The following is a 494,312-nucleotide window of genomic DNA, read 5'->3' on the forward strand; positions in this document are numbered from 1 at the left end:
CATTTCTAAGAAGAGCAGAATTTCATAGATGCATATAAATTCCTTGTGATATTGAAGCAATACTGTTAAGGAGAAGGACACAATTAAAACACATTTATCAGCCTTGGTTTCAGAAGGACTTGCGGTATTTTGTCAGGGAATAGATGACAATCTGCTAAATTATGTTTTTCACTCTGCACAGTCCATCTAATCTAATTTACATATTAGAAGTGGTTACAAAAATGTATCTTTAAATCTAGAAGAATGATCCATGACCATAAAAAACATTTAAGTCAAAAGAATTTCATTTTGACCTACTTAAACTCAGTCAAAATATCCAGATTACATTCAGTAGATTCCACACTGATTAAAAATTAAGACTGGGCAACAGTAAGAATTTAATTTCTAGGGTCACACTTTCACTGCCTTTAAATGGGATCTCTGTACCTGTGTAGTTTTGAGTTTTAAGAAAGACTCTGTTGTGTGAAACTGCTTAGAACTCCTGTCCTGTTCCAGGTGAAGGTTGGCCTTCCCTACACACAAGGACCATATAGGTCCCATTCCAGCCTATCAAATGAAATTGTGTAAAACTGGAGCAAAATGGTGCATTTCAAAGTTGGGATGTTAGACTTGAAATATCTCAGTACATAATTTCCTGCTTTTGTTGTTCTGAGCTACTAGTTTTTAAACCAGGAATTCAAGGTACATGGAAACCAAAGGAACAAACTCTTTCATCTTTCTCCATTTAAAGATTCCCCCTTTCCAATGCTCTTCAAACATTTCTTTCTACAATTTCTTTAACTATCACTTAAAATAATTGATTTTTCCACTCTTAAAGGACATTTCTTATGATCCATTCAATATGTTTATTTCCCTTTGGATGAAATACAGTAGTTTCCTGTTAAATTTCCACTCCGAATTTCGAGGATGTGCATTATGTCATCTTGGTTTTGTGATTTTGACAGTGGGAAAATTTTGTCTAGGTCAATTTTATCAGTCTTTTGCTTAAGCAAAAGCATCAATTAGATAAACAAAATGTCTCCTTTCACTAGTGAGAATAACCTTATTTTTCTCAGCCACTGCTAATTACATAAATCTTTCTGTTTTGCAAGTGCCAAGGGTTTTAACATTTGATACAGAGATTTAGATCTCATCACAAAGCCATGTGGAAAAACTGGGTTTGTAGATAGCAGCAAGAACATCAAAACTCAATTAAGCAGCACACAATTCTTTGGCAACAGCCAGTAACTTGTGCTCCTAAACCAGAATTACTAACTTCCACTGTCTTGAATTTCACGGAAATATCACAAAGAGATTCTTGAGGTAAACCAAATTAAGCTATGATTGCACTGTAGCTTGAAAAGTAACAAATTAATTGGCAACAGGGGTTTCCATGTTTATTGCTTCTCTATGGCTTCCAGATTAAATTTGTGCAGTCAGTGAGATTTACAGCAAGCTTCTGAAGGTTGTCTTGTTTTTCTCTGTGAATTTAAGGCTCTAGGTTTACAGTTATGATAATTACCAACAGATATAATCTAAGAAAATTAACAAATGTGCCAAAGGAAAGGGGACAGTTCCATGATCCATATTTGCAGTAAGCAAAGCACCATTCAGCATCACTTTGAGAAAGACAAGGGAATGAGGAGAAAAAGAGCTTGCAGAACTGAAAGGAGCAATGCAGGATGAAATTTTTACTCTGAAATTATTTTTCTCTTCCATTGGACAGCTGAAGAGATAATCTAAATTATATGTTTGGCATCCTGTACCATCAGCAATTATGATATTTGCCTCAATGTCCTGGCTATGTTTAAGTACATCTTGCATGGAGGGATGCATTCTATTCTGCTCCTATCAAAGCTCATAGCATATGAGCTGGTACAAAAGCTTTGGAGCTGCATTAACCTGGCACTGATCCCAGGCTCATTAACCCTGCTGTTTGTACTTCCCAAGTGGGTTAAATTTATACTAATATGCTGCAGAAAGACACTTCTAGCAGAAGTATTTGCTGAGGCAGCTCCAGAAATGACCACTGGCCATTGAAGATTAATGATGTACTCACAAGTATTTCCAACAGCACTTGCAGAGGAAATACCATGCTCATGCACCCCCCATAAAGGATGCACTGTGTAACCTCTATGTCATGGATTGTGCAAGATTTAACTATGACCAAACTGAGAATTGATGGGTATATTTATTTTGAATATATTTTATCAAATCAGCTGTGCAGTAAGTTAATGACACAGCAATATTTCTGATTTAACTTCATCAACTCTGTCTGGGATAACAGCAACAAGAGTTAAGAGACTGGAGGATGTCAGAACTGTGAATATGTCCTTATTCACTGATTGTATAAAACTGTTCTTGGATTCACTCTGTGTCTAGCCTGGAGCTGAATTCTTTCTAGAGATCACTACTATGCAATCATCTTTTTCTGATGTGGGATTCACTCACTATTGACATATTCCTTTGTCTTTGATAGGTGCACATGTATTACCATGTACATTTTATCTACCATGGGTATTGGTTTCATCTACCAGAACACCATCCACATACTAAAGTCAGCTGATTTATTGCCTTTTTTTCTAACTTGCTTTGACTATGGTTAAAGGATTTTCACTCATCTGAATATTTCCTTGTTTTTCCAAGGCTCCCCATTATATTTGTGAAACATTTGCAATGTCCACGTGCTCTCAGATGGGCTTTAAAGAAGAATAGACACAGCCACTTTGCAGGCTGCATGTATTTCCCCCAAGTTAAGTAACAGTGAGTGTAGAATTACAATTATTTTAAAGCTTTTGTGGTGTACAAATAGTGCACTGGGGAACACAAAGCTCCCCATTCACATTTATTACCATATCTGTGCCATTTCTCACTTACCAGGGCACTTCTTGGTGCATTTTGACAAGCTCTGTAGATTTAAACATTTTTAAATATTCATTCATCTGCAAAGTAGCAGTTTATCTCTAATTTTCATTCTCTCAATTTGAATTTTCATTAATCTCTCTCATTTTTCTAGGTTAATGCTTATATTCAGGGGCACAAATACCAGGGTTTGTTTGATGAGTTAAATAGTCTCGATGCATGACAGATTTGTTTGATGAAAGTCACCTTCCTTCCTGCCCATGCAATACTTTTCCATATTCAGGAAGCATTTTTAAGAGGAGACAGCATTGAGGTAATTCTGCCCCTGCTTAAATCCCGTGACACCCATATCCGAAACTTAATACATGTAGAGCTGAAAATAAGAGTTCTTTAAAAGCTTGGAGTTAGGAATTACACACAGGCAGCACTTCGCTTTTTTCTTGACATTTTGTTCTCCTAGCAGATGCAGCAAACAATTCTCTTTACTCTGAGCAATGAAGTGAACGATACAGCACTACAAGTATGTGTCACACTTTTTCATTTTTTTTTTTTCTCTGTTCTGGTGAGAAAACAGACAGTAACTCTGACATATATGGATAGAAAGCTTTAATTTTGACCTGTACAGACAATAGTCTGCCAGATAGTTGGAATACAAATATCAAGGAAGAATGAAAAAAGACAGATACACATGAAATCCTGGCTCCACTGAAGCAGTTGGGAATTTTGCCATTGATTTGAATGGAGCCAGGATTTCACTGCAAAAGCATTGTTCAGCTGTAAAAGTTGTCACTGTTAGGTCTGTACACCCTCATGCATTCAGTCCCAAATTCCTGGTGAAAAGATTTGTAATTTTTCATATTGCCCATTTTTTTTTTTAACAGCTGACCCTTTTTCTTAAACACAACCTTTTCCTCCAAGACAAGTATTGAATGCTTTTGTTGATTTTAATATGACTTTTAGCAACTTTCCCACATTCCACAAAAAACCACTTGAGCTATTTGCTTCCGCTAAGTTCCTCTCCTTGTTCACATTCTTGTTAAAAATCCCTGTGAACATGACTGAAGCTGACACAGAGTAATACAGAGTACCTTGTTGAACTGTGGCACTTTCTGGATTCTTAATAGCAGGAATACTTTATCATCCTCTTTTGTTCTTGGCAATATATGTAGATAAACCACTTATCTACTGCTGTTATCTTTATTATGCCAAACACTCTAGTTACAAACATGAGCGTAGATGTTAGGGGAACTTTTACGTGGCTGTTTCATTGAGGATTTCTTACTTGCTATCTCTGTGGTCAGTGCATCTGCCTGCCCTCATGCCTGACTTTTAGAGAGGTAATGATGTGATTCAAAGAGGAAAAAGAAAAGAAAGTAGAGGGCAAATTATGCTTAATATAAAATATTAAATTATGTAACTATCAATAACATGACATCATGTGACTGACATAAACCATTATAATGAGTTCACAGAAGAAAATGATGTTATATTGTTTAGAACTGTATATTATCTGCTATAAAATAAATATATCACCCAAACCAAGCCAAAATAACCTTAACAAAACAGTAGACATACAACAGAATATTAGTAGAGTGGCAGTGAAGAGAGCTTGGCCCTGGATAAAAGCTGCAGTCAGAGTGCCCTCACCTCTCCCTGCAGGATGGGGGACTGGAAAGTGTCCCTTTAGAGGAAAACCCTCCTTCACAGCAAGGTTTATATGAAAATATAAATATTTTATATGAATATATATATATATATATATATATATATATATATATATAACTTTATATTTATATGAAAATAAAAATATACGGATTTGCCCCAGTCTGTACTGAGCCAGACACAGCAGCAAAGCAGCAACACGAAATGAGGAAGAAAAGAAAGGTCTTTGGTAGCTGTTCCCTGAAGGCAGGATGGGAATGGTGGCTTTTACAGCTGCAGCAAGCAGCACTGAGGCAGCAGCCAGTGTGTCTGATGCACCAAAGGGAGCTCTGTGGATGTTCTACCCCAGCACCTTCAAACAAAGGCACCAGCAGCACTCAGCTGTGGGCCCCTGCTGGATTTCCAGGCTCTGTGCTGTGCTTTGCTCTACCTTGGCAGTGGTTCAGCCATGCAGAAGCTTGCAGGAGCCCAGCTCCAGCTGAGGATGGAGAAGCAGCTCTTTACAGATGTCAGACAGCTGCTGGGAGCCACCAGGTGCCTTCTGCTGCAGTGGGTGAGGAGGAAGAGGCAGGGGCTCCTCCTCCCTCTGCTCTGGCAGCTGAGGGGATGCAGTGGCTCTTCAGCCTGATGCTCTGCTTGGGAATTGAAGGTGGTTTTGCCAGCGAGACAACCAAAGGGAAACCTTTGGAAATGTGCCCCCTAGGTATTCCTGAGAGAAACCCATCCTGAGAGCAAGTCATGTGAGTTTAATAAAGACCTTTACATACAGTTAGCACTTACTTACACTGAAAATCTTCCAGTGATCCTGGTCACTGAAGGAAGTCTCATTGTGGGTACACCTACAGCTGTCAGATTTGACATTTGAAATCAAGTTAATGTGCTTCAAATTAAATTTGAGGACAAGGAGCATAAAAATTAAACACAATTGGTTAAAATAAAATGGCTACTTTGTAGCTCACGACCCTTTTATTTATAGTAAATATTTATCTTACCTTGGAGTAATTTCTATTTTGAATGTCTGTAATTAATAACATGGTTCATTAGTTTCAGGGAAGCTAATGCAGCTCTGCTATACAGTAGTTCACATAATTGTGGGAGGTAACCCATTCCACATGCTTTCAAATTGTAATTTCAAAATATTTTCCTAATAGTTCTCAAATAGAAATATTTCTAAGTGTAAATTGAAATCTGCCTATACCCAAGGAACATTAACAGAACATAGTTTAAGCATAACATGCCAAAAAGTATTATTTTTGGCTGTAACATAATTGGTATCACATGCTGTTGCTATTTTAAATACTTTTTTTCCCTTTTTGCCTTAACTTCTATTATTTTATATGGGCACAGGTATTACCTGAGGATGACTTTGCATAATAAGATGTAGCTGCATACTAGGTAGTGGGATTTTAGTTTTCTTCTTTCAAGCTGAAACAAATAAATGAAGCAGTTAAACTTCTAAACTAATCTAATCCCCTTACACTTAGCAGAAATATTTTAACATGGCATTTTAAAAAAGTAATTTACATAGGAAAATAAAGCACAATATCTAGAATAAGGGTGAATCTGGAAAAAACTACCTTAGTGAATGCTCCTATAAACTTCACTTTTCTGTAGAGGTATTTGAGATAATTTCAGCACTTTTCCCCCCTTACCTCTAAGACCTTCAGAAGGCTGTTAGCTTGGAATTTGTATCCCTTTGGCTGTGTGGGTCTTTTCCCAGTTTTTGATTAAATAAGTTATACATTTTTTATCCTATAAATCTCTTCATATGTATGACCACTTAGGAGTTACTCTTCTCAGTCAATGGGAGATCCTCAATATTTCTGTGCCCAAGCTGCCAAGAAATTCCAACAGTGAAACAGGATCAGGAGATTTCCTGTTCTGTCCTGCAGCAATTTAATGGGGGTACCCAGGGCAGAGTAGAGGTGTCACAGTTCAGAATGTGTATTATTTACCTATATTTAGTCTCAATAACATTAGATTTAATTATATTACTTAGATTCAATGATCTTGATGTGCTAATAGTGGTTACCACTGGATTCACAGGTACAAGAGGAACTTGTTATTTATTTGTCTTTAAAGAAACAGCTTTAGCAAGCTTTCAGGATATATATCCAAGTACTAAAAGTATCTTTAGCAACTGACTCTCCTCTCCAAATGGTCTTTATTTCAATATTAGAGGTGTGATAAGAGTTACTGCTATTATTATTTCTTCAAACCTAGATTTCTGTTAAACAAAGAAAAAAAAAAAGACAATCCTGAGATTAAGATAAGATGGTACTATGATGAAACCACAAAAGTTTTTAAAGGAAATGAATACTCTGCATACACAGAACTGTACAAATTGCCTGGGATTTACCATCAATGTTTGTGCCAAAAAAAGTGTGTTAATTTCATTTACTGGGAAACATCCCCACATGTTACCCCTGCATCAGCCAGGCCATGAAAAGCATAATTCACATGATAAATTCAGGTGGAACTAAAAAGTAATTTTGGCCAATTGTAAAATTTTGAAGTTCCCAGAATAACATCCAAAATCAGTCATCTGAAAAATCTAGTCTGAAATGCAGTTATGCCATACTTCTAGTCAGTATTAGTAAATCAGGTGGGTTTGAAGCAAAACAATTCTGATTGCATCACTTGAAATAATCCAATCGATTGGTTATAAAATCCTGTGTATAAAATTTAAGAGCTTTCATGTTGACTTAGTATGGACCTCGTACACAGCTTGTAAACCACAGCCTTTTCTCCTTTTTCACATATTTTCAGTGCAATCCATCAATCTCCTCTATTATGTTAGAGCAATTCGTAATTCAAACAGAGGAAGTGCAGTTTATTCATGAGGAATTCTGGCGAGTAACATCCACAGATATATTTTACACTACAGTTTTGTCTTCAGAAAGCATTTTAAAGTCTAACAGCAACACTGACAGCAAAGAGAGCTGTTTTGTGTGCCCTCACATTGGCCCTTGTTGGGGATCAAATATGCACCTGTGGATGTGACCCCCCAGTTGCTTGGCCAGGCTCCCCCTGGGGCTGTGGAGAACCTGAGCTCTGTGCAATCCTCTAAGGATGAGGGGATTGGGAAAAGCAAAGCACTGGAGCTGCTGGTGGGCGACCCTTGGGCTGTGAGGAGCTCTGCAGGTACAGACTTTGTCCAGCTGAGCAAGTGACTTCCTAATGTAGATACAGTGTATGTTTCCAAGCATAAATTATGGCATTTTACTAATTACCAGTGGTACGTTTCCAAAAAATCACATACTTTATCTTCTACAATGCTTGGTAGATGGAGTACTGGATTCAGTAGGAGGCTTCTTTTTTGCCATTACAATGGAATTTATTTACCAGCAAACACTTCTAGGTATTCTAAACACTATTATTTATCAAAAATAATACTACTAATAAAACATATTCCACCCCCAGTGGAGATGGAAAGACAGAATTTACAATGAAGGACAGAGAAGTATAGCTGGATTATGCCTAATTTACCATGATTTGCAGTCACAACAAAACCACTTTTGATATCAGAAATACAAGTTGTTCTATTTATGCCAGTTTGGTTAGGACTGACACTTTTATTCCTTAGAAGGGCAGTGTTAAATTAAGGTGTTTCCTATCTTGTTTATATCAAAGGGGTTCCACTACTTCTCGTGTTCAATTCAGCAGTGCTCAGGTTAATGGAATTTTGTCCTTGGCTGCCATATAAGCAGATTCAATGGCTACCACTAAAAATGCCACTATAAATCCACAGATACTTCATAAGTAGTAACAGGGAGTTCTAGCTTAAATCATGTATAAAATAATATCTGAAGTTCAGTGAGAGCATTGGTAAACTGATGGGAAATAGAGAGAGATTTTATTTTTCTAATGGAAGTCACTATTTAGAACATCCAAAAAGTTGTCTTCTTCTTATCCATATTTAAAAAGGAAATCCTCCATTTTAAACTTCCTGGTAGAATCCAACCATTTGATCTAATTTTAATTTCAGAATGGATTAGGCCTGAAAACTCAGCTGGCCACACCAAGAGAAGAGACTTCCTTGTATTTCCTCCACAACCCCCCCAGTTTTGGATGTATTGAACATAAAGCAAGGCAGGCAGACAGTCATATTTACTCCTAGCAGAGACATTGCCAAGTTTGTAGAACAACCTTTATCAAAAGTTTTTTTGTCCGTTATATTTCTCTTCCAGATACATTTTGAATTTTCATTTCTTTTCATATTCCCTTAGATACTCTGTTGATTTTTCTGTCTTGGCAACATAGTCTATCATTATATCTTGCTTTAAAATGTGTTGAGTGATTAGAGAGGAGTCAGGGCAAAAATAGCAACAGCTGTGACTGCCTGTGCCTGACCAAAAATACCCAACTGTGCACGTCTCCAGGCACGTCCAGCTTGTGAGGCCATGCCATGTCAGTGTTCCTCTAGATATAGACTCACCAAAATGCTGTACAACAATGAAAATGGGGCATTAGACAAATTAGGTCTTCCATCTCTCCTTATTCATTTTTCTTGGGACAAAAAAAATGTGTGTTTACTTACCATGGGTAAAATGCAGGTGGCAAGTTCAGGTCTTTCTACTTTCTCTTCCTCTAAGCCTCTATTGTCAATTAAAATAGAAAATAAAATAAAATTCTCTTTTAGCTAACTTTGTCTGTATCTTATGTACTTCCTTGTGGCTTATATATCTGCTACCCTTCTGGTCTTCTCTTTAAGAGAAGAGAGGATTCATTTCAGATTTTTGGCAGAATGACCCATCATCTACAGACTTCCTCTCACTCATATACCCTCCTCACAATAGTTAATAAACTAATAAACAGTACCAGTCTGCATTCCAGTGGTTGGTTGAAGGCCTAGTCACTAAAAAAAAAAAAAAAAAAAACACCAAAAAACCAAAACCAAAACCAAAACATCCCCCCCCCAAAAAAAGAAAACAACCCCCCCAAAAAAACCCCAAATAAAACAAAACAAACCCAACCAAAAACAACCAGTAGAGTTTTACTATAAGGCTTAGGGGGCATTTCTCTTTTTACATGTATTTTTTGATTAAGTTTGTTTTATTCATCATTTGTGTCCCTTTCTCATAATGGATTCCTGTCATGGTTTGTCTACAGATTTTTAGGATAAAAGCAAACCAACTACCATATTTTCTTGTGCACAAAGCTTTGTGTCTTGGCCAAAAGCCATTTAAAGAAGGAATACATCAGTTGGAGGCCTTCCTCTCCAGTCTGAATGAGAAATTGCTCCTCATGTTGTCTTTCATCTTTTAAATATGTTCTGATCTGATCTGAGCAGCTGTCTATGTGAGATTTATTCCTCTGCTTGTTCACTGATGTTCTCGTCTATGCTAATAAGTCTTCCTTTGTATGTCTTCAGCATTATCTTCTTAATCAAGTTTATTTTCAGGCCCCATTTCTTGGCTTCCATGGTCCTGTTCCTCAATTAATTCTCGTAGATAGAGTTTTTAGACCAGCATGATATCAGACAATGTAATTTACCTAATTTTTTTTAATATTTGAGTGTTCATTTCTTTCATTATAAATATTTCCTTTACAAAAATGCTATCAAATTCCTGAAAACAGCTTTAAAACAGTAGAATCACATAGTTCTATTTCTCTCTCCCTGTAAATACACACACACGCACATGTATAAATAAGCCTACACAATCTAAACATGTGGTGGATGTTTCACATTACTGTGCTTCCTGGAGATACAGAAGAGTGTAACGTTTTTATGTGCTTTAGCTTTCCAAAGCTCTGAGTTTTGAGTTTTCTTCCAGCCAAAGAGCCATGTTCATGCAGTTCATGAATGCCATGCAGAATAATAGTTGGGTCCTTACTGGTGCTCCAGTAACTCATTAATCATTTGGGTATTATCTGCTACAAAGCACCCACAACAAAATCCTGTCTGTTTTCATTGTTCAACCCAATCACTACAGCTGGCAATTCCTTCAGGAACTATCTTTACACATTTTATTTCTGAGAGAGCCCAACCCTCCCAAGCTTAACAGTTTCTTGTCCAAGGCACCCCTGAAACCGTTTGGAACCCACCACAATTTCCAGTATTAGGGCTCCTTTCTGCCTCCTGGTCCTGCCACATCCTTGGAATTACAGAAAATGCCTGTGATGATCACACAGGGAGAGTCACCGAGACACCAAAGGGACTCCCCAGAGCAACAGGCAATTACTTCACTCAACTGCAGGGCCAGGGGTGGCTAAATAACTATTTCTCCCTGTGGGCACTGCAAAGCTAAAAGGACTTCAAAGAATCAAGATGCTGACTTGTTTCAGCCTACTTCCAATGTAATTTTTCACACTAAAAACACTTCTTGTTCTTCTTGTCTACCTCCTCTCTCCCAAGCAAGACTCGTGTAGGATTTTAGGCAGGGGAGAGGATGGGGAAAGTTCCAGAGCAGCTAACTCAGCCCACCCCTGCCTCAGCTCCACACTGAGGAGATCTCTTCCAGTGTGATCAAAGATTTTCCTACCAAAGGATTGCAGGCTGTAGCATGGTAAACTTACACCTTCTACCTACAGTGCTGAATCCTTGTGGCCATAATTTCCAGTTTCTGAGGACAGGCATTCCCTGCTGAGCACATCTGTGACATTGCAGGCTCACTGACCAGCTTCCCTCAGGCCAACATTTGCTGCTTTTTCCATAATTGTCCTCTATCTCCTTTCAGGCACTCGGCCTCTTTTCCCACATGTTTTAATTCAATGGAAATTGGGTGGGAAATTTGTCTCCACACCCAGGATCCACCAATATCTCTCAAACAATTTAAATTTTATTACCTAATCCTGATTATCAAATGTTTTGCCACTTACCTATGGCTTGCCAGGATTTTGGTCCAACCACAAGGCCCAAATAATGCACCAGGCCTTGGAATGGAAATGAGCTTCTCCCTTTCTTGACTGAAAGTCCTGGCTACTGCCACTAATGCTTGTCACTCCCCTGACATTAATGTGTATGGCATCAAAAATTCTCAGCTTCCAGCAAAAAGCATGCAAGACACTGGTTTTATAAGAGTACAGAACTACATGCTGCTATAACAGAGACCTCCAAAGTATCTTATAAAAAAAGGGAACAAGCTTTTTAAAAGTGGCAGCTACAAGCCAAACACAGTGGGTGGCTTTCACCTATCCTGCTCTAATACCACAGCAGGATTTATGGCAGATCCCCTTTACGGCTGCAGCTCAAGGTGCTGTTCTTCACTTCCACAGTCTGGGAGCTGTGTGCTTTGACATTACCAGCCTGCTTTTCCCTTTGATCTGAGGCTCTAGATCAGGCAGGGCACACAAATCACAGGGGTGTCTGGCTGAGCAGATTAGCAGAAAGCACACCCTGCTCCAGGACTCTGTACCTCACTTGAACCAGCAGCACCACGGCCAAAGCCTGGCCCACGCCCACCTTCTTCTCCCAGGGGGAAAGCAGAGTGTTAGAAATAGTGGTGGAAAAGGGAATTTTGCCTCCACTGAACAGCACAGGGCAGACAGATGTTAATGCTGACGTCCCACTGCATTTCATTATGGGCTTGCTTTGATAGTGTTCAATTACACATATGTGAAAAATAAATAAAACCACATAAGCTTTTGCAGCTCCAGCCAGTGTGTGTCAGGTCCCTTGTTTAGTTTTTTTTTTTTTGTTTTTTTTTTTTTTTTTTTTTTAATTGAAGATGCTTAGGCATTTAATAGTTTGAGACAGAAAGAGGTTCCTCTGTTGGCTTGTGTTCAGGCTCATTTGAATTCAAATCCACATTTTGGAACAAAGAATCCAAAACAAGCCCATATTGAAGTGAAAGGATGCATGAGTGGCTGAGCGTGGCTCTGGAACACATTGTGCAAACAGCCTCAGAGCTGGGCTTGTGCAACACTGCCCTGCCAGGGGGTAAAGCCCCTTGCTAAGTTCGGCTCTGCTCCAGGAGATATTTATGCATGTGCTTAATTTTTACCAAAAAAAAGCTCTTCTACCAAAGCTGATGGAGCTGTGTAAGAATCTGGGCAAACCTAGTTTAGTGCCTGTTGGATGAGGGCCACTGACTCCTACACTGCAATAGGAAGGGAAAAACTTATTTAACAGAGACAGCATTTTCTTTCAGAAAAATGTCTCATTCCTCATCTGCTTTTCCCAATGTTAACAGTCAGGCAGATCTGAATTATGTTTCCCTATTGAAACATGATGCTATTCATATACACTTAAAACTTCATGTAGCTTTGCAGTTCTCAAGTAAGAAAAAATAAAAGAACAGGTAGTCAACAAAAATATAACATTTTCCAGCCTATAAACCTTTTTGCATTAAATTCAGAACTTCACACACTTTAAGTGGAACAGAAACTGCTCGTTTTATTTCTTAATGTTAGATCAAAGCAAACATGTTCGGATTTTAATTTTTCATTTTTAGAAAAAGAAGTTGGTTTATTCCCCTCAAGGAAAAAATATTTTCCATGAAAAGCAAAAGGTTACAACAAAACCATTCTAAAATCTTTTGTCCAAAAATGTTAACCACATCTTAATACAATTTAACAGCTACCCATATTGTTGCACAACTGCCATCACTTATTTCTGTGGCATGAAGTCTTTCCTCAAAATCTAATGTGTCTTTTATCTGTAATGTACATTAAATATTTTTTAAGCAGTAATGCATTATGGCAACTGCTAAAATACAAGCATGTTTAATATGCCGTGACATTTAAAAAGACTACAATTGCTTCTTAGAGAGGTACTGTAATTGTTTTTTGCAGAATTAAACAGGAAATAAAAGGCAAAGTGTACAGTGTATTATACATAAGTGGCCAATCATCAAAATGACCAAGTAAGTTCAGGACTCAGCCGTGTGTTAAACTCAGCAAAGGAAGTGGCATACATTAACTAAGCTTCTGTATTTTATTTTCATTTCAAATCATATTACCAGAGCTGTAAGGGCTTGGGAAAAGAGCCGTCAGTGCACAGTTCTCTAAGAAGCTCTTCAAGCTGTTGAGCCTTGGGAAATCTTCATTAAAGCCCCTTGCTTTTGCTTTTACACAGGTCTCCAACTTGGGTTCAGCAAGTCCCGTCTCACTGTGCCAAATACTTAAGCAGGCATTTCAAAACGAACAGTTTAAAACACCACACTTGAAAGGTACATAGCACATCTCACCCCAAGGGATCCTGAAGCACTTTAAAAAGCTATCAGACTAACTCTGTACCATCTCACAGCAGCCAAATTTCTCCTCCTCTCAGCTTTCCTTCCCTTTGCAAAGCCAGTGGGAGCTGGGCCCTGCTTTTAGGGAGGGAAGATGGAAGTTTGAGAACGGAGCTGAGCTGGTGCCTGGAGAAGGAACGGAGCACAAAGACCCTGCAGAGCAGCCAGGGCAGGCACTGCTCAGCTCAGGAGCAGAGTTAATGCAGAGGTCATTGAAGCCTCTGCATCCACCTCAGGGATTGCTCAGGGGCACCTTCTCTCCAGCCAGCACAAGGTTTCTGTCTGATTCACTTTCCATCACCCAATTTCCATCTGATTTCCCCAATTCAGTACTTGCTGCCTGCAGCACCAGCTGAAATGTGACCAGAAATCTTTCTCTTCTGAATGTGTTCAGTAATTTAGGAGATTTATACACTTTTTTTTTGCTCTCTATGGAGAACAAAGCTCTGTGGATATTTTATGCTACTTTCAGTGGTCAAAATCTAACATTAGAAAATCAGAATTAGAGTTCCAAAAATATCCAAGCCCTCCAGCACTTTTTCCATGCTTAGTAAAGTGTTTGTTCCTGAACAGAGATTGATTTGTTACTATGAAAAAAAAAAATCAAAGGATATTTCCCATAACAGCTAGCTCTCTAAGTGTATATAATTTATATATACAGTTTATTAAACTATTCTATGTACAATTAAAATATAAACAATTCTGAGGGCAAAGGTTATCAGTGCATCTGACAGTATGCCTTTAAATATTTATAGAAATTGTCACAAAGAATGAGAACTTACCCAGAATCTTTCTGTACCTTCTAAACTACCCAGACAGGATTTAAATATTCACATCCTTCCTTAACAACCAGGGATTAGGCCTGTGAGAAGTTCCCCCACCTTCCAACCATCACAGAGCTCCAATTACCATAACACATAATCTCTAAAATTAATAGAAAAGGATGTATTTTGCAAGATGCCCTGAAGATCAGTCAGCACCCTGAGGCATTTCTAGGAAGGGATGACATGAAGAAAGGGTTTACAGACACCTGTCTCCTCTCTATAGAGTGAAAAGGAATGATTTTGCTCATTTTAACTACAAAAGTATGACACTGGAAAGTCATTCTAGCATACAGGATAGTCCAGAGCTGTTTGGATCTTTCTAAATCAAACCTAGTGTCCTTTTAAATTCAGTCTGGAGTTAATAGCTGTAGATTACCAAGCAGCAGGGCCTTGTGCTATTGCACCAGCCTCTATTAACTAGGAGACATCCTTCTTTATCAGTCTGCTCTGCTGAGCTCTGGCCTAATCCAAGCTGCCCTGCAGCCACCTTATCTGGAAGAGGCAAAGGCTCCTGGTCCACATCAGAAACAATTAAGCTCCTTGCTGGGCACAAATCTTACCAAAAAAATTCCTGACTAAGCCTTTTTCAAAAAGGTAGGGAAAAGCCAGGTTGGCAACATAATCTCTTTCCCCTCCACATCTCCACTTCCCCCCACTTCAATCTACAGCTATATTTTCATTTAGATAGGAAAAGTTCCCCTCTGACCTCAGACTTACCCCACGCTGAACTAGGCACAGGCTGCTGCTGGCTGAGCTGGGCACAGTGCTGGTTTAGAGCTGGATGCATCAGCCAGCTGCAAACCTTTCAGGCTCTGCTTCCTAATTTAGGGCTTCACCACACTGGGAAATTTAACAGCATGGCTGTAGTGGCTTAATTATAACTGTTATAATTGGGATATAAATACAACTCTCTATTTGTACATTCCTATAAGGACTATGAATGCTTATCTCTGGTTTAATTTATGTCACTAGGAAAGTTGTGTGAGGAGAAAAATATATCTTTACTTTATAGTAAATATATCCAAAAGGGGAGCAATGCTGGCCAGGACAGTGTAATTACACCTGTGTTTGGTGGTTTGTTTTCACAAACAGGATGGGACTGTTGGGGTCCTTTCCTTGAGCTTTTACTGCAGTATCAGCTTTAATACATGGTTGAGGCAATAGGAAGATGGCAAAAACTCACAATAGGAAGATGGCAAAAACTCACCTACAGCCAGCAGCAGCCAAAGATTTCTTTGTTAAAGACATTTTAAAAAACTTTCTAGCCAATAGCATTTTTCTAAAGCTTACAGACAATTGTTCTATCCACAACAACTGATATGATTGTACCAGTACAACCAAGCCAAAAGGTGCTGCAGCCCTTCCCAGCAGACTCAGGTACAGGTTAACAGGATAAGAAAGCAGAAGGAAGCTCCTGGAGCCCCACCTGACAGTGGACTTGCTGAGGAAATGCCCTTCAGACTTACTGAGACTGTGCACAGGGGATGATGACTGGGAATGTAGATGATATTTAAAATTACAATGGGTGATACAGCTAGCACCAGTTACAAATATTTTGATTTGCCAAAATTATACTTGTGCCAAGTGCCAGCTTTCAATGAGAGCTGACCAAGAGCTCTGCTCAGTCCTGAGTGAGGGAGCAGCCCTTGTAGCAGCTGCCCAGACCTGGCTCAGGGCAGAGAAACGTGCCAGCTGCCCAGAGCTCCTTGGGGACACTCATGTAAAAATAGGAGCTTATGGGGTTTATTTAGGAAGCAGCTCTGATATTTGACTTCCTCAAATTAGGAAGCATCTGCAGTGTGAACCTGGCCTCTCTATTTGTTTCTTTCACTAATAATTTCCTGATGTTTCAGATCCTTATGTACTGACAGGACCCTCCAGGTGCAATTAGTGTTGCTTTGATTTCAGCAGAGATGCACAGAATCTTTTTCACTTCATTGAATACTGAAAAACTTATGAGGCTTTTCATTACAATTTTTAAAGGAACATGTTTAAGCTAACATTTCACTGGGCAATATCTCCTATTTTTCTCATCAGAAAAATTATCAGAAATAATTGCTATATTTTCAAGAGAATTTTGAAGACTATACATGTTTCTTTATAACAAAATGATAACACAAGCAGCATGCCATATCTTAGAAGCTTTCACAATAAAGGAAAAAATTATGTTTTGCTGTCAAATAGCTTAAACTCTGGAGGTTTCACTGCATGCCACTAGATCAAATAGATCTCACCTGATAAAGAGCTGCCTTCTACAGACAGAAAATTAGCCAAACTTTGTTTTCTCAGTAGTGAGTTTTCTGAATCACTTTAAAAGTTGTATTCAAAAGCCATTTGCTTATATTTGCGTAATCTCAGTTGCTCTTGATTGCTAAAATTTAGAACTCCAACTTAAAGCAAATTAATTTCAACCAGACAGAAACCAATTCCACCTGGAACAGGGATACAGGGCCCATGGCATGGGTGAAGATAGAATGACATACTGCTAACTTTGGAAATCCAGGAAATAATCTCCTGAAAACTCAGGAAGATTTACGCCTTTCTAATCCAATCATAATTCACTTCTACAAAACATGCAATGAAATCCACAGAGAATCATCCAAGGAAATTCTTTGAGCAGACATATGGGGAAATTCCTCAGTAAAGGTAAAAGGTCATTTATTAACCTGAGACAACTGAATAAAAAAAAAATAATGATGCTCTCCAATTCTTTTAAGAACTGTCAGTTTCTGAGAACAGTATAGGTGAAAAAGGGTGAAAACATGGCAGCAGCACAGATACAGCTTTTCTTCTTGCCATTGTGCTAACCAAGAGGTTAAATTCACTGCAGTTGAAGAAGTTAGCACAGGGCTGCAGAGCTTAAGAACAGCCAAGAGGGTAAACGTGATTTAAAACCCTGCTAAAAACCCCCCAGCTCCAAGTTGCAGAAGCCCAGAAATGATGAGGTTCCAGTCACCAGTGGCCACTTCAAACAATGCTTGCAGTGGATCACAGAATCAGACCCATATGTACTTTTATTTCCTTCTCAGATTGCTCTGAGTAGGTGTCATTGGTCATTTCCAATCCAGCTTCCACCAAACTCCAGGAAAACAGAAGGAAAAATAGCATTTTGTTAAAGTCAAGGCTCAAGATAAAACCAATGCCTTTTCTTCCCCTGGAACTAAAGGAAAGATGAATTGATAGATAAAGTACTATACTCTATATTGCATTCAAAAAGATAATTTAAAAGTGCACCATGGAATTCAATTACTTTTGATTGGTCCTGCCAAGACACTTCAAGTAGGGCACAAGTGCTAAACAGCACACAATGTAATGCATAAACAGGAACTGAAGCTAATTCTCCCCAACAAATCCTTCAAAAATGCCGAGTGAAAGCAAAGAGACATGAAAAAACATGCTGTCATTTGAGGTTTCTCAATAGATTTTCTTTTCTAATTCTACCCTCCAGTCCATACATTAAACACATCAGAGGCAGCAGGGAGCATAGATGGAATGGAGGGTAGGGAGCAGAGCATGGATAGAGGGAATGCTGTCACACTCTTCAAATTCATCAGGGGACAAGGATTTACATTCTCAGTTGAAGACTGAACCAGAGATTCAAAATAGTTATGCTGTTACTTGAGAAGTCAGCTTGAACTTCATATTCCATGAGTTATGGCACTCCAGTGCATAGGTATAGGCTGGGTTAAGAGGGTGTAATCAGAACCAGAAAGTAAGGATGTGCCTGGATGACATGTTGCTTATCAATACCTGGATAAGGAAAATAATGCTCTTTACAGTATAACTACTTCCCAGAAATATAACATATACAAATATATATACACACATCCCCTATAGCAATGCTAAACTGATCTTTCTGCTTTTAATGGCAGCAGACTATATGAAAACGCCAAAAAGATTCGCTGAGTTCTTTTTCTTCTTCTGTGTGATAGTAGGGCTTGGTGGTTTGTTTGGTGTTTTAGGATTGTTTTTCAAAACTCATGGAAAAAAGTGAGTAGGAATAGAAACACAAAATGGAAGGATTTAAAAGGACCTAGAGCCCTATAAGCAGAAAAGATCCATCATGATAAAACTATGGAGAAGAAACAGATGTGGAGTCCAGTAGTCTCTAAAGACTGGAACAAAGAATGATAGATCAATTTTATATCCATTTGCTTTCTCTTTCCTTCTTCATGAATACTGTGATTGTGCTTCAGTGATTATTCAGCCATTAAAAAAACCCCAAACCTGATCTACTGATATGTTAAAGCATTGTCTGTTTGATAAGCGCCTGTTTTTTCATTTATATGAGTTGCAAATGTCTTCCAGAAGACAGTGCTGGTAATAGAAATTTATGTTTCTAGAAGTTCAGTAACAAATGGGCCAAGATGCTTTTTGGGAGTATTTTGCAATGTTTCACAGTTACTTACTTATGTTAAGGCTTTAAGATTAGTTTAATACTCTCTTCTTCCAGAAAGCAGACTTTTTAGGATATTGCACTTCAGGGCTTACAGGCACCATTCAAGATTTCTCTCTTTGAGAGAAAATGTGACTTCTGATAAGCATGATACATTTACATCCTTTAGGAACTATTTTTCAAACCAGCTTATTTACTTATAGCACTGACTTTAAAATAACAGATACTTCAGATGAAGGACTTTATATACTTCAGCTAAAATTCACTAAAGATATGGAAAAGATACCTGCACCTACAATGCTGTTATTTCCATTAAAAAATGGATAAGACTCTACCAGCACTTGTGAGATATAGGTGATTTTACACTTGATTTCTTATTCTGAATTGAGTTAGATTATCTTGTCTCAGGACACTGCAATTTAATAGGCTGAACATGCAGCTGATAGGTGAAATTCTTTGGAGCCATATCTTCACATTGTTTGCACACAGCTGACTGAAACCTGAACTCCTCAGTTTTATTTCCTGATTTGATCAATGTAGCAGTTCTGGGGCAAAGTATTTACAGCCCAGTCAGGTCAAGTACCAGACTACTCTTACTTCCTGATTGAAACACAAATGCAGAATCTCAAAGGATTCACATCCTGAGCTCTCTGCATTTCCATCTCCCAAACTATAAAAAGAGGACAATACGGTAGAAGAATTCCAGAGGAAATCTCTGTTGAATCAAGACCAAACCAAGCTCAGTGGGCAACTTGTCTTTTTGTTTTCCCATTTTTCAGAATTTATTTGGAATTAACTTCCCTCCCTGTTCCCTTGTCTTCAACTACTTCAGCTTTCAGTCTGTGCTCTCCTTGCTTTTGCTCACTCTTACACAGCAAAAGTGGCTCCTGATCTTTGTCACAAGTATGCACCAAGCTGCCTTCTCTGCAAGTGACTTCTGAGGCACTGCCTGCAGTAATGTGTGTTATATCTTTTTTCATAAAACTTCTCTATACTGAAGCCACGAAAATGATTGAAATTTTTTTGTCCAAAAAAATTTCATTTCACTCTCTAAAACATAAAAAAGCTGAATCTTGTATGCCTTCCCTGTTCATAGCCAGCTTTACCAGTAGGACTACATGAAAGGAAGAATATTTCCAAGAATGTGGCATGAATATTTCTATTGATAGCTACAACAGGACAGGGGGAAAAATGTGTCAGTCTTCCCTTTCAAGAGGCCATAATCTTTCCTCTATGCCTGCCATGCTACAAGGGATTTTTCTTCTTGGGTAAGACTGAGGCAAAAGCTCAGGGAAAGGCAGGGAAAGCAGTATAAAACATAGAATGGTTTTCCTGTTTATTTTACTCAGAGTAGTTAATTTTTTTGAATTAGGCCATCCTCCACTAATCTTAAATCTTTTTGATGCCAATGAAGATAAGGTTGCTGTATTTGGAAAGGAATGGGCAGGACAAATTTCCAGGTTTTCTGCCATGAATATCAGAATGATAAAGCCTTCTTCTCTTGAGTGAAACAGTTAAGAAATTCATGGTTTGTCCTAATCTGAAACAGCATTGCCTTGAGGTCCCAAATGCAGGGCTGAAAATATGCAACAATCTTGGTGTATTAGAAGTTGTAGATCATTTACATGCTTGGCAAGGCAGTTTAAGATCATTGTTTACTGTTAAGAAGTTCTCAAGTGTTTATTGAAAAATTTGTTAAATGTGAAACTTTTAAGTATCTTCTATTAGAAAAAATCCTCCAAGATAGACAGATGCAAATACATAATGACTGCCATATGTCAGAAGGATTTCATGGTTAAAAACCGGACTTAAACAGTGCCCCTCTGAGTTCTCATAAACCCAAGATTTTAAAGCTTTTTTTCTTTTAAATAAAATCTGGAGGTTTTCTGCCAAGAATACTTTTATCAGTGGAAAATAAAAATTCTTGACCTTTCTATATCTTGCAAAATATTTATCTTCCTACAGAGATCTCTGTTTATATCGTTACTAGTGGACCTAAAGGATATTAACTAGATATCCTTTATTAAGTCCATACTTGTATGAATTCAAGTGTATCACATTAACTCCAGGTTTTAAACAGAATTCAAAATACTCTTTGTTTACTGTTTCTCCAGAGGACATCTTTCCTGGGAGTTCTTGAGATTCTCTGGGTTTAGACTTTGAAAGACTGAAGAAGAAAGAGCAGGAAGTATGTCTACTTTAAAGGAAAATGCCTTTCTGAAACCCACAAAGATCTGATGGTGGAGTCTCCATTAGAGTCTTTATGACCAGGTTTCATGTCCTGCTTTTTAAAGTCTGCCAGAGATAATGGAATTACAAATTAATTGTTGCTCTGGCTTGTTTTTGATGCTTAGAAACTAGCAATGAAATAGATTACTTTTTTTCACTAATTATTTCACTCACATCTGTAGACATTAAACAGATGTACCTAAACAGCTCCATTAACTATAACAGATAAAAAAAATATTGTCAGAAACTTGGGATTCTCTCTTAACTATTGCACATATCACAGTTATATCTCAGAGGAAGCATTAGAAGATCCAGGAATGCAGCTGACTCCTTCTAAATTAATTCCCCACCCATATACAGCCCCCAAACAACATGGGAAGATGAAAAATAATATTTCACTTTTCCAGTCAAACCCAACTGACCAATGCCAAATGAATAACAAAGTAAAAAACCAAAACGATTCTGTGTTTTTCAGGATTCATCTGCACATTTGCATGTGCACCCCGAGCATTCTCAGTTAGTTCAGCTACCCCAGCTAGTCCCGACTAGCTTCCTCTATTAAACATTTAGCACTCTGCCTAAGACATTTAAATAGCTGATTCAAAACACTTCTCACCACGAACTGAAATCTGATCTTCCCTTTCTCCTGGAAGTGAAATGCTCTGCATGTTAAAGCTGCAAACTAAATCCTAACATAGTCAAACAAACCCAGCATTAACCACTTGAACTTCTGGTGTTAAGGTTCAAATCTGACTCAGAATTGTCAAGTGTAACCTTTTCTTGCAAGGCTGCTTTAAACACGTATAAGTGCAGTTCAAGACTACATCTGGAATGAAAAAAACAGATTTCCAGCTTGATCTTACAGAGGCCCTACTAGCTGTCAACTCCTTATAACCTCTTGATAAAAGAATTCAAGTAGGAGATAACCAAATTCTGCACTATTTGAATGAACTAGAGCTCAACTCTTCAAAAGCATCTTGGATTTTACAGCACTGTGACTGGAAATTTAGCCTCAGTTCAATTAAAAATAACAAATGACTAGCAATTAACAAGGAAAATATCACAGGAAACATGGTTGCTTTCATGCCACTTATTGTGATATTGCATTGATTTTTTTCCATGTTATTTTGTCAGTCTTGTGTGAATTACCTGAAAATTTCTATGTAGCCAACACACCCCATTTGCTGCCAGAAACTGTTAGCAGCAGAGCACCTGGTGAGGTGTTAGAGGGTAGTGTGACAACAACACAATTATCTGGTTATTTATGCCACAGTGATGAGCAATCAAGTCTGCTTAAACTGTTGAAAAGGAAATTGTCTCAAGATTTTAGCCTCTCATCACTTGGATGGCTGGATCGATCCTCGGTTTGACTGGGTACTCTTAATTAAGACACCATGAGACTTGGGAGAAAATAATCAAAAATGTGTAATGCAAGAACAGTCAATGAGTTCTTCCTACACTGTGCTTTGAAATTCTTCAAAGCATCTGCTAGACAGAACTGTGGACTTCAAAAATAATTTGTACTGAAGAGCAAATAATAAAATAACATTTGCTGAGTTACTCCATTTACTTACTTACCATGGGAAGAAGAGAAAAAGAGCATCACAAGAATAGACTCTGAGTTGGTATATCCAAGTTGTAACATCCAGCTCCAAAAACTGTTCTTGGGAAGAAACATAGGACTGAATCTTGAAGAGGACATAAATCCTCCCAAGTAACTACAGCAAGAATATTGTTATATTGGAAGAAATATGATCTGAGCTTAAGGACCAAAGGCTAAAGACAAGAGAAGAAAATTGTCTTGTGACTGGATTGTGATAAACTCCAGCGAGACGTTCTGGGCTCCATACATGGGAACCATTTCTCTCTCAGTAGATACAGGGGAGTTGGACCTGCCACAGGGAATATGTTGTACACTAGATAAATAACAAGGCAGTCAAATACATGGGGAAGGATTTGAACAAGTAGAAAAAAAGCTGCATATTATTGGGACTATCTGGGGCAGTTCAGGGAAAAGAATAATCAAGTAGGAAAATCAAATATAAATATTTTCCACGGGTGAAAGGTTTTGATGCACTCTTCTGCAGAAAACTTTCCAATTGTGAGTGCCTATTTACATTAAATCTGTACAAGCTGGAATTTCTGAGGCACAGAAAGTCCCAAGATATAAAAGTCCTTGGAGGCCATAAAGAGCTCAAGAAACACATGGAAATAACTGGAGGCTTCCAGCCACAAACCTTCTGTGCCAAACTTCTATTTTGCCTCATGAACTCAAAGGGCTAAAGAGGCCAGTGCCTTGTTCTGGGGCTCCTGCTATCAGAAGAAAACTGAAACAGTCTCTTGAAGCCATTTAGGCAATGAAACAATTACTGCAGCTTTTAATATCTTCTTGCCCTGGGCAGCCACCTGTGTCGCCGAACACACATATTGCAGGGCTGGCCCTGGCAGCAAAACACAGTGGGTCAGGCAGCCTCAGTGTCACAAAAACAATGAGAGGAGATAGCACAGCTGTGGAAACCTGCCTGAGGCTCTCTGGCTTACGTGATTTTAAAGGAGTGTTTGCAGCTCTGACAGTTATGGACAGTTTTCCCACACAAAACTATTAGAAAATGGTGTGTCCATGGCCAGCCCTGAGCCCCCAGACAGCTTTTACTTTATCAAGATTAAAGGAAGAGGAGGCAGCTGGGGCTAATAAGTTGCAAATCAATGCCATTAGCAAAGAAAGTAAAGAAGAAAAAAGATCCGAGCCCTGCAAAAGCTAAAGCTTTTAGCTCTGCCTCTTGCTGTGCAGAAAATTATTGTACAGTTGTCCCAGTTCTCCTCGGATTTGTTCTCAGATTCAGGGAGATAAAAGATACAGAAAATGTCTGAATTTCCTGTTTATTAAAAATATATGTAGCTTACACATATGCAGTTGTATATATACACATGCACACATATTTCTTTTGCTATTTACTGCAATTGACTTTGCATCAGACCTTGCATAATAATTTCAGTATTTAAGAAGAATAGTATCTCAGATTAGTGAGTTAATGGAATTAAATTCCATAACCTTCTATGACCTGCCACGGGCTATGGAATGACAGCATAGACCCAACTTCATGGCATGGCATTTCACACCTTCAGAAGTAATGGCACAGGGACCAGCAAACTCAAACATAGGCAGGAACAACATCAGCATGAGACCAGCTTTTCTGGAAATCTGTTTTAACAGATTCAGTCTGTTTCCCCTGTTGGAGAACTCTGTCCCATGAAACTCATAACCATCATTTCTGTGCTCAGCCCAGGCTGCTCCTGCTGCAGCCATTCCCTCTGGACTGACTGGTGCTCACACACTCCCTGAGTCCCTGGGCCTTGTGTCCATTATTCCAACTGCCTTTATCAACCTGGATTCACACTACACCAGAAACTTCTAAGGAATAGATACAAAATTCAAAAGATAGCTTCAATAAGAGAAATGGCAGCTCATAAAACTGTTTTTACACTTAGCAATTGACTTGGGTTACTCTGTTTCACACAGTGACTTGTTTGGGTACACCAATGCGTTCTGCCTTCATAACTCTGCCTTAGTGTATGAAAATGAACTGTCACATTTCTCTGAGCAATATTCATTTACAAGCCCATATTTAAATCTCTTTCTCAATATTAATTAATACTGTCATAGTCTTGTCACTCCCTGGCTCCTTTGCAATTAAAAAACCACCCACCTCTTCCCAAAATGAACAATGAATTACTATTACAGATTTTCACCTAGCTTCTGTAGAAATACACTTTCTCCATTGATGCATTTCCTTTCTTTGCAAGCAATGATGATTAACACATCAGACAGTTGTATGCAGAGCTTTTCAATAGCTCTAATGAGAAAGATATTTTTTCCCACATTCTACTAACAAGGAAAATCACCTGTATTGTATTGGCTATAACCATTAAATTCCATTACAGAAGAATGTAATCAGATATACAAAAGTGTTATGAGGCTGCAGTGTTGTGAATAATGGAAAATCAGGAGGAGAATAAAAAACTAAAATACTTTATTTATAAAGTATTGACATTAAGTTTTTGCAAGAATGATGGAGGGTAAGGGGGAATGGAGTTCAGAGAAAAACCAAGCAAAGAAGAGCAGGATGTACACGTCAGCCCAAGTGGAGAAAATGCCTTGAGTTCCCAATTTGCTTAGTAAACAAAGCATGTCACAAAGACAACAGTTTGACTGAATGTCAGCTGGAAAATTTTTCCTTAGGGAAGGATTTTGAGACAAATAATAAGTCTATAGGAAAACACTCAAAAAAAAATGAGGAAAAAAAAACCATGAGGAAAAGAAATTTATGAGTACAAAGACCTGCATGGTTTCAGAATCAGAGGAAGTACAAGTGCATTTGAACCCATTAAAGCATTGGAGTAGAAATTTTGTTTTACTAGTTCTTCCCCTTACAAGCTGAGTAGTATTCTTTAAGACAAAGCCCCTCTCAGTGGCCTGGCTCCCCGTTTCCAACCAAGATACACAGCAAATCTGCTTAACATTTATCTAAGGCTGAAAGCAAACTTACACCCAACCAGGAAACTGCAGTCTCCAAGCACCAGATTTAGAGCAGTGGCATTTTATTTTGCATTTAATTGATCATATTGTTAGAAGAACAGGTTATCCTTTGATAAAGGATTCTAGAAAACTCCAAAAACAAACTAAGACTATCATAGCTCAAAGATAAAGATCTTCAGCAAATATATCCACAGCAGGGACTTTGCTGCCAATTGCAAAAGGTATATGCTCATCTTTATTACCTCATTTCCCTTACAAAGTAAGGCCTGGAATAAAAACTTACTGGTCTGCATCTTTGCCTACCAACAGGGACACTCAGTGAAAATCAATAATGGGTTCTGCTGACACAGATGTCACAAGTCTGATTTTCTCTGCTTATCACTTTCCTCATTACGAGCTTCTCATGTCTGACATGAGATCAGAACACCAGCAGAACAGTGTCACCCCTTGATCTGGGCTATTCCACGTATCTTCCTATTCCTATAGATGAAAAGTATTTGATTTTTGCCATCTGCGAATCAACCAATTTGACCCAAAGCTTGCCTAAGTCAGAAGGCTTTAATAAGGCTTTGACTCACTTTCTAAATGAAGGTAAGATATTTTATGGCTATTTCCAGAAAACCAAACCTTCTTTATAATTCAGCACCATATATTACCTGCTCAGCTTCATACACACACAGGTGTTTCCTTAACTTGTTAGTAAAAGCTATTCTGCCTTATTCTAAAAGCCAAGTCTCCATTTTCTTCTCTGATTTTTTTTTTTCAGAAAGAGGCTAAAAGCATAATAAAATATCATCCATTTATTTTATTTTCTTCCCATCATTCATTATTTGAACAAATATATTAGCATACTTAAAATACACTCTGAAACTGTGATTTTAATATACTTTATTGAAAAAAGTACACAGTTTAAATTGTTTCAATGCGACAAAGCAATGGTCACCTCTATCTACCAAGTCCTTTTTTGATGAATCATGACTGCCATATGCCAAATTCACATCTGCACAACTTGCAAAGTAAAAAGATAAATCTTTTTTCAACATATCTTTAAGAATTTATATCACCAACAGTTTAAAATCATGAAATGCTGATGCTCTGACTATATATCATGTCCTCTATGTTGCACCTTTTCCCAGTTCACAGTTTATCCATATTTTAGCATGCCAGTTGAACACATCAGTCAATGTCACCTGGAGAAAATCATCAATAGCAGAGGAAGAAGAACAAGAGAAGGTTTAGCACTAAGGCCTGAGACACCGCCACATTCTCTTGCATTTTCCTAAAGAAAATAAAAGAACAACAAAGGAAAATAAATACAAGCCACTGCAGTCAGTTATGACACCTGTTTTTAGCAAACATAAGCATAAGACCACTGATGCAAACAACAAAGCTCATAAATAGAATATACTCAGGAAGTAATACAAGTACACATTTTGAGTTGAACAAATTTAGGTTCTAGACTGAAACCTGAAACACCAAGCACTACACCATCCCCTCCACTTTATACTTTAGGTCTTGTTCTACATTGCATTATATCAGCAGAGGCAGAAATTAAAGTTACTCCAGAGTAAAAAGGATGTTTATGCTGTACAAGCCACTGGAATCACATCCTGGTCTCTGTCAGCTCTCCCTGGCACTGTGTGAGAGCATTGTGCAGAACACAGAGCAGTAAATGCATGTAGTGGAGGGGTCACTATCCCTCCCAAGCAATAATTTGTGTGAGCAGAATGACTACAACATGACAGGTATGGTTACTGAAGCTAATTACTGAAGCAAACATTAAGAGCATAAAGTTCCCAGGCATCTCTAACAAGGAGTCCTGTGGTCACTGCTTGAGCCAGAGCAAGTTCTCAGGTATTCCTGGCAGCCAGTGCTCACACCCTACCACACTCTCTGACATGATAAAAAGCAGCAACTCAAGGTGTTGTCTACAAGTGTACAAAAAAGACTTGTAGCACTGACAATATCCCTCACTTCCCTGACTACTGAGTCTTCTCAATATTTCCCAACATTTCATCTTAGAAGATACTTTTCCTACTAATTATTTTTAAAGAAATAAAAAAATTACCAGAATGCAAAAGAAAGGAAAAGCAGATAGCAACTTACTTCAGGGTGAAATCCATGACAAGATTCTGGGCGTCTTCTTATCTTCTGAGATTTTAACCATTCACATTTCAGGGATTCATTATGTGCAAGGCAGTTAAGGAGAGATGCTCTGAGCATTGAATTCTCATGGGACGTTTTGAAATGAGTACAGTGAAAATCTTTCAGCTTTCTTCCTCCTCATTAAAACCCCAAGGTGATATGTGTGGTCACCACAAGGAAAAGAAAGTGATTTTAGTGCTTTCCTCTCTGTGATCTGTGTTTTCAATTCTGTGTTTTCAATAGCACGTGTGCACTTACACTGCTGACCTGTCTTTTCATAAGTCTGCAATAAAAGCAGACTGCAGGTTGCTTTTGACAAATTCCAACTAATGGGAAAAAACTAATCCTGAACTACCTGAACTACAGGACAGCAAAAAATAGGAAGTGGAGCAAACAAAAAAATCAAGTAATATATTTATTTTGCTAAATTTTTGTAGATTTGGAAAGCAGTATTCTGAAACATTTTCAATGCTCCAGTCAAATCTTAAATAAAGCAGTATCTATGTCAAAGGGAGTTCTCTAAGTTCCAATCAGGTCCATCATTATAAGAAAATTACATACTTAGTGCCTAATTTGAAAGATGTTCAGCTGTCTAAAGATGACCATGACCTTATGCTACATAAGATGGAATTGTGCTTGCTTAACTCATATTGACTGTATAAAAAAGAAAAAAAAAATTAATTCTCATTGAAAAAATAGTGAGAACATATTCCCAGAAGGCTTAATTTCAATCAGCACATATAATGTCATGCAATGCAAGTTTTACATGATAAGAAATTTTTCAATATTTACATCTTGAATCTCTTCTGACCAGTTTGTAAATAAAAGGATATATCTTATTTCTATAGGTGCCATGGTAATTGGTGGGATAGAATCACAGAAGCATTCATTATCTACTACCACCATGAAGAGGTTGCTACTTGGGATCTGCTGGATAACAAAAGACCTGAAAATTAAAAAGAAAACAAATAACAGTGACATTATCAGCATTTCTGAGCCACTGGTTCTTGTTAGGAGTTTATCAGACATTTATGTATTTACAGTCTGGAACAGATCCACAACACTAATGAAGGTTCCTCTGTAGCCACACGCTGATAGCTCGCAGTCCCAAATTTGAGTCTCTACAGTTGTATCAGGGCCTTTGTGCACCCTGGGTCTTGCTTGAAGCAACAACAACTCCTGATCTCAGCTTCCATCTGTCCTCTTGAGAGCCATTTCATTACTGAGCCAACAAAACAGAGATTAGGCCCCAAATTTTCCACAGTGATTTATTTTAGAATAATGACTATCTGGTATAAATATGGTGATAACTCAGCACCACATTCAAATGAAGACAAAGTAGGCAACTCAAAGGGAGAGCAAAAAAATAAAGACATTTTTTGTAAGAAGGGAAGCACCCAGGGGAGACCAGGGAAGCATCCTGTGGGCACCAGTCAGTGATGCACAGAGTTTCAGTGAGCTGAACCCTTAAGCACTTACCAAAGAGAAAAAGGACAAAAGGCAGAGCCAGATAGACACTATATAGCCTTTCCTTTGAAACTCAGGACACAATACAAAGAATGGCTTTAAGGTCAGATCCAGTTCTTCATGAAATTTTGAAACAATCTGTTAGAATTTATACATCCTATCAGCATTGTATCAGCCATATAGAATATCACTGAAAGCTGGCAGCTCCAGGAATTAGGTGTTTTGCAGTGTGGTTGGCTGGTAGATGTACAGAATGCTAAGTGAGGGTTTGAGCACCAAGAAGATGTGGAGAGAAACATATTTTTCCTCAGACATCTTTCTTTAAAATACATATTGTCTTACTATAATAACTCCCTGCTTTTTCCAAAGATCACAGAAGATGAAATAGCAGAGAGGGCAGGGAATATTTAAACCTAGCCTAAGAAAAAAATTTGGAAAACTTACTACAAAAATGTTGCCAACGGAAAGATTAAATGCTTTTCAGTATTTTTTAAACTTACTGAACCTCCATTAAAATTACACTTAGAGTGATCTGCAATATGTTAACTTTATGTTTATACATGAAATATACATTTATGGCATAATGTAAAAGGCTGAACTTTATAAATGTACCTACCAAACAGCTGGAGCATGTAGCAAGACTGACATCATTGTAATGGAGCATCTGTGGCTTTGTGGATTTGTGTGTGGGAGAAATGGGGCCAAGAAAAGGAAAGGAGGAAAAATCTTTAGCAGGCAATAGCACCAAAATTGTACTGCATGAATTTCTCAAAACAGCTATGAATAAATCAAACAGTAAAGGATAGAAAAACTATTACTTTTATTGCCAGAAATTGGCACAATTTGCATTTTGTGCAGTCTGAAACTTATATTCATTTGTATCTTTGAAACTAGCTCAGAAAAGAACCTAATGGGCATAAAATGCTTTAACAATTAATTGGATGCTAAATGATTAATTTATTTTTGCTGAGAGGGAGTAATTACTCTTCCGTTTTACCCGTGGTGTGCCCAAATTCAAGCCCTTTTGTTATACCCCTTTCCGTGAGCCTCCAGGTGAACACCAAAACCTGTGGAAAGCAGCCAGGTTTAAAGGTGCTGGGCAATTTCCCATTCTGATTCTTTTTTCACCCACTCTGAGGTGCCATAAGGGCTGTGCAGTATAAGGCTATTCCTTCCTCAGGCTAGAGAGGGGGGAAGAAAAATTCCCATCACATCTTACAGACCTACAGTTTCTGTACAAACTTCTAGTACAGAAGTCTGTGAAGTGTCTAAGGTTATGGTGGCTGTCACAGAGCAATTAAGAACTATAAAACATTGAAAATTTTGCTCATTGTGGCATTTTTTCCCTTAGTGCATAATAACAATTAATATCTTGAAAAGTGAAACAATGGCTTCTCATCCTCCCACTAGAAGTGATTTTAAAAGTGATTTCTTACATCAAGCAGTATATGGATGTTTCCCTTACACAATTCTCAAATTGTGTAAGGGAATTTGAGAAATGTGCAATTTCATTTGAGAAATCTGCAAATGAAGTTGTAAAGCCAACATAACAACAATTGAAGACAGAGAATTCAAGACCAAGATTGAGCTGAGAAAATAAATAAGGTCATTTTAGCTTTCTTTTCTATTAATAGTTTGCACAAACAAAATATACCTCTTTCAGCTGCTGTAATTTAAGATCATTTCACAGTCATGAGATATTCCTACCCTCACCAGATCAGTGGCAAAGAAGTTTGTGCCAGTCGTACCCACCACAGTTGCTGTGTGACTATTCAGACAATTCACATGGCACTGCTTCCATGCCCAAAGTGGATAAAGCACACAATCATCCCAGCAGCAGCTCTGCTCTTTGAGACCAGCCTTCAGTTCCCATGGTGACATGCATATGCATCTTTGAAATTCATTTTGAACATTCATGCCAGTAAGTCTCAGGAACCAAACATTCAGAGAAAACAAAAGGTGCACAAACACAGTCAGACCAAAGCCTTTCAGAGACTGAGACATTCCACCAAAATACTTCACTGTGCACGCCAAGGCTCTGTTGCAAGGGAGAAAAACCTTCAGCAAACAGGTTCCATGGCTGCAGTGAGAAATGAAGTCGCTGACAAAGTAGGGAAAATGGTATTATCTTTTTGTGAGATCCACTGTGAGTCTCTAAAGGTTCTCTTACAAAAACCATTTCTGAACACCTGCTGGCTTAAGCTGGCATTTGTGTCCCTGGTAATATGGAAACCAACTCTCAAGGACTGAATAAGGGCTTTGGCTGAACTTTATTGCTGCTTTAACAATCCAAAGAAAGTCTATGTTTAAGTGCCTTATTATTATGGAGAATGTTTCACATTTAAAGGATAAAGGTCTTTTTGTTTTAAGTAGTGTAAAACTTTTGATTTGAATCCTTTTCGTCCACAGCAGTATCATCACCATCATTCAGTAGGGGCAGCACAGGAAGAGACTTACATATAACTCCAAATATCAAACAGACTAAACTGTTGGGGTTCCTGTAGAAGCTACATTGAGTCAATAACAAGCTTATTAATAATTTCTCCTCCATCTTTCAACCACTGAGGAACTAGCTTGGTTTATTTGATGTGCAGGTTCAGAGACTTAAAAGAGACCTGAAAACAAACTGTTTCTTGACTTTGTGGGGAAGGTGAGGAAGGAAGAAATCTAATACTTGAAAGAGGTAGACAGAGAGGGAGGAAGAAAATCTAGTTATGCCCAACTATTTTGTTAATGAAGAAAAAAATAACAACAGGGAATAAGTCTGCAAGGAACTCTGTATTTTGAGTCAGAGTGTTACATGACGGTTTTATCATGTTGCACATACAGTATCTATTTCTTTTTTAACCTCTTTTGGTTTTGGTCTATATTAAAAAATGTGTAAAATAAGATGAAAATTGATTTGGGGAAAAAAAAAACTTAATGTTTTAATTGGAAGTAGAAAATTTTTGTTCAAAAAGCAATACTTATTAATCTGTTCCTTGAAAATTAATTTTTCATTGTGCAATCATAAAGAAAGTGACTTGGACTGCAAGTACTGCTGTGTTCATAATTATATTTGGTAGTCATTCTTCTGAAGGCATGATAAGAAAGCACACTTTTAATGCGTGCCTGGTAGCTAAATGACTCTTCCCAGAGATAATCAGCTCTAACTGCTTCAGACACCCTGTAACTTGCATCACAACAGCGCTGTAGTGCAAATTATGTGATGAGCTGCCTTTGAGCACGTAACTCAGGTTCGTGCACTAGAAGGGTGAGCACCTCCAACTCTGGCCATGCTGAGACTCAGACTATTTAAGAATAATTCTGGGCAGGAGCTTGGCTTTGGGAATCTGAGTCATCCTCTGCAGGAGGGTCCTTCTCTCTGACATGGACAGTGATCCTGCAGAGAAATGCATCCTGAAACATGAAGCTCAGTGTGGGCTACAACACCTGTTCTTAGAGAGCCAGCATATTACATACAAATCTGATTTGTTAGGGTTTTTTTGCTTTGTTTGTTGGGTGGTTTTTTTGTTGTTGTTTAAATTTAAATTGGAATATCTCCCTTTTATTTGTATATGTAAAAGTCTAAAAGTCTTTAAAGAGTTATATATTCTATTGTTAAAATAATTTCTTCCCCAGACTATGTTTAAAAAAAAACCCAAACAAATCAAAACCCCCAACCTAATTCCCAAAATTCACATTATGAGAATCGCTTTCTTCTGTAAGGAGAAATAATTAGCATATATACAGTCCAGAAGCAGGGACTGAGCTGACACTACCCTTGCAGCACTGCCTCCTCTCCACACTTCTTTCTCTTTCATCTTTGTGTCTCTGAACCCCTGGGTGGAAAAGTGTTTGAGGGAACTGGGAGAAGGACAAACCTCTCTGGAAAAGAAGGAAGATGTTCCAGGATGGAGGAAAGGACGGGACGACAGGACAAGCAGTGACAGTGCCCTGTGGGAAAGGATCTAGGGAAGCAGCTTTGCTGCTGCTGCAGGAGGTGGCTTTGCCATGAGGACTCTGCAGTCTGTCTCCTTAGGGATTTTGGAGCATTTCCCATGTTGATGGAAGCAGGCCCAGCAGGAGCAAGGCAGAGCTGTGCCCTTTCTCCTTCCTGGCTGCTCTATCTCCTGACAGACCAAGTCCTGCTCAGTGGCCAACTTGCAGATCACACACTTCTGTGGGTCATTGATTTCCCTTTTTAATGCAGGCCACTGCTTCACTGCAAATACCTCAATCATACGGTCCAAAATCTGTATGTGGCAGGCTTAACACCTTGTCTCTGAAATGCTGTTGGCTTCCCCTTTGCCTTCCTAGCATAGCTGGATCAATAACAGGCAAAGCTAAGGTAATTCTATTTCAGACCTACCAGAGATGTGTCTCATCCAGCTAAGCAAACCTAACCTTTAAGTTGTTTACCCTCCACCATTTGACTACAGCATCTGCTCTTAAAGGAAATCAATATTACAGTTGAGCAGTTCAGTCTCTGTGTTTCCATGCAGGAGAGGTAATCCATTTCCTTGTCCACTGCTGTTAAACGTTGGACAGGATATAAACTGGACACAGACATGAGATTTCCCTGCTAATGAGCAGCCACTTCCACAGCCCCAGCACAGTGAATCTTAGGGAAACTGGTTCAACTCAGCATATTTTTTACAGTGGGCCAGGCAGCTGTAAGAGAGGACACAGTGATAATGTGTTGTTCAGACTGAGGATCCCAAACACCACCATTTCTTGGTCATTTGCACTGAACTATTTTCCTTTTCTTGGCCTGCAGCCCTGCTGCCATTAGCTCTGGTGGCTACTGACACTGCTACAAGACTTGTTTCAGCGAAAAAGAATGGCAGGGAACCTCCTGAGAGCATTCAGAATTCTCTGATTTTCAGATCCATGGCCCCCTATTTTCTTCAAACAGCTGCAAAGGCTGAAAAGTGTTGGAAGGAACAGAACTAATGTCAAGCAGCGTGGAACTCAAAAGACACAGGATAAAACTATGCTTGTGGGACCAGAACATTTAGAAAGAATATCTTCTCATTACACTGAAGAATGGAAGATATTTCTTTGTAATTTGGGCAGAATTTGAACATAACAACAACACTAAAAGCAATTAAACTTGTTTAAAAACAATGCTGTGTGTTTCCTGTTGAAATTCTTTTTTTTCTCACAGAAATACTTCATTATTGCACTTTAATTTAAAAAAGCCTTGTTCATAAGTAATAATTGCTGATCTAGATGATGTATTTTATAATCAATATTCTATTTTAATTTTACAAAAATACCCTGCTGTTATATCTGTCCCTACAAAACAGACACTCTGCAGCAGAATATGTGGTCATGACAAACACATGGCTTAGGCAGGATTTTAGTAATATAAGTATTGAAATCACTGTTCGGATTCACTTGTAATTCCATGCTCAGGAGGTTTAGCAGCCTGATTTAAGAGCAAAAAAATCCATGTATGTATTTTCAATTTTTTTCCTTAATGACCACTGGAACACTATTATTATCGTTTAATGTCATAGTGATGACCATGGGACTTAAAATCAAATTATGAGTTGAATATCAGAGTATTGTGTCTGCAAATGTCCCTCCTGCACATACATAATCATATCAATCATTTTCATGTGACAGTAGAAAAGATCCTTTTAATACCACTTGTTTGCTCAGGCAGACAAATCCTACAAAGCATGGAAGAATTTCACTTTGCGTAGTTTGAACTGAAATAAACATAGGGCAATATTTTCAAATTGGCAACCTAAACAAATGCACAAAGGAAGAGCCTAATTTTCCATGGAACTCAGCTTAGATAGCCCTCAGTGACCACTCTGGCTCTTCAGCATCACTGTAAACTCAGCCTTTTCCTCCTGGGTGTTTCAATGTATTTTTTGCCTGCAAACCTCCATTAATGAACTTGGAGTATTTTGGATTAAGATGAGTTGTAACTTTGGGATTACATTACACATCTGTCAAATGTGATCTTTCCTATATTTTAGAGAAAAAAAATACCAGCATGAGGGCAGAGCAAATGGAAAATATTGTGCACGCTGCACTCAAATATGTGTTACTCACAAAACTGTTGGTTGCAAATGTTCAACCCTAATGGTCTGGAACAAACTTTAAGCATTCAACTGAAGTGCAGATATCCACTTTGCTGTTTCCCAACTCCTATCATGTGCTTTCCAGGCTGCTGGCCACATTTCCAACCCACATCTCCCTTGCTTATCACATTTTTGCAATGAATGAATGAAATGTTTATATCACAGTCAAGTTGTGCTACTTGTTTTTTGTGTTTTTTCATGGTTTTTCTTTCCAAATAAACGATGATAGAGAATGAAATATTTAATGCAATTTGTAAAAATTACATATATGCCAATAACAACATTTCTGGGAGCTGGAGCAGTATATAAAAAAATAGCTAATGGTTCTCTCACATGAAAAGCAGCAGATAAACTTCCAGCCTCAGGCTTGAAATTGGATCCTGACCTCATGCTAGCAAAGTATTGCCACCACATACAGCCTGACTGACTGTAGTGCAATTTGGTATCAGTGCAAAGATACTAAGGGCAAAGTTTAGCACTGAGGATTTAGGTGAGCAGTGTCATCCTCCCACTCCTGTGCTGCTGAGTGCTCAGAGCCCCACAGAGCTGTGCCATGGCTGGAAACCCCTCGGCTTCAGACAGGATCCCCAGCAGTGCCCATCCTCACCCACTCCCCACCAGGAGGGGATTCTTAATTAACTGATGCTCAGACAAGAGTACTTGACCAACTGCGTGTTAGGAATGCTGCAAACATCCAAAAACTTAGTTTACAGCCTTTAGGATGACAGAAGATGCTCAGTGTAGTGAGGCATTGGACTGTTTGTGACCCTTCTAGTGCAGCCACCTTTCCATACGAGGGGTAGGATAATGAAGAGCTTGACCTCCAGCTTTAAAATGTACTGGCATTTTTTTTTTTTTTTCCAAAGAAATCAAGACCAGAAATCCAACAAACTTTAAACATTTGCCAGCATTCAGACCTCTGAACAAACTCAAGCTGAGTATGTCATGCATGGGTCTCCACAAGCAGGGTGTGTACCTGGTTCTGTGCTCACTGTGACCAACAGAGGAGACACAGTGACTGCACAAAGCAAATAATATCAGAGGTCTCCTAAAGAATTCTTCTTTTGGCAGTGACACCTGCTTAACAAGACCACAACAGAGAGGTCAGGGAAGATATCCAGGCTGAAAAATGCAGGTCCACTACAGCATGTTAGCAAATATGCTTTTTTAGCAGTTCTTTAGCTCCATACAAGTAGCTGTGGTTTGTATTGAGAGACATCTCAGATTGTGTTTTTTAAAATGCTATATGATTTCTAAGTTAGGTTCTAAATATAACTTTAAGATTAAAAAGCAAGTTGATAAATTCTGGTTTACAAAAGCTCACAGATATCATATGACATTGTAAAAGTAACATTTAATTGCAAGAATTGGTAACTACTCTTTTCCAGAACTTAGGTCAAGTCTCATCAACAATATGACTCTATCAAGGAGCTGCACAACAAAAATTGAAGTATAAAAAGCAGAAATGACCAAGAGATTCACATTAAAAGAGTAATAAATCCTGGAGCTAAACTCCTCATTGGATGTGTCCAGTGTGTTTTGCAAACATGTTGTTAATTTATTTCTGTTAACATAAACTTTAGCAATGATTGAGAAGGTCACATCTGAAAGACTCAAGCACACTATGTGCCATCTTTTCTATAGTCAGCTAAAACTCTGTATTATTTTATATAATATACAAATGTTCCTTGCATGTCTCTGAAATCTTAACATTCATGCTGTTTTACTAAGTTAAAGGTTTTAAAATATTCATTAAGCTATCCCGAACCCTTTAAAAAGGAAACTGCTCCATGTAAAGATGTCTAAACCATGTTTGCATTGTTTTATATCTGCCCATAATATGAATATATTACAAACTAAAATTAATGTTCCAGTATTACCAATTCTTCACAACTGCCTGGCTTTAAAAATTCATCACAACATTTCTCAATTTCAATCATTTTTTCCTATCCCAAGCCATTGTTAATAAAAATAATATATATTACTACTGAGCTGTATACATTATGGCATACATACAACTTTTTAAAATATTTTTAAACTTTTTAAATTTGTCATTACAAAGCATCCTTTCATTGTATCAGCTACTATTGTTTCATTAATATTTATTAATGCTTGTTCAAAATGTAGCTACTATTGTTTCATTAATATTTATTAATGCTTGTTCAAAATGTAACTTTTAAGTAGATAATGATTTATATTTTAATTGAGTACTGATTTTAACTTTGAAAAGTAAATGGGTGCAGATCATCGCATTCCCCTGCAGAGGTTTTATTGGAAGTGAGGATTTAAGAGAAAGAATGCACATCTCATCCTACTGGTGAGAGAAAGCCTGTAGCCAAACTTCATTTTCACCAAAAATTCCAAGATTTTACAGTTCTTACAGAGGGAGACATAGGGTGGCAATCTGTGTACAAACAACTAAAATGCTTAAGAATTCAGCAAGCATACTAAAAATGTTCTAGGAAAAAAAAAAAAAACAAAAACAAAAACAAAAAAAAAAACACCAAAAAAACCCAAACAACAAAATCCTCAAGCAAACAGAAATTCTCCAGCCTTGAAAACTGTTCAAGGGATTGTTAAACTGATGACTGGCAGGCACAGACCTGCCTGGTAACTTAGATATGTCTTGCCCTATTATTTTATATACCTTTTTTCTTAAATGAAAATAGTAATTTACAGTGTTTCCTGAACTGGTAATTCAAAATATACATTATCAAAGGGTAGAATTAAATTGCCCATACAGTGACTTTAAATTACACCTGCATGACAAACATTGTAATCACTAGTGCCTTTGAAGTGAAGAGAAAGTTATTTAGCCTGCAAGTGGAGAAGTGTGGGTAACACACAATATAACATTTTAAGCTAAGTATAAAGACCTTTAATAAACAATTCTAGCAGTTTAAATTGCATAATTTGATACTTTTTACAAGGAAAGAACAAGGAAATGTATTTTTGGGTCTTGTAGAGTTTTGGGGTTTTGGCTAAAATAAGTTTCTAGAAATACTGATGTTGTCTCAAATTTAAAGACTTTTAACAGCCATAAGTATTCTTCAAGTCTGGAAGATCTACTTTTCAAAAGAGAAGTGCAAGATAATTCCATATACTTATATTGTGATCCTTGAGACTTCAACAAGGAACCATTGAGGCATGCAAAATACAGTGTTTCCCTTGAAGATATTCCTTTAGTTCCATGCACATCTAAGCAAGCCCTCAGAAATCAAGGTCTGCTCAGCACTATGAAGAGCATCCTGAGCAGTTTGGCTGCAGCACACCTGTGACCCAGCATGGGCACGGGTCCAAACCAAGTGCCACTGTGGGTACCGGGCATGGCAAAAACACACAAGGCTCAACCAAGGGTGGGGAAATAGAGACAGCATTTCCCTCAGGATCGTAAAAGGCTGATACAGTAAAAAAGAATACAATCCAAAATGCCTTCTAGAAGACTAACTATAATTTAATGCCCAAGGACAGACACAGGAACATTCGGATACACATCGATAGAGCGCTGAAAGAGAAGAAATTGGCCCTGGATGCTTTGGCTGGTTTATGTAGCAAGCTGGTTTGTTTAGAAGTAAACTAACTACATCTGAAAAGGCAAATGATTATTTATTTCATGGGAAATTGAACTGTGTATTTATTTTCACATTTTAAACATGATCAAGTACAGCAGTTTGGCAAGCCTCTACTGAGAAAGAAATGCGGAAATATTTTAGTAAATGGTGGTATGTCTCGAGATTAAGTGGCTTTTAAAAACCATTTCCATTTTAACTTCTGCAGATTGCACTGCTCCTGACATTAATACACTCATGACCTGAGCACTCTGCGTCTCATTTCTGTTGTTATTTATTTGTTAGTGCCAAATCTGTACATTTAGTGGACAAGTCTGAAATTTGCAATGATAAATCCACATGAAGGGTTCAATGTCATTGCCATCTACCTCTTTTATTGACAATAAATGTAATTCAATGCCTATTCTATGAGAAAGCAAGAGAAACAATTTGGTTTCTTGATGGTTTTCCTTGTTAACTTAATGTCTGCTTACTAACATTCTATTGGGACAAATAGATGATACGTGGGATAGTGTTTATTCAAATAAGTAGTTCCTATGCATTTTAACAGGAATTTACATGTAATGCCCAGCAAGGTAAGGTAAATGTAATCATCTTTCATATCTGGCATAATTAAAACATGCATAAATCTTTCCGAGGGTTAGGATGATTGTACCTAAATGCTTCCTTGCTTCCCTAGTGACAATATGGCTTTCTTATATTTACTTTCCTCTTTGTGTCTTAAGATTGTGAACAAAGGTTCAACTGGAAGCAAAACAGTTTCTTTGGGGTTTTGGTATTGACCTTGTAGACCTATGAGCACTGCAATTAAAAGTGAAGGGGGATTTTTTGGAAGTAAGGCCAGATTTTTGATCTTCATCCAAGTCCAATATGTCATCACACATGAACAGGAGAGGTTAAAAGGGCAAATTTTTAAGCATTTGACTGTGCAACTGCTGCCTAATCTGTATACCCACAGTTTTTACAGTGAACTCACAAATTTGGCAACTATGCACTCAACTGGTGCAGCTTTGAAATTTTAACATATATGCTTATAGTATAAATAGTCCGATGATTAAATTGCTATACTAACCTTCATAGCAGTTATAGCTGAAATTAATGGTATTTTCCTAAATGAAGCTAAATGAAAACATTTGAATTTTCATGCATAGATGAGATTTGCAATTAGACAAAAACATTTTTGTTTGTTCTACAAAGAGATGGGAGTATATACAAAGAAGACTGGCAAACATTTTCTAATCTTAACAGCCATCATCAATTCTATTTTATAACAACTTTGACATTTTAAGGATTCTTTTCCTAGACACTATAAGTGCAACTAAAATTTGTTATGATGAGATCCCCAGAAGGCAAAAACTGGTGAGGTACCCAGTGAGCATTGCTGAATAACAATAGTCTAAAACTTCAACCTCGATGTCTAATCAGAAACTCATCTCTGAGCAGCACACCACCTTTAAAGCCCATACCAAGTACATCTGTCATTAGTGTAGTTCTGACTCCACAGAAATAGTGCCAGTTGAGACTGATACAGAAAAAATATTTCTCTTTAGCAATTAACTACTTTCAACGTTGAGGCTGTGATAGAACAGTCTATGATCTAAATTTTCAGAAGTAATGGGGTTTATTTTTTATTAGTTTTTTTCTGCTATAAAAAGGAATAGATTACTGGGAAATATTAAACCATTTCAGATTTTTCAAAAAATCCCAGTTTTTCTCTCTTGTTGACAGTGCTTAGAAAATGTGGGCTGACTTGTTTTTGATTGCTGTTTAAATAACAGATTAATTTAATAATCACTGGGATATTGAATAACAACAAATTATGGGGTGGGACAGCCAAACCCTGACCCTAATGACATTCTTATGTTAATTCTTATTTTCTTTTAGGCTCCTGCTTTCTTAATAAAACCTATATTTTTAAAGATCTTTTTTAAACGTTGCAATTTATCCCAAAGTCGTTTGCTTGTAAGAGATAAGTTTACATATAGAAAGTGCATTTTATATGTCTGTGTATATTTAGTGCCTGACTCCAAGCCTGCTCAAGTGTATAGGTGTCCTTCCATTGAATGAGCTCCCAGAGAAGGCTGTAAATGTGAGCCAATTATTAAAAAAGTAATTAGCAGGTAGTCCTTTCTACTGTGTGATTTATTTTAGGATATTTCAATTTAAATCCAAATGCCCATGATTAAATTTATGATTGGAAATGTTTATGAATTTTCATTACTGCAGTTGGTAACTGTCCCTCTGTGCATGGGCAGAGTATTTCTACAAGATCAGTAACAGACACCCACAACAGAATAAAACTGAGCCTCTGCCCCTCACCCTGTGACCTTGCCGGCTATGACTGTGACTTTGTTAGCAAAACCACAGAATTTGTGTCCCAAAATGTCTTATCTAAGTAACATTATATGGTTTCAATTAACATCAGTCATCATTTTTACTTCTACTAAGAGACTGTTTTTAGTCTCCTTTTTCAGACAAGGGCTCTATAGTACTGCCTGGCATTGCAGGAACAAAAGCCAGGGACTGGGGTATCTTTTGACACAAACTTGCTTAAATCAGAGTATTTGCACAACTTTTGTCTGCAAACCTCTTCACAATATACTGACTTTTCTAATGTCTTTCAAGTAGTTTTTCAGTATTTGACGGGGTGCATAATCAGGTAAATATTTACACATCTTCTCATATTTGCAATAAATATTTGCAATTATGTATCACAGATGAACCTATAACATGATCCAAGGAGGACACAGAAAACAATCCCCACTGGCTCAAAGTGATGCTGTGCAGGTTAAGCAGCGGACACAGGGTCAGCTCCAGACTTACTGCATAAAAGATTGAATCTGAATTTTGACTGATTGATCCCATCATTCTTAAATTACAAATATTAAGCAATACACTTGCTTGTAAAAATATTTATTGGTACTGAGGCTATGAAACAGAAAACTGGGTCAGAAGATGTAGGTCTACAAAGGACTTTGGGTCAAATTCCTTAGCTGTCCTGCGGGAAAGTGTCCTGGGTTATAACAAAAATATTTGGAATCCAATGAAGTCTGCAATCTTAGATGCAATTTGTAGATTGTTAATGACAGTGGGTAAACGGTATAATGAACAACTTTCCCATGAGAATCTAATAGTTCTTCTGGATTATTTCTTTAGGTTTTGCCATTGTTTGTGGAGAAAAATAATGGGTGCCTTGAGATCAGTTTGCAACTTACAGGGTTTTCTTTTATTTTTTTTTCCACTGCGGAACACAAAATGTTTTTCTATGAAAAAGATCTTAGTGCATTATTTTTGAAATACTATAATTTTCACTAAACTCAGTTTCCAACTTGGTGCATTCCAAGTATTGCAGAATTGTATTATTTTTGAAACTTATTTCTTTTGACCTGAAGTTACCTAGGAACACAGACTAAAATCTGCATTCCTTTGAGAAAACTTAGTCCTGTTAAATTAATCTTCTTTGCATGGAATCATGTCTGTTTGCAATATTTAAACAGAATCATACAATGGTTATGGTTTGAAGAAATCTTAAAAACCATCTGGTTCCAGCCCCCCTGCCAGGGCAGGGACACCTTCCACCAGACCAGGGTGCTGAAAACCCCATCCAACCTGGCCTGGAACACCTCCAGGACTGCATGATAATTTGTTGCACAACTTCTCAGTAACCTTCTGTTAAATTATCACAAAAAACCGGCTGCTTAAGTTCTACAATGCTGGCACAAAGCACTCACAGCAGTGTAACCTTCATTGTATTCAATATGTCAAGTGGAAAAATCACGGCTTGATTTTGTTGAGCTTGTACTTTTCAGGCAGTGGGACCCATTGTTGCACTTAAAGGGTTCCAGAGCATCAATTTACAAAGCACTCTCATACTTCTATTCCACAAAGCCATATAAAACCAATTATTCATACTAGACATTAACAATTTCCTTCTACTTAAAAGTTGGTCAGTAGTAAATGAAAAGTGAATATTAGCACTTAAAATTTATCTGCAATGTACTTACTCCTGTTTCCTGTTTTAAAGTAATGAAAATATCAAGGAGAAAATTTAGAAGTCCAGAAGCATACCTATTGACTTCAAAGTAAAATTTTCACCTTTATTTGCTAATTGCATATTGATTTAGCCTGGAAAGCACGAGCTGTAACAATTTTTGTTTGACTTATAAATTCTTCCTGACATTTATATTGATAGACAAATTATTGCTGTAAATACTATTCTCCCTGGTGATGACAACCTCTCAGCATAAAGCAAATCCAATTAAGAGACATCAAAGTACAGAAATTTGCATAAGCAATACCTATGTAATTTCACAATTAAAATCAACCAGAACTACAGTCAAAATGCCACAGAACATGGGCACCGAATGCAGAGAAAACACATTTTCAGTGTGAAAGAAGAAAGCTAGACTGAAATCTTTCTCTTCTTTTAGCTCTATAACAGATGAGTACAGGAGCACTGGTAGAAATGACATTACAGCACTGTCATGTGAGATTTGTTATTATTAACTCAGCTTCCCAGCACTGAAAGTTTGGAGAATAGATTTAATCGTCTCCCACTCTTTCAGACTAACAGTTCTAAGAAGGAAACTCTGTTTGGCATTCCAGTAAAACAACCAGATCTCACTCTACCACAAGGGAATTCCTAACCTATCCAGCAGGGTTTCACTCCTGGACAGGAGACTGAACAGCACTTACCTTTTCCATGTAAATCTTACAACCTATGCCCTTAGAATGCTGCCGGCATTTAGGAAAAGTATTAAAACATTCACTATTTGAAATTAATATAAACCTCTATCTCTTTTACATTTTTTTTTTTTTTTTTTGCAGAAAGTAATAGGCACGGCTTTAATTTAAGAGCATCAAAGTTTTAAGTGACCCCTGTAAGAGGAGAAATGACACCTTGACAGAGGTCAGTACACAGGATAAAACACAACAGACTGCTACATTCTTCAAAACAGCCTTCAATAATTCAGTTTTATTGCTTTGTCACAAACAGTTGTATAAAAAAAATATTGAAAGGGCTTACTTGAAACAGTCATCGCAAGCAATATTCCCCGTGGTCTCCTTTATAGTGCGCTCGGAAACAAAGGCTGGATATTCTGTGTCACAGGGCTCTAGGGTTTGTTTCAACCTCTGCGCTATAGGCACAGCAAAAAACATCTTGATGTTAACATGAGAAGAACAGCACACAAAATTGTGAACAACATGAGATGCTGTATTGAAGAGCTCACAGAGAACGGAAATGTTACTCAGCTTCTGCCACCCTGTGAGATTTCCTAGGCAGTGCATAACACTATTTTTTCAATTAAATTTTAAAAAAAAAAGTTTTCCGGGGAATGTAATTTTGCAAGACATCACTGTTAAAGTAGTTAATAATGGTTTAGCCATTACCAACCTACTTTACATTTATGCACAAGTTTTTATTCTTTCTGTGTAGATCCAAGATGGATTTACTGTCACTTTTATCTCAGTGGTGCTGTGCATCACTAACCTTTATTCATGGGAGTTTACATTTATTTGGTATGCAAAGTGTGGTATATTTTACTGAAACCAAAACATCTATTTTATATTACAGCTTGGGAATCTTTGTAGGGTTTCATCAGTTAAAATAACTCTGTGGGTGGGCAAGGCGGAAGAGTTACTTTACCCAAGAGCAATGCTTGTTATCTGCTTCCCAAAATAGTAATAATTAAGACTCCTTTATTCTGAAGGCTTTGCAATGCAAGGGAAAAGTGTCACTATTTCCATCCAAAAGATTGGGAAACTGAGTTACCAGGAAGCAGTGGGGCTGGTTCAAGGTCAAACTACAGGACATCTTCTGGCTCTCACTCTGAAGTATCTGTCACACGTTGTTTCTCCCTCATTCCCTTTCTTTTTCCTCCCCAGCCCTTCATTGTTCCTTAACACAGAGATACACTTTGCACATCAGCACAAATGTTAGCCCTATCTTAAACTAATTGCTAAGTGGGAAAACAAGATGAGGTATGACAAAAATAGATTACACAGAACAGGCTCTTGGGCTCGACAGACCTTCCCCTGGAGATGATCTGTTTGAGTGAGTGTGCATCCACTGAGCACTGCCAGGGGAGCCACCACATCTGCATTTCCAGTCACACCAGGGCATGCATTTCTGAACTGTTCACAGTTCTTGCATACAATAAAAAAACCCCAAAATTTGTTCAACCAAATGCACAGCTCTCAAAGGAGGTACTAAAGCTGGTCAGAAAAGTTTTGTTATTTCTGATGCTCTCACTCTGGTTGTGAGATATTTAATCAGTATTTTTTAGAAAATTGTCTTACTAGCTCTACTGCACCTCGTCCCTTTCTCTTCTGTTCTCCTTATCTGTTGTCAGGAATGACTGGAGTTTATCACCTGTGTTTTGAGCCTACCTACTTGTACCAACATATGGCTTGTGTAACAAAGAGGCTGAAAAGGCTGAAAAGATTCATGGGTCTCACATTTCCTGCACCTCACTAGAGTCCAGAAGATGATGGGGTAGTCCAAGGTTTAGGGGTTCTTCTTTCTCATTTACAAATGTGATTGCAATTACAAGATCTTGTGCAAAGGTATTTTTCATAGTAGGTTTGGTAAATGGGCAGGTGTGTGTGGACCCTCCAGCATCTTCATAGTATATTACATTCTATTAACATCACAATTTGAGTGGGAAACAATTTCTCCACTTGAGGAACTGATTTTTTTTCCCCCTGAGCTTTGGTAAACATTGTTAAGTAAAAAATAAATATGCATGTTTATTAATTTTAATTTAATGAAGTGCAGTCATAAATAGGACAACTCTTAGTGGTAACACAGAATTTACAGAAGACAATGCCTAAGCACATGCTTTTCTCTCCTGGTCTCTTGTGAAATACCTTCTGCTTTTTCTTCCTAAAATATGCTGATTCCAAAAACCATCCTTTGCTACCTAAACAGATATGGGCTGGGCAAACACTACCCTGAAAGTACTGAGATTCCAAAGAGTGTGTTGAGGGGGTATTTCCACTACTCTTAACTCATCAGAAAAATGCAGCAAGTGACTCATGAAATTAAAACTTCACTGTCAACTAAAACATGAATGGAAATTTCTCAACGATATTGGTCCATCAAAGAGCTGCAGTGATAGTTTTGCTTTAAATAAAAGGAAGTTTGAAAGTTATTATTGCCTCTTTTGTAATGAGTGCACTCTCAAAATGCAAATCAGATGTTCATTTTCATGGGACGAAGAAGGATGCTATGTTTGAAAGATATTTTCTCTAGCACAGAATGCAGATGCAACTAGATGTTTCATGTCAAGATATCTGAAGGCATATTTGTACAGTAGATTTGAAAAAAACATATTTATTTCTTACACTGGCTGCTTTGGCTGCTCTGCAAACACCAAGGACGAGGACAGGCACAAGGAAGGGTTTTGCATTTTCTGGGTCTAGCACAGCAAACCCGGCTGTCCTTCACAGCCTCAGTGTTAGGGATGGTTCTCTTCATGCTCCAGGAAATCACTGAACAGTTGGTCTTGGTTTTTAGGGGCCTGACTGATATTTTAGCTTCAGACAGGATATTATTTTGGCATAAAGACAGCCTAGTATCCAGGCAATGCAAATATTAAATGAAGCCTAAAGCAGCAATTTTATCCCCTGCTTTGCTAAGAAATATGCAAATATGAAGCTGAAGAATTGAGTTGAAATCCTTACACCAGTCAATGACACCAGCACAATTTGCTTATTAAATTGTCACTTGAAGAGCACTCCTCTTGTAAAGTGGCCCTTTACTTTGAGCAACACTTCTAAAAATCCCATAAAAAGTCTGTTAAAATATAGAAAGGCAGCTTACACTGAAAACTTCCCATTCTTAGTGGAACTATTAAAAATTTCCATTATTTCGAATGAAGCTTCTGCATTTAAAAAAAATATTTTGAATAAATTGAATTTTAAAACATTTAAATGTCTATTTTGAATTGAAAGATAAAACAAAATAAAGATCAGCCCTTTTTAGCATAAACCCCACTATCTTAAGCTTTAAAAATTAGTTTTGTATGAAATAATAGGGATGGTCATATTTCTGTACACTTTTGAAATAGCATTTTCCAGCACAATAACTCCACTACATTTATGGCAGCTCTAGAAAAAAAAAAACAAACAAACCAACAAGTCATATAACTAAAACAGTGTAATTGCTTTATTCACAAAGATTGTTTTGGAATGAAGAGAAATGTTTTTTAAAAACATATTTAATAATTATCTATTATTTTAACTTTTCTCTTATAGTAGTGTACTGTGTTCCTAGAGTGCATACAAGCGCTTAGTGGTTATTCATAGAAGATCTTAATTCTCTTGTGTTTTAGGAAACATTAACAAAGAAAAAATGCTGGCATGGGAGAAAAACTATTATCAGATGTTTATTATTTAATCTAAAACAGTGTACACACATCTGAATTTTAAAAGTCCAAATTACTCTAGACATTTCTGTGGTTATGCTGGGAAAAAAAGTCACACTTACCTTTAGCTGTTAGATCAGAGTGCCACCAACTGCATAGATTAAATTCCACAAGGAACCTGGAGAAATTATTAGAGTTTTCACATTACCCCACAGAATGTTTTCAAAATACTAAACTGGCAGTAGCTTGATAACGTTAATCCTATTTTAAATAAAAGCTAACACAGAACTGAAATTCAAGTTACTGGCATAACTCTGGGATTAGCACCTACTGCTATTCTCATATTTTTACTGGCTTTTTTTTTTCCTTCTGAAAATTTATTCTGAAACTAACCCCATCAATAAATCATAGATTTATCCCTTTTTAATTTAAAATATTTATTTTATTTGTAGTGTCCATTAAAACTCTCAATGAATGGCAGCACACACTATGTTTGCTGTTGAACATTATTTCTTTATCATATGGGTATTTTGACTTTAGTAAAATGCCATGGGATTATAACTATCCTGGCTACCTCGCAGGAGTACACAAAAAATAGTTTATTTTCTTAATTCTCAAATTGAAATAATAAAGCTGTTTTACTTTGAGGGGCAGAAAAGATTAATCATAGTCTAATCAACTCTAACTAAATTGTGAAGAACTGAAATACACCATGATTTCCTTGGAAGAATGGATTGAAATGTATCAGTCAATCAGTTGTTGTAAAATAAAGAATGTGAAACCAACATCCAGTTCATCATATGCCCATGAATCTACAATACTTATGAACATAGAAGGTTTTAACATTCTAAAAGCTGTGAAATGCAGTATCAGTATAATTTTAACATAATTTCTTTCCTTTATATTCACTTAGAAAACTGCATTTCAGATCAATCTCTGCCCTCTGGCAGCAGTCATTAATTTAGTTCTCCTTAACTCTTATTCTGAACTTTGAAAAAAGCTCATACAATTTACAATTAAACAAGCCTACAAGAAAAATAATCAGTTCTATGTCAGTAAAATAAAATTCACTCATATCTGCAGCTCTGCTTTCAGATAAGAATAATAAAACATATAGCTTAATAACCAACACATTTTAAGGCTTCCTCTTCTTAATGTGATATTGCTATTTCTTAGGCACCTTCTCTTAAAGATAATGATCATTATGAATTAACTGGGAATTTTTTAAGTATTAGTGGAGATAGAAAAATTCAGCAACATCCAAGTACACCTTTTCTGGCACTGTAATGGGTCCTTCTTACAGAACTTTATGAAGTGATAAACCATACAGTGAGTCAGGGTAACAAGTTTCTCTTCTCACAGCAGCCCACCCAAGCAGCATCACAAACAGCCAGACATGTATCTAATATTTAACAATAATAACCACAGAAAGAAATTTGGGTTGTGTATTGTGATCTGCTAAACAAAGACATGCAGATATAAGTGAAGACCATGAATGTGATAAAAGTGAAACTGCAGTCATACAGCCAAAATTCAGATTTCAAAAATGCGAAATTGGAAAAAAATTTGACAAATATGGCTATATTTAAAATCATCCAAGAAAAGCATCACGATGCATGTTAAATACAAAAGGTACAAATGCTAATATTCAAAAGTACAAGTATTTAGTCATTCATAGAAATATTTGTTACATTCTTGATGAAATATACTTACAAGACAAGTTCAGTCATGATCCACTTTACTGCAGCAAAGAAGGCATTATAAGGCTGGAGAGAAGAAACTCATTTAATAAAAAGTCAAAACATGCAGCAATTATATCTTAACTGAATTCTTCATGTAAAAACTATCCTTTGGTTATTCAAATGCATATGGAGCATAAAAACCTCTTTTATAATGATCAAGAAATATTATTCTGATTATTAAAATGTATAAGTAATGAAATTTCCTTTTTATCCTACTTGGTCATATACACAGATTATCAGTGGAAAAAGAAAAGTTCTTGCAGATGATTCTTAAATCTTTAACCTCTAGGGGTTCCTATTTCCCAGGCTATTGCTAGAGGAACAGTTCGGGTAGATAAAATGAGCTTTTCTTGGGCTGCGACTCACAGGCTTGAATGCAAATCTCTATTCATTAACTCAGCCTCATTAGGCTCAGAAAAGTCTGAATTTACCTAAATGTTTATCTGTGTCATTTGACAATCCAGTTGTAAGCACTTTAAGAAGTTTATTTCCCTCCTCCCTCTGTTTTTCTGGATCATAACAAATGCAGCAAATCCTTTGAAAATCCTCTGTTGACAGCACTTGTGATATATTCTGAATATTTCATTTTTGAAAAGACTATTAATAGGATTAATCTGTCATGAAAAAAAGCCAGGCAGAAAAGTCAGCTTCCAGAAATTTGGAATTTCTCCTTGTCTCCTTCATCTTTATTAGAATGTCCTAGTTGAATAAAATTCTGCCGACTCTGTTAAATACAAACGGATTATTTTACCAAATAGAAATCAGAATGCCAGACCTCCTCAGATATCTAAAATCATGCTAAACCACCACAAATCTGCACTCACTGAAGCAGTGCTGTTTGGCAGAGCAGTAACAGGACAACTCAAATTTTCAGGGGTCATAGAGAAAGTTTCTGTGCAGGGCTGAGGACTCACAGACCCAAAGGACTCAATGCCATGGAAGGCTGGGATCACAACTCAGCAGAATGAAAAATGTCTGAGATTTTCACCTGTCAAGCCCTGTCTTATAGGAAAAGGTAAAGAACTACAAGACTTTCCAGGAGATGAAAGAAAAGCAAATGTCAGCCCTGTGGGACAGCTTATTTATTTTCATTCCAAATCAAAAACCCTGAAATTTCATGCCCAAGTAATGAAATGTGCTGTATACTTTTGTTTTCATAATGCAAAATTTCATGTAAAACAATGTATTTGCTATTACTTATGAAGAATACTTATTTAGTGTGAAATGTACCATGTGTTTTAGTAACTATTTTAATACTAGAAATTAATTGAAATTTAAAACCCCAGTGTATTGGAAAAAAAAACATTAATGTCTACAAAAAATGAAAACATGTTTTGTTTTGAAATTCCAGCAGAATAAACATGTAATTACATTGATATAAATGCATTCTCATGAAATGTGATTTTACTTGAGACCCTCTTCCACTCACAGATGCTTTCTTCAAAAACTGCAACAAAAACTGCAGGAGTTTTATTCTCTCTACATATTTAAACCACCACTGAGAGCCAAAACAATTTTGTTCTGTCGCTCCATGGCGCTGCTACATTTGCAACAAAGTGGTTCTATGGAGAATCAAGTAGGTCTTGGAACAATTAAAACAAAAGAAGTGCTAAATAACAAAGTATCTGGAGAGCTGTTAAGAAGCAAAACTATTCTGATAAAGAAATGGACCTGGTGATCTGTAAGTTTAGTCCATCCCCAATTTATCACCTCACTCCCACAGTCTAAAAGGCTGGGATAGAGTCTCTGATGCCTCTTCTCTATGTCTGTGCTGCTTAGAATAGGAACTTTTTAGGGAGTTGCTATCTTGTCCCTGTCTCTATTCCTGTATTTATAAAACCAAAGTTCTTAACAGGAAGGATAAACATTTGTGAGTAAAACTTTTACTTAAGCAGAAATTATACTGGATATCGTCTAATAACATTATGAGTCAAAAACTGGACAAAAAACAAGAAAAATGAGGAATCAGCCCTATGTGTCTTTAATGCTTGTTCTCTTTATACTTTCTCAATAGTCATGGTAGATAGAAGTGACTGAATCAACAAGAAAATAATAACCTAAAACTATGTTCATCTTTCATACTTAGGATCACCAAAACTCTCTTGAAGTTTGAAGAGCTTGACTATATTTAAATTAAAAAAATCCTTGACATGTCTCAGTGTATGCCATAACAGATGCAGGGTTTTTTTTTTTTCCCTAGGTATCCTGAAAAATTTTGAAATAATTAAAAAATATAGTTTTGGGTTAGAGCCCACTTTTTAAGGGATAATTCTCCAGCTCTACTTGCTGAGTGCTTAGGCAAACTGAACTGAAGTCCCAAGTTTTGGATAGAAGGTTGTTGTTAAGAGTTGTAATATACTTTAAGATATTTCATGCAAATGTGTTTCACAGCAGCCTGATCTATTTCACTAATAGTTTAGGTCTCGTTGCAGTCTAGTATTTATGATGGGAAGATGGTCTTTTTTAGGGTTCAGACTTTAGTGGATAACAAACTGATAAATGCCGTAAGTCCAGGCATATCAAAACCACAATCATGTAAATATGTAAATAAAAACACCCCCAAATGTACAAAATTATTAAAGGTTGTTTTTCTTTTTTTTTTTTCTAGTTATATCTATATTTTTCTATAGTTAGATGTGCATTTAAAAATAAATACTATCAGGCAACTTTTCCAGACTGGCAAAATTGCCAGTGTTTTGCTGCTGCTCTCTTTACATAAAAATTTTTTCATGCCATTACTCTCATCTATTTGTGAAAACAGCTCCTTTTTAATATGCAAAACCTCTATCTAACATCTGATAAATTCTAACAGATTATTACAGCAATCAGCAAAGTGGATGTATGGTCACAAGGTATCCTTGGGATTATTACCCTGATAGAGGATTTAGCAATAAGGAAGTGTTGCCTTGGCAAGACCCAGATTGTCTCTAATCAAGCCTAGCAGAGGGACAGGGTTTGCACTCAAATTGCAACAAAGGTCTTAAATGCATTGAAATTATACTTTAAAAGACATGTTTAAATACTAAGAAGAAGAAATTGTTAAAATCACTGACTTGCATGCCTTGTCAATGAACCATTCCTTTTGTATAAAAAAAAAAATCTCAAATTTTAATTTGAATTACATGTTTACATACAGAAAAGGCATATGTGTTTCCAGTCCCCTAGACAAAACACAGTCTATTGCCAAATTTACAAATTCCTAAGCAGGCACATTCATACAGTGCAAAGACCTTTCTGACAGAACCTCCGAAATGGTGGCCCAGCATTAAAATGATTGAACTCGAAAAACCAGAACACTTTGCATTAGTTTATAACAAACCACCCCTTGTATGCTCTGGGATAAACACGAGAGCTGTAAGCATTCCAAATCAAAAGAAAAGCCTTACAAGGGCCATGAGATATTTGCAGCAATTTTCTTTGATGATGGCATGGAAAGATGCTCATGAGACGTGCTGTACTTACGTCCAGTAAGCTATGGGCACTGTCGCTACTCTCTTTGTTTGTCCTACACATGGCCTGGTAGTCATAAAGTGTAATTCTACAGGGAAGAACAGAAAACTGCTTGACTAAAAGAAGAAAACACAGAGGAATAAAAATGATGATATGGAACATTCTGCTCACAAAGTGGACAGGAAAATAAAAATTGTAACAGCTCGGAGGGAAAGAGGGAATGGGATTGTTAAGATACAGGTTACACAAAAGAGTGTAAGAAATGCTGTGAAAACTGTAAGGATTTTAGCAGACTACAGAACAAAGCAAAAGCATAACTGGGAGGAACCAGGGAAGATACGCAGAGAGTGAACACAGGATGGCATAAACAGTGTGGGGAGGAGGAGAATACACATCCAACACAATGCTAAAACAATTGGTTCTGGACTAAGATCAGCACATTTAGCCCCAGAAAATGAAAGAGTGTATGCATTTGAGAGGCTTCGCACAACAGACCACTCAAACTTCAGTAAAAGCAGAAACCCTCTTCTACAGTCCCAGCATCTCAGTGCACAACTGCTTTGAACATGGCATTGCTGCTGAAGGAGACAGAGGTGGAATTTCAGTGCACTGACAGTACAGATATTTGAAGCAGGATGGGTTTACCGTTGCTTCTTTTCATGAAGGCAAAATATTCCAGCTACCTGCTGTAATCAACTTATGGTATAAGCCTCCTCAGATGCATAGTAAACAGGGAAATTTACTTATGCTTGCAATCTTACTCATCATCGAAACACTTCAGAGATCTAAATGTAAAATCCAGAACTCAGAGCTAGTACATGGAATTACTGTGATTATCTAAATCTGTCTGTCCATAGAACAATCAATTAACTTTTTCAATCCACAAAACCAAAGCATTTAAAATCTGTAGCAGATGTAAAGAATCTTTAACTAATAATTTGCAACAAGTGTAAATCTAGAGAATTCACTATTGTTATTGGAAACATTTCCATTTGACTTTTGCATCACCAGGGGGACAAGGGAACACAACTGGACAGAGATGGTTAATAGAGGTATGAGATGGGACTAAAATGTTTTGCAATGTGTGCCTTGCTTCTAAGTGAAGAGGAAAGAAGAGCACACAAATTCAGCTACACAGAGGATGTCCCAGAAGCTGCCAAAACCAGGTCATGAAATGCATTCAGCATCACCATGAGGTATCCTGCACTGCATGCCATGAAACCTTGCAAGCGGTACCAATAAAACATTGCATTCCATTGTGGTAGAGAGTATATTTTATTTTTCTGATCTATTTTTGTGACAGCAAACATCACTAAAAGCTTCTTTATTATGTCTATATTTTCTTTCTGGCTTACAGACAAAATCTCTGATATATTGGATGCTGCAGCTTCAACTAAACATTTAGCACATGGTTATCCTGCTTATATTATTGTTTTTTTCTTATGCTGAGAATAGAAATGGCTAGGAAGCCATTGTTTTGTGGACTGGCAGAGAGAGGCACATGGGAGACAAACGCATAACTGGAGACCTAAACATGGTGTGAGTCGAACACTGACCATCCTTGGCAGAATCCCGCCCACAGCCAGATCCGCGCACCCAGATCTGCCAAGACAAACAGAGCAGTACACGGTGTAAGCTGTGCTGCCTCTGTGGCATGCAGAAATACACCACTTCCCCTAGCTTTTCCCTTCCTTCTTTTTCATCCTTTAACCATGGTCAGGATCCAGCCCCTGGAAAGGAATTTCTAGAGCTCAGCCTTTCCAGCCTTATCGACTCTTTTATTCCTTGGGATCCAAGCATGGTGGTGGTGTGGGTGCACTTGGACCACCCAGTGATGGAGGCAAGAGATAAATGCATAGAGAAGGGCAGTTTAGAGGTATTAATGGTATTATTGTGCTCTGTGCAGAGTATCAAGAAATTCCATATGGGTGAAAGAGTCCCCTCTTGCTTCATTTAATACCTAGCCTTAGAAGCAGAATACATTGTTTTCTCTGTATTCATTGTAAATATTTTTTCAATATATTTATTAAGCTTGGTAACTGTTCCATGTTTGGAAGTGTAATCAATGTCTCAACTTTCAGTTTCACACAGCAGAACTTAATGGTCAATCAGTGGACTTCATTATTCTGCTAAGCAGTGTTAATCAACTACTGTTATAATACTATTATATATACTAGTACATATATATGCACTGTTATACTATTCTATACTATAAATAGAATATATATACTACTATGATGTCATGTGAAAGATCTATTATCATTTGAACTTAATTTTTGGTATTGATAAAAGCCTTTCCCCCCTCAGTATTTTAACTTGGATTACATTTCTTATGTAATTATTGCATTCTGATAGAGTCAATAGTTTCTTTAAATGTTCAAAGATAAGAATGTGTTAAAAGACTGAAATATGTACTCCCACAAATAACCAGAAATATGATTAATACTGCATTCCAATATACTAGGTTATATTTTTTGTAGATTGTCTTATTTTATTGTAGGGGGTATTCAGCAATCTAAGATTGCACTATGATTAAGGGAAAAAAAACTAATAAATAAATGTACTTAAAACATTCTTTATTTAACAGGGAAAAAAAATGAATAAATTTTAGAGTGATGGCAGAAGAGAAGAGTTTTAATGAACAACCTCAAAATTATGTGGAACACTGCAGAACTTTGAAGGGCTTGATATCATCTGTGGTTTAGTTAGATTAGTTTAGTTTGAGTAAATATATTTTAATTTTCCAGTGTGAAGCTTCTGGTTCAGGAAAAATGAGAAATCAGCTAATGTGTCCAGGTTAAAAAAGGGAAAACCAAAAAAAACCTAAAAGGAGCAAATTCTTAGAAAGTTATTTAGTTTTCTGAACAAAAGTCTGGAATAAGTTTTGGGTTTAAAACTGCATTGCTGTCTCAGTAACTTTCAAAGTGGGCTGTTCATCACCTAGCTCAAAGTTTCTAAAGATGATTCAAACAATTATAGCACAGGATGTGCAAAATACATCAGTGAAAACATGACTGCAAAACATTCTTTAAAGACCCAGAAACAAATAAGAATTTTGTAGCACACTTCAAAAATCAGTGCATGAAGCTGATAACCATGCTGAAACCTGACCACTGCCATATACTGAAGCAGTTCCTGATTCTCTGCCACTATAGATGGTATTATATGGGTTCCAAGGCATTCACAATTTCAAATCCAGTTGTTTTGGTTTTATTATAAATATAATAGGAAAGTAAAAGTCTTGCAGCCCTAGTCCTTATGAAAGGTATTGGAGCATTTGCAGTCAAATGAGTTGCCTAAGATGCTGAAGTGTTCCTTTGCTCAGGTGTCATTTCCAGGGTGTTGTTTTACTGCTAAAGTCTTTCTGAGATTTTAGAAAATAGACTTCTCACTCTGAAGGACTTAACCCAGTGTTGCAGAAGAAAGGCTTCCAGATCATCCTTTCTGAAGTGACTGTGCTTCAGCTTTAAGTAACTGTTTGCAGCTGACCGTGTGGTGTCCAACTGATCATAGCAAGGGAACACAACTTCCTAAATCCATCTGTGTGCCCAAATCCATGCTCTGTATCTCAGCACCTCCCAAGGGAGCTCTGCTCTTGCTAGAGAGGACATTCCTGAGACTTCTGACGCCACCACGCTGTCAGCTTCCACATCTGAAGTCCACAGAGCAATTTTGTTCAGCATCAGCTACTTAGCACAACCAAAACATGCATCATCAGTTTATGTAACTTCAGCAGCCAAACACATCTTAGTGAAAACCCTTTTATTTTCAATTTCCAGAGAGAGTAAATTCCACTCTCCTACTTTGCAATGTACTTAAAATTGAGCACTGGATCTGGTTCAAGAAAATTAAACTTCCAAGACCTACCAGCAGCACAGGATATATTGGCAGATGTACCCTTTATTGCTTTCAGCCAGGTTTTCATCACACCCATGGATTTCTACTTGGTAGTATAAAATACCACCAATGACAGTTGTAGCAGCTGAAAGGTCTTCAATGCATACAAGTGTCAAATGTTTTGTCAGCAGTTCAAGATTTGGTGGGTTTCAAATAATGTGTAGGAATAATAAACTTTTTACCATGGAAGTAAACATCCAGTCTATAGAAAAAGAAAAACTGCCTTAAAGAGCTGAACAAAGGAAGCCAATAATAGAGAAGTCCTAACTATTGACCTTATGCTTTACTCAGCAGTCTGTGGAAAAATCAGTGGTGACTACAGCTTGCTTTTGGTGGAAAGATGTTCATAACTCAGACTTAAGATGTGCAGCCTGTCTGGCATTCTCACAAGGAAGGGGAAGAGGGACAGTGCTGAATGGTGTGAAAGCAAACCAGTTTCTAAGTCTAGAGAGGCTCCTGTGGGGAGACAGCAGGACACTGTAGGAAACATCAGACTCTTGCTGCTCTGGCTCTCACACCTGCACTGACATTATTAGTGTCCAGAAACTGCCAGGGTAATACCTTTCACCAAAATCAGTGGAAAGAATAAAGCTAAATTAGAGCATTTTGGCAAAACAAACTTGTCATCACGAATCTTTGCTTTTATTGCTCAGCTATTCCCAATTGCCAAGGTTCTCCAGGAATAACATGTATAAAAACTGCAACTCAGCCTGTGTTTACAGAATATGAAATGAGAACTCATTTATGTAACAACTATGCCTGTGTTTCTCCTTAAGTGTATAAACTGATTCTGTATCTGAATACACTACATTAAAAGTAATATTTACAAAGTCAAACAATACCTAAAACTCAGATTAAAGACATTAATTTTAGCTATTGCAGGAATAAAATATGAACAGAAAATATACCCCACAGCAATGTGGGAGTTTCAGTGTGCAGGTACCAGATTCACATTTAGTAAATGCTGAAATAAAAAGTAAACCTTGTTGGTAATGACAATACGTCCAATGCCAAGTCCAACAACTGCAATTTGGAATGTTCCTTCTGCCTACCTCTGATCTTCTCCAAAGCATATATATACAGTTTGCCCAATTAATAGGCATCTAAATCCATGACTCTAAAAATCCACGTGAAAATAAACACAAACTTAAATGTGTCAATTTAGCACAAAAAAAAAAAAAAAAAACAAAAAAAAAACCAAAAAAAACCCAAACCCAAATAAATTTAAGAATATCTTAATAAAATGTTTAAATATTAAATGCTGGCCAAAATAAAAAAAATATCCTTCATTTGGATGCTGTGCTGCGTCAGTGAAAACTGTGTCCTGTTGTTAAGCAACTAGTTACTGTTCTCATGATTTGGCCTTAAGAATTTACTAAATACTTTCTAGGAGAAGAAAAGAGTTCTGAATTTCTTTTATACTCATAACCTAGGGCAAAAAACACTCATGGGTTTTGCTTATAAAGCAAATCAAGACAGATCGATGAAAGTCTGCCCCTTGGTGCATGTGGAGAGCACGGATGAAGGATCTGTGCTACAAGAAAAACTGGGAAACAAGAGAAGCTCTCAGAGCAACAGGAACTTGAATGACTGAGCCTTAGCTCCTGGCAAAGCTGTATTTCAGGGGTGTGCCACTTCAGTCACACATCCTGACAACCTGATCAAATAGCAATATTGACAAATATCAAAATTACAAAATTTCTAAATGTCAAATAGCAACGCATAGACTCTTCTATGTAAGAGGATGCCTGGTAGAAAGAGAACTGTAAGAGGAAATGATGCTGCTTCCATGGTTTTTATATAGAATTGCTTAGTTTTTCCTCCTACTGGAAAGGGTAAAAGTTCTTGGAAGTCAAGAGATGTTTCATTTTCTCTTAGAGATTTATTATGCTTATTTCTTTAGGGATCTCATTGCTTTGATAGCCCTTAATTTTCCTGATGTTAGTGTTGGTTTTTTGGTTTTTTAAATTTTCATGGCTTGAGCTGTTAAATTTTTTTTTCACTGTTTTTATATAAACAAAGTGCTGAGAAAACCTTAAAGAATCTTTTCTAAGTTATGTGAAGCAGATACTTTTACATAAGCACATCCTAATTTATTTAATAATACATTTAAATCATATTTAAATTATTTAATTGTGTGCAATACTTAAGGTATAAGATAAACATAATTTTGCTAAATGAAATCATAGAGCATGTCACGTTGCTGTGCAGGCACTGATATAGTTTTTCTCCCTAATTATAAACCCCATAAACTAAGAAAATATACATACATAAATATGCACACATTATTCAAAAGAAGTACTGAGTTTAAAGAAATTGAGGAGGGAAGGAGGTATTTAAGTTCACTTTAAAAAATAAACAGTGAACATAAAAATTGAATTTCATCCTGCTGCAGGTTGAAAAGAAATACAGTCAGCAGCAAACAGCCCCCTTTTGTCTAACACTTCCATCTCGATCCCACAAAGCACTTCTGTATCACTCCAAATTTGCAGTAGTTGGGAGAAGAGACAAAGAGTTATTTCATTCCTTTTGTGGGTGCAGAGGCTTGGAGCTGGCAGGAGCCCTGAGGTGGGAGCACACACTGGCACTGCCACTTGGGCCACTGCCCTGGAGGACGAGGGCACTCCCACCCCCACGGCTGCTGGAGCCATCAGCAAACCCTTCTGCAGGGCACATCAGCCTCCCCAGAACCTGCCAAACTCACCCAAAAGGGAGCACAACCAGCTCAAGCAGGGCAGGGTGATAAAATTCACCTGCCACGTAAGAACAAATTGAAGGATGGCTCTGGGTATTATCAGAATGAAATGCAATGACAGAGCTCACTCTCTGCTTTGCCCCCATGGTAAGAGCAGCAATGACAATATAATTGTGCAATTCCCACTTTGTGCTCTCAGGGAAATGGTACTGCTGACAGATCTTGCCACTGCACCAAGCAGTCTTTTTTTTTTTCTACTTATTTCATATAAATGAATGTTGGAAAAGCAAAACACAATCTCCACACAGACAAATTAATAATCTTAAAAATATTGTGAATGCTTCTATTTTTCATACATGAAGATTCCTTCATCTATGAAGATGAATAAAATGAAGATTTCTTCTTCATATTGTTGGAAAAAATTATTTAAAGGCCTCATCTAACACAGCTCAAAGACAGTTTGTTGGGTTTCTCATCCAGCAGCTGCTTTCCGCTGTAGGGGAAGTTGCTCACTTGCAACGACTCCACTTTGATTCTGTCCCATCTTTAACTGATTTGCAATGGTCAGTTTATCATGGTCGAATAATTGGCTCATTGTGTTTACATTTTCCTTAGTATGCAGCTCAGTTACACTGACCCTATGCCCTTGTTATCTATGATAATGAAGACCAAGACCAGCAAAATCCTAACCAATGGTCCAGTCCGAAGATCCACCCACTCCATTTGAAAAGGAACTCTCAAGCTATGCCTATTTTCTCAATGGTGGCACCCACCACTGTCAATCACTGAGTAGACGTTCTGTTTGAAATGCTTTGTTGGGCAGGACTAACCAAATTGGAACAAGTTAAAATATTAGCCCTTTGTTTTTACTGTATTTTGTCCTTTGCATTAAATAAAATGCTTCATCTCTTGTACAAACAGATTCTTTCATTGCCAAATCCAGTCTATAAACAGGTATTATTTTACTTCCTTCTACAGCATACGTTAAAAATTTAGTGCTAAATGCAAAAAAAGTTGCCACCCTCACAAAATTAGGACTGGGGATGATTGCATGAATGCTAGATGCTCACATTTCAGGTCAGTCATTTACAGGAGTGGTACTCAGCTGCCATGCACTGAAAACTTCTGCCTTTAGGGGAGCTGATTTACCAAGCAAGCCCACAAACCAGAGAGAGATTCAGAGAGGCTCTGTACACAGCCTCACAGGTGGTAACTAAAGTCAGTGGTGGATGGCAGCAGTGATATGTCTTTTTATTCATACTAGAAATGCACAGGAAAATAAAAAGGAAAAGTAGAAAAGCAATTTTCTTGTGCTGAAGAGGACAAAGGGGTACAGAACAGCTCTTAGACCACATGAACAGCTCTTAGACCACGTGAGAGCCATGAAGATTCCAATGTTGAGTTACAGGTTAAAGGAAAATTTTATTCTTTATTCCCCAGAGTGCATAATTTATTTCAAAGGACAACACATAAAATCACTGTTAGTTTTTAATGTCATCATGATAGTGAGACCAGGTCAATAGTCACAACCACGTTCAAAGGTATGTTAGCATGTGAATGGAGATGGATTATGGGAGGACACATTTTCCCTTCAATAGCAGGATGTTTTGCACTGTCTAGTTTGAGCAATCTCAAAGTTTTTACAGGTCAAAATGATAATGTTGAATAAATGTTTTGCTTTAGAGCTGTTTAAAACTGCTCAGTAGTGGATATGGCCCAATCCCTTTTCCACCTGAGCCCAGTGGGAAGAGGAAAGTGACACAGTTTTAGCATTACATTTAAATAAACCATTCTTTAATAAGCAACTCCCTGCAGGCTGACCCCAATACTCTCAATATTTGATGTGTATGGCATCAAATTACACTCAGATTGTACAGAAAAGATACAGAGGTATAGATGAGAATCCAGCCACATCCCCAGTCTTGGCTTTCTTTTACATGATTTTAAATGTTTTGTTAGAACATTTTTTAAGAGATAAAATGTTAATTCTTACCTCTTGAAAGAGCCCATTGTTAGTAATTTGTTCATCACAGCCCCTTCAACCTCCCCAAAAAAGTAACCAGTCTGTAAAGGGAAAATGCAAGGAATTACTAAAAGCATAGATAAATGCAAAACAACACTGGATGCAATTTAAATTGGCATATCTGACAAGATCTGACAAGAGTGGCTTTGAAAGCTACATAGACAGGTTTTCAGGACTGCTGCTACATAAAATCTGAAGAGGACTTCCCAGTCAGGGCAAATTGTTGGGATTATATTATTACTCCTGAGCAGATGTGAGAGCTTAAACAATATATTGAGGTACATTATATAACATCCAATAGCAAAAATAAAAGCCTTCCAAACCTAAAGCTTGTAAAGAAAACACACAAATCTGATCTCAAACTCTTGTGATTAAAATATTACTCAAAAAAGATATAAACACGTTGTGAGAGGATTTCAAAAACAATCATTAAAAAAAATTGTTTATAATTCCTGTATGACCTGTTTAAGGAGCTGGAACAGTACATTTCATCAATCCTATAAATTTTGCCTCCATTCAGAGTCATTTCATACTTAAAACCACTCAGCTTGATGAATTACTCATTTTGTCCCTATTCAGTACTTGTGGACTAATAAAAATAAATCTCTGTTGAGAAAACAAACATTGCTGTTATAAATTTGGTCAGTAAGATGGAAGTGACTCCGTCATTTGCAGCCATTCATGTGACAGTGGAAAATTTTGCAAGTGCAGCACTTTTCTACCTTGGGAAGACCTGTTTTATTTTAGAGCCTCAGCTCCCAGGAGGATTGGATATTTCTCTTCATTGTTTAAAGGGAGAAATCCCACAATTTATGAGGGGGAAAGGGCACTACACTCTCAGATTGCATGGATTCCATAGGTTTTGTATGAACTAAACCCCAATTCCATTACAAGGAACTTAGCTGACCTCAAGTATGCACCTGGGAGTTTGCAGGCAGAGAAGTTACAGCCCTAGCTAAAAAAAGGCATTCCTCCACCTAAAAGGCAAGTATTGGCTTTTTTTTTCCCCTTTCATTTCCTCAGGGGAGCCTTGGAACATTTTCCAAAACATATGGGTATGTAAAGTCTCCTAGAAACACAAGGAACATGACTAAAAATACCAGCTTCAACAGCCCTGGCTGACTGATGAAGAAAGATTACCCTAACGATTGGAGAGGCAGGCAACGTCAAGAAACTCCAAACCATAAATGCCTCATATAACCTTAGATAGCAATAAACCTGATTTGTCAAGTCCTGCACCAGTCTTATGAAGACATTTCAGTGACAGTTCTCTCCACAAAAGCTCCCTTTGTAAATGCCAGCCCTCCCCCAAGCAGTTACACTTAGGTTATTATTTTTTTTTAATACATCAGGATTTAGTTGCAATTCAGAAGAATTACTCTGCCCCTGATTCTCGGAGCAGTTCAGGTCATGTTTGGAAAGCTGATAGAAAAACAGTGCAGAAGCAACCCCACATGGGTCAGGAATTGATAAGGCATCATCCCACTTCTCTACCCACAACAGCCTGTATACACACTATAGATCTAAAACAGACATACACTAAGGTAATAATATGATAAATTGATATAAACATAGAGACCTCTCTGCTGTGCCTCTTAGACTGGGATACATTTAACAAATAAAACAGGTCAGAACACATTTCCAGCCTACTTCTGGTGCAACAGTTGACCAAAATGTTCATAGGAATACGCAATGGCTTTTGTCAGGTGGTTACCGAAAGAAATATCTCTTCCTAATCATTAGTGGCCACAGCCAGCTATGAGCTGGCCAGTCACTGACACAAGTCACAGCTGTGCATCTGTAAATAGTAACAACAACAAAAGGGGAAATAGGCAAACAGGTTTTCAGTGTATCAAGATCCTTCCATAATAAGTGCATTTCTTAGGCCATGCTCATCATAACAAATTTAATTCAGCTGAGGACTAAGTAGGAGTGTGGCTATTCCTATTCACAATCCAAACATATTAAAAAATTCAAGTTCAGACAATTCTGACATGACTGGGGCACCATCCCAGCAGTTTTCAGGCAAAAGTTAATGAGAATGGTGATGGTTCCTTCATAAGGTTTGCAGGATTGAGCAAAACATTCTATGATTCTTTAATAATCATATTTCTTGTCCTCTCCATTATGATGCTGAGTGCTTAGTTTTAATCCTTCAATGGCTGTAATCCCCTTCAGAAAACAAACTCCTCAGCCAACAGCTCTGTAAAATCTCATTATCTTAAGTTTGGATGTAAAAGCTCTGTATCCTCCCCCTCTCCCTTCCCAACCTTTCCATGTGACAAAAATGGCACAGAGACTTTTTCCACTAGGAGCAAAAGCCTCTTACAGAAGACAGACACTTCTGCAGTGAGAAAGGTCTTCAAAGAGAACATTTATGAGTTTAAGAACAGACCCTGCTCCAATGCGAGAAAGAAACTGAGTTCCTATGAGAAAAAAGCTTACATTCTTTGTAGAAGGAATTTTTTTTATATTACTAATTCCTTATGATTTTCAGATGGTGGCCTATTTTAAAAAAAGTAATTTTAAATTAATATGTTACATGAGAAGACTCAACAAAAATCTTGCACTTACCTGTTGATAGTCTTCAGACACTAAAATAAATCCATTGTTATCTATTAGGTAACAATTGATTGTCTGAAAAATAACAAAATACTATTTTAATTTTTGAATTTAAGATACAGCAATAAGTTAATTGTATACTTTATTTCTAAGTCAATTCTAAATGGGTAAAACCTTCAGGTAGTTATAAGGTTTTACATAAAATCAAAACTAGTGTAGTCTTGGTTATGGGATATTATCCAATTTAATTTGTATGCTTTTTCCATGCAAAGCTAAAAAAAGATGTGTACAGAATGGGAGGGTACAAGATAATTACAAACAATCATAAAACCTAAAATTTTGTGGTTTTATAATCCCTCTTTAAAAGTTTTCCTTATAGCAAAGTTTGCAAAGGCACAGAACTTCAGTGCTCCTGATGGCTTCTCCTGTATTTGGAGAAAAACATCAGCACACTGTCATTACCCTAACAATGTATTAATGAAAACACAGTGTCAGCCTGCAGAACCAACAGGGGACCAGGTAATATTTTTTAATTTGTTCATTGGGGGATGGGACCAGAAACGTCTGTAAAAGAGGCCCCACAGGTCTCCTAAAGCTTTTCAAATTGTATTTTTAATTGGGAACTGGGTTTAGATGTAGGACTGTTAGCTTTCTGTAGGTCAGACGTCTGAACTGTAGAAAACAAGGTAAAGCCAAATCAGAGCTTCCCTCCACACACACATGCGCCATTTTAACCTCACAGAATTACTTGCTACAGGCAAAGTTTTAATTGCTGCACTTCAGAGTTTAAACATAAGGTTCAACTCAAACCCTGAAACCTTGATATAACTTAGTTTCTCCTCAGGATTGCCAAATAACTATCTCAGTGTTAAATCTTTATTGTATTTCTATTGTTGGTCTAAATCAGCAACATTTTTATTCATGCTTATTGAATTTTCTATTGCATTTATATAAAAGGAAAAGATAAGCACAATGGCTTTCAATACAGGAATCCTCCTGGCTTTGTTTTTAATTCAAAACCTTTCCTGCTGCTAATGGGCTGTACTGAAATATGACAAAATATGCTTTCTGCTACACTCTGCACATCCAACAAGACTGCTGTTGGATGTGCAGTTTTAGGCAGCAAAGCAGCCCCATGCAGTACTAGCTGTGCTGGATGTGAAAATGCAGTCTGATATTTCCAGAGATGCTCAGATAGTCTCATTTTGGCCACATATTAGTACTGTCCTGTGGGACCAAGGAGAAGAAATTAGCAGAAATGCTATCTTGAAGTGGAGATTTAAAAAAAAAAAAAAAAAACAACCATGAAGCTGAAATCAGGCAAAAGTTGAGAATAAACATAATTCCCTAATGCAAATGCAGGATATTCATTCTAAAAGGAGAACCCAAGCTACAGGCAAACCCAGTGACAGAAAACCTGTCAGAAAGGAAGTTGAAATAACTCATTTTCAACCTTTGATCTGCTAGAAAGCCCGAAGCTGGCAAATGCAATGTGAAAAGCTGATGGTGCTGGCAAGGACCTGAGCAGAGCTGATGCACTCAGAAGAGGCAGCTCCTCAGCCCCAATGGTGTCTGCAGGATGGAATTTCAGATGCAGGCTCTGACTGCACAACTCTGCCCTCCCCAAAGTCAACCTGAAACCTCCCACTCACTGCACGAGGAGAGGAGCTAAGTCAACAAAGAGATCTTTTGAGGATGCATATTTGTAGTCCTCATGCATGAAAGATTAATCTAAAGATACTGCTTTAGAAATAATATTTCTCCATAGTATAGAAAATAAATAAAAGAAGTCATGCTGGACAAGAAAAAGTGTGGGCTCAATTTCATAGCTTATGGCTTATGTGCTGTTGGGAAAAGACTGCCTCAATTCAAGAATTAGTGGCCATGTCTCAAATCTCTAAGATTTAGTTATTCCCTGGCACAGTCCAGAGCTTTAAAAGATACGATTTTTTTAGCATATTTATTGGAAACAGGTATAATGCAATAAATGAAATCTATATATTTTTTGTGGAATGTGAAAATAAGAGGGTTTCTATTTCAATCCATTTTAGAAATACTAACTAGGAGAAAAAATATTCATTCAAGAACTGTTCATTCACCACTTGCCAGCAAGATAAATAACATTCAGTGTTATTACTGTGTTAAAGAAACAGCTTGTATTTTAACTTTAGCACGGACAAAGGGCAGCAGAATGCATTTACTCATTACTAGGAAATCTCAAACAGATTTCTGATACAAGTGTTATGCATGGGATAGTAGCATTTACATAGACTACAGCTGTATGAAAGAGCTCTAATTCACAATGTTTCACAGGTAATGGAAGTGAACTATGCTCAGGTTTGCCCAAAGGTTCAAGTTCAGTGAATTCCAGATTTCAAGGGAATGTTCCATAGGTGGAGAGTCCCTGAGCTTGTAAAACTGTAGGCATGAAGTCCAGAATAAACACAGCAAGAATGTTAACTGAGGTCTGAGAACACATCTGAACTGCAGTAACTTTGATCCAGCTCAAGTCCTCTATGTATTTTTCACAGCTCCAGTATACAATAACAGTAATGGAATGTAACATGGGTTAAGAAACCAAAAATGAAAAAGAAAGAAAACAGAACATGCAAATAAAACGTGAGGCATCGGGAAAACAAGAATAAATGAGCAAATTCAAAGCTCTCAAGAAAAAAAGTGTTTTTAATTAATGTGTTGTCTCTATTTTAGGATCAAAGGTATCACACTTGTCAATTGATTCCCTTTCTTTTTAATTATATGTACAATTAACACATAATTATTAATAGTCATTAATATTTATTGACTCTTATGCCATTCAAATTGCATTAATGTCTTCATTAATTTTAAATGCTTTAATTTATACTGTAAATGTTCAGCTGATATTTTCTTGTTATTGAGAGAAGATGTGAGAGCCAAGAGACTCACCAGAGCTGTGATAATTGTTTGAGTCCTATCAACAGTGTGTTTTGTCATTAAGAAAAAGTCTGGAATCTCTAAATCAGCAATGTCCACACTATTACTAAATTTCTACATGTGGTTGTATGGTTCCTGCTGGTGTCCAGCTGAAGACTTGAAGCTGCTAGTGGCTTTTTTTTTCATTAACAATAAAGTGGTAAACAAATGCCTTAGCACTGCTTCAAATGTTTTCCCAAACTGGATTCACAAAACAGAAATTATTGCAACACAGGTTTGAGGTACTGGAGTCAACCTTGTAATTCAGTGGGTACCTGTAACAGGCTTAAAAATGTTTCACTATCCTAATAGTTTAATATTTACAAGGTGATAAAGAACACAATGAGAGGTTCAAATTATATTCATCAATTGTATCTTCTACTGCAGTAAAGGTATACAATGGAAAAAAAATCTGTAAATACTTACTTCATCATCACAACTTATAGCACATCTGCCATCAAGAGATGCACACTAAAGATGATATAAAAGAAAATCAAGAAAGTATTTTCAATTCTCTCTTTGATGAATATAAAATAAAATTTATATAAATTCATATGAGCACAATTTTAAAGGAGTTGATATTGATTACATCTTTATCTAAATTAATTCTAAAAATTACTAGCAAACTTTTGAATTGTTCACCAAATGTGTTCTGTTTCTCTCCACAGAGAAAGGGTTCATTCACACTGTAAAAATTTCAGCTGCTTTAAACACCACAATCTCCTCCACACTATAAATATTTGAGGCCATTCATAGATGAGAGAAGATTCTCCAGTAGGGTTTATTTTCTGTATCAGCACAGTTCCAATCGATTCTCAAACCAGGGATGGCATCTCCTAATCCTCAGAAAGACCCTGATTATCCTCCTCAGTGAGCACAAATTCTATCCCTGAATGGTTTAGGTAAAGTTTATTGAGCACTGTTAGTGCCAACCATGATCCAGTAATATAGTTCTGTTAATTAACCTGTGTGATCTTAGTGTTAGAGACAAAACCTAAGTGAGAAGTCATGATTCTGCTATCACTAGAAACTAATTCCACACTTTTGTTTGCTGTTTACACTTTCTCTAAGGGAGAAAAACCACGTGCCAACAAAGTAACTCATTATGTACTGGGGCCTAAAATTAATAAACCTTCAAATCGCCAAAAATCAAGCAACTGTTCTTCCTTGCTGAATTCTCCTTTTCTGTATCCAAATATAAAACCAGAACAAGTCTTCAAATACGTTGTTTCTTTACAATAGTTTGCTTCTGACAAAAATCATCACTTCTGCAGTTAATAAATTGTTGTGGATTCAATGAAGAAAAAACAACTTCAATTTAAAATATACCTGTCTGCTTGCAGTCCAAAATTTCCGCTGGAAAAATTCAAGTTTCATCTGGATACCTACAGCTGGGAAAGACAAAAATAAATAAATAAACTCAGCATGCTTAATTCCTTCAAAATGGTTCTTTAAAATTTGTTAGAAAGAAAAGGTTTTACAATGAAAAGAGAAAGTTAAGCCCTAAAATTAAAAAAAAACCACAACTAATTAAATTGAAGAGACCACACAGTCATATTTTGTACCATTTAAACAGAAAGATGCTTGTACAATGTAAATAATACACATGGCAAACAAAAAAATTAAATTTCATGTTTCTATTATTAACATCAAAGAACCACAAGCTGAACATATTTATGTTCACACCAATTTCATTTATATTTCACTGGTACCAATATAACAGCTGTAGGGAACCCACACAATGTGTTTTCTACAGAAACCCATGAAGATTTTCTGAAACAACATGAAAATATTGGTTAACACCTCAAGTGATGATTTGTTTTGAGGTTATTTAATCCATAAATTATCCATGGAACATAAGAAACATTAAAAATTTATTTTAAAAATAGGAAATTAAGAATATTAAATATAATCCTGTTAAGTATCTGACAAATATTACTGGGTATCAATTTTTTAAAAAAAATATACTTATGAAAATGGATTGAAATTTTTAAGAATCATTATTCAAGTTACTACTGGTTTAAATTACATGTTTCTCATAATCTCAGGTGGGATTATGTTTTGCCAAATATCAGTGAACGTTTCTTCCAGCCTGGTCTGATGTTCCTATCACTGTTTCTATTGGAGAGCAATATAAAGCACTGAGGTTTGCAAAAGTTCCAAAAGCAGTTGATTCTTCTTGTTTCACTTGCCTAAATTGAGAGAATTAAAAAAAGCTTTAAAAGCCTGAAGATCTAACTCCTAGAAAATTAATGTTGGTTTTTTTTTTTTTTTTAAGCCTCAAAAAATAGTTATTTTGGAAAATTGAATGAAATTTCTTTTATTCATTCCTCCTCTAGGGTCTACAGCAGGAATCACTTTAAAACATATTTACATTTAGATTATTGGTACTTGCTTTTGCAAATGCACACACACTGATGTCATGCATATATTTGATTTAGCATTAGCAGGTAGGGAAAAGTATGTGAAATGAAATCTGTAATGGACTGATACAATGGGATGTGAAATTACATAAGGAATTTTCTTATGAGAGCAGGTTATAAATATTTTCCTGCTATCTGTAACTCCCTGATGGTTTTGCTTCAGAGAGTAAGACGAGAAATCCAGTTCTCCTTTTGAATAAACACCAGAAGAGACTCTCCAGCTACATTTTATTCCCTAGGAGTTAATGTTATGGTCCATGAGAAGGTGCTCTCTGACAGCCAAGCAGCTCATTTGCTTCATCTCTTGCTTGCCTTCGGGTTAATTCCTGGCACATCCTGCTTGCCCTTTCTGAAATGCAGGCAAAACACACACAAACACACACACACACACACACACACACACAAACACACACACAGAAACACACACGCAAACACACACCCACCCAAACACACACACACTTTCAGGAACTTGCCCCAAGGCAATCACATCACCTCTGGATGCTGTGCCAGGTCACTCTCGTGTGCCTGTAGCAGGCAGAGCTGTGTCACTGTACTTAGATATTGTTCATTTAAGGTCCTGATAAGCTCAGCCCTTTGGAGTTCACACTGTCAGACATACCAGCGCCCAGAAAATTGCTGCTCTTGAAAAATGTTAGTCAAAGTTAATGGAAATGTAATAAACTAATTAAAGAGGTAAAACTCTTGTGCTCACCTAACCAATTTATATGTATATACAAATTTGAGCAGGATTTTGGACTAGATGAGCTCAGGAGATCCCTCCCACTCTGTATTATTTTATAATTCTGATTTAAGTGTAAAAGTTTTGTAGAAAAGTGATAACTGTACAGCTCAGAACCTTCCTTACAAAGAGAGTGGATATGCACAGAAAGTTTTCTGTATCCTGTACAAAACATACCACACAACAGAATCTGAAACAGTAACACAAGAACTGCAGCAAAGCTCATTGTAAAAGATTCCCATGTGTGTGTTTCACTGAGTCACAATGGAATGCTGCAGCATAACAACAATTGAAATGCTGGGATTAATTTCTGTGAAATGCAGAGCATCCCTCTCCATAAGGATGAGAAGGGGCAGCTGCAGGTTTGGTTTCATAGAAGCAACTCAAAGATTTTGATGCTTTCTTCGACAGACTGTGAGGGAAAATAAAAGACAGTGAGAAATATTTGGGTTGCTCCCACTTGAGCAGATTCCACAATTTCAGCAGTAGGGTAACTTGTGCAGAAACTAAAGGTATAGGTATTATCATTTTAGCTAATGCCTGCCTTTAAAAAAGAAATCAGTTTATTTCTCTGCCTAACTTTAAAAAGCGTTATATCACTCATCTCTGAGGTACAATGCCATTAAAGAGGGCAAAACAGAAACCACCCACTCTGGTGAAGGTTATACAATATTACAACAGCAACATTTTAACATACTTTCCCTGTGAAGTAATTCCTCAATTATTTTCTAAATCCTTTGGCTTGGTATCAAATAATGAACTACTACATCAAGTACATGATAGCTGGACTTGATTTACAGTTGGGCTTGATGATTCAAAGGGTCTTTTCCCATTTAAAGATTCTATGAACTCTACCTGTGCTTGCAGGGTAGGAGGAGAGAATACATCTCACAAACATGGCACAGTGAAAGCAGCATTAAGTATTTTTTTTTTTTTTTTTTTTTTTTTTGTGAGGCCTACCTTAATATGAGATTTTAATCTCAGTTTTGTCTTATTTACACATTGTTCCCTGCACAATTCCCACAGGAACTTCCCTGTCACAGCTTTTAAATATTCTATATCCTACATAATATATAATAAATGAAAATTTCTAATAGTCCCTAAAATTCAGCTGAAAATAATTTTAATGCCTCCTGGTTTGAAAGAATTAACAGTATTAAGGTATAGGAAAATTATTTTCTTTTCAACCCCTCATGTGATACTAAAGCACTTTTGCACATTTTTCCTTCCTGAGTTTTCAAGAACTTTGCAACTAGAAGATGACATTTTTTTTTTTCTGGTCATTTAATGCCACAAGAGCTATTCAAATATACTTCAAAAGGTTTTTGAGACATTATATTCTCCTGAGCAATGCCTAATCCTTCAGCACTGGAGAACTTCTGAATAAAATATCTGTGTCCAAACTACCATTAAATCTGTGTTTTACAAACTGGCTACATGAGGGGGGGAAAGGAAACAGGAAAACTTCAAAATTATATCTCCCATGTCGCTAATTCCTAGTCTGGCCTTCTGGGTGTAACAGCTACCACAGAGATTTAGATTAAAAAGCTGAAATTGCACTGAGATTTTTCTAAATATTGTTCTGGAAGGTACCCAGAAACTGCCACAAATAACAAAAACTCTAACTGACCTTTGTGTGAAATATACACATCAAAGTATAAAGTATTCTTCCACATTTACAGGCTTGGTTCAACCAAAATGGCCAAAGGATAAAAATTGTTCGGTCAGGAAAAAAGGAGTTTTGTGTTCACTGCTGCCTTTTCTCCAGTGTCACAGAGGAGGGTGAGCTGGAGCTGAGGGCAGGCAGGAGAACAACTGATGGGAGATGATAGAGGGATATTTTTTTGTGTTATGTAACCCAAAATGTATAGTTTCAAATAAATATTGCAAACCCGATCTTTTGTTTCAGTCACATTAGCAAATTTACTTAGGTGATGCAAATAAAAACCTTTAATTCTTCCTACAGAAAACAGTTATTAAATTCCCTCAGATTTCTTCTCTCTGTTTAATAAAGTGGCTGCAGACCCTATGAAATAACAGATGGTTGAGAAGGACAAAGTTAAATTCTTGGCTCAGTGATAATTATTGTTAAATAAGTAATTTCCTTGTGCATCGATTCCATGGCTGAAGGTAATATTTCACTCTCTCAGTGGGCTGCTTTCAGGATGGAAGTACTGGGAAGTGCTCAAATGCTACACGGCTCAGGACTGCTTAGTATCAAAGCAAACATGAAGGAAAACAAATAACTGCTCAGAATAGATCAGGATTGCCTTGCTCCCTTCAATCTCCGTGGTTAAGCAAATAGACATGAAGATAAGGAAATCCTTCCTTGGCAAATTACTTCTGTGCAAAGAATTAGAATCCTTCTTAGGTTCTAAGTAAAAAGAGTAATTTCCTACTTAAAATACGAGAGGAAAATAGATTAGACTGATTTATTTCAGGCAAGAGAGTCTCCCTACAAACCTGACAAATGGATTACAATACATGACTATAGGAAAAAGTAGCAAAAGCTAAAGGGATTTCCATTCTCTGAAATATCTAAACACTATAACACTGTATATAAGCACTAGATCAGCAAGGTTACAAAAATATCTTAAGGTCTCCATTCCTTTTCCCACAGAATACAGTGGAGATTAAGACTCTCTCTCATACATAAAATATACCTAAAATCTCAAGGACATTATGGCCTCCTATTTCCAATGGAATTACCTTAAATGAGGTTTAACTTGGCTTCAAAATAAGAAATGTTGGACACAAACTTGTAGCAGGATTATTTTTCAATCTGTATCACCTTTGTGTATTGAGACTCTTCAAGATGCTCTTCTTACTCCCCACTAGTATTAACTCCGATTATTATATTTTAAAATATCTAATAACTACATGTGAAATATTCCAGAACACACCTAAATACTTTCTAAAAAATTGATTTCATTTCTATTTATACTCTAAATCTGTTTCAGTTAAAAATCCATCTTCAGCGTTTAGCTCAGGCAAAGAAGGAGACACTGGCTCTACAGCCCAGAGCTCAGTCCTGAGAAATAAACACCATAATTGTCAAAAAGAGCCAATACAGATTACTAGAAGACTACCACTGTCACTAAAGATGATAAAAGCCCTTGTAAGACATAGCAGTTTTATGGAGAATAATTAAACATAAAATCTATTTTTCTCCCCTCAATTGCAGGAAGTTTTAGCTAAAAAATGACAGGTATTTCAACAAGACCTCTTTATCTATAGCATAGTTATGTAGACATTATTATAGATAATAATAGAGTTATGTAACCATAACACAGTTATGCTTCAGTCTCACCCAACATAGCTGTACTGTCAGTGGCAGTCATTCCATATCATATGCAGGATATATAAAATATGAACAAGCTCTTGTGAATTGGGCACTTCTCAGATGACTTGTGGTCCCAGGTTCAGTTTACTTGCACAGTAAAATGCAGATTCCATACTTCACTCAGCTTCCCTCTCAGGGATCTTTCCCCTTTTATCTATACCTTCCTCTTCTCACCCTTGCTCATTGTTTTCAGTTCTTCTTTTAAAAGAGAAGATCTTCAGAATTATATTATAACATGAAAAATTTATTAGTTTTCTAACCTGGAATGACTGATGCAAACACCCCAAAACCAACAACAACAACAAAAAAATCAGCCTAACAGTTTAAGTGTGGTTATTTTTTAATATACTGAAAATACAAGCTTATACCTGAAAGCATCAGGCAGTCTCAAACCTGAGTGGTGACACCAGCCATCTTCATAGTGAACTGTTATGGGCAGGCAAATAAAGACCCAAACTGACAAAAGATGGGCTGAAATATCAAGCAGTTATACACTTCTGTTTTTATTATGATAAAGCATGGTTCCTACCTCAGCAAAATAAGGTATCTGTTAGGCATTTGGATAAGAGACGATTATTTTTCAGAAACTGTCCTTTGCAGTGTGTTTTTTTGTTGTGTTGTTGTTTTCTAATATTTTATTATTTAACTCAGGGACAATTTCTAACATTTTTAAAACTTCCTTTGTTGTTTCTTGACATGGAACCTTCTTGTTTACTCCACAATATGTCTATTACATATTTAAGTACTCCAAAATTATTTTAATACTTTACAGATATTTTATTATTAAATCCTTTGAAATCAATGTAAATATGGACCTACCTTTTCCATCTCAGCTTGAGCTACAGAGCCTGATATAGTGTCAAACACAAAATATCTCAAAGTGCAAACTATCACCTAGTTTTGGATTCTAAACAATAAGATGGAAAAAATCTTGTGTTATTTATGTTTTCTTTCCATTATCTTTTTGTCATCAAGTAAGTGGAATGACTGCACATACAGGGACATTTTTAAGTCCTATTTAATTACTGGGTTTTTTATGTGAGACAGCTTGAACACAAAAGATTTAGCAACACAAAGACTCCTTCCTTCATCAGAGCTATTGTGATGCAGGACGTAAATGAGTGAATTCTCCTTAAATGGCAGAAGCAAACTGAAATTCTACTTCTTTACTCAAGAACCTCAAGCCTGCTACTTTCTTCCAGGGATTTTTAGAAGTAGTGGTGGAAGATGATGTGTGCATGGAGACAACCAAGACGGAGGGAAGGCAGTGGCAAATGGTGTTTCCTGGTGGCCAGGCTGCAGCAGAAGGGGAGGAGATGCTGGGAAGCTGATGCGAGGCCCAGCTGAAAGGGGAGCAGGATGATGATTGCTGGGAGGCCGAAGTTCATCCAAACTCAAAGCACCAGGGAGAGCTGAAGGGCTTGGTTTGCAGCCAAGCCCTGACAAACTGAACTGTGGAGGGCAGTCTGTGAACATCATCATAAAGCAGACTCCCTTTGACTCCCTGACACACATCTTCCTTCTGCAGGACTAATGAAGTAGCAGCAGGAGCAAGGAGGAAACTCAAAAAGGATATAAATTGAGTGCAAACATTAAAAAAATATAGACACTGGTGACTGGAAGTCCACTGCCTTTTCAGGATTCTCCAGAGGGGATGTTGGAGGGAAACAGGTTATCTGTAAATTAACATAGGGAAAATAATCCTGTATCCCAAACTTTACAGGACAGCAGCTGATGTACTGCCAACACTGTGACAAAGCCTCCCACAGAAATCTGCTCACTTACCCCGGGATCAACTTTGTGTACCAGGAGCAGAGCTCAAGGGAGGTACTTGAGAATCCATCTGTAACTAAAAAAAAAAACCAAACCAAAAAACCCTAAAATAAGCCTCTCAGAAGCCTGGAGGAAGATAATCCCTGGACATGAAAATTTACACTTAGTGCACTTTGATGGCCAGGGAGGTGCCTTGTTCCTGAGGAGTACAAGAAGCACAGTGACAGCATAAAGGAGTGGCTTAGGTGGCTCAGTTTGAAAATGCTGAGGCAGGGCACAGCTCAGCCCTGCCTGGTGTCTGGAGGATCCTCCCTGTGACTTTTAGAAAATACTTGACACCTACTGACACCTGCCTCATTGCATTGTCAAGAGGAAAAAAGAAAGGAATCTTAAAAAAAATAAATAAAAAAATCTGAGTGATACTACTTTTAGCCTCAAGAAGTTTCAGCAGCCCGCAGAAAAAGGCAAGAATCATCACAGGGGAAACTCTGCTGGTGGCAGAGCTTTTATGAATTCCTACGAGCCTTCAGCTTTCTTCCAGCATCTTCGTGTACAGCCACTGCTCTGACAAATAATTCTGAATTCCAATGGTATAGGAAGTATGTGAAGATTGAAATCTGACCACAGTAATGCTAAAATAATGAAGCAGTGAGAGTATTTTTATAACTCCCTAACCATTTTTTTAGTTTTATAAGGTTTTCTTGCTATTTGAGTACTACCCATGACTGAAATGAAAAATAGGAACATTATGTACTTGTAAGCACTTTTACAAATCTTAAGGGATGATCCAGGACTTGTCAAGTTCTCAGAAAAAGCTTTACTTCTCACAGCTGAGGTCCTATTTTAGAGCAGAAAAGCCAGGTTACCTTTCCATCTCAGCCAAAGGCTGTGGTTTCAAGCTGCCAATTAAGGAACTCTAAGAGGCTCAAAGTCCAGACAAACAGCCAGAAATTGGGATATTTATCTGAATATCCTGTGACCTGATTCTCTTAGGATATATAAGACCTTCTGCTTCCACTTGTGACTAAAACACAACATATTCAAGCCTTGATCATATTTTATTTGCAGACTTGATTCTGGCTACTACCTAAGCAGGTTAGCAAAAAAAAAAAAAATCTGTTTCTACATTTCTCAGCATTGTGAGAAGGCTGATTTTAGACATGGGCAAAGCTTCTATCATAATTTCTTAAGTGGTTTACCCCTCCCAAACTGCAATCCCTTCATAGCAGAATGAGTAGAAGTTGTCCTGCTGCTAGCCACAGAATACTTTGGATGAGATATTGAAGATAAATATTATGGCATCCATAGCAAAGTGAACTCATGAGTCCTCTGTCCACTCCCCTGCTCGAGGGGGAGGGATCTGACCAAATCCAACATTTCCTGCCTACAGAACACACTGAGCACCAACCATTCCCTCTCTGCTGCTGTCACCAGATTTGTGTCCATACACGGTCTATGAGTATGTGGAATCTCATTAGTCAAACCAGGCTTGGGACACTGAATGAGCAAACACTGACATTTTATCAAACCACATCATTTGGAAATAAGTCTTGGATCACTTATTTACTGAGTTATAATAACAAGAATAGTGATCATCTCTACAAACTGTTTGTGCTATACTGTAATTAGCAAATTACTTGGAATTGCTGAAAATATGAGTCATGTTTCTTGAAGTCAAATGATACATCAGAAGGACCCCATAATGACTAAAATCTCCAGCTTTTCAGCACCATATCTACTGGGTGATTCATAAATCAAACATTTACTATAATGTTCCAGAATAGTTCTCATGTTTTTATTTTTCTAAGATCACTACTTTAGCCATGTTTTTGCTGTTTAACCACATAATCTACAGTTTTAAAAAAGGGCAAAAAAAATTAGGTGTCCAAAAGACTCGGTGCACGTATCATTATGTGTTTGAAATTGAGTAGTACCATGGTATTCTGCAGCTGCAAGTTCAAAGAAAATAACACTGGTGGATTTGCAACCTGATTTGTGCATTTTACTGAACAATTAAAAAAAAAACCAGTAACAGCAAAAGATACAGATGTCAAACTTTTCCATGAAGAGTATTTGCAAAAGCAGATTTGTGTGCCTGCTTTTTTCATTTTTGGATCAAAAATGTATTTTTACTAAATATCTGTGTAGAAAAGAACACAGCTGCATCTTGGTTCAGCAAAATAGGAGTTAGCATTAGAGCTATAAACCAGCATTCTTGGAATCTCCTGAACTGGAGGTTTAAACCATGTCAGGAATAGAAATCAATAGTCAACTAATAACACTGAGATTTTCCAATATACTTTCTTTTCTTTTATATTGTCCTACTTTTTATGTCTTAAATAAAAAGAAACACCATCTTTCTAGATGTGTTTAGTATATTACAAATACCTCACTTGAAAGTCAGTTTCTAAAACTATGGATTAACACTGGCTATAATCTGAACATTTTCACATTTACTTAAATTTATTTCATAAGAATATTTTATTGCCACAGTTTTGAAACATGGCCAAAAAGCGTTAATTATACCTCTCAGCAATTACCTGTACTGTGGAAATAAATTTTTCCTTGTATTGGGGAAAATAACTTATCTTTTGCTTTATTTAATGTGCAGAAGTTTATGCCCATGAACTGGACAACAGCTAATGCCAACCAAGAGGCCAAGCAATCAGTGGTGGAATGAAGCTTTCTATTTACTTGTCTTACCAGATTTCAGGCAAAGTAAGGAATCACCATCTTCAGAATTGCTACATAAGTCTGCCTAAGTGCCAGCAGAAATTGTTGCTTACAGCTGATCTGGTGTATTAAGAGGTGTTTTCATATTGCTGAAAATTAGTGAACAGCTTACTTTTTTCATTAGAAAAAGATGAAATCACCTTTTTAAAGCCACAAAATAAAACAAACAATATATTGACCAACTTAGCACCAAAACCAAAATTAATACATGTTTTTAATTGATACTTCAAGAAAAAAAACTCCAAAGAAATAAGGCTTTTAAGAAATGCTGAGACTGATAAAATGAGAAGGCACTGCCACACTTTTAAAATTTTTTAATCAGATGTTAGCATTGCCCGAGATCTGTGTGCCAAGTCATGACCATAAGCGAACTTCTCTGGTTGAGTTATTAACTTCTGGAAATAGTCTAAGTGCTGACATGACTTTCACAATAAAATTACAAATGGACCATACTTACTTCACATAAACTGCTATCCAGATGCTTCAACAAGTAGTCTATTAAAATTTATATACTAATGATTAGCAGGATTTAGCTGTCAATGTAGTCTTAAGGCATATTTTAGAAGTATAAATTTTAAGTTTTGAGGGAAATCAATATAATGGGCACCAAATGTAATCCTCTTTAATGCACTAGCTTTGAAATAAATCAGGAAGGTTTCTGAAAGGGAGATGTCTGATTATACATTAAACTAAGGATTTATCATACAAAGTAGCTGCTCTTGTTAATAAGCAGCTTGATGGGTGCAAATTCAGCTGGGGCTTTTGCCTGGAAGGTGTTGAGCTCTGCCAAGGGCTCACTGGGGTCTGTGGGGGTTAAGGGATGCCCAGCACAGGATGGAGAAGCACGAAGCCCATTCCAGAATGGAGAACATAAAAACCTTGAAAACCCTGCTCAAAGAAAGGACTCTTGGCAGGACTTCCCAGAGATTTTGCTGTTGTATAGAGGCAAACCTTTCTTAGAGGGAAAGGGAGCCTTGCAAAGGTTTGTGTGTTGAGGCACATAACACCAAAGGCAGGCTGAGCCTGATGGGCTTTGCAGAGGCACTTATTTCACACTGCAATCAGTAAATGCTGGTCTGTAATTCTGAAGTCTCTATCGTATTCTTAGAGATAGGAACATGATATATTCATAATATATCATGATTTATCATATATGATATATATACATCAAAATAACTTTGAAATACCACTTTCCAAAATGTAGACATTTATAAAATGACAAAGGTTCTCCTGGAAGTTTTGCTATAACACATTTATAAAACATATTTAATTTCCCAATTAAGGCCAATTGAATAAATTATTTTTCTGCTGTTCTACAAAAAGAATGCTGGAGCATAATTTCCAGAATTAATAAATCTTTTTAGTACATTTATAATGGAAGCAAGCATTATCTTCTCCATTCTCTCACATGCCCTACACTAAAGGAAAAGTCCTCCTTACTTTTATTTAAAATAAAAGGAAAGAAAAAACACACATTAGAATTGCAGTCAATTATAACAAACTCCAATAAAGTATATTTAAACATATTTCATTTATATTCTTATATAGAATTTTGTATTCAAATGGCACAAATGGCCACAAAAGGCAAAAAGAGAAGAGGCTCACACAAGTTTCCCTGTTTTAATAATTTCTAAAGTGCAGATAGAAAACATCTTTAGCCATGGAAGGCTCTGACTCTTGCATGTGTACAGTTACTTTTATACTGGGTTGACTTCACAACTAAGACTGCTTTAATTCAATGAGTTTAGCCTGTAGTGCTGATTATGCTCACATCCACAAATCTGAACTTTACTGAGTTTCCATGGAAACAATGTATGTCCCTGTTTTCTTTTTAGACAAGGCTATGCCTGTTTAACGAGTTTGCTGAGGACAACATGTTTTGTTTAAGTTACAATATCTGGAGCCAATACTTCCTAACTACATTACCAGAAGAAACCTTTACAACACAGCTTTTACCATGGGAAACCATTGTTCAGCCCATCTCTGAAAACCAGGAAACATCAGCATTGCCATGGCTTAAAATGTGTTAGCTGGTCTTCTATGTATAAAATAATCTCTTTTATAAAATGACAGTATTGCTCATGTTTTATAGTGTTCATATATATGGAAATTATTTCATGAAATCTGAATATCTGTGATACTTTCATCAGATAAATCTGCCCATGAAGTCAAGGTAGGTCCAGGGTCTGAAGCACTGAAGGCTTAGGGCTGTTCCTGGTCTAAATATACCCTATAAATAGGATTTAAAATCAAACAGATTCTCTTCTTCAGAACAGTTTTTTTCCCTGTAAGTTTAGCCCAATGAGAACTCTAGAAACCCAAGCTTGGCAGCTGCCATCATCTGTCCAAAAAAGTGTAAAATATTTTGAATCTTGGAGTGGTGCATTTTGTTCACCATTTCATTATATTCTTATATAGAACACCAGAAAGGATGTGCTTTATTCACACTTGCAGTTCAAATCCTGTGTTGATGGAAGGCTGATGCATTTCCCTAAGATTTTATGAGGAGAACCCGGTCCAAAGTCCTAATTAGGAATATTTAAAGAGATGCCTTTGCAAGAGGGCTATGACAGTACAATGAAGAGGGCTGTAGATAGACAGGCCTTTTTATTTTTTTAGCTTAAATCTGAATTATGATGCAACTGAAATGTCGTTCTACATTATTAATTTCACCCAAGCTCCATTTAGAAAATCAAGCATTCAATCAAGCGACTTCCACTTCTTTCTCAAACCTTTTTCACATTTTCAATGTAACAAAGTCTACAGAAGTTCTAAAACAGGTATCCCTTTACTCCAAAGCTAAGAAAGCAACAATATGTAAAAGTATGACCAACTGATGGCATATAGAAAAGCAGAGACTGCTCAGTTTCCAAGGAAAAGCCTGTACTACAATTGCTTAAAATACAAATATTTACTCAAGTGCCTATGTTTGAACACATCTCCAAATCACCACAAACTACAAATTACAGACTGCTCTGCTCTTTCTTCTTTCTAATAGGTTCATAGAAAATAAGTTTGTAGCAGCAGCTGATGAAAACCCTTTAAGATCTTAATGACACCAAAAAAACTCAAGGTATGGAAATTATTATTTACTAAAGTTAGGCACATGATGATAACTTCATCTTCTAAAAGCAGTCAGCCCTCTCCTCCCACAGAGCACTTTGAGAAGGGAGCAGTCAGGAGTGTTGTTCTTTGAACTCATGTGCTCTAACTCTGCTGAAACACAGAGACAGAGAGGAAATGGATACTGTCATTTTGAAACGGGAAAAGGATAAAAAGTCTCAGCCAAAATATGAGCAACCAAGCTCAGCCCTGCCATTATATTCCAAAATAACAGACTGCAGAAGGAAATAAAAGCAAATAAAGATGAAAACACACCCTTTTTGCTTAAGGCAGCTATAGCTTTATAGACAGAGAAAGTTCAGCGAAGTTGGGTACTTTTGAGATCTCACCGTAAATTAAAGAATACTAAAATAGAAGTGCTTTTGGATTAAAAGGCATTGTATTAAATGATAATGTGTATTACCTCTGTACTTCAACATCACCCAGTGTTGACACAGAAGTTAGATATAAACATGGAAGACAAAAAGATGAGATCAACATTTAAATGTTGTCTGAAATTTAGGGCTAATAATATAATTTTATCTTGTACTTTTAAAAAATTTATTTTCTCAGCTATTTGGTATGCTCATCCTAAAAGATGTGTTAAAACTCAGTAAATAATTTTACTTTTCACCAAATCAAAGAAAGACAATTATACACTGGACATACTTTATAAATTGTAATCAATGTTGAACAAAATATTCTATTAATGAGAGGAGAAACCATAGAATGAGGATATTTTTTTTTGATTCTCAGCATGAAAACAGGGAACAAAACAGACATGCAGAAGGACATAGAGCCAAAAGAGATATGATAATACAGAACAGGTAAAGAGTGTAAGAATAGTTAAAATATGATGCTCCTTAATGATTTTAATCTTTAGCATCCCTTACTGGTCACTTGTTTATCCCCATCATATTGCTTCAATAGTGCTCATATAAGCTGCATACCTATATATACAGGGTTAAAGTTTATTTTATATTTCATATCTACACTTTTGGAGGTTGGTCTTTTAATTTTATTTTTTTTTTCTTTTACTTGTTTTTTTTCTTTTTTTTTTTCTTTTAATTTAAATGCTTGTTTAACTCCTGAACATTTCCTCCCAGGCTATCTGAAATCTGTACTTATTGTCCCAGTGTTTCTCTCCCACATTACCCTTTTAGAATCAAGTTCCATGACTTTTAAGAGTGATGTTTACGTCAGAGGGATCAAGAGGTTTAAATTTCAGTACCTATTAAATGAATTTAATTATCCAACCAGTTCCATTTGGATACACTGTTACTGTTCTTCACTAATCTATAGCAGATTTTCCAGTATTGTAATTCTCATTAATAAAATGCCCTCTGAAAGAGTATTTTCTTTTTATTTTTTAAACAAAAGTCTTCTCAGTAGACTGTTTTGCTACTATTTTACAAATTCTAAACAGAAGCATCATTATCCTGTATACAAGTTAAGTTTTCCAGGGATTTATCCTGTCTGAAAACAGCAGAACTAACTAAACTTGAGTCATGAGAAGTCTATCCCTACACCTGATTTTCTCTGCTACTTCATTTAAAACATTTTGTGGAGAAAAGAAAAACAAGGTATTTTACAAACATCTTTGTGTTTAAAGCTTGCTGACGGACTAAAAAGAAGAGGGTGAGGAAAGGATAACAGCTTGCTATGGGATCTCTGGGATGCTGTCAGAGCACTGTTGGTGCCTACAGCTGCAGCAGTTCAAGAAGTAGGGATGGCAGAAATGCAGAGAGAACAGGGAAACAGGAAAAGCAGCAAACGGCACTGCCTGGTAACACTTATCTGCTGCTGAAACCAAGAGCAGTGGCAGCAGGCTGCCTCATTCTAGCCACTGCAGCCATATGGGAAAATTGACAATATCCCTGCTCTTCTTGTGGGAGCAGCAAACTCCTCTGGGCACACTGCAGAGGGCACAGACTGGGAACAGGGACCTTTTAAAGGAGTTGGTCCTTCACACTTCACCTGAGATCCTTTCAGGAGTTACAGCTTTTTTCCCTTGCAGCAAAACATCATCCAGTGGAAACGTTCCATCCCAGCATGATTCCAAAGATGCTGAGCAATTCAGTCCCGATCCAATGGAATACTTACATCCCACTGATGATTAAATCCACCAAAATTATGTATTTAATGCTTATCAACTACATAATTTTAATGTCAGGTTATTTAGTACCCTGCTAAATTAATGAAAAATAAAAGCCAAAAAAGCCTCATGTGGCTATTTCCAAAGTGTTGCAAGAATTACAGAGGTTTAACTATTCAACTTTTTGCTGCAGCAAATGTCATCCCTGTTTCTGCAAGCTTCTGTGTTCAAGTGACTACTGGGGCAAAGAGTCCTTTTGAGCCCATAAACACAGGAGTTCCCCACATTTAACAGTGAGTTTTACTGAACTACTACAATTTGCCTTAAAAGCACAAAAGGAATCAATGAAGTATGAGTCTCCTTTGCAGCACCATTGGTGAACACCAGTATAAGAAACATTTACTACACTTTAAAATATTTCTTCATACACTGTGAACATTTCAAAACCCTTTTACAGATGTTGTTCAGAAAAAAATCCTTCCAATTCTTATAAGAGCTGCCCTAGTAAATCAACCACTCAAAATGCACAGGAGATTTATATCCTGGTCTTAAGTTTGAGTCCAGGGTGAGTTGTGACCATAAACAGAAATTCTCATTAAATATAAAACGGAAACAAAATCACTAAGTAAAAGGTTAGAAAAAATTTTGATGAAGAATAAGCTATCTAGAAAAATAGCAAGTGATCTCAGTTTTAAGATATTTAAGAGAGGACAAAAAAGCATCTAAAATGTCAAGATGAAACAAAGTGTATACTTGCACTTATTTTTGCATTTGTTTTTTTTCTTGCCTATTTTACTTCTTTCAATTCTCTTAGCTTGATGTCAAGCAATACTATTTTCCACTTGCAATAATGGCACAGTGAGTTCATTAATTTACTTTTAGTGGAGATACATTCTATCTATGGATGCTCAGCATGTATAACAGGTGGTTGACATTAGTCAGGAAATGATTGAAAATTGAATCTTCCAACCCCTGCTGCTATTTGTGATGGAACAAATACTCTGCTGACACTTAATCTGCCCCTTGCTGCAACTTCATCTAACTTGCAATTAAGGTAAAGAGGCCCAGCATCTTTATTCCCTGTGCTTCTCCTCGTTCTGAAGGCCTTGTATCCATCCTGGTAATTTTTCTACCTACCAAAGCACACTGAAAGGCTGGTGTTGCATTTTCCAGCCAAGCCCTTCTCACCTTCATAGATTTCTTCTCATTTAGTTATGGGAAAAGAGTAGAAGCCGCACTAATTTCTAAGAGCATTGTATTAAAACGCCACAACAAATCAATGACTGCACTACCCAGTGGATTGAAAGTCTTCAGGGGAAAAGGGAAAAAAAAGGGAAGAAAGGGGGGAAGAAATGGGAAGAAAGGGGGAAAAAAGGGAAGGGAAGGGAAGGGAAGGGAAGGGAAGGGAAGGGAAGGGAAGGGAAGGGAAGGGAAGGGAAGGGAAGGGAAGGGAAGGGAAGGGAAGGGAAGGGAAGGGAAGGGAAGGGAAGGGAAGGGAAGGGAAGGGAAGGGAAGGGAAGGGAAGGGAAGGGAAGGGAAGGGAAGGGAAGGGAAGGGAAGGGAAGGGAAGGGAAGGGAAACTGCAAAGGACTGACCCAAATAGTTGTGTACAGATGATGAACAGACCTAGTGACAAAGACCTGGGTATGCATATTGAAAGAATTTTCCAGTCCAAATCAGAAGGGCAATGTGGACAAAAACAGAGTTCTGACTGAGGCAGAGAAGTTGCTCAGCCTGGCTGTCCCCTGGTGCCCAGGACACAGCAGCTCACAGCTGCCCAGGCAGCAGCTCCCTGCCACTGCCAGGCTGCCCAGCCACCCCATTCCCACCATAAATCCCCACCTGGAGCACAGCAAGTTCCAGTTCATCTCAACCACTACTGCATCTCATACTCTGGCCTCTCCTAGAGGTGCCAGAGGAAGGTGTAAAAATTCCCATAAATAATAATTATGGAAAAAAACTGCCTACGGGGAAAGGTTTTTCTCTGTAAGTTGTGTCATTAGCGGTTGATTAAAGCCCTTAAGAGTGAAAGTTTATATCCCTTCTAAATTATTTTTTTTTCCCCATGAGGTAACTATGGCTCAAGATTATATATGAATCCTACTAATCTTCTGGCCCAAGGATAATTTTCAACAATGCGTTTCATAGATTAATTACTCACTGTATAAACAAGTACCAGATGTATCTAAGTAAGGCAAAACAAGCCACTGGAAAGGAAAAACTGGGCTCTTCCCCTGTACAAAATCACAACTCTGCCTGGTTTCTCGTTTCTAGAGGTGTACAACATTTCTTCCCACCTGAAAGGGACACCATCAAATAACACCAAACTCAACAATTCAGAAACAAAGAAATCATAGTGTCTCCTTATGCTGTGTCATAACCAGCATTTGATATTATTAAATTCTAGCTGATATTCCTCTTATCCTGAAGAACACCTCTCTGGAAAATATGGCCTGACTTTTAAGGTATACATCTACCTCGAGCCAAATTTAGTTTGATCCATTGGCTTATACTGCTCTTGTGAAAAGCAAACAAACAACAAAAAAAAAAGGATCCAGAGCCTTCCTCTAAGTTTTGTCAACTTTTGAGAGAGTCCTGAGCTCTCAGAGTACACAGAAATGTCCTTGTAGAAAGAAAAGCATGAGGGACTGCCAGGTCTCTCACCTTTGCACATTGTGACTCATGGGAAAGGGCACAACCTCTCCTCATCATGCACTACTTTATTTGTAAAAGTTCCAGTAAAAGGGAAAGAATTTTAACAATAGAGGTATGGGGTGTTTCACCAACAAATACAAATTTTTTCTTTGCCCTGAACCAAAATGATGAGGGGTTTGCATTTACCCAAAGTTGCATTTAGGATCATGAGCAAGAGCTTAGCTGTTTTACCAATCTGGAGGCACACATTAGTAAAGAGAAAGCACATGCAATTTCCCTGGAAGTATCTCAGTTTTAATTCCTTCCCACTCAAAAGCATAAGGAAAATAAATCTAATAAGGAGTATGTATAGGAATTGTCTGCTGTGGTCTTGGGAACGTTTTTTATTATAATCGTGTCTGCCTGGACTCAATATACAATGCAATGGAATCCAAATCCTGTAACTTTTAAATATTTGAAACATTTAAATAGTTTCCTTTCTGCTAGAGTTTAATTAACATAATGTTCTTCTGTAAAAGAGATGATTCTTACACATAGAACTCCTGTAAAGCAGATGGCAGTAATTGCTGCAACAAAGAGTTTGCTGGCAAAGCAGAGCCAGAGCTGCCCCTCAGCCAGCAGGGATCAGATATTAGCTCATGGGGCTCTCTTGCTATTTGCAATGGGAAACATACCTTGCTGCAACAAGGCACAGGCTAATTTAAGAGGCTGCAATAACAGTTGCTGTACCACATCAGACAACTGAAAAGAATCCTGCTGGTGGTTCAAAAGGCCAGAAGTAAGAGTAGGTTTCATGGTTATCCTGTTTCTGGTAAATCTCTACCTGTGACACGACTATAATTTTCACCACATCAGACTTCTCTGTCACAACCAAAGTATTATTCCTAATAAATGGGAATAGGACATGGATTATAGGTTGGGGAAACTTCTGTTTACAAAACATGTTCACTCAGAGTTCTCAATATAAGGAAAAAATAGCCACATCTACATGAAAAGCAAATTGACAGATTTAATAATATGTTTCCAAATCTGAACCCAGCATGAAGATTTTTTAAAAAGTAGTAACTTCTTATACCATGATTCCAAGTAAATAAAACAACCTCTGCATTATTGCTGGAACTGAACCTCCCACAGGGCTTAACTTTCTGTGACCTTGTCCTGTGAACATCTCTGTGTAATATGGTGCCTACTAAAAATAATACAGTTATAGTTGCAAAGACTTACTTAAAATAGGAAAGCAGTTAAGAGACATTCTTTAAGCTCACTGTTACATGAAATGAACTGCAGTAGGAGCTTGTGTACCCATCTGGTCAGCAAAATAGTATCCATAGCTAACATGGCTACAACTTCTAAGAAGATGCTATTTTATAACAGACCTTTTTACATTTAGTTGTGTCTTTACTATAATGGATATTTTTAAAGAGAGGTCTTTGAAATAGCAAATAAATGTATCATGATACAAAAGTTAATTTTTTTTTTTTGCATTAACCTGACATTAATCTAAATTACAGTACCATTGATCTTTAAGTTTCTCTCCCCTTTTTTGTAAAGTTGGGGTTAACCAGGATGACTGTGGCACAGGTTAGCTACATTTGTAGTGTTCCACCACAGTAAATCCCAGGCTTCACCCTATATCAGGACAAGGTGTCATCCATTAAGATTGTCAAGGATAGTAATGTCTGTTACTCACAGCAGTAATCCTGGGATCCTCAAGGTGAACAATCTCGTTTACTTTAGAGAATGAGGATTTGCCTACGTTCTCCTTCACTGCTCTTTTGGATATTTTGGCTGGTGTCAGAAACAACTGAGCACGGCACAGGACACTGGCAGGCACAGCCCTGCCCTGTGAGCCAGGGGCACACAGAGCTCAGCACAGACTTTGGGAAATCAAAAGGTACCTATGAAAAAGATGGGGTTACTCTCTTCACAAGGGTTCGTAGTGACAGGACAAGAAGAGAGGGACACAAGCTGCTCCAAGGAAAACTCTAACTGTTTGCAAGAAAAAATTATTGATTCTGAGTAACACATTGGAGAAGGTTGCCTAGAAAAGGGACAGAATCTGTTACTGGAAATATGGAAGTCTCAACTTGACAGGACCCTGGATAACTTCTGGTAAAGACCCTGATTTCAACACCAGTTTGGACCTTATGATCTGACTTTTCTAGTACTCCATCTAGAAAATTGCCTGCACCATGTAAATTTTGACCTGGGAAGTGAGCTTTATGTGATCTTTTCAAAAGCACCTAAAGGCAGAATTTGTACCCAAGAAAGATGTATTATAGGTCTGAAATGTTTTGATTGCACAACTTCCCTCTCCATAGGACAGCTCATAGATGGAGTGATTATATGGCCTGGAAAGACTCAATTATATACGAGATCTCTCATGCCTTTCAACACCTCTGAGTTCCATGACAGTCATAAGTCATTAATCCTTTTATTGGTGTAGATAGCACAGTATGAGTTCTACTGAAGAAATAACAAAGAAACAAGCCAAGGCACCACACATTAAGTACAATTTTAGTATCATCCGCTACGTCTTTCCAATATCTTTGAAAATAAATTAATTTGTTCAATATTCATTGTGACTATGCCAGGATATGTGCCATTTTTATGGAAGGAGCCCCTGGTCCTGTATTCCCAAGCAATAAAATCCTGTCAGCACAACTAATGGATGTCAGATGAATAAGCTTAAAAGAGCAAACAAGGGCACTGTCAAAACCATGTCATCAACCTACAGGACTATTTGTAGTGATATTATACACTCCACTGCCTCCAGTCACAGCCCAGGATAATGAAAATCCATGTTCAGATCTTGCAAAAATTGACACAGCCTGGCTAATAACCCAACAGAATTCAGAAACCGTACTGGATATTGAAAAGGCAGCTTTTTTTTTTTTTTTTTTGTGCTTTGCTTTTGATGGAGATTAAACAAATTGAAGAGGCGAGGTTATCAGGTCATTATTTGTACATTACAGCTGTTCAGTCAGAGTTGGACAGACACTGCTTTCATGGCTTGTTGTCAGATTAAGAGGCAGAATAAGTCTCTAGTAGTCATAAAGGGGGGAGAGGGGAGAAGATTGTGATTAAGAAAAAACCAAAGGCTGATAGAGTAACTGAATAGAAATAGTTATCCTTTACACAAGTCACAGACACCACCTAAAAATCCTCAAGGAAGGAAACTGGATGAGAACGTTACAGATTTGAAGTGGGAATCAGAACAGTGGCTGTCACTGTTCTACCTCAGAAATCTGGACTGAATCTTCCACCAGGGGAAAAACAAGCAGAGCACAATGAAAGGTGAGATACTGAAGCCTTCAGATTAATAATGCAATTTTTTCTGTTTGCAAAGCATTTCCTTGCCAAGCAAGAGTTTATTTTACCTCTACATTGGAAGCTGTGTTTCTGAAGCCAACTGTTGCAGAACAGTGTAATGAACTGAAAGTATTGTTTACCTTGTATGCAGGAGTGCTGGATTCTTTCAAGTGAATTCTATGATGCAGAATTCAGTATTGCAGAAGATTATGTATAATTTGAATATATGTATATTTCATTTCTGAGTGAAAATTAATGAGTAATTTGTTCTTTAAACCATCTCAAAATACAACACTCATTTATATAGTTACCATATCTCTTACTATAATCATACATTATTTCATCCATATGGTATTCCCTGTTAGTAGTTCACATTTGGTCTTTGTAAGTCAATAAACAGCACTTTATTTTCAAAAGGTTTCAAGTAGCAACTAACTAAAATGTTTTCATTTTGAAACAGTAAATAGTAAAAATTATTTGAAGCACCTCAAAAACAAGGTTAGAAAAGGATTCATCATTCTGACTTTCTTTAGTCAAAGAAAATCTAATCATTCTATGAGAAATATGCATACAAGCATAGCTTTAAGTACCTTGTTTTCAAAGTTAAGATCATTAGCAAGATATAAAAGATAATTTTTTTTAAAACCACCTGTATATCAGGAAGCAGAAGATAATTATAAATACTAAATATTACTAAGTAGTCCTCTCAATTAATTTATATTTTCTGAAGCTTATTGAAAAATGTCTGGTGACTGTGTGGAAACCTGGTTCTATGGAAGTACAGCTGACATTCAGAGAAGGGAAATATAGCAAAAAAAAAAAAATAAACAGATACTTTAAAGAAGAAACTTACAGACTCTGAATTGCTGAAAAAGTAATGCTAATACTTTTTATAACTATGTCTTTGAAGCTTGTAATTCTTTTAATGGTACATTGACTCAATTCTTCCAGGCAGTGATATTAGAAAAACCAAGTTCTGCTTATAGTTCTTCTGGCACAAGATGTCTTAAAGTTCTTACTAGCACAGAAAGACAGACATTTCAATTTAATAATTTTAAAAGAAACTGTTACCTTCCCTTCAAACATCACTGCTCTGCTGATGGCAAATCGTCTTGAAAACCATTTGTACTTAAGAAAAAAACATGGGAAGTATTTCATTTTAAGATCATGGTAGCATTATCTTCATTCTGCATTATACAATTACTTCAACACTATCTGTAATTTACTTATGTGTTATAAAAGAAATGCATTCTGTAGTGTCTACATTATTGTTTATTGTAGAACTGTATACCTTCTGGCTATGGTTATGGCCTGTGTATTGTCTAAAGACAAGCATTTTAAACTCATTTTAAATCATCTTTCACTTGTGATGCAGGTAGCTGGTTTTTGGTTTGGAGTGTCACCTTGTTGGCACACACAGGTCACAGCTGCCCTGAGAAATGCCTCTGCTACACAGCCTCAAAGACTGCAGACTGCAAGAACAGAGGATTTACTGAAATTCCTGCCCCTTTACCTCCTGAAATCCAGATCCTACAGCTGCAGAACAACCGTATCTGGAGAATCAACCAAAATGCATTCACTGCAACGCCATTACTCAAAATCTTAGACTTGTCTAATAATTCTCTCTCAAGTGTGGCACCTGGTGCTTTCCAAAAACTGAGGTATCTACAGGTTTTAAACCTAACCAGAAATTTGATTCATTATATAGAAAACAAGACTTTCAGTTTCCTCCCACACCTAAAAGAACTGGACTTGTCATCCAACAGCATTATTCGATTGCCTGAGACATTTGGAAACAGCACAGGGAATATAACATTGCTCTCTGTGAAGCATAACAAACTGCAGAAAATGGAAAGAATTCTGCTGGAGTCACTTCCAAACCTGAAAGTGGTTCTCTTCAAAGATAATCCCTGGCAATGCAATTGTAATATCTTTGGCATGAAACTGTGGTTGGAGAGTTTTCTATACAGAGGTAAGGAATTTTTCTCATTACATATAGTGTACATAAGAACATTTAACTAGCATCTAACTGATCTTCACTTCTAGGGTTTAAAATTTACCCCACACTGTAGTTCACTTCCTCAAATAAACACACAAAACTATATTCTTATGCATAGGTCAGAATGTAACTGCTTTTGTAAACACAGGCGGGCAAACTAGGATCAGCGAGGGACTTTGTATTAGTGCCCAGACAAAGCACAAGGGTCGCACACAACCACAGAGCAGGTAACAGGTGTGTTCTGTACTGTATCAGTTCAGATATAGACAATTCTAAATATAAAATAAGTATACTTGTGCATGTACACTTGTTTTAATTCTACCAATATATTTTTGCTGAAAACCAACCTACTGTTTTAAAGCTTTTACCTGTTGCATGATGGCAAGCATCAAGACAGATATAGTACTGAGCAAACTTTAGAGAAGCCAGGATTCTACTTTTTCTATCAACTATGACTTAGTAGTGCTTTAATATTTTATGAATATCTAGTATCACTTCCTAATACATTGTTAACCAGAAAAGGAACTCAATTCATTAGCAATTTCCTGACAGGAATGTGTCATGGCATCACACAGGGAAAAGTGACATTTATAAATAGTAGTGGCAGTATTTTGGTCACATCTTTTTTAAAATATATTCATGAGTTATGCTGTGAAAAAGATAGCGTGATTTATTTCTAGAGGAATTAAGTGTAAGAAGAAATTAATTTATTTCTCCCAGGAGGTATGTTCAGACTGAGAATTTGGAACAGCAGGGCAATTTTCTTTTTTCTAAATCAGGCTTTGATGCTTGCATGTGACCAAAGTAGAGATAGGCTGTCTCTGTACCAAAGTGGTGTGGAGCCTGTTGCAGCACAGGAGATGTGGAGATGGCCCCTGTGGCCTGAGACTGATGGAATGCTTTTTGCAGGGATCAGAGCTCTGCAGGCCAGATGGAAAGCCATACTGGCCATGCAGGGACACAATTACCACTGCACAGTGGTGTTCAGCTGAGGTAAATTTCAGAAAAGACAAAAGGCTAAATTCCTGTCAGCAATAAAATCTTCATATCTTGAATAGGTAAAATATTACTTTATCGCAGGGCTTTAGCCTATTATGCTGGAAATTCAGCAGGGGTTGACTTCTCTGTGCAGAAGAATGAAATAATCCAAGATAAGCATACCAGATCATCTTAATTACTCCGCCAGCAGCATAAATATGATCATTTATTTCAAAAAACAATGTTGTCTATAAGTTCAGTGAAGTTCTTCCATCTTTCTGAACACTGCATATATTAATTAAATGAAGTGACATGGAACTTACAAATTCATTTTAGCAGCAAGCTTAAAGGAAGCCCAAGTGTTATGTTCTCTTCTGTGTTTGTATTTCTCTAAAATTACTTGTCTGAATCACATGAAGAAAAATTAGTTACATTACACAATAATGTTTCCCACTACTTATACAACACGCATGGGATGAAACTTCACAGTGGCTCTGCAGATATTTCTTGTATGTCATAACAAAGAAATATAAGTCCAGAATATTTGAGTAATTTTAGCTGAATCCATCCTGGGCAATTGACATTTCATGCATAGTCACAGGAAATTATAAAGAATGCTTCAGTTCAGGAGGAACACCAGGGTTCTATTCCAAGCACATGTATTTAGTTACTTAAAACCATGAAAGGATAAGAGTTGAAGTAATTGGAGGTTTTACCCATATCCATATTCAATCTAACACATTGAAGATGTCTGAAACCATGCTTTGGGTTTCGCCATTAAAGACCAAGAGACCTGCTATGCTCAAATCTGTCCTGGAATATCAACATTATTTGTGGAGTAGTATCCAGATTTCAGTTTGGCTCCATCTGTATTCACTACTTTCTCAAAATCTTTTCAGGATGAAAATTTCTGTGCTTGGCTTTAGCTGAAAGTGAATTATTTTGGATAGAGAAAAAAAAAAATCTGTTGATTTGATTAGTTAATTTTTAAAAATATGTCAATATTGATATTGGCCTTGTGGACTCCTTGACACACCACATCCCTAAAGCCCCATGCACTGACTGGGCTACATTTGGTGTATTCTCCTCTACACACTGAAGAAAAACCACATGATTTACCAGGACTGTGGATTCCTATTTCTCTCCCCATTGTACTAAATACCTCCTTGGAGAAGCTGGCTCTAAGCAATCATGAAATTTTTCATTTGAGCAGGGTAATAGATTGATTAAACTCAACGCCTTTATACCTGTGTGTATTTTCTTACCATAAGTCTCGCTTCAAAAAATCGCTCATGGGTACATACAACTTGTCAACTTTCTCTTTGCCCTGTTACAGTGAGCATAAGATGTCAGAGCAGTGATGATTTCATGAGATATTTCAATCAAATGGGAAATCTGTTTCTAAATATGCTGTTTCCATTTCTCGCCATAAAAACTAGCAGTGGTCAGAAGTTATTTAAACTTGCAGTTAACAATACCTCTTTGTTTATCTATAGCAGTTCTTATTTTTCCACCACCTATGTTTTTTTACACTTAATCCATAAAAACACAGGTAACTAAAGCAAGGGGCATCATAATAATTGGGAAGCTGGACAGGACAAATGTAGATCTGAACCAATGTGGTTAATCATACCTTCTCCCCTTATTGTTTACAAGATGGCAGTTTATATACACTTCAATATAGTTTACAGTTGTGAGCACACTCTCATTGGCAAGCAAACATTGTTTTTGTCTTAAGGTGGCTAGAGTTTCACACTGCAGATCTATACTAATTCACACCCAGAAATCCCAGCTCTATGCTGACACTTTAACATAATTTCTAACTGCACCACAGACTAATTTCTAACTGCATCATAGGCTTCAAAGGCCTCACCGAGACCCATATCTGAGGCTGGGCTGGGGTAGCTCAATCTTAACTCCAAATATAAATTGTGTCCTCTCTCTCTCAGAAATTCTGCTACAGGTAACCTAATTCCTGATGAACTGCTTCTTGAAAATGCTCTCTTACGTGAGTTTTGCAGTGTAATAATCTCACTTGTATGGTCGCACGATGACCTAATTGAACAAAAACCTGTAAGACATCTTTAAAAGTATGAAGTTGAAACCGATGATGACTTTACCTCAGGTTTATGTTAATTTTACATTAAGGTGATGGATCGAGACCACTGTTTTGATTTTCCAGGAGGAATCAGCGATGGCATTATCTGCTCAGCGCCAGGCATTCGGAAGGGGAAGGATCTCCTCAGAGTTCCCTACGAGCTCTTTGGGGCCTGTCCCTTGAGGGCGGCTCTCGCGCGGCCGGCCAGCAGCCACCAGCACGGCTTCGAGCAGCGGAGCTCGCCCAGGCACGGCCACCACGGCGAGCCGGGTGACGGCGGCCGCGGCGGCTGCGAGCCCAAGGCCCGGCCCAGGCCCGCCAGCCTGCGGCACGCCATCGCCACCGTGGTCATCACCGGCGTGGTGTGCGGCGTGGTGTGCCTGATGATGCTGGCAGCTGCCGTCTACGGCTGCGCCTACGCCGCCATCACCGCCAAGTACCACCGGGAGCACCTGGCCCCCGTCGGGCAGCACGGGACTCATGAGAAAGAGCCATTTGAGGGCTCCATGGCTTGACTTGCTTCTGTCTTTGGCTTCTTGAAAATAAAGCCCTCACTTCAGCTGGAAAGCCTGGAATTTCAACAGCATTGTTTTGATAGAAATTACTGGGGTTGTTTTCTTTCTTTTTTCTTTTTCATGCTCTTTAAAAATCTAAATATATATATTGTTTGGAATATTCACTAAGATTTGGTATAGAACAACAGAAGTTTGTTTATTTTGTGTATGTATATTCCAAAGCCACTACTTAGGGCTGAGTGTTTGAGATCATGAAATCTTCCTGTAGTGAGTTATTTCACCATCCTTTACTAACTCTTGATGCAGTATTATACCAAAACATGACCTATGGTACACATACAGTCAGTGGCTGACAGGAGTGATGCTCTGCAAAGAAAAACAAAGAATTGCCATCTAACTTAGTTTAATTAGTTACATTTGTACTATTTTAGAGAGTACAAATTACTATTCAATACAAGATGTATACAATTGACAAGCAGTTTTCAAAACAGCTACTCTGCACTGCCACTGATAATATAAATGTGTCAAAAGCATTTCCAAAAATGTGTTTTTAACTTTCCAGTCTGCCCCAGAAAGCAGTAATTAAACATTATATCTATTTCCTAACTTAGTAGGAAGCACCTTCTTAACTATTCCATACAATTTTTCAACTACTTAGTAGGGAGGAAAGAAGAGAGCAGAGAAAATGCTGAAGGAAGAAATGCTACAGTGCTTTGGATACAAGTCCCAAAAGGAGTACACAGAGCATACCTGAAGACACAGCCTGATACCCTGCTGGATTACAAGCTTGCTACAGAGTTTTCTGAAGCCATTTATTCCCAAATCCTCACTCAAGTGCTCCATTTTGCAAATGACATGCTGCAGATGCAGCTTCCACCATCCTCCTTCAGCAGGAGGATGTAGCTGCATGTTTACACATCATCCCTCTCAGAGGAAACATTCAGCTAGATTCACCCAAGGCTCCATCCTTACTCTCTGCAGAGCTCTTTCACCATCAGAGGAAATCCGAGTCAAAATTATTTGAATATCATAAGTTCAGAATTCCACAAATATTTCAAGTGTGAAGAAGTAGTTATTTTAGTGGTTCTTAGAAATTATTTGAAGGCAACAGAGATCAGGAACTCCATTCACCTTTTCCAAGACTTGATAAAATACATTTTAGGCTATTTGTGACAGACATCTCATGCATCCCCCAACTGTCCGCAGTGACAGGGATAAAGAGCTGTCCAGGCAGCCAATGCAGAAATCAGCAATGTTTGTAGTATGGAGGAAAAAGGCCATGGAACAACCTGCAGCAAGGGCAAGGGGGAGCTGTGTTCTGGCACTTGGAGATCTGCACTCTCCTTCCAACAGGCAGATTCTGGGATCAAGCTCTGTACCTGCTCCAGTAAAAGCCTCAACTGAGTAATGGGCTCTATGGCAGGAGTCATGGAACCCTTGCTCTTATCTACTTTGTAATAATTGCAACCTAAATTTTAAAGCCTATTCCTGCATCTGCAGTTACTTTCCTGTCCAGAGAATATTAAGCATCTCTGTCTTAATCTAAATCTAGCAGATATTGAAAACAATCAATTACTGTCTATTCTTTTCTTTCTTTTTTTTTTTTTAACTGCTAAATACATAATATCATTATTAGATGTTCATTATTCTCTGTCCTGAACTAAATAAACCAAGCTGTTTCAAATTTTTCCTGCAGGACCACATTTTCCAATTTTTTTTTTCCCTCCTGCATTTCCTGGGGCCTTTTCAGTTCTTTTACATTTTGTTTAAAATGTGGTACCCTAGACCGAGAACATTACTTCAGCTGAGACATCATCAGAGCAACATTTTTAGAATATTTATATTTTTTACATATGTAGAGTATTTGTATTCAGGCTCTTTAATCTGATCTCTTGATGTTTACTTTTTTTATTCTTGTAAATATTTGGTAAAGCTTTACGAATAATCTAATCTACTTTCAGAACTAAGCCATTTAAATATGTAAATCTACATTTTTTTTCTCTTTTATCCATTTACTGCCACAGTATTTTGCAAAGCAGAACACAGTTCTTCAGATACAGAAGACAGAAATAAGACAGGATTGGATCTTCTTGCCCACTGGCCCAAAAATGAGTTTGGGGCCATGCCAAATCACTGCAGCAACAACCTAAAATGAGCACAATTGTACTCAAAGTGTAGATCCTGAGATGAAAGCTAATAAACTTCCAACCTCCAGAGAGATTTCACCCTCAGTGTTTCTAACAGGCTCAGGCACAGCAGAACAGCTTCCATCACAAATGACTTCACACTTCTGATATTTTCAAGCAAAAGAAAAACAATAATTGACTTGATATTTCCTAGTCAGGAATAACCCAGAACATCTTCCTAGTCCTTAAAAAAACAGACCTAGCACCAAAAACCTTTCACCCTTTCCTCATTGTATCACCATTCACATATTTTTAAAAAAGAAGAAGAAGGAAAAAAGAAAATGAGGGAGAGTCAATGAAAGGCACAACAACATTTAAAGAAACTCATTTTGAGTCACACTGAAGATACTTTGGGGATTTTCATGCACACACAAGGCTGTAAATTGATAGGGAGTTCTGCCAGAAAGCAAAGTATTAAGTATTTCCATTAGTTCCCTCTGCTGTGGGACCAGAGTGAGCCAATCCATGCAAAATCTGATGCTACACTTTCTAAAATGCTGTTTCCCAAAGGAAAAACAAACAAACAAACAAACCATCTCCCAACAAAAACAAAGAAACAAAAAGGAAAAAAATCACAGGGAAATTTTTCACTTTATAAGTCTGTATATCATAGTTACCATGGTAAAATTGTTTGTAATTAACAAATCCAGCCACTTCTAATGATAAAGTAATAGCAGACAATGAACAGAGAGAAATATTAATTCAATTATTTAATAAAGGTAAAATATTTATTTTGTCAGTAAAGGAAACAGAATTTTCATCTATTGATAAACAGAGATAAAAGCCACAATTTGTTTTCTATAAAAATTATTGACTACAACTAGTGGAAAACTGAATATAGGGAATCCCCACGGAACTGCCCTTAATTTATAAAGCTTAGAAATGGACATCTGTCACTGAAATTATTTGTCTGCACAGATTTAATTTTCAGATAAAGGATTCTGAGAAAGCTTTGTTGTCCCTCCAGCAATCTCATGAGAGTATTATAGTAAGCACAGTATTTTTTTCTAATCTCTGTGAAAAACACTCTTCCCCATCAAAGTCAATAAAATATCAGGACATGCTACTCTGGAAGACATTTGCAAAGGCAGGGAAAGAACACATATTGTTGTATTCCTGCCTTTCATATAAAGGCTCATTATACTGCTCTGTTTACAAAAAAATGTTCTAAAATTTAATTATAGATCAAAAATGTAATACTATAATACATCCATGTTCTTTACAGAAAATTACCAATAGCATCTATATTGAAAGACACAAAGTTTAAACTGAAACATAATTGCTTGCCATTTTTGTCTTTCCATTGAGAGTTTGAAAAACATCAATCAAAATTCAGCTTCATTATTCTCTAGTAGTACAATGTCTAAACAAAACCTGGATCTCTCTTCTTGAATATCAAAGTAGCACATTTAGTGACACTACACATAGCTTTTCTCTCACTAACAATTAGCAAGAAAATAACAACCATTACAATAATCTAACTTTGCTGCCCAGGAGACAAGGACACACAGGCTTTAGTCAAGCATCCAAAAAGAATGCCTACTTTTACAACTTGGATCTTTTAATTTGGCCAAAAGCGGCATAGTAACCACAATCTTCAGATTTTTGGTATGTCCTGAGTTTGTATTACCTGAAATGTGGCTGCATGTTTTCATGGGGAAAATGGGCAGCAACAGCAGCCACAGCAAACCACAACAGGAGAAAAGGTGTAGGAATCAGAAGCCCACAATAAACAAACCAAAAATACAAACGTGTCACTTCTCTCCAGTGGAAGCTGTGGTTGCTGTCTCGTACTGATTGCAGAGGAATCCCTCTGTATTTTAGGGCTATGGACACAACACGCTCAACTTTTTTGCAAAGGCTGTAATTTTCTTTTCAAGATAAAACACATGAGAAAACACTGTTAATGTTTGGTAATATAGTCCACTGAAGGAAAAATAAATTAATCAGTTCTCAATACTCAAAATGATAGCAATGCAATCATATTTATGATTGCAGCTTCAACCTTGCTCAGCCTTATTTGAAGTTATCCAAAGGACCCAACAGCTCATCTGCTGCCTTGCTCTGCTTGGTCTGCAGTCAGGGATTTATTTTGCTGGCAGCAAAATTCTTTAGCAAAATGCCCTTAGAATCAGATTGCTGTTAGACCACAAGGATCTTCCTCTTCCACAAATAATGTAGAACTGAAACTCAACTGACTGACCACCAAATCCCAACAGCAAAGCAGGGGTGCAGAAGCAAAGAGCAGATGCTCTATGCCATTTACTATACATATTAATTGGGATGCATCTGTCAAAGTCTTGGATTCTCTAAGAACAAGTGGTGAGGAAAGCCCAAGAATTAGATAAATAGAGGTTGAATTTTCAAGTTAAACCAGCAGAGAACTACCTCAAAAAAGCAGAAACACTACAAAACTACAAAACTACTCCACAGACTGATTCTGTATGGTGAAATGAACTGAGAATAGATGCAAATGAATGTAAATGTCTGAATTGTGAATATGTCACTGACTTCAGCTTCTCTGTTCAGCCAAGGGAAAGGGACAGGACTTCACCACATGCTCCAAAGCTCATCACTCCTCCAAACCATCTTTCCCAAGCAATGGCCACCAACATGTGAGTTGCTTAATGTTAGGCTGTACAAATCTCAGTTTTTCTAAAGCTGGAAACATTAGTCTGTATACCAACATTAGATTTATGAATACAAAAACAATATTGAAAATGAACAAGAAACTCTGGAAAAACATGAAGTCATAGTTTTTACCAAAACATGAAAAACATTCTGAGGGATTTGCTAAGTGCTACTGCTGAATATAATATTCTGTGGCTTATAATGGGGAGTAAAAGTTAGGTAAATCACTCTCCTGCCTGACAAGAAAAGCATCTATTTTAGAATGCCTCAAAAATTTGGTTGGTGTATCATTATGATGACATATTCATTTTCCCCTAGGCCTCCATATTAAAATGCAATTTTATAGATGGTATCATAAATTTTAGGGACTGTATATGGGATTGACATTTGCCTGAATGTTCTTAAAAATTATATGAAAGCAATACATGTGAAAAGAGATAGGAAAAAGACATCCAAGAAGAACAGAGCAGATGTATTTGCTCTATGTACTACTGTACCATCAGCAGATTGCAGTATTTATGGAACTTTAATAGTATCTGTCACTTCTAGAAATATCAATAGCTGAAATTACTTTTGATTAAGACTTGAGAGTCGCTTAGTTAAGAGATGTGCATGTAAGCCCAGTTTAAATTCATTTAAAAAAAACCATGGATGAAGTGTTGAGGTCTCATAGATCAAAATATTAGCACACTAAAAAAAAAGGGGGGAAAAGGGGGTGAAAAACAGAGGTTTTGAGCCATAAAGGTACATGTTTTCAGAAATAAGGTGCACATTTCCCCCCATGCATTTTTAAAAGAATCTTCCATACTTAAAGCCTAGATCAGCAGAAGTCTCAGTTACTGAAAATCTGGTATGTTCACAAATTTTCCTTTTAAATTGCTGCCCTGTAGATTCTGATCTAAACAGGAAGAATGAATACCTGAACTGTAACCAGCCCCAGTATGACTGATTTGTATTTTTAAAGTTACATGAGATTTTTGATCTCTCCTAATATCAAGGCACAGTTTGACTATCTTAAACAGCAGGATCATCAGGGTCACTTTCCTCTGGTGAGAATAGAAGCATTCAAAATTGTGTGCCATTTCTAACAAATCAGTGATTAAATTAAGTCCTTACTATTTCTTAGCTTAACTTATGGATATGAAACTAGGAGGAGATGCTAAATCTTCAAGCTGATTCATTTAAAATACCTGAGGCCTTTTAACATTTTGACTCGGAATATTTGACATGGAATAACTGAATTTATTGCTATATTAAAGTTGGGTTTTAAAGTTATGTAAAAGGGAGAACAAAGAAAGTGATGGATGAGGTCACTTGCAAAAAAATCTTTCTCTAACCAGGGTTTGGAGAAAAAATCCTTGAATTTGAATATGGGCTGGTTATAAAAATAAAGGATCAAGTTTGAAAATTAAAATACTGGAAAAGTTAAATACTGGATCATGGCATTACTTGGAACAATTTCTTTGGGAAAATAAAACATAGTATTCTTGTTTGCATAAAGAGTATTTTTGGTAAGAGCATTTAAAATCCCACTGTCAGTGAACAGAAAAGGACTGACTGCTTTTCTTTGCTTCAGTTTCAGTATATCTCATATATCTGATACAAAGAATCGCTTATCATATATTAAACATCATTAGCACAATTTTTCTTTTTATTCAGGTTCATAAAGGGTAGAGTCAGAGCTATGGCAATGCTTAAATGCACATCCCAGGCAATCACCCTTCTTTGAAAGAAAATGACTGTAAACATGCCTTCATCCCTCCAGAACTAGAATACTTTCATTTCTCAATAATTTAGCTACAGTGAGCTTCTCTTACTATAGTGTTTTAGTTAAGCTGACATAAAGAGCATTGAGGACTTGCTAATTTTCAGAAACTGTAGTATTGATGTAATGGTAAAGCTTCTCATCTTTTTAAAACAAACAAATTCAGTTACTACTTGATTTGAATTGACAGGCCACAGAAGGGCATGTGTGAGGAGGGCTCATTTAGTGTTTTCTATTTTCCAATTTCAACTTTGATAAATAGGAAGTCCAACACAAAACTGACCATATTAAAAAAATATTAAAAAAATAAATAAAAATATTTTAAAAATATTTAAAAATTAAAACAATTTAATTTTTAGAAAATATTTTTTAAAATTTAAAAAAGGAGTATCTTTAGATACTCCTTCCTTGTATTTAGGTACCATACAAACAAAACTTTTATGCAATTCTGTATTTGCAACAATTGGTGGGAACAATAAAACTCCACCTGTATTTCTATCTATTTACATCTAATATGACACACCAAGAGAGGGCATGGCCTCTCCACTTGGGAAGCATTTAAGATCTCACTGGACACAGTTTCTGGGTAATCAGCTCGAGCTCAGATTCTCTTAAGATTTAGTCCACTAGGCTTGGACTAGATAATCTTAAGAGATCAATTCCAGCCTCTACAATTCATGTATTTTACAGGTCAGCACAAAATGAGGCAAAAAAAGATTCAGGAAAATTGTAATTTTCAGCTTTTCTAAGCAGCCTTGTATTTAAAAAAATGAACTATTGTTCCTCATCTCCTTCAATTCTACATTTTCAGTGACTGTGAGTCTAAGGACTTTGCCTGTGCATGGTGTAATCCTTCATTCTTCTGACTCAGATTCCAGAGCTTTTTACTAAATCTGCTATGGACTTTTCCAATGAGGCCTGAAATCCAGGTTCTGCTTGTTCAATGAAGAAATCTTAAGAGCAATTGACAATTTTCATCAGACATTTTCCTCAGCATTCTTTAGTATTTTTTTTTCTCTAAGAAGATTATGTCAGTTCTGTTGCCTTTAATTAAACATACCAAGGGGCTAATTTTCATGTTTTCTGTGAGCAGTGATGGCCTTTTTCAACAAGAAGGACTTTTAAGGGCCTATATTGTACTGCAGCTTTTGAACTGTCTCTACAGGAAATTGCATTTTTGAGGGTTCATATATTTTGTCAACCCTCTCAAAATCTCAAGAGAGAGCAATTTTTTTCAGTTTTTAGACCCTGATTCGCTCCATGATGACTTTTATTTTCTTGCTTCTTTCCCCATATCTTCTTCAGAACTTTCTAGGTGAGCAGTACCTTTAATAATTTTTGTAACTGAATGATACTGATGAAACCATAATCTCTTGCCAAAAAAATGGAAATAAACACATACATAGCACATAGAAATCCTATGCTGCATTTATCCAGCTGCCTCTATGTTTGCCACTTGAAAGTCAACATCCAACTCACCACGCAATCACAAATACAGACTGGAATGCTGAATTCTACCAACGTTTAACAGAAATGTACTGCCCTTCACATGAGCATCTTAAAACACAGTTCCATCTTGACTTGCCTCGATTTTAATAGCTACATCACTGTCTAAATTTCGCTATTCTATATTAGCTTCATCTTTGTCACCCAGAAGAACATTAATATTCCAAGAATCTCACTAAATTTCAAGACTGGGGTCTGGGGTCATTCTCCTATTTTTAGTTGTGGTTAAGAAGAAAAAAACCAATACACCATCTTTTTACTTTGTAACTGGGGTAGTTTGAAGATGTTCAGCATTTCAATGTAATCTTGATATAGAAGACATGGCCAAAGAAAACATTTAGCCAAAGAAATTTTGAATATAAATGTGTTCAAATCTAAAGAAGACCCTGTTTGCAGTACTACTGTCATTTCTCTCCTGCAACTAACCTGAACACAGCAGTAAATATGATGCTACTACTCTTATATTAAAGATTTACATACATACCTTCTATAGAAATTTGCATTCATTTAAGTAAAAAAAAATAAAATATAATCTTAATTGCAAGAAGCAGGAGAGGCTTTAGGAAAAAATTACATGGGCTTTGTGCCAAGAAGCAAAGACATTCTGACAGGGAGCTGGTATTAGCAGGTACAGATGGTGAAACAGCAGCAACATTCAATTCCTCTGTAGTAGCAGTTGGCAGACTCACTGATTTCAAGATTTTTTGCCTATTTTATACAGCTGAATCTTTGCTATTTGCATTAAGCTTTAGACTTTTATATGAAATCATTATAAGTGATGAGTTTCCAAATAAAAACCACAAAACCCCAACATCAACAACAACAAATCCCACTACAAACGAACAACAACAAAAAACCCCAATAACCCCAAAATAAAACAAAAAACCCAAAACCCAGTCTATGGATTTTGCAGTAAGAGTTGGTTTTGTTCTTTTTTTCCCCTCTCATGGGCAGGAATAACTCAGGTTTCCATTTTATAACAATGTTCTTGTTTCTTTCTGCCAGATTTAAACTCTTGTAGTGATGTGTAATAAACAACATTCTGGCACAGCTTAATTTTCAGTCAAATCCCTCTAGGGAACAGAGTGATTTAACATGAAATGTGTATCCCGTCCTGCTGCTTACTGTAATCTACTCAGACCAAATGGGGATAAGGAATACTTACTTTACACAAATTAAAATGAGCTGTTTTGGCCAAATTTGAACTCCAATGGAGATATTTAAAATCATTACCCATAATCTTACTTTAGTCTCCCAAGTCAAGCTAATAAAAACTTCAAACTTCTCCCATTTATCACTGCTCCAGTTTCTGCCTTCAAATCCATTTTGCTTAACACAGAATATTGTCAGCCTTATAATAAAACCTAAAAATTGAACTACATGCTGGGTACTTTCTTGAAAGTTTTCTGAGGGAAAGTAGAACTGACAATTCACATTCATGATCTGAAGGAGAACAAGAATACTGCATACACTTATTTGTCTCTGAGAGGATGTAGCTGGGTGAGAGATACTTCCATAGAAAAAGTTTGTGCAGACCCAAATTGACTTCCCCCCAAAAAGAAAATTACCTGAAAACTTGCAACCATACAAGAAAGGACAAACCATTCCAAAAAAAACTCTTAAAAATGCTTCCTATTATAAGCAAAATATCTAGCACACAGAACTAGAAATAAAAAAACACTGATATGCTTCAGAATGAAGGTACACTGCTCTTATCTTTCATGGCATTATGCTTTTACAGACACCATGGAAATCTTCTCGATGCTTTGACATTAAAAAGCTTTCAAAATTCTGTGTTTATTTCAGATAGAAAATATGGGCCCCAAGCAATTTTAAATGTTCAGTAATAAAGAGAATTATTGGGGGAATGGAAGCAACACCCGCTTTTCTCTTTTACATTTACTAAAAAAACCCCAAAGCTTGTTAATGGTGCATTAGAAGTAATAATGTTTGATACCTTCCCAAAGTCAAAACCAAATTGCAAATAATCAGGAGAAAAGAATAAATATCAGGATGTCTATTAACTCTACACATTTTGAAGATGATGGAAAACTTTATCATGAAATTTTTCTAACACCAAACAACTAAGCATTCTATAATTAACATGTCAACCTTCTTCATCGTACAGTAAAAACTCTCAGTTACATCTTCAGCACTTTGCAGGTATCTGCAGTGACATTACTTTATAAATGCTGTTTTATGCTTTAACAGGAGTATGAAGTTAAAATTGAGATTTCATGTAATGTTATAGAGGAGTTCAATAATTTCTGAAGAATGTATCTGGTGGATTGGAGTCAGAAAGCTGCTTTCCTGTTGACCTTCTCAAATCTTTGCTTATCAGTGAAAATATTCTGTGTTTGAGAAAACATATTTGAGATTTCCCATTTTTCTGGCACATTCTTGTTCTTTCAGTATTTTATTCACTGCATTTTTAATAGTATTTTAAACGCAAGAAAAAATAAGGTGGTTCTTCCTTTTGTGGTAGATATCTAATTTTTCCTGAGATAAGAGAGCTTGGTTTCTGGCAAAATAGATCATAAGATTTGTCAAAATTCTTTCCTTCTTAAAGGTCGGTAACCATTGGGAACTAGGAAAAAACTGGTCAGATAAACATCTGAATTTGAGTTAGGAACATCCAGCAATTTCAAAATTACTTACTCTAATTTTGAAATCAGTGTGTTTTATCTCTATTCTGTAGTTGCCACACTTCACCTTTTAGTCTTTAGGTATTGATATTCTCTTGGCTGACAGAGCTTTGTTATTCAATTTCTATGCTCTGAACAAATCACATCTCTGATAATCTAGACAAAATCACCACATTGTATTCTGTTATAAAACAATCCTGTTATAGCACAGAATTTTCAAACTTGAGGCCTGGGTGAAACATTTGCACATCAGATAGTCCTTTCTTATATTTCCTTTTCCTTATCATAATTATCTGATTTATGATGATGTAGAATTGTGTCTACCAGAAATGCTTTACAGATAATGGGAATTTCTATAAATTCAAACTCAATAGCTCACAGGGAAGTTTGAGAGTCAGTTAATAAAGGATCAAGTTCTTGGGGAGAATAAGTATTAAATGCTCTCCACACTTAGTCAGCCAATTATATCTTATAGGTACAACTGCATCCTTCTCTCTCTTCTCAAAATGTTTGATATCTACACCTGCTAACCCAAAAGAGAACGTGAGGAACTCATAGCTGACTTAAAAAAAATAACAGAATGAATAAACTACAACAATTGTACCTGCAACCACTGGAGATTTCCTGTCATCCAGAAGCTGAATAGCAGTACTGGCTGTCACCACATTGCTCTTGTTGGCAGTTTCTGTGGGGTATTTTGAGGGGAAAAAAAAATGAAACAATCTATTGCAAAATGAGGAAATGTAGGGGTTTTTTTTTTCCTCTGGTTTTAGATAAGTCTATGTGGATATATAGTTCAGAAAATAAAACAGGAAACATCATATATGCACAGAACATACTGGCACTGGCATTTTAAATTCCCCAGCATGCCAAAAACAAGTTTAAAACACTGAAATGAGCCATCAGATTTTGCACCCCCTGCTAAAAGAGGCAGCAAAGGTGACAACAGGTAGGGCTTCTCAATAATGTGGACATTTACTCTGTTGAACTTGTGCTGCTTAAAACACTTGTTAAAACGTTTAAAATGTTTCTACCTGTGCAAATACTAAATGAAAAATGTCACACCACACTTTGGGGTTTCACTTGCAGCCCATGAAACACACACCTGGTCAAAGGACCAGTGAAGTAGCTGCAAATTTCCATGCCTAGTTCAGACCAATATTTGAGATCAGCTACAAACACTGACACTGTGCTGACACTCCTGGGATCCTTTCAGCATCATGCATGGTTCAGAATTTAAGGAATGACAAAATTACAGACCTGTGCTGAATGGGATTGAGTAGACAAAGCTCCCAGGTATTTGTTCAGCAGCTCTTCTGTACCAGAGTGGAAAATGGTCAGCATTAAAAATGTTCTCCTTATCTTCAGCTGTCAGGAAGTCTCTTGAGAAAAAAAGAGAAAGAAAACAATTGTTGTTTGTTGCATGTCACATAATGGTTTCTAGCTTTGAAAAAAGCTAGAAATAAAAAAATGCAATCTTTTACAAAAGAAAATGGTTTGGCACAATTTTTCTAATAACACTTGTTCAACAAAAGAGTTAAATTTAGTTACTAATAATTATTTGTGACACACAATAACTTTTGTTATGAAGGATGTAAAAAGCACTATAAAACAGTACCTCTAAGTACCATTGAAATTGTGTTTAGTGATTTGTATAAATAAAAAATGCTTAGACTAAAAAGCCTTTTTCTTTCAGCAAAATACAAGAAAAGTCAGCTGCACAACATGTAAAAGGCACTGGAAATTTGCTAGTCTGTTGCCACTGGCATTCACTCTTAGGTAATGAAAAAAGGTAATTTTACAGCCTATGTTCAACATACTATGTGGGGGGTGTAGTAGTGGACAACTAAATACTTTATTCCTCAACAATTTCAGCAAATTCTGTCTGTTGACAGAAGAAAATTTATGCCAAGAACAAGTATAATGTCCACTCTGTTGTTCTAATTTTCTGTCTGACAGTAACAAATTGTAGTGCTGTTGATGTCACCTTACTTGTATAACAATATGTTCTCAGATGAGTTCATAGAACTCTATATTCAATCAAGTTAGTTTACCATAAATATCAAACACAGATTTTCTATTATATGCATAATACCTCCACTAGCTTACATATTCTCCAAGGAAATTGGGAAACTCTTGTATGATGAGGTCTTCTGATTTTTCTTTCACCCAGTCCAAGTCTGTCCCTTGGCTTGATTTCAACACCAAAGATATTTTCCACAACAATGGTGCAAAATCCTTGAAAAAGCCTCCTGGTATTTGTTTTCAGGTGGTGTAGTAAAAAGTGTAACATGTTGTAATTTGCTCTGAAGAAAAGAGATGTGAGGCTGGGGGTGTGTGTGCAGGGCAAGCAAATTTATAGGCTACAGGTGTAAAATAGTTTATTGTTCTAAATGTCCCAATCAAATAATTTAAAGGATCCTAGGATATCTAATTTGTTCTGTGTGAAAAAACAGTAGATGGGCTTCATAAAAACACAGTTATTTTTTCCTCTCTTTTCTTTACCTGGCTGCCAGGCACAGTTTGTTACTTACTGGTTGGTCAGCTGCTCTGGGCCCACAAACAGGTTAATCCGAGAGAGTCCAGTCCGTGTCCCAAGGAAGGCAACTTCCACCCCCTTGTCAGAGTTCCTGAAACACAGCAGAGCACAAGCAGAGACACAGCTTCAGACAGTAAACAGATAAAGCTGCTTCACTGCCACAGAAAGCACAAGTGTACATGTCTTTAAGTTTATTGTAAGCAAAGTTCCCTTATTTATTGATTCACTTTTAAATGCTGGTTTTTAAGTTATAGTCATCTGGGTTTTGAATATATGCAATGTAGAAATGCTATTTAGACTAAGAATCCCTAAAAAGCCAAAGAAAATAAATTTTGTAGGATTTGTAGGAAGGGATTATAATAATAGAATAAAAAGGTGTGGCACAGCTATATACAAACTGTTTAATAACCACTGACACACAGTGATTCTGAGATGGGCAGGAGTTCCAGGTCTTGCTCCCAGTCCATTCAACATTTCTGTGCTCTATTTATGCTTCAAGTCTTAGCTGTGACTATTGCTCAGGTAAGCAAACATTTTAAAACAGGCAGCTGAGAGTTAAACTTAGCTGCCATCACAACAGGCTTTAGCCTCTAGAACTTGGGGAAAAAAAACATTTAGCCTCTAGAATTTTGAAAAAAACCCTCAAACTTCCTGAACTCCTCTGCTGCACTGTTATGAGTACCAAGCTATTTTAAAACTAATTCTTGTATGGCTGCAAGAACTTCAGTCCCATTAGCACAAAAACAGGGACCACAATCATTTTCTTGTTTCATTAATGAGACAGAATAAAGCAAAGTCAAAATCTGAAAAGGCTTCAAAAGTCTGTCCCTGGCATCATTCCACAGTTTGGAATGATTGTGTTTGGATCTATTATTTCACTGTGTAGGATGACACCTTGCACCTCTCGATGGCCAGAGTTTATTAACATGCAACAATTTATTATCTTTATCCTCTCAGAGAAGTCTGGATAAATCTTTGATGAACCAGATCTTACCATGTTGCTTTTTTCATTCAGTAGGAGTACATGCTGTACAGCAACGTATTTTTTCATTCAACTTTTAGAAAATAGTTGAAATTTAGGAAAATCTAATCAGGGTAATCTCCAGAATTGCCTTTCATGCAAACTGCTAAGCTTAATACCTGTTTACTCTAATATGGATAAAAACTTGTTATTTAACGCCTTAGTACATCATAGCATAAATGAATAAAGTAGAAGATATAAACTCTGAAAAGGACTGGCTAATCTCCTACCTCTCTCTAATAAAAGCCTAGATCCCAAGCAGTCCTGGAAAATAAATATATCAAGGATTAAAGAAATTATTTTCCAGGTCAAATTTTTTTATAGATAATTTATTCTGAGACAAAGTACCAATTGCATCAATAATTTTGGCAAATTTTGCATTTAATTTCCCAAGTACTCTTTGTTAAAAATACACAAAAATTTAAGTTGCAATTAGGGTACAATTTTACCAGTTTTATTGTGGAAATAAGGTAAGCTTTCAGCTAATCATCATGACATACTCAGCAAGACAAACATTTCGGATTGAACTCAAACTTGGTGGTATTTAGGATCAGATAGTTAGTGTAATATTTTCATGCATATCAGGATTTGTTAGTCATTCCACTATTTCAGTAACATCACTAATAAAAATACAGCCATGACTGATGAAAAATTATGGACACAAAGATAACTTACTCTGATTTATTCAAGGCTAGACTGGTCCAATAAGCTTCAATTGGTGCACTCACAACAGCATCAAACAAAACTTCCTGGATCAATTCTTTATCACCTGCCACAGAACAATAAAATCAGTAAATGTATGTTCATATAAACCCCTTTTTTAGATGACTAAACAATAGGGTTTTCTTACATTTTACTTTATCTGTGATATGCTTTCAAACTTTTTGCACTAAAAAGCATTTACTACATAGTATTACACTGTATTTTACCACAATGCAGTTTTTCACATATAATTTCATTTCATTAGCAACAATTTTAGGAAAAAACCCAATGATACTCCATTTCATGTAACTCATTCATGTATATATTATCTAATGCTCTTGTCTGCATGTGGCATAAGGTTACAACAAGTAGGTCTAGTAACAGTCACAAAAGCTCTGCATTTCTGCAAACATACACAATATGCACTTATTTGAATTTTTTATTCTGCTTTGCAGTTCAGAAATGTTAATTACAAAATCGCCCTCCCTAAAATATGCATGAAATATCAGGTATATTCTTTAGAAACATGATCCAAGGATTGATTCCCATTAGTTCTCTATAATTTATATAACAAAATGGAGTGATAATTTTGCATAGTAGAGTTACACCATCTGAACAGACTTGAATGTTTGGCACATAGTTTACTGTAAAAGTCGAAAAATTGTATCATAATTAATACTACTAATAATAACACATAATTAATTCTAAGAAATAATAATATTTTTATTGATACCCGAGGAAAAGCTCAAAACCGTATGAAATTGCAAAGCAACATCAGCTAAGCAAACCTATCACTGGTTGAAGTAAGTAGCTTTGCATTTTGTAGAGGGTTAAGTATGGCAGCTTTTGGCTGGGCTAAAGCTGCAAGTCCATGTTTAACCAAGTACTTGCATTGCAGCAGGGGCTCCTTCCCTGTGAGGTAGCGTTTGATTGCTTCCAACTGAGTCATCTGCCGGTGCTCAGGGTGCAAGTCAGTGTTGCAGTAGGACCTGTGAACACGTTGTCAAAACAGTAAAAAGTTATATGTACAAGCACAATCTTTCTTTGTCTTTGACCATAAAGAATTGGGCTCTGCATGCACAAAAAAATATGAAACCAAGGGGGGTAACAGACACTAATTTCATGCTTTATTTAAGGCTTACCATTCGTCTGCTAAAGATACATCAGGGTGTTCTAAATCATGTAAACCTGTAACAGGAATAATAATGGGTTATTTAGGGAGAAGTCTGGGTAACAGATGGTTATTTGCATACACTCCATAATATAAACCCTTCTTGGAAAGTGCATTATTACCATAATGAAATAAATCATGGTAAACTATGTTCAAATACATTTTAGGGTCTAAAAACTGGAAAAACTAGTTAAATCAGATCTAGTACTGAAAAGACAAGAGAAAGAATTTGTGCTGATATGTTTAACTTATGTGAGTTACATAATATTTTTAAAGTTTAGAAAACAATTTGAGAAAAGATAAATGCAAAATGGTAACATACTCCCTTGTTCTCTTTGGCCAGTAAAGCTCTTTATGCTAAAATACACACTTTTCATTTCATGTGAGCTGTTCTCCTCTCTTATAAAGAAAAAATTCATTAAGGACAATTCCCTCAAAACCTAACCACACAGTCCATGAACACAAACAGCAATTTATGGGGTTGTTCAGAAAAGGTTTTTTTGTACTAACAGGTCACACATCTGCTTGTAAATAAGAACTAGATCATTAGTTATATAGCACAATAAAAATGTACTTTGGTAATTTTAAAAACTCTTAAAACCCTTATCAATAGACAATAAGTAAATAGGGTTCAGAAGGCAGCATCTGGGTTTAACCCCCCGGAGTACACAATGAACAAGGACAGAGGAACTGTGACTAAGGAGGGCAGGGAAGCCAAAACTGGAGCTAAAACTGTGGTCTCTGGGGAGGACAGTGAGATGAAGTGAGAGAGAATCAGTGAAGGTGAGAGTGGGAACTGTTATGGTTCTGTTAACACTTCTGGGGGTGCACCTGGGACTCAGACTGCCTGACATGTGTGGCTGCATTAAAGAACTTTGGTGAAATCTGTGAGAGAGATGTTGGGAATAGTCTGGGGAGGGAGTAGTTCCAAATCTCCTGTTATGCCTTCTTTGTAGCTGCTGTGCTATTCAAACCTCAAGGCACTTATTTTCATATCTCTCCTGAGAGCAAGAACATATTCATGTCCCAAAATACAGCCAAAGAACAAAGACCTGAAGAATTTATCTGTCTTGTTTAACATCACTGACAAAAAAAGAAGAATCGGAAATAAAGACTTCAGCATAAAATCTGAAAGCATTCCTGTATTGAAACACTTTTTGCTCAGCGGCTTCTAAAATTTTCAACCTTCCCTTCAACATTCTGAAATGTCTCCACTCTTCTTTCATTTTCAGAAACCTTCTTGTCAAACAACTTGATGACTCATACAGTTGACTCCCCACTCATTTAGTTTGGGACTTATCAAAAAGCAAAACCAAAGAACATTTCTTTCCCAGGGTACTTCTACACTATTATAAACATGTAAATCCTTGCAGCTAATGCACATACCAGTTATAGCTCTGAAAGATTTCATAATGTCTAGTCTGTGAACAAAACTAACAGCCATTACAGTGCTCTTAATGGTTACTTCATTCAGAAAACACCACAAATAATTAACATTGGGATATGACTTGTTCTCTGAAATACTGAGAGACTAGGATGGAAGATGATCCCATCTAACGAAGACTCACAGGCAGTCTGACTATGCCTCATACCCTGTGAAATAAAAGATTTTGAAGACAAAAAAAGAGTCTAACTCCTTTATGCAATCTGTAGACAAGGAACTACCAAATTAACAATAAAACTACTGTGTAAGCCACATGAGAAGTTAGGTACCTTACCTTCTTCTACAGTTACATTCCCTCTGAAGAAGTATTTTCCATGTCCTCTAGAGAGAGCCACACCTAAACTGTGCAGAGAAACAAAGCAGACCTTGAAATCTGTGAGACAAACAATAGCAGACATTCAGAGCTATTTTCATTTTTAACATTTCCAGCTCATGTACTGTGATTAACTTAAACTGTTTGTTTCCAAACCCTCACCAATTATATTTATTGTTCAATTAGTTGCTTCAATGATGTCTCAGTTCTGATGTGCCTGCAACAATTGGCTGTATTTATGTGTGCTTAGAGGTGCAGTAAACCATTATTCCCTGGCAAAGTAATAAATGAGCCCCTCTAAGCTCACTGCTGTTCACCCAGCATGAGATTTCTTCAGTTGAGCCTTGAACATGACCATGGCCTTACAATGAGAGAGACAATTTTTTTGTAAATCAGACAAAGCTGTTGAAAAATTATGGAAGTGTGGGAATTGATGGTGCTACTGACAGGAAAATAATTTCAAATATGACAACAGCATCATGACTCCTCCTGGACTAATTTTTCTGTGTTTCATATTTTTAGCTAGCATAGCTGTTTTGTATTGACTTCAGCTTCATAAATTCCCAACAGTTACACACAGTGTTTTGGTCTGGTTTTCAGTCTACCATTTAAAACATCCAAGTATGATGAAGTGGCTGGGGGATCCCATGCCTCTTGCTATCAAACACAAACACAGAATATCTTCTGGCATTCATTCATTCATTGAAGGGGATTATCTTGAGCTAGGAATCTGTAATAATCAGCAAGATTGCAAACGCATGGCCTAGTAATTGAAGTACATGGAGAAGCCAAGAGCACACAAGCTGCAATCAACAGCTCAGTCTGGGAGAGGACTGAACACTAAACAGCTTTGACACTACACTATGCTGCTGTCCCAAATCTACACAACAACCCAAAACTAGATACATATCACGTTGAAAAAGGACAGTTTTCCTAACTATATTTCTGTCCTTAGCACCATAACTAACACTACGTGCATGTATGTAGCCCCACTTCTGTTTACCTAACAGTGCAAGAGTGCCAGTGCCAAAGAAAAACAAACAAAAAAAGAACAGCAACCAGAAAAAACTCCACAAAATAAAACCAAAACAAATAATCCATTGAGTATTACCACCCATCAGTAAATTTTAATATGCATTAGACATCAGAGAAATGTGCCTGTAGTTTTTCTGTGTGGTAATGTAGCTCAAGTTATGTGAAGCTCTTCCATTGAAGTAAATTTCAGTTGAGTATCCGAACTGCCAAATGCTTGCCTTAACTGCAAAGTACAGTTAGGGTTCTTTTGTTAGCAGATTATTTCTAGTTCAAATATGAGCATTTTTGAAGTGACTACCTGTTTTACTTTTCCTTTTTTTTTTTTCCTTCTAAAATACATGCAAAAATTACCAGATTACTTGGTTTTAGTTATAGAAATCTACTGAAGGTCATTCAGACAAAGAAAACATCCAAACCTCAAATTAGAAGTGAAATACTATCTCATTTTACATTACATTCTTGTTGTGGAAAAAAATAATAAAATGGAGCTCAAGATGTAGTTACTTAAATGGATTATAGTATTTATAGCTCTCCAAGTACTTGCGAAAGCCTTTCGTTCAATGGAAACCTCAACTGAATATTTTTTCAATGAAACGTAAGCCATGACAAACACCGTGAGTTTGCCTGTGTGAGCTTGCACAAACTTTCCATCCCTGGAAAAGCTGAAAGGAATGCTGGTAGGTTCCTTTTCCTTGCTATTTTCAGCATTGTCCAGGGATATTTCATTGTCAGCCTTTGCTGATGAGCTTTTAATGAGTTCACAAGCTCTGCATAAGCACAAATCCAATGAGTTGGATGAAATGTCCATTTATTATGGCCGCTCTACCTGAATGGGGTACCCTTGATGTCTGTATAATAGTAGTCATTTGTCATCACCAGGACCCGCTTCTAGATTCAGAACAAGAAAGTCAAAAGGAGAGAAGGCAAGAAGTTAGATTACTATAAGAAATGTATATACGATCAAGTGGTTAGTCACTGACATAATTAGAAGCAAAGTTTACATTCAGTGAGTGAAAAAAAAAATATACTGCAGGGAACCGCATTTATAGAAACCTTAAAAATAATTGAAAAATTATCTCCTTGCTTTATATTTAGTTGGAATAGTATTTTAGACATTGTACCCCTTTGTCCACTGTCTTCTTCACTTCCATGGAGAATTTTCCTGTTTTGCGGTTCACCATTGCATTTCGAAGCTGAAAGGAAGGAAATGTATTTCAATTCCTTTATTTGACTTTTCTGTAATCCTTTAAACTCTGTGCTCTCCAGTACACTCATCTAGCATAAGCAGCATTCAAGTTTCTTCATTCCTTCATTTCCAATAATTCTACTACACTCTGGAGATCTCATTTACAGATTTATTAGTGGCTGTATAGCGCAAGGCTCCTGCCATACTATTTCAAGCTGATCTACATAAGATAGGAGCTCTCAGCATCCTTCATAGTAAAATACCTTTTTGTGTAGTAATCTGGATTTTATTTGGTATGAACAGTGTGACTACTATTCTGTATTTACTGATGGCAAGGCAAGGACTAGATTTCTAGCTGGATTTAGCTGGTTAGACCAGGGCCCAGTGTTTAAATATATCAACAGAGACACAGATAACAAGAAAGCAAAAAGAGAGAAAACCTCTTATACACTACTTATTCTGCTTAAGAATCTACACTGGTCTACATCCATAACACACAACAGAAACTTTATCTTAACTTATCTTAAATAATTATTTAATTATTAATTAAACAATAATTAATATTCCATTAATAATTCAAAAATTAACACTAGCCCATGAAAACCAGAATGGCAGCCCACTGGATCAGTTACAGCATCCAGGGGGAGCACACAGCCACAGTGCTCTGCAATTCCCTCTGGTTGTCCATTGGTGTCCAGGTGTACCCCTTAAAAGGTATTAAATTTTAACTCTGTAGTGGAAGCCCTAGGCCAGTCACAATTTTAACAATTGGCCCGGACCTCTCCACATCTTCCAAAGGACATTTTAAATCCCCTTCAAAAATGTGTTTCATTGCTTTATAAGCCAAAAAATTCAGAGAAGCTAGGAAAACAGAAAACAAATGGAATAGGGTTTGTACACAATGATTTAGCTGCTGCTCTGTAAGTTAAATCTGTTACTTTTTAGATCACCACTACAAACACACAACCTTTTCCTGTAACTTTTTATTTCTACATGAGCTACAGGCTCCCAAACCTGGGAGCTGCTAAGTACCTGGCCCATCATCCCTCAAAACTCTGCCCTTAGCACTCCCTGCCTTCCTCCCAAGGGACACACAACCTCTCTCACAGATGCTACAACGGTGAAAAGAAATGTAAAAACCCAAGAACCATCCCCTAGGTTTGTAAGCCAAAATGACCATCAATGTCCCCAAGGATGAGGACAAGGTTTCTGGGCTAAAACTGAGGAAGGACAAGACAGGTGTTTTGAGAAATCTCAGCCTTCAGGTTTTGAATTTGCCTATTCATCAGTTCACTTTAGGGAAGAAATAAAAAGGTGCTGTTTAACAGTTACACCATCCATAAATGGAAATATTTAATTTGAACACTCTTAGATTCACTAATGGAAGATGTGAGTTATTTTGCTTTTCATGGGAAAAAGCACCTATAGATAGTTCACAGCTGTAATTTTCATTACAACTTGAAAATTCCACTATTACAAATCAATTTAGCATTTAAAATCCAGGAAAATATTGGCAAAATGAGCATTTTTATGTCTCTTCTATTGCATATCTATCTAAACACAATTTTGGACATCATGTTCCTGCTGAATAAATATCTCCTGTTCTACAGTACCTCATGCCAGATTGAGCAATTCAGCTGAGTTTTATGAGACATTGTGAAGACAAATATCAATGTGCTCTGCAGGCTGAGTTAGTACAGAGGGGAAAGAGAGTCACCAAATTTGCCAGTGAAATATCTAGCTTTAGTCTCACAGACAAGTTGAGCACAGCTGACCTATAGAAAACTGCAAACTTTGCAGCTCTTTAAATTTAATTCTAGGGCATCTAGATTTGAATTAACAGTCTTACTCTTCTGTCAGTGAGTGTAAAAGAATAATTTTTAGCTGGAGGCATATATAAAATAAAGCATATATTTTACTGTAGATTTTTTTTAACAATACATAATAGGCAATTCTGGAAATAGTTTCCTATTTTAAGTTTTGTGGTTTTGGACTTGGAGAGCTGGTCTTAATTAACCACCTACTTTCTAACATTTACAGAACAGTTCCATTTATCTTTAACATGGTTTTCATTTTTCTCCTATTGGTGCCTGCAGTTGTCTAAGACCCATTCCTCCCACAAGCCTCAGGCAAGTCATAGATTTACTAAAAGGATCTCCAAACTCTCAGTAGTGTTTAAGATCAAGTCTGCATGTGGGATTTAGAGTTTTACTCTTCTCTCTTTTTTTTTCCCCTGCTTGCTGTGATTGCATTTCTTGGCTTTGTAATCTGGTTTCTCAGCTCTTCTGCAGTTTCATCTCCCTCCTCAAATGCATAAAATAAGCACTGCCTCAGCTGGCTTCAAGCCCCAAAACATTCATTCATGGTCCTTTTTTTTTTCTTCTTTTTTTTTTTTTTTTTTCATTTGGAAAAAAATTATTTCATTCAGCTAGAAATTAGAAGAATTTTAGGTGAAGTAATGAGAAAAAGGTTTCTATCCAAATTGAAAAATCTCCTCTTTGGTAGTGTGCATTTGCAAACCTTCCTGGAAGATACTACTTAACAAGCTCATGCTAAAATCTCTGTTTCTAATAAAATGCCTTAACAGCAAGATAGCAGGTATTGTTAACCTGGAAAATGAGCTGATATATTTATGACAACAATATTTCATGGTGAAAAAAATTCTAACCTTAGTTTGGCCACCTTTTCCTTGTTGGATCACTGAAGAAAACCCATGTCTTCACCTTTCAGAGTAATAAGCACTATTGCTCCTTCAACAAAATATCTTTCAGTCGATTCCTTACAACTCTGTTTCACTGCTGCAGTATGAGATCATTCTATATTCTTGGAAAACTATGTAACCATGAAATTAATGTGGCAAAAAGTAAGAAAATGTCTTAATCAGCTTCTACGTAAGTGTTTCACAGGAGAAAAATATACCAGTAGTAGTCTATGTTATTAAAAGCAGCAATATGAATACATTAATTCTTTGCCTCTGCATTTGAATAAACAATGCTTTACTACTCAAGCTTGGTAAAAATCAAGAACATCCAAGGCCTTGGGTGAAGCAGAGCCATGTGTAACTTGTTTCTGTGTTACAATTAAAAATATATTTTTAATAAACATATTTTATAGGTGAAAGAAAGATTCAGATGAAATGTATCTATTTTTCATCAAAATGTTAAATAAAATTTTTGTAGCTTTCAGATAAGAGAAAGATCAATTTTTAAAGAAATTTTTAGAAAACGTGATGAATCTTAGGGGTCTCAATCAAAGGCAGTACTCAGAGAAAGCTGAATCTGGACTTTCATGTGTGCTCAGAATCTAAATTGTAAATAAAACTTGACTTTCAATATCACAGAAATAGCTCAATGTCCCATTATCTCAACCACTGAACTTCTACTGAGATATGATTTTAAAATGGGATTAAAAATGTGAAAATTAAGCAGAGGAAGTAACAAAAGAAATATAAAGGAAGAAAGAAAACAAAGCAAGGAGAAATAAGAAAAATCAGGAAGGTTTAAAATCTGTATGCAACTACAATAACATTTGAAAGACAGAGGAAATTTCAAAAGGTCATTAGCAGAGAAACTGGTTGAATAATAAATGATCAAAGTTAAGAGAAAAAGCAGGGTATAAAACATGAGGCCAATGAGATTGCCAAGACTGCAGAAAGTTGCTACAATAGATGAAAATCTTATGAGGAAACCTTAAATAGCGTGTGCATAGAAAATGACACAAAGCTAAAAAAACGTTGAAAAAGTTTGCGTGTGCACTCCAACACAAAACTTCAGCTTAGGAAGTGAAGTGGCCTCTGAGGAGAGGCCAAGGACAATCTATCACCTGGTGAAACAGACCTTGCTTAAAACACAGATGAACTGTTCCACTATTCACCAAGGGGGCGGAGAGAGAGAGGAATGCAAGATATATATTTTGTAAGGGAGAAAGAAAATACAGACTCATGTCAGAACACAGATCAAGAAATTAGGACATCTGAAGACTGACAAGACTCCAGGGGCTGCTGTACGTGATCCATCCCAGATTTCGGAAGGACACGACACAGTAAATATGGGAACCTTCAGTGGATGTATTCAAACCTCTCTGGCAAAGCAGAGGTACGAGGGACCTGAGAGAAGCTAGCACAGGACTGATATTTGAGAAGGGATCCAGGAGACATCTATGAAAAATACAGACATGCAGTCGTGACTTTGGCAGGAGGGACCTTATGGGAAAAACTAAATTACGGGACAGAAAGGTGAACACCTGGAAAGTTACGATTTAATTAGGGACAGTCAGCACAGATTCACACGAAACGAATCATGCCTAACAAATCAGATTTATTGAGGAAGTGACAGAAAGAACAGGCAAAGGTTAAGCCATGGACATAAGGAAAGCTTTTGATACAGTACTGCAGAAAAGGCTAAGCCTGAAAGGTAAGAAAGAATAAGATGAAGAGCAAACTACAGAGTAGGTGGAACACTGAAAAATTAGGTTAATGGAAAGCATTGTGTGATAGACACAGAACTCATGCTCCTGCAACTACCTATGTGTCTGAAATTAGAGTTTGGAGTGAAACTCTGTTCTGCATATAGGTCAAAGAATCCAATTTTGTTTATTAATCTGATGTTTTTTGAATTTGTACATTAAGCAAATCCTCCCATTACTTCCATTCAGGAAAATAGGATCTCATGGAAAGAAGTTCAACTAATTTCTGAGTTTCATCAGTTGTCTGGGCCAGCCCTGAGGAGACATTCTATTTCTGTTTCTGGTGCTATATTTGTTATCCAGCACAAATACACAATGGAATGCATGGAGACTGCAAGGGTGATGAGTTCTACCAAAAATACAAAGAGTCTGTGTTTGTGGTATATGCATACATAAGGAAGAAGCAATGCAAAACAGTTATAAAATTCTGAATTAAATAAAAGGGTCTATTGTCCTTCCCTTCCTGAGATCAGTCAGGTGGCCTCTCTAATGACTACTTAAACAGTTTCCAGGTACAGTAGTGGGATGCTACAACGTCTTCTGACAGGGTTTTAAAACACATCCCTTACCACATCATCTCTGTCTTCCCACTCCACCTCAGAAAGATCCACACTACTGTAGTTGGGCTTTCTTCGTTTCTTCCCCTCTTCATACTGGTACAAAAAAAGGTGGAATAGTTAGCACATCCTGTTTTATTTGCACAATCAGAAGATTTAAAAAATTCTAAATGCCTGCTGATGGTCTGCAATACATTTAGCAGTAGGTAGCTTGATTCACACAAAGTGCACCATACTGCTGCATAAATGCTCCCTGTGAACTAAAAACCTAAAACTCATGATCATTTGCATGATCTCTTGCCATGATGCAGAGCTTTTCTTGATGGGCACACAGGGAGGTCAAACGCAGCTGTTGTACTTTCTTCTCCCATATGGAAAATACACAAGACCTTGGATCTTGAAGTTTATGTTAAATATCTCCAACTGGCTCTTTCAGCTGTACAGGAAGTTCTATTTACTATAATCTTATCAACAAAATGTTTACCCATTTCACTTTAAACAAGATAAGATGCAAGTCTTTGGGAAGTATGGTGTTAGCATTTGCTGATATTTCATTTTATCTACAACTTCACGGGGAAAAGTAACATAGTAATAATGATAATGTAAGGGGTTTTATCACTCCTCACTGTTACGCTGTAAATTGCACATTTAAAATAAACAGTCTTGTGACAAATTAATTTGACATTGAGGTGTTTATAACGTGGAAAATTCTGCCCTCTGCTGAACATTGAAAATCAGCCTCAGTGCAACCACACAAACTGGCTCAGTGGAAAAAAGTACATAGAAAGAATAAAGAATAAAGAATGTGAGTGGATAAGTAAAATTAGGAGACTAAAATTAGGAGACTACATTTGAAAAAAGAGTAAATTTGGGAGAGGATTAGCATAATGTGTAATCCGGTCATTTATCGAGAAAGAAAACAGAAGTCTCTTTACAAGGTATGACAGGAGACATTGTAATGTGTGAAATATCCCCAAATTGATCTTGTGACTCCTCAGCAGCACCAGAAGGATTTAAACTGTACCTGTAAGACAATATATATGGTTGATTCTCCTCCCTCAGGCCAGGGCCAGCTACACCATAAACTAAACCTGTCAGTGTTTGAGACAAGTAATTCATCAGCACAGCCAGCACTTTCCATCACGTCCTGCAGGTTACACAGAGACCAAGGGAAAGCCTTGCTCTCTGAGCATTGAGAAGGTTGTTCCCATCCTTTTTCCTCTCTGAATTAAAAATCCTCATATAAATCCCACAGTTTCTTTTGTAGGCCACAATAATTAAAAATAGGAACAAAAATCTTCCTGAACAGAAAACCTTTAAAATTATTGAGTACAGCATCATAAACGCAAAGAAATGTTGAGATGTAACACTGCAAAGTTTCTCCCAGCATGGGCTTCACTGAGCTTCCTTAATTTCTGCTCATAAAAACATAGATACTCCAATTTTTCTTACAGATAGTTCTTTTAGAAAATTCTGTGGGATAAAATCCTGAGAATTCTCATTCTTTTCCATAAAAAATTCCCAGTAACTCTGTTGGTGTAAGTTCTGAGAAGTGATGAAGATGCAATTGAAAAGTATTTTCATGTGCTTTCCTTCCCTCTGCTAAAACCCACTGTTCTTGTAATAAGGTTGTCTACTTCTTGTCTGCCCCTATTGAACAGATGGGTGGAGAGAGGTAAAGAACTTCTGCTTTCAGCACGTGCTCATACTTCAGACTTTGAATTCAGGCAGCTCAGTCCTACAAATTAATTTTTGCTCTGTGATAGCCACAGAGATAACTGTACCCAAATACTGAAGAACAAAATTTGCAGCCAATATAATTAAATCTCACAAGAATAACATATGAGAGGATAACATCCCATTCATTACTAGGGCTTGATTTCTCTAGCTGTGTTTTACAAGTCTTTCATTATGGTTGAAGATATATCAATATTATCTTTAATCTTCACAGGGAGTAACTACATTTATTCTTTGTGGCTGCACCAACTAACCAAATAAACCAAATAAATCGAGTCATTCTAGTAAAAAAATGGTTTCAGCCAAGCTCTGAAATACTGAGAGCTGAACAGTATTACAAGGGACATGAGCTGGGATCATCTGAGTAGAGCAAACAGCTCCTGTACCGATTCCAATGTTTAATTACATCCTCCCTCACAGATGTTGAAGAGCTTCTGGGCTATACTGCATTCTCAGACATGTGCAGACTCTTATTTAGGACAAGAAAAGTTGATCTTGTGTGTCTGACAACAGAAGCAGGCTTCAAACCTCAGGCAAACTATTAGTATCATATTATGGGGCTTGTATTTATTTTAATCATATAGATTCCACACCTTGCACTTAGAGAGCAAAAACCACAAGGAAACAAATGAAGATCTGAAAAACATATCCAAATTTCTGCAGAAAAGAATCAGGAGTGTTTGTGTCTTAAAAATTCATAAAAGAAGACACAAAGCCAAAATCCCAATGATCAAGCAGGAGTTAGTCTCTATAAGCATTCAAAGTGCATTAAATGCATTTAGGACCAGAAATAATGATCTTCATGAAAATATCACCTTACTCCCACAGTAAATTTACATTATGCTCATGTAAACAGGGCATCAAACACCAGTGCAAGCAGATCAGATATAAAATACTTCATAAAAGTAATGTTGAAATGTCCATTCTCTTCTAGCTTCTTTCTGGTTTTATTGCTTAACTAATTTCTTAGTAAAAGTTATTCATGGACACTGAAGCAATTCCCCAGGTTTTAAAAATAACATTCATCTATATCTTCTTCTCTGGTAGCAATCCTAATCTAACTTTTTATTTCTGAGACTCCTGGGTAAAGTTTAAAATGCTGATTGAAGCCTGAAGCCAAATCCTTCTGCAAGATTACCATAAAGCATTGAAAAAAATCATTAAGGGACCCATTGGGAAAGATAGAAACTAGGAATTCTACCAAATTACTCTGATTTAAGTACAGGAGAAAAAGAGCTAGATTTAAAATGTGTGCTGCTAATCTTTGGCTTCTATAAAATATGAGGTGATATTATATAGAAGTTAACCCCAGGGAGGAAAAAAAATGCTGAAATGTGTTAAATATCTGGACTGCAAAAGAAGAAACTTGTGGTCTGCTCAGAACTACAGGATGGTTCTGACTAATTGTTTGTGAGAAAAACCAATGATTTTTTTTTTTTTTTTTCATTAGAATGAGCTTTATCGTATCTTACTCAGTATCTTTTGAGACTGGGCCAGACTCTTACAGCATTGGATTATTCAAACCTGTGATGTGCGTTGCTAAAGACTGAGCCACATTTTTCACCACCCTGTACATGACCATTTACATGTGCCATTATTAAACTCTTTGCTTTGATTTTTTTTTTTAAATTTTTTTTTTTTTAACAGAAGCAGTCCCAATCCATCTGCCTTGAATATGAGCAGCCACGTGTTTATAGAGTCAGAGTGTAGCAATCTGATCAAGGACAGGTCAAGCTTCATCTTAACAGCTGCAATCTTGGGTCTAAGGTGATTGGAATTTCTCAGACGTGCTCCATCTGGATAGTGGGGAGGTGGGAGAGAGGAAGTTGCTGTGATAGCAACCTTGGAAGCATCACCAGATTTTAATGAATTTTCTAAGCCACAATGTGGAGTCATCTGTGAGAAAAGCACCTACTAAAAAACAACAAAAACCTAGAGAGGCAAAATAATTTCAAGGAATATCTCTCCATTGCCAAATTACTAATGTGTACCAAAGTAAGGAATTGGTTACTGAAAAAACTCCTCCAATTTTAAAGCATAGCATCATTCAATGAAGTTTCATCTTTGTGAACTAACACTTCAAAATTTGGATAATGTATTAATCTCATCAAGTGTATTAATCTCATGAGCCTTTGAGATTTTCTCGAGGCTGAGAAGATCAGCCCCTTTTTGTTTTGTTTAGAGAAGACAAGTGAAAATATGCAAATATATTTTGCTGAGCTTGAATTCTACATAATAAAATTCTGCACAATAAAATTCTTTCTATAACTAACTTGCACTAAGCCATCCTACAAAGGTATTCTTATCTACAAAGCCTGATAGGAAATCTTGAATGAACAAATATCAGAGGAAAAGCACAATTAACTAAAATTACACATTTTTCCATGCAGCTTTAAATAAACAGGCAGAGGTTGTAAGCACTGTCTTATTTGCAGTTCCCTGGTCTGGGCAGTTATTCAGCTCCCTCCCTTCCCTCAGACTCTGCACACTAAAGCTGCCACTTATTTATTGTCTGAGGTACCTCTGACTGCCATGCAAAGCCTGCAGCTTTTGGGGTGGAAATTGCATCAGACCTGACTTCCTTCACCAGCCCTCCCAGCACGAGTTGCTGCTCTGTCCCACTGCAGGGACTGTGCAAGGGGAAAGTGTGATTTAAAAACAAACACATAACTAAAACAACAAAAAAACCCCAATAAACAAACCAAGAATAGAAGTGAAAAATCCCCTTCCCTGCTTTACCTGCTTATAATCTGATAATACAACATCACCCCCAGTGACTGAGCTTTCATTCTCCATGTGCTACTTAGTTCCAAACCATTCTGTCTTTGGATACATGTGAAGTAGCATCTTAATCTAAATTACTGTTGCTTGGCCTTTAAGCTCCTTATTTCATTTGGAATACTTTTTTCTCTGCTCACATGGTCATGTTTTGTCATGTGTGATACTTTAATATCACAGTTTCCATCCAACCTGTAACTTCAAATGGTTTCTTATTGATCTGCACTTAGCCTTGAATTTATAGAACACTGATAGGTGATCAGTCAAAAACAAAGTTTGTTTCAAACCTCACAAACTAACAAACCTCCTTAGTTTAATATTATAAAGGTAAGGGCTTCATTCTCTTAGGAAAATAGGAAAAACAACTTCCCTGTCCAAAGACAGATTTTCATGACCAGCCTATTATTTAAAATGTTAATCTAGAATTCCCTAGGTTATGGTTGGTAGTAAAAACCAGTTATTTTGGATTGATTCTCCATCCCAGATAGTAGTGAAAAATTGCTGCCCTATAAAATTTGCAGAAATACTGCAAAGAGAAGCTGAAAACAGGAGTCATGTCATTTTCTAGGGAAAAGAGAATAATGCAATTCTAGGTTTGCAGGCAGAGAAAAAGTAGCAACTATTAGATGTTCCGTGTACACAGGAGAACCCTCTAGCAAAACAATAAAATAGTTCTTATGCCACATGTATTAACTAACTCTGTCTGCTCACCCTCCTAATATGTGTTTGCTTTTCAAACAGTGCACTAATGTTTAAAATTGTAAAGCAATATGGAAATATACATAGTGAAGTCAATACAAAATACCAGCTTTAAGTCCTACACCTTGAGCCTGACCAAAGAGTTCGTCAGCTGAGCTCAGGTTCTCAGGTGGATTGCAGTCAATTATCACAGAAACATGGATGTGATTTACTCCACTGAAGAAAACAACCCCTCTATTTGGGATTTTATTTGCATTCTTGGGATTTATCATTTGGGATTATGTAAAACTGGCAGCTGCTTATAATTATTTAGGGTTCGAGTAGAAATAATTAAAAACATCTGCCTTTATCTTAATACTACCAGACTTAAACCCATGAGCTCAGTTATACCTAACTTCAAAGCTGAAAGCAGAGAATAAAAGAAAGCTTCGCATATTGCTAACAAATTTTCAGTGATTCATTTATATGTACAACCAGTTATTCAACAGCCTTCAAACCTTTAATTATCTTTTAAATATATGTAATTTTGCACTTCTAATTAGATAGCAATTTAATGCTCTCACAGGGATTCAGATGGGTTGTCTTTTTTGAAATGTAAACTCCAATAGGAATAATCATTGGCATTCAAGTGATTGAATTCTTCAGTTATTTAAATGAACGTGAGGCATTTACACTGCTCAAATCATTTAAATATTCTGCTGTCAGCTACAGCTGTAGAGTTTTATGGAGTCAATGAATAAAGCAAGGGTAAGTGTAGGTTATCTCACGTTCCAGGCGGGACTCCCCAGAGAGAAATGAGATTTGCTGCTTCTGAAAGGCTAACACTGCTTAAGTGGGGCATTAATGTTTCCCCTGACACTCGGATTTCTCTGTTTTCCTATATTAGGAGAAACAAATTTTCTCAAAATTTACAGCTACAAAAGACTTAATACCGATCTAGAATCTTCAAACCCTTCAGGTCCTTCAGCTTAACGCAGCACAAGGTGACAGCTGACATTTTAAGGATGAAATGGGAGCTCACTCAGGCACCTGAACCACCAAATATATTTTGTTGAGGGCACTGCAATATTACACAAAGGCTTTGATTTCTAGGTGCAACTTTCCCAGTCAAGGCTGATCAAGTTAAAGATGTGCATCCTTGTATAGAAGGGCATCAGATGAATTAATTTACAATGGTAAGAGCATTCACAAACAGCCATTCATAAACCCCATTACAAGTCTTACAGAGCTTATTTTGAGAGTAAGAATAAATGTCTCAGTCTTCTCAGAGATGGAGGATTTTGATTTAAACCCAGAAATATTACAAAATCTTTATTAAGCAGGGATGTTATTAGATTAATTCATAAATCAGAACACATTTTTAACCTCAGATTTATTTTTTAAATGGTAGAATGTAAATAAAAGATGCATTTTTATTCAAGAACATATGCATTTGTCTTTAAATGCATATTTTCTTAAGAAACTCAGCCTCCTTGTTCAGGAACTCTGAGTATTCTACCCTAGTAATTACTGAAAAAAACCGAACCCTGTTCCACTCCCTGAACAAAAATACAAATCCCGTTGCTGGCTATGAATCAAAAAAGCCACGGACCTTATAAAAACCGGTAGCAACCTTGCTATTATTTATTGAAAGCCACAGACACATCAGAGCTGAGAGGCAACAGCACAAACCCCTTACACCAGATAAGGCTCACAACGGTGCTGATCTGTGACTGTGGCTGACACTCATTTCCAGGGACATTCCTTAATTTCTCTGCAATCCCACTACACTTCCCTAAGAAAGCAGTTTTTCTCTGGCACCAGCCTTTAACAGACTGCAGAATGACAGTGGCAGTAATGGGCAATTAACCACAATTAATATAGTGGCTGTTTTCAAGGGCAGTCAAATGTATTTATCCCTTGGTTCTCATTTTTCAGTAAACTCGTTTCTTTGGCAAACTGTAACATCATCGACATGACATATTTTCATTTTAAAATCTAACAGTGTAACTCCTGGCACACACAAGTGTAAAGAGGTTCCTGAAAAGCAGATTGAATCTGCCATGATCACAAATGAGGAAGACTGTGTCCTCACGTGCCCATTTCAAAGCAGGTAGAGAGCCTCATACACCAAGTTAAGAAAAAACTGAAAATTCACTTTTGAACTCCCAAACAATTTATTATTTTTTTTATTAGCAGTAGGTAGTGGTTTTCAACAGAATACAAAATTACAAATTACATCACATAACTGAAAATATTCTCTCGTGGAAAATTAAATACCGCTCTGTAAAAATATAGACTTTTAGTCAAACTCAGCATATAGAGGCATTCTGATGGATTAAGGCAGTATTAAAAAAAGGGGTTTTTTCCCATCAGCTATACTCTATGGCATTCCCACTGGGGTGCTTTTGGTATTGGAAGGAAGATTTAAAAAGGGCATAATAGAGGAAGATGTGCAAAGGATGCTCTTCGGTTATGCGACAAAAAAAAACAAAAAACAAAAAAAAAAAAACAGATAAAATAAGATAAAAAAGATAAAAATTATTATAAAATAAAATAAAATAAAATAAAATAAAATAAAATAAAATAAAATAAAATAAAATAAAATAAAATAAAATAAAATAAAATAAAATAAAATAAAATAAAATAAAATGAAGAAATAGAAAGCGGGGCGCAATCCCGTCGCGGAGGGAAACCTGCGAGAGCGGCAGGCGGAGCTCCCGGGGCTCCGCCGGGATCAACCCCGGGATTTTCCGAGGGGTTTTTTCGTGTTTCCAGAGGTGAATTTACCAAGAGCTATGATGAGTTATACACACATGTACACCCAACATAAAGTATCTGCTCCATTGCATTACATTTTTAACGCCGGGAAGGCCGCGGGAGCTCCCGGAGCCCCGCTGGGATCGGCCCCGGGCCGGGGCAGCGCCCTGGGCGGAGCTGCGGCGCCACCTGCCGGCCGCTGCCCGCCCTGCAGCCGCTCTGAGACACCCCGCTCTGAGGGACCCCCGCTATGAGAGACCCCCGCTCTGAGAGACCCCGCTATGAGAGACCCCGCTATGAGGGACCCCGCTATGAGGGACCCCCGCTATGAGAGACCCCGCTATGAGGGACCCCGCTATGAGGGACCCCCGCTATGAGAGACCCCGCTATGAGGGACCCCGCTATGAGAGACCCCGCTATGAGGGACCCCGCTATGAGGGACCCCCGCTATGAGAGACCCCGCTATGAGGGACCCCGCTATGAGGGACCCCCGCTATGAGGGTCCCCGCTCTGATGGACCCCGCTATGAGGGACCCCCGCTCTGAGAGACCCCGCTATGAGGGACCCCCGCTATGAGGGACCCCCGCTCTGAGAGACCCCGCTCTGAGAGACCCCCGCTCTGAGGGACCCTGCTCTGAGGGACCCCGCTATGAGGGACCCCGCTCTGAGGGACCCCCGCTATGAGGGACCCCCGCTCTGAGAGACCCCGCTCTGATGGACCCCGCTATGAGGGACCCCCGCTCTGAGGGACCCCGCTATGAGGGACCCCGCTCTGAGAGACCCCGCTATGAGGGACCCCGCTATGAGAGACCCCCGCTCTGAGGGACCCCCGCTATGAGGGACCCCCGCTCTGAGAGACCCCGCTCTGATGGACCCCGCTATGAGGGACCCCCGCTCTGAGGGACCCCGCTATGAGGGACCCCGCTCTGAGAGACCCCGCTATGAGGGACCCCGCTATGAGAGACCCCGCTATGAGGGACCCCCGCTCTGAGGGACCCCCGCTCTGAGAGACCCCGCTCTGAGAGACCCCCGCTCTGAGGGACCCCGCTATGAGGGACCCCGCTCTGAGGGACCCCCGCTCTGAGGGACCCCGCTCTGATGGACCCCGCTATGAGGGACCCCCGCTATGAGAGACCCCCGCTCTGAGGGACCCCGCTATGAGGGACCCCCGCTCTGAGAGACCCCCGCTCTGAGAGACCCCGCTCTGATGGACCCCCGCTATGAGAGACCCCGCTCTGAGGGACCCCGCTATGAGGGACCCCGCTATGAGAGACCCCCGCTCTGAGAGACCCCGCTCTGAGAGACCCCGCTCTGAGAGACCCCGCTATGAGGGACCCCGATCTGAGAGACCCCGCTATGAGAGACCCCCGCTATGAGAGACCCCGCTATGAGGGACCCCGCTATGAGAGACCCCCGCTCTGAGAGACCCTGCTCTGAGAGACCCCCGCTCTGAGAGACCCCCGCTATGAGAGACCCCGCTATGAGAGACCCCCGCTCTGAGAGACCCCCGCTCTGAGAGACCCCGCTATGAGAGACCCCCGCTATGAGAGACCCCGCTATGAGAGACCCCGCTATGAGAGACCCCCGCTATGAGAGACCCCCGCTCTGAGAGACCCCCGCTATGAGAGACCCCGCTATGAGAGACCCCCGCTCTGAGAGACCCCCGCTCTGAGAGACCCCGCTCTGAGAGACCCCGCTATGAGAGACCCCCGCTATGAGAGACCCCGCTATGAGAGACCCCGCTATGAGAGACCCCCGCTATGAGAGACCCCGCTCTGAGAGACCCCCGCTCTGAGAGACCCCGCTATGAGAGACCCCCGCTCTGAGAGACCCCCGCTCTGAGAGACCCCGCTATGAGGGACCCCGCTCTGAGAGACCCCGCTCTGAGAGACCCCGCTATGAGAGACCCCCGCTATGAGGGACCCCGCTATGAGGGACCCCCGCTATGAGAGACCCCGCTCTGAGAGACCCCGCTATGAGGGACCCCCGCTCCCCGCCGCCTGCTGCATCGCTTGTTTGTCGCGACTCTTCGCCCTGCTCAAGTCCTGTGAAGGACGGAGCCAAGAGGTTCTTTCTGCTCTCTCTGCGGCACGGTGGCAGCGCTGGGGCTGCCCCAGCAGCCGCGGCCGCTCAGGAGCCAGCGAGCGCCTTCCTCTCCTTCCTGCAAGCCAACCACGGGCACCCCACCCGGCAGCCCCACCGAAAGCCAAGTCTATTAAAAAAAAAACAGCAGAAGACTCAAGAGATGAAGTCTCTCAGAAAAGCATTTTTAAGTATAAACCCAATAGTACAATCAGGACAAAAATGCAGCCATCTGAATGAGGACATGCCCTGCTCAGGGTTAGGTAGAACTCAGCTGCAGCCGGAAGCATTCTGTGCTGTTTGCTAGCCTGCCTCTGCTCTGTGTCCCAGAAGACAATTCCTTAAAAAGCAGCTCATCAGCTCCAGAACTACAGATATGGGGTTAGGAACTCAGGAATTCAGTAATATTCTAGTTTTACATGAAATATTACAACAGGATAAACCAGAGTGGAACAAATCAGTAATCAATGAGACATGAATGTAAATCTAAGGCAGAAATAATTTTAGAGAGAATCTTTAGTGAATTATCTAATTCCAGATCTACGGCCTATTTTCACATAATTATTGTCACAAATTCCATGGAATATTACAATGGTATCAGGATTTGGCTTGCAATATTAAACCAAAGACCCAGGCCAGCAATCACTTCACTCTCAAAAACTCCACTGAAGTCAACAGAAGACTCTCATTACCCACCACTGACAGAACCCAGAGGTAAAAATGACTCTTCCAAAATCCTGAAAGGCACACACCATGAGTATATCACAATGAGTTCCCTTAGCTGACAGCTTATGGGCTACTGACCAACATTTTGATTTCCAAAAGAGATTCCATTGTATAAGGTAATGAAGTAAGTGCCTTCAAGATGTACATTTGGTGAGGGATAGTAACAGCAAATAACCTGCCTCACTAAAGCAAAACATCAGAAATTAGGGAGCGGGTAAGACTGTCAGCCTAACTTAGAGCTATCCACAGGTCTTGGACCTTATTACTTTCTGTTTTATAAAATATCTATTATATACTGAATAAATACTAATCATTTTGAAATAAGTAATTTGCCCAAAGAGAAAGGGACACTACAGCAAAGAAAAGTTATCTTGTGATGTAGAGAGAAAATTTTCATTTAAATACATTCCTGTGGCTTGCAAACCTGGGATGTCAGATTTACCCATTGAAGCATCCTTGTTGCACTTTACTAAGTTCCACTCCAGTTAAAACCCAAACTAAGTGCAAATATAAATGTTAATTTAGTGTGCAATTCCTGGCCCATATCTTAGAAAGAAAAATTCTTTTGCTTGGTGAAGACTTCAGATATGCTAATGACTTAATAACTCATGCTTGTCAATAATTTTATTTTCAAATTAAATTATCCAACCAGTTAAGATTTCTGTTTTCTACTGAAACACTGTTGAAATTGGACATTACTTGGAGTTCCTGCATGAGAAACACATGTGGCAGCCATGTGGCCACAGCAGTGGAACCATTAATGCCAGTGCTTTGCTAGGAGCCAGTGGTGATGGAACACTTGGCAGGGCTGTTCCTAAACAATGATGCAACCAGGAATGCACCAGCCCTCTGGGGTGTTAACTTGATAAACATTTGCAAAACAGTCACTTTATTTTTCTTGCTGTGATTAGTGCAAACAAGATGATAAGGGGAAACTAAAGGTAAAAATTGCTGCTATTTCTCTTTTAGTACAGAAAATCCCTAGTGCTCCTATTTTGCTTAAAAAATATGCTTTATTGAAATTTCTGCACATATATTAAATTAACTTTAACACTTTAGCATGAAAAATAGGGGTTATTACACAGCACTAGAGCATTCCAACATTCCATTTCAATGTAAAATGAACATAATTATAGCAATTTTTGGCTTTGCTATTTTGCAGTAATGGAGGTCTGCATCTTTTGCAGAAGCAAGTTGTATATGTATTTTCCTAGGGATTTTTTCATGTTGTTTCCAGAGGTAAATTTACCAAGAACTATGATGAGTTATATATACATATATATACAATATAAATTATCAGCTCCATTGTATTAAATTTTTAATGAAGGCTATTCACACCAGGAAAAAAAACAAATGCAATACATACAGCTAAATAAAACAGATCAATAAATAGCATTCTTACCAAAGGCCTGAGTTCTGGGTGAGTCAAAATATATCCATTGTTTGTAATTGCAAAAGCATATCCATGAATTCCTAACTGTTAAAGTAAATGAGAAAGAAATACTGATTAGCATGGTCTCCAGTAAACCCTTAAACAAAAATAGCAGGCAATAATTTGGCTATCCAGGGCTCCTGGCATTCACAACCCTTATCCACACAGTGATTTGCTTTAAAACAGGCAAAGATCTGTGATATTTTTTGCAAATGAGAACCTGTCAAGTGATGAATTCAGCACAGAGCACGATTTTACACTGTCCCACAACTCTGCTACCCAGGGCACTTGTTCCTATGTGTGATAGAGTCAATTAATTATTACATATTTACATATATAATATAGCTATATATGAGATGCCATAGCTTGTGGCATTCAGAACATGGGCCAAGGGTAAGAGATACTGGGATTTTATAAATTCCCCATTCCCAGGAGTGCACAGCTTTCCTCACTTGTTGTCAAAGAAGCACTTAACTCAAAGATAAGGAAAGCACAGCTACAGTGAGAACAGTGACCTGTCATATATGATATTTGCATCTTCCCATCTGAAAGGCTCTCTGCTAATTCCAGTTCAGCTGGAGCCACAGAAGGCAGGTATTTCTGCTAAAGAGTCTCCTCTAAGTTTTCATCTTTGTACTGAGTGGAACTGTGGCAGATTCCCTGAGAGCAGTGAGATGCTTGATGAGGCCTAACAGTGCCCAAATTTAGCATTGTACTTATTTAAATAAAAATACAGGTCTATTTAATAAAATGCTTATTACACAGCTGATTACATCCACGGAATGCAACAAATGTGCCTTTAAATCCTTCAAGTGGTCGTTCAAAAATCCCTTCTTAGCATAAACCTGCTGCTAATGTACACTTTTTCTACAGGTTCACTATATATCTTGTGACATACAGAGAGAGTCTTCCTATCCTTCTTTGCCCATTTTTTAAAATTCTTCAGGCAATATAATATTCTGTGTATTTTCATGTAAGCATCTCCATTACACTGAGGTATTAAATACCAAAATAAAAAAAAATTTAAAAATGGAACTTGAAAGTCCAGCACTATCTTACTTTGATATTTGCTTTACAGTTCTCACTACTAAATCTTGTTATCTAACTTGAATGCATTCTTAAATGCTTTGCTGAAGTGGGTCTTTAGGAATTTGACTGACACAAAACAACTTGAGCAAGGCTGAAAAGTCAGAATACTTTCTAAGAGGCAAAAGGGAGATCAAGTTTATCAGATTCTGTGATTTTCTGGAAATAGAAACCAGACTACGATATTATGGCAAGGTCACAGGTAAAACATTCCAGGTTAATTTATAGTGTCTCTGTGTGAATGGTTGTATATGGTCAACTGTATCTGCCACACAGAAGATTGTTTCATAAATTAGTGGTTTTCCTATAGCAATAAACTTCAGTGAGAGCAACAGAAGGTGATACGTTCTTGGCATCTCTTTATAAAGGAGGGATAACCAAAATAATAACAGTGGACATATTTTAACTATTATAGTGTGACAAGGGAATGAGCTGTTGGCTAAATATCAGATCTCGAGTGCAATTGTCTGTGTTGATAACTGCAGAATGACATCCAGGCAATGGAAGTCAGGTAAGGAAACAAATGTGGGTGGTATTTTTCACAGGAAAAAAACATTTGCCTGTTTGAGGCCTACACAGGATCTGAGGGTGGCATTTTATCATGTTCTGTGCAATGTGTGAAACTGCAGTGTCTGAGTGATGCTACAATTTACAGCAGCACTGTCATTTTAAACCTTGAATTCTGTCTCCAAATCACAGATTCAGAAACAAAGAAACCTTTTTTGGCTGTCATAAAATGTCACATGGACGTCAAGTATTACCAAATCCAACCCCACTTTACTCAGGAGAAACTGCCACTGACATCTGGGGATGCTTAGTCAAGGTAACAACTGCTGAAAACAGCTTATTGCTATTATTCATCTTCCTCAGCATAAAATCCACCTCATTCAAGCTGAGAGAATTCCAGGCCAGCAGACTTCTATTTTCAACCATCATTTTATGTCCCTGTGTGAATTTTTTGTCATGTGTTGCCTCTGCAGGAATGGGTCCCAGAGGTGATTTTGCTCTAGCAATTGCAGGGTATTTGTTTAGGGTATGTGGGACTGGAAGCTATAACTCAAATGGTCTCACTAACCCAACTGCATTGCATGATATTGGTGCCTCCTGTAATAATCCTCTCCTGCAGTACATCCTGCAATATAAAACATACCTTCAAATAAAAATCTAATATTCAGCAAAAGGATCATATATTACTTCCACAGAAAATTCTTAATTCTTAAAAAAACTTTTCTGAATCAGTCTTACTGTGTTCCAATACCCATTATTTGGGCCTTCCACTCTTTCTAGATTCTCATATTCAGACTATGTCCAAATCTCACAGATTATTTAGGAATAACATCACTATTACTTGGCTTTTCCTATCCAGCCATGCACAGCCAAGCTTTTATTTCTTCAGGCACCACAACATTGTTCTTCCTTCTCACTACAAATGAAACTTGCTCTCCCCACAGCTCCCTACAGGCAGCTCCAAAGATTGTGTCATTACTCCAAATTTGGCAAAAGAGCAAATTGTGCTCCCTTCTCCTCTACCTTCTACTGATTCAGTACTTCTGGATGCACAGAAGTGTAACATCTTTTTAACATTGCTGTTAGCAAACTTTAGTGCTCTGTGCCCTGAGAGAGTTCCCTGTTATTTATTCTGAGCAGCAATGTCACTGTCACTGTGCTCTAATATCAGTGTGGAGTCATGTGCTGCCTCTTCCCATAACCTGCAATATTTTTCACCTGGCACAGCCTTTCTGTGCTGGTTTGCACAGCCCCTTTCCTTGTGGGATCTAGGTCACAGGAATTTACTCCAATCCACCTTATCAATATTATTGACACTCTTTTTTATGCATAATTTTTATCAAATTCTTGTTTAATTTAAACTTCCCAGCTACTGTATATTGATCCAGGAAATCATTTAGTAAATCCTAGTGTATTCAAATTACAATTAAAATTGATAGGCGGAATTTTCATGTGAGAATATTGGAAGGCACTCACAAGTCAGTTTCTTCCTCCACCCTCTTAGCAATCACTAAATGAGAACATGGCAAACAATTAAGAGACAATTTGTATGATATACAACTTTCTGCTCAATACAGGTGCTGTCAAAATGCAGATATTCCAAAGGCTGAGCTCTTTAGCAAAGAGTGTCTACAATACTGTGTTAAATGCTTGTTAGTCATGAAAAAAATCCACTAGGAATTAACTGGGAAACATTAATTTAATTTTCATTTGTGAATAGAAGAGTACTATAGTAAAATATTTCAGACATGGAGAACTAGTGAAATACTAATGTAGTGCATCAAATTTAAATGAAAAGTAATTACATTTTGTGTTTGCCTGAAGCCTACTTTTACCGTATGCAACACATTTCACAAGAGATATCATCATTCAGATTTTCAAAATTTTTATGATATTTGATTTCAAGACTTTTACTGCAGAGTTGTCACTGGAAAATTAAGTGGAGGAAAATATTTAGCAAATACTGGGCAGGAGAGAAGGAAGCACTAGTATGGTTAAGCAGGAGCTTGTAGTTCCTGCAATGTGCCACTTTCTTTAATTCCAGGAGACACAGAACTGGGACAGGATTACACACAAGCAGGAAAACTAAAGCCACGTTAAGGATAGGTTTCCATTAAAAGTTATGAAATTTTTCAGCATGATTCTTTTGGTTATTTTGACTTGAATTCTGGCTATATTTCATAGTATGATAACTTCATTGATTTTTACAATTACATTGATTTTAATATGGACAGTATTTAATATTACCCTCTAGACCACGAAATGTGGTCAGTATTTAATATTACCCTCTGATCAACAAAAATGTGAAAATCAGACCATATTTTAACTTAAGTTTTAAAAATGGCACTTGATCTCAGACACTACAAAGGTAAAATTCCTGAGGAAAATGAGTGAAATAATGGAGCTATGTAAGTATAAAAAATAACAATATATTAAATGAATTATGTTAAATTTGAGGTGTTATACTGAATATAAATAACATATACACCATTTTGTGTATTACCTTGTATTTTGGAATAGTTTTTAAAAGCTCTTTAACTGGAACATCTGTGCCAACTACTCCCAGGAGAATCCCTTTAGACCTCTGAAAAGTAGAATAAAAGATGCACTCAGAACAACAATAATAAATAAACATCCTCACCACTTATTCCACCTTACAGCTACACTGTGAAATTGAATAGATAACAGACAAATTATTTAAAAACTGGGGAGGGCAGACAGTGGTACAATTCAGCTGATCAAGCAGTAATTAAATCAATAATATTGCTCCTTTCTGCTTTATTTACAATTCACATAGAAAAGGCATGCAAGGTTTTGACAGCTGGTGAGTCCCTCTACTCAAATCATTCACGTGCAAATAGGTTTTAAATTAAAAATATGTTACTCCTTTCCCAATTTCTCCTACCATTTGATAAACAAAAGAGAAAGAGGAAGCATTAAGCGGAAAATACACTTAAGTTTCTTTAACAATTTGTTGAATTACTCAAGATAAATAGACACATACATAAGACATAAAACTAATTAAATTTTTTATTATATCAGAGCAAAGAGGAAAATGATATAGAATATTTGCTACAAAAAAGTAATACAGAAGTAAGAAAGCCACAGGGCCTAATGTCATCTGAGATTTTCCCTTAGACATAGGGTTTCATCATTTTACCATGGTTTCTTGAGTATCAGTATTTGGGATTATTTGTGTATATTTTTATGCTAATAAAGGGATACTAACTGCAAACAAAATAAGAATAAAAAAATTTAAGAGTTGGCTAAAATCTTATTAGATCCCTGAAAGCAACTTCACATCAGTCACACCATTAGTATATGACAGAAATAATCTGAGTACTTACAGTCTCATTTTGCTTACTAAATACTGGCATGGCAACAGTTGTCATCAGCACCAATCCCTGGTCATCAGCAAGCTGTATTTGAAAAAGAAATACTATCTCTGAGAACTAAGGGACAATTAGAAGGATGTGATTGCAGTTGTCAATGACATTACTTCCATTTTAAATGAGATAAGGCAGTTTACCCCAATGACACCGATGTAATTGGACCTGCAGTCAGCCCAGCCCCATGTGAGCTGACCCAGCTGTGCCCATCCCGGCCCCTCCAGTGCAGGGAAGGAGCCTCATCCTCTGTCCCACTGCAGTCTGCCATGGGAGAGAGGGGCTGGGCTGGCTCTGGAAGCAGCAGGAACAGCAGCAAAGCAGCTGGAGCTCTGCTCCACATCCTTCCCACTGCCAGCTCTGCCTAAGTTGCCTCGGGCTGTTTTCTCTCAGCTGAGGGCAAGTGGCCACGAGCTGTGTGGGTTTTGTTCTGGTCCACACCAAGATCTCAGCTCACACAGCAGCACAAAGGATGAGAGCCAGTCAGGATCCCAGGAGCACCTTCGCTCCAGCTGCTTTCAGTTTGCTGGACAAAGAGGTGCCATGAAGCATTAGCTCATTCTGCACATCAGGCTTCAGAACATTTTTTCAGTTTAGGGAGAAAACAGATCTCCTGACCTTGGTTCCATTCAAGAGAAACATGCAGGGTGTTTATCACTGGCCACAGGACAGTGAGAAGGCTCAGACTGTCTCCTCCTTGTTCAGATGAACCTCTGCCCTGAGGCACAGCCTGCCGGGTGCCCCAGACCAGCACTGCTCTGTGCCCCTCCATCTGCACCAGCAACGTGTGACAGACAACTCTACCAGGGGTGGAGAGTTATTGTTCAAACCTTTCTGTCCCCAGGGACAGACATTAAAGCTGAAGAGGTTTATCCAGTATTTGAAAGTGTGACACAGACAGTGTCAAAATCTCCTCAAGTGGAGATTTTGTAAAACACAAATTCTGCTTTGCTTCACCTGAGTTCAGCAGTTGGGTGCAGCAACAGGGACGATCTTGCTGAGCAATACTGTAGGTGACAGTCATGCCCAATTATGACTGTGACATTCTGCTATCCCTCTTACATCTCTGCCATGTTTTCTGCACTCAAGTAGAACTTCTCATCTTTTTCTTTTCACAAATTTTACAATTTATTTGTTGCTTTATTTGTGTTTACAAAGGTTTCCTTATGATGAAGCAATAGCAATTGGCTCCCCACATTCTCAGAAAACAATTCCTAGGTTATGACAAAGATACTTTATGCAGCATATTCCACATTAGCAAATCAGACAAAAAAAATCTAGAAAATTACTTGTCCTGCATCTCCCAATCTTCTTCAGGGAGATTTTAAGTTTCTTCAACAAGTATATTTCCTGAGTATATTCCTGCCATGCCTGAGGCATGGCAGTATCATGGTGAGAAGGAATGCTTGCAGACATTAGACAGGAACATAAATGGGGTTTGAAGTCAAGAAGTTTTACATCTGATAAGGAGTCACCAGGGATATGAGGTGGAACAAACTTACGATAATTTTGTTTTGTTTTGTTCTCCTTGCTAGCAAGAAGAGATAATTCTAACCCTAATATAATCCTTGACCTATCAAGGAATAGTAAGTTATTAAACAAACAAGAAAAAAAACCAAAAACTTGGCAAAACTTTGTGGGTTCAAAGGTTGCACTTCAAACTCAAATGCTGCCAAACCAATGTAGGAATTTCCACTCCTTGGCCAGAGTAGTAGAGTTGTGGGGAGAGGAGCCTAGGAAGTGGACAAGCATTCTGCTGATTACAAGGTGACATTTTGGAGCACATCAAGATTTTATATGATTGCCCTGGGTAGTTTTCTCTGACATCATGTTTTTTGTCAAAAACATGACAGTATTAATTTACAAGTCTTCTCACTTTCGAGATATTACTAAAAACAATTCAATGGATAGAATAAAGCCAAGGGACTGTCAGCAGAGTTTTAGGGTATTTGAAATTCTTTATATGGAGATAAAAACCAACCACAGTCTGGAGTTCCTGGGAATTTATAAAAGAACTGCTCATTAACTCTCAAAACTGACTATAGAAACAGGCAAGAGTGATTGCCTTGTAATTTTGTTATCTACAAGTACAAACTAGAGCTTGCTGCTGCAATAATTTCTATAGAACTGCAACTGTATAATCCAGCCTGATTTCTTTTTTTTTTTTTTTTTTTGTTTGGCAGATGAACAAGTTGTTGACCCCTTCCATAAGCAGAGTCAGCAAATAATTGGATGGGCAGGGACTCGTATTGACAACGTTTTACTGAGTCACTGCTCATCATAATGTAGTTACTACCTAGTCTAAAATGATGACTGTAGGAGACAGCAGCAATGATTTGCCCCAGAATGTTCTTCTACTGGAAAGACATGGTGGTAACAGTTTTAGGTGGGCAACTACCCAAAGGCTATGGACACTCAGTTTCATAGAATGCTTAGCAAAAAATAGCAAACCTTTGAAAATCTCAAAACTGAGGAAAAATGCATTCCCATGATAATTGTCTCTTGACTGTTTAGAATAAAGAAACAGATCTTGCTCTCTGAAGAAGGTACAGATCTCTAACACCTAGTGATAATAGTTTTATAACTGGAGGAAAAATTCCCTTTAGAAACAGATTTAACTACAACAGTTTTCCCTTTAATTTCTTGCTGTACAGAAGTTACCTCCCCTCAGAATGACCCCAGGCAGATCTTCCCAAAAAACAAATAAAAATCATCCTCTTAGAGTTAAGCCACTTAAGAGTTTAGCCTCACACCCAGCACTAGCATCCATCTCTCAGGGCAAGGAACAAGGCAAGGTCCAGAATTAAAGCAGACACACATACAATTTTCTGAGGTGTTCTCATTACAGAAAGAGGAATTTGAGAAACATCTCTCAAATATCTTCCTTTGGAGTGTATAGGCAACAAGTGGGCCGTTCAGAATTTTTGACATACCTGCCCAATCCACCCTGCCCTTCTTCCCTTGCCTGCTCTGTATGGATTTGCTTCACAATGTGCTGTCTTCTGTGACCACTGAACTTTAATGTGCTGGTCAGAGTCATGAGCCAGGCTGGAAGCCTCAGACAATTGGAATTCGTGTTTTATATGGACTAAAGGAATAAGGAACAGCTATTATTTTGGCATAGACTCAAGTTATGGTCTGGGACAACATAGGAACCTGAGTGTCTTAGTTAAAGATATGCTTCTGTGTTTGACATACAGAATAAATGAAAAAATACTCCTTTTATTGTAAAATAGTTACTTGGAGTTTGTAAATTGCTGATTCAAAAATGTTGTTAAAAGTAAGTTTGCTTGTTAAGGAATGTGAGAGAGAAATTTGAAAACTAAAGATTGCAATTAACATGTAAGTGAAAATTTTAACATGGTTTTCTGAATAGAAATCAAATATACATTACAAAACAAAGACAATAGCATCTCCTGAGGAGGAAACATATCCAAAGGAATGCTAAATCAAACTGTTTACTTTATGATTATTTTTGTACTCCATTAGATTCCACTTAAATGTTATAATTTTCCAAAAGTGCTAAAATCACTAGCCATGCATTTCAATAAAACTAAAGCTTTCCAAATTTTCTATTTTCTATTCCCAGTGACAGTTAATTCAACTCTTCAAAGTGTAAGGTAAATGATGGGGATGATAAATGATCCTCCCAGAAGGCTGAAAGATGATAGCATCAAGATATGAGGAGGGCACAGAACTTAAGGATAACACAGAAAGAGAGAAGAAAGCTGTCAGGAACTTTTGGGCAATAAATATCATTAAAACATTTCTGTATGGAGGAAGTATGGCTCCATTCATGAGAGAATCATTAAAAAAATCTTAAATGCTCCTAAACACAACTCTCCGATTTGTGTGCCTAATTTATTCACTTCTACCTTTTCACTCAAGCTAAGTAGAACAAAACATCACAGCAGGAGTAGGGCACATCCTGCTGTGTTTGCTCTGAAAGCAAGTAAAGCTTTCCTACTAGGAAACAAAACACCTTTTTTGAACTATTAAGGAAAAATGGCTTTTGCTCTTCAGTGCATACAAGAAGCTGTTTAACATAACTGTTTAAAGATAAAGGTCATTTTGAAAATCAAAATGAACAAATTTGAAAAGTGGTAAATTTGAGTTATTATTTTGTCTTACTGCTGTTTTCATAGCCCTGTGGGATAGCTACCTAAAAACATGCATAAAAGAAACATAGAGGACAAGTAAAATTCATATGAATTTGTTTCATTTGTCTGGTTCAGTTCTTCCTTTTAGATACATTAACTCTTCCTACACATATTTTGTTCTGAAAGTAGCATAACCATACTAAACCAAGGTTTCTATTGCCTGAAACTCTGGTGAGTTTTTGGTTGGTGTTCTTTTTTGGCTGGTTGGGTGGGTGGTTGATTTGATTTGGTTTTGTGGTATTTTCTGTTTTAAGTATAGGGTATATCATAAAGATCTTTTCAAGACAAATATCACGGTGCAACAGACATATCCACCTTTAACTCATCATTATTCATTTCACCTGCTCTCCACTTCTGAATTTGCACCAGTTTGACTAAGAGCAGATAGCCTAAGAGTAACAGGTTTAATTGTTATTTAACTGCTGTAGATAGTTGAAAACAGGTCTTCAAAATCAGTACTAATCACCATAGAACACTGACTAAACAAAGAAAAGTCTGAAGCCAAAGTGTCCCATATTTAAGAGAAAACACATTTCATCAAGATGGAGAACTATTTATAATAGATATGAAATAGCAAAGGTAAACTTGAAATGCCACATTTTTCTTTCAGATCACTCAAAGATTAAAGTGAGCATGTTTAGAGAGACATGACTGTTTGAAATGTTTATAGAGAAAACATTTGCAAGATGATACATAGATTCCAACAAAAATACAGTACAAGTTCAGACACCATATGGCAAAACAGTGACTAAGTCATTCATAAAGGCATGCACCAGCCCTGTGCTGCTTCCCTTCACCTTGCAGAGAGCAAGAGAGATTCTCTTGGTTTGTTCATAAGCTTCCAGGCCACACTTATTAAAAGGCATATTTCTTGCCTGAAGTTATCAAAAGCCCTGAAGGATTGCACCTTCCCCCCTCCCCATCCCTTCCTTTCCACTCCCTCTGCACAAAATACGCAGTCAACTAGACTGCATTCAGCTATGAGTGCATTTAAAAATGCAGCTGTAATTCTGCAATTGTTTGATCAGGGGTAAAAACATTAAAATTTTGCAATTTTGACAATTTATGAAAATTGCATTTGCTAACAGCAAGCTTGTGTAATTTGCACCAGCATATTATTTAATAGCTCAGAATTGTGGCCATCAGAACAGGCAATACAGCACCACATGGCACAAGCTGATAAACAGCCTGACTGGTTGTACTTTCTGCACCAGCACATCACAGTCTGACTCTCTCTTCTTTCTGCAAACTGTTGTGAGAAGCATTTGGCACAAATGTTTAGACAAGCAGGTGAAAATGGAAAAGCCAAAGTTAGCTAGTCTAGCTGCTCTTTTAGTCCTTCTACTTTTCCAGAAAGCTGTACACAAAATATTTCTTGAAACCTTTTATTTCAAGAAGAAAAAAAAAACCACCATATTTTGGTACCATGTTCTGCAGCTATCAGAGGACCAAGAAACTATGGACATAGTGCAGTGTCATAAAGTAGCATATTACCTGCAGGTTTGAAATAAAATTTTCTGAGCTCCATGAGCTCAGAAAATTTCAAGTGCATGTGGTATCATAAAAATAAAGCATATTTCTTGCCTTTTAAACTAAAAGGTGGCTGAGATACATTAGTGAGCTTCTAAGTTCAGTGTATGCCCTCACCATTCTTCAAAAGCTATTAAGTGAAAGATTACTTCACTTTTAGTTTTCATTAAAAACTGAACTTTTATCCTCATCCATGAATGTTAATAACAGTGATGTCAAACTGACTAATTGCTATGACATTTCTTATTGAAGGTGCTTTACCAAGAACAATGACTTGGACAAGAGAATGTTGAAATTTCCCAGCATATTCTACTCCTTTTTATCATTTTAATACTTTTTACCCAAAACGCAAAACATCAGCTAGATTTTCTAGTTTCTGGGAGCCTTGATTATATTTGTGAAATGCATAAGGATGATGCAACAGGCATCAATGAATTCTTAACTTTGTCACACTGGCTGTGCTGTCCTGGCTCTGGTGACACCATATCGATGCAGAAGTGGTTTAAAGCAAGAGCACATTGTATGGAAAGTATGCAACCTGTTAGAGGAGTCAAATGCTGAATGTGTTCAGGGGTGTGTTGGTAGATACAGTGGGGAGCAGTGAAAGGGCACCATGGGTTCTGCACTCTACAACAGACCCAGAAATGGTTCACATGGAGTAATGGAGTGGGTTGTTTTGTTTTTTTTTTAATCCCTACTATTATTTCAAATTGTTGATAAAATAGCCTCCCTGTTGTTTGCGAGTTGTAGGCTACTGGATACCTGGCATGTTAAATAGCTGATATGTCTGAAGAGCTGTTCTCTGCAGGCGCCTCAGCTGGGCTCAAATCCAGGCTCCCTCCTGGGGCCAGCTCAGAGCCCCGTGACAGTGAAGAGTTTCACTGATCACCACCTGTACCACACCCACACCACCATGGAAACGTGAAGCACTGGTGACTACTTGGAATGACTAGGATTTGATTAAAATATTTTACCTTTTGTGCCTGAGGGAGCTGGAAAACAACAAAACAGAACAAGCAATTATACATTAAATTAATCTGAACAGCCACTTTAGCTGCTGTATGAATAAGAGCATAAGCATAATAGAAAATAAAGTCTAAAGGAAAGAAACTAGAGGAACTAGGTTTACATTGCCAATTGACTCAACTTATTGAGGGCTTATTAACTGACTTTATGATATGGCAGCTTCTCTACAAGGTATCACAAAAGCACCATGATATTTGTTAAATACTACCACATCAAGGAAGGGATTGCTTTCTCATCAGATATGGCATCACACCTGAACTGTGAAGTAGTTCCATCTTCCTGTACACAAATATAATTCAACATAAAGACAGTTTTATTTTTAAATGAAACTGACATTAAGAGGAGATTATCATATTAAAGTAGAAGGTTGTATCCTCCATGACAGAGGAAAGAAAAACAAAATGAGAATAGAAAGTTAGTAACTGCTTATGCAAACAGATTACAATACATGCATAATATACAATAATATATGCATAGAACAATACATTTCTGTGCTGTAAACACAAGTATAATTATATGTGCATATATGCAAGTCAAATGCAAGTGTTTATGCATATATGCATATTTGTACACACAGATGTTATCAGACAAGAGTAGCCATACCTGGTTGTGTGCACAGTATTTACTGTAAGCAACAACTCACGTATAAAGGCACTGAGAGCAGGCAGCAGACTCCATCACGTATAAAATACCTTATTTATCAAGAGTTGAAAGATAGGTTCTGCTTTCACTTCAGAAAAAAGAAAACCCATTGTAGCAGAGGAAGTCAGAAAACCAAGCTGTTATAAGCACAATAAAGTTTTCCCTTTTTCTGAATTCTCCTCTTACACCACACTTGTGGAGAAATTCACTGACATATCACTTTAGCCTTTTGCTAAGTCCACCTCTTCAGAAAATTTGTTTGTCCAACTCAAATTTTGTCTTTAAAGGCATCATCTGAGCATGGAAACATGCAGATGAATTGATGCTAAATGCAAAAAGACCTTCAAGATCTCTAGTGAGCTTCTGACTGACCTTTTGCTCTTCTTCTGAATGAAAACATAGAGAAAAAAAAACCCAAACTTGAACACAGTTAAAAGCTAATATCCACATGGTATATGTCCTGAAAGAGAGCTGTCACATGATGTCTGATTCACAAATACTGGAGCAAGCAGCTACAATTTCTCCATTTTCACAACATAAAATTTAACAAAATTCATGGCAGGAAGAACAGCTACAAGTAAAATTCTTTCATCCTAAAACTGCAGTGATCCAATATCAAAACACAAACCATGATCACATTAAAGTATGACCTGTATGTGTTTCAAAAAAAGCCTTTTTTTAAAAAAAAATTACTATATTGAACATGATAAAAGGGTTGCTGCAGAAATTGCAGATATCTGTAAATTGTAAATACATGACCTAAATCCTGCATAACAGGTTAGAGCAGTTTAAAGCCTTTCTGAAAGTTTAACTACTTGTTAGTCTTTGACTTGGTTAATTACTTTGCCAACTGGAAACTCTTTTTTTTTTTTACATTCCAAGAGGAGAAATATACAATAAGATATTCTTTTAATTTGCCAAATACAGTCAGGCACATGTAGTTTGGTCAAGTTTTGCCAAGTGAGGGAGATACAGTCAGATGGATTGAAGCGAGGATTTCCTGTTAAGAATTACCACACAAACTAGATGCTTCACTCTTTTGAATACAAAATTACCCCTATTGCTTTTACTTGGATTATTTTCATGAGCACATCAATAAGTACTTACAAACTAGAGTTCTTTATTATCTGCTGCCGAATTCAGTTAGTCGGTCCATTTATAAGCTTTTACAAGAGCATTTCCATTCTCTGAAATATGAGTAGTCACAACACTGATTTAGAATAATAAAGTCAGCAGACAAGAGCATCATGCTTTTTCCAGGTCTGGAATTCTTGACACATTTCACCTAAGTTTAAAAATCCAGGTTCAAGGTCTTTCCTCAATAAAAACCAAACAAAAATAAAAAAAAGTCTTTGCTCCCATCAGATAAATATTCATCCTATTGCTGATTTGAGACTTGGTTAGAAGGTCCTATATGTCAGAATTCAGTTTCATATTTGCTACAAATTCCTTAGAAATAAACTGTGGAGTTTTGTCTGACATTACCCTTCTGGGAGGACATAGGAAACAAATAATTTTCCTAACAAAAATAGTAATAGTCCTCTGGTCTGACCCTTTATTGAACAGTGTAAGAACTGCCTGTCTGTGTATAAAAGCCAGCAGGTGCCTCTGATTGTGCCTCCCTGCCAAGAGGCAGCTTTGCAGCAAACTGTGTGATCTTTCCCTGGCCCTCCAGCACTGCAGGTATTTCTATTCTACCTGCACCCCTGTTAAACTCTGCCCTTCTGAAGCCACACCAAAATACCTCCTCTTCCTACTTCTTTTCCACTAGTGTCTCTCCCTATCTCAGGTTCTTGTCCCTAAACAATACACATTAACTACATCTTTTTTACTTGCTCCTAGTTTGCTATCTTGGTAAAGAAGGTTTTGCTAAAATTATTGTGGCTGGAGTGCAGGGAACCATTCACTGGCTCCTGGTTCATCCAGCTGTGGGTCAGGAGGAGCTGGCTGAAGGAACTTGGACCTTGCCCCACAGAGCTGCTTAGGAAGAGACTTTGCTGTACTGCCAGGTTCAGCAGAGACAGGAGCCTGCAAACATGTAAGCTCCAGGGGAAACCTAAGAGAATTTTCTGATTTAAAAAAGCAGACTGAAGGATCTTGATGGAACTATGCAGATTTTGCTGCAACCTAAAAAAAATTCTTAAAGAACAAGACTAAAGCATGGAGCATTGCAAGAACACAGGTAAAAAAAAGTAGTGGGATTTGTTTTCAAACTCTTTTTAACTAGAAAAAAAAAAAACATTCTTTACTAAATACATTTTATTATTCTAGTTTGTATTGTACAAAAATTACTCTCAGAAACTGGAGGCCCCCTGAGGTTCACAATTTGCTTTATGCCAGTAAGACATGTTGAGAATTCCATGTCTAAATTCAGGTCAACTTGGGGTCCCGTCACACAATGTAGAACAGAATAAATAACTGCAGGAGGTTTTTCAATACTCCTGTTCCACACACTGTCATGCTTTCCACATTTGCAAATAATCTAGTATTGTTTGGAGCCCTTCATGGAAATGTGTTTGGTATTACCAGAAAAAGAAAAATTAGACACTAATAACATGGTAAAAAAAACACAAGACAGGCAAAAGGATCCACCATCACAGACTTTGCACTATTTTTTGGATCAGATACTTGTGAGACCAATATGATTGAACCAAACAAAACCCCAGAGATCTGCCTTTAGAGCAGGAGAAGTAAGTTATAGGACAGTAGTTCTCATAAGTATCTCATAAAAGGGTATGTCTTTTTACCCTTATCAAAAGAAGGTCATAAAGATTGATTTTGTAAATGATTTCATGATAATAGTAAAGAAAAAGGTTAAAATATTTTAAACCTGTTTCAACAATTTATTCAAAACATTATGTAGCTGCATGTCCTAGATTTCCAAGAAACTAAGTCTAGAAATTTTAAAAGAAAGCACAGTAGAATTATAGACTTACTGTTCTTATTGTTGGATCAGAATTCAATCTTATGTTTGTTTGAAGAATAGCAGAAAAAATCTTCTGCAAGAGTAAATTATACTCAGTAATTTCTTACTATATCAAAACCCACAGCTTCGATTACTAATGAAACAAAATAACATATATCATTATTAATGTTCCATTTCCATTTTTCTAATGATTTCATGGAGTTATTGCAATTTACTTATGATGAAACTTTGAAAAATAAATAAAAACTCTTATTTTACATTCAGTGACCTTATTTCCACAGTCCTGCCAAGTTTTTAAAAGTCACCAGTCACAGAAAAACAGCCCCACTGAGCTGATTGCTCCAAAATCAGATACAATACAAATCAATAGAAAGGAACTGCAAACATGTCAGTAAATAATCAGCATATCTGGATATGGTTTTGATAATACAGACATTTCTATAAATACCTTCTGAGCTGCACTAAATTTAACCTTAATGAACTGCTAAATGTATGGTTCATCCCATCCATGTCACATACTGGCTCTTTATTTGACATGGGATGTATGGCTTAGAACTTTGAATTTTCAAAAATACATTTTCAGGAACGATATAAAGTGCTGTGGCAGACATGGAGAAAATGCAAAGCATTTCATACATTGCTAGCAGGTTTCCTCAGCTCTTCCCATAAATAGCAAAAACTTGGGAAAGAAGAGAAAGAATATTCCAATTCTCAGTTATGAGCAGAAAATATAAACCTGCTTTAAAATGTACTTTTTCAGTTGCTATTAGATACAGCAATTAAATATTATGATTTTGATAATTTTTCTTTTGCAATCTATGGACTTATACTCCCATCTAAGTACTCCAGGCATCATACAAAATGATACGCACACATGGAGGAAGAAATAAAATTTAGCCTCCTACTGAGATACTCCAGACATTAAGATTTCTGTATAAATATTAAAAGAGTGACATTAACCTGCAGCTTGCTAGGCCAACATCTTTAAGGAAATGTACTTGATTTTTCAAGGCATTAAACACCAAATCCTTCATTCTTCACATGATTGTTTTACTGTGCTACCACATATTTTTCAGTAAATACAGCATTTTAGTCAAGGCTAGATTGTGCTCTGTATGCAAAGTACGCTCATCAGAGGAAATTTAGATGTTGCTATGGAGAAGAGTCATAAAACAAAGATAAAACCTACAATTCTAGTTCTCTCTTTAAAAAGAATTCCTATAGATGACAGAAAGGAAAGAATTTAGCTTCTGTGAGATATGAAAAAGAGAATACACAGGAGCTGTAGAGGCATTGGCATTAAGAAATAGGAAAATAAAAATTACATAGGCTTAAGAACTTTTTAATAAAATGGCTTCACTCTCTGAAGATTTGATACCTTTTCTAAAATACATTAACTCTGTATTAATGCACATGACTGAAGAATTCCTAGAGCAGTCTAGGAATCTTGACTTTAAAATTAGAATCAACACAAAAAGGATCTAAATATTCTCAACTTTTAAAGCAGTTATTAAATTATATCTGTCTGCATCTGCTCTCTAAACTTCATGTGGAAATTAACAGAAAAAATCCATACTCATATATTCTGTAAGTCTGTGCCTGTGATTATTTTACTTGTATAAACTAATTGTTCTCTTTTTAGTGAATGCAAAATATTTACAAGAAAGATTATACTTACACTAACCCAATTGATTACTTTAAATACAAAGTTTGGTTAAAACTTTATTAAATATTTTTAAAGAATTATGCTAATTGTACAGATAAGTCACATGACAACAAATCAAAGCAGCAGAAACAATTATTGAATCAAACACTTCTCAAGCATTCCACACAACATGGTAAAAATTTTGGCCTCATGCTTGTATGTAAAGGGAGTGAGTCGAATTTTCATTTTTACACCAATAACTAAATACTCCTAAGCATGAAACATTTGTCTATAATTCATTCTGCTTATGTGTGCAAGCATATATTCTGTATAAACAGTACTAGATTTATAATTCCCTATAGAAATTACTGATACAACTATTCTCTTGTCTACTATGTAGAAGATATATCTTTCCTAATTAAAAACTTTACAAAACTTAATGCATGGAATTTGAATAATTTTTAAAATATAAAAATAGTGGTAGTAAGATACATGTCACTGATATTAAGTGATAAAATTTATATTAAAATGTGTATATCTATTGTATAGTCTTTTTATCTTTTACAAAAAAAAAAAAAAAAAAAGAAAGGGAGGAAGAGAAAGAAGGAAAAAGGAATCAGACTCAGAAAATAGGTGCAAATACACACACATTCATTTGTTCATCTCGTATAAAGGCCCTTCCACATTTGAAAAAAAGACAGGTTCTTTGACAGTCCTCCTAGAAACAACAACAAAAAAAAATCCAATCATTGATCATAAATCCTCTTAGGAGCCAGTCACACATCCTTTTTCTCTCACAGTAAATCAAAGGCAACCCAAGCAAGAGTCTCACACAATAACTATTAGAGTCAGTGAGGATCCTGCAATGAGTTTAGTGGGGTTTTGATCTTGCACTATATTAATTCTCACTTGCTCTACATATCAATATAAGACCAACATCTAAAGATGAAAGAAAATCATCTTTCTGAAGATAGATGAAAGTGTGCTGATCTAATGAATGTGTAAAGCAAGCCAGAATGTCTTCTAAAAAAATCAGGATTACTAATTGTGTTTGTGATTTTTAGCATGTTACTCTGATTGTACCAAATGGGATTGTACTTCTAGAAGAGATGTGCTGCTCTGTAGTCTGTTTTGCAATCATCCAGCACAGCCTAGGAAGGGAAGGGCTCTAAGAACATGTATAGTAGGATGATGCCAAACCATTGGTTTTCTCCATCTTTTTTTCATAAAGTAATGCCATTTCTTGTGCGTCCAGAGCACTGCTGAGCCAGAAGCAGTGGAAGGTGTATCCAGACTCATTTTCCATTCCATTGCTCTGTCCCTCTCCCCTACTGTCACAAACAATCTGGGCCTTTCAGGGCCCTTAGAAACCCAAGGTAATTTCTCCTTTGCTGTATGGAGTGAAGATTTTTACTGTGACAAAAGGTTTTTGTAACTTAGCTTTGAAAGTTGGAATTAAGCACGATTCACACCAGAGAGTTTTACCTTGTGGACTTTGCATTTAATAAAGAAGAATCTTTTGCTGACATTTGCATGCAAATTACATAATCTCAAATTCCCAGGATTTTGGACTCTGATCACAAAATGTGCAATGAAGAAACAGACAGGAAGTTACCTATGTCAAGCAGTTTCCTCTAGAAGCAAATATTTTCTTATTTACAGGAGACACTATTTATAGGTATGAAGACAAAAGTGACCTATTATAAAGTTCACACATAATTTTGTGTCACACAGAAGTCAGGGTTAAGAATTTAAAAAATGCATTCTGTAAAAAAACTGCCCTGATATCAGAGGACTGACAGGACTTTACAATATTTAATTCAAGATTATTTGCTTTCCTTTATCTTCATTTAAGCTTCTTATTGTGGCAGTTGTTGATTTTTTTTTTTTTAACTTTATGATGAAATCAATAAACTTATAAATGAAAAAACAAGTAGCTTTAGCTAATACCAGGGCAAAACAAGGCTCCTGCACACAACACATGGGGAAAAATAGAAAAATAACTGCTTGATTTCAAATGTCTGAAATCCAGCATACATGACCAGAAAAATCAGGCATAGGGAAGAAAACATCATCAATAAGGAGGATCTCAATAAGACTGTGTATATAATTAATCTATCTGCTTTTGCTAACTAGAGGACTTGATCTTGTAGGAAATGAACCTGTGCTGCAAAAGATTCTAGAAAGACCAAAGGAAAATAGAGTTTTGTTTGGAGGAGGGGAGGTTGTAATTATTGGAATTTACTCTTTCTCTTACTTGCTTCAAGACAAATCCTTCCAAAAATGTTTTGAAATTAACTTCTTGATTCTAGAAGTTTGATGCAAAGACTGAAACCAGTACAAGGCTCTAAGTGCTGGAACCAATTCTCTTTTAGAATTAAAATATTGGACATTTTCAGAGGGAACAATCTGCTTAGCTGCCTAACAAATACAGTCAGAATAATTATTGTATTTTATTGGGTGTTTTTTTCTCCCCCATTAATCGCTTCTGAATGAGCAGAAATTTTGTACAGATTATGTATTTAGCTGGCACAAAACACCTTGAAGGCAATGTCAGTAAGCAATGGCCCAGAACTGCTCTGTATGGAGCAGGAGGCTGGAGGGCAGGACAAGATGGAGCCACACGCTCATGAGACCATTTCAGCTGATAAACAACAGGAGATGATTTCAAAGTGCTGCACAAAACTATTTGGATCATTTCATTTGCTGAGAAGATATCCACAGTTATTATAGTAGTTCAAGGGCACCAGACACCAGCGGGAAATGCAGCTTATGCACAACAATTAAATGAGAAGTTTCAAACTTTTCAAAAAGCTTCATTCCCTTTCAAATCATCTTTTCTCTCATTTATCAATTTGCCTCTGAAAGGGCAAAATACTGATGAGTCTATCTGAAGTCACATCTGAAAAAGTTTATATTAAGTGTAAAGAAAAAGAAGGAAAAAAAATAATGTTCACAAAACGGTGCATAAAAATACTACATGAAGCCCAGGCAATGAGCTCAGGTAGATGTTGAAAAGTGCTGTTCTGCTTTGTCAGGGAAGAGGAATACTCTCAGAAACCAGGAACAGATCTCCATAAAAATTTTGTCCAGATTTTGTATAAAAATTTGAGAATCAAATGCCCATTGTGTATTTTGAAAATAAATAAACATTATGCTAAAATACTATGCTCTAATAGCAAGGTGATCACCATGTGGTTTCCAAATTAGGAACATGTGGTTTCAGGTTCACATGCCTAAGCAAAACAACTGATTTTATTAGCTAACAGAGATGTGCAAGATCAGAAGGCAGGTTTAAGTCTCTAACTGTTGAAAGCATTATTTTTAAACTATATGATAAAAAAAAAAACTAAAGAAAATCTTAGAAAACACTCCATCATTTAATGTTGTGAAATTTCTTAGTTGGATAAGCTCCTAATCTATAAATAGATTGTTTTTCTATAAATTTTTTTATCTTTTTTTTCTATCAATTTTTCTATCAAACACTTTAAGATTTTTTTTTTTTTCATTTTTAAACTGACACAATGAATATGTGTTCTGGTTTACATCAGTGTAACTCCAGGTATATAAGAGAGATACTACTGATTTACTAGAGAGTAAAATAAAAAGGAATTATCATCAATAAATGTAACCCATATGGAATACAAGCATATAGCTGACTTAAGTAGCTTTCTTTCACTTTTTTGGACAGTTTGGGCTAAACCTGTCAACATAGAAATCTGAGGCCTTTATTATTACTCAGAGTTCATTGGCTGCAACAGAACAAAACAACATGAGAAATCTCTGTAATTTATGCTGTTTTTTCATATTAGCATACACTTTCTAATGTGTATGCTGCTGTAGTATTTATGTGCCATTAAATAAAAGGTAGTGTAAAAAAAAAAAAAAAGAAAAATCCAGTTCTGTAAAAGAAGTACTTAAATGCAATAGCCCTGTAGAGTCCCTGTGCTAGCTCTTACTAGAGAGCCCGTGCACATTTTAATGATTTTCCTAGAAGAAGCAAATTTAAACTAATATTTAGTGTAAATCCATTTTTCTACCCCCAAAAACTGACATCAGGGCAGGTGAAATGGCTATTATAAATTCCAGAGAAAATACTCCTGAGTTCTAAACTTTCTCCTGTTGGCACTGATGTTGCTGAAGATCATTTACCAACTGGATAAATCATCTTTAAACTAATATTTCATGGAAATTTCTGCTTGGAAAGATCTGATCTGACAAAATGCAGTGCTGTGGACCAAGGCCAAACACCTTGTTGTCAAGAAGTAAGAGCATCAGTAAGAAACATCCTGCTATTCCTTGTAGAAGTGAGTATATTTCTGAATAATTTCACTGCAAATTACCAACTTCTAAGAAGATCATAATCACACAATGATTGTGATAAACACGAACTTCAACATTGCTTATTGTGCATATGACTGAGTTGTATGTGAAAACTCCTGAAAAAAAAAGAGCTATAAATAACTAAAGATTTTCATATCTGCAGAACAATAGACAAAAATGAAAATTATTTCCTTTTATTCTCTGTTCTCCTTTCTTGCACTAAATTCTGCCACTGCAGCAAAGCTCAAATACTACCAATAATTTAATAAGCCTTTCTTATTATTGCAGGTTTTTACTCCAGCAGTGCAGATAAATTACATTTCATCTTCACTGCCCCTCTTCCTTTCAGAAAGTCAAGGGATGATAAATATGAGATCAAAGGATGGGATTTAGTACATTATATAAATTCATTGCTTTCCTACATTATCATTTACCCTAAAATATCTGTTGTGTGAAAACTAAAGACAAAAACACACCAGAAAAAGGTAATATATATGACAAAATACCTACAGTTTCCTTATAATTAACTCAATTTCACTCAGAGTAAAGCAGTAAAATAAAAGATGGGCAGTTTGCAGTTGTGAATGTCTTTAAGTAATTTCCACTCAGGATAGACCTGTTCTAAATGCTGGATTCACCATAGCACATAGGGATGTAGAAAAAAATTTTTTATCTAGTTAGTGCCTTGTCACCTTTTGATCTTATTTCTGTGTCAAAACAAAACTAGAAAATTCCCTGTGAAATAAGGTGGAAATGCAAAGCATGCTTTTATCAAAGGCACTGTAAGTCATTGGCAGATCCCAGCTGGAAATGGTGCCAGGCTGCTCTATCTCTGGGGTGCAGGTGTCTGCACATGGGACCAATACCCTTCTGGCAGGAATACAGCTGGTAATCAAATTCATCAGCAGAGCAATTCTTTATCATTTGTACACAGTAACTGGTGGGAGAACATCCAGCAGGTGAAACCTACTGACATTTGTAATTCTATGGTTTCTTACCCAAATATATCCAACCTGTTTTCATCTCAGAAGCCAGTTGCAATTATTTACCAGCGGTTCTGGCTAAGCAGGGAGGACTCAGGTGACTGCAAGTTACAAAACATTATTACACCTCTCTAGAACAAGGGGCAGCGAGGGAAAGCCTTTGACACTGTTTCCCACAGCTTTCTCCTGGAGGAGCAGGCTGCTCATGGCTTGGACAAGTGCACTGTCTGCTGGATAAAAAACTGGCTGGATGAATGGCCCAGAGAGTGGGGGGGAATGGAGTTACATTCAGCTGGGAGCTGGGCACCAGTGCTGCTCCCCTGGGATCAGTGCTGGGGCCAGTCTGTTTAATGTCCTTATCACTGCTCTGGGTGAGGGCATGGAGGGCACCCTCAGTAAATTTGCAGATGACTCCAAGTTAGGTGGGAGTGTTGATCTGCTGGAGGGTAGGAGGCCTCTGCAGAGGGATCTGGACAGGCTGGATCAATGGGCCAAGGCCAGTGGTGTGAGGTGAAATGAGGTAAAGATGGGTCCTGCCTTTGGGTCACAACAACCCCCTGCATCTCCAAGGGGCAGAGTAGCTGGAAAGCTGCATGGCAAGAAAAGATCTGAGGATGTTGGTTAACAGCAGCTGAACACGAGCCCAGGTGTGCCCAGGTGGCCAAGCAGGCCAGTGGCATCCTGGCTGTGTCAGCAATAGTGTGGCCAGCAGGACCAGGGCAGTGATTGTCCCCCTGTACTGGGCACTGGTGAGGCCACAGCTCAAATCCTGGGTCAGTTTTGGGCTCCACACTGCACAAAGACATTGAGGTGCTGGAGTGTGTCCAGAGGAGGGCAGGGGAGCTGGGGAAGGGGCTGGAGCACAGGTCTGCTTGGGACTAGCTGGGGGTGTTTAGCCTGGAGAAAAGGAGACTTGGGGGAACCTCATGGATCTACACCACCTGAAAGGAGATTGTAGCCAGATTGGGGATCAGCCTCTTCTCCCAGGTGTAACAAGTGACAGGACGAGAGGAAGCAACCCCAAGTTTCACCTGGAGAGGTTTATATCAGATATTAGGAAAAATTTCTTCCTAATAGAATTTCATTAAATCAAGTTTAACCAAACACAAACAAGAACTCCATGATTGTTGAGACCTAGAGACTTGTGTGGGAAATCTGTAGAAGTGGACAATACCATTTGAAAGACCAGTAATCCATTTTTTGCATTGACCTACCCTGTCTTACTATGTCCTTTCATTCTCTGCCCTTTCTAAGCAACTGGTCATTCTTACCTATTACTTTAAATATAAATTATATGAGGAAGGAATCATTATTTAATTCTGTAATCATCCATCATCTACTGTGCCAGGACTTTGGTGATTTATTAAAATTGGCAGGTCATGATAATAATATCAGCAGTGGTCAGTGGCAAAATTGGGAGTCAAAGTCAGTAATATGAAGAAGGAGAAAATCCACATTAAAATTATCAATACAACCTACAACCAAGAGTGAACTTAGAAAAACAGTAAAAGACAGTGTGGATAGTCACAGGTTTCTGCAGGAAAGGAAGTGGAAAAAGAAGATAATTACGCTGTACAAGAACAAGCTGATATGGGTATTAGGAAACAGTTATTTTTTTAAAAAAAGTCATGATCAAGGAGGAGAATTTCTTCAACCATAATTTAGTTTAAATATAAGAACATGTAGTAAATGCAGATGTGGAAGAAGGTTAGACAGGTTAGACAGCACTTAAACATGGTAAAACTTAGATGTTTTCATTGTAAATATTATTTACAAGAAAAAACTTAGTAGCAAAACAATCCTTTATCAAATACTGAGAATATTTCAAAAATAGATGAGACTTTACTTTGTTTAAAGCAATATTTGTCTAGGAACTAATCTGATTCAAAATTAGATACTTAATCTCTCTTTCATCCAGTGATAAAAGATGAACAGAGACAAGGTCAAACTGAAGTTACTCCGTCATATAAATAATAATACTAAAAAAGAGAATCTTTTGGCAATATACAGCTAAAAGCCAAGATGTAACACTCCTGTAGTTTCCCTTCAGTGGTTTAACCTAATGCTTGTCTTATTTGCACCATACTGGGAGCAGAGCTGCTTAAGACCCAGCTTTGCTATGGCATTACAGCTGCTTCCTGATGTCACAGGAAGATAAAAATAAATTCTATATAAAAGCTTCCAAGTGCAAAGAACTGTAAAATGCATTTAAAGACATCAACTGCAAATCTCAAAGTTTGAAGAGAACAAATTGCATTCTGAATTTCTCATGTAAATGTACCGTATGAAAAATAATTATAATAGTAATCCGATTCAATGGAAATAAAGTAGTGCAATATTTATAGTCTGTGCCAGAGTTATAATGACTGTGGGGCGAGAAGTGAAGTGTCTCAGCATGTTCCACATGTTTTTAACACTGTTTCTAAAGGCTCTGGAGGCTATTAAATTTAATGAACCCATCTGCTATGAAATGTAGGTCCAAACATAATCAGTTTTCTCAGTGCCATGTAATACAGATGGCATTCCATGTTCCACGTCCCCAGCAGGAAATTTTATGTTCCTCTTTAAGTGCAGGACTTTTGGTTTTGATGTTTTAAACATCTTTTTGATGTATCACTTATAGCATTTTACAGTGTAAATACCATGTAGAGTAATAGCCATGAAGAGTGTTAATTCATTAAAGTATTGCTATTTCCTTACAACAGTTTTTCTGTGACTTTGACAACTAGCAATTAGCTCTCTGTAGCAATATTCTTTACTTAGTGCAATCATTGGAAATTGCCCTAATACTATAAGTTCCAGCATTAGCAGTGGAGAAAACAAACATGTAATTTATCAAAAGAAGGAGTTTCCTTCAAACTGCTGAAAGATACACATTCTTGAGTACATAATGTGTGCATAGGTGCTCTCTGTGATGAAGCCTTGTTTGCATGTACTCTGTTTCCATGGAATAATCATTCTTATTTTAAGTGTCCATATCCCCACTAGGTCCTTACGGGCTTTATTTTCCTGTGCATGCCCCAGTTTTGATTTCAGGGGTTTCAATTTGTGTGTTTTATGGGACACACTACACCCAAACTCTTGTACTGGTGTGTAAATGTGGGAATCAAGCACAAATATAAATGACAGGAAACATTCCCAGCACTGATGAGCACCCTGCTGCTGAGCAGGAGTAAATCAGATGTTCATTTTATAACATGAAAGAACAACACTATTGTTGTTTTGAGCTGCATCTGAAAGACAATTGGAGTGCATAAATTCTATTCAGTTTAGATGTTCATTCATTGACTATCTCCAGAAGTCATTATGTTTTTTGACAGTTGACACACATCTTACTGAATTTGAAACAGTTCATGTGTTTCATGATAATTCATTTATTCTAGATCCAGCAGTAAAACAAACAGATTAGAACTGTTTGGGAGAAAATGAGAGTACTTAATTATAGCAACTGAAAATTTTGGGCCATGGAACTCATAAAAGCTTTGGCTCAAATGCTTCCTTTTTTATGAGATTGCCAATGAAGATTTTCACAGCCAGTGCACCAATCACCAGCACAAAGGGATTATTGCACATCCCTATAAATATATGCACAACCTGTTCCTACAGGTTTTTAAGTGTGTGCACAGGTAGCTGCATGGATCAGCACTGCCAATGGCTCAAGCACTGTCCCACATCTACAGGTGCCAGTGCTGACACATGCAGCTCTGAACTGCAGATGTGTTCCCATAGAAGCCTCAAGGTGAAATGGTCAGAGCTGTTGTACTTTTCCAGGAAAATTAATCCAAACTGAAGTGCTGAATCAAAGGCATTTCCTGGGCTACTTTCTGCTTTTCTGCTGTATCAGAACCTTCAAAAGACCAGTGAGATCTGATCAAAAGATCACTGAGATCCACTGAGATCTGGAGACGAGGCAGAGTCTGAAGAATCTAATTTTATGAATAATCCTACCTGGTGGAAGGCCTGATATCCATTCATGGGATTTTTCTTCCCTAAACCAATTCACTCAAATGTCAAAGCGAGAAAAGGGAACTCCCATGGGAACCTCAGAAACACTTGGAGGTGATGATGTTCTCTGATAAAGACTTGTAAATTCTTAGAGATTAAGAGATGCTGGCCACAAAGGGAAGGGAAGGTTAGAACATGTAATCAAATCCAAAGTGGGACTGGAAAAAAAGCAACACAGATTTCTAGTTCTTAATATATATTAAAAAAAAAAAAAAAAAAGAAAAATTACTGTGTGCAAATTTTCTTATCTCAGCTGCTGAATAATAACATTTGCTGACATTCAGTTCTGCAGTGATTAGCAATATTTACTTACTTTAGATGTGCCTGAGCATTCTGAACACCCTGATGCATTTTAATGCCTACCAGTACTGCAATCTAGAAGTTACTTTTTTGAAATTGAGGCCTGGGGAACCTTTACTGTTATAGACATGCTAAATATACCCACTTACTATAATAGCACAATTAACTTGTGCCACCAAAAGTATTTGAAGATATCTCTGGGAATAGAAGCTAGTGGAAATGGGGTACTATTTTATTTTTGTTACTTCATAAAAGTTCTTCTGTGCATTAAACACAAAGAAAACTGTGTGAATGGAAGAAGCACTAAACATCATATAAACAAACACCAGAAAGTCCTGGATAAAAAGGATAGAAAAATATGCCTAGAGTAACAGGTTTCAATCTGCAGGACCTTCTCTTATAACTCTGTCTATACACACACACACACACGCATATATATATATATATATATATATATATATATAGACAGAGCTATTGACTCCACTCTGGAGCTGTTTCATAATTCTCCTCTGTCAGAAGAACTCTATCCTAGAATTTAAATTTTCATGCACAAAACATCTGGATTCTGATGTGACAGTTGAGAGGCATGAGCTTCCTGTAACTGCTGCTGCATTTCTGCAAAGAACTTAGAGTAAAAAGTATGCCTACATAGTACTTGATTTTTTTAAGGATGAAGACTAATAAATTTAATTTTTTATTATATACATAATAATGTAATTATAATACCCATCGTAAGCATTTTAGAAATGGTTATTAAAGGCTTTTCTTCTGTGGAGATATCTCAATTTACTGCCCCATAAGGAGAAATAAGGTTCTTGGTTGCCTTCCTAGGACAGCATCAGTCTCTTGATCAGGAAATACTTTCAAACATTACCTCCAAAAAAAGAAAGAAATTAGGAAAATATATTTATATTTACAAATGCACATATATGCAATAGCAACTGTAGAACTGAACTAGAATTGAACTAAAAGCCATAATATAATGTCTGTGATAATGTGGGGATAATGCAAATGAAGAATCAACACATGGTACTCTGACACAGAAGGAAATTACAAAGAGCAAAAGCACTCACCATTTATATTATGATGAACCTTGATCTGCAATGACTCAGAACATTGCTGCTTTAAATGAACTCTTAAATTCTGCAGCATCAGCAACATCAGACAGTCACCTCAAAATATTCAGTGAAACTCTAATTTGCACTTTTTAAGCAAAGAACTCTGATTGGAAGCTGAACAGAGACAATGTGGGAATGGTTTGCCTGAATCTGCTCCCAGCTGGAGACCAACAGCCTGAAGATGAACTCAAAGGTACATTAAATCCAGAGGATATATTCAGGTACACTTATGAGGAACAAATTCCAGCAGGAAGCGTTAACAAAGGTCCAAATAGGTCCTTTGTTGATGACCTCTATGTATTGCTGCACTTGACTGTTTTAATGCCCAGCCCATATTCCTTTTCCTTCCAAAATATTCACTTTTAGGGACTTGCTTTAGATGCATACTTAAAAGTCATTGACTACTTTAAAATGTTGCCTCCCTGAAATACTGTGATAGTTTTAGAATTCCTTTCTGCTTACATATAAAAGCTATCCCTTAGAAATCTTCTTTTTTAAAAGCATTTATTAAATTATTTTATTTTCTGGACCATGACATGCTTGTGGGCCTTAGCAATGCTGAAGGATTGATATCAGATTCGACTGTGACCTGTTTTTTGAGCAGAAAAGAAAAGTTGTGCTGAGACTGTTCTGTTGGAGTGATGTCCAGACCTCACTGTCTAGGTCCCATGTATCCCATCTGCAACCTTTGGAGCTATTTCCTACAGCGTCTCTGGGCTGTACAGCTGAACAGGAACAGGCAGAAAGACAATTTCTTCTCCTATGAAACTCCACAATTAAGAATCTACCGCCTGATCCCTCACTCTTGACAGCCCAAAGACCCTTTCTTACAGAATTCCATAGATCCAGCAAAGCTCAGCCACTTTGTAATGTGTGTCAAACTGCTGAGTAGAGAAGTATAAAGGGAAAAGAGAACAAGTCTAAGGAAAGGTGTGGAATTTGGAATCAGAGGACTCACAAGACAGGAGGCTGGCTGCTACATATCATATCCTTCAATTCCAACATTTTAGCCTGAAGGTATTGGCAGCACTTCAGCTACTGGGCCATTACAAGACTAGCATTTCCAACTATTCTGAAGCTGATTTTAGAATTAGCCCAAGACAATCCTCTAAACACTGTTTCCCAGGTGAGTACCAAAACCAAGTACAACCAGTTCAGCTGACAGACCTAAAATCAATTTTTTTCAGAAATCTGTTGTTCGCCAAGAGCCAGTAACACTTCCTAAAATTGTATCACTCCTATGTCAAAAGTCCTGGTTTTAAAAGAAATGAGGCTTTACACAATGATAATCATATTTCCAACATGAAATCCTGAGTTTAAAGGAAATAAACACAACTAATTTTCTGATGAAGGGCAACTAAAAATGACCAGAGAAGCTATCTGGTTACCTCTTCAGAAAGATAGGAAACACTGGGGAGAGAAAAAAGTCCAGGGACAGGAAAAAGGGAAGCATGGAATCATCAGAGAGGCCTTGTCTCAGCTACTTTAATCAGCCAGCAATCCTGACAGTGCCAAAGAACACAGCTCTGGCACACAAAGAGGTTGTTCCATGTCATGCTTTTCTGCATATGACACCTTGCCAGAGATTCCCACTTCTATAAAGGTCATATTTTTTCCAATAGTGTCTGAAGCTCCTCAGGAATGCCAAAGCCACGCTGAAGAGGCAGCTGTATGAAGATTTGGCAGACATCCTCTAACAGGAAAGGTGAACAAACACAGTAAAACTCTTCTGGGAATATTCCTAAATGGTATCAAACACTTCTGGCTTTCACAGATGCCTTTGCACTGCACAAATACTGGATGAGAACAGGGTGACAGGGGAAGTATTTTCTATCCTAAGATAATTTTACTGTCCAGCTTCTTTCTGTCTGGATCCTAGAATGTTACAGCCTAATGTTTGCTCAGAAGCAGCACAGCTGGCCAGTGAGCTCTGCTGTTTGGGGGAAGTGTGTTCCAGGCTGTTAGGGCACAGTGACACTGAGTACAGCCACATAAATGTGGCCCTGGGAATCCAGCCCTGGCTGTTCACACACTGCTGGCTGATAAGAACATTTGAGCTGTCTGGAGATACACTAATGTTTTTAACTGGGAAAGGTCCAAGCAGCAGCCACACAAACTGTCTGTGAAAATCAACAAGTTATGGGATGGAGAGGATTATTTTAACAGCACTTCCAATGTCAAAGCACTAGAGATGGCCAGGGAATCTGTCTCTGAAAATAGCACTCAGGCAGCTTTAGCTGAGGCAGAAGGAAGCCTGCTTTGGTAAAAGGTTCTCTTAATTTCTATTTTCAAGGTTTTTATTGTATATTTTGTATTATATATTCCAATTTAACCTGTTCCTTTGCCTGTTTGGTTAGGAGTTTTGTTTGGTTGGTTGGATATTTTTGTGATTTTGGGGGTTTTTTGTTTTGTTTTGGGGTGTTTTTTTGGTTTTTTTTTTTTTTTTTTGTGGGAAGAATAATGGAGGAGGGAGGAAAAAGGCAGTTTGCAAGTAAGCAGATAATGGCATTTTATTATTCAATCTTCACTTACAGAATCCAACCCATTAGAGTCCTGAATGGAGCTTTCATGCACTTAAAATTTATGTATGCATGTATGTACATGAGTGCAGGCATGCATATTTATATGTGTGTGTGAACACAATTTAGATGTGTGAATTATTGTAAACTTACAATTATTGTAAATTTAGTTGAGTAGGAAAACAAGAGGAGATGAGGAGAAGAACCTGGAAGTATTTTGACTGCATCAAAAGAACTTTTGTGTGAATTTAAGCAGTTCTATTATTCAAGATTGTAACCAGCTCCATTGTCTTTATTTTTCCGGTTTTCTCAAGATTCCCTCTCTACGCTCCCTCTAGTGTTCTTAAATTCACTTGCTTTTACTCACTTCTGCTATATTCACTTAACATTTCACACAGCATTAAGTTGTTAATTTCTCTTAGCTTTTCCATAACCTACAGGAGAATCCCTGAAAGTTAGACTAATTTTTATGAGTATTTTTCTCCCCGCAAAGATCGAGGAAATACAGATTAACAGGTAAAAGCAAGAGTAAAGTGTCAAATCAATTCTGAGACAGCAGTTTGCACCTCGTTGGTGGGTAGAGGGGATGACCTGGTATTGAGAAAGGAGGAAGTTTTTCTTTACAATACTTTTAATGAATGATTCATAGGCAAAGAGAGTTGCACCAAGAGACCACTTACCTGAGTGTCTTCCTGCTACTCTCTCTAGCAAACACACAAACTCTCTTGAACATTTACAAACTGATTATTTCAAGAGTTTAAAAAAATAAAGTGAATGAGAACAAAATTCTCCTGGTCATCTCCCCATTCTGTGGGATGCCCAGAAGGCATAGTAATAAAACATATTTTCTGTTAATCTCATTTTATGGTTCAATAAAGGAAAGAGACCAAAGGGGAGACTGGATTAATAAATTATTTTTAAAAAGGAAACAGAGATAAGCTAATTCCTTCTAAAGCAATTCACTTTTTGTTTCTCCTTTATAACTCCAGTTTAAGTACTTATTTTTCATTGCCTGTGGTCACAAATGAAGAATAGAAAAGGCCTAAACAATTATGAAAATTAAATAAAAGTCTATTTCCAGGGTAGTTTTATATAGATTTAAGACTGAACCATCTGGAAGCAGCACAGACTCAAAACAAACAAAAGGTACCAAATATCAGAGTGACGCTGACGAGATTCTCCCACCTTACCTACCATGTAAAAATTAAAAATTGAAAGAAAGAAACATCTGTGTCATGAGTAAAATTATCTTCTATCTATTATATTGACTATTTGGCATCTCCTGTACTAAATAATAGACATTTGTACAGACTCCTGTTCTATAGATAATATACTAACCAAAATATTTTAATTGGAGCAAATGAAATATATTAATCAAAAGAAAATACATAAAACTATTTCAGACCAATCCATGAAAATGAACAACCTTTACCTGCAAATCTGATGATTTACCACACGTGTTACAGAAGTACCACAAGAGTTCAGTCACTTCATAATAGAAAGTTGTGCCTTAACTCTAATATTTCACAGGGATGTCAAGTTAAAATTAGATAATTATGACAATTATTTTAACATACCACCCATTCAGTACACTTCAAAAGGCAGAATCTTCTCAATATTCTTCCCCAAGATATCACAGTTGACCCTTGGATGTTGACCTGTCTTTTTACACTGAAACTATTGATTCTTGTCAGTCTGTGTCTTTATACCCACATACTCACTGAGATTTTCTAAAACATGTAGAAAAAATGTTCACTCAATAAATCAGTATCTGTTCAATGCCCATTTTTGATTAATATAGGAAATGTAGGTTTGGACATCATAAACTTCACAATTATTTTGCAACTTATATTTGTTTCAGAATGTTCTATGTAATTACAATGTTTAAACATCGGCTAAAGTTCACTAATATTGAATTATTTATTTGTAGCATAAGGATATCAAGTCCCAGTTTTTACATTGAGTTAGCACATTCCAGCAACAGAAAGCAGATTCATAGTGGGTGTTTCTATCACAGTATTTTTGCCTTGCATGCAGACTTACAGTGCTGTCAATGTATGCTTCGGTCCACACGACATCGTGCTCCTGGTCAATGACCTTTGGTCGGCTGAGAACATGGAGATATTCCATAACGTTCTCCTGCACATCAGCCAGGGTAGAGATCTGAGTAAAAAACCCTGTGAAAACACACCATTCCAAGTTAAAAACCAGAGAGGACAAATAAAATAAGTTTTCAAGAAGAAGTATGATGTGGATTACATCTGTCATGTTTTTTTCTTGTTTCTAAAGAGAAGATACCAAAGAGGAATGTTTCATCAGAAGCCACCTCAAACAGTAACAATTGGTGAAAACAGATGTCTGTGAAACCTTTGGCCAGCCCTCAAGGCCAGGGTTTCCAACACTGCTATGAACCACTGCACTGTCTGTACTAAATTTTTACTCAAGATCACTTTTTTGTTTAATGGTTTGGGCTTTTTCCTTTTAATTCTGTTTGCTTTAAAGTTTAGAACCGTCATTATCTTTGCCCAGCTATATGTCACCCACTTCTTCCCATTTCAAGAAACATGATGGGACAGAACTACAGTAACAGAATGGTCACTGCATGTGCTCTGACACATTAATCCCTACAGAGTGTGACTGAAATTAAAAAAGCAACATGTCATTTACAGATATGGCAGGCCACAGAAAATGTAGGCTACGACTAGAATTGTTTGATTAGGTGATCACAGCCTTGCTAATGCTTTAAAGCATCTCTTCCAGCCTGACAGCACTGAGAACAGCAGAGGCCCCAGATATGTGAGCTGTCACCACTCCCTTTTCAGTGCTCAGATGTCAGGTATCTTTACACACCACAGCCTTGGCATCTGGAGCCCACATCATGCAATAGTGATGAAGGACTGACACATTTCAAGACTAAAATTTCATCAGGCCTTATTTAAATGCATCACTTGCCTTAATTTACTTTCCGTTAATGAGAAAAGACCAACATGAAAGAGGCTTCACTACAATTTTAATAATTTGACAAGATCACAGCTTCTGTGGAGCTCCAATATTTAAGCTTTATTAAGCTGCAGCAGAAAACATGGAAGCTGCACAAAGAACTTCTGAGCTGTGTTTTTGTAGAGGGGGGCATTTTTGGCAAGGCAGTAAAGATGGTCTGTCTGAATCTAGAACTTTGCAAATCAATACATCAACCCATAATTCAAATGGTACAAAATGGATGTTTCTGCGTGAATTTTATCTGTGTGTGAATTAAGGCACAGTGAAAGAACATACATTTTAGTAGATATCTATAAAATGAAACAAGTCTTAGCAGTATCCTAATGGATATCTTCAACTTGATAATAAAAAGGAGAAGTGATGCATTGTTTATGTTTTTTTAAACTTGATTATAGTATGATCTCAAATATTCCTAGTATGTCATTCTTACACATAGTATAGTATTCATACTGTTAAAATATTCAATATTCTGTTTAAAAATTTTATTTATTTATTTTATTTTTTTTCTCTATTAAGTCCAATATTCTGTGAGGGTGTTAAATGACTGCTACACATAATATTAAGGCTTATTTCCTGCTTGTGAACAGGGCTATTTTTTTTTGTCTTAAGGTTCTAAGAGCTTTTTCAGCCACAGAGTAAAACAACTGACACAAGTTTAATTAGGAAACCTGTACTTGAGATAGCAGAATCCTATGTTTATGGTTAAAAAAATCCCAAAATATAGTGTACTTGAATCAGTGGAAGACTCATGAGAAAAAGCAATGTATATGTTACTCTTCATGAAATGCTGCCTGCTCCAATTTTGGGATCTCAAAGAACAGCTTTCTCTGTAGTGTGAGTAAGGAGCAACACTTCAGTATTTGGTCCTTTTAATTTGGTGAAAATGTCAATACATAGTCAAAATATGTTTATTGGCCAACTATTCACATAGAGAACCTCATAAATTGTCTATAAACACATGTACATGTACACACTGTGGTTCATAAGGCTTTTAATCAGGGATCCAAAATACTTCACAACTGTGTGGATCCCTCATTTTACAGGCAGGACCTACATTTTCCCAGAGCAGTCCAGAGGGACTGAATTTTGATATGCCTCTTTTCAGAATTACATTTTAAGCAGAGATCTCTTGGCACTGAGTGGTGTCCAGTGAACAATATGATCACCACTGCCCTCAGATACTTAATCTACATGAGCATATTATGTGATATATATAATTTGCATATACATAAAGTGATATTATTGTCTGAAAAGTCAGAGGAGATTAAGTACTTGAAAAAGTTTGTATTGTATATAAGGTGATAAAAAAGACCTCTAAAGTAGTATTTTATTGCCCATATACTTTAGAATCACAAGCATTAACTCTTTATTATCATACTTCACTGAAATAAAACCTTAAAGACTCATTTAAGAAGCTCCTGGATACGTATGCCTGGAAAATCTTTTAATTACATGCTGTAAATTACCTCTGAGATAAAGAATTCATTGCTGTAAAATGAGCATCCTTTCTGATTGTGTCCCCAAATGTTTTTATGTCACAATTTTAAGCAAAAAAATGTACCTAGATTACTCAAACCAAAAAGAAAAAATAAACAGAAAACAGAACCCAACAAGAAGCACCTCAGTATTGTGCCATTCAGGTTTATACGTGTTACAAGACACTGGTATTGCTGCATTTTGTTCTTTTAGAAGAAAATGTACCTCCCCTGTGGAGCAGGTACAGCCCATGTGAGCACAGACACCTATTTGGGCACTTCTCTGTAAGTAGGGATGAGCAGTACTTTTGGTATTTCTCTTTGCAGTATTTCTGAGAATGTTGCCATATCCCAGGCAGTACGTTACAGACAAAGGATTCATTCCTTGTTGCAATATTGCAAATCATATGTCCAAACCGCACAATAGAGAAAACAGGTTTTAGCCTAATTTCCTAAGACTGAGACAATAAGTCAAAATTAATTTTGTATGAACTTAGTAAAGAAATAACCATTTCAAAGACAAGTGAAAATACTTGTCAATCTTCTCCTACTAGGAAAATCCTACCAAAAGTGACTATATTATAGCTAGACACAGCATTAGGTAACATGATTTTGATTATTTTTAGTTAAAATTTAGGTTTTTTTGACAATTTATCAGTTTCTAGCTATATGTAACTCATAAGAATTATCTTCCTACACTGCTAAGTTTACATCTCTTACCTAGAGACCAGATACTCCACAGAATTAAAACCCTTACTGTTCCTATAGCCAGGTTTAATCACCAGATAAAGACTTGTTCTGAAGCCTTTGTGCGCAGCTGCTGAGGCCAGGGCAGCAGCAGCAAACCCCTGCTCCAGTTTTTGCATCCCAGCACCTGCTCCTCAGCTCCCTGGCGTGTGAATTGTGCCACCTCAGAGCCCCCTCACAGTCAGCACTACCTTTTTTTTCCTCCCCAGCAGGAAAAAAACTCACGAAGGAAATGGGTAAGATGTGGTAATGACAAGCATGAGAGATGTATAATAATGTGGTAAAAGACAGACACTTATGCTCTACATGTGGGCTGCCTTTCCCCATTACACAGTGCCTGCACGTTTGGCTTGTTTTTCTCTAAAATGTCCACCATTAGACTGATAACTTTTCAAAATGCCTCCAGCTGATTTCTACATGGAGCGCAGTACTTTACCTCTCCTGGGCGCTGTGCAAAAGAGATGCAATGCTCTCGCAACTAATACAATAGCAGCATTAAAAAATCCTCCGGGTAAGGACTAAGGAGTGAATTCATTGTTTCATGTTTCATTCATCCCCCTTTCCCCACAGGCCCTGGAGCAGGTGAGCAGGTCGGGGACTGGCTGCCTGCCACCCCAGAGCGCCCGTGCAGGAGGGACTGGCGTCATGCTGATAATGGGAATGGGTGTCACGGGGGCTTCTGCACTGAGCTCTGCCCTGCTGATACAGTGCTCCATAAACTGCTCCAGCTGGGCCACAACCTGCCCGGGGGCTCATCTGTCCTCTGCCTGAGCTGGAGCCACCATCAGCTCCCCGACACATGGACCATTCTTCTCTACGTCGCTCTCTCTCTTTTGCACTGATGAATCCAATCCTTTGTCCATTTCATAATGTGCCAAGCACACTGATGACCCAGGACAAAATGCTTAAAAGACCAAATAAGTTTAAAAAGGCTGTCAAATTGCTACTGTAATAGTGAATTTTACTGGAAAAAGAAAACTAATCCCAGCTGGTTGGTTAGCAAGTAATGCATTAACTCTCAGTTTTATCTCTACAGCTTTCTGCTGGAAGTGATGCTGAAGGAAAGGCAGTGCTTGTCATTTCTAGGTTCTAGACATTACTGCTAACATCTGGCACATGCACACTCCAGCACTAGGAAATTTCCACCTTTGTTCACTTCAGAACCTTAGTAAATCCTGTTTTCCTTAATATGCACTTGCTTATGATACAGAAGAGTAAATCACTGCAAATTCTACAAACTGCTTCGAGAGGAATTTTGGGGATCTTGAATGTTTTAATGTATTTAAAATGGTTTAGTGTTTTGCTTCATTAGGCAAGCTCCCTCTAGATACGCCCTACTTAAACAGAAAAATGTAACAGAAAAACATGCTCAGGGTTTTTCAAGGTTTCACAATTAGAATTTAGAAGCTAAAGAAGTTTTGCAAGGTGGTGTGAATTTCTCCTGTGACCCATTTTGAGGGAAAGGGCTGCTGAGCACAGTCCAGTCAGCTGGAAAACCTGCAAACAGCCTTCATCTATGCTGTGCTTCCAAGGGGAAAATCACTGCAAGGAAAATTGATTTTAGGGTCATTCACCCTCAGTGACAACAACAAATTTTGGCCCACCCACACAAGGAGTAAACTGCAGTCCTGCTATTCAGCCAGTCTTTAGACCAGCTTTACTACATGCCTCATCTGTTGTGCTGTAATCCCTCATTTCACTGAAATAAAATGGACAAGCTAAAAGTGAAAACTGCAAGGAAAAATCTAAACCTGAACTGTCTGACCATGACATGCTGTTTCCAATTGTGATTTTCAAAGCCAAAAAACCCCATATTTAATTAATGATTAGAGGTAGATTTTTTTTACATTATAAGCTATCAGAAAGCAGGTATTGTAACTATTAAAGTGAGAGGGAAATAAATTTATAGACGTAACAGTCATTAAGCTGTTTAGTTGATTCATATGAGTAAGACTCTGACTCAAAGCAACATGGCTCTGTAAAGAACAAAGTAGTCCTGAAGAATGACAAAGGTGACCACTTTTCCCTGTGGGAATAAGGAAGACGTGGACCAGATGATCTCCTAAGGCTGCCTCCATTGCCTGGTCCTAATTTCTGAGTTGCTGTACTTAGATCTTTATGAATTTGTGGAGCTGGGCTAAAAAGTTAAAAGATTTTGTTGATTAAATTGTCTTCAAAAAAGATGCTTCAAAGGATTCTTATACTATTATTTAAACTAAATTATGGTGTAATATTAGCTGATTAAGACAAGACTTCAAACTGAGTAATTTCCATCAGCTGGACATAACAGTAGTTAAAGGAATAATGACTAAATGGATAGCACCTGATGTAATTCATCATAATGTAATGTGGCATAATGGAAAAAAAAAAGAAATTTTTTTTTTCCAAGAGGAAAGAAAAAGGAAAATCTGAAGATTAATTGAGGTTTGGGGCTAGTTTTTTCCTGAATCATTTCTACTTGTACTAGTCAATCCTGTTACTGCAGCATCTCAGCATCTCAAATGTTTTAATGCTCTTCTCCTTGAAGGATAGAAACCAGTTTTTTTCAATTACACTGTCAGTTCCTCAAGGGACAGGATGTCTGGTGTTTTACATACCATGCCTAACTCAGCAGGACTTGTACCCAATGTTCTTAGAAACCAAACTCGCTCTGAGTAATAACAGATAGAGAACAAATGCTTTGAAATCAGTTTGTTCTCTGAACAAAAATTTAAGACCACATAGTTTAAAAGCTTCATACATATTTTAAGGAAGAAAATCTCAAATTGGGAGGTTTTGCTCTTTAAATTGTATGGTACAAGATAATTAAGTATTTTCATTTTCTGGAGAAAAAGAAAACAACTCATCCTCTGTGATTAGTTGCCAGCTACTCCATATGTGTAGAAGGGTCAGATGTGCAGGAAGGTTCAGCTCAAGGATTCTGAAAACAAGGATTTCACAGAAGAAGGTTAACCAACCTTTGTTAGCACAGGCCATCCACTTCAGGTTATCAGCAAATGCAGCTTCTCTTCCAATCAGGTAGGTAAAAATACGGACCTGAAAGTAAAATGCAAAAGATAAATCAGTTAATACTGCATTTAAAACATATCCAGTGGAACTTCAGATACAGATGTGTAGTTCACAGGAAAACCCCTTTCTAAGGAAGCATTTCTGGTTAAGTACAGTAGGTTAAAAAAAATTATTTCAGCCAGTAATGTCTTCGTGACAAAATGTGGCTTTTGTTCTGTGTAACAGAATCATTGATCTTTTTGAATGTGTTTAATATCTGACCTTTAACTACAGTTATGTTTAATGTGTAATTAAGAATAAACTAAAACCATTGGAGTACAAAATGGTATGTTTCAGACAAATCTGTTCTGCACTTATGAATTCAGAAAAATTTTATTATGTAGGGGAAGAGGCACTTAATTAGTAAATACTTCTGTAGCTAAAGAATCTGCAACACCAGGCAAACTAATTCCCCTCAGTTTTCAAGGTTCATATGACACAACTTCATTGTCAACACAGCTACAGGTACTCAGAGGTAGCACTTTAATATCATTTAATTACTTCTGAAATAAAAAAAAAGTCTAATTTTTCTCATTCACAAATGATAATGTTTGTAGAATAAACCAACTTTATACTAAGTTCCCATAGGTTTGTTTTGTTTTTTTTTTTCCCACAGAAGTAGTTACAAAATACTCTGAAAGTCTCCCTCTTTACTGTCAGTTGTGTCACCCTACTTTCTTACTGCCCTTTTATACATTTTCTTGATGGCCACATCCTGTTTCCAGGCATACATAGTGCTTTGTGTTATCATCATGCCTAGAGACCAGATTCCAATCACAAAACTTTCCCCAGTCTCTCAAACATAAAATATGCACAGAACTGAATTGTGATTTATATGGTTTAAAAAGTCTACACACTGATGGTGTAGTGTTGCAAGTTTGAGTCCAACAGTCTGCATAATCCACCTCTAAGACTCTAAGGAACACAACCTTAAACAAAAGAATGGTGCTTTTATACTTCGTTGATTACTATGAAAGCATTAATAAAGAAATTCTTTGTTCTGCAAAGATACATGAAAGTGCACAGTGAGATTTATAGTCTCAAAATACAGCATAAATCACTGTCATGTTTTATCTTCCTGCAAATGATGCTTGAAAATAGCCTATGATGAGACTGAATACTCTGAGAGATTTATACTTAATGATCTGCTTTAATCTGCAAAGAATCAAACTAGACTGTGTTCCTAATAAAAGGAGACCAGCCTTATCTAAACAGATGAGCAGTAAGCATGATAACAGGCACAGGCAGCAAAATAACCAACAAAAAAAAATTTCAACAAACTGGTAACATCCTGAGGAATGGGGTGTCTTGGGATACTGTTGCAAGGATTTTAATGATTTTTGTTGGAGTATATTTGCTGTATCTAGTTTAGTTAGTTTTGCTAGAAAATATTTTAAGCATGATAAAAATCTGTTAATTTTAATTACTTGAAAAAATAAAGGAATCTACAAAACAGAGAGCTGGAAGGTGAATGATCCAAATTTATGAAGTGCTGTTTCCTTCCCTGTCCCAAGGTATTGTGTACTTTTCTCTACACACTTTCCATGGTACATGTTATACAAGTGATGTTTACCATGGACAGCATGAAGTAAAAAGTTTTCTATAAGTGAAATACAAGTCACACTATAATTTTAAAATACTCTTTCCATATTGCTCATGAATTAATAGAATACTATTATTCATGGTAGTATTATAAGAAAACAGCCATGACAGGATCACAGGAAGGTATTTTAATTAAAATTAAAGCCACTAATACTTTAAAGTTTTCCTTCTACATTGACCTTAAAGACACATAGTAGGTATTGCAAATATTGTTTAATAGTGAGAAAAATCCTCAAGATGAGTTCTGATAGAAAACAATTCTGATTATTCCTCTACTTCTAAAAGTTTCATTTTATCAGGTCATTGAACCCATCTTGATTAACTTAATTCACTGTGAGCTTTCAGTGAAAAGCATTAACCATACACTGCAGAAGTATCCCAGAATTAACTGGGTTGGAAAAGAGCTTTGAGATCCTTGAGTCCAAACTATGACCCAACACCACCTTGTGAATCAGACCACACACACTCCACCCTCCATGGATGGAGACCCCACCACCTCCCTGGGCAGCACATTCTTATAAAACAAAGATTTGGCATGTTATTTTCTGCTTTCAGAGACCATAGCAGTGGCTTAGGTAATAAATAATTAGAACTGAATAATTCTACATTCTAAATCCCATTTTTCAAAATAAGCTTGGTTCTACACACCTTTTAAACTAGTTTAATATTCTGGATAGGTATTCTATGTGATAATTCTGGATGTATAACACCAATAAACAGTAAAAAATTTACTGTGGCCACAGATTTGTTTACTGCAGATACATAAAAATATAACTAAGTCACTATTACAGAAATATTACATTAATTTGGCAAGATAAATTCAAACTACTTCAACTGCTGTCCATGGATGAGACCTGTGCAGTGATGGGCTATTTATGGTGCAAAACAGGACACACAGCATTGTAATAACTGCTGAAATTGTCACTGTACATTAATTAGACATTAAGGCCCAGATTTAATATCCATCCATATCCTAGGAAAGATATATGTTGGTAGGTAAAGCTGTTAATAGTGGCCACCAAATTTTCTTCTTGTATGTGTGAGGTAACTGAATGGAAAGTGTGTCAAATCAGTCCTGCCCTGCAAAATGATTGCAGGAAATGTTTATTTTACTCAAACAACTCACATATAGCTCTAATATTGTGTAGTCTGCTGATAAATATGTATAGTATTATAGTAAATCTGTATAGTAAGTATAAATATGTATACTGAGGTATATGATTAAAATCTCTGTAATTAATAATAGATTAGGAAATATAAGGGGTGTCTGTCTCATTCTGTTTTTTGTATTGGACCTCGGAGAAAATAACAAAATTGAAACTATTAGCTTTATAGATATGTGCACTATATAGACACACACTGATGCACCTATACTGGTATCTTATGGTACAGCATAATGTTAGGACACTAAAACTCCCTTTGAATCCATATGGAGAGCATGTTCAGGCAAAGTTGTTATGGGCACATCCCAGAAGATCCAGTAACAACATTTACATAGTCTATATATCCTCTGCCTGAGTATAAGACAAATGAGAAAAACACCTTTGAATATCCAAGAGCTGTGACTGAATCAAGAGACCACTTCCATCAGGGAAGGAATTGGCCTCAGAGGGTGTAAGTACCACTCTGGGATAAAAACATCACAGAAAGAGCCCTTCAGTTCTGGATAATTTTGAAAGCTTTACAAGATACTTGAAAGAGATACCTGAATCAAAATATTTTCTGTGTCTGACCTGCAAAGTGGTATATCAGCTATATTAAGGCTTATCATGAACTATTAGGCTTGGAGAAAGAAAATATTCTCAGGCAGATGCACTAGTCTTGAATTTCTATATCCCATCTACAAAACTGAAAACTGTAGATGTCAGATTCACTGAACACAAAGCAAAATTTACTCCAAGAGTAAAAACTTTAACCTTTTCAATTACACTTGCTGTTTCTGCACAGTAGGTGCTGTAGACTGATATTTTTGAGCCAATGTTCACAGAATATGGAGTGAGAGCTGAAAGAAACTGAAAGGACAATGGAACTGGAAACTTTATTAGAGCTTGTGACTTTCTCACTTCATATTTTTCTGATGCAAGCATTTGAGATTGATTATTTTAATTATATTTAAAACAGCAGCTGTGGAAACCTCCCATATGTTACCTTCTTTATTACATCTCATTCCTCACCTGGAAGGGTCACTCCCTGGAAAGAGACTCCATTCAGCTCCTCTTCCTACTAAAAGATTGCTGCAAAAGCTCAAATGGTTCCAAACTGTGGAATTAAATTCATATTGTGCAACCAACTAATTTCAACAGTGCATTTTATGATGGTCACCTTCTGTGCACTCTGCTACAAACAGCAGTCCCTAGTAAACTAGTTCACAAGCTGCATTGGCATCTACTCCCATCTACACAGCAGAATTAACCAATATTACAGCATTGAACCTCCAAGCTCAGTAGTTCAGACAAAACCAAACATAAATCTTGCCCTGAGTGAGACACCTGAATCAAAAGCACATATATAACTGCAGACATTATTGGTGTTTTTAACTTGCTTTCTCTCTGGTTTTCCAGTCTCTGGTTTTTCATTCTTGTTGCCTTACCTAGGCACAGATCACAGTTTGAACTACATAAGGGGTTGCTCTCTACCCTTTGTTGCAGCCCCTCAAATTTTGAAGAATAAGAGAGTTTTGCTGGCAAATTTATTGTTTTTATTGCCAGGGAATATTCTGAAGTTTGAACCTTTAAACTCCAGACAGAAGGTTTATCTAAAATCTCAGAGATGCATCCACTCAACCATTAGTGAGGAAAGCTAAGAATGATGATTTAAATGACAGCTATTTCAGTGCTAAGCACTCCACTTAAATATCCACTGAACAGTTTCATCCATTATGTGTGGGCTAATCTGCAGTCCCTGAACTGTCCTCACCTCTGAAACTTCATTAAACCAGCAGTGTGGGGAAGAGAATAGGGACCTTCTCTCATCTCTGTTAAGCAGGACAAGTCAATCTGCAAGATTCTATACAATGAAACTGTGAATTCATATCTTTGTGCCAAACAGCTGCTAAAACGTATTTCCAGAAACTTAAAATACCGTGTGGGAGGGGAAATGGGACTTCTGCTTGAGGCTGACAGTGCAGACCTCTGTTTGCAGCTGCAAACTATTTCATGGACACCTTCAGCAAAATAGCCTTTCCTTTCTGGCTCAGCAAGAAATAAAAATAATCCTGTGGCAAGAGCTATGGAATTTAAGTGGAATATAGGGACAAAATTCAAGTTCCCATAGTGATAATCTGTGGTCCAGGAACACCTCAGCTATTCTCTGCATAGAGGAGCAAATGGACTGACTGGAAACAATGGATCAATGTGAGACCAAGTGATTGCCTGAACTCCTAAGCAGCCTCACAAAAAGGAATTGCTTTAACTGTCACAAGGGCTCTCAAGATGGCTTTTCCCAGGCACCTCTTGCTTCCCACCCAACATTACACTGGACTTGCCACCGCTTCCACATTAGTCTTCAATATCACTCTTCACATCATCTCATCCTCCTAGTCCTCTCTCTCTCCAGAACCCTTCTGTACACCTCATCTCAGAAGACACCAGTGGGAAAAAGGGGAATTTTGTTGGTGCCTGTGTTAAGCAGATGGCACAACCCCACATTTTCCTGTGAGGAGCAGTTTGGATGCAGCCATAAAGGATTTTGAGAGTCATACTGGATTCACTCATCATAATCAGTAAGATCCACAACAAAAACTCTGAACAGGCCCCAGGTCTTTGCCCAAGAAACCTTTTCAAATCTGAAAAGGGAAAAATGTTGAACTTGTAACATGTATGAAGGTGAGATGTATTATAAGTACTAACTTTAACCGATACACATACAAATCAATCAAAAAATAAACACGAATTCCAAGTGTATTCAATGCATCTGGTTGTTGCAAAGGGCATAACATACAGGGCCATGAATAGGAATGGGAAAAGATAAATAGAAATATACAGTGACTCTTGAAACTTCAATTTATCTCTAAATGTTTTTACAGCTTTTTAACGTCACTTCATTTTTTATTATTACAAAACCAACTAATTGCATTGATAAGTTAATAGGAAATTCCATGAAGACTATGGTCTAAACGAGCACACAAAATTCTATTGAGGAGGGGTGCAAAGCCCCGTGATGCAATGTAAGTCAGCACCACCTCAATGTCTTCTGTCCTAGTAGAGACCTTTGCCCCGTGAGGTGCTGAAAGCCTCAACTCGCAGTGCACTCAGAGCAAGGAAGCCATGAAATTGAAGACATTACCTCATGAAACTGAATCCTGAAATGTTAAGTTACTCAGTAAAATGTTCTTCATTGTTAATTTTCCTCCTGCAGTATTCAAAATACCTCTTCTGGGAAAGTTTACATTTATACATTTCCTCATGTTTTTTCCTTCCTGTAATTGCACACTGTACCCAGACAAATTTATAATAATGTTTTGTATTACAGTGATATTGAAACTCCATACATTGTACCCTAAAAAGTGATGGGGGGCAGTTGGCAAAAACAAACCCTAAATAATTGAAATGTCTATGTCACTGGAAAGCAAGATATTGTAAGCAAAGACTGCAAGAAAAACACTCATCAAGAGTGCTTGCCCAAGCATCTACAACAGCTCTTAGCATAGACCTACCTCAGAAAATTCATGCAAGAGGAAAGGAAAAGGGTGCTGCAGTTAATCCCTTGGGGTCAGGGGACAGCAGCACTGTGTCACACTCACCTGTGAGGAGCATTTCTGGATCTGCTTTCTGGGTCTAGGACTGCTGGGAGTTACTTTTGGAAAACTCAAACCAGTCGCATGTTTTACATGAGACATCGATGTGGATATTTCTTCTAGCCAGGAAAATGTGCTGACATACTTTGCTGATTTAAAGAAAATTATAATTCAGCTGAGGATTTACAAAGAATAATTTCCCACTGTGAAAATTCACCCAATACATAAGAAATATTGCTAGCAGGGAGAGATGGGATTATGCTGTTTTACACTGTGCAAGGACAGAGGAGGGGATGAGAAAGGGCCCAGCTCAAGGCTTATTAGCACAGGGCTTATTGTTTCCCTAAAAGAATTTGATGTTTGACATAGCTGTGCAAAAAAAAACAAGACAGGATTTTTACATGGGGCACAAGTTTTAGTCATTTTACACATCCTTGATTATTGGTCACACAGCACTGAATAGGATCAGTTCCTTCACAGGTGCCACCATCAGCACAGCAGGAGCTTAACAATAAATAATATGCAAAGATGTGGCAGAGCAAATAGGTTAAATGCTATTAAATAAGCATTTATGAGACAGTATTTAAAAGCAAAACAAAAAACTTTTTGCATCCAATTGCATCCAATCTTTTCTAGCTCTCTTTCCTGCTTAATGTCCAGCTCATGTCAATGATGTCAAATAGGCAGCCAATAATGTACTGAGTGTGGTACAACAATGTGTAGCTTGAATGTACTAAATTCTTCTTAGCAGTTTAACAAGTCAATTCAGCAAAGACAATTCTCACAGATTTTAAACTTTTTGGCTAAGACCATGTCTAGGAAATGACATCCCAAAGACTACTGTTCAAAAAAACCCAAAAGCCTGAGATTACCCCAAACCAGCTTGTTGCCTTTAATGTAACTTCTATTTTCAGCATGAGCTATAACTGTAACAAATTATTTTGAGCCCCATGGGGTTGTGTTAGAAATATTTCAGCTATATGGAGAGTGTGAATAAAATCTTTAAACAGCCCCTCCAAATATTGTGTAAGTATGACAAATTATTACTGGAGAACTATTTTAGAAATATTTTCCTGAGTTTTAAAAAAATTTATTTATTCTGCTTTTTATATCATTCAACTGGTACATCTAACCATGCTACAATGATTTCAATTACACAGGGTATAGGAGGGAGAGGAAAATTTAACTCCCTTTTTTTAAACTTTCAAATGTTACCTGACATCAGTTTCCTATCACAACAACATTGTTATTTCAAAGTAAAATGAAATAGATTTATTTGAGCTAAGAACAAATTCTATGCTATCATCTGAAAAGCAAAATAAATTTTTGATTCCATTCTTGATTTGCAAGATTCCAGGTCAGTCATTACAAACCATTAACAAGTTCAAGCCTAAATGAATTACTCAACTATATGAATTATTCAACTATACCTAATATTGACATTCTTCAAAATCCTGGAGGATTTGCTGAAATGTAGAACATACATTTTCTTCCTTAAATGCAAAATTGCAGCCTAAACAAATTAATTTGTCTGGATGTAGAGAAGGGGAAGGGATTAGAGCAGAAGCCATGACATAACCAACTTTCTTGGAACTAACTGAAGCTCCTGTGGAAAAAGCAGGCTCACACGATTCCTGCTACTACTCTACTCAACTTCTTTGCGTATCCACTCATTTTTTTGCAGGAATCCATGAGAAAAGATGAAAATCAGACTAAATTCTAAGTAACCAAATACTGCCAACCTCTCCACTTCTGCTATTACACAGTTCCAGGATGTAAGACAGAACAATGGTAACTCATTTACAGTGTACTTCACTGTGCGTGGTGCAGACACAGATTAGAGGATGACATAATGGATAAAGCACCGGCCTTTCACCCTTGGGATTTTGTCCAGCCTGCAGTCCTATCAGATAATGGGTTTGGCAACCTCCACTAGTCTCTTTTGGACACTAATCCCCACTACAGAGTCTCTATAATTCATCATATAATTTAATACACCTGGCAACTTTACCACCAGTTCATTCTTTTGTTACATAATGGCCCAAAGTGAAGTCAAGGGTGGTTAATGCTCTGACAACCGGCTATTATCTCCCATAACAGCTGATGCTGAGGGGATTATTGCAGTCATAAACCATTTTATAAAAATTGGCAACTGGGAAAGCAGTGTAAGAAAATAAGGTGATATTTAGAAGTTTTATCACTGACTTTTTACCAATCTGTAATGGAGTTTCTAGCATCCAAAAAATGCTGGAGAGGAAACTTGAGATTAAAGTTATAGATCGTGAGCCAAGAATCTGAGGCCTGAACAAGCTGACAGTCAGAAAGATTTGACTATTTTGAGGTTACAGACACCTCTTGTCTTTTTTTTTCCTCTGTCAAATATACAGCATATTTCTTCTTTATTTTGTCTCAGTTATTTGGTCACCTCTTCACTTTATCAGTTTGAACTATTTCACCACTTTTGGTACTCCAGTTTTAGATCCACAGCTTTGTTCACAAATGAACAAGGGATTTATTTCACTGCTATCCAGAGCAGTCACTGAGGATATAAGTGACCCACGAGACCAGATAAGGGGGAGCTGCACTCAGTTGATAGGAAAAATAATCAGCTCACTGAAACTGTGGGAAATCTTGGGAAGATGAGCAGCTGAGGATCCAGTCTAAACTAAAATGCTATTAACACACAAGCAAATAGGCAATAGTGCCAAGGTACTCACAGTCAAGGGAATTAGCACACACAACTCCCCCTGGAAATGAGTCCTCCAAATTGGTAAAAAGGCATAAAAATTTTCACCAGATAAAAGTTAACAGACTAATTTTTGTTTGCTAGACATCAGACTGTAGGAGGATAATTATAAAAGGTGTAAGATGCTTCTGGGTCTCTGGTGCATCACAGCTACATCTGTGCAAATGTCATTTTGTATCATGCAGGTGTGTAGCAATAGTAGGATGTCTTTAATCGACAAAATTGCTTTCTAGAATAAATTTCACACACACACAAAAAAATCATTAAAAAAAACCCCAGAAAAATTCAATCCATAGCCACTCCTGCTCTGACCAAGAGGTATTACTAAAATGTCCAGTTTAATAAAATATGATCCATTTGCAGAAGTTTTACAGAATTAGTTTGAAGTGAGGTTCTGTATTTCATGGCTCAGGATATCTGTCTTTTTTCATGCAGGCTTGAATTGATCAAGCTTTCCTTCACAACAAGGAGACATAAATCCCCCCTGGCCTGTGCTTTGAACCAACCATTTGAGGTAAAAGTAAATGTGGTGCTGATCTCCACTTTGTAAGCCCATGTTTGGTTCTGTACAGCTGAATTTTATGAAAGGTTTTATACTGACTTCAGCAGCAAAAAGTTCAGGTTCTAATAATTCAACTTCAATAGGAAGATTTTCATAAGGTAGCACAGAAAAGTGTATGAAGTCTACTCAGAGAATGCAAAGAATTTTGGAAATTGTAGATGTAACAGAATCACAGAATGTGAGTTGGAAGGGATCCACAAGGGATCCAAATCCTGGGCCTGCACAGGACAGCCCAGCAATCACACCATGTGCCTGAGAATAAGACTGAAGGCTTTCAAGAACAGGAAAAAGTTTGTGCACAGAATTTTAGGATTACTTTACTGGTTCATTGAAATACAAAATCAGCCAAAGCAGAAGAAGCTGTAAACACAGATGCTGCTCTGATGGAACAGCAGACCCCCTATTTGGCAAACTCTGGTAGGAAAGTGTACTAATTGTTGGACTTCCTGTGAGTAGACACACTACAACTTCTTTAAGAAAATCTTTCTGAAAATGCTGAGTTAGTGGATAGAAAAATGAATGAGATTTTGCACAAAAACTGTCTGCTATGCCAAAAAAAATTTAATCCTTCAGACAATATGTATATACACCAATGAATTGTTTGAACCTTCAAAGAACTACAGCAGGAACATAAAATAGACATGAAATTCCTTTATCTTGACATTTTAACCAACTGAAGGCAATTGCTGCTCAGGCTGTCACAGTACACCAGTCAGTATTAAAATTGCTATGCCTTTATCTTTGATTAAAAATTAAATGCACTTCTTTATAATTTTTGTAGCCCTACAGCATTCATGTGTTCTCACAGTTAAGTGAAGTCAAACTAAATATTTAATACACCATTCTAATTAGCTACAAACTATTACCTGATTTAAGTCTGTAAATGAATGTGAAAAGACTCTGGAGGCCTAATGTTAACCTTCATCCACTCCAGCTATACGAGAGAAATTACAGGCTCTAATTAGACTCTTTAAACTGCAAAGAAATAGAATTTTCATAACCAGCTTATTAAAAAATGAAGACCCCCTTGGGACAGGGCAAATTGCTTCTACCCTGATCCGCTTATCCTTGTACAACACCATACAGAAGACTCATGTTGTCTGACTTGCAGCTCATATTTCTCCCAAATTAATGAGCACTCAAATTATTCCAGCTGCCCCCTTGGCATGGGGAAAAATTGAAAATCCATGGCTGCCAAGTGACGTGTATAATCCAGCTGCTAAATAAAATGTGCTTAAGGGGACACAGCTGTCGAGGTGACTATTTACATTAAAATAAGTCCATGGATACAGAACAAATGTCTAAAGACAGAAACAGTGTACAGAACTTTGTTTAACCCTTGAATTTAACCAGGTCACCAGAATTTGCAGCATTATTTACAGGTTAAAAGCAAGTGCATGGTCTTTTGACCTTATGATTTATTTCTTCCAATTTTTCTAATCTCAGAAAAATTCTGATTTTATTCTGCAAAACAGGTACATTCAGAGGAATCACATTAAAGAGAAGAATTCATATGACAGAAAGAGCAGTTGATTTTTCAAAACATATGCTACTTGAGAAAAATAAAGAAAGTTTAACTCCACCTCCTGCTCTCCAAACATGTGCAGTGTGACAATAAACAATGATCTTTTAGGGAGCAGAATAGAAAATGATACGTGCAGAGAATTCACACAGACTTTGTGCAATCAAAAAGAGACTATTAAATTTTTTTGCCTTAACCTACACTGGCTGCCAACTCACTTTCACATGAAACTGAGGATAGCAGGTATCATCTTTAAATGTCTAAATAGTGCAAGAGATCTGTTCTGTAGGAGTTAACTGTATTCTGAAATACTCTAGGATGCTGTGATCCATAGGCCACATTTTTAAATGTTACAAACCTTGGCTGTAACCCAGCTGACCTGAACAGCACTGTGCCAGTTGAACATATATCTTGGAATAATAAGGGCCAATGCAAAATTTCTTTTTACTGATCAGGAATACTTGGCCAGAAGACACCTTGGATCTAGGACCATAATCTAAATTGAAAATTTACAGTCAAAAACATTAGCTTTGTTCAGAAAGTACATGTGAGGCCCAAGTCATAACAAAATATGTCTGCACAAGCAAATCCTAACAAGAATTGTACAGAACCCAAGTGTAGAAAAAGTTCAATTAGTCAAATGTTTATATATTTCAGCCTTCATCAGACAGTTTAATTTGAGTAGTTACTATGACACAAGCATTTTTAACTATGGGATTAGGAGCTGAGGTCATATTTGGAAAAAATGGTAGGTAAGTAATATGTGTTTCAATCAATGAAGCCTGATAAAATTTCTCATGTATTGTTGGAGAAATTAATCAAATAATCTTTAAAATATTAGTGAATATTTTTTAAGATCTGTGAGTAGCAAAGGTCAAGGACAAGAAAAGGGAAAGTAATTTTTAAATAATTTCAAAACCAAGGAAAAAAATTTGTAGAATCTCCTGCTAGATTTTACTAACCAAAAAGACTGCAACAAAAGTGATTAAACAATTCACAATTATATACAACACAATAACATGGAAAGAAACAGCCAACATGAATCTAAGAGTGATTCTGTTTAACCAATCTTCTTTTCATAACAAGTGTCTTTTGTGCTACACATGTAAAAAGAGGAGGAAAAAAAAAGATATCCTGATTAAACTCTCTAAATATTTTTAGGAGAATTATGGCCATCCTCACCAATCCTGGACTCATGGGCAGCATACCATCCATGAGAGCTTCCAACTGGTCCTGACAGAAATAAGGCACAGCTTTATTAACATGCTCAGTGATGTCGTTTCCCTCTAAGGACTCCGAGCCTAATGAAATGAACATAGGGTGAATGCACTTCTCAGACAGATGTGCTCTCAATTATTGTCATGTTAGGAAGAGAATTTGGAAAAGCAGGGAGAGATCTGGAAAGTACCAAGTGCAATTTGATAATTTGACTGAGGATTTAGATGAAGAGAACCCTTAAAAATGTGTCAAAGACATGAAGCTGGGAGCCATTTTATGTCCCTTGGAATATAGAATTAGAAGGTCAGCAGCATCCTGGCCTGTATCAGGAACAGTGTGGCCACAGGAGCAGGGAAGTCATTCCTCTCCTGTACTCAGCACTGGTGATGTCACACCTCGAGTGCTGTGTCCAGCTCTGGCCCCTCAGTTTGGGAAGGATGCTGAGATGCTTGAACGTGTCCAGAGGAGGCAACGAGGCTGGTGAGGGGCTGGGAACACAAACCCTGTGAGGAACGACTGAGGGAGATGGGGGTGCTCAGCCTGGAGAAAAGGAGACTCGGAGGTGACCTTATCACTCTCTACACCTTCCTGAAAGGTGGCTGCAGTCAGGTGGGGTTAGTCTCTCCAGGCAGCACTGACAGAATGAGAGGACAGAGTCTTAACCTGTGCCAAGGAAAACATAAGTTGGATGTTAGGAAAAGACTTTTTACAGAAAGGGTGATAAAGTGCTGGAATGGTCTGCCTGGGGGGGTGGTGGAGTCACCATCCCTGGATGTGTTTAAAAAAGATTTGATGTGGCACTAAGTGCCATGGTTTAGTTGAGGTGCTAGAGCATGGGTTGGACTCTATGATCCTGAGGGTTTCTTCCAACCTAGTGATTCTGTGAGAATTCAAAATAGTATTTGGGAGCAACAGAAACAGTCTGAAATTAACAGGATTAAATTTGTTTCAAAAAGTATATCATTGGAAGGGAAAGTTCTAATTCATGGATGAAATATGAGGAAGATCTTTCCAGAAATAGATCTAGATTTCTGAAAAAAATTGATTGTGGGTCAAAAATGCTAAACTACTGCAATAAAAGCAAATATCAAACACTTGCTGGATGTACCTAAAAGAAATGGAAATAAATACTTGACATGAACGCAAGGTAAAGGAGGTGGTTTTTCAGCTCTACCTGTGTGCAGGAGAAATGGAAAAAGCTTTAGCTGGACTTGGTGTGGACTGCAGGGCCTGAGAAAGATAGAAAGGTCTGTGATAAAGGAGGAAACCTGCATGTACACAAGAGCTGGGTTTTTTACTTACCATTAACTATCCTAAGTCATTTTAGAAGCACTATAACTGAGAATGTCATCCAACAGTAAAGTACATTTTACATAAGGCTACAGATTGTAACATAATGGTCATCTTAGTTAAATTTTAAAAACCCAGGTTTGCTTCATCATTCTTCTCTGACTGCATCCTGAAAAACTAATTTAAGGATTTTACCTGTGGGTGGCTCCAGGTACTGTGGTTAACCCTTTTAGAATTATAACAAAACCTTGAGGGGTTCCATCTGTCAATTTGAGTTCATCCATATATTTGCTTGCTAAACATCCACAACAGCAGTTGAGGTGTTTGTAAAGAAATTGGCTTTTTTAAACCTGATACTAGAGAGAACAAAGAATGAAGACCTGAACTACTGTGGACATTAAATATGAAAGACAGCTTACACAGAGGTCCATCCTCTGAGCTCAGAACTAAGCTTTTTTCTGTAACGTGACTCAAAGCTATGCTCTAAGTCCTGCAGTTAATTATAAAAACATGCTCTTTTTGCTCTCTCCATTTTCACTGCTGGTTTTGCATTGTCCAAACTGTCTAAAAGTATGCAGTGATGTCACCATATGTATCATGGGGAAGAAAAAACAGATGAATACTCTATAAACACTCTTCATTCTTAAAACACGTAGCCTAAACAAAGGGCTTCCTCTCCCTTCTTTTACAGAAACATGGGAGGAAGGAGAACCAAGAACCAAAATGAGGACATTGAGCACCAGCACAATTACATTGAACTTGCATTTGACATTAGGAAACACAGGAAAAATAGATTAGTGGTGAAAAATAGGGAACTCCTAATTTAAAGGATAAGAATAATTCATTTTGCAGGAAGATTTTTGACACTGTTTTTTGAGCAATTATTTCTTAAAAATCTTCCTGGCATGCTACATCACTGAATTTATTTTTCCTTCAAGCAATATTTTCTGGAGAATAAAATTGAATCTATTCAAAAAGCCCCCTTTTCTGGCATTTAATTGCCTCCATCACAATGCCCATTACAAGTTCTAAAATCAAATCAGCAATTCCAAACTCTAGAACATTTGTAACACGTGGAGTAATTTCAAATATCTAAAATCCCTCTAATCATGCTATAACTTTTTAATGCAGTTGCTTAACACTGCAGAAAAAGTAAGAGACTTGGAGCAGAGATGTAAAGACAAAAGAACAGAGTAATGCCCTTAGTGCCAAGAAAAGAGAAAGAATGAAAGTTGAAAAACAAGACATAGACAGGATTAAAGGATAAAATAGCTTACTGTAGGAGGAAGACAGTATTTCTGAAAACTGTAAAGGTCAGAGTTGTAAAAATTGCAAACTGCACCGAAAATGAGACATCTAGAACTCTTAATGTGATTAAAAGAATAAACATCATTAATGCAATGTCAGGTTACACAGGTACACAATGCCCAACTGAGACACAAAAAAAAATGCAATAAGAGAAAAGATTATGAAGTCAAGATACAAGACTAAAATTATAACTTGTTCTCTACATTATATATATGACATCATGCATATATCTACACATGACTTCATATAAAGTGAGAGCAACAAGCAAACATGAAAACACAGAAGAGAACAGAACATGTGAACATGCAAACTTTCTCTAAAAAGTGTGTCTCTGGAAAAGGAAAAATAGTGTGCAACAAATTAAGACAGATTTTATTCAACCTTTTAATGAGACAGTCAAAAGATAAAAAGGGTTTTTTCAATCAAAGGAAGAATTAGGTTAATTAAGACAGACAACATTGAACACATGGAATTAAATCTCTGTCCAGCTGAACCTCGGGGTCCAGCAGTAGGGACAGCTGGCACAGAGGGAGGGTGGAACCCCCAGGATGGATCTTCACAAGAAATGCAGGTGGGTACCAGAGGAAAAGGAATGGCCAGCTGGGGGCAATGAAACTCCAGGAACTCTGGCTGATGCCAGAGCAAGAAAACAAATGAAGCTCCACTAAAATTGCTTGCCAATCTGTCCATCATCCCCTTCCTGTTCTTGTGTCCAACTCCACAATTCCTTTGGGCTGGCCACTGCCTTTCCCTCCATGGGAAAGACATTTGGTGTCTGCACTGTTCCCTGTCACATCACGCACAGCATTTAAGGACTGCTATATTTAAACACTGATCTGAAATAAAGATATTTGTACTGAAAAAAACAGCTATTCTTGAATAAACCCATACATGGTAAAAAAATTCTGGTTTTATCGGCTTAATCTCCTTGGAAGGTATGAGGATAAGGATACCTGCATGTGAAGGAATCCAAAAGGATTCCAAAAAACTCATCTAAATTCTTATTAATAGACACTTCTCAATATTGCCACACTTAGGCTGTGGTGCTCTCTGTGCTACGAAGATACAACACATATTTTAAATCCCCCATATGTTCCCTGGAAGAAGGAGCAATGAAGATGAGGGGATAGAAAAGCGCCTTTATTATTTAGTCCTTGTGACATTTACTCTGATGTCAGTCATTCTGTTGACATGAAGGACACACAATTATTTTACCAATAAAGTCACTGAAATCAGAATTTGTTTTCTCAGAGTTTTCTGGACAGCTAGTTTCTATTTATTTATTAAAACTAAAAAAAAGTTTACTCAAAGAATATCCACTTTTATAAAACTTCACATCTTTTTAAGCTCCATCATGCTGAAATCCAATAAATGAGATAGAGGTCAGTGTTTTACTGAACCAGTACATGTATAAAGCTCACTCAAGTACAGGAATCTCACTGAATAATTACAACTTTCAAAAAACAGTGCATTCATTTGAGACATCACACAGACATTGTCATCCCTCAGTTTATAGCTGCCAACTTTGACACTCCTAATTTCATTTTCAGGTCAACTCAATGGCCCTAATGATGTAGTTTAGAGTGGACATGAAGCACACACCATATTCAGGTAATACTAACTTCAAATACAAGCCACACCAATATGCATGCCCTTTCCAAAACCTTTTATGTTTTCCTATTGAAGAGCTTTTACTGCCATGTGCCTTCTCCTACAGTGTTCTGTTCCTAACTCTTATCATCTTCCAGTGTAGTTGTTCACTGTTACACATTTTCTAAGATGAGACATATTCCTAGAATTCTGTAATTTCCCATAATAGCAAATTTCCTCAAGTAACATTTTTCTGAAAGCATCACTAGAAATAGATTAAGTATATAAGTGCAAAACAAAATTCAATGCATTCCTTAGACAGATGTACAAAAGGTCTCTAAACATCCCAAAAATGTTAGTACTGCAGGAGAGCTGCACATGGACTACTAAAGTGCTTTCCTTTATTTGTTGTGATTGGGCATATGGAGCCATCAGCCTCAGTCAGTCGAGTCACCTCTCTCCTCAGCCAGCCAGTGCTATTGATTCTCTGGGCCACTGTCAGAGGGAGATTAGGACAAGGCTGACACTTTGCTGGCTGAGGTTGAGTCAGGAGAGAGCTCACATGATGCCAGTACACCCCAAGGAAGAAAGCTTCTGCACTGAAAAGGATGTGCTCCCTTTCTCTGCAGTGCATTCCTGTGTTTGTCACACACATCAGTGACACGGAGCTGCACCCACAGCCCCAGCTGCACCCTGCAACCAGAGCTGCACCCATGGGCCCAGCTGCACCCACAGCCCCAGCTGCACCCACGGCCCCAGCTGCACCCTGCAACCAGAGCTGCCCCCTGCAACCAGAGCTTTCTGCATGGGCAGCTAGCCAGGGAGCTGCAATCATCTGTTTCAGATGTTACCCTTTCTACCATCCCTTGTTTTCTCAAAATCAGGTGATGGAAACATATTCCACACAGAAAAGTATCTTGACTCAGTCCAACAGGACAATACAGAATATAATTTCTACACCAACTTCAAAATGAAGGTTGATTCTTTCAATCCCAATAATATGAGCAATGTCTATTTTAGAGTCTCATCAGGATTATTTCACTTGTAAAAGTGTTGAAGCTACCCTGACCTTAATTCAAAAGAGTTTGCAATAGAGCATTTTACATTAGAAACTCTTGTTCCACCATCTGCCTGAAATTGTCCAGAACCAATGACCTTCATAAAAACATAATAGAAAAGCCATCTTATTGTGGAGACTTTGAGCAAAGCGGGTCCCTCAAACTCACAGAGACAGGAAAAGGGTTTGCTGTTCTGCTGGCAACTTAATATTGGTTTAGCTATTTTATGCAAGGATGCCCAAGGCATTTTACTATTACCTATATAATAAAAATGTAATAACAAATTCATAGAAGGCTCAGTAATTGGACAGGTGGATTCGCTGACATTTTGCCTCAGGAGATACTGGTTGAATTTTACACCACTCAGAAAGCTGACACCCAGACAATAAAGAATAATGCAGGGATCTTGGATTCAAAGGCTTAAAATCTGTTTTTCTTCCTGCTGCTAATGTACAGAAAGTGTCTGCACAGCTCTGCCTAATCTCCTATTCACAGTGACTCAGTAAATGAAGAGCAAATTTTCCTATTTGGGGCTGTCTTTTTATATGAATACACATTACTGAACATCACAGAAACAAAGAACAGTATGAAAAAACAGAATTTGCATCTACCAGGAATTTTTGAGACTATCAGAGCAGCGTGTGGATATGAGGCAGTGTGACACTACAAGAGAAAAATATATTTTAAGTAGTTGGTGCTATTTCTGGCTTACCTCATGATAACATTGATCCATTTTCATGCCTCCTAAATAAAACCAAATAACTAATGGGTTATTAAAATAACCATTATTTTAAAATTAAGATGCCAACATTCTTCACAGGACAGTTAAAAATACAGTTCCACTTGAAGGAATTTAAGCAAATGAAAATATCAAAGAGAAAAGTACTTCAGCGTTTGAATTTTAATCTGACCTACGACTAGATACTGGTACTCCATACTGACCAGTGAACCTATATGTGAATTTGCTATAAAAAAATTCAAATTATTGTGTGTTCTAGTGTTTTGACAGCTATTTTAAGCAAGCAGTCATGGATTCATGTTACTTTCTTAATGAAACTTTTTTTCAGCAATAATAATTTCTCTGGTAAATTTTATTTCTATTGAATTTATAAGGCTACTTTAGCCTTTAAGCTATCTAATAAAGGAGAACTGAGTTTATCATCTGATTGTATGACTTTGTGGCATTTTCTTCCTAAGTCTTAAAAAGAAATCCTTAATTCAATTGACTTTTCACCCATTATTCAGTCTGATGTTTATTTCTAGTATCTCAAAGCAGACTGTTCAATCTCATCCTGCTCATTGCTTTAAAACTTTGTTTCTATCCAGTCCATTCTACTAAAATTATGAGCTCTAATTTTACCAGCTAAAGATTTCAATTGCTGTATTTAGATCTACATTTATCAGGATAGACATTTTCTTTATCTGTTTTTGCTGTATTGTCTCACCTTGCTAAAACCCTTTTTTTTCCACTGAGGTAACTGTCTGTTGCACTCATGATATTTCTGCCCTTGAGTACTCAGTAGAATTATTTATCTGCTTAACTGCTTGCTGTGCTGACCTGGATGGCACAATACAAAACTTCACAAAAAAACAAACCTCTAAATAGGAAAATCACAACAGAATAATATTTCTCATAACAGAAAACTACACAAATGACCTAAGGTCTCTTAGGATTAAAATTCACAGTCAAAATTACAAGTCTCAAAAAAAGAAATTTAGTTTCCAAAAGATAACCTAAAGCCTGGATTTAAATTACACTGACAGTATAAAGAAAAGCAAGCAATTTTTCAGATGTACATTTCATGTCAAATATTTTATGTCAAATTTTACTGTATTTCTTCAGGATTAAAATCACTATTTCATGCCATTTCTCCCACCTAGCAAACCATAGATTGTTTCCATATAAAAATAGCCATTGATCAAAATTTTAATTTACCTATGTGTATTAATTTACTAATTCCAGAGCCACTTTACAAACAAAATGGGTAACAGCTGATTTTCAATCCAGCTTTCACTTTTTGATAGAACTACTGAAACAGGTGAATTGTTTATCTCTAACAGCTAGAGGAAATATTGTATCTACTCTTGGTTTTTCCTTTGCCTGTGTCTCTTTCATTAATTAATAAACCCTTTTTAACCTTTGATTTTGTTTAGGAGTTTGAGAATCAGTATGTTAAAACTGAATTTCTAGTAAAGGTTACAATTCAACCATGACATTTTGCCAGGATTTATTTATTTCATTAAAAAGATTCAAAATGTGTTTGAATAAATCAAACTTAAACTATGTCTGATCTGAAACTGAAAGAAAAGCTGCATCACCACTTCTCTTTACGGTCGCTAATTAGCAGGGGGGAAAGAATTTTAAATGCTCAACCAATTCAAAAGCTATGGAGTTGAAAATAAATGAATTGCTGAAGACCTGGGAGAGTCTGTTTCAACACTGATTCCCCACCAAGAACTCACCAGCTGGATAAAACTTCAGAATCTCCTGTGAATAAAATGTTTAGGTTATGTCTTAACTTACAAACATGCATTTTAAAGCATCCTGTCCTAAAAGATTTAATTGATCTGTCCCCTGTCCAAACAGCAGTCCCCACCTTCTTGCATACTTTGGCATAGGTTGGGGGTGCTAAAACTGCACCTTTCATGCTCCTCTCCTCAATCAACACATAACCCATTATAAACATCTCAAAGTCCAGCCTGGCAGCCATCCCAAATGCTCCAATCAAAGACATTTTGTTCAGGTTTATCCATTCAGTGTCAGGTTTATTTTTGTTATTTTTTATGGTGATTTTTGTCTCTGGTAGCTGTAGAGATCTCAGAATCAAATAGGCCACTAACCTAAACTCTACAGCCAACTATTTATGCATTTCCATGGTACTTTAAAACTCATATGCAAAATTTTGGCTCCACTGACACAACCTGCATGTACATTTCATTTGCAACAGGTCTGACACCCCAGATGTTGCCCATTTAACTGGGGTACCAAGAAGTTAAATAAAATTAACTTATACAGACAGTACTGCAAAAAATGTGCAAATTTTGTGGGTTTATTCATCCCTTCATTTAAAAGAAAGCCAAGACTATGCAAAAGCTCAAAGGCTCTAAGCAGTGTGTTGCCCTGAAAATAAGGCAGGAGTAGAATTCAGAAGACCTCATTTCTAAGCCAAGATCTTCAATGTCTTTTATTTATTCAAATACTCTGTGTTTTAAGCATGGAGCAGATTTCATATATAGAGTGTTTGCAATCCACAAAATTCACAAAACACAAAATTTGGGTGAAGCCAAGGAGCAGAACACATAAAGGGAATGGTGTGAAGCTTGTAATGAACAAGGCTCCTCACAACAAACTCTCCTGACAAATTTTATTTGACTTTACAAGGTAGATTAAAGTCACAATGTATCACAGGGGAACTTGAATGAGAAACTTCTCTGAAAATCTATAGGTTGTGGTATCAGGCTCCCACATAATCTTAGGTAAATAAACAGATAGATATCCACAGAATTTTTTGCAAGAAACAGATCCTTAAAAGAGAAAGAAAGTTGGGAAGCTTTCTGAAAAGTAGAAACTTCTTTTCTAATTGGCAACTACATGTATTGTATCAAATAATCATTCCAAATATTGACCAACAGTGCTGCTTGCTTCAAAGACAGGGGACAAGGTCTTTATACCAGAATTTATAAACCTGGGTCCTGATATTTTGCACAGATACAGACATATTAAATAAAAGTTTTAATCTCCTGGAATTTTTTCACAAATATACTGGACAAACCCAAATTCTCCACCCAGTCCTTCCTTGTCTGTTCATTCAGGAATTTTTTCAGGCACGTGTTAAGGCCACTGAGCTATACATGCCTGCTATGTACCTGGTTTTTCACCTGCTCTCAAAAGGTTAGACAGAAATGTCACATGTTCTTTCTGATTTTATTTTTCCCTGCACAGAACAAGCAGAGAAAAGTCTTAAGATGGGTCAGACACTCCATATGCTGGGCAGCTGGTGAAGCAGAAAAGGATCCCAGATCCTGCATCACTTTCTGATGCAATCTCTGCATCCTGAGGGGATACATCTTCCAGTGCCTTCATCCCATCATGAGGTCAATCTGCTAGTGATACATGAGCTAATGGGACATTCAGTCTCCTGACACACAACTTTGTCCTAAAGGTTTCTTAATCCCACAATATTATTTCTAAAAATTATGTAATGTGGAATATTCGAATGGTTTCCCCTATCACTGTGGTGCCAGATTTGATTTGTAGGCACCCTGAGCTCAAATAAAATTTAGGCAGTTCATGAGGACAGTAAGGTTAAAAGCTGTCAGGACTTTGTGAAATTACTTATGGAAGTGGCAATCTCAAACACAAGTAAAGACAAGGTCACAAATTAAAATGCTTTTCACAGAAGATTCAGAATACTCCCAGTGCACAAAGCAAAGCACATGCTTAAGCCTTTTCAGGATCACAGCTCCATCCTGACATAAAACAGAAACAATGTCAAAAGATAAATAAAAAGAAAGTTAAAACTGAATCAATTGCACTTGGTTTTGTATTTAATGTATGCTTCATAATCATGAGTAATTAATGAACAGTAATTGCATTTCTCTCCAAATTACTTGCTAATTAATTGAATTTACAGTGGACATTAATACATGAACATTGGGTAATCTTCCATTGACTGCAGCAATGTAGCAGTATATTTTAAGATATATCTTCACCTCATTTTGGATTAGTGAGCCATGATTTTTTTAATGACATCTACTATAAAGGGTTCTTAATTTCTGAATAATGCCTTTTAAGCAAAAAACATATGTAAATATTTAATAGCTAATACCTGTAAGTAATATCAATAAAAAATATAGAAACAAAATATTTAAAAGCTTCATGAAAGATAAAGAGGCACCATTTTCCCTCTTTATTTTTTTGTAACTTTACATAAGACAGAATTTTAAGTGTGCCAAAAAAAAAAAAAAAAAAGGAAACATAATTTGAAGGCTGAGTAAAAGCTTAGTACGTACCAGCATGAATCAAACCCACAAATATTGAAAATTACCTGCCTTTACAGCCTACAACACTTCCCATTACTCTGCAAACCCCCTTGGACTCCTCACCCCACTTTCCCAATGTGACAAAACACTGCTTGTTTCAGCAATAGTATTTACCTGGTAACCAATTTACAGCTTAAAGAATTAGGCAAAACTACTTTCCTTCCAATCACAAGAACATTGGGTTCGAAAAGTCTACTACTATTAATTTTATTATCACATAAACCTTTAAAACAGGCTCCTGTCCATGTATTTCAGGGAGAAAATACAGTTCTGCCTCCACACTTTATAAGCAGAGCTCTTTCAGGACAAGGCTTCCCATCAACAACTCATAAGTACTAAGCCAGGCACCTCCTTCCTCCTTCAAAATGTCAAGCATGCAATGTAAAACTTGGGCCCTACATTAACATACCAGTGAACACTTCTGATCTGTTAGATGCAGTTTGGGCTATTTGCTTTTCCTCTGCCCTGTGCAAGTTTGTATTATTTTCATCCATTATCAAGGGAGCAATGACCCCTATCAATTTTTCACTTACTGTGATAGCATCATTGCCATGCACCAACTATATACTTTCTAGATTACAGGCATTTTCAAAGGTTTTCTCCATCAAAATAGAAAAAAAAACATCCAAGGGGGCAACAGACCATAAAATCCCAATCTGGACTGTGCACAGTTTTCTAAATGACAGCAGAAAAACAGAAACTGGAAATTACAGTATCACAGCACTTGCAGTAGCCAGTGGAAACTACACAATCAATATCTTGGCAGCTGAACATGCTCAAGGCTGCTGAAGGAACACAAAGTGCTGAACAGAGCACTGCAGGCTACTCTGAGTTGATTATCAAATGCCTGCCAGTCTCCTCACAAGCCTGGCTTGCTCTGTTTACCCTGTTCACAGACATGGGCTCAGACAAGGCAGAGAAAAGGGTGATAAATCAGCTGGAGAGAGCAGCAGCATGTGGCTGTGGCAGGGAAAACCCCACCGCCACACTCCATGCCAAAGGAGGGAGAGGTGTGTCTGCTCTGGGCTCCCCCATTACTGCTAAACATTAATAAAATACATAAACCCTTGAAATCTAAACAGTTAAAAATAAATCAAGCTTTGCAGATAATGCAAAATAATGAAAACTAACAGGAACACCCTCTTAAAGCCTTTGGGCTCAATCAGAACCCATTGCTGGGTTTTGAAGAAAAATCAACAGAAAGTCACCAATCCCCATCTTCTACCCACTAGAGCTGCCTTCTTCTCCAATCAAAAGTCAATCTAGCAGTCAAAAAAGGGCCAGAGTAGATTTATGCTTCAGGCAGAGTAGAAGGAGCTGCACACAAACAGAAATACTCCAGTACTTTTTAATCTAGCAAGGTCAAAGCACAGCTGTGAGAGTGAGTCCCGGGCTCCCCACAGGACCTGCACCAACCCTCGGACACCTGATGCAACACCCAGCTCTGCCAGGCTTTCAACCTGCCTGTCTGCTTGTACCCTTAGAAAGCACCCCAAAACTTCAAAAATGTCATGTCACAAGGATTTGTAGCGGTGTCATTGCCACAGCAGGGAAGCAGCAGCTTGAGTTCAACGCGTGAGCTGCAGCTGCAGAAGGCAGTGCCACGTTCTTGAGGAGCATGTGGCTTGCTCAGGTAGGACACAGGGTCCCTCCAAAGCCACAGCTGTCCCAAGGGATGCTGTCCCTCCTGAGCATTCTCTCTGCTCTCTGCTGCGGTTGTGGCCACCAGAGAATCACCTTTGGCACGTGCCTGATCCTTTGGGACTGAAAGGAGATTGCCAGGGTTAAAGATGGTTCATTAGGCTGCAGGGTTCAGCAAACTTTAAGATCAAAACCACTTAAGTACAAGGAGTTCCAAGAAGAACATGTGAATAAATCACTTAAACAGCTGCACTGTTTAGGTGCCTGAAGAGTTTTCTCAGCTCTGTAATCCTAGTTTCAGTGGTGGTGCACCTCTACCTCTATTACTATTGTGTAGTCATTACAAATGGAATGTGATGCTGACCAAATTGCCACTCCATGAATTTTAAACATCATGAATTTCTAACTCTCTGCAATGCATTTTCTTTGTCCATAAGCCAGAAATTTAAAAAAAAAATTAATTTTGAGGACTTCAGATACAAACATTCCATAAAACTGAACACTCATTCATTGTTGTCACTATGATCTGGTCAACTGTGAAAATTTCAATGGTAATCAAAATGTTTAGAAGATATTTTAGAACATTTAGAAGATGTATTTTATTAGTTTAGCATCAAAGCCTAAAGAGAAAAATGCTTCTAATAAAAATGTATAATATGCACAAAACTTCAGTTATACAGAGCATATAATTTGTAATTGATGAATTTCAGTACTCTTTTAAAGACAACAATTTTCTATCAGACATTTAGAACCAGAGCATTTCATTCTAGTTTTAATTTAGGCATCCCTATAAAAATTTGAAGGATTTGATTTTACTGTCCTTATCAATGTTTCTCTTTTTAAGACTACATATATATCAAACAAGACAAAATCAGAAACATGAGAAAGAACAATGGTAAGCCAAATAAAACATGTGTTTTTCTTGAATATAATTGTAACATTATAAACTAATGAAGAACAAATACAAATTAAAAAATTCTTTCACTGACAGTGAGCACATGTTGTGGTTCGAGTCTATTTTGTTAAATTGCTGTTAAATTCATTCTGTTACCTGCTGGAGCTTACTTTAGGTTGGAGGTGGTTTTGTGTGGTGGGAATTTTTTTTTTCTAACTTATGCTTTTAAAAAAAGTTTAGAAGTCTTTGATATCTTTTTTGAGTCTTGTTTTTTTTTTCTAGCCCCCCGCCCAGAGTTGGTGCTATCTTTTATATGGTATATTACGTGTTAAATGTTTGTAGGTTTTTTTTAATGCTTATTAATTATATTAAATGGTGCTTTTTTATTTTAAACTTATTTTTGAGTGCCAACATCACTAAGAACATGGAGGTAAGAAAGAAGAAAGAGAGAGGACAGGACAGGCCTAAATCTTTCTATCTTAAAACTTCTGACTCCTATGTACAAAACTAAAACTTCTTTGTATAGGATTTAAAACCCCCCTGTATAGTACTTAAAGATTATTTTCTTTACTTTGTGATTACTTCTACTATAATATTTAAACTTTTGTGATTTCTTGGGTTTTTTGCAAGGTTGGTAAATTATTCTATGGTTTAAATCTAAGATTACAGCTGTTTTTAGCTGCTTGCTAGGGTCTTAAACGCTTCAGACTTGGACTTGGAACATTTAAAAATGTCTGAGGGACATTTTGAGTTCCGACAGTTCCCTCCCATGTTCTCCCCCAGTGTTGGTTTATCTCTAAGTTGTACCCTCCCTTAAAGCTGTCCCTCAAGCCATTCCCCCCCCTTTGTTCGGTTCCTTCCCTGCCTGTCAAGGCGACCCTGCCCCTTTTTCCTGAATGTTCCCAGCCACTCATCCCCCGGGCCAATCCCCGATTGCAGCACCCACTTGGAAATCCCCTAATCCACGACACCCCAGTGGCCCGTGTGCCCTTTTCCAGCTTATTCGGACATGGGAGGACAAATGGCAGAACTTGCATGTTATGAACAAGTTCATCTGTTAATACGGTTAGAGCGGTTAACGCACTTAAGGTTAATTATGTTAATGAAGTCATTGTTAAATGTTAAACCATTGTTTACCCCCACTGTTAACTCCCTTACATACTCCTTGGTTGTACCCCTTTACTGTACCTGTAACCCTTGTTGTGTCCATTGGGTATTGCCTCCGCTGCTCCACAAAATGGCGACCGGAACATTCCCGGGAAATATGCAAATCAAGAAAAGTGCCAGAAAATCCAACAAAAGATCCTAGAAACAATGAGCCAACCTAAAATTTGAAGGATTAACCAACCAGACCTACTGGCAAGAAGTCCCTCAACCCTACCAACATGATTTTAAGCGTTCACCATAACCACAGTAGAACTGATTCAGAGTGAGGGCCCCAGCCAACAAGCCAAAAGCTGTTTTCCTAGGCACACCCATGAGGACGGAAGCCCCAGCTCTGCTGCACAGCAAAACTGTCCACCTCCTCCTCTGCATCGCCAAAGGGAGCAGTGGTGCTGTGCACGACCCCTCGGGCCCCCACCCAGAGCTGATCACTTTAATAAAGGCATTCAAAAGGAGCTGGTCTCCTTGCCCATTTATCCCATTTTCTATCTGTTCTTGCAGATATTTTTACATTTTTGAGAGGACCTGCCTAGGCTGCATCCCTGAGTGTTTTCACCTGGGGGCAAGGGAAGCATCACCCTTTTCCAGGTCACATAAAAGAAAGCCTAGAGAAGTTTATACACCAACATGATCTTCTAATGTACATGCTGCCTAATGTATTGACCAGTTTAATTTTTCCCTTTAGCATGCATCACTCTTAATGTAAATGAAAAGCAAACAAAACTCATCTGAAAAAAAAAAGGTCTGGACCATAAGTGTTTGGTCTGAAAATCATGCAAAAAAACAGATGTAAAAAAATCCACTGAAAGTATTCCTGTATCGGTAATGAGCAGTTTTACTTCTATTACTTAAAATAATACTTTAATTAAATAATGGTGAGATGCAGATATAGTCATCTCCTTCAATCAATTTCAGAATAAAGCTTTCTGAGTGTTAACAACAGAAAATCAAATCAAATATGAATATTAACATCTTAATGTGCAAGGAAAGCAATTTATTAATAGATTAAAATTTTTTAAAGCTGTCCTAATTAGATGCAGCAGCAAGCCCTCTGATTTGCAAGCAGTGCATTTGCCTTAGTGCATTAACTTCTATTAATGTTATTTTAATTCTTGCTTTGAACCAGAGATTATGAACATCAGTTCTGCAGAAAGTTTGCTTTCAGGAATATGCAAATGGTAATCACCAAGGAAGCTTTTCCAGCTGAATACCACAGTACATGACATGCACCATCTTCCTTTTTATTCCAGGCAACTTTGTAGAATTGTTCTACTGATCGGGAAATTTATCCAAAAAAACCTTCACCTCTCTGAGGCCATATTCAAGTGACAACTCAGAGAATACAGGACCATTTCAGAAATGGGAAATAAAGCACTTGGATGCTTCAGAAATTTGCTGAAGTAGGATGGTAGGATGAAAAACCAAACCAGCAGAGTACCCCAGCTGTTCCAGGTAGCAAGCAGAACAACTGAAACACCTACAGAGAACACACTTCAGAGAAATTATAATAGCAGAATTATATACTAGTACTTGATGATTTAGAAGTATTTCACAGCCCAAACTCAATTTACAAATTTAATGGGACATTTCTACATTTCAAGGGGGCCCAAACTACAAATATCTCAAGGATTCTTCATGTTTTCATCAGGGACCATGTAAGATAGTGAGGAAATGTCATATTTTCTCTATCCTAGAAGAAGTAGAAGCAAACAAATTTAGCTTTTTTGCAAGCAAATACAAATTATTGAACTGTAACCAGAGCAAATAATTTAGTTATCATGGGATTTAAACAGGGAAAGGAGGAAATATTTTTAGGTTGCCAATATTTCAAATTAGTCATAATCTGATTTTAGCTTAATTGCAATTACTGCTTTTCCTAATAATAATTTTCCTGCCAGCTGGAAATTAAAATTGATTGAAGCCACTGTGTTTTTTCAGATGTCTTAAGTACACCATAACGTGAAGAACATCACAAATATGTATTTAAAAGAGCTCTGAACACAGAATTTTCTCCAATATCTGGTGTGATTAACCTAATACCTTCAAACCATGTTCAGAATGTGTGTTATAAAGGAAGGAAGACTGACTTCCTGATCTCCTGAAGATGAGTGGAATGGTTTTCCTGCCAGCAGGCACTTTAAATAGGATATACAAAAACACAGGGCTGTTGTGAAAACCTTTGCATACATTTCCAAACATTCTTACAGTGAGAGTTTTGCTAGACATCCACTTGCTAACTTGGAATAAATACTCCTAATAAAAAGCCACTTAAACCAATGCATATTTAAAACAACTAAAAAATTAAGACTAACATTTCATAACAGAGATTAGTATGGTATAAACCTCTTTTCAAAGGTCACGTTGTACAAATCCTACTAATTTAAATGGAAATACTATCTTTGAACTGAGCAACAATTTGGCTTGTGCAACCAGCACACACTCCAGTGAGCAAGAAAATTTAGTGTAGCATGTCCTACTAATGTTCAGCATGGTTTGAGGCATGGTAACAAGCAGATACAGCCCCGAAAATTCAGGTTTGAGTGTCTCGTTAGCCCAAAATCTGAGAGCACCATACTTGCACACTCACAGTTGTTCTAGAATGCACCTGGCTGTTTCTAGGGATATATCTTCTCTATCTCTTGTGAGGAATAAAGGTGATTATACCTGGTCCACACTATATCTGGTTTAGAATCAGAGACTTTCAACTGAAAACAGGACAGAAACTGGTCACAACAGCAAATGATCCAAATTCAGTGAGTCTCCCTCCCACAATCACTTTCATGTATTCCTGCAAACATTTGCAGCTTTGGATAATTTTGCTATACAATTTCTTAGTTACTTCACTAGGCAATTCTCAAACAATCCTTTTAATATATCTTAAAATATATTTCCTGGTAACAAAAAAATTAAGCATTCTATCTTTACTTTCAGGTATTACAGCATAAACCATCTTAATGCAACAACCACAATGTAACATTTCCTTAAGTCAAACATGAACATTATTAACTTTACCAGCAGACAAGTTTTCTTTTCAAAACCATAGGCTGCCATGACTTATAACGTATTAAAGATTAGGGGCATCCATTGTACCTTAGACTCCCAAAGTATTCTGCATTATTTGTACATTTTTGTGTGGTATAACATAAAATAATGGCCCCATAGTCTTAGATGGTTTTAAGCTGCTAATGGAATGGTAGCTAAAGAGGTCTATATTTTATCTGAGAGTCATAAGCATGTGGCAAGAACCTCTAAACATAAAAAGTGTAGAGTTAAAACTATAAAATCTCCAGAGGTCAAATTTATTCTTGCTACTTCACACCTGAGAAAGCAGAATACATTCATCTCTGATGTAAGACCAGTGATTCTAGGAGACAGATCAGCTGAGCCAGATCTATTCTGACTATATGATACAATGTGTGATGAAGAAAAGGATAAAAAGAAGAAGTACTTTGATTTGAAATACTTTTTGGGACAATAAAATTTAAAAGCTGTATTTAAAAATATAGTCTTGCTCTAAGGCACTAGCCCATAACTTTTTAAAAGAAATGCATTTCTCGGCCAGAATTGGAGTCAACAAATGGCAATACTTTAGTGAAAGTCAGAAAAGATATAAAGCAAAGGAACTGATGCAACATTGATTTTATGAACTTTCTTTGAGCCTTCCTTTCAATTTTGAAACTTAAAGAACTAAAGAAAGGATAAATGAATTTACAGAGAAACTTCATAACCATCACAGCTGATGAAACAAGCAGCACCAATTCCATACATTTCCCACAGGCCAGTATAGTAGTACCCAGTGAATAAAAACACCTGAGTGTAAGAAAAAGCTGACTGAAGTGATGCTGTACTGCAAAAAGTAGCTTGGATACCAGCAGTCAAAATTGTTATGACACAAAAACTGCAGAAGTATTTTCCCTTCCCTCCATTTCATATATGCTAGCAGGGTATTGAAATTTTGTAGTGACTCCCATCACAAGACAGACAAAATAAAAGTCAGAGATAAATATCTGTCAAGACTGCAGTTGAAAGGTATAATCTTTTAACTTTTCAGTCTTCATGTATGGAAAGAAAAGGAAAAAAAGATAGAACATGAAAACCATACAAATAGCCTAGGACTTGTACATTTGATTCTTGCTCTTAAAGAACAAGAAGGTCACCTGCAGCTTTCCAATGCTTGCATCAATTGAGAAAATTTGTATGCTGCTACCAAAAAGGAGCTTCAGCACTTAATTTTTCTCTGTCCTGCAAAAGAAATACTTTGCTTTGGAATTAAATTGAATAAATCTGAATACAGATATGATTGTTGGAAGTCTTTGTGGAGAAGAAAAACAAACAACAAACCAACAGATTTTTAGCCAAAAAAAAAAAAAAAATGGCCTGAATTAGAAAAGACTTCCCAAACAGACACAGTATGAGGAGAGACAGGGGGAAATATCAGTGTGCAGTTGTGCCAGGTAGAAACAACACTCCAACAGGAAGCAGCAGGAAGGGAAGAATCCCAGTCATTGGAGAGTTCAGGGTGGATCAGGATGGAAGGGCAGTGACTGAACTCAGGGCAGAGCTGAGGGAGCAAAGCAAATTTGCAGCCAAAGGTGGGAAGGAGTGAGATCTCCAGCACCAATACTGGTGCAGCCCCTTGCTCCATCTATAACTCCAAGTGTGCCACCTCCAGTGTTTTCTTGGAACACCAGCTCCTCTTTCACACAAGAGATTACTGACTTCACCCTCTGCACCTGGAGTCTTGCCACATGCAGGAGGATAATTACAGCACTTGCTGTTGTACATTCTTTCACATCTACCTTTACTCTCAACTGAAAAAAAATTCTTTGAAATTTTTGGTTTCTTCTATACAGAAATTTGGCATTTCCTGTCTGAACTGTACATATAAACCTAACCTCCTCATTCTTAGATGTTATTCTTGAGATATATCTACAATATGTTTATTATTGAGAGATGTTACTGTTGAGAGATGTCAACAGATGTTTATTAACTTTATTAACCTGGCACCTCAATCTCACTGAAATACAGTTCTTCCTTCAACTTAATTATTAATATTCTTTCAAACAGAAGTGAGTACCTCCTGACCTGTGTTCATTAAAAAACACTTGGTGCTGCCCACAAGTCTGTGACTGTGTTTGTATTCTCAACAGGTTTGTCCTTAGGCAATTGCATTCTCACAGTGCAACATAACCCTTGTAAAATATCAACTGGAAAAAATAACTTTTAGACTTCACAAAAAAAAAAAAAAAAAATCCTTGTTGCGTCATGCTGCTAATACAGAATGGATACCTGCATTCCTGAGAAGGGTCAGACATCTCTAAACATGCAGCCTGTAAGTGCACCTGTAAATTACAGTACAAATGTGTACTCTAGGTGAAGGGAGAATTGCCACATGTAAATTGAAATCAAATTATTTGCTAATTTATGCCTACAGAAACAACAGCATTTCAGAACTCAAAAAGATTCAAGGCAGAGCAATGACTGAATGCACATACAGACTCTTGAATTATTCTGTGTGCAGACCCAGAACACGAGGAGCACTGAGCCATGCAGGGACCTGGGTGACATCTCCTCAGTGGCACGTGGTGGCTCTGTCTGAAATGTCAGCAAGCCACAGCCACACCACATGTGCAGGACTAACACACTGCTGAGCAGGAGGGAAGGAGGCATGAAATAAAAGAGGGGGATGGAATAAAAAGTTAGCAAATTAAAGCAACCCCAAACTCCCATCTGACAGAAGACTCTATTTTCAATTCTGTTGTTTGATGCAGTGTGAAAAGCACAAAGTAAGCCAGGAGAAAGTACTTTATCTTACCAAAGGAAGACATCAGACCCAACCATATTAGCAAGCACAATAATATCAAAATGAGAAAAATATGCTCTAAAATTGAGAAGCTGGGGAATATTGTTTAATGCTGAGCTGTGGAAAACCAACATGGGGAAGATGCTTTGTGAAGGGCCCTGGAAAAAGCCTTCAGAGATTCTTGGTGTATATCCAAGTTCTGTGCTGCAAGGACTTTATTAACAAATGAATAGTATAACAATAATGTCAGACCCAAGAACTGAGGATTTTAGAACAGGTGAAAAGATCACCTGTTCACATTCTGCCAAAGGCCACCCAGGAGGCTCAGTGCACCCACCAGCCAATCTGAGATGACATATTCTGCATTTCTTCCATATGTTCCTAAAGCAGAGTGATCCTGGTATATCTGTTCATTTGCAAGTAGCATGCAACATATTTTGCCAATTTTTCCTCTTTCAGGGCAGTACACTTTCATAATTTAAAAAAAAAATATATTACCGAGAGAGACTTTAATAATAACACCACTTCACCGGCTGATTGCGCTGATGAAATCAATTCCTGGGCAATGCCCAACCACCAGCTCTCCAAAGGAGCTGCAGGAATCAGTTAAGGCAGCTTTTGATGCAAGAGCACACAGGCTTGCTGGAAGGGCGGGTTGAGTCTTGGCAGCACGGCTAACAAATGTAATTATAATGATAAAAGCTCACAAATGGCTTCATTCTACACTGTCACTCACAGCACAACCTGCTATCGCTCACTCCTGCTGCACACAGTGACCTTTGTCATGCTCGAGAAAACAGCTTCCCACTGTGATTTGACTCTTACTGAGTGGCCAGATGGGGCAGTTTTGCTTCATTATTTGTGTCTGTGAAGTGGAAATGCCAACAGAAAGATTCATTACTGTCAAGATCATCTCTGCAAAGCTCCCTTGATTTATTAGGGCATAAACTGCTGTACTGGCTGTAATGAGACATAAATGTTCTGTAAAGCCTATGAACTCAAGAAGGAAATACACTGCCATCAAGAGGCTCGGGGACTAATTTATTAACAGCTTCTGTCATAAAAGCAGCACTGACTGTAGCATTGTAGGAAAAAAATATGAGATTTGCCAATGATGTGTTTACATAAAAGAATCTCTTCCATTTTTTCTTGAATTTTGTTCAGTGCTGACAGATGAAATGCAGTGAAATTGATAAATATGATAAAATATCAGCATCTCTCAGATTCTATTTAATGTTGAGATTATGATCCAGACTTATAAATCATAGGATAAGGAAGCTTAAGACTCAAGTTATCTTGAAGGGAGACAATTCCCTGTCCAACTTCTGGGCGTTCTAGATTTTTGTAAGCCCTGCATTTTGCAAGGCAGTCCAGATTCTCTTACATTTTTATTTCTTTCATAGGATCTTGCCTACTTTTGTAATTAGCACAGTATGACACTCCTAAAATGTTACAACTGTTTATGACAACAAACAAGTGTCAGAGAAACACTAGAACTGCTTGTTTGTGTCTGCCATGAAGTATGGGCATTATTTGACCAGAATACATCAGCTGCTTAATCCACACTGAGAGCATGTACAGAGCACTTCAGTGATACAGGAATAATTTAATATTCCATTGATAAAGGGCATGAGGAGCTGAAGAGGCTCTCACAGTCCAGCCCTTTGGATTCTGTGTTTCTATCACTTACAGATTCATCCAATAGCTAAATCAATGGAACAAACAACCAAAACAAAGAACAAAAACAAAAAAAAAAACACCAAACAAACAAACAAACAAAAAAAACAACAAAAACAAAACCCGACATTACACAAACCAAAATTAAAAAAAACATGGCACAACTTAAAACTGGGTCCAAATCTGCACCCATGGTAAAGACAGTTCTGCACATTCATGGAGAATGTAACACGTTATGTTTACACTCTGTTAACACATTAGAGAATAAATGAAAACATCCAGCTATAAAATTATACCGTTGTACAAAAGTTCCTTCTAAAATCTTACTAGTTTTTCATGTATCTCTTCCAAAACTCAGACATACATACATACATAGGGCAGACTAATTTTCAGAAGTCTATTTTTAGAATGCTGTTTCAGAAAACTTTTTGCAAGAACCTATGCCACAAAAGAAAGTTATTTACTGGGAAATATATCATAGTCTGAGCAGTCCTCCACAGACAATTAAACCCGCATAGAACTTTTTACTATTAAATTAGCAAAATTAATGGAGAAAAATAGTAGTACAAAGATATCTTCTTATGATGGCATGATAATCTTGCCCATGCTTCTAATTTCATAATCCAGCCTCACTCAGAGGACAGCTACACTTTGTACTGGCACAACCCCTGTGACCAGCTCTGGATCATGTAGATACTGTAGTGCTGTTAACACTTGATTAAATATTAATGTGGGAGTGAACACCAGGTTCTTTTGCCACTCAACAACCCATTAATAAGTCACTTTGGAGAAAGAAAGAAAAAGTGGCTCACTTTTGTTGAGCCACTATCTTTTGGAAAGGCTAGATCTTTACACATTAGTAGAAAAAATAAAGTTTATTAGTATTTGTATGTACATAAATGAACATGAAATTCATTACAGGCATTTGTAACATACCTGTGTGGCTTCCTTTACATTAATGGCTATTATGGCTTATGGCTATTAAATGCTCCAGCATTTAAAAAGCAGCACACTAAACAATAACTAAATCAGGTGTTTACTCATCTATTTCTCACTAATACATTTTCTAATGAATTATGAAGTTTTGAAAATGTATGGAATATGGCAACATTACAACCCTTAGAGCTGAGCTCAGGTTCAACTATTTTCTCCCTCTTCAGCAATAGCAGCTGTGGTTATTTACACAACATGAGCACTTTAGTGCTGAATTCCTCTCATTTTCCTGAGAGTCCCTGTGGTGTACATTGTGCACAGATCCTGTCCATCCCTGCTAACCACTTGTCCTTAAAGATAATTCTTTGTAGTTATGGGAGTGAGTCTCTGGAAGAGCACATCTGAAAGTTGCTCTGGTGCAGTGGCACAATTCTTGTCAGAGTTCCCTCGATGGATTCAGGAGCTCAGTGGAGGGATTCAGGAAAGGAATTTGCTAATGCCCTGAAAGGTTCAATATTTGTCAGCCCAGAAGTATGTTCTGACTGGTTGCCAATGATTAATGACTGTCATGTGCTTGCCTGGGAGAGGAGACCATTTTGAGCTACTTTTGTGACGGCTGTGAAGGCGCAGGGGGATGAAAAGACATTCCATACATCCCTGCTGCTATGTGACCAAAAATTGCCTGACCTCAGTCTAGCCATGTCTACTCACTTGGGGAAGGTATGTGAGGATTTTATAATGAACCAAACTATGATTTTGAAAATTGCATTTATCATTATCTATTGCTAATGCAAGCAGAGCACAGTGAGCACAACACACCTCATTTTGATATTCGTCTTTGCATACAACTGATTATTGTATATAACACTGTTAAAACCCACCAATTATATTGATGGTCCAGTGGCTTATTAATTATTGCTTGCTGCACACAAATTCAGAGCCAAGTGCATTTTTCTGTCTGAAATGGCACAAAAATGACGTACCACAAAAGCATCCTCAGATGTCTGGCTCATCTCTAGTTTCCATACATGGCCTTTTAAGGAGAATTTAGGTCAGCCAAAATAAAACAGTTTGTTTCAAAATGGGGTGCCATATGTCAGAATGTACTTAGCCAGTACAATTTTTAGCCAAAAATGCAGTATTATCAGATATGGTGCATAAAACTCCGCACTCACAGTTTTCTCATGCTGTTTGTGTACACATTTGAATATTTTCTAAAAATTTGGATTTGGTTGCTTAAATGTAACAAAATATTTTTTACAAGTTACTGTCATAGTCATTAGAATTATGCTGATTTAATGTTTTGTTTAAATAATTTGTAAGTTAAGTTTCTATTATGGACTGAGTTCTGTCACACTTTTCAAAAAAATTCTAAACAGTTCCATTGGCTATATAAATACTGTGGCTAGTACTCATCATGGAACTGGGGATAAGTCAGAGACATAGCCCCAGAATAGGACATAACTCCCATTTTGACAGGATTGTACTGAATAACACACAAAGTGCTAGAAACTACCTCCAGCAAAGAAAATGAAAACTCATTTCTCAAGGCAGCTAACAGGAATATATTTGTCTTGGCAAATATTTCCCCCTGTGTGAGAGACAAAGAGAAAACTACTATTGATCTCTACTTAGAGCCATTTTCTAAAGGAATTCTCCCAGGAGAGCTGAACACACAGCATTGCTGGATGGATCCAACCTCGGGCAGCGGGTGCTGCCCACACACCAGCACTGCCTGGACAGCACAGCCAAGAGCGAGATCTGCTGGTACAGCAAGGCACACCCAGCTCAGATACTGGGTGTCCCAAAAATGGGCCCAGCAGAGGCAGAAACACTCAACTGAGAGCACTCTGAATGCCTCTGAGGAGCAGAACCCACCCAAGCTGTGAGGAGACACGCAGATATCCCCGTGATTCCCTGCCTGAATCACAAGGTGTGACCCTGGTGACCCCACAGCACAGGGACAGAGGCAGTGGGACAATGAGGAGAAAAGAACTTGGTCTCATTAAAAGTCCAGAATAATTTCTGAAAGATGGGCTGTTTATTCCTTTCCAGTACAACACAAACCATTCTACACTAGAAAACAATGGGAATTTCAGACTGTCTTCCCTCAAGAGATTCTATGGTTCCCACTCAAAATTGCCAGCAGTACAACTGCAAAAAGGTTTCACTGGTGGTGCTCCCACAAACTGGGGACTGATGAGGGACTGTTTTTCAATTGCAAGTGACAAGAAATGGATGGACAGAAAGAGTTTAACCAGAGTCACTTTTGCATACAGGATGAAATTCTTTTTCCATGAATTTTTGTGCCCATAAAACTTGGTAGCGTGAATATTTTATGAAAACTCACCCCGCAACGTGATGCAAACTTAGCCAAAGTAAATGTTTACAGTTTTCACCCATCCCTACCACATATGTTTCAGTATTTGGCCAAAACTCTCATTTTATGAAAGATTCAGCCATTTATTTTTCACAAGATGAGGAAATTCAACAAATGCATACTCAGTTAATTGCACTATCAGAGATTAAGTTGATAAAATAGAGAAAATGCCAAGGAATTTTTTTTAAGCAATAGTTAAAGATTTAGACTAAAAATGATCCATTGAAAGGTCAGTATTGTTCTATCTTTTGCTTTTTATTCTTAGGAAAGCTTCTTCGTGGTTGTATTACTATCTTGTATTATTAAATCAGTTAAAAACACAGAAACAGACAATATCCAATACTACCTTAGACATTATTAAAGCCCCAAAGAATTCTTCTTCATCAGAGGCTGAAATACTGAATAATTTGATTTAAAACTCTTAGAAAAAATACTTTTTTTTACAACACTATCTTATTTTATTCTTGCCAAGAGGATCACCCAGCTTGCCTAGAACATTTGTCTGTTGTCTCCATTCATGCAAACTTCCAAATTTTCCTTTAGGCATCATGACAACAGAGAGTAGTCATCTTTCTAAGGGTGTTTGTGGCAATTTTCCTCAGACAGGGATAATTTGTTTTTGCTTATTTTTAAAATAGGTGATTTGAACTCAAAAACATTACCAGACGTTGCCGAATATTTCCAGATACTATTGAAGTGTGAGAGCTAAGGAGCATGGCAGTACAATTTGAGAATGAAACAGTTTTCCAGGAAAACAAACCCTTAAGTGGCTTCTGTCTTGAATTGTCCAGTCTCTGTAGGTGTTCTGTTTTATAACTGCCCTATAACACATATTTCATAATGTTTTATAAATATTTATAGCTGCTCCTATTTTCATAATAACATGCTGAACAGCAGTCATTGGCATATACACTTTACTACTACAATGGATTTTAAAGCCTTCTTCAATAACAAGTCCTGGATGATTCCAAATCCTTCATGTTTTTCCAAGATATGTTTAATGATGTAAGATGGCAGAATAAAGACTTCTGTCTTCTAACAATGCACTAAACTCAGCTTCAATGTTAAGATGCAGCAAAAAGTTTTTAAGAATTTGTAAGGGGAAACCTCCGTGACTGAACTGAAATCTTCAGAGAAGTCAGTGCACAAATGTTACCCCACAGAAAGAGAATGTATTTATTCAGATGTACAAATCCCATTCTGTCAGTTCTGCACAGGGACAATTATGGTATGGGTAGTAGAGAGGTTTATGGGATGATGGAATTTAGAACCTCATAGAAAAGATAGGTTTTTATCAGTTTTGCAGCAGATGTCTGCACATGGGAACAGAGCACAAAAGTTAAGTCTACAGAGGCTGCCATGCTTTGCAGAAGTCTCAGATTGTAGTTAATGCTGTTACACCAGTTTAGAAAAAGTAGGTATAAATACAGTGAGATAAACAAACAGTGCTCTTTAAATGGGTATTCTATAAAATGCCTAACCACTAACAAAGTTAAAGATTCAACCGCTCAGAAAGAATCAGCAGACCCACAACAGAGTTCTAAAGATGGGATTGTTTGGATAACTTGTTTAGTTCTTAATTCAGTAAAGCGCTTTAATGTATGCCTGAATCCATTGCTTTGGTTAGCAGGGATGTAATAACTCACATATGTAAGCATTTCACTGAAATGAATACTAAACTAGACATATATGAGCCCCTGCATGGAATGAATCTCTTGTACTGCCTTGATATATGTGCATGCATTGAGGGATTGTTCCACAGCCAGACACCACGAAGCATAACAGAGGTACTCTGGGAAAATGGTATATATGAATAATAATTTCATATAAACAACATCTGTTGTACTTCCAAACCAGCAGAATTTGGCCTCTCAGAGTAAAATGAGCAAGAAATACCATTTGCTGTATGTAACGGGATGCCAGCAAGAGAATACTATACCAAACATTTAACTTCCTCTCTTTGTAACATTCCCTTTCCAAACATCTCCTGAGATTTGATATTTAAACATGCAATTTACCAACCTTCTCAACTTAATGTAAATACCCAACAGAAGTTATAGTTTCCCTGTGTAATGAAACAACACACTATGGCTTATTTTAATACAGTGAGAGTTACAGAAAATAGGAGTGTATGAAGATGTCATTAAGGGAAAAATGATACAGGAATGAATTAAGAATGGATCATACAAACAAGGTAGAAATAGAATTATAGAATTCAGAACTCAGATGAAAATGTCTGAAAACAGTTAGTTTTTTTGTGTGGTCCATAGTTTTCCAGGGTACTTACCAGCTGCCTACAGGCTGCTGGAATTGCTGTTACTCACCAGAACCAGCAAGGAATCTGACCTATTGGTCAGGAAAAGGTGCAATAACCCATTTTCTTGTTCAAATGGCGTTGTCTCCTCTATCATACTCCTGCATCAAACTGAGGCCATTATTCTTAGTCATAAAAAAATCTTTAATCCTTTTAAAGTGCTTGTCTACTACACAATACTGGTTTTGATTCGAGCTTAATCTTGCATTAAAAAATAGGGTTATAACAGGACATCATAAGTACAGTTTCTTAAAACTTACTCCAAAAGTCCATGTGAATTTTTCACTCTTCCTTGTTTGTAAAGTCAGTGAAAATTTTCACTTTTTAACTTGTTCTCTACAGATCAGAAAATATCTATTGAACAAGTTTGCAGTTCTGTTATAGCCTAATTTCAGGCTATTAGTGGAGGAACCAGAGATGAGTGAATGCAACCCTAGTTTTATCTCTTGCATCAACTTAGTTTTCACCATGACTCTTGGCTGTAATGTAACGTTTAATATAAAATCACATTATTTCAACTCTTTCTAAAAGGCAAACTCTGAACAGAAAATTAGGAAGACATTTAATCCAACAAAACCTTAACTTTTTTTTTTACTATCTATACTTATTTTTAAAATTATATTAATCCAAAATAATTGTTTGGAGTACTGTATTATTACTTCATAGTCCAGTGCAACCAAATGGATCATATATATGCAGCTACATTCACTTTTTTGGTGGTGGGTCACTCATAATCAATATATATTCTTGATATTTTACAGGGACTGTTGATATTCATCTAAAAAAAAAGCAGCTCTGACAAATTTCAGCATCTCTTTTCTGTCTGTAATGTTTAAGAAGATGCATACATTATAAAGAGAATTAAAAACAGTCTATAAACAGAATGCTGGCTTTTAGGATAACTGCACCATTTCTCAGTTTAAACCACACAAACTAAAACACAGTTTTTATTATGCTGTTAAAGAACTTCAAGAAATAAATGATCGCCCCATTTCCTTAAGCAGATGACACAATTCTTCACAAAAAACATTACCTCAGGAACAGACGTAGTCCATAGAACAAAATAGGCATATTTGTGCAATTACCAAGTCCACTTTAAGTGTCTTGCTTCCGGCATGATAATTTTGAAAAACTAAGAACTTACAGCACATAAACTATGAGGAGAAGGTTTGGTTGTTTGGGGTTTGTTTAGTAAACAGAATCCATAATATATCAGCTTCTTATTATGATATTCACTTCTTATGTTTTGGTCTCTCTTGTTAATAATGGCCATCAGCCAAACATTTCAGCCACAAGGAGTTTTATGCCAGAGGCAAATAGTGATTCCTTTTAGTCATCTAGGCATGTTTTATGGGCACCTATTTTATCTCAAGTTTTGGATCTCTCTGTGTCTACATCCTACATAAAAGTTATCTCTTTTTTTACAAGGAAAAGGAATCATTTTTGTGTTAGTGATACTCATGAGTTCCCAAAGGGTACTTTGGATAATCTATTTCAAATTGTGAATTATTCTCCATTTAGTCTGTTCCTTACTTAAAAGGTGTTCCGTATGACTCACAGTTAATTCACTTTCATATCTTTCTGATTATATTACAAATATTAGCATGGTAAGGGCACTTTGAATATGCATTTTCAATGGGTGCAAATTATCATTCCATCTAAAAGTCTTCAAACATACAGAAAGTAATAGCCCCTCCATTATTCTAGCCAGCAAGTGACTATATACAAGAAGCTGTAATCCTTGCTCTGGCAATCCATATATATACCCTGAGGATAATATTTAATTACCTTTATCTTCACAAAAAAGCATCTCTCCATTTTTTCAATTTAAACACTGCAGGATAAATCTCTTCATGGCAAATTAAACTGACAAGTGACTGATTAAGAGGTCTTAACTACTCTGAGTGTCATATAAAAGAATTTAAGTAAAAATACTAGTGACAAATGTGTAGAAATCATTATGGTAGTTTTGACCAAAAAAATATTAATTGAAACTGGACCTACCTGCCTATTTTTCTTTCTAAGAGGAGAAGTCATAAGGCAAAATAAAACCTTTTTTTTTTTCAAAATGAAATCACACTTGGGGCAGGAATTTGGCTGTGATGAGTTGTTTCTCTTTATCCTGAAATCAAAAACTTCTGTTTGATCTCATAACCTATCTTTGATCATACCATAGGAGTGCCTAAAAAGGTAAGTAATTAATGTAAGTTACGTCATAGCTTGAAAGGCTTATAAAGTGTCTGGACCTTCTTTTGTTCTTGAGATAACCAGTAATAAAGCACCAGGTTTGAGCAGCAGTAATGGCATCTGCCTGCAAAGTACGTCAGCCTTTTCAGAAAGAAAATCAGCTTAATAACATCCAGACAGGACTGCACATGAGCCATTCAATTTGCTGTACGAATGCTCCATGTTGCCAACTTTTCCTCGTTCCTAAGCTACAGACTTGGTTAAGGGTCTGCAGGAAGGTTTGTAACCTGTGGAGGGCAGACATGAAGAGAAAAATGATTTGTCACCACTGCAGTGCCATGATGCAGCCACCCAATCCCTTGTAGCCTGTTCTTAGAGCACACATTAACTTCTTTAGGACAGTTTCCATGCCATGTTTTCATCTTCCTTTGCTAAAGGAGGGTAAGGAAAGCCTCCTCTCCTGTCCTATGGCAGAAGTTAAATGTTTGGGGAATTTTACATATACCCAAAGTTTAGACATTTATTTTGCATAGACAGCAGTTGAAGCCAATAGATTGTGTATCACTAAATATACTCACTAAATAGGATTCTAGTTAAAAAAAAAAAAAGGCAGAAAAATTAAATGTAAATATTTATTTTATAGATATTTAATATAAATAAGCAGATTGATATTAAGAGTTTAGTGATCAAGTGGCCAGTTCTCACCAGGAATGACCAAGTATTTTCTTAAATATTTAAGAATACCATATATTATTAATGTACCATAAATACTGATCCTGTTAAAGTATGCATGAAAGTCCCACATAATTAAGGAGCTATAAACTGATTATTACTGCCTGCAAATCTAGTATTCTGTCATGAAATCAAATCTAAATCCAGCAAATTTCAGGTGTTGCTCTCTGGATTCAATTATAATTTTAAGTACTGTATATAGATCCAGAGACCTGCCAGACTGTGAAATTTTTCCTATAAAGCAGATGTAAGAGTAGGTATAAATACTTAAAAGTCATGGAACTATTTATATTGTAATTCCAACGGTTCCATTCAGACATGGGCAGCACTGGCTGTTAGGTCTTTCTACACCATAATCACTTAGCAGTTGGAATAAAGATGTTCTTGCAGTTATGCTTTTTATTCACCCTACTTGAAGTCTTAGCAGTGATAGAAACCATCTTAAATCTCTGCCCTGTTGTAATGGTTCATAGGCATAAAGAAAATATTTCTGTGCCATATAAAATTAATTCTACCCAGAGCCCTCAGAATAATAGGAGACAGACAGATGAAGTTCTATTCCCTGTTACTTGCCCAGAAAAAGAAAGGCTGCAGAATAACTAACAAGGTAACTGGATACAGAGGTATTTTTATCCCAGATTCTCTATCTGGATTTGATTCTAGAAAATGAGGAAACTTTAGGTGGGATTTTGGTTTCCATTTGACTTGACTGAGTAAGGAATTAGTGCTTCTGGTTTTGCATATATTTACTATAGCATATAGCTGTTTCACATAATTATGAATGCAAATGCTTTTCAAAGACACACCCAGAGGGGATGATAAAGTTCCAATGGTTCAATGATTCTTTTGCTTTCTTTTCCAGATTTTACATATAGTACAATATAATGAAGCAAAGACCTCTCAGGCCACAGGAGCAGAACATTTCTTTCTGGTTGCCACAAGTCACGAAAAGTCACAAAGCTGACATCTTCCTTGAAAACCTTAGTGCTGCATTGACCCAAAAAGTATTCTAGAATTCTGTACCCCAACTGAAACACTGATTTCCCTTTGATCTCAATGAGATTTTAGACTCTGCTCTCAATCATGGTTATGGAAAAAATGCTTTTTGGCTTCTCCAAAACAAGGAGTAGGTGGGTTTTGCAGAAGTACAGAACTTGACAGCCACAAAAAATGATGGGGAAATGGAGGAGAGAAAAAGAGATAAAATATGCAGGCACTGGATCATTTTAGCCAGTAGAGAAAAAAACACGATGAGACTTCATGGAGTTGTCAGTGAGTTAATAGGGTTCAAAGATGTTCCCTTAAACATTCATAAAAACGTTGTGCAAATTAATGAAGAGCATTTACTGCATTATTTTCCTTTGCAATACCACAAGATTCTGAGAACAGTCTTGCTATATTTAAAATGACAAAATAAATATGTTAAATAATATTTAAGTAGATACTTTTTGTTCTACTTTCATCCTTTTGAATTGGAATAAGGGGCCTAGAGAAATACCTAAGTGCAGTATTTTCCTTGGTTTCTGATAATGCATTTGGATCTCATAGTAGGAGCAATAACATGGAATAAAAGCATCATCCTGGTACAACTGACATCAAAAAGATATTTTGGGACTTATAAGGCTTTCTCCTGAAATAGGACACCTTAAAAAAAATTATTGCAACTATATGATAGCCTCTCATTGTAAAAAAAATTCCTTGGTACAATTCCTTTTAAATACTTATTTCTGCTGCATGATGAAGAGCTAGGATTTCATATGAGATGTGTAGATTTATTTACTCTTGTGGATTATTATTCCCTTTTTGGTACGTCACATGGCAGAGTTGCCTTGAATGAATCACAGAAATTTGAAAGTACTGAATGTAAGTTTCATGAATGAGAAAAATTATGTATATAAAACAAACTCATTTCTAATTTGTGAGAATCAGCTCCTTAAGATTGCACCTATGGCCTCATAAAAAAAAGGAAATAGATGTTAACTAGTCATATAAATAAAATATAGTGTGTTATAAAAATAGCATCTACTAGATTTACATTTGAAGTAGCAGAAGATACTAAGTAAACATGGGGAAATATTTTCAGTTTTTTTTTCTTTTGCTGAGGAAGACAGAGACTCATAAAAACCCAGTAAAATGAAAGCATTCCTTCTTTCAGGGAAACAGTCCAGATGATAATTTTTAATAGTGTTTTGATGGTCATAATTTCCTAGTTCATACAAAAAATCAGGCTGATTTCCTTCAAAAAACTCAATTGCTTAATTTAAGCTACTTTGGGGATTTAACTGGGGCCATTTTATTCCCTTTCCTAATAATTGCAACGCAATTTTATTTTAATGCATTATCAGAGGGAAGATGATTTTTAATCAGTTGTTAGGCAGAATATATCTCCAATAATATGTAATAAAGTGTTCTTTTCCCTATTCACATGGTATATATATATATTTTTTTTTTTTAAGGCTATCTTTTGCAAAGATATAAATGGTTTGGGAAAAGGAAGAAAATATGAATTGGTGTTTATATCCTGTAAGTTTCTATTCAGTCTCCATTTTTAGTGATTCTCACTGACAAACTTTTAAAGTCTTCACAGTTGTATAAAGATTTTTTTTTTACCCTTTCTATATCAGAACAAAATGCTTATGTTGCAACTAATTTACTGTTATCTAACATTAGATCAACTGTAACTGAAATTGGCGCTTTGCTAACCAGGTAATTGAGGTAAACGGAAACTTCAGAATTTACCTCAATTAGAGCTATTGCCTTTTCCACCACTGCCCACCCCAGTATCACAATGCAGGAAAAACATAAATTATAAGAAAGATGGCAGGGCAATACATAGATAATAAGGAAAAGGATGTACTTAAAAAAACTATCAAGCAGTTCAAAGGTGTGATTTATAAATACAAAAACCAGTTTTGGAGAGAATAAAAGGTGTAATGCAAAGGCAGTGAATTTCAAGTGCATGACATGCATAATTTCTAGGCACACTGACATTGCAAATATGTAGGATATTGCATTTTCAATAGCCTTCCTTTCTAGAATAACAAATCCAACAAAGACATTGAAAGCTCTAATGCATTAAAGCCTACATATGGAAATCTTTTACATTTTTCATACTGAAACATTTCAGGCTGAAAAGAGGAAAAACCAATTAGATTTTTTTTTTTTTCCATACATGTTTCTTAAAATACAATTTACAAGGCTGTGTTAATACATTTAAATATTTTTTAGAAGAGTTGAGTAGAATATTACACATTAATTAAAAGCTGCTCCCCAGATATCGTGTCCTTGCTGAGCAAGGCAGACTCTTCATGCAAGACCTTTGCAGAAGAATTCCCAATGGAAACCTCTCCTGCTGCTTTTTGCAACAGCTGTGCTGAGCCTTGTTATCTCAGATAGAGCTGTGGATTAGCACATGAAAGATGCACAACACATGTTTTTGTGAAAATACTTAGCTGACTCTCTCAGAGAATTCTTTCCTTGCTGATTTCCTACGATAAGAGTTTCCCTAGAGTCTCTTCTTCTTATGAGAGGAACCAATTCAAAGATTAAGAAAATGCAGCACATCAGAGGCACATCCTTCTCAGAGATTCTGAGAATCTCCTTCAACACCAGTTTTTTTGCTAGATAAAGTAAAATGTTCTCATGGAATATCTGAGGGCTTAACGACTTAAATTAGATGGTATCCCGTTGAGTAAGAGAGGAAGGACTGGCCACAAAACCTTTTGCTTTTAAGCCTTCTTTTCAGTGAAACAATATTATGTTTGCATAAAACAGAGCTAGAGAAATCACTCAGAAAATAAACAGAATTTTATAAAAGAGAAACATGACTAAAATCTGAAAATTAAAACAGCTACTTTCTTTCCACAGAATACAGAACCCCACGCAGCACAGTCACATGAATCAATTACTTGCTCAAACTGCACTTCAAACTCTGTGGTTGTTGTTTCCACAGGCATATAACATGGCAAAGGACTACAAAAACTTCCTAAAATACTCCCAAAGCTTGCTTCAGCAGAAGTTAAAATGTAGAAGAAATTTATGTCACGTAGAGACACAAGGCCCACTAGAGTTTCCTCATCAGGTAAATTCAAGGCATTCTGCCCTACTGTGAAATTTCCATTTGATATATAATAAGGTAATTTAACTCTGGGCAAATTTTGTTATACAGATCAATTGAGCCAAACACATTTTTAATAAAATCTTACCAACTTTCAGCTCTATCCCTTACTCTGCCAAATGTAGAAATTAAAAATACTGAGTACTACATCTGCTCTTTCTCCTGTCATAGCAAGCCACTTTTGCTGTCCATAGTACATACCCAATTTTAACTTGAAAAAGCACTGAATTATTAATGTGTATTTTGGGAGAAAAAAGAAATTTTTTTCATACTTAATGATGTGTCTCAGGGGAAGGATTATATAATGCTCAAAAAAGTAACCTGGAGGGAAATAGAGCATTTATATCTTATTAACCTAAGTCCATTACCACAGTAACAGTCCATCTCTATCCTCAGGCAATGCAATATAAGCAACACTTTTTTTTTTTTAATTAGTGATCCAAAATAATTTATAGATCATTAGAAAGATTGTTACTGACTTTTCAATAGATACACACTTTAGATTGGATTTGAAGCTTTGGGTTTCCCATTCAGTAAAGGTGATAACACACTTACTTTTCTGTCTGGCCAATTGTATTTTGCAAATATGGTATCATATGTGTCCACAGCTCCATCAGTGATCAGCATTATGGCTTGGCTGCAAATGCTTCCTTGTCCTGTGTGATTGAACTGCAAAAGGAAACAGCCATTAGGAACAGCACATTGCTGTTATATGAAGAGAGAAATAATCACACTGGGTAAACATGGACTTTGCAAATCTCTAGCATCCTTAGAAGAAATTGAAAATATTCAGGCTAAAAACATTTTGTCATACATTTTATGTTCTTGGTGAATTGAAAAATAAGAAACATACATAAATATAGTACTACCCAATATTAAAATGGTGTTCCCCTGGTTTTGATAGATGGTGAGTATTGATGCATCCATAGGGTTTGCTTTTATTTAAATATCCTTTTTAAAGAACATGTTACATGAAAAGAAGTAATGAATGCTGATTCTTCTGCAAAGTACAAGAGATACACAACTCCTGAGAGACATTTGACTATTCATATGGCATTCATTCATATTCACTCAGGATTACATTCCATCTGCTATTTTCCTTTAAATATTTATCTGGGAGAACCCAGTTATATTTATATACTCTGAGATTCTCCTATTACCCACAATGAGTACATGTAAGTAATTCAGGCTGCTGAAGTGCAGTACTTGAGCACAGGTACTCAGACAGCAATCAGCAATCCTCTGGCATAAGCAAAGGAAGCTTCATCTTTATACAAATGGGATTTTCTCCTGTCAATGAGCAAACACATTGTCATCATATGAGCTTTGATCTCTTCATTCTGGAGTTGGTGCTGTGACTCTGAATCCATATGTCTCCATTTGCTCTGGTTGGAGAATAGGTTCTTATGTATTCAAGTTATTTTGGTGAAACATCCACCTTTTAGCACAACAAAAAAAGCAAAGTTGTAAAATTATTTGTTTTTTTAATTTGTCTATATGAACACTTTAAAAAAAATCTATGAAAACATCAATAAATTGGATATTACAATTAGTTTCTTGTAGTTTTCATGTACATCATCACATTTGAGGCCAGGCAAGGCCTCATCCTATCACCCCTCTCTTGATGCTGAGAAAGCCAAGCAAGAATTACCTTGCCCACCTCACTAGCCTTGCTGTGCCCCAGAACAGGGTGGTCCCATTTCAAAAGTAGTACCTATGTTCTCAGGTGAATTACCTTGCAGGGACTCTGACTGCTTCTAAAGTCATGAAAAATTATTCAGAGTATTCTAGTTTGATTTGGACTACCAACAGCTCTGTCTTTTTAAGTTTTCCTGTCTATTCACCCTTACACATTCACTGTTTTCCAAACTCTAAAACCCACTTTTTCTAAAACAAGTTCTCCTATAAAATTCCATCTTTGTAGAAATGCCTGCAGTAGAAAAGGGTGGGTGGAGGTTCAAGAAGTCCTCTGTCTTTTCTGCCTTCACATTTCTGTGTCTGACTAACCACACCCACAAGCAACAATCATTTCCATCACCTGCATCTCTCCTGAAGATCAGCTTCCTTTTTGTCCAGCAGAAACCTCAGCAGACAGTACCAGAAACACTCTGCCTAAAGGGCAGCTAATGTGAATTTACAAAGTTAGCTGTATTGTGATCACTGCCTGGGTGAAAACTCTTCTGTCTGAAATTTGTAAGGCAGTCACTCCTTAAAATTCTCCCATCATGACAGGTTTTCCAGTCTTTACCAGAACCAGAATTATTTAAGTGGGATTCCTTCATGATCTTATAGACGTTATTTTCTCATAAAGGTGAAGTTACTTTGTCTAGGGATATCTTCCTCACGACAATATATTTTAAAAGTGACAAGGTATCTGAAAAGAGAAATTAATGAAGGAGAAATGCCTTTGTACATTTATTTTAAAACATCACTCTGTATGCATCTACTTTATTCTACACAGTTATCTGAATATTTTGAAGAATGAGATTAAATTCAAATACTTTGATGAGTAATATCTTCTCATATTTGTCTAAAACTTTTAATTTTATTGAATAGCAAGAGTGATGAAAGTGTTTTCCATAATAATAACAATGACAAGGGGCTTATGATGAACTACAATTAGCTCAGTGATTCATCAGTTAGCAGCAAAAATTTCAATGCATCCTGACATTTACAGCAGTTGGTTGTGATTAACAGTCTTTGAAATGTCACAGAATTTTATTTAATTGGTTATGATTTTTTTAAAGGTAATCACTTCAAAGAGCACATTTGTCACCAAAAGAGATAATTGCAGTTGTCACATGACATAGTAGGTGTCTAACTACTGTACCAAGCACTTCTGTATTCTCTCTATAATGTACACTGCATAAATTGACAATTGGGAAGAATTTGGAAGTGGATTTTTGAACATGCTCTTCAAAGGTATCAGTAGCAAACATCTTCAAGTCTTGACAACCATAGCAAACATTGAAATATTGAAAGGTAATTGCAAGGCAAAATTGACTGAGTCTAATTAGTGTAACCCCTGAACCATTTAAAACTCCAACCAGAGTCTTTATAGACTATTTGTGTAACACAAAGCTTTCTCTATTTTTTCCTTTACTATACCACCACCCACTCCTTCCCCCTCCCCATTCACCCACTTTTTTTTTTTTTTTTTTTTTTTAAGAAAAGACATCCTTAGTTAAACTATAATTCAAAGAATAGGCTTCTGGCACATAAAGGTCACATCCTGTAGACAGAGTGGAAAATGGTTCTCTGTACTCTGCTAAGAGAAGATTTAGCTTTTCCTCTGGCCTACATAGCTTTAACTGAATCTCCCAGAGACTTTGCAGATATGCCTGTAGAAAAAGGAAAATATTTTTGGGCTGGCATTTCTGGAAGTTTATATGCAAGAAGGATTGAACCTATCTAAAACTTGATTTTGAAGTATAAATAGAAGCAATCAATGCAACCTTGAAGAGATCTGAACACACATGTAGCATAGTCCATTATGATTTTAGTCCTCTCATCATGGGTAAAATTCAGCACATGGGATGTCAGATCCCTTTAGTCTCAGAGCTATCAGATTGTCCAATGAGATTTTTTTACCATATTCATCATTATAACTTCAGTTACCTCACAGATTTTAAGCCAAAGCAAAATGGATCTTGTTTCAGGTCTTCACTTCCTGTAATGTGATTTTTTTTCAGTTTACATAGATTTGGAGGACTCGCACAGAACATCTCTTGTACTGTTTTTCTGGTTGCCAGGACTCTATTTGGTGCCCAAAAATCTTAATAAAACCTCTGCAAACAGCCTACACTGTCCTTTACTTCATGCACCTTTTCCCATTGCCATTATTGGCATGCACCACATGAAGGCATTAGTTCCACACTGTCTAACTGAACACATGAGCAGTGGGTGGAAGAAGATACTCCTTTTTTCATTTTAGGATTTTATGCCTGGAAAAGAATCAATCAATATTGCCCTTCAAGATGAATACACAGGAATCAGAACCATTAATTAATCTAGGATCACACAGCATAAAGGCAGGCACACTTGTCAAGTCAAACTTCTTTGGAGAATATTTGGGTTTGAGCTCTTATTTCCAAGGTACATCCTTCAATCAAAAGACATTTTGCTATTTAGTTTAGACAAGTTTTTTTCATCTTTCAGCAGAATAACACACTTCAGTATTTTTTCCACAAAATACATGATTATACTTCAGGAAACATTTTAAAACATTTTAATGAATATAAACTCAGTTGAAAAAAGGGAAAACAAGAAGGAAGTGAGAAACGAAAATTATCTGAAAAGCATGAACTTACTTCATTGAGCATGTGGAAAGCTTCATTTAAAGCAATGTCCAACATTCCAATTCCTTTTGCAAAAAGTTTGTCAAGGTGTTCCCTGAAATGCTGAAACATGAACAAGGTTTCATTTGTCAGAATGTTACAACAGACCCGCCGATGATTAAGGATTTCTGAATGCTTTAGACCAACTTCTTAGGCTTAAATGACCACATACACTAATTAATGAAATAACTCCCACTTAATCCTTTCTGACTCTTTAACTAAGACTAAAGTAAGGATGTGTTAGTACAATAATAATGCAAAGGTATCACATTTTTTATACATTTTTGGCTACTTATTCAAATAATTTGTTTTGTTTTGTTTTTTTGTGTTTTTATTTAGAGATCTTCATATTTTCTTTCATGTGGCATAGTAATTTCATATAATTTCTAACTATTTTCCCTGTAGGTTTTTTGGAATCTAATACTTAATAAAAATAATTCTTTCTAAAATTCAGCTTTGAGAGTACACAGCTCTAAAAGATGGTAGATTCTAATCATTAGGTCATTGAAGTATAAATGCTGTTCATCAGTGTCAATATTAATATTAAACTTATTTAAAACTGTTCTACACAAGAAGACAAGATAATTAATTTGTAAGAAAAAAATGAAGACCTATGTGATGGGAAATAGCAGGGGAGGCACCACTGTTGTGAAGTGTTATTTCACTCTTCACAACTGGCCAAAAAGTACAAAAGAACTGCAAAACCGAAAAGGGTATTTCAACCCAACTAGTAGAGAAAAAATGTCAGGGCAAGACATATACTACTGAAATATCAGTTTAAAGTAAAAGGATAAATTATTTCAGAATGACATAAAAATGACCTTAATTCCACTTTCAATAACTTTCAGAAACCAGACAGATTTCAGAAAGCAGGAGTCCCTAGCTCTGAATCAGCCAAAAAGCATAATTTACAACTAAATGAGCTCTTTTTAGTAATAAACTGGTTTATCTCAGTCTTTTTTTGCTATCAGTTTGGAGCCCTTGTTTGACTGGGGTATCTGTCCAACTGTGTGCACAAACATTCCTGGGCAACTGTACGCTTAATTTCCATGTGCAAGTACCAGAATGTGCAATATCTAATTGCAGACTCATATATCTAATTGACATGCATAATCTTGGCAATTCTGAATGCAAATTAGGCACGCAATTATGACAATCAGACATTGATGTCTGATTACAAAATTATAGGGTCAGAGCTCCACAGAAGTTGAGTGAGGAAGCACAGAAGTGTTCAGCTGGGGAGGTGTCTGTGATCATCCAGAAGGGTCTGAAAGACATGAGCTGAGGAGATTGAGGATACAAATCCACATGTGCAGGTAAGTCAGGATGAGGTCTTCCAGAACTTAAATGAGAAGAAACCCAGGAGAGTTTTTAATGTCCTTCATATTCTCTGTGTCACAGGGCAGTTACACAGAACATTAAACGCACACCACTGTTATATATGGCTTTGGCATAACTGAACAAGAGGGCAAATTCATAACCAATTATCATGATTTAAACTTATTTTCTAATGAGGAATTTCTTTTATAATGAGGCTGTTGAAAGCATTTTTTGGTATACCCTGGTGTATTCCCCTTTTCTAGACTCACAGTTAAATGAACACTGTAGGGATTTGGGATCATACTTGGTTAGATGATTACATTAAGTTATTATTCTTCAGGGATTAGGTAGAATTGTCTTTCAAAATCTGATAGCAGCTTGCATTTTTGTTACTTCTTATTTTCCTACTTTTGATTTACTAAGATTTCAGAGTTAATGAATTTGAATAATTAAAGTTAAGCAATTTATTTCAGCAAATCTGTGCTTGGGAGTTGACACATATTCAGAGCCCTTTTCAAGATTCAGAACACAGGCAAAGTTAGGGAGGTAGAGGGGGCAGTCTGAACACAGGCAAGAATTTGATTTTCCTTTCCCAATTCTTGGTCATTGCAGGCCAATTAAAAACTCTTCTGAGATGAAGGCAAGAAACTGACTTTTTCCTTTGTGGCAGAAGCTGTTAAACTTGTAGCCAAAATGAGATGCTGATTTATCTAGCCCATACGAATCCTGAAGAATGATTTGCTAATTCAGTGGCAGTTCTCAGGAAATTCCAAGGCTGCGCCTTTTTCTGGTCTCAGCTCATAGAGGCTGTTGTAATGGCCTCACAAGGTTTATTGAGATTAGACAAACTGACTGGTATCTATGATCACAAGAAGATGACAAATTTTTATATTCTGGAAGCAAAGGGAAAGTGGTCACCCTCCAAGCAAACAACAGAGTCCAGTGTCTGCACAGCCATGGGGGAAATTCTTTGGCTTCCACGAAAATAATATAAGAATACTCCATAACCTTCAAAGTGTTATCCTTTCCAAACAAGAATAAAATAAAAAGAACTATGGCCATCTTCATTTGACATCTGAAAACAGGAAACAAACACATCTGAAAGCAGGTGAAGATACATTAACACAGAGAGCTGAGCTCCAGTTCTCCAGTTCCAGGTAAGGGCTGTGACAACAACCAGCCCACCTCAGACATGCACAAAAAAGCACAGAAGATGCCAGCTGAAGCAATCCCAAATGCCCAGCATTCATGTTCACTGTAGCAAACACTTTCAGAATTCTACCAATGTTTTTTTTTTCCCCAGCATCATGACGGTATCACAGCAGTGAGCTTGGCTCACCTTTTAACTGGCACACAGAGCAGACCTCACAGGTTGCTTTAATGCATTTTAACATGAGAACACTGCCTAAAGCCTCACACACAGAGATACATCACTCAGTAAGTTGAGCTTGCTATGGTCTATAGCAGATCCCTCTCCTGGAAGTCCTGGAAACCTGTTTCCCTTTATATTATCTCTCTCTGGCACTGACAAAAACTGACCAAATCAAGTCCCATCTCTACTCCTCCCACTTATCTAGAAAAAATAATGCATTTAAAAATTATTTTTATTTACTTTAGGGCTTCAGAATTACTTGAGTTTAATTTTTATTATAACCACCAAAGTTTTGATTTCATTCTTGTTAAGCCAATATGCTGTACAGCAGTCCCAGTACCTTGCACAAATATTTTGTTAGAGCCTACTTGTGTTTACCAAAAATAAGGTACCACTCATAATGAGTAGGAATACCCAAATTAGATTGGGTACAGGACCATGGATTCAAACCAACAAATAAATCACTTTCCACTGATTCCAAAAAGGAACAGTTCACAACTAATATATGAACAGAGGTTATACAGTTACACTGGAAAAGCATATTTGCTAGTAACCGTCTGACAAGGTTGAGCTTCCTACAGAAAAACATTATTAATGGGTTCAACATTCCTCCAGGTTTCCTTGTCAGCTTTACTGCAAGTCTTTGCTACTTCTAGAATTACTTCCCATGCCTATCCACACATGCTGGAGCTCCAAATGGCCCTGGGACATACTTGGCAAAGATTTATCAGATTTGTGAAGGTGGACTACATCAGCACATAAACAGGAAAGGAAAAAGCCAGTCAGAAGGCCTGCGTGAGGTGGGAGAGTGATGTTCACTTGTGTGCCACAGGGAGGTTTACCCACATGCACTGACAGATAAATGTGCATCACTTTGTAAAATGCATTTGGGCATCCCCCGTTCCAAACCCTTTGTCAGGGAAGTTGCAGATTACCTGACTGCAAGGATTATCCAACCCCTTCTGTTTCCTAACACGTTGTGTTGGAAAAGAAGGGGGCTTTTTTTGGAAAAAATAATAATAAAAAGAATGCTGAATGAAGAAAGAGCTTAAGATTCAATACACTCAGATTAAAACCAAATTCTTCTTAAGTAAATTAGTTTCTGCAATAGAAAACATCAGACCAAATTTCAGTGGTCAGGGGCTTACTGAAAGGTTTGAGGGACTATAGCAGTTTGACAGTTTTAAAATAAGAGACTACAGTGAGACTTTACTGTTTTGGGGTTTTTAACAGATAAGCAATGCAGTCAATTTTTTTTTTTTTGAGCTCTGACAGAAATGGATAGATAAATATGCAAAAGTAATTTCCCTAAATAAAAATCAATACACAAAATTTGTATTTACCAACCTCTTATTGGCAATTTCACTCAGTTTCTTTGCTGAGTCAGTCTTCTGGTTATTTAATTTCTGGTAATTGCATAGAAAAATAAAAGCTTTTTGGAAGTTATACATTACATCTGTCTATTTCTGTCATTCGAATTTACACTGGGGTAAATTCTTGATTTAGTTTGGAGTTACTGTGCCTATCTATGCATCTAGAAGATGATATATTTCATCTGGAAACATTTACAGAGAAATGTCCTCAACCCATATATAGTACATTAAAAAAACATATAAAAAAGGAATGTATATTGTAATATTGTTACTTTAAATCTGAAGTTACATTAAATCAGATTGTCATCCGATTCCTTTGGGGTAGGTAAATTGTAACATGGAGTTTCTCAAAGATGAAAACCTCTTGGCCCAAGAAAACTAGTATTAAAATAGGCAGTTCCACATGTTTGCAATTTGTGGAGAAAGTGCAGACGGTGACAGAATAGTGTCTGAACTATTTCCCACTCTTTTTTAAATTTGTGTATAGCAAATTGATACACTTCAAGGTAGCAGCTGTTTAACACTGATGCCAAATTATAAAATAGTCTGGTAAAATTCAAATATACCTTGCATATTTTATATTACTAAACCACATTTAGGATCACAGATTAATTTCAACCTCAGTTATGCTACCCAATGTAATTACAGATTTAATTTTTGTGATAAATCAAACTTAAAGCAAGTTCTGCAAATTAGGTATAGCTTACAATATCCATATATCTAAACTGAACTGCAGTGTAGGATGTGCCACCACAAAAATTTATGACAATTGCTAGGCTGTGAAAACTTTTAGAAAGTGGAGATAGAGTGACACCTGCCATATCACTTGACATTATAATTATTCCAAACACAAATTACTGTATTTTCCCATTGTAAAATGAAAGTTGAAACACTGTCTTGGAAGAAATCTAGTACTGGGATCCCTATGTGTATCTTAAGAAAACTGGTGGCATGTATATTAATACCACTCACATCACTGTCATATCAAAACACAAACATATTTGAAGTTGTAACTTTTTTTGTCTTTTACAAATACATGAAGCAAACATGAATAAGGTTTCTGAAAAGAAGAATGCTTTCTGAAATGTACCTGACAGAAATTCCGGGTTCAATTAGGTCCTCATTGCTCTCGAAGCTACACACAGCAAGCACTTACACAACCAGCAATTTTGCAGGAAAGTAAAAGAACAATTTGCTCAAAACCTGGGGAAGTTTCTAAATAGATTATATAAATTATACTAGTATCTCCTCCTTGCAGGTTGTTGCCAGCAATAAAAAAACCAAAGTTAAATGAAGATTTCCAACTCAAGCTTGCATTACTTGGCTATTCTTTAAACTGGCAGGGATGAGATCTAGATGCTTAAACTGTTACTTCTTTCAAAGTACTTTCACACTTCCTTGAAGAAAAGCACATTACATGCTGGAGATTCAGGCCTAAAATGTGTTTTCCCCAACCTTTGTTCCTTTCCCATCACAAAAATGCATGGATGTGTTAAACATTAAAATGCTTAATGATACTAAATGTATTTCACAGAATAATGAGGTTGGAAGAGACCTTTAAGATGTCCCTCAACAATCCATTGTAATATAGCAGACATTAATGCTTTAACAAAGGAGTGGTCTTGATCAAGTAACCCCTAACTTACTTGTATGGGGTTAAGTTTGTTCAAAAAACATTCCTGCTTTTGCTACATCAATCACTATGAAATCTGTACCAGTCTTCAAAACATTCATTTAGCCAGGCTGAACATGGCAAAGGTAAAAGTACTGATGCTATATTTTATTTTCTTTCTAACTAATCTCTTCACTTAACAAAATAGTGCAGGATCAAGAATCTTTGGCTAACTTGAGCTCCATTACCATATAAATTAAGAAGTCTAACTTTTCACTCCTTACTAATATAGCTGTGAGAAGAGCATTCAGTTCAGTCATTCCAGTTGAATCTGAACTCTTAATTTAAGTAAAGATGCAAATGGAATAACGACAGCATATTCTAGAGGAAATTAATGCTACATCAATAATATTTGGGATGTTATTCAAAGAGAAATGCAGCTTCTTTCCTCTGTGTGCACTTTGTACAGGTTTACTCTAATGTCAGGTATATGTTCTTACCTAAATGACAGAGAAAAATGGAAGAAGTGGGATGAATTGAAGTTGGAAGTTGGCTTTGTAATATCTTTCCTGGTGCTTGCAATAGGAAAATAAAATATGTTACTGAAGGGAAAGTATCACCACGGAGTGGATATAAGAGAGCTACAATGTTTTAAATGCTTTTTCATTCTTTAATGAGAGTGGATTTTTTTTCTTTTAGGTAAGTAGTGTCCTTATTACTGTGATCCAGAAAATAAAGAAATAATAGTAAGTGTTCTAGAGCCAATTTGTGGAATGAGCACTGTGTTTACAGTACTGATTCCCTCCCAAAAAGAGAAGAGGTAGGGAAGAGATAAAAAGTGAGTGTTTCAATGAGAACATTTATAAATCAGACACCTTTTCTCTCCCTTTCCTTTCCTTTCCTTTCCTTTCCTTTCCTTTCCTTTCCTTTCCTTTCCTTTCCTTTCCTTTCCTTTCCTTTCCTTTCCTTTCCTTTCCTTTCCTTTCCTTTCCTTTCCTTTCCTTTCCTTTCCTTTCCTTTCCTTTCCTTTCCTTTCCTTTCCTTTCCTTTCCTTTTTTTCTTTTCTTTCTTCTAACTGTATTTTCTGAAAGTTTGGCTCTGTGGCAGCCTGTTACATTCCCTGAACATTATGGATAAGACTTCCTGCAACTCATCCCTGAATGTGAAGGAGCATGTTTATTTGCTATCCCTAATCACTGATTATTCAGCACCAACGCCACTAAGAAGCACTCATTTCCCAGGCCGCTCTAAGCCCTGAGGCTGAACCTGTTTCCTGTAGCCTGCACACAAATCCTTCCATTCCCTGAAGATGCTCCCAGGTCTCGTTTTACCTCCACAGGCTGGGGATGGGAGCAGAAGAGGCTCTGGCTGCAGCCCAGCTGCCTGGGGCTGCTGCAGGTGCCAAAGCCAGGATCCACTTCTGGAGCTTGGAGAGGCAGGGCTGTGCCTGGGGAAGGCTCAGGCTGTGCTGGCACCACAGGGCTCTCTCAGCAGGAGCAAACACCACATTCAGTTCTCCCTAAAAAGGAGGACTTGGTCTCTCCCCACATCCAGCCCTGGCCCGGCTGCCCCAAGTCAGTATAATTTAATTTATCCTGCTAAGAAGCCTGGTTTTCCCTTCAGCTCTCTACAAATGAAGTGCAAGTGATAAGGACGGCTATCCTAGATTCTGTTTCTTTCTTAGTTTTGTTAAAGTTGAGAGATTAAACACGATCCAAAGAACGCCATTCAACACATTTAAGTGACGTCCTCAGTGTAGAAAGATTCCATCTGAAAACAACTGAACCTTGCAGAAAGACAGCAAAGTAGTTCTTCAATAAATAATTTCAAGACAAGTATAGACTGGGGAACTGATCCTGTGAGAGCAATTTTTATTTGGAGTTATTGCGACAGCTGCCTTCCTCGTGAGATTAAATGCTCCAAACTTCTCAGAGTAATTTCTTATCTCTGCTGGGGTGTGCATCCGTGTGTGTCATGTGGTATTTTTTTCCTTAAGGGTCATTTAATGGGAATTTTTTTATCTCCTGTGTTATGGTTAAAAAAAAAAAAAAAGAGACGGGGAGAAATATACTGCCAAAGTTTATTCAGCATAAACTAACAGATTGGTAAAACTATTTGGTTCCATGCACAACTCCAGCCACAGTGCTGCATTAAGTGATATGTGTCTTAAGAAAGGTCAGGACTATGAATAGCAACATAAAAGAGTGGTAGAGTGAGCTGTTAAAAATTCAGTCCCTGCAATCATCAGCATCATACATCTCCTACATACATAAAAGAAAACTATAGCAATATGAAATACCATTTCCGCAAATTTTAATTGTTTCCATTTAAAGCTAGTATTTGAGAATTGATATTTGCCAGCTAAAGAAAAAATATTCTAACTTTTTTTTAAATACTTTTATTTCTTTTGGTGCTAGAAAAGCTTATACTAACAGATGTGATCATCCTTGCACCCATTCAATTGAAATCATTTGACATAAAAATGAAGGATAGAAAGTTCTGAACCAAACATATAGCTACATTTTCAGACCTGGGTTGGAATTTAAAAAATAAATCAGGCAGATGTAGACATATGTAAACTGAAGCAATAGATTATGTCAAAGCGTTGCCTGTCAATCTTCTGCTCTACTTTGCCAGAACAGAAATATGGTCACATGCTGATAATGACTGCTTGGAAAAGCTACAAAACGCAGTGTTTTTCTTGATATTTTTCTTGGCTTTTTAACATTTAATAAACAAAATAAAAGAAAGCATTGTTATTATTATTACCAGTGAACTTGCATAGGAGTATTTACCTTGTAAGAGTGGTTGAGAAAGTGTAATTGTATTTACTTTTGCTTTGATATTGCAATGGACCAATGGCAATTACAGAAAAAAATAAAAACAAAAAAAAAAAAAAAAAAAAACAAGAAAACCAACAAAGATATAGGAGTATTCTGGTGTATCTGTGAGACTCACAGAAATAAAAGTTATAACCCAAAGAGTTGAATACTTTTGAATTCCAAAACACAGCTAAATACTCTGCTAGCTCTGGACCAGTTTTGGAATGTGCACATGAAACACTTGAGGACATCTTTTTTCTATGGGCCTGACCAAAGAGCTATGAATCCAAGAGAAACTTCTCCAGTTAATTCAGTGAGTTTTTGATGAGGCCCCCAGGTAAATTTGCTGTGTCAGTACAGTCAAATCACACAGTATCACATCTTAAAACAGTATCAGATATTTCAGAACGCTGGTTTTAACTGGGTTCAGGAGCATGATAACCAAATTACTCATGTAGGATTAAGTGGCTGTCCACCTCCTTGGACAATCTCTACTTTGTACTCTGAGCTATACTGGGGACAATGGAACTTTTGTGCCTTCTAGTGTTTAGGCAAATACATTTTTAACTTCATTACAGTGTCTAGAAAAATGATCTAAGAACATATAAGCTCACATATAAGAAAGAAATGAAGATTGGCAAAGTCAAGGTATATACAAATGCACCAAACTATTACATGCTACCTATCTCAGTTTTTTTTTTTAGTTCTGGTCTTTCAAGGAAAGAACTCAAACTACCTCACTAATATAACCAACTAGAAAAAGGTCATATTTAATTATTTCCCCAAACCTTGCATATATTATTCAGTTTATAGACAAAGGACAAAGTTATTCTGTAAATAAATAAATAAATAATTTTCTTAGCTAGAAATTATATCAACATTTACTCTGAAAAACAAAATATTAAATTTAACTAGTAATTTTGAAAAATTGAGCTCAGTTCTTAAAATCTGACTATCATCTGGGTGGCATAAATTTTTTTGATCAATTAAATTAAAATAAATCTGACATTAAGTAACATATGGGTGTGGGGTAGTCTGCATTTTGATCAGTTGCAGAATGGCAGAAAGGTTACCTGTAGGATTAATTCCAGACAGGACATCTGGGCAATACATTTGAATCTTTAGCTCTGTATCTAGAACTTGCACATATTTCATGTGGCTCATTTGACGTACCCTCAATAAAGTGCTCATTTAGAAAGCTGCATCACAATTCACAAATGAGGGAATTCAACATTAAATTATTAAAAACAATTCATGCCCACATAGCAACCAAATGATACTTAGATACCTACAGTGGTAAATATCAAATATATAAAAGAAGAAGCCCAGGAAGAATACTTTCTGTAGGATATAGACAACATGCAATACAATGGAGTAAAGAGCAGCACAACAACACCAAAGTTTGTCTTGGTAAACATAAAGACACCCATCAGTGACACTCTCCAAAGGGTGTTCCCAGAGCTGTGTTCTCTACTTCCTGATCAGTGACAACGTGAGCACAAGTGAAGTACCACACTCGGTGTTGAGCAGAATTCAGTGTTGAGCTGAAACTTTTCTGTTCACTTTCTTTTAGTGAAAATAGAAACTACTTAAAGAAAGAATATGCCTGCTCCAGCCATAGCCCAGACTCAGGACAGATGGACAAACTCTAAGGAAGCCTTAGCAAGGAAGAAGGTGTATAAGAACAGACATGGCTCATTTTAGCAGGCCTTTCCCTCTACAAGAACCACAGGGCTTTTAGATCATCATATTTCATAATTTCACATGGCATAAACAATTTTACTTCAACTCCTGAAGTGTGCCTGCAAAGAAAACTGTCAGGCAATAAACTACACTTCAAGCTACAGATTCATACTGCAATCTCTCTTCAAATAAAATTTGAAGAGTCACCATAAAGGGTTTTTTTCCCTAAAAAATTTTAGCATGATGAAACTAAGTTTCACAGAACATTCCTGAATGAGTACATTATTACACTGACAGACTTATTTGGAATGTTAAATTCTTTTGTTCTTATAGTATTTCATTTGTTTGGAGATTTTGCTTTAGTGCTACTTTGAGTTAAGAATGCAATCTCTTCCTCAGTAATTTTTGTTAACAGAATGATAGTTCAATTTAAAGTGTTTGAAATATTTTACTTTGAATAATTACCAAACTTTATTAACAGTATATTTTCAATGACTCCTGCAATTTTCCATTAAGTTTATTCAACCAAATTGACTAGGAGATTATTTCTTTCTTTCTGTGGAGTCACATAAAACTCTTTGAAATGTCATGAGTAGAATAATTAATAAATTTTAATAATGGAATTCATTGTACTAGGAAAAGATTATTAGAGCACATTGTCACCCACTGTATCCCAGCTCTCCACTGTTTTGTTACTTTCATTTCTTACCTCTTTGTTGGCTCTGTCTGCTTGAACTAATGTTCCATTCAGACACGGCTCTACATAGTGGAGTTCTTCATTATACTACAGAGGGAAATACAAAGTATGATGAAAAATTTAATTAAAAGCTTGGAAGATACAAGTCAATTTAATGACTTAGAACTACAGTGAATGAAACATGCACAGAAAGCAAGAACAAAAGGATTTTGTTCATTTTTGAAAACTGGCTGTGGTATTTCTTTTCCTTTTACATGAGTCTTAATTTTTTCAGACATCTGTACTTCTAAAATAGCATTGAACAGATGCCAAAACTCAGGTGGACTTAAGGGTACTATATACCAATAGCTGGCAAAAATATGCCTTAAATTGAAGTCTGGATAATATTAAGAGCTCATGTTTGATACATCACAAACGGACCTCAATTCTTTTCTATATATAAGAAAGTCCTGAAAAATATTTGTGGCAATGCCTAACATTTTAGAAGGTTAATACTAAAACAACTACCCCCCCCAAAAAAAACAAAACAAAAAACAAAACAAAACAAACAAACAAAAAAAACAACAAACAAACAAACAAAAAAAACCACAACTGTAAATTGCTGTAAATTGAATCAATCCTATAAATGACTGACAATTTTCAAAATTCCAGTCAGGCAGAGAGGTTTATCATACACAAAGTCATGAATGTGCAACAGATCTTGAAGGAATTATCTGCTTTTCTCACAAGGTTTGAGTAAGCTAAATAGCTTATTCCTACATTCAGAAGCATCTTAAGCATTAAAAAAAATGAAAACTCATTTGCAGTCAGTAAAACTTGTAATGGATGATTGATTGAAATTTGAAATTTGAACTTGTTTCAATCTTTTAAAACTTTCAACACAGGTCAAATTAATAAAGCAATAACCCCAACAAATAGTTTTCTAGATAGAGCCTTAACTGAATTCCTTCTCCTGCTCATTTCATCTCCTTTAGAAGTAGATAACTTTATAAGTTCACAAATCAAACTGTAAGGACTTTCCATCTAGGCTTTAGGTGGTTTCATCCTTTCATAAAGGATTAGGTGAATCAGAACATCCACAGCAAACAACAAATAAGCAGTCTGGGAAAATATTTCATTAGATTAATAATAAGCATTTACTCCCTTCTTACTCCACCTCAGTGGAATAAAGAAAGCCCTCCAATGACTGACTCGTAACAAAAAGCTGCTTAGGCAGGGGTCCGTCACTGTGAATTCTCACTGTCTCTCTCTTCCTGTAGCTCCAAATTTGCTCCACACCCTTCAAATTAACACCACTCCTCCTTACACCACAGACCCCTGCAAGCCGACCCACTTTGGACAACCTGTCGTCACCATTCATTCCAGCAGAGCACTGCTCACCACCTTCAGCACCACATAATTACTCCTGCACAGGGAAGAGTATTTCATTTGAACTGCATGCAGGCACTGTGCCAGACTCAGTCCTCAGCTATAAGGGAATATAAACCCAGAGTAACTTGCTGTTGCTGGATATACAGCAATGATTTATATCAGCAGCAGAATAGAACTGGTCATATAGAAACAAGCAAAAAATACTTTAATTATATAAACACAGCATTTCTGCAGCAGATTTGCATGTTTCCTAATTGTTTTATTGCCATCAATGTTATTTCAATGTGTAAGACTGTATGGACTTTTCTATTGCTTCATGGGCAATACAAAGTACAAGGCAAAGACTTCTAGAACAGTTCAGAGTCACTGAGACTGTCCCATGTGCATCTCAGCCTCATAACAGTTTATTGATCTGATAAATTATGTACTTTCCCCTATACTTTCTCTCTTCAGACCACTTTCTAATCTATCTCCTGAGAGTCATTGCAAAATAATAATGCCAAATCTACAGAGCATCTCTTATTATAGTCTAAAGTCAAGACCATACTCCATTCTATTTTAAAAAATAAAATAATGAAAATATGTGACACTCTGGTACACCAGCCCCTACTCCCAAGCTTTTTTTCTGGTCATACACAAGTTTTTCTCAATATGTTCTTCAATTGAGATACTTTCCAGTTAAGCCTGTTCTTAGTTTTATCTCTGTACCTGTCATTGGAAACTACAAGAGCATAAGTATTTATCTTTATAATATACCAGGCACAGTGTCAGCAACTGGCCAACGTGCAATAAAATGCTAAAGGCCCAAACACTTGTATGTAATAAACTCAAGGTTTCCTAAATTTTTAGCAACACTACTTTATTTTTTTAAGGTCTATAACGACCAGCAAATAAATGAAACAACTTCCTACTCTATCAAGCCTTGCATCTAAATAGTTGTAATTTCTGTCCACTAGATTTCTATAAGATGTAACTACTATTTTGAGTAACTGATGCCATCAGGCTATTCACAGAGACTGGAGCTGCACCAGAACCTGAGAGATTCCCAGCAGTTTCCCACCAAGCCTTCAGTGTTCCACAGTTGTGCAGGATAAAGGACACTGATGCTTTCACAGAGCACGTGCTTCAAGTTCCTTCACAGCCCCCTTTCATAGAACCAACCTGCCTCAGAAAAGGGCAATTTAAAGTTTCCATTCTCACATAGAGAACACAATCACACAGAAAACATTGATGTTGATCCTTCTGAAACCCAGACAAATTATTTCCAGTTGTGGCATCTCATTCACCTTGAGATTATTACCACCAAAAATATGTTAAGCAAGGTAGCATGCAAGGCAGAAGTAGCTTGATGGTGCCAGCATGTGAAAAGGAATATATTATGTAATGATGTTCTACGATAACAAGCATAACTTGGAAATGCATCTACTGTACAGATATAAATGAAAGCACTGTACGAAAAATCTTTATATAAAAAGTGTAGAAGTTTCTTAAGGTTTGAATTCTTGCAAGGGTGTATTTTAATGATCTGTTTTAAATTTTATCTCTTTGCTAATTGGATACGCTTTCTGATAATTGTTAAAAATCTCAAATTCAAAGACATGGAAAAATTGACTGGATAGAATTATTTCAGTTCCTAATAAAATTCCCAAAAGAGCATCTGCCTCAGTCCACAAAAACTGGACTTCTGATGTAACATGTGAAAGCATTCAAGCAGTGTTTGCTACTTAAACTTGCATACCCACTTGATAAGATCCTTACTACAGCTGTAACTTTCTAGTACAACACCTAACTTCTGCTTCCGAGCATACATTTGATTTCTTTGCCCTTTTCATAGGGTGCTGTACAGTGATATTGGTGATGCCTTTCTTTTAACTGTGACAAATCTTTAAAGTGCAAAAAATAAAGAAATTCACCCTTCCTCCACTTCCTCACTACTCCATCAGTAATTTGTTCTTAGTCCTGCATTTCTTGTGACATTTGAAATTCCATATTTAGTGAAATAACTTCCTCATCTGTTTAACAACTGCTGACTTCACCAGCAATGCCCAGTATAGATGTCTTGTTAATGTACCTCAGTGAAAGCCTGCATTTGGCTTTTCAAAAGTTCTTGCATTATGGTGTTTTCTCACATTTCCCAGTGTTCCATGCCCCATTCCTCCATAGCCTGGCATGTGACATCTTTGCAGGTGACAGTAATGACAGCAGTAGCTGGGAGAGCTGATACCTGCACAACAGCTGGGAATAGCCTGTGTTTTGCTAAGGGGAGGGATGTACAAATGAATTACCTTCCTTTCTGAGCTCCTCTTCAAAAACCCCAGGTTACTCCTGTCATTTAAATATGTAATTACACTGATATTTATTATTTTATTTATATAGTTATAGTTATCTGTCTTACTACTTCACATTATTTTGTCCCTCTTATTTTTTCTTTGCACAATAGACATAAAAATGTAAGCGGGCTAAAATGTGGACTAAGAGAAACCATATAATTATTTAGAGAGCTGCTGGCCTGCGTTCTATAATAAGATACTATTCATATTCTGAAAATGATATATATATGGTTTTAGCACACCTACACAAGTAGTATACATCTTCCTTAGCATTTTCCATATTTCTTCTTTGACACATTAAAGATGCCTGGGACAAGATTCACAGAAATAAATTAAATTTCCATTTTGTTGTGCAACAATACACAGATAAAGATTTTACTTTATATTAAAGCATATTCACATATCAAATTCTGCCCAGTCTAAGGAGCCAATCCAGAAAAGGAAGCAAAGGAATTGGTGTTTCCATAGTTTACTGTGCCAAACAAATGGCAGACAAGCACAGGCCACTGCTTGGAGATTTCATATGGAGGTGAATTTTGGCTGCCTCTCTTTGTCAGCCAGCTCACACATCAACTCTACAGAACCTGGTTATTCAGGCAGGCTAAAAAGTAAATTTATCCATGGTCTATTCTGTAGGAATAAAAAAAAAAGAGACTATTTATATTGGAAATTTCTACATATTAATACTGGGAGCTATACTACTGTGCTTTGAATTTAAAAATGCTTTTATTCTAATCAATTTTGCTAAAAGGGTGTGTCTAAAGCAGTAAAGTTAATTTAACATTCTTGGCTCAGTTAATATTTTGCTAATTCAGTGTAGAGTTTGTATAAAAGCATTTTTAAAATTTCTGCATTTGACAAAATTAGCACTCGTTTTATGATAATGTTGTTAATTTAATGCTTGACTTGGAGTTATGCTTCAAAGTGAATTGGAAAAAAATGCCTTTTCTTTTGTTGTTGCAGATATCTCTGTTCATGCACCAGTGAACTGACCTTAAATTTTAGCATAGGCAGCACAAAATCGCTCTTGTATTTCAATAATTTTTTTTGCAATTCAATCATCTAGTCCATCAATTTCAGATGGATATTGCAACAACATACCCATGAAAGCTAAAATGATCTTTAACATTATCCTTCTATGTTCATTCTCTGGAAAGACCTGTGGTGAATTCTGCTTTCTGATATATATACACAGTTATATCTATCTACATGTATACAGAAATACATGCAAGTATTCATTCTGTTAATCACTGTGGATAATAAAGCCATCCTGACAGTCACGGTTGTTCAAGTTCAAAATTTTGCTTCATCTAGTAAGTACAGACAGTTTGTCCAGATTTCCCACACTAATAAAGCTCTTATTGCACCTCATATTTTGGGCTGGGGAGAGAGGGGCTACTTGGCCATTTGTCTGAGACTTCCAGATGCCCAGGAGCCCTCACAGAGCACCAGTTTGGAGTGGCCTTTCAGGGCAGCCAGTCTGAGCCAGCTCAGCTGAGTGAAGGTTTGGTCTCCACCCTCTGGGCACAGCTGGTCCATTTTTGCACACACTGCACAGCTGGACAGCTCTGGAGACAGAGGGGATGTGCTCCTACAGAGGGGATTTCTTGGACTGACATATGTGTATCCTACCTGCAAATGAAACTGCTGTCACATCAGCAGGCTATGCCTGAATTACAAAGAGTAAGATACAATCTCACTCAAACATTTGTCTACAGATAAAAGCTGTATGGGATTTTCAGGGCTTTCACACCAAGCAGCCTCTTATGTAGGCTTTGTTGTCTCATGTTTTGATCACTGGAACATCTCGATTCTTGACAAATTTCATTTGCCCTGCTGGCACTTGGTCAAAGCAATGCCTTGGAAGCAATTTCTGCAGATAACATAAATCACAGTGACTGGCTTTGCTCTGTCCCTTCACTATGTCTTTCACACAGCATATTTTGAAAGCAGTTTATGGTTCAGCCCCAGCTACCTGTGCCATTCCTCATTGAAAGGCCCACTCCCTTCTCCACAGCACAGGTCTCTCTTGCTAGTGTGGTCTATTTTCAAGCAAACAAATCTTTTGTTTGTTTACATTGTTAATTTTTTACCTTGTGAGGGAGTAAAAGTAAGTTGAGTCAAGGGAGGTTTAGATTACATACCAGGAAAAGATTTTTCACCCAGAGGGAGTAGAACAGGCTCCCCAGGGGAGTGGTCACAGCATCAAGCCTGACAGAGTCCAAGGAATGTTTGGCAAACACATTCAGGCATGTGGTGGGATTCTTGGGGTGTCCTGTGCAGGGCCAGGAGTCAGACTTGATGAGGCTGATGGATGCCTTCTAACTCAGCATATTCCATGATTCCTTGATTTAGTACAAACTCCCTACAAACTCTTCCTGCAGAACCCCAAGGCAACAGCACAGCTCTTTACCCCCTCTTTGCCACTCCTGCCATGCTCTCCTTGGTCCCCTGCATTTCTGTGGTACCTCTTTCAATGCAGTGAACATCTTCAAGTTCACATTTGCACATCAACATCCTAATGAAATTAAACAGCTGAGCTCATATAAGCATAAAAACACATTCTCCATTTCTGTTTCTACTTATTTAAACAAACACACACACATCCATCCTAAAAGAGGTTCTAGAGAGGAGAGAGCCTACAGAGGAAAAAATTACCTCAGATGAATGCTGTAATTAGCACAGTAATTAGCTTTCTTTGTAAAAATTCAGAATTGATACTAACCAAGCACTGCAGGAGGGCTGCAGTGCTGGAGAGGGCCACAAAGTGCCCTGTGCCCTCACAGCCAGCACCAGCTGTGGCTGGGGACACTGCAAGGTGCCCACGTGGAGGCACAGCAGGCTGTAGTGCTTGGAAAGAGCCATCAGCAACTGGAAACATCTGGAAAGACAGCTGGGAAAATGTCATGGTGAAGGGGATGTGCTGCTGGGCACTGGGGCTGTGGCTGACCCACGCCAGGGTGAGGACACCACTGAGGGAGCCAGGCTGAGGTGGGGACACCCTGAGGGACAGTGGCCAGGGGTGACCCAGATGAAGGGACAAAGAGAGCAGGGGCAGTGAGGAGCTGCAGAGACAGAGCTGTTGCTGCTGCTGGACACCATCCCTTGGCTCAGCTGCTGTTGGAACTCAAAATGTCCCTCAGACATTTTTGGAGGTTCCAGGCCCTGGTCAGAGGCATTTAAGACCCTGGCAGGCAGCTGGAAACAGGTTTTGAGTTTGAGCCATGGAATGATTTACCAACTTTGCAGGTGGAACAAGGAGTCACAAAAGTTTAGATATTATAGTAGAAGTAGTTACAAAGTAGAGGGAAGAATATTATAGTATTGTACAAGGGGGTTTTAACACCTGTACAGGGGGGGTTTTACTTTGTACATGGTGGTCAGAAGTTTTAAGATGGAGGAATGTGGGCCAGTTTTAAGATGGAGGAAAGTGGGCCAGTCCTGTTTCTCCTCTTTCTTCTTCCTCACCTCCATGTTCTTGGTGATGTTGGCACTCACAGATTGGTTTAGAGTAGAAAAGCACCATTTAATATAGGTAGTAGGTATTGGGGAAAAACTGTAAACATTTAACACGTAATGTACCATATAAAAGACAGCAGCAGCCCTGGGTGGGGAGAGAAGAAGACGCAGATAGAGAGGATGTCAGGGTGTGTGTGTGCCTCTGCCTGAGCTGCTGAGCAAACCACAGCAGCCAGAGAAGAAAATCCTTTAGACAGCTCACAATAAACTGCCTTGAGACCGAACAACAAGAGGCTGCAGAGTTTTCTTTGGAAGCAGGGTTGGAGGAGAGGCTTTTCCACCACACGGAGCCCCTGAAGCAGGCCGGGTTCCGACAAGCTGCCTCACACCTCGCCCTGAGCCGAGGGCAGCCGAGGTGATGGACTGGCCCCACACAGGGGCTGGGCTCAATTTCAGCCTGGGGGGAAAGGCTCAGGTGGGTGATTCTTTCCTTTTCTCAATGCAAATTCAGTGAGAAGAAGCTTGTGCAATTTGACAATATGTAAAAAATTCCGTGGCACCATGGTGCTCTAAACACTCAGTTCGTTTTCAAATAAACTTTAAATTGGAAAAAGTGGCTATTAGCTTTTTCATACTTACTTTTAAAAAGTATTTGCACAATATTTCCACTGTACTACTTAGGCAAAATCATTAATTTGGATTTACATATGTTTTTACCTTTTTTTTTTTTTTTTGTTATATATGAGCTTTTTGACTTTCCCCAAAGTAAAATTTTCACTTAAAAAAACAACTTTTTTTTTCCTTCCTACAACTACTGATAAACACAGATTAAACACCAGAACCAGCTGGTCAGGCATCTTAGTAATTACTCTAGATGAAACATTCTTTTAACTTACAGAAGTTATTTAGATTACAGTTAATCACATTTTTTTTAAGGACAGTAAATCTTTTTTTTTCATAAAGTATGTAATTATAACTTTATATAACATGAGTTTCTGCTAATTATGCAATTATCATGCAAAGAAATTGATATAACAGTCTGAACTTCTTGCTATGTGTTAAAAATACAGTATATGTATATATACTTTATACACATATACTTAATTTTCTATACAATCTCAATGATTTACACTTGTGTCCCTGGGGTCATTTAATTTAGTGCACAAGGGACACTTCCCTTGTAGCCAAAAAACAGAGAGGCTGAAATCTTCCTTATAGTCAAGAACTTGAAGACATCTACACATTGGAGAAAACCATTTTTTAAAAAAGTATTAGCAAGAGAATATCAGCAAAGAAAATTTATGTAGCAACCAATTTCTCCTCCCTTCCCTCCCCTGCAAATCATAGTTCTGATGTCAGTTTTGGATTTGTTGAAGTCATCCTTATCCCCAAGATTAATCCCATTACTCTTAAGTACAGTAAAACCAGCCTCTTGTCACAGCTTTAAAATTTGTATGTGCAGCATAGAAAAGTCAGCACCATACACAAGAGGAGCTGCTGAGGATCTGATTTCTCACTGCTGTTAAACACCAGCAACCCCGACAAGCTTACACAGACAGACATTTCAGACCAGAACATGAACATTGAGGAGTTATGCTGGCATTTTATCATGCCATGCAAGCCTTAGCAAAAGCCAAAACCTGAATCTATTCATTCTTACATTTCACCCATTTTGCAGTTTGTATTGTATTGCAGAATATGAGGGGGGAAAGCACGGGGGGAGGCAGACACACCCTGAAGTTAAAAGTTAAGATAATGTACCAAGTTCAAGCAAAATAAAAATTAAAAACAAACAACAAAACAAAACAAAAAAATATTCTTTGCAACCCCAGAGTGAAGACTACTTATTTAAAGGATTTCAAATTGCAAGTCACAGACAAACAGCCTGAAATTTTTGTCACTTGAAGAAGCTTGCACTGAAAAAACAGCATCTGTCCAGTGGGTTCAGATGTCATCCATCACCTGTCTGAAACCTTTTTCAAGTGGCTTGAGTGAAGTAAAACATGACAGATAGCAAGAAATGATGGAAGAAAAATAGTAAAAAAAAAAAAATCCTGAGACACTCACAGCAATTATATTGAAGAAGTCATCATCTCCAAGGGTATCCAAAATAGATGAAACTGTCTGTTTTGCAATAGTCAAGCGAAGCCCTTTCATACTGCCACTGACATCCACTAAAATTACCACATCTTTTGGAGAAGTTGCTGCCTGGATGTACCTGAGATGAAAGGCAAAACATCTTTTAAATACTGTACTTTTCATAATTTCAAATTTCTTAAACACTGGCAGTCATCAGTTGCATACCACTTTCTGTTTCTGCAGTCAAATGCAATGACTCCATTCTCATCGGGTTCCCATTTAATTCCTGTTAAAAAAAAAAACCACAGAGGATAAAATATTAAATTAAATTTTCACAGTACCTGTGGAAAATGTATCTCTGGTACTGGGGCTAAGTAGCAGTTAATGGAGTTTCATACTTTAATCTAACAGGCAGTGCCATCATAGGAAATACTGGGGGGAAGAAAAGTTCCTAAAATAGGGCAAGCAGAAATTATTTCTTTCCTCACTCCTTTTTAGTCTACTGTAAGATGAAACCTCTTCATTGTGTGTTCATTGCACTATTTTCACAAAATTCTTGCCATTCTTGGTCTTTGGTGCTGGCAAGCTTTATCACATCTTGCCAAGTCCTTTCCAGACCTTGAGCATTTCCAACCCATGGCTGGCTCCAGCAGCTCCCCGTACACTGCCTGCTTCACCCACAGGTCATACTCTGAATTTTCACTCACATCACTATGAAGAGGTAACATCTCCTGGTTGTAGGTCAGAAGAAATATAATAAAAAAATCTCCAAGGAAAAAACATGACAGGTGAAATTTTTCCTTCTTTTTGCACTTATTTTCTAGCAGAAAACAAGAAATAGCCTTGAAAATGAGGACTAATATTTGAAATCTCATGAAGCTTGGGAACTGAAATATAATCTAAAACTAACACAGATGTAGTAGCCATTACTCTCAGCCAATTTCAGACGTACAGGCTTATAGTGAACTTGCTTAAACTCAAGACTTAGAGAAACATGGGTTGCTAAACCACATCAGCCAAAGGAACAATACCCACTATGAGCCTGATTCAAAGTTACAGAAGCTGAGAATCAGTTTATTTAACCTCATAGTTTATTATAATGTGGTAAGTTTTGTATAGGATTAAATAGTAAACTTAATAGGCAGCAATATAAGTTCTAACCTATTTCTGTAGAAATAATACAAGTTATGTGATTGCATTTTATTACAATGGGTGTGAAAATAAACTTTCAAACAAGTTTTTAAAAATTTTTAATGTAAATCAGCCAGGTTAAGTGGAAGTTCAAAAATAAAACAACAAATAATGATGAAGTCTTACAGTGTGCATTGATAGAGCACAGAATTCAAGCTTAGTACTATATGAAGACTCTAATCCTTTTGCTCTCCTTCCCACAGCCTGCTTAGAATTATTTTTCACATGTCTGTATATGTCTATCTGAATAGAAATGTTTATGAGTACATGACTGATCATAAGGGTTTCATCTCCAAATAGAAATTGGTAGAAAAAACTCAGAATTTTCAAAATGTTTATTGGAAATCTCTCTAAGAACTAGATGAAGTAAAATCAAACCTGCAAGTGTCTGTGGCAGTCAGGATTTGGGACAATACTCAATGCAGCCATGGAATTCTTTATTGCATTTTAAGAACTTCTCTTCTTCCTACCTGGATATTGTCTGAAAAATCCTTTTGCACTTCCAAAGTACTGCCAGATGAGAGAAGGGTCACGATCAAAGTTGTCAACGAACACCTTATTTAAAGATTCTGACCAATAAACTCCATTTACAATGGCTGGATCTGGAAAAAAAAATAAAGAACACACACACCCCATGAAAAGTGATTTTATTAAGTACAATCCCATAAACTCTACCATCTTCAGCTTATTCAAGAGACAAAAGTCTATTGACTGAAAACTGTTGCAAAACAATTTTAGTTTCCTTTGTCAAATAAGTGATCCAAAATAAGTAATTCACTTGAAGAAGAGAAGTGTGGCTCAAATAGAGCAGAGAAACCTGGTACTACTTTTTAGATAAGTTAAAATTGCTCTTTAGAGTATCTATCTTGAACCACCACATTGCTTGTTCTCGAGAACATAAATAAGTCAATCTAATTTAGATTATTTACTCAATGTACCTTCCCTAAATGTCTGGAATGTCTCATGGAAACACTTTATTTTTTTTTTTAACATTAAATTTGGTAATCTTTGAAAGCTTTCATGTTGGAACAGAAAGTGAAATACCTTTTTCTTTGCACTTGAATATGCATAAAAACACATCTCATGGAAAATACCACTAGTTGTTATTTGGAAAATACTGAACCCACATTCTACAACAATTACCCAGTTAGTTTTTATTTCCATAGAAAGAGAACTACAAAGCAAATTCTTGATGCTGAAACTGTTCTGTTTAAGACATCCCCATCTATCAATCCCTAAAACCCCAGGCTGCTGAAGTATGTTTTTAAGCTGCACATTTGGTTCAATAGTGGGAAATGAGAAATCAATGAACATGTCTTAGAAAGTTACTGGATTTCAAATTGAGAATTTTGAAAGGTGAAAAACAATTAAGATACAGGATATTCCCAGTTCAATCTTATGTGAATTCAGCGGAATATAAAGGAGAAAAAAAGAACTGAAATCACAGATGCATTATTTAATTTGCAAAAGTGTGCATACATGAATACACGGTAACATTTGCTCAAGCATTTGAAATAAAGCATCCATTAGCTTGCAAAATAATGTCACTGTACTGATTTCAGAAGACTGCTTCAAATGTGACTTTAATGGAGTGGAAAAAGGCAAATTGTTATCTTCCCCTGCATTCATCAAGAAAAAACAGCAGAAAAATGGAAATGTCTCAGCTACACAACTTTGCATGTTGCTTTCACCTAAATATTTAGGTTTATATAGAAGAAATGCAGAAAAGGCAAGGTCAACAAAACAGATCTTATTTTTAAAACTCATGGAGTGCAGTTATTTGTTTCTCTAGAAGATGACACAAAATCTGCTATACCATACACATATGAAAATGATGGCATGGTCCAAGGGCATTAACTTCAGTCATGCCTAGCTGGCAAAACCTATTGTCCAGAGGTTTCCCAATCTGTAGTTACCCCAATAATGATCTGTGACCAAAACATCACAAATCATCTCTCAAGACTGAGATCTATCATTGGTTTGCAAAAATATGCTCCTATGTCAGAAACTCAAAATATCAGCCCATTGTTCCGCATTTGGACATTACCTGAGCATTAAAATGAGAATTCTTTTCCTCAGCCAACAGGAACTTCCCAGTACCAGTTCAAAACCTGATATTTTGATTCTGCTCCTATATTTCATGTATAATGGAGTATCCAAATCACCAAAAATTGCATGACACTGTTGACTCACCATCGCAATCCTGAGATAAAGCAATAAGTTTAATTCATCCTTAAAAAGAGCAACCAAGTTCAGAGGGTTAGGTTTGGGTTTTGTTCTTTTACTTTTCCTGGTGTTGCTAGAAAAGTCTGTTTAGAGGAAAAGAGAAGACACCATTTCTCAAGCCTCTAAAGGCTCTTTATATGCCCTGCAGTTATTAGGATTAGTGAAAAGCCAAACAAATCAAATGGAATAATTCTATATTAATTTATATTTAAAATAACCTACAGTGCTTCTTAGCAATTTATGTTTGGATGTCATTCCAAAACTGCCCATTGTACCTTGGTATTTTACAGTTTTATCAATTCATTGGATGTCTCCTATCCTGGATTCCTCAGGCCCTAATTTTTAATGTCCTTTCTTAATGGATCAGAGCTCTAATGCCACTCGTGAGAACTGCCTCCCAACCCAATGACAATTTTCTTTGAATTTTATATGCATTCCAGTTCTAGAAGATTATAGCACAACTTTAGTAGTTCACTTCTTATATTCTGAACTGTAGTCTTTCCAGTAGCATATAAAAAATATATTTGTATATAAAAATACAAATATAAATCACTTTTTAAAAATCTTATTGAAATATCCATAGGTATTTTAGATTACTTTTTTTAGACCATCTGTGAAGAGCTACCTAGCATGTTGTTATAATCATATTACAGATTAGAGAACTCCATGGAAATAAAAATCAGGAAATTTTCCCTGAATGACTCAGGTGGAATCCATATTCTGCATTAGTCTGACAACACTAATCATACAACTCCTGATCACTCTAAGCATTAATCCAGTGACTCTGAAACGAATAGACTTATTTTTTTTAGCTGGAAAGAGCATAAAGCAGGCATTTTAAATAAGTGGGCACAATTAAAATGTGACCTATGCTCACTGTGTTCCTTTAAAACGAAAGCTGGTGACAATTCTCTGCCTTCTCACACCCTGCATGTCTGTTACGCTGGCTGTTCTTTTTACAATATATCAAGTTATGTTTTAGGCACCAACCACGTTAATAAAACAAGAAAATAGGGCTACAAGCAGTTTGATCCTTGTAATAAAAGGAAAAGTGGTGTAGGGACAAAGGTAGCCACAGAACAAGACAGCAGACCTGGAGGTTGTGCATCTCTGCTGGCTGCTGTATCTTCAGGCTTCCAGGATTTCACACTGGAGCTCTTTGTTCTGAACTTTGTAACTCTGCTACGTGGGTGCATCTCTGTCCACATGCACCATCCCAAATACAGCTGCATTTCTGACCATATGTCTCATTAAAATCCTGCACTCTCATCATATAATAACCTGTATGTTAAACTTATTCTGGACAATTTCCAATTTTAGTAATTACACTAAACTGTTTAAATTCCCCCAGTACATAATTTAGAAACAGTATTCTTAAGTTTTTCAATTACTGGTGAACATCATCTGCATCCCCCAGATAGTTAAATGTCAATGGTGGTAAATTAATCTCTGAGAATATTCAGAAAGTTGGTGAGGGAGGAAAAAAAAAAGGTAAAGCTTAATATAAATGCAAAATCATCAATGTGATGTTATGTGGCTCAAAGATAATAAATGTAAATAGCTTTCACCACAGTTCTTGAAATATGATTTCTGCTTTTTCTTCCTGCCAGATAAAATATAATATTTTCTTTCTGTGTCTTTTAGATGAGCTGGTTTGCAATTATACAGGATTTTGCTCCACCATTGTTTGTGTAGATGTTACCTGTTTTTACTGACATTTAACATAAAACCAACCTCCAGGAAAATAAGTACAGTGACACCAAACTGAAATGAGATTGCCAAAGAACAGTACAAATGCATGTAGCAATTAAGTGGCTGTCACAGATCCTGCTGGCCCCAAAAGGACTGATGTCTCAACAAAGGCAAGGAAGGGGCACAGACTAAAGGATGTGCAACAGCCAAAGGGAATTACTATTTTTTATGTTCACAGAATCCATAAAAGTATCTAGAGTATGCTAAGTCTATAGAACAAAACTAATACCTACACAACCCATTTTGCCTTTCAATTATTGCAGCACATCTTACAGAAAATAAGGGAAACCACCGAGGAACTCGGTAACTATGAAGAAAGCTAGGAAATTTCTCTTTCTTGCCATACTGTGCTTCAATAAAAGAAAAGTTTCTAATGATCCTTAGTCTTTTCTCCCTATTTTATTCATTTTTTTGATATAATCAGTACTTTATCCTGGAAAGATGTCAGAGATGCTGGCATTGGAATTGATTTTACCCCCTGTAATGTCTGACAGCCTCAGCAGCAGCCCTAAACTGCAGAGCAGTTCTGTCTGACCACGAAGCAATGCAAGCACAGCTTACAGGCCCAAGCACTGGAAAAGGAATGCAAAATCCTGCATTCTTTCTGGCTCAGAGATAGCAACAATATTAGCTTAGTTTTTATGACATTGACAATATATTTAGTCTGGTCATATTTTAAAGAATAACAAAATCACATACTTTGCTGGGACATATACCAACAATCTAATAATTACAGTACTCAACACTAATAGGAATGCTTTTCAGGGTGGTCCAGCATACTCAAGAGCTGGGGCTGGATGCCAGTTTTGGCAACTGCCTTCACTTTTTTCTCTCTCTTCTCTGACTCGAGGGTAATGTGGATGCATCAGCTCACAGATCAAAGCATCTGGCCATCTCTAGACATAAAAGAAGGTGTTTGTCCATTTTGCCTCGTGCTGGGAACTGTTCACCAATGTCAGAAATCACATTCTCTCCTTGCAAGAATATGGGATGGTAAAGACTTCAAGTACATGACTGCATAAAGGCATAGCAGTGGCATTTAATGCCTTTATCTTCCAACATTTCCCTAATAACTCTGCCCTTTGAAGTAGCAGCAGAAGAACTGGAGTATGGCCAGATGTGTTTATTTTTATGCTTAGTTTCATGAGTGCATTTGGGTGACGCTTTGTATTGTTTTATGGTGTGGGAGGGATAGTGTTCTTTCTTTGTTGGGGGGTGTAACTTTTTTTTAATTAACAAGACGGACTGAGATTCAACTTTAGCTCATTTGAAAGCCAGAATTACAGCTGCAAGCTCCTCACTAACAGCATTCTAGGATAAAGATTCATTTCTGTCTCCTAAGGGCTTGCCTTCTCATGAGTTATAGAAAATGTCCTGCAGCAAATCAGTGGCAATTTGAGCCCACTTCAGCCATTTGGTACTGGCCTGGCTGGACTTTGCTTAACTTCTCAGATATAACAGCTAAAAGCAATCAGTGTGGGGGCTGACCAGTGGGCAGGTTAGAGCAAAGTTCTGGAAACTTTGTATATAGGCAACAGCTATGAAAATAGAACATTAACTTCTATTTTAAATTAAAGGAGAAACTCAGAGCAGAAGTCAAGGGCATCCCAGGACAAAATAGAAAGATTCTGCTTTAACAGAGCTGTTGTCCCAGGAGCCAGGTATATGGGGCAGTTAGACCTGTCTCTAACATGCTCCTAATAGATGAGATTGCCCACCCAGCAATTGCTTTGAGCTGAGAGCTTAACTCAAAAGCCATTCATCCTGACAGATAAAGTAATTCGTGTTAGTGCAGATAGGATATTTCTGTATTTTCAGTGAAACATACTCATTTCCATACTTCTGCATGATACAAATTGAGGACTATGAAAAATGAAAGGATAATACAATACCACTGAAATATAAGATGCCACAATGTAAAGAGAAAGGATGAACAACACGGAAAACCACTGATGGAAATGTTTTTCCAAAAGGAAAAGAGAAAAATTCTGAGAACACAGGAATTAGGCAAATTGAACAGACACCTTATATTCATTGCATTTTCATCACAGAAGCAAAATTAGTCATGAATACTGCAAAAATAAAAAGGAGCCAGTTCTAGCACATAGCAAGCAGAACTTTCTGCACAGTCTGATGGAAGAGTAACTATTAGCAGCCAGGAAATTCAAACCTCTGGGAAGTGGCAGACCAGGAAAAGTGTCACAGGAGCAATAGAGGAAGCCAGTGAAACACACTGCAAATCAGGGTAAAAGAGAACAAATGTGACTGCTGCTAAATCCAGCCAACTGTGCTGTAAAATATTTAATGCATAACATACCAAAAGGGACAATTTTATCAGAGCTATTGTCAAAGTGATGAATGATAAAGGCAAGGCACAGCCTTGGAAATAAAAGTTATCCTTACAGAAATTTCTCAGGGACAGATCCATCCACCAGTCTTTACAAAAGCCATTTGAAACACAAGACAATGGAAATCTGTTAACTAGCACTTCTAGCACTTCACAAAACATGCACAACTAGCACTTCACAAAAAATGTCCCATTCCTATAGCACAGATATTCAGAGACATGGACTTACAGGAGCAGGCTGACTTAATAGCACAACACAGTGCAGCTGGGACCAACAAATAGTGCTTTGAAGGAGGTTCCAAAGTCATCCTGTGTTTATCAACACATCATGATACTTGCATACAGCAAATGGAGGCATGAAAACCTTTAGAGAGAAATGTTTTAGCAAGTAAAATGTATCACAGTTGTAGTGGGCTGTAATAAATTAAACCTCTACTGCTCAGCTCCTGGGAGCATCAGCAGAGTACAAATGTGCAATTATTGGATATAACAGCACACTTATCTACTACCATGGCAAATCACCATCTCTTATCCTCTCAAATCAACAGGCCCTTATGTCTTTTGTGCTTTTATAATCCTTGCTCAAAAGACTGTTTGTACAATTTGAGTAAAATGGAAGTGCCTGTGTAGCACCTCCTTGCCCAAAAGACTGTCTGCACAATTTGAGTAAAATGAAAATTTTACTCATACAAGATATGAAAATGTTCAGCTGGTTATAAAGCCTCTGAAGATAGTAATAAAAACACTGAGCAGATGTACAAATGTATCTTGGGATGAGTACATTACAAAATCCATTATGTATTCTTAAACACTATTGACTCCTTCAGGAATGTGCCAAATAAAAGCTGCAAGACACCTAAATAAACAAAGTATAGTGTAAAAATCTCTCTATATGTTTTCAGCCAAACAATATTTTGAAACAGTTTATATTCTAGCCAAGCATACTAATGCTTAACCAGAAGAGCAAGCCGCCTTCTTCTTCACACAACACATACCCTAGAAAAATCAAAGGGTCTGTGTAATGTAGCAGCATGGAGATTATTACAGTATTCTAAAACAGTAGACAAAATGAATATGTATATTTAGATAAATTATTATTATTCATTGTCAAATATCAATCTGCTTCACTACATAGTAAAGTTACAGTTTTAGTTTGCCAGACAACCATTTAATTAATGCATATTCACTCCTAAAGTTTTCAAAAACCCAGCATTATTGTCAGTTTCTTGTCCTTAAAAGCAATAAGGAGGTCAGGGTGGCACCATGATTGACAGAGGCACATCAGGTCAAAAAGCCTCTTAATATTGTACCTGAGATAGTGTTCAGTAACAAACATTCACCAGCTCACATTTGTCAGAAGGCAAAGCCAGCTCTGAGTAACTAAGCAACAGCTGCTGGATCAGGAGTGGGAGAGAGAAGGGCTTTCTAGAGGAAATACTTCACGTTTCCATGTAGCCTGGATCTGACATCTAGTTGCCATGGTGATGAGGATGTATTAGAAACACAGAGATTAGATCCACAGCCAGAGACAGACTAGAACACAGCAAAGATAAAGCATAGTACACATCTTGCATGGCCATGCCAACATTTCCAAAAGGCTTGCTGTTAAAGATGGAGATTTGAGAGAAATAAAAATTTAAAAAATAATCTGTGAAGCTAAAGCCCTTTTCAAGAACAAAGCAGCAGCCTGAGTAAATTCTGGGAATCATATTTGAGGAAGAATTTAAGCAAAACCAGATGGAAGAAGCAGAGAACTCTGTGCATCTCTGTCCAACAGGCAACAAGAGTTAAAACAAAGAAACATGGGAAGATAGGACATTCTCTGCAACCTTGATTAAATCTGTTGAACTAAGAAAGCTCCTTTTAAATTAAACAATGTCCAGTGTTAGGAAGATGGTGCAAATACTGTCCTAGAGACCTTAAAATGTGAAGAAAAACAATTCAGGGGAAGGATTTCAAAATATAAATATAGTGGTCCAGGACAGTATGTGACCATGAGTATTTAAATAACAACTCCAGGATGCTGAATGTTCAGAAGCAAAGTCCATAAAATCATATACAACAGTGACAGAGAAGATTTTATTTCTTAATTTCACACCTTACAGGAAAATGGTTTTGCATATGTGCTAGCTGCAGATTATAATCTTTCTGCATCACTTGAGAAATGATTTTTTTGGGGTCTAATATTCTAGAAAATAGGTAATCTGAATTTTGGCAGCCAGTTGTAAGGCATTGATAGGAAAGTATGACTGAATGATATTCATAGCTCTTTTTAAGTACCAAATTGAAAAAACCTCACTTAATCAAAAAATGGTTGTGGTTCATCACATTTCAATATCTTTTAGAGAAGGCGCTATTACATGCAGCAGATTTTTTTTTCCTATGCAAGCAAAACTTTTGATTAGAGTCTGCATTTATTGACTTGTAGTGCATAAACTCATCTTTTAACACAGAGTAAGCATCATGCAGTGGAAATGCCATTTGACACAGGTAATATTCTTTACCAGTCTCTAAACTGTTCAAGCAAAGCTTAAAGAATATTTGTGAAGTCAAAGATCGCCTTTTGCAATGTTTCCAGCATTCAAGAAGTAAATATGGTAAGCAGAAAAACACAGGCTACACCTGATGACTTTTCTGTGAAAGACATTGAGGTCAGAATTATTCACAGTTGTCTTCTATTCATATTGTTTGTAAGTAATTTTAAAAGTATTGGTGATTATAAAGGTAGAAAGAGGCAAATGATGGAAACAATTGGAAGAAAATATCTTGCAATAGAATAAGAGAGAAATGTTTTAAATTAAAAGATGGTAGGTTCAGACTAGTTATAAGGAAGAAATTTTGTAAGGATGAAGTTGGTGAGGCACTAGAACAGGTCACACTCAGAGTTGGTTGATGTTCCCTCCCTGGAAAAGCTCCAGGTCAGGTTCGAGCAGCATAATCAAAGTGAAGATGTCCCTGTTCTTTGCAGGGGAATTAGAGTAGATGACCCTTAAAGATCTCTTCCAACACAAACTACTCCACAGTCAATCCACAAAACAATAAAAGAGCACACAAATAATTGATTGCCAACTTTCCACAGCAGTAATAACAATAATCCTAGCAGAAAGCTTTTAAACAAAGGTTTAAGTCCCATGATAAAATCTTTACTTTCAACAGCCAGTGAAATGATAGATGACAGAGACAAAGGGAGGCAAAAAAGACAGTGCACATGTGCTGCAAAGAATCATGTCATAAGCAAAGCTGTAAGACAAAGAGATACAGCCTCTTTGTGCAAAACAGTATTGCAACCTTGTAAAAAACCCCATGGAAAGGAATTTAATTGTTAAAATGTGAGCAATGATAAGAACTGAATGTAAAACCATAGAAAAATATTTATAGTCATCTTATCCTAAAATAAGTGAAGTCCAAATACACCTTAAGAGCCGTAAGATACTTTTTAATCACTTTTTTTTATAAATCCACTTACACAGAATGATCATGGTTACAGAGTCAAAATGGATGTTAATATTTGAATGTGTTCCAAATCCATTGACATGGAATCAGTGTGGTATTAATTTAAGGAAAAATTAATTTTTGCTATTATTAATGAAAACTTCTTTATCTTTGTAATTATTATTGAACTTTAAAGTGTATTTTACAGGCATAAACCAGTTTTAGAAAACATGAATTTTACAGCTTGATTTACACAGTTTGAGTCTCTCAGCAACATATTGTGTGTGCCTTATGTTTGTTAGTTGAGTTGACATAAACCATATCTCCTGTTGACAGAAACGCTTGAAAATATTCATGGACTTCAGCATCCATCACTGAAGAACTCTGCAGTTATGGAAAGCACTGATTAAAATTGCTTCCTGTACTTCAAAAACTCCAGAACTGCAACTCTATCACAGTATCAGGATGAGAAAAACAGACGGAAGACAGTTAAGATAGACTTCTCTAAGTTAAAATTTATATTATTGCTTATAGTTTTCAAAGCAGCAGATTAACTTCAGACTGTATAATTGATCATCAAATTTTATTTTCTATCTTGATTCTGTCTACTCTGTCACTAAAGACAAAGCAGTATCTTGCACTAAGGCTTCTACTTCATTATCTAAATATATCAGGATAAACACCTGGCAATCTGTAATGCAGTGGAATATTTTTCTTTTTGGCTTTGTTTTGTTTGGTTGGTTTTTTTTTCTTTTTTTAATCTCAATAGAAAAATGGACTTGGAGCAAATAATTTTCACCTGACTATGCACAAACTGCTCTCCATCTGCCATAACAAAAGATCTTTCCTGTAACATACATGTATTTCCTAACTTAACAGAGAACCAGGCCTGGCAATGTAAAAATGCTGCAGTAATTTACTGAGGCACCTGGCAGTTTATCATAGCAGAGATTTTATAAACTCACCAACCACTGGGCTGCTGATAGGTATTCACCAAAGACAACAAATCTGATAAGAAAAATCCTCCCTAGTGCCAAAACTGCAGAGTTCACAGACTACAGTCTAATGTCAGGAGGTAGGAAAGAGGAAGCTCTTATTAAGGCTCCTCCCCTCTCAAATACATTATAGTAGGGAATAAAGATTTCATTACAAAATTCACAAAAAATGTAACAGCGAACTCAAAATATAATGCTAAATCACATGGCAGTACTATGAAATATAACTTGCTAGAAGATGTGAAAATTCACTTTTTTATAGTGGTAGACATGATGACATGTCAGAAATAGTTGTAGGTAAAAGCTGAAAAATGTATTCAGTATAAATCATGTCAACATTAAAAAGAAATCAGTGAAGGCACTGGGCTAAAAGTTCACCTAACTTCCTAAATTTAACTTGTATTCATATAAGGAAAATACTAAAACATTGTTCATTAGTATAAGCCCCGTTCTCTAGTATAATGAAAGCTGGAGAGCAACATTCCAGACCCAACACTTTTGGGGAAATTTTATGCTTTATTTTTACAAATCATTATTAGAATAGCTAATTGATTCTAACTTGCTTTCTTCTCCATGCAGAGAGCCCAGATCATCCCTGAACAGAGCCTAATGCCTTTTAGGGGAGGGAGATAATGATATCAGATTTCTAAAAAGAGAAAATGCACATGAATAACCCTCTGCACATGCCCAGACACTGGTATTTCAATTCAGCTGGAGCAACAAGGGAAAGAAGGAAGATACTAAAAAGGCATGGATGAAAGATAGTTATTATTGTAGACTTCACAAGTTAATATGGTCCTTTTGTGCATTGCCCACTACATTTCACTTTTCCACACACCAATCAATATTTCACCTTGGGCACCTCAAAGACAGTAATCAGTTCTTTTCACAAAGTTCCATGGCAGCAGTGGACACTTCCATGTTCAAACTAATTTGAACAGACATCACTGTAAATCAACCTGGGAAGAAAAATTTCATAATTTAGTCTGTTCAGAGCAAGTCTATTCATTTGTACCAGCATGGTGCTGCTGTATGTGCACCTCTGAATGGCACTTAAGAGTTTATGTGATATTCACCCCAGGACTTTACTAGGAGTAAAGGACAAAAAGCCCAAGCTAAAAGATACACATCAGTTCCACAGAATTCTGAAGCATAGGCTTCCATCTCCTCACACGGAGCACAGAAGTGGAGCACGTGTTGAATTTCAGGACCATGAAAACGTAACTCTGTGTGTGACAGTGGCACTTGGGGCTGTGCTGAAGAGACCAGACTGCTGAGCCAGCTCTGAAATGCTTCAATAGTCACAGAGCTTAAAGGGAGAAGCTGTGCCTCAGGCTATACAATGGAATCTCACTGGAAACAAGCTCTTGGAAAACAGGCAAGCACTCAAATACTGGTTACAATATCATCCTGGCTCTCAGGAGTGATCTGTGAGCAGTACAAAGAGAAGGCACTGCAGAGCTGTGCTCTATCTCTGCATGGGCAGGAAAAGAGACATCAACCTTGTACTGCAGCTTAAATTAAAATTCTTCTGATGCAGGACTTGACAACTTAGTTGCAGAACTGTGGTCACAAAACTATCTTGTGTCCATAATATTTCCTGAAATATTTCAGTGGATCACACATATATGTCAACATCCTTTGGTGTGAGAACAGACTGCATCATTCTCCACCACGTAGGAGATATATATATACATATATATACATATATATATATATATATATATATATACTTTCATTTATGTCTATATACATATGTATTTTCCTCAGACATTCACTAGTGATAGAAACAAAAATACACTTACGATAAATAAGAGTTTTTAAAATTGGAAAATCTGGGGCTTTTATCCAGTAGTTAAGTTTGGACTCTTTGCTCAATAAATTTTAATAAGTACAAAAAATTCAGTGGATAACTGAGTCTTGCAAAGCTGTAGAATGCACTTAATTTCACTGTCAGCTCTATTAAAGGGAAGGAGGTTTATCCTTTAGGAAGTGTTTCTCCATTATAAAACCAAGCAAGTAAAACAAGATTATCTATTCAGTAAACTAGAAATTACAACAAAGGAAAAACCTCCCATTACTTTAAATCAACTTATATAAGCCTACTTCCCTTCTATTGCCAAGATAAATTGTTTTACTTCATTCTTTTTTTTTTTTTTTTTCAAGGCAAAGTCAAACATACTTCTCAAGGTGCATCTGATCTGATCCAAACAAAGAAATTATCCTTTCTCCAATCTACCTCTACTGGCACATGTCTGTCTCCTCCACCACATCTCAAAGATACTGTCCAGGGCTGCTAGATAGATTCACGTATGGCCACCCTTACCCTACTTCTGTCAAAACACCCAATGAGCAAAGTCAAACTTGGCTCATTCTACAAGGCATTTTTATTTTTAAAAACATTTAGAAAGGTTGTCTTTGGGTGTGTAATATTGTAGTCCAGAATCTCAATCTTAGACCAAATATGGTGGCAGAGATATTGTAAGATTTTATGAAATCTAAGGGGTTAGAAAAAAAATAATAATTTTATACATGAAATAGCTCTCAGGCACAGAAATCTGTTATAAATACCTCACTGAAGAAACAGTTACACTGAGAAATAGAGTTTGAAAGGAAAGGAGAAGTGCTTGCATCCCGATATTCTTTGAATCATTGAAAAGAAGAAAACCTGGGCTCCTCCCCTTTCTACAAACATAAAGCCCACCTTGTCATATAAACAAAGATCAAATACAAATTCTCAAAACCAGGAGTTGTTTTCAGCTAATATCAAGACAATGGATTTCCCTGTGTGTTTCCTGGATTTTATGCAAAGTTGCTATAAATGGATGAGATCCTGCTGTGTGTCACTGCTGGTACAGTACTACTCTAGGCTTTGCTTCTCAACAAGTGCCATAACTTGAACTGCCTGAGCATTTGTCACCAAGCCACACTGACCCTCACATTGGCTTTGGTTTTCATCTACTTTCCTCTGAAAACCACATTTATCCAAGTATTCATAAGCCTCTTCCGTGGAAAACCTGCTGAGTGAAAACTCAATAGCAGAAAATATGTCATTGCTGTCCACAAGTAGGAGTAAATATGAGGTGACAGATTTAGGGAATAAAAGCCAAAAAGTGGAGTAGGTTTTTCATTCCATATACGGCACATACTTTGGACAAAGAACATGGGATCTTGGTTACCTATATTCTCATACTAACAAAAGGTAAAATGCTGCTCTATTTTTCTTTTATACACTGTCAACATCTGCAACAGCAGTTTTGAGTCTTCTTTTATAATTTCCTTGTGTACATAAATCCATTCTAGAATCTTACTCTCCCCAGTGACAATCCTAACGCCATGCTCCCTGTGGATGGTTGCCAGAAAGCCCAGCCCATATTCCAAGTGCTACTTTTTAATTATATGTCATGTTCCTAGATTCTTCTAAATATACTACTGTCATCTCAGAAAGTAATAAATCAAATTTTGAAACCATGCATACTTTAAATGATTAATATTTTTTTCATTATCACTGATGTCTTCTACAATAGCTGATTAAAATATAGTGATTGATATGCAGAAAGTTGTATCTGAGTATCTTAGGCATGTGTAGCTGTAGAAGTGTACATGCAAGATATGTCCAAGACAACAGCACATCCCAAATCATTTACATTCATAATTAAGAGGAAGACAAAAAAAAAAAAAATAAGATATATGAGAACTCATTTTGTGCTTCTATGTATAAAAAAACCCAGCAGCTGAATGAAACAGTGCCTTATTTACACCTAGACTCTGCCTTTGCATTGCCCAAACCAGATTCAGATTGATTCTGTACTTCCAAAAATTAAACTTTCCTTCTAACATGAAAAACATGTCTTCTTTCTTCCCTTTTTCCTCTATGAATATTTTTATATGGCTAATTTACTAAGAAACTTTTCCCTGTTTTCTGTCAAAAATCTATACAGTTGATAATTGCTAAATTTGTAGATGGAAGAACTACTGCTTGTTAAGACAGTTCTCACAAAATGTCTTAATTAATCAATCATTAATTTATTATTAATTATAATTAATTGATGTATTAATAATTAATTAATTAACTATTCATTGTTTAAAAATATACTGCCTTGCAAATCCCGTGGGTGTGGGGAGCCTATAGGTAATGAGCACACTTTGTGTTCAAAGAGAAGAAAGAGAATGCAGTGACAGATTTAGATTCCCAAAGTATACTTAAGCATTTCTAAAACAAAACATTATAATGAACCGTCTTTTTCAGGAAAAAAAATTAAGGAGGCCAATTGTAGGAGAATGATGTGCGGTTTAAAAGGATCACCAGCTTTTCTGCAAAATGTCTTAAAGGTGAGGGGTTCCTATAGACACACAGGTAAATGCATTTAACTGTAAAGCACAATTATCACACTTTTCTTTGTTCTAAATTCCTTCAGTGTATGAACATTATAGGAATACCAAAATATTTATTTTCTGAACTGCATAGGCTTTATATTCCAAAGACCAGTAATATTTATATTTGTAACAATAATGGCTGTCCAGTTGTCATGGTTTGGCCCAACACCAGGCACCCATGGGAGTCACTCACTCACCCTCCCCTGCCACAGCTGGGCAGAGAAGAGGAAAAAAATGTTAACAAAGGCTTTGATGAGATAAGGACTGGAAGAAAACACTCTAAGGGCAAGACAGGCTCAACTTAGAGGTATGAAGTGAGCTTATTACTAACAGAATCAGAGAAGGATAATGAGAAGTAAAATAAGCCCTTAAACACCTTCTCCTCCCAGCTCTCCCCTCCTTCCCACCAACAGCACAGGGAGACAGGGCACGGGAGCTTGTGTCTGTTCATCACAGATATTTTCTGCTGCTGCTCTGGGAGAGGAGTCCTTCCCCTGTGAGGCTGTGGGGTCCCTAGCATGGAGACAGCTCTCCATGAACTTCTCCAGTGTGGGTCCACAGCACCTGCTGCAACGTGAACTCCCCCCACGGGCACACAGGCCTCCCAAAACTGCTGTGACGTGGGGCTCTCTTCCCATGGGGAAGGACAAGGACAGGCTGCTCCAGCCTGGAAGCAGGGCCCTCTCCCTCTACTGGGTCACAGCCTCCTCCAGGCATGGAGGGTGAATCTCTGCCTCCCCCGTGGATCCCCACGGGCTGTGGGTGGATCTCTGCATCCCCCGTGGATCCCCAGGGGATGTGGGTGAATCTCTGCATCCTCCGTGGATCCCCAGGGGCTGTGGGTGAATCTCTGCATCCCCCGTGGATCCCCATGGGCTGTGGGTGAATCTCTGCATCCCCCTTGGATCCCCAGGGGCTGCAGGGGCACAGCTGCTTCACCCTGGTCTCACCATGGCCTGCAGAGGAATCTTGGCTCCAGCACCTGCAGCACCTCCTCCCCTTCCTGTGCCACTGACCATGGTGTTGCCATGTTGTTTGTTGCCATGTTCTCCCACATGTTCTCACCTCCTCCTCTTCTCTGACTAGGAAACAACTGTGAACAGTTTATTTTGATTTTCTTCTTAAATATGTAATCACAGATGTTACCACCCTTTGTAATTGGCCCTGTCTTGGCCAGCAGCATGTCCATCTTCAGAGCCATCAGGAGTTGGCTCTGCTGGACATGGTGGAAGCTCCCAGCAGCTTCCCACAGGAGCAATTTTTGTGGCTCCCTACCACCAAAAGCCAGGCCGTGCAAAACCAATACACCATTCTAAGAGATGGAGAAAGCAGGTTACATGGGTGTACTGAAGAGGGAAATGAAAAGTATAAAAGCACATCAATAACTAAATCAGCTCTTTATATTTTACAATGATGATCAAGAGCACTCTAAACACAAAGCTGTGTCTCTTTGTTAAATTCATTATTTTATCTTTCCTTCTATATTATGGTAAGTGCATGCACTCTGTACTCCAAGATGGCACTAGTCCTGTGTATGCTTACAAATTAGGTTGGCAGTCTTTTTTATTGTCTCTCATTTTCCTTTTCAAAATGCTCCATGCTAAATTTTTATGTCATATATTTGATATTTATCGGATTTTCATTTTCTTGATTTCATCATAAATGTAACGAAATTTGGCTTCAACTCTTTATTTTCAGATTCCAAACTTCAAGGTGTCCTTAGAATGAGACTTGCTTAATCCTGTTGTTGCCATCAATATTTTTAAGCTTTTCTATGAAGAGGCTGAAAGAGCCAGAAGCTAAATGAAGAATAGCAATATGTTTATGTGCCAAACCAAGATTTTTCAGCCAATCTCATTTAGTGCCCAGTTTAGGGATTGTGAACTTCAGTGATTCCACAGCTGGGCAGGATCACTGTGATCATGGAAGTTGACCAGGCCAAACCTTTTCCCAGAGCTTAACTGAGCCCACAGTTTTGCAATTTGCAAAATAATGGAACCTGATTTCAGCCACGGGATTTTTACAATATTTGGCAACCAGTATATAGAGCCTGGTATTTGTAATTAACTACAGAACAACTAATTAAGTCTTTAATCATCTCTTGAATAAGCTAAATGAACTGAGCTTCTGTGGTCTCAGTCCATGGCACATTTGTCAATTCTTTGATGAGTCCTGTGACTCTTCTCTGATCTCATTGCCAATGATCAATATCTGTACAACTAAAAAAACCAAAGTTAAGGAAAAAGCTTAGAATTATCTTACAAATAGGGTTCTTTTTTTTCTGTGTTGACTCAAGAGCCTTGTGTTCAACTATTCAATGATCACACTGTTTTCAGCTGTGAGTTCTGGCTGTGGTTCTCCCTAGTAATTCAGTAAAATAAAACATAACCTGGAAATGAACAACAGGCCCTTTATAGAGAAATGGTATTCTGCAGACACTTGGTTATAAACCTATCAATATCTACTGCTTGTACCCTCAGGTTAGGATTAAATTAACTTGTTATCACCCCTCTGCACTACAGAGGGCAACAAAAAAATTAAGTTCTCTGCTTGGTAAGAGGACCATTTCCAGACATTGACAAGCTACAAACAAGATTATTATATCCATGTGCAAGGAAAATGCCAGTAACAAACCAGATTTCTGCTGTTGGAATACATTTAAGTGATTTTAAAATGCTGCTTTTTTTTTTTTTTTTTTTTTTTTTTTTTGCAACTTCATAAAGTGACAATCTTGGATGGTCTGAATTACACAAAGTAGAAACAGGAAAAATCACAGAACTCCATCTTCCTCATAGCTACAGAAAATCCCTTTATGAGAGGCCAAGCCAAGATGTAACAAGCCCTTGAACTTTGGCCTTTAACTATAAGCAATCAGTATACAAAATCATTCAATACATCGCATGAGCACATATCACATACCTGAAGGTTCTTTAGTTCTACTGTTCTCACTAACTACTCAGGGTAATTTCCTTCTCCAGAAAAGCACAGTTTCCTGACCTCTATATTCCTTCCTTTTCTTTTTCCTCCTTAGCAATTCTGGAATGAATTAATTTATAGACAGGCTTGATTAAATAAATATTAGCACTTGCACAAAAAAAAATGTCATTTGGTATCTTTAGAAGCTTTAAGCATTTTCAAAGTATTTTCAAAATATCCTGCATTAATCATTCCACAACCTTTCAAATACTCTCTAGGAAGATTTATTTTTCATCCCTAGTTTAAGACTATTGTAGGAGTTTTGGCTCCTCAGGATTCTCAAGTCAGAATCCTAACTTTGAAAAGAAGCTGCCATATCCACTGCTTCTCTTACCAGACCAACTTATCTGAATTAATTTGCCTTATTACACAATATCCTTGCATGAATTACCACAATTGCTAGCCTGGAATGTATTAAGAGGAAATCATTTAATGTCCTTTTAGATGTCTTTTAGCATAGTTAAAACACAGAAGAGGAACCAGATAAAGAGATTAGGCAGCTTTCTGCAGACCAATGACAAATATACTGTAGATATTGTTAGGAAACTTTGCTAATTTCTTGCTAAATTTTTCTTTTATTACTGGCTTGAGAAAAATAAACAGATAGGTGCTGCATTAATACAAATTCCTGCTGTCTGATTAAAGGCAAAAGGAAAATGAGTAAATGTATATCTGAGTTTAGTTTGCATTCCAAATGTTTAGACTGAAGTCCATCTGTCCATCCAAGTCCCCCTAATGTTGCTGCTTGCTAGTACAATGTGCACTTATGTCAAATAGGGGAGTAGAAATTATCCCTTCTAAATACTATCTGCAAAATCAGAGCAGAGTTTGTGTATAGAGCTAGAATGGCACACGTGCTGCTAGAAATATTCTCAGAAGTTTGAAGGCATAAATCTAATGAAGTATTTCCCTCCACCTATCCTAAATCTTTCAAAGACAATTCTAAATCTCAGCAAGGATAGAATTAAACTGGTGACAATGTAAGCTCTGTTCAAATGATTTGAGGATTCTGGAAAATAATTCACTGGAATAAACATATTCTGCCACACTCTATGACAGAACTCATGCAAGTCCCATATGCAAATCATTAACCTCATTAAATTGCTAAACTGCCACAAAACAAAAGATATTACAGAACTGTCATACTTAAAGCATTCTTCCATAGAAAATGTCAGTATTATTGCCAACTGGAAAACACAGATAATACACAGTTAATCAACAGCTTCAGTTTTAAGCAAGGGTGTTCTTTCCTTTGGCCAGTGGAATGATGAAACAAAGCAGCTTTCTTACCCTTATTGTACATGTTGGTGGGTACTTGGACGTCACTCAGACTGATGTTCACAGGTAAGTTGTTGAAGTGGTCGTTTGGCACCAGAATGAACTCCTTCCCCAGCTCCAGATAGTTCCCTTCTTCATCTCGTTCATTTATGAGCACAGCATTGAAGTATTCATACTGCAACAGAAACCCACATTCCCTACTCAGAATGCACATTCAGCATGAAAATGAGGTTTGAATGGTTTAGTACATTTATCAATTCACTGAATAACATCTCCAGCTAGAACAGTAGAACAAGAAAATTCTATGCCCTCTCAGATTCCCTCTATACTCTGTACAGGTACATTTATGAAAACAGATTTATCAATACAGCTCAAGAAAACCCCATATTGTTTCAGTTCTCTGGCTGCCCTGAAAATTTTAAGGGCAGTCCAAGAAAAGCACTGATCATAAACAATATTTATCCTATTTTTAATACAAAGCTTTCTAAATTCAAATATTTTTCTGGATGATTACTTAATTATGAATTCTGTTTAGTTTACTTCCACCAGATCAAGAACTGCTGTCAGTGCTGAACTTAGGCCTTGACAAACTAAAAGTATTTTTACTTCTCAGGAGTATTAACTACAGCTGAAGATGTGTACTCAATGTGTATTCACTGACATTTCCCAAAATTATTTGCTTTATACTGAATTTTGGAAATAGCTGGCTTTCTAAAATATGCATACTTTAATCTGGATGTATAAACTTAATAGTGACTTATTTTGAGCAAGAAATAATTGTCTGCCTGTTAAAGATTCCTGAAAACTATTTGGCCTATTTTGTACAGAACTATAACCAGACAAGCAAAAGCAATTTATATAAATTTTTTGATATCTTTATTACCTGGTTTAACCAGAAATTTTACTAAGCCTTGAAAGCAACAAACAGTACAGCCTATTTTTTAACCTCTTAAATACCTTGAACCTTGGCAATATTTTGTGATGTGCTTCCTAATTGGAAGAGGCCAAGGTTTAGTATTTTTGAAGAATCACATTAATTTAAATATGATTTCCTGCCCTAATATCCATTTGAGAGTAAATGTATATAATTTTTAGACATAAATCTATGTATATTTGAGGATAAATTATTCTGTACTATAATATGCAGCAATATACTGTTCTTCTTGAACTGAACTTAAGGTACATATCATGGAATAATTTCTACAGAAATTCACATATAGACTTGGTAATTTCAAGGATGTAAGTTTTATTTGCCCATGGCTTTTATAATACTTTGTAAATTAAAAGAAAAAAGGATAAATTTCAAATAAGGATGTCAGAATGTACTTGAAATCAACTCTAAACAAGCATTATTTAATTTCATTCTGTGTATTATTTCCTTTTCCAAAGAAGTTAATTAGTAGGCAACATCTTTCATCAAGTTCTATAAGTGGCAAGGCTAGCCAACTACTAAAACTGTTGTATTAAAAAAAAAAAAAAGGGAAAAAAGAAATCACTTATAATTAAGGATATTTAGGACTAACTGTTTCTTCAGTTGATTTAGTATTCATTGATTTATTGGTCTGAGTCTGTATTTTCTCTTCTCAATTCTACCAGTGTATACACAATAATATGATTTATGTTTGGCTATTTTTTTAAAAAAGCAAATTGTAGCATGGAGTAGTCCTTATATTATTGAAGATTGTTAATATTTTCCAGTTTAGTTTTGGTGTTTTTCTGTTTGATTGGGGTGGGGGACTTGTCTTTGACTTGTTGAGGGTTTTTTTGCAAGTGAGTAATCTACAAAAATAGTGTATTTAAGTACTGCAAGTTCTGCGGATTAAACACCAGGTAATGTATGCAGCTCAAAAAAACTACTGAAAAAGATGAGCATTTAAGCAGAGCTGTTATAAAATGGCTTCTTTTGGGCTCTTCCTTTCCAAGGAAATTATTGAGTGTGACAGCTGAAAGGTGATAGAAAGAATATTAAAAATTGAAGAAAAAATATTAAAGTAAATCCATCTGGCATTCTGACACTGCATTGGAGATAAAGCCCAAGGGAAAGAGGATAAAGTCCTGTTTGCTGACAACACAAATACTCTACCTAAGCTCTTAGAGAAAATGACTTCAGTTTAATCTTGTCAGTGGAGGTCAGTCTTTGATATAACCTTAACTAGGTGAGTTCTGAGTGTACACCATATAACACACCAGAAAGTTATTAGTCTAATAAGTAACAAGATAATTACCCAGGTTAGGATCTCACTCAGCTCTATGGTGATTTGTCCAACAGATGAGTTTACTCCAACCTTACCTAGAGTCCTGCAGGTGAGTGAGGAAATCTCTTTCATGTCAGCCCTTCTATGAATCATTAGAACTAAAAATCACCTTTTAGACTTTAGTGCATTTCAATTTGCTCAAGAACATTGGGGTTTTTTACTTGTACATTCCTTTGCAGTATCTGCATCATTCTGCATGTTTGACATTTTGAAAGCCCATAGTGTATCCTAATAATAAGATAAGGCAAATAGGAATCTCAGTTTTCAGTTTTATCCCTGTAAAGTTTTCCTAGTGCAAGCCAATAGAAAGGGGTCAGTGCCCAGCAGAACAAGCACTGGACCATTCTGCCCCAGCAGGGAACTGACCATATTTGAGACACCCCAAATAATTCTATTGCTGACAGTCTGCAGGACCCTGGGCTGCTCTGCCATACCCTGCAATCACAGAAGGCAGAGACTTATGGGGCTGCTACAGAACTGATCACAAAATTGCTTTACAACATCATTCATGCTGCCAGGCAGAAACAAGTTTGTTTTAAAACAAAAGATACCTTCAGCCACAATGAAAAAACACATGCTGTCTGCTCACTTAGGATGGCTGCCAAATATTTATGTTGATTATGACAAAAAATAATTTGTTCAGAATATAGAACAGCAAAACCAGGGACATGCAAAGTTTGTGGCCTGCAATAAGAACCACAGGAGTAGGCTAGAGGTGAGAAGTGATCTGCAAGATAAGAAGGAAGCTTCTTCAAAGTTCTCTGTTCCAGTTTAGCCACTTATTTTTGAATGATGTCTCAGCTAAATAAGCACCTTGAAAACAATGGATACTTGTCTGAAACAAAACTTCAGTAATTTAGATGCAGTATTGAAAAGTATTGCACAAATCTCACATAACTGCAGTATTGCACAAGACTGATGTTCTATATTACCTTTTACATTTATCATTCTGTAAGTAGATACCCAGCAATGCCTACATATTTTATCAAGTATTTGTTAACACTGTAAACAGCATATTTATTTAAACATAAATGTTTACTATTAAACTTAAAAGATACATTAAAAAGCAAACTGCCTTTGCAACTTAGAGATTATTTGGCATAAGAGTAAACAAGTAGCACTTGTTATCATGCATTTTAAAATGAAGTGTTTTGGTTCTTAACAGCATGAAAGAATGCAAGCCACAATTTTAGTTTGCCTTTTTTTCCTAAACTATAGAAATTATTTTTACCAAGACAGCAAAAAAAGTCTCATTCACAGAGCAATGAGGACCAGGAGGGTATAAATGGAAATGATTTGCACTAATAAGCTAGCATTAGGGCAATATTTGGATTACACTGATAATTCTTAACTACTCAAGAACCATTTTCCCAGTGTTTCTGTAATTTTGCAGCTCATCTAAAGAGAAAGTTAAATGTATCTGAAAGATATTAGATTAAGGAAAGTTTATGGCATTTGCATTGAGCCTCAAAAGGCTAGAGCATCAGAGAAAATGAAGTAGCAGCAAATAACATGGAAAATTAAGGGGAAAGCAAAACCTACCATGAAATAGCACAGACGGCCAGAAATGCACAGTATCTGAAACATCTACAGTTGCAACAAAATAGTTATCATCAGAGTTTAAACAAAAAAGACAAAAAAGTTTATTTTCTCAAGACTGACAAATAATAGACATCTCTAAGGAGAACAGAAAGGTTCATGAGATCTGAAAAGCAAAATGAGGAAATTTATCCATTCTGAGGGAGGCTGTCCTACTAAGAACACATTGGAGACAGCAATCCCCATTCTGGTACTCAAGTTAAAGAAGAGACAAACATCTGAATGCATATCTGTTTCTAAGGCTCAAAAAATCTCTTCTGGCAATTGTCCAGTAAGGAGAATCTACGTTTTCAAGCATATGATTAAAGCTCTTGTATTCAATAACTTGGTCTGTTTAGCAAGCATAAAAGGTCATAAAAGTAAAGTGCCTCATTCAATAAAAACTTCTGCATTTTAAAAAGCTTTTATGTTTGAGAAAACAGCATCTCTTGTTTTAAGAGAGAATCTTTATAATTTCCAGTTATTCTCTGAAGGTTCCTCCTTGCTTCTCTGTAAGAACATCCAGCACTTTTTCCCCTTTTTTATGTCCTTATTTAGCAGCAAGGTGCAAAAAGCACCTGGGATTTGAAAACTTGTCATCAGTTCCACTTTAATTATGGAAGTAGTACAGAAACATTACTGGCATCCTTGAAAAAACAACTGATCTGTTTTCTACCCAATCAAATTAAGATGATCTTCCCCCAGGCTATACATTCCTTCCCAATATGATACCCTATTAAAATTTCCATAAAAGAGGATAAAAAAAATAATATTTCATTATAGTATAAAATCTATTATAGTAGTAAGTTGACAAGACATCAAGGTCTCAGACTTCTAAGGATTAACTAATTCACTAAATGTACAAAGTTATTATAATGACTATTTTAAATCACCCATTAAAGTTAGAAAACATAACTTCAGATGAAGGCTTCTTTTCCTTTACAGATAAATAACTTCAAATATATTTACTTTTACATGCAATAGTTCTCAAGAATCTCTTATTTGTCACAAGACTGAGCAAAAATTCTTTGGTCACAAAAAATTAGTAAATAAAACACGGAAGGAGAAAACACATGACACCTTGAAAAGCCTTACTGGATATCTATAATTTTTTTAGAAGAGCAAATATTCAGTGTGCTCATTTTTATACACATAAGAAACTTCTGAGGAATAATTTCTGCTGAAGACCAAAACAAGTCCCTACTCTGGTGACATGGTAATTTTTCCCTTCTCCCAGTGTGTGTAGGTTTAAAAGATTCCAGTTGCATGGAATAGTGAGTTCAGAGCCAGGGATAGTGGCCCTAGAGATGCAGCAAACCATGGAATAAATGTAATGAAAATTTCTAGAGCAATGTTAAACAAGACTTTCGTGACTTAAGCGAATCATCTTGCAACCAGAACACAATGATTGTAGAGTCTGTGCATTTGTGGAGGTTGAGCATTTCAAACACAGAATTCCCCCAATCCCAGAGAGCCTGCAGCCCAGTCAGTGACCAGGCAAAGCCTGCAGCCAGTCTCTGGCCAGCACTGGGACAGGCAAAAACCCCAATCTGGCAAATCTGGCAGTATGACTCTTGCTGAGGCTCATCATCTCCTGCACACACTGAGCAGGACAGGAACCCCTCTGGGGCTGGGGCAGCCCCTTCTCAGCTCCCTCCTGCTCTTCCACCCTGGCCTCAGCGCAGGCAGAGCTCCCTGGGATGCTTCTTCTCATTCCTGATGGACATGGGCAAGGGCTCTGCACTTACTGCCCCAATTCAGAAGTGGCTCGATTTTCTTACTAATAAACATGAGAGGTTTGTTGGGCTTCATTTAAACAATGCTTTGGAAGCAGCAGCAATTAGCCTAAAACCTGTCATTCCAAAAGGACAAACTTTGCAAGATCAAAGAAAACAAGGGAAGACTAATAGGTACTTCTGAAGGCTTGAGGATGGTAAAACATTCTTGAACACGCTTGTATCAAGCTTACAATTACTTCCAGCCTGCACTAGGGTTGATCCTCCTTTTTCCAACTAGGAAAAACAAGATAAAACATTACACAGTAAGCCATTATTAGATTAATAATATTTTCAAAGCATTAAAAACCTTCACTATGTCTCATTTTATTTTTAGGTTAGAAGTAGCCTCCCACTGATATAGGTGTGGCCAAATCACAGATGCAGAGTGTTTAGATTAAGCAAAACACATACCACAAGTTGTAAGGATGTCTTTCTTCTAAATTCCACTAACTCAAATATTCCCCAAACCAGTTTTATGGGGCTGACCTTTTTAAACAAATTATACCATATGTGTATCCTTACAGATGAAAAAAAAAAAAAAAAAACTGCAAGATTTTAATTCAATTTAATACCATTTTTATTACTAGTTAGAACCACAGGATTTCTTCAGTTCTCTTGAAAGCCCTACAGCTAATACCAAGCTAATGAACAAGAAGGATCAACAATTACTGCAAAATAATTCTGTAAAAAGAGAAGTGTAAAATGACAGACTTGCTTCAAAATCAAAGCATTCTGATGTTTTTCATCATGAGGTAACCACTGAATGGTGCTCAATATAGAACATTAAAAAAATACCATCCATACAGTTGAAAACATGCTATAGAGATAGAAAAGCAAACTATTTCACAAACAGATAAGATGAAAACTTTTAAAATGAAAGCAGTGTCGTTCTGTGCACATTCAGCTCCTCTGACACATTCAGGTTGATGACAAGCTCAAGGCTGCTTCCAATTATCAGCAGGGACGTTATGTGACTTCTCTGTGCCTTTCCACAGTCACATGCCCTAAGTGCCTCATCCTGACTTCCAAGCAGGAAGAGAAAAATATTTCTCGAGCTCTGCATCTTCTCTGTCTTCCATGAGCAGCAACTTTGACCCAGACTCCTCAGCCTAAAGCACGCACGCACTGCTGCTCTGTGCTCAGCACGGCGTGCTCAGGGACAGGACACCCTACCTGTAACCCCCTGCTGGGCTGCGGGCTCATAGCTGCTCCCAAAAATACAGAAAGCAACAAGCAGTTCTTACCCAGCAGTCAACATCTGAACACTAACCGTGGCCCTGAATGATGAATTAAACATGTACTTTACCAGATTTATTTTTTTCAGACCAACAGGGGATAATCAAAATAATTAAATAGTGAAGAACTAGAACAGAACAGAATTTCGTGGTGCTCGCCACAATCCCATCTTTGTTTTGTTACTTCCAACCACCCACCAACACACAGGAGGTTAAATTAATATTATTGACTACAAAAAGGAAAGCAAAAGAACACGTGCAACATTATTGAATTTATTTGGGGGTAAAGTGAGAGATGAGATGTTGAGCAACTGAACATATACAAATCCTCTTCAAATGATTAATGACTCTCTCAAGCAATATAGAAATTTGGTCAGCTAAGCCCACAGTTGAAATAACAAAACCATGATGATGAGTTAATTTAATAAAAGAAACACATGTCTCTAGAGCAAAGGGGGAAGGACAATGGCATCTATTTTATTCATAAAATAAGTTTGAAGAGTTTAAAATCATCTCACAGGATACCACAGAGTGTGCACATGCACTTCTCTGATTCTTTACAATTTTGCTTCGAATTGATAGTATAAATAAAAGTTTAAAAAAAAAGATGCAAAGAAAATACTTTTTCATATCACACACTAAGTTTGTTCTTGACTTCATTCATCAAGTGTTAGTCCTAGATACAGAAATTCAGAATCCACATAAACCAGCTGAGACAGGTTTACATCAAATATGAGTTTTTATTTGCCCTAGGGAGAGAGCTGGGAGACAAGGGAGGTTGGAAAGAGGGGCAAGTTAAAAACCTGGATATTGAAAAATATCTGTGTAGGTAAAATGAACATCTGCACACTATTCCCATCCCAAACTTGTGAGAATAAGTGAGTGGTAGAGCCCAAGAGTTAAGTTTATGAAATACAAAAACAGCCTCTTTTATGTTTTCAACTTCTAACCATTTTTCACATCAAGCAAAGACAGGCCAACAATGACAAATATAACAGCAGCAATAGAAGAACACATTACATAAACTGAATTTGTCAGAGCAACATCATGAAACTATCTGGAGTCTGGACAACTATTTCTTCACTATATTAAATTCTCAGATACTCACAGAACAATTACTGGGATACTCACTGAGCTGTGGACTGTGTAACTTTTGGAATGCTACACACAGCTTCAGAGTTATGGTCAAACCAGAGCACAGGGGGACACTGTGAATGCAACTGAAGAAACAACTCAGATTTCAGATACACTACCACCATTTCCATGTTCCAGCTCTAGCTCATGTGGCAATCTTATCTATTCTGAATTAAAACAGATAAACACTTGCAGAAAAGCTGATCAGGCAAATTAAGTCAACCAGAGGCAAATTCCTAGTTTGGAATCCATTTGGGGAGTGGGATAACTGGTACTTTTATGAATCATCTACCCCACAATCCAGCTTGCTGTTCTGCCTTGTTTACAATCTTTAGGAGTTTAGGTTCAAGAAGCAAGAGAGATAACATCTCCCAAAGACTCTGAGGAATCCAAGAAATATTCCTAAGATGGGCTTTGCATGAAACATCCGCTGAGAGCTGAGGACAGTCCCAGCAGACAGGGGCAGCCCAGGCTGGGTACATCTTGTATCTGCGCATTTCCCTCAGCTCAGCAGGAAAGATCACATACACTGAGGCCTCTCAGCCATCTAAACAGTTTAAAAAACATTTTTTAGCTATCTCTAGTTGCTCTCTCTAAACATCCTAATTTCCTATTTCACTGCTCCTTCCTGTCTCTCTGGTAAAGGATAAATTGAAAATAACAAGAGAAAATACAGTATCATTCAGTCACAAATCAGTCTGAAGAGCTCATCTAACAAAAAGCATGAAGAAGCCCTCATTCCTACCAGATGTTTAACTGAGATCCTGCATCTTTTGTTCAGAAGATCATCTGAACAATGACATTTTTAAGGGCAAATAGCATTTTTTTCTTAATTGTTGCTATCTTCTTAATGGAAATGATGATATACAGATATATAAATTCTACTGCATTTGTCTACATTCAAGGAGAAGAGCTGAAAAAAAATTATATAAATTTGTTAATTATTCTTGGCAGGAAAATCCTCCATTGCCTTTAAGTATTTATTGTAGAAATAAAGATTAGTGCTAATATAATATACTCCCTTATAAAAAAGATTTATCAGTTTTGAATATGGTGGCTCTGAGCTTATTGCCACAGCTGAAACAATATTCATAAAAATATAAACACATTTACTGTTTATAATGGTTATTTTCATGGATAACTACTACATCTAATGTCTTTTACTCCTATGCTTGCTTCATTTTAAGTCTGTGACAAAATGTACCTGTATTGCCAATAGTCTTTTCCAGGTCATAAGCCATCTATAACCACTGCAATTCAGTGTCATCCTGAACAAAAGGCTTAGCCAACAGGAAAAGGTATTTGGAATAATGAGAAATTCTGAAGCTGACCCAGAGGTTATTAATTCAGGCTTCCTGGACATAAGTTTACTGCACAGATGACTTACTCTGTGTAGATTCCAAGGGAGAAATTACAGTAGATATTGTTACAAAAGCCTCCAACTGCCAGAAAAAAGATCCTCCCTCCTAAATAAGGTGCATGAAAGCACTTCATTAAGCAATAGCTTGTCGTTAGCTGTTTTTTGAAATAAAATATGGCACGACTGGACCACACAGGCATCTGAGCAACAATACCTACAACGTATCATGGAGAAACCCTGAAATGTAACACACATCTCAACCATTTACTGAGCTGTAGTTTAAACAAACATATAGACCTAAAACAGACTTATAAACTTCAGTGACATAAATATTTTCAAAGACAGAAAGGCTTATGCTAATGGATACCATTCAAAATGCCTAATGTAACACACATCATCCAGAAACAGAAATGTGCCATGAATAAATCCTCAGCAAACATTCAGGTACTCAGAGCACAAATATGAGCTTAGTTTTACCTGAGCTATATGCTGACACTGAAAATTTGCAGGGTTTGTTTATAGTAAAGCTGATTGGAAATAATGAAATGTCATCCCTGAAATATCTCTAATTCCCATTCCGAATATTACTGTTATTAGAAAGAATTTTACAGCAGGAAGACTTATTATTAATACAAGATTATTTTCTAATCAGAAGAATGTCTCTACTTATATATATCCTGTACTTTAACTGCTTTACAAATGACTTGCATATTTGTCAGCATCTTGGGTTCAGTTACACAGTGACAAGCCATAAATACTTGAAGGAAATGAGACACATTTGATTAAAAAAGGCTTCTCATCTCTGTTACAGCTATGCAGAGACTTTGATGTGAATGGTGGGTGCTGCAGCTGAAAACAATAGCTGTCCATTTATCTTGGAGCATATACATGACTAAGAGGCTGATCTGATACAATACCACTTTTATGGTCAGCAGAATTAGGAGGGTTTGCATCTGCACATTTTAATACCCACTCCCCAAATCCTGTGTATGACTGTGCCAGAGAAGGTGAAATAAGCCTGTTTTTTAGTGCTTCTCCATAGCAGTTGTTCTGGTAGAGTTCAGCTCCCAGGCACTCCTGTGAGCAGTGGCCAAAGAGCAGATCACCTGCCTGCTCTGCACTAAGGACATTTAGAGAGATCAGAGTGTTCAGAGTTCATGACCCACACACAGCACTGGCATCGTCCAGATGAAGTTCAGATGTTTAGTTGGGGTTTCTCCTACCTGAGCCTCACAGCAATTACTGAAAGGCAAGATTCAGGCAAATACTAACAAATAGCAAAAAAGAAAACAGCCCTGAAAATACAGCCAGCTTTACGCTTCTCCATGGAAAGCAGCAAGGTTAGTTCACCAATGTTTCTGCCAATTAGCTCTGATAATCTTGTTCCTTAAACCTTTAGAGTATTTCCAAAGACAGCCTTTGTACACCTTATCACATTGGGCAGATCTGCTGAAGTGCTGCAAGAAGACAGGTGAGGAGAGTCAACCTTCGTATTTTTTTATTCTATTCATTCTTTGTTTCTTTCTATTTTTCTTTGATCTAGTTTATAACAAATGCAGAGGAAACTGAAACAGTAAATGTATCACCATGCTGCTAGAAGTAAAAAATCAGATAAAAATTAGAAACTTCTTACTTTACACCAGTCTCATTGGAATCTTACTAATTGTGTCTCTGCTATTAACTGCAATTTAGTAGGTTAATGAAGTTGGGAAATTTTAGTCTTGTTTCTGAAACTCAAAATTTTTTCCTCCCACTTCAAATTTTCCTTTCCCCAAAAGCAAATTATTTTATTTCAAATCAGAAAATCAAGCTTATCTACTTATTTCTGCAACAAAATCTTGTTGAAACTTATTCAATTTTTCATTGGAAATTCTTCAATCACTTCATTAGAAATTCTTTAATTACTTTGTTAAAAGTGCAGGGGGAAAAAAAACTCCAAAAATCAGCATTATATATATCTCATGAGAGAGATCAGTCTTGATTCCTGAGCTGCAAGATGGGAATTCTCACACTTGTCATACCTGCAGGGCTGAAACTACCTGATGAAAAATCCCCACAGTGTTATCTGCCCTTCAGAGCATCACTGGTACTCCTGTGCCCTCAGATGCTCTGTCTGGTGTATCCCACCTGAGCAGCACAGAGCAGCACTCCAGAATCCCTGCCCAGCTCCCCACAGGCCACAGTGACACAGAGCAGTTCAATCTCCCACACCTGAGTGCAGCACCTGCCCCTCCTGATCCCAGCACTTCAGCTCCCTAACAGGTTCCCTTTGGATGAAACCTTCCCACAGCATCTAATTCCAGGCAAGAGCAACCCTAACAACATGAAGAATTTAACTCCCTCAGATTTACCTCCTGAAATAATTTCACCTCTGTAGTCAGGCCACGCTTCTATTTTCAACAGCCAGCAACAAAATAATTACACCTGCCCTTATCTCAAAGCCTGGAGAAAACTCTTCATTTGACCTCATGGTTACAGGCAAGATAATCAGGGCATCATTAATTTGGAATGATTAGACAGTTTCCTAACAGGCTGTTAGTATGTATGAATTTGTCCCACTTGTGTGGAGCCAGATCTTTTAGCATCCTAGAATAGCTAAAAAAACCCGACGTTACATTTTACATTTTCTATCAAGCCAATAGCTGAAGCATCACCATGAGTCACAGAGGCTGAGTAGCTGGGGACAATCTTGTGTTGAAATTATAAACGTCAAAAGGCTGTGATTCACTGAAATCAAGCGCCTGGCTTTAATTTATTTATATTAAGCTTCCACATTTCTGAGACATGGTTTCACCCAACTGCTTCCCTAGGAGTGTAAATCACCATCAAAGTACAGAAGAGTAAATCTGCAGAACATAACCGGGTTTGGATGTGACGCACAGCAAACAGTTGCAAAAGCACATATAGGGATTCATTGTTAGAGCTGTTCCAGTCTTGGAAACATCTCCACATTTTTCCACAGTTTATGCAGGAATTCAGAATGTTGCAAGTATATAATTAGTATTAGATGTGATTAATTCATAGTGTGGGAAAATACAGAAAGAACTGAAATAGAGCTTTGTGAATCTCCTTTCTATCCACCCAAACTGCAATCAAGCATATGCCTATTGACTCTCTGAACATACTGCCAGAACCCAATTTTGGAGCTGGCATTTTTCTCCTCTGGCTGCAATACTGAATGTTTCATTTTTCAATGTCACACTATTTACCATGCACATATTTTAGTCATATCACTTCACAGTATGATTCTGGGGCTGGTTGGCTCACAGCTTCTTCAAATCTTTTTCCTTCATTCTCTTTTCTTTCTCACCAGAGTGTTTGCCAACTCTTACCTGCCTATATTTATAAAATAAGAACAAGCTATTATGAGTCCCTTGAAAGGCACATAGTAAAGACTTCTAGGGAAAAAATCTGCAGGTTTCAACTGTATGGTTTGAGAAGAATCACTTTTGATTTCTACTCTGGCTCACTCTGGATTTTGCACTCAGCTATGCGTCAGGATCAGAGCTTCCAAGTTTACTTGTAATGCTGAAAACATGAAACCCAAACCATTTTAGAGTTTGATACACAACAATAAATCAATCCTCAGACTACTGCCATGAGGCTCAAATTTGCTTGAGGAGTTCTGTGAACCTTAGCAAAAATCTCATGGAAATTTAGCTTTTAATGATAGCTGAAGTCCATCAGTGCTTGGCATGGTTCCACAAGCTCTAACATAAGGTTTGGAAAGGGCTGGCAAGCACAGTCCTTCACTGGTGTTTACTTACCTGCAATCAGCAAGAATAATACATTCCTAATGTATGCTCAGTTTCTGAATTCGGTGTGTATTTCACCATGCTAAAATTAAATTTAAGTGAAAGCAAGATGACAGAGGAAAAAAGTGATATAGGGAATAAAGCATGGGAAAAGGAATTATTACTTTAGTTCTTCTCTGCCCAAAATTCCACATGCCTCCTGAAAAGATAAGTGAAATGGAAAAAATAAATGCCTGGGTGACTTAAATATTTAATTCTCCTTCTCAAACCCTACATTTGGCCTTAAATTTGGTGTGACCTCTGCTGTGATTAAGTATAACTATGCTGTATAGCACAAGCCAGGGCAGCAACTCACTTAATACAGAGACTGAAAAAAGTGAGCTGGAAGCTGTTATTACCTTGCCTACGCAGTGCCCAAGTTAATTAGAATTATTATCAGGAGACCCTATGACCTCAGAGGCAGCCTTATCCTTCACAGATCACCTGCTATCAAAACCCCAGCCAGCAGCTGCCTCATGGCCTGGGGCTGACCACACAGACCACAAAGGATGTCAGAGAAGCACTGGATTCAGGTTTTTTTGATCAAGTAACCCAACAGTTAAGTTATGAGGCTCCCTTTAAAGTGTCCTGAGCTACCCATCTCTTACTGTGATTTGCTAAAAAGAAGCATTCCATACACTGAAACAGAAAAAAACATGAATAAGCAAATTATATTGTAAATGACATATCAGAACACTAAAAGTGCTCATAACACATTTCTCATTCTAATCATAACTTCCTACTCTGTTAATAACTATCATTATGTTGATTTTAATATAATTTCTCCCTAATCCCTTTCTATCAAGGTTATTACTTTTGTCAGCTAAAAAACATTGATTATATCCATAAGCTCATAGATGATTTTGTTGTTGTCATTCTGTAGTACCTATTTTTTAACAAGGTTCAACATATGTAGGGTTGTAAAGACTGAAAATAAAATCTCTTTCTTAACCACACTTTATATTTTTAGTTCATATTTATCTGGCACTTATTGGCCTCTAAGTTATATATCTACACTAATAGGGGAAAAAACTCCTTGTCCCAGTATTTACTCAAAAAAACCCATGTCATGTACTCTCTCTTCTCTTAAATTCAGTGGGTTCTTTTCTTTTTCAGTTTTATTTATAAAAGGTTATGCTTACTGCAAATTCTGTCCTGGAACAGACTTTATTAGATTAAAACTAATTTCCTTCAAAATGTCTGCCCTTCTACATCTGAGGAAAGCATCCTGACTTAATATTGGAAGAGAAGGGAAAAAGCCCTAGTTAATTAGAGGAAAAAGTATGCACAGAGCCCCCACCATGACAACAGACATCCTTTCATCCCTGTATGGCACAGTCTTCTCCCACTCTGGGGCTCCCTACAAGCTGTGCCCAAGGTTTCCCAGCAGGAACACCCCAGTGCTGGCCTGGTCCATGCTGCAGATCCAGCTGCAAGCCCACCAAGCCAGCCCTGCCCTGCAGCAGCTCCTTCTGCTCCCAGCCTGTGCCTGCACTTCTCCAGACTGCAAGAAATATTGCAGGAGTTGGGGTGCAGCTACAGGACTGGAAGCCTTCTACCAGAGTTGCCCCTTCTCTTTTTAGTTACCCCAAAAGTGGAACAAGCAAGGTCATTTATTGCCAGACAAGACATTTCCTGACACCAGTAACTTGTCCACATCAGGGTGAGGAGACATCACCTGAAGATGACCACACTTGTTTGTTTTAGGGTAAGAGCCATGCTGTCCTTGTGCCCCAGCTGCTGGGGGAGCTGAGGATAGACACTGTGAGGAGGACATGGGAGATGGACACTTCTCAGGAAGCACTGGGGGTGAGATGGATGTGGTGTGAGGGAGCTGCTGTGGGGTCAGAGGATGTGTGCCTGTCCCAGCAGCTGCTGATCCTGCAGATGGTGGCTCTTGAGCAAAACTGGCATCTGCAAACCCTTGACACGAAGCTCTCCAAGCAAGGGCATGGAATTACTTTTGACAAATGGAACTGCCATCCATTGTCCCTTTGGAGAAGAAAACCCAACATTTGCTCCCATTTCTGGGAGCCAATAGAGCTCTGTGAGGGGTTTCTGTTCTCCAGATACACCACGTGAGGCTGTGCTTCAGAAAAGCTGATACAGAGTCTCTTTCCACCACCACCACTTAAATATTCATAGGAAAGGGAAGTAATGGGGAGTTTATTGGGAAGAGATTACGAAGGAGAGATCTGATAGTAGAGGAGAACGGAACTACAGAGTGACCTTTCATAAATAACTGCTACGGTCCCCAGCGAGTTAATGAAATTACAGACTAATTTAACCACATCCCTAAACTTGCCCTTCAACAATTGCATGGTCAAGACATTGTATACAAACAGAGAGGTCAGCCTTTGCTAATGACCACAAAAAGCTTCCTCAGTGCAGCAGTGCAGACAGGCTGCAGTCACAGGCTCAGGCCTGAGTCACGGACTATACCCTTCCCTACATGTGCAAGGCATTAAGTGTTCATCACAGAAACTTAAATAAATTAAATCATTCCATTGCAAATGACAAAAAGGGAACTTTCAAGTTATTATTCAGAGATATGGAAGCAATAAAAGTTAAGGATCCACAGGCAACCTTAGCTCTGGACTTTGGTCCGCATGCAGTGTGGTTGTTAATTCTATAAACCACTAATAGTTCTGGGTTTTTTCTCAAAAAGAAGAGAATAATAATTTTTATTGGCATACAGTCTATCAACTCTGAATAAAGGTAGCTGTACTGTATTAAAATAATAGTTTTTACTGACATATTTTTATGCATGAACATCTTTTCCCTCTATTGTCACATTTTGATATTCCAAAATGAGATTTCTCTCCACAGAGCTCAACCAACAACCCTCACCTCTAAGAAACCAAGCAGGGTACAAAAGGTTTTCTCCATGGATCTATCCCTCTGCATTTTTTTATTAATTCACAGCATTCCACATGTGCAAGAAAATGCTCAGATAAATCTAAATCTAACTTAAGTGAATGTACAGGAGGTCTTTATATGCCTATAATCTTTCATCATTATTCAGCCATGTTATTCACAAGCTTTTGCAGGTTATTTACAAAATATATACTGTCTGTCGTTCAAGCAAATGACTCATCATCTCTGGCTGCCATACAGGTAGCTTACAGCCCATAGAAGTCATATATACATTAAAAACTGAAAAAAGGCATTTGATTCTGTATGGAAAACAGTATTAAAACCACAAGGTCTATATCAAAGTCACACAAACGAGAGAACAGCTTCAGTCTTGCCAACAAAAGAAATTTAAGTTTACTATTGTGCAGATAGAACATTACAATCTTGTTATGTTGAAGGTTGTAGGGATTGCTTTATTTTTAAAATTTTTCCTCTATTGTCTTAAATAACCTGAACATTTTTACATTTATTCTTCCTCAACTGCCTGGCTTAGAATACTCTGAAAATTGGAGAATCTACAGTGAGGCAACTTTCTTAGAAATGCCAAGACAAACGTAGTAAAAAGTTTATCAATGGCAAAATCTGAATATACAACAAGTTCAAGAGCTTCCTACTGTATCTGGTATATAAATAAAAATGCAAAGGTGAAGTTCTTTGGAGAATTTTTTAGAAAATTAGATTTCAAGGAAAATCAATCAAACATAGCTGAATACTTATGTCAGAATTTTTGGAATCCCACCCAAAGAGAAAAATGAGATAGAGCACAACACAGCTATGCAAGAGTCCAGCAACAAAAATATTGTCTAGCAATAGCTTTGAAATATTTATAAACAAGTGCAGCATTAAAGTGGAGGAAAGGAAAACTATAAACAACAGGGTCATATTGTACGTTTAATTAAGAAAAAAAAATAAAAGGCAAAATATCTGAAATACCAAAGGAACATCTTTAAAGGGACTTTAGGGGTGGGAGGACACAGTTGGGTTTTTTAAACAGCCATAAATACTCTTGGACTTGAACTAGGATGAGACAAGAGTGGCATCTAGTGGCTCCCAGAGTTACGGTGCTTCTTCCCCTTGGAGGGCTGGGACAGGTCCCGGACCCCCTTTTCTGCATGCAACACTGGGGAGCAGGCTGTTGGGAGGAGGGCAAGTTAAGAAATAAAGAGGTTTTATTCCCTCTTTATGGGTGCTTTGTTAGGATCTTTGCTTAGAGGTGGGATTTTTGTTTTAATCTGGCAGGAATAAATTGTACACTTTTTAAGAACGTGCTCAGTAAAGCTGTAGGACTGGTGCTGATTCGTTCTTCGTGTGTGCTCGTTTACTTACACCTGACTTCCAACTATATTAACAGAGCGTATTCATACCTTGTGCACACATTTGGCCATATTTTCCAAAATTTACTTAATACTCTCATGAGTTACATAGTTTTAACATGAAAGTATAGGAAAAAATTTCCTCAATTGAAAATTTTGGAATTTCCTTATGAGAGTAGACAATGCATTTGCAGGAACGTATTTCCAGAGGATCATTCAGATCCCCTGGGGGAAGCTCACTTGCCTAGGAAAAGGGTACAGTATTATGGCATTAGGGAGACTTGATGAGTTTTTGATCCAGGTTCCATTTTAATTACGTATTATTAATCATTTTGCAGTTGGAAAAATCCTCCATTGTCTATGTATAACTAATTAGGAACTCATGTTTCTTAAATTAAAGAAATGTGTAGAGGTTTCTTTTGCGGTGTGGGATTGAGCTGAGAATACATTGCACTAGAGCATAAATTTTCCTTCACAGTCCAAAAACTGTTCCTCTACAACACAAATATACAGGAAATTAAATTGTGTATTATATTCCAAAACTGCTGTGAGACACTACAAACATTCAAATACCACCACTGAAAAGGCCATTTATGTAACTTCATCTGCTTTGCATTTGCCTTTCTTATCTCTTTGAAATGGTTTTCTGATAGCAAAATAATTTCTCTATTAATCCCTGTACAGAGTAACCACACAAGCATAAGTATATATTAATTGATATTACTGTTTATGACTTGGATGCCAATGACTGAACATTACAAATGCTGCTATTACTATCAGCAGAACAGCATGCAAGGAGGATTTGAATTGTAATCAGTGTCAGACACAAAGCCATTAAACTAATATTTAATGTATATTAAACAGAATCCAAGTGTTGAATGTTAATACATATATATACAGTGATGTAATTTAAAACATTACAAAATGTATGTAGAAGAAAATAGACCAAAAATCTGTGTTGTGGCAAGTCGCTGCATTCAAGCTCAACTTACCCAAGTGTCTATTTATTTCAGAAGTGACTCTGTCTTTTTAGTTTTCAGAACTTAAATCAAAATTTAAAGCTAAAATTTCATTTTTAAAACTGAAATACAAAATTGTTTCAGATTTTTGGGAAGTATTTTGATTCTGCCAGACATTGACATTCACCAAGTCCAAACAGCAGTTTTACAAGTTCCTTTTTTTTTTCCCCTGAATTTTGGTTAAGAATGGTCATAATATGGTCTATACTATGAGAAAGCCTAAATTTAAATTCCTGGAAAATAAAGGATTTTGATAATATAGCTGCTGATTTGCAACACAAAAAATGAGATTTATTGGCACTACTTGCCAGAATTGCAAGCTTTAAATACCATCCTCTTCTCAGTAAAGAAAATTAAAAATCAAGGCAAAAGCAAAGCCTCAGTCAGTACCTTATCTGACTACACTGTTTTATCCTATCCAGTGTTTTGAAGATAAATCACTGATTATACATCATTATAATGTTCTAGCTATTAAGTTTCCACATTTTATAATTATTGAGAAGACAACAGCTCCATGGCTTTTTGCAGCACCTTCAAAATGCAACATTTAAATTAACATCTCTAAATTTGTTTTTCACACATAGGCCAGCTCTGTGTGCTGGAGCACTCACCAGAACTTCCCTGAAATCTTCCAGCCAGGACAGGACAAATATTCAGGGGCTGCAGTGCAGCTAAGGGGGAACAGACCTGCACCATTGACTTGTGTGAGCAAAGAGCAGGAGTGTGAGCAAAGGGCAGGAGTGAGTGTGAGCAAAGGGCAGGAGTGAGTGTGAGCAAAGGGCAGGAGTGTGAGCAGAGAGCAGGAGTGTGAGCAAAGGGCAGGAGTGAATGAGAGCAAAGGGCAGGAGTGAGTGTGAGCAAAGGGCAGGAGTGAGTGTGAGCAAAGGGCAGGAGTGAGTGTGAGCAGAGAGCAGGAGTGAGTGTGAGCAAAGGGCAGGAGTGAGTGTGAGCAGAGAGCAGGAGTGAGTGTGAGCAAAGGGCAGGAGTGAGTGTGAGCAGAGAGCAGGAGTGAGTGTGAGCAGAGAGCAGGAGTGAGAGCTACAGATCAGGACTCAGCTGTGCTCACTGCTCTTACACTGCACACACCATCACACGCAGGCACAAAAAGCAGTCTCTGCTCTCGAGTTTTCCACCTAAATACAAGGGACATCAGCAGACATCCATAAATAATTAGGTAATACCAATCAGGAAGATAAGCAACACCTTCTGATCATCCACCACCTTATTCACCATTGAGGGTTTGTGGGGGTGGCAGTGGGAGGGAGATGTGGACCACTTGTAGAAAAAGGACAGCCAAAAAGAAAAGAATGTAATTAGCAAAATATCGGTGCTGGGATCCCCAACATGGGAAGAATTATGATGCGCAGAACCCCATGATATCAGAAGGCTGATTAATTACTTTATTATACTATATTACACTAAAACTATATTACACTAACAAGAACTATCACTAACTCGAAAAGCCGTGACTCTCTCTGCCAAGTCCTGACACAGCTGTGACCTAGCTGGTCAATCAATCCAAAACACCATCACCAGAATCCAATCAAGCAATCAACATGGGTAAACAATCTCCATAACACACGCACAACAACAAGCAGAAGCGAGATAAGAATTTGATCATTCTTTTTTCTGCTTCTCTCACAGCTTCTCTCAGGAAGAATCCTGAGAAAGCGAAGTCTCTCTCTGTTCAGAGGACATGTGAATGCCACAAGCGAAATATTGCAAAATAAGAACAGCCAGCTCCATCAGTAATTGCCCATGAAGCCCAGAGAAGTGATGGTAGTGCTCCCCAGCACTGCTGTCCTTTGCCAGAGCTGGGGGAACTGACCTTCTGCAGATTTGTACAGAACCTGCCCTGGGTGTGTGAGTGGCCACTTCTCCTGAGGTGGTGGAGACATGGTTTTAGTTAATGCAGGACATTTCAACCGGTAAAATGCTACTAAATCAATTGTATACCAATATACATTCTGGTATCTCAGCAGTTACAGTTTGGCGTGTAGGGTAACAATAATGGAAAACAGAACTTGCCATTATGTATCATTAAAGTATAATCAATTACAGGAATCTGTTAGTGCTTTCCTTCAGAGACTCAATCACGAGGAAACACAATCTATTTAAATGTGCAGATAACAAATGGAAATGATTTTTAAAACAAGGTGACTGGGTTGAAAACATTTTTAAAGATAAACTTTAACAGATTTCCTGACCTCATTTTATTAATGCAAAAGTCAAAATAGACAAAAATGCTGGCTTTATATTCCAAGAATGGAATATGTAAGTTCCTATTAAATCTGGACCTGGAGCGTGTATTTTCCAGCCAACATGCAAGACTGCATTTGCTGTATTCATCGTTATATATTTGTGTGTATATACAATGATGTCACTGTTTATGGCACTGGAGAATCCAAATCAGAAAGCACAGATTTTATACTGTCCTTCTGGAGTTTCCTCACACACGGGCTGAAGGCAGCACTCCCCAGATTCACCAGTCAGTGTCAGGGATTATCTCAGCACACCAGGGGCTCTCCTGGCTTACACAGGTGAGAAACCCAGCTAAAATAAAATGGGATCCACCCAAATTGGCCTTGACAACAATCCCACCTCTCAGTTTTGTCTTCTCACATACAGAGGAAAAACAGAAAGATGAGGTGATAAGATGATGTGTTGTTCTACTTCTCCACAAGCCCAGCAACCCCTGCTCAAGTGGGATGCTGGTGCTGCCTGAATGTAGAAAGGTCAGAGACTAGGAATTATTTGGAAGAAATACACAGCAAAGTATTTACCAAGGAATTACATTACAAAAAAATTATTTATCTATGGGGTTAATTGTGGATACTCTTAGGGCTGCTATTTTAAGGAGTTCAGTGCAGAATTTAGATTAAAAATGAAAAAAAATTGGGATTCAAATGGTTTTATAGTACATGCCACACATTCTTACTCTTTGAATTTCAATTAATCGTTAAGAGATTTCTCATTCTATAATCTGTAATAGATCCCAGTAAATATAGGTCCCATAAAATCTGCATAAAATTGCTATTTTAAGAGATGAAACAGAGTAGAGAAGGTTAGAGGATATAGAAATTGAATAATTTCCCATAACACTACCATTTTGCATTTCACCTCCTTAATATGCCTTTTCATATTATTGGCATTTGACACGTAGTTAAAGCCAGGAAATATAGGTCTTCCTAGAAGAAAAACAATAATTTGAGTTTTAGGAAACTACTTCAATAGATATTTACATGTATGGGAATTTCAGTGAAAATGAGGAACATTTCATGATGCAGGATTTGCCCCTTTACTGAGAGGTTTGCACTTTGAACATCACTAATCTGTGGCACCAAAACCATTACCATTAGTGGGACTGCTAATTTCCCAGGTGCTTGCAGGAAACAACTGTTTTCCCCAGCTGCTACATGAGTGCTTTAGAAGATGTGACACTTGTGATGGGGACAGGGGATCTGAAGTGCTGCTGGGCTCTGTGGCAGCTCCTGGGTAAGGCAGGATCAGCCAGCAAACAGCGCGGGGCACAGGCTGGGTTAGGGCAGCACTTCCCCCAGCAGGAGCCCAGCCTGTCCCCCAGCCCCCATTTTACCTCGTCACAATTCCATACATCCTGTCCAAAAAAAAAAGAAAAAAAAATCACAAATCCAACACAAGCTTCCATATGCAATAAAAATTGTACCAAATCTCCTCACCTTGCTGTCGACCAGCTGGGACTTTGCCATCCCTATACCCAAAACCCCCATGGTCCATTCCAACACAGCCCATTGCCCTCTACTCATCCTTTCTTTGCTGCAGAACTCTGGTTTGCATATGATGCTGAAAGCTCTTGATCTGCCTTTGCCAGCAGGAGCTTCACACAGCACAAAATATCCATGAAACCTTTCCCGAATATCTCTGATTGGCACCTTTTGGATGCACAGCAATATTTCTCTGAACACATGCTCCTCATTTCAACAAGCGAACTGGACAGAGAATAAGATTTAAAATAGGAATTTTTTTTTTACGTCTCAATTGAATAGTCTGAAAGCTTTAGCTAAACAGCTGATGATTTAAATCTGAAATCTAAAATGCATGAAAAATGATATTAAATGAAATTACTCTTATTTAAATGTTGTCCTTTTTCTTTTTTAATGAATCACAAAACACTTATTTAAACTTGGCGTGTATGATTTTTCAAGGAACAAACCATCACTTTTTCCCCAAGCTTTTCTCACAGGCAAGTACATCTTCCAATCTTTTATGTCATGCATTTAATCATTGAGCTTTGCTGAACAAAAGCCATGGCCTGATCTTAGACATGGTCTTTCACCATGGTTTTTTGGGGTATTTTTTAAGGAGTACATCTCCCACAAAGCATAACCCATAAAATCAGTGATAAACATGTGCACATCATGCTTTATACTTAAGACTCAATTGCAGAACTTTGAACAAAATTATTAAATTATAAATACTAAACTATATATGCATTTAAATGTGCATATTTAATTCATCCTCTCAGCCATGGCCACATGTCCATGTGGAGTACAGCTCAGAAGGCTGCATTTCTAAGCCTGAAGATTCTACATGTCATAGTTTTGTCAAATTTTGAAATCTTCAGTTTTTATATTAAAAAAACCTGAAAGTCATTAACTGTGACCCTTGGCATCAATCTATTGTGTGCTGTGCTGTCACCTATTATTCATGGAAAAATAATTGCTTTTGTTTTTCCAAATATTTTTTTGTAATCTGAGTTTAAAAGTCACCAGTGAATATTTCACAAGGAGAAGCTTCCAAGTATGCATTAATTAAACATGCAAGAGTATTTTTATGATTAAAAAAACCCATAGTCCACTGAGTCCAGGAAAATCCTGTATATTATGAATTGACAAACCACAACTGATGAAATGATGCATGAAAATAGAGACAGAGAACTTGAACCCAGAAAATTTTCAGACAATAACCATTACCAGGTTTAATTAACTTTAACAAAAAAGTGGGGGCTTCTTCTGTTTCAAGTTAATGAAGCTCAACACATGGACACTACAATTTAGATCATAAGTCTAGAGCAAGTTATATTTCGAGACTGAAATAATGAGCTTGGTATTTTAATTTCAGCAATTAGGTGAGATCCAGAAACAAAGACACAACACATGCACTGGAAATGTTAAGGTACAAATGCAGATGGTTTTCACTCAATATCTTTCTTATAAGCCAGAGGCAAGAAAATATTTTTTTCCTACAATAAGCAGTATGTACAATACCCTGGAAATATTTCTACTATGATCATCTAAGATTTACTCACTTTCGTACAACACAAGTCAGAAACGTGACCTCATCTAGAGCCCTGAACTGCTTAGTGACTCCTATCATGCCTTTCTCATATATATTCATTAAATCTCTATCTATAATACTGTTATTTCCATTTAAAATGATTGTTGTGTAGCAAAAAAAGCTGCTCTCCCACAAAAATGAATAAGCCTAGATCACTTCCACCCTTTTCAATAATTTGCCTATTTCTAAATACTAGGCTGGAAGAATATATGACCCTTAACTTAATCTCATCACCAAGCACCTCCAAAGAAAAAAAAAAGCACAAAAAGAGAAAAGATGGTCTGCCATTTATGTCTCCCATTTATAGTTTATTAAACCTAGAGATAATAGGAAAAAGGTGGAAAAAAGCAGAGAATGTCTGGGCTGTAGTATCAGATATCACTGCTTATTACTGGCTATCTGCCTAGTAATCATAAATCCATTGGGTAATATTCTCAAATCTTTTGCTTTTCAGGTAGGTGTGAGCCAAAAAGAAAAAAAGTTTAATTTTCTATGAAGAGCAGAAAACAGCAAGCACAGCACAACTGGGTACCAGGATGCATAAATATTCCTGATTATGAACCCTTGCACATAAAGCAAACAGGAAGAGTTTGAAGTTAACAGTGTGTACATCATGCAAAAGGTATCTCTGTCCCAAAAGATAGATATCACATAGACTATGAATGAACTGCTCCAATAAATTATATTATTCCTCAGAGGGGAGAGGAGAGCAATGTTATAAACAGTGACTTCAGAAAAGTGAGAACAATAGGGCATTGAATTTTGTAAGAGTGAATTAAGGATTTTTTTTTTTTTTTTCCAGGAGGAGAGCTCAGTATCATTGACCAATGAGCCTTTGAAAGAAAAGCATTAACTCCAGCTCTGCCTGTTCCCCTAAGCACCTCAGCATCTTGCACTTGCAATATTCTGTACCTGCATTTAGTTTCTGATAGAAGTGCAAGTACAGAATTAAATAGAAGCTTCAAGTAGACTTTTTTAAAATATACTTTCCAGGGAACTCAGAAAACACATGATCCTGGCAGAACACACATCTCAGACACATAGCTTTGATGAGAGGCTGAGTGTGCCTTTGTAGAAGATTTACCAAATCAGAAAACAACAATCCCTGTACATCACCTCCTCCTTGTGCTGTCGGATACGCACTGAATATCCATGGATAAAGGCAAGCTAAGCCAGAGCAGCATTTTTCAAAATGAATCTTGATGGGATCAAACTCCTCAAATCTGTCACTTGCCTTTGGCATCTCTTAAACCACAGAAAGTCATTTTCTTGAAACATTCTCAGAGACCTTGACAGGACTGGGAATGGAGGAGCAAGTGTGACTCCCGTGTGAACCCTGCTCAGTGCTGAGGGCAGGGCACAGGCACAGGGCTCAGAGCTCTGCTGACCTTGTCTGCTGCATAAAGCTAAAAGCTAATTAAAAAGCTTTCTCAGAAGATAACAAGATTTTTTTTTTTTTTTTCCTGTGTGAGAGTGATGTCCAGTATTTTCAAGGCCACATATCTGAACAAAAGAAGACAAAAAACTGCCTCCTATGAAGTGAATTTCAATGTCAAATTCCTGTTTGTTATCACCAATATGCCAAACATTAAGCACTGGCATCTCTAACTTCACCTTGTATGTCATTTTTCTGGCTCTTAAGCTGCTTTCTTGGTTAGTTAGAATTGGAAACTGATAGGCCCATAAACATCTATGAGAGACACGTTATTAAGCACATCATCTCTCTCTGCTCTGACAAGGATAAGCCAAGTTCTCTGAGGTTTACAGCTATCTCAAGGAGTGCATGTTTTTCAATAACGTGGTGATCTTTTTTCCTCATCTATGCAGCATTTCTCCCTCGCTCCCAGTGCACACTTGTTTTGCCCGGCTTCTCTGAAACCCATTTTAAAATTTTATTTCAATGTTACCTACTCTTCTGCTCTCTCCAAAGGTTTTTTAAGTAGTTGAAAATAGTTTCTCCATTTTAGCATCACTTTAAGCAAAGGTAATAGCTCTTAAAGAGACTTACAAAAAAATTACTGTCAGTACTCTTGAAACACTAAGATATTAATACTTAACAGTTTTGCCTTTACACATTATTTCTGTATTTCTCCTTCTTCAGCCTTCTTCTCTGCACTTCACATTCTTGTGACACCTAAACTTTTTCTTCTTTCTTCTGCATCCTCCACATCCTTCCTTTCACAAAACAATGTTTGCCTCCTTTAATCTGTTTTGCCTACAGGTACATCCTGCCCAGGGCAGGGCCTGGGGTGGGATCACCTCTTCCCAAAGGACAAAGGTCTGTCTGAAATGCAGGAAAGCCTCCAACTGCTCCAGCTGTGGAACAGCTGGGACACACTGCTCTGACTGCCTGGGAAGGCAAAAACACTGCCTGAATCTATTCTGGTTTGGGCAATCTTGGAAGGAATGCTGGACATTTCGAGAGTAAATTGTTTTGTAGTCTCAGGTAAAGTTCTTGCAAGTTTACCTTCACTTCCAGTTTGATATGACAAATTTCTCTCTAATTTTAAGGATTAGGTACTGTTATTGATTTTCTGCTAAATGTTCATTTCATACTGTCTCCCTCCTTTTTCTTTTTCTCCCTATTACCTGCTTGAAAATGAACTTATCTGTATTCAGGTGACCAGTTTCTTCTGGTACATCATTATCCCCTTATCTGAACAATACTTGTTCATTCCTCTGTCTCTTCTATTGGAATAAGTTAAAGAATTGCTTTGCAAAAACAATAAAGGAAAGAATTCTGTATTGCAAACAACAAATTGTTTTATCACTATTCTAAAAAGAATTTCAATTTTATTTATAAAACCCATGAGTTTGCGTGAATATGCAAGAATCTAAGCTTTTAGTTCTTTTAAACATGCCTCTAATACTTACAAGATGCACACAAAGAGCATTAAAAACCCAGCCTGGGGATACTTAATGACTTGAGAAAGGGAAAGGAAAAACTGTACAGGTACTATCTGTATGCAAATACTTTCTGTTCCATCTTGTTGGTGTTGTTAGATGTGACCTGTTAATCTTCTTAGTTTTGGAAAACACATTTATTTTTTGCAGGAGTGTGCCTGAGAGGAAAAGATCTATGCTGCTGTTCAAAGCTATCCTCTGAATCAAGCAGGAAAGACACTCAGACTCGAGCCTCTGAGATCCAAAACGACTGCCCCATCCATCAGACTTTTCTGAGCTGAGTGCCTCACTAACTCTTCTGCTGAATTGTTTCACATAATACAAATAACTTAAAATTCACTAGAGAAGCAACTGGAACAGGTTGCTTGTATCCTGAGAGCCCCACCTACGTGATTATGAGTTGCTCCAAAGCAGAAGTTTCTCTTGCTCAGGAAAACCTTTGGGGTGTCTCAATGTTTAATCAAAGAACTTGAAATTTTGAAAACACTCATGGGATGGTGGTTATTTTCTTCTCATTGCTGGTAGCAAGCAAATATTACAAAGAACCACATAAATATAAAAGGTAAAATCTCAGGAAAACAGCATTATCAGCCCAGTCATAGAGTTCTTTGACAACTCCAGGTTTCAGATTTCTGTAATTATTTACAGCAGGTATCATGTGGCAAAAGCACTGTGTCTGTATTTGATGGGTAGAACTGAATTTATGGAGTGTTCAGCACACACCTCACACACTTCAGATAGAGACTGCTGTTCAGGCAGAGGTTGGCAAGAGTACATCCAGAAATGTCTGGAAACTACTTTTGGCTTAAGGGTACCAAGAGGACAAGGCCTGTAGGTTAAGTGAGACAAACCAACTTCCAGAAACCTCTGCCAGACTTCCTCAGAAGCAGAAAACATTATTTGCAGTAACAAACTCAGCCCAGAGCTGCCAATTCCTCTGCTGTCAAGCCCTGTGTAGACAGGATAGCTATTGAAGTAGACAGGCAGAGAATTACTGTTCTTTTTGGATTGGCCCCCTACATACAGCAGAACCACACCAAAATTACAAAATTGTTGAAAAATCATCTCTCCTGCATTTCTGCTTCTGAAGACAGAGAGTTAAACTCTGCTCTAGTGTGCTCAAAGTCACTCCTTGTCAACAGAAGTTATGAACAAACAAAAATAAAATCACTCTAGTTATTTACATTTTATTTGTTTGTAGTAAGAGAACATAGTTCTTAGCAAGATAAATGTGTGGAAAGAGGAAAAGTAATAGAAATTATCCACTTATAATAATTGTCTTAAAATATTCCCTCATTGCTCAAAAATCCCCAAATTACAAAACTCCAAAGTGCAAAAAACAAACAAACAAAAAAAAAATTTGAATTTATCATTAGAAGATGAGCTAAAATATTGCTAGCCTGGCTTCATGGAACCTTGTTTCTCTTTTGCTTTTCACTTGCCACAGAGTCAGAAAACATAAAAGCTTAGAAATTAAAATACCCAAGAAGGTGCATGGCCCCTCTTTCTCTGTTCTCTCTTTCTGACACTTAATCCGTGCTACACATGCAGAGTGAAGACCAAGTGGAAGTCTTCCTCTGAAGATTACTTTGTGCATGAATTCTGCTGCATTTTTTTACCAGTTAACATCTGAATTCACTGATGTCTCGATAGTTTCGTAGCCATTTCAGTTTTCCTCTTGCCAACCTTAACAAATAAGTAGGAAATACTAGGCAAGCTAAAATGCTTTCCACTAAAAGGGCTAAAAATCTGAAAATCAATTCATTGTAGTATTGGGAAGTCCTTAATTTGAACTCACAGAAATCAATAAGAATAATACAAAACTAAGAACTGCAAAGAGGAATCTTTTATCTCTTTCAGAGAAAAAAATTTAAGTATTTTATGAAAGAAAAAAATACCAAAGGAAAAACTAACACCAAATAAAAACTCTAACAGGTGCTTTTATGATTTAAATGTGGCTTGCTGAGCCTTGTAGTTCATTAGCTCACTAGGCACTCACATTTCTGTGCGCTTTTTCCTTCCTTTTAGCTTTTAAACTGCACTGCAATTCCTAAGAGTTTGGGCCTTTGGTGATGCAGTCAGTTTTTAAGGACATTTTGAATTCTATGCTTACTGTCTTTCCTTGATCTCCCTTATCTTTCAATCAGTATGGAAAAACTTCAGAATGAGACCTATTCAGAAAAGCTATTCAGAATAAGAACCACACCTCTGCACGTCCTGGCAGCATTTTGCATCCTGGCTGTATCCAAACTATGCCTCCAGCTGGATGGACAAAACCAGAGAGACCCTGAGTGTCAGAGGTAGAGATGAAGCCCTTGAGAGCAGATTCTGGCTGAGGCACCCTGGGAGAGAGCTCCAGAGGCAGATTTTATGGCTGAATAAACTGTAGTGCTCTGCAATTACTTCTGCAGGAATTGTGCAGAAGTTTGCAGCTTAGGTTTGTGTGAGATAGAGATCTCTTCCTCCTCTTGCCTTATTGGAAGCTCCAGCTGCAGTGTCCACATCCCACCCAAACAGAACTGAGAGCACTTGGGCCTGCAAAACATTTCAATGAAAGTCTAAAAAGGAATTTAGGCTGCTTCCAGGCTTGAATTCTGATTTAGAAAATATGCAGCTTGGATAAATAATCCATGATGTCAAAATTCAGATATTGCACTGCTATGCTAAATGCACTTTTCCAAAAGTCATTTCAATTGCTGGTTACAAGTGCTTGAAGTCCAACAGGCTTCCCTTTCCCATTGTGGATGTCCAGGAGCCTTCAAGAGCTGACTTCAGAGTAGTGGACATTATTCTAACAGCCAGAAAAATATTAATAAACTGTAAATCTAGTTATCGTGTGCCTCATGCAATATTAGTGAGATCATAAATACACAGAAGACTTGTCTGAAGTATTAACATAAAAGTAATGCATGTGTTATAACTGGAGTTTCATAAGATTATGTGGAATAGCTGTTTTCAATAATTTTTTGTCCTTGTATTTTTCAGTATCTGATATCAATGTAATTATCATCTATTTAATTTTTTATTAAATCACTAAACATTCAATAATCCATCTTTATAAACTTTTGCTTGGCATCATTATACTAATTAAACATTTAGGTCTGGTTTTTTTAAAGTAGCATTAATTTAGGTTACGATTTTATATCTCTATTTAGGCTCTGTATTTAACAGCTAAATTGCAAAATTAGAAAAATTCAGGTGGCTCCCCATAAACAAGAAACTATTGAATAATATTAACAGTTGGAGGATTAGACCCAGAAACTGTAAACCACATGAACTGGAATAATTGTGTTCCTCAGCCTTCTTTTACTATTTGTTCTCTCTTCTAAACATCTGAAGTCTTACTTTTTGTAGGTTTTCAAAATATGTATAAAAAAGTGCATTGTTCACATGTGTAAACCACTGAAAACCCCTTAACTCTCCATCTGCTGATTTCACAAGTTTTTTTAATGTAGCCAACACACATAGTCTGAGAGTAAGGATGTGATTTTTCAAGGACATGAAATGCAATTTGGAGTTAACAGACAGCAAAATCTGGCAGACAGGTACCTAACTCTAGTATAGTTTTGCAAACCTTTTCCTTAAGGTTCAGCCATATGTTATAGATCTTAGAAAAACGAATAATGAAAAACAGCTTTACACCAGTATTCCTTTTTTATCCCACTAAATTAACTTTAAGAGTATTCTTAAAAGAAACTAATTTTTTTCCAAAACTATTTGATTAATCCTCTTCTCATTTTCAGGCATAAAACTGAAATAAGGTCAACAGTCTTAACACATTGGCACTTGAATGTCTCCTATCTTATGCAGGAAGTAAAAGTACAACAATCAGAAACATAAAACCTGGTAATTCCAGTGCATCAACTGTGCACTGACTTTGATACTAGCAGAAAGAAATAACCTTGGTTTTTTATCACCACATCACACACATGCAGAGAAAACTCGGCAGGAACGCAAAGCAAATGAACTAATGAACTTAATTAACACAAAAAAAAAATAAAATAACTGCCCTGCAGATGTGTATTTGTAGTGAAATCAGTCAGCAAATAAACAAGTAGTCATGACAAAATTTTATATTACTTCCTCCTGTCACTGGGGTCAGAAGTACAAAAACTGGGTAGGAACTAAGTTATTACAAACCTTTCTTCTAAAATTAATGGGGTTTTTGTGCTTGCAAGAAAAAAAGCACAAGTTATTATTACTACTGCTGCATTGAGAAAAGCCCAGCACCAGTCTCACCACCCACCTCCTGAGATTATGGGAACCCAGAAGGAGTCCAGCCCTGCCAGAGGGATCCTGCCCTGGCTCTGTGCAGGTGGTGACAGCACAGGTTTGTGTGCAGAGCTCAGTGAAGGTGACACAGTGAGCAGAGGGCTCAGGAGCTGCTGGAGCTCACCCTGGGTCAGGGGTGGCTCCGTGTGCTGGAAAAGTCTCTCCTCCAACTCGTGCTTTCAAAGAAAGACTCAGTACTCTCCTGTTGTCCAGTCTCAAAGTTGTTTATTGCAAGTTATCTAAAAGATTTTCTTCTCTGGCTGCTGTGGTTTGCTCAGCAGCTCAGGCAGAGGCACACACACACCCTGACATCCTCTCTATCTGCTGTCTTCTTCTTCTCCCACCTCACCCAGGGCTGGTGCCATCTTTTATATGGTACATTACGTGTTACATGTTTACAGTTTTTCCCCAATGCCTATTACCTATATTAAATAGTGCTTTTCTACTCTAAATCAATGAGTGCCAACATCACCAAGAACATGGAGGTAAGGAAGAAGAAAGAGGGAGGACAGAACAGGCACAAATCCCTCCATCTTAAAACTTCTGACCCCCATGTACAAAACCAAAACACCCCTGAACAAGACTTAAAACCCCCCTGTACAGCACTCAAAAATTCTTCCCTTTACTTTGTGACTACTTCTACTATAATATCTAAACTTTTGTGACTTCTTGTTCTTCCTGCAAGGTTGGTAAATCATCCCACGGTTCAAATCCAAAATCACTGTTTCCAGCTGCCTGCCAGGGTCTCAAATGCCTCTGACCTGGACCCAGAACATCCAAAAATATGAGGGACATTTTGAGTTCCAACAAGGAGCCACCCCAGCCCTGTGGCTGCAGAAGTGCAGCAGCTGCCTGTTGTGGGAGTCCAGCACATCCCTCTGGCTGCCCTGGCTGTCTTGAGACCCCGGCAGGGGTCTCAGAGACCCTGACATAAATTCTAAAACACGTGTGGCTTCAATTTTAGCCTGTGGGAAAAGCTGCCAATTTTGTATGAGGAATTACAAATCACAAAGGTTTTAGTGGTGTGATATTTGAACTAACACAGGGTGGAAAAGTAGAATTCAGGGATTTTTAGAATGGGGTTCAAGGGGGTACAAGATGGAGGAATTTGGGCATGACCTGGCCTTCTTCTCCTTTGTATTGTCCTCCACGTCTTGGTGTGATGGTGACAGTTTTCTAATGGTTTAAGGCAGAGATTCACAGTTGGGTGTTGGGAATTGGTAAAGAAATTGTAAACATAGACACCTAGTTTTGAGTATATAAGGTGGGAGCCACCCAAGGCTCGAGGACAGAATGCTGTGGCCTCCTTGCTAGCCAGAGCTCAGCAGGTCAGAGAAAGAATATTTAGATAAGAAGACATAAACAACCTTGAAAGCACAACTGGAAACATTCCAGTCTCATTCTTTGGCTGTGTCGAGCTAAGGGAAGCAAAGACTCTTTTTCACCTCTGGGGTCACCCAGAGCATCAGAACCCCAAGAGAAATCGAGAGCCTTGGTGCACTCGTACCCTTGAAATCCCCTTTGCAGTGCTCTGATGAGGTGTGGCGGGAGGAGAGAGCCTCTAAACCAATGTGGTTGTATCAGCTGCAGATGCAACAAATTCTTAGGTAAGTGGCAGCTCCAGGGAAGAGTTTTCCACTTCAGAGCCTCTGCCAGGGGTCTGAACACCAAACCCACCAGTGTTTCTGTGAACTATAACAAGGCAGTTTGCAGCTTAGGAAGCACACCCACAAGGTAGTAAAAGATCAAGAAGCCAAATTTTAGTTACCAATAATTACAATTTTTTTTTTTTTAAATGGACCATCTCCTAGCAGATGATGACCTCTTTATTATCTTTCTCCCGTTTTCTTGCTAAGCCAAGAAAACTAAAAGATGGCCGTAGAACCACTTCAAAACCTACAAGAGCCAATTCTCTTGTCCTCTTGTTTGGTATATGAGAATGGCAGTTGACCTTTATGCTGAGGATGTTTCCATTATGTTAAAGGGCCAAAATCAGGGGAATAGCTTCATTTTAAACAAAGGTGAGCACAGAGACATTCCCATATAAAGGAAGCAATTCTTTACACCTGTGAATATATTGTGACAGGGCAACTCGCTGTAGTAACTTATTTTACATCCCCAAATGTATTAGGCATGACTAAAGAAATTCCACTTATAAACTTGAAAATAATATTTAAAAACAAAGAATGACTTGCACCCATACCCATGAGGTAAGAAAACCCTGGACTGAGACTCAAATATAAGTAACATTTAGATGGTTATTTCTTTATAATTTCACATCCCTAATGGAAAAAAAAAAATCTCCCAAACCCCAAATATTGCAAGGTAAATCTTTAAGGTCTGCTTTCACTGATTCACAGTTTGGCCATTACTCAAATATGCAATGCATAATGCTGATGAGTTAAACATCACATCACATATTTTGATTTATTCCTTTCAATTCTCTGGGATTTTTATTTATGTTTATAACTACAAGGTCAGTGGTGCCAATAGATTCAATCCAGGGATAGATAGTGGAGTGCTTAGACCATTACACAGAATTACATCGTATTGATTAGAATACTTATGGAATAACTAAGGACAAAACTAATAATGTTGCTAAGAAAAATGCCTAGAAGGGATCAGGTTTAGTCTAACCAAGTAATACAGTTTCAGCATTGCTGAAGAGAATACCAGGAGTCTAAAAGGTGAACTCTTACAGTTATTATTTTCTTTAAGTTGGTGCTCTTCCACAGTCAATAAAAATATTAATATTATTTTATTTCTCCTTTCCATCATTTTTATGTACTAAAACAATATTATCTATGCTGTCCTCAAGACACAGAAGACAAAATCCACCACAGTGTTTCTTTGAACCATAACAAGGCAGTTCACATCTTACAAAACACACTCACAAGCACAGAGCTAGTAAAAGATCAGGAGGTCAAATTTCAGTTAACAATAATTATAAATAATTTGTATTTTTTTTACAAATAAAGCATCTCTAAGAAGATGCTGTCCTCTTTATTATCATTCTCCAAAGCAAGAAAACCACTTTCTTTATGTGCTTTCTGAATTTCCAGAGTATCTGAGCACAAAGAGCACAAGCTGGTGCTGTATCACATATCACTAATTCAAAGCATTTAATCCCGTCTTCCACACATTGGCCAAAGCAATACAAATGCCAAAAAATTCCTCTTTGCTAGCAGAATTGTATACACTGTACATTATATAAGCCTTCTGTCCCCTTCCACTTGAATGTACACAATCAAATCATCGTGGCCATTACTTTCTATCGAGCAGATGGTATTATGAGATTTTTGATAAAGAACAACAATCACCCAGGAAGGGTTGCAAAGGGGTCGCTGAAACCAAGATTAACAATTGATTAGCTTTAATGGACCGTGACAGTAATAAACAACAGAGCTCCACACAAAGATTTGATTGTCCTGTTAATGCTGCTGACACAAATGGCTTTTAACTGGCTTCCTGAAAGTGTTAATATCGCCAGAGCCTCGGCAAATGAAGGACTTTGTCAAAGGGAGAGCTGTCCTGCAGTGAAGAAGCATTTACTACAGCCTTCTAAAACATCTTCTATAAAGTGTGTTTCTGATTTATTCGGACAATAGTTCCTATTTCTCCAAGTCTTAAAGTTCAACAAAATGAAACGCAGCACGCCCCTGCAAGGCTGCAGTATAATAGATCTCTAAAGCATTTGAATAGATAACCCATCACTCCTCGAATATACAACAATGTAAATTATCATTTTCTGTGGGCTCATTTTATCCTTACTCCATTCTGAACTGACAGATCTCAGTATCACAGCCTTCTAAACTCAGTTTTTTAATGCTTGGTTCTAATAAGTTGACTCCATTTTATGTTGTTCCTTTCTGCACAGAAATCACTAATTTGCATCATATTGTCATTAAAATAAAGTGGTTTGTGATTACTGGAAATAATCATGGCAAAATATGAAAACAAAACTTAACAGATCAGTTTATTTCTTAGATATGCATATGGGGAAAATGTCTATGGAAAAAGTCTCTGTTTCCTTTAATTCTTTAAGCCCAAGATTTAAATAGGCTTATGGCAATATTCACAGAAGGTTTTTAAATTGAAGCTATGTAGAGGCAAAGTAGACAAAACTCCACCTAACATGTCATTCAAGAAACCATGGATCTAGGAATTCTATTAAAGGTAAGGAGGCATTTACTCATCTAAGCATTGAGTAAGACTTTCTGTTAAACTCTTAATGTCAGGTTAAATTACTCAGTTTCTAAAATCAATTTTTTTTTTTTTAATTATGTGTCTTATTCAGGAAAAGGCTTTTGTTTTAAACATTTTTAGATGTGTGCTGCCACGGTGCTGCTCCCTCCCGTGTTATGCCTAAAGGCACCACGGAGCAGTGGTGCAGCTCTAAGGGCTCCTAGGAAGGAGGAAAAGCAGCGTCTGCTCCAGACAGATCAAAACACAAACCCCTTGTACAAATCAAGGTCAGGCTAATCCCATCCCTGTGGGTGCCACCCCATCTGCAAATTGGACTCTCTGCAGAGCAGTTCCTCACTGCAGGGCACAACACGAGGCTAATTTCTGCATTTAAAAATGTGATCTGCACAGATATGCAAGGGAATTTAAATGAAATCTCTGAAAGAGTAAAAGCCACCTGCTTGGTGTCCCAACACACAAGCTCTGAGTACATAACCTGTCAAAATACTGAGCCAGCCTTGGTTATTTCTTTTTCTGTAATCAGCATCCTTCTATTACACACATGCTTGACTTTCTACAGCATCTCTTCAAGCAAGCTACTGTATAAACCATTAGATATACTCTGATGATAAACATTCAAGAAAGTAATTATTTACTACCTGTAAGTCAGCATCAAATTCATGTTTCAGGTAAGCCTCTTCTGCAGCTTCAACAAGACGCTGAAAAAAAAAAAGGTGCATTTTTGAAATAATGGATAACAACTTTATAACCTGGCACAAAACCAGAGATTGAGCATTGTGAAATTTATCTGCTCTCATACTTCATTGAATAGAAATAAATTATTCCAATTTTCAAAAAGAAATAAAGGACCAGGTTTTTTAAACCCTCAGTACCCACTGCTGGTGACACAAAACCCTAAAAACAGCTCACCTATTAATAAATAAATAAAAATGTCTCTTTTTTCACTAGTGTTCAGTTCCTGTAGATCCTATTCTGAAATTATTTTTAAGAGAACAAAAATAAAGTTGATTTCACACGTAGGAGCCACTTTCAAATCTTCCTTAACAGTAAATAGGAGATATTCCCAAATAATGCAATTGATTTCAAGAAACTGACATAAAAATGAATTTCTAAATTACACATCAACTATAAACAATAAGAAAAATATAGACGAGGTCTGTTTACTGAGCAGATTGAACTAATACCTTAAAATGGTACATTATCACAAGATTTTTCTGCAATTACAGAAGTAACATTTACTGAATGGCAGCAATTCAGTAGTATTTTTGCCCTTTTAACAATATCCAGAACTCCTTGAAGTAGTTATTTTTCCTCACCATTATCATCTGATATGAAAAAACACGGTTGCACCAAAACACAGCTACCTGAACCATTTAATTCATAAAGGGGTTTGCCGCAGATATTCTATTGGGAATTGACATTATACCCTTTCTAAGGTTTTACTCAGAGTTCTTTATACTTCAGAGTATTTTAACTATGGAAGAGACTCCTAGTTTTCTCTTAATCTACCTGAACATTCATATATGTTGTTCAAGCCAAAATCAAACAAAGCCAAAATCAAACTGTGCCTTTATTTTCTTTGCTCTATCAGACACTGGTACACATGGATATTTTCACATATTTTACATCACAAAGCGAGGTCCAGACTCATTAGCAATACACAGAGTGGGCAGCCATGCACACATTTTTTTTTCTCCCTTTTCATAACAGTTTGCACATTTATCAAGTCTTTGGATATAAATCAAAATGAAATCAGAATTCATATTGATTGCTATATACTTTGAGCTATAATGGAAACTGAACCAAAAAAAATATTTCTGGTTGCCAATGCAGAACAAATGGTTGAGCAGAACGCTGACAGTTTTGAGCAGAGCCCCGCTGGCTGCAGGGAGGGTTTGTGCTCGCCGGATCTGCAGAGCAGCAGCGAGTCCCAGCCTTGACCCACTACCCCACCCCATCTCATTTCCCCCTGCCCCATCCCATCTCCCCCTGCCCCACCCCATCCTCCCCTGCCCCATCCCATCCTCCCCTGCCCCATCCCATCTCCCCCTGCCCCATCCCATCTCCCCCTGCCCCATCCCATCCTCCCCTGCCCCATCCCATCTCCCCCTGCCCCATCCCATCCTCCCCTGCCCCATCCCATCTCCCCCTGCCTCATCCCATCTCCCCCTGCCCCATCCCATCCTCCCCTGCCCCATCCCATCTCCCCCTGCCCCACCCCATCTCCCCCTGCCTCATCCCATCTCCCCCTGCCCCACCCCATCCTCCCCTGCCCCATCCCATCTCCCCCTGCCTCATCCCATCTCCCTGCTGCCGCATCCCATCTCCCCCTGCCCCACCCCATCTCTCCCCCCCTGCCCCACCCCATCTCTCCCCCCCTGCCCCACCCCATCTCCCCCTGCCCCATCCCATCTCCCCCTGCCCCATCCCCAGCTTCCCCATCCCATCTCCCACTCACCCACAACCAGAACCAGCCCCAGACCCCTGAGCCACTGCTGGGCTCCTGCCCCCCTCCCTGCACACCCCATTGGGAGTCTCTCCAGACTTTTCTTTGGTGCAGAATTACAATCTCAAGCACACAGTCAAAGACTGGAAATGCTCCTGATGCCTGGGCTGATACAGAGAAGCAAAGGTCACCTTCCCAGAGCTCTGTGCTGGGAGTACCTCCCTGACATTTGGCTGGTTCCAGCTTTAAACATCTTGTCCCATGAAAACCCAGCTGGTCACAGCAAACCCATTTGACCCAAACTGGAACTGAACTGAGCTGGGTCCAGCACTGGGCAAATCAAACCAGAACTGAACTGGCAACACATCTGAGCTCACCTTCCTACATACAGGGGTAAGAGAACCCAAAAATAAGAATGCATCCCAACCCACTGCAGGAGGGCAATCCAGGGGAAAACATTTCAAATGCAACTGTGAACTTCGTGTCGCTGTTCCCACTACTCCTGTACTATCTGCATAGTACCAAGAACACACCTTGCAATGTGAAACACTAATGAGTGTCCATTTGAGCCAAAAATCTTTGTCTTTAGAATCTAAAAAGGGAAGTAATACAAATTTTCTACTCTGAGAGGGAAGCCTTATAACAACTGAAACAAAACCATGCACATTTGAACATTCTCAGATGCCCGGCTTTAATCAGCATGATAGTCACCTGCTGAAAATTTTACAAACATAGCCCTCATTTTTCAAGCATGAAAAAGGCCTTTTATGTAAAATAACTACTCTAATTCAATGCATTACCTTTATTTTCCTTTATTATAAAGGCATAGGTATATTACCACTCTGTGCTCACCTGATACAAAAGTTCATGACTGATGAGTTTGAGAGTAAAAAACTGAAAGGATCAAAACATTCTTCATACAGAAAAGAAATACATGGAAAAGGAAAACATGGTTTTCTTTTTGTGTTGAAATACTTAATCATCAAAAGAAAAATTATAGTATTTTATGAGATACCAGTGATATTAGATATCAGTACCTAGCGGGCTAGAAAAATAATTAATGGCTTCTTATATAGTTTGTATTGATCCCAATGTGTTTCAATTACATTTTTGCCTCAGTGAAATAATTTTAAACTAAGATTTATCCCCACATATAAGAAAAAACTAGAGAAGCATAAGATGGGCAATAGTAGAAACATTTGGTAACAAGGGCAGCTCAGAAATGAAAAGTACTGAATGTTATTTTATTGAATTATTCATTAAGATTTCAGTTCTTACTTTTTTTTTTAATGTACATTTCAGCAACATTCTCTACAAGAAACTCAATGACAAAGAAATAAAGTGTCTACTGACAGGAATTTTTCCTTGAAGCTGTAGAAGCAAATATTTAAGCGCATTTTGTGCTTTGCCCTCACAAAACTAAGTAAAAAATTAAACTTTTGCTACATGAAATGAAAAAACTACAAGCATATGCTGCACTTTCTGTGTGTCAGTCCTTAACCACAGTTTGCTTTTAGTATCCCAACACATTTATGAAGAAAACCATGAGAAATCTGGGATAGCTACAGAAAAGGAAAGCCAAAAAGTCCAACTCCACAAAATGACATATTAGAGGATATACACAAATTATATCGCAATGAAGAAATTGAATGTAAATGTTTCATGTGGTTTTGTTGTGTTTTTTGGGGGGATTGGTTGGATTTTTTTTAAAAGCGGTTCCCAAAGGGATGAGGCACAATGGAAGAAATTCCTTAACACTCTGCAGGCAAAAACATAAAAAACACATGTAATACTGCAACTTTTTTATATGGATGCAAAACATCCCTTTTAAAATATTTTAACGACTGAGCAGTTATCTAGCAATGAGTCTCAACATTAGCATGATTAGCAATTTTAGCTTAATAGTTTATAATGACAATCTTAATAGAAATGCCAATATATTTTCATCTGAGTAACCATACTCTCAAATCCTTGCTGGAGCAAGTAAATGCTTCCCAAGCTGTGGCTATCCTGAAGGGAATTGTGACTTATCTGCATGCACTTACATGGAATGAATTATAAACAAAGAATGAGAATTGGTACACTCACACCATTCAAGGGTGTTTTTGGAAAAATTTAGTCCTAAATGTGGGGAAGTGTCTGTGTGCACATAAACAGGCAGCTCAAGGGCAGCACACAATCTTTAGATAAAGCAATTATAATCTTCTAAGGCACAGCTCAATTGAGGTTCCCCCAGTTAAGGGACTAATCCTCAGAACTTTCCCAACACACATAAACCTGAGAAAGATGAACTGCCTGACCCAGAATATCACAATGCAACATGGATAAAAACAGAGCATGAAGCAGGAAATGAAAAAAATAACATCACAAAAAAAAAAAAAAAAAAAAAAAAAAAAACAAACAAAAAAAAAAACACCACCAAATGGTCACCAAATATAAGCTCAATGTTTTGTATATTTAGTGGTACTGATATTATAAAAAACATAGAAAAAGTTGAGAGATGAAAAATAAGTATTTTTTACCTCATAGTAATTTTATTTTTTTAATAAATCACTGAGCTATCTCTCAAGTTACCTAACAAGGTAATTTTCTTGACAAATGATACAATAATTTCAGTGAAGTGATATTTCCAGATAAATTCTCTTTCAAGTTATGTTACTATAGATAGAGCAAAGGCAAGGTGAAACAGAATACATGAAGTGCAAGAAGAATCCAACAAAAAGTAAGGGGGTAAAAGAACAGAAATGGAGAGAAGAGGTGAAAATAAAAGCTGCAAATAGCAATTTCAAGAAAAAAATATCAGACAAACATCCAGAGGGTAGGGTAGTAATTTAACTTCTGAGATCTTTTCCCTTTTCATGTACTTTTTAAGAGCTTCAGATTACTTCTCAATGATTTTCCTTCAAAAGAATCCCATTTTGAATTTAGATTAAATAAATTCATAAGCATAAACAAATTTGAAATGGTTTCTGAACTCCTGAACTGTGGAGGGTTACTAATCTTTATCCATGAATGCTGACAAAAGTTATGCCCTTCTCTCTTTTCAGCTATGAAATCTTAAAAAAAAAAATTATATTTCATTGTTTCCTTTCTATTTTTCTAAGATAAACCAAATGCAACACATAAAACTAGAAATGCTTCTCAAAACCAAACAGCTACAAATCATAAAAAAGCATAGAAGATGGCTCAAATTAAATTATACCTAGTATCAGCTAGGTACTGGTATCATCTAAGTCCATAACATAAGTAGTTTCTATTCCATAATAACAATTTAATAACATTTCTTTTAAAAAATGCACTGACATATCACAGTAACTAAAGTGTAGACAAATCTGTAGGCTGCTCTTATATTCTAGCATCAAATGCATTCAACCAACAGCAAAAAATAGCCCTGAACCCTAACAAACTTTATAATTATTTCCCATGGTATCAGATCTGTTTGAGTTCCTAAAAGCTCCTAACTTCGATGTTGATTTGAGATGTGTTTTGGAAGAAAAAATACTTATAATCATTTGTGTAGCTTTAACAGGTCTGTCTCTCTGACTCCTATATATGGAATTGTAAGCAAGATTTCTATCTTAATCAAATATAATGAACTTTGTCAAGAAAAACAGCAGATAACAACAAAGGAAAACCTATGCCTGCTTTTAAAACCTTATTTCTTTCATATCTTGTAGCACGATTTATGGTACATTACCAACCAAAAACCAGCAGCGTCCTGTATACTGAAACACCAGTTTTCTGTGTGCAGAAAATACTTACTACTACCAGTAGTTACCCTTCTTCGGGTGAAATATTCAGTGCAATTTTAATAGCCTCACTATTGATTTGCATGTCTAATTTCCAATCAAAATTTACAATAATTGAGCTGTGAATATGCCAAAAATATTTCCTAAAGTGCTGCCAGATAACTATTTAAACATAGTTCAGCAGTTGAAAGTATTCCTGGGAGAGAAATGAGATTGGGTTTCCATCATCAGAGCAATTTTCCTCCCTGGCTTCCCCGTGAGAAGCCTACACTGTGCATGTGGGAGCACTCAGCAATAGATCACTGAACTTGAAGAACATCACCCAGGTACCTTCCTGTGACCTCCCCATTTTGGGGTTCACTGCAGATGTGAAAAACGGGTTTTCCTCTCCAGGAAATCTGTAAAGCTGCAGGTGCTTTGAAAACTTCTGAAAAGGCGGGGCTGATTTGAGAGAGAACAAGATTTATTAGCATTAAGTGAGCTTAGGTAATATTCTGGCATGGTGCTAACTCTGCTGCAGGTCCTTCTTAGTTCCCTCAGAGTTCTGGGGTTTGCTCTTTTCACAGCTCATTTAGTGGACAAGTTAAAGAAGCCAAGAGAGATTTTGATGTTGCTCCTCAGTCTCACTTTTATTTCCCATGCCCAAACTCAGTATCATATCAGAGAGCAATGAATGTCCCGAGGTGCAAGCAGGCTTCCCAATCTCAATGTTTTATCACAAAAACCTTTGCACTGTTTGCCATAACCCAGAGAGAAGCACCAGACACTGCTGCTGACCTTGGAGGAGAATTTGCTCCTCTCAGGAGCACATGGGGCTTTCGACAGGGCAAGGACAGCAGCCTGGCAGTGTGGCTGATGCAGTCCTTGAGGTGGGAACACACACACACACACACACAGGGAAGGTTTCCTCTTTCCAGAAAGCCTGGCAGTGTATTTTATAGCCCAGATTGTTCTCCTTAGCTGTGTGCTATTTTCTAGGGAATTTTAGCACTAAAATTGCTGTTGCTGTGACTAAGATGCACCGAAAATTACTCCGTGCCTGCTACCTTGCTATTCAAATTCCTAGTGCTCGTGGCTTAAGACAGATATCAGTCTTGCAGCTAATGCCGTACAAAAACTGCCTGCTCTGTGGATACTGTCAAATTCCACTGCAACCCAGCCACACAATGCTCAGCCACACTAAGTGCAGCAAAGCACAATCAAAGCAGAAATTATAAATAAAGGATAAAAATAAATTAAAAGCTTAGCATGTGCAATTATCGCAAATAACTTCAATTATCCACTTATATTCATTCAAAACTGGCAGATATTCAGGTTGATTGTTGGAGTGCTAGCTGGTTTTTTGAAGCAATGAGAGTTCAGCTTGGCACAGTGCTGGACAAAACAGAAATGAAGCTGCAAGTGGATTAAAGTACGTGAAATTCACATGTTGCATAACAGTGGCAAAGACAGTCCTGGAGTAATTAGATGCATTTCTACTTAACTAGGCCAAAACTATTTTTAATTTTGGCATCTGGAGTTTGCCAGGGCATTGAAGGAAGACTCCATATGAAGAAGATAACACATTTGTCTTGTACCAAGTTCTTTGGTGCTCAAAGGCTGCACAAACCCAATATATCAGATATAAAATATGCAGATTATCAAATCTGCTCCTACCATGTTATTATGTCTAGCACAGAGCAGAATGAGGTGCTAAATAAGGTTTTATTCCATACTTTTAATTTTGTGTATCCCAGACATCAAGGAATCGGTTCAGCTGCAGACACAACTTAGAGCTGTTCCAAGGACATTTAAAATGTGATTTGCCTGGCTGGGGTACAGCAACAGCCAGCTCCTTCAGCCACCTCTCCTGCCTCAGGGCCAAGAGGAAGATTCTTCAGCATTTTACACCAACCACACATGCACCCAAGGTTGTGTAATTCTTTGGCAATACCTTTATGCATCCTTTTAATTTCATTTGCAACATGGCAATGTAATTTGTAAAGTTTTACTTTCAATGAATAATTCGCAACCAGTGCAATTTTCCCTTCCACATACATTTAAAAATTTAATCAAAATGTTACTTTGTAAAACACCTTCCAAAAGGAAGGGAAGCAGGTTTGTGTATGAGTCCATGGACCCACCTGCTTACACACACCTTTAAATGTATTGTCAACACTGACCTGTGAGTGTCATTATGATTCTTTTCCCCCTCTCCTATATTGAAACCCCTAGATTAAAACATCTGACTTATTAGTCTTTTTTACACATTTAGGGTGCCACAGGTCATATTCTTTACCTGTCATAATTGCTCTCCTTCTTGGATAATGCCAGACTGTATTTTCTGCCTTTGAGGACAGTGAGGATGTACATGGCTGAGCAAAAACAGCTCTCCCTAAGCTCTGACAGCTCTCAGCACCACTGCTGGATGCTTGGAAGGTCTTGCTTGAGAAAGATTTGGGATAACGGTTTTCATGCTAATTCTTTTAATGCAAAATTCTCCTTTGGTAGAACTTCTCTCACCTAACCTCATCTATTTCAAAGTTAATCATCTCTCCACTGAAGTTTCCTAAACAACCTTCATATGTAGAGACAGAAAACTCCAAAGGTGCTGCATGTTCCATTCTAAAATAGCTCATAAGATACAGAAAGACCTTTGGAACTTTTCCTTCACTCTTTTCTTCACTAGATGTTTAACTTTATATGATTGAAACTAAGGGAGATGAATCCCACACCATATGTGCAACACAAATGAGCTAAAGAGAAATGGAAATATTCCCATGTTCACTCAACAGGGGAAAGGACACTTGAAGCAACACTTTGTCCTGCCAGCAGTCCTGGGAGAGTCAAGGTGTTTCTGTTCTGTTTACATCTAGAAGCACCAATTGAAATCAATTGCCTTTGCTTTGTTCCCACACTCAGCTTTTTCCTCACCTCTGCACTAAAGCTCAGTCCCCACAAGTTAATTCAAATTCAGCTTGCAATTTGTGGTCTACTTCAACCAAACCAGTCATGATATACTGTCCTCCTTTCAGTTTCCAACCAGATTACTGTCACACCACAGCAGGAAAAAAACCCCTCAAGATTTATTGCTCAAACCAAAGGTCACTTCCAGAGCTTGCAGGGACTTACTTCCATTGTATAGCCCAGCACTCAATCACAAGGCACAGAGCCTTGTCTTCACCTTCAAACCAAGCAATGCAATGTCCATTGGGCTGGGTTTTAATTCTCACAGGGTCAGGATGTCAGTTGCCAATGGATTAACTGAAAAGGAAAATTTTAAAAAGCTGAAAGGAAAACGAAACACCAAGTTTTCAGCTAAAAATTTCCCAGCTTTTTCTTGCAAGTAGAATTCTCTAAGGTAGATATTGAGGCAAATAGAACATTATTGTGAAGATATGAGAAAGGCAATTGGAATCCATTTCTAAATGCATCAGTAGTGGATTTTGGAAGCATTCACCAAAGACTTAGAAATCCAGTGTTACATCTCAAGTTAAACAGGCATGGATTCAGTACTAGAATGTACCAAATTCAGCTTTCAAAGACAGCCATGGCTTAGTCCTGTTCCTTCCCTCACTGAGCACAGAACTAGACCTACTCCTATTTCTTTCCTACTCCTCTCTCCATGTCCTGAGCTGATTAATATCACATTAGGTGTCCCAAACTGCACTGTTAAAGCTGTTTAATATCACATTAGGTGTCCCAAACTGCACTGTTAAAGCTGATTAATATCACATTAGGTGTCCCAAACTGCACTGTTAAAGTTTCCCATATGACTCTCCACTTCTTCTGTAGCACCTACCAACTATTCTTTCTTCTTCTGCATAACAGCTTTGATGTGCACATTGTCAAGGATGTTCATGACCAGTCTTTTCTAGGTCCCTACCAATTCCTCACTCTGCTGACTTCCATTTCCAATTTTCCCTATTCCCTTTGCACTCTCATTAAGCACACCTAGCACATCTCACGCTAGCACAGTCTGATTCTGTCACCTTTGTCTCTTTAGACCATCTCATCATTCTCCATCCTCTGCTCTCCATGTGGCAGTGCCTTCCTCAGCTCTCCTAAACCCACCAACAGACCCCCTTGGCTGCTGATCCCCCCATTTTGCAGTGTCCCGAGGTGAGCACAGAGAGATGAGAGCTCTCTCCTGGCTCCACAAGGCACATGGGCACACTGGCAGTGCCTCAGGAGAGAACGACACCCTTTCCCCAGCCTGCTGCTGCCTAAGCAATAGGAAAGCAATGATCCAGCTGGGGAAAGTCTTGTTCAACCCTGCACAGAAAATTCACAGTGCAAAGAACTTTCAAAGATTTCACTTGCAGACAGTCTTGCTGTGATACATTTCTAATGGCCATATGCCTCCATGTGTGCAGTTTCCAAATGCTAAAAACTTGATCCAGCTGGAACAGAATTTCAAAGAAAACCTTGTGTCAAGGCCCCAGCCCTGCCAATTTCAAGAGCTGGTTCCCAAGCACAGAAGTGCTACAGAGTCTTAATGAAAAGAATATCAGTATTATGTTTAAAAGAGAAAACCAATGCATTTCCCCCAGTTTCTCTCTTGTAAAAAGATGACGTTCAAAGATAAAATTCCAGCTTCTTTGGTCTCCTGAAGCATACTTTATAGTTCTGGAGACTTCATTGCTGGGAATGCTGGAAATAATTACAAAACCAACTTTCAGACTAAGTGATAATTTAGTATTTTCATAGTTTAGTATATTATGGCTGGTCTGGTACAAAAAAGGAAAAAAAGACTACGTTGAAACTCTGTGGTTTTGGAAATTTTGGAAAAACTCTATGCTGTAGACAGTTGTCCAGATTAGATAACTGGACATCAATTCCATGTACCTGAAAGCTTTTGCTGGTGCTCTGTGGATTAATGTTCAAGTCCCAGAGAGTAGAGGGGTATCACTTGGCCAGTGTCACAATTAAATACAAGTCTGTAGTCAGGTACAGATGCCATCCCGTCTATTCATTTTTTAAAAAATATTTTATTAATAATAGTATTTTTAATTCTATCTTAAGGACAATATTAAACTGTCCTTGCACTTAATGGAAAATTGCAAATTCCCAAACGCAAAAGAAAGGCTGCATTGCATAGTCAAAACCTTATCTGCTTTGCTTTGTAAAGGGAATAAGTTCAAATCCAGTGGGTGTTTTGTTCCTTATTAAGAAGAGTCTCGTAACTTGTAACTATTCTCCTTGTGACTAAAAGATAGCTATACTTTCACCTCTTAATTAGTTTTTATCAACTGAAACCTTCGCCATTTAATTATCATATGCAGATTTATTTAGAAAATAAAGTAAAATATGCAACACAGCACATAATTTCCATTAAGTTTGACACACCTCTAGATTTTGGTATGACCTAGGGAACTCTTTTCATAGAATACTCCTATTTTTCTGACTATTTTTTTTTCTCTTGCTTCTCAAAGTGCTTCTAAAATGCAACTGGGGAACAATAAGAGTCTTCACAGAGCTAACCAACACCTGCAGGTTAAAAAAGTAACGACTGAGAATAAAACCAAGCCAACAAAAACTATTAACTTAATTTTTCAGAGGCAGTGAGTAAATTATAACAATAGTTCTCCATTTATCTTGGATTATAGGAGAATTGTGAATCACCCCACACTGCTTTCTTCCTCTACTGGCTGAAATCCCTCACTCGCCACCACTGGTTCTCCCACCATGCATTTATCTACAACCAGAAAATGTGCTCCAACATGCAAAGTCCCAACAAGGGAAAAAAAACACTGAGGTCACTCCTGTTGCTACAAGCAGTTTTATGTCGCAGTCAACTTTGATCCTGAGAAACACATGCAAAACACTTCCACAAACAAACAAGAAGGTCGCAAAGGTCTGTAGCTGTTGAATCTAAAGCACAAACACCGATGGAGAATCACACAGTATGAGAATGGGAAGCTCTAAGGAACCTCTGTGGTTCCATATGGAGGTAGGCTCCCCTTCTACTAAATCCTTATTCCATGGAACTGCCTACCTTTGCAGGCTGGAGCCTCTGTGAACACCTTGACTCTGTACACTCCAATGGATCTGTCCCTTGCTTGGCAACAGCACAGCCAAAGGCAGCATGAGAATGGTGGTGGCTCCTCCAGCCCAGGCTCAGGACACACCCTGAGCAAACACTCAGGGCCAGCCTTGGACCACACCTTCATGAAACCCCACTGGTACCACTGAACGGGCTCATGGTGCACAAACCTGGTGTGTTTGTGCACTGCTGGACTGTAAAAGTTGTCATCTATTGGTTATTAGACCTGTTGGACAACCTCTCCAAGACTTATATATTAGATTTAGCTTTCAAAATTAGTCTTTCATGTTCTTTAACAGTTACAACTCATTCCAAAGTAATAAACTGAATAAAGTGATTTGCAATACCTATCATTAAAAACATGTATAGCTAAGGTACCTACAGGGGCTACAGAAGAGCTGGAGAAGGATTTTGTGCAAGGGCATGTAGTGATGGGACAAGGGGTAATGGCCTTAAACTGAAAGGCAGCAAGTTTAGATTAAATATCAAGAAGAAATATTTCTCTGTGAGGGTGGTGTGGCCCTGGCACAGGCTGGTCAGGGAAGTTGGGGCTGCCCCAGGACCCCTGGAAGTGGCCAGGGCCAGGCTGGACACTGGGGCTTGGAGCAAGCTGGGATAGTGGAAGGTGTCCCTGCCCATGACAGGGTAGAACAAGAGGATCTTTCATGTCCCTTCCAACTCAAACCTCTCTATGTCTGCTGAAAAGGTGAAACTAAATGTATTTGCTATGACCAAACCATTATAATTAATGTTTTCACTACACCAGGACACAAAGATGAGTCAAACATGCTCCGTAATTAGGCTTTCATCATAGGCCCTTGAAGAAATAAAGAGCAAATTGAAATGAAGAACACTTCTGTGTAACACTTAAATGGTTCAGAATGAGTTCTCACCAACTGGATTTTTTCTGTTTCTGATATCTCACACAATCCCTGTAAATTATGTAACACCTCAATAATGTAATTACCAATAAATAGACATAAAAATTTTAAAAAGACAGAGCAATTACTTATTTCATCTCAGTGGTCTGCTACAACTATTAGCAGAAAATTTGAAATAACCATCAAGCGAAAAACCTTAGGAGGAGGATTCAGAAAATTAGAGAGTACACAGAGATATTGCATATATAATAAACACAAGGTGCAGCTCAGTTTACACTCCTTCCATGCTCTTCAATTGGTGACAAGAAATTTGCCTGCCACACCTTTGAATTCAGAGTGTAATACTGGTAAGTTCTAAAGCATCTTAATTTTTCTCACTTTTAACTCAATAATACAACAGATGTCGACATGTTACTAACTTTCACAAGTTTCTTGGACTATTCAGTTATTTCCTCAGCTAAGTAGAGGAAGCCCTTGCCTTACTAGAGTTCTGACAAAGCCCTGCCAAAAAATCCCATCTTCTCCCCACAGCCTGAGCAGCTCTCTCTATAAAAAATAAACAAACCACAAAAAAAAAAAACCCAAATAAATACAATTTTAAACACAAAATATATAGCCAATTTTTTGCACATATTTAGCAGGGCTATCATTTATCATCAGTTGCCTTTTTTAGGCTATGTTATAAGAAACCAATCTGTGATTTGCTTGGATCTAACTGAATCACTTGTGAAGAAAAATCAACAACTTGAACATTAATTTTAATGGAAGTGGATTGTTTCTATTAATTTCATCGGGTTGATTGATGAGCACAGCAACTGCTGATGTAAAGCATCAGATCCTAACAGCATCTCCAAAAGCTGAAGGACTGCAGGCACTAACCAAATCTGAGACCTGAGTAGTTCTTGCTCATTAGCAGTCTACTTGTGAAGTGCTCTTTCCCCATCACTGCTCCCCTCCAAGCTTTGTTATTTAGCATTCCATTGTCAAAATAAAATATAACTATAGCTGTGTCACCCTTAAACTTTCAGATAGAGGAGGTTTTACCCTCTATGTCTGCTTAAAAAGTAATTTTTGTTATCTGGCGTAGCTAGGAATAAATTATGTTTACCATATAACATTTCCTAGAGAGCACAGGATTTTGGGGACAAAGACTGCCACCTTTTGGCAATAGTCTGTAACAAAAAAAGCGCCCCAGTTTCTTATGTAAATTATCCTATTCTAGTGAATATCTTTATTATATTCTTTTAGCATCTTATATCCAGCAAAGTGAAGAACAAAACATTGGGTTTAACTGAAGCCAACCTGAAAGAATTCCATCTTTTAGGATTGTTGCATAGCAACATAGGCTTTTTAGTATGGAATCAGAGAAATCAGACCTGGGGTTTTTTTCCTGGAGGACATTTTGAGCAGATAGCTCTGGCACACAAAGTTGAATATTGCATAGGAAAACTAATTTTATTAAACATAGAAATATTACTTTTTTATGCACATTATTTTTCCCCATGCAGGACTGATTTAATCTTTGAATAAGTCATTTCTATTCATTAGGTGAGAAGGCCTAAAGAAAAATTATTAAATAATTAGAATATATCAGAATATAAATAATTTACTGGAAAAAATTAAATAGTATTTTCTACTTTTTAAATGATTGACCTTGGAAAAAAGGATTTTTCATGATGTTTTGAGTGTTGGGGCTTTTTTGGTAGCTGAAATAAAAAGGGGTAAAACCAGATTCCATCATACAGCACAAGGGGTATGCTCCCAGGGAGTCAAGAGAAAAACTTTTATATTAGGCAATGTACCTGATGCAAAAAACCATCAGGGATGGTAGAATCACCAACCAGCAGTGTGTCACAAACACCATCTTGATAGAGCAAGGCAGAGGAATTTCTGAAATAAATAAGTTAACAGAGTGTATGAAATGTTTGGATTCCATTTGAGAAATGCAAAATTGTACAGGTAGAATTCTCCTCAAACATGGATAGAAACTCTTGGGGAATAACTCAAGAATGGTTTGAGGCTTTAGAAGAGTCCTTAGTGGTTCCAGAAAATACTCACAGGAAATGAAACATGCTATGAGTATGAAATACACTGAGAGATCCAAACATAATCAGTAATACAGAGGACAAAGGAAGGGCCGAAACAGGACAACAGTGGGCCTGAGAAAAACTTGTAAATCAGCAGCATGGGGAAAAAAATCATCCAAGTTTTTCTTTTCACCAGATAATGTAAAAGCCAGAACTCACAGAGAACAGCTGAGAAGATGAACGAAGATAACACTGATAGAGCCAGATTAATTTGCAGCTTCAATACGTGAAGAAATCAAAGTTGAAGAATGAACACAGAAATGCAGATATATTTTTGCTAAAACAATTACAGAAAGATCAAAGGAGTATTTTACTGAGCTTCTCAATGCTGAAATTCACAAAAGCAATCGGCCTTTTTCCAGACAGCTGAGCCATTTGTAGAAGAATGAAATTGTGAAGAGCTTCAAGAGGCAATCAGAATACTGAGGAGAAACAAAAGCACCAGGTGTGAGTAATCTTGGCACTGAATGATCAAGAACAAGAGGAGGAAAGGAAGTCAAACACTTGATAGGGGCAGTTGGTTAGTTTAAGTTTGGGGAAAATTTTCAAACATTAAAATACATATGCTGTATTATTTTTTTAAAATAATCTAATTTCACAAAAAATCTAGTCTTACACTGAAGAATAGACTTTTGAAATTTTAGCTGTTTTCAAAATCAGTTACATTTCCAGCATGATAAAAACATATCTTTCTTCTACAAATGTTCGAGGAGTTTTGTTTTGTTGTTGTTGGCATGTTTTTTGGGGGGGATTTTTTTGGTGTTTTGGTTTGTGGGGTTTTTGGGGGGTTTTTTGGGTTTTTTTGGTTTTTTTTGGGGGGTGTATTGTTTTTGTTTGGACTGATAGCTTTTTAATTGTATTAAACACACATAATCTATTAAAACCTGGAACTTGAACAGCACACTATTCCTGATTTTAAGAACCTAAGTACCATCAGGATTAGAGACTGTATTGAAAACAAGTGACTAACCTCTTGCCATATGGAATTTCATTGATTTAACTGAACTTCAGCAGTATAATTCTGCTTTTACTAGTGGGAGCCATGAAAGCAGATGAAGGGTAGCAGAGCACAGCAGAGTCTACTACCTGTCTGGCACCCCAGCCATCCTGCACAGATGGAAGGGGGATGTGGTGCAGGCTTCCAGGCTTCCACAGCACAGTTCCCAGCTCTTTGGAGCAGGAGATCAGTACTTGCTGCTTAAAAACTCTTTTGCTGCTGTCAGCAGGACTTCCATATGGGGTCTGCCATGTCCCCACTGCACACATTACATGGCTTGCTGAAGAATGTGCCATTTCCAGTCTTTCCAAAATCATGTCCTGGTGCTCAGGGTTAATGTCTGGAATTCCCCCAGCCTTGATAGTTTTCAACTGACTGAGGAAGTAAAGACAAACATTTTTTTAGAACTCTTAGGTATAAAGGCTGGGATTAGGGTTGTAAAAGAGTATCATCCTGGCAGCCTCAACTCTTTAATTCCTTCGTGTTGAATTTTGGGAGGCTTTTTTGGGGGTAGAGGGAGGGGAAGATTATTGTTTGGGGATTTTGAGGAGTTGTTTTGCATATGCTGCTTACTGTACTCAAGTCTTTCTCCAATAGGTGTTTGAACTGTTTGCCAAACAATATTCAAATAAAAATATGTAAGATGTTTCAAATGAATCTTTAAGTATGAATGATGGCTAAGTCATACGCTAATAAAACTTGCAAGGTCAATTTTATTACACAAATGTGTAACAGACCGTGCAAATGGCAATTAAATCCTCGATTTTTGAAAGTTGGGATATTGCTTTCCTCTTCAGACATTCAGTAGGGACTTCCAAAAGCAGGCATTGAGCCCCAGGCATCTCTACTGCTACATCTAGGAAAATATTTCAGTTCCTCATTAAGAGAAAGAGCAAAACACCAAAGAATAAACCCTTTTAGAATAGTAAAACAGTACAGTAGCTGTAAGTAGTACAATGGAGCACTCCCATGTATAAATATGAGTATTGATCAATTCAGATCCCTTTTTGTTACAAAAGTTGCATTGACCACCATCTGTGCTTGCCTCTGTGCTGAGGCAAGGTAAATAGAAGAATAACACAATGTCTTCATTTTACTTTTTTTATATGTCAGTTGTATATATGAACTTTTAATATCTGCAAAGAAACAGTCAACAGTTAAAAAACCAGGGAAATCTGCAACTCCAGCCCTACCCTGTTTATTCCAGCCCACACAGAGAGGGTGACCTCCAAAGAAAGAAAGTTATTGTCCCACAGTATTTCACCAGGCAGCTACTTTGTCTCCAAATCTATTTCAGAATCAATGGAAAAACCCATCTTAAATAAAGATTATAAAGATAGCTAGGTTAGAAGCTAATAGAAAGTCGCAATATTACTATTTCTGACCTGTTTATAGCAGTTTCACAGATAACACTTTCATTTATGCAGACTATGCTGGCTTGGGCTCATTTCCCAAATCATTTACATTGTGATACAAGTTTGCACTGCTCTTAAACAATTTTATCTCTATTTCAAAGGTAAAGAAAAATTTTTTTTGACTCTGAGTGAGCCAACACAGTAACAATATGTTTTTTGTTTATGAGTCCCATCTCTATTTTGGTTTATATCTTTCCTGATGCCATGGAAGTATCAAAGGATATGCTAATGATAAGCCTTAGTGGCAGTGCCAGATAACACTTTAAAGGTGAAATGCATAATTCCCTAATAACCTTGGTAGGATAGTCATCTTCCTTGAAACACAGAGCAAAGCCACTCTTTTTACGCTACATTACTCAGCTTCAGAAATTAAGAAATAAACCTCAGATTTGGTGTTGTTTTTTTTCTCTTTTGGGTTTAATACATCTACAGTTAAATTTTATTTGGAAGTACCAGTTCTTTGAAATGTGTAGTGTTTTGTTTCAGGTTAAAGAGTTAAAAATATTTTTTAAAAGGGATTTTTGTTCTGTAAGACAGCTGATTTTTTGCTGCAGGTGTTCTGGTAATACTGCAGAAAAATAGCTGTTCAGCCACCTCATATCACAGTACTAAATTCTCGAGTTCTGTGTGGCAACTGCTATATTCAAATATTGTTTATGTATAAAGATCAAACCTTGAAAAATTATGTGGTTTGCTCTGCTGAGATGTCTAACTATTGACATCTCCAAAGTAACTTGGAGTCATTTAGTTCTCAGCTCATTTAACAGATTTTACACAGATTTCTTCCACAAATTAATATTGTCTAAAACATTATAAATTATGAAATCCTGTCATGCTAAAGTCAAATATCAGAAACATTTCCAACTCACCTTCATTTAGCAGTTATCACATTTACGTTATGAAATACCAGACTCTGCACATCACTTCATATTTTGCAATCAGAAATCCTATTTTATTCAGTCTACTTTGTCTTGGCATGTGATTGTAAGGCAACAGTTTTAAAAAGCTTTATTCTAAATACTCAAATACAGAGGAACCTTGCATTTTCAAGCCATATATTAACATTATTATGGCACAGATTTTTCAACAAGTCTAAGAATGAGAAATTTACATCTACTGATTAATTTGTCTTAAAACAAATCAAAGCTACAAGAGATGTTATTTAGTAGCAAGCTAGCTGGCTTTAGAGTATGGACAGACTGGAATTGAACATCTCAAACCTGATTCAGGATATTTTACACCATACAGGAGTGTCAGCAGTGCACCAATCTCCAACTTGTCACAAATAAAACCTTCTCCTTGTCCCAAAATATGATCAATATGCACTGTTTATTTTTAATTTTTGTAATGCTACCTGAGAAGGTACTGATTTTTAACTATTACTCTTCAGTCATTCATGTGCTTTTTATCCCATATATTAGCATTGCATACAGTGGGGAGAGCAAATAAGAAGGAATGTGCTTTGTATTTGGAGAGGCCAAAGGGAAAATATGAGATTATTTGCTGTTAGAATTCATTCTACTCCTGTGAAAGCTAAACCTACCTCCCACAAGCTTTTACTGGGGAATGTTCACAGAAATTAAGCCATGGGTGATGGTCCTTCACAATGGAATCACACATTCACTCCCATCCATTTCCAGGTCTCTGACAGCTATTTGAAAGTTATTTTTGCCAGGGTGTCCAAGTATGGAATTCAGTCAGGGATCTCTGGAATGATATCCAGCAGAACCCAAACTCTGCCATTCCAAGAATTTAGAGGGCAAGTAGAAAGTGGTCAGGATCAGCTACACCACACATTCATTCAAGAAGTTCAAATTCATCCTTTGGCAAATCAGGATTTAAAAGTTTGTGACCACCAGGAAAAACACCACCTCCCTTGCTCTGGGACCAAGAGAATTAGTCCCTTTCCATTATTCATATTGCCTACTGATTAAAATTTCACTCGAGAAAGCCAAACTTGATACCACTTTCTCAAAAATTATTGCAAATCTCTGGTTTTTACAAGTTCATAAGGTGACAGGGAAGGAATTTGCCTGATGAGTAGCAGAGAGTTCTGCATCACCAGGGCTGGCCAGCTCCTGGCACAAGGGAATCAGCACATGCTGTCTGAGCACAGGCACTGCTGCTAAGTCTTTTTGGAGAATTCAGTGTTGTTGGGGTTGCTTTTGTTCACTTTGGTTCCCTAAGAACTTAATAAGCAAATAAATACTCTTATATTTAGGAGTACTTTCTAAGAGATACCAGGTCAAAATTATCATCTGCACAGATGCTTGAACAGCACTGAGAGAAGCCAGTTCTATCAGAGGGATGGAAATCATTCCAATTTCAATTTCACATCAAGTGCTAACATAGGATTTTAGAGCAGGCATCTGACCCAGCCAGGATTGCTCAGGTTCCAGAGTGATTTGGCTTCCACAGAGGTTCCCTTTCACAGTCACTCATTGCAAATCTCTTCTTCAGAAACACAGATTTGGAAACTTCAAAGCCAATTAATTCTGTCCTTCAGTCTGAGAGAAAAACCACAACACTTGTCTACAGCCTGACCACGGAGAGAGGAAAACAAAATCAAACAAGCTGCTCCTTCAGGTGGCAGAGAAAGTGCACTGGGGAGGAAGGAGGTTTAGGAGTACTATGCCTTGCTTATTAACAGCAGGAAAATTAATATCTCTGTGTTTGCATCCATGGAATTATCAAGGACCAGGCAGAGAGCAAGTGCTGAGATCTGGAGATCCTTCCTGGGGATAAGAGGGCTAAAGCAGCCAGAAATGGGAGAGACCTCTGCTCACAATCCGCCCTCCACAGAAGGCTACAGTGGAAGGGGCACAGCTGTGGGGGGAATGCTAATTCTGGGCTGGTTTATTGTCTGCTGGAAGTAATGAAATGAGCCATAGTGGCAGTTCATCCTTGAGGTTTAAGGTTTATTTTCAAATCCAAAGAAAATGAATCTCAGGGATATGGTGAACTCAGACTGACAGATTTCACACAGCTTACCCCAAAAGTAATAAATGCCTTGGTGGTGTTCCTTTCCTTTTTTTTTTTTTAATTAAATGACATCCAGATAGCATAGACAGAAGTATTAAAATTAAAGAATACACCAAATCTTATTACTAGTTTTGCTGTTCCACAAATCCAGTGAGAATTTTACCGTTTCCAGAAGCTCTTTTATATGTCTGACTAGTTTTTGTCTTGTTCTGAGGCAAATTTGATGCCAATTCCAAAAGATAGGGAAAGTGCCATACAGAATTAATTTCAGCTGCAATTCCTATTTCAAAGTCTCTCTTTGAAGGTAGCACATGAGCAGATTTGATATTCTCAGAACATATGCATTCACTGCATATCTACTTTGCCTGACAGTTTAAGTGAGACATTTAAATATTCTCTCTGGATTGCAGTGTTCCACATTTCACCTACAACCCACAAAATCAGTTGCTCTCAACCTTTTCCTTCTATATCACACAGTACCTATCACGACATATCCTGAATTGTAAGGAACATCCACAGAGCAGAAATACCAGGTATTCCCTATGGCAAAACACAGATTAATTGCTAAAATGAGAAAGAGAGAAAAAACACAGCTTGAGGGTCACTTTGCAACAGTGTCTCTTGCCAAAGGCAAGTTTGTGAGGAAGAATAAATGGTCCTTTATGAACCCTCAAAACTGTCAGCACAAGAGCTGCACATACGTCAAAACTAAAGAAAACTAAATGGCCCTTAGGTGTAGAAATAGAGCTTCATTTCAAATAGAAACAAAAAGCACAAAGCTGTTTTTCAAAAGTTATCTAGATTAAAAACTTATCAGGATTTTTTGTGTGTGTGTGCAAGGAGAGAAGGCCAAGTCTGGTACAGGTGAGAGCGACCTCTGAATACATGACAGCCAAATATCTGGGTAACTGCATTCATAAACTCTTATTTGGGTAGATGGATTCTAGATTTGAGCAGACCTTAGAAAACACCTTCCCTGCAACAGAAATTGTTGAGCTCTGAAATTGTCTTACTTCACTTTAGTTTAATTAGCTTTCTACACAGAAATCTCTCTCCTTGCTAGGGAGCTGCTGAGTCTGTCCTTTTCAGGCTCTCCCTTCCCAACCCTGGGAGCAGGTGGGGGCATTCACATGGCAGAGCCCATCTGGACTACAACTGTCTCACAAGTGGCCAAAAGAAGAAAACGAAGTAAAGTACAAAATAACCATCCAGTATGTATGATAACATTCCAGGTTATTCAGTCTGAGAGAAAAAAACACTTCTTGAGAAAAATGCTTACTGTGTCTACAGCCTGAGCACGGAGAGAGGAAAACAAAATCAAACAAGCTGCTTCTTCAGGTGGCAGAGAAAGTGCACTGGGGAGGAGGGAGGTTTAGGAATACTTGGCCAAGCTTCCAGTCTGCATCTGTGGGACTTCAGAAGAGCTGAGCAGCCTCCCTTAGGCACTGCAATGGAAAACAGAGCAGCTGCTTGCTCTGCAATCTGCAATCCTCCCCACCGTTTGTAATGCTGCCACTCTCACCTCGCCTCTTTTTCTCAAGAATGAGGAAGTCACACGTTGCCCTGATTCTTAAGATTTTCCAAAGCCTTCTGAGTTTACATTCTTATAGAGAACTTTCTCACACAACTTTCTGTAAGCAGTCTATTATTCTGCATTCCTCCACAGAGGCAGAGAAATTTGATGTACTTGTAGTTTGTCCAATGACACTGGAGAGGTGGCACATTCACCCTCCAATCCACTGTCACCTTTGGAAAAGTATAAATGCTGGAGTCAGAAAATAAACTTCCTCTTTTTCACCTTTGCAATAGCAGTGGCTGGCATTGTGATTTCACGTGTCCTACAGCAACAGTCACATGTATGGAATCCTCTTGCAACAGTGACTTTCCAACCTGCAATTGCCTTTGCTCCTCTTCTCTGAGCTTTTTAAGTCCATTATTGCTTTCCTAAGACCTGAACCCTGCACTGCTGAAGTTGCAGCTGTGCTGTGATTGTGATATTAGCCAACAGCTGACACAGAAAGGAGAGAGTTCACAGGAGCCTTTAGCACACCCAACAGCACCAGGTGAAAATCCTCAGCATAAACCTGAGCACAGCTTCCACACCATGAGCCAGGCTTTGAGGCCTCAGAGGGGAGGGGATGAAGGGTGAACACCAGGGGGCTGCTCCTGCTGCACCCCTTGCCTGGACCACGAGACCTTGGTCACCACCAGGTGAAAGCTTCTGATATTTCCTGGTGCCAGGCACTGCCCATCACAGGATCATTTGCACTCAGCTACCAGAAGCGTACATGTTTTTTGGTAAAAAAAATATTCATCTGTGTTCAAGGATTGCAAATGTCTTCTCTGAGTCTCTACGTATATAAAAATAGGATTTTTCTCAGTATTTTTACCCTTTAAAAACATATTTAACTCTCTATTTAATTCAGAATCCCATAATTATAAAAAAAATTGTTTTCCTCTTCTGTACTATTTTTTTTGAGATGAAAAGGAATTAAAACAGAAATAATGGAAGTGCCACATAGAATTCCTGGGCAAGGAGGAGAAGCAGCTACAGAGACCTGGAACCCTGAAAGAGCTTCCCACACTCCATAAAGGGGATGGGCAGCTCTCCAGATCTACATTAAGATGCTAAAAGTTAAGACTTGGAAACAACCTCCTTCTCAGTTGTTCACATAGAGGAAATTTGAATTTCTCTATTCTCTTCTGCTAAAAAAATTATTGCATGTACTGAAAACTCTGGGGCTCATAATACCAAGCCTTGAGAGCTTTACAGACGATGAGCTGGAGAAGCTTGGTTTTAGCAGAACATTACAAAATATGAGAACATCACCTTTACTAACAATACAATCATATCAAGTTTACAAAGTTTAAATCTAATATGACTTTTATACTGAAGTTTTATTTTGAATTTATTATTATTTTATGTTTATTATTACTATTTTTTAAAAAACACAATGCTGCATGTTATAAAGAAATTGCTGGGAAAGACCAAATGATCTCTGCTGGAATTTGATAGGACAGTGAAGCACCTACTCTGAGCCTGCCAAGTTATGATTCACTAAGCAGAGTCAAGGTTAGACCCAGATGCCAATAAAGATTCATTAAGTATGAAATACAATATCAGCAGTGTCTTTGTAATGACCCAAACACTAATTTTGGCTCAGAGTACTCAAATTCCCCAGTGAGACAAAGGGGATCCATTTCACAGCTTTTAACCATAAATGTGATAATATGTAAAACATTGGAAAATATATTGGGAACTATGTAAAAATGAGAGTAGGCAAGTGAAATACAACACTGCAAATTAATAGTGTTTAGTTCCATTTTTCATTTTTATTCTAAATCAAACAATTATTCCTTTTCTTAGTTATTTTAATTTTTTTATAATTACTCCACAAAAAAAGTTAAAATAATTTTCATCACCTAATTCATACATGATGTAATACCACCAGATGAAACTAGCTTACTAACACTAAAGCACTTAGAGAAAGAATAAAATCCATTATTAATTTGTCTATTTTCAACTCTTCATAAACAGCAAAAGAAAATTACCAGAAAAGGAAGGCCATATTTTAAAAAGAAGCAGAACTGTACAGGAGAAAATATCGAGTTTAAAATGCCCATTTTGAAGGAAGAATTGAAATAAAATACATACAACAACAAAATAAAATCGTACCCTAATAAAAAAGTGTATTAACCACTTTGTGTTTTTATTAAATTCTATGGGCTCTTTTCACGCCAGTAGGTAATACTTGTTTGTCTCCCAAAAAGCATTATAAGAAACTAATACTGAAATCAGACTGAATGAAATTTCATCTAGGATTTAATTTTATCTTCTTTTACTTTGGTCTGAAATTAAATGTTCAGCCACTGAGGATTGCAGTGCAATTAATTTCTGGAGTAAAAATCACCATAGCACTTCCCCATTTCACTTCTTAAAGCATTAGTGCTTTGTAACACCAATAAGGGGAAACAAATAACAGACATTTATAATAGATAATGAAGACATTTCTCCTGCAAAACACTTTCTTTAATTCAGTCCCATTAGCAGTAAGTCAAATGTGCCACTGCAGGCAGATCCCAGCCCTCTGTGAAATCAGCTGCTGGTGCTAATAATTTCTGTCTGGACAAAGGTCCACGCTGCAATCAGGATGGCTCAGTCAATATGTTAACTTGACAGACTGAGTGCAGGGGATAAAGCAGGCTTTGAAACTAAATTATTTTTGTCACCACACAAGTAGATGGAAAGGAAAAGCAGTCAAATTTACTGTCCAAGATGTTTTCCTTTATGCCAGCAGCAATGATAACACAAAAAAGCATTTTATGTGATATAAAGGAAAAAAAAAACCACTTCATTGCTTTTGTTTTTTTAATCAGAATATATTTTATATATGGCATCACAAGTTTTTCTACATCAGAGCTTTAAACTTCTATGGGGTTGCATTGAGTGAATGTCTGTGAGTTTATCTTGCCCTGTAAGTGCCTTGGAAGACTTTTACTTCAACAAATTAAAATTAACCAGAAATCAAGTATACCACCCACAGGGGTCCCTGCCTTGTAAGATTTGCATGAACAGTGTGGATCTATCTTGTGTGGGAGCACAGTAAGTGTAGGGCTATGCCAAAGGAGCATCTGCCCCAGGACTGGCACTACCTCCTCCTGGAAGAAATGCACAATGTTTGTGCCTGCTTATAAATGCCAAGACTCTGACTTCCTGAACAACATCATACTTACACCTGAAATGCTGAGCATCCTCCTGAGTCCTGCTCTACAGCATAATCAGAATAATGCAAGATCAATTTGTGTCTATGACAGGCAGCACCAAGTTACACCACAATTCTCATCTTCCCTGCTGCAGAACGAAGCTGTTTAAGACTTCATTCATTCATGCATAATATATGAAAGGCTTCTACATTTGTCTTAGCTCTGCTATTTTAGATGAAACACTTTAGTTATGTCATTTAGAAAACCTAGAGTTTGTATTGACTACATCCTATATCCCTTTAACTCAGGGAAACCTCGGCAGGAACAGCTGGACTTTTACAATTTTGCAGTTACAGAAGATGTTTCCCCTTTACCTGCCAGATTCTAACGAGCTACCAACAGTAAAAGCACATAGGCCTACAGATTGTCACAATATGTACCATAGAAATGTTCTAAGAACATATCATATAAAAGCCACTGTTCTGTACTTCACTTTTTTAATCATTTTTAAACTATGCTCTATTTCTCTGCTAGTTCTGTAATAAAACTACATCCTTTTCTGCACTATCACCTGACAGTATCATCAGAGATTATGATGACACAACTATATTCTCTCACCTGTTCAACCCATATTCCATATGCATATAGAAAGAATTCCTGCAAAACTCAATCTGCAAAGGTCTGAGTTTCTCCTGAACATTGCTTTGGGTTTGCACAAGGCAGCCTGGCCAGTGTCACCTGCATGGTTCAGTTTCTTCCAGCTCAGAAAACAAGGTGTTGGACGAGGAGAAGAAAAAAGCCATAAACGTGCAGCATTTTTCAAATAAAATTTCACTTTTAACATAAGAATATCCTGATCTTTCAAAACCACAGAATTCATGGAACTTTTTAAGTTTAACTCTTCAAGCCATGAACAGGATCTCAGCAATGAGTGTCAGCACAGAGGGACACGAGAGCTCCCAAACTCTGCAGCAATGGCCAGCAGTGATTATGGAGTAAAAAACCTGAGAAATAGACAAAAGCCTTTGTTTGTTTTCTCAGTAAATGATTTCAGCTTATGGCAATCAATGTTTTATGGGCTTCCTGATTTAAAGGTTGGCAATTAGTATATTAATTAGCCACCTATTGACTCATCTTTCATGAATTTATCCAATTCCTTATTGAACTTCAGTCAAAAATAAAGATCAAGAGGTTAGGAATTTAATTACCAGATCATGAGCATGGAGTTATCTAAAAGCAAAAGGAAAATAGCTGTTCCCATTTTTATAATGATTCATATAAACATTTAAATGAAAGTTGCTTAACTCACAAATCAAGGCAAAATTTCCATTTTTTAATGTAAAAAATATTCCCATTAAGATTTAGTTTTCTTAAACCCATCTCAATATTAATATTTTTCAAGCGTAAAAAAGAGAAATTCCATAAATATCCATATATGTAACTCAATTAAGATAAATGCAAAATTAATGATTCAAGAATTACTAATTTACTGGCACATTTACAGAATGCTAAATTACCATCTCACTACAAGTTATGGGGAATGAGTGATAAAAGTATTATTTTACTGACAAAACCCAGTTGTTTCAATATAATGGAAAAATTTAATACAAGCCAATCTTTTTTTAATAATAGATGTTATTTTAGCCTGCTCAGTGTGTTAAAAAAGGAGAAAATCCCTTTGTTCTGATAGCCCCAAGGGGTATCAAAACCAGAAACTCGACCAATGAAAGAAACCAATGTATAAACTAGCAAAAAAAGATGTTTACCAGGGTTCTCCCTTAACCTGTGCCAAGGTTTTACCAGTTACAGCAGTGGTTTTAAACAATCTCTTATCCTCACACTTAAGAATTTAAGAATTAACCTGAGATGTCCCTGAATTTTTTTCTGATTTACAGAAAGCTGTCCTGTAATATTCTTGGGGAGTCTGTAGTGTATAGTCCATGTTATGATACACCTGGCAAGGGTGATGTGAAGCTACATAAAATCTCCAAATGCTCCCTGACCCTTTTCCTGCACACAGATTTTGCTGCTTTTTTCTGTGCCTTGCTTCTCCAGTTCCAGCTTCTTTTAAAAACAAAGACTCACAGGTACAGAGCAGTGCTTTCCTTTTTGCTTGTATATACTACTGCTCTTAAATGACCCATTGAAAATACAGGGCACAAGATTTTTCTATAATGCAATATTTCTGTAGTGCTTTGTGCCACGATTGCTGTAATTTAAACTTATATTAAAAAAAAAAACCCAGACTAATCAATAAAATTTCAATTTATAGTATTAGTTTGGAACTGTTTATTTCTTACATGAAACACCTTTTTTGTTACGATTTACTCAAACAATTTGTCCTCCTGGAGCACTTGCACAGCACCAGAAGCAATCATCCAAGATATGCTGTGCTAGCTTAAATGACAGAGAAATGCTTGTAGGCCAAGAGTCCATGGCTGTGTATCTATTTATATGGAAGTAAAAGAAATGAAAAAGTGATCTCTATAATTTATTGTTTGTTCCCTTCACTGAAAATAATTTTAAAACATGTACCAAAGGTAATGTTTTAATACACGGCTCGAAATCAAGATGCTCCTGAAATAAATGACTTGCTCTTACCGTGGCCCCAGCAGCAAATGACAGTGATTAGAATAACATGAGCTACACAATATTCTTCCTTCCAAATGCAAAATACTAGAAAATCAAAGTTCACACTTTTGCTTCCCCCAGCCACAAATTTTTAACTTTGTGTCTCCTCAAAACAGAAAAGCAAACTCCAGCCCAGGTGTCAGGCTCTGCACCTGCTCACCCAAGTGAGCTGCAGTTCCTGCCAGAGCTGTGAGCCTCAGCTGTTCCTGCCACAAATCCTAAATCTCCAGCAGAAATGTATTAGGATGCTTTTGGCTGTGCACATGGAAAGCTTTGCCTAGACATTTTCATGAAACCTCACATTCAGAGTCTGTCTTTGGAAGTAATTTAAAACTCATTAACATTTTAATTTTAAGCATAATTTGATCAATTAATTAGTTAAATTGATCAATACCAAGACTATTATTTCAGTAAGAGTCTTTCCACCCCTTCTATCAGCCCTAAAGCTGGTTGGTCTCCAGTGTCACAGACTGAAGTACCACAAAATTTGTGCACTGTGAGACTCAGAATGAGTCCTCTTGTACAGCAAAATCTCAAATCTAATGTGCCATGTGTGAGCCACCTTGTCTTATTCCCTACCAAAATGAAATTTTAAGCTCAGGTTTCTGCAGCTACAACACATGAGGAACTGATGACCTACAGACAGGGGAGGAGATTCTCACCCTCTAGTACAACATGCAAAGCACATTTTAGCCCAGTGACACACAGAATACCAGAACTGGAAGGACCTATAAGTAATTAGACCATTTCCCTAAACATCTGTAAAGTCACCAGAGTTTAAAAAAATCATCCAAATGCAGAAATGTTTCAATAGAGTTCTAAGTCATCACCACCATTTCCATAAGAAAATAAAAAAAGTAGTGCTCATCCAACTCATTCCTATCTCCCATCTCTTTCCTGGGCCTTACTCTTAGAAGCATTTTTCATGCCATGCAATGAACAAGATCCTAATTAATCTAAGGGGAAAAGCCTCTCTTAGTTTTCTGTTTTCAGGTTTCTGCACGGGATAATTCTTGGATCTTAAAAATCTCAGACTGTTCTGCACAGATTTGCCACAGTTCAGTGGAGCAAAAGTAAAGGAGAAAGGAGAGGTGAGCAGGCACCTGTGGAAGCCAGAAGGGAGAATTCTTTTTTAAGAGCTATTGCCAGTTTGCAAGTATGTAAAAGTACAGGTCAGGACAATCCAAGAGTCTAACATTAGCAAACAAAACTTGAGCCTTTTTCTTGGTATTCATCAAAAGGAAGATTACTTTTGAACATTTGAAATTGTCATTACAGCATCAAAACTGGTGTTTTATTTCAGTTGTATTTCAGACAGCTGTTAAAATACAGTTCAAAACAAGAACTAAATATTTGGTTAACTCACACTCAAAATAAGGCCCTGCTTTTCCAGAGCATTAAAATTTAAAAATTAATTTAATTTAATTAAAAAATTAAAAAGTAAGCAGATTATCTCATTGTTGGTCTACTTTTGTCTCCCAAAACAGTTTCACATACTACCAGTAGTGATAAGCCTGATGTTCTGATTTAATTCCAGCAGAAATTGTCACCACCTGAAGTTAATAGTGCTGGGAGTTTCTTTACCCCTGCCCTAGTCAGAAGCTCCCTGGAATGATCAGAGAGCCCATGAGCTTAAAAAGCACACCGGGAGAGTCTGTGCAGTTCTCCTGTCCCAGAGAAACTTCCAGCTGGGAGAAGGAGCACAGTGGGTTTATTTTATAAACCTATGAAGTATAATTCCATTCAAACTAGAAGCTAAAAGAAACTGTAGTGTCCAGAGAAAATAAGATGAGGCAGAAAAACTTTTGAAGCAGTAAGTTCTAAAAATCCAAAATGTGAGAGAGCAAGGAAATGCAATGACCACTGCTGGGCATGTTTGGAATACAGTCAGCTGTTAGAGACATAAAAAATCAACTAAGCTGGAAGTATTTTAGATTAAGCAGGCCTCTTTCTACCTAATTACACTGGAGTCAAACTCAAGAAAGGTGGGAGTGAAGAGGATAAATGGGGTATTTGCCCTCAGTTATGTGTGCAGGAGGCTCTTCTCATACAATGATGCTCCAGGGGCAGGTCAGGCTGAGCCAACACTCCTGACCCTGCTGGAAGCTCCATCGCAGAGAGAAGAGTTAATCCTCATAAAAAACACCCATGAATTCTCTTTACAACTCTTTTCATTGAAATGCTTCTGAGCACTTCAAAATGAAGTATCACACAGAGATGACAGTCTCTCTCCTCCTCAAAATATTGATAAATGACCATTCATTAAATGCTTCCAAGAAAGCTATTAAAGGCTCCTCCTCTGCTGCTCCCTCACGCTCCACAGATGGAGCAGAGGAGTTGGCATCATTCATGGGATGGAAAAAGGAGGCAGCAGCTTGGAAACCTGCTCTGCACAGGCTGAGCAATCTCTAAAAGAAGAGATCTTTTTTATTACCCAAGCATTAAAACAAATGAACACAAGGTTTCTGAAAACAGGCTAATGTTACATGAACAGCAAGTTATAGTGCATCTTCTCAAGAGAATATTTAAATTCAATTAAAAATAGGTATCAATAAACCCTCTCAAGTTGATATGACACTGAACATCTATCATTTCTTTGACATAAAAGTACCAATATTTATTTTATAATTCCAACAAATTGATTCAATGATATGTATTTACAATACGAGATCAGAATCCTAATTGAAAATTGAGAAGATGACAGTTGTGCAAGTGAAATTCAGTTTTAATTAAAACATTACTATCTGAAGTGACTAGTTTAAATCCCACACTGAACAGAAAGTTGGACAATATGACCTTGTTAAAATAATTAATGTTAATGTAAAGCACTAAAATATGGTAATACCCTAAAACACTGATAAGAAAGAAGGATAAATTACACTATTTTATCCTACTTTATTCTTCCAAAACTACTTTATTGTTTTTTCTCTGCTGTCTGAAAAACTATTTTATGTTGATTATAGAGGCTGAATGGTATGCACTGTTGCAGTGAAGTCTAATACAGGAACTAATCTGTGAAGTGGCTGGATTTCCTTGCTGTATTTTCACATAAATGCTACACTGTTGAATGCACTATCTTTTTCCTTCTTTTCTTGGGACTGGAGGTGAGACCATCATAATTGTCTCCTGCAGCAAATGCTTTGAAGTTTTCTTTGCAAGCCTTAATTTTTCTCCTTTTTATGTTATGACTATGTTTTTTTTCTAAATTTGAACTTCAAGAAATTCACTACATTTCCTAAGACTGACTAGACCATGGATTCTTTTTTTCCTTTAGCATACTAACAGGCCAGGATTTTAAAGACAGACAAAATCCAAAGATGGTTCAAGATGCTTTACTTTTTGTAGATATTTATTTCAAACTGTACCCAGACCATGGAAGTTCCACATTTTCAGGGCTGTAGCAGAGTTTTCTCCAGCAAGAGAAAGGAATTCCTGGATATTGCACATCCTGTACATGACTCCCTGGAAATCCTGGCAAACACATATCCCCTGAAACATCTCCCTGTAGTTTTCACTGGTTTTCTTTTCACTTACTCCCACTGGGCTTTTCCATGTTTCACCTCTTCCCCCCTACCAGGGCCTGTTCTGACAACTCAGCTAACCTGGGTTTTAGGACCTAGGAGAGTTAAATATTTAATCAATGCACTTGGCCTCCCTGCTGTGATTCAGAGAGGTCTACAGAAAATCTAACTTCCACTAAAGCTGTCTATTCCATATTTATTCCATTACACACATAGGGCAGGTATGAGGTAAACTGATTGTACCTATTTCATCCATTCCTCCTGTTTACCAGCAAATGCACCTGAGGACAGTTTGAGCTCTCACACCACAGCCATGGGATGGGAATGAAGGTTAAGGAGAAAAGAAGCCCACCCACACTCCAATAAAAATATTTTTTCCCCCCTTTCAAAATTCATAGCAGTATCAGTTTACAAATACAAAAATTTCTTGGCAAACTCAAAGAACTAAAAAGAGAAGCAGCAATGTGGGATTTAGTTACCTGCACTAGAATATGTTTGCCAGTCCCTCATTTGTTGAATATCCTAAATTCTACACATTTACCAAAAGCAATCTTCTAGCCTAACAGCAATAAAGAAAAATATTTACTGTGCCTTTAAATATTCTCCAAATCATGGCTATCAAGGTTATATATTATGCTACTGAATATTCCACTGTCAGTGGATTGCTATCCATCTTTTCATTTTCTAATGTATTCTAATTTTCATAAAAGTAAAAATAAAGCTCTTGATGAATTCAAGAACACAAATTAATTACTGACACACGAAGGAGACCAGTAAAACTGTGAGCAAATTTAAATGACATCAAAATTAAATAGCAACAATTACAGTTAAAATACTAAATGTGAATACAAAAATATTGCTGAAAACCATTAATTTGTTAGCAGTAATTAACACAACTGTAGCCATCTCTCCTTTATTCATTATGTCTTTATTCTGTCAGTTAAACCTATTTATAGTGATACTGGGTTGATTCACCATAATTTCCTCCCGCCCACAACCATGTATAATTTCTTTCCCTCCGTAATTTTATAAACTTAACGTTGAAGTTCTTTTTTTTTCATTTTCATCTGAAGATTAAAAAAAATTCTCTTACTATATTTATAAAAAAAAAATCAGGGGTCAATACAGACCCCATTGAGCTGCAGCTGTAAAGAGTGCACATTGACATTCATTTTTCTTCTAATTCTACAGATGCAAATTAGCTGAAGGAAGGAACTTAGCTTGCTCTATCTTTGAAGTAGTGAGCCCAGAAAAGGAATACATTTTGGTATTAAAGATCTATTTCTATTATATTATATGAATATAAAATATGAATGATTGTTTGCTTCTCTTCTCAAGAATGCCATTCCCGATCTAGCCTTGATCAAAATGATAGAAAAACAGAATGAAAATACAGTGCAATAAAACACACCATGAGTATTCAAGCCAGTGCACATTTAAAACAACCTCAAAAAAAATCAGGTCAAAATTCACCTGGAATATTCCTCACTGTTGCCTCGAATAGGAAGGATCTCTCCACTAATTTACACACTAAAAATAAGTTAAATTCCAAGTACACTCAAGGAAAGTTTAAAGTATTTGGAGGTGTATTGTAAATAAAGCTCTAATTATGGACCACAGAATTCAGTATGAATTTTTATTGAGCTTTCATACACTCTATGGAAATCTTTTGTAGTGCTCTGAATAAAGAAGCATTCCTTAGCAACTTTCACTCTCAGCTTTGAATTACTCGCCGTGATCTTTTTCTCATCAAATCGAGTTCATTTTGCAGCCATCAAATTTTATTTTTTAAATAAAAATTCCTTTATTGACCAGACAACCAGTATTTGCTTGGAAATATCTGAATGCAGTATGTGCTGTTTAACACTTTGTTACGTATATATGTACATATACATGCAGAAAAGCAATGGCAAATTACAGCTGTTGATATGGCACATATAAACCCCAAAATGCACATCTAAAGATCTGTACCCACATAAATATACTTGTGCATACTAAAATGTGCACACCACATATGCATATGAATAAACATCTCAAACACATACATTACTTTAGCTGTGCATAAACCATATCATCCTAATAGTATCCAAAAAAAGCTTAAAGACTGGTGTAAAAATCATCAGTGGAAAAAAAATCCATTTCTCTTCATTGCAAATGTTTGTTAAATGTAAATGCTGATATTCTACTCCTTGGAAGAACATTTGTCTGCATGTGGAATTTCATGATAAAAGGCTTTAGAGTCCCAGGTTTCTCTAGATAAACCCCGCTGGTTTACTGATGCATGAATGCACTGAAATTGAATTACTGTACAACAGCAATTACTTTTCACAGTACAGTTATAATGAGAATCAGCTTCACAATGAACACCAGGTAGCTATAGTAGGAAAAGTTAATAAAAAGAAGCCTCTTATTTGCATTTTTCACTGCAGCAAGTGTAGTTGCCTTAAAGAAAAACCATCCTTAACACTTGAATTGCCATCATAGCAGTGAATGAACAATCATTTTTATAGCACCTCTCTATTCGCAAGGAAATATTAATGAACATCAAAATTTTAGTGCAAAGCTAAGATTTTTATAATAGCTTTTCAAATATTCCCTAATAACTTGGTTATCTTTCATTTTGCTATATTTTTCTCTTTCATCTAGCCTTCAATTTTTTCCCAATATGCCAATAACTAGGAAAAGTAAAAGCACTAAAATGAACAATTTTAACTCCACCTGTATTTCACTATCCAGTTTGTTGTCATGGTCATTTGTTATTGAGCATTACATCACAGTGCTTTGTTCCCATTCAGTTCCAAATAAGTAAAGTCACTGAAGTATCATAAAATCTTTTAACAGTTCTATTCAAAAAAAATCACAGGTAACTTTAAGACTGATGAAGCAAACTTCCTATGAGTGAAATAACGAAAAGTCCTGGAAAATCACCAACACCTCAAGTGACAGCAGAATACACAAAGGTCTCAAAGGGATTATTTGTGTTTGGCTGTAAAACTAAAATAACTGCTGTACTATGCAGGAAACCCTTCTGTGTCTATCACCTTATGGGGAGTAAGATTTTTCCCATCTCGAGCATTGTAATATTAAAATTAACTGGATCCATTTACCTTTGTCACAGATAGAAATGAAGCACCAGCAGCATTGAATCAAAACCACAGCTCAGGGATTTTAACTTAATTCATGTTACAAATACTTGAAAATAAAATACAAAACAGCCTGCCTGAAATTCAGTCAGGCAGAGCAGCATTAGGAAGGAAATGGTTAACAGGAATATCCTGAACTGATATAAACCCAAGGTAAATAGTGAACACTGGGGAGAAGGCGGGGGGAGAAATGTTGCTTGCAAGGTTTTCCATCAGTAAGTAGATGACAAAAGGTTATATAATTGGTTTAATACTTTCAGTTTTCCATTTATCTTATGTATCTGACAGAACAAAAATAGGACAATCTGTGATAGGATAATTGCATACTGAAGGGTAATTCAAACAGGGAATGAATATGATAAAAATCACACTGAACCAACTAATCACTAAGAAAAGCAATGAGACAGAAAGATAAAAAATCATCCAGAATATTAAGGGGGAGAAGGGAGAAGAGTTCACATGTGATTAGTAGCTTCAAATAAGTTCATATGTTTGAAAGCATCAAGCAGAACTATAAAAAAAAACCTCCACAAAAACTCATTCTTCTTGGCCTTTTCTACAAATCAAACACTTTATGTACTATGAATTTTTGAACATTTTTCAGAGTGCTACATCTGCTAATACCTGAAGAAGTATGTTTAGCCCAAAATGCTTTTGGATAAAACATTTTAGTCAACAATGGATTTTGATGTGTACTTGAAGCAAATTTGCTCAGTGGTGTAGGGTAACAATTTGGGCTAATATTGGAACACATTTTCTGAGTCCTTGGACTTGCAGCCTCACGATCATGTCCCCATTATTTCTAAGGCTGAGGGATATTTTGTATGGTATTATTCATTTAGCACTTCCTTCAACATCACCACCAATATACCTGACATATTACTCTGAATTCTACATTTCAGTGCTCTTGCACAAGTTTCCATCAAAAGCTTATGTCAAAATTCAAGTGCTTTAGAGCCAAGATGATCCAGTACCAGGATGGAATAGAGCTCTTAAGTGTAGAGGAGTTTTCTAATTCCCATCTCACCTCCCCAGATACAAGGGGAAAATTAGTTGTGATGAACCAAGGACAAAATTTATGCAAAACCTGCATTGTACCAAAGGATTTTGTACTTCTTAGGATGAAAATTGCCAAGCACTATTTACTACCAGAACAGAATGGGTCACTCTTTACATCTCTAGCATCAAGAAGGACCAATTTATATAATTATGCAAAAATTAAGAGCTAAATTGGAAAGTATACTAAACAGATCATTTTTTAAAAGAAGTGACCCTGTTCAAACCACATTTTTAGATTCCTTTCCAAAGATGGAAACCTTCCAAAAAGGCTCTGGATTTCAGTCACTTTTTCCAGCACTAAAATCCATTCACCCAAGATTACACGCATGGTTTGACTTCACGGAATTTGGGCTTGTTTTTACTCAGAGCATGGTGGTCTATATTGACCCTGTATATTTTTTTCCCTCTTTAGATAAAAACACCATCTGTATGAAGAGACCAAACCTGTTCTAAACATTTGTTATGAAGCTCTAATTGAGACACAAACTGCTCTTCCTTACCAGCACTCCTCCCTATGGAATTCTATTCCCTCACCAGCCAAGCGCGCAGCTCGCTGGTCACTTCTCGCTCTAAACAAGTGCTGCTCCAAGAATGCTCTGTTCACATTATGATCTCGGGGGAGCAGTTTTCTCTGCAAAGAAACAAGAAAAAGGGTCCTCCCCCTTCCCCAAGTCAATATTCTTCAGGCTTCTGGAAGCTGTTGCACACATATTAAAGTGTAGTTTTTCCTCTGAAAAACACATTGTAAAAATAGCGTTGCGGGGTTCCATGTTTATTGTCTTTCTCTGCTTCCCTGCCAAGTGAGCTCAGTTTTACAAGCTGAAATATGTTTTACTTCACTGCCAGCCCTGAAAATTCAACCTCTTAAATGTAGCCAAGTTCCTTCCTCCCTTTTGCACCATAACAAATAATACCCGGCTGAGGGTGGAATTGTATCCTCAGTCCCACAAAAGGAATCCCTGTCCCTGGGTGATACCTCCAGCCCTGCAGTGCAGCCAGGAGCATCCTCAGCTCAACTGAGCAGCTAAGTCTGGCTGAAATAGAGCAGCTGATGGTAAACAGCATCACCATAATGTCCCGTGAGTTTCCTGATGGGGTGATGCCACAGGAGCTAATATTCCAGGCAGTCAGCTCAATTTCTAGCAAAGAATAATGCAAAAGGAAACCTACAACAAGATGATTTTTGTTTTTTACTCTTTAGACCACACACATTACAATAAACTCCTATTTGATATAATAAAACATAAAAATCTGAACTTTTATTTTTATTTTCTAGTAAGTCTAATAGACACCAAAGATATTACAAAAGGATCAGAATCGAGATAGAAAAATACAACAAAAAAAAAGAAAAAAGCACAAAAATTTATAGATATACAGAGAATAGTCTAGTTATTCAGTGATCATTAATATGCTTCCTGAAGAGTGATGTAGTACTTACCACAATTAAACTGTTTACAATTTGAAGTGTTTGCATCTTTTTCTGAACTAAAGAACAGTTATTGAACTCAGATATGTTCCTGCAATACTATTTTTATAATAGTGAGCACTGATACTAAGTCTGCTTTGGTTGGATAGGTTAAAATCTAACATTTTAACCACATGCACTTAGGTTTTACTGCACACAAGTGATATTTTACAATTCATATTGGAAATTGGTAGTCCCAATCTCATTGCACACTCTTACATTTATCTATTGATGGCATGAGTAATTTAAATATATTCTCTTGAACACTGATCCTAAAATACTTCTGAAAGCTTTAGCATTTCCACTTCAGCACCTTCAATTGCTAGTACAGCCTTCAGAGCAGAGCCTAAACTATATATTTAGTTTTACATCATAGAAGGAAATAGCAGATTGATTTGCTGCTTACCCGTACGGCTTCAGATTTCTTATGAAACATTTCTTCCATATTCTTTGCTAACTTTTTCACAAGCTGAAGGCCATCAATTTCTTCTATTGCAACATCCTTCTCATATTCTTTGTATTTCTAAAAGAAGAAAAGAAAAATAGGGAAAAGTTACTCACAGGAAACCAGCTGAAATTTTGACAACTAATTATTCGTTTTATATTACACTTTTGCTGACATTCTTCATTTATCTGATGTTTATTTGCATGACAGCAGGCTGCTTTGTGCCAAGATGCTGTCATGGGGAGAGAACAACTGGATTAGAACCAGAAGTCCATTTAAAAAATAATAAAAATATTTGTCTCGTGCACTGTAGGAAAACGATAACTCTCCTTCACAACGTTTAAATTACTCTTCCCCACAACTAAACCAGAGCCAAAAGAAAAGTAACAAAAAATCCTTGTATCGCCTCCAAAAATCATGTAAAAACAGTGATATGATTGGCAATCCCTATGGCTTAGCAACCTAGAATCCTCTTGAGTTGAACTTCCTGTAGATGCCTGTTTCACAAGCTTTATACAACACTTACATTAGGAGTACTCACACTGCAAGCTTATCTAGACATGCAAAGAAAAGCCTAAACAAAGCACATCAACTTGAGCCTTCATCCAAACACAAGCACCAAAGCATCCTTTATCCAACATGATGAGCGTTACCACGTTTCACAATGTGAATAACTCTCAGAATACCTAAGCACTAAAAATATATTCAAAACAAGTTTTATCCTCTATTTTCTGCATGCCAATCCTTTTTTGTCCTCATCAGTGTTTATAAGGAAGCTTTGTAAGAATTAATTATCAAAATTAATTTAAGGCTGAGAACATTCTTCTTCCCCACATTATTCCACTGCAGCCTGTACTGTAAGAACTTCTGGCTTCCACTCTGGCCATTGTTTGTCTCTCTCTCTCTCAAACACACCCAGCTGTGTTGAACTGATCAGTGCCCATCAGCAAACCCTTCACCTGACCATAAACTGCACCTCCATGACACAGGAGGGAGAAGGGAGGCACACCAGCCCCCTGCCCATTAGCCGTGTGTGCCAAAAATATCTCCCCAGCCTCTGCAGCAGACTCCTGGGACAACCCACAGTGTTCAAGTGAATAAAATCAAATGGTGTAATTTTTAAAAATTATCATTAAAATTTGCCTGCAGAATGATGATTGTTATAGAACTCCAGAGAGACAATGGAGAACAAGGTGAGCAAAAACAGTGGTTCAAAGCACCTGGATGAATAATAAAATGTTCAAAACAGTGAATAAACCAGGACCAGTTATGTGCTGGCTGGTGATGCAAGAAAGGACTTTTTTGTTAAGAGAATGCCTGTACATGTTGTACCCATTTCCCCCAACAAAACTAATTTTGAAGATAAACTGACACTTTGTACTTCCTTTAAACTTTACACTTCTCCGTAAAAACTTGTGTGAATGTTTTGATAATGAAAAAATATTTAATAAAACATAATTTGCAGACAATTTTGGAACAAAGTTAAAAATACAAAGCTTCAGTAAATATTATGGGCAATTTTTTAATATATGTAATTTCAGCAATAATTTCATTTTTCCACATTTTTACCTGCCATTAATCTCTAGTTTGAGACCTTAATAGCAATCTAGCAACCTAAGAAACCTCAAACACACTCCTTGCATTTTACTCCCTCAAGGCAGGCAGGGAGATTTGGGTTTTTCTCCTCTTTGATCTGCACTTAGATAAAATCAACAGAGTTCTGATTTCAATTCTTGAAGTCCATTTATGCCATTACTAGAGATAAAAGGGATTTTTCTAAAATAGAAAAATACACTTTTTTTTATTCACTGGAGAAAATATCAGAACAGAGTAGACAAGAGAGGCAAATGCAATTGTAACAAACACCATGATAAAATGCAGTAAATGATCAGTAAACTGAAAACACTGCCAGTTAATTAATGATGTCAATGACTGTCCACATCCCACAGGATTTGAAGCTCTGGAGAATTTAAAACAAATCAAGTACAAATTTGAATCGCTTATTTCCAGCTGCAGAGATCATGTTCAACATATCACCTCCTGATAAAAATGTTTCCTTTAAACTTGACCTTTGAGTTTTTAGAAAGTGTTCTAAAATGCAGCACTTGAAGAGACAGCTTTCAGGTTATCAGATTTATTGATTTAAGCTTTGCCATTGAGTGAAGAAAGCCAGGCAATTATTCACTGCATTTGCCTGAAAACTGAATGGAGCTGTTGAAATCCACAACATTTTCTAGGCACACAGAACCCTACCACATGGTCTATTAGGCTCTTGTGAAAGCACATTAAAAAGCCACACTTCTGAATGGTGAGTAACTGGTGCTTTTGAAAACTAAAAATAACTTGCACTCAAAAGAGATGTGAATGATTTCTTAACTGATAATTTATAATCTTATAATTATGCCAGTTCATAGTAAATAAATGCATTTTTTCATAATTCAAATGCCCAAGTTCCAACACAAAAGAATAAATGGGAAGAAACAGAAGATATTATTTCAGATCTATGTGAAAAGACCCCACATTTTGCATAGTGTGCAACTCTACTCAGTTGCTGGAAACCTTCAAGAACATTTGCAACAAAACTAGGAGAGCTTACGTGGTCTGCAAGACCCTGGCAACCAAGAGGTTTATGTATTACATATTTTATATTTGAAATTCCACTGCCATTAAAAAAGAAGCACTTCTATCATTTTCTCAGCCATCATCAGAATGTTTCAAAACAGGAAAATTATGTGGTTGGAAAAAACTTCCAGCTGTTTTTCTCTCCTGCTGCCTGGAGGGGAGAGGTGCCAGCCTGACCTGGGTGCATCTGTGCCCTCGGCGCTCACTCTGCAGGATGCTGGGGTTTATATTCCACGTACAAAGAACCTGATTTTATAGCAACTCTCAATGCAAGAAACCTGAATCACAGGATAGTGAAAAAAACAAAACAAAACCAAAATAAAACCACAACAAAGGCCGTCATTAATACTGCATTCCCTTTCTTTCACTGCAGAGATTTCTGACCTCCAGGCCCTCATCCCTTCCTCACCACTATATTTTTACATATTAAAATTTAGTTTAAGTTTCAATAAATTAAAACAGCAATTACATAGTCTGAATTACAGTTGAAAATTTAAAAAAATTAAATTATTATATTTTGATATCATCTTGAGAAAGCAGCGTGGCACTATTGTTCCAGTTAAGCAAAACGAGTAGCAGAAAAAACCAAGCTTTTGGGCCAGGCTGGTCTTTATACTCCAGACTTGCAAACTACCTTGTTGTACTGCTGTTATGAAGGTGCTCATACAAGCAGTGCCTTAAATTACCATTTCCCTTCTCTGTAAAAATAATGAAGCTGATGAGAAAGTTATTTTGTTTTATTAAAAAAAAAATTCAACCCTTAGGCTTTTTCAATCTTCCCTAATTTTACTTCATTGAGAGATACTGACAATTCTCATAATTTGTAACATAGGCAATAATACATGTGTATCGTTATTTTAAAAAAGAGAAAACAGCTCTAACTTTGCTATAAACAATTGACTTGCTAAAAAAGTGCATGAAATATTAGAGGCATAGTTGGAAATTTCTTCTGATAAATGAATTTCCAATTGCCTAGAAGATGAAGCAGGTACAACTTCTAATTTGCTGCATGATAAAAAAAATACTTGAAATGCTGATTCTGTCAGCTTGCAAAAATCAGCATTTGGTAAGAAATTCTCTAGAGAGACAAGAACATTTATCATTTGAGAAAGCCCACAAAAAATACATTATTTCTTCAGTATCTGTTTTACCAGATCATTTCACATAAGCACCGGGGAAAGACAGACAGTATTTCACTGTCAGAACCCTTAATGCTTTTATGTTTTTCATGGTTTAGGTGTGGGGGGTATTTTTTCTTGGTAAATTATCATCTAGAAATAACAAACCAAAAAAGCTATCTGTACAAAACTCAGATCAGAAGTGTTTAATGCAATCTAAATACTTGGCACTGAAAGAACAACACAAACACACAAAAACCAAGAACAAAAAAAAATAGCAAAGAATCCCCCCAAACAAGCAAAACCAAAGCAAAGTTAAACCACAGCAAAACCCACAGAGTTTGAGTGACCAAGGCAGGAAAAGAAGTCCACTCCTGAATCAAGACTGTTGGCTACAGCACAATTTTTCCCCCATTTCTTTTTATTCTAAAGAGAAACATGCTCTTTGTGCTCCTATTTGTATCTAATTCTATCAAGTCTTATCAAAATCAAGATATTCACCTTTGTGCTGCAAACAAAAATATTTCAAGTTACTTACATGTGTGTACACCATCCTTAGTCTCACTCTTTCAAAAGGGCTCTGGTTGCTTTGTACATCTGCAGAACACTACCCATTTATGATGAAAATTCTTCCCACTCCCTGGGATTTTCAGAGCCAGTAAATACCACTACCATCCTGATTAAAGAAAGGAATTCGACAGGAATCTTGCCATAATACTTTAAAAGTCATCTCTCTGTGTTGCCATTTGGAGCTGTTAGCTGCCTCTGAGGTGCATTTGTAACTCTACTGCACACACTTCACAAATGTTGCTGGTTGAGAGATTTTGTCACAGGCATGTTAAAACTATATGTGCATATATACATTTTATGTTTTATAATGAAAAAGCAGAAACAGCACGCAAATGGCAGATCAAATATCCAATCTATCCATTGTTTCCATGAAAAAATTAAGTGTGTGTTTACTCCACGCCATTTTCAAAAAACCACTTTCAGATGTTCAAGCCTCAACATTGCGAATGTAAAGAGAGATTGCAGAAACATACACTTTTGATTAAATCACCAACTTTTGATTTCAATTAATATCTCTGGCCCAGCAGAAAGGCTGTGCTATGCAGTGCTTGAGCTGTTTAGATTTGCTTCACTCCCTCTGCCATGCAAGCCCTGACTCCCTTCAGAGCCAGTGCTGGACTGAAGGACCACGGGAGTTCATAAACTTATTAGAATTATTTTGATTCTATATTTGAGATATCCCAACAATCAGATGTAATTAATGAGACTGAAAGGCTGCAAAAAGCTTGCAGCTGATCGATTTGCAGCTGTTCAAGTGGTTTCTTTAGTTCCAGAGTCAAAAGTTATGCCTCAGACCTGACCGTATTCTTTACCCCTAAATGCATTAATTTATCACTGAAGTTGACTTTCCTAGCTGAAGTAGCCTTGAATTTTTATGTCAAATTCTTTTAAATTGTAGAGATCAGAAGGCTGATAATAAACTACTCTTCTATGCATAAAGAAATTAATTTTTCTTTCAATAATCTATTCTTCATTGCAATCTAACATTACACCCCTTCATTTTTCTTTACTCCTCTTAATGTATAACAATTTTTATACTTGTTTTTTCTCACACAACAGCACAATTTTTTTGTTTTATGTCATGTATTCAGGTGTTTTAAAAATACCTCTTCCTCTTTGCACTTTATATAGGTTTTGGTTTTACGGGCTTCCTAAATTCTAGAACCCAAAACCTGCCATATACATGGAGCAAACTCAAAATGTCTCATTAGTTGCTGTCTTACCCCATTAACAGTTCTGTTGAAATTGAAAAAGCCTATGCACAGAGCAGGGACTATAACAAAACATGGCTTTGGGCTTTGAATCAAAATAAATATAAATTATTCTTCATCTGGAAAATTTATCACAGCATTTTATAAGACAATATCCATATTCAAATTGATGGGACAAAACCAGTGACAATTCCAACCTTATTTGGCATGAACTCTTGCACTGCTCTACCATATAGCACACATCCCTTCTGCATGTGGGAGATGGTAGAGCAACTCCCAGGAGAAGATTTAAAATTATCCAGCACAGCCTCTGAATGCCTCATTAGAGCTGAGGGGTCACTAACCATGTATGCACTGCTGGAATAAACCCGACTGGAAGCCAAATAAAAACCCTTCTCCAGCATCACATGTGCATGTGAGGGGGAGGCTGAGCTTTTCCACTGAGCAGAAGGGTACTCAGATGGCACAGGCACAGCAGAGATATCAAATACAGATGGTGCACTCCTCCGACAGACTCATCTGTGAATCTCTTATTCCTACAAGATTTTGTATTTCCCCTTATCACACTGACCCCGTGGTGGGGTGTCTTTTTTAGAGAGCCACTGTTATGCTGCTATCTGGTCCTCCTGATCCTAAAATGTATTCATTCAGTGGAGCAACTTTAACAAAAGAAACAACTATGGTTCTTTTATTTTGTTGTTGAACAAAATTTTAGTTTAGAGTTGGTAAAAAATTTTACAGTCACAGAGTTTCAAAGATTTTATAAAATATGTATCTATCAAAATCTCCAGGTAGAAGAGGATATTGGGCTATCCTTAAATCCAGTGATGTGCCCAACATTACACAAGAGCTCAGAACTACAAAGAGAACAAGCTTTCTTGGTTATTCTTCCAATGCCCTGCCCAATAAGCCACAGTCAGCTTTGTTAACTTCCTTTTGATCTGCGTGGCAAGATGAATCACATCAGCACATTTCTCTTCACCTTGACATTAGAGAACTCCTTAGTAATTGAGAGTTTGTGTTACACCACATTACACACTCCTATTAACCTTTCCTGAACCTCTTTGTGTTGATGAAATCCATCAGCAATGCCCAGTGTGATGGCACACTCATTTTCTGCAGAGAAATTCTTGCTCACTTCATCAAACAAATCCTAGGAGCTCTGGATTAGCCCATCGATTTGACTCTCACACACACTGGCATCTGAGGAACTCCTGTTGCCTCAATGTCCAGTTTGGTTACTTCACAAAATACACTTTAAATACAAAATATTGGAATATTTTTTGCATACTACTTTACTGTGATTAGCTACTCAGTGCTGTTCCTGGTGCGTTCTAGGCAAGGATCAGCTGTCCTGGGAAATTTGTCATCATCAGCAGACTTGACAAGGATAGTTACTGCTTTCCTTACAAAATAACTTTACACATTGAAATCACTGCAAGGGCACTATACCCCCAGCATATTTAATCTTTACAAAGATATTTACTTCTGACCTATTTTTACCTCATGGCTATATGTAAATGCCACAAACCAAATCCATTAAAGCATTAAGCTGAATGATCATCAAAACCAAATAACCCAACTCCTGATTTAGCAACATTGCTCTGCCCCATCTGTGAAATGCCACACAAGGTGTCTCCTTGAACTTTCCACAACTAGATATGTTTATGTCTATCTATATATAAACATATATAGCAACTATATAACTGAAAATACCATGTAAAGAGCATTAATTCGAAGGGTCTTCAATACAACCACGGTTAAAACAGCTGAGCTAGGAGGAGGAGATAAAAGCTACTCTACCACATCATAAATACAATTTTCATTTTACAATTTTACTTCTCATCATAAATACAATTTTAGAAAGGCAGTCACATTGCTGATGCATAAATTATAACATCTAATAAATAGAAGGATAAGGAAACACACTCCAGGAGGTTCAAATGCCTGCTCTCTGAGATTAATTCAGCATTTTAACTTTTATCTGAAGTAGCTAATGGAAAAAAAAAATCACGACAAATGGGTGATCCAAATAACTAGTAAGGCAATCTAACTCTGAGCAAACAGAAATTGGAAATACATTCCTATCTTTAACTAAGTTGCTTTGGTCAGTGCTAACCACAGTAACAAATGTTTGGCAAGGTTTGCCTGGCTGCTGCCTGCAGAGCCCATGGCAGAGGCACCTGGGAGTCCTTCACAGGAGGGTCACCTCACCAGCTTTCCTGAATATGAATTTAATCATAACTGAAAATAGCTGAAAAATCAATTATTGTCTTGCAAATTCTTTCAGACATCTGAAACATCTCCACAGGCCAGCGAGGATGTTTCAAGAGCTAGTTAACAAAGGCTATTAAAAGCTGCTTTGGAAATATATTTCACAGAAGCTGTCTATACAATTACCCACACCTTTGCTTCTATTTTAGAAAAGAACATAAAGCCCTCATTTAAACTTAAAAAGAACATTCTGGAACTGCCCTGGAGTCTCCTTTTTCTATAAGACTGTTCTGGATACTCTTGAAAACTCACTATTTCAAGTGATATAGTGAGTATATCAAGTCAGTATTTCACATTAACTGCTTTACATAAGGAACAAAACACCTATCAGTATAAATTTGCAGAATTAAACACATTCAGAGGCTGTGTTCATCCAGGGCAAAGCCTTTACTATATTTTCAGGTGAAAGTAAGTAGTTTAAAAGCATGAACAATTAATCTGTACCTCACAAAACACTGAAGCAATCTGAGAATGCAATCCTTTCACCCCGGGCATTTATTCTAAGCCACAAGATTCAGAAGTAGGTAACCTGACAATTCACTGCCATCACTAATTCTCAGCAGGGATGAGATACTACAACATTTTCTTTTGTACACAAAGCTGCTTTAGTTTTCTCCAAAAGCCTCTATGGTCTCTGGAAACAAGAACAGCCAAAGAGACAACTTAATTTGTGCAGTAAGGTCACAGGATACAACCACAAATTAATTTTTTTTTCAATCAGACATTCTGGTAATTTTCTTTTTTCTCTTTACACTCCTCTTATCACTGAATATCTCTTTCTGTCCTTAATCTTCCCCCTTGATCTATGCCTGCCTTACACCAAGCTCTTCTACCAGGTTTTGCAATTTCTATAGACTTTTTTAGACACCACTTATTTACCATCTAAGAAAAATTACACAATTGGCTTCTCAGCCTTCATAGTTGCCCCTAAAACAGCAATAAAATAAAATGAGCAGCCAAGAAAACTTGAAATAAAATGGAATGTAAGCAGAAGAAAAAAAAAAAAAGAAAAAAAAAAGAGAAAAAAAAAAGAAGTGTGTTCCAAGACAAACCTATGCTTAGTAATATCCATGCCTTTTGAGAAGGTCCAAAAGCACTGCTTTTAAGAATCTCTAATGGCTTTTGTTCCTCAGAAAAAGAAACACAATCTTCTCAGGACACAAATTATGTTTTGCAATGTTCTCTACCATGAACATTTGTCTGCTTGGATACCTCTAAACCATTGTGTGGTACCTTCAACATTAACTCTTAAATGAGCTTTATATTTCATTGTTTGTCACTCTGAAGGACGTGGCATTGATCCCTGCTGCTCTGGCTCATCATTGCACTTTTCTGTACTCACCTGATAAAAGTATTTCTATTGATTTAGTGCTTCAGAGAAGTGTCAGAACACTACAGATCAAAGGGGAATTTTAATAACAAGAAAAAGCTTAACATCTGAATACCTGAATTTGGGTACCTAAATTTAGGCTCTCAATTCTTCAGCTCATGACTGAACATTAAAAATTACTATGTTTTCAAAAATCTGTACTCTCCTCAGTTACATCAAAGCCAGCAACATCAGTCTATTCTCAGCATCTGTGAAAGTCAGACCACCTGCATGTGGTCTGGGTGCAGATGCCTTGAAAAGAAGTCAGTAAGTTGCCCATTAAAAAAGAAAAAAATATTTGGGAACCTAACTATAGCATTTGGCACAGCCTGGAAGTGTGAAAACATATCTGTGGTTTTGCCACACAAGCTAATGCTTTTCTCTTCCATATGTGATTCCCAGTCACTTATAAAACTTCAAAGACAGAGTAGAGGATGCCCAGCCTTTCTGTATCCTTCTAGAGAGCAGTATATCCATCATGATTTCCTTCAAACCTTCACAAAACAAGCTGGTGAACAGACAAGGACAAACAAAGGGTTAAAGTTCAACTGCCAAACCACCCTTAATCCAATATTTAATAACTGCCTTTGAAAGGCTGTAATATGATATAAACTAATGCCCTGTACAGCAGAACTTGTGCAGATCCTTTTCTCTCTGGACCATTTAGCTGTGAGAGTCTTAGATTGGCATCTGGCATGCTGGCTGTCAATATGTTTTTCCCTCACAGCGTTTTTTCTCTCTCACACTTTTAAAAATGACACTTGAAACCTCATTAAGGAAAAGTCCTGTGCTTCAAAATTCCAGCCAGAGTTCTGTTTGTAGCTCTTTCTTTGGTTTGTTTTTTGATTTTTCTTGGGGTTTTATTGTGGGTTCTTTTTTTTTTTTTTTTTGGGGGGGGGTGGTGGATGGGGGGTTGTTTGCTTGTTTTGGGGTTTGTTTTGTTTTTGGCTGTTTTGGGTTTTTATGGAAATGGGATGAATACTTTTTACAGTAGTAACCTTTACACCATATCATACCCACATGTAGGTATTCCCAAACATCACTGCAAAGAGTAAATAAACCCTGAGCAATTTCAAATGTTGCAGAGAGGACTGAAGTACAGCAACCCCAATCTCTGCCTTTATTTCCTCCAAAAGGGAAAACTCAAGCTGGTTTTATTAATTGTACATAGCTGCCTAATGATATCACCTACATCAAAACCTATCATCCAAAATGAACCAGATTCAGACCCTCTACTCAGAAATTTGTGTAGTCTCTCTCACCTGTATTACAAACCTATCCTTTTTTCCTCTCTCAAAAATCCCACAAAAGTAAACAACAAAATAAGTTGGCTACCAAGCTGGAGAAGATTTTTTTTTTTTGTGTAACCACAAGTCAGTACTTGATCAGATTGGAAGAATTTCAACAAACCATCAGCTCAGTTCCGTTTTTGAAAATGTAAAAGAAATTTGCCCAAATTAAATGTGAAGCAAACATATTTCAAGTTAAAACTCAGGGCACAGTCTTTTTTCTACTACGTAGAGAGTTTTCTGTGTTCAGTTAGCAGTAAAATACCTACACAACACAAACATGGGATGCTGTTCACATCACAAGTCACAGCTGAAATGGCCACAATATACAGAGCACCCCACAGAATTTCACAAAGCTTCAGCCCAAACACAGTAACACCACATCAGAAAGCTTCAGGTGCCTGCCCATGCAGATTAACATCACTTCAGAAGGCTGCAGGGGTCTTCCCTTGTTCTTGAGCCCAGCCTTTTATCCCCTCATGTTCCTGCAGTGCCCCTGTGTGCCCTCTGTTCCCTTTGGTGGTTGCTCAGAGCACCTGGGCACTCCCTGGCTCATTGCTGCCAGTGCTGCTCACCTGCTGCTCACAGCTGTGACACTGGGGATGAGCCCAGCCCACTCCCAATCACCACAAACCGTGCACCTGCAGATGCTTATTCAGCTTTTTCTGATTCTCAAAAAGAACAGAAACAGTGTTTTGTAATTTAGGAATTCATTACATTACCAACAGAGGTCATCTCACAAAAAAATATGTATTGCCTTTAGTAGCACCACAACAGATCATCACCCAAGTATATAGAAATAAACCATCTAACTCCAGAGTCTGTAATAGACTGCACAAACAAATACATTTATCAGAAAAAGTCAAGAGCTTTGGCACTAGAAAGGACCAAACAACAGCTTTGTTTTGCTTGGTCAATAAACCACTATTAATGATAATGTATCTATGAATTAAAGATGCATCAATCTGCATAGCAGAGAATAGAAGCCATGAATAACAGCCAAATCAATACTATGAAGTTGTAAAGAATACAGTGTGCTCTCCTTCAGGCTAATGGTAATTAATTTACTTTCCCTCCCTTCACACATGATAGGAAGCGAGCAAAAGAACATGGAACTCACATAAAAAATTTTTAATTATAAAATGAACACATATTGTTATCTCTTTACTGTATCTTTTCTGTTCATACATTTAGAGCACTTAAAAATATTAATTTATTTGCACATAGAAAAAACAGCTTGTGTTTTTGGGAGCATATGCACATACCAGCTTATATTTTCAAGTACTGCAATTTGAAAATTTGTTTCTTAAATAAAAGATCTTGCTCTGGTTAGGTTATTTGTTAGTATAAATGACCAATGCCTAAAGTTACATCTCTGCAGCACAAATACTCTCCCATCAATGTACCTCTAGAAATGTTCTAAGTCTTGTGTGGTTCAATATCCTATAATGGAAAGCCTTATCACTGAAAACTACATTTGCTTATGCTACAGCTTAGGGGTTTTTATTCAACTCCACTGTTAATTAAATAATGCCTTTCTTTGCAATTGCAAAAAAAAGACAAGGTTTAAGTGATCAGCATCTAATAGAGGAAGCCCCTTCTTAGGAAAAAAATATTTGGAGGTCCTGTTAATCCGATGGACTGTCTGTGGACCAGCAAGCTTCTAGGAGAGGAAACAAGATAAAGTTACTCATTCTCTGGTTTTAAAGAAAGTGTTGTTTCTAAAGAACAGAACTTAAATATTCATTGTGTTAAAGTCTTTCTAAGTACTGATTTTGTATATAGTAAACCTTAGGCTGCGGTGATTAACAGTGCATTTTCACAGACATGGAAATTAAAGTTTCCATTTTAAAAATATATCATTTGTAACAATGTTCAGCAAACTGCCATAAGCAGACTGCAACTATTTCATTCTTAATAAAAATACACAATTTCACTGAACCTCAGAACATCAAACAAAGGCACCACAATCACAGGTCATTGCAAGACAACCTATTGATAAATTCCTCAGTGAGCACCACAATGAAATGACCTTGGTGAACTGCATTCGGGCCTCTGAGCAGCAGAGTAATTAACATATACTGAAGTTAAAATCACAAGTGGTGCTATTAAAGCAGGCAGAACAAGTCAGCATATAAAGATAACTCTCTGTGAATTAGGGTCTCAGTGGTCATTTCACATCCTTCCCTGGTTCTGCAAAACTGCTGCCCCCAAACACAGAAAAGCTGAGTTCTGAGTCTGAGCTGACCTTGGGCTTTTCACTGTGCAAAACACTCCAAGTGGGGCCACATCTCCATCTTGTGAGCTTGCTGAAAGTTCTGCTGTGAAACAACATCATGCAAATAACCAAGGGAAAGGTACTCTCAGTTTCCAACATCAAATTCTGTCATGTTAACCTACTGAAAATTACCATTATTTAGACCTTCTTTAAACTCTACCCTGCACTATAAACACCCTTGAATTTACTTTCTCTTTTTTCACAACATTATTTGTCCCTTATTATTACAAACATACAAAGAATAGTGTACACTGATAAAATATAATTGTGGCAAGTGGACGTTGTGTTTGCATTTGGAGGCATGGCAGAGCCTGTGCTGCCTGCACAGCACTGCCAGAGGCACACATCTGTTTGTGCAGTTCTAGTTCAGTAGTTTAAGGAATGAAGTATCACCTCATTACAGAACTGCCATGTATGAGTGAATTTGTGGAGCTTGCCCTCCTCACAGTCAGACAGTTCTAATCTCCTTGCAAACCACAGTGGCAGCACAGAGATGGAGTGTTAAGCTTATCAGGCCTCATCTGTACCATCACCTACTTAGTTAAACCCAGGCCATCCATTTCTCTGTCATTTCTTTGTTCCTGAGGTGCCTGAATGCATAATAGCCACTGGCAAAAGATGCAAGATATCTTTAAAGACTTCAATAGAGCACCACCTACAATTTTTTTTTTTAAACACAGACTGAAAACAATTCACGGGGCCATTTTAATCATGGGTTGCACCACATGCATTTCTTCTTGCTCTAGAGTTCTAACTTGTACAATCACCACATAACCTGTTATACAGAGTTATTAATTTATTTTATATTTACTTTCAATGTTTGCATAGAAATTCCTGACTCTGAAAAAGCTTGCATTCCTACCACAGTATCCCAGCTGAAGGGTTCTGATAACTGAAAATCCTACACGACTTGATATTCAACCACCCTTTTTGGACATCAAGTCTCCTGTCAGCAGGCAGACTCTGGGAGGGGACGAGGGGCATAAAAAGTGACTGCATCCTAAGCCTTGGGGGCTTCTTTTGAACTTGCCTTTGGAGTTTATGCTTTCACCTTGTGGGGGGCTTTTAGAATCCCACGCGTTTTGCCCTGGCCCAGCCTTTTTCCTCTCCTGCCCTCGCTGGCTCTTGCTCACCCTTGTGCCTGTCCTGCCTCCTGTGTCCCTGACCATCATCCTGCCTGCTTCTCTCTGTCCCTGCCTGGGCCACCCTGTCCCAGCTCCTGGCCCTGCTGCTCTGTCCCCCTGAGCGTGGCCAGCCCCACCACGGGACACGGACATCACTCTGAGCTCCGCTTCTCCCTCTGGCTCCTCTCCCTTCCTCTCCCCCAGGCCTTTTCCATTTTCCTTCCTTCTTTCCTGGCTCTTCTAGCCCCCTTTCATTTGGGAAACTCCTTTTCCATCTCTTTCATTACCAAAGAACAGTTCTCACATACAATGCTTGCCTCGTTTGGCTTAATTTCATTCCCGACCATCCATTTTTAAAATCACTTTTTGCAGTTTCCCACTGCAGTGTCCCAGCAGAACGTAACAGATAGCTACCCCCAAACTCTCCTAAAGGGCATTTGAACAGGGAAATGGTAATTTCACAGCAACAGCACAAAGATACCTGCAAAACTGCACTAACACTTAGCTTGTGTGAGTTCCTGAGCTTTATTCATGATTTAATGGTGCCATCGTACATCTCTAGATGTTTCTAGAATACCCAAATCAAATGGATGCTAAATGATGCCTGAGCTGATAAGGGAACATTTTCTAGCCTTCAAAACAAACAAAAAACTGCACTGTTCATAATTTGCTTTGGCTCATTCTTCAATGGTTTTCTGCTCCAACTGGTGATGAAAAGTCAAACCACAAGAACACTGCCAATCAGGGCACCCATGTAAGTCCAAAAAATGAAATTATACATTTATAGGGAATAGTGAAAGAGAGCATTTAGTGCAATAAATTAGAATATTTTGCAACAGTTTACATTAAAGAATTTTTCTTTGATTTCTGTCAATTTTACAGCTTTTCTGCCAATACTGCGTTTGAAAAAAAAAAAAAAAAAAAAACAAGAAATAAGCATGCAAATATTCTAATCACAGCCCTGGTCCTTTTATATTCTTGGTTCAAATGAAGAGTGTTTGGTGATTGCTTTAAATGAGATTTGTGGTTGGCAGAAACTTCTTCCCGAAACAACAAATAGAAAAATCACATGAACCCAACTTGCTTAACTATCTAAAAATCAGAGTTTAGGGGCCTCAGGGTCTGAGATAGGATAAATTAATAAAAGGGTCATTAGAAGTCCGGACAAAACAATATTTCTTAATAAAACAGTAGAGTAGAAATTGAAGAAAATTCAGAATATATACAGGATATGCTAAGAGTATCTGATCTCTTGTACTCAGTACTAGAAATGAAAACATTCTTCAGCAAAGTAACCTTTTATCATACTGCCATGCTTTCCAGTAAAAACTTAACTATCAATTACCAGATTTAGAACTCTTTGATGACCCTGATAGCTGAGAAAATCTCTCTATGCATTAGGATCTCATGGCACAACAGACAGAGGATGTTCAAATTGCCACCATGTAGTTTTGAAGAGTGAATCACTTCACCCTAAACAGTTTCTCTCACATTTAGTGGTTACAGAAATCACCCATCCTCTATCCCTTTTGATGAACCATTGACATCTCACTCAGAATACCAGCATTAGATTATTTTCTTCTCTCCATCTGGTTCTGCTGGCCCAGTGGACAGGATTTCTTCTGGAAAAGAAAAGCCACATGGACAGAATGAGGTGAGTTTCTGTGAGGCCCTTCTAAAAGTCTCTGGTTCCTGTGGGATGACAAGAGGAGATGTGCCAAAGCACAAAGCAGCACAGCTGACAGAAGATAATGCCCCAGTGCAACTGCTCTTGGACATTTCACTGTTATTGCTTCTGTAATCCTCATCCCTTTGTCCCATTAATTAGCATGCATTGGCTATAATCCTGCCCAGAAAAACTCTTTGTTCCTAGATAATAATTCCACTAACAAGCAGAAATATTTCACAAATTCTATAACAACAAATGGGCAAAGGTCATAATCAGCTGGTCATCCCTGGCTTTCCTTGGAATTCTTCCATAATCCAAATTCTATATAGTATCAGTTAACATCATATGAAAGGATCAATAGGTTTAGAAAATATATATAATTCCATGACTATTAGAGCCTAACTTTTGTATATTTTCCATAATAATGTAATGGTTCCCTTCTGGTGTAAGAAGGTAAAGGTGAGTTTAAAGGGTATATATGTGGACCAGAAGAAAGGATAAAATGTCCTGTTTTGCACAGTACACTGAGTCAGAACAAAGCATTGCTAAATGACAATTGGGAAGACAACACAAATCTCCTGAGCACTGCAGCTGTCTTCCCTGCACTGCAGCAGCCTTCTGATGGAATTATTTTAACTTTTCTGTTTCTTAATTTCTGCATTCATAAAACAAATTACATTTGTGTTTCAGGAATATTTTGATGCCAAAATTGCTATCATTCTTCAATATCCTTGTATAGATAAGATATATAAACATTTAAAATACATTATTCGTTTGTTCAGTACAATATTTACAAGATCTTCTGAATTAGTTTAAGAGGACCGGGTATTATCATACAGCACAGAGCAAACTAAATAAGAATAAATAATATCCAAAAGTATCATTACATTTATTTCTACCCCAGCTGGCTTCTTAACAAACCAGATTATTGAAGCTGCCTCTGAAAATTGAGTTCCCATGAAAATATTTTGGCAAATAAAATGCTTGCTTGTTTCATAAAGCAGCACACACATTATATATACAATACTTCAGACATCCTTAGTGTTCCATTTCTTTCCCAGTAATTTATAGCATCCATGATTACACTCCTAATTATTTGTTGTTCTTCCAGTTACTGGTCCTGACTTGTCACCTTTCTTCAGGGCTGAACTGTAAAACAATTCCCATATTATTCCAGACAGAGACAAGTTGCATTAGAAGAAATAATTTTGTTCTATGATAAAATGTCTTCTAGACAGGCAGCATGTACTCATATTAATTTTTTTTTCCTTTGAATACTATACTTTTAATTTTTTAAAGCGAGAGCCCACAGTACAATTCAAGTCTGATGTCAATTCTCTCTCTACAGCAGCTTTAATTTTTAGAATGTTGAACTGCCACACTATTAATAATTCCTTCAGAATTCAGCTTCCATTTTATAAATATATATTGAGAAAGAGAAGTATAACAACCATGCTTTGTAGTTCAAATATTACTGAGATAGAAACAATCTGTCTAGTTTCCAGAAACAGTTACAGTAAATAATAAAATTATCCATAGTATTAGGTTGCAGAGGAAAGAAAAACTCAAAGAGCATAAAAAGTTAAGCTTAAACATGTTTTCAAATATCAGTTATTTTACCAAAAAATACACCTTAATAATAGTCAGACTATACAGAAGCAGTTTTTTAAGTCCCTTGTTACTTGAGAATAACTACAGAAAATTTAATTCAAAGGGATTTTGGTTTTGCAGTAAAATTAGCATAAGTGAAATTTTGGGTTAAAATCAAAGCTACGTTCTTAGAATGTCCTGGTGGTTGAGATATTATCCTTGGATTTGAAAGAACTGGGATCAAGTCCCAGCTTTGCCACAGAGTTTTGCATAACCTTGAATTAGTCACTTAATTACTTGGTGCTTCTTTTCTCAAGGTATTAAACACAGATAATATTTCCATGGTCAGCTTCACCTTGTTTTCTGACAAATCAGGAAGAAAACAAAAATCTGTGAAAGACCCCAACAGTTTGCTACCAAGAACAATTTGTTTCAGGACTAAGTTTCTGTTCTGAAGCCTTGGCATCAGTCTCAGTTTGCATTGAGGGATCCCAAACACCAAAAATCCTAGGAAATACAGTAAAAAAAGAATCAATAATAATAAAATTCCAGAAATAATATTTGTGTTATCTGTACTGTATCTGCATATGAGGCAAAGGCTCACAACATTGATTGTTAAAATAACACTAGCAAACTTCAAACCTAATATAAAAACAGAAGTATTTGGACTTTTCCATACATTACTATAGTTTCAGCACATACACTCTGTGTGTATGCAATGGAAAGAATACAGAATTCTGATTAAAACTTGAATCTGATGAAATAAAATGTACTTTTCATAATTCATATTCAAGAGAGACATATACAGCCTAAGAAACAACACTCGATGTAGCAAGAGCAGCCAGTACCTGATTCTGAAGAACTGATACATTGAAACAAACATAAGAAAATCTTCATTTTCTTCCACTAAATGTTTATGTACATAATCTGTTATTCAATTTGTAAAAAGAGATCCACTTTTTAGCCTATGATAAATATATATCATAAAGCATCGCAAGTACTTTATATCACTTAAAAATAAAAAACAATGATTCTTTGTATAAATCCCCTACTTTTATTTTTCCCAAAGAACCCTTAAGAGATGAACTGCATAGAAAAATATTTTCCAACCATTTATTTAAAAGCTGCGCAACTCCACAAGAAATCAACTGCAGTTAGAACCACAGCACTTATATTTTCTTTAAATTCCATAAAAGCATACATCTTGAGCCAAGACATGGCCAGTCTATGACAAGGTCACAGATTTTAAGCCTGGCTGATGAGCAGCTTTGCACACTTTAACAAGACAGCAATAAAACCACTCTAAGTATGGCTGGGATGTCAGTTTGCAGTAGTTTGAAAATGAAAGCTGTTATTGCTCCTCTCCTGAAGCTTGCAAGAAAGAGGGAACACGCTGGGAGCACAAAAGATGACCTGATAGAAAAATGTGGGGACACACTGCACTGTTCACATGTTGAACAAGAAAAGAAAATCTCATTAATTTGGAATTAAGGGCCTCAAACAGAAATTAATTCTTCCTCTGAGTTCCAGTGATGGAGCACCAGAAACCACACCCAAGCTTCACATTTGAAATTTATGCCATGCTCAGAACCTCTCAGTGGAATTATGGATCTCTAATTCACCATTGTCACTATTTATTCTATACATTATGGTTCCCTGAATTTCTTTTTCACAAAGCATGCAGTGACATACTCATTAACCCTGGACCATTATGTACTGCATAAATCATCATTTCTTTTGTTCTAAAGCTGAGTGTGTAATCCACCCCAATGGAGAAACAACAAAATATAACTGCATAAGCAATTTTCTTGGATGCGAGGTTTCACTAGTCCAAAAATAATACAGCGAGTTCCACACAAACTCTCTGCTTTTCCTTTAATTTCCCATTCAAAAGTTGTAATAAACAAACAAAAAGGGGACAAGATATTCACATTATCTACCAAATCAAGCCACAATATTAACAGATCAAACATTTTATTAACCACAGCAAAAACCTCTGTGAAAATGAGGTACCAAAGTAAAATAAATGTTACTAAAATAGCTTGAAAGAAAGCGTGACTTGACTAACCTGTTTCATAATGCTAATGTGGGGGGAGAGGGGAAGGGATCTGAAAAAAAGGCATTTAATTAGCCCACAAAAGCCTTCAGGTAGGAGTGGATGAATCTTTTTTTAGGGTCTTTTTCCCCCATAAATCTGAGGTGAATTGCTTAATGCATAGTATGCAAGTGTTCTAAATCACTTTAAACTAAAAGAAATTTGCATACAGTACGTGATCCATTCCTGCAAACCCTCCTTCACCTACTTGATCAAACTGCCAGCAGTTTGTGCAAACAGTAATCACAGGAGGAGCAGTTGCCATAAAAAGATTTTACACTTTAAAGCCTATGTAGGAAGCATGAAATAAAAAGTCCACAATAGCTAAAGTAGTATGAAATATAACAACCTGTAATTCAAGCAGCAGCAAGAATCAGACTTATATACAATCTAAATGCAATATAATGTAAAGAGTAGAACGTTACTGCAACCAAATAAAGGCTGTGGGTGATCTGCATGAACCCCCAAACTGCAGAGGTACTGCAGTAAACAGTATTTCATAGAACTTCACTGAGGGCTAACAAGAAAGTTTAATATCATTTCTGTTTGCTAAACCTTTAAAATTTAATTGACCCCCTCTGAAGTTTTTACTTACTGCAGTTTATGAAAAAGGTGAGAGGTTTCAAAACATGGTTTTCCTATAAAATCCTATAACCAGAGGACAGTAATTTGACTTAACTGCTTTCATCAATTTCAATTAATCTAAAAATAAGAATCCTTCACTGAACTATGTATTTCAGATTTGTGTTCTATTTAATAAAAAAAAAAAATCAGTTTTCTTTCCTTTTAAGAATTCACCCAACAATTATAAATTTAGTGAAAATCATGCTCTTTTTTAGGACCTGATACTGAATTTCCAATTGCTGAAGAGGCTGCAGTCCTCTCACTTGCAATTTTGTTTGAGAGCTACAAGTCTAAAAGTGTACCCATCTTCTCCTTGAAAAACCACTGAAAATACAGAATCTTTAAATTCTAGCTTGAAATGTCAGTCATCTGTATACAGAAATTCATCTGTATTTACTCTATGGAGTATTGATCCAGATCCAGAGTGACTATACTTTACCATGACAATTTGGTTACCTGCTCCATAAATCTGCCACTGAAACTTTCTTGTTGGAAACAAATCCACACACAGGCACGATGGCTGCTTTTCAACCCACAACAACCAGATTCATTTCCACATACATTTTTTTATATATTTCCACATCCTTCCAGTGTAAATTGTCCATTTCATGCACTAAATCTTTATGCTCTCCCATAAAAAAGGAGAAATGGTGAAGTCTCAGTTTTGAACTATTTTTAAAACTACAGATACATAGTGCAATATATATGTATGTGTATATATATATGCATACAAGTGAACTTGTTTCACTATTATTTTCAGGCCTGACACTAAGTCTGGTAAAGAATCAGAGCTTTTCAACTTAGAGCAGAACACTAGATTATATGCATTACCTTCAGCTATCCACATAGATAACAACCAGATTGAGGAATGTTCAATGGCAAACTGAATCAGGAGGATAAACATGAAACCACATCAAACCTCAATGTACTTCTGTGGCACGGAGCATTGTCATCCTGTGCAGGCTGCTGAGGGGGCTCCATTCACCCTGTGGCTGTTCCACCTGCATGGCTCCATCCCACAGCCAAGGCAAGTTCTGGCAGCACTCTGAGGTTTGCTGGGGAGCTCTCGTGGTGCCAAACCAGCTCAGACAGCTCTGGCCCTGCCGTCCTGGTGCTTGGAGCAAAGCAGGAGCTCTCAGCCCCAGCTCAGCCCGTGGCCAGCAGAGCTCAGCCCGTGGCCAGCAGAGCTCAGCCCGTGGCCAGCAGAGCTCAGCCCGTGGCCAGCAGAGCTCAGCCCGTGGCCAGCAGAGCTCAGCCCAGCTGCTCACAGCTGGCCCAGCATCTCCCTCTTGCACTGTGCTCCACCTGCTCCTGTGCCAGGACAATCCAGGAGCTCCGAGCCAGGAAATCCAGCTGGGAATTTCCTAGGCCAGGGCTGAGGGTGTGCCCCGATGGGTGCTGCCTGCCAGGGCTCAGACCCAGAGCAGGATAACTCCAGCACTGCCACCAGGGCCACCATCCCAGAGGCAGAGCCCAGGGACAAAGCCCTGCAGCAGAAGAGGGAGGAGCACTGGTTCCCACTGTGCACAGACCAAATGCCAGCAGAACCTCCAGCCTCCATCAGAGTTTACAGCCCCCCGTGCCCAATGGCTTTCAACAAGCACTCCAGATTTTCAAAATTAACTCGCTTCAGCTTTACTCCCCAAATGCATGGAGTAAGGGGGGAAGCAATTCCTACTTATAGACTAAGCTTTAGGTAGACAATTGGCAGCTGACAGGGAGTATTTTGTGACCGTGCCAGATGAATAACCAGTACCTGTGAGAGACAGATTTAGGACCATCGAGTCAAGTGAATGAAGGCAGATTTTTTTATCCATTTTTCTCACAAGTTTTAATCATACAATGCATTAAATGTGCCTACATTTATATTATCCAGGATTAAAGTATAAATAGGGAAAGAAAGGAGAATTTCTGAAAACTAGCATACATATGCAGGCATACAAGTTTTTTAGAAAAAGTGATTTCCAGTTCTGAGACAAACTTAATCCTCAAATCTGCTAATCCGATCAAAGCATTTATATACTGAGCACTTGCTACTTCAAATATATCTGTTGGGAATGGAGACAAAATTCTGGTTTAAAGGCAGCCTTTGGTTCAGTTTCAATAACACACTCAGGTTTCATAACTGTGCCAGATCCAGGGCGTCAATAGCCACAACTTCCCTCTGTCCAAGTATTTTCCACTCAGAAGTATTCAGCTGTTTTTTCTTTATAGCTGCTTCCTTCCTTTATTTTTTTAAAGCAACCTGCTCCAAGTAGGCAGTTTTTTATGCAAGAAGGGTGAATTTCCACTGCGCAACAAAGTGCAAAATAGACTTCAGCTGTAGCATAACAATGCAAAGGGAAAAAAACCACCAAGGTACACCTGGCAGAGATCTTGTAGAGAGAATCATTATTTCTTTAAATGATCAACAAGATTTGGGCAGTAGACAAGTAAAAAACCTCTCAGAATTTCAGGTTCATGTAATATTTTCATTTTTATAATGTTAAGTAGATAAGTACATAGCCTTCACTAAAGAACAGATATAAAAAATCAGCAAATAAAAAGAACAAATGACTAGTTAAGCCTACAAAATGTTGGGTGATTTATCATGCAAATGTTTGCATAAATATTTTCCTGACAGTAGTTACATTAACACTAGCTACAAATGATAGCAGAGTTTTTACATAGCAAACACCATCAAATAAATTGAAGTTTTAAGCTTTGATACTTTTAAATTCTTTTTCTCTTTTAAAAATCAGCATGAGGGTAAATACATTTGCCTGCTAAGGCTCAGAAAATAGCAAGTTCTGTTTTTTTTTTCCCATCTATCTAAATTTGGTTTGATTTTAATTTTTGAAGAAGAAATAACCAGTTTTTGTTAAAACTGTTTAGGCATAAACAAATACAATATTTTGTTTTTAAAAGAGTACTGAAAAGATCCTGGGCTCATCAACTGCTCCATACACACACCTGCACGAAACCTTAAACAAAGTGAAACCTGAGGGAGCAAACTTGCTGTGGAACACTGTTCAACTACAACAGCCACCAAAAGTCAGCATCTCAGAGAATTTCAAGAAAACTAATTTCTGCCATTCAGAAATAGAAAGCATTACTTGAAATTCAAGCAGGAGGATTATATTCTCTGCCCAGAAAGCTTCTGGCTCGGGTGAAGCTGTCCAGACTGAAGATAAGCAGCTGTTATCTGCATCTGTGGGGCAAAGCAAAACACCTCGGGATGCCTGGTCCTACCAACCGTGCCCTGCCCAACTCCCTCCTTTCATCTCTAAAAGCAAACCATGTGCTCTGATTGTCTTTTCCTTCTTTGTATCACTGAGTATTCTATCCTACAAGAAACTAAACTTGTAAACATCTATCAAGCAAGCAAGCTTTTGAATTTATTCCTATTGCAATTTAATAAAACAAGCTGAAAAATCAATACTTGTAGAAACAATCTCAAAACTTTAAGTGACTGAGGGTGTATTATATTTGATACCCTAGATAAAATAAAACTCCAGTGATCACAGATCACACACACCATAATAGCAATAAAGCAGACAGAATTGTGGTAATTAAGGAGACAGATCAATAAAATAGCTGTTATATTTTGGAAAGTCAGCAAGTAGCAGTTCTTTGAGTTTCTGACCTAGAGAACTGCCTGATACATTTCTTTTGCTCTGGCATGATATGTCTTCAGCAAAGAGCTTTGTTGTGTGCTTAGCCTAGGGATGAATTAAAGAGATATGCTAGATTTCAGTGAGTTCATTGCAAAAAACAATTTCAAAGAATAAGTCAAAACTCAACAAAAAAATAATGAGTTTTTAAAAAAAGAAAGTTTGGTGTTTAGGGGGAAGATATATTTTATTTTTCTTTTTAATTCATGGAAGAACTACCATAGTTGATTAATTTGTGTGCAAACTCCTGTGCATTGTTTTTGATAGATATATAAATTTTAATTTTATAACAAAATAAAAAACTAAATTGAAATTCAAAAGTTTTATCTCTAGATGTATTTGAAAGCTTAAGTTCCCTGCTGACTGCAGCAATACAGATACGTGAGAAAAAGAGAACACAAAGCTAAATCTCCCTGACAGGTTTTTTGTATTTGCTATAGTTGAGCCACAACTGGCCCTGGGCTTTCTTCATTTGTGTTTGATTCATGCCTGCATCCCGGAAATGCAATTTGAAATTCAGATGATGGCATAAACTTCAACTGGTTCAGGCAGAAAAGAACCAAACCTCCAAACAAGTTAAAAAAAAAAAAAAATCCACAAAACACAATTACCACAGGACAAATCTTGAGCCAAATGTTTCATTAAAGATTGTTTTCTGTTGCTTTATACAACTCAATATATTTATTTATTTCTACATAGGAAAGTAGATTTAAACAAACCACTTTTTCCACTTCTAAATAATGCTTGAACCTTTGGTCTTGCTGATAGACACTACTAACACCTAAATGTACAAGGTGAGACCAGAGTGATTCAGTGAGGCACAGGATTTGTGATGTTTGCTGACAGATAACACTGCCATTATCAGGGCCTAAGAATTTTGGCAATCAGGACACTGGACAAGCACTGTTCCTGCTCAGCACTAAAGCTGAGGCCAGGCTGGGCAGGGCTTGGGGCAGCCTGGGCTAGTGGGAGGTGTCCCTGCCCATGGCAGGAAGGTGTTTAAGGATCCTTCCATCCCAAACCATCCTGTGATTTTTCGCATGTCACACGTGTGACAAATGGGACATGGGGAAGAGGTGGTATCAGTGTGATAAATGCTTTCAGAGTACAATTCAAGCTCTTCAACAGTTTTTTTCAGGAAGGAACCAAATGTTTTCCTGTTAAGTAATATTGTTGAAAAATAAGCAATCTGTGTATCTGCTTAGGGTATGCTAAAAACCTGTTGGTAGTGTTCCAGCACTGGAAGATTCCCTGGGAAGAACATAAGAAAGCAGGTGTAACACAAACAGAATGAGCAAGTCCCTTCAGAAGTATAACCCTCTCAGCAACATCACAAAAATCCCATCACAGCCATCTAGATAAGTAGTATTTAAAAAGATTGACAGTCTCCTGTGCTGGTGAGAATAGTGGCTTTAGGATAGGACTCTTTTTCAAGAAATTACAGGAGCTTTTACATTTATGAAAATAAATCTATATTTATGAAAATAAAATATCTAATTAAGAAATTATACTTAAATTATTTTTACTTTTAATTCAATAGCCAACTACTTATAGCCTGCAATGCAGATTTTTTTATCCAGCTACACAATACCACCCAACCCCATGAAGAAGAAAGTAAAGAAAAAAAAACTAGCCTCTACCCTAAAATCTCCATCTTGTTTTATATATATTACTATCTTCAAAAACCTTAAGCTCTAAGTTTTCCACCATATAATATTACACACTTCTATTCAAACTACATACCCACAATCCCAGTTCTATCATTCAATTTTAGAAACCTTCTCCACAACCTCAGGTCAAATGTAGTTCTCTCTTAAGAGTCAGTACCTATAAACACAAACAATCCAAAATTCTCAGTTACCAGTTTCCAACAGGGGACTCTGTGCTGGGCTCTTCACTCCTGCAAGGAGGTTATTCTCAGCTGTTCACTACAGAAATATTAGCATCATCCTCAAACATTTAAGTCTGACACTATTAGACAGAATGGTAGATTGAGAATGTCTATTGAGTTGCACAGATATTTCTGTTTTCCATATTCAAACCAGCATGCTCATAGCCAGCTATGAATTTACTTTGTTAGAATTTACACAGATGCAGAGAAATTACACATGCATGGGTGCACACACACCATGCCAGTTGGCAATGAAGTTGCCTTTCATTTGAGAGAGAAAAGCTTATACAAAAGAGAAGAAAATGGCGAAGTGGAATAGGATAAAGTTAAAAACCTTTGAGTTCAAGTATTTTAATATAATGAATATACTCTTAAGAAACCTAAAGCTCAAAATTAACATACCCAAATTAGAAACACACAAGTGTAAGGGCAACACAATTTTGGGAACTGTACTAATAACTGTCACTTGATTATTACAATTAATTAATTACTTTGCATTTATTAATAAGCTATTTGTCCAACCAACCATGAATGGACCATAGTGGTGTGGCACAGTACATCTATATTTAGGTTTCTAAATATTTTCTCTGCCTGCAAGTAGTCTCTTCTGCCAAGGCAATTTGAAGATAACATTTTCAGTATAAATATTCATTAAAAAACATACCAGTAATGATGCAACATTTCAGATGAAAAAGAAAAACCAGAAAAACAGCTTTTGAAACATTATCTTGTTCTGCTGTATTTTCATGTACAAGGATTTTGAAGTTCCTTGCCTCAGTGATACTCCTGTATTTTAAAGCCTTTCAATAGCTTGGCTGATAAAGCCTATTTTTCTCTTACCAAGACATGCTGTTCCATTCTGAAAAACTTGACAGAATATGAACTTTACCAGAGCCCTTGAGTCAAAAATTCCTTTGATTTTACTTAAAAAGGGTAAAAGAACTGATCTTGCAGGGAAAAGACAAAGACCAAGAAAGCCACACCTAACATGGCACCAAAGCTGTACTGTTCCCAAGCTACACACGGCAACAAATTACTCTCTCAAAAGAAGAATGCAGGTCTTACATGAAGTGGAACAATTAATTTCACGCTTGTCAGCCCAGTCTCAATAGTGTGTTGATTTGAATCCGATATTTGTGGCGCACTACGGCATGCGGCGGCCAGCGCTGCTGCCTCCTGAGCAGACACATTGCAATGATGACTATCATTGTAAAACAATCCATCAATAAGAGTAATTACAGTATTGATCAAAATGGCTCCTTGTTTCGTATCAGAATCAATTCTCAGGAGTTGCCAGAAACAGAAATATCTAATGGACTATTCCATCACTGCAGCAACTGAAACAGCTAATATTCTGGAAAGCTCTTAATAATTACTCATTGACTCTAAATTTCTGCTTCAGTGGTTAACTATAGCCTGCTTACTGTTGCTTGAAAGTCAGTCTTAGTGGCTGAAATAAGATTCCAATGCAAATTTATAAAGTGCTAACATCTGCAAAAAAACTCAAAACCACCTTATATAATTTCACTGTGTTCTGTTAATCACAGAATCTAATTATTTTTCTTATTACATTGTTTCTGGGTGAGAAACTGCATTCTGGATGCCAACAGCTTGTTTTACAGTGGCTGCTCTTACAGTACTCTACAATAGGCAGGGTGGAATTCATTATGGCTCAGATTGTAAACAATTGAAGGCATAATACCATTAATGGCATATTTTTGTGTAAATGTCACTGAATTACAGATGGTCTTTTGAGATAGCATCAGCTCTTAATGTTGTACAATAAACCCTAGAAGATAGAAAATCATAGAATAGTTTAGGTTGGAAAATACCTTAAATGCCATCAAGTCCAGTCATTAACCCAGTACTGTCCAAGCCCCCACCAACCCACATCCCTCAGTGCCACATTTACACATCTTTTAAATACTTCCAGGAAAAGCAGCTGAACTTTTCCCTGGGCAGCCTTCTCCCAGGGAGCTTTGCAGCTCTTTTACTGAAGAAGTTTTTCCTAATAGCCATCTAAACCTCCCATGCCACACTTGAAGCCACTTTCTCTCATGCTGTCTCTTGTTACATGAGAAAAGATAGAACAATCCCCACCTGGCTACACCCTCCTGTCAGGTAGTTGTAGAGAGCCAATGGAAACTCAGTCCCTCCTGAGTTTCCTTTCATTCAGGCTAAACACCCCCAGCTCCCCTATGAGACTCGTGCTGCAGACCCTTCACCAGACCCCTCTGCAGAGCCTTCCTGTCCTCCCACCCACCCTGGAGTCGTCTCCAGCTTGGGGAACCTTCAACCCCCTCATTGATCATTGATAAATGACTGGCTCCACTGCAGACCCCCGGGGACCATCCCTAGCTGGAGGTGACTCCTTTCCCCACCACCCAGACAGTTTTCATCCAGCAAAGAGTACCCCACCCTAGCCAAGAGCAGCCAGTTTGTCCAGGAGAACTCTGCAGAAATGGTGTCAAAGGCTTTCTTGAAGTCCAGAGAGAGAACCACCACCACCTTCCCCCCTCCACTAAGGGGTTGCTTCGTCACAGGAGATCAGGTTGCTCAAGCAGGTCCTGCCTTGTATAAGCTGGCCCACGCTGACTGGGCCTGACCCCTGCTTGTCCTGTATGTGCCACTTGAGAAGATCTGCTCTATGACCTTTTCTGGCTCCAAGGTCACACTGACAAGCCTGACCTTCCTAGGATCCTCATTCCTACCTGTCCTGTAGATTGGCATCACATTTGGCAACTTGCAGTCAGCTGGGACCTCTCTGGTCACTGATAAATACTGGGAAGTGGCCCAGTGAGTGCTGCACCAGCTCCCTCCATACCCTTGGGGGACCCAGCTGGACCCACAGTGTGTGTTCCAGGGATGTGGGAGGTTGCTGGTTGCTGACCTTTCACCTGGGATTATGGGGCTTCACTCTGCTCTCCAACCCTCATTTCCAGCTCAGGGGCCTGGATACCTGAAGAACAGCTGATCTTACTCTTCAAGACAGAATGCAAAGAAATGCAAAGAACTGGCAGTTGGTTCTTGAGCCTTTTTCTCACACTTGTTCACTATGTTTTCCCTAAGGCAAATAAAGGATGGACATTCTCCTTAGGCCTCCTTTTTGTAGTCAACACCTTTACAGAAGCATTCTTTAATTATCTTTTACGACAGTAGCCACATTAGGATTTGACCCATCAATTTTCTCCCTGCATAACCTCATGACATTCTTGCAGTTCTCCTGAGTTTGCTATCCCATTTTTCAAGGGTCATAAACCCTCTCTTTCTTTTTTTTCCCCCCTGCATTCCAGCCAAAGCTCTCTGTTCAGCCAGGACAATCTCCACTCACTTATCTTTTGCCACATGGGGTCATCCAGCTCCTGTGCCTTTAAGATTTCCTTCTTGGAGAACATCCAGCCTTCCTGGACTTCCTTGCCCTTCAGAAATGCCTTCCAAGGGACTGCATCAACCAGGCTCATAAAGATGCCAAAGTCTGCCCTCCACAAGTCTAAGGTAGCAGGTTTGCTGTCTTCCAATATCTTCATACATTTTTCTAGCTCATTTCAGATTTGTCTGTCCTCACACCTAAACTGTCCTGCAAGGGAACTGCATGTAATTAAGACTATATTAAAATACATCTGCATGCTGATATAATCTTAAATTGCCAATAAAAACATGTTTAAATTAATAAACTGGTACATTACACAGGCACTGCAAGAGACAGCACTATACCATTTCTAATAAAATACTTTTATGTAACAGATTAGCATTATCATCAATTGGAAATCTCTAATATTTCCTCTGATGTTTGCTGAAGTAGCATTAATTACGCTCACTTTCTTTTGGTATTCATGTACCATCAATGTAATTAATTTGGAGTTTACTGAAGTGTGAAATGTTCTGCCTGATAATAGATTTCCCAGAATCTGATACAGCAGTCGACCTTAAACATTCCACTTTTGCTCTGGCTAAACACAGAGACCGAGATCAATATCTTCAATGGTAAACAGTCATCTGGAAGAATTTTTAAAAATTCTTTTTCTGATAAGATTAGCATAAATATTTTAATATCTCAGATGAAAAGGTAAGCTGAAACATGAAAACAGTGTGGTTGAATTCTGACTGCAGGGTGAAATTACTTCAATTTAGTTTTAATTGCTAAGAGTATATTTTACAAATCCTTGAAGGTCTCAGAACCAAACTTAATAATATGAATCATTTTGAAGCCAAGATGCTTAGGGCAAAAGAAATGAAATTTTGCAGAGTAAGAAAAACAAGGAACAATTCTTATATTAAATAACAGCCCATATTTAGTCTGTCATTGGTAGTAATGAGCAAACTCCAGAAGCTTATATACAAGCTGTTTCACATCCCACTGAAGACAAGAAAAAATTTCTTTTTTTACTCTCCTATGTTTAGGATCAGGCCTCGTAATCCAGAGCTTTCCATGAATACGAACAGAATGAGAATATGAAATATTTTAAGTCTTTAGATAGCAAAATATTTTCCTCTATATTGTTTATTTATACCCTCTAAGCTGTGCACTACATAATTCCATGTCACTAATGCTGCCATGTTTGTTTTTTTTTTCCTCAAGGGGATTACATTTCCACACTAATGACATTATCAGAAAGTTTATCAATGCTCATCAAAGATGCTTTAATAATTTCCTGGATTAACAGCTGGCAAAGCCTATCAAATGCCGTATCTTAAAGCTCAAGAAATCTTGGTGCAGGAGGCACCTGACACTACAACTGGTACAGTTTTGTAAAGTTTAATCATAAAAAAACTACAACCACCAGATGCTACCAAAACACTTTTGGTAAATATTGACTTCTTAATATGCACCAAAATGTTTTAACCCCACCATCACAAGGATGAAGGACCAGCAGCTTGTACTGTTACTGCACATTTTGCTTCCTCCAAAAAAAATGAAATCTTGGGGAAAAACTTCTCCAAACAATATGCCTAAAATTTATAAAATTCAGGTAAAAAACTACCCCCAGAAACCCAGAAAACAAAACCAGACAAAACAGATTGCACATCTTTAGAGAACATGTGGTTTCCTTCCATGCTCTCCATACAAATATATTTATCCCATGCTAAGGGAACAGAGTATAGCAGGACCAATCCCAGGTTCCAGATACAGGAATAAAAGCAGTCTAAAGAGAATTGTGTATTCTGCAAATGCAAGTAACTTTCTATGACAGTATGCTTTCAAAATACTACAGTAAAGAGTATCTATGAGATAACTATAAATTATAGGTCACTTAGAACCTACAGGAAAATTCCCACGGAGACAGATCTCCTCTAAGCCAAATCATATTCTGCTCTCAGGGCATATATCCTTATGTGTTCATAATTTCTAATTTTAATTCCTCATAATATTATCTGTTTTAGAAACCTTCCTTGAGCAAAAGCTATGCACAGCTGGTGAATGAAATGTCATAAAACCCTTGCCCTCTGAAAATAGCTGACAGAGTGAAATAGCTAATGATGCCCGAGGTGCCTGTGTGCCACCATTAACACTGAGCCAGTCCATTCGATTTCAACAAATCATGTTTTTAAAAAGAATTTTAAGATTCCAGCAAGATAGTTGCTTGATAAACCATAGGAAAAAAATGAAGAAAGCACATCTCACTCCTCTGCATTGTTTATATCACTGTCATTTAAAATTATATATTAATAATCATTAAAATATTGACAGTGGCACTTTACTTATAAAGACAAAAAAGTTATTAAACAAGGAGAGATAATTTTAATAAATTGCAATTATCTTAACATTTTACTATGATCATAAGCCACCTTCACTAAACAGTGGTAAAGGAATTCAATTTGTTTCTGTAGATTTGAAGCAACTCTTTCTGCCATGATGTTCCCAGTTTGGGCTCCCTTCAAAGGGCCAGAAATCTTTGCTTAGAAACAATTTGCTGGTGTTAAAACCTCCTGCAGGACTGCAGTTCAGCACAGACTTGCTGAACCTTGCAAGCAGGTTACAAGGCACCTATTTACATTTTCCTACCTGAAGATTTTACCAACAGGGAGCAATCCATCTGCTGAGCTGCTTCAAGTCTCCAGTAGCACATCAAAGGATATGCTCTGAGAAACTCCCACCTAAGCACAGATAGGCAGAATTGTAACAAATATTGAAAATATTTGAAAGGAAAATATTGAAGAATTCTTAGATATTTTGGAGGGAGTATTATTCCAATTGATTTTTCTGTTTCTATGGATTTCATGGTATAGATTCTGTTTCATAATATTGCTTTGAACAAAACAGAAAATGTTTCATAATTGCAATTTTCTCTTCTCACAATATTTTGTTGACTTAACCTTTGTTTAATGATACAGTTCCTGTGGAGACACTCACGTTTACACTGACTGCTGATTTGGATTTCATGCTGACTAAACAGCAGCCTATTACACACACAAGAAAATCCACAGCACTGCATGAATGGAGTTGGTAAAAACAGCTTCCTTGAGCCTGGAGACACACAACACAACTCACTGTTGTAATAAACACATCATGTTGTTCCAGCAAGACAGGATGTGTGACACAGCTCTGCTCAGCCATAGCATAAGCAACTTTCAAAACTGAGAAATTTGCTGGCACCGTGACTGCAAGCACTGTGAGACACAACCGTTCTCTGACAACAAGCAGAGCAAAATTAATCTCTTGTAAAATGGGCAGAAAATGCGAGAACTAAGTTGTGGTAAAAGGCTAAACACTTGGCACAGCAGATGGGACACTGCTACATCAGAGAAAAAATGTCTTCCCTGGTCTTGTTTCAGATGTCCAGGTATACCAGAAAGGGACAAGGAGGCAAGAGGTTAAATGGATGACCATTAAGATATAAAAATCCTGAATATTAATTTAGTTAAATTAATGTTTACTAAAAGTTAATTTAGTATTTAAATACACAAAAATGCTAAAATGCAATATCACCAGGATTTTATAGTAGAGTTACTAATAAAGTCAGCAAAATGTACTATATTTAAAAAAGTGTGTGCTTTTACATAAACATTTACCATTGCAAGCAGCTTTCCATCAGAAACACAGAGATCAAAGGCAGAGCAGATATTCTTTGTGTAAGTAACACACAGTACATGCACAAAAACCCACTGATAATTGCACTGGAAATACAAACACCTCTATTAACCATTTGCCAGAGCTGAGGCTGCACAACTGATTAGCCAAATATTGCAACAAGCATTAAGTTCTCTAGCATCTATGCTCCTGCCAGTCTGATTAATTAACTTTTGGCAGACTTAGCATAGATTTTAATACACTCACATATTTTTTTAAAGTATATTTACACTAACAAGTGCAAAGAAAGTTGTGGCTTTGTATGTTTTTAAGGATTCTTGCTTCACATGCATGAAGCAAGCTTTGCTGGCAAAACCTGCTAAATGGAGGAGACATACAGATTTCATACCCTATCCTCATGAAAATTAAGTAGAAGTGTGTACAGTAAATACAGCTGTCAGATATTGATCAGCGCTACAGGAGACTGAAACCTACCAAAAGCTTTTATGCAGAAAAATATTAAGTTCTACAATATTTTATTCTGCCCTGAAATATTTTAAACAACATCTTCATCCTCACAGAAACCTCCACCTTTTTAAGGACAACACACTGATCTATGGAATAAACACATTTTTTCAAAACAAATAAAAAGAGGCAAAAATTACTTCTAGATTTTGATTATTATAGAACAAGAATTATAATAAGAATTATTATAAAACACATATTTTTCTCTTCTTAAACTGCCTGCCATCAGTCAAACACCTAATAAAGATGGCAGCTTCAATTCACACAATTTCATTGGATCTGCTAAAGTTTTGTATAAAGTTTGGGAAGATCTGCTCATTCTATTAATTACTCTTCAGTTATTGAGGCAGTTTATGTTTATGAAAAAGGGGGTCATAGAATCCAATTTAAACAGAAATATTCAGAGAAATAACTTTAAAGTCTGCTTATAAAAAAACAAATCATGATGCAAGCCCATTGTTCCAATGCTAAATGTCATCACAATTTCAGTTTAGAAGCTTCACCTCTTCAGTGTATCTGCAATTTCAAAGCCATTTCTACCTTTTCTAAGTTATATAATCTTTCTCTCCTGCTTACAGTGCATTTGCAGCTTCAGAATGGTCCAGCTTTCAATGCAAGCATTAATATTTCTCTTAATGCAAATATGAACACAAGCAAAAGTGCAGAATTACTGTTTTGGAATAAAGGGCAACTTACATACTTTTTTCCTCAAATTGTTCTCAAATGTCACAGCATTTTGAAATTCATTGAAAAATACAGAGTAGCAAACCCAGTGAAGTTGGAAAATGTCTGAAAGTTTACAGTAAAAGACTTATCTTTATTAATTTTCTTACCACAATCAGCACAAAAATTTTAGAACTCAGGTTAGCAGTAACATACACTCAACCAGTCATAGCCTGATATTCCATATTAACAAGAGTGGCTTTTTTATAACTCTTTTCAAAAGTATTTGGAATAAAACAGATTGCTCTCCAAACTCAGGCACATAATGAGAAATTTCTGTCCATCTAGACCTTCTCTTTACCACGAAGTTCGGTTCCTGCTTTCCTCTTTTTGATTAAAGGAGGGAACATCAGGAAGCTGGAACTCGCTGGGATCTCCAGTCCTGCTTGCTTTGACTGACAAGAGGAAAATAACATTCTTCAGTAGAAACAGCCTGCAGCAGTTAACTGCTCTGCTTTGTATCCATACCCTCACATAAAGTCTTTACAACTTTTATTTTGAGAGAAGTAACAGGATTCATATTGTGAATACTCATGTTAATATCTTACACTTTCCCCTGTATGATTTTAGAATGAAAAATAATCAGTAGATTATAAAAAAATATAATTACCAATGTTCATTTTTAAGGCATGAGACTTATCAGAAAAAAAATGAAGGGTCTGAGGCTGAAATAGCTTGTCCTAAAATTGTTGATAAAATAAACCAAACCAGGGAAAAAACCACCAAACCCAAATATACACTTGCCACAAAATATTTTCTTGTATGTTGAATCAGAGTTATTTGAAAGGAAAGAAATTAATAGTTCTGTAAGACTGTATATATAACACTATTTGCAGACAGGAGAGAGGGGAAGGCAGAGTCTGTGCTTTTAGAAGGCTGCAAGACTTCTTCATCCAAATGCCTCATTAGACACGCAAACATACTGTTTAAGGCATTTTACTCATTAAAGTCATTAAACTACTAAATTAATAGTAAATAAATAACATGTTTAAAGGTAAACACTACCAGGAATAGTCAGCATGTATGTGGTGCTATACTCTGGGTGTACAAGCCTTATTCATCTGCTACACAAAAATTGTGAAAGAGAACTAATAATTGCCCACCATGACACAAAAGATATGGCTCTGCAATGCATTTAACTCTGATTATACATGGGTGTTTGCAGATCAGACAGGGGAGAGAGAGAATTAGACTAATTCAGTACTAAATTCAGCCTTCCTCTGACATAGACAAATATAATTTATTCCAGCATCAATTGTATAGGACATGTCCAATCAAGGAACCTGTAAGCACTGCACTGCAAATTGAACCCTGAATGGCAACAAAGCTTTGTCTGCAAAGTAATTTTTAATCCTTCCATACCCAGAGAATTATGTTAAATAAGCTGTTCCCTTAGTTTTACTATAAATCTCTCCAATTCCAGTTTTCACCATGTTTGTTACTATGAAGCACACACAAATGCAGACTAACTCTACCAGTTCAAAGAACACCACACTTCTTCTAAAGACAGTTTTATTTGTTGTCATCCTCTTAAGTTCAGACTCTTCTCAACCACATTGCCAAGATATACTCTCTTGTTATTTCAGCCACTAATAATTTATCCCTCTGACAAGTAAGAAATTCACTTGCAAGCCTCAGGACAGCAAACCAGAGAAGCTAAACTCATGAATACCTGATCCAGTTGAAGCTTTGCTTCATGTTGGCGAGACAGCTGGTCTGCTGCAAGCACCCCTTATTACAGCAATCACAATTATTTCACTCATTGCAGAGCACCTGTGCTGCTGCAGTGTCCAGCTGTTCTCGCTCATGCTGCATTTACACTGCAGATTCTGGGGCTGCAATTGTCTTTTCATTGCCCACATGTAACGATACACAATGGATCTCTGAGATCTTCTAAAACAATGTAAAAATTACTCTATAAAATGCACACAGTGGGAAAAGTTTGATTCTCGTTCTCCCTCAGATTTGTTGCCAGTATTGTTATTTATATTACAGAAATTATAAAAACACTAGACTTCTTAGCCCAGTGGATAAATAAATTACTGTAGCTTGTGTCAAGAGGAGTTATGCCCATCTTGTCCTTTGATTTTGAGAAGAAAAAACAGATGTCAACTGGAAAACAGAAGTGGATTCCAGAGACAGCCCAGAGTTTGAATTTTGAATTTTAAAAAAATTCTGAAAATGCAACAATACTCTACATTTCCAGGACACTATACCATTACTGAATTAATATTATCCCCTGAGTACAAATAGGAAACAAAGTCCAAGTCTGTGCAGGGGAAAAAGACAGCAACCCCTATGTTTACCTTGATCTTTTCTGTTAGAACTGCTTTTGTTTGCTGCCAAAGCTGTTGATATTCTCAAAGGACAAGAAAACAGTCTAATTGTGCTTGTTTCCACTGAGGTACTTCGTGTTACGAATATGAGAAGAGCTTCTCCTTTCACTCTCTTGGACTATCAGAAGCATTTCCCTTTGTCACCTTCCCACAGCTGGCACTGGAAGATGAAACCTGCAGCAGCCACCGAGAGCTTTGCCGAGAGCAGCAGCACCACCACGAGGGATGGAAACGTTTGGAAGGGACCTGGGCAGCTGAAGAAGGGCAGGCAGAGACCAGAGTCACCCAGCAGAAGCAGCAGAGCACTTTTAATGCCCAGCTACAACATCCCACCCATCTGTTTTCCAAGCTCAGCACCTCCCAAGCCCGTGCCACCACTGCCAGCCGCAGGGACGAAGCGCTCGCATCCACCCGTCCCCAGGGCTGCTGGCAACTGGGGACACAAGAAGCTCTTGGAGGCTTTGTCTTTAAAAACAAGCAAACAAAAACCCTCAGGGGAGTAAAAAATGAACAAGTTATGTTAAGGAAAACAATTTATCTGACAAATTCAAGCATTTGTAAACTAAAAGAAACTCGATTTACAGTTTCAAAAGCAAAAGCATTTCAGCTTGCATGCACAAACACTTTATGATACAAACTTAACTTTCTTCATGAGATCAGTGACTTCCAGTGCACAGGATGGTCTCTCAATGTCACAAATTAAGGTTTCAAATGTGCAATTTTGCAATTGTGATGATGCTTTTAATGCAAAATTATTATATTTAATTGCTATTTTATTTCTATTCAGTTCTAATGTTTTACATCAAGGAAACATTTCTATGGATGCAGCAACATTTTATAACTCCAGATGTAGATCTGAATCATTGACTGAACCTCAGAACACCAGACACTCATTCCAACAGCTGAAATAGTGTGAATAAAAGCAAAAGCTGCATCCTATGCATTCCTATAAACCTCTTAAGAAAATATACCCCTAAAAAGACTTGCCTTTGCATCTTTGGTTTGAAAAAGAAATGCTTAGTGTTTTGATTCTACCCACTGAGATCATCTCCCAAAATCAATTGTGACTTTCACAAAAAGACCCTTCTATAAACCTGTGTGAAGGTAAAGGGGCTGTATCTTCAGTTTCAGAAGACAACATGCACAACTAATCCAAGAATGTAGAAGCGGCCAAAAAATGTTTCCGTGCTCTTCTAATCCAACACTTAATGTGCAGCCTTACAGTGATTTGTTTTCTGGGTTCTGTCAAATAGACTTGTGCTGATAGGACTGCAGAAAACGTAACTTGAAACTGCTGTACTTGTACAATACCACAGGAAATGTCAACAAAGGTTCTTTGGCAAGTATTGGTGCTCTCGAGGCACTTTTGTAGAAAGTAGAGGTTTAGAGATTTCCATCCCACTGACAAATTGACAGAGAAAATCAGCTACAGCAATTTTATTATCTAAACTAAAGCAGGAATCTCTGTGTTAATGAGATACATTTGGGAACTCAGGGTCAAACCCTACGATGGTTAACACAGTGAAAAGATATGAAACATCACAAAGCACTTGAGGGGAGTTCCTCACAACATTAATTTTTAGCCTGGCAGAATAATACTCATTATAAGATCCCACAGCTGAAAACTAATGTACTGTGAATTTTATACCACTTCATTATAATTCAAATTACTTTTTTTTCCTTCTTACATTTTCATTGTTTGATAAACTAAAATACCTCTGCTCCTTTTATAAAACATAGGAATAGTGGCAAATGCTCATCAAATAGCATATTAAATAAGCAATATTCCTCAACTAGATACAGCTGAATATTATTGAACTGTGTTCAGTCACAAAATTGTCAGTTCATATCAAAATATGACTTAAACAGCAAAGCAAAGGAAAAAATCAAAAGGCAAGTGGAAAGGGGAAGTAAAATCAAATCTTTTGCATTAATCATACACAATTTTAGAATTCTTACAGTGGTTTGGGTTGGAAAGGACTTTTAGGATAATCTTGTTCCAGCCCCACTGCCCTGGGCAGGGACAATTTCCACTGTCCCAGGCTGCTCCAAGCCCCAGTGTCCAACCTGGCCCAGAACACCTCAGGAATGGGGCATTCCCAAATTCTCTGGGCAGCCTGGGCCAGGGCTCCCCACTATCACAGGGGAGAATTTCCTCCAATTAAAAACTGATCTTTACGAAAACTTTTTCAAAGATACTCTCCAACTTTTGAGGATTTGAAAATAAATGTTAAATAAATGTTACGTTTACCTATGAAATAAGCGCATTAGGTACTTTATTAAGTATTTCACACCCAAGCTTTTTGTAAGTGCCTAGTAAATAATTAACCCAATTTACACAAATGTTTGCGTTTTACACAAAATCACTTAAAGACTGTTGTACTGGATCAAGCACTTTTGGACACTCAGTAATTTCTCAGCACCTCCCTTATTTTCATGATAAAAAGTCAATTTTGCTGCTATTCACAAACTAAAGATATATTTAAAGTATTGGTGTCTTTTCTCTTGAGACCCTAGTCCCAATGTAGGCTGCAGGCTATCACAAAAATATTTTTGTTATTTTATAATTATAAAATCAGGTTGACAAACTAGTTTCCAATGCTAATTTGAACACTTCACTGTCTCATGACATTTTCTCTGAAGAATTTAAATTGTCCTGAGTTTCTTGCTCTGCTACTGTAGCAAAGTGTTTTATTATGACCTATTTGTAGATCACAGCACAGAATGACTATTTTATTTAATCTCTCAACTTAAAATCCTACACATGCTATTACAGGCTATTACTTTTTACTTTACCATGTTTACTGGCAGCTCTGGGATTTTCTGCAGAAAAAAAATCCTTCCCTACCTTTCCGCTGCACACAGTAAGTTTTTCCCTTGCTTTTCAGAAAATGGCTTGGAGCCATAAATATAAAATAAATTCACAAACAAAACAAAATATAGGATCCCACAACTATGTGTTTCTTTCCACAAAGATTTTAAGTAGGTCAAAGCCTGTTAAGAGATCACTCGAAACTCAGATTTCTTCCAGCCTTAGAGTCTTCTCTGAGTGCTTATCTATCACAGGATCTGCCCGGGCTCCTGGTCTGCAGAACTAGATCCAGCATTTTAAAATCAGTTTCAGTGCTTCCTCAGAGGTTTGCAGCTCAGCACTTCCACTGCACGTTCTAAATCCCAGGTGCTCTGGGCAGTGCCCTGTCCCCAGCACTGCAGGGCAGCTGTGCCAGCAGGGTGAGTCCCCTCCCAGCACCTCTGACCCTCCTGAGAGCCAGGGGACACATCCTGGAGACAGGAGATGGCTCCTTTTAGGAAAGGCAGGGAATAAGGCAGCTCTGCTACCCTGCATAGGAGTAGGAGGCATGAGATGGTTTTCAGCAAAGGGTTGCTGGTCTCCAGCCTAACCAAGGGTAACACTGAGGGACCACTTCCCTTCAGTGAAATCTATAAAGAGGTGCTTCACCTGTCAGAATACACAGAGCCCCCTCATAGCAGTCCAGGCTGAGAACATCTCAGTGATTTTGGAAGGCTGACTCAGTAACACTGATGCTCTGGAGAGTTCGGGGTCACACACTGTAAAAGTCAGGCAATGCCCCTGTGCTGGCTCACACACTTGAGGGAGGCAGGATGTTTGCCTCAAACTTCTGGATGAAAAGAAGGGGCAGGACGTGCAATACAGAGGAAAGGCACTCTGCAAAGATAGCTAGAGAGGCTCTGGGGCAGGGATTCTCCAGGAGGAGGACTAAAGACCAGGGCAGAGGAAAGCATGGAGAGGATGGAAGGAGGCAATGCCTGGGCAAACACCCGGATCACCCTGCCCCGGTGTGCCCCAGCTCCTCCTGCCCACAGCCCACTGGAAACACACTGGGCCCAGAAACAGCACGGGCTGTGCCCTGCCCTGGCAGTCCCCGTCTGTGGGGTCTGTGGCTGCACATTTCTCCCTCTCTCAGGATTTTTCATAGAGGTGCACAGAGAGAAATGAAAGAGAAAACAATTTCTATTTCTACTCTTTGCTTTTCCTATGTGAAACATGTTTGGAGAATTGTTTACCTGGAGTGAATCCTTGATTGGATTCTGGTGAGGATTGTTTGAGCTGATGGCCAATCCAACCCACCTGGGGCAGGACTCGAGAGAGAGGGTCACAAATTGAGTTAGAAACAGAGTCAAAGTAGTATGCAGTTTTAGTATCCTCCTTTTATATTTTACCATAGTTATAATAAATAATTCAGCCTTCTAAATTGAGTCAGACATCATCATTTCTTCCCATTTTGTCCCCTGTTTACAACAGGGGACAAAGAGGCACACGAGGAAACGCTGAAGCGCCGGGGCCTGGAGCTCCCTGGGCTGCCAAGGCTGCAGCAGCTTCTGTCAGAAACCAGCTGCAAAGGGCAGCTTCTGAGGGTGTCATCTTCTATAAACTCCTATTTTCAGAACTTCCTTTTCTTGCAAATTCTTGGAAATTGCTTTGTTTCAATGGAAACGCCTCTCAGTGACACAAAACCCTTTAAAAGATGCTGACCGTGTCATGATCTTCATTTGCATATTAATAGCTCTCTCTCTCTCTCAAGGGATTAATTGCCTTCCAATAGAATCCTGCAATCCCATTAATTCAGGTTTATTCTGGCTCTTGGATGGGGGTGGGGATAGAGCCTGAATTGACTAATTTTACTGTTTCACAATTTGGAATTTGTCAGCATTTACCTTTTCTAAGAAATATTCAGTAATCCTGGGCAGTATGAAATAGAGCTTTTAAACCAAGATTATCCAATTCAACACTGGTTTATATTCTGCAATTATTCAATTTATGATTTTTAAATAGGATGGCAAATTAAAACATTTGGCTATAGAATTCTAAAAAGTGGATAAACAGCACTTTAAAAAGTAATTGGTATACAATATTATAACTGTGAAAACTAGAAACTTGAGTGCAGTGACTATCTAGAACTCCTTCCTTTGCAAAAACAGAATTTTATTGAGATGATACAATGCCAGGTTATTCTTTCACACTGGCTATTCTCAACGCATGTTTAATGAGGCCAAATGTCTGTAGTTTCTTCTGCAGTCAGTAAGAAAAATATTTTAAAGCACCCTCATACTGTGACTGGATTTACCTAAATATTAAATAAAATTCATTTGTATCAGAAATCTGGCAATCATGGAACTTGCACATTAAAAAATCACTCAACTTAAACATCTTCAACTAAAAAAATTATCTAATGTACCCAGCATTCATGTGACTAGAGCTCAACAGGAAATATGACAAAGGGCACAGGGAATTTCTAAATTATTTCAGTGACCTGCAATACAAGAATGCACTTTACAGATTCCAGATTCAAAAAAAACCTCTCCCAGTGATTACCTATTTAACTTTCCCACTAAAATGAATAAATAAGGTGAGAGGAACAGAGTAAAGCCCTATTTCAGAGTAGACAGTAAAATTTTTTCTATTGTATTTACCTTACAGATATTCCAAAATACTTTGGAAAATATGTATTCATTTATGTTTACAATCTTTTCTCCCAAAGTATTTTCCCCAGTCTTCTGGTTCATCCTTTCTGTAAATAGATTTTATACAAGTTGAAACACTTTTCAAAAGACACAGGAGGAATTTCTTGAACACTGTACTTGGCACAGCTGGGAATACACAGTCTTTAATGACATTCATTTCAGTGCTTTTTGAGCCCAAGGATATGCAGAAAATAATAGCAGAAAGTAGTTTTATAAAACATCACCACAGTAATTACCATATCTTTTTTTGCACAACTGCTGTTCCAAAGCCTCTGTCTCTGCTACTTAGTGCATTTCAGAGGAAGTAGATAGATATTACAAATTCTCAGCTTTTGCTCTTCTGATGTTATCAGTGATCAACTTTGACAGACAATAACAAAAACCTAAGATTTTAATCAGCTAATAAGGAAAGCTCAGTTGTGATGCACTTTGTGTTTTTCTCAGAACAGGGCAAAAATATTGAAGGGAATAAGAGAAAAAAGTATACAAAGAGAACATTATTCAAGATTCTAAACATAATTCCAGCAGGCTCCATGGAAGGCTCTACAGGACTTCCCATTTAGACCAAGGCTGTCCTATGTGGATGAAGGGCCAAAGACACCCTCACAGCATTTCAAGAAAAGAAGGCTTGCTACTCCCATGTGGGAAAATCAGGTCAAGTCAGATATTTTAAATATAATCCTCTTTGTGAGCAAAAGAGTGCAAAATGCTTTCCTTAAACACTAACTACTACTAATCCTTGCTTTAAAAAACCTATTTTCTACACCAAACAAACGATGTAAAAAGGAACATGTGGAGATCAAGTTATATAACCAGGTGGTTAGAATAGTTATACGTGATATTGAGAGCATATTTCTGCTAATAGGTCTATATAACAATTGCAAGTTTGCATAGTGTGAAAATCTGATCATCAGGACTATTGATTCTGTGCCTGATTTCTAAATTGGTCAAATTGCCTCTGATTTCACTGATGGGAGGAGTCACCTGGGTTGGAAGGGCACTGTGTGTTTACACCAGATTAAGCAGATTAAAAAGAAGGTAATGGCTAAAGAAAACATTTGGCTAACACTTCATTATGTGTGATACAACAAAATGCTCTGAACAAGATCCAGTTTTGGTGTTTTAGCACTGGAGATTAATTTTATATAGTGATGGATCTCAAAATGTTCTTAAATAAACTCTTCAAGAAAATAAATATATATAAAATATGTTAACTGTAAACCATTACAAAAGAGCACTTATTTACAACAGGTGTGACCCATACTACACATACTGTGCTGGGCTATTTCCCCTGGTAGGAATGTATATAAATTGCATCAGGAGACTTGCATCAAGCCAAATTCATACAACTCTTCTGGTTTTACCACAATTATTGCTTTAGTGAAGCTTCAGAAAGGCTCGAAGCTTCTGATCAAAAAAGGATTGTAAATCCTATTAAAATGGATTAAGGAAAACATTGCACATTGCTAAAAATATCAAGCACAATTTAAGAAGATCTTCAAATGCTACCATTGCATCACACTGATAAGATTTTAGCAAAATATAAGTTTTAAAAAAAAATGGTGGTTGTGTTTCTATTAGAACACATTTTTCATGGACATCATGCATTTTTATTCACCCCACTGTCCCTACAAGCCTCCTTGCAGGTAGTATTTTATCACCAGCAGCTTCTTTCTGCAGGTTTCAGCCTGTTCCACTATAACACTTCAGAGAGATGTCTGATGTTAAAATCCAGCACTGGCCACTGGCACAGGGACCCACTCCTGTCTGGCACTGTGCTGGTTCTGCAGCTACAGCCAATTTCACACAGGGGCCACTGAGCAACTGGGGAAAGGTGAGCACACTGAGGAAAGCTGCAAAACCTGGGATGAATCTTCCTTTCTTTTGCATTTTTGTATTTACACAGAAATGAAAACGTGCAATTAATAAACCCCAAAGGCAATTCTATAATAGGTTTGTTTTGTTGAAATCAATTCAAGACATAGTAGGAAAAGTCTGTTCTCTTATGTCGTGTTTCCGTTCTTCTTGATGGGCTGTGCATGTCTTGCACATATATTCTCACCTGTATTAAACAACAGGGCACTTGATTTGTCTTGCCAGAGTCCTATTTATATAGTACAATTATTTTTTTCAAATATCTTAGATTTTTGGAGTTTAGGTTGATCCATAACCTGTTTAATATTGTAATGAGTTCAGATTCCCAGAATACAGAAGCCCTTATAGAGCTGACAAGGCTTGCCAGTAGGTTTTTTGGGACCAAGCACAGACCTTTGTAGTGACTGCAGCCTTCCAGTACCATCAGTCAGCTCCTAATTAGTTTAGTCACTTTAAACATTTCTGCTGAGGCCAATGAGACTGTTAATGTTCAGAAAATTGTGCATTTCCACAACTGTTTATGAAACAGGATTTAATACACAGCAGTCCCAATTTTCCTCTCATTGAAGAGAGGAAGAATTCCAAATATATCCAGAGATTTGTTTACACTGGAACTTTGGCATATTAAATCAAATTAATTGAGATCATAGAATATATGATACATGCAGTTATTTCATTGACATGTAATTTATACTTGGATATAAACACAAATCAGCCCTTAAAAGTAGCCAAAGGCAGGCTTTGCCACCCTACAAAAATACACTGGGAGCAGCTAAAAGATAAAAGTCATGAAACAATGAATTAGTAGAGTCACAGCCAGGCTGCCCTCGGATCTACTGCATTCTCAGGCTCTGCACAAGAACCACCCTTCCTGATGGTAGCTCCAAACTCATGCCTGACCATCAGGGGAAAACTCAGTGTTTGCCAGAGCTAAACAGTGCCCATGATCCAGTAGCACTTGCTTAGAAGTTTGAGGCATTAAGGACTCTCAGTAATAAAAAAATCCAGAACAATTTTTCCCTGCAACAGCCAGCAGAAGCCACTACTGAAGCAGAGCTGGGTCTAACTCACCTCCTGCTTCAACACCTTTTTTGCCTAACACAGGAGAGGCTGAAGCAGGTCATTTGTTCCCCAAGGAAGGGCCCCATGTGACAAGGAAAAGGTTTTGCCACATGGACTGCAAGGGGAGTAGGAAGCTCATTCCTTCCTGAGGAAATGATGAATGGAGCAGCAGGGACACAAAGCTGCTGCTGCCTGTGCCCCCAGCAGCCCCGGCACGCAGCCAGTGGGCACCACACCTGCAGGCACCCAAGGGATGCTTGGGATCCTGGTGACCCTGCAAGGCTATTATCTGCCTGTCTCCCATAAGCAGGTGGAAATCACCTCATTAGGAAAATAATTAATTATCTAGCAAAATAATTTGGTTTTTTCATAAAATTAGTTTTTTGTTGCTTTGTAGGTGAAACACCCCCGGGAAAGTGTTCTTTGAAAGTACCCAGCTCCGTTCATCTCCAAATCATTTCTGTTACAACAGGATGCTTCTAAAGTCAATTTTCTCCCTAGGATTTGGGGAACACTGAGAATTAAGTCCTAATTCTTGCAGTCAGCTCCTGGAATAACAGCTGGATTGGGGCTGCTCCTACTCAGCTCCAAGAGCTCCTGAATTCAGCTGCAAAAAAACAACCCCAGCCCTGAGCACGGGAAAGGGAAAAGTCTGTTATCATCTGCAGACAGGCTCTTATCAGCACTCCCATTAAGGCACAGTAAACTGCTACCAATAATAAAATTAGCAGTAATGAATTCTAAATGCGTTATTGATGTACTCCGAAGTGGGGGCTGGGGACGTAAAGATGTTAACCCTTTGGGGCAAACAGTATTCCACTACATTATGACAATTCTCCCATTTAAAATACTTGTTATTTCATTGCTAGCCATTAACACCTGTGTTTCCAAACACACACCAATCTGGGTGCCTGCAACATCTCATTAAATATAAGAAATATATTTAATTATAAACTATATTTTTCTCATATAAATATGAGAAAAATCAGCATCCAATGTGTGATCCTCGGTATCCCACTATACACAGCTCCCGGGTTTCAGCCTTTGGGCTTGTTGATTGGTTAGTTCAAGTTTATTTTGGGGAATTGGTTTTTAGAATGTGGTGGGTTGGTTTGATTATTTTCAAGCTAGAGATGAACTATTCAACTTCTTGCAGATATTCCTGTTATTCGCAGCTACAAAAATTTCATCTGTCCTATTTCAAATGGAGTTTCTTTTTGTCTTGGCAACTGGGCTTCTGCTAAAGCACAAGTTAATCATGTACAATAAATCACCGTTTGTCTGAACCTGTAAATATTGATGGCTGTTTAATTTACAGACCTCACTGTAAGTATTCCTCAGTGGTACTTTGAATCATCACGCCCTCTGGGTCCATTGCTTCACCATTTAGTTTTAAAATAATTTTCCAGATAATGTAACTTTTATATATTTGAGTTTTCCCTCTAGATAAATCATTACTCTAATTGTTTATCAGAAAACTGCAGCCTGCCAGTGGGTTAGGAGAAAACAAAGGGGCCATATTTAATTCCACCTGATAGAACTCAAAGGGTAAAAAATTTTTATGAAAAGTTACACTTAACTTTTCTTTACAGGATCAAAATTTAAACAGAATGAATGGAAACTTTTTCCAAACTAATTTTTATGAAAAAAAAATACAAATCCTAATAAGCAAATAGTGAAATGTAACTAATTTTCTTAAAATACAGTATGGATTCCAAACTGATTTATGCTCAGAATATTTAATTCGTAACAGGATTTTTCAGCTTTTCCCTACAGCTAACTGTAGAGTAAAAACCTAGAAATCATTTGAATTCATAGTTTTTATTAAATGAATTAAATTATACCAATGAAATTATAAAGACAGTGGTTTTTACTGTGTCAGGGTGCACAAAACTGTTGTTAGAGAAAGAAAGGCCACAAACCAATGAAATTATACAGCCCCAAACCCCTTTTTATTTTTTTCCAGTAAATTAGGCACATCTGGCATAAAATTCAGGGACACTTGGGGCAATAGTATTCAACTGCATATTTTATTCTGTAGTAACACTTTAACATGCCTCCTTCAAAGGCCAGCATCAGAAATTTTTAAGCTGACACCTACTTCACTACTGGCACCCACACCAGCCCCACAATTCCATCTACCTTGAAAACAAAAATTAAGAAATTGCATGTAAAAGCTGGCACAGAATCTCAGGCTTTGATGGCTAACAAGCAGTGTTAGAGAGGATAAATAGGTCATCACACCATTTGAAACTGAAATCCAGTGCTCTACCCATTACAGTGCTTTCAGGTTTTTTACTAACACTAATTACTACCTCACTAGCACCAGCTCCTAATCCTGGCTGACTGAACTTGCTTTGCAGGAGTAATGTGAAATGTTTCCTATAGCCTTGCAGGTATTTTGTTCTCTATTGTATATTAGCTCAGGGTTTATAACTATTCTTTTTAATCACATCTGAAATTCAAGTCCCTGCATTTATGAAAAGATCACAGGGAATGAAAAAATTTGAACAGGTTAAGTGATGTGAATATGCATGGACAAATCATTATATGTTCTTTACTTGTTCCTTTGGTAAGTGGGTAGAGGAGAAACAAATCATTGCTCAGCATCTTCTCAGCCAGCTCCTCTTGCCTCACACATCCAGCAGCACGCTGGAGAAATGTGCACACAGGATCAGGTCCAACCACACTGGGGCTGCTTCCTTTAACTCATTGGTTTATAGCGGGAAAAACCAAACAGACAGAATTTGGACCTATGCAGAAATTTATCTTAAAGTTGAATTAATTTAAATTAAAGCTGTTTTTTTCCAATTTTCCTCACAGATTTAAGTACAAAGCATTTTGCATTTTATCCTTTTAATGGAACAAAATGTATATACTAACATTACTTACAAAAGCTTTCCTGAAACAAATGTATAGCTTAGATTTGGGGCTGAGTTGTCCATTCTCCTTCTACAGAAGAATAAGCCTTCCAGAAAAAAAAAAAAAAAAAAAAAAAAATCAAACAAACCACAGTTCTCATAATACTTTATAAATAGAGGAAAATGAAACAATTCAAAAAACACTTGTCAGTAAAAGGTAATACAGAATAGTATTTAATTTCTCTTGCTGAATCCAAGAGAGAAGTATAGAGGAGAGAGATTTAATCTGCTGCAAGAAAGAAGAAACGGTAACAGCTTTCTAAAATATCCCAGTTGATAAGAAAGTTGTCTGATTCTTAATTTGATGAGTAAGACTGATAAGAAATACAAGATGGCAGGAGTGCATTACGCCTAAAATTTCCTAACCAAACTTTTGACACCTTCCACAAGTTCACTGTTTCCTCCTCCAGACTCAGAAATATGGTGAGTGGGAACTGGGCACATATTACAGAACAGTCTTGAATGTGTTTCCAGCATTTCCCCATTCATACCTCTCAGTTTGACAAGGTATTTCATAAGACACACACCAAGCATGGAGAAAATCTTCCTGGAATTAATTCTCCCAAAACCACACAACATCTCCACATCTGAGAAAGGCTACATTTTACAACACATTCAAATGTGATGCCCAAACTACCAACTAGGGAGCTTTGCTATCCCAGCTGAGTGAAAAAATAATAGAGAAAATTTATCAAAATAAATACGAATTGCTCCAAAGATGCTCCAGTTGGAATAAATAAGTGGGCATTGTCTCTGTGAAAAATGCAGAATGAGACTTTAACACATAATTGCCAGCATAGCTTTAAAACTGGTGCAGAAGCACTGTCACAGCATGGGAAATATATTTTGAATGCTAAATAAAAACTGACAAAAGATGTATATGCCCACATTGTCAGCATGTTCCTTGCTGCCAAAAAACAGTCTGTTGTCAAATAGATTATGTTCATTTGGCCTTTGGGAATGGCAGCATCTTAGAATTTCAATTTCAAAATATAATTAGGAAAAGAAAAAAGAACTCCACAAACATTAAAGTGGCTGGAGGAGGAATTCCTTGTATAGAATACTTAATTCAGATTCAGATTTTTTTGTTTGGTGTTTTACTGGAAACCAATGAAGCAGTTAGAGACTGGAACATAGAAAATATTATCCCAATAGTTCACAGACCTGCTTTCCTCAAAAACTCAAATATTTCAATAGAAAAGAGGGCAATCATTGTGCAAGTCAGGGGACAAGCTAAAATATCCACCTTTAGCCACAAATCCACTCAATTACAAATAGCCACATATCATAGAACATATTTCCACTCATGTAATCAGGAAACATTAGAAAGTGAAGTGTGATGGTTGAAAAATAATAATAATTTTAAAAAGGTTTTCCATACATCATCTGCTTTTCAATTTCTCCATCTAGGTGACAACAGGACTACAAGGAATATTATCTGATAATGCACTAATTTTTTACCTCAAAAAGCAGGGAAAAATGTTGAAATACATTTGAAGAAAAAAAAAAAAAACAACAGATGGATTTAAGTGAATAACAGATTCACTTAACCAAACATTTTATTTCCTGTATCTTGAATAATTAACAAAAAAAGTGTTTACCAACAATTATATAACAGCTTTTATAGTAACACAAGGAGGAGAAAAACATTTAGCACTGAGTCTCATAAATAATTCAAAAGGTCTAATTTACCATAATCATGTCTGGCATTTATCTTCAGTAAATAATGTATTAGGCATATACTGTGCACTCTTTCCTGCAGTAGCTAGTAGAGAGCATTAGGAACAAACCCATCTGTGTTTAGCATTCTGTAAATCAGGCCAGCTCTTGCATGCATAAAATGATTGCTGATGAAGCCATTTACCTATGCAATAGATAGAAATGACATATTTTAATGTAAAACTAAATAAAAATTATAGAAACTGCAACACAGATGAGGGTTTTTTGTGTACCATAAATATTCATATCTTCCCAACTGAGAAGGCATACCTCTGATACCATAGGAACCACTCTAGGAAAAGAAGTTGGGTCTTCCACATTTAGTGTGCCACTGACAGGTTAATTTGCATAAGAGCAAATTAACATCTCAAAAGCCTTCTCTTTGCTAATATTTTCAAGAGATCACCCACCATTACATGGAAACCACTGCAGCTACCTGGGCAGGACAGAAATGTGAGTTGGGGTGTTGTCCAGGCTCAGGGTGTTTTTGTTTGTTGGTTTGCCCAAAGCATCCCTGCCCCAGCTCCTTCCTTCCACACTGACAGCTCCCAGTAAATGGCACCATACACACAGCCATAGCCAGGTGATAGGTCGTCCTCTAAGCTTTCAATTATTCCCTATTTTTGCCTCTTAAATCTGAAATTGTTTCAACTCTTCTGAAACTTGCACATTTTCTAGTAACAGAGAACTTGAATTTGTCACAAATACATCTCCCCAGAATTAAGGGGCACTCCAGTACAACTACACTCAAACTGCCTTGAGCACCTTAGCTGTCAGTAAGAATACAGTGCACAATATATGAATAAAACAAGGATTACTGGTTTTACAGCTATTTTACAGCCCGCTTCCCTGTTTGTTTGGGGTTTTTTTTCAACTTTTTTGCAATGTGTTTAACACGTAAGCAAAATAACATGAGCAGAATCCTTCAAAACACTGGGCACATCACATGAATTTTTAGTGCTGTACATGCCCAGGGCTTTGTAACAAAATTCTCACATACTGAAACCTATACACTTAAATACAAAGTTTTATATTAATGATTCAAGTGAAATCAAGATCCTATTTTCTCACAGAAATTCAAGACATAGACAGCTAACTTAAATGATCTAATGTCACACATCTTAACAAGTGCTACCTTTGAGATCTCAAGAAGCTTACATTAAGCACACCATGGAGCACATTTAGTAGGATTTGCTGTCATTTTCAAGCACATTTATGTTAATTTGTTTAGAGTGTCTTTATTCCTTATGCAGGTATAACAAACACCAATATACACCACAGCCACATAATTGTTCACTCACCTCCTAGTCTTATTTCATCATTTCACCACTCAAAAGAAAGATTTTTAGTTGTAAGTAGTTAGAATGTTTCACTTTAATTACAGCATATCTTCTTGTGTGACCCTTTTGTTAAGACTTGTGTCCCAAATAGTAGCATTCTACTATCTCACAACTCTCCTGTGAAATAAACCAGTCCATAAGAATGATTTCAGCAACTGTTTCTTCTTTACATCACTATACCAACCATCCAAATAAGCTTATAAAAGAAAAAAAAAAGCTAGTGTAAACTGATTTGCACTCTCATACAGGTACATAGAAAAGAAAAATGAATTTTTATTTTCTATTTACCTGTATGAGACCATGAAAAAGTGAAATACCTGTGCTTTTCAAATGTCTCAGTGTCTTCAAAGCTTAGGTGCAGAGAGGTCACTTTAACACAATTTAGACTGCAAAGAGCAGGGCATCAGAAAGTGCTGAGCAAACCCCCAGTGACACATCAGCAACTCAGCACAAGGCAAAGCCCCAGAGGCAGCTCAGCAGGATGGAGATTTTCCTTGCACAACCTGTTCCAGTTACAAAAGGGATGCATGAGCAAAGATGGGCTGCTACTTATCCTGACATTCCCTATCCCTGTTTTCTCTGCTGCTCAACACTGTAAATTTTCCTTTTGCCATCAAGGTAATAAAGTTTTGTAGGGCCAAAGGCAGAGACTCCAGTGGGTTGAGACCTGAATTCAATCTGGTTAAATATCAACATGAGAATGTTGGCATGTAATAACCACCAGACACACATGTTTAAAAAAACCTCTCACCAACAGGAGAATCACTGTTTGAATTAGAAAGAAATTCTAATTATACTTGCTTAGTGAAATCTTTTAATCTCTACAAAGAAACTTTAAAATAGAAAAACATATCTTCAGCAGTAGAATAAATGAAGCAAATTATATGACCCTGGTCTGTAATCATGCCTGCATCAAACACCAGGTGAGGAGAGCTGCATCCTCATTATGAAAGAAGAGTCCTCAAGAGCAGACAGCAGCATATAAATACAGGTGCTCCAAAGACTCTCAGAGCAGAGCATAAAGGTAATTTATGGGATACTGCTGAAGGCAATGCTGCTCGGCTGACACTGTGTAATTTAATCACATATGCCATAGCATTTAATGACACATAATGCCATAGCAAGGTTTTCATCAAAATATCTTTCAGTCATGAATCTCAACAGCACAAAAATCCCAGTTAGTTGTAAGCAGTTCTTTAACACTTCCTTATTTGATTTCCCTTTAATTATCAATGCCAGTTAAGAAGCTGCATCTGAAGTTCAACTATTAGATATCCACAGTGCAGAAAATATTTCCTGTAATGTGTATATTTTGTCTGAAGCTACTATTATGAGCCAAATAAAACTTCAAAGACCTAAATTAACACATGTGAAATAATACAAATTTTATTTTTCCAGCATGGCATTTTATTAAGTCAAAAGCCCTTTTCCAGCTTCAGTCTCCTCAATCACTGTCAGTTTGTCCAGTCCACATAAAACCTAATTTCATGTGACTTTACCCCATCTATGGGAACCACATGCATATATCATGGTATTGTAGTTATACTATTACTATTATAACTTGGAAGGAAATACATAGAAATATTATTTCTGTATTAAACCTATTGTTTATTCATCAATAATATTACTTAATATTACTTTTGGACTTCAGTTTCAGTTGTGTTGTTGTATATCAGTTGGTCATAAATAAATGTGGTCTTACTTAGAGTAGAGAGAGAAGTTAACACTTGAACATAAAATGCGTTCTGAAACAAGGAAATATCTTAAAATGCCATTTTAGCAATTATCACAATATGCTTCCATGAATCTGCAAAGGCTGCTGGAAATTAAACACATTAACAATTCAGTCAGTAAAATATTTTGTTCATATAACCAGAACTCATCACCAAATATCTCTGCAAAGCTGCAGTGAAAAAAAATACTATACATTCTAAATGAGATTGAGTGCTCCTTTTATCATGAAATCCAATCTTATCTCTGTCTCATCTAATAAAAAGTTTTTGACAAATATTGTCAACATTGATTATATGTGTGAAATATAAAAAAATCCAATTCTGCCTTCTTAGCAAGGACAGAGCATTAAATGAACTTACAGGACTGAGGCAGCAGTTTTTCGTTGATATTTTGTGTTAAATGACATCCTTAGATATGCTGCTTGGTTGTTTTAAGAAAGACAGCATTTAAATCATACTGCATTAACAAATCTCATGTGCTCAAAAAACTTCAACATAAAAAGGGGGAACAGCAAGGATTCAGTGACATGCTACTGGATTTCTGAAGAAAGGATGAGATACCAAGAAACACAATTTATGAATTAAATATTTGTGAGGTACACACACAGATGCTTTTTAGTTTGGAATAAAACTCTTCTTTTCTTTGTTGGTTTGGTGTATCTAAATTTTCTGAAATGTGTAACAATAGAATAGCTTTAATAAATGCTCTGTTATAACCCTGAACTCCTAGAATTTCCATAGCACAACAATCTCTGCTAAATTTCCTTATTCATGATTGCAAATATCAAGTTGTTTATACCTTTTTAAAGGTCTGTTTTCTGAGGAAAAAGTTATTATACATAAATCAAGTTCTGATGAAATATATCTATACCAATTTCATTATTTTAGAGTAAATTCTGAAAGTTGGTCAACTTCAAGATTAAGAACTAGTGGAGCAGGTAGATGGAATGTACTGGTTCTATCTTTCAAGCCCATCTCTTGTTTTAAGGGGACTGTCTCAAAATCTTTGATGGCTTAGGACTGGTAAAAAGGAAATATTTCCTTACTGCCTAGTCAATAGCCTGGAAGTCAATGCAATGGACAGGACACCAGGATCAGTCACATGAGCAACGAACTCAAATGTGGCTTTTACCTTTCTCACTGTGTCTTTTGAAGCTTCAATTCCTCTTCCTTCTTTGTCAAAACCAGTTCACCTATCCCTTCTAAAGATTACTTGATATTTAGAGCTAAACTTACCGTTTCTCATGCAATCATTAGCACAATACTAATTTTTCTGGACTCAATGTAGAGAGCTTCCATTCTAGTTACTGTTTTCTTTTATGAGAATTCTTCAGACAGCTTACCATAAGATAAGAAGGCCAAACCTAAAAGCCCTTCAAGGGTTTAATTAATAATTTAAGTCATAATTCTTTTCTTCCTATGGTAATATTATTACCATATGATGGTTTTAAAATATCTATTCCACTTCAAAGACTCCCATTAAATAAACCACTATTTTATTTAGGTATTCATAAAATAGCACAGAAAAGGCAATACCCTAGTTTGCACTTTTCTCCCAAAAGCAAGAGTAAATGCAGTTGGGACTGGAACAGATGCTGTGGTCTAGTCTCTTTCAGTGCAGCTGTAATTATATAATTTTAGCAATTAATTCTGATTGAATGTTCTGTGATGATTGTACAGAAAGTGGCCTCTTGCAATTAATTTCCTCTCTGCAGTGAAACATTGAGATGGCAACATTTGCTCTCAGAAGCCTGAAAAAAAGACAAGAAATCCTGAAGACTCTTTAGGATTCAAATGACAATTTGAAAAGTCCAAGCAAAGCAGCAGGCTGGGTTTCCACTCAAATTCTGCTGAAAAAGAAAGAACAGCAGAGTACACTTCTCTTATGCATCAGGGCAAAAATCAACTTTAGATTTCTGCCACAGCTCAGAGAGTTTTCCATGAAAATACAAGAGAAGTGTGGAGCAGATGAACTGAAGAGTTTAAATCTCACTATTTATCATAAGTCACTGATCATCCAGACAAGTATATCTACTTTGTGTTCAAAACATCTGAAATGAATGAGAATTATGCCATGGATGGGAATAAACACAAAAGAATGGCTTTCTAAAGTTAATGTTGGAGCAAAAGACATAAGGATAAAAGAAATATTTTGGAGATTCACAGTAGCAATAATTTCATTAAGAGTTTTCAAATATATATAGGATCAAACCCATTTTGTACAGTTTCTACTCCAGAGGAAAGTATCTATTTTCCAGAAAAATTAATGATTTCACAGCATTTTACGAAAAATCTTCAATTTGACTGCCAGTCAAGTGGAGTGCACACTTTTCATGTTGCATATCATTTCAAAAACAGATGCTGCTTTGCAATGGTCCTGCACAGCAATAAACTATTTGGAGATCCACTACCTTCCCAGTTTAAGGGTTTGCTTCTTTTCACTTGCATCAAATTACTTAAGGTTCAATTTCAGACTTTGATTTCAGACAAAGTTTCAGGAATTACAGGAAGTAGGAATAAGACCCTCAAAAAGTACCTGCCAAAAAGCTACTTACAGAAACTTATGTGAAAAACTGTAAATCAGGACAACGTCTGCCATCCAAGGAAAAAATTTTTGAGATACTTCAATCATAGATAATCATTACATAGATGTGGAAATAGTTCTATCAGTGAGAACATATTCTTTAGATATTATTAACTAGATATTACCACTCCTGTCATTTGCAAGTGTATCCTTTTCACATTCTCATAGGATGAGAAACTTTCCAAGTCTGGAAGCAAGGCAATCACCTTCAGGTTAAATATGAGAAACCTCTCTGTGAAATAACATCCAAGCTCCCAAGGAAAACCTGAGAGGCAGCCACAGTCAGTGTGATTCATGTGTTCCCAGAGCATGCATGGCAAGAACAGTCCTCATCCATCATACTTGCCTTTAGAAGTGTTTCTAAGTTAACTTGGCAACCCTCACTTCTAGCTGTCATCTCATCAAGTGAATGTTGAAGATTATAAAGCTCACAAAAGCATATATGTGAATGTGAGCATATGTGCATTCCTTCCCCACAGTGGTTTAAGCTTGTGCTCCCCAGTCTATGTTAACTTTGGTTGTAATGATTAATAGCACCACAATAATTGGTGTCCAGTGCCTATTCATCACAGGAGTTCCATTTCTTCGTGGAGTTCCTCTTTATGTAATGAATGTAGGACTTGCACATTGTACCTGACAGTTTGATTAATGATGCTACAGTTAGTTTCTCACACAATAGCACAGCATAAGAATTGTAGGTGTCAGTTCGGCCCAATTTCAAGTCGATTTCCTGCTCCTCGCCATTAACAAAGGGTAAAAGAGGTGAGAAAGAGGTGTATATATTGTAATCTGTTCTTTTAAAATTAATTTTAGTTGTGCCAATTTCTGCTATTTTAGCTGTAACGACAAAACACAAAGAAGCAACTGATGTCTAATCAGCTGAACAATTTAGAGCAACAGACTACAAGCTACACTGATTATATAGTCTTAGATTTACTATGACAGTTTACATTTCTAATTTTCTTTTTAGCTGTTTTACAACAAAAAAAATTAATTGAAAGCAATAAATAAGAAGGAACTGAAGTGAAATGGCACAAGAGCAAACATTCAACCATGGAACTCCTAACTCATGAAGCCTTTCATATGCTTCAGCATTCATAACTTACAAGTGCAAGTTCATTGTAGATGGTACTCCCCAAATCTGGAGTTCAAATCTAACTGCATATCCAGTTTTGTCAGTGAATCAGGCACTTAATGATGTCTTCAAGTAGTTTTTCTAATGTAAATTGATTTTTCTGGGCTAAGTAATTTTAATTGACCTTTCTAAATAGGCAAAATAACAAATTATTTTATCAAGGAATTTAGAAGTAATTGAACTAACAAATATAATCTACAATGACACAGCAAATTATGTGAGGAAACAGCAGGAGGAAACAGTTTGATGTGGTTGATATTGCTGTCAACTACCTGTTCTATTATCTTCCTTTTATGCGTACTGAAGATGCCACATCCAGCTCAAGAGACAAGCACTGTAAATAAATCATTCCTTTAGCAGAGAGCGAAGATTACTTCTAGAGCAGTACCAAAACTCAAACTACCACGCTGAAGTCACACACGGTACTCAGCAAGGAAATAACACACAAAACAGACCTATAATGGAAAGCAAAAAGCCAGATCATTTGTAAGAGCTGCTGTGATACATCTGAAATTGTTCCTGTTCAGCACAGGAGGCCCTGCCTGGACTTCATCACCCTGAAGCCACCACGATTTATGCTGCCACCCTTAATTAGCATCAATGAGCATGGTATGATTTATGTAACCTACAATAATCATTATGGACACAAGAACAGCCACATTGCATGAACACAATATTCACTGTTACAGTGTCCAGCAGCAGATGCTTAAATGCTATAAAGAGGGGAGATGTAGGTGTTAATATGCTCCACATATATTCTCCCAGGCATTAAAAACCTGTGATGTCAGAACTTCAAGATAAAAGTAGCATCTGCATCCACCTAATTTTTAATGCTCTTTGGTAAACCTTTCCTCTGTGCACTTGCTTAATTGATTTTTGAACTTATTTATACTTTGGCATTTATAATATCCCATGACAATGAATTGCATAGATTAATCATGTCTAATGAAAACAGCATCTCCTTTATATCAAAACTTTTAACTGAATTTCATATGATGCCTTTCAACTCCTTTGTTAAGAGAAACTGAATAATTTCTTGATCATGTCTTTCCTGTCATCAGTGATTTTACATAGCTTTCAAACTATCCTTGTCATCAATGATTTTACATAGCTTTCAAACTATGTTTTCTTCGCTTTTCAATTTTTTTTTTTTTTTTGGTATGCTGGTCTTAATTTCACTCTGCAAAGGTGTCTTGTACATTTCAGCATATTAAAGATTTGCCTCTACCTTTTCTCATCCTACTGAAACCTTTTTGGGATAGAAAATCAGCCCTGCATATTTTATTCAAGATATGAGTCCAACATGCATCAACAGCCTAGCATAATAATTGATTTAATTCTGTTCCATTCCCAACACCTCTTACTGTTCTCTTTTTCAGTTTGGAATTCCACTCTGCACAAAGCATGATTCTACAGGACCTAATTGTACCACCAAACTCACTGTTTTGCTGTAAACCTGAGATGCTTTTTATAACAATACAGAGATCAAGACTGACCATGTCATTTTTTGAACTGAGAAGCACAAAGCCTGCAAGATTCAACTTAAAGTTAGAAAGCCAACACTGAGATTTAACCAAACACAACTGCAATGTGACACTCCACCACTCTGGTTTTTCAACAAACTCCTGGACTCTAAGAAACTGTAGCAATAAGAATGAGGTCAGACTGAATGTATTAGGATATATTGATGGATTGCAAAATTTCTGTATTATTGTCCTTTCCAATTGTAAGGTGCATAACCAACTGCACATTTAAAGTTGCTCCTGGTCACATGAATATCCATTTAACTATATTTCTTGAAGGAGTTATTGCTTTCAAGAGTAATCTTAGGTTCACAAAAGAAAACTGTTCACCTTTTAAATCTTTCAAATTTAAGACTCCACTATAATATACCATCCTAAGGAAGAGTCACGTTTCAATTCAATTTTTAAATATAAAATATGACAGATTTCAAAAATTAGAAGGGACAAAGTATTAGGAAGAGATATTTTTAAGCTCATTTCAAATTCTTTCATCTTTTTATTCATTTGCTCATGCAGCTGATGGAATTCACTCCACAATACCACTCAGTTGCTAGGCCTTATTTCCATTTCTATAGAGGCATATCTTGAATCCAGAAAAAAAATAGCAAAGGATTTAAAATATTACATAAAATAAGCCTGATTCTTTTCTGCACATGGTCAACATCTGAATGGATCTCACTTCTAGAGCAGACAATAAAGAAGAAATAAGAAGAACTGATAATATGAAGCTAGGACCAGAACAGGACAAAAGCACTATGATGACTGAATACAGAATGTCTGATTTGTGCAAGCAGTGCTTTATTTCCATAGTACCACTCAAATTCTATGGCTAAAACAGCCAAAGATTTCAGTCTCAAAACAAGCAGCAGTCCTGGGTAACTGCTGCTTCAAGCTGTACTGGTGTGCCAGTACCATGGACACTTCCCTGCTCTTTGCCAGAGATTACATGTTAAAATTTAAGAAAAAAGAAAAAAGAGTACATTACATCAAGTGACTGGGGAAAAGGATAATCAGCACATTTTCTTTTTTAAATGAAAACAGTTTGGTTTAAGAAGGGCAAAAACAAAGTAACAAGTGATTGTCCTCAGCATTATTTAAATTGCGCAGGGCTTCTCAAAGTCTGAACCTGATGCCCTGGTAAGGGTTCTCAGATGTTTCAGCTGCAACATTCTCTGCACCATAAAACATACCATTAAATGTTTAAACAGCTTTTGCCCTATCAAAGATTTTTCTCGTTTTAATCAAATTTTGCAAGTTTTATCAGTTTCTCAATACAAAGAACAAAAACAGGATAAAATAGTGTAAGTACATCTTGAAGAAGAATAATATTTTGGGGCAGATTCCCAAATGATGCAAGAAAAGTTGTAGGAATCCAGCTAAAGAAATGTCTTCAAATATCTTTCCATCTTGAAGAGAAACACCACAGAAATACCATTTTGTAAACTTATCCCTGACAGAGTTACCTGCACCATACAAAAATTGCTTGTATTAAAGTTTGCTCAGCACTCTGTAATTGTTACATTTTCCTCAGATGTCCATACTATTTAAATCGCTGTAGCAACATAGCTCAACCACTGTATCACACGCCTTTGTTAAAAATACATAAGTATTTTCAGATAGAATAGATTCCATTGGTAAGAGAAGAGCACCAAAAAACAGGATAACCCAAATGAAAAGTCTGTGTTCTGCCCTGCAACTTCAAGCAACATTTCTATATTCTGCAGCCATCCATCTTCAATGCCAGCAGCACAGTCATGTTTCTTTTTCAATAACTATAATGTGAAAACCTCTTTTCCTGCTGTAAAGCCTATCCTGGAAGGGCTCTGACTTCATGGCACATGGGAATCCTGAAGGGGAAAGTTTTTCTGAGCAGTTTCCTTCTTACAACTGAAGCCACTTTATAGCAGGCCCATAACTCTCACCAGAATGGGGACTTTGGGGGCGATTTTTTAGAAATCCCAGCCCTGTGCTTCAAAATCAGTTTTCTTCCCATAATATCCTGCATAAAATAGTCTCTAAATTTAGTCCCACTGTTCCTTGAAGAAACTTAAATAACTAACTTGATCTATCATATACACAATACCAGGCCTAGAGCACACCAACAGCTCCTTTCCAAAGAGGGGAAATAGTAAAAATTCCCAGGTCATCTTGGGGGGCTTCTCAGTCCCTCACACCACCAGGCTATTCTGTGGGGATAGAATGCACTCAGAAACAACAGGAAAACTGCTTTACAGAAGTGGGATGGTATCCATTAAAGACAACTTTTCAAGAGAATTTTGTGGAAAGCTGGAGTTCAGTTATTAGTGATAACAGACCCTTCTTATGCTCAAAAATATGAAATAGTGTGTAAAGTCTCCATGTGAAAGAAAACTTTATGGCTTGGTACAAAAGGCAGCAAACAAATATGGCTAAGCCTGGCTCTGCAAATACAACTGATTTGAAAAACCTCTCCTCAGCTTTGAGCCATATGAAATGAGCTGAAACACTGTGTTACTTTCCCAGAACTGATCCTACCATACTGCTTTTAAGTTTAATCCCTTTTCAAGACTATGGCAGAGAACAGGAAAAAGGCTCTGCTTTAGGCTTTTCCAACACCATCCCTCAATTTTCAGAAAGTACTTTATAAACATTAATGTGCCCATATCCACTAAACAGATAAGGAAAAAATATAATAACCCTAAATAAATAGCTTTTACAAAATCCTTCCAGCTGAAGCTGGTGTCCACTAACTGAAATCACTGCCATAATGCCAGCCAAGAGATTTTCTATTTTTCTGCCTCAAGATAGAGTACATAATGACAAGTAGCCAAAAAAGTGCATTCTCATGAGGGAAGAGAAATAATGGAAGGGGGTGTGGGAGGTGCCACTATACCTCAACTTCTTACATCACATTTCCCACTCCTTACAAATAGAGGAACAAAACCCCCCCTTGCTCTGCAAGCATTACTTTTTTTTCTCACATATTCAAAGACTGTAAGCTCAAAGTTACTACTCCTTTATGCAGTTATTCCAGAACAGTTATAAACCCTGTAGCTGAAAGACTCACATGATCATAAGTTTCAGAACTCATGAATTTAAATTATGTGAGACGTTACATAGTTTGAGAGAAATTAAACTGCAAATAGAGAAAACACAAGACCTGTTAAATCCAAAGTTTAATTATAAACCAAAATAATCATAACTCCAAATTTAAACTCCAAAAACAACCTATAGATTTAAATAAAAACCTTGGAAAAAGTTACATTGAAAATATATAAAAGTAAAATAATTAGAATTATACATCGTAAATCACTTTTTTTAGTGCAAAGCCCATCTGTTTGAAGAGTTCCCTTTTTCAATTATCAGCCATATTAAAAAAATCAATTATCAGAATTGCCCATCATGCTTTTAATCAATAGGCATGTCAGTTGCACATAATCCTAATTCATACTTTCCTAAGAAAATTTTGAAGGTTGATAATGACAATGTCAAATTTTACCTGTGCCCATAACTAAGCAATGCACACAAGAGTCAATAACACTTTTCCTAACAGCCTGATGAATTCAGTAAACATTAAATGTCCAGAATCCAAGCTACAATACTATGATAAAGATAATGGCGAGTGTGTCGAGGAAGATCCACTTGCTAACTAAACCCCAAAGTATCTTGGTGTGGGTGAGGATGAGGAAAAAAAGGGGGAAGGCAGTCCTCCAAGTTCCCAAATTTGTTTACTACATAACAGGTGATCTAAACTAATACTTCACCTGGCACTGTCTCCTTTCTGTTGTTAATGACAATTACTGAATCCAGGCACTGCATTTTCAAGAAATAATGCTTGGCATCAGGATACTTTTCATTTTTTATTCACTGGTTTTCAAGGTTAGCAGCTAATAACCCAGAATAAGTTAAATAACACCCTTTAGATTAATGGTACTGAGTGCAAAGTATAACAATTTAATGCTGCAATCCCTCATAGGAGGTATGGGTGAGTGAACATGACAAAAGAGCCCTGCCAGTGGTCCTTGGGACACACAGACACACACGGTACCAAGAAGAGACTTTTCCAACCTTGGGCTTGCCTTTGCAATAAAACATGGTCAGTACAGACTCTAATCATGCACAGAACTTGCATTCACCTCTACACTTCAGAGCATTTCTGCAGTAGTTTTCAGAGATTGCAATCCAGTGCTACCACCCTCAGCAAGCACAGGAAGGACCTACTGCAACATTTATATTTTTATGACTAGCTGAGCGTGCTGTTTCAGTAATTCAAACCAAGTAACATTCTGCTCAAGCAAATTCCGAGTTTGACAGAAAAATGAAAAGCCTGACACAAAGAAGTCACATGATTTCTCCTTACTTCCTAAAGTCCATAAATGCTTCAAAAATGCTGTCACGCCAAAATAGCGTGACAAAGCCCCATATTCAGCCACTCATGATCTTGCCTTCTCTATTTAGCTCACCTTATCTATTGAATGCATTAAGCCAGAACCACGTCAACGCAGACATTTCAAGATCTCTGCATCATGAATTTCCCCAGTTCTCTCTGAAGAGTGAGAAGCTACACAAGCCTAAAGCAGCTGCCCAATTAACATCCCACTTAGGATGATCTTGCTCCACTTTGCAACTCTGATGTATTTGAGCTATTAATATCAAGCAGCTCATTCACAAGCATATACATTACTAGCAGATAGTTGTTTTCCTTCTTGCTTCATTACTATTTTCCAGTGAGATTACTGGTAGCAGCACACTGATCCTTCTGAGAACACCCACATGCTCGCTGTTCTATACAGTTGCTTCTGTAAAACACGTAGACTTGCCTAAAACTCAGCTCAGGAAATAAATGTTAACAAGTTGTCATTCTTAATTCTTGCCTTCAAGGGGATCTTAGAACATGGACTTGACAGCTCTCTCTGTAGTTATGCTACACTGAGATCCCTTTATGTAATATCACTTATTACTATTAGAACCTTTAAGCAATAAGGACAAAATAAGCATTTCCTGGGATATTGAAAGCAAATCTCCTTATGCTCATACTTCTTCCAAATATGCAGAAATAGCTCTGTAAAAAGAGGCCAATAAGAAGATTTGTATATATATTTTTATCATTGCATAATAAGTATCACTCTACAAAGGCATTTTAGCGAAGGATCTGGTATGGAATAACTGGAGATTTTAAAAGTCACTCTCTGGCCGATTCCACACTTCATGTGGAAATATCTGGAAAATGACCCAGAACTCTTCACTCTATTTCTGCTCATGATTCCACCACAGGAACAGGATGAGCTCCCCACACGAGCCAGGTGAGCTGCAAGGCTGTGATTTGCTAATGGCTGAGATTCACAAGTAAAACTAATGAACATAATGAAAGTACACATATTCCCTGCTATTCACAGCATAAGTAATGGAAGTAATTGCTTTCAATTTCTGGTCACTGCTAGCAAAACATACAAGTCCTTGAAGATTGCAGACTCATTCTTATGCTGCATCAGCCTCACAGAGGAACGTGGGCACATTATCATTTGAAGAGGCCTAACAATGGTCGGGGGATATATTCAACTGCTACTTGTATATCTAATAGGCACATTGTACAGCATCAATAGATGAAATTGTTCACATGCTTTTCTGTGAATACAAATATACTACTACCAAGAATGTCAAACAAATTAGAGCTGAAATAACACTCGAACAGAAAAAATGAATAGTGAGGACATGAACCACTCACAGAATAAAATGGACAAAGTAATAGAATTTGTAAATGTAAATCTGCATAGTGAGCGTTATACTTAAAGCCTCTAAAATTACTGGCAGCTGGGAGCACTACAGCAGAAGTTTGCTTAGCTCCCCAGCAGTAGCAGAAAAGCACTACACTGCTGTTCATGAGCTCCTCTGTAGACTCAGAACCAGCACCAATGGCATCTGCAGGGATAATGCAGAACCCTCTTCATCTGAAGGGTGTCTTGGTTTGATGCAGGATTGAAGTAGAATTCTTTGAAACTTTCAAAAGGGCCCAGAAATTCCTGAAAGGAAAGGGACTAAAACTCCACAGAAGTGATCAAAGACATTGTTGGCTTTGTGGTTGACATAGCATTATGTGAGAGCATATGACAACTCTAAGTGGTTTATAGCAGAATTATCTGCAGTAGCAAATTAAGATCTAATATGAAAGAAGTCTGCAGGGAAAGAGAGATTACATAGTCAGAACCACACCAAGTGATGTGTCAGCATGTGTGCCACCCAAACCTCATCCTCCCTCCTCTTGTATTCCCCCTTTCTATTGACAATTCCCTACAATAACAATTCTTGTTCCTACAGAAAAAAAAATTAATAATTAGATCTCCACTTATTGCCTCGCACCATTCTGCATTTACTAGTAATAGATATAAATTCTATAAATATGATGGCTAATACAGGGTTTATTTCAGACTGAATTTTTTTGCTTCTTATGAACCCAAGCTGCTCTCTGTACCCAAGCCATAAACTTCCAAGGCTTAGCACTTGGTCATGAAGATACATCCTAGGATCTTTGTATTGAATTAATGTATGGAAAGAGGGTGAAGAATTCAGTCTACCATGCAGAGAATTTTCAGTAAGAAAATATTTTTGTTCATATCTCTCAATGTCGAACAAGTATTGAAAGTCTGTATCTTCAGTTATAAAACTCCTAAATATAACAGTGGAGCAGGACCCAAAACTATCAGATAATATAGTTCTCAGATAATTCTCTGGTAATTAGGAAACTAAGGCTGTAAAATTTGGAGAGTTTAGATTTGAGTAATAGAAATAAAATGTAAAAGGATTAGGGCACAAATAGAATAAAAAAGGAGAAAACCCAAATTCTATCTTTTAAGCAATAGTTTTGAGGATAAAGGCAGTGGATGGCAAGAAAAAGCAATCTATAATTTTATACAAATCAGAACACATGTACATGTTCAAGAACCACTTATTCTGACAAACATGTGCTTTTCCAGATGAGATATTTGAGAAACAATCACTGCACTTGACAGGGGCATGTCTAGCAGTAGTAGCTGTCATGCAAGACCAGTCACTTTGCAAGAGATCTTCCCCAGGACCTGGTTAAACCAATTATCAAATAATTCATTTCAAAAATGGGTTTGGCCTACAAAGTTCTAATAGTTAAGATGCATCAGGGTTTAGGGATCCAAGCATTTGGTTCAGCCTCAAGTATATGTTCTCCAAAATACTCTGACAAGCCAAAAGTTGTTAGTCCAGTAACAAAAGGGAAAAAAATTCCAAGTCATATAGAAGCATGCTAAGATGAACCCTGGATTCTAATCTGGAAAATAAAAGGCCAATGTATAAAAGTCAATTCTATTCAATAGCCTGACCTGAATGGAAATTTTATCTTTCAAATGAGAAGCTTATCCACTTCATCCCTTCATAGTTTGCTCTCCAGATCATAAGATGATGCACTAGCATTGCAAACTTAGTTAATCGGCCTTTAGGATGCAAAATTATAGCAGATGTCTCCCTTTGAAGGGCAACAAATCTAACCCTGTAGAAATCTTTAAAATACATCAAAAAGGACTTCCTGCTATACCTTCTTAGGGTCTTACTCATGCTGCCATCCTGTGACAAAAAACAGTAAACGCAAGAAAAAAGTTCCACAGAAAAACCCCAGACTATTACCAAAACACTTCTGAAATTCCTTCCCATGTTTTAAGCTCAGAAGAAAGTCTTGCATTAAACCTAAAACTACAAAATACAATGTCTTAAAGGTGTGTGTAATTGCTTTGCCATTTTCACAGTGATAAACTGACACATCTCCTGATCCCTATTACAGAAATTGTCACAAAAAGGAAGAAAAACTACTAAATAGGTCAAGCTAATAAAATCTGATTATGGATCCCACAAGCCTTTTTTTTTTTTTTTGTCATCTATAACAGTGTAACAGGTAACATTTCCAAGAAACACCTTGCCTCATGGCAGCATCAGGAGATTAAAATGCTTCTCCTAACTTGATGAAATAAAGTACTCATAACATGTGAATTAAGATGGAACTCAAAAATGCCCACATTAGGCTCAGCACGCCCGAGGACAGAAGCATACAAAGAGTCAAAGCTTAACTGAATATCCTCAAGGTGTTTTAATTATTCCTAATGATAATAAATCCCAGAAAGATAAGGGTGCTTAATGAGATTTGGTTGGTTTTTTCTGTGTTGACCAAGTTTATTGTGTGAAACAGGAAAATAAATATTTCTTTTAAAAGCATATGATAAAAATATTTAGGCAACTGCAGGAATGCTGAAGAGTTTCTCTTAAAAATTGAGGTAGATCACCTAAAAATTCTGGCTTGCACATGGCACTGGTTAAAGAGAACCTTCTGAAGGGTGGAATCACTTGTCTGAAAATTTGCATCCTTTTATTTGGAGGAGAAGGGCAAGTTATCCTCAGCCATCCAAACAGATTAATAAAATGGTAGAAAATGAAATATTGATCAGTGTGCACAAAGCGATATTTTGCCTGATTGCAATTGTTCTAATTTGCCAGTTAATAATTATCTATTGCTTATTATTCCAACCAGATGAGAAAGGCTCAGCAGAGCCTCACTCACATGAGTGGAATCTGAATACAGGAACTTTTCAGACAGCTCACCCACAGAGAAGCAGGGATGAAGTGGGATGGGGGAGGGAGAGGTTTATCTTTAATTTGATTCCAGGTAGGAAGGGTTAAAATTAATGAAGTCCAGGTAAGGATTTGCTCACAGATGAAGTGTGGTCTGGGTGAGAGCTGTACCCAAAGATTCCTTGCTGGGCCACTAGCCAGTACAACTAAGAGTCCCAGTGTGACTTAACACCCTCTGGCATTTTTGCAGTTTATCTTTCAGTATCAGCCAACTAACTAAAAGCCAATTGCTTACACGAGGAGCACGTTTACCTTTGGTGAGAGGAAAAAAAAAAAAGACAGAACTATGCCTAGACAAAGGGATAAACACCTACTGTCATCTTACTGTGCTGCCATTCCCAGTTCCAGAATGGAAAAGCTGAGGAAATAAGTAGCCAAGCAACACTGATCTTCAGAAACAAATCTGTCTTCACGTCCGACACACAACAGGCAGCAAAAAATGTGGGACATATCATTAAAATTCCCCCTTTGATTAAAACTTTAATTTTATTAAAGTTAATCAATAATTACTTGATTATTACTTATTAATCAATAATTACTCCCCTTTGAGCAGTTGCTCTATATTCTGTTTCAAGAGCATTTGTGGCAAAGACTCCTCAGAAGGCATCTCAGCAGTTCTGGGGAAAGACATGGTCACCATGACACACCTGTCCCTACACCTGGCTCCCAGGCCAACCTACAAACTTCATTTCTTGCTCTTTTCCACTGTTTTTCCTCTGATGTCAGCTACACACCCAACCTTAGTAATAAAATTATTCCACAAGTCAAGCTTCCTCAACGATTTTCTGGTTTACTTTGAATTTGTTTAACCTCACCGAAGTGAGAGATTTTTATACCTATACCCCATCCTACCCTGAAATATACCAGTGACTGATTTCAGAATTTTGATTTTTTAGTGCTCCTTTCTTCTGCACACCTGACATAGCAGCTCTGGGCTAGGCAGTTGCCTAAACAGTAGCCAAGTACTACTAAAATACCACTGCTACATAGGACTGGGTGTACATGGTTTAAGTAGCAAATTGTTACTTTGTCCTTATAAAACTTTGGGTAAAACCAAAAATCAACCTCAAACAAAAGAAACATGGCAAAAATAACTAGGTAAAGCTAAGAACTCATTCACAGCATGCTCTGGGAAAAGCAGATGTCCTTGGGGGAGTAGTTCATTTTTAACTCTCATTCTTTCTATTTTTCATTTACAAGTATGCAACAACTTTATGGCAAGGAAGTTGCAAAGGATGTATTCTTTTATATGGAAAGAATATCTTTGAAAGGTCAAGAAAATCCAGACAGTATCTTACCAAAAAAAAAAAAAAAGAATCACAGAAAAACCAATTAAATCCTGCTCTTAGAACATCAGATAAGAGACCTGGTTTGTTTAGGACAATGAACAATGGTGCCCAACTTCACCTACTGTCTTCCTCCTTTACCTAATTCAGAATAAACAACTGTTAATACTTACGTAGCATGACAAAGTAAATCTCTGTTCACATTTTCTCCACATCTCAGAAAACCAGAGTTTTAAGGAAGGGTTTTTTTATGCCTGGACAAACAGCACCTGCAATACAACATCTTGCTGCAGTGCTTGGGTGTTTTTATCTCTGCACAGGTAGAGTAATCCTTGAATGTATAATGAATACATGGCAGGTGGAAAATCTGTACAGGTGGGTGCTTTCCTTATCAGCCTTTTTCTTGTTCTCCTGGATAACCATGTTATAAAAAATAAAGTTAACCCTGTCAACCTTATCAAGGCTTAGAATCATACCACAATTCTACTATATGATTTTTAAGGACTATTTAGATACAGTAAACAAATAGGTAATGCAGTATGTAACTCATTAGTGATAAATTTCACCATCTCAGACAATAAGGCATACTCAAGTGACTTTGTATCTTTTTTTTACCAAACTTCATAATGCTACACACAGCTACATAATATAGTCAAATGTAATGCAAATTTTTCCAAAATTTTGGGGAGTTTTTTTTAAGGACGGCATATGGTTATATACATATATATAAAACATATCTTGTAAAATCTATCAACAGCAATGAGAAAAAAGTTAACATGGAACAGATAAATAGTCCTAAAAATAGAATTTTGAACATGCAGTCAAAAAAGAGGTATAAAACTATACAAATGTTATTTGATGCCCCTTTCTAGCACAGTATTTAGCCTGCAGTTGTAAAATCCTATAAACAGTGTCTCTCTCTTTAAATGAAGGTGGCTGCCATTAAGAATCAACCAAGTAAATCAGCTCTTTTCTGCAACTATAGCAAAGCATGACCTTGAGCTGTTTCATGCACAATGAACAAGCAGAGAATAATTTACACTTTCCAGACAAAATCACATTCCACAACCAAGGAGAAGTTCTAGACTAAATGCAGTAAAAACCAAGGGGCATTTGAGGCTGAATGACACTGGTAGAGAGAGAGGTCCATGTTAACAAGTGATAGGACAAAAGGAAACAGCCTCGAGTTGCACCAGGGGAGGTTTAGATTGGATATTCAGAAAAATTTTATCTCTAAAAAAAAGGTCAAGCACTGGCACAGGATACCCAGGGAAGTGGTAGAGTCACCACCCCCAGAGGGATTTTATGTACATCAAGGTTAGCTTTGACATTCCTTCAGAGATAGGTATTGGGGTGTTTCCAAGAGCTGAGAAGGTACTAACAGCTTTACTATATGTGTATATATATATTAAAAATGTTAAGTTAACATACAGGAGTAAATCTGAAAACAGAATTAAATAAACTGTATTATGAAAAAGACAATTATCAAATCATATCAGAAGTCTGAAGCAAAGATAGACAATTGTGGGGAGAAGGAAATTAAATGTATTAGAAAGAAGAATGGAAATAAATGCTTAAGGCAAAAGACATGTTGTATATCAAGCCACTCATTAAAAAGGGAAAAAAGCAATTCCTTATACGTGACACAAGGACAGAAGAGTTGGTGTCACAGAAGGATTGCCAGTTCCCGTGGGAGGCAATGAACAGAAGAATTAAGAAGTGCATATTTTAAAATCAGTAGGTGAGAGAATCTCATTTTATTGTTCCTCTACAAGAAATGGGATTCTATTCCAGTCACTTTTCCTTTTAGGCAATTAAACAGGAAAACAAAAGCCATCTTTAAATTCTAACCTCCTACCCACCAAGGAGAAAAAGTAGAAATCAGCAAAGTACACACACAATTGCAGTGAAATAAATTACAGCTCGACTTAATGTGAAACCATCAAGAAGATTTATAATTACTCTTCATATTTAAACCATAACGTTTTTCTAGTCTGAAGAGCACTGCCCCCTCAAACATTCTCCCTGTCTTCCAAGGTTTCATTACTGATAACAATTTCATTATTGTTTATGACTATTGTGAATATAAAAGAAAACTACCTGATTGCAGGTCCAATCCTTTTACAATTTTTACAAAATTCAGCATTCCAAGAAATGGTTTAGAGGCTTGCAAGGCAGCATACAGTCACAGTAGATGCAGACTTTCTCATATACCCTAGATATATGTGGGAAATTTTTCTGGCTTAATTACCTGCTAGTCAACAACAATTCTTCACTTTTCTTCTTTACATCACTTCTCATCACCAGTCATGATTTTAGCCCTAGACCCTCAACAGAGAATCTGCTATTCTTTGACAATAACTGAGGCACACAACACTTTAGGCAAGAACTTTTCATGGAAAGCTACCCCAGAATGAGCTCACTTCAGGCTGCTGCAGAGGTGCCACTCACATCAGCAAGGGAAGTGACTCCCATCTGCACTGGCCTCAATCGACCCTGAACTGTTGTGCATCCAAACGTTATGGTAATTAGTTTACTTCCAAATGAGACTGAAATAACATTAATCCTGCATACACCTTGTTTTCATTCACGCTTCTAAGCCTTTGGAAACAGATGCTATAAATGACATATAGATTGTTATTTTTTAATAGCACTACCATATATGTAAAGTTATAGATAATTGACCTGTTCAGTCAACTAGATCCATAATTCAGCCATACCTACTTGTGATATTTGACCCCATTTTATTAAAAAAAAACACCCAACTCACAAAACAAAGAGTACCACACCTATTAAAACACACCCCACAGATGCAAATTTTGCACAGAAGTTGCCATCAAAATTTTTTAAAACTGCAGAGAGAAAGCAGGACTTTCCACATCTTTATACACATGGAAAAAGATGTTTCAGAACTGAATTGCATAAGGTTAATCACCAAAGTCAGGGGCAAACCAGAACAGGAGGTTTTTTGAAGGCTTTGAAAGCAGGAGTGTAATTTAATTCAGCTTAACGGCTGCACTAGACAATGAACATATCAACATTTCAGCCAAGACGGGAAAGAATCATCTCTGCCAACCTACAGGTCAAATAATGTTGAAAATTTTGTTGTTAGTGAAGCTCAAGCAACACAAGCCACAGTATATTCTGCCTGGATTTCTTGTCCTTTCAGCCACGTGAGAAAAAACTAGGCTTTTACTAGACTCTGGAGAGGAAGGTACCCAACAGGCAGAGAGGATTTGTGTGAAGAATACAAATTCTGTACTTTTCATGTCATTATTATTTAGGTTGTGCATTTTACCAAAGATTCTTCAGAAGAGCTGAGTTAGCAGCTAATTTTGTCTGACAAATTATGTACAGAATAATTAAAGCTTTCAGTAATTCAACTCCTATATATTTATAAACCAAGATAAATAAGCAGCATGCAATCAGATAAATATGGTCTACATGAATAATACTATACAGTAATGTTTGAATTATTCTAACACATAAGTATAGGTCCCAGTCCCTCATATAATGCTGTTCTGCCATCCTTTTTTCAGGCAAAATTCCCTAGACATCTTGCAATGTTGAGGAAGTTCTACTGAACAAATATATATCTACATTAATAACGTGCTTAAGGTGGTCTGGACAGGAGCAGTGCTAATTTATGAAGGTAGCTGAATTATATTCCTATTACACTGGGGTTTTGCAGAATAAAGGATTTTGGCAAGGCAAACTGCAAATTTTTTTAAATGTTTGAGCATTCCAATTTCATGCACCTGAGAAGCAAAATACAAAAGTCAGAATTACCTCATTACTAAATCCAGTTTAACCTCAGATGCCTTTCCTGAATTTAAATTTACATTTCTTAGCATATAATTTCTTCTTCTTTTTAGTTCTTGGCTAAAGTTTTAAATGACGTGGCACTTGTGCACTCAAAAATGTAAGCTTGGCTTTCTGTGATTTACATATTTTTATTATGTTATTTATTTAATATATTTGTCAAAAATAATCACCAGAATATGGATATTGTCTGCACTTAATGCAAATGTATTTATTTCTCCAATGGTCTTAAAATGTAGAGAAAAAAACAACATTCTTCATTCCACTGCTTTGCTCCCAATGTGTTCCATTCCTCTTCATTTGCTGCCTTTATTTGTCCCTGTTCTCACCTTTGGCTGGTTTTTGAGCTGCAGCAGCTTCCTGATGCTGCTCCTTTCTGCCATCCTTGCCTCCCCCTCCATGACAGAATTTCCCTTTGGTTTTGGAGAGAATTCTATCCCTCCCCACTCCATTTCCTGCACGTGGCATCCAAGGCACAACCAAGTATATTGGCTGTTACTGAGGAAATAACCACCTTCTTTTTCCAAGGACATTCAAAATGTACAAAGTGCACCAATAGATCCTAATCTATTTATTCTTCCTTTTAAGGGTTCATGCATCATAATTTAATGAAAAGATTTTAAGAAAAACAGCTGTATTTCCAAAACCTTCCCTCATTCTTAGGTATGAAATTATTACTAAGCTATAACTCATTTTATTTCTGCATCATTTTCTCAGGTGAAAAGACCCTTACTGCAGCATGAGCATGATGATTACAACCACTAAAGGAACTTTTAGAAAAATTACATTAATGGCAAATATTTCCAAAGGAAAAAAGCAATGGCTATAAACAAGTAGGAGTAACGAAAAGGACGGGGTGGCAAAGAATGCATGAAAATAAATTTCTGTGGTAATTGAAATGTAGACAGAAATAATCAGACACTCATAAAATGATAAATAAAATTGCTCGATTCCCAATTTAGCTGCATTTAACAATTGCAAATTTGACTCTAATGAGAGTCTTGTTGATTCTTACTTGGAAGAAAACCAGAATAGGTCAGAAAAGGTCAGCAGGATATAGATAGGAAAAAGTAGTGCAGAACTGTAGTTACGTGGAAAATGGATAATGAGAAAGAAATATCAGCATGGAAAAAATTATAAGGGAGAGAAGAAAAGCTTTGCAAATTTGCAAATTACTTTCTGATATCAGCAGAGCATATCACCTTGTATTCAAAGCACAGGAGGGATTTCATCCCCTGACAAAAAAGGTTCAATCTCACCACCAGTGCATTGCCATATGAAGATTTATTGCCAGCTACAGATTCCAAATATCAACAACAGGAAAAAGAGTGTTTTTATCAATTTTGTAGTTATTCAGGACTGGTATAGGAAACCATTTATTTTTTCAGTAGTGCAAACAGTTATATTTAAATAGTGTGTTAAAATTAGTGCCTTGTAGCTCTCAGAGCTCATCCATTCCATTCCACTTCCCTCTGTTTCCATATCCATATGCTAAGGTTGTTCTTCACCAGCCAATTCTCTCCATAATAAAGTGATGCCCCTAATTCTAATCTCAAAGTTTTAAAATATGAGGAAAAATGAAGTATTAATAGGCCCATTTTACAGAGAAAAATAGGAAAATATGCATCCAGTTGGGTAGAAAGGGGAGTTACACATCTTGTTTTAATTCTCAATTCAAGGTTTCTGGCACTCTCCATGAAATCCTACCACCACTACATGCACCAGATTTGTCTGTGACATTACAGGTTAAATTAGCATTGTGCATAAGGACTGCACTGAGTTTTGGCCACCAAGATTACAGGACTGAAGTAGACCATCAAGAAAAGGTTATCACAGGCCCAGGATAAAAGCCAGATATATCTATACACTGAAAATTCGAATTAACAGAAATTCTCCAGTTTTCTTTCATTCACACTTCTCTTTTTCACAAAGGTTTCATGAGGGATGCTAGAATTTATCCCTACTTTTACTGTAAAACTGCATTGCAGTTTGTAACAAGTGTATGTCTGAAATTTGGAGTAGCCAGATTTTTTCTCTTTCATGCCATCTATTATATCTTTCTTGTTGTACTTTGATGAAGAAATGGCAGAAAACATTATAAAAGGCACAATGTGCATAGGGGGTAATAAATCTGCTGGATGCAGATAGTCAATGGCTGCAAGTCATAATCTAAAGCTTTGCTCTTAGCCTCCTACCAGTTTTCATTATCAGTGAAAATTGCTATTAATGTAATACGATAGCATCATGGCCAAACAGCTCAGTACTCATACATTTCATGCAGCTGTCAGAAGATGATAGACATTTAGCTTCAAGGTAAAGCCAAAGTTTGAACTTTCCTGCTTTTTATCTCTGAAGCTTTGTTACTTTAGTAGATAATTATCTAATTTTGTGACCAATGATGTGTTCCCAACACATTAAATTTTAATACCCATAATATGTAGATTTTTTTGTGTGTGTTTCTTTTGAAAGTTAGCAATTTTAGATAGCTTGACACAAAATCTTCAAAGTATAATGAATAGCCAAGTATTAAAATGGGACCTGGAGGAATAATAGGAACATTGCATGCTGGGGCCCTGACCAGAGTTTTCATAATGTATTCCAAACAGCATTTTCACTGTGCTGTTACCTAACAGGCTACAGATATTATGACTGTATAATTTTGAATCCCACTTTTTGAAAACAAGTAAAATCCTTGTTTGTGTATAAAAGCACAAAGAAATCCCTTGACAGCTACTGTAAAGTAGAAACAGACAATAAGACATAAAACCTTCTGCCAGCTGACAGACTTTCTGTACAACACTAAGTTCACTTGAGATATTGGGGAGGATAAAGATAGTAAAAAAATGGCTAATAAAGCAACTGGGAGCTAAATGGCTTGTCTTAGCCCTAGATTAGAAAATAAATTCCTATGTTACCATGACAAATTAAAAAGTCTTCTCCTATTCATGCAATCAGCTAAGTGGAAATTACTCTTGAGACTTCATAATTATGAGAACAGTTACATATTCCTATTGTGAGTGGTAAAAAACCATCTGAATATCAAACAGCAGAGAGCTCAGTTTAAGAGTCCAAAAGCTACTCAGAACTATTTTAAAATAGGTCAAAAAAGTGTTGAGACCTGATGAAGCAACTAAAGAATTCCATGATGTTGTCTATGCCTGTCATGACAAAGTGCTGTGCCCTTCCATGCTTCCAGGAGATTATGAAGATGATGAACCAATGATGCTTAGGGAGGCAGAAGTGACACTCAGGAGTCAAATCAAAAGGGGAAGTTCCAGCTCAACTAACTTCTTGTCCAGTCTAGAGACAAGCATTGAAACCAAAGAGGTTGTGGTTTTGCTGTTCTTTAAGGTTTTAAAGGTCAAACTCAAAGACCCAAGAAATCTGCACTGATTTTAGATTTGAGCCCTCTTCAAACAGGAATCAGAATTAAAAGACCTTCTAAATCCTGTTCCAGAATTCATTAGTCCATATGTCCAGAAATAATGAAAAACAGAGCTCCACAGTGGAAGAAAGGAAGACTTTGTATAGAGGGGATGATGAGTGTTGGTTTCCAGAACCATTTTTGTGGAGTCATTAGTGTCAAACAGAAAAGTCTTAGTTCTTTGAGTATAATTAGACTTTTGTAATTCAGTATCACTGTATTCAGAACCCTAGGCAAAAGAAATCTACTCAGCTTGCACATTGTAGAGGAATGGTATCAACAAGACATATAATCCAACACCTGCACAAAATTCAGGGAAGCCTGTTAAATCCACGTTTTGAGAGCACAAAAAAAAACCATGAGACTATTAGAAGCCCTTCCACCTTTTCCTAAAAATTAAGAGGAATGCTTCAAGGAAATTACTGTCAGTCAAACACATGAGAAACTTTACTAAACAACAATCCACAGGATCCACACATTTAGCCCTGATATTCTGAAGGAATTATACACACACATTTCTCTCTTTATATCCCCAATCTTATGATGTAGACTAGGCCACCTTTTATAAGTTTGGTTTGTTAATAGACATGAGAACAACTTTTTCTTTCATCTTTTAATTCCTTAACTTTGGTGCTCCAAGATCTCAATCAAGAAGGATAAATAGAAATAGCTATCTCTAAGTGCCTCCTGTACTATAAAACTATTTATGCAAAACATTTGGCATCAGACTCAAAAGAAAACATTTCTCTCTAGAAAATATGCCCATTTAAATGCAGGAGATTAAAATGAAAGATAAGGTGGCTCAGAAAGAGACAGGGAGAAGAACAAAGAATACAAGTTGTCATGAAAAGTAAAATCAAAATACACAAGTAGGAGCAGCTACTTTGACAAAGAAAACACCTTCTAAGATTATATAATTTTTTATCATCTCAGTGAAATGCATTGGTTTAACTCTTTCCAGTTCTTTTAGGAATCTTGAAAGTATTGTTAGAAGAAATCACTTGTCAAACTCTTTTGATGAAGAATCACTACAAGAACCTTTATGCTTTGAAGACTCCATCCAACCAACCTAGCAGGCTCTACCTAAAGAAGAAAACTTCAGTGCAAGTAATTCTTCAGGAAAATTCTTCCAAAGAATAACAGTGAAGAACAAACTTTAACAAGTATCAATTGTGGTAACAAAGCACTAGGACCTGTGGCAGGTGCATGAGGAATCAAGCAGGAGTTTACATTTGATCATTTCCTTCTTTCTCACTGGGACATCCCAGACTCTTACAAGCCCCACTGAAGTTCCATTTTGTACTTCATAGTTACATTTAACTCAGGAACCCATTTGAACACCTTGTAAAGCTCAACCTGCTCACGTGGTTGTCAGACCTGAAGCCCAACAAGACGTGATGTCAGCAGTCCACATCTTTTTCCAACAACTTTAATCTATTAGAGCTGACATATTATTCCTCTACAGTAAAATGATATTTTATTAAGATCATTTGTGTGCTTAAAAAGGGAGATGAAAACCAGCAAGTCTTCATTCAGCCTGGCTACCCTGTAGAGCACTGACAACAGTGTTTATAACCTGTTCCTGCTCTGAAAAGTGAAGGATACCCCAGCTATGCCTTAAGGAGATATAGACACAAAGATTAATAGCACATAGATACAGACATCAAAGAAGAAATACAATTACTGTTATTGATGATAGTCCAAAATAAAGGATGCAGCTCATCTACCTAATATAAGGCAGTTCTTCAACAAAGTCTACATAATGGCCAGGAGCCTGTTCTGAGCAACCAACCTGCAAGAGTTCCACATTTTTCCAGGGTTTTCTCTCAGAAGAAAAAAAAAAAAAAAAAATAGTTGATAGCAGCAAAAAATTATTTCATTTGTTAAAGACTGGTTCTTGTACATCTACCATGGATATGGAGAACAAATTTATATTGCCCTATTTTTAATAAGTTGCATGTAGAATCTGTGCACTCTTTGTGAAGGAGTGTCTTGAGCAATCACAATCCCCTCATGTCTTATATCATTGTCTTTAAAACCACTGTACTGGTTATCATTTATTACATGGGTAACTTCACCTCAAAGGTCCTAGGAGACATGAGAGCAGAATATTTTCAGTAATTATGTGTCTCTGAAATTAATCACTTCTGGAAAGACTACCAAGACCCTTATCAACTTCTTTCCAACTGTGGTTTTAAAATAAGTGTTTTTGCCAAGACTTCCTTTTTAAATACAAATCTTGCAAGTATTTGATCCCACACTCTAAGTACTACAGCTTTACACAAATTAACTTGGCGGATACTAAACAGGATCATAAAAACATCTACATAATTTTTGCAAAAATATTATATATAAAGAAAGTAAAATGGAACTCCACCAGAGCTACAAATTAACTATTTCATTAAAATCTGTCAGTGAAGCTTCTACAGAAACTAGATGACAATCTACCCTATCAATATAGAATTTGTGTTGTAAAATGTGTTCAGACTTATTATCAGCAACAAAAAACTGTCCCCCACAGAACAGTAATGACATTTGCAAGTGTGGAGTATTGATCAGCAGTTACTTAAGAGTGAATGACCACTACAATACAGCATTTACTCGTGCTCGACATACCTTCACTGTCAAGATAATTTGCATGGAGAGCAGCTCCTCTAACCTTGAAATATAAGCATTTCCTAATACAGGATGTTAAAAACAACCATAAATACATTAAGCAAGGGAATTATCATTCTCTTCTCTTCAAGATCTGATGGTCTCCAGTTGGACTGTCTGCTCAATAATGTCCATATTAAAATATATTACTGAAAGTGTAATGCATTATCATGAACTTACTAAAGCCATCCCATATTCCTCTTACATACTAACAACATAACTTTTTTACTTTCAATAATACAAGAGGATCACACTCTGCTTGCAAAACCCAGAAAGACACAGAACATACTTCAAAATAGAGTGTGCTGAAGGAAGCAGAATATGAATTCAGCATAGCATCCCTTTTAGTTCAAGTGAAATCTAAAACATGATGTTTGATATTCAAGCTGATTTGACTACATTTTAAAACCATTACCAACACCAAAAAAATTATTACTCCTGCCATAACATTCAAACAGGAGAGAAAAATACAAAACAGAGATCATTCAAGGTGCAGTTTTAACTTCACAGAAAAGGCAGAACTTTATTGCAAAAATGAAGGCCAAGTGGTTTTTTGTTATGGAGAAAAAGAAGAAAGTATTCAAAGTGAGATAAGACTAATCCTTTCCTCTACAGATCAACATACTACCTGAAAATTAGCATGGAACACACCAGGTTTTCCCATCAAATACATTAGTAGCATAACAATGTGTTTGATTTTTTTTTTATTCTTGAACAAAGTTAAAATATATTTCTAGAAGAATTTACATCTTTATGCCTGCAGATAACATTAAATACTTCAAGACACACTGAAAATTTCTGTACCTAGTTTGGCATGGAGAATAATCTTGTCTTTCATGCAGCCCAAACATCTCTAGGAATTAAAGGAAATGGAGATTCAGGTTCTGCAAGTTCCAAAAAATCATTTGCATTAATCAACAGAATTATACTGTTGTAAAATTCTCAGGTGTCTATTCCTTTTATTTATGAAGGTTTGATTTTAAGTCAGTGCTAAGAGACACATTTTGCATAAACCAGACTTCAGGAGTCCAAATTATAATGAATTAACTCTGAATACAGCTTTTGGTAAGCTTTACAACATTTACTTGTCTGGTGAGATTTTGAGTTTGGGCTTTGGAGTAGGTGTCAGGTTTGGTTGGTGGGGAGAAAGGCATTGTTGCCGTTGGTTTGGGTTTTGGGCTTTGGGGGTGGTAGTATTTCCTTTGATGGGTGTTTTGTATTTCTTGATTCACAGCCATATGCCTACAGATTTTATTGATAATTTTTCCTTATTTTTGATTTTAAAAATAGATATTATGTTTGCTGGTTTAGAATTGCTCAGCTGGCAAAAGTTTAAATTGATATCCAAAAAGTCAGTCCATGCCTCTCCTTTAACCTGCAGGGCTCAGTCCTACTTGACCCTTCCTTCCAAGCAGTATTGCAGTGTCTCGAGCAAAGAAAGAGCCTACAAAACCCAAAACTAACATAAGGCTGAATAAAGAAAGGCAATTAATGTCAAGATGATTGCACTAAACTTGCCTAAGAATTTAAGTCCCTATTATACAATTTAAACTAAAGATAGATGCACTGTATGAATCAGATCCACCAGCTGAATGCTAATTGATCTAAATCACCCCATTATATTAATTTTGCACTGACATTTCCACAGTTGCAAGAAACTACCAAGATACAGCACCCCATGCTAGTCAGGGAGGTAAAATGCAATTCTGCACCTTTAAAAACAGGAATGCTCTCCTGACTGAAAAACCTGCTCTGAGAAGCAATGATTTGAGAATTCCCAACACAATGAAGGATTTGTTGAAAGGAGCAGGCAGATGCAGACTCCAGCTTCAGACCAAGGCAGGCAGTGCTTACATAACACTGAGGGCTCCAGCAGACAACTTACATAAGGGAAATCTCAGGGAGCCTTAAACAGGCTTCTGGTCAGGAACAAACCCTTGTGGGAGGACCAAGAAATTAAGGGTATTTTCACCATTCCTACAGTCGCAATAAAAAATAACAAAAATTCAGGAGGAAATGAAGAATTATCAAAGCTCAGAATATTTTTTTTTAAAAAGAGTGTCATCAAAAGGAACCTGAGAAAGCACAGACCACGCTGCACTTTCACACAGACACTGATTTAAGAGCTTTACTGTATTACTACAGCATTCCCCAAAGCCTGTTTTCCAAAATTCTAATTGCAGCAGCTGAAGTGAATATTTTCCTGGCACCTAAGCCTTGCTTTTCATCCCATATTTGAAGCCTGGCTTTGCCAGTGGGCTACACTCTCACATTCAGTATAAGACCCACTAAACACAGAGTGTTTACAAAAGAAAAATATCATAAATGTCAGGATTCAAATAAGGCAGATGTCTTTTGACAATCTAAGGAAAAAAAACAACACCTAAGAGAGAATTAAAATTAGTTCTTAGGCCCCAGTAGTATTTGCCAAGTAAGTGAAGAGTATGAACATCTCTACAGCATCAAGGAGTCTCTCCAAATCTATATGACAACTGTAAAACCTCCAGAAACCAGACAAATTACAAATAATACAGTTCTGTTTGCTACTGGATGGTTTCTCATACACTTAATGGTGTCCCATTTCTTTGAAAGCAAGGAGCATTTTTTTAAAGTGCTAATTTTGCTTAAAACCTCATTATAATTTCTGAAATTACTTACTGAACTATTATTTTCCAAGCAATTTGAAGCATCTGCATTTAATCTAAAGTCAATTTTGGGAAATGTCATGTATCCCAGGTAGTTCTAGAGGCATAGCAAAATACTTGGATAAGATTATCATAATGACATAAGATTATCATAATGACAAAAAATAATGAAACATTATTAAGATATGGGAAGTAGTGGATTTTAAAAAATACTTTCAAATAGCAACCAAAATATTCTTTTACATCTTTTGCAAACTCAAGAGGACACCAGTGCTGATGTTCACAGTACAGCAAGACCTTAAGAACTGCAATAACTCCATCAATATTCACAACAGTAAACTGGCAAAAAAATTCTTTAATGAGTATCTCACATGAATTAATTTGCTCAATGAAATTTTAGTGTGGGCCAAATGACTCAATGTGCAAAACATTTGGGCAGTAGAGACTGTCAATCACGCCTTGACTGTGAGCGCATCCCTTTGAAAGCAGCACTCACTCCGTGTGCTGACAAAATGAATCAAGTAACCTTTACATTAATATTTCATTTAGCAAGCCTGTATTAAGCTAAATGGCACTCCAAAGCAGTTGACAGTTGAGGAATCTATACTGTCCAGATCCATAATCATACACACATTTTGTATCTTCACTTGTTTAAGGATGCTTAATTTGTAATCAGGAAATGTGGGCTCCTCTGGTAATATCAGAATTCTCACTGCTTCTAAAAGTGGAATCTTGACTTTAAAATGACATGGATCTGATCACCCAGAGCTCACGGTAAATACCAAACATATTCTTGATGCCTGGCTAGTTGGGAGGAAGGGGGTGGGAAAAAAAGGCATTTGTACTTCAAGCCCTCCTGTGCTTTCACCTCCTTAGCTGTTGTGACAACCTCTGTCACTTACTTTGCATGTTGAAAATACTTGCAGACCTTGAAGTTTGGTATGTTTCTATTCAGACAAGCTTACAGAAAAATATACTTTATAACCATAGAAAAAAGTACATGCTACAGTTATCTGGCATCCAGGCTCATTTGCCACAATCAACACCAGGATACAGCAAGCTTAAATGGACAGAGACATTTTGAAATTCTAAATAGAAGAAAAAGCAACAGACATCTTATAAAAACTACTGCAACCAGAAGGAAGAAAAAAATAAAAAACCAATATATGTGACAGAGGAGTAAAAATGCTCCAAATACCTGCCAAACCTGTGTTTTTTCCTTTTCTCTTTTATTAAATAAGGAAATATAAGCAAGAAAGAAAAACAGAATAGCTTTGAAAAAACAAACTGTCCACCTTCAAAACCAGAAGCACAGACTGATTAGTGAAACAGAAAGGATGCTGATGAAAAGGTAAAATGAATAGCTTCCAATTACCTACAATTATAACAACCAATAGGAAGCAATCTTGCTACTTCAGAGGGAAAAAAACATCACGATGACAGCAGCATCTACTATGAGGAGGAGAAGGAGGATTAAGGATTCCATACTGACTCTTGGTGGATTTTACCATGATTGCCACACACGGTACATTCCACATTCTCCTGGCAAACCTTGGGCTCAGGCTGGGTTGGTTTCACTTCTAAAACCATTTTTTGCACAGAAATGGCTGCACATGGAAGAGCTCCAAAGTTAAATAAAGATACGTGTTTGTTATGGCCTAATAAAAAAAATAAAGCTTTTTAATAATACTTGATTGCAAACTAATCAAAACTGAAAGCTCCATCTGCTTTATGAATTTAAGGTGTTCATAAAAAACAGTGGCAATGTAAGACTACACAGATTTTAAAGAATGTGAGCTGAAAGTATAATAAATATTGAGTGTCCAGATTTTCATAATAAAATGAAAGCTTTCCCAACATATTGAAGTGAAGCCATTTAAAGGCCTTGAAAGCAGTATGAGACCGCAAATATTTTTGTTCTTAATAGTTCGGTATTTTAGCTTAGTGAAATTCATGTTTTACAGTCCTGGGTATACAAATCTGAAAAGGCAAGCTCCTAAAGAACTCATATGTCTTTAGTAATTACTAAATCCAGTTGCTTTCATTTTAAAGGATAGCACAAGCTTATTTCAGCTGCTACACGTACTGTTATATAATTTCACACATATATAAGCCTTTTGAAATAAATACCGAAAGCTCAAGGAATAATTTCCCTCACAATTAGACAAAAATAAGTGTACTCAGAACTAAAAATCACATCTACAAAAAATTCAACAGAAATTTAATATATGGGTTAAATGAGTGTTTTGATCAGTGAATGTCTCAATGTTTTCCCATTTACATATTACATTTTGAGAATAACATGTTAAATGCCCCAAAATAGCAGTCTCAATCTAAGATATACCTCTCTTAGTCTCTCATTTTGTTTGCAACTGTTGTAAAAATAAACTGCCCACAACAGAGAAGTTTACTATATATTGCATATTTAAATTAAGTCCTTGATATATACCTAATACTCAAATCTGCTTTTTCATTACCCTCTGTCCCAATTATGTAGACTTATACCAATTCCTCAAGTTTTTGCTATACTTCACCAGCTTATTACCCAGCTGTGCAGCTGAGCAAGAAGATAACCACATTCATTCCTCTTATCTATAATGATGTAATACATCTCAGCACTGGGTTGAGATGATTGGGGGAATAATGGCATTGTAAAAACTGCAGAGATGACAAACAACAGTGCAGCCGCCTTCTCCTGATACAGTGCATTGTGTACTTAGAGCCCAGGGTGAAAATAATACAATATGCACTAATTCTGCTCCTTGAATGAAGTTAATATCTTTCATAAGAAACAGCTGTTTCTGCACAGAAACATCACCATCATCACAATGCAGCAACCAGACTAAACACCCGCAACCTGGGCTGAAGCCTAGGCTACAAGAAATAAGCGTTGGAGTTTACTTTCCAATGGAAAAAAAAAAAAAACTCATTCCAACAGAAAAATATCAGGTTAAGCAAGGACTCTACAGATAGTGCAGTGCAATGCAAAGAGTCATCAGGGACTAGTATGCAATACAAAAATAGATCTTGGACAAAAGCACGCATAGCACTGCTCTCCTCTTCATTTAAAAAATTAAATCTGCCTCCATTTTCTCTGTTAAAACCTTCCTTATTACAACCAAAGAAATCCTTACCTTCTGTAGGAGCTGGGAACCTGAGTATTTGGCTGCAATAGATTTGATCTCTCCACCAAATGCTGAAGCCCAGAGCTTTACACTGTGAAGAAAAAAAAGAGACAGGAAGAAATGTAATACACATGTCAGAGCTAGCAACAGAGACTGTAACAGCTTCAGCTGCAGTCAGAAGGATCCGAGCAATTTTGCATTAGAGAGCTCACTAAGGAACCTAAGCACAGCAAAAGATCAGTGAAGCTGTACAACTGTAAGTACAAACTAGACCCTGTGCTAAGGTAAGGCCTCTGATATGAAATTACCAACCTGAACCATTAACATTTAAGGAATTAACTTGTACAGAAACATGCTTTGGCACAACATGACATATATCCATTGAAAGGAAAACAGTAGATAAAATGGCAAAACAGTTCTGAATGATAAATTCCCACATGAGAAAGTGTTAACAGCATCAATTTCAGTAAATGCAAGCACTTAAAACTCAGTGGCCACATACTCCACCAACATATGCTCCTACAATAAAATCATAGTGCCAAGCACCTTGGAGACAACCACTTCAAACAGAGCTGACAGAGGAGCAAAGGTGCCCTGGAACAGTCAAATATCTGCAATACAAAACCAGGAGAACTTGAGCAGCCAAGTTCTCATCCTTGAACATGGTCCTGAGAGGAATAGCATGAAAGCACTTACACTGACAAGGGGATCTGCTGCTCCGATCCAACCACATCCACTAAGGCTGTGTTAAAAGCTGTCCAGAAGATAAAGAAAAAACCCCCAAAAGCCCGAAGAAGGTTCAGGTTCTCTGGCATTGTGCCTCTCTGTGCCTGGAAAGGTTTGGGGAAAATCAAGTGAAGCTTAGTTCAGCAGCAGTGGGGCTTGGCTTCTAAAAGCTTCTTTTCCCCACTCTTACCCCCTTCCACTAGAAGGGGACAGTGGAACACTGGAAAAGAATAATTCACAGCTCCATCCTCATTCTTCCAAAGAATGACCCTCTCTGTGTAATAGGAGCGGGACCAGAATCGAAGCTCTAATGACTTGAAAACTATTGTGTCCCTGGTAACAGCAAAGCGTTTTCCAGCACTACTGCAGCCACTTGCATGTAGTTCTTTACAACTCCGCAGTCAGCAGTGTGCCGAAGTTACTTCAGTGACCTACTGCTGCTCCAAAGTGCCCTTAGCAGCAAGAAAGCAGACTATTGATCCCAGCCGGGAAGGCTGTCTTCTCGCAATTACTGCTCACTTTGCAAATGGAAAGCTGCCTAGAGTTCTCCTTTCCCTCGCCGATAACCTCCAGCCTTCATCCCAGATCAAGGCAGGCAGAGCATCGGTTCAGCGCAGCGGGAGCAGCAGCCTTTTAACGGGATAGCGCCGAGACAGGCAGGCACAGGAGGAGCTGGACCGGAGGAGGGCACGGCCAAAGCAAAGTCTGGAGGAGCTGAAAGTGCAGTTGAGCCCTTCCAGGAAGGCGAGAAGAGCGCGCTGCACATTGCCGGGGGCTGAGCTTGGGAGGGCTCGGCGGGGCTGGCAGGGGCGGGGGCGTGGGGCCGCGCACACCCACCGGAGAGCGCTCCAGGCAGGGCAGGGCTGCGTGACGAGCACCTGTCCGTCACACAGCCCGGAGCGGCGCCGGCCGCCCGGAGCGCAGCGCTGGCGCTGGCCGGAGCATCCCGGCCGCAGGGAGGAGAGCGGCGGTCCCTGCCCGCGGAGCATCGCCCGGGAGCGGCGGCGGCGGCTGCCCGGAGCGAGCCCCGGCTGTCGGTCAGGCTGGCACATTTTTTATTTAATCGAGTCGTAGGGAGCACGTCCTTGTGCATAAAGGCGCGTTTGCTGCTTCCTCCCACGCCGGAGCACTGCAGCAAGTCGCTCTCCGAGAGCTCGGGACCAGCAAAGGCTTATGAATGAAAAGAAATGCAGCATAAGTAAATCAATGCGGGCTGACTCCAGCCTATGAATAAATTATTAATTTGTGCTCATAGAAGAATCCTCTTGATATAGCAAATATAGGATTACAAGCTCTTCCACTGAGGGAGCAGCGTACGGAGCAGGAGGGATTGGTCCAGGTATTTTTGTTGTTGTTGCGTTTTAAAATATACCCTCCCTCCTTTTGCTTTTATTCTTCTCCTTCTGCTTTTTTCTCACCTTCTACTCCACTAAATGTGCAGACTTAAAATAGCTACTGAACTTTAATGTAAACAAGTATGGCAAGACCATGATCTGAGCATGGGCTGAGTCATCCTTGCATCCTACAATATAGCTCGAGTGTCCGCTCCAGAATTCTAGTTTCTTCCCTCTGTAGTTAGAATTAACACCTCAGAATATTCACTCTGCCTCTGTACACTGTTCTTATCTTAATATTTTCTATATTGAAGCTCGAGATGTATTACCTGTATTTCTTTCCACATTAACATCTCTAAGAGCACTGAATAGTTTGCTTTAAACATCAGAACCTCTATTCAATACCTAGCTGGCAAAAGCTTCCCTGCTTTCTCAGAAGAAATGAGAAGTTTAAAGATAGAAAGACTAACAGGGGAACTGTGCAGAACAGAGTAGCACAGCACCCTGCAACTTTCACCACCCACCCCACCATGAACAGTAAATAGATCACATTTCCCTCTGTACTAATACCTTCATATGAAGGCAATAAAGAAAAAAATGCTTAAAAGGAACATTTGTTTTGTGTATTACTGAACCATTTTGAACGTCCTGTTATCTGTGCTGTTACTGTGGATTTCCTAAGCAGTGTTTAAAACATGCTGCCATGTCACCAGGTGTTCAGCTTACCTACAGGCAGAAATGTAAAAATGCACACTGTTGACTAACAGTATATAATCAATTATGTGCTCCTTTGAACATATTACATAAACAATAGTATCTTTGCAATGCCAGGAATGAAACAAATGGGTGAATGTCTTAATACTTGTGCTGTTTGCTTCTTTTTACATGCTAAACACTGTCAGACAGTAAATTCATAAGCTCATTTTGTGAGATTCAAACAGTTCTTATGTTAACAAAGATCCTTATCTGCTTCAAGCAAACACAGTGCCCTGATGACAAGTAACAGTTACCTTCATTTCTGAAAGCATTATTGGAAGCATTTTGAAAGCACACAAAATGTTTGTGTTCAAGGCCAGCAAAATTTAACATAGAATTAACCCATCACTAATTACTGGCAAGAAAAGATGATAAAGTCATTCATCAAACCTTGACTTTGTTTATATTTATCATACATTCAATACTATATCAGACCTACAGACCTGGTGTGTGCAAAATTGGACACTCATTTAATACAAAAATTGTATCATTACTAGTCTAAGAAACTAAATTCACTAAGAAAATTAATTTTTGCTTGGAAGAACAAGCTTCTTTTGTGTTAACAAGCACTTGTGCACACCACACCTCAGAGTGCTTTCAGCACCTTTCACTAGTGCACACTGGGTTTGTCTGTGCAGGAAATCAGTTCCTCGCGACCATTCAGTGCATGGAAAGCAAGCCTGAACCACAACACTCACAAACTATCTCAGGTGACACCACAACCTGTCTGCAGCTGTGTCCTGGCCTGAGCACTGCTGACTGTTCCTGGTATGCAGATCACTGCAGTCGTGACACCAGATTCAAAATTCATGTCAGCATTTCTCCCATGTTGCTCCCATCAGGATGCAGAAACTTTCCCTAAGTGGGTTTGCATAATGAAGGACCAAGAGAAACACAAGGAAAAAAAGTGGTAAGTCCTGCTGAAGAGTTTCAGTCCTTTTTACTGGGGTTAGAGCAATGTGTTTCATTATTTTCTACAGTCTTGTGATGTCCTGTTGCAAAGGCAACAGAAAGCCACATTTCGAAGCATAGTAATGAATTTATCTTTTGGAAGTAATGTGGCATTTCTATCATGTCTTATGCTGTTAGAGACAACTGCTGAATCTGGAATAATTTCTGATCCCACCAGAAAAGTGTATGCACAGATAACTGACCAGAGAAGGAAAGCATTCATGCACATAGTAAATACACATTCTGAAACCAAAGTGCATCTCAGCAGAAAGTGCAGGTAAGTTCCTTACATGCCACTGGTCCCTGAAGTAGAGCTCACCATACAAGTGTATTAAGTTGCATCTCCCTGCTCCTGGGTCTCTCATTTTTAAGGGATAAAAAATGGCAACTAATTTTCTGCTGTGTCCTTGACAATCAAGCACAATGGTGTTTTTTGGTATCTCGCAGAAAATGAAATAAGCTGTTTTCCCTATGAAAGCAGAAATAAAACTTGGATATGTGACTCAAATGTTGTAATGGAAAGTCACAGACAGGAACAGAGAAACTTGATGAATCCCCAAAGGTTTTTCAGAGGATCACATTCAAGAATAACCAAGGGATTGCAGAAAAAAAAACAAAAAATACAATCAAACCAACCAACAAATAAACAAAAAAATCTAGGTCAAAGGATAATATGAGATATGACAAAGGCTGAAGCACAGACTACAGAGTAAAGCAAAGCCCCACATAATAACTACCTGATGAATTAATCTCATTGTTCTTTTCTTTTACCTCCAGGTATATTTACACTTATGAAAGGGTGCAGAAACAGGGTCACAACTGCATTATTAGTGTGTATTTTGAGGTCTCCAAGGTCTCTCACTTGTCAAACCCTAATAAAAGTCAATCAAGAGCCATACAGAGAAGAGAACATATGGTGCACTGGAGAAGGGTAGGAGGAAATGATATAATTAACACAAAGGTTTATTATATTTTTTTTTCTGATGCTTATCTACAATGAGTTCTAAACAGAGTAATAAATTCAGAAGGCTGAAGTACTAAAAGCCTTGCTGAAGATGTAAGCCACCTCCACTGGAAATTAATATTTTCAAAAGAACACAAGAAAGGAAAAAAGTCAGTTTATCTATATTCCACATATATTAGAAGATTCAGATACTGCAAAAATAGAAAAGCTCTAACTACTCTATATGATGTGGTATTAATACTTGCTTTGTACCACATTCCTCTGCACTTCTAAATACTAAGATTATAAATCTTAGTGTGTATTCTCCACAGTGATTTTTTTTATTTAACAGACTAAATTGTCCATTCTCACTCTTGTTTGATATACTTCATTTTATAAAGTATCCCTTAAATAAAGGCAGTGGGAGAATAAAAAGGGAAAAAAATGATAGGATATAGAGTCACCTCATACAGTAAATTATTTATTTTAATGTCCCATGGTAAAAATCCTTCCAGCCTTTGACAACTCCATGAACTTTCCTCTTACTTCTGTATAAGCATAATGTTTCACATGCACTTACTCGTGGAAAATAGATGCAGGAGAAGTAGAGGGATAACAAAAGTTATCTCAGCTTTGCAAAGCTTGAGACTGTCAGATGAAAGGCAAAATCTGAAGGTTCTGAATTTATTATTTGGAAACAGCCCAGTGGTGGAAGCACTCAGAGCAGTGTTTGCCTGCTGTGAGAACACAGGCTCGCTTGTTTGGAGTGATCTGTACATCTGAGGAGAAGCAGGAGGCTGCACATGAAGCCTATTCTGGAAAGGCTGAACATGTATTCCTAGAATTTGATGGAGCTCCCATGTGTCTAAATCTAAATGTTCCCCTGGTGTGGGAATGCCAGGCTATTGACCAATTCCAACCCACTTACAGCAAAGATTGAGGTCAAGTGGCATTACTCACTGGCTTAAATGAGCACAGCTTCACATAATGGGCATGAGAGTGTTTCAGAGAAACAAAAATCCTGCAGAAATTCTGAACCACATCAGTATTTATGTGCAACTTTACAATATTATCACCTTGTTTGTGTATGTTGTTCAGGTCAAATCAAGCACTAGTATTTAATCCATGAGAGCATTAAGAGCATGCACAACCAATTTTTACATATAATCAATCACTTACGCAACTAGAAAAACAAATACCTAAAGATTTTTAAGAATACTATTATACAATCCTAATTAGTATGTTGGTAGTACAGCATTTGAGGTTTCTGTCACATTATCTTTAGCACATTTCAACACCCAATAAAGCTCACAGTTTGCCACAACCCCCCAAGGAACATGTGGTTAATTTTGCTTTCACAAAGCCTAAGATCAGCTGGCTTTTGAATCTCCACAAGGAGTTAAAATGCAAAAGAGCAAAGCATTATCAATCCCAGCCTATGAGAGCTCATACTGCATGGCAAGCTAGAATGCTTTAAGCTAATTATGTTTATAGCTACCCAAATCCAATTTCAGCAGTCCACTGTAGCTCTAGTCTGTTACTGCCATTTTACATAAGCTTCATTTATTTTGAATTTTCAACTATTAAGACAAAGTCTGCCTTTGGTTTCTTTCAAGTGTTTCATGCTGGGAAATTAACTCTTCTCTAAGCAAATAAACTATCTTTTTACTCCCAAAGCTGGTGCTAGGTTGCAAATGTTAATGCTTTCAATGAATTCAAAATACCTGCAAACTGAAGATAGGACTTAAAAATGAGAAACTATAATTAAGACCTCTGATATAATGAACGGAATGCTATGGAAATTAACCTATCTAGCATTCTGACAATAAAAAAAACCCAAACTAGGGGCCACAGAATATTTAAATGTGAATCTATTGCTGTTTACACTCTAGAATGAACCCCATCATGTCTATAATGGCCTGTGAATGTTCCCCCCAAACCTTACAAATTCCTCAGAGTCACTTGAAGGGACCCTTGTTGCAGCATCAAGGGTTAGGAAAAACATTACATTGCGTTGCCTTTACTCCAGACCTTGGCAGGATTGGTGACACTGGGTGCCAAAAATGAAGTATTCAAGGGAGGAGGGAGGAGCAAGAGTCCCGAGCAGCCCCTGCCAAAGGGGCACCTTCTGCAGCAGGAGATGAAGTGACATCTGTGCAGCCACTGTCATCAGGGAGGTCAAAGTTCCAACCACTCAGCTGAAAGCAACCTGCAGACTTTAGGTTGGCATGCAATTATTTTCAAAATAACACTCTTCTTGCTAAGTGGAAAACATAACGTGGCTTTTAATCCAAGAAACAGTGCCATGTCAAGTAATTACACAGAGCCATAAGGTACTTCAGAGGCCCATAATTCTGTCACTCTCCTATTAATTCCTACATCACAAGTATGAATTTTGTGGTGGGAATGTGGCTTTTATGAAGTCTTGACTAAACTGCCAGTTTCTTGATCTGATATTCACCACATTTCTGCTTCTTGAGTACAGAAAATGGATTTTGTATAATTCCATGGCAGCAGTTGCTAACCTGTGATCCACCTCTGCTCTATCACTTTGTTGAGCCTTTTTCATTTATTGTAAACATTGACTTATCCTGAAAATCAAAGTTATCTCAAAAGGAAAGTTATCTCAAATTGGAAATAGTGTGTATTAAAAAGTAACAACTGTGGTAATGAATTCCAATAAATTGTTGCATAAGGAAGAATAATGTGAAATAGAATAGAGTGTCCTGTGACATTATCATACTAACATATCTGGTTTCAATTGCAAAGAAAGGCCACCAGGAACTACCAAAAGACAAAGACATTTCAATAAGATCTAAAATACTGGGGTAATATAATACTACTAAGCAAATTTTTTAACTTTTCAGAGTTTGAAATTGATTTAACTTCAAGAAGAGTGTAATATCAAGTCATTATTTGTCTTAAGATCACAATAGCAAGCTGATAGAACCTATTTAAGAGTTGCTGGCTTATGCAAATCAAGTTTCATTCCTTAAGGGGTTACTGTCACCTTGGGTAAGAATCAAATTTAAGATTGCATTTTTCCCACCAGTGCAAGTGCATTCTTGTTCTGGGGAGCATTAATTGATGGCATTTGGCTGCTGTAGAGAAATGAAAACATGTATTAGGGCACTTCTAAAATATCCTAAAGTGGAAAAGTAGACTTGGGCATAATGAATGATTCCAACATCACACAAAATACCCCATCAGAGGAAAAAAAAAAAACACCAAAACAACAAGATAGTTTCTTATTCTGGGGTTTCAAGTTCTGCCTTGTGTATATTGCTCAAATTCTACTTCTACTTTAATACTATAACTTGACATTACATGTCATAGAAAGTTCACACCCACAGAAGAATAGCAGATTTATAGGTTTGTAGGTTTTTCAAATATATTAAACCATGATTATGTTTAAAAGATGCAAAGTAAAAGTAAAATTGATACCCATAAATATACTAATAAGTGTTAGGTAAAATATTTGCCAGAGCATGCATTTCTATTTTACAGGCTGTTAATCCATCATAGTGTCAGTAACATTGCAGCAGACACACTCAGACTGCTGTGCTTATTACTTTTTAATGCATCACTCCATTTTAAACATTAATACTAACAAGTTCAGGCTATAATATAGTTGTCCTTCCTATCCATAAAAAGTAAAGGAAAAAGCCACCACCCAAATGCCAGTTTACACAATTTTACTTATAAACACACAATACTTGATAGATTTTAGAAAAAAATACAGAAAAAAAGAAAATTTCTGATTCAAACTTATTATTACATTTTTCCACCCCTATATTTTGTGGTTTTGAGGACTGGAGTTTGTGAGAGGGGGAAACAGGGTTGGTTTGGTTCAGGGTTTTTTATGCTGTGAAAACATTTTTGTTTAATCTTCAGTTGGGACCAATAAAGTAGATTTAGATAATGGATTCAACACAATGTTTGAGCAAAGGTCAGTGGCAACAGCAAAGGGGATGCACTGGTGACAACACCAGTGGCAATCAAAGTGGATGTTTTATTATATGTGCCATTTATCAGGGACCGCAAAAGTAAGAATAAAAAGGTTGTGCAGTTCTCAGCCCTCCATTTCTCAGCTGTTACTACAAAAAACTGTATCCATTTCAATGGTGGATGAACTTCTTAACTTTCCTCAAAGTGTTTTTTTTTTTTTTTTTTTTAATTAGCTGAGGGCTGCCAAGATTAAAAGCAACAGGCTATCTTGTCAATGTTTACCAAAAAGAGACAAGAAGGACACAGGAAAGGCATCACATCCCAAGAGCTTTTCCTGAGCATTACACAACCTGATACATAATCTAGTATGTGTAATCTAAGGTTCCCCTATTTTTCCTCCAATACATTTATTCCCCCACCATTTTGTTTTCCACTGCTGTTAGTTTCTATTTTCACTTCTGACCTTTATCTATTGCAAGTCCCAACCACAGAAAGGTACCACCCATTTTCTAACAAAAACACATCAAATTCCCTAAACATTTTTTCCAGCTACTTGGCTCCCTAAATCCCACACTTCCATCCTCCTTCATAAATGTAGTGAAGGCTATTTCATCCTGGATACCCTTCTGATTCCTACAGGATTCTGGAGAAGACACAGCCATGTATGTCAGAGCCTATGCTCAGTTCTCTCTCAAATTAAAAGTTCTAGTTCATATCATAATCATCAGTTCATAAACCTGAACTGCAAAAGCTGCTCAGTCTCCAGAACAGGAGGAGCCAGAACTCCAAGAAAATCCTTCTGAAGTGATGCCCTGTGCTCCTATGACACTTGCCTCATAATGAAGGGCCACAGCCACCAGCCCCCAGGGCACCACTGCCATCCATCACCATGAGCCCCTGACCCCTCTCCGTGCCCCGCTGGTCCCCTGGGGTGTTGCTTCTCCCCAGGGAATCTCCACCTGAGGTGTCATCTGCTCACACTGCTTAAAACCCTCCTCCCAAGCAGCTCTTCTAGGAAGCTCCTTACTTTGCTTCAAAAGCTTTAAAATCTAAAGCCAGACCTTTTTTTAGTTATGAAAGGAAAGCAATACTAGCATGTTTTTGTTATGAAGGAAAACTGCAACAGTTCAATGGCACTTCTCTTTAACACTTTTGTCCTAGCAGTCAGTAGTCTGGTAGGTTTGCTGAACCAAACTAATTACTCCCAGGCAAAGCAAGACAGTCATAACACACAGCTGAGAAACTGCAGAGCTCTGAAGCGATAAGCTCTCCCAAACTGAGTAAATAAAAAGCTTCAGTTTCCCAAGACAACATTTAGGTACTCTGGATGCAATCAGTACATGACCAATCTTTAACCTACAGATGCACAGAGTCAACTCCAGCCCTTCAGCCAAGCTGAGCTCTCCCACAGCACCCAGGGGAGCATCTGATCCCACAGCCTGCTGGCAGCAGGAGGCAGATCTGACAGCAGCCCACACTTCAAGGAGCACTTTCTAGAGCAGCAGTTGCATATTTCTTGAAGCAGTAAGACCAGGAAACTGCAGTAGTTGAAGACAACACATGTCATCTTTCTGGGCATCTTGCCTTGCTGTACCACCCAGAGAGCCAGTGTTATACATTTTGAAGAATAGTAGATGAAGTGACGAGGGATTTATTTGTTAAAAATGGAGCGCCCTAATTGCTCTTTTTTACCACAACTGGCACAATGTTCACCCCCCAGCATCCTGCCACCCCCATCCTGAGACTGAAATATAGTAGAGCACAGGCTGTTCAAGCATACAAATTGCCAGTGGGGAAAAGTAATAATCTCAAGGCTTGCATCATTTCACAGTCGAGTTGTTTGAAGACAGGCTAGCCATTACATAGAGCAGCTGTGTTATCTGGCTTTTCCTTTCATTCATTTATAGACTTGAGCTGCTTTCCTAAGTATGTTGAAACTATTTCCCTCATTAATAGTTTTTGTTCAGTATGCAGGGATCTCAGCTATAGCAAAAGCACACAAAGGCTTCTGTTCTGGATACATTGATACTTTAGGGACACTTAGATTGGAAGCCTGTCAGAGCCCTTCGGATATGTGACAGTATTGGCTGGAATTCACCAGGACACGACAAAGATCTGTCTTCACAAACCTGGGCAACCTTTTTTTCACAGACCTGACTGACACAACTGCAGCTTGGTGTTATCAGTCAATGTGAGGGTCAAACTCTCTCTCCACTATTTGCAAAACAGAATAACCCAACAGAAATAAAATATAAGATTTTCACACATTCAGTTATTACTGCTCAGAAACAAAGGCCATTCCACATTATTCCAACAGAAAAGATTAATTTAAAAACTACTGCAATCTGAGGTGTGAAGTAGCCAGGTCTCTCTTTTTTTTATTATTTGACTAGGGGTTTTTCTACATGCCAGAATGCAAAACTTTGGCAGAAATCTGCAGTTAAATATAAGATGGGATTTAAAACCATAATGTCAGAAAAAATATCAGGTTAACAGGGATGTCTTTCATCCTTTAATATTTCATTCTTAATGACGCTTTACTGACAGAAGATCTGTTCCTATTTTTCATACTAGAATGCTCTTCTATTATTATACTCAAATATTTGTTTTTATCTCTGTACCAGTACTAACATACACAAATACAGTGAGAGAAATACTTAAATAATCCCTATAAATTTAGGATTTACCAAGAGTTTCCTATGTTTTAGATATTTTTTTCAATACTACCACAAGCAATGGTGCCTCAAGACCTCAATTCTCCTCTTCTCCATCACATCTTAACTCTCCCATAGGTTTCCTTTTCTTTAGGGGTATATGTTTCTTTCCTTTTAAATTTCACCCTTGTTCCCCTACTATGATGTAGATGCTTAATATATAGTAAAATAACAATACAGTTATCACACAAAACAGCCTTTCACATTCCAGTTGTAGGTAGTAAGATGTTTGTATTGTTCTCTCCAATTCAGGTTAGACTAAGTTATAACAAAACATTCTAAATTGCAGGTTTAGAAACCTCCTTCCTGATGGACACTGTTACATTGTTTTAAAAAACAGCATTCTGTGTAGGAGAAAAACATTCTGCAAAATCCATTACTACTCCATAAAAGTCTCATACAGAGGAATTTACATAATGAACTGCAATTACTCACATTATATTTATCTAGTGAAGAATGAAGCCATTGTGTGCAGTGGAACGTGCCTGTTCTGCACTAACACACACACACAGAGGAAGTTACCTGGTGAAAAAACACACCAATCAGGGGTTAACACCAAGCCTGCACCCATGTAATGCCATTTCCAGTTCATTAAAAGGAAACCAGCTGCAGAACCTGCCATTGTGCCAGCCTGTCAAGGCTCAGCAAGAGGTGAGGAAGGGATGTGCAGTGAGCTCAGAGTGGTTTGTGATGGGCAGGGCAGCCCTTTGTGTTGGAAGTGCTGTGACAATGATCATTACCAGGTTTACAGCTTGTGCACACACTAAATCTGCCTTCGCTGAGCAGAGCCCTCAGCTCCTGGCTATTAGGAATTATGTGATATAAATAACCCCACAGAGAGCTGCAAAGCACCAACACAGGAACTGAAGTTCTGGAGTCACAGAATGGGTCAGGCTAGAAGGGACCACAGTGGTCCAACCTTCCTGCTCAAGTAGGGTTATCCTAGAGCACAAAGTCCTGGAGATTAATCCTGCCAGAAGGAATTCTCTTCTTTGCTGACGCCACAAACCTGCATATGTATTTTAAAATTTAATGAAAACTTGACAGACGAAAAGTCTGCTCTACTTACTGAGTTCAAAGTTCACAGGCTAAGTAAGGCTGGCTGGCTGAGCCTTCTGTTGGTAAGCATGCAACATTCAAAAATGCCTAAAAAAACAGCCAGCAAACTGGACCCTGATTTCTGGACTAGAAGGAATTTGTTTGATTTTTGCACACATGAGAACATTGTCATTTCCAGGTGTGCACATTTTTACTACATCCTGGATTTCTAATGGTACATTCATACATGAAGGATCATTCACTAGGGAATACCTGCAGATCAGATACAGTTTTCTCTGGACTACACTTTCGAGCCTTTCTCCTCAAAATTAAATATTTGGAAACTACATAATCCCTTCATTTGATTTGTCAGAATGGTTCTGTTCTTAAGTGCTCCAACACAACAGTAATCAGCCCCTGTTAGACTGAAAAGAAAAACCCAGGTATGTTTAGACCTTTTGTAACATTTCTTAATTCTACTCTTCAATATTTGCAAAATCCATCATTTAGTACTATTTTCCTTTAGGATGGTGTTTTAAAAAGACATGATCTTTTCATGGTAGCTGTGTGAGTGCAGCAGGTCTCCACAACATACAAAGACTCCTGCTGTGCTAAAGCAAGAGCCTCTCTCCTTCCATTTCCTTTAACAACTGTCTTCAACTGCTGCTGCAGCATTTCACAGTCCACTTCAGAGGTACAAGGGGTGGAGGAGAGGATAAGAGGCAGATAGACAAGTTAAACACCTGTTTTAGTCCAAAGCAAAGTGTAATTCAAGCAGCTGCAAGCAGAGAAGTTTAAACTCAGAAACTTACTCTTCTATGTACACATGCATCATCCAAAATTAAAATAGAAAAGCATTACTGCAGCAACAATTTCAAAGAATTAAAATACATCAAAATCGCATTCTCAAATCCCCTGCACACACAAGATAAACAGCTTCAACTCATCAGTCTTCTCTTCCTTTCCTTAACTGCTTCTTTTTCAGAGATTAGGAGAGGGCTTTAAAATTTAACTTAAAGATAAGCGCTTGTCAACCAAAATAAAAGTTCATTTTTATTCTTAATACCTTCAGTTAAAAAAAAAAATCCTGTTTTTCTCCAAAAAATACCCAAAGTAAGAAAGAAAATATCTTTTGCTTTGCATACAGTGGCATACTTCACTTTCATAAGTACATAAAGAATAAGTAACTTTAACATCTCTGCTAAATAAACTCATCTTTCTGCATAAGAAGACCCATCTATATGAGAAACAATTGCATTTGCTGCAATTTGTACAATGCCAGTTAGAGGTCCTTACTCAGTTTTTCACTTTAAACCACAAAACAACTATTTCTGAGATAAGGCATAAGAAAAGTCAGGAGTCCAAATATCTTTCTTACTGTAAATTAGTGAAAAAACTAACACAGATCAAGAACAATGCAGAACAATCAAAAGGAATTATATTTTACAAGAACAGAATTTTGTTACAGCCATGGGAGATAAGAGCCAGGATCCCAAAACAATAAATGGGCTGTCCCACAGGGCTGGAGCTCAGTGCCTGAGGAGAGGCAAAGATATCTACCCCAACGTCCACAAGAGAACACAGAGAAAGAGTGATCTCTTCTTATGAGTAAAGAGAAATTTGGGATGCTTGCAACTCCAAGTAAAAACACATAGTGAAAAAAGGTATATAAACATTGAATCCTCAGTTATTTTGATGGCAACTATTTGAATCAGATGAACTAAAGAAATTAGTCCTATGAGAAGAACAACAGAGCACACAATTAAGACTGACCAGAGAAAAAGTAATCATAAATAGTAATTAAATATTTTTTAAATCCCACTAAACCCAAGAAGCAGACCTTGTTTCAGCTGTTATGTCCATAATTATAAAGGTGAAGGACATGACTGTGGCTGAAACAAGCAGATGTTAAACATACAGAGCTGTCTGTCAAAGGAGGAGATGCTACAGCAGAAATAAATTAATGGTGCTAATAACTCAGCTTTTTTTTTCCCCAAAGTGGTATTAGTTCTGTTTCACAGCTTAAGCTCATGTCTGACACATTCTAGTCTATCCCAGCTCCCAGACCATGCCCTTAGTGGAGGGAAATGTGAAAAGCAGGTTTTCTGTAATTTAAACTTTCAGCGTTGCCCTGCTTTTGCACAGCCCCATTCAAAATCACTTAATTCATGTTTATGTACAGGTTGACACCAAGTAATTCCAGGTCTTGGTTATTTCAGTTGTTTACACCCCACTGAACTGTGCAAGGAGGGAAAACCAAACACAAGGTTTAGAACAAAAATTATCCACTGCTAAACCCATCCAAAAAGTGGGGAGTGTATGTTCATCCTGTCTCTCAGTGCTGTTGGCAGCCCTGCCTGCCATCAACCAGAAAAGTGAAAACTACTTCCAGCAAAAGAGATTTTTTTTTTACCACTCCTTTGATCCTGATCACCAGGGTCACTTTGTACATGAGTGCTCTCGTGTAGAGCAAGAAGTTGGGGCAGAGAAATGAAGTTCTGCTGCACTGTGTCACAAGCAAGCCCAGGAGTTTATACCTTCAAAGACACATGAAATTTTTGAGACAGTAAGACACATTTTTTCAAAATGTAAAGAATGGCTTAGCTGAAGTCTGCAGTTTAACTATGCATGGAACTAGTACACAACAGTGAGAACAAGGACTAAGTTGGGTTCTTTTGTTTACTTTTAGCAACCAGAACTGCACTTTGTGAGTTGGACTACAGCTAAAGCTAAATTCCTGCACACAGGAGTAAGAGACAGAAGTATTTCACTATTATGTGTCTAAAATAACACTGACAAAGCATATGAGAAGTTATTCATTGCATGTATAAAGGATGGCACATAAAAACTTTACAGAAAATGAAACTGCAGACAGATATGTACTCTCAGCATCAGCAGGTGGCATTAGCAGAGCACATTTTATGTGTTTCTTAGCTGAAGCCTTAGGCTAGTTTAAAAAAAAACTGGCAACTATGAGTTAATTAAATTGTAAAGGTGGCAAACAGTGGTACTAGGAAGAGTTACATGTTCACAGGAGACAAATCAAATGTGTCAGTCTCTAAGAGAGCAGGCTGGTAAACCTTCAAATCAAGAAAAGCCTATTACTTACAAGTCAGAAATATACTGCACTTGGCAGTGTCAACAGCTGAGTCCCTTCAGAATGGAATAATTCTAGAATGAAACTATAGAAGATATAGAATAATCTTTCAGTTTGTGTTAAATGTGTGAGCCAGGAGTAAGTGCCAGATCAATACACAGCTACTTAGGGTAAATATGTTATTGTCTAAGCAGGAGTTCACATATCAATAAAAAGGAAATATTATTTAAAATGTGCAAGGCTTTGAACCCACCAATTGAAAGTATCTTTACTGCTGGAAAACCTGCCATTACAAGGTAAAAAAATCCAAGCAAAAGAGCAAACTAAAAATAGCCATTTATTCTTTTTGATGGATTTCAGATTTTATTCTGTGCCTTGTTATTATACTTGCTCTGTAATTATTGAGATATTAGAACAGTCTCCCAGGACTTGCTTAGAAAGATTAAGTTATTCTTTCCTCACACTACCTGTGATTTATTCCAAACTTCTGAGACTAAAGACTCAGAAAGAGAATGCATGCTTTGTAGAGGTTTTTACACCTATTCTGGGAGTGAATTAGAAAAAGGAAATGCTGTACAATGTAGGAAAATCCCATTAAACACAGGAACAGTGCAGTGCACACCCATGCTTCAGCCAGCACCCATCCTACAGTATAGGTTCAGTAATACATCAAGAGAGCAGTAGCACACAGGCCCTCAGGGGAGAACCACAGCCTGTTCCCTGTCCAAACCCCCCTCCTAGCATGGAAAAAAAAAAAATAAATAATACCATATGAACCTTTTGGGAAAGGACATTCAAGTCTCCAGGATATGAATTCGCCCATTAAACATCATTGCCTCCATGCCAAGTGCCCATCTGTGCTACAGACTGGTTTGGAGAGCTGTGTCTGGCTTTTGTTTGTGAAAACCTCTCTTTCCTGATGGTGTATACTGGGCAGATCAAGAAATATTTACTAGACTGGTTGCCCAACAAAATCCCCACCACTGGGCACAAAGAGAAACAGAGTTCAAACCTTCACAGCAAATTCCTCATGCACAGAGAGCCCAAACTGGCAGGACTGAGGAAAATGAATGGACAGAGCAGCAGGAGCCCCCAGGATCCAGAAACAGCTGAACTTCACTGAAAGGCTTTCTGCCATGCCATCACCTGGCTCAGCACACTGCACTAGTCATGCTCAAAGTCTTGCTTTTGACTCAACCAACTACATCATTCCTACCAGATTTCCTACTTCTCAAATTGTTTTATTGACCCCGGATCCATCACTCATCTTTCCATGCAAGATTCTTCTCTGCTTTTCCTACATGCTACCTAATTTGCTACCAAATAATCTGGCTACACTTTTAATTGTCTACACTTTTGTTCACTGCTGTACAGTGGGGTTTTTCCCCTTTTCTGTTGATATGACATGTTCAGAGAATATAATTGGAAAGTTAAACAGTATTTTGAAAAATTTTGATCTATTATCATTTGTGTGCTCCTCCCTATTTCAGTCTGTTTCATATATTCTCTGTTTACTACAGCTACAAAAAAACCCAGCCCACAAACTGCCACCCAACACACACTGAGCTCCTTGCAGATTATTTCACTATCAAGCTGCTAGTTTCACATGTTATGTTGGGAGAATTCCTTCTAAAATACAAAACACAAAATCCATTATATACTTTAAACAACCTGTAAAGCTTATCTCATTCACTGTAAATCTTGCAAACAGTCACAAGCAAAAAATATTTCATTGCAAGACCTTTAGAAATCAGCTAGTTATAAGCATAGCTTGTAAATCATATTCTTCTTTAAATGAGCAAACTGATGGGGAGGAGTGCAGATTATTTGATACCAGCTTGTTGTGGTTTTGAGGGTGTATAGCCAGTTTGGTTTTTCCACAGATAATGTTCATTCCAAAGCTTGCTATTTTGTGCACTGATTTAACTTTATTAAACTATATAATGATAGAAGTTCTACTTTTAAAAAAACCAAGCTGGAACATAAACTGTGTCTCCATGTTATTGGAAGCTGCTGAACAAAGGATTCTCAACAGGACCTGCATCTACTGTACTCATAATCTAATTATATTTTTCAAGTTTGCCTCAACATTCCCCTTGCTTTATTAGAAACAAAGATAGAGAAAAACCCTAGTCTCATGCTAGATGAGGCCAGCTTTCGTTCAAGACAGTAAATATTTGTCAAAAACACTTAACAGGACTAAGTGACTTCTTTTCTCAGACTTCCCCATTTTCACAGGAACAAAACTGAATCATTAAACTGCCTCCGTGGTAAAGCACTCAAGCAAAGCAGTGCTGCAAACACTACAGAGAAACCCAGAAGAAACTGAAAACTCATTCTTCTCTGCTACATTTAATAAAGAATCACTTGCAATTAAAAAATGTCTTCCTAACAAAGAGTTCTAGAGTTCTTTAAACCAAAATACACCAAACTTGTGTGTAACAGTCATTAACTCTTCATTTCCGCTCAAGAACAACCTGCTAACATCTGGTAACACATCAGCCAGGCAATTTTCCTCAGTTTTGTCCATGCCTTTTCCATATCACACAGACAGCTCTACTCTTTCTGAGTAAGGCATCAAACTTCTGGCCATGCAACTGTGCCCCAGTTTGGCAGGAGGCTGTGGGGAAATAACAGCCCGGGGTAGCCCTAGAACTGTGTTTTGCTGGCAGCCTGGTAAGAGCATCACAGTAGCAGCCAGAGCTCAGGCCACTCCTGCATTCTCAAGACAAGTTGCACTAATTCAGATTTTATTCCCTATGGGTAAACCACTTATTTTACTGAGAACATGTCCGGGTGGCAGCACATCTGAATGGGCAACAGTAGTGTTGGGATAGAATTTAAACAAGTTTACAAGTGAATGTGTAGGGCCAATAAGATGGAAACAGATGCTAGAGCAGCTCACTTGAAGGCCTCATATCCCCCACAGATGCTCAATTAATCTGTCAAGATAAACATATAATTATTTTGTTATTCTCTCAGCAAAAGAGCTTAAAAAAATTAGTACAGACATCAATGAAGGCCCAAAGCTTTGAGCCCCCAGCACAGAGGTGAGCAGCAGCTTCAGGGCTTTCTCTGGGCTGACCAAGCTCACTGCTTCAACCCAACCCCCACGATTTCTTCTGGGGAACAATGGCCAAGGTTGCTTGGCAGAGTGTCCTGGAGAGTGTCATCCAGAACATCAATCAATGTCATCATAAAGGTCAGAGTCACCACATGCCAAGGTCCAGAAATTTTCCATTTCACTGATAAGCCTTCTTTCACATCCCCAAAAGGAGTTTCAACTAAAGAAACAAAGAATCTATCTGCCAAAATACCTTTCCAAATTATGCTGTAAGTACTTCCTCAGTTATTCCTTACCACTGTAAATTTAAGGAAGAATAAAAAAAATTTATCCAAACAACAAAAGTCTCACAGCCATCACCTAACCACTCTTAGTCCCCAAACATAACCAAGAGCATCTATGGATGGTGGCACCAAACATAAAAATAAAAGTAAAATCAGAAATAGTTTTTATGAGTGTTTATATCCACCAATGCCATGAAAAAGGGCCTTTATTACAATTTCAGTGAACAGAAAATTTATTAAAGTATTTTACTCGTGAGATCACAAGCAAAACATCCTGAAAGTCTTCCAAAGCAGTCACAGAAAATATATTAATAAGACAGATAATCTATGTACCTGAATCTGCCATGAAAATCCTACTGCTATCTACAGGGGGTTTTCAGCTTTTTCAGACCAGATTCCAAAATGTTGTTCAAGCACCTAAAAATAGAGTTAGACATCTGCTAGAGTTTTGAAAAGCATCTAGCACTTCAGATGCCTGACTTGGTGAGAACTGGCTACAATTGCTTTCCTCTCAAAACCAGCAGCCAGCATTTCCAACCCAATGGAGTAATAATTCACATTCAATTCTCCTTAAGAGTTACACAAAAACAGTAATAGGCTGTAAAGTCAATATCCATTTCCAAAACAATACACTCACATCAGTGAAATGTTCTGAACGTACAAAACACATCTGAACAGCCCCAGCCACAAACTGCACCAGCCCACACTTACAGGCCTGTCCTGTATATCCTGTACATAACACAGGAAAATGCATTTATTCACTCTTTTGTCTTTTAGACAAGTCATGGAGTCAGCATTCCCAGAGCATGTAATGACAGAACTATTACCTTACTTACAGTGAGTCAAATTCGTATGTTCCCAGGACCAGCCTCCGAAAGAGCTAAAGATATAATACCTGACTTTATACTCAAATTTTGATTGCAAGGTGTACCAATTATGCATCAGTTTTAGCTAAATAATAATAGGATTGAAAAAAATGTTTACCATAATCCAAGAAACAGATATTTCACAAATTTTATTATTTTAATCAATGTTTTATTGTTTGGCATGAAAACACATCTTTGCTACTTGACCCCCTACTGTCTTCTTTTGTTTCTTACCACACTATCACACACAGAAATATTCTCCAAACGTAAAAACTATTCTATATATTCCCACTAAAGACTTTTTTTTAATCCTATTTTTTTTTCCAAAACAGCTGTCACTGATTACTATCAGATGTAGGTAGTGGAGCAGAAGCAGCACTGCTTCAGAGATGACAATTTCTAGGTCAGCATTTTCACTAAAGGGAGTAAGTAAAATGAGATTGAAATACCAGACAGCAGCTGTTTATGCTTTACACCAACCTGTACAGAAGTAGTGCATCCAACTTAATTATTTATTAGAGCCATACAATAAAGATGACAAGAAAGAAATTGCACCTAGATTTGACTACACAAAAAAAATTTGCATCACTGTTTCTTTGAATCTTTAGAAGCATATACTACTATTCTCTTCCCTCCCCCTTCTTCTATCATCTTGATGGAAGACTAAAAAGAAGGTTAGAAAAACAAAGCCTTAAAATAGAAAAAGCAGACCTTGAATGCTCTAGCATTACTTGGAAAATAGAGTGTTGTATTCTGCTACAGGAGATAGCACTTCAAATTTGAAAGGTCAGCTGCAAATCTTGGCTTCAAAAGCAACTCACACTCACAACATCAGAGAACAGAAATAACTATTCCTGGGCCAGGAATGAGCACAGAATCCTGGAGATTATTGTTTTCAGGTAAAATTGATGACAGAGCCAAATATCTCCTGATGCAGCCTTGCCCATCTTTAGTGAGACAGAATAAAGTCCCAATTCCCTGAAGACAGCAAGAAGGAGCAGGAGGAATTCTCCCTGCTCACTGCCTGTGGCTCTCTCACCAGAGCTGTGCTCACACCCTGTGCTGAGCCTCTCCCATGGCAGCTGCCAGCTCCTGCCCCCACTCAGCACCCAGGGGTTCCTCTCCCAGCCAATTCACGTTGTTGTCCTTCCTACAGCCCACCCGTCCTCAAAGCCCTCAATGGCTTCATGCACATCACAAATGGTAAACACGGGATCCAAAACACCAACCAGATGTTCAAGACCTTCCCCCACTCCCTGCAATTGCTCTCAGTAAGATTTAGATCAAATTTGGTGGCAGATAGGGAAAGTGTAGCACTTTTCTTCAATGAAACTCAGACTGTAGGTCTGATAGATTTTTTTTTTCCTTCCCCAGTAGGAGCTATGCATAAAATATTCACAGCATATTTAGACAAATGTGTTTATATTTATCTAACACGATGTTTGTTGATACTGGAAATAAGCCGTGCATAGTAGACAGCCCTTATTCTTTGGAGAGTAAAGCTGAATCTATCTCCACTCACCCAGTGTTGGTTGGATAACCACTGTTGATTTATTAACATTCTGCCACCAAATTTTAATGCAGAGGACATTGGTATCTGTACAGTGACTGAAAATTCTTTTGTATTATGATACAGTCTGCTGAAGCCAATAAATATCTTTAGTGGTCCTCATTGCTAGCATGACATTACTCTGCAAAGCCACACATTTCCCTCCCCCCTACTCTCTCATGTTGTTTCACTTGATGGAAGGATCAAAGCCATCAAGTCATTTTTTCACCCCAACTCAATCAGGCAAGTAGCTCTTTGAAGTGATTTTTTTTATCTTGCTTGTTTTTATTTTATTTTTTTTCTCTTCATTAGGAAGAATATTTCCAAAAACAGTATGACATTCTGAAGTTTCAGAATGTTAATTCTACAACAGGTGTGACATGTCTCTGAAAGCAATGCTCTGATGGTTTATTTATGGGTTTTACTCTTTCCTTTCACTTAAGAAGAGACCTTGAATATGTTTTCATATGCCCAACGTATATTTAGAGACTTTAAAGAGAGCATCCATTCATCAAAAACATGAAAACCTAAAGACAAGAGTTCAAATAAATCAGAAAAGCCATTTGTGGCTGCAGCTTAAGGCTGTCATGGAAAACAGTATGTCAAAATACCTCCATTAATGATTGCCTTGCAAGCACTGGGAAGTTGAAAGCCTGTTACTAACGTTCTTTTCTTTAATGGGAATTCAAACTACTGCAAAAGAAGGTGAATAAGAAGAGAAAATGGGAAAAAAACTAATTCAAAATTAAATAATTTCAGAAGTCAAGAAACATGGCACTTTGTTCAGCGCCACAAAAGAAACACCACAATTTTCTCCTGACCCTTGATAACACAAAGCAGGAATCGTGCAAAGCAGCAGGAGCCAGAAAATTCAGTAATCACTGACAATCTGTACTATTAGAAAAAGCTTAGTGATTCACTGTATTGCTAACATATACTCATCACTAGAGCTTTTCTTTAACATATTTCAGCACCTTCATCAAAAAGAGCATTTAGAGATTTAAACAAAATCAGCACTTTCCATTTGTAGTCTCACCCTATTTTGAAACCTTTTCCTTAATTTTAAATAGGGCTACTGAAACAAGAAGCTACTAGAGGTCACTGGTCTGAAAACCTGTGTCTGCTGGCCAGATGACACACCAGTGAAACTCAAGGGAAAAATTTTAGAAGGGAGCAGGGAAAGGCAGAAACAGGCAGGACAAGACACATCCCTGCCCACCTCAATGAATCTGAAAGAGCACACGCTTCTTGCTGTTACAGAGCAACTAAATAACAAAACATTCATTTCTCCATCAAATGGTGGCTTAGTGTCCCCTCCTTGGGCAAGGGGTGGTGGCTGAGATTTGGCCTGAAGTGTTCCTACAGCTGGTACCACTGAAAAGACATCAAACAAGCAGCTTCTATAATCATTCAAAAGGACATTGGAGCTCTTGAGTTTTCAAAACAGACTTTAATGGAAAATGCAACCTAATTTATTTTAATAGCCCTTATTATTTTCCCATAACACTCAAAGGTAGTAAAGTTATCAGAGATATTTTAGTTAGGCAGAAATTTTCATCACCAACTTGGACTTCAGAGCTGAGGTTGACAATCTGTACAAAATAGGAAACAAAGTTTAGGAGCAAAGGACCCAAAACCTGGGAGTGCAAGAAAAAGAGCTAATGCTGTTATCTCCAAACAGAAACCCACACTTCATTTCCTGCCATTTTCACTTATTCATAGCTTCAAAAAGACTCAACTTTGCAGTAGAATTACTAATTTAAGAGCAGTTAACTTTGAGCTCAAATTAAAGACAGCAGTGATAAAAATTACCAGGTGCATTCATTTTTTAAATAGCAATAATCTCAGAAGCAAAAGGCAAGCTCTATTGAAAAATCAGAACCAGTTCATCTGGGAAGAATCTCTACAGAGTACAAAACAAAGGCAGGGATAAGAGAAACTCAAAACTGCTGCTGGAAGAAGAATGAGGTAAGCAACCAATTCCCTTGGCTTCATTTTCTGTGCAGGAAATGGGCAAAACATGTCACTTTGGTAACCTTGGCCCCACAGGCTCTTACAGTGTGTTTCAGCTAGTTTAGTTTTTTTTTAGATTGCCATCATCCTGATGCAGGGATTTAAAAGCAGTTTTTCAATATCAATGTTTTCCGTCTCTTGCTGCAAGGCAGAGTGTTGTGACCCATTGCCTTGAGCCCAAGACTGACACTACTGGTAAATCTATTTCATTTAAACTGTTAATTCAGCTGCATAAGGGAGGTCAGAAGGTGCCAGCTCTTGTTTTAATATTGCCTTGCACATTTAACTTTACATCAGTGATGGATTTCAGGATGTCATTCAGCTTCCCTTAAAGCTTTACTCTCTAGACCTCAAATGAACTGGCAAAGTCTGGAAGAGCATCTAGACATTGTTCCAGTCAAAGAACAAATGGCTAATTATAGAATAGGTGTTCTATAAGGAACACAATTTATACATAGCATTTTTATATAAAAATAATAGTATATGCAAACCAGAAAATTAATAGACAACATTAGTTCTATTGTTATTTCTGTGAGTTACAACAATACAAGAATTTGAAAACATAGGCAAACTTCAAGCAGTCAGACATGAGCAAGCGATAGCTCCAGAAGCTGTTGATTTCTAAATGGGTATCTTATATCAAGCAGTTAAACAAAAAAAACCCTTTACCAGAACACATACACAACAGCACTGAGTTATAAAAAGTGAAAAATACCTAATGTGGGGCAAGGACTTTTTTATCCTCAGGCCCTTAAACACCAATTATACTGTTTAATTGCATTCAAAACAAAACATATATTTTTTTTTTAATTATGGTTGTCAGAGAGTTCTTGATTTGTCTTTGTGGATTTAAAAATAAAATTTGAAGATACAAACAATGTGTTCAACTAACACATTGAACCAAAGAACAGAATTCATCTGTGAGAATGACAAGGGGCTTTTGATCTGCTGTAAAATTTCAAGCAGTATTAATACATATCAATGGAAGTAAAACATTGTAGGTATTGAAGGAATGTGAGGATTATGTACTGGAATAACTCAGCATGATACAAATTATTAATATGCAAATCATTTGCACACACCAAGACTAAAAATATTGATTCATTGTGATAATGCCATATTAGACATTTTCAGCATCTGTTGTTGCATTTGTATCAAATGAACAGTTCACTTCACACATGATGGTTATGAACAAAACCCTTCTCGTGTCTAGTTGCATTGCTCAATATTTGTCCTTTCTGTTCCAGTGCCATCTGCAAACTCTGTTTTCAATCATTCAAGGAGCTAGCATAAAATACTACTATATATTTCTTGTTTGGGATTTTTTTTGTTTTATACTGGGTATTTATAGTTTAGATCTATCTTTACAAATGACCAAGGGTCTTGCATGATTCAACTTACACCAACTCTGTTCTTGGTATGAGACTGTAGTTTCTGTAAACTAACCAATTACCTAAATTCTGTGGAACTCCCCAAACAAAACCACCTCACAGTTTGTTTTTCTGAAGGGGCACAGTCCTGTTATCACCTATCACACCATACAGTATGCAGACTATAAATAGGAATATTGAGTAGGTGGTGTTAATAGCATAATGCCATACACATAACAGAATTTGGAAGTTTGTATCAATAACAGCAGCCATGGGAACTTTGCTCTAAATGCAGGGAGGAGAGCAATGGCCAATAACTGCAATACATTATTTCAATTTCAAGAACACATTTTTTTAACTGAGTGGGAAACACACCTATGCTGATACTTGCAGGTCCAAGAGAACAGAGCTTTACAAAAGGCACTGTTCATTATGAGGGATCTTCACATACTAGTCTTGAGAAATCCTGAAAGACATTTGAAGATATGGCCTAATACTTTTTTCCAGCCTTCTTTGTTTTCATTTACTGTTTATAACTCCTTGTTAAGCAAGTAAACTGCAATTTTTATTCCCAAAATTCTAACAAGTAGAAATTTCTCATGAGTGCTGTAGAGCAAAGATACCACCAATGAGTATGATATCTTTGTGCATCTCCCAGGCCTACATTAAAGCAGAGCAGGCTACCAGCACTGCAGATGGCAATTTTATTTTAAAAACATGCACAAAAATAAAACTATATATGTGCAAGGTTGCCAAGATGTTAATTATGACCCAGAAAAAAATTCTGCAAAGCCTTGACAAATTGATAATACTGTTTGCCAAACTAAAACATGATTTTTTCACCAGTAATAGTTTAGCTTTTATGAGTGACAATAAAAGAGCATACTGTAACTTTTTTAACCTACTTGCTTTTCAAAGAAAATTACAGCTCATAACACTTTTTACCTCTTGTACTTTAAGAAAAAAAGAATAATTTTTCCAGCTCTGCTTAATGTTGGTCCACAGATAACAACTTATTAAAAAAATTGAAGGGTATTTTCTGGGTAGCAAAAAATTGGAAGCAATGGAATAAAACTAGTCATTTCTGCACCTGGGAAATTATTATCCTGCTCTACAAAATGCAGAAGAGTTCAGCTAATGGTTCTACCACTACAGGGCTTACTGCATTTTAAATATAAAGGTTCAGTCTGTAAAGTTTCATTGCATTTATTAATATTTGTTTTCAAGCAATCCTAAGGTTTCCTCAGCAAAACAGCTCACCATACTTTCAGCACACACACAACTATTCAAGCCCTGAAGTAGAACAAAAGTGTTTTACTACTTCATAATTGAAAAGTCAGCAATGCCTGTGGTTTACACATTTCCAGAGCCACAAGCCCTAAAGATCAACCTTACAAAAAGGGGACTTGGTAAATTCTCCAATACAGTCATAGAAGAAAATCCATAGGTTTGAAGCATATTATTAAATCTAATTCTTAGAATTGTTGGTTGTGCCCCAGGTGGGCTTTTATCTACAATTTTAGATGTGCAATTTCTGATTTCTGTATAGTAGAGGGTCAATGAAGTAAAGAGATATTTCAAAAAAAGCAGGAACAACCCTTAAAGTTTGTAAGTAGTGCACATGTATCTGGTGTTCCTATAGATAAGCAGTACCTTTGTGCTTTATTGATCACTGTGAGGAGAGTCTGTCTTTTATTAAACTCAATTATTTCATGCTTTGTTCTTCAAGACTCAATTGAAACTGAGTACCGAATTCCAATATAATAGAAACAAATTTAAAAATTACATAAAGAATCTAGGAAACCTAAACACAGGCAACAGAAAATAATTACTTATTTTTAAATGAAGACTGAAACCATTCATCAGTATAGATTGTCTAACCAGCAGGGAGAAGTAAAAGCTCCAAGTAGAACAGGAAGCAGTGCACCAGAGAGTTGGTTTCATTCAAAATGCATAGAGCTTCCAAGGTATTCCAATTAGACTCCAATTAAATAGTCCAAAACAGGTTCTAGATTGAAATTAATACACATTTTAGTACAACCTTTCCTAAAAGAAATCACAGACTACTGAATCATTTAAAAGGACAATGAACAAAGCTCTGAGGAATATACAGCCAGATACACCAATAAAAAAACTAAAAAAAGTTTTAAAACTAAAAATTTTTCATTAGTAACTTCCTAAGAGTTGAACAGGACTAGACAGTTTCACAAGCAAATTAAAAATATTTTTAACTTTATTTCTATTCTCAAAATTAGGCAAATGGTACCATCTTCTCCATGCTATACATTACAGTCCTACAGTCTATGGCATTTTCTTTAATGAAATTGAGACAGTGAAATGTGTTTGCATGTACTTCTAATGATACTGCTATCATTTTCTAAAAAAAAAATACTTTTCCTGTTTGTCTCTACCCCCATGTCTTTCATTCACATAAAAGAAATAACAATAAAAGGGCAAGAGAAAACAAGAAAAAAACAGCATCACTTCTTTTAACAGATTATTACTAATCTGACATAATAAATGGAGATATGTGTAAAGTCAGTCACCACCAGTGTCATCCACACACAGAATTTTATTTTAAGTTAACAAAAGACAGGCAGAGCACAAGCACGTCTGCAAACTCACTGCTGCTGGCTCTCTGGCCAGGGCTGAGTTCTGCAGCTGTCAGCTGCAGCAATCTCAGAGGCAGAGGCTGCAGCAAGCAGATTGTAATTTGGGCCCCAAGAGAACTGGGCAAGGGATGCCAAAGATAAGTCGTACTTATCTAAGGACTGGAGTCAAATGCCAGGCATAAACAAGGGATTATTAAACCTTCTTTGTTTTCAAATCCTTGTCTTTGTTCAGTCTGTATTGCTCAGTGAGTCACAGCTTCACAGTTTTGTTCTGAAGAACCTTTAACATCTATTTAACATCATAATTCTTACAGCAACCTAGAGTAAACTCTTGGAGGTACCAAGGTCACTCAACCACCTGATCACAAGCAAAGACACGCCGAGATGAGACAGGGTGATTCAGCAGGACAAGGAGTCAGAGGATAATAACTGAACATAACAATAATGCAGCAATCCAGGCTGAATTGCCACATCAGTAGGACCCAAAATGGAATAGATCTTTCCAGGAGGAGACTTAATTAGCATGGGGATGAGTGGAGAAAACAGCTTCTCCCCCAACTACATTGGATGGCTTGTGGTGAACTTGAAGTTCTTATACCACTGACATTTTCTAGCATCTGTCCATGCCCAACTGCAGACTTACTAAACATCACAAAAAGAAGTGAAAAACATTCAATTCCATTCAGACACAAGAAAGATTGTTGTAAACAACCAAGGCATAACTTCAGTTCTTAAATCTTGAATTATATAGTCCAGCAAGATGCCACTGTGCAAAATTCATTCCCACTAATTACAAGCCAAGTTTTTCATATCAGAATTTCAAGGGAGAAACCACATAATCACCTGGATGGGCACTTAGACTTTCACAGCAAACCTGCCACACAAAAGCTTTGTAGAGGAGGAACAAAAAGGTCTCACAACTTTGATTTTGAAGACCAGAAGGGCATTGACTGCTAAGTCAGAAAATAAGCACTTACATGATTCAGCAGGAATGTTACAGGCAGGAGAAGGACAAATCCCCTCAGGGATTCTGATCCAAGCTAAGCAGTGCACAAGGGGTTATGAAGAAGCTACAGAGGAAGTTCACACAGGTGCATTATTGTTTAGATCAGTCATTTTCAGCTGTTTTCAACTAGAGGCCCCATATGGCAAATGCAAGTTTACTGACCGTAGCTGCTTTTCACACCCTTTAAAAGTAGCCCACAGATTCTCAATATCACTCACTGCTCTGTATGTAATTCTAGAGAAGCCTGGGGCTAACACCTGACTTGTGGCTAAAGCAAGAAGATTCCATTTCTATGCACTTAGGAAAACTCAGAATATCTTCCTGTGCCTGGTCTTGTCCCTAGCTTACAGTTCTGTTCTGCAAAATTGCAAAGCCTTTTCATTATATGCAGCAATAATGCATTACTGGAGATTTCTCATAGCACACAACAACATACAGTTTATTGAATTTAAAGGTTGTAAGGAATGTAAGGGCACAGGTAATAAAGACAAAATTTAAGAAAAACTGTTTTTCTAGGGAAAATAAAAACCCAACAGACAAAACCATGATGAACAGAAGTTAGGTGGACTGCAAATGAGGATAGAAGATTTACTTACCCAACGTGCAAGCTCCATATCTGTTTCACACAAATCATAACATCTTTCTTACAGTAAGAAAAAAAAAACAGGATAAACTCCAACAACTCCTTTGCATTGCACTCTACATTCACAACTCCCCAGCTTTTTCTTCCCCTCCACACCTCTTCCTTCACAGCCAACCTCATCTCTTATAACCTGGTTTGTTATTCCCAAAGCACCTGAATCTCATGTGCAGATTGGTCCCAGATGGGGACAATAATTATGACCTCAATGAGGATCAGGTGTGTGTGGTGGTGTTTCTTTAAACCACATAAAATCTGTTAAAAGATTTACTAGTTTGTATTTTTCTAGAATTATCTACTACAAATTTTGCCAAAAACTGCATGATTTTGTTTTGATTTCCTTCTTAAATATGTCATCACAGAGGCTTTACCACCCTCTCTAACTGGCCCTACTTTGGCCAGCAGCATGTCCACCTTCAGAGCCATCAGGGATTGGCTCTGCTGGACATGGTGGAAGCTTCCAGCAGCTTCTCAGGAGACACCTCTGTGGTCCCCCTGCTGCCAAAAACCAGGCCATGAAAAACCAATACATAAGTGAATATGTTACTGTAAGTGCTCAAGAAATAACCCATTAACCTTCAGGAATTACTGCATCCATGATCAACAACAATGAAGAATTGTTATTGTTAAAAAAAAATAATAATTATTGTTACTTTTTCTTTAGGTGATTATTTTGTTTGTAATAGTTCTTTATTTTATGACTCTAGAAAAGTGTAATTTGACTGTCCTGCAGAATTAGAGCTCTCCTATTTCTTTACTAAAAACAATTATGTTCAACAGAAGAGACAGATGATGTGCTTTGGGGGCAGAGACAGACAACTGTTATGTGTGATAAAATATCAAAATACATTATCTCTACCATTACCCCTGATTTGTGTTGTTCCCTAGGCACTACTGTCTTGGACATGAGTAATCTGAGCTCAAGAATGTGGATTAACCCAACACATGACAGTGATAATAGGAAGTGCTAAAAATTCCTAAGAGATACAGATTGGGTCCAAATAGACTGAGTAAGCAGTAAACATTTTTCAGTTGCAGGTGTTCTAATTAAAATATCTGAAGCCATTATTGCTGTATGTCAGCACTGAACCTCATGTCTGAACACACAGCTCCTAATATTTCAGCAGTGTTGAGGTCTCCTGGCTCGAGAAGCCTTGCTGTGCAACATGTGCTTGCTAAGCAACTTTATAAGTTGCCTATGCACAAGTTTACGTGGGTGTCCTACCCTAAATCTTGCACAATCCTCTCCTAAGTACTCTTGCATTAAAACAAGCTTCTCTCATCATGTTAGTGAATGCTGGTCACCTTACAGAATAAATGCTTCTTTTCTTTCTGAGGCTTATTGCAAAGGAAAAGCAGGAGTTAACTAGTTTATTTAGATCAGAGAGATACATGTCTGTGAGGAAAAGGTCAGAGAACAACACCTGCCCAAAGCCACTGCTCTGACCCTTGGTAAGGCTCAGTCTTCCACATGCAACTGCCAGAACCATTAAAGCAAGAGCTTAAACATCACCAAGTATTTACATCCATCAAGCTACTCTACTGAAAGATGCCCCTGTCCATGGCAGGGGCTTTGGCCTGGATGATATTTAAAGGTGCATTCCAAAATAAACTATTCTATGATTCTGTTAAACACTTGAATATTTCAGCTGCCAAGAGGCATTTGGAGTTATTCAAGCCTGTGCCTCTTTATTTCTTCTTTGTACTCTTTTCATTCCTCAACCAACCAAAAAAAATCAAAATTATGTCAACTTCCATAGCAGTAATGGCCATTTTAAAGTGAGTATACATTATTATTTACAGCTTAGTCCTTGGTAAGACCCTAAGGAAAAAGAAGTATATTTACTCAATACAATTCCTGAACAAAAAGCTATTTAGTCCCTTTTTAATTCCACATCACTTTAAAAAATAATTCCATGGAGAAAACATAACAGATAAGGTGGGTGAGTGAAATCACCTGGATGTAGTTTGAAATCTCATCCTTGGAATCTGCCCCACACAAGTAGCATAATTAAGAAATTAAATAATTCTGTGAAGATATAAATGCGTAAAAACACTAAAAAAGGCTAGAGGAATTTTAATGAAAAGTCAGTTAACCAGAAATGGAATATATCTCTGGATGTCTGGTTTTAGAACAAAATACATTTGCTCTAAATATTCTTTGAGGGTTTGTTTTCAAAGGTTTTGCCATGGATTTTAGAAGAGACCTGCTCTGCACAGAAGAACTTCAATGGAGCTGAAATATTAAAAATGACTCTGCAAAAATACTGTTCATCTATTGAACAGGTCTATAGATGAGATGATTTTGTGAGTTGACTCAAAAAAAGTATATATTTTTGTCCATGAAATGCAGAGGTTCAATCCAGCCTTGATTTGAATTCAGGGCTACTTGGTCTTGCAGCTGCCTTGCTGCCTGGCCCATACTGCCTTTTCTTTATATATTAACTTACATCTCTATTTTTTTATTAAGCATTGAAATAATTACCATGTATGGCACCCATAATTGCAATATATCTTGGAGTTAAAAATTTCTCACCTCTTTTTAAAGTAATAAGTTGATTTCTAAGATCCTAACCAGCCTTCAGCAACTGAAAAACACCTTTGGCATTTCAGGGATCTTATACCCTTGAAATTCCTCATGAAACAAGATATTCAGAGGAACAAGTGCAAAACATTGCTCAGTGCAAGTGAGGAGATAGGAAATTACATTGAGCTGGTCACAAGCACATGGCATTGGAAACAGGACTGAGCCTTCTGTCTGGAGCAGGATGTGAAAGGAAGGAATCTGAGCTTATAGTGGTTTTCATGTTTCTCTCAAGATAGGTACAGATATTTTAGCTGGCTGGGCCCATGACAGCATAAGGAATCTTCATTTAACCACCTCTGACTTACTTTACTCTTTGTTCAACTATGTGTTTGACATTAAAAAAAATACCTGTAATTAAACCTACTAAAAGCATTTTAAATTCTTTGCTAACAGCCTTGCTTTTCAAAAATACTGAGACTTTCACTGCTCAGCTCTGGCTGTTGTTGTGAACAAGGTATTTGTCTTTCTCAAATGTGTTCAAGCTTTGTGGTTTCAGTTTATGGCTTCTGTGTCTGCTTGCAAGGCACAGAGATAAGAAATAAAATTAATTTACAATATCCAAAAAAAAAGGATTGTCTCCTCAAGGGAAAGAAATATTAGAGTCCACTATTATCTATCAGATAGTTTCAGAAATCTCTCTCCCATATGGTTAAAATTTTAAGAAGGAACTACAAGCATGCTGGTTTAATACTACTTTAGTGATCCCAAATCAACTCCACTCAACACAGTTGTGTGTATTTTTCCCAAATGTGTTTACTATATATTGGAACAAGCATTGGAAGGATTATTTATGATGTGACCAGAATACAAATCACAAAACTCTGCTGCACTGCTTGAATGAGTACTAGGTTTCCTGCTAAATTCCCTAAGGCAAAAAGAAAAGATGCACAGATGGGAACTATCTCTGTGCAAACCCATGCATTAGGACAGAAAGATCTGATTAAATCACAGTTAGTCTCACCCACTTCATGAAACACAAGAGACCAATTATATCAGTGGCCAGAATTTTAACCCATCCTTGGAAAATATTTGCAAGAATATGATATTCAGGTACTTTGATATAAACACTGATAAAATATTTGACCAAAGGGATGAGTGAAGAATTGATCTGAGCCAGATGAAAGGGGTACATGTGCTACACTCAGTTTTTTACACAAGGCTGTTGGTTCCTCAGGAGATACTCAGACTGGAGTGGCAGAAACCTACACCTACAATGGGTCATAGAGGGCAGAGACAGAAGTTACTGAGGAATTAAATCTCCCACATTATTTCTCCTCCTTCTATCCAGTAAATCCTTTTGTGGGGGGAGATTTTGGAAATCCTTCATTCTTTTTAATGTGTTTGAATTTTAGTTTGTGTTCTGCATCTAGGCATAGCAGCAAGGGCATTTCCATTTGTGTCCAAAATTTAACTCCTTGAGGGATAAACAATAATGTAAATAGGAATTAAGTCAACCATATCTTAAGAGTCATTTCTGCTTTTAATTCCTGATTTCGAGAAAATCTAGTCTTGGAAGATATGCCCAAGGTGGTGGCACAAATGAGTGCCACCAGATGAGTGGCACAAATCAACAGGCACTGTTTGTTAAATATATAGTAGGAGCATATTTTATACTAATTTCCTTTCTTTTTCACAATGATATCTAAATTTAAATGGACATTGTTAAGTTTTACTACTCATGTCCTGTGCTGTTGTAACCAGGATTACATTGGCAAATATATAGGGCTTTGTCTTCACTGAAGTAATGATCTAAATCAAACTGTTTTGGTGGCTTAGAGGAGCTGAGGACTGGGGTGCATTTAGCTCAGATGCCTTCAGCTCCATATTGACAAGAGGGGCCATCTTGAGAAAGAAGCTTTTATACTCTGAGAAAACTCTCAACTCTCTGAGCACAAGCAAGTGGCAGAGAGATTTCCCTGATGACCAGAAGCATCATTCTTGTGAACCCACTAAACTGAAGAAATCCCTGTGAGGTTTATGCACCAAGGTGTCCAAAGGCAAACACTTTTTTCTTTCCTCTTTGTACGCTACAAAGACCCAAAGTTTCTCTCATGGTTGCACTGTTTACCTCTGTTTGCAAGGAAATCCTGAAAGAAAACACAGATACTGCAGTCTGATATTTTTCACTGTGGGTCAACTTTTTGTCATCAAATTAGGTAAAACAGGGATTTGTGTCTACTTAAATCAAGGTTGCATGTTAATCCCAGGACTGACCAAGGGAAACCCACACATCCAAAGCATTCTGAGCAACAGGCAGGCACAGAAACAAGTCCCAGTCAAAAGTTCCACCCGAGATCTCTCCCAGGTCATTCAAGCAGCTCTGCTGACATACTGCAAGGTGCTCGGTCTTGACAAGGAGTTCAGATTATTACTGGAAGCTAAACCTTGGCTCTGTCCTGCTCTGAGGAGCTATCAGCCTGGATGGCATTCACTGCATTATACTCTGCTGCTCAGGGTAGACACACATTTAACCTGAATTCAATACAGTGTTTGAAGTTTCTTGGGAGCACCATCCAGTGGCATCCAGTGTGAAATATTTATACATATTTTATGTTTATATTATGATAAAAAGCACATGCAGTAGGTTTTTGTGCAAGCTCAAAGAGAGAGGGTGAGCAAAGGTGGAAGGTGTTGAGTCAAGGTCAGCATTTAAGGGCATGAACACCTGAGACAGAATTCAGTCAAGTGCTGCACCAGTGAACTTCAGGTTGAGCCACACACCTGAAAGGGTTTGAATGTAATAGCCACTGGAGCCAGCATGCAAAACCAGCTGGGGAACTGAGAACATCTATTGAGAGGTTCCTTTTCATCAAGTCCTCCTAGTAGTAACTATGTGCCCCAGTCATAAAAATCCATAACTAAGTTCTATACATGTTCTTCATGATGTGCTTTCTCCCACTGGCTGATCTATTTCACTGTAAAACCTTCACTATGGGACTGAAGTGGTTTCAGATTTGCACACAGCTTCACTTAAGTACTTTAGAGAGATTTCAAGCAGCATTAAATTAAGTTATTTGACCTTGACAAATCATTTTATTATAGTTTTGTTAGATTGTCCACCTTTCTTACTGCTAATTTCTTAATACAGCAGGTATTTATAATTTTAGACTTGCAGAGGTATTGGACTTCCCCTGAAAAATGTGTAGCTGAATTCCTTCCACCACACAGTTTCTTTCCCTTTCTGCGCTGTCCTTGAGCATTTTGACTAGCATAAGATATTCTTTATTCAAATTGACCTTGTTCTATTTTATTGAAAATAGCCAAGTTTTATCAGTGTCACTCATTGCTTAGTAGCAGAAAAAAAAGCATTCCATCCCACAGAAGAGGGAAAAAAGCAAGGAAAAGAACATGTAAAACAGCACCACTCTAGTTTTAAGGTTTGAACAAAACAGTAAATTTGTTTCTAACCTGAGCAGAACTAAGCTGTTTGAAGAGGAATAGAAAAAGTCTTTAGCAACTTAAACAGAAGAATTCACATCAGCTTGAGATAGCCTTCTAAATTTCCCATGAAAATAAAACAATTGCCTTAGTCTAGATCATAGAATCTTACTTGAGTCTAAGTGCAACTAATATTGTATGTACACATGTATATAAATAGTACTCATTTTACTCTTAAAAAACTGATCTTGGGTTTATATTTCTAACTTTCAATAGTAGTGCATGATAACCAAAGATAATGAGAACATGAGAACAAAGTTACTCATATGTACACTCATTAATATAAAGCTATGTAGCAGATATTTAGGGAATGGCCCTGAAAGAATATTTTTGTTAAAGCCACAAAAAATAAAGAAAAAATTTATAATATATTAAATATAACCATTTTTAACCTTGATTTTTACTTCTACAGAGCTTTTTTTTTTTTTTTTTTTTTTTTTGTGATGTCCTGATATAACATTTGACTTTTAAATAACTATGTCTATGGTTTTTAGGCTGAAGTTGCAAACGTAGTTTTACCCAATTCATACATCCATATGTAAATGTTACAAGCCTCATCTTTATCTGGTTTGGGGAAACCAAATATAAATAAATGTGGAAAGTCTCATAATCTGTGTGGAATTAAGTATCAGGAAGATCTAATGCAGCAGTTGCTCTTTATTTATTGGTTGCAGCCCATCCCAGAATTCACAGCCACATTTGCATCCCAACTCCCAGCCAAGGAGAGCGGTGGGCCTGACTTATTGCTCCCATGGCAAGAAACATGGAAGGTTCACAGTTTCTGGCTTTGAGTCTTCACCACCCAGGCACCTTTAGTGCTGTCTTTACTTTTTCCCTACAAGCAATAAATGCTGCTGCACAGCAATCTGGTTTCTGCCTGGGTTGCACAAGCTTGCAAAGGAAATCCCAAGGTCAGTGTAGTTCTAGTTTTAGGCTTCCCTGGGATACTGGATGCCATTCATCCCAATTTTGTCAAAAATGGCCCTAGACAGAAACTTTTTCACCCCACACAGAGACACACATCCATGAGCTGTATGTGTTTAATCATCCTAGGACTTCAAGGAAAGTCATGTTACCCTGGCAACTCCATGTATTTCCCTATGGATACAAGATACACTCTTAAAAGGAAAATGACTATATCAATATGAAAAATTCATCAGTTCTTTCTAAATTAAACATTCAAGCTAGTCAGAATACAGCAGCTATGTTGTTGGAAAGATCTAATAAGTTACTCACACGCATTTCAGGTGCCACCCTGGATGTCTCAGGGTGTGCTCTGTAAGGGTGCAGAGGGGAACATGAGCACGTGCACACCCCTATGGGTATCAGCTGCATCCCCAGCAATGTGGAATTCCATGTGAGTTGTTGAAACAGCACAGCCTCATGGCAGCTGGGTAAACAACTTGCAGAACAGAGGCAATATTGTGATAGCAATTCACTCTGCATTCAGAGCAACTGAGAAATGGAAATAGATAAATTAACACGCAGAACACAGATGTGAATTGCTATTATGTTAGATTTACAATTAATTAGAGGATGCAACTATCTGGCAAAAATACCTTTTCAAAGTACATAAGTTTTAAAGTTTACTTTAGTCATCTATTTATTTCTGGTGTGTTAAATAACTGTATGATCAAAAATCCACTGTTAAGGGGAATATAATCTAACCTCCAAAGTCACAACATAAATGTATTCAGCAGAGCCTGCTTTCCTCCAGTAGACCATTCAGGTTGGCCATTTTGGTCATTTACCTGCAGCCATTCCATGATTCCTCCCTTGCAACTCCAGTTTTACAGAGGCAGGTCTAGCAAGACTTAGCCTGACCTGTTTGTAAGCTTAGGGGTGACCATAAACCCCAAGTAACTGAATGCAGGCCAAAATTCAGCTCACAGAACCACATTCCCAATACCCTCAAGTTTTATGAGGTATTTTGGGGAATCAATAGCTACATTGTTTTCTTCTGTAAGATGTTTCCAATGTTTTTGACATATAAGCTATGCTTTTTTGCTTTTCCCAAACTTTTTAATGTTCTATGTAAATCCCAGTAGCACTTATATACCAGTTGATGTCTTTTCCTACTGTCAATGGCTGCATTTCAAACTCGTGTTTTGCTTCAATCTGCTAGCCAGCATTTCCACTCTCAGTATTTATTCTTTGCTTTTGAGTGTATTTCAAATTGTTTGCTTTGCAGACATATTACCTTCCAGAGGCAGAAAGCACATTATCACTAATGTCAGCTCTCTTCTTGGTTTTCCAGAGTTATTATGCACTATATCTGCTTCCTGTAATGCTCTTTCCTTAATGGATAAGGGAACAAGGGGCTGCAGTTCATTTAATTGTTGCAAACTTTCTCCTCATTACCTGCCCCTTCACTAGGAGTAGTAAAAGCAAGTGCATTTCATAGGAATAGGCCTCCAAGCACCTTTCACACAGTGAAAATGGTGTTGTAGATGAGTCTGTGAACAGGTGAACATGAAATGCTTCATTTTCCTGAGACACGGCAAATGGTAACTTTTATTTCCTTACCTTTCCTTTTTGTCCCTAAGCAAGGGGAAAGCACATAAATTCACCTAACAACATTTATTCTTTCTCACCTTTTTATTTCATCTCTTATGCTGAAAGTTGTGTCTGAATGAAAGCAAATTCAGTTTTGGAAATCTGCCTGATTTTAAAATAAGTCAATGCCTCCAGGGCCCTATGCCTGAACTATACAACTCACATCCATTTGGAGCAAAACTAGCACCAAGCAGCTACATTTCTGTTCTAGAAAAGAGAATATTCACAGATATTAAGAAGAAATAACCAGCTTCCCATGCCAAAAATAGTCAGATTGTTTAGGTCAATAAGAGACATGGGACAGATATTTTGATGATGGATTTGGATACAAACTACTGCCACAGAGACAAGAGGCAGGAGTGAAGATAGAGCTCTGCCATGATCAACAAATGATGAAGCCAGATGATTTTGCAAAAGATTCCATGACCAAAACATTTATGGTTACACAGGGACAGATGGTTTACTAGCAATGATCTGAATAACAATCTTTTGTTGCACTAAGGCAAAAAGCTAATTTAATCCATGCTATGGAAAATCTATCCCTCTGGATTGCAGCTGAAACATGGGTAAGTGGAAGGCTTCATAAATTTACCTTGAGCTGTCTGATACTTCACCTCTTGCATTTTTTTCTACAGATTGACTTATACCAAATACCTTCTCTAAGTTATTCCTAGCAAGATTTAGAAAGGCAAGTACTACTAAAACTACCAGGGAATTCAGGAGTGTTCTACCGTTTTAGTCATCACACAGAGGAATTTTTAAAAATCCATCATTTTGCAGTTTTCACTGAGGTGTTTGACCTTGGAATGATTGATATAAAGGCAAACCAGAGAGCCATTTTCACTGCTTGCATTAATTACCTACACTTTTATATAGTGTTTGTGTCTGCAGGCCAGCAGACTGGGAGCTACTGTGGCAAGGACCTGTGGGAAGTGTCCTGCTCTGTTCCTAAATATAAGGCCAGAGGAAAAGGAGCTGCAATTGGAACTTGTCTTCTGCTGATCTTCTCAAAGCAACTTGAAAAAGAACAAGTGTCTTATTTCCTGGCTGGACATAAAAGCTGGCACAAACAGACATGATAAAAGTATTAATCTGAGTTAGAGAATTAGCTCGTTGATGGCACCTTTGATAAAAGAAAAGAGATTGGCCATGTTCCTCCCTGGGAATCAGTGACCTGTTGGATATGAGAGAGTTGTAAATGTGAAAGCTTGTCCTTCCACGGGGCAAACAGCTGAAAATCTAGTCTTAAATATAATTTCTGTAGACTGCACCTAATGCAAGTCCTGCCACAGTCTGAAGCTTCAGCAGTGGAAATGAATTCCTGGCTGGCAGCCCACTCACCAGGATTATCCATCATGCATAAAGATATCATGCTGCATGATCCAAAATAATTTCCTTCCAATATTTTTCCATTTCTGTTGTCACAAGTACTCCAAGTGCAAGTGATGGTGGAAAAATTGCAAGGCTGACCTCTCCAACTGGGGCTGATTCACTCCCCCACCTTCTGAAACCATTAACACAGAAGAAAATTATACACAGTGCTCAGTCCCTTTTTACAAGTAGTGTTAATTTAGAGCTTTTACACCTCTAAAACCATTCTCAGATGTCATAATTACTTCTTGAGAGCACAACATTATACCACTACAAGAAAAAATGAGAAGGAAATGAAGACCATATTTTGCATCACTTAGGGTTTGTTTTTTTAACATTTGGATACTACAGAAACTCTCACATCAAGAAACACCAGACAACTTTTTGGCCAAAACCTTTTAAATGATGATTGACTCACCGTATAAGAAATTTTTATGTGACTTGTGAATATTACTTATTGAAAATGTGAGTGAAGATCTTACATCCCAATTATTTTTTTAATTACATAATATTGTTGATTAACTTCAGAAAGCATTTATACATTATACTGAATTAATTAGCCTGGATTTTTTTTTTTTTTCTGAAAATGATGACTACATACCATAAGTGCAAGATGAAGACAAAGAACAAAAAAGGAAAAGGTCACTCCTATCTCCCTCCTCTGACTCACCACTCCTTTTCTCATGCAGTCAGCCTGTTTTTCCCTAACGTATATAAAATGCCACATCTACAGATTTTCACCAAGGTGTATCAGGTTGCAGCACCACAAAAGAATTCATCTTTGATGATGTGAATATTTTAGGTGACTGCATTATTTTTAGAGTGATTAATTTTAATCTAAAAAGCTCACCACAAAAGATGAGTGATAATTACAGTAATAGGTTAACTAATGAAAAGGTGAAGAAAAATGAATAATATATTGCAGATTTACAGAGGATTTAGCCTCTTAATTAATTATATATTCATCTACATATGTTACTTATGTAAAGAACCTCCATTTCCTGACAACCTCCCTATGCTATTTGGCAAGGTTTCATTACATGTGGCTGTTTCACAACTGCAAGGAGAAAAATGCAGCCAAGTACTGAATAGATAATTAATAATATATGCATTCAAGTATTTTAAAACTTGTGCAGGAAAACTTGTAGAAGAAGGGGGCTGGGTGAAATCTCTGTATGTTGTGCTCACAGTATTTTAAATCTCTCTATTTTTCAAACATTCTATCTTTCCGCAGCCTCCCAAAATTACACAGAGTAGTCTGCATAGGCCCAAAAGATGCATCAAATTAGCATATTTCCAACTTACACAAATTTCTGGAGGATCAACTATTAACTATATCTTTTTCCATTGCAGTGCAGCTACTCACTGAAAAATGCAAGCATTGGAGACAACAGGAACAAGGTGTTCACAGTCATGGGTCCTCAGCTGCTAAAACCTTCTTGAGCTGGGGCCCAGAAACTCACTATGAATTCTGTAATGATCAATAAGCAAAGAGATTTTTCCATAAAAAGGTATAATTACCACATCAGTTGTCATCTTTTTAATGGCTAGCACTCTATGAATATTCACAGAACCCTCATTAACCTCTCAAGGCTTGCTTTCAAGGGCCATCAAACTAAGTTAAAATTCAGAAAGTATTTTCTATGTATGATCTTTTCTTTGCTCCCAAAATCTTGCTAGGAAAGAACCTAGAAAAGTCTAGATGCAAATAGATGAATGTAAACTGGTGCAGAATTGCATGTTTTATGTTTTGTAATAGAATATGGAACCACAACAGTGTTAAGACAGACTAACATTTTAAGTGTTTTCACAGTAACAATAATATTAAATCATTAAGTTGTGGTGTATCATTTCATTACAAAGCATTTTCCAACAGAACAGGGGTATATGACACAATTCCTGTCCAGGTTTACTTGTGTGCTAACCCAAACTGGCTTTTATTCCATTTAGCTCAGCTTACATCCTGAGAAGTTCATAAATATTCAGTAAAGCGACACTAACAGTGCACCTGGATTTAAACACCTGGTCATCTGAGAACAGGAATTTCAGTTACACTATTCAAAAGTGCATAAAAAGTTCATGAACAATTTCTCATACACAACATTTAACAAAGATCAATAGTAAAATTTAGATATGACAAGAGTTATTGTATATATTTTAGAATATGAAGTCCAAAGTCTGAGTTTTCCAAACTGACAGCTAAAACCAGTCTCTGGTATCCATCCCTTAGGAATAATTTCCGTTGCTTCAGTCTGACTGACCTGATATTCAACCTTTTAAAAATCAGGCCAGTTATATTTAGGCACCAATCTATGGACTTGGAATCTGATTTCAGACTTCCAAATTAAAATTTACTTCAATATTTACAGAAATCCTCTCAATATCCTTGCTAAAGAGTAAAATTACTGAAGGAATTCAAAAATTAGGCACCATAGACTTTTAATATCCTGAGGACATCATTTCATAGACTTGTCTTACAGGATACTCTGCTTTCTGAGGCTCCTCTCTTCCTGCTGTGACTGTGACAGAGCTCACCAGCCCTCCAAAATTCCATGTGTGCTTGTACCCATGTCACTAAATAAGTACTAGGTAACCAACCTAATACATTTCTCACAGCAAGGACTTCTGGAAACAAGAGTTTAGGAAGGAGAAGTAATTTGCAGAGGACAGCAAGGAGGAAAGGCCATCAATTTCACAATGGAAAAAGTCTACTTCACTGCCATCTGTGCAAATCATGTTGACATCTTCTTTAAATACATTGTTTTTTTCTGAGATACACTAGTCAAGGTAAGAATGAAAATCTCTCCATGCTCTATAAATTCTGAAATATTTCAGAGAGAGTTTGTTCTATTTAAATCCACATCATCAGCAACAATGGTGTCCGTACTGGGCTAAAGAAAGGTGGGTTACAATTCCTCTATAAATAAGAAAAGGAGGCAAGAACATACTTGAACTGGAGGACAGATGAATTTCCAAGGAGTTCTTTTACAAAATTAACACTTTTATACAAAATATTTTTTCTATTACTAAGAGAAGCATTTAAAGAAATTGTGGTGTCATCTCTGATGGCAAACCTGCTTCCCTTGTGAAGGACTATTCTCCATCTTTAATAGAAGAGTAGTGGAATCATAGACTACATGAATTAAAATAGCTTAAAAGCTGTAGAAGGAGCAAGAATAAAGAGAGAAATGCTGCACACTCGTGTAGAGATATAAAGCTGTGATAGAAGCTGTCAATAACATGAATGAAACAGAAAAACCCCTTTATCATCAGTTCTTCAACTATCACATTTGCTCTGTGTTTTTGACGTGGGAAACAAAAATAGCCTATCTATGAAAAATCTTAGCAGTTTTTTTGTATCACTGCAAGCATTTCATATTTTTAAAAAACTTCAGATATTTTCACAGAAGATCAATGCATATTATATATGCTTACTCCTTTATGATTGATTTCTTTTGATTGCCAAATTTAAAAGTGATGCACAGCTTCTCATCCTACCATAAATTCCAGATGAGGGATATTTTTAATTCCATTAATTATTGGAATAAATTGTAATTACTTGTAACTCACAAAAATATATAACAAACATCCCCTTAGACATGTCCAGTACAAAGAGCACTAGGAAATAGAGAGGACCTGCAATTGTTTGCTGTTTTGGATTATATAATCCTCAATATTAGTGATCAGAATGTTACCGGTACTTTGTCTCCTTTCTTCAAATTCTAGACATTAAAAAAATAGTTGATAAACAGGAAAACAAATGTAAACTAAAATATCCAGGGCAAATATATCTTATAAAATAAAAATACTCAGTCACAAAGCTTTATAATAAAGCCTAGTGTACTATTCAGCACTGAAATTTCTAAAATTACAATGAGATGGTTCATGGAAATTTTCATAATGTTAATCTAGATTCCTTCAGGAATATCCAAGTTAAAAGCTGAATCTGACACAAACCATTTGTGGCTAAGCTACAATTTCTGCAATCACAGACCTGAAGTTTGTGCTGGTTCTACAAAAATGCTTTGCTCCTGATCTTCTGAGCTGTTCTTCATTAGGCATGCAAAGCTTATTCTTGTGCAATTGAGTTAAAAAGGTAAAACAGAAAAAGTTTATATCCTCTGCAGCTATAACAGGAAATAGGTATCCAAAATTTCACCCAGGTGATCAAGCAAGTGGAGCCAATGGTGGGGTTTTTCATAAATTCTGATACAGTTTTAAATTCACTGTGGTTAGCACAGGTATTATTTCTTAAACAAAGCCAACACAGATGTATTTTCTGATCCAAAGTTGCTTTGCTTCTGCAGGAATTTGAAGACATTTCTTATTGTGCTTTTCAAAGGGACAACGCTGATACTTTAAAGCCTTTAAAGAATCATTCCAGCCTTAAAAAATTTTCTCCCCTATCAGAACTTTGTGTTCCTTAGTAATATAGCATTTGCAAAATTTAATTGAAGTTGGCATTAAAAATGCCTCTTGTAAGCTGAAAGCAGTCTTTCTTCATGCAGTTAGCAACATTTCAACTCACATATGTAAATATTTCTTAAAACTCAAGCCAGCTTTTCTCTACCACCAGTAAACCCACAAAGAGATAAGAACATTTCAGGGAACAACACATTTACATTTTTAACCTTCTGATTAGAAATATAGTATATTTGTGCTTAAGAAATACAAACACATTTTCAGGGAGGGGAAAAAAAAGCTCAGAAATAGTCCACAGGTAAATCTGAAAAACCAGAATCATTGATACGTGAAAAACTTCCTGTCTCTAAGTGTGCCTGGTGTACCTTACTCAAAACTACTGCACATAAAGGATGGGCCACAGCAATGACTGCAACTCTAAAATGGGAAATCCACAGGGAAGTTCTCTCAAGCCAGTGTTACCTTATGACTTGTAGGAACTTGCACAGCTTAGAGCTCCCTGACTATTCAAACAGCACTAAAAGTGAAGTAAATTTGTCTACCCACCATGATTATGATTTTTTGTCTTACCCTAAAGTTGAAGCACTTCAATGGTTCTTTTTATCATGTCATGGATTGTGTTGGACTTGAAAACATTCTGTACCTATGGCTACTCACGTTAGTATGGGTTTGAAAGTAACTGCTGTAGAAATTCCAGAGCAGAAATAATACAGCAGGTAGCAGCTTATCTTTATGTCAGCACAAGACATAAATAATGCCTCATTTGGTCATTTGTTATGTTGTGTTAGCTACTGATTTAATCCTCATGTCCTTCTCTCCAAAACAGCCACAAACTCATAAGCACCATTTCAGAACCATTTTCCCATCAACAGCTTCTCAGAGATTATGAGGGGAAAAAAAGAAAAAAAAAGGAAGAGCAGCAAAGACTAACACTTAATTTTGCAAGTTATCAGCAGTCACAAAGGAGAATGGTGACTAAGGATTAAGGGTATCATTTTAGAATTCTGATAGTGTTCAGGTTCGGTGACGCCCAGACCTGGTCGCTTACAGAGAAAAGCTTTGCAGCAAAGTAAGACATGACATGTCTTATCCTTTTCCACAAAAGAATGTTCCTGGATCTCAGCAGACATAAATCTGTATTACTCATGCTAATCCTTACACCTTTTGATGAGCCACCGGCAGGGGATCTAAAAGTTAAATGTAGAAGTTTTTATGACACAGAGCAAATGAACAGAGGCATCGCACTGCACAGAATAGCTCAACATTTTCAAATGGAAATAACTTTCTGTTTCTGGAATATATTTGAACCAATGAACTATAAATTAAATATAATAAATAATAAATACATATTAAATAAAGTATATAAATTTTTCTCCTTGGACCACTCTAACAGTTTTATTTATGTCATGTTTTTCAGTGATAACACCTTTTGGTCAGCTTCCATTTTGTGTAAGCCTATTCTTTTATCCAAAACAGCTTAATCAAATCCAGTCAGTAATTCTTTAGTATGTAGCTGCATGCTTTAGAACTAACTTTGCTGTAGCATTAGCAATAGCCTGCAGTTATCAACAATTCACAGTTACAAGGACTGACAGTGCTATTAATTGAAATACAACTTTTAGCCAAAAATTTCACTGGCCAATTTATAAGATTAGCTAATTGTTTTGAACAGGGAAAAAATACATTTTGTTGTAAACATGATTTCCAATAATGGGATGGATGAGCACAAATAAAGAACAGGTGAATATATTTGAAACACGTAAAAAAAAAACCGCACAGGTATGTCTGCAGCCATCGTGGTTATTTTTTAAACAAGTCTTGGAACCAAATTTAATATTAAATCTAGCTCATAACTCTTATGCATATGGAAAATGAAGATTGTGAGAGTAGCTAGCAGTCCTTACTTTTAAATTACAATTACAATAGATCATGACATTTTTAAGAAAGTATGGTATTCACATCATCCCTCTTTTAATATGAGGCTTTCAAAAGTGAGTATGGTGGGACAGGAAGCTAATATTAACAAAATTCTTAGTCATGTGCTTTTTCTGAAGGCAAGTGACATTTCTGATAGGATTTGGTGAGCATAAATTGAACTGACCTTGGAAGAAACCTTAATGTCCTCATGTGCATAAAGCAGTAGGAGCTATCTATATGCAGTTTCACACCTCATGAACTTTTACACATTATTCATCTAAATCAGAGATCCAGACACAAAATCTGGCACTTGGGACTTTATATGGATTTCTGATATTCCTTGGCAAGTGTGGAGCTCTGAAATAAAGGGCTGTATTTAAATGATTTACAGATGTAGGGGCAGGATAGTGGGGAGAAGGTTTGGCATTATTTCATTCCAGATGCACACCTAAAGTGTGGATAATCATTGTTCTGCCTAAGTGGCGTTTCAAAATACCACACTGGAGAGAGCACAGAGGCTTGGAGACTGATTGCACAGAACATCAGTGGAGGCTGCAGGATTTCCTGGCACCTGGCACCCTCGTTGGAATGAAGAGCTTGTCAAATGCTGGCTCCTCAGCTGGCACGGCACCTCCACTCTGCAGTGGCACGGGGGACAGGGCACAGCTGATGTGCCAGATGTGGCACACCTCTAATTCCACATGCCGTGCATGGCTGCATCCCCCCTGGGAAATGTTGCAGGGCCATATTTTTCAGGTGATTACATTGTTTTGCTGGACTATTTGCTCCAGTTTGAGGTCCAATTAGCATTTGGGATGAGAGAAGAAATGTCAGCTGAGATGTTTGAATGGGACACTTTCACTGGAGACTGTTTTTAATCCTCTCAAAATGCTAAGCACCATTGCTACCATCATTTATTTTATGTCCAGCACATAAATGTGTTTTCTGAATTGGACTATCAAGTAAGATACATGGTAAATACATGAGACAAACCTCAAGATAATTATTTCTGGCAGAAGTCAAAACCAGAATAAAATGGTGTCCTTTATACAGAAAACAACAAAATAAACCCTATGGTTTAAGATACACATATATATGTGTTTGTGTGTGTCTTTATATCTAAATAAATGTATTATCAAAACTTCCAGAAATACATTAGGTTTTCTACAGAAATGACAAAATATACAGAGCAAAACCTACCACAATGGCAGAAATACCAAAGGGATACAGTGCCATGACTACAATCACAGAAATAATCTGACATGTTGGGACACTGAAATTTTAAAATTTCAAAATACAGTCACAAACATATAGTTGAAACACCGAGTTCTGAAACAAAGTTTTTGATATGACACATTTAAAAAGACAAAAAATGCCTATATCACTTGCCTTTGAAACTTTATGTATCTTGGTATGTAAATAATACAGGCTATTTTCAACCCCTTCTTTATGAATTTGTTTCTTTAAATATCATCTGCTCTCCACTTTATGCCTGCCTTTATATCTCTTGCTGGAATGATATTTCACATTTTTACTCAAGCAGGAATGTAAAATATTGACCATGTGATGGTTAGCAAATATTTCAGCAAGGTTAAGCCCTTATTTTATTTAAAATATACAATATCTAAAAATTTTATTTTTCTCAGTAGTAAACAATCCTTTATAAAATACAGACATAAATGCTACTACAAGTACTTTGAGTAGCAATAAAAAACTAAAGTTAGGTTTGAGAGGCTTTAACACTGACTGGCCAACAATCTTCGGTCACTGCCTGGATGCGTCTAACCCAGGGCAACTCTCTGAGCCTGTTTAATGCCTTACTCTTTCTGCTAAAATAAACATATAATTTCCTGATTCCAAAGAGGACTTGGTAATCCAAAGTCCTCTTTGGAATCCTCTTTGTTAATTCAAAGGATTTGCTCTTTATGCCACAGGGTCAACACCACCAATTTGGTTATTATTTGACACTGCACTGAGCCAGTGCCCAACGCAGGCCAAAGTAAAAGCAGTTCAAACTGGCATCCTGGGTATCCTATGGCCATCCCAAAAATGCCATTGTTGCTATTTTGACTCAGTAGTGGGGAAGATAACATTTCATTGAGTCTTGATACTTCATCTATTCAAATTCTAAGAAACATAAAGGATGAACATAGCCTTTTACACATGTAATAGCCCTATAATTTTTGCCCATTTCTATTATAAAAAGTCACAAAGGGATTCTTAACTATAGTTCCCTTATGGTAATGAATATTTTTCAAAATTTAGTGGAGGAATTATGCAATTGTTGCCAGGTTTCGAATATTAAAAAAAAAAAGCAAAAGAAAGAAAGAAAAAAGAATTTAAAAAATCATTACTACCTTCTCAGAGAAGGACAATTAGTATTGAATCATCAATAAATGCAGTGTGATGTGCAGTCTGCCAAATTTACACCCAGAACTATCAGAGAAAATAATTTTGAAATATAAAGAGAGCTCTGAAAACTAGATACAAGGATGTAAACAAGAGCTATTCTTTCTATTCTGAATTACCCACCTGACTCAGTGCCATCATTTTCTAGGTAGGAGGATAAGAAAGAATAGAGAAAAGCTTAAATATCATTTCCTTTTACTCTCTATGTGAAGAGATGGTTGAAGAAAAGATAAAAATTGGAAAGGATACATTTTCTCTTGTGATTGCAAAAGTTGGGATGCGTGGTAAAGCCTGGGGCCTTTTAGCCGCATTCAAATTTGTGATGTTATTTTAAAAAAATGAATAATTGGTGAAAAATTATAAGATTAAACTGCTTCCTACAAGTCCCTTAACAATTTCATGCAAATATCTTAACTGCACATCCCTTGGTCTTCGTCTCCTGTTAACCCTTTCCAGTGGAATGAGGAGCTCTTTACACTGGGTTGTACACCAGCCTAGGCATGAAGTTAAATCCACAGACTGGGACATTTCTATCACAATGATAATTATGCAGGGAAAAAAAAAAATAGAAGTACATGGATTAAATTATTTGTCCTAGAGTGGAGATGTGGAGATACACTACAGCTGCAAACCTGAGTGAACACCTGAGTTCTCTGTGAGCACCTCTCCCCACAGCCTGGCTGGCAAGTGGGCCAGCTGCACATTTATTGGTGTAGTCTTTTCACATAAATCAGAGCTGTCCGAGGTCTAATCGGATTTTCTCTGCCTGCCAAGGCTCCCAGAGGCTCCTGCACCGTCAGCTTGGCAGCTCCCTGAGCACGGCCCAGGCTCTGGGGAGGCTCCTGCTCCCACATCCCTGCACTGGTGCACAGCGCTGCAGTGCAGCAGCAATGGGGCTCAGCTGCTGCCAGAGCAGAGCCTGAGCTTGGGCAGCGCTCTCCAAGACACATTCCAGAGTTATTTCAGAGCTCGTTGTGGAAGCACCACTCAAAGAACCTCCTGGTGAAATAAAACCCTTCCCCGTGATAACAGCTGGGAATGAAAGCATTCCCACCTCAACACAGAGCAGCTTCGCTCGCAGCAAAGCAGAACTGCAAAACACTGTTATGGCCGTTGACCGCGGGAATTTCTGAAAGAAGCCTCAGAAAGTATTATGCATTATATTTTCTTAGTATAACAGATGAAAAAATATTGAGGAAGATCTCTATTTTAGGACTCATTTTAAGGTTTATATTGCTTGCAAAAAAATTCTAAGTCTATTAAATATATGGCATTATTCAGTACAGCATTTTTGCTGTTGTACTACACAGTGACAATCACTATAAAATGCTGACTAACCAGCAGCAGCTGTTAAAGAACTTGCTGGAGATGCAAACCAAACTTCCTCAGAAGTTTGAGCTATTAAGGAAAGAATAAATTGAAATAATTAATAAAAACTGGCAGCTGACTACACAGTGCTTTCCAAAACTGAAGATTCAAGATCTAACATGGCAGTTACCTGTAACCTCAAAAACTTTATAAGGACATCTTAAAAATGTGGAGGTACACTAAAAAGACTTGAGGAAGTACCTGTTTAAAGGTGTTCAACACACACACTGCACATTAATTAATAGTGAAATACAAACAAGAGCTATTTAAGGAAGAATATTTTTTAATGAACACATACATATAGCTGTGTGTGTATACAAATATATATACATTTGTACACTAAAACTTTTTGGTAAGGTCCCTTTTTTTAACTGAAGCAAAGCTATTTGCACCACAGAGTCTAGATGGCTGTATTCCATATTTCCTATGTTTATGCATATGCCACAGCTGGCCTTGACTTTAGCAAGAACGTGCTCAGTGTTGATTAACAGTTATAGCCAGGAAGCTGTGTGAATGTCCATTATGAATATAATTAAATCAAATTGCAGTAACTCTCTTTAAAATATATTTTGAACACATGTGGCACAGCATGTTTCATTTTATGGTACACATCTTCATACCAGCACATTCCTGTGGACCACTGGTTTTTTGAAACATTAGAACTGTTCTTTACTCATTAATGTCAATTTCACAACTGAAGGATTTTTCTTTGCCTCTTACTTTATACTGCCTAGCTTATATTAAAAATTATTTGGTGTATTTATTGACACAAAAATTAATTTCTTTAACATACTACATATTGGTATGATTTTTTGATCGCACATTCATTTTTGGCATGTACTTATTGAGATAAATTCATATGCAGAGAATATCAAAAGTGAACTAACTCAAGAAGCTTAATAGAATCAGGATGTGGAATTCAAACCCAGATTATCTATTTGCCTGGACAAGAAAGCAAACACCAAAAGGAAGACAAGTCTTCCTGTGTGCATGTTTACTCTCAATGGTGTCTTTTTTGGGTGGAAATGGACAGTATTTCTTTATAAAAGGGGACTCCTAGGGATCAATGTCTCAAATCTCAATACTCCAGGCAAGGGACCTATTGACAGGGTGATTTATGATTGCCACGCTGCAGTCACAAAAATAAATGCTAATGATCCAAGATGCCCTGTAAAGCAGTGTGGGACCATTTAAAAACATCCTGCTTCAATTGCAGATTGTGCCTTCCAACACGAGCACCATGGATTCCTTCAGCACACTCACTTCATTCTTTTGAACATTTCCCAAAATACACCATTTACACACAGACACACTAAAATTGAATTTTTCACCTTTTTACTACTCTAAATAGTATGCAGAATAATGTAATGGGGACATAAAAAAAAAAAAAAGGCAGAAAGAAAAAATACGATTTCTTTGTCCAAATCCAGGTATTGTTTTCTGTAGCTGACTTAATTTGGTTTATACAATTTCATTTGCTGTACCAGGAAAATACATTCCATGCAATTAGAAAATAAATTTGTATTTAGTATGTAACAGTACTTGAGAAAGACTTGTAGTCCTACTGTAAGGAACCCCTAACTAATCAAAAATCTTCTTACTCAGTTTCTCTCTCCTCTGTGCTTTAGGATGCTCAGCAGAGGGAATGGAAATTTGAGATTTTACATGATGTCAAAATCAAAATGAGCACTGAGTGGAAATAATATAATTGTAACTTCGTGGGAAAAAAATTATTTCCAAACCAAACAAGGAAATAACTCAGTGATTGTAGATTCAGTAACTTAAAATCATTTGTATCTAGCACAGGGTTCTCTATTAGGAGAAATGTTTTCTATTTAAAGTTACAGAAAATAAAATCCTGACTCCCATATATTTCAAACAGGACATGATATGGATCAGTAATGAATAATAAAGTAGGATTCTAAGAGTCCAGACTTCAGGTTATTTCTATCTTAACAGCAACCTTTTTATGGGCCCTGAGTGAATCTTTCTGGTTTTATGCTTCAGCTTTCCTATCTGAAAAAGGAGAATTAAAAAAATTATTCTTCAGATGTCTTTCCACATTTTAGAAAATACCAGGCATGTAAAATGTCATAACATGTTCTTGGTGAGATAACAAAGGATACAGTAATAAACAGAGCCCTATTGACACTCTTAAGTGCAACTAATAAAAGTTTTTGCACTACAGATGTCTTGTGGGACTCCAAACTGAATATGGGCAGAAAAGTATCAGGGAGAAAAAAAAAAAAAAAAAACCTTCAAATAATTCCAGTGTAGTCAAATAAGAGAGTCGGAAACTATAAGCATATGATGGCACTAATGACAAGATTTTTTCCTTTTGGATTCATTCAGAGAGCAGAAGTGACAGCATCCACCATCTGTAAAACTGAAGCTGGAGCAGGCAGCTGCAGAGTGTGCAGAAGCAGGGATATTGTGCCAAGTAAGAGCTTTGCCCTGTAGACCACAACTCACTATAAATCCATCCATCCAGCAATTACACTCTGCAGCCTGAAGCCTCTGCTCAGAAGGGCACTGGTACACATTGCACTGAAACCAATAATTATTCTCACCCACGCCAGTGCACAGCACAGAGAGGAAAGGAGGTCTCAGGAGCCAATCATTAAGGGCTTCCCTGTGGTACACAACACTACCACCAGTTGCATTTCTCTGAATATTCCTGATAAATGAGTTCTAATGTATTCATGAGGAAAATGAATAACCATTCTTAGATGAAAATGGCTTTTTTCTTACAGGAATATTCATGAAAAACAAGAGTAATGTTTTAGTATGAACATTGCTGAAATGCATGGTAAGATTTTTTTATATGAATAAGCATATTTACTTCCATGTTCTCTCTCTCTCCTCATTGATTAAGTTCACCAAAGGAAACAAAACTGCTTGCTGGCCTGCCTGGCAAAAGCAGCAAGAATGTGATCAAATCAATAGGGAAGCGATTTTGTGCTGAGCAAGTAATTTTTAAGCTTTATTTTACCATCCTTGCAAAAATAAATAATGAAAAACACATGATGTGCACTCATAAGAGAGAGGATTGAACATTTCATAACATCACCTCTGTCTCAACTTCCATGGGATTGCATGAACACCTCACACACTAGATTTGTACCTGCATTAGGGAGGGAAAAAGATGGCAGACCCCAAAGCAGATTGTCTTTCTGTTAGAGAAAAGACTGATGAAAACTGGTCAACAAGGAATGAGGAAAACACCCCCACCAGAAATCTTGTGTTCTTTTTCTGGGAGTTCATGCTAGAATTTAGAGATAACATTTTCCTGTTTGTAGATTTTTTTAAAACATGAAGTTCCATGCAAAAACTATGAAAGAAGCCCTACAGAACTGAAGGATTCCTTTGCTCAGTGGTCAAATGTTCAATAACTACTCAAGGATTCACTGCTTTGCCAGCTCTTAGACAGACTTTACTCAGAAGCAAAACCAGAAGTGCTGCCCAGCTGTGCCCCTACATCTGTGAACTGCTTGGCAGGTATGTATAAGACTGAATTGAAATAACTACAAAGGCAGTTCAAAAACCTTTCACCTTAAGAAATAAAACCCTAGTTTTAATACTTTTTTTAATCTCAATGATTAAGTGAGTTGTGATTTTCTTTGCACTGCTCTCACTTGTTTGACCTGTCAGGATGTACAGTATCACTGTTACAGCATTTTACCCTTAACGTGAGGCAATAAGATTATGGAACAGCAGACCCCATTCTCCACTCTTACCTATGACCCATTTTGACACAATAATTTCCTTACAGGAACAGCCTTGGGAAACACTTTAAAATTTTTAACACTTACAATTTTCCGTTGTATATTTATAGCAAGTGGGAGTGAAAGCACAGAAACTGCCAAGTCTGTGTTGTCAAGAACTGAATATAGATTCTTAGACTACCACACACAGGGTCTATAACTGTATCATAGTCCATAGATTTTGATCCACTTAGCTTTTTAATGAGCTCTAATTATAGCTAAAAAATATTAAAATATTTTTTAAAAAGCATCCAGTATTCACATGAATACATCAAGACATGGAAAGATTTACTTTCCTCAGAGGTCTTTGTCATAAGCTTCCTATCCACACTGGTGTTTTGAGTGGCCTCTTTTGCCCAGAAAGGAGCACTGGGCATTAACACTGCTTTAAGAGACCTTCCAGGACCCAGCTGCTCCCTTTCATCACAGGGCTGGAGGGACTCCCAGGTGCAAAGTGTTTCACTGACTGTGAAATGCACTATAACAACAGTAACCCAGCTGATGGCAGGGTCAAACCCACCTGGAAGGTCTGTAAGAATTCCACTGAGTCTGGCAGCTGTGGTGAAATGATACCTCTCCTAATAGTCAGAATTATGGTTTACTCCAAAGAGAAACTGGATTACAACAGCATCCTCTCTACCACAGCCATGCACTTTGGTTTCACCACATCCTGAAGTGGCAATGCCAACTTCTTGTGATCCCAAGCATAAAGCTGAAGTGGATGCATAACCCGGTAGGTGGTTTTGCACCTCCCTGCAGCCAGCATAAGGATGCTGTGAGTCCTGATGGTGCTCATGCCAAAAGAAAAAAATAAAAATCAGCAGTCTCTCTGCCATGGATCTCTAGAGAACACTAAAGAGCGATGTTGGTTTGGACATGAGGACTGCAATTAAATGTGGTCAGCAGCCACACCTGGGAGAAATGGGTTCCAGGTGCTTAGTTCATTGCAAAGCTATCAGTCATTGTCTTTGCTCCGTGAAGTGGCAATGACTGTCTGTACCCAAAGGTGAAACAAGTTCAGAACCAGAATTCTGTAACTAATGTACAGAGGGTTAAAATAAAATAAATAAAGGGGGTGGGGGGGAAGGAGGAGGAGGGTGAAGAGAGCAGGGTTTGGGAATTTCTCTTTCCACCACCTCTATGCACTCTGATACTCCACTGGGACAGGAACTCCCCAGTGCTAGTCCAGCACTGAAAGAATTATCACAGCGCATTTCTAAACTCTCGGGTGAGCGGCAGAAAGGTCACAGCCACTCAGAGCTCCAGCTCTAGGAGGGAGGGCTGGATCAGAGACGCCCCGTTCCCGCTCTGCCGTGGAGCCCCCCGAATTCCCGAGCCGCATTCCCGACTGCCCGAGCCGCATTCCCGAATTCCCGGGCCGCATTCCCGACTCCCCGAGCCGCATTCCCGAATTCCCGAGCCGCATTCCCGAATTCCCGGGCCGCATTCCCGAATTCCCGAGCCTCATCCCCGAATTCCCGAGCCGCATTCCCGAATCCCCGAGCCGCATTCCCGAATCCCCGAGCCGCATTCCCGAATTCCCGGGGCGCATTCCCGAATTCCCGAGCCGCATTCCCGACTCCCCGAGCCGCATTCCCGAATTCCCGGGGCGCATTCCCGAATTCCCGGGGCGCATTCCCGAATTCCCGAGCCGCATTCCCGAATCCCCGAGCCGCATTCCCGAATTCCCGGGCCGCATTCCCGAATTCCCGAGCCGCATTCCCGACTCCCCGGGCCGCATTCCCGCGTCCTGCGGCGCCCCCCGGCGGCGGCCAGGGCGCAGCGCAGGCGCGCTCGGCCCCCCCGCGGCGCTGCCGCCGCCCTCCCTCCTGGCCGAAAAACGCATCTTTACCCCAAAACCCGCCAGAAACCACCCACTTTAGTCTTCCCCGTGGAGAGTTCTTCTTTGCTGCGATTTGGAAGGAATAGGAGATGTTATAAAATTATGGAAGGGTTAAAACCAATACTTTTCTTTTTTAGCAAGGATAAAAAAATCTGCGCTAAATGTTTGGGTTTTATACGTTGAATAAAGATTTCATTTTGTGTTCTATTTCCTGGTACGAATTTATATTCATTTCCTTAAAATGTACTGTAAGTGCAGAAACCAGGGAAGCAGTTCAACAGAAAACATATGCATTCTACTTCCTTGAGTGACCCTGCAAGAAGGGCACCTTACTTGCTTGTGTAAATCCAAACCAATAAATTTCCTTTCTTAAAGAAGCATTTTTCTTAGAGTGAGTACTCCTTTATTGTACTTCTTGTGGCTAATGAGATCCTCACAAATCTTTGTCAATGTAGCAGGGGAAATAGTTTAAAGGACTTAGTTTCACATCCTTCTAATAATTTTTAAGAGGGTAACCATTACTCAAAAAAATGGTAGAGTCGAAATTCTTCTTTCATTATGCTATCTCCTGAAATTTTTCATCTGACCAGTGCAGCAGATGAAAAACAAGGAAATAATTACAGCTGAACGATTCTGTGGGCAAGCCAATGCCAACCTAATGTCCTAGAAACAAATGTTTTTCATAAAACATTACATATCAGATGGATTAATGGATCAAAATGTTGTCCCTCTTCCGATGTCACAGAGGCAGAAGTGCTTGGTGCAGAAGCCAGCTCTGTGTGCTTTATTCCAGTGAGAGTTTTCCATCAACAGAACAATTCTCTACTGATTAATTACAGCCAGCATCTGGCTCCTTTGTATCACCTGAACAGCAAAAAATCTCAGATCAGTACAGAGATATCTGTCCTTTCATGTAGCAGTCGGTGAAACCCATATTACAGCATGTCATAGTTAATTATTACACACTATCTAGGTAATTCTTGGAATAAATTAAAGGTATGAATCACAGCATTAAGTGCCACTACAAGTGATTGATGGAAAGGGATGGCAGATTGCTACAGATGAAAGCAAACAAAAAGGGACACAGAGCTTCTCCTTTTACTTAATATTTTCTGCTAATTTTGGATCTTTAAGGATCTTAATTTCATCTGATTGATCTACTTTAAAGGAACAAGGTGGACAGGGGAACACGTTCAATAAATTTCTTTTTTCAAAATTGATTTGCTTAAAAAGTGTCAAATTTTCATCAGAATGAGTATTTTCTAAAGCCACTTGGAATAATCCAGTGTAAACCTTCTGCCAACATCCTTAGAGAACCATCAAGAATATCTCTGAGATTTTCTTTTCCTCTGAAAAACAATAGCCAATTTGGAGGTCATTGTAGAATTATATCAGGACTTCCTCTGCTTACTACCTGGCATTTAAAAAAAAATTGTTATCATATTACTGCATCATACAATTCTAAAAGATCTTTCTCAAACTCTCCACAGTCTAATTAAGTTTTCGCTGTTTACGATCATTGAGGAAACAAAATTTGTTGTTGATAGTACTACTTCCCTTTTTTATCAATAATTTATGCATATATAAACCAGCACAATTACACAAACAGTTCCTTGAGGCCTTAATTATTAACTTCATCAGGAATATGCATAATTTATTTCTCATCTCTCTTTTAAAAATAGTATTTCAAGTACTCTTCTAACCATTTCAGAACTGCAGCAATAATCCTTTTTCAATGATCTTTAAATGCATTTACTTTTGGATAAGCAGGCATAAAGCACATGCTTTGCTCTTTGACAACTTGATAGGGGAAGATGTGAAGGTAACAGGAGAATTTAACTACAATTCCTTTAAACACAGGTCTTGTCTCTTTCAATAAGCGCAGGTAATCACGCATTCAGTAAATGTTTAAAATAGCCATTCACTACAAAATCATTTTAGGAGAGATATGCAAAATCTCACTCTATATGACTGAAATTCAACAGATTGCACTACACTGCAGCTTTACAGCTGGATCTCTAGACACCCATTACATTTTGTGAGCTGTTTGTACTGTAGCTTTTGATATTCTTAAAGGATTGACGGCATCCATTTCCTTTCAAATAGGGTCGTTTTCAATTTAGCAGCATTCAGCAACCTGCAAATCTGAGTCTGCAAGGCGCTCTTAAGAATATCACTTTCAGACGATGGATGTTTTCCAGGTGATTTTGCACAGAACCATGAAATGCAGCTGCTACGAAACCTTTGATGAGACATAAGTAGAACAACATCAAAAGTGTGCTTCTTTTTGAGCAAACACATGAAAGCACAAAACTAGCTGACAGTATCACATCACGGAATTCATTTGAACTTGCAGACAGAAACCAAGAGGAAAGAATTTCTGTGGCCACTACTTGGAGCATGGCCTATACTGGATGCAAGCACAGAAATGGATTTTTAACTCTGCCACTATGGAATCGGACACAAAGCCGGAATTAAGCCTTGCAAATAGAAACAGACTCACACATATATATTTCACTTGTTATTTTACTGCTACAGCAAGGTGTGGAAGCCAAAGTTACAGCCTCCCAGCAGGTCCAGCTGGTCAGGACAGCAGTGCCCAGCGAGCCCACGGCGAGCACAGCACACTTACCCCCACTTACCTCCTTTGTTACAACAAACCCAATCTAAAGGGTTTCATCAAATATTGATAAAACAGAACACTGGCTGCTGTAGAAAAGGTCACTTCTCTAGGCAGAAATCATTGATTCTGATGTTAGTATATGCTTAAGTTCCTTGTGCTTAAGGCATATATTTCTTTATATCATTTATAATTTTGGGCAGAAGAGGAAAATTTCAGATGACAAAGCCACCTTTCTGATTTCCCTGTGCATTAGGAAGGGGATCAACACACCTTATTTACAGAGATTTTTAATTTGCTTGTTGTCCTGAAACAAACTTGATTCTGTAGCACAGAATAAAGATATCAAGTTGTTAACATAAATTATAAGGGAAAATACTTTTTAAAATTTAAATTGTTAGCTAACTGTATATTCAGTAATTTTTTTTAGATCTGGTTATTATGTTTATTTTCACTTTAATACATCTTTATTCATATTTAGTCATTGTTATCACCACAGTTGAAAGTACTGTTTTGTATTTCAGTCCACTAAAGTCCCTTGATACTTTGCAGTACAAAAAAAATCCCAGCAACTTTACTGGACTCGGAAAACAAAACAAAACAAAATTTTCATTTCAGTGTCATTTACAACTATAATGATTGGTAAATACTGTTAAATAGAATGAAATTTCAGATCTGTTAACTTGCAAGGACTGGTTTTACCCCCAGTTATCCTCCTATCCTGTCTGGATTTTCTAAACTATTTGGAGAATTTGGGCTTCATTTTTGAATTTTGTCTTCACTTTTAAGAACCTACATCATAGTGATACTTTAATGCACAAGACATGTAACTAGTTATTTATATGGTTTAAACAGTCTTGCATCTGTGGCAAATTTTCCCCCAGATAACTCTCCCAAGCTGGTCCTACTCACACACATACATACAAGGAAATTCAGCTGACATGCTTGGATATCTGCTATTGTAACTGGCATTTACAAGGCACTCATAAATTTTTGTGCATTTTACACAAAAGTTTTTGCAAGCTGAAAAATAAGTGAAATCAGCACAAAGAAATGACAAAGGGTAGTGAGGAGGAAATCACCTTTTATACAAAAGCTGGACAGCAGCATGGGAGCACAGCTGTGTGTCCCAGAACACTATCCTGAAGGATGACTTTAATTTTGTTGTTCTATATCTGTCTCTTGTCAACATCACAAATAGTCAGCTGGCTCCAGAAAACCATACACAAAGCACTTCCTGATGAGTAGAGAAGGATTTTTTCCCTTGTTGCTATAGGGTATTTACACTCTCAGGAATGCCTCAATTGGGAGCAGCACTTAAAATATATCAGCAATATTTCTTTGACATCTGTCACACACATTTCAGCACAGCCTTTTCCAACAACGTATTCTCATGAATCATCTACTTAAAATCTACCTCATGTGCCAAAGGCATGGTGATAATGGAAGCCTGACAGTTTTTTGGATTTGTTACTCTGATTAAACCAGGCAATATGCTGAGACAAGTCCAAGCACCCATAGGGAAGAAGATGGAATGATACAGTTGAATTCCATCTGTGTTACAATTACTTGGTTTTTCTACATAATACAGTGAATTATTCACATTACTTCCCATTCCACACCAGGGTAGCAAGTCAGTCACCACTAATCACCTTAAAAACAGGGGAACATCAGTTTTAACCAGATAGCCTAAGCTTGCTGCTAGAGCCCTGGAAGGCACAGCCATCAGGGAGACAGCAACAAAGATTTTAGGCTCAAGGAGATACAAACATTTAACCTCCGTTTAGAGGCTATCACTAACTCCCTCCTATCTGAGAAAGACTGAGGCGCCCTTAAGACTTTTGAAAAATACTTTGTAGCTAAATAATTTTTTCTTGTGAAAAAAACCCTTAAGAACTTCTAATAAGTATCTCTGCATTAAGCCAGCCAGCAAACTCAGTGCTCCAGCTCCAACAGATACCAAGAGTGAAGGTAAAGAAAAAAAAAAAAAAAGTAACTTGGAATGATAATACTAAAGTATATTCTCACAGCTTCCACCAGCTTGCACCTTAGACATCTTGACCCAGAATTGATATATTTGTGCTTCTCCATCCTTCAAGAATTTTCCTTTCACAAATTTGCATAACCACTTCTTGAATTCACATAGAATCTATAACATGGTAGAAGGGTTCCACAGCCCTATTCCATGGTGAGAGCCACATACAGCTTTGCACCTCTTCTGTGCCAAAAACCTGAAACCGACTGGGGTTCCTTCTGCAGTATAATGGAACTCTTACAGCATTTTCCATGTTCCATACACAAATTTTTGATCACTAATTCAGAGATGATCCCTGCAATGAAAACCTTTTGTACAGAATCTGCCAGAGCTCAGATGGAAAAGTGATGCCACAGCCGACCTGCACATTTAGCACTTAACTGGGTCACTGTCCTTGAGAACAGGAACTGCACCTGCCAGAGCAGGAATGCATCAACCACAGTCTGAAACACAGATGTACAAGCTGCAAATCCTGTTAGCAAAAAGACTGGTGAGAGAAGGATAGTGAGAAAGGTAATTTCTGAGTAGATAGGAAAGAGGATATTCATGTTTGTAATGTGTATCCAACATTCACAAGTGCCTCGTATTACATTTAAATGCTCCCATGAAAGAGCATCATTACAACAGGCCTGTTCAAATAACACCAATGGCTGACTATTTTGCCTTACTGACCATTCTGCAATATTTCTCTAACTGTTTTTCTGCATTATAGCCCACAAGCAGCAGGGTCTTTTGCAGATGTAATCCTGAAGTTCAGTATCACTTAAAAAAAACACATACTTTGCCTTTAACACTTGTGGGTTTTGTTTCCTTGGGTCTTTTGATTGTTTTAATATTGCTTCTATTAGGGATTTTCAGGGATGCACTGAGAACATGGCAATCAAATTTGAGCTCTGTAAAATTCTGGCATTGCAAGGAGGAGCAAACCAAAGTCCATTATCTGTAATGATACCCTCTGGAAACGTGCTAGACAAGCCATGCTATGGGAGAATTTTCCATTACTGCATGAAAAAATCACAAGGTGTACTTGATTTGTTTCATGCTACCCCACTCTTGTTAATTTGCTGGAAATCTATTATAGATTCTGCACTGGCTTTACTGTGTTTTATGCCTAAAACTATCTGATCAATAATGAATTTGCTTTGCAAAGGAGATTAACTTGCTGAAAAATGTCAAATATGGATAGTTCATGAGGGCTTGAAAAATCTCCATTTTTCAGAATTCTTTTTCTCAAGATTTTCACAGAAAGGAACAACACAGATGAAAGTGACCTGAAAAAGAACTTGTGGCTTTGACATGAGAATATGTACTAGCATTAAAAAGAGAAGCAAAAAGGTAGTTATTTTCTGTTCTCGTAATCACCATAATTTTGTATTCATGATGACAGCTTACTGATAATTATGTGTTAGCTATCTATATGTACACACTGATATTTATACTGTCCTTGCATGCCACTTACTGAATGTAGATTTTACATGACATGGTCACTAAGCTCCAAATAGTCCAATAGATTTTGTACCAAAGTCAAAATACAGTTCAAAGTGCTAGCAATTGCTGTGAACTAAGCAAATCCCCTAGGGAGAGATGAGCTTTCCTTTGAAAGGCCAATGTACACAATTTAGATTTTATATCTCTTTCGTCCCATTTTATGGTAAATATTTTATTCGTCGTTAATATGAAACACTGAGCATTTTATTCTGCTTATAAACTACACCACCTTAATTTAAATACAGGCATCAGGCAGAATTCCTTAGAGCCTATATTACAAATACAGAATGCAACACTAGTAAGAATAATAGCTTAAAAGGCTTCATCTAGTAGGCAAAATTTATGCATGTTTTTGTGTACTCATCTCATTGCAATAATCTCTTAACCTTGAAATGCACCTTTTTGTTTTTAATTTTGTATGATTTTCATCTGAAATGATTAAAAAATTCAGCCTGGGAATTATTTTACACTAGTCTGTGACCTAACATTTCTTATCCTCAGATAGCTCTGTGTTCTCTGAGGAACTAATGAGCTCATCATATATGGAAAAAATACATACACGAAATTTGGAATTTTTTTACATGAGCCTACATGAAATAACACCTAAGGTTCTTGGGTTTCCTCTTACTTCCCTGAATTTATTTAATGTGCCACAACTCCTTTGGAATGCAGTCAAAACAGGCTGCTACCTTTTTATCTTGGAGGGACACGTTATGAAATTATCCTTCTCTTTTCATCCATAAACAAATCTCATGGTACCTTCACACAAATCTGTCTTTCTTTTGTCTCAGATGAGGATTTCACAGGGTCCCTGATTTACAGAAGTATCTTCTCACCTCCCACCTGCCCCTGAGTTACTCCTGACAGGCACATGCCATAATAAAAGTGTGAGGTTCAGTTAGCAAATCCTCAGGGGAACTGGGCAGGAGCAAAACACACATAAAACATCTGATATACAGGCACATATCTTCCCAAGTACCTGGAAAAGGGAATGTCCAAAGAATATTCACTGGTTTTATCATTTTAAAACTAGAAAAAATAATCAGCATTTGAGGAAGATGCAAAGGATAGACGTGCAGATATAGCTACTCTGCCAAATATATATTTTATATAGGATTTTGCACAGAGGAGGTCAAATTTTCTCACAAGAAAATTTGTGACTAGGTCATTAAAGGGAAATTTTCTTAAGCATTATACATTCTCAATCCCAATTTTGTAAAAAAGTTTGAAAATGTCCAAGAAGTTGGTCTGCCAACTACTCTACCTCTAAAAACATAAAACACTAAGAGAATCTATGGGGAAGCAATTTCTAGAAGTACATGGCTATTGAATAAAAATAAGAAAGAAAACCAGGTAGTGTATTACACACTTTAAAATCATTACCTAGCAAAGTGAAGGTCATCACAAATGAAACAATGAAGATTAAATAGAACATTACATTAGGAACTATTGCCAAAACTACGGACCAGACTCTGCAGTGTGGAATCTGTGGGATCCATCTGGCTAGTGCACAAGAAAAACTCTGTCTTCCTTGGTACTTATCAAGTCAGATGATTCTACAGTAGTGTGAAAGTTCCCTCAGTTTATTTCAAGATACAAAGTGCTGCAGACATATGTTTTCAAAGGCTGCTGAGACAAAAAAAAATTAACAATTTGGAAACAGAAGGGCTATTAGAGGTAATTCAGTTTAAGCTACATACCAGGGCTGAAAGTGAAGAAGTTGACTTCTGTCCACAACTATAACCAGTTCCCAAATTTATTTTTTTTTTTTTTTTAGGAAACGATGCAGCAATGAAAAGCGCTAATTAACACACCACAGTTCCTGCTATACATGAGGGAGATGGAATCCACTACATTCTTCAGCAGCTCTATAGGAGCAGGTTTCTATACATTTAATTCTGACCTTTCAGGTCACACTGCAAAGCATAGAGAGTTGTTTTGAAAACTACAGGAACTTAGAAGAAAAAAGTAATCAAGGAAGAGATTAAAAGCACGCATAATTATGGACATGTAGCTGTTCATATAGATTGGTTCATAAAAATACAGCATTGCCTGTTCCAGAGAGCTCTGAATGCTTTATGTACTTCAGAGAAGGTTACACATCTTTAAAAAGTAGTCACAAAAGTAAAAATAAATGTTTTCACATTTACACTTTGATAAGAGCCCCTCTTGTATTTAATGTGGTACAAATTTCACTTATGGAGGTCTTAACTTTATTTAGTGAAGTTACCTTAATTCAGTGATTGTTCCTAGGTATACAAGCCCCTGGATAACCACATGCTTTTCTGCAGATGGAAGTGTGCATCCTAAGTTGTGAATGTATTCTTATCTCACTGGAACTCAGTTCACAGATCAATTTCCACACTAGCTCCTAGCAGACTTTCACATATCACTTTCACATGTTGGTAAACCAAACATGTTTCCAATTTAACATCTGACTACTTTTAAAACTCTCCCAAGTAAAGCAACATGACCATTTGAAGAGCATGTCTGAAAATCACTAGCAGATACATGTGTGTATTCAATGCTTCTCTGGGAATTTTTTCAGAGACACAAACCCACATTTCCTCTTCACTTTGAACTCAAGGCCAAGGACTCATTCTTCTGAAGTCAAATACATGCAAATTATGTAATAATTTATTTTAGGCACTTTTCTTACCCTTGCTCCCCATGTGAACAATGAGAGCAGTGACAGACTGATACCTTTAATTAAAAAAAAAAAAAATCAATGCACTCTTTTTTCTTCTTTTGCTACATTAAGTTTCTAGCACAGAGATACCATTATATGTGATATTAAATCTCTTCATTGTTTCAACTATACAAGGAATTTCAGACAAAGACTAGAAGCCACCTGCATCAATTGCTGCCTGTTTCTGTTGACACCAGAACCTTTGCTCAAGTTTCTGCTTTCACTTCACTCTGATCACTGGGACTTTTTCTAACATAAGTCAATTTTCCAAACCCAACCCAAGTTTAATATGCAGTTTGTGCCTCTAAGTTCTTTCTAAAAGCAACATCATTGGTGTCAAGACCTACTGCCCATGACTTCAGGCAGCCATTGCAGCAGTGTCCAGCCAGTCCCAATAGTGCTCCCTAGAAAATCAGCATGGCTTGATGGATCTTTAGAATAAAAGCAACTGCTTGAGAATTACCTGGTAATTCTTCTTAACTACACTGCATCACATCCTTTATAGGACCTGTGACCAGCTCCAGTTTTCTTTTACTCTAGGCAGCCTTGAAGATCAAAGATAAAAAGATAAAAACAACATATACAACTGGCGAAACACCAATAGGTTTGCAAGCTATAGTATAAAAACTCTTGCTACTATGCCAGTGGGAGCTTCAAGTGGCTAAGGGACACAGGGCTGACTTTTTTCCCCTATTAGTCCAATATAATTCTTAATACATGAACACTGAGTAATATCTTGAGAACTAGAGAAGCATTAATATATTCTTGATTCAAGTGAATGCTAAGCATTAGTACCGCCCTTAAATAAGGCAAATGCACTAGGGAGAACATGATGACAGTGTTAAAGTTAACGACCCAGTGCAATAGTATTTAAAACAGATTTGGCGCTAGCTTAATCACATTAATTGCCACATTGGACAAAGTGGAGAACAAAGAATACATTGTCCCTGGAAGTCCTGAAGCAGCATCTTCTCCATTATGTTAAGGATGCAGTGACATTCATGATCTCCAGGTAACTGGAACTTTGAGTGTACTTTGTTTGTCCTGCTACATCAGCTAACTATGAATTATTAATCTAAGCAGTCTTCAAAGTATTTTTTCCTACTCTGTGAAGTACCTTTAACAAGGCAATCTGTCTCTTTACTTAATCACAGCAACGCTTGTCAAAGGCTATTACCAGTTTGAGGATAAAAGGGTGAGAAGAGGAGAGAGAATGTCATTGCTGCTACTGCCCTAAGAGGATTGGCACTCAGCTTTAAGTACGTGTACTCTTCCCTTTCCTAAAAAAAAAAAGTCACCAGGAAGGAACTGGATTTGTCAGAAAGCACCAACAGCCATTCCCCCAAAAGTAACCTCAGGTCTGCCATGATCAGGAATCTGGAAAGTTGACAGAGCCCTTTTTTATGTGACATTTCAAGGTGATGAAGAGTAGCTGCACTGTGCTCCTGCAGCAGCCCGAGTGCCACTGCATTCTCGTGCTGCCCATGGCCACCTGAACAGTCTGGGCTGGGGGGGCTCTTTTTCCTACAGCCTCACAGTCTAAGTACATCAATTAATTCATTGCCCCTCAGACACTCCTCCCTTACAACCACCCAGCAATGCATGAGAGTTCCCATCATTCTTCCACAGGTCCAGAAACAAAGGAGTAGAAGAAAAAATAAATAAATAAATACACAGCACTGTTCATACCATGTTCTTCACTTCTGTGCAATCAATAGAAAAGACAAACATGGCAAAAAAGACATTGGTCTGATAGGTTAACAATAGTAAAATAAAGACATATAAAACAGGATTTGTGTTACAAAAATCAGAATTCACAAAACTCAACTGCTATCACAGATATCAGACATTTAGAATAGGATCATCAACAAAAGAAAGAAATAACTGGAGTAGGATTTCCCATGATACCATTAATACAGTCAGATTAAAAAGTCCTATTCTCATTCAAAAATGTCTAAGGACTATACTCACTAGTGAATAGATAATATAATTAATCAAATAACCTTGTAGAATAAAGGCAATACTCATACCTTTTTAATTAGATAAAGGTTTTCAGGGAAAAAAAAAATTTCTTTTTTTCCTTAGTAGATGGAACTAACATAAAAAAGTCTGTGTTTTTTCAGATTGCAGAGAATCATTAATAAGAATTTCTTAGGAAAAGAAAATCAATTTAGTTACCTTTCATTTCAGACCCTGATTAGCTAATTTTTCCTCTTTCATAAAATAAGTCAAGTGTGTGTATAGGACTATCTAGACATTGCTTGAGCAACAAAGCTAAGAAGCCATTCAATTACATCCAAGGTCATGGAGCCAAAGTGGACAATGAGACTTCCAGAATTTTTTTCTGCTTACAGTATCTTTTTTTTTTTTTTTTTTTTTTGCAAGCATTATCTCTTAAGGGAAAGAATCTGCTGTCAGCAATTGCAATATTTTCTGCTAAGTCATTCCACCACCTTGCAAAGACATTTTAAAACATAAAAGTGATATACAACAAGGTTTTACAACAAAATGCTGCACTAGTTCTATGAGAGATGAGCACAGTGTATCAATATGCAAAGAATAGGAAAGTTCCTGCAAAAAAAAAAAAAAATTAGTAACAATCCACAGGAATTCTGCAGAGTCACAGCAGACCTAGGACCTTAAAAACCCAGATGGTTTTATATACAATACATTCTGACAAAGGACTGACCAAGCTTAAGAGGCTCTGTAAAGACTATGCATGAAGATGTATGAATCAGTAAAATTAAACTGGCTTCAGAGCACAGGTTGTGAAAATTCTTTGCACACAACACACGCAGTAACCTCTTGAGCCTGGAGAGAGGCACTTCTGCCTTGTTCTAGCTGGTAGAAGCCACAACACAGTGTTACAGAAAGATTTCCTTCCTAGGGAGGGTCTTCAGACTTCTGAAGAGGACCTGAGTTTTCTCAGCAAGGAGACAAGTACCTGCAGCTCATACATAAAACCCACTTGCACAGAAAACACTTTTCTCACTTGTTTCTATATTTAATTGCTTATTTATATACTTCCTCTAATTTCTGCTTATCCCAACTGTTTTGAACTTAGCAGTGGCTGTATAGATGCCATAAAATACTGAAGGAATTAATTGCTGAGATCAGGGTAGGTGTGTAATTTTCAGGGTTTTTCTTACTACAGGTCACATATTGTAAAAAGGAGATCTACACTTCACAGCCAGGGGATGGCAGGTTCAAGGAGGGCAGCAAGACGGAGAAGAAAATAAACTACAAAATTTACAGGAATAAATAAGTGCAATTTACATTGATGAACTGAGGTGATTATGGATTCCCACAATAACATTAATACTAATTCTCTAGGACAAAATCGCAAGATAGAATTAAAGTTCTTTTGTTCTCACAGTTAGGATCTGTTGAGTCTATTCTGAAGCAGTTCTGGTTTTGTTGTACCAGCTGCACAGAGGGAAAGTTTATGTAATGACAGGGAAAGGGCTGCAATCCCTGTTCTGTCCCTTTCAATTCTGGCTTTTCAAATGACATGAGGAACCCAGGTGGAAAGAATCTCTCTGCATGTCTGGCCATGTGGCAGAAAGGAAAATGTAATTGATTATTCTTATTAAGGGAACTGTTTTTTCCAGAAGTATCAAGTTTTTTCAGTTTCATGCTTAAAATGAAATATGCAGTGTAGTTAAATATTCTGTCTTTATTTTGGACATAGCTTGAGCTGCCTATAGGTATTTCAATGATAGCAACAATTAAATTTGTAATGTAAATCTAAAAAAGTTAATGGAAAGGGAGTGAAGAATGTTATGGTCAAAAACTCTGATCTTGAAATGCACTCACATCTTCAAGTCTGCCCACTGTCCCTGCATCTGTCTGTAAAAATGTTAAGAGCTGGCTCAAGTCCCTCAAAAAGAAAGGATGACTAGAAAAAAGACTGAGATATTAACATTAAGAGAGTCAACTAATGGCTTCAGAGACTAAAAGGAAGAAGTTGTATTCCAGTTTCTATTTTATATAAGTTTAATGATAAATTACTCTTCTGTGCTTAATCACTTTGCAGACGCATCACTCTCTGGGTACCCAAACATTGGATATATTCACCACTGGATATGTTATCAATGCAGCATTTGTAAATGGACCAGAGAGTTCTGGAGAAAGGTTCAAGGAAGATACAGACCCATATAAGCAATTTACCCTTTGGGAGAGACCTCCACCTTTTGTATTATTTGTAAGAAAACACTCAGAAGGTAGCTCTACATTTGTGTTCCCAAAGGACACATGCTTTCAGTAGTTATCAAGAATTTGTGACTTCTATGCAAATTAGGTAATTTACTGTCTAATTATGCCATTTCAATGCAAAAGCATAGATTTCATAAGCTACTATAAAATTTTTATTTAAAAAATTATTAATGTAGTCAGATGTCATCTGAAAAAGAGAGTTAGAAAATAACCCTTGAGAGGAAAACAAAATCTCAGAATCAACACATGATGCTGTCAAGGAATGAAACACAGCTTAAATTTGATGACAATAGTGTCAGTTTTCCATGCATGGACAGCTACTAACCCAAAGTAACAGAAGGAACTTTAGGCTATTAGTGGAGTTTCTGTGTCTTCAAAACAGCTGTAATTGACAAAAGAAAGCAACCTGACAAAATACTGCCCATGGTTCCAGAACCTGCATTCTGCCTCTCAGCATTAAACAAGTGAACTCTGATGGGATCAGTCACATTGCAGCAGGAAAGCAAGTGATAACCAAAACTGATCTCTATTGATTTTTTTTTCCCAGCTTGCTCTCAGGAGCATGTTTTGAACAGCTTAAAGAGGGGAATCAGGAAACAAGCACTTTCTAAAATCTATTAGCCTAATAAAGCATTGTTGTCTGTTGTGAGTTCAGTTTTTTGGAAGCTTCTCTCACACCATTTTAGTTGTCATTTCTTTGATTAAGTCTACAGAGATTCGTGTACCTGGCTAACAGCCTGGAAGAAAGCCTTGCAACATCAAGGATTATGTTACGGGGTGAAAGTATGAGCCCAGAGAAACAATCTTTACCCTTTCTCTCTCCTTAATGACTTCAAATTATGAGAGGTTTGAAGGGTGCAGGATGGGTCTTCAAGAGAAGAAAATAGCCAATTAAACACAGAACTTCATCACCAACTGTCTCCTGCTTACCTTGCTGCCACACACCTGCAGATTTTCTGCACAACACAAAAAGCAGTTGCCTCAAGCCTGGCAGCCCTGTCCCTCCCTCTGGCAGCCACCTGAAGGCTGGACACCGAGCCCCTCTGCCCTGTGACCTGCTGGGGACCGTGTGTGCTGTGCTGGGTCAGCAGCAAACCCCGGCCACGGGGTCATGGTGCAGCTGGGAAATGCTCAGGAGCACCTTCTCCACGAGTCACACCCACCTAAAGCATTACACGGGTGATATCCAGCATCACTTAGAGAGCTTCAGGAGGTAAGTGCTGCCAAAGCAACTGGGCTGCAGTAAATTGGATTGGGGTAGATCCTTCATAAGGAAGCCAGCCATGAGACCTGCCTGTTAAAATCCTTGTGTTTCCATGCTGGTGCCTGACTTCATCCTCACAAGGAACCGGTGCTCACTGGTTCTCTGCAAGCCCACGTCACACAGTGGGACAGTGCAGGACAGGAGTGCCTTGCCTTAGAAATGAGTTAGACAAACACTGCTGAGACAACTGAAAACCCCTGTTAACGATGGGAGACATGAGGCTGGAACACAAACAGAGGGAGAGAAACAAATATTGCAGCCCAAAGGCTGCTCCTACTATCCATGGAAAGACTGCAGATCCACAGCAGGAGGCAGCCAGGATGACTGGAAAGTCTCTGAAAGGAGTTTCAGGCATCAAATGCTTTGCTGTAGCTCTCTCCAGTACCTGCTGTCAAACACTTCAAAGAAAAGCTCAGGAGATACCAGTTGAGATAAATATGAGAATAAGATACTTAGTCAAACATCTCAGCTTAATTCCTACTGCTTGGAGACCCAGAGGTGATTGCTGACTGGTTTTAAGGCACAAATTTAAACACTATTCTTAGTCAAAAGTGTCCAACTACTTTTGACTCTCACTGATTTTTTTTTTGTCCAATGGCAAGACTGAAGGAATCCAATGCCTAAGGAAAAAATGTCTTTCTTTAAACTCACCTCTACTTCTTCCAAAAAGAAATTTAGTTTTGACAGCAGCCTAGAATGTGAGCATCCTATTATGAAAGCATAAGATCTAAAATGCTTGATTCCAAAGTCTTTTTCAAGAAAAACAGTCTGACTCTGCAGGTTTTGATGGGAGGGTTTGTGGGAAGAACAACCTCCTTCCACATGGAAGTGCTTTTCTGTCATGAGACCATAAAGATGACAGTTAACACCCACTTATTTTCATTGTCATCAAATATTTCTGCTAACAAAGAAAAAAAACTTTCTGCTGCATAATCCATTTACATGTTTATATATTTCAACACTCATTATTTATTTTTTCAGATACCACTTATCTATTACTGCCTTTGCTTCTAAAAGAAATCAACTTATAGTCTTCAGTACCACGATAATGTCTTTTTTTTTTTTTTTTTTTTTTTTTTTTTGCTGCAGTAATCAGAATTCAGCATATTACTTTACAGAAGAACTCAACAAGAAATTTTATCATGTCATTACTTAGTCTGGCTTGCATTCTCTTTCTCTATTACTGAAGCTCAGCTTCATGCTGACTGGATTGCTGAAGAACTTCAATTTTTACCATAGTTATTGATGAATAAAATTAGCACTTCAGAATTCTTTACAGGTAGGCTTTTCTGCTTCCTTAAGCACAAAACACATGATAATTCAATTGCAATTAATTTTCAACATAAAGAACTTATTGGAATTTTTTCTGAATTTGTTCCTTCTGAATTTAAAACCCATTTAAGTCAAGCATAAAAGGAAGAATATTTAAAGTCATGACAATATGACTGTAAAGAACTGAAACCATGGTTTTGTCATCCAGTCTGATGAAAATGAACAAAAAATATTCAAGTTTATATTCAATTTCTTACTGGGGGCTAGTTCTGTTTCTGATAGCACAGAGCCCATGAGATTGGGAGGCATAATGCAGCAGATTGCATTAAATGAGAAAAAGATGGGAAATGCAGTAAATAGGATAGTAAAGAGTGTCATCTGTATTTTAAAATCAAAATATTTAGGGTCCTCTATCATGTGATAATGACAGAAACAAATGTGATTTTTGCACAAAAGCTAAACCTGGGAAGAGGTGTGTGTTGCACAACCAGATATTAGATAACATTTCTCCAATTAATTCTGCATGGTGGGTTGGACACCAGGCACCCACCAAAGCCACTTGATCATTTCCCTTCACAACTGTACAGGGGAGAGAAAGTATAATGAAAGGTTCACAGGTTAAGGTCTAGGACAGAGATTATTCACCAAATACCATCACATGCAAAACAGACTCAAATTGGGGATATTAACTGAACTTATTACTTACAAAATCAGAGTGGGATAAGGAGAAGTAAAATAAATTTTAAAACTACCTTCCTCCTGCTCTTCTCTCCTTCCCACTCTGAGCCACTGCTCATAGTCTTTCCCTCCTCCAGCCTGGTGTCCCTACATGGGATATAGTCCTGCACAAAATTTTCCAGTGTGAGTCCACCCCACCTTCAACAACCACATGCTTTTAAAGTACTTACACTGTCTGCACCCATTCAAAGATGTTTTGATTGCACAAACATATTCCATTAAAGTAAGAAATTTTTGGAAGACAAAAAATTTATATTAATACAAAAAACCATAAAAGCTCTTTAGAACAGTGTCCCAGTTATCACAACAACATTTTATGCACGAAATAGATTATGGAATTGGCTTCATCCACCTACTTCTGCCCAGTACCCCAGGTGCTATTTTTACCTTGGCTTGGTTTGTTAAGTCTGAAGCAGTTGAAGAAAGTTTAACATCTAAAAGGGTATATTGAGTATCAGACATGCCTCTAGCCACAGCAAGAGCCTTTTTCAATTTGCCACCTTATTTGCATCGCTCTTTCCAATGCAGTAAGTGAAATTCTCGAAATTTATGTTCATCTTGTCATATACAGTTTTATACAGTTTTCACTGACAAGGAAACTGCTGGCCATTAGGAAATTGCTGGCCATTACTGCTGCACAGAGAGGAAAAAACAGGGTTTCATTTGCTGATATCTATTCCTTCCAGAACTGCTTATTCACACAGCATCTTTGCCAGCTGCCAGTCCTCAGTGTGCACAGCACGAGAACAGAGCTGATTGCTCTGTACCCACACTACAGGAGAGCTCCAGCTGCTGTGCAATCCCAGCCTTGCTTCATCACAGGGAATCCACTCCTGGCACGGCAATGGCACGTTCAAGTGCTCATTAAAAGGCTCCAAATGCAGACACAAAGCTCCAAGCACACAGCAAAGCAAATATGAATCAAGAAGAAACACTTCTACTCACTCAGTCATCAGTGTAAATGCAACCCATGCATATCCAGCAGGAAACAGCACAGGGATATTCCAGCTGCACAAATTTTCAGGGATATCACATCAGTGAGGCCAGAGGATTCCAGTATCTGTAGTTGCCTCAGACACAAAAATAAAGATAAATGACAAACAGTAGCACCTTGCTGGAAAGCAAGTCTTCCCAGCTTCTTTTCCCACTTTTCATGTAGGAGTTTCCTTAGTCAAACAGCCCCTACCTCTCCCACCAGGTGGCTGATAAGAATGTTCCAGCTATCTACAAGCAGTTCCACAGCATCAGTGAGCTAAAGCTTTTTGTCCTCTTTTGAGTGTATTCACAACCAAGCTATCACCAAAAACAGACAGTCTAACGTATGCCAAACAATTAAGACAGCTCTTACAGATAACAAACACATTATATGCCCTAGCAAGCTCCAGAGAACACATTCAATGTAAAACCTTTTGAAGGAGACCAGGTTTACTTAGATATGATAATGTCTGGCATTTAAACCACTCTTCAGCATTCTGAGATGCCAGTTTCCCCTTCAAATGTTTAGCTTTCCAGTCTTTAGAGCACCTCTCCCTGATTTTCTAGTACTATCATGCTAAACAAACCAGTACAAGCAAATTTTTGTGTGCAGATAAGACCAAAATCACTGTAAAAAAACTGTGACGTCAGCTGAAACACATGGTCACCTGCAGCTGATGTACTGCCCTGGTCTGTGGGCTAAATAGTCTGGCAAAAAAGGCAACCTTCACATCTGTCTTAATTTAATTTCCCTGATTACCTTCACATCTGTCTTAAATTAATTTCCCTGGTTAATAATTCCTTTTTATTTCTAAAGATTCCACAACAGCATAATGACATCATTGCTAGTACCAAAAAATAAAAGGTAGGAGGTGGCAATAACTATATGAAATCTGTAGGTATGTTTACAAGCTATCTTTATAAAAAGGTTTTTAAAATAAAGGAACAGTAGTGAAAAAGGATAATCTGTAATGTGGACACTTATTCTTCAAATTTCATTGTATTAAATTTTACTTTTCCTTAGGCAGAAAGCTGAATATTTTTAAAGAACTCAGAAAATAAGGAAAACATACCAAAGTAGGAACCGTATGTGTGCACACATTCACAATCCAGACTTATAAGGTACAGGAAAAATCAAATTCTTATACATTAGCAGAAAGCATATCAAGGCAAAGGATATTTGCCTTAAACCAAAATACTGACAGTCTGAGACTGCTTTTGTTTCCTCTACCTCACAGGTGCAAGTATATCCTTAAGAAATTATGTAAGTAGGAGAGTAACCAGGGCAGTTCTATTTCAGGCTTTGCCATTAACTTACCACATAGGTTTGAGCCCTTTTTATTTTCAGTTGACTCATATAATGATTATTATTTTTCCTGTTATATTTCAAAAGGTTATTATTATTTCACTCATTTATGTTCACCTTTTTCATACTTATTTTTTAAAAAGCCAATTGTTCTAGTAACAAAAATGGAAGTCTGATATTCCACTAAGTGGGGGAAGTATGCAGAGGTAGAAGGAAAAAGGAAGAATAAAAGCCAACGAGCCCAACTCAAAAAAATCCCCAATCATCCCCATCAATAAAATAATGATATATAAACATACAAGCATTCAATAAAATAACGATATATAAACATACAAGCATTTCTCTCACTTTACCCAAAACTCTACCTATATGAAACTTCTAACAAATTCTAAATCTGTGCAGCCGACACCAGTGCTCGAGCCGGGAAGAATTTGCCATTTATGCAAGACAAAGTGGTGGCGGAGCGAGGATTTTTCTATAAGGGAGGGTCCTGCTGCGCCGTGCCAGGGTGCAGAGCCCGCAGCACGCTGAACACGCGCTGTCTTTCCAGACTCTCATACAACTTTAAATTGGTGACCACCACTCTTAACTGGAATACTTTTGAACTAAAATTTCCTCATATTTGTCATTCAGATCTCAAGAAATTGTATAAACAAACAATCTGCAGACAAATTCTGCTAGTAGAACATCTAGTGTCTGTCCAGCCAGGGGAAAAAATTGTTTACAGAATTATGTGCTTATGCACTTGACCTGATTTTATGCCAGGATCAGGGATGCTGATTTTGCAAAATGTATCTTCCAGTTGAAATCCATAAACTATGTTTTCATGTATAGTGGGCTCTCAGTTAAAAAGATCTCTACCTGAAACCCCAAAGAATAAAAAAAATTAGGTCTTCAATCAATTATTCTAAAGTTGAAGCTACCTGAACAGGTAAATTCTATTTAAAATTCTGTTATTAAATCAACACAATCTAGTCCCAAGAAGTGAGTATCAGTTCTTGCACAAACAGCAAGGTATTTAAATTTTTCTTATAAAAGCAGTTAATAAATAGAATCCTGTGAAATATCCGCTGAGTGTGAATGCTGCAATAAACATTCTACATTTGTAATGTGGAATTCAAAAGACCTTGTCATTCTAAGACATACAGTATTAATTTTATATGCATAGAACAAGTACTATGTACCAATCAGCTCTTTTATGAATAATTCAAGTCCAAATTAAGTTTTGAATTCTTCCATTTTAATTGTGTGCTAGTGCAACATGATAATCACTATGTGAAATAGTTACAGGCCAGCAAGAAGAAAAAAGTGCCTTTTCTATTTCTGCTATTAAATGTGATCAGTATATTGCAAATCCTCTTCAGGACAGGGTCACATTTCTGCTCATGCTCTATCACTACTCTATGCATACCATTTTCAGGTTCTCTTGCACCACAACTAAAAGGTTATCCTGCAGTATAGAAAATGCTCTCAACCCATGGTTTTGTTACTTTTCATGTAAAAATAGAAAACATTGCTAAAGGACAGTAATATCTGGCTCAGACATGGGTACTTAGGTATGGGTATGAAACACAGTTCACAAGGAATGAAAATATACAAATCTACACTTGGAACAGAGCACAGAAAAAACCCAAACAACCTAAAAACAGAAGGTATCCCACTGACAGTTCAAAAGGCATTAAAAAAAGTAAATGTAAAAAACATTGCTCTTTTTCAATTGCTTGACCTTATGTACAGCCCACACTACTCTTCGTGGTATTGCACAAATATTTCCTTGGCCTGTTGTCAAATAACCACAGCTCCCCAGTTTCCAAACAGCACTGCTGGTAACTTTTAGCTCATGCATACTTCTGCTCACAGTCCCCACGTTCACAAGGATACCCAGCTGGTTTACATTTCTGCTGCTGACTCTCAAAATGCCTCTGCTACTGTTCATTAAGCACAGCTACACAGTCCCTTGGATCCCCTGAACTTGCCAGCCCCAAAGGTGGAAGCCAAGGTGGGGCTGAGTGGGACACCAGGGCCACGGCACCCCCAGGAGTGAGGCTCCACCACAAACTGAGCTGCAGGGGAGAGCTCTTCCCAGTCCTCCTCTCTACTGAGCCAAGGACAGGCCAAGAGGAATCAGGCTGATAATGCAATGCTACCACTGACTTTTAACCCTACCTTACAAACACCACAATTTCACATCTAAAAGTTAAATGTGGAAAGAAATGAACAAGTAACATATGTTAGTGCTTTAAAATGGTTATAAACACTTGTAAGACAAGAGCAGAGCCTGACACTGCAGAAAATTCCTGGGAAGTATAGAAGAACATGGACTATACACTACCTAAGAGGAAATGCATCCTGTTTCTTCAAAGCCTGCAAACCTTGAGAAAACAAAAAACCAGTCAGGCCAATGGATTTATTACAGCCTGCAACCAGGTTGTATGCCCAGGACTGAACAAAGATTCTCACACTAACAGTCTTGACTCTGCAATAAACAGATTCATTTTGCTCTCAGCTTGTGAGTTTGTTGGCATAAGCTACAAACATTGATATTTTCATGTATCATTTCATACAGTGGTTGGTGATTTTGCCATTATTAAGCACCTGGACATTCCTTCTTGGAAAAATAAAATGGTTAGGAGTACAAACACACACCAGTACGTTCAATTTTAAAGGGATTTTTATTAAGTTCTTTAGTTTCATTCACCAAAAATACATTTCACAGAGACAGATTGCATTTTATTTATATAATCTTAGGGCACTGAAACATGTTTTATCACTGTTATTTAAAAACCCACTAGCTCATATTTTATTGTATTTTTTAAAGTCAAACCCCCCCTCCCACAAAAGAAAACAAAACAAACATAGCAAAAAAACAAGCAAACAAAATCCCCAAACAAAAAAAAAAAAAAAAAACTCCACACCACATTAAGAATTCACTAATCATCTCCTTTGTTGTCTGAGAATTCTCTGTCATTTGGAAAGCAAAAGGTACATAGGTGGTATCCCTGGATTATTTTAACATACTGCCTGTGTTTAAACCCATTTTGCACTGTGCAGCAACATTTTCTAAACACTTTTGTATTGCGCCTTTTATTGAGTTATAGATTAGCCAGCTCTTACAATAACCATAAACAATTATTTTAGACACCTTGTTACTGTCACAGCACGTGTCACAGTCCAGACAGCCACAATACACAGAGCACCACATATAATTTCACAAAGCTTCAGCCCATACACAGTAACACCAGACCTCTTCAGAAGGCATCAGTGCCTGCCCATGCAGATTAACATCACTCCAGAAGGCTGCAGGGGTCTTCCCTTGTTCTTCAGCCCAGCCTTTTATCCCCTCGTGTTCCTGCAGTGCCCCTGTGTGCCCTCTGTTCCCTTTGGTGGTTGCTCAGAGCACCTGGGCACTCCCTGGCTCATTGCTGCCAGTGCTGCTCACCTGCTGCTCACAGCTGTGACACTGGGGATGAGCCCAGCCCACTCCCAATCACCACAAACTCTGCACCCACATGGTACAGACACTTTTCTTTGCTAATTGCTTTTGGTTGTTTGCAAGAGTTTATTTATAAACAGCAAACATTTATAGACACCTGTCAGTTGCAAACAATTTCTTTATTGGGGGATAGCTGCATTGTCAGAGACTGTATTACAATTTCAACCTCAGAAAACACTCTTCTCTTATTCCCCTCTTAGCAAAGGACTTTACCACATTAGGAAAATACAGCTGTTGCAAAGGAAATATTAAAGTGTTTGTACATATTTTTTTAATTGCTGCTTCTTATCAGAATTAAACATCCCTTCTCTATTAGTTTAGCTTAAAAACTCAGAGAGAGA

General features: G+C 37.3%; 2 protein-coding genes across 5 annotated transcripts; one reads left to right on the forward strand and one right to left on the reverse strand.

The window, feature by feature from the left end:
- Window positions 1–26,536: 26,536 nt before the first annotated feature.
- On the reverse strand, window positions 26,537–446,290 carry CACNA2D3 (calcium voltage-gated channel auxiliary subunit alpha2delta 3). Of its 4 annotated transcripts, XM_085590607.1 has the most exons (39): window positions 446,158–446,290; window positions 417,987–419,186; window positions 417,300–417,381; window positions 334,303–334,419; window positions 297,430–297,489; window positions 261,724–261,886; window positions 242,799–242,930; window positions 241,363–241,423; window positions 241,126–241,276; window positions 231,911–231,985; window positions 220,993–221,082; window positions 217,238–217,351; window positions 170,075–170,153; window positions 163,939–164,072; window positions 143,383–143,400; window positions 136,680–136,751; window positions 135,836–135,916; window positions 131,710–131,784; window positions 119,559–119,642; window positions 114,461–114,532; window positions 114,166–114,227; window positions 112,266–112,333; window positions 110,519–110,564; window positions 110,268–110,365; window positions 109,350–109,443; window positions 107,649–107,744; window positions 106,375–106,496; window positions 105,719–105,799; window positions 67,946–68,007; window positions 67,043–67,087; window positions 63,677–63,739; window positions 61,073–61,143; window positions 52,500–52,575; window positions 49,009–49,061; window positions 47,418–47,473; window positions 43,953–44,064; window positions 28,644–28,756; window positions 27,772–27,854; window positions 26,537–26,944 (listed from the first exon to the last, which is right to left on the reverse strand). In XM_085590607.1, exons 2-39 carry the CDS (start codon window positions 418,103–418,105, stop codon window positions 26,852–26,854), a joined length of 3,273 nt encoding a protein of 1,090 aa, XP_085446733.1. In that variant the 5' UTR covers window positions 418,106–419,186; window positions 446,158–446,290; the 3' UTR covers window positions 26,537–26,851. The 4 variants fall into 4 exon arrangements, with proteins under 4 accessions (XP_085446733.1, XP_085446735.1, XP_085446734.1 ...); XM_085590609.1 differs by lacking the exons at window positions 417,300–417,381; window positions 417,987–419,186; window positions 446,158–446,290 and adding an exon at window positions 415,545–417,250 and having other exon boundaries at window positions 27,772–27,851; window positions 28,641–28,756; XM_085590608.1 differs by lacking the exons at window positions 417,300–417,381; window positions 417,987–419,186; window positions 446,158–446,290 and adding an exon at window positions 338,620–338,699 and having other exon boundaries at window positions 27,772–27,851; window positions 28,641–28,756.
- On the forward strand, window positions 89,121–95,270 carry LRTM1 (leucine rich repeat transmembrane protein 1). Its single transcript, XM_031505943.3, has 2 exons — window positions 89,121–90,763; window positions 93,951–95,270. Exons 1-2 carry the CDS (start codon window positions 90,640–90,642, stop codon window positions 94,379–94,381), a joined length of 555 nt encoding a protein of 184 aa, XP_031361803.3. The 5' UTR covers window positions 89,121–90,639; the 3' UTR covers window positions 94,382–95,270.
- Window positions 446,291–494,312: the final 48,022 nt, after the last annotated feature.

This window comes from Lonchura striata, chromosome 12 (genome assembly GCF_050655825.1).
Source record: "Lonchura striata isolate lonStrDom1 chromosome 12, ASM5065582v1, whole genome shotgun sequence".
NCBI classification, from domain to species: Eukaryota; Metazoa; Chordata; class Aves; order Passeriformes; family Estrildidae; genus Lonchura; species Lonchura striata.

What these genes read in the sequence shown, in the direction of transcription:
- LRTM1 (XM_031505943.3), top strand. Translation starts at nt 90,640, where the DNA reads ATGGAAAGAATTCTGCTGGAGTCACTTCCAAACCTGAAAGTGGTTCTC. An exon ending in GGAGAGTTTTCTATACAGAG is followed by an intron (nt 90,764 to 93,950) that starts GTAAGGAATTTT and finishes TTGATTTTCCAG; the next exon opens with GAGGAATCAGCGATGGCATT.
- CACNA2D3 (XM_085590607.1), bottom strand. Translation starts at nt 418,105, where the DNA reads ATGCCAGAGAACCTGAACCTTCTTCGGGCTTTTGGGGGTTTTTTCTTT. An exon ending in CAGCAGATCCCCTTGTCAGT is followed by an intron (nt 417,382 to 417,986) that starts GTAAGTGCTTTC and finishes TTTTCTTCACAG; the next exon opens with TGTAAAGCTCTGGGCTTCAG. An exon ending in CACCAACATGTACAATAAGG is followed by an intron (nt 242,931 to 261,723) that starts GTAAGAAAGCTG and finishes TTTTTTTTCCAG; the next exon opens with ATCCAGCCATTGTAAATGGA.